General features: G+C 45.3%; 16 protein-coding genes, 1 long non-coding RNA gene and 2 pseudogenes across 42 annotated transcripts in view; 13 read left to right on the top strand and 6 right to left on the bottom strand.

Moving 5' to 3' along the window:
- Positions 1 to 16,354, bottom strand: part of Prosalpha6 (Proteasome alpha6 subunit) — a 17,330-nt gene extending 976 nt beyond the window's left edge. The window contains exons 1-6 of the mRNA XM_065454477.1: positions 16,336 to 16,354; positions 13,096 to 13,230; positions 12,224 to 12,563; positions 10,370 to 10,440; positions 8,689 to 8,818; positions 6,503 to 6,654 (exon numbers count right to left, since the gene is read on the bottom strand). Coding sequence (XP_065310549.1) covers positions 6,503 to 6,654; positions 8,689 to 8,818; positions 10,370 to 10,440; positions 12,224 to 12,563; positions 13,096 to 13,098 — 696 coding nt within the window. The 5' untranslated portion in view covers positions 13,099 to 13,230; positions 16,336 to 16,354. The remainder of the gene's footprint in view (positions 1 to 6,502; positions 6,655 to 8,688; positions 8,819 to 10,369; positions 10,441 to 12,223; positions 12,564 to 13,095; positions 13,231 to 16,335) is intronic.
- Positions 16,355 to 18,330: 1,976 nt separating this feature from the next.
- LOC135920288 (mitogen-activated protein kinase kinase kinase 9-like) lies at positions 18,331 to 30,912 on the top strand. The gene is made up of 5 exons (XM_065454476.2): positions 18,331 to 19,724; positions 22,738 to 22,895; positions 25,236 to 25,500; positions 27,655 to 27,777; positions 29,318 to 30,912. Exons 1-5 carry the CDS (start codon positions 18,779 to 18,781, stop codon positions 30,085 to 30,087), a joined length of 2,262 nt encoding a protein of 753 aa, XP_065310548.1. The 5' UTR covers positions 18,331 to 18,778; the 3' UTR covers positions 30,088 to 30,912.
- A 6,373-nt stretch (positions 30,913 to 37,285) lies between these two features.
- On the bottom strand, positions 37,286 to 41,660 carry LOC135920275 (protein FAM177A1). The gene is made up of 2 exons (XM_065454445.1): positions 41,154 to 41,660; positions 37,286 to 40,701 (listed from the first exon to the last, which is right to left on the bottom strand). The coding sequence occupies exons 1-2, from the start codon at positions 41,289 to 41,291 to the stop codon at positions 40,441 to 40,443; spliced, it is 399 nt and encodes a 132-aa protein (XP_065310517.1). The 5' UTR covers positions 41,292 to 41,660; the 3' UTR covers positions 37,286 to 40,440.
- Positions 41,661 to 41,909: 249 nt separating this feature from the next.
- On the top strand, positions 41,910 to 54,003 carry LOC135920321 (uncharacterized). Its single transcript, XR_010570218.1, has 3 exons — positions 41,910 to 42,497; positions 42,557 to 42,869; positions 51,975 to 54,003. It is a non-coding gene; the product is annotated as an uncharacterized lncRNA (long non-coding RNA).
- Positions 54,004 to 54,134: 131 nt separating this feature from the next.
- On the bottom strand, positions 54,135 to 72,880 carry LOC135920320 (serine/threonine-protein phosphatase 5-like). Its single transcript, XM_065454530.1, has 13 exons — positions 72,705 to 72,880; positions 72,419 to 72,588; positions 71,610 to 71,681; positions 71,391 to 71,538; positions 68,441 to 68,562; positions 60,523 to 60,588; positions 60,360 to 60,458; positions 60,076 to 60,181; positions 59,934 to 59,994; positions 57,468 to 57,549; positions 55,960 to 56,267; positions 55,290 to 55,371; positions 54,135 to 54,460 (listed from the first exon to the last, which is right to left on the bottom strand). Exons 1-13 carry the CDS (start codon positions 72,841 to 72,843, stop codon positions 54,407 to 54,409), a joined length of 1,509 nt encoding a protein of 502 aa, XP_065310602.1. The 5' UTR covers positions 72,844 to 72,880; the 3' UTR covers positions 54,135 to 54,406.
- Positions 72,881 to 99,541: 26,661 nt separating this feature from the next.
- LOC135920266 (forkhead box protein G1-like) lies at positions 99,542 to 102,954 on the bottom strand. The gene has a single exon (XM_065454433.2). It carries the CDS (start codon positions 102,727 to 102,729, stop codon positions 101,803 to 101,805), a length of 927 nt encoding a protein of 308 aa, XP_065310505.2. The 5' UTR covers positions 102,730 to 102,954; the 3' UTR covers positions 99,542 to 101,802.
- Positions 102,955 to 164,205: 61,251 nt separating this feature from the next.
- On the top strand, positions 164,206 to 192,168 carry BBS1 (Bardet-Biedl syndrome 1). Its single transcript, XM_070527582.1, has 13 exons — positions 164,206 to 164,410; positions 167,074 to 167,312; positions 167,876 to 168,024; positions 170,205 to 170,251; positions 171,563 to 171,604; positions 171,688 to 171,766; positions 177,594 to 177,725; positions 179,739 to 179,963; positions 182,388 to 182,619; positions 184,233 to 184,403; positions 186,733 to 187,007; positions 187,893 to 187,973; positions 191,686 to 192,168. Exons 1-13 carry the CDS (start codon positions 164,256 to 164,258, stop codon positions 191,755 to 191,757), a joined length of 1,899 nt encoding a protein of 632 aa, XP_070383683.1. The 5' UTR covers positions 164,206 to 164,255; the 3' UTR covers positions 191,758 to 192,168.
- A 1,756-nt stretch (positions 192,169 to 193,924) lies between these two features.
- On the bottom strand, positions 193,925 to 240,965 carry LOC135920276 (putative N-acetylated-alpha-linked acidic dipeptidase). The gene is made up of 13 exons (XM_065454446.2): positions 240,187 to 240,965; positions 235,254 to 235,500; positions 231,827 to 232,151; positions 228,642 to 228,732; positions 220,643 to 220,929; positions 219,553 to 219,635; positions 218,545 to 218,676; positions 217,060 to 217,283; positions 213,386 to 213,485; positions 209,199 to 209,430; positions 207,240 to 207,321; positions 205,700 to 205,792; positions 193,925 to 204,373 (listed from the first exon to the last, which is right to left on the bottom strand). The coding sequence occupies exons 1-13, from the start codon at positions 240,525 to 240,527 to the stop codon at positions 204,166 to 204,168; spliced, it is 2,445 nt and encodes an 814-aa protein (XP_065310518.1). The 5' UTR covers positions 240,528 to 240,965; the 3' UTR covers positions 193,925 to 204,165.
- A 138-nt stretch (positions 240,966 to 241,103) lies between these two features.
- bai (Transmembrane emp24 domain-containing protein bai) lies at positions 241,104 to 245,181 on the top strand. The gene is made up of 3 exons (XM_065454447.1): positions 241,104 to 241,398; positions 242,285 to 242,509; positions 243,255 to 245,181. Exons 1-3 carry the CDS (start codon positions 241,219 to 241,221, stop codon positions 243,468 to 243,470), a joined length of 621 nt encoding a protein of 206 aa, XP_065310519.1. The 5' UTR covers positions 241,104 to 241,218; the 3' UTR covers positions 243,471 to 245,181.
- Positions 245,182 to 252,999: 7,818 nt separating this feature from the next.
- Positions 253,000 to 450,491, bottom strand: LOC135920296 (uncharacterized). The gene is made up of 9 exons (XM_065454499.1): positions 450,445 to 450,491; positions 378,440 to 378,496; positions 329,000 to 329,069; positions 255,702 to 255,935; positions 254,909 to 255,202; positions 254,405 to 254,527; positions 254,153 to 254,301; positions 253,777 to 253,933; positions 253,000 to 253,574 (listed from the first exon to the last, which is right to left on the bottom strand). The coding sequence occupies exons 4-9, from the start codon at positions 255,919 to 255,921 to the stop codon at positions 253,090 to 253,092; spliced, it is 1,428 nt and encodes a 475-aa protein (XP_065310571.1). The 5' UTR covers positions 255,922 to 255,935; positions 329,000 to 329,069; positions 378,440 to 378,496; positions 450,445 to 450,491; the 3' UTR covers positions 253,000 to 253,089.
- On the top strand, positions 273,291 to 277,217 carry LOC135920301 (uncharacterized). Its single transcript, XM_065454512.2, has 9 exons — positions 273,291 to 273,310; positions 273,394 to 273,448; positions 274,250 to 274,570; positions 274,999 to 275,295; positions 275,595 to 275,717; positions 275,815 to 275,963; positions 276,128 to 276,305; positions 276,503 to 276,789; positions 276,957 to 277,217. The coding sequence occupies exons 2-9, from the start codon at positions 273,397 to 273,399 to the stop codon at positions 277,122 to 277,124; spliced, it is 1,575 nt and encodes a 524-aa protein (XP_065310584.1). The 5' UTR covers positions 273,291 to 273,310; positions 273,394 to 273,396; the 3' UTR covers positions 277,125 to 277,217.
- Positions 285,631 to 324,131, top strand: LOC135920295 (protein arginine N-methyltransferase 3-like). The gene is made up of 9 exons (XM_065454498.2): positions 285,631 to 285,930; positions 290,093 to 290,198; positions 291,861 to 291,960; positions 292,605 to 292,907; positions 296,490 to 296,713; positions 304,651 to 304,793; positions 314,900 to 315,034; positions 319,093 to 319,180; positions 322,277 to 324,131. Exons 1-9 carry the CDS (start codon positions 285,697 to 285,699, stop codon positions 322,381 to 322,383), a joined length of 1,440 nt encoding a protein of 479 aa, XP_065310570.1. The 5' UTR covers positions 285,631 to 285,696; the 3' UTR covers positions 322,384 to 324,131.
- LOC135920294 (tyrosine 3-monooxygenase-like) lies at positions 333,161 to 374,273 on the top strand. 6 transcript variants are annotated; one of them, XM_065454495.2, is made up of 13 exons: positions 333,161 to 333,253; positions 344,427 to 344,540; positions 354,008 to 354,109; positions 355,225 to 355,411; positions 356,239 to 356,327; positions 357,082 to 357,149; positions 358,234 to 358,284; positions 360,860 to 361,005; positions 362,945 to 363,080; positions 365,195 to 365,321; positions 366,468 to 366,657; positions 369,012 to 369,145; positions 372,312 to 373,847. In XM_065454495.2, exons 1-13 carry the CDS (start codon positions 333,188 to 333,190, stop codon positions 372,543 to 372,545), a joined length of 1,644 nt encoding a protein of 547 aa, XP_065310567.1. In that variant the 5' UTR covers positions 333,161 to 333,187; the 3' UTR covers positions 372,546 to 373,847. The 6 variants fall into 6 exon arrangements, 5 of the variants coding, with proteins under 5 accessions (XP_065310567.1, XP_070383043.1, XP_065310566.1 ...); XR_011508906.1 differs by lacking the exons at positions 333,161 to 333,253; positions 344,427 to 344,540 and adding exons at positions 346,675 to 347,321; positions 374,218 to 374,273 and having other exon boundaries at positions 366,562 to 366,657; positions 372,312 to 372,552; XM_070526942.1 differs by lacking the exons at positions 333,161 to 333,253; positions 344,427 to 344,540 and adding exons at positions 346,675 to 347,321; positions 374,218 to 374,273 and having other exon boundaries at positions 372,312 to 372,552.
- On the top strand, positions 383,646 to 388,798 carry LOC135920303 (glutamate receptor 2-like). The gene is made up of 4 exons (XM_065454514.2): positions 383,646 to 384,099; positions 384,222 to 384,439; positions 386,244 to 386,530; positions 387,906 to 388,798. Exons 1-4 carry the CDS (start codon positions 383,739 to 383,741, stop codon positions 388,174 to 388,176), a joined length of 1,137 nt encoding a protein of 378 aa, XP_065310586.2. The 5' UTR covers positions 383,646 to 383,738; the 3' UTR covers positions 388,177 to 388,798.
- Positions 391,023 to 429,507, top strand: LOC135920286 (uncharacterized). 9 transcript variants are annotated; one of them, XM_065454469.1, is made up of 14 exons: positions 391,023 to 391,163; positions 398,744 to 398,767; positions 400,540 to 400,560; positions 404,753 to 404,773; positions 405,773 to 405,838; positions 406,491 to 406,751; positions 408,880 to 408,942; positions 410,631 to 410,654; positions 412,781 to 412,810; positions 413,849 to 413,884; positions 418,078 to 418,226; positions 420,182 to 420,457; positions 424,727 to 425,952; positions 428,581 to 429,507. In XM_065454469.1, exons 1-14 carry the CDS (start codon positions 391,085 to 391,087, stop codon positions 428,948 to 428,950), a joined length of 2,646 nt encoding a protein of 881 aa, XP_065310541.1. In that variant the 5' UTR covers positions 391,023 to 391,084; the 3' UTR covers positions 428,951 to 429,507. The 9 variants fall into 9 exon arrangements, with proteins under 9 accessions (XP_065310541.1, XP_065310543.1, XP_065310538.1 ...); XM_065454471.1 differs by having other exon boundaries at positions 420,128 to 420,457; positions 428,615 to 429,507; XM_065454466.1 differs by having other exon boundaries at positions 420,128 to 420,457.
- LOC135920292 (neprilysin-1-like) lies at positions 431,842 to 471,139 on the top strand. Of its 12 annotated transcripts, XM_065454481.2 has the most exons (15): positions 431,842 to 432,037; positions 435,489 to 435,559; positions 439,201 to 439,236; positions 440,447 to 440,491; positions 443,216 to 443,266; positions 445,766 to 445,801; positions 448,167 to 448,202; positions 449,997 to 450,023; positions 453,131 to 453,166; positions 453,641 to 453,670; positions 456,296 to 456,334; positions 458,195 to 458,275; positions 462,615 to 462,766; positions 468,278 to 468,562; positions 469,427 to 471,139. In XM_065454481.2, exons 2-15 carry the CDS (start codon positions 435,544 to 435,546, stop codon positions 470,993 to 470,995), a joined length of 2,439 nt encoding a protein of 812 aa, XP_065310553.1. In that variant the 5' UTR covers positions 431,842 to 432,037; positions 435,489 to 435,543; the 3' UTR covers positions 470,996 to 471,139. The 12 variants fall into 12 exon arrangements, with proteins under 12 accessions (XP_065310553.1, XP_065310561.1, XP_065310562.1 ...); XM_065454489.2 differs by lacking the exon at positions 440,447 to 440,491; XM_065454490.2 differs by lacking the exons at positions 439,201 to 439,236; positions 440,447 to 440,491.
- Positions 471,140 to 483,484: 12,345 nt separating this feature from the next.
- LOC135920311 (uncharacterized) lies at positions 483,485 to 489,795 on the top strand (annotated as a pseudogene).
- An 87-nt stretch (positions 489,796 to 489,882) lies between these two features.
- Positions 489,883 to 490,984, top strand: LOC135920312 (uncharacterized; annotated as a pseudogene).
- Positions 490,985 to 511,776: 20,792 nt separating this feature from the next.
- On the top strand, positions 511,777 to 564,641 carry LOC135920270 (uncharacterized). 2 transcript variants are annotated; one of them, XR_010570206.2, is made up of 4 exons: positions 511,777 to 512,028; positions 516,588 to 516,678; positions 532,115 to 532,218; positions 560,505 to 560,643. XR_010570206.2 is itself a non-coding variant. In XM_065454436.2 (3 exons), exons 2-3 carry the CDS (start codon positions 516,617 to 516,619, stop codon positions 564,343 to 564,345), a joined length of 3,903 nt encoding a protein of 1,300 aa, XP_065310508.1. In that variant the 5' UTR covers positions 511,822 to 512,028; positions 516,588 to 516,616; the 3' UTR covers positions 564,346 to 564,641. The 2 variants fall into 2 exon arrangements, 1 of the variants encoding a protein (XP_065310508.1); XM_065454436.2 differs by lacking the exon at positions 532,115 to 532,218 and having other exon boundaries at positions 511,822 to 512,028; positions 560,505 to 564,641.
- The last annotated feature ends 12,075 nt before the right edge of the window (positions 564,642 to 576,716 follow it).

Below are 576,716 nucleotides of genomic sequence, written 5' to 3'. Positions count from 1 at the left end.
CATACAATAGAACCTTTTTCCATCCTCCTCCGCATTGCCAGCCTCGCACACCTCTCTCCCACTGTTGGTCCACTTCTTTGAACACGAATAAATTGCACCAACTGCACTGCTCCCAGATTTCTTGCTAGTGCTTCATTCTGCGCTGTTCTGCCAACAGATTAAATCGCTTGTGCTTGTCTTTATTGGCTGCGTCGAAGTTGTTCCTGGCCACGTGGTTTCTCCGCCTCGTTTGACTAGCCACCGAAACAGAAGATGGCTGATCCTCCCACTGATGATTGACAATGCACAACTTCGCCGGTGAACAGAAAGCGCACTGCTATAGATTTGGAAGCGAAGTGTAGTATTGTGAAGGACTACAAAGACGGTAAAAAAGTGTGTGACTTGGTGAAGTACAAACTATCGCAACCACCAATGTCGAAAATCATCTGCTTGGCAAAGAAGTTTTAAGGTCATGTATCATCGCCACGTCCTTAACAAGTTAGTCTTGTTGATGGACGTGGCCACACAGACACGCAGGGAGCAACCAGATCTGAAGATCAATCTACTGATGGCCATGAAGTTTACCTTTGGTGCGTGGTCTGTAGTAAGTGCTTCTATGATGCGCAACTGCTTTAGGAAAGCGCGCTTTATCCGAGGCAGCAGTGACTTGTACGAAGCCTGCAAAGCTACCACCGACAAAGTGATGCCTGAACTTTGGTGCACATTGGATGAGGATGCTTCAGGACTCGAGGAGTTTCGATATGCAGACGACACAATAGAAACATCAGTACTTCTAACCGATGAGGCAAACGTTGCCAACATGTTTGCATCGGATAGCGACAACGACAGTGATGACGGCAGCAATGACGTGGTAGGGCAGGCTGCCTCAATGTTGTCCTTGCAGGAGGCCCTGCAGATGATTCAGTACTTCCGGGGCTTCGTTTTCACGAAGGACCTTTCACTGCATTACACGGAGCACCTGGATGCCTTGGAGAAGAATGTCGGCAAGCTTCGCATAAAGCAGGTAAGGCTGACGAACATGGAATTTTCTTGTGCAAGCCAGTGAGAAGTAGAGTCGCCAACTGATTTTTCGAACTCCAAAAATTCCGACATGCTTGATTATTCGGTCTGCTTCGTGGCACCGCCATTCTCCCCATAGACCATAGACATAGACATAGACCATAGACCCATAGACATATAAGAACTACCTAAAGTTCAGACACCTTGCAACCTTCCGTCGGATTTTTCGGACACTCCTTGAGCCAACTCGATCGAGAGCACCATGCACCGACTCCGACCGGTGCATGGTTCGACTTGCTGAACGACATTTTGTTTTGAACGGAGCCTCCTTGCTGCCCCACGAAGTGGCACTACTGCAAATCCCCGCTCATCATCATCGTTTCCGCCTGGATCGGTAGGGTGGCTACAGCAGTTCCGGTCTCAGCGTATTAAGCAATGTCAAGACAATCCAGCAGCTGATTTGTTTCTTTCTTCGTGCACAATGCTGCGAGTAAGCCACGTTTTCATTCATGCGACTGGTGTCGGCTTAACGGCGTGGTGGTGTTTGCTTTGTGTGCTGTGTCGAGGTTGGAAGTTGCAGTGATCCAACGCTTCATACGGAAACATCGCGTCAAGTGCCTAATGGCGGCGGCAGTGCCCACGCAGACTGCGCTAGGGAATGCCGGCAAGCGGGTGCCTTGAGTCCTAGGATTTGTGGCCTTCCGATGTGCTTCCTACTGACGCTGAAAATGTTCTGCCGAGACCTGCACAGTGGTTGCATTGCGATCCTGGACACTGTCTCATTTGACAGTTTCACAGGTGCTGACACTGCTGTACTGACATGTGCAGAACTCGACGACGGCGAGATCATCTGTCACGTTTCTGCTGCACCACCAGATGATGACTCCGAGTTGGAAGATGACGCACCATGTGGTACGCTGCCGCCGCAAGCAGAGCATGTACAAGCAGTGACTGTGCTTTCAGGCGCCTATAGTGACCGTACGACCCTCTCCGAGATTCAGGCTTATCTGATTGCACGTAAACGGAACAGCGTGCAACGGCGCATTCACAATTTCTTGAAGCCTACCGCTGAGCCCGAATAAGTGCGTGGAAATAAAGAATTTCATTTTTTTTTCTTAATCTGCTTTTTCAGACACCTGTTTATTTGGACATTTCCACAGTCTCCGTGAGGTCCGAATAAACGGTCGGCGACTGTATGTGGTAAGATCCTTGTGGTGATCATGTCCCAACGTATCTGCTAGATTTTTCAAGCTGAGAGGCTGCCGTGGCAACCTCTTCACATCTTTTAAAAGGCCTCTTTTGGGGCCACCAAAGTGATGCCTTGCCGGAGCTCGCATGCCACTTCCCATCCTTTACCCCTCTAGCAGTGCTATTCTTGAAAGCCAACAGCAGCGGCTTGTTACGCGTGATCAGAGCACGCAGAAAGCAGAGTTAAACAGTTAAATGAGTCAACTCAATCAGCAGTCAGATAGAGGAAGGTGGTGGAGAGGGGCACTGGCCTCCCTGCCATTATAGTTTCCTCACAACATCTCATTTTTCTATTTCCTCTTTCCCATCACCTAGAGTGGGGTAGCCAAACCATAAATCTCTGGTTAACATCCTTGCGTCCTCTCTTTATTTCCTCTTCCTCCTTGCTCACAACAGCTCTGGCATTCCCATATTTTGCTCCTTCTTCATCTAACTCAATTATAACAATTATTGGTTATAACAATGGAATTAATGTGGCACTTGCATATTATTATAGGTGGGTTTCACTGTACACTAAAAGGACACTAAAGGCAAATAACAGGTCAATGTGACCTGTTAAAATACCATTCCAGAAACCTCACAGTGCTTCTTTCGTGCCAAGAAAACATTTAGTTAAAGGGACAGACAACCGCTCAGAACATGAATTGAGATAGCCCCACCAATGGAAAGATTTCCTATGGCTAAATACATAGCTAAAACGAGCCATCTTTTTTCTCATTAAACGTAGATTGATATTTTTAATTATTCACTAAAAGTTGCGATAAATGGCATTTGGTGCCCCACACAACAACAACATGAAAATGCATAAGAGGCCTGTCATGTGACCTTCTATTAGTGTACACAGTTCCTGGTCTTTCTATTAATATTGCAATGCAGTACACTTTTTTCTGTTATTAGTTTTTTCTAACTTACAATGTGCAGATAGACTTTTGTGTGTAGTGAGTAGAAAAGTAGCACTGCTTTTGTCTTCTTTGAGTTGGCTTGGCTTGTCTATCGACAGAATAACGACGACGGGGGCCAGCGAGCCATGAGTCAGGCGTGTACTTGGCGGAGAAACATCATACAAATATAAGAAAGGTCTGTACAACAACGAAAACTTATTGTACCAGCTTTTTAATTTCAAAAGTGGTTCAAAAGATCAAAATGTGGGTGGTTAACCACAGTTACACTCACTCCTGTGAAAGAAGAACGATGGGAGGCTTTCAGAATTTGCAAGGCAGGCTATCGACATTGCTCTCACTTCTCAGCTATGCGGGAGGAGGAACTCTTAATTTTTAGGGACTGTTCAGATCGAGAGAGTGCTTAAAAAATATATATGCGCTTTTGGAAGTATTCACTGCACATGTAAACACTATTGAGGGTGAGCTTTATGTTGCGCCATAAAAAACTAGGTCCTTAAAGGGACACTAAAGGGAAACAATAAATCAGTTTAGACTAATAAAGCATTGTTTGAGAACCCTGCAGGCAGTCATTTCAAGAAAATAGTTTGAATATTAGATGAGAAAATGAAGGTCCAAGTATCAGTATTTGAATTTCACACCGAAACGCCAGCGCTGGTACGTCAGCGTGACGTCAGGGATTCCAAAGTTTGTTTTCGCATTTGGGCCACGTTGGCTGAATAAAGGTTCCCGAAACTTGGCATGTTTAATATTTGGTTCCTTTAGAACACAATGTAGTCAATCTGCACCGCTATATATAATTAGTAGGCCCTAGGAGATGCCATCAAAATCCATGACGTCACAGCCCCCAGGTGTGGGAACTTAAGTAGGCGTCGCCACCCGTATTTCGTTGTTGCGCTTTTTCTGGCTTACCAAACGTCTTATCGTTGTAAGAGTGGTGTTTTTGGTGTTGTAGAACGGTGATTTACTGATGCAGAAGAAATCCCTTTTCACTTTAGTGTCCCTTTAAAAATTGGTTGTCAGTCTCTTTAAGGAGGAAATTATATCTGATGGGTCCGCAAACCTTTAGCACAATTAAATGAACTGCCCACAAGCAGGTGAGTGGTGACGTTGCATGCACCATCTGCCCTTTACTGCCATCGGTGAGTAAATCAGCACCCGACAGAAAGTGCACTACTGTTTTTTTTTTTTTTTACAAAACACAAACGCACTGGCATGAAAAAACCGGGCCAGGACAGAGCATTGTATTTTCCTCTGCAGCTGTTTAAGCAGTGTGGACCATTCAGGTATCCTGTGACATCATGTGGATGTGGCATTTTCTGCTACGTGCAGTTTATGCGAGTTCCGCAAGCCGGCAAAGCTAGCGAAGCACTATGTGATACCAAAACTACTAAAACACGAAATCACGAGTGGCACTGGTATCAAGCGAAAACGAAACCTTTTGACCGCCCACATCATTGTGGAGAGTAAGGTCAAGGACTTCTTTGTACAAATCAAATCAAACTGGACATGTAGCATTTTCGTCCACCTTATTATGCAATGCAATTATATTTTTATTATGTGTGGTTGACTACTAGTGATAGAAATATAATGAGGACTGCTCCCATCATCGGGCTAGTAGTGCATGTGCATACATGACATGTGCGTGTGTTCTGTTATGCTCCAAAGTAAATTACTGAGAAAAATTACCAGCTAGCCAAGCTAGAAGTTCTTTTGCTACAAAAGTCTTCTCTCAATATGCCCATAATTCTTATAATTCCATTCAGTCTTGTAATAATTTCCTCCTTCCTAACACTAAAATATTGAGCATAAATTTGCCACAAATAGGAATATTCCCTGCATGGGGCATTGCCGGGTATATGCATATAAAGCTAGCAAAAGCTTCGTGGAACACATTATAGTCGGACCTTGTTATAGTGAAGTTACAGCTGACACAAAGTACCTTCGTCAAATGCAATGTTCATTATAAGAATGTATTTGTCACATTCTGACATTGGCAAGAAATAAATTTGATTTACTATAATATATACAAAACTTTGTTATATATATGCTCAATATATGGAGGCTCAACAGTGCCTGCCCTTCAGCATATGAAATGCTTCTTAAGGCAGTCCAAAATAGCACTACGTAATGTCTGCATTATTTTTTAAAATGTTCTTGCATAGGTCAACATTTATGAAATGCCTGTTTTTATTGACTCGTTTATCAACATGAAAGGCCAGATTTCTATTATACAGTTCTACATAAAAATACATGCTCTTTGGACACAAAAGCCACACTATCTTGGCACTGCTTTGTTCTGGGAAAGAAAGCCTGAATTTACCTATTTCCATATGTTCAATAGGGAAGCTTTAGAGTGCATTGCAGATGCAGCAGGTAAGTCAAGTTTCCAAGCTATGCTTGAACTGACTGCAACTGCCCATGCTTGAATTATTGTGAGCTGACTATGTCTGGCAATTTTTCAGCACATATTTTGTACTGAACATTAAGTAAAAGTACAGACCACGCAAAGGTATGACTTCATGTGAAACAAAGGGGCCTCTAACCTGACCTGACTATAGAGAGATTGATTCATTCACAGGCTTAAACGTGCCAAAGCAACACTGGGGCCATGATGGAAGCTGTAGCAGGGGGTTTCAGATTATTTCTGACCACCTGGGGTTCTTTAACAAGCACCTAAATCTAAACATACGAGCATTGCTGCGTTCCACCTCTAATGAAACCGCGACATTGTGCACAGAACCAGGGCACCATGGACGCTGCGCTACCACAGCGGTTGACTAAAAACACAACGAGGCATGAATTGAATGAAATATGACCCCTGCACGTGCTTCAGAAACCGAGGGCAGTCACAATGGCGCCTTCTCAGGCACTAGCCTACTATTCTGGTGCTTCCTGCACAACAAATGGCCTGTGACAATGCAAAGGCATGGAATCTGTTATATGGCACAACAAGATAACAGCACAAGCACTCCAACAGACTATGTTCTTCAACTGCTGGTATCATTTGGCTGCAGATGTCACTGCTGCTCTGTCATCACATGGTATCATAACAGAACAGCAGAGTCAGACTGCATTCCACGCTACCAGATAGAGCCCAGGCACAATACTATAAAGAACATGGATATAAGAAATTATCGAATAAAACTAAGTAAATGCAAAATGTTTGGCGCTGGTATCAGTGTAACAATACCAGCTACAATAAAGAAGGTATGTTCGTGTAGGAGGTGACTTTGTTATGAGGCTAAATAGTAACACCGATGTGTTGCCTTTGTTTTCCTTTGTTTGGGCATCTGGTTGTTGCTTGCTCATGCGAACATTTCATGTGCTTCTTGTTCTGGACAGCAAAAGGATACGTAAGGGGCAACACGGTCGTCGTCATAGATGGTGAAGTCCTGGTCTTTGCCCACGATGGCAATCGAGACATTCTTGGTGGACAGTTCCACCTCGTTGGGCAGGCAGTCGCGCAGCGCCCGCAGGCCGTGTTTCACGAGCTCCTCCAAATTGCCTGCACATACAACAGGCACTCAAATAACACTTTCTCCTCGAGGCTCTATGCTCAGCCAGTTCAAAGCTGGGCATGCACAACATAGAAGCAAATTATATGCAATGAGAAAGGCACTACAAAGGAGGAGGTTACAACACTAATGGCAATAAAAGCAGAGCTTGGTCGTCTAGTCCAAAACTGAAGGTCTCAAAACACTACATATTTGAACAACAAAATCTGCAAATTAAATCTGATACTAAATATTCTTTTTTTCCAATTTTTAAACAAATTTGAATATAAATGGTTTAAGGAGTCTATTTGGTGAAAAAGACAGGTTTATTTAGACTTTTTTAATACATGTAATGTCGTTATTGAACCATGTATATTTAGCAATTTTAGTGAACAGGAAAACTGTTCTCAATGAACAGCTGTTACAGCTGTACAAAACTAGTATCAGCAAACTAGAAAATCAACCTTGACAGTTTACAGAATTTTGATTGCATGTAAATCATACAAAAACTAACAGTTTTGAAACATGAATTCCTTAACTCTGCAACTCTGTAACCAGAACAGGGACTGCAATTCCACCAGCAGCTGGTCACACATCATGCAAGAGAGACAAAAAGCTGACTGCATATAGTATTTGATCATATGCTCCACCATAGCTTTAAAAACAAGACTTTTTCACAAATCATGTAAACAATAGGACAATGCCATATGCAGTGTAACCAGTCATGTCAATTTTGGGTGTTCTAGACATTGTAACCACAGCAGTTTAAGCAATCTCTAGTACTATCTTTATTAAGAATTGAGACCATCAACGAAAACCCAATTTTTGTCAGACAATGTGCCAGCACAGTGACTGTCTAATGAGTGCATTTTTTTTTTTTCATTTCTTGTGTCAGCAAGGATAGAAAAACTGCTTTAGGCTGCAGCTTGGATTCAAGCAGCAGTTCTTATGAGGAGGATACATGTTATCTGTATTGGTCCAGAAAAAGTGCACCCATCCACATTTGGAGAAGTCACTACAAGCAGCCAGCATAGTTAAACATGTAGTTTAGCTATAAGACAGCCTATACAGCCTGTACCATGAGTCCCTGCTCTTCCAAGTAGATGGCGAACCATAAAGTTTCAGCAGCAAGAAAAAAAAGATGGTGACAATTCATCATGCTTATCGACCACACGGTGGAACTCTTGTGGCAAATGGCATTTCCACAGCTTCAGCAGAACACAGCAACCATAAGAAAGGGCAAATTCAGAGGGGTCCACACTGACGACAATGTGTCTTTATCTGACTTCATTAAAAGAACTCTTGTGTCAGGACCAAAGTTCGTGGTCAGCACTTGTCTTTGTCTATTCTAATCTTTGATTGGGCATCCGCAGCAATTTGTAGTAATGTACGCAGCTGAGCCTCGATGTAATGTACATGGATATAATGAATTATTGGATATAACAAAGTAAGTGCAAAATTTTGTTCACTTATATCAGCATGTAACGAATATATGCTAATAACAAATATATGACATAACAAAGTTTTACAGTAGTAGGTTCTGCAACACACAAAAAATCAAAAGGAGGCTAATGGGTTAATTGGCAGTGCATTATATGGTGTTTAGCAGTGCAAATGGGTCACTCTAGACGACAGGGAACACGAAGACACGGCACCATCTCTTCACCTCCCTTGACATCTTGCAGGCCCCATTTGTGCTGGAGATAGCATAATGAAAAACATTTTCCAGTGCTAGAGGACAAGGCTTTGCTAGATGGAAGCAGACCAGACAATAGAAGAGATGGAATAATCAGGCCAATTGTACTAAGAACTGTAGTTGAGGCTGAAATTCAAGCCAGTTAAGTTTCTTGTTTTTAGGCCTGACAAATACTCTGCAAGTTCGTTCTAGGAATTATGAAAGCAGGACCAGAAAGATGAAGCAAACAGAACCACTGCCTTGTCCACTCTGCTCCCTATTTCTGAAAGTCTTGCCCCAAAGCACTGGTAAATAAGTTCTGTAACATTTCCACACAGCCAGCCTGCTGTGACCAAGAAGTCATACGTACATGACTTGAACTCGTCTAAGTGCTTCTCTAGGTACGTGCGGGCCGATTGAGAGCGGGCACCAATGGCCATGGCCTTGCAGTCAAAGAAGTTGGCCGAGGGGCACGTCTGATAGATGTGTGCACCCATGTCCTGAAAAAACAAAATGAAAAAAGCAACATGACGAACAAAATAGCACAATCACGCACATAGACACAGCGCCGTCGACTAACCATCAGGTTTACTGCGTTGACAGGAATGTAAAGCAGTCAAACGGACAAAATGCACTCACATAACAAGAGCAAAAACAGGGAGCAACTGTCACCTATGAATGTCAATCCCAGAAATATAACATTTCTTTGTCATACAGTTCATGTTCAGCACAATCGCTTACCTTCACATTCTGCTGAAGTACATAGTACCGAGCTTAAGCAATATCAATAATAATAAAAAAGTTGCGATTTGACCAGAAAGGTGAAACACTGGTAGCGATAACAAAATATCAGACAACTACACAGAATAAGGTTTGTACAGGGTTTGTACGGAACATCCAACCTAAAATGCAAGGACAATTCAAGAATTTCAAGAATGCCAAAGGCCAGAATTGAAGAAGAGGGAAAGATACCTTACTCTTACACATACACTGCAAAAATAGTCATATCTCCTTCTTCTTAGCTGAAATTTTTCGTAGCTAAGCAGCTGCTGAGCTGGACACATACTTCAAGCTCTTCAGGTCACTTTTATAAGTTGGCTTTTCCATTGTGAAGATGTCATCGTCATCCGGCATGATGGTTAGTAGTGTCCAACTAAAGCCAAAGATACTCACTCGTTATGCTAATGCTAAATGGCCGAAAATTGCTTTCCACCAGGCATTTCTAGAGACTATGGCACGAAATTAGAGCCATGATGGCTGTGGTGTGAACAAACTAGAAAAACAACAAAATAGTGTTTAAAGAGGAAAAGAACAGCGACTTCACACGGGACGTGAGACGAAGTAGTGGACAGGACGGACATGTCGGACCAACTAGCTCAAAGCTCCCCCTTCTTGAACAAAATGGTGGCACAGTTTGGTCACTTGATCTGGCTTTGTCTTGCTCCACGATGGCAGTGATTTAAACAAGCTTGTGGTTGGTGGCTGTGGACACACCTCACTGCAATCGTGTACCGACACTTCCAAAAGAAAATAATGTGGAATTGTTTCCCAATAAATAGTGTCTATGACATGGCCCTTACACAGATTTTGTTACAGTGAATGTTCAAAAGTTGCCCCCGAACCCAGTTCTCAAGGAATTCAAGAAGCACACTTATTTTTACGAAGGGCCCTTGAATCTCTTTTTTCAGATTCAAGGGTTATTGGGGACTAAACACTCCATGCTGCCTTTCGCCTCGCTGCATTTTGGGGACCTGATATTAGGCGATGTCCAACACAAGGTGTGCGGGAACACAATGCGCATGAAGTCACCAACCATCTTGGCTCGCCTTACGTTTGCTCCCGCCCAAGATTACCTCCAGGATACACGACGTGGACTGTGTCTGTGCTAAGCCGCACAGACAGCCATGTGCAGTTATGGCTGAGCCAAAGGAGATGCACACTACTATCCAGTATACATTTTATAACAGCCTCAAAACAGTTTGTTAGTAATGGCGACAAACAAAAGTTAACCTCGCAATGACAGCAAAGCTTGTGCCAATGTGCTAACTTACATCATATCCAGCTACCAGGAGGCCTACTCCATAAGGACGACGGTCGTAACGCTGAGTGCACACCTGCATTTCTGTTGACAGGAAAGTCAAGGAGCAGAACGAATAAAATGATTGCAGGCCAACTGCAATAAAATTTCACTTCTAAATTGGTTATAAGTGTGCCGTATATACTACCAAAACAATCTTGGTAAGGCCTCAGAGCTAGCGATTGTACAAACAGACTTTAAATCACACCTGTGCAGATGACACCTGCACTTGGTGGTTAGCAGATAGGATGCAAGTCCTAGCATGTTGCCTCCAAAATTTTCAGTGCACTAGGGGCGCCATCCAAGCTCAGAGATCATGCCGAAGAATCATGACTGGCTCTCAACATCAAGGTTGTGCATAATTTCTGGTGAGCAGTAACGGCGACGCTTTTTTTCAGTTTTAATATGAAAAATGTCTTAATTTCACAAGCTTTTTAGGATGCATCCACTCCTATTTGAAATGGAAAATTTTGCGCAGAGACTGCTCTATAAACATACGACACAAAGGTAGGCCTCTTATGCAGTCAAATGTTTTGCTGCAACATAGATGCTGCAGAGATGGTACGGTGGACACACCTTTTGCTCCTTTAATAGTGGCTAGAAGGCCCCACTCTTACATCGAATTCTGAATTCCAATGGCCGATTCAGAGCACTTCTGAAGCAAATTTTTCTGCTCCTTTGGGCACATGTCAGTTCCAACGGCAGATTGAGAGCAGACTGAGAGGCGAGATTTCTCTACAGAGCAGTCAAGGCCACTTCACCAAAATTGGTAGATTCGACCTGATGTCGGCATGACATAGTTCCTCCAGCAACCATTGAGTGGATCGTCCGTGTAGCAAACAACATACAGTAGACAGCAGATGTTATAAATGATGCAAGACAGTATGCAAATGATTTGTTGTATGGCTGCAGCGATAGATAAACCACGTACTACTGTCGTATGTTTTCTTTAAAAAATCACTACTCGTAAAGCAGCTTCTCAAGTTCAAGTGGTGGGGAAATGGGTCCACACAATAATGACGGCCTTTAGCGCTTGTGAATGTGTATTTGACCATCTGTTCCATTCACCGAACTAACGCTGAAGCCATGAGCTTCGCATTGGAGGCCACCGCTTAGATAAAGAAAGGTGAGAGAGACCTTGCGTCTTGGTAAGCTCAAACTTTGTCGGAGTTGGTATATGAGTTTTTATGCAGCGTCGTTTGTAATCATTCGGGCATCGTTAGTTTATGCTATTTTTGTTGCAAGTACCATGTAGCAACAAGCCCAACAGAAAACTTTCTTGGTAGACTACGATGCTGGTTGGCAACATGTGGTTGTGTTTATTTGTTGGTGCTATACATTTTCATAAAAGTGTCAGGAGTCTATGTAGCTTGATACAGATGGATGCAAAACAGCCTGCCCAACCATCAGCTACATCAGTTGGACAATTTCAACGTCAAGCCCCAGTGTGCCTAAGAATGCTGTAGGCCATGATAAGTACAAAAGTTCATTATCTTACATGTGCCTTTGTTGTTTGTTCTTAGCTCACATGGCACGTGCCGCATGTCCATATATAACATGATAAAGCTTGTTGGCTCATAATACTTAGAAAAAGAGACTGCGCAAGACGAGATGGGAGAAACACGGACTGATGACACAGTTTAAATTTTGTGCTGGTCCATGTTCACTCCTTCTCGTTTTCATCTGTTTTGCTCAGTATCTTTTCCTACGAACTATATATATTTTTTCCTTGTGTGCAGCAAAAATCCAGTTGTTAGGTAGCGCTCGCATGCCTGTTTCGTCGTCGCAACACTAGCTTCCCAATGACGCGCTTGTGACAAAAGGATACTGTTTCCGAGCAGTGTGACGAGTCGGCTGATGGGCAAAGGTGTATCATGCGCATAGCGGTTGCTAAGGCACTCGGACCGCATGAACTTGCTCAGCAGGCGCGCGTCAGCCGTCAGACCCGCGATGGAGACACCGACGTGGTTGTCGATAGGGATGATCTTCTTCTGGTGCGCCGACAGCTCGGAAGAGGCTCTCTTCAGGGCCAGCAGCACGGCATGAGTATCGCTCTTGAGGCCGATGGTGGCCGATCCCTGTTTCACGGCCTCCATAGCGTACTCCACTTGGTGCAGCCGGCCCTGGGGGCTCCACACGGTAACATCATTGTCGTACTGGTTCCGGTACTGCGAGGAAGAAGGCGCAGGGGGACGAAACGTGGTGAATCACGCTTGACTACTCTGTCTAGCACGATTATATGGCACTGTACGCCGAAAAACGGGGGCCAAGCTCTAAGGTTGCGTGCCCGGCGACGTCCCATATCAAAAAAAAAAAAAAAACGACGCCAATGAAGCGCCAATGCCAGCACATGCGCTTAGGCAAAAGTGCGCCCAACGCGAGCGCCTCGAGCGTCTGTACAAGGGACGAGCTGCCGACATTTTTTATGGTGCTAGCTCGTTTCACTTAATAAATCGCTGGCAGCGACCAACGGCTGTAAGAACGCAGCACCAAGCACCTAAACTACAATGTTCTGTCTCTTCAAGGCACTTTCCGGCTCTTCGTTACACTCGCTGTCACGAAGCGCACACGTCGAGTTTGTGCTCCACATTCCCGAAGCGCTACGCTAAGCAGCCATGCATGGCCAGACATGACGTGCAGAACGACAAGCAGTGTAGGTGCAAATACAAATGTGCCAGAATACTGCAAACACACACTTACCATGGCGAAGTCAGGCCAGCGATCGTGACTCGCCGGATCGGGTAGCCCAGAAGCAAGCTCGAAAACACGGCTTGATTGTGGACTGGCTTGTGACGACTTGCTACAGGTCACTAACGGCGATGACAATGAGACTATCTGTAAACAGAGCCACCAGCGCGAAGGTATTCTGTTTCAGTATGGTTTCAGTGAGGGCACCGTGATTCGGTGCACTGTCATTCAGTGTTTCTTCACGAATAAGTAGCCAGAAATTATACGAAAATAACTCTCTCGTTTGTTCTTACGATAAAACATGTCATGGCCACAATGTCTCGGACATTGCTTATTGCTAAAAAAATCGCACTTTCACCCAAAAGGCGAAGCACTGACGGCGATGGAGAAGTATCATACTATTACATGGAGTAATTAAGGCTCGTAGTATTACGGGTTGCATAGATGAATATTCGCTCACTAACTAAACAACTGGCGACATTAGGAAGCGACGTGTCGTGCACCGCGAGACCCGCAAATACGTCATGAAGAGGCTGTGGAGACCGAGGAGGTTTGATGACCGCGAGCAGTTCCAGGGCAGGCGTACTGCAGACGCCAAAAGAAACGTAGTGGCCGTCATGTTTTCAACACAACCTCAGTGCGCGCGTTGGTAGCAATATTCGCTGCATTGTTTCACAAGTTAAACAGAGCTTCGATCGCATATCGGCCGCTTGCAGTACGCAAATCAAAGCATGGTATCTGATATTTTTCATGGAGCCAAAGTTTGTCTCTTATTCCCCAATTTTGTAAGCTGGCTGTTCTGTTGCACGAATTAAGGGCCTGTATGTGTTACTCTGGAAACTCACACTGGCAATATTTAACGCCCGAACTCTCTCAACTGAAGATAGCTTAGCTGAACTCATTGAGGATCAGGCATTGTTTGGGATATCATTGGCCTTAGTGAGGTTAGAAGAACTGGTGAGGCTTATACAGTGCTGACAAATGGCCACGTCCTCTGCTATAGAGGACTTACAGATAAGAAGCAGTACAGAGTAGGATTCTAATCTATAAGGACATAGCGCGCAACATTGGCGAATTCTACAGCATTAGAGGGTAGCATTAGTCGTAATAAAACTTAATAGGAGGTACAGATTAAAGGTAGCCTACGCTCCAACCTCCAGTCAGGATGACGATGAAATGGATCAGTTTTATGAAGATGTTGAATTAATGACGAGAAAAGTGCAAAAGTAATGGGAACTTCAATGCAAAAGTGGGGAAGAAACAGGCTGGTGAACAAGCAATTGGCAACTATACGGCGTCTATTCTAGGAACACTCGACGAGAGGTGCTGGTAGAATTCGAGGAAAGAAATAAGCTGCGAATAATGAACACCGTCTTCAGGAAACGTAGGAACAAAAAAGTGGACCTGGAAAAGCCCTAATGGTGAAACAAGCAATGAAATTGATTTCATACTTTCTGCCGATTCCAGCATAGTGCAGGATGTAGAAGTGTTAGATGGTGTAATTAAGTGCAGTGATCATAGGTTAGTGAGGTCTAGGATTCACCTCGATCTAAAGAAATAAAGAGTAAAATTTATCAAGAAGAAACAGGCCAACATAGACGCAGTAAGTGTAAAAGCAGACCAATTCAGGCTGGTACTTGCAAACAAATATGTAGCTTTAGAACAGAGAGATGAAGATGACATGGATGTAATGAAAGAAACAGTAACTAGCGTGGCTTCAGAAGCTGCAGTGGAAGTGGGAGGTAAGGCACTCAGTACAGGTAAGCTCTCCCAAGTAACAAAGGACCTATAAAGAAACGACAAAGAATGAAAGTGTCCAACTTAAGAGAATTATAAAATTCGCGGAACTGTCAAAACTTATCAACAAGGACAAAAAAAGGTATAGCCGATATTATAAGGTGAGAAAGACTGAGAAAGCAGTAAAAAAGTGGACGCAGCACGAAATCAGTGAGAAGGAAACTTGGCATAAGGCAAAGCAATCAAGACGTATGCACTCAGAGGTAGGCATGGTAATAGCATCAGCAGTCTCGAAGATATATTAAAAGCAGTGGAAGAACTCTATACTGATCTCTGCAGTACCCAGAACAGCCATGATACCTCCATTCGAAGTAATAATGAACAAGTTACAGAGGCTCCTTCTATAATTCTAGCGATGAACTTAGAAGGGCCTTGCAAGACATGAAACGTGGGAAACCGGCAGGAGAAGATGGAATAACAGTCGATTTAATCAAAGGTGGCGGAGACATAATGCTTGAAAAACTGGCGACCCTTTATACCATCTGTCTATCGACTTCAAACGGGAAGAATGCCAACATTATACTAATCCACAAGAATGGAGACGTTAAAGAATTGAAATATTATAGGCCCATTAGCTCACTTCCAGTATTATATGAAGTAGTCACCAAGATATTCTCCAATAAAATAAGAACAACACTGGACTTCAATCAATCAAGGGAACAGGCTGGCTTCAGGAAGGGATACTCTACAATAGATTAAAATTAATGCGCCTCTGCTTTTGCACGCCTTGCGTAACTTGCCCGCTTGACATATTTGCATTGCATTTATTTTTCAGAAATTGCAGTGACGTAGTGTACTGTACCTTGAACTTAAAGGGCCCCTCACCAGGCCCCACAGCAAATTTTGGTTATACGCTGGAAGCTGTTACGTGCTCTCCAAGAAACGTTCAGCCGCAAGAATTTTTCAAATTGGTTCATTAATAGCCGAGATAGAAATGTTTCCTTGCCGCGAACCCATGATTTGGGGAGGCGAGCGCCACTGCCAAGAGAGACATTCTCTCCGCTTGCCCTGCCTAGCCTCCGCAAGTGAAATTCCTTCGCTGCGTTTTCCCATACCGGACCTCGAGGATCGCGGGACGCATACGTCACGGGACCTGCCGCCATTTTTTCCTCGCTTTTTTGCTTCGCGGCGCACTTCCACTGACGGCGTCGCGCGCGAGCTTTTGTGTTTGTCTCACTAGCGGTATAAGTCAGTGCTACGCGAATACTGAGGCAGGCACAAGCGGCTCACACAACATGATCGCACGCTGTAACGTGGTAGGAAGTGGCATAGTTTCGGTGTCAGCGCGCGCGACTGCACAACGTGGGAACAAGCAGACGAAACGGAAGTACATCTCTCTTGGTGTGGTGCGAAGGAAAACAAATACACACAGACATTCGGTTTGTGTGTTTTATTATTACTCTGAACCTTAACCCGTCTATAAATGCAACAGATTACAGAAATAACAGACGTTACCTTGAATAATTCTCGAAGTCACGAGTCAAGAGCGACGTCACATCAAGGACACATGTACGTACGTAGACGCACTGGCACGTACACGTCATCCCTACAGCTTGGAGCGCGGCACCCGCGAGACGGGCAAACGGTGTTTCTCAGTTCTTTCCGCGGCGCGTACACTCTAAGAACAGTTTACACCCTTTGCTTGCCCCTTCTGCCACACAAAAATAATCGTCATCTGCCTTGATGCGTTTCCTTTCTTTATCGCTGCAAGCCCGGAACTTTCCAGTGACGAACGGCACGCGTGTTATCAGAAGAGGCACTCTAAGGGGTGTAAACTGTTCTATGCTGATAACGTGCCTGCCGTTCGTTACTGGAAAGTTCCGGGCTCGCAGCGATAAAGAAAGGAAACGCATCAAGGCAGATGACGATTATTTTTGTGTGGCAGAAGGGGCAAGCCAAAGGGTGTAAACTGTTCTTAGAGTGTAGTGATGTAATACTTAGCAGACACAATCGGTAGTGCCCATTGTATGCACGGCGCTTGTCACCTGAAAATGTCCGGACCTGGTGAGGGGCCCTTTAAATAAAGGAAGTGCGGACAAGACAGATGACGATTATCGTTGTGGCACAAGATACACCCTAAACAAAATTACTCTCTTTGGGTTGTATCTTGCGACACAACAATTAACGTCATCTGTCTTGTCCGCATTTCCTTTCTTTAACGCTGTGAGCCCGGTACTTCCCAGTAGCGAACGGCATGCGCGTTATCAGCGTGACATAGTATTCCCGACAGGAAAGTAGCGGGCGCGGTGTTTTCAAGATTATTATTATTCAATTATTGTTGTGTGGCAGGTATACACTCCAAAGGGTGTACCTTTGTCTAAGAGTGTTGTGGAACAAGATAAGAGTTTACACACTTTAGGCCGTATCTTGACTCACAATACACTTAAAAAATGTTACACCCTTTGAAGCTTATAGCCCAGGTGTATCACACTCTAAGAAAAATTTACTCTTTGGGGCTTATCTTGTCCCACAACAATAATCGTCATCTGTCTTGCCCGCGTTTCCTTTCTTTAACACTGCGAGCCCAGTACTTCCCAGACACGAACGACATGCGCGTTATCAGTGTGACGCAGCATTCTCGACAGGAAAGTAGCGAGCGCCGAGTTTTCAAGACAGGAAACGCAAGCAAGGCAGATGACGATTATTGTTCACTCTTAAAAATGTTGCACCCTTTGGGGTGTATATTTGTCCCACAACGATAATCGTCATCTGCATAGCTTGCGTTTCCTTTCTTGAAAACTCGGCGCTCGCTACTTTCCTGTCTAGAATGCTGCGTCACACTGATAACGCGCATGCCGTTCGTGTCTGGGAAGTACCGGGCTCGCAGCGTTAAAGAAAGGAAACGCGGGCAGCACGGATGGCGATTATTGTTGTGGGACAAGATAAGCCCCAAAGGGTGTAAATTTTTCTAAGAGTGTTGTGGGACAAGTATACACCCCAAAGGGTGCAACCATTTTAAGAGTGCACTCTAAAACAGTTGTACTCTTTAGGGTGTATATTTGCCACACAACGATAATTGTCGTCTGTCTTGCCCGCATTTCCTTTCTTTACCGCTGTGAGTCCGGTGCTTCCAAGTCACGAACGGCATGCGCGTTATCAGTGTGTACACGTAGCATTCTCGACAGGAAAGTAGAGAACGCAAGCAAGGCAGATGACGATCATCGTTGTGCGGCAGATATACATCCAAAGGTTGTAAACGCGTTTTAGACTGTATTGTGTGGCAGGATACGACCAAAAGGGTGTAATTTTGTTTTTAAGTGTAGAGCAGCATGTAAAGATTGTGCATTCTGCGCGTCTTATTTTCCCGGTACACGTCCCGGACAACTGTGGCTAGGGCCACAGAGCCATTGTTGTTTCCCGTACCATAGAGTCAATCAGAAACTCCGATAACTGTCTCTATTTCTTTTTTGTGCACTATTTCTCCAGCAACGCCCCCACCCCCACCCCTCCCCGCTCACTAGCCCCAAGGCCCCAAGTGTGACCACACGGTGTAAGCTGCATCAACGTCAGCATCATGAATTTTCGATTTCGTCGCGACGCACTCACGCGTTCGTTCCACTAGGCTTTATTTTTAACCTACGACAGTGACAAGCGCCGCTGGCGCCACGGTGAGGCACAGCTGGGCTGCTCTCGAAGCTTGGGAAGAATGGCGGCGCATCAGGCTGACGCCAGTGCTCGGATCCTGTCAGCGGAGGCTCGGCGTCGTTGACGGCTTCTCGTGCCTGCAGTGCTCCAGTATGCGCAACGGATGCGGCCTGCAAAGGGAACGGCGGCAGCGGGGCAGCGTTGGTGTGCCGTTTGTGCTCGCGTGTTCGTGACAGTAACCCTAATGCTATGTAAATAACTGTGCCCCGGGCTGGGACCCCTGGGCGATGCCATCGGTGTAGTGGCTGCGCCGATGGCCTCGAAGCGCAATGGCCCCGAGCTGTGGACGGCCGCGTACGACTACGATGCGTCAGGCGACGACGAGCTGTCGCTGCGCCGGGGCCAGACGGTCGAGGTGCTGTCCAAGGATGCGCGCATCTCAGGCGACGACGGCTGGTGGACGGGCAAGATCGGCGATCGGGTGGGCATCTTTCCTTGCAACTTCGTGCAGGCCCTCGAGCTGCGTCCGCGCGAGATCGCGTTCAGCGAACTCGAGCTCGAGGAGGTGATCGGCGTGGGCGGCTTCGGCAAGGTGTACCGCGGCCTGTGGCGGGGCCAGGAGGTGGCCGTCAAGGCGGCCCGCCAGGACCCCGACGAGGACGTGGGCGCCGCGGCGCAGAGCGTACGCCAGGAGGCGCAGCTCTTCTGGCGCCTGGCGCACCCGAACGTGGTCAGCCTGCTGGGCGTGTGCCTCGAGCCGCCCAACTTGTGCCTCGTTATGGAGTACGCCCGGGGCGGACCGCTAAACCGCGTGCTGGCGGGCCGCCGAGTGCCGCCCGAGGTGCTCGTCGACTGGGCCGTGCAGATCGCGCGCGGCATGCACTACTTGCACGTCGAGGCGTCGCTCATCCACCGCGACCTAAAGTCCAGCAACGTGCTGCTCAGCGAGCCGTACGCCGAGCGCAGCAGGAAGACCCTCAAGATCACCGATTTCGGCCTCGCTCGCCAGGTGACCGGCACGACGCGCATGTCGACGGCCGGCACTTACGCCTGGATGGCACCCGAGGTCATCAAGTCGTCCACATTCTCGCGCGCCAGCGACGTCTGGAGCTACGGCGTGCTTCTCTGGGAGCTGCTGACGGGCGAGACGCCCTACAAGGGCATCGACGCCCTGGCCGTCGCCTATGGCGTGGCCGTCAACAAGCTCACGCTTCCCATCCCATCCACCTGCCCGGCGCCCTTCTCGCAGCTCATGCAAGGTGCGACGTCTTTCCTGCGCTGTCATTGCGAGCCTAGCTTGCAGGCATTTCGAATAGTCTCCCACCGCATGCAGCGAGAGCTGCGCAGGAGTGCAGGATGGGCATAGAAATACGGACAGATAGCGCACCATCCTTGCCTGTTGTTGCTGTCCTGCAGAAAAGCAGCTGTACCCTACAGATTTCATTGGCTGCAGTGACTTGGCAGTTTCTTTGTTCATGCATTTGGTTTATAGATGGCTCGTATTCATTGCATGAGTGATTGATCTGGTTGGATTGGGTTCTCCGAAATGACTTGTGTATGGCTATGTCCAGTTCTTGGAACAGGAGCTCCAAGGGCTCCTTTCACTGACAAGCTCTAATGAGAGTCATCACATGAACAGATAAGAGGCAAATCCAGGTGCCTACTTTTTTGGGGGGGGGGGGGGAGGGGGGGGGGGAGTTGTGCAACTAACCACACGTCTGTAACCAAATGGTCATGAGTTCTCAATTGCATCCCTCAGTGCCTTTTTCATCAACACCTTGCAGACAAACATGTGACCAGTTTGAAAACAATTTATTGACACTTGTGGGCATGGTCAAACTTTGTAATAGCACTAAAACTATAAGGAGGCAGAAAAAGGAGGTACAAATCGCACCTAACCTCTTCACTACCGAAAAATATGTAGACAAGAAAACAAACATGTTAAACATTTCATTTGAAATGGTTTCAGAAGTGCAGAGAAAGAAATCATGAGAAAATTTTTATTTACATTAATTGGGAGCATGGTAAGAATAAAATACAATTCTAATCTTGCAGGCACAACGAAACATTGAAATTCACGTGCAAAACTCTCAACTTTGCTTTGCGATCTTGGTTCCTGCTTCGCATTGCATTTTCAATTTTACGAAATTATAGGTACCGGTAAAAACCATTTTCTTGTGTAAGCGTCGGGCAGTTTGGCTGGTCTGGTCTCAGGAGCTACTGGTCTACTTTCGTACCTTTATTCTTTCGGTTAGATTTCGGTTAGATCTGGTTAATGTTTTGGCTACATCTTGCTTGAAAGACAGGAGAGTCCACACCTCTTTTTGTTGTAGGTGCAAAGCTGTTGCATCGCGATGGTATTCAACCCACGCATTGCAGACAACACGGTCAAGGAAATGCGTGAGCATCCTAACGGCCCATTTTCTAGAGTTGAGTGTCATAGTATGTGAAATATACCTGTAGATGAGGTCCACTCCCCTCATCAATTGGTTATATTCAATACACTTTACTGGTGCGATACAATTTACTTTTTTTTTTATTCATCCTTCGGCCAACACTTGCATGAACGCATAAGGTCTATTCTGATAGCACTGGAAAAGGAATTTACGTCTTTGTTATCTTTCCATTTGACCAGACACACATTTCTGTTCTCACACATGAGGGAGGTCGATTCTCCATGGCTCACTTTGCTGTTCATGGGGTAGGTTTACAGCAGTGCCCTCAGTGCGGTTTGGATTTACTCTTCCAGGCATGAACATTTTCTCTTGAAGTAAGCAATCAATAATCTTAAATGCAGTAAAATATTGATACGTGAAAATATGTGACTGCTGCTCAGTTGTCTCCACAAGCTGTATCAACACTTTGCCTAGGCCACTGGCTTTCATGTCATCAGCAAGGACTGTGCTTTTCCCGGTGTTTATAGAAAAAAAATCAAGCACTAACCCATCTGGGGAGGTTGAAACAATATCTGTGAGATAATGTGCCACGAAATACGGAAAAGTACACACCAAATCCACACATCCACAACTTATGTCCACAAACGGGGCACCGAGTGCTCTACGTTCACAACTTATGTCTACAAATGTGGATGCGCTTTGAACACGTCTGGTAAATGCAAATTTGGCTATTAATTAATTTGGAACTTTGTGAAGTGATTCACAAAGGGCAGTGCCATAAATATTACCCGCTGTACTCCATATATAAGAAATATTAACTGCGAAAATCGGAAAAGCTTGTGTGTTGGTCGCCGTGCGCTGCGCGAGTTGGTCTCCACCGATTTGTTTTTTCTATATTAGCCATTGAAGGTGGCGTGTGCTGCCTTCTTTTGGAGCATGAATAAAGCACACACTGTGCGATGGAAGGCACGAGTTTGAATTTTGAAGTTTGAACGTGGCATTTTTCATGTGGTACCATCTGTGCATATCCCCTGTTGAGAACATTAAGGTGCAAGAAAATTCAGCTTATGTGCTGCTGAAAAAGTATGAACTCACGAGAAAAATAACACTGCCATGTGTTTCACGTTATCATGTCATTAGTATGGCAGTCTAGTCGCAACTTCAGAAAGAGGATGCCTGCCTCAACTACTGCTTTTCATACCATCTTGACAAAATGGGCAAGGGTCAACCACAATATGTGTGAAATTTGAATGCTAACAAAGCTGGGAAAGTAGTTCTCTTATACACAACAAAGTGGAAGTGCTATGCTAGCTTACTTCGCAGCACTGGTGTACAAAGGTGCTACAACTGAAATGCACAATCGGCTTGATAGCGCAACAAATATTAAAAAAGAACTAGTGTGGCTCCTCTCTCGGCAAACACTGCAAAAGCTTTCGCTCAAAGCTGTCATATACGATTTATAATGATCAAACTGCAATCCTGGCTTTATTTATGCCCACCTCATTACATATCTACTTGCAGAGCTCGTGCTTTAAAATTCAGGAGTACTTCTCTAGGACGTGTCTCTAAAAAAAATTTTCTTGCCGAGTACTCTTACAGAGCAGAACTTATCGGTAGAAATCATGAGCCAAAATTATGCCGACATGTTCTGTGCTGCTTTATGACATTTCCCCACCCTCCCCCTTGCGGAATGTTGCCTGCTGGCACAGCGGGATTTGATTGAATAAAGAACAAAAAGTATCTGCTATAGTTGCTTAGAGGTATTTGGACATACTTGGAAGCTTCCCTCTGCCTCGAAGCGCACAGTCCGAGTCTTAACACACAGACATAGATGCCTGTGTAGTGAGTGCATGCTAATTTCTTTTTCTGCCTGCAGCCTGTTGGAACTCAGACTCTCATCAACGTCCGTCGTTCTCGGCCATCCTGACTGAACTGGACAAGATAACGCGGTCACCTTTCATGAGCACACCACATGAATCGTTCCACACACTGCAGGAGGACTGGCGGCATGAGATTGCGCATCTCTTTGATGAGGTGCGAGCTATTCTGCGTCACCATTCTTGCTACGTGCACATTCAACTGCAAAAATTTACAGAGCGCAGGACCCGAGAAACATTGGATTTCCGAGCAGTTGGCGACTTTAGCCAGTAAAACTGCATAAACTATGCTGTTCGCATACAATAGTACAAGCTGGAAATCTGTATTGCTGTGGAGATGCAGCTTTTTCTCAGATCCCACGGTCCATAAACTATAGCAGTTTACGGTACACTGCTGCTTTAGACCATGCAAATGTTTTTTTGTGATGTGCCTGTGTGGTGAAACATAGCAATTTCTGCCCACAAAGTGCAGAAATCAGCATTGAGCGATCCAAAATGTGCATGATAACCAGCTTTCCTTCATATTTGCGCTCGTATTTAGCACTGTAGTTGGACACATTTCATAATTTCTAGCATTAAATGAGGCATGATGCAAAATAAACCATCATATATTTTAAACATGTAATATTTACATAAATCATCGATTAGATATTAGGTGTAAGCGTTCAGTTCTGAAATAATGACATAGGACATGAACAAGTAGCGTTATAGTGTTCATTTGCAGGCCTCCACAGAGGCTGATATTAAAGAAAGACAGGCCAGGACTTTACATATTCTCTAGTAGTACCGGCAGAAAAATATTTACTGTGGAGATGAAATACAGGTGAACTGTTGTCATTGTAATCTGCAACTAAGTGTAGATTTACTTTGTTTGCTTCTGTTCTTTTTACACGTTCGTGATTTTTTGAAAGTGGAGGAGGATCAGACCATATAAAATGGCATACAGGGTCATTACGTGAAATGTAACTTTCTGATAAACTCAAAACTAGGGGCGTTTGAATTTTGAACAGTGAAATCTTTAAAATGAATCAAAAATGAATATTAGATAAGGATGATCTTCATATACTGAGTCGAATATCAAGTACTTCATTTTTAACAAAATAATTACCAAATAATGGTCCTGTGGAACCCGTTCGTAAAAAATAGTGTGATAATTTGCATTATTTGATACACATGATGCTGTTCACAACTGGATGCCAGGTCCACTCAGAAGCTTGAATTATCAGAAATTATTATTATTATTATTACTAATCGAAATTATCATCTTGTTCCTGAAGCGTGATCGTGCCTTGTGCACCATAATAATGACAGCAATGAAACAAATTGCACAAGATGTACGTGGAGTGTTGTGTTTAACGAAGGTGCTAAATGTGACACCCTGCATCATTTTGAAGTGCTGCGAACAGTTTAAGGATGTCTAAGTGATAAACTGGTTTACCTAAATTGGGACAAATTTGTAGGCTAAGTTTGAGGTGCCCTTTTATATGGCTGGAAATTAATAAACAGAAATTGTTTGCTTCATACTTTCGCTCAAGAACTGGCGCCTTTACACAACAACCGTGGCTCTCCAACAGCGAAATCTCATCTATCTTTGTCCCTGCAGACTTGAATAAACGTTATGTCTCAAATTGAATGCAAATAAAATAGTGAAGAGTGTTCGACTCACTTTCGAAAAATAAAAATTTTTGCGCACTCTTAAAATTGTACTGTTATGAGCCATTTAAAAAGTGGGATACATTGTGGTAGACTAGAGATTGCATTTTGCTATTACCACATTTGTGAATGTTCAGCCATCCGTGATGCTCTTTTCAGACCTCGTAGCAAATGGCCCGTTTTTGGTGCTGCCTTTACTGAAGCATCTTTGCTACAATATCAGCTTGAGCACTGCATGTCTACGTTTATAAACAATGGGGGTTCCAACATTAGTTCTCAGTTTTTTTGTCACGTAGTAGGCATTTATATCTGAAATTTATCGGGTCTGATTTCACCGATTTTTACCATTTGGCACACACTTTGCTATATCTGACACTTTTGTGTCAGGTACAGAAACAGATTGCCAGTCTCACTTCCCGCAATGATTGAACAATAGAGGGCTTCAGCCAAATGTTTGCACTCTGCTCTTTTCATACTCGTGGTGCATCATAACAATCTTCATGCAGTCACCTAGTGGGAACACTGGTGCATTTGTGCACCATTCCCACAACTGCAGTGGAAGCCAGAGCTGACTGAGCAGAGCATGATAGTGCACCCATTTGGTTCCTCTGTCATTTTGCGGCCATGCTGACAACGTATCACTAACATCTCTAGGAGACGCTCTATGACATGTTTATCAAGTATGTGAAATCGGCACAGTTCTCCACAGTGCCTCAATGCATAAAATGTGAGCGGAGTCGACCGCAAACAGCACTTTGTTAATGACAGTGCCAGAATTCATTGTAGTTTGTTGCATAAAACTCATCATTGTGAGTGTACGATTGTGGAAAATTCTTTGGAGCAGGTGCGGTGCCGGGAGAAGGAGCTGCGGTGCCGTGAAGAAGAACTGCATCGTGCCTTCGTGCAGCAGAAGCTGCAGGAAGCCCTGCTGCTCCAACGGGAGCAGGAACTTGCCGAGCGCGAGATCAGCCTGCTTGAACGCGAGCTCAATGTCATGATTCTGGCCCAGCAGGAGCACGCACCCCCAACACCTCGTAAACGGGGCGGCCACTTTCGCAAGTCGCGGCTGCGGCTGCTCAAAGCGGGCGCCCAGATCAGCATGCCTTCTGGTATGACCCACAGCCAGAACTTCATTCAGAGAAACTTGTGGCAACAAAGTAGGACAAAAGAATGCATGCCAGATGGCAAACAGCACAGACGATGGGAAGAGACAGATACAGACTGATATGACAACGGATAACAGTGTTCGAACAAGGAACGCTACTGGCTGCGGTGACATTCCATGTTCAGCCACTGTTGGTCACCTGAAAACTCCATCCCTGTCGGCTCCCGTTTTGTCTAGACTGGTACACACACATACAAACAAGAAACAAAGATACAAAGATACAACCAAATGGTATGGTAGTGCATCTGTCCTGCTTCTGTCGCACTCATCCTGTCACCTGTAATTTTTGCCATGTTGAATGAAAACGGACTAGCCCAGCTTCAAACTCTTTTACACTGACAAGAGTAGAAAGCTTGGTACTGGTGCTGACTAACAATTCAGACAGCTGTGAATTGGATGCTCTTTCATCATCTGTTTGCATTCTAAGTTATTGTTAACATTGCGATAGTGTAATGGTATAAAAATACAACTCGTTCTCGTAAATAATTTAAATAATTGTCACTTGGCAGACAGCATCAGTCTAATCCCAGTATGGCTCACTCCCATATTCTGTAGTAATGAATGAATGCCAAAAAATAATTTGCAGATGGAATTTCATTAGAGCAAGGCATTGTGGCCTCAGTTTTCACACCTTTTGAATTGTGTAGGTGGTAGTTGCTTCAGTTTTGAAGAGGTTCCACCATGACAGACCATACCTGCCAACCTGTGAGCTTTAAAAATTCATAAAAATCCCTCAGACATGACAAATGAAGAAAAGGGGTAGCACACAAGTTCACCCTCAGCCCACGCCTTTTGTGGGATACATTCATACTTTAGACATAGCAGACTTTAAACAGCAGAGATTGAAGAACAATGCATTGATTTTAGGTCACAGTGACCTTTACACTAACTAGGTTGTTGCCAGTTTCGCCTGCTTCAGCAACTTGTCTGAATTAACTTGCTCAAAGCAGGTACCCCTCTAACAGGTATTCGCAGATTTTCAAGGATATGCATGTGAGAGCGATAAGTGGAACATTGTCATGAACATAATTTATTTTCTGCAAGATATGCAAGATTTGTAAAATCCTAGAATGGGCCCAAATTCATAAACTTTATCAAAAATTCAGGATAGTTGGCAGGTATGGGTTAGTCTGCGTTACATTACTTTTGACTAGATATGCGACTGCACAGAATGTCGGTAGTTACCTACGTAAATATAAGCCATCTATTAAATATAGACGAAAGCATACTTTGCTTTTTTACTTTAGATCACAGTCGTGAACACAGTGCACAATTTGCACTGCTAGGAGCCTAGCAGATGACGGCGTGAATACAGGTGAATGTGGTAGGAGGGCTCTTTTGATAATGATGACTACTGTTTTATAATTGAGCCTGGTTATAGTTAACCTAGCTATCTTTAGTTATCTGTATTGATCTCCCATTAGCGATTATGTTTTCAAACTTGGTAATTATATTTGATGGGTCCTGAACAAGGTTTCTTGTGGCTGGAAAGTGCACTTCAATTCACTGCAACCACTTCCTATGCCTGGGTTGTGCCCGATGGCTGGCTTAGCCGCATATTTTGGCTTACAGCTGGGGTGAGTGATATACAGTTGGTGGGCTGGTACAGCCAAGAAACAGGGGACAAACACACAGCACCGAGTTGCAACAAATTGGAAGAAGTAGGCGAAGTGCACATGCAAGCCACTGCGTATGTTGTTGCCCACAGAAAAGTGTTTTGTGCAACAGAACACCATCTAGAAAGACTATTGATATTCATGTTGAAGAAAACACTTCTTTTTCTTCAGCACAAGCACGCATCATTGTGCCATGCACAGGCAGATTGTGTCACAGGTTGACAGCGAGCTGGACGGATAATCAGTAAAACCAGTGCAGCTCTCTCTAAAGAGAGCTCTGCCCTGCATGTGCTGCATACTGGCCCTTTTAAATAAAGCAATGGTTAAATGTCTATACATAAAAGCTTTCTTGTCGCTCTAATTGAAGGAGTCATAGCTCTGTTTTCAACTTGCGCACAGCTGCTATGAATACTTTTCCAGGGCTGCTGTCACAGCCAGGTTCAGGGAAATTTGTGCTAACCTTGAGCTCTTTATGGCTGCAGACTTCCGGCACAACATCACAGTGCAGCACACACCAACGCACGATTTCCGGTCTCTGCGGATGCCGGCCAGCCCCGAGAGCCCCCCTGCTTCACCAAGCTTGCCAAGGTTGAGGGCCTATGCTCGTAAGTATCTGCCTTCATGTCACGTCAATTACCTGTGTGCCATGCACTTCACTAGCCAGGTCTGCACCTACGCCCTCCTGGAGCATAGGGAACTTGTTATTGTCAGGCAAGCCTTTCCTTTGCTGGCTGCATCAGCTTCATTATTGGCAGTATGTTAACCTTGGCATGGTTGCTTAAAGACAACAAAAGCTTGTGTATTACATGAAATAGTCTTGCAGCCGCATGAATGCATGAGTCTATTGCGTTCGAAATTGGTCAGCAATGCTGTGAAACTTTTGTTACTGTGAACTTCATTTGTATAAACAAAAGTTTGAGAAATACCCAGTCAATAGCTAATTGTTTTAATTTAAAATATTTCAGTACTACAAATTTCAATGTCACGAGCGATATTGTATTGTTTATCTGTGTTAAAAGCAACTCGGGGCAGCTAAATTGTATTCTGAAATGTTGTGCACATTTGAAACTTCCCAGGCTGGAAAAAGTTAAGTGGGCCACTAGTACCATCATCAGATCTTCCAGGGTGGCTACGATACCAAATCCATACCAGCCCACTTGCCATCACTGGCACATAATCATGCTGGTAGCAAAGTGACTGTCAGTACATGCACAAAAATTGCAGCATGCGTGCAGCAGGTGGAGATGGTTCTTAACATAAATGTGTGTTCTGACAGCTATCATGTGGAGTTTTTTTTTTTTTTTTCATCAACATAAATGCATATGTGGATGTACTGGCTGCAACTGCAGATTCCTTTTGTTGAACTTCATTTTTAATGGCAATTTGTGAGTTTTCAATACATTTAAGTATAACAAAAGATTTTTGGCAGACCCATGAGATTCATTATACAGTAGTCTTCCATTAATTTGATCTGTACCGAAGGTCCTGGCCATGGCCCAGGCATTTCTATCAGCTCAAACTTTCAGTATTTCGATCCTAAAATTGGCTTTCACTAGATAATTCCAATTTTACCAGTCAGCTTACATGCACTTGACCTTTATAGTCACCTTAATAGCGACGCCTTTAGTGGCAGCGTCTGTCTCGGCGGAGCTTAGGGGACAGTGAATGCACTCAAACGTCATCTCCTAGTTCAAATTGCCTATTTTCAACGTGCCACAAGATTTTCAAGCAATAATGGTAGCTCGCAATGTCTGAATACGCTTTTGACCCGATTCTAACAAGCACCTTCTGCCACAAAAAATCATCCGAAATCCGCATTTGTATGCTTTACTGCATAACAAAGACTGCATTGCAGCAAATTAACGAAAGTTGACGTTATCACTACAGCCAGAAACCGAATCTGTTGTGCTGCATGTGTGGTGTGGGCTGCCAGGCGACCAATAATAGTGTTGCCTTTAGCCACGGAGCCACCTCATTTTTGTGCTGTATCACATAAATTACTAAAAATGAATGTTTCATAGCGGAACTATGTGACACCTTTTTTATGGAGCTATTTCAGATGTGCCATCGTAAAGATTTGTTAAGCTAGGGCATTTTGTGCTGCAAACAGTGTTGTGTCGCATGATCGAGTGGCTGTTTGTGCAGTGCCTCCAGACGGGGGCCTCAAGGGCAAGACATGGGGGCCCAGTTCTGTGCACCAGAGGGAGCGGCAGAGCCCTCGTGCCCGGAAGCACCTGCTGGTTGACGCCAACAAGCGCTGGTCTCGTTCGGCACCAAACTTGCCCCGTGGGGACGAGGACGACCAGACGTCAATGATGACGCCTCTCCTGGCTGGTACGTCGGCCACCAACGTGTCGTCTTCTTCGTCTGCTCCACGACGGCCACCATGCCTGCGGCGTGGCACCGAGCTACTGCTCTTCAATGCGGCTGCTCTGCTTGCGGCACCCGGCGCCGGTTTCGATGTGCGCATGGCGCCTCGCACGCATCCGCGACTGGGCACCGCGGGAGGAGCCCCCGAGGACGTCCCGCTGTACCCCGTCTGCGCCGCCGCCAATGAGCAGGCAGCAGCCAGCGTCTCATCACTCAACACCAGCCTGCATGGCCACAGGCAACAGCTCAGTTTGGACGCAACGCGGTGCCCGCTGTCGCCATTTGGGCGGCGGAAATCCTCGACGGCATCTAACGACAGCTCGAGTGACCAGGCATATGCGAGCTCGGCGAGCAGTTCGGGCGCGCCTCTGTCGCCGCCGGAGGGTGGCCGCCTTGAGGTGTGGTCACCGCGGCAGAGGCCTCGCCCGCTGCCCACCCCAAGCAGCGAGTCACGCGTGCGCTTCACGATTGGCGTCGGGACAGAGCCGGCAACATGCAGTCGCGCAGCCGGCACTAGCGACCCAGCCGAGCCGCTTTCCCTGTGAGCTACGCACAGAAATAGGACAGTGCAGAACGTGATGCAAGCACTCTGGGGGGAGGACAAATGCTGGACTTCCAGCTCAGGCTTAATCTTTCCATAATGAAGGTCCAGTTGGAATTCAGCAGCACTGCAGTTTTTCTTTTTTTTTTCTTTTTGTGCACAAGGCTCCAGCTCGGGCTCATTCAATTCAGACTAACTGTCCTCTGCTTGTGTCTTTGTCTGCTTAACCTTTGTATATACAATTGATGGGAAAGTGGAGGATTGGCATCCTTAACAGTAAGAGCCAGAGCACTTATTTATGAGCTGTGGGTGATGGTAGTGCTGCTGAATCCAGAGCAAGTTCCACAGAAGCTGCATTCATGCATGTCCAACACTTGTCCTGGAGCATATGCCTTGTTCTGTGCTGGCCTATTTTTGTATGTGCGATGTACCGACTCGCCCAGCAAGCAACCTCCCTGTGAGCTAGTCTGCTGCTGCAAACATTCCAGGACACTGCCAGGCATGACGAACAAAAGAACCTCACACATTCCACAACCCTTTCTCGTAACAGAGAGTCCTTTCCTTTGTCGTGCTGCGCCCTCAAGCACTTCCCCGTGATGGAGAAAAGAAACCTGTGACCACCATTCGTCATCTTTTGTGTGCAGCAAGTCCACGGCGTGACAGACTTCTATACCAGTGTCAGCAAGGCTGGGGCTTGAGCTGCAAGTTCGTGAACCTCTGCTTTTGTCAGTTTATTCCAGTGAACAGTCAGTCACGTGTCTCAAAAAATGCAGTTTTGTCTTCTGTGGCTGCTTGTGAAAGAAAAAAAAAGGAATCGTACTGCACTCAATTTTGGCTTTGTTTTGTTCAATGGCAACAGTGAGCACAAATGCCACTGTAGTCGTTCCTTTTGCTAATTATTAAACTAAAGCCAGATGTCACACTTGGTGCACTATTATGCCTTCCTCATCTGACATAGCATAAACTGGAATCTCAGCTTTGTTATACAATGTATGAGAGGCTATACTGCGTATAATACACAGCAGGCAACGTTATAAAAGGCTAGGAAGACTTCTATCGTTGCTCGCATTCGTGACCAAAAAATGGTGCATCCACATATGGAAGAAAGATAAGTACTCTTAGTCATGTAATTTGATGCAACATTGTCTCACACCTTTGTTACAATATATGATGAAACTATTAGATTGAAAGTGTTGCAGATCTGAACCTATTTACCACCCAACAAGTGGAGTGACATTTCTGCAAACCAGCAACCACAGCACAGTGCTGGTGCTCGACTAGAACATGGTAGGTTCTGGTAAGACTAGAACATGCAGGAACTGGGATGCACAAATGTGTGACATGTAGTTACTCCGCAGAAAGCATCACAAATCAAGACTTCTACGAGTACTCTATTTAAGCAGCTTGCGCTGAAATACCTGTCAAGCATGGAGCACCATCATCAGCCTATGTTACGCCCACTGCAGGACGAAGGCCTCTCCCTGTGATCTCCAATTACCCCTGTCCTGTGCCAACTGATTCCAACTTGTGCCTGCGAATTTCCCAATTTCATCACTCCACTTAGTTTTCTGCGCTCCTTGATAGTGCTTCCCTTCTCCTGGCATCTATTCTGTAACTAATGGTCCACCGGTCCACATTTGCTCTCTGATCCACACCGCTCTTTTAGACTCTCTAAAAAGCATGGGGCCATTTGCCGAAATGATTCTAGCTTTGGTTAAATGGGGCAAAAATTGTCTGGAAAACACTGAGGATTTCTTAGTTCCACTGAAGCGAACTGTTGGGCTGGAGGTATGCTTAACCAGCAGACCAAGTTATAGGCAAACAAGTTAGCAGTCGAACACTGTTTTGAAGAAAGCCGAAGTGGACAAGCATAGGCTACTGGCACATGGCCAGAATACTAATAAGTATCGACACACTGCAACAAATGACTACAAAGTACATCATCAATGCCTTGTGCAAGACATTCATGGTGCTTGTGTGGACACTGGCTATGACTATAGCTGGCCTGCTGCAAAAGGCCATTTTATTTCATATGCAAGAAAATAGTCTACACTGAGGAGGCTTAGTAGTTGGACACCGCATGCCTTCTTGCAGAGTGTTAATCTGCAAGTTTCGTAACATACTTCAAGGAGGTAAAAGGCAAAGCTGTGCACTTCATTACACACAGCAGCTAAGGCTCAAATAAAGAAAAAAAGGGGGGAGGGGCGCTCACCTGCAATCATTAGCTGCTTTTAAGGTGTGAAATCTGGAATGATGGCCTGTACTGCAATGAGTTGGCAAATTTTGTGATTAGCTTATTTGTTTGTCCCTTTTACAACATGCAGACATCTACATACAAGTAGCATGTAAGCATGGCAGTCCCTTTCAGGTGAAGCACAGTGAGACTTAAGCACTGACAGCAGGCAAGGTGCATGCACATAAGAATGCTAGAGATATTGCAGGAACAACAAGCTCTTTATGCATGGCAATGATGCTTGTTATAGCCAGAATTGTTCTTAAAGCTATGCTTGTAGATTTCTTTTGGAAAAGCACCAAGACCATGGACAAAAAGAAAGAAAAAGCATACTGGCTATCTAGAGACACTCGGTGCATGTTTCTTGGCAGGTGCCAGTGGAGTCTCTTCCAGTGCTGCAGTGCACTTAGCTTTGTTGAAAATGTTTCCTGGCAATTTTAAATTTAGCTTGCCCATGTTACACTCAGTTGGTTATATCAGGTTTTTGCCCCTTGTTTTATTGAGGTGATGGTCATCAAAAGAAGTTACCTGTGATACAGGCTGCAATTGCCTCGTTGCAAGCAAACATCTGAGGACCACAGGTGCCATGAAATAAGTCTTCTTAAAGTGAAGCTTTCTTTGTAAACCCTCCCAGACATTTCTGACCATGGGTGTCACACAGAAAAGCTTGCACGCACGGCAGAACTGTCATCTTTACTACCCTTAGAAGTGCCCAGGGTGCTGGCCTTGTTTTCTACAGAATTCCTTGGTGATAAACAAAAATTACACCAAGATATCTTCATTGTAGCAAATATAGAATCGGTCATCAAAAGCACGATTTGTTTAATAAAGCAAACTTTTCTAATCTTTCTACACCTACTTTCCTAACCATTATGCCACAATCGCATGTACTATATTTCTACTGTGTCAACGCCAACTAACTCTGAAATGATCGCAGTGTGTTGATAATGGTTATAATTTCCATGCTACGGCACATACCCGCAGCAAAGCGGGCAGTACATTTAAAACAAATAACAAGAAATGAAGTAATACAAAGCAATATAAGAATCGTCACATGTATGGGATACACATCAGAATATTGTGAGGTCGTTCTAATACCTAGCTTTACCCAAGGGACTTCTGATATGCAAAAGGCAAGTTGGCTCATCCATATTTCTTGTATTCCTCGTAGTTCATCTTTAATGTTCATCATAGACCATCTTAAACCAAGCGAATCAAAGTAACAAGGGGTCAGTCCTGGAAAGGGTGTACGTACTTTGTCCCTATGAGTACCCTTGTATGGGTACTCATTGCACGTGTACCCATACAAGCTAGCATGTATGGGTACACATGCTAGCTTAACTTACACTAGAGACGCAGAAGCTAAATGGGCAAATTTATAGCATTTCGTTAACCACTTCACATAGATTCTGAAATGTGCGTTGGATGTGCATTTCTTGTTTGTGGCCTAGGCGTCAAGGCTGAAACCAGTGGTAAAGCCCATAGGTGCTTGTTTGACCAATGTAATGAAGACAACTTCACAGTGTATGGTTGAAGTAAAAAAACTTTAAATTTTTGCTGATACCGTGGTCGCTAGACTTTCGCTCTTGACTACACCATACATGCACAGCCTCTAAAGGAGTGTTTCTCTGTTCTTCACCAACTTGCAGTACGATACGTCAGACATTTTGATGCCAACATCATCTAGACTGCGAACTTTTGTGCTGCCGTCTCACTTGCTTACCGTGCACACCAACAATCTTTACCTTTTCTAATTAGCTTCAGGCTGCCTTACCCTGGTCAGCCCAACCAAAATCAAGCCACAATGAAGAAAAGGTATCAAGGAATAGACTTGGGAAGTTTCAAGGAATCTTGCAGGACCACAACAATCCAAATACGAGAAAATACATCAAAATCTGCAATGTCACACTTATGTTCTAGCACCAAGATTTCAGTGCAAAATTCGAAAAACTGAAGTTTGGTCCTCACCACTTTCTCTCCCAGTAATCAACCTCCTGGGATGAAATTATTAAAAAAATACAGTTTTCAAAGAATACTTCGTCAATCTAGACGATATATGCTTCCTCTTTAGTGTACCTTTAAATTACTAACAAGAAATGAGGGAACGCAAATGATCACAATCTGTGCTGCACCTTACACTAGCTCCAGGCTTTCCAGGAGTGACCCCTTGGTACATTGATTCACTTAGTTTAAGATGGTCTATGATGAACGTTTAAGATGAACTACGAAGAATACAAGAAATATGGATGAGCCAACTTACCTTTTGCATATCAGAAGTCCCTTGGGTAAAGCTAGGTATTAGAGTGACCTCAAAATATTCTGAGCACATCTGCCTTGTCAGCACAATAATGATAGCTGCTTTTTCTATGTACTTCGGTGCAAGCAAGATAACCTTGAGGGTAAGAAGTCAGCCCTTGTACCACGCATTCTTTCCAGCACTGCTGCCATAGGGAATTAAATGAAACTCAAAAGAACGCCAGGAAAATGCCATTAAAGGGCCTCTCACCAGGTCTGGCCGTTTTGAGCTGACAAGCGCTGAGCATAGGATGCGTGCGAACGATTGTGCCTGCTAAGTACTGCATCGCTACGCGCTGCGAAAAGAGACATAATTTCTAACTGAATGCCGTTTGCCCTTCTACTCGCGGGTGCCGCGTTTCCAGCCAGAGAGTCTGCGTCAATCACGCAAGTGCGCCTATGTACATGGTAGTGCTGTGACGTCACTCGTAGTGACACGTGACTAGGTGAATTATTCGACATCTTTTATTTGTGTAATATGTTGCTACAACAGACGAATTAAAGTTAAGAAAAATAATATAACACACAAACCAAATGTCTGCATGTTTCAATTTCTGTTTCGCCTGCTTGTTCCCATGTCATGCAGTCCTAGGTGCAGACACCTAAACTATGCCACTTCCTACCGTGTTCCAGTGCGTGATCAAGCTCTATGATGTGCTTGTGCCTGCCCTAGTGTAGCACCAACTTATACCACTAGTCAGGTGTCCGCGTGCACAGCGTACAAAATTGTGGGCAGCGCGAAATGAGAGAAATAAAACAGCTTGCATGCAACACCCTCAGGGCAAGTGTGCCGCGCAGCAAGAAATTGAGGGGGAAAAAAAAGAAGGCGGGGCCCATGATGTATGCATCATGTGATCTTCGAGCTCCAGTATGGGAGAATGCACAGAAGGAATTTTGCTTGTGGAGGCTAGACGGGGCAAGTGGGGATGGTGTCTCTCTTGGCAGTAGCACTTGCCTCCTGAACTCATGGGTTCGCGGCACTGAAATATTTCTAACCCAGCTATTAATGAACCAATTTTTTAAATTCTTACGGCTGAATGCTCCCTAGAAGGCACGTAGCAACTTCCAGCGTATAACCAAAATTTGCTATTTGGTCCTTTAAGCATTTCGTCAACACCCTTTCTAGCCTGTCTGAAATTTTGTGACATCCCGCATCTGAGCTCCTAAATCCTAGCAGGAGGCTTAAATGAGAGGAAGTCTGATATAGATGTCAAGTGTTGTCATCTGACAAAAACATGTTGGCACGTCACCAACTTGGAAAATTTGACTTGGAAAATAATGTTCCGCAAACGGAGTTTCCCACAAAGGGAGCTTTCCACTCCAAGAAACTTTTGTGGTGCCATTCATTCAGGTGCAAAAAATTTAGTTGTTTCTGTAATAGTTTGTACAGTGCAGAAATGTGCAGATATAAAGGCATCCTTTCATGCGAGACGTCCATTTCAGTTTTTCGTATCCACATACTTTGCCCAGAGGTAGCTAATGATGTGAAAAACCCATAAATGTATTTGTCAGTACAATTCAAATGTTTTTCTTCAAGTAAAAAAATATAGTTTGAGGGAGGTTAGAGATCACGCGCATCCCCTGAACCTTGTTCCTATTAAAAGTTGTTACCCTCACCTTTCAGCATTTTAGTTTTGACGATAAGGCCAGTTTGTCATTGTAAACATTAAAAGAAAAAGCTGTGTTTTAATTATGGGTGCCCTTTGATCCATTAAGAACTATCACCACCAGCATCTGTTGAAGCACCGCCAGTGAAGATCATCACGAGATTGGGCCCTTATAAGCAGTACAGCAAACCACTCGATCTGAAGCTGTCAGCTACTGCAGGTGACAGTCGGAGACGCAAAATGGGAACTGCACATTTGGAATCTCAAGAATGGCAGCTTTTAAGGCCACATACAGACTCCACAAATGTGGGACAGAATACAAGCCATGAAGGAAAGAAACTGGGAGGGAAAATTAGGTCATTCTTCCCAACCTCACTCTGCAGGAAGCCATTTTCTTTGCTTTTTCTCTACAAAAGAATTTAGCCCGACACATGACCCTGCACTCAGCAAACTCACTCAAGACTCAGCCCAGTATGTCTGGTTTCCAGTAGGTTTTAATCAATTTGAATTTGTTAAGAGTGCTTCTGTGTCTAATGCAACTGGTAGTAAAACTATGGGGTCTAACATACCAAGACTGTATAATAGATTAGACATATGCAGTAGTCAAGGGCTCTGGATTAATTTTCACTGTCTAGAGGTAGTTTCATCATCATTTTATGTCCACTGCAGGACGAAGGCCTCTCCCCATGATCTCCAATTACCCGTCCTGCGCCAGCCGATTCCAACTAGCACCCGCAAATTTCCCTATTTCGTCGCACCACCTAGTCTTCTGTTGTCCTCTACTGCACTTCCCTTCTCTTGGAACCAATTCTGTCACCCTAATGGTCCAACGGTTATCTAATCTGCACACTACATGACCTGCCCAGCGCCATTTTTTCCTCTTAATGAATATTGTCTATACCCGCATGCTCTCTGATCCAACTTTAGCACCAAGACAAAGCACAGCATGCGAGCATTTTTTGCATTCTACTTCACCAAAATGCAGTGGCTGGGAATCAAACCCACGACCTTGCGCTCAGCAGCACAACGCCATAGCCACAGAGTGGTGGGTGTACAAATGGCAATAGTAAGCCTCATTTCAGCATCTGTTTATTCAGAACAAGTCAAAACATGTGCACAAACAACTAGCAATTAGCGTATGAAAACAGCTCACCTATTTACCTTCATGCACAATGTATTCAGCTCTGCTGAATTTCTCCAGCAGAATGCTTCGCAGTACAATATGCAGCATTAACAAAGCGCGAGCAGTAATGGCAGCAAAAAGGCTGCAAGAATAAATATGTGCCACAGTCCCTGGCCAAGAGGTGCATGGTTTAGCTTGAATCAGGCAGACAGACAGGCAGAAAGGACACTGTGGTTTATAGGAAGCTCAAGTGATTTAGCAAAGGCTGGCAATGTTTTGGTCACCAACGGCACCACATAAGTTGCTAGTTGACCATGATTACTGGAACTATACTCATTGCTATCAGCTTAATGCGATCAGCTTTTAACAAAATGAGGCAACTATAACCCCACAAATCCCAAACACCATTCCACACAAAGAAAAACTAACTCATTCATCTGTATTTCTGGACATGGAGAAATACATACACTTTCTAAAAATAAAATATTACTTGAGTAAAAAATTTATTAGCATAATGATTAATTAGTACAGTCCACTCCAGTTATTTTGAGCCTTGTAGGACTTATGGTTGTGGGCAAATTATCCAAAAGATCAAATTACAAAATGGGGAAAAACTAAAGTGATTTAATTTTTTGTTAATTGCTTGAAGTAGTCTGCCATCACTGACAGACTTCCAATACAGTATTACAATAACTATGCATGTCATCAGTCAGTGGTCCCGAAACCCAACACTATCGTAATCACTGACAAAACTGTCGAATCCTCACCCAGAGTGCAGCACAAGTTGTTATAATCACTGCAGGACAAGTTATTGCCGTTACTGTCATGACACAGGAATCTAGTGATCTAGTCTGCTGAATTTCTTGTTTTCAAGCTAATAACTGCTGCACACATGATAGGGTGCCAGTGGGAAGTCGATGTAGGCTTGCACAAAGCACACAAGTACTTGTACCTGAAAAATGTGGACACAGTATGGCACAAGAGGTCAAGAAATTTGGCAACAAAGTACAGGGTAATTAAAAGTGTAAACAGAGGACCAGGAGTCATTGGAAAGAAAGTGGGAGAAACAGAGACTGTGAGCTGGACGCAAAGAATGGAAACAAAAAAGACCATGAAGATGTACAAGAATGAGAAGAATGAAATTGGAAGGGAATATTTGTGCGATAACACCAAGGGAAGCGCCTTGCTACTTGAGGCTTGCGCAGGTCGCCTAAGGAAAAGAACATACCGGAGCAATAATCAGGAGATCACCTAACGGAATGCAAAGAGATTCACCCAGCGAGGCCCATTGGTAATGTACACCTTCCAGAAGCACTTGGATTTAAAGTGGGCGGAAGCATCAACCTGTCAGCAGTCAAGATAAGCAAGAGACTTTAGAGTATTGGTGGAAAAAAAGTAGGGAAGAGATTGATACGACCGGACCCATTACAGGCATAGGTAGCGGTACAAGGTAGACAGAGAAGTTTTGAGGAATAGAAAAAAGAAATATACACAAAAATGCTAGAATGAAAAGCATATATAGCATACCTGAGTAACTCAAGCAGGCTAGGTGACTACTGGTCGCTGCCTTGTTTCAAAGGGGGTACCAATAGATCGTCATCATCACTAGGTAGCCTAAGCAACATGCTTTAGCATTCAAACTAAATGAGTTTTCTTTTTATAGCTCCAATATATGGCTTCCCACCAGGACTTTCCAGTGCATTCGAATGAAGTGAAAAACCTAATCGAATTAATGGGAATGGACTGCAACTGCTTACTTAACTAGCCACAACTAAAAATTTGTTCGCTCCAGTGTATCAAAGACTATGATGGGCTTTGCAATAAGCTTCCTACACTTGAATAAGAATTTTGAGGTATCTAATTCAGCATAGCAAGAATGATATGTTGGGCTTCGTGGGGTTAAAAAAGATTCATTTGAGCCTAACTTGCTTTTGCGCCATAAAATCCCACATAACAAAATATTTCCAAAATGCAAGGCCTGCCCAAGAAGTTAGCAATTATTTCTTTTACATGCTGACCTAACAGTTAATCTGGCTGCACCTTGCACAGACCTAAGAGGTGTGTCTCTGTGTGCTATGCAGGCTAAATTATTTTAAACATTTACTGATCCTCTTTTAGGCAACTCTCATGTACACTGCTGTCTAAAAACACCAGTGTGTGTACACAACCTTCATCCCCTCTGCACAGGCATTTACCGACTAGCACTGGTATTGTTACAGGTTCACTAACTTCACAAATGAATTTCCACCATTGTAGGACTAAGATGTCCTGTGCTAGTGAAATAGACGTGGGCATTCACAATAAATATTTGAGTTTTTAATGTTCGAGTCCAGTCATTCTCTTGGCAGTCATTTAATGCCCCCTTGAATTAGTGAGTGGGGAAGAGCAGATGGCTCTAGCAACCTTCACCACACTTAAGACATACAGTTTGGATACATACCATAATTATTGGTGTCAGGTTACTGGACCAAAACCCTTATATGTACTGGAAAAACCTTGAAGTTATCAAAAGCTTGTCTATGTGTTGGCTCGTTGAAAGCAACACCAAACTGTGAAGTCTGAAGGGCTAACTTTCTTGCGGCCCATTACATACTATTTCAAGCAAGAAAACCGTTTCACAATTTTTCCAGGGAGACCAGGCATCTGTATGTACACGCGTTCTAGGCACTATCAAGCACAATAGACTACCAAGTACACTGTCTACATGCATTCTCTACGCAAACAAGCCACAGGTATATGAAGTTCCTGCTCTTTACATTTTGTGCCGCATGAATGTTCATATATATGACAAGTATTCGTGGTCCACCAAAGCGTGCGTAATTGCCTTAAATATAAATAAATATAGCCTACCCTCTCCACTTCACATACCACGTATGCTTTTTGATCCTTTGGCATTTTGGAATGAGTATGGGGTACGCGACCATGCAGCGTGCCGCCTGTGCTCCGCGCAGGCTCGACCAGCCGCTCAAACGAACAATAATAAATCGCGGTGTGCGCCTTCAAGTGTGCGTCGGTGCGCTTTCGCGTGCGGGTGGGACGAGCTTGGCACGCAATAGTTGCGGTTCGCCGTGTGCTCAGTGTAAACGAATGTGTTCACACTCAGTAGCGCGGACCCTGTTGCTGGGCCGGCTGCTGGGCCGTGACCTGCAGCAGCTCCGCTGGTCGCTGCCAGCCGGGCTCCTGCTTCTGCTCGTTGTCATCGTCGTCCGCCTGTCCATGCTCGATCTCGTACCGGTACTTGGGCGCCGTGACGCCGAACCAGTTGGCCAGATGCTCTCCCAGGTAGTCGCACACGGCCAGAGCCTGGCTTCCCAGCTGCAGCGCCCAGTGTAGCAGGAACGGCGCCCACGGCAGCGTCCTCTGCAAGCCGCCGCCGCACGCCACTATGGTCTCGCAGCGCGCCAATTGGAAAAGAACTGAAATTCGGGCTGGCTGATATAGATCCACCTTATGCGCCACGCAGAACACAGGGGAAGAGGACGGAGAAGAGTTGCGAGTAGTGCCGCTGTCCGTTCTATTCTCTTGTGTTCGCGTTGCGCTGTCACTGAAGTTGTGCGGCAGTTACGTGTAACTCACTTCGGGCGCATATTCGGTGCGCGGTGCACGATGCCAGTGCTGGAATTACAACCCAAAGGCATCCTGGCATCCCGTACGATTGCTCGAAACAGACGCCTCACCGTGTATGCTTCCGAAGTGTCTCAAGCGTGCCTGCCGCTTGAAATGGGGACGAAAGTGACCTGGCATTCAAGGAACAGCTTCCCTAGACCATCGCCTCAAATAAACCTCTGCTAGACAATGACGCTGTCTCTTACCGGGTCTACCACGGTCATGGGCACAGGTGGCTCATCCTCTTCCGAGCTGTTTTCCTGGAGCACGCCGTCGCTGAAGTGCAGCACCTTACGTGGCGGGCTGATTTTCTGTAGTTTCGCGGTCTCGGCACGGTCGGCCATGTTCGGTGCATTGAATCGACTCCGGCTTGGATTGCATCGGATTTGACGATGGCGGTGGCAAGCTGCTGCCCTGACTGGAGCCAATGCCTGCCGCGTGAGTGTTCTGTGGTCTGGCTATAGTGAACTAGAATTCTAGTTCACTATAGGTCTGGCCGCGGTTCCGGCCCCTCTCCTTTTTTTTCTCCTCTCCACTGGGGTCGGCTTCAGCGCTAGTTGCGGCGGCTGCAACAAACGTGAATCACGTTTCCCTGCCTCCGAAGCTTTAGCGGCGTCTGTTGCAATCATAGAGTTTCTCACTATAACATGTAGTGAGAAACTCTATGGTTGCAATCCCGGAGGTAGGATCCGCGGTCTCTCGTCAGCTCCATGATCGTCAAGCCATTGGTCTAGCCCGCGCCAGCCTACTAATCGTCACTTCCTCTGCAACAGGAAGTAGGGTAGGCAGCGAGCGCCGTCTCTCCGCGACTACCCTGAACTACAGGAACCTCCACTCTAATGGGAAAACTAGCGACGCCGCAGGCATCTAGTAAAGTAGGCATTGCTGGAGCTTTAGACATCAAGAAGGCTATGGCTTAGACCATAGGACGATACTTGGAGCATAGTTATGCGTAGATAAATTACCTTTCTGAACCTGGTGAACGCTGTTTGTGCACACGTGTCACTTCTAATTTTCCTTTTTTTCCCGCATTCTCTGCTTCGCGTAGCAAACAACGTACACTCCTTGGTTGATCTCCAAGCCTTTCCTTCTCTTTCTCCATGACTTGTGCTCCACACTCTAAAAGAATTCAAGTAGAAAACATCAATAACCATTATCATACACAGCGTTAGCGTCTTCAAAATCCGATGGACCGCTGTTGCAGTTTCACACAACTTTTCCTCACCTCTCACTTTCTTATGTGCTGGTGTAGCCAGGGCGTGGCACTTTGGGCACTAGGGCATACTTGAATTTCTTTCTCTGTGAGTAGGGGCATGTGCCCCTATCCCAAAATTTCTGTTAGCATGTGGCCTGCCCAGACCTACTCACCCTCCCCAGTGAAGTGCGTTCCACTTCCCCAAGAAAAAAAAAAATGCAGCAGATCCAACGAGTTAGAATCTATAAGCTTTATGTGAGTGCATAATGAGTCGAAACACGAGTTTGTGTTTATTGAATGTCTGCACAAAGTGACACGGAAGACTTCATTCATGCATCGTAAAGAGGCGTTATAGGTGGGCTCGGTGGCTGTGCCACAACACAGTTGTCTAATCCACTCGTCTTTGCCATGCAGGTGTACTCGCCCTTGATCATCTGCGTCATGCTCCCTGCTGTCTTTTGCGCTCCCTGGGCGACCATGATAGAGCGTGCGCCCTTGCGCGGCGTGGCTGACGGAGGGACATTCTGCGCAGCAACCCCCAACGCCCCCCTTTTCCGCTCTGCTGACTCAAGTCAACTTGACCCTCAGCGCAGACTGGAGGGCCCTATCGTCAGCAACCACACTCAACGTGCCAACTATAAATGAGCAGCGACCGTCCACCGCACCCTGTGGGCTCGGTGGCTGTGCCACAACACAGTTGTCTAATCCACTCGTCTTCGCCATGCAGGTTGGTAACCATCGGACTTTATTCACACACAAAAAAAAACCAGCAACTACTTTTTGGTACAGCTTCCGAGCCCCCAGTGTTGCCTTGCTACCTGTATCGAGTGCTTTCATGTTGTTCAGTCCCTATTACTGATATGCGTTGACATTGAGAGCAACCCTGGCCCCGACAAGCTAGACGTAATCCCTGACGAACTAAAGAAGATGTCTGCTGGCCAGACTGAATTGGTTAATGAAGTGCAAGAGCTTAAGGGCCAACTGCTGTCAATGGACCAGAAAATGACTAATCTGACTATGCGTCTCAGTGCCTTAGAAACTCATTGCGAAAGTCTACCTGCACTCCACAGTTATCTAGAGACGATTCAAGCCACTTCAGCTGCAACGACACGTTTAGTTAATGTGCTAGAAGCTTGTCTAGATGACGCAGAAATTGAAACGACCTATCTTGACTTTGAATGACTTTGAAACGACCTATCTTTCCAGAAGTGTTAATGAGAACTGGATCCTTTCCAAACATAAAATTATAAAACTAACAAATAAATACATTCCGTCATGCAGTTTACAAAAGAATAATCAGAAACCCTGGTTCACAAAGACACTAAAAAGGCTCGAAAACAAGAAAAAACGTGCATTTCATACAGCTAAACGCCACGCAAACCCCCACGCATGGGAACAGTATTATGAAGCTGAGAACCCATACTTGGCCGCGACTGGAAGTGCTAAGCGCTCATTTTACGAAGTAGTGCAACCAAAAATGATAGTCGATAACCCCAAGAAATTCTGGAAGGTGATAAACACAAAGGAAGCGTGCGCTATCACCCTCACTAACAATGCTGGTGAAATCATGGCTGATACCGACTGTGCAGACACCTTTAACACTGCATTTTCATCTGTTTTTACTGACGAATCCGAAGCATCATGTTTTACATTACCACGTATTATTACTACAGCCATGGACGCCATAACGTTCAACAGTAGTGGAATTTCGTGCATAATAGATAAAATAAAAAATTTGTCTGCCGCCGGCATAGATGACATTAATCCAATAATTTTGAAAAATGCTAACCTTGCCTGTTCTAGTATTTTCTGTTTATTGTTTTCACAATCACTCTCCGAAGAAACTATTCCAGACGACTGGAAAGTGGAGAAGGCTGTTCCCGTGCACAAAACAGGTAATACTGATTCACCTCTTAATTATCGGCTTATTTCATTAACAAGCATACCCTGCAAAATCATGGAACATGTCATTTACTCCCAAATCATGCAATTCTTAGATTCCAATAACTTCTTCCATCCGTCACAGCATAGTTTTCGTAAGGGTCTTTCGTGCGAGACTCAACTAGCCATTTTTCTTCACGACGTTCACGCCAACCTTGATATTAATCTACAAACTGACGCCATCTTCCTAGACTTCGCTAAGGCGTTTGATAGAGTACCTCACCAACGCTTGCTTCTTAAACTTTCCCAGTGGAACTGACATCCAAACATCATCGCATGGATTAATGAATTCCTCACGCATCGCTCTCAATCTGTTTTCATTAATAACCAATCCTCCAATCTGCTCCCAGTCACCTCCGGCGTCCCGCAGGGTTTTCCGTCCTCAGTCCCTTGTTATTCCTCATTTACATTAATGACTTACCCCAGCGCGTATCTTGTCATATCCGCTTGTTCGCTGAAGATTGCGTTATTTATCATTTGGTAACTAACCCTTCTGACCAAGAATCCCTTCAGGCAAACCTAAACCACGTGCTAAACTGGTGTTCGCAGTGGTTGATGACACTCAACCCTAACAAATGTAAGTGCGTCTTTCCACTGCAGTCGCAACCTTTTTATTTTTGAATATACCGTTTCTAACTCCCCTGTTGACCTCGTCCAGGCTTACAAATATTTAGGTATCACCATTTCTGATGACTTATCTTGGTGTCTGCACGTGTCTAACCTAACATCATCAGTTAATAAAACATTAGGTTTCTTAAAACGTCACCTGCGGGAAGCCCCTCAACACGTCAGATTACAAGCATACATCTCCCTTATCAGAACTAAACTGGAATACGCATCGCCCCATCTGGAACACTCATCAAACATATTCAACAAATGCCATCGAAGCTGTACAAAACCAGGCTACCAGATTTATTCACTCTTCATAATCGTACGACGTTAGCATATCATCTCTAAAATTGCAATCAGGTTTGTGTGATCTTTCTGCTCGCCGTCACATTGCAGGTCTTGTTTTGTATCACAAGTTCTTTTATTCGCCCCTAAGACAAGAACCATACATCTGTGCACCCCCACCACGCAGATCCCATCGCATCGGTCACCCTCTTCAAGTTTTTCATCCACGAGCTCGTACTACTACTTTCATGAACTCATTTTTTTCACGAACGAACGGCCTTCCCCACCATATCGCTGCCATAACCTGTTCATCCACGTTTTCAACTTCTGTAAACGCCTGCATCTTGTAATCCCCACCCCTTATGTGACACACCAAAAGGGATCTTTAAGGAAAATAAAGTGATGTGATGTGATGAGGCTAATGCAATGCCGCTGCTGCTGCCACTGTAGGGGTTCCACTCTGCGTGCGGACCACGGATGTGCGAAGGCGAGCTTTCTGATTTTTCCTTTTTCTTTCCCCCACACGGCCGCTGCTGCCCCAGATGTGCTAGGAGGAGGAAAAACTTTATTTGCTCTAATTGATTAGAAATTAGCGGTGGCAGATGTGGTCGGCCATCTTCACGGTCTTCTTCCCCAACTGCGCAGGGTCGACGCCCCTATTACAGGGCACCACTGAGGGTGGCTACTCAGTGATCGTGCCTTACTAGTCCATGCTGAACTTTTGGGTCGTTGCTGGAGAGCACTCTCTCCCACTGCTCTGCACTCGGGTCTTTTATTTGAAGAATTTGTTGATTGTGAATGCATCCCCATGAAATGAGATATAAGGTGGGCTTGGCGCCGCACCAGGGGCAAATGTCTCTATACTGGGTGGGAAACATCTTGCTTAGTGTGTTTAGATTTGGGTATGTTCCTGTTTGCAGCCTCCTCCAAGAGGTTGCTTCATGCTGATTTAGGCTGTTGTGGGGTGGAGGGTATTTGATACAGACCCCCTTATAGTAATTCAGAATGTCAGAGTAGCTTGGGTCGACTGGTATGGGTTCAGGGTCGGTGTTTGTGGCCGCTCTGTTTGTGTGCTCTTGAACTGCCTTGTCCGCCTTTGGGTTCCCTTCTATTCCAGCGTGTCCCAGTACCCAGAAAATCATATGCCTGACTTTGTTGTTAGCCCTGCAGGAGCGGAGCATGTGAAGCGCTCTGCGTCCCATTCTGCCATTCATGTAATTCCGACACACGGCTTGAGTCGGTGAGTATTGTTAATGTGCTAAGATGCATGGAGGTGAGCGCCATCTCGTGGTTGCGCGTGCAAGGAACCCAGCGGCGCGCGTACTCCGCTGTGATTGGTTGGCCTATGGACGCAACATACACGGTCACGAAACCAGCTGGCGAGGTTTGCAATGAAAAGCTTTGCTTTTAAATATTTCTGGCTATGCCACTGGCGTGCATGGTGCGCTTTAAGATCTGTACATTATGAACCCCCCCTACACCTCACCACAACCCTCCGCTCACTCCGTCACAACCACCTGACCACATCCCCTATATAACTAGATCTACAGATCTGCAGGACTGCCAGAGTTTACTATTATTACACTGTCTCTGGGATTGCCATACTTTTTAACCCATCTGATAACGGACGAATAGGTGCACCAAAACCTGGAAAGTAAGGAAAGCTTTCCTTTTGTTAAACAATTATCCTCTTGATGCCACATACAAACTGTTGCAGCGGAATATTTCGGTACCATTTGAATTGTTTTCATCACATAATTCTGTGAAGAACAGAGCAAGCCACTAGTACATCTCTAGGGCTAGCATAAATTACTGTATAAGCCAATTCATTATATACAGGGTGTTTCACGTAACTTGAATCAAATTTTAAAAAATTATCAGTCCAAGCACTCCGTACATATGGTTAACCAGCGAAGCTGAAACGTGTGGCCCCGGTGTTTACCACTAGGTAAATCCGAATGGTTCATTAAAGTATTTCTCAATTATTGGTTATGTCTGTGCTTCTTAATGAATTAATTAATGATGACGAACACAGGAGCAGCGGCACGAGCCCATTCGCGTAGTAGCGCCAAAGGGCACCAGCGGGCTAGCTGTGGAAGAAGACGATGCTGGAGCCAATCCTGATGATGATAGTTTTTTCCTGTACGTGTGCACACGGGAAACTAGCCCTTCAGAGCTTCACTGTTGTGGTCTAACTGCAATTGAATGAAACCAACTGCACATGCAACGACATATGGTTTGCCGTCATGTGGCGCTCCTTAGAATATTTTTTTTATATTGTGCTAAATTTGCATGATTGATCTTAGTTACTAAACTAGTTAAGCACAATTTAAAAAATACCTTAAGGAGTGCCACATGACGGCAAGCCATATGTCGTTGGTTTCATTCAGTTGCGGTTAACCACTTTTTTAACATCCTTGGTTCAAGTTAGACAAAACACCCTGTATATAGGTGCAATTCATTTTATATATGCTCAACTGCCCTCACCACACCACATGGCCCCTCTCACTCCTTCACAGCTTCCTCATTCCATCACCTTAATTCTTTCAGTGTACTCAGCCTATTTCCCCTCACACTCTACGAATTGAAGGATTGCATTGCTGCAAAGAAGCTAATGCTTAATAATTGTAGCCTTTGTGGCATGATAATGGTAATCTATCCTACAAGCATTTCCTTTGCTTGATGCTGTACACTTGGTAATTTCATGTCATCGTTGGCCTATGTGCATGTCAGTGTGATGTACAGTGTGCTTACACAAACCCAACAAAAGTCGGTTGAGTTGGCTTGTTGGCCCGAGATTTGCTCTCACACACATGTAAATGCTATCTGGTGAGGCTCTGTGGACATCGAGTTGGCCCAATTGGATGGCGTTGGTTGACCCAGCCCAACCAAATTGCAATGTGCATGTAAATGCAGATGGATTTAGTATAGGTGGTTCACAGCCAGCAGCCAACACGACAGTTGGCCCCATTTGCTTGTTTTAATGAGAGGGCAGCATTCCATGAACTTGAAGCCAGGGCACTAGTTCATGAATCAGTCATGTGCAACACTGTTACAGTGCAGCAATAAATAACAGTGAACTGCAAAGCACAGAAACAAAAAGGTGCTTGGACATTGCTGGTATATATAGCGTCGGCTGGCAGCCACCACTACAGATGCCACTGAAGCACGTAGAAGGAAACAATATATAAAGAAATTAATGCTTTAAAGGAAGTGTCAGGATAATGTGATGCTCACTCTTGAAACATGTATCCTTTACATTTATTGCGAGTCGAAACCAAAAATTCCATCGAAACCATACATTTCGAACATAGACGTCCCATATGAGAGTGGGCACAGAACACTATTGGCCACATTACATAGGCTGTGAAACTTTTGTACAGGCATTTATTGCTGCTTTTTGGATTCAGATGCAGGACACTAGTGTGAGTCTATATGTTGAAGCCATCTTCCCTGACAGCGCATCAATTCTTTGAGGCGATAGCAATGCAGGCAACAGTCATGGCAGGAAACAAACATTGCTGCTATCAGCTCATTCCTAATCAGTTCACCTTTACTCATGACTTCAGCAAAAAATTGCAAAAGATTAAGTGGCACTTACTCACACTTTCAAACATGTCAGTTCAATTAACCATCCTTGCTTCGATCATAATTGCCATTATCATATTACATTGGTGCACTATCCTGAACATTTTGATCGCAACTAAAATCATAGCCACGACATGCATTAATGAGCCTATATGCCACAATATTCATTGCAAGAATTATTCATACATAACATGCTGCTGCTCCAAGTTAACCTGAGGAGAACAAGTGTCAAGTACAGTTAAACCTCGATATAACAAAGTTGGTAAAATCGGCAATTTGTTTTGTTATATCAAAATTTCGGCAAATTAAATAAGACCTTTTATGCAAATAAGTACAGTTGCCAATGGATTGTTCTGACACGGAATGGACTGCAAATTATTTATATTTAGCAGGCAACTGGGAAAAGGAAATTTCAATTATAAAAAAATTTATTTTGTTGATATTAAGAATTAGTGACAAAAGAGACGGTTTCGTGCCATGCCGACATATTCATATAGGCGGTACGAATCTAAGCCAGCCATGCTTTCACTTCCATTGCACCCCAGAGGCTGAAGCTCGCAATGGGACACCGTTACCATGAAAAGTGCCGGAAGTGCCTCTCGCTTCAACCCCTCATCGAAACTCGAGATTGCGCAACATCCAGTACTAAACGCATGGGAAGACAGCCCATATGATGCCACGCCATCTTGGCATGCCCACTGTTTACACACACGACAGATAAACAGGGCGTGCGGGTTGTGTATGCGCTCAGCGACGCTGGAGAAGGAGACGCCCACCAACCAGGCCCCCTCCCTCGCGAACGCTATGCTGGAACTACGGCGTACAGGCTAATATGGCCACAAGATGAAATCATGCAGCAGCACGAAGTAGTGATTGCGGTCACCACACATGCCATTTATACCCTCAAGACATTGCAGCCCACATCAATTATCTAAGAGCACGTGAGCATACAGTTTTGTACCACCATCATGAGAGGGAACCTTGAGTGGCAATTAAAATATGAAGTGCAATCGGGACTAGAAATCAAAGCGCTGTTGGAAAATTAGTGCTATGAAGTACTACATACAGGGCTGGGTGTACTTTGAAGAGTGGGAGGCACAGAGCAAAATCTGCCTCAAAAAATGATTAGGGGAATATGATCGAGAACAGATGGAGGGCTTAGGTTTTTAGGTACCTATATAAAAAGAATTTCACCTCACAGTGGGGAAAAAGAATGAGGAAACTCACTAGTAAATACTACACTAACAACATGGATGGCGACAAAAAAAGAAAAAAAAGGGTGTTAAACGTAAAGCTACAGTGACAGAAACAGCATACTGCATAGGTGCAATGGAGACAGAACCAGCTATGGAAACATATAGAACAGTAAAAAGTGAAATCAAAAGAGAAAAATTGGATAATAATTCAAAGGGCAGTGCACTACCATTTGAAGACAAGTGATAATGGCTGAGAATGCAGCGCTAAGAAAATTTGCCAATAATGACTCTTTGTGCACAGCTTTATGAAATAGTGAAGAAACCACTGAGCATGTTTAGTCAGCATGCTGCATTACACATCTACATAGAAATGACAACATAGTTGCCCTTCCTGAGCTTTAAGCTTCAAGGATAACAAAGGAAAGGTTAAGGGATCTGTGGAGAATCATAAAAGACGGTCAGAGTATTTGTGGCGTAATGGTAGGGAACGCACAGACTGAAAAGATGCAATGGTTTAGTGCAATAAACTATTTTAAAGGTTCAAAGGTTTAACAGTTCAAACCACAGACCTCAAGTGATGGGAATAAATGCAGCAGACCGGTAAATCCAGAGATTTACTGGCACCAGTCCTTAATTAAAGGGATGCTAATAAAAACCATCCAATCAATCAAGCCTTCAATCATTCAGCCACAATGAGAATCATGGGTAGTACATGAAATTTTCGGATTCAGTGTGGATTCATTGAGAAAAGCATTACGGCTTCTTTTATTAACAACATAGAAAGCTGGGCAAGTTTGTGCATGCTTGATAAGAGAAAAGTGGACATGGTACACAAAGAAAAAGAATTTGATGGGACAAAGTTGGAACTATTCTTTAAAATTTATTATGGTGATATTATGAAAGCATTAGATAATAATTTTTACATCATAATTCCCAAATTCATTATGCCTGATATTTAGATACAACAAATTATGGATAAATTACAGGTATATATGCTTTGTTCAGTTATAAGTTTTTAGCTACTAGTCACAGCTTCGTCCTGTTATGTTTTCTTCCTTCGTGTACCAATTTCAGTGCAGTTTCTTTTCCAATCAAGCTTCTTTTATTGTTCCTTGTGGTTTCTTTGAAGCAGTTAGGTGTTTTATGTGACAATTATTTTATTTAATTGTGCAATGTCCAGAGCATAAATGACTGAAAAGGGTAGAGACTTGGCCATGTTGGTAATTCATCGTAGCACAGGCACAGCTCTAGACAAGGAGACAAAATAGTAGGACACAGATGATACCAACTACCAACAAGATTTGTTGTAATCTTGTCCCCGTTTTTAGTGCCATGCTTGCGTTACAAGTATAAATAGTGTGTCACTAAATCTAGCAACACTTGCCGTGTGCCCTGTTTATATTCGGAACAACTTTTCTTCTAATACTGTTCTGCAAACAGTGGGATGGTAGAAATTAGAGGCTAAATAAGACTAACTAATACTGTACAATGAATGTGAAATTAGAAGTTACCTTCAAGAAAGTTCACCAAAATAACCAAGGTCATCAGAAACCAGAAGAATGAAGTTGAGCAAATGCTGTGCTGCCGAATACAATCTTCTGCCCATCATTCCCATCCCAGCTAAACAGCAATAATGGAAACATATGCTGACAGTGACACAAAAATTTCCTCTAGAGTATGAAACTCTGCGCATGTGAACATGGTCTCCAAGATTGCATCATGCATGCAGGTTAAAACCAGTACATGCAATCTCAGAGGCCATGCATGTGAACATGGCTCAGAGATGGGCAATGTGCTGCCTACGATGTGCAATGGCAGATCTTTCAGGCACTAATAAGAGCATTATCCTCTTGAAGAAAGAAGATGCTGGACTAAATTGTACAGGATACTTGGTACCTTTCAAGGCTGCCAAAGTGATTGCCAACTAGCTGCCATGAAAACAAAGTTCGAAGTTCAACGCTATTGTATTAAACAACATGTCACATTATAATGATTCACAATGGTAGAGAACTCTTGCAGTGCGTTACGGAAATGGAGGCACAGTGAAGTATTCTTACTACTCCTGCCCTGTCCCTGTGCTCTTGACATGTTACGAGGTTCCTTAAGGGATCATCAACTTTCTCAGCCACACAAACTGCTAACGATGTGGCCACATGACGGATGGCCGCTTTGCAGACAATAATTCTGCTGATTGTTGGTTCCCAATGACGCAGGTGAACAGAGCTGGAAAAATATTACTAACTTACATACTTCACGAATGTTAGCAGCAGACTGGCTTGCAAGTATCTCCCAGACAAAAGTTGCGAAGAAAGAACACTTGGCCACCACGGGTGATGTTTTCTGAACTGGACAAGGACAAGCATATCTTTGGACAGTATTTGTTGCCAGACTTGCAAAGCATTCTAGGCTAAATATGTGGTGTTAGAACATAAGAATCCGGATATAAGAAATAGCTCGACATATTCTGTGTGCGTTGCAGATTTGGCACTGCCAACAGCAATCCATGAGTTGCAGTTGCATGATGCACCACTTGGCATGGCAGATGCAGATTTGTTCCACCATGTCGGTGCATTGTGTAAGCAATGTGCCACAATGTTTCTGAAGCCACAGTTGTACTGTTTTTTGAATACCTAGAACAAAAAATTTTTGATGATGTTGCGTTACCACAAGGGGGAAAAAAAAACGATAACTGATTAAGACACAAAAGCCATTCGGGTAAAAAACTTTCATGTCCCAGTGCGCAAGTAATGTGGCTGCAATGTTTAGCGCAGCTGTTTCTGTACATGTTTCACAAGAGTGCATTAGAGTGCACTGCATCAAAAAAATACATTTCTTTCCAAAACATCAACACAAATTTACCAAAATATACTTCGTTATGCCTGCTTCTTATACTTAGCTTCTATGTATCGCTTATCATTTAAATCATTATTCAAGAGGATTACTTTGGCACATTTATTGTTATGCGACTCATAGTTAGGAATGCTTTTGCTTTTACTAATACAAGACAATGTATAAAATAACCTTGGAAGCACTAATTAAATTATCAGCATCAGATCCTATATGATGCATGTGCCCTGCTTATATTGCTCCTTTTATTTCTTTGACATTGTCTGGTACCAGCAGCAGTGTCTAAAGGAATGCCAAAAGCAATTCCATAAGGCAGTCCGACTCAATAAAAATTGGACAGCCACTTTTCAAGAAACCCATACAGGGTTCACATAATAAGTGCCAAGCAACAACACATTATGAACAAAATTTGCCACTGAACACTGAGTGATCACCACTAAACTATGACTGTGTTCCAATACTCGCCGTAGATGACAAAGTACTATTTGGCTAAGCGGACAGCAGCTGTCTTAAGGCTCATTCCAGTCTTGATGAAGACGTCAAAGACAGCTTTGCAAAAACAGCGTTGAAGTCAGAAACGATGTAGGCTACTTTCCTGTCCAAACAAGATGGTGGCTAGTGGCAGCTGAGCAGGAAGCTTGGAAACTCGATGGGAAGGTTGTCTGTGCATAAGGAAATGCCATGCTTTCCTGTGTGCTTAATGGATGTTACATTGTGTTCTTCATAGGTTCACAGGTGCAAAGAGTTAAAATACAGAAATAATGTGTACCTTTCTTAGCTTTTTTTTCTGCTGCTCGATGGTGGGACATCGAAGAGGTGCCTTCCTATTGTCTTCCAGGCAGTTCCAGATGCTTTCCCTTACTTAGGCTTGAAGCCGTTTTAGCTGTCTACGTAGACAGTCTCTGATGCTCACCAGAATTGGAATACACCCTATGGCACTACCTATGCATAGCAGACAAGGCTGTAGTCTTGATCAATCACACTTAGTGCGTGCTGCTGGGCTATGCACAAGTGGACATGAAACTTATGGATGGATGCATGTCCTGTGAGCTGCATATTCATGCCATGTGACGATCAAATGCAATGATTCTGTCGAACCACACTAGTAACAGTTGCAATCAGCACAAAAATACCTGCATTATACTCAATACTCATTATATGTTGCGATCGACAAGAAACATTATAGATCTACTTTGTTACATCTGATCATCTGCTATATCTGTGTTCATTAAGCCCAATAATTTGTTATACCTGTGTTAATTACATATGATAACTCATTAGATGCAATAATTAGTTATATCCACGTTCGTTATTGAGATTCAACTCTATTGCAGACAACAGAGGCCTCATGATATCAGCAAGTGCTAGTCACTACAATGAGGTATCACACTGGGTGCCAAGTCACGCAAAAATAGGTGTACTAGTGAACGGTATCAATCGAGAATGCAGACCCAAGGAAAATAAAGGACTGCAAGCAGCCACAACAGCAGCCCCACATCACTCCTCACAAAATGAGCACAGGCATCTCAACTGTTGCACATACTGTATTCTCAACAGCAGTTCTTTAGTACAAACTCATAGCTGGAGGCCGTCTGCGACATGACTTGGAGCAGGTACGACCATCCCATTTGTGTGGCTGTAAGGCCTGCCAGCGGCCTCCAGGTTTGTGGAGCCACTTGCTGGCAGCTGGCGCCAAGCATCGGCAGGGTGAATTTGTGTGCAGTGGGTCCCAACCCTCGCCACCATCTTGGTCAGCCGTGGCAGCAGCAGCGGAAAGACAGTAAACCGCCTGCAGGCCTCAGAGGGCAAGCAAGCTACTTGCATACGCCATGGGCTTGATGTTTGGATGAGGCTGCAAGTAAGTGCACCAGTGCAATATGCACCAAATTCAATGTTTGTACCAAATAATAATAAAAGAAAGCCAGAAGTGACATGGCTTGCCAACAGTTAAAACGTGTGCCTGCAGTAATGACAAGACAACAGCAAAGAGAAAGCGTGCTATGTATCAACTCTGCCACCTATGCCACATTTTGTTGATTCATTCAACACTGTGACACTGTAAGAACGTAGTAGCATACAGCTCGATTACCTAACTATTCCATGCCTTTCCATTGCTAACATTCAATTGCAAGGAAACAAAAGACAAGCGCCGTTCAGTGCTGCTGTCCAGAATAAGTGAATGGTTGAAATAAACCTATTTCTGGAAATAAGGTAATTCCCTATACTATTACATTTGGTACAACAAATCTTCTAGCATGTCCTAAGCAATTTGTTGTAACAGGATTAAACGGTGTAAGTAAACAAACCTGTAACTCCAGTTTACTTATGTTACAAGTTTCATGCTGGCATTGGCAAAACTAACTAAAAAGATATCTGATTTTGTTATATTGTGCTACTGGTGTAGCCAGTGATGAGTGAAAGCAAATGAGGCTCTGAACATGTGCAAAGGTGAGATGAGATTCACTAAGAAACTTGCCACATGCAGCAATCACAGTTAAACGTACATAAGGCAGAGCCTGTTAAAATTGTTGACTGCCATCAGATATGCACTAAAAACATAATAGCTCTCAGCTAGCAATAACACACTTATAAGGGTCACAATGTGCTTGTAATGGCACCATGACAATAGCTTTCACGTAGATAAAGGCTCTCTAAACTCCAAACTGATACTATGAACTTACCACAGCCTCATATGTGGTGAACTTAGGCTTCAGGTCGCGGCCGTTCATGGTGATGAAAGCTCCCTTGTTCCCCATAGTGTCACTGCACAGAAACACACAAAAAGAAAATACTTCAGTGGAAGTCAGCTGCAATTATGGCAGAAAAATGGACACAATAATCTGAGTAGTGCTTCCACGTGCCATGATTTTGCTAAAATGTACTGATCCTAACACATGACCCCTTTTTAATTTTCTATTTTTCTTTTACATGAAAGGAAAGAGCCACAAAAAACTACAACATATGATAGCTTGATGAGGTGGCTGCACCCATGACATGATGGCAACGGATATAACAAAATGGTGGTCATGTACAAATAGCTTGGATGAAATAACATTTTTTAAATGATATGCCACAGCTAATAACAACGTAACAACAAGGCCCACGACTATCTCGTAAGCAAACAAGGCGTGTGTACAAACAATCATCATCTATAGGATAGGTCATGCTACATAAGCTACAATGCACAAGCTACATAAGAGCAAACAACTGCACATGCTTCTATTCAAGCAGAAAACTAAGAAGGGTTGAACATGAACAGCATCTGACATTAGCTACTTTTCTTGTTAAACGTAAAGTTTAATAGCCAAACAAAATCTGAACAAATTGGAGAACTGAGGATTCAGTGCTAACCAGTAGTTAGGCGCAGAGAAGACAGTGATGCATTTGCCTTGGTGGGCAACCTCGTAGCCGTCGGCCTTGACTTCATGGCTACGCACAATGTAGTCTAGGTTGTTGCGCTGCAGGAAGCGCCGCGTCACATCGGGTCCAAAGTGAATGCCCACACCACGCTTGCTGGGGGAGCGACCGTCTTGGGGCTGGGGGTCCGACCACAGAAGTTCACACATGATGCCTTCCTCTGGTGGTTGCCTGTTACGGGATGTCTTGCGGATATCGTCTAGCGTCACATTGTCATCAGAGAACAGGCCTCCATGCATCACCTGCATAGCCCAAGCACGACAGCGACTACTACTGGAGCAGCTCTCAGCAATTGCAACAAAGGAGTGGTTGAGCGTCACCACTTGTAATCGGATGCCATAGTGAACTGCCGTGTGTGCCAAGGTTGGCTTTTGTTCAGAAATGCAATATAATGAATCCTACATAGAAGAAGCTTTTTAATCTTAGACAACACCAGCCTGTCTGCGCTGGGCCGTCCACAGACCACTTTGGAGAAGCTAGGCCTGTATTGGTTCACTAAGTTCTTACTTGAGACTCAGGATGAAGATCACGTAAAATGTTCAAGGAATAAGCATCTTAGCTAGGCAAAAATGTGTCAATATAAGACATTTTAGGTGACTGTAGCACAACAAGAACAAAATAATAAAACATGAACTTGGCACTTGCAACTGGAAAGCATTGCATCTACAGTGAACAGTGAAACCAGGAATGATATGCATATTGTTCAGGTGCTCTGCCTAGCTCCTTAATATCTTCCCAAGATTATTTTAAGTCAGGTGGCGGAAAATACATATACTATCAGGAAACTTGAACACACACACACACACACACACACACACACACACACACACACACACATATGTGTGTGTGTGTGTGTGTGTGTGTGTGTGTGTGTGTGTGTGTGTGTGTGTGTGTGTGTGTGTGTGTGTGTGTGTGTGTGTGTGTGTGTGTGTACATATATATACTGTTACAAGCATCACAATATACTATATAGTTGGCATCTTATGATATAACCATATAAGTATAGAGAGAAATGTTTCAGGCTACCTTTAAAGGCAAAAATCTGGAGAAATGCTACAAGGTAAACAGAACAAGTATTTAATTTCAACAGTTTGTACCTGTGGAACTGTCTTAATCAGGGTTTACAAAAAGTGGCACTTCATATACAGCACAGCATGTGACAAAATAAAATTAATTTCTTCCTGAAAAGATCAACTGCTTCATATTACTAATGAATTAATAAATTTTGTGCACTTGATGTGTACCGTTCATTGCCTACTATGGATGTAGACTTCTCTAAGAACCACACACAAAAGAAATGTTTTAACGCTACAAAGCAGTTCCCAACAATGCATTGAACATCACATGTGGTTCAATCATGCTAGCAGAGGAAGCAAGCCATGTGGCAAAGTATGCAGTAAATTTGGCGAGACAAAGCTATTACGTCATAAAGCAGCACGCACCAGAACACGTCCATTGATGAGATGAGCCAAGGGAAGCCAGTTGAACACTTCTGTGAATAGCTCAGCCATGTTGGGTGTGTATCTGAGAGGCAAGGCTAAGGACAATAAAGCAATACTTATATAACTGCCCAGAGTCCTCAGAAGAATTTCCACAAGGGATACTCAATACGCTTCCTCATAATTTCTTGGTAGCATGGCCAAGGCTCCGAGACTCTGCATGGCATTTGGGAATACTATGTGCACTAGGATGTACTAGTTGCAACTGAACCTCCATGGTACTATACATTTTCATTGTGTGGCAATTTTCTACTAGATATAGTCTCACGACGTCCATCTTAAACAATCTCATTCTTTATGAAATCTTTCTTTTTGTACCAGCTATTCAGGCTTTTCCTTTTCTAGTGCAAGAATATAGACTCTATTTCCAGTGCCATGTTCAGCAATATGAGTAGCATAAATTGTGCTACAGTATAGACAAATTTCCTCATACTATTAAAAAAAGGTTATTTACTATTAGAAGTCGGCTATACAGCGGTTTAATGAATGCACCCATTTATAGCAACAGAGGAATTCCGCATCATGCTAGTTTTGTCGTCTGCTACCCACTTTGCAGAAATGCAGTTTCGACATTTGATAGCGTTTGCTGGTTCAACTCAAATCTTTACTGGGTACTATAAACAGCTAACACAAAATGGGGAAGCACTTTTGATTGACATTCACAGTGCTTCATGAACACCATCGCTTAACATGAAAATGACCATGATAAGTCCGCTGTGCTCTCCACAAGGCTCCCTACTCACTTGCCTCATGCTACATGACAAGGTGAGAAAACAGCGGTGATACTTCCTAAATTTTTGCTAGCTTAAACAGAAAAACGCACCTACATAGCCAGCTCATGCCCCATACATTTACATAGCACTGACATAACTGATGGCTCAGAATTTTGCTAGAAAGTGTTGTTTGGATGCAAATATATCCGACTTTCGGCTGGGATGAGGGTAAAGTTTACTGTTGGCAGAGCAGTTTCATGCTGTTATACATGTTTTTCTAGAGCAGATGATGCTGCACCATGGTGGGACATAATGCATTTGCACACTTTTCATTGGATGAAGCCAGCTTTCACTGCCAACATATTGTGAAACAAAGTACGAAAATGAGCCCTTGAACAGCATCATCTGTTGCAAGAGTGAGACATTAGGCATGCATATAAAATGACCTGTGTGCCTCATCTGTGCTCCTTCCATCTGTGTCTACCTGCAGGTTAAAGTTTGCAATGCTGAACAAATTTTCCCAATCATCTGCTCTCGTGAACTGCCTGTTTCAAGCCATATTTATCAGATAAATTTAGATAAAAACAAAGTGAAACTAGCACTGGTCAGCCATAGAATTACAACTGCCTTTTACACACATTGGCTTCTGCTACTGACTCTAGCACACTGAAATTCATATGAACATAATTGTTTCATTCTTATTCTACTGTAGTTTCAACTTCAAATAAAGAACACAGTTCCAAATTAATGCTCTGCAGCAGAATGCCTCCAGTGCCACGGCATTCTGGCACTTTGAACAAGATCACAGGTTCAACATCCAGCTGCAACACATTTCAAAGGCAAAACAATGCAAGGATGCTTCCAGATTCCAATTTCAGTAAATGTTGCAAAGCCCAAGTTGTAGAACAGCAGGTGAATTAGTGTGACTCAGAGCGCATTTTGTAGCCCAAGGTGTAGCTATGGGACTATAATCACAAACAGCAAAAACCTGCCACATTAATATTCCAACTGTCAGAAACACAAAACAAGTGACCTTGCCTTCTCAATAAACTATACTGAAAGTTGTAAACAAACACTAATAAGATTCACTACACAGTAAAACCTCATTATAACAAAGTTGCGCCTGACACGAAAACACCTTCGTTATATTCTGGATTTGTTACAAGTGCATTTTTATGTGCTGATATTGGCAAAAAGCATTTCTAATTTACTTCGTCATATCAGATATTTCATTATATCCATGTTCATTATGGCATCAAACTTTGATCATGCACAAGATGTCTGCTTTTCACAAGTTACATCAACGTGGCCAGTGTGTGTGATCACTGCATCATAAATGAGTTGGCACAGCTGAGTTGCCACAATGGCACAGTTGAGTTGCCACAATGGCACAGCTGAGTTGCCACAATGGCACAGCTGTAGAGTCAAAATCAATGGTAACAGAGCTTTCAAGATGGCAGAACCACCAGCAATGTGTGCCAATTTAGACATATATGACATATGCAAAATGGCAGGACAGTGATGCTCACTAGCATTCCCATTTCACATCAACATGAAATTGTATAAAAAAGTTACATTATTCATATGCAGATGAACGTTTATTTGATGGACTTTGACAAATTTTTCTAGAAGACAATGCAATAATTATCTCAATCTATACCAGAGTTTGACTACGGTGTTGATCTGTAAAGGATACTTGGCCTTGACCTCCCCTTCAAAACCATACATTTGGTTCATGGTCTGGCTCTCATGGTTTCCTGCAGGGGAAAACAGTTCAGTCTGGCTTTACAACAATACAAGTGTTGCTAAAGCCACATGAATTTTAACAGTTTCCTTACCTCGTGACATGTACATGTGATTTGGATAGAGCAACTTGAAGCCAAGCAATGTGAATATGCACTCGACTGAGAATGAGCCCCGATCAACAAAGTCTCCATTGAACAGCTGGTCAGGTCAAGAAGAACAGGTCAAGAACAGGTCAAGGATTAAGAACAGGTCAAAGAACAGGTCAAGGATTAAGCAAATCGCACATCCAAAAGAAAAAAGACACATACACACACATATACTGTATGTGTGCCTAAAGCTAGAGAAAACTCTCATTACACTACCAGCCAAAGGATACATATGGGTTAGTCTCAGATGGCAGCCCATTCAGCTCAAAGATGTTCATGAGGTCAAAGAACTGGCCGTGAATGTCCCCACATACTGTAAACTTGCACTTCTGCAGCAGTTAAAGTTGTCACGATAAGCTAGTGCACAGATCCAAATAAATAAAACCACATTACCGGTGGCACGTTGATGTCTACGAGGCTGGGAAGGGGCTGGAACAGTGCCTTGGCATCTACCAGGATCTGCAATGACAAAAGGTCGAGAACAGCACACTCATTATGCACACCCTTAGGGCCTTGAGGTGGTTTTTGAATGTGGTAATTAAGCCTTCCCAGTTGCTAAATCATGCTGCTATGTACAGCTTATCCAAGTACTACATCTCTATGAACTGCAGGGAACTTAGAATTTGCTGCCTTACTTTTTCAGTGGCTTTTTGTTTTTTAATCCTATCCATACTTATGTATGTGTTGGCATAAATCGGTAGAAATACCTAGCCATTAAATGTATTAGTCCAAAGATACAGCCAATCTAATTAAGGAAGTTGTATCTGACACAAAAATACATCTGCTATATCCAATATTAATATCTGATATCCATTACAAAAATACTAAACTCGTTGAGTGCTGATATCAGCAAAAAATAATTTTCGATTTACTCCATTAGACCCGATAATTGATTATATTTGTGTTCCTTACATTCAGTTTTGACTGCATCAGGAGCAAATCGCAAGGATCAAAGCAGGGGAGAAAGCAAAAACAAAACAAGAGCAAGTGCACACCAAGGAAACTGTGCAATGACTTGAAAGCTACAAGGTGTGCCAAGGCCAACGTGATGACATACTATACTGGCAGTGAAATACACACCAGCGAAGTGCACAGCCAGTCACGACTGTCAAAAGGATGCAAAGGAGATGTGCCTCAGAGATCCATCTTCAACTATATTAAAGGCTATTGGATGGAACTTATGCAAAATAAAGAGCTGCTTCTCCTATTTTTGAACATGTTTTTAGTTTCCGAATACATATCTCATCTGGTTATTTTTCAGTGCCTCTGGAAGTTGGGAAAAGCAAGGACTAATAGCAAGGTTTAAGCTTGATACCATGCCTAGGAGTGTGTGTTATAAAATAGCATGTATTGCTCCTAATACACAAATGATTGCAAATAAGCTCAGAAATTATTTTAGTACTAAACGTTTTTTTGATTTTTATATCTTCACTACAGTTGCCAAAAACATTGATGATTGTGGTTTCCTAAAATGCATATGACCAGTATTGCTGCAACATAGAGTAACATGTACATACTTAATGTAAAATTCAGCTGAGATCAAGTCACATTAAGCACAAGATTTTTTGTGAACTAGTAATAAAACCAGCATAAAATGGAAAAAGAGAAAAAAGAAGTTGAAATTTTCGAAACATGATTATTAGTTATTGCAGATAATAAATTTGCATGTATTTTGGCAAGAATTGAGACTAGTTTTTCAAGAACCGTAAAAGTTTGAAATTCTCCTGCTGCATAGGTGGTATCCTCAGAACGCTTGCGAGCTTCCGCTTCCCGCCGGGCTTTCTTAGCTACACCGCAATCGCATGTTTTGGCTTCAGTTGTCTGTGTTTCACAGATTCTCTCATTGCTCAAAGCGACTGCAACTCCCAAGTTAGAAAAACACCCAGTTCCTGCAAGGTCTCCCCAAAGCCTTTGTGGCCTTTGTTGAACCATGTATGGTATGGCTACATAAGTGGCCATTTCCACAACAGTGCAAATCCTGTGTTGGCACGCAGCAGCTAAATCCTGCTGTTGAGAGCCTCGGCTGCATTTTAGGGTTTGCTCTGAATATAGCGAAACAACGCTTTGATTGTCATCCTCTCACGCACAAGGAGCACAGCCTTCGCCCTATCACTGGTGGGAAGTGGAGAACGAGCTGATGCCGACTCAGCCAGCACCAATGCTCTCTTGTTGTTGCACAGGAAAGCTCACCGTCTGGGTAAAACTTGTCATTGTGAGCTTCATCAGTTGAGCATGCACGGGAAAATGACGTCCCTACCATGTGCTGATTAGAACCGTTTTCCAGTCTCCCGGATGAAGAAACGGCCCGATTTTCTTTACATATGAAAATCAAATGTTGAAAGGTAATTTTGCAAGCAACATATGAAAAATTATTTTAGTAAGATATGATTTTTCTACTTGTGCCTCCCTATTTTGCCACTGCCACATGGCGTTTAAAACACAAAAGCAAACAAGAAATGTGAACTTGATGGAACTAAAACCATTTATTGAGTGAGGTTGTGGTAGTAACAGTTTAGTGGCAAATACAGTGACAGGCGTAGTTTGTTAGTTCGTAAGCTGTTGTCAAATCAAATGTGAGGACTTATATGTGAATGAAATGAAAAAAAAAAGAGGCAGGTGCTCTCCAGCAGCTGCTGCTTACCGCGCGGCCACCGTATCTTGGAATGAATGCGATCTGCGATGTGGACAAAATGCGCCCAGAGCCGATTGCTTCGTATGCGCTGTGCTTTCGACGTTTAGTTTGCATTGAAGCCAGACACAGCACAAACGTCAATTCGCTCACTGCTGCTGCTGGGCTTATCTTGCTTAATTTTCTATTGCAATCGATGCTTCTCCTTCCAGGCGAAACTGTGACTTTTTTTGTTATGTTTAGCAAATCACTCTTTGCAATAAAGTTGATAGACATTGCAACGAAAGTTTTGTAAGTTAGGCATTTCGGATATTACGGACTTACGATAAAACGGACATTTTTTGTCGGATTATCAGGGTTCGTTATGACGAGAGTTGACTTTACTACAACTGTTTTATCTATGGCCAAGAATGTATTTTATATATGTGTTGTATATGTGGTTTCGGTTCCGATTTGGGGATCACCTGCCGCCAGAGGCACCAGTGTCGCTATGTGTATATATATGACTGTATGTGGCAATAAACCGGGGATTGTTTGGTTGCTAGCAGTTCGTGTACTTGGGCGGCACCCGCCGCTACAACATTGGCGACGAGGATCGGACCATTTTGGGGGGGCGTGACTTTCGCCGCTTGCTTTCCGACGCCATGAGCATTTCTGGACTCGCGCCGCCGCCCCCGTTCCTGCCTGTGCCTGGTCGACCTGCTGTTGCGTGGCCGCAATGGTTCCGCATCTTCGAGAACTACCTGCTTGCTTCGGGGGCCTCAGACTGCACGCTGGATCGTCGCAAAGCACTACTTCTTCACAGCCTCGGCGTAGAAGGTCAGCGCATATTTTATACATTACCACTTCCATCGTTGGACAACGCCAAGCTCGGTGAGCAAACTGCTACTGAGAAAAAGTCGGAAGATAGCAAGGGCACAGGCGACACAAGGCCTGAAGTATCGTCATACAATATCGCAGCCGCCTATGCCACCAGTGACAGGCTGTGAGCCGGAAGAGACTTCGCCTGCCGCCAGTGGTTTCTCAAAAGCATCGGGACCTCAGCGTAGGGTACAGCCATCAAGGAATAGACGACCTCCAGACCGCTATGGACACTAAGTACAGAAAGACACATTTTGCAGTGAACATGAACCTGTCACAATCTGCACGAGTGTTGAGTTTGCCGACGTTGTGAAATATGGACATAACTGGAGTTGTATCTTGTTTCCCCCTTTTTGTTTTATATTTTTGTATTAAGTGCATAAGACAAGCACATTGTTGTTACTGTAAATATAATTCTGTAAAAGAGCACTAACGTACTACCACTACTAAATCACTAACCCATGTAGCTGTCTTTTTTTATAAGAAAGGGAATATGTTGTATATGTGGTTTCGGTTCCGATTTGGGGATCACCTGCCGCCAGAGGCACCAGTGTCGCTATGTGTATATATATGACTATATGTGGCAATAAACCGGGGATTGTTTGGTTGCTAGCAGTTCGTGTACTTGGGCGGCACCCGCCGCTACAACAATATGGTGAGAAGTGGTTGATGTCACAAGCTTTGTGCACATTACAAGTCAAGAGGAGCGTTGACAAGAACTTGTGAAGGCAGGAAAAAAGGGAGAACAATAAAAAAGAAAGCACAATACTCCTTGTCACGCAGAGGTGAATGACAGCATAAGTTGAGCAACAATGTGGACAGTACCAGTAGAACAAAATGCTGCCAGAACCTATCTTGCAATGAGTGTCGACGTTAACGCAATTAGCACTGAAGTGACACACCATATTTCCACTGCCAAAATGCGTCATGTATAAGGTGTGTAATCAGCTTCACTCTGCACACGCTCTGCCATCTGGCAGTGCCACCGCGAAGTCCACTTGTGGTGCATGTGTGAACATATACTCGATAAGATTGTCCGAACATATTGGAGAAAATTGCAGAAGCATTGGAGAAATTTAGAGAATTTCGTCAGTGAAGAGCAGCACATATTCAGTGGCACTCACCCAGTGACCAAAGTTGGCGTCAAAGAGGATCACCGAAGAGTGGCACATTTGGTACCCCCCCCCCCCCTCGACAACTGGTGTCGAACCAACTTCCCTCAGCACCTGTTGCTCTACACATCCGACCATGGACTACCATGTGACCCAAGTTAGTAGGAAAACGGTTAGATCCACAGTCAAACAGACAGACAGAAAGACTCCAGAAAGTGTTTGATGTATCTTATGAATATTAATTGCGTTAATAAGACAGCCTCATTATGGTATCCTTCTACTCAGTGAGCCTTGCAGAAATAGGAACGCCAGGTGTACTGACTTTTCCAGCTAAGCAACTTGCTGATTTCAACTGAAATTTCATACAGAGGTGCCATTTTGCGGCTGTTGCACTTTAATACCATATCTGCATTCTCCCCAGAAATTTTTGAGGGGTGTACATCCTGCGATAGATGGCGGGTAGGGGTTAGGCATGCAACTGAGCCTCTTCCTCTCTGTATTTTTCCGATACGAATATGCTGGCAACTTGGACACAATACCGTATTTACTCGCGTAATGAACCCACTCGCGTAATGAACCCACCCCCCACTTTTGTCGTCGAAAATTGAATTTTTTTTTTTTTACGTCGCGTAAATAACGCGCACCCGCCCGCAGGGTCGGTGTTCAGCTTGTTCGCGTTATCTCGGCTCAATTGGCCGGCGCTGTCGACTGTCGACGATCATAAAATTGTCTGATCGCGCAGTGATAAAATAAACATCATTTGAAGCCAACGATGCTGAACACCGGCGACGCGAACGCGGGTGACGCGGGCATCGACTGCACGCTTTCGTTGATCGTTCATTGACCTTGCATGATTCGTTGGTGGATGCGCAAAGGGCTTTACTGGGGCGTCCTCTTTGAAATGGGGTGACGGCAGTTTCCACCACGCTCGGCTATTTTCTTTGTATTTCTCGAACCAATTTGTCAAACTTCTCTAGATTCTTTTTTTTTACAATGATGATGATGATGATGCAGGTTGCCGAGTGCCATCTATTAAATGCAAAGCAAACCTCTGCTTATAGCGCCATGCATGCGCGGCGGCGGCAGAACGAAGTAAAGACAACGCACTTGGACAGCGTCGGTCGCCATTTCGCCAGTCCTATTTTGTTGCTGTTTAAGTGCTTCGCTACGACCTTTGCATTATTTCGTGCGTGCTGTGCATTTTCTGCGCGTTGTGCGATGGGGCGTAACGCTAGCTACACGGCCGGTTTTAAGCTCAAAGTCGTGGAGCATGCTTTGGAGCATGGCAATCGCGCGGCTGGACGGCATTTTAGTGTAGACCCCGTGCGTGTGCGCTACTGGAGGAATCAACAAGAGGAACTCAGAGCGACGAAGAAAGATCGCCGGGCCTTTCGCGGGCCGAAGCAGGGCAAGTTTCCTCGCGTCGAGGAAGAAGTTCTGAGCTATGTGAAGAGGCTCCGCAACGAAGGATGTGCCGTATCCCACGAGCTGATACAGAATCACGCGCGGGCCACTGCAAGAAGTCACGGCATTGCCGCGAGTGAATTTAAGGCGAGCAGTGGTTGGACGACTCGTTTCATGCGCCGGAACGTGTTGTGCCTCAGAAGGCGTACTACGTTATGCCAGCGGCTGCCGGCAGACTGTGGGGACAAAGTGCGTGATTTCCACCGCTTTGTCATTCGGATCCGTGAGGACAAAAAGTTCCTGCTGTCGCAAATCGGGAACGCGGACCAGACGCCTATAAACTTTGACATGCCAAGAAACAGCACTGTCGATATGAAAGGTGCGAAAAGTGTGCAGGTTAAGACGACGGGCGCCGAGAAGCAGCGGTGCACCGTGATGTTAGCTGTAACAGCGGACGGCAGGAAGCTGCCGCCGTTCGTCGTCTTCAAAAGAAAGACTCTGCCAAAGGGAACTCTTCCTGCCGGTATCCACATTCGCGCCCAGGAGAAAGGGTGGATGTCGGCTGAGCTGGTGTCCGACTGGCTGAAAACAGTCTGGGGACGGCGGCCCGGGGCTCTTCTCCTGCCATCGCTGCTTGTTATGGACAGCTTCCGCGGCCATCTGGAAAAAAATGTCCGCTGCCGAATGAGCGAGTTACGCACGGACCTCGCTATCATCCCAGGTGGCTTGACATCAGTGCTGCAGCCCCTTGATGTTTCCATTAATAAGCCCTTTAAGGACAACGTGCGCCGGCTCTATACAGAGTGGATGGCCGCGGGAAACCACGACCTGACTCCCGCAGGTAAGATTAGAAGGCCCACCATCGACATGCTCTGTCGATGGATTCTAGAAGCATGGAGTGTGATTCCCAGCGAGATGGTCGTCCGCAGCTTCAAAAAGACTGGCATCTCCAACAGCCTCGACGGCAGTGAAGACGACGCGCTGTGGGAAGACGACGACGCCGACGAAGTCGCAAGCGATATGAGTGGAAGCGTGGATTCAGATAGCGAGCCCGAGTGAGACAGACCATAAGCAGCCAGCAGCATGAAAATAAAAATGAATTTTTAATTCACATTCATCGCGTACGTGTTTTTACTATAAAGGTAAGGTTGGGATTGCGATTTTCCTATCTTCATTGTGACATGAAATTTCGACCTAAAAAATATCTAAATTTTTTTTCCCCGCGTAATGAACCCTCCCCCCAAATTTATGTCAACTTATCTGGAAAAAAGGTGGGTTCATTACGCGAGTAAATACGGTAATGAAACTAACGTGAGCCAGCAACATATCTTACAGCAATTGCCAAACTTCACCAGGACAAAGAAATGTACAGCTCGTCACTGCAAAAATGTGTGCGGAACGCCTGCCGGCGATACAAATCTGCGTGCTTCCTTTGTCTGCAAGGCAGCATAACAAATTTAGATTTATTTTCTTTTTGCTTGTTTTGCTGTTATTTCTGCACAGCAAATAGACTGCTATGGCTATCTGAAGCTCAGGTCTTTCCTCTTTATGATGGTACCAAAATGGCAGCAATACATCAAGGGAAAGTCTTGCTGGTCATGCACTTTTCCAGTGTGATGGCACCTGCCGATGCCCAATATTTTACCTGATTTTCTACCCGATTTTTGTCAACACCCAAGGACTGGGAAAAAGAAAGAACTGAAGATTTTGACTGATCAAACGGAGCGCTTGGCTGTAAACCTGCAGCAGTGGATGATAAACCAGAGAGGTGGAGGGTAAATAAGAGTGTGTGGCATTTCCAATGCCCACCAGATGTGGCAGGGAAAACTCTGCCACACTGTTTGCGCATTTCATTCACAAGAGAGCTCAACTCTGCAGCGACGGCACTCAAAATTTGATTTTGTTGCAACAAAATGTGGTGCACCTGCCACTGCTACAGTGGAATGCATTTTTCGCTGCAGCGGTGGCAAATTTAAAATTTGACGATGAAACACAATTTTTTCAATGTTGTGCCCCATGGCTTTCTGTAAACGAAACAAGCAAGTAATGCTCATAGACATGGTACTGTATTAAGCTTAACCCACAGCAAGATGCAATGGCTAAGCCAAATTTGAGCAAAATTTAGCAAGCAGTTCAGCTGGGAGTGTCAGGTACAACTGGTGCTCCTATTTATGCAACACACAGTACATTTCGTAATGAGACTGTTCTTGTTGTGCTCGTGCTTTTGTGGCATGCTGTCACAGTAGTGCTCCCACCATATGCATCGACTAGCCAGTCTATCCCATTAAAAGTGAGGCACACTTGCCTTGTAGGCATATTTTCGATGCAGCTTGCGTCCCGCCTTGAAGGTTTCCATGAGCTCTTTCATGAACTCCAGTGTCACCCGGCCATCCTGCAGCTGGGGTCCCTTGTAGTCATCCTCAATGCCTGCATGTACGTCAATTATAGTCACTCTGTAGGCAAGTAAGCATCATGCAAAACCATAAAGTCTGGGAGAACGCAGCTACACACTAAGCCTGGGACAAAGAGCCCAGCCAACAGAATACAACCGAGTATATATACATATATATATACCTTTAAAGTTCGAAAAAAAGTTTTTCGAAGGCTGGCCAAGACAAGTAGTGCTGTTCAATGTTTTAAGGTGCACTCTGGAATAGTTTGAAATATCTGTATAAGAAAATGCAACGTTCAGGTAGATAATTAAAATGATTCAATAAATGCTTTTCTCATTATTCCCTTCAGGTCACATCATAAGTTTCAACTGTGAAATTGAGGTCGAGCTGTAGTGAAGTTTGCATAGCAAGAATGGTGTTAAGAGTAACACTACTTTAGAGCTATTCTGCCTTAAAGTGTGCTACAGAGTACATTGGTGTTCTAACAGCATGTGCAAAGCAGTTCAGGATAACATTAACTGGATTACCAATGCTTTATTTCGTAGATGTTGGGGACGGATATCTGGAAAATGGCACTAGCATTCAGAGTACTGCTAAGCAAACATTACTTCACTACTGCTCAGCTTCAATTTCACATTTGAAACATGCTGAATAATGGAAGAAGTTATGCAGATCCTATACACATTCTGGAATTTATGTGAAGTGGTTAATCAAGTGCTATAAGTTTGCCCATTTCATTCCTGCATCACTGAAAAAAAAAAAAAAACTGCAAGAGCACCTGTGCGCGTACAGGTTCTCTCGTGCATCCGATACAAGAATACGAGAGATTGTGGCCTAATGTTTAGAGAACCAGCATGCCGTGCTGAGAGACGAAGGTTCAATCCCAACATCGGGTACGCAATAAATTTTTTTTTTAAAGTATGGCCTATTTGGCAAGACTGCAGCAGCACCCAGCAGCTACGGTCAGGGAAGTCGAAGGTTTGCAAAGGAAGTTTTGCTTTAATGGCTACCAGTGGATCTAATCAGTTAGCCACCTGCACAATGCAATTTGTCAGACCAATAATGTTAGCCTTTTCAAGTAATTTGGCCGAACAGACTAAATTGCATTGTATGAAAAATTGTTTGAAGTAAAAAAATACTGGTACATCCATAGCTTACATGGGCAGCACAACATAAGTAAGACAAAAGAAATAAAAAATAGAAGGGGGCAGGACATTCAGTCATTACACAAAGGTTGTATGTCTGCAACTATATCACAAGTAAAACAGCATTACAAGCAGTACACAAGCATTACAAGCAGTATACAGTATGTTTAGATGCAGTGGAGCAAGAAATACACAGAGTAGGTGTCATACCCCTGCAAATATAAGAAGGAAACCCATACAAGTTTCTCAGAAAGAGGTTTCGTGCTACTCTTCAGGTGGATGACAATTTTTCCCTTATAGGAAACTTCCTCCACCTTACAGATTTATGCAAAACTCATTTGTTACATTCAGCATCCATGAACTTGACCTCACTCTGTGGTCTACAAACCTCCTGGATAGCTAAGATAGCAGAGAGACTGCTCCCACAAAGGCGATGGCCTTGAGTTTGATCGGACCATGACTAATCGCTCTTCAATTGCAAAGCGTTATTTCTGAGAAACCTGTATGAGTTTTGTTTTTAGCTTCCCCAAGATGTATGACAAATTTTTTCTTTCACTGCTGCAAACAATGTCAAGAGTTGTGCAAACTGCCTTTTCTTTGCTGACGAGATGACAGTAAATCTTATTATAAATCATCCACTGCTTTTGACAAGCTGTCACCAGGATTATTTACATCACTAGGAGTTTGTTCCGCATTTTCAAGCATTAACACCTTTCTCTCATGCTCGCAATGCTTTTTCATTTTTGTCCCATTCTTATCTCTGCTCAGAAAGGTATGCGTGCTGCGTGTTTGTCAAGTGGTCACTTCATCTGAGAGACACAAAGAAGCGACTGTCATAACCTACATATATAAGCTGTCCCATAATAATATAAAAAGCACAAAAATCCGTTCATCACCTGTGCTAGCAATGTGGCTTATTGTATCCCTGTTTCGTGTGGTAAACAGTACATAGGTCAAACGGGACGCTACATCAATGACTGGCTAAGGGAACACTCAAACAATGTCAAGCGTACGTGACAGTTGGCTAACATGTCACTGCAGTTCGTGTGGCTGTGAACTGTTGTTTGCTCAACGTACTGTTGTCAGCAGAAGCAGTAATCACCTAACAGGTGAAATAATTGAGGCTGAAATGATTTCGCGACTTGGCTATGGATGTGTCAGCACACAATCTGTGCACTTGTCAGATAAGGCACTAACCTTCCTAATAGTGTGAAATGCACATGTGCAATGGGATAAGTGACAGCTATAAACATGGATCACCGAAAATAAAGCCTTTTGTTGGAAGTTAGCACTCGTCTGTCGCCTCGTCTTTGCTGTTGTTATGTATATCTGCGCTACAATTCACCAAGGCGTTTATGTTTTGTTTCCTAGCTTAAACAAATGCGAACAAGATTATGGGATAATGTTCATGAGCGCTGTTGCCTGTGCACTTCACTTGTCTCATTCCTTGGACTGTTTCCTTTTGTTTGTTTTTTAGAATCATGTGCCAACTAGTTTAACAGAAAACTCTCAAGTAGAGCAGTTGTTGGTGAGAACAAGACTACTGTACCCCAGAACTTGGAAAGCGAGACAAAAAGAAAAGAAGCTTCAGTGAATATCAGTATAAAGCGCCATTATGCAGGTGAGTCTAGTGCACATGACAGTCAAAAAGCCAGTGCAAAGAACTACCGAATCTTGGCAGCTCACACTACCCACCAACTGATCACTCTTGCCTTACACATAGCTTCAATGTCAATGCTGTCTGCGACTGATTTCTTGGAGTCGTCCACGGCGATGGCCCGCTCGAAAGCCATGCGCCGAACCACCTTGAGGCACTCACTGTACTTTGCACTTGCATCGCGGTCGCTCGGCCGTGCTTTTGTTACCTGCAGCAAACAGATTCTATGTGCACTGTTGGACTTATTTGGCCAGCCAGATCGTTCCAGGCACCACTCACCGCCTCGAAGTCCTTGAGCGCTTGCTTGAACTTCCCTAGTGACATGTATGCAGCTGCTCGCCTGTAGTAACCCTGCGGGCCCCAAGATGTGGTCACCGTTGTTAGTACAGCTGATGAGCAATAAATTACCATGTAACCTACACACATTATTTCAGAACTATCTTGATGGTGCAAGTTGCGCTGCTCAGGCGGCACACAGGGGCATACTAGCATGCAGACACGAAACATGCACTGACTTTGCGCTATCATGTTCACGGTAACTGCCATACTGCTGTTTGTACTGTTCGACCAGAAACAGTGGGCCGGAGGATGAACAGCATTCAAAACAGTGCTGAATGACAGAAGGCAAAAAGAAACAAAACTGAGGAGTCTTAAATTTGTCTTTGTGACTAGGGCTTTCAGCAAAGGCAGAATCTACTTGCCGGCAGTACAAGCTAGCCGCGAGGTTGCGAGCTACGCAATAATTTAATTGCTGCACGAATAGGACAAAACTCGCAAAAGTGCGCATACAGCAAGCATGTTGGCCCGACCACTGTCAACGAGCGCTACCGTTTTGTTAACACTGCGTGCACCGGCGACAAAAACCACTGACGCCGCGCACAACCATGCGACAAGCGGTTGGCAAACGCAAAGCTACCATGGAGGCATCATGGCAAGCGCATTGCAAATTCAAATCATGTGAACCAACAGTTTCGCAAGCACTCTGGTTGCACCCCGGTTAGGCTCGGTTGTACTACCGGTGAGCAGATACATAATTTCACTCTCGCACGGTGTTGCTAGCTGCACAAGGTTCGGGAACACAGCCGCACCTTCACGTAAGTCCTGTCGAGCTCGATCGCCTTGGAAGCATCCTTGAGCGCGTATCCGAAGCACTCCGTCTTGAGGTAAGCGAAGCTGCGGTTCCCATAGTAGACCGCCTTGTAGGGGTCCGCCTCGATCGCTTTGGAGTAGAGCTCGATGGCGGCGTTGAACTCCTGCTCTGCGAATGCAAACCACAAGTGTTGGAGGACGAGCAGGATCGCGGGCAGCGCACGCCGCAGGTGCCGGCACGTCCATGTGCTCGTCCGAGATGCCTTCGACGGGAGTAACACTTACTTTTGAAGTGCTCGTTTGCTTGCTCCTTGTACTTAGCGGCGAGCTCTTCCTTCTCGGGTGGAGATTTGTGCGCGTACGATTCATTCCGGAGTAAACAGTCTGTTTCAGAGCCGCCTGAACCCTCCAATATCGCCGCCATGTTCGACGCAATCTGACATCGGCCGCGGCGCACATTCGCATTCTCAGATCAATAATTTATCTCGAGGTGCTCAATAAAGCTGATGCATGCCCGCGACCTTTCACTTTTGTTTGTGCAAACGTTTTATTTATAAGAACAAGCTTGAGACAAAACATCAGAGAAGAAAAGAAAATGTACATGCTTTGTGTTACTGCATGATTCTGCAAAAATGAATCTAGCAGCGTTGGCTGTGGCACACTCGGGAATAATTCCCCGGGATGACCCATTTGCGCTTTGCGGCTATTGCGCCTTTGGAAGAACCAAAAATTATGAAAGGAGTCTACCACCATAAGCTGCCCTCATCGTGGGCATTTACAAACCTTTGAAGGCTTACAACACGTCATGGCCGCTGTGTTCAAACACAGAACCCAGTTTCTGTGTTCTTTATTTTGGGGCAAGCGATTCCAATATTTAAGAGCATAGAAACATAACCACTGTACCATAACCTAGTCGTTTGCATAATTCTACGCCCATAACATGCGTGCACGCGTTGAGAGGAACACTAATTGCATAGATCGTTTTGTTTCAATGTTTTAATACGAAACTACGGCTATGTTATGACCGGCGGGAATTATGGATGGATAGATAAGTGGATGGATGTTATGAGCGTCCCCTTTGGAAGGGGCCGGTGGGTTGCGCCACCAAGCTCTTGCTATTATAATGCCTAATGTCCTACCCAAGTTAAAAAAGAACAAAAAAAGCTATGAACTCTTACAATCACATTTTCTGACCTCCTATTGCGAACTTTGCTTTTTTACGTCTCCGTTTTTTGTTGTTTTCCCACTTTTCATCCAACAATCTTCCAATCGCCTCTTACTAATCTCTATTACGGACGTGTTTACATTTCCACTGCTCTCGCTGAACCCAAGGGCTTCAAGGAGGCCAGTGGTGCCTAAATTGACCAGTGGGCAGATGTTTTCACATTGTAATAATGCTACCTCGTTTCCCTAGCTTTGTCGCAGCAGGCACATGCTTCTTCTTTCTTCTTATATCTGGCTTTATAGGTGCGTGTTCTAGGGCATCCCGATATCTCGCTTCGAAAAGTAATGAGCTTCCCTTTGAGTTATCATAAATCGTTTCTTTCCTGATTTCGTTTTTACCTCTAAAGTAGTTACACATAGCAGGTTTTCTTTTTTCCATTGCCGCCAGTCATGAGATTATTTCAGCCTCTCTGCCTTTCCGCTTGACATTTTTTTGTCGCCATGTTGCTTACCATACAGGTCGTATATTTGATGGTAAGCGTCATAGTTCTTTTCCTCCCCTGTGAATCAATGCTTTTCTGTACAGATACCTCAACACTCTCGCAGCCCATTTATGTGTGAAGAGCAGAACGCAAAGATCAGCAGGGCGCAAAGAGCAGGGCGCCCTGCTCTTGGCACATTCAAGCATGAACCAACTAGCCCAAGCAAGGGTTTCACTTCAGCCCATTTACGTTATTCTATATTCCTCAGTCGTTCTTCATGATCGGTTTTACTCTGCGCTTCCCTGCCTTCAAAACCTGTCCAGTCCATATCACCCTACACAGCTTCATTTGTAGTCTTCCCATGACTGCCCCAATGCGAGGCGTCCCACTGACCTTTGCTTGCCATCGAGTCCTGATTGCACCCCTGATTTCAAGCAAACAACCGCACTTTCAGTCTTGGAACCATTACACCTTTCCACATACTCCGGAGCACCTTGTACCTATCGTATCCTCAAAGCGCTCTGTGTTTCATTATGGCCACATTTCATTATAATAGTGTTAGTGTACCTGCATATGCTGCCGAGCACATACAGGGACACTAGATGGATGTATAAATGTTATGAGCGTCCCCTTCGGAATGGGGTGGTGGGTTGCGCCACAAAGCTCTTGCTATTATACTGCTTAATGTCCTACCTAGGTTAAAAAAGAAAAAAAAAAGCCACTATGAATTCCCACAAACAAATTTTCTGACTCCCTATTGCGAACATTGCTTTTGTACGTCTCCGTTTTTTGTCGTCTCCCTACTTTTCTTCCACCTTCCAATCGCCTCTTACTAATCTCTATTGCGGACATGTTTACTTTTCCCCTGCTCTTGCTGAACCCAAGGGCTTCAAGGAGGCCAGTGGTGCCTAAATTGACCGCTGGATAGACGTCTTCACATTCTAATAAAATATGCTCCGTCGTTTCCCTAGCTTTACCGGAGCCAAGCACATACTTCTTCTTCCTTCTTATATCACGCTCTATAGGTGCGTGTTCTAAGGCATCCCGATCTCGCTTCGAAAAATAATGAGCTTCCCTTTGAGTTATCATAAATTGTTTCCTTCCTGATTTCGTTTTTTCCTCTAAAGTAGTTACTCATTTCAGGTTCCTTTTCCATTGCGGCCACCCATGATATAATTTCAGCCTTTCTGACTTTCCGCTTGACGTTCTTTGTTGCTGTGTTGCCCACCCTACAGGCCCACCCGGTTGGTAAGCTTCCTGGTTCTTTTCCTCCACTGTGAATCAATGTTTTTCCTGTACAGATACCTCATCACTCTCCCAGCCCATTTACTTTCTTCCATATTCCTCAGTCATTCTTCATAATCAATTTTACTGCGAGCATCCCTCCCTTTTAAACTACTCCAGCCCGTATCACCGTGCACAGCTTCATTTGTAGTCTTCCCGTGAGCGCCCAATGCGAGGCGTCCCACTGACCTTTGGTTTCCATCGAGTTCTGATTGTACCCCTGATTTCAAGCAAACAACCGCATTTCCAAAAGTAAGTCCTGGAACCATTACACCTTTCCACATACCCCGTAGCACCTCGTACCTATTGTATCCCCATAGCACTCTGTGCTTTATTATGACTGCATTTCTCTTCCCGTTCACTGTTATTGTTTTTTCCTGTGTTTCCATATATCTATTGCCTTCGTTTATCCATATGCCAAGGTAGTTATATTCTCTTACCCGAGGTATTTCCTGGCCCTGTATTGCTACTGTCTATTCACTGTTTTCTTTGAATACCATAACCCCTGATTTTCTAACGCTAAATTTCAAACCTAAATTCTTGCCTTCTTGTCCACAGATATTAGCCAGACGTTGCAAATCACTTTGCTTGTTAGCTAGCAACACAATGTCGTCCGAATAAAATCTGGAAGCTGCTGCTCTACTACTGTACCCGCCTCTCTGTATGAGAGATTAAATCCGATATTACTTCCTTCGAGCGCCCTTTCCATCCTTACCATGTACATCACAAACAGCAGTGGGGATAACGGGCACCCCTTCCTCAGCCCCTTTTTTATATAAACTTTCTGCTCGCTCCTCATCCCTTCCCATTCAACGCCAACGGTATTTTCTTGGTAAATCTCTCTAAAGCTGTAGACAATCGTCTCCTAAGGCCTCCCCTTCCAGAATATCCCACACAATGTTGCGGTTTACGTTGTAATACGCTCCTGTAATGTCTAAAAAGGCGACATATAACGGTCTGCTTTCTACTCTTAATATTTCAATATACTGAGTAAGAACAAATAAGTTATGATCCAAACGCCTACCTATTCTGAAGCCAATCTGAAGTTCTCCCAATATGCCTTTATTCTCTGCCCATGCTTGCAGCTTTAATTTGATTGCCTGCATTGCTAGCCTGTATATTACCGATGTAATGGTCAACGAGCGAATTCTATCTTTCTCCCACTTACCTTTATAAATTAAATTCATTCTACTTTGTCGCCAACTGTCTGGTATTTGTCTATCTTTTAAAGTTTCTTCCACTGCTTTCACCAGAGCTTCCTTACTTTTTGGTCCTAGTTCATTAATCAGCCTAACGGGAACCTCGTCTAGCGCTGTGGCTGTGCGCATAGGAATTTTCTCTTCGGCTTTCTTCCAGTTGAAATTTGTCAGCACCAGCTCCTTATCCACCTGGGTCTCTTTCATGCTCTCTTTTTTTTCTTCAAATACAACCTCGTCATTGCCTTGGAAAGATTCGGCTGTTATTTTTCGGATGTAATTTATTGCCGCTTCTCTTTCCAGTCTGTTTTCATCTTCGTCTAGGATATGTTGATGTATTGTTGTTGACTTCCTGCCTAATAATTTTATGTGGTTCCAAAATATTCTAGATGCGGCCTTCTCTTTCTCACGTATTTCTGACAACCAACGTTCACTTTCACCTTTTAATTTTGCTTGCACCAGTATTTGAACCATAGACTTTTTCCCCCGGTATGTTTCCCATTTACTGTTTACTTCATCCTGCGGCAACTGCGCCTTCTTTGCCTGCCTGTGCTCTCGAGATGCTTTCTCTCGTTCGGCGATCGCTTCTCGTGTCTCCCTGTTCCACCACCTTTTCGGTTTCTGTTTCCTTTCCAACGAATATGTTGTTTCTCTTTCCGTATTCCCGTCGTTATTACACTCAGAAGCTCACTATATTCCCACTCTTTCTTTGGCCATTTGCCAAGTTCTTCCACGACTCTAGTGAATATGTTTGTTGTTTGTTCAACGTTCGCATTTGGACTCGCCATTTAGCACTCCTTCCTCTCTTTCCCAACTACATGTCCTATATTCAAAATGATGCACTTATGGTCACTCCCTATGTTGCTATACCCTTCCTCATCAATGGCCATTTCTCTCAACTTATCATGAATTCCTTCTGTCATCAGACAGTAATCAATGGTGATTGCCGGTTTCTCCCTTCCCACGTGATCTGCCCTTCACACTTAGGCCCTGTATTCGTGATAACGAGGTTATGTTGCTCACAAAGGTCTAGCATTGACTTCCTGTTGTTGTCGGTATAGCCATCTAAATCCTGTCGGTGGACATTCATGTCACCTAATAGGATAATTTCAGCACCATTCCCGAAACTCTTAATATCAGCGCTAATGCATTCCACTAACTCTTTATTCTTTTCTGTGCAATTATTTCCGGTCCACAGATACGTAACGCCCAGCCAAGTTTCTTTCCCACTCATTGTACCTGATAACCAAAGATGCTCTTGACATTTTGAATTTACTCTTTTCCATTTGGCTCCCAGATGGATGAGCATTCCGACTCCCCCTCCCTTTCTTTCCGACTTAGTTCTGTCGCACCTTTCCCAAACATAATTATGAATCCCTCGCGGCTCTTTCGAGTCTCTAAGGTGCGTTTCTGTAACCGCATACACCCCTATTTGTTTTCTATTTAACTGCTCCTCAATCTCTGCCCACTTTTCCTTTCTTCTGCCGCCCTGCATGTTTATATGTAGCCTATTACATGGTGAGCTCCCTTTCTTGCTTTCCTCCTTTTTCTGTTATCGACGGCGATGCTCTTCTGAGGTTCCTTTAGGGGACCTTCTTCATTACTACCTACTCTGGCCTTCTGAGCGCCCGTGGGCCCCCTAAAAAAGCAACAGCGCGACCACCAAGTCGCCAGCCCACTTCTCGTGCCAGCCTGTAATAGAAGTGGATCCCGTCTCGTTTAAAACCACCACACCTCACTTCTCTGTTTACTTCGACAACCTCGAAGCCTTTCTCGCGGCTAATTTTCCATATCGCCTCATTAGCAGCCACTACGGCTCTTTGTGCGTGACTGTCACGTACAGTCACCTCCGGCACCGTGCACATCACGATCTGCATCTGAGGGGATAGCTCTCGCAAGTCGTCTAGCCCCTTCGCCAAGCGCTGGGCTAGTCCTGTCCCTTTCCTGTTTATGCCGTCATCGCTCCATGACAGAACCCAGTGTCCGCCCTGGAAATATCCCTAACGCCACTCTTCTATCGCCTATCACCCTCTCCACAATTGCTTCTGGGCTCATAGCCAGGTTTGAGTCGCCGGCGATAATCACCCTTTCACTCTCTCCTACCTCTCCCTACTTCCCTTTGTCCTTTTCCGCGTGATTCGGACTCGACAATGGGCATTGTCCCCTGTACTCCTGCTTTTTCCGCGTGTGGCAGCCTCAATGTAGGTACCGCTCTTTCCAGCTAACCCGTCACCACGTTGCACGCATTCTACGTACTTTGCTAGCACTCCCTCTCCTGTCACGTCGGGGGACTGCGTTCCATTGTCACACGCATTCTCGTTCACAATGGCGACCCTGTTCAGCGTTTCCTCGGCTGCTTCAAGTATTTTTTCAACTACCTTCCGTGCATCACGCTCCCTATTTAGCTCATTTTTGAGTTCTTCCACCTGTATGACAAGCTCTTCCTGGAAAGCCTCCGTTTTCGTGAGCCTAGCATCGACATCACAGTGTGTGCCGATTGACTCGGTTCCCTCTCCATTCTCATCCGTCCCCTTCTCTGCCTTGAGGGACCCCCCGCGCACTGCCTGCTTTCCCGGCTTTCTTGCCATGTATTGCATGGCTTTTTTTTCTTATGCAAATACTATAATACTATAATAATTTTCGGCAAGGGCTGCGCCTCTGAAAATGCTGTATCCATGGCGTAGCAAGCAAACTCGAAAGCAGCTAACCTCCGCGCGACGTCCGTTCGGGAGGCTGCCATGTTGGAATAACACACGAAGTCAGTTTCAAGCTAGCCCGGGAGCAGACTTCAAACTTGAGCGGACTTCGACGCAGCCAAGTCGTTCGCAAGTCGTCCGCAAGACCAAGCACGATTTACGACGCGCGGCGAAGCTGTCTTGAGACTGCCAGAAGTCAAGTTAGATCTCTGCATTCGGGGGTTGTAGAGTGCTTCCAACTTATATTTGATTGTGACTGCTCCTGACTTAATTTTATTTTCATGATTTTACTCTGGCTATGACACGTTTCATCTGCTGTATACTTTGGAGTTGTTTTATTTTGTTTGAACTGCTGCATATCTTCAGTCAATTTCTTTTATCTTCTGTATTTATATGTCATTACTGTATACCAAGGACTTGGCATTTGTATGCTAGTATTCCTTTTTTTGTTTTGTTAATTGTGGCTCAAGATGATGGTGGCAATATGTAATTAAAAATAAACATGGGTTACTTGAGTTCGATCACTGTTTTTGCTTGAAAAGCTATGGCAACCTGGAATCATTGGAAAAGTGATTTCGGTGCATGACTGAAAAATATGATTTATTCCAAACACTATATTCGATCCGAAACACATTGTTTCGGATTGAATGTTAATCATTCCTGTTTGAACCGTTAGCCTCTAGAAGAACACCTAGAAGAACATTAAGGTGGTATAACCATTACCTTTATGGTGGGCAACATTTAATCTTGGGGGAACAACTGCTGGTTTAGTGGAAGTACTTGAAAGGAAGAACATTTCTCCAGAGAAGGGCGAACAGATAGTCTCTGGGCTAACTTAACCAGCCCAACCATTGGTCCTCCCTGGCTTAAAAGTTGCTTGTAAAGTTAGTCCCTGTGGACTAACCTAAACAGACTAATCGTTGAACCTCTAGGGACTAATTGGGAGGGACTAAAAGTTGTTCCCGCAGTTACTCTCTGTGGACTAACCTAAGGGGACTAACCGTTTATCCTCTAGGGACTTACTGGGATGGACTAAAAGTTGCTCCTGCAGTTACTCCCTGTGGACTAACCTGAACAGACTAACCGTTGGTCCTCTAGGGACTAACTGGGAAGGACTAAAAGTTGCTCCTGCAGTTACTCCCTGTGGACTAACCTTAACAGACTAACTGTTGGTCCTCTAGGGACTAACTGGGAAGGACTAAAAGTTGCTCCTGCAGTTACTCCTGTAGACTAACTTTAACAGACTAACCGTTGATCCTCTAGGGACTAACTGGGAGGGACTAAAAGTTGCCCTCACTTTTAGTCTGCAGTAGTTGCTCCCCCAGTTAGGCCGCCGCATTTGCTCCCGCAGTTAGCCCAAAATTGGTTCAAAATCTGTGGCAGGTCATTTAGTCCCCCAAGAGACTAACAGCCATACCGGTTTTAGTCCTTTTTGGCTTAGAGTGTACGCTCTCGAACGCGCTCAACCACACGGCCACGCCCTCACTTTCATACCAAAACACTCGCAGTAAAACCACTAATAGCTATTAGTCTTGCCACCTCCAAGCTACTATTTAAAAGCTACAAACACTCAACGTCCCACCCGGCTGCACGTGTTGAAGCACGTGTCGCGAAAGGACGCTCTAACCATCCTGCAAAACCAAATGTACAAGAAACACACCCGCGCATGAGAAATACGAGATACCAAAAAGAAAAAGATAGAATACCACCCAATTACTATTTAAAGGCAAAAAAATCTGCAAATCACAAACAGAAGCAAGCTCAAAGCATGCACAAAAACTTATGATTTCGTCGCCGCCAAGGAGCTCCGAAAAGCACGTCCATTCGCCACAAAATCTCAAGATCTCTCAATATAGTGTCGGTCGCGAACGCCACCTCGTGACGCTTGTTCACAACTGAGGACAGGCCCATTGGTCTGGGAGCTCGATCCATTCTGCAGGCATGTCAAAGTAAAGCCATGCCTGCGCCAGCCCGCCTTCGAGCCATTCCGCAGGCATAGTAAAGGAGGCAATGCTACTGGGAACCAAACGTCTCAGCAAATCTCGATTCTTGCTCCGTGATCTTGACGCAAGAGGTCACGTGTTGGGACACCACTGTGGCTTCACGGAGCGTTCACTTGCCAAGGTTGGCTGCGTGACGTAATGCTCCTTCTTATATTTTCCTTCCTCCATGCTCTTCACCATGCATTCCCATCATTTGCCATCGTTCCCGCGCTGAGTGTTGCAATCACAACAAATAAATGGTGCAGCAGGCTTTGCTTCCGTTCATCTCACTGAGCTACAGAGAGAGAGCATAGTAATCAGTCCAGTTTGTAGACTGCAGCTAGGCTTTGAGAGTAGCGTGGAACGCGTCGTCATGGAAACGTAACGCCCGGGACATTCAAATCGACCCATTAAAGATCTTTGGTAGAGGAGGAGGAGGAAAAACTTTGTTTGCTCTAATTGGTTAGAAATTAGCGGTGGCAGATGTGGTCGGCCGTCTTCGCGGTCGTCTTCCCCATCTGCGCAGGGTCGACGCCCCTATTCCAGGACACCGCTGAGGGTGGCTACTCAGTGAGCGTGCCTTACTAGTCCATGCTGAACTTTCGGGTCACTGCTGGAGAGCACCCCCTCCCACTGCTCCGCACTCGGGTCTTTTATTTGAAGGAATTGTTGATTCTAAACGCACCCCCATGGAATGTGATATAAGGTGGGCTTGGCGCTGCACCAGGGGCAAATGTATCTATATTGGGTGGGAAACATCTTGCTTAGTGTGCTTAGATTTGGGTATGTTCCTGTTTGCAGCCTCCTCCAAGAGGTTGCTTCATGCTGATTTAGGCTGTTGTGGGGTGGAGGGTATTTGATTCGGACCCCCTTATAGTAATTCAGAATGTCTGAGTAGCTAGATTATCCTGGCTCCCTGTTCTTGTAAATGATTACAGGCTTTTCACATATAGAAATACAACACCGGTAAGAATGCATTTGTGATGGCGCTATGGTGTGGAGCGCCGAAATAAGAAATAGCTAAGAGAGAGAGAGGGAGAGAGAGAGGGGGAGAGAGAGCGTGCTTTGCGAGCAGTGAACGAGCACGTTGAGAAGGCATTATTAGCGAATGAGAACGAGCTATCAGCCCAGACATATGGCACACCCGTAATGGCCAGAGTGCACTAGAAATGCTGCAATAGGCTAGGCCACTCTAGCCATTTCTAGAGTGGCATGTCATGGCTCTATTTAGGATAGGATCAATAAACGGTAGCCGACCGTATACACCATCCGACTGCCGTTATCATATGTGCATTAACGCGACAGCGTTAAGGAGCCCGTGTCGCAGAAAATCCGGCGTCGGAGTCTCGCGGCGGCTACCCGCGTCCGGCGTCAGACGTCCCATCGACAATAATATTTTCGTACCACACATACCCAGGCCGTTCATGTGACGCAAGGAATTCACTGAAATTATTGAATTTATCAAGCTAAAATACGCGGTAAAATCGTAAACTACGGCTTACACACACCTGCAGACATGATAGCTCTCGGGCTGTACTTTGAGTATACGACAAAACATAATTATGTTAGGCGAAAACTCAAACGAACCAAACGAACTCAAACGAACCAGCGTTTCTACAATGCACCGACCGAAGACGGCGCCTGTCATTTGCGCACGCCGGCGCGTAACTCAGAGCAGCGGAGCAGCGTGCCCGCTTCATTGAAAGACTTCCAGATGGCGCTCGCCTTCGCCGCATCGCGGCCGACGTAAGAGGCCTCGTTTCTACCACAAAGCCCGCCTTCGTTCGTCGCGAGCTTTTCCCGGTAAACATTAAGGTTACATACGCTGCGGCTGCCAGGAAACATGAGAAGCAGTCAGAGACATTTGAATGCTATCGCGTTACACTCTTAAAGGCGAAGCTAAATTTAATGTGTTTGTTAGCGTTATGACAAAACGCTGTACAGGCAATGAGTAGACCACAAAGCGCTATTAATACACTTCAGCAGACGCATGCATTATTTTTTTTTCGTGATCTCACCCTGAAGCCTATAGTTACGTAGTGGCTTCTAGCGTGGTCGCTTGATCTGGCTCTTTGGAGCGTCCTATCACGTGAGTGCAACAGGAATTTAAACGGTGAAATTCTCGTTACCACAGGTTACCTTTGCCTCGAGAGAACTGCCTCTCGGCCCAAATGGTGTTTGCGGTAAGACATATTTGCCGCAAAGCGGTCAGACACAAAAAATTGAATTAACACACATCCGCCAGCGTCGTCGCAATATGTCTCTTTCGTTATGCGTGTGCTCTCTTTGTGACGAACATGTCTTAGATTTGCCACCGCAGATTTTTTTATGGGACCCGGTTGGCGTTTCCAAGGCCCTTGGACTGACAGCACAGTAAATGCGCAGGACGCTGATCTTTGAGAACAGGACGAGGCGAAATAGCAGTGCGAACCCTGTTTCGCTGTTTTTATCTGTTCACAGTTTTAGTAGTAGCTTTTCCTTGACGAAGCAGGCAAGTAACACTGCCTACTGTTATATTGAAGGATCCGGACCATAAAATGCAGTTCTGCGAAATTTCAGCACGAACAGAGCAGCAGTAAGCTCAAAACCTCCTTTTTTCTTTCTTTTCTCTTTGTTTTACGTTTTTAAGGATAAAGCACAGGAAGAAACATGTTACGTTAGGAAGTGCCAGAGCAAAAGCAGACCAAGGGACGTCTTATAGTTACAAGTATATAGGGTAATTATGGAAGAGAGAGTAAGCGGGTGTGGAAACTTTGTTGAGACTCAGCGCTGTGTATGTCTGCTTCGGTCCCTCCTGACTTTGCGCTGTAATACCCATAATCATGGATAACCAACAAGTGCAACATTCTACACTTGCGGACAAGTAGGTTAGATCTCAGAAAAAAAAATAACTTGGTGCATACAATAATGTTGATATAGAGGAGGGCGAATATTCGAAGTTTAGAATACTAGACACTAACTATACGTATTCGAAAATTATATATTAGATGTTTTCGAAAATCGAAACTACCCAAGTGTTTCGCTGCTCCTGACTGTCAAAGTCGGTTTATTGTTCTCCTTTCTAATAAACGAAGTATCGCAACTTATCGGAAGTAAAACAACGACAGAAACTTTCAGAGCAATGCAGAAAGATAACAGGTAATTCAAGCTTTGTCTTCGGTTCTGAGGCGGCAGCCTACATGACTGATTTTTGCTTCTAGTCTGTATTTTGATGTACTTTGTCATGTAATCATGTAGCAGTTTGTTTTTTAAGCTATAACGAACGTTTCCCCAACAAACCCTTTTACACTTGTTTACGGCACACAATGCTTCAGTAGCTTTTCCTTCTCTTTTTCCATAATTTCAGATTTCTTTCAACAACTATTAATTCTGCATTTTTTGGAAAGCTAGTCATACAGCAGCCGTTCATTCTTGAAAAGCTTGTTTGCCATCAGGCTCTATGATAGGCTATTCGTGCAGTTGTTTTATTGACAATTAGTGATAGAATACACGGAAAATTGCCGCGCGAGTGGCCGCTCGAGGCACTTTGCGTGTATTGCTTATATTCGCGGACTTCTTTCACGCTCGAAAAAACACTCCTGTGTAGCACGTATTGAGCAACAGAAAGCTGTATCGGGAGTTTTTCATGTTGCTCTACAATTTTCTCATTGACACTTTTCATGTGATTATAATATTTGAGAAGTTGATTAATTAATTAAGACTAATCATGTAATTAAGTGAAATGGGAAAAAGTTATCTCAGTATCTCCAAGCGACGGCAAACAACGTTACCTTGGTTCTTTCCAGCTACGTGGCATTTGCATATTTTTAAATCTTGGTGCATGACAGTTAGGACACTCTGTGTGCGTACACCTACTGCTAACACAGCGCAAATTGCGAACGGTAAAAAAAAAAGGAGAGACGATGGACAGTAAATTAGAGCGCTAAACAAGATGCACTGCGTTTTTTTTACCCTCGGTCATCAACTGCTCTCCCTTTTCTTCATGTTGGTTGTTTATTTTTATTACTTTTTATTTCCTCTCAGTAGAATGTATAATGCAGTTGAGGCAACTGCACAACTTGCAACTTTACCAAGATAGTGATTGATCATTTGATAGACAAGAACGCTCCTGTTAGGCAGCTTATATATAATTAGCGCTCTATATGCTTCACGGTGGGCTCGTATGTTGAACCAGGTGGCATCGAGAACGCAATAACACGGTAACATTTAAAAACGTGCACATTTACGCAACTTAAATGTAACCAGTGCTAATAACCTTAAATAATAGTAAAATGTCCGCGGCGCACGTGTTCAAATGGTTCGGATATATTTTTTTCATTCGCCTGGCGTGCATGCTCTTCATATCGCTCAGAGAAGAATTTACGGAAACTTCCCGTCTCTCTCCTGCCCGTATTTTTTTTTTTACGACTTTTCTTTATCAATGGCCAATGGACAGCTCATTGAATTATTGCGTCGGCATTTGCTATCTTCCTCTTCACTTTCCCCCAGTGAAGAATAGCAGGCCGGAGAAGCGCTTTTCCAGTCAGCCTTCTCTCCTTCCAACTCATTAATATCATCCTTCTCTCAAGTAATTAAATATGTTCATGTGAGAATAAAATGTATTATTTGTAGTTGTGAAACGAGTGAAGGGAAAGAAAAAAAATTTCCAACCGTATAGCGGAACAGCATAGACGATGTCTGATGCCTGGACATCGACCAGCCGAGAGTTCGGATGAAGTAGTGAGAGAAAGATCAGTGAGGAAGAGGGAACAGAGGTACCTCTGATTCCCAGCACGTCAAGTGACGTCACCTCATATGACACGAACGAGAGAACGTGCAGGTCTGCAGTTCCCACGTTTCCCTTTTGTCACGAGCGTGCGGACTGTGTTGCCTTCGGCATCGGCCCATGTAATAGAACAGGCTGTAACGTTTCTTCCCCGGAATGAAAACAAAAATGGCGCCATGCCGTCGTCGGCATCGTCTCGTCTCGCTTCTGTCGTAGCACACATAATTTCTTGCTTTAGGCAAATAAGTTCGTGCATCTGGGGCGCTGTAACGTAAAGCTACAGTTCAAACTTTTCCATTCCAATTCTGCAATCAGCACTCCACGATCGGTCAAAAACTTTTTTTGGACCGCCCCCACTCACCTGTCTGTCACGTGACGTCATGAAAACTGCGATAGCACAACATTTGATATGACGTGCACACACTAATTATGCATGATTTGACCAAACGAAAGAAAAATAGTTATTTCTGATTCGACGCCTTTTCGCCATTAGCCCTCGGCTATTGGTCAAGAGTTTTCGGGCTGCACCCACTTCACCTGCCTGTCACGTGATATCACAAAATCACAAAACTGCGATAACTCACCGCATCATAGTGACGTGTACGCGTTAAAGATGCATTAGAATGCCGAACAAAACTGTTTTTTTTTTAAATATAGGTTGCCCCGTACCGAAAGGAATAAAAGATGGCGGCCGCCGATCGCTCAGGCACTGGCTACTCGCACCTGCCGGAGAGCATGGGTTTATTTGCGTGTAATAGAACATTTTGCGTGGCCATGTAACGTTTTCGAGCACTTTCGGCCCGTTTACGACTTGTTTCTGTCAACTCTTTGCCGAGGATCCGTTTTAGCATCATTCTTAAGCTTCCGTTGCATGCCGCCGCGATTGTCGACGAGCCACCGCAAGCTATGTAACGGAAAGCGGACTATTCGCAGACGCCGGCACCACCCTCTTCACCCGGTTATCAATTTTCAGTGCAGTGGCTCGGCCCCTTCGAAACCCTCTCCATTTGAGCGTGCTCCTCGCCTCTTGTGAGCCAATTAGATAAGACAAGCCGCTCAGTGTAGGCAATGTTATTCGTTTTTCAAGCAAACAAAAGTGACCTCCTATAAACAAGGAGAGCGTTTGATTGGTTTGTTGAGACAACACCGCGGGTGACCGCCCGATGCTTGCGTCGGCGCTTACGCAAATTTGACGTCAGAATCAAGGCAGAAAGCTGGGCTAGTTAGTGTGTCATGACGTCAGGAGATTGGAATAAAAACATATTGGAATAGTTTTACGTTATAGGGCCCATTATTACACAAGTTAATCGGGCATATGCATCACAAACACGAAGGCAAGGATGACTAACATAGGATTCGTGAGTATATTTGGTCCAACCTGCAGGGATGCAAAAAAAGAAATTATACTGAGAATATCACCGCATCAGTAATAATTAACAAGCAGCAAGAAAGGCAAGATAGTGTGCAAACTAAAAAACCAAAAAAAATATACCATTCAACGTCGTCTTTGAAACTTGCAAAGTTTGTGCGGAAGACGACGTTGGGGAAAGGCTATCTACAACATAACAGGTATGGAGACGGTAGTTAAAGGGCACATCGTTCTTTGTTTTTCTTTTTCAGCGGGTGCGTAATGATTGGTGAAGGCTGTCGTTCGTGTTTCGACAGCAGCCGCCCTTCCGAAGCTGCGAAATGCACATTTTATGGTTGGCTGTCGCGCTACTATAGCGTGACGTCATGAGCTCTATATACTCGAGAGCGCCCCCCTCCGGAAGCGTCCGTCAGCGCAGAAGCGGAGTGCAGCGCGCGCTCTCCGCTTATTATTTTCGCTCGTCCTGCCACCCGGCCTCCCCCTCCCTTTGCCAGTTCACTTGACGCGGTCAATCACGGCCGCTGCGCGCGCTTCCCGCGATGGGGCGGCGGCGGACGCGGTTCCCGCCGTGGGCCAACGCTCTCCTGCACCCGCGGACCCAGTCACGCCGTGTTCATAGAACCTGTGCGACACCCATTACGGGGTTATCAGCATTGTTACGCGGGCTTGCGGTAGGAGGAAGACGACGTTAGCTACGGGCCTTTCGAACGTCGTCTAGCAATCGCTTCGCTCGAGCGTCTGCTGGTAGGTTGCGGGAACAAGTATGCCACAAAGTTGATCGCACAGGCAGCAGGTCTGCAGGCTACCGAGACAGATCGAGGCGAGTGTAAAAAAGCAGAAGTAGAATATAACAGAAGTATTCCTTCAACTTGATTGTCACTCATTGTTTCATAGAAATGCTGTTACGAAAACAAATTCCATTTCGCTGTCTCAATCGTGCTTTATACCACGATATTTGGTCACCACAGCATTTTGTTATTCTTTGTGCTCTGTCGTCTGCCAGTGGCAGCTTTCTTGCCAAAGAGGCCGCTTCCCTATGAATGTAATTATGCTTGAAAATGAAATTGAAATTGATAAAAGAAAATTCACGCAGGAATTCATCTGGAAATATAAACCAGCATAAACACTTATCAACCCTTATCGATCGTTATCGACCTTATCTGACTCGATTCGAGCCTTATAAACCCTTATCGGTAGGAATCAACATTGTCGCAATCAATCCGATCCTTATCAACCATTATACGTCCTTATCAACCTTATTAGACATGATCCGACCCTTATAAACTCTTATCGGTCCTTATCAATCTTATCGGGCTTGATCCAACCTTTATCAACCCTCATCAGTGCTTATTAACTTTATCAGAATTGATCCCACCATTATAAGCCGTCATCGCTCTTTAGCGCCTTATCCATCCGCGTCCAATCATTTTCAACCGTGATGAGACCCAATAACCTCTCACCACTCCTTATCATCCTTATCAACTCGTTGAGTACCTATCTGTGTTGCGCGACGTGAAGCGCATGAGCCTTTAGAGATCGGTGGCATTTCGGTCGGTGAAGGAATGCCCCAGCGGAAGGGGCATCCCGCGATCACCGAAACGCATCGGGGATGTGGCGCCTTTGGCAAAACGTTTTCGCAAAATAGGAATCTTCCTGATACCCACACTGCTCCAAATCGGCTCTACATGTGGTCCTAGAGATGGCTTTTATTCCACCATCACAAAATCTTTCAACAAAGCCTTGGTAAAAACCGTTCTTCTTTTACATTTGTTTCGAGCTGCCGGTACAACGCCTTCATATGGTTGAGATATATTCACCTTCTGCAAGTGTGGATGTTTATACAATGCTATAACGCTTCGTTATACACAGTGCACTACAAAGTTAATTGTGAACCGTACCCTTTCAGATTTACTGCAGGTACAGGTATATATACAGTCATCCGTCCGTCAGGGTTATCCGCTCTCGCCTTTACTTTTCGCTATGTACTTGGAACCGCTTCGTGCTTTGTAACTCAAGCGTTAAAGTATACAGGTACGCAGACGAGGAAATTAAAGTTCTAGCTTATGCGGATGACAGTGCCTTCTTTTGCGTCGATAAGACCTCTATTACTGAGGCAATAAACACTACCCAACGTTTATGTGAAACTGCAGGAGCTAACGTAAATTTTGATAAAAGTAGCGGGTTTTGGCTAGGCATATGGGCTCTAACCCTCTCTGTGTTCTCGAATATTCACTGGAATCAGTCTCCGCTGCGATATCTTGGCGTGCGTCTCGTTAAATTCCGTAATAGTGGACTTGATTGGACGCCCGCGATAACCACTATATCCGTCGAAAGGTGACAAACTGGCAGGGGCGTGACCTCTTCATTCTTGCGAGAGCTAAGGCATGCAATATATGCCTTGCTTCTAACCTTCTTTATGTTCTGCAGGTCTTGCACTGCTCTCGCATCCATGTTCAATCATTTATTATAATAGTTACATGTTTTGTTTGACGTTCATCATGGGAAGTCATGAGAAGGGACAATCTTTTTCTTCCACTTGAAAAGGGAAGCCTCAGTCTTCTGCATTTGTTTGTGCAACAATTGGTGATGCGATTATTTTACTTTAAAAGCGTCCGTCATCCATTCCTTCTTGCGGTTAATCGAACACGTCTTGTTTCACACCTCCCTTTTCTTTTGATCGCGACAAACTTTGCTCAAGAATTGCTGTTATGGCATTTCCCAAAAGAACTCTTCGACATTATTTCACTTTTAAAAGCCAGATTCGTTCTACAATATTTGTTTAGCGTTGATCGAACGTCGCTAGATACAGAACTTGCACATACCCTTTTCCCTGAACCTACCTACATATACGTATCAATAGGCGTGTCTGTCTCTGTCTGATGTTCTTTGTCGTGTCCGTATAGAATGCGTATAACGCCAGCAGCGAAAACATTTTTTTGACTGCACAATCCCACCCTGCTAGTTGGCTTCATGAAAAAATGATTATGCTTATATGTACCCTGGAATGCAAATTGCAGACTTTTCAATTAAGCCCAGACAATAGAACATTACTTTATTTTATTTTTTTTTCGTGACGCATATCGTTTTTGGGACATTCTACAAAGAACTATCAAAAAAGAACTTCCTTTCATAGGTTACGGTGTCAGGTTCCTTCCTTTCAAAAATACAATCATATAATACACCATAAGATTTGCTTATGCTGTTAGGACTCTATTCATTATGGAGAAGTCGCATGATCGGCAGACGTGTGTGTTTTTCTTCTCGCTTTTTATTCAGTTTCGCAGGCAGAAAGAGACCGTGAGACTAGGCTGCCCAGTGAAGTCGAGTTTTCCTGCAAACGTCCATGTGGTATCCCGTTCGAAAAGTGAACAATCTTTCCACGAGTTCTGGGCATTCTAACGAGCAACGTTTTACACCTTCGTGAGCGTGACAGATCGAACACGTCGGCGAGGACGACAGCCCTATCTTGGTGTCGCCCCGCCGGCGTTCGCACTGACCGCATAACGCTAATTACCTCTGTAGTGACTACAGTAACGCGAGTCGTCACGCATCGCACTCTGAAAAAGGGGAAAAAAAATATGGCGAAGAGACCACAGTATGGTACTTATTTTCGAGAAACGCAGTTATTTCTGTTTTCGACATATCTAGTCAACTGTCGGCGTGTGCATGTTGCCAAATATGCAGTAATATGGCAAATTACGTATAATGCTTTAGATATCGTTACAAGTGCTTAAAGTGGATTTCGTTTGAAATACACGTTTTATGGCGTAAACAAGCGATGCGTTCAAACCCGTGGGGAATTTCTCAGTCGGTGTGATTAAAGGAAATGACTTCGTTCGGTTGAGAAAGCAGGGCGCGCTGACAGCTGCAGCTGCATGCGTGTGCGTGCATAGTAATTTTCGAAGACCGAATCGAATATATGAATCGAATAGTGCGAGAATCGAATCGAATATACTTTTAGAACAATTTTCGCATCGTGAACGTTCTCCCCATCGATTTCCGCATCGTATGAATAAATGTTAGAAAGTTTCTGTCAGTTTATTCGCATACCCGGGACTCATTGCACAGTGACTGCGAATGATGGTGGTTTGGCCGGAATATATCCTGACTCCCTGTGCGTCGTCATGTCGCGTACTCCACCCCTGTGTAGGTATACAAGCATACCTGTGTTCTAAGTATCTACTATGGACACCTGGATGGAATTTAATAAAGCGCAGTTGGCGGTATGAAGTATCCAAAAGGTACTAAAATATATTCCTATTTACGAAAAGCGACTATTGGATTCGTCATTCGAAAGTTTCGGATATTCGCACACCCTTGCCCGAGCGATACCTCCGAAGCAGCTTAGCCGCCGAGCCATCGGTGTCAGCAAAGTTATTGGCACGGGTTATTTTACTCGCTTACTTTGTTTTCATTCGTCTTTGTGAAGCGCGTAACCGCTTAGATGGCTCGACGTGCCGCCTGTTTATTTACCGTTGGAAGCTTGAAGGCCGCGCATTGGAGGCGCGATACGTGACCCACATACGGTCCGCGTGTGCTGAACGAGAATGGTGGTTTGTTTATTCAATTTCGTTTATTCTATTCGCGCCGCTGTAATCTTTTTTCTTTTATTGAAGTGAATTCAAAGGAGAGGTTGGTGCTTCTAGTGGCAGCCGGATACTCCTCGTCACCGAGCAAACGGCATACAAATAAGAGCACCGAAAAAAAATGAATATAGTCTATAAGGGCACGAACGCGTGCGCAGATAATTCGCAGACTGAGAGAACGAGACAAACGCAGTTCCATAAATAAGCGAAGGTGCACGTGAACGAGCCCGAGTTATTACCGCGGACTTTTGCAGACGAGACGCTACAACCGCGTGTTACAAACACAAGAGTGTGCATAACTTGACATATATTTTGTTTCGCATTTGTAATTCTTTTTTGTTTTTGTTTTGTGCAACGACTCTCCTCTCAATGTCTTTTGACATCGAAGGTATGCCAAATAAATAAAAATAAATAGTGCGTGGACAATCAGCTCCCTGTACCACTGTTGAGGTTCCTTCTTGTTTATAGATTTCGTTTTATCTTACGATTTTTATATGGTGTTCTAGATAGCGAAATTCCCGGTCCGTGTACTTTTGCTGCAGGGGAGCACGTCCATCGGTATAGGAACAGTGGCGGTGCAAACGCGTTAGGGTCGACAAACGAATCGTGTACCGAAACCGACCGAACGGAAGTCCACTTTGCCAGCCTATCTGGCGCAACCAATTGGCTGCCCCACCACCGCCACCCGCTTGCTGCTGTGTGCACGGCGCTTCGGCTGGGAGCGGGTCGGCCAATTGACCACCGAGGGGACGCGTCACGGACGGCGTCGCCGCTAATTGAGGCTACATCAGCCAGGCACGCTACACGAGCCCGAGCGGGGCCCCGTAGTATATGCGTCAGCCGCGGACCCGCAAAAGCCGTGAGGCCCCAATGTCGTTGCGTCCGACGGTTGCAGCGGCTCCCGTCCGACAGCTCCGTTCGGCGGAAAGCGTGGCCTCCGAGATTGCTCCGCAGTTCGGAGTCAGGTTTCGCGCACTGAGTTTCCCGCAATGAATTACCACAGGAAACTCTGGCTCTGTAGTGGTGAGTGTAGAACATCAAGGAGTTGTCTGTAATCTTCGTGTTTGTTGCTTCAGACGTTTCGGTGGAGTTAGATAATAAATCACCCTTTTTTCCCCCTAAACGCTGGAAGGTAATGAGTTTCTGCGCACATGCATAAACAATGCGAATTGTTGCATAGGTGGTGTCCAAAACTCGACGTCCATGTATCATGGCGGGTTTCCGGATCTCGCAATCACTTCCGCCGCATAGCCGTTAAGATACGCATTTTTAATCGAGAAGACGCCACCACTTTGCAAACCCATATATTTTTGTTATGACGAATTCGCAAAGTCACACACAAAAAAGTTCCCATAAAGAACAATTCGAACCAGTCACAGCTCGAAAAAAAGTGCTTTAAATATTAATTATTTCCTAAAAGAATAGGAGAATGGAGCTCCGTACCATCCACATTCCTTCAATCAGCCTCATTAGAACAATTTGAAGAGTCGCTTTCATCTCATTTCCGCTGCGGCAGCTAGAGAGAGAGAGAAAGGCAAAGGAAATACAGGGAGGTTAACCAGACACTATCTCCGGTTGGCTGCCATGTAGCGGGGGAGGGTCAGAGGAATGCGATAGGTGAGCGAAAAGGAATACGAAAAGGAAAGAACACACACGCACAAAGTCCAGTGTCTATTAAATAACGAAGCAGTGCCTTCATAGCGGCTCGCGCTGATGTTCGCGTATGCATAGTTTCAAAGGATGTTGTTTTCCATTATTGGGCGCTTGTCCAATTGGTCTAGGGAGGCTGAGAGGACTGTTCTTCGCGGGTTGAAACGAGGGCACTCACAAGGAAGGTGCGCGATTGTTTCGTTGTACTCGTTGCGGCAATTAAAATTTTTCGGGATGCCTCGTACTGATGATTTACGACGAGTTGCGGCACTGTTCCGTTTGTTTTCGATTATTTCCTGAGCAGCACGGGAATGAGCTGCCTATAGATATTTTTCTTTTTCTCGCTTTTGCCTCGTTGGAGCCACTTTGCTCTGTAGCATATTATGCGCCATATTCCTATTTGCACATTTAGATCTCCTTATGGTTGCTAACACATTATGTTCGGCTAAAGCACTGACTCTTATTGATGTATTGTATTATGTATTTGTGTTTATTTTACCCGCCCTGTAACGACCCTCGGGTCAACAGTATAAATAAATAAATAAATAAATAAATAAATAAATAAATAAATAAATAAATAAATAAATAAATAAATAAATAAATAAATAAGCAAGGTCGTTGGAAGCCAAAAGGACGACGCTTAGGCAAATCCATACATACCCTATAAACGTGTTATGAAACATTTGTTAGGGCCGCAAGTCTGCCAGTCATACAAGGTGGCGTCGATACAGTTTTCATAAATATTGAAAGAAATGAGTGTCAAAACTTGCGAATTACACAATTGCATACAAAGTACTGAGGTATAATAAGGCACGCAGCTTACGAGAAAGTAAGTATATATAAGACAGAAACTGAAAAGGAGAGACGTGTTTTAAACCTCGAAGCAGCTGAGAATTCACTTTCGACCACGGAGGAGAAGACGGGGGCCCTTCATTTTAACCGTTTCCTCCCGTATACAACCACATCATCGATGTTGGCGCCAGATCAGCGACTGGTACAGGAATGCGGCCGTCTCAGTGCATGCACGAATGCACCGCTTCGCAGGGCGGGGCCGAGGTCACCGTCGCGCGCAGCTTCGAAGTTCTGGCCAATAAGCGAGCGGCTGCCATGGCAACGAGGGGCAGAGTGTGCTTGCGCGCTCCTCAGGCATGTCCCGCGACAGCGAAAGAACACGAAGCAGAAAGTGATCGGTGTGTGAAATTAAAACCGTGCAGTGGCGTGCGAAGCGTTGGGCATATGCTGACGAGGCTTGCTTGCGGAGCAATAGAAATGCCGTTTGTGTTTTCGGTAGCGCTTATTTATTGCATGAACTTCGGCGGAGCAACTATTCTTTGCTAGGTGGATTTCCATTTTTGGAAACCGGACTAGCAACACACCCTCTTTATGCCGGCGTTATCGCGAGAGAATGAAAAGCCCACCACCCGCCTAGCACTCCACAAAATATCATCCCAATAGTTAAGACCATCGGAGGATAAAGGCACGTCGTATAACGGGTGCCTTATTTCTAGAAGGTTCAAACATTTTAATAATTTCCTGTGACAGATAGCACAATTCTAACCCTTGATCTATGTTACTCGATGAGGCGGCCGTTGCTTGTACGAGAAATCGAAATTCCTAATTAAATAATTAACTTAGGTACCCTAATTAACTTCTGATTTAATTATTTCACGGCACATATTTAAATCTACTGATTATAGCCGGTGAGTTCGCAAGGCGATGTATCCACTTGGAACGAATTCTCTGGACTGCACCAGTTTAGAGATGTTAATATTCAAAGTGCCCGACGCAATGCATTGTTGTACCGGCTACTTTTGTGGTTCAATAATCCAATAATTTTGTATTTCAATAACTGGAACGCCAATGCCTTTTGTCGGACACTTTGAAAATTAATATCGAAACTGGTGCATAGGAATTCATTCCACATGAATACGCTTTGCGAACTCACCAGCTATGATTCATATATTTAAATATGTGCCATAATGTAATTAATTGAACTGTTAATTAGCGTAGTTATGGTAATTCTTTATAGAAGCATTTTGATTTCTCGTACAGTTAATGGCCACCTCATCGAGTAATTTGGATCAAAGATTAAAATTGTGCTATTTGCCACAGGTCATTTTTCAATTTTTTGGACCTTCTAAAAAAGAAAAAAAAAGCACACCCGGTATAAAGACGTATGCAATTACATCCAGGCTTTGTCACCCGATCTCATACATGTCCATCGAATTCCGTATAGTTGCATGCCTGCCTGGACTGTCTCTTTTTCCTTTCTTGGCATCCATTTGGAGAAGCAAACAAAAGAAATAAAGACAAAGCAACGTTTCGGGGCCCATACGGGGGTCCCTCGTTCGCAAGAGCAGGAGCAAAGCACGAGCTTTCTTTTAGGCAGCAGATACAAGGCATCGTCTCTTCATACAGCTCACAAACAAAACCGGTATTCCCGTTCTTCTTTATGGTTCTTTATTCCTTGCGATAGCAATTATATCGACACTCCGAGCGAATTTTTGCTGTCGTCATTGCCGTGAGGTTCCGTACATGTTTGGGCATGATATATGTACCATGCCATGCTATGTGACATGCGCTATATGCGGGTTATATTGCCACACCATTCTATCACTAAAGTTGCTCATACCAGGCCTTACGTTCTTGACAAAATTATTCCTCAGAATCTTGAGAATGACAGCCCACAAACAAAATCATGAAACAAAACATAGACAGCGCACGCCTTTTACCATCTGAGATCTTCTTAGACTTAAATAATAAAAGTGCGGAACAATAACAGAAACCTGAAAAGGATGTAATCTTATTTTCGTGCCTGTGGACTACCTCCACGATCGGTCCAGGAAAGGAGTTGGAAACATATCCGATGCGGTAAAATGGTGGTAAAGTCGCTAAGAAAGACGTTGGTTTTAATAATTAAGCATAAACGAAATTTTCCAATGGAAGGTTTCAATCAGAGGGCCCATATATAGCACAACAGCTCGTTTTAGGTTAGTGAGCTTACGTTTACATCATACTGCCACTAAAGCTACGAGTCTTGCACTTCGCGTAATAACATGTTGCTATCGCATTCATTGCTTCGCCCTTATGGGGAATCAGTAGGTGCTTGTTTTAATTTCATCGCAAAGCACCCATATGCTCGCCATACGAGGTTCTGTCAGACTGTTGACTCATACGATAGCATCAATAAGAGCTTGGGATCTGTACATGTGGATCGCATTCGCTTAGGAAAGGCATACTGTAGCTTTAAGAAGATACTAAAGAGTATATTAAACGGATGTTATACAATAATGAATAATCATAGCGAAGAAGCTCAGTTTTTTCTCAACTCTCTTATCATCAGTTTTAACGAATACATTAAAGAAGAGACGCTATTAAAATTGTTACTCCCTTATGACGAAAAGGAAAACAGAAAACATAGAGAAAATTAGCGCGGCAGTCTTTCTTTTTTTTTTCGATTATAAAATTAAAGATGCCATCGCATATATACGTTCCTGCTGCAGAAACCTGGTATAGTATACCGCGGCAAGCGTAATTTCCACAGTGCTGCACCGCACTTGTGGGGCCGCCGAGGAGGCACACACACAGGGAGCTCGAGCCCCCGCTCCCCTCGCGGTCGCGGTTCGATACGGCGCTTAAACCGCGGCGGCGGCTCCTTGCAAGGGCGGCGAGCCTTTGTGGCGCGAAGCCTCCTTCTCGCGCGCTACGCGGGCAGAGGCGTCCGGGGACACGCCCACCCGCTGTCCCGTCTGTGTGTGCACACGCATACGCAGCGCGCGAAGCGCACACGGGCCAGACGGGAACAGAAGGCTGTGTAAGGACACGCACGACACCAAGCTCGGGCCCCGCCGGCACATCGCCGCGGGTGCCAGCTGAATGAGCCGTCTTCGAACACGTCCCCTTCGAAAGCGTGTCGAACACGGCTGGGAACGTTCTCGAATCGCGCTCCGGTTCGATCCCCCTGCCCCAAACGACGCAGAGCAGGAAGCCCGGCGTTGTGCGTGTCATTTTCGCGAAAGACTAAATCGGTTGCGTCAAAAGAAAAAAAAAGGGGGGGGGGGGAGGTGACAAAGGTGCCAAGCACCGTTAAAGTATGCTGGTGGCTGGCAGTATACAGTGTACACGTATAAAGGGCGATCGTTTTCAAGTTCTGCGGAACTTTTAGAAATCACCCGTGGCAGACATCATAATTCTTGCCGTTGAGTTGGATTATTATTCGAAGAGGCGGACATAGCGCGAGAAACAGAAACAAATATTCATCGAATTAATTAACTTAATTACGTTACGGCGCATATTGTAATTTACGAATTGTAGTCGGTGAGTTTGCAGAACGTATACACTTGAAATGAATTTCCAGGATTAGACCAGCTTCGAGGTTATTCCCAAGGTTTGGAACGAAATACATGGGCGTTCCAGTTACTTTTGTGCTTCAATGTATAAAAGAGTGCTTTGTTAAATAGGTAAGTGGAACAACCATGCATATTTGCAGTGAGTCTTATGGTGCATATCTCCAAACTGATGTCATTCTGGAAATTAATTCCAAGTAGGTACGCCTTGCACACTAACCGGCTACTATTCGTAAATTGCAGTATGTGCCGTAAAGTAATTAGTTAAAAAGTAAATTAGTCAATTTCTAGTCAATTAGTTGAATGTGTGTTTTGATTTCTCGCGCAAGTAATGTCCACCTCTGAATAATCTAGCTCAAGGACTAGAACTATGTTACCTGCGACAGCCGATTTTTAAAAAATTCCAGAAAACTTAGATCTGGTCACCACGTGTAGTACGTATACACAGTAGGACCAACTGGACATATACATACGCTTGGTTAACATCCTTGCCTCTCATCTCTTCTTTTTGGCAAATCACCATCATGCCGTGCTTTCATCTTCTTTCTTGCTGTTTTAGATTTATTCGCGTATTAGATTTAATTTGCATCATGCTTCATTTTTATTTTGGGCGGACGCAGTTAACTCAGACGGCCCCTAGTAGGCATGCCTTGTAGAACCGATCGTGATCCGAAGATTAGTCGGGTGTGACAACCTCCACCATATCACTGCATCTCGTGCGCGGCTTCTCGTCAGTGCTGAGGCCAGAGCGAGTGTACTTACACACGACGGTCAGTGTGTAGCGATGGATGGTTTCGTACAAACGAGCTCGCTCTGATAGACATCTCGAAAACAGAACTGCTGTCCACGGCGTCGCAGCACACACGCAAACTTTTTAACGCGCTCCTACAAAAGCACACGAAGCCCGCTCTACTGCATATACATCTATAACGTTATGTACAAAAGATTCCTGTGAAAATGTATTCTCATGAGAGCCGAAGACGGTACAGTATTATAGCATAATCGCTTTTTGAGTCGCTTCTTATGTTCGACTGGTATATATGGCGAACGTGAAAAAAAAAAAAAAACATTTTTAGTCTAGGTGCCAAAACAAGAATCCCTTCCGTTCAAAGTAACCGTATCAAGCTTGTTACGGCAAAAACTGCTTGTTTTTGCCAAAACACAGAGATGTTATAGAATGTGATACCGTGTACACGTCGACGTACACCATCTCAGGGTATTCGAAGCGCACTTCGTGTGGCAGCAATAATTTATTGTCGCTGCTCTCGAAATCTGACATCAAGATCATGATTACGCAACCTCCATAGAGTTACGCATGGATCTGACTTTAAATAGGGGATAAACATTTTACGTAACCGCTTCCGAGTTAACCTCGGAAAGGAATGAAAGCAGCGCGCGTAAAAAGTGCCTTAGGAGGGTATAGCAACAACATCCGATCTGAGGTTCCTGTTTTACAAGAGGGACCTTTCGTACACGCTATATACAGACTGCAGGGCATAACGCTCGAGTTCGTGTCACTTAACGGTATGTTATATACGAGCAGAGCTCAAACGGGAGCGTCTGCAGAAATCGAGGGCACACGAGAGTCAAGTAGGTCAAAACTGGTCTTTAATGGCCGGTGTAGAGATCTAGTCTGCGTACACGAGAAGATGCACTTTGTGTCTTCTTTTGTGCTTCGTAGAACTTGTGGGTGGAGTGAAGTGCGTGCTTCACAGAGCTTCCTAGAAAAACCATCACAGGGAACTCTGGCGCTGCTATAGCGTTCGGCGAATACGGGAATCGTGTATAGTACATGGATTTGTCTAATATTGGCTTCAGACGTTCCTGCAGTGCCATTCATTACGGCCCGTATACTCAAAAAATGCGGTAGAACTGTTCGGAAGAGCAACTTCACACCAATCACAATGTTGAACAAGTTATCCGCGAAGGCGACTGGATGCAATGGCAAATACCACTTAAGAAAGAAAAGCTCTGTGAATTTGATTCCCCATATTTCTAAACACACGGAAGCAGTAATTTTCTGCGTACATGCATATGTTATTATCAATTGTTGCATTGGTAACGTTATACTTTGTCGAACATGATCTATTCAAAAATTCGCAAAGTCGTCAGAAGCTAGAAGCACAAAGCGTACATAGACAAATTCATGCGGCATCCACCATTCCCGTGCTCGCTGAATGAACCACCATTCTTCTCCATAGCGCAGTTCTCGCGGCCAACTCTGTGGTTAACATAAGCAGGCTGTGCAAGACTAGGTCGTGCCCGACGCATCACAGAAATTTGGATTTGGAGTGGAAGTGAGGTTCTTGCAATTTCCAGGGAGATAAACGGCGACGTACATTCGTATTCCACGTATGTTGACTCGACCTGAAGGAATTACTAAGGTTTTCCAAGGGCAAGAAGATGGGGAGGAGTCCGATTACACCGAAAGTGGATTTTATCTTCCTATCCACGGCCATCATCTTTCAAATGAGCGTATTGCACAAGTATTCCAAGAGAAACTCCACGTGTTGTCTGCGCAAGGCGATCGCCCATAGTTTCGTCGATTTCGATGCAAGCCGTTTTGGCAACAGGCACACGTGTAGGTCCTCGCAGATCGACGTTGCTCACACGCCGCGCATATAGTAACAACTTGGTTCCATGGACTTAATTGCGAAAATTTAGGGCGTGTGAAACGTTGATTGGCATGAAGTGCGCGTGAAATGGGACTAATCTAACGCAGGGCCGTTGTACAAACGAACAGCATGCAGGCTGCTACTAATCGCCCTCGTATAACGAAAAGACGGTGCTCCTCCCGATGGCGGCTTTCCAGCTCTCGAAAAGCACACCCACAGCGACGGCTTTCTTTTCTTTTGCCCGTGCACATGTAACTCGCGGGGCGATCCCTCACTACGAACACGGCGCGCCTTATTGAAAACCATACCGCTGTAGTGAACTATAGCGTCTCCGTCTGGTCCAACCGTACACATGTAACGATTCGCGCATGCGGCGACAGCCATTATATGCACAATGCAGCTTCTTGTTCACCGACTTCGCGTCGGCTGCAGCAACAGACGCGCAAGATTTTCGACGTCACCTCTCCGGAAAGCGTCAGTGGCGTGTAAAACCTTTTGTCGCATGCGAGCGATATCGCGAGGGGGGACGGAGGTGGGTATCTACATTCACAAAGCGCGGAGCTGCGCGACGTACAAACCACAAACGAAACAAAAAGGAAGCCGACACAGAACCACACCGCGGCGGAGTCAAGTCAGCCAAACGTACAAACAGAAATGAAAAGAGGAACACGTGTTTTGACACGCAACAGGAGCAGTCAAGCGCCGCATCGAGCAGCAACAGACGCACGTGCATCGGGGATCCGTGGCAGCAGCGTCGGGTGGGGACCAGGGCCGATCAGCTTCGCTCTCCCCGTGGGGCTGCAGGCTGTTAAAAGGGAGCGCTCATGTCGGCTTGTTGGCTGTGCGTTGTTCCCCCGTTGTGTGTTGTCCCCGCCGTGTACACACACTGTTTGCGGCCGATGCTGCGGTGACAGGGCGGTCTCCGCCTCTTCGCGCCTTCTTTCTTCCCCGCCGGCGCCTCTCGACACGCCGCGCGTTCGCATGCGTCCACGCGCTCGAAGAAAAGGCGTTCGCGATGGAGTCGTCACCTGGGCGACGGCCATTGTCGCCCCGCGAAAGCGGCGCCTTTTTTCTCTAGCCGACGGGGTCGGTCGGTGCCTTTGATCTTGCTGCACAAGCGACGCGGAGGGGGACTCCCTTTCCGTCGGCCCTGAGTGCAGTAGGGATGGCGGCTGGGTCTTCGCGCTTGTTATCACAACCTACAAACACGTCGTTTCTCTCTCACTGTCACTGGGGGTCCCAAACGCACTAGCTATGCCTGCTCAGCACTGCCACGGGCCTGTACAACGGTGTCAGAGCTGTTGCCGACGAGGCCTGCGGGTTCTGCGGCGACGACGACGAAGACACGGGAATGGGCGCCGAGAGCGACGGTGGGTGATGATGGGCAGCAGCAGCCGCGGCGGCTACGGGCAATCCGCAGCATCCGGCCGCCGCTGGAGGCGGTGGCCACAGCAGAAGACCGGCGGCCGCGGCGGCCAGCTGGCAGCGCAGAAGCCACGAGGACGGCCACGAGGCTGCGGCCAGGTGGTGCGGCTGGATGGAGGCGGCGGCGGCCGCCGCGGCGTGCAGGGACGCCCTGTGCTGGTGCTGCTTCAGGGCGGCCGCCGCTGCGGCGTGCAACTGAAGTCGGCTTCCCCGCGCAGCCGACCGCCTGCGGAGCTTGCCCGTGCTGCCGCCGATGAAGACGTCGTCGCTGCTGGGGTCCAGCATCCAGTAGTTGCCCTTGCCCGGATCATCGTAGTGGCGGGGCACCTTGACGAAGCACTTGTTGAGGCTCAGGTTGTGGCGGATGGAGTTCTGCCAGCCCTGCTTGTTGTCCCGGTAGTAAGGGAACCGGTCCATGATGAACTCGTAGATGCCGTTGAGAGTGAGCCGACGCTCGGGGCTCTGGCGGATGGCCATCATGATGAGCGCGTTGTAGCTGAACGGCGGCTTCTCGCGGCTCGAAGCGCTTGCTGCCGTCGTTGGAGGGGCTCCCGCCCCGCTCGTGGGCTTCGAGTCGTCACTAATGAGCCGCCGGATGCTGAACGGGCCGCCGTGATCTTCAGCCATGCTTCGTGACGGCGGCGTACACGCGTCCGCTCGACACGCGACTGCCCTATATAACCGCGGAGGGCGGATCCTACGCAAGCGCCTCCCCTCCCATGTCCACGCCCCCTTCCCTTCCTCCTTCATCGATCGCAGCGCCCTCGGCACGCCTTCCCGCTTGGCGCGATGTTGTTTTCGGCGATCGTGTCGGTTGCTTCCGTTGCGTAGCGGAGGGCGAGAAAGGGGGGGAGGCAAAGCTGTGATTCGGGTGTTTGGTTCTACCCGTTTCTCGGCCGCACGTTTGGCCCCTGTGTTTCAGCGTCGTTGGGCGACGTGGGCCAGTCTTGCTTGCCCCCTTTCCGGTACAAAGGAAGGGGAGGGCGTCGTCTTCTCTCGGCGCACTGCGGCAACCGGTCTCGGGAAACAACGCGACGTACACACATACAGAACCGCCTCCCGACAGCGCGCCCCAAAGCGTGAGATATGTACGCTTACTGGTCGAGAGCGGACACGTCGGAAGATATCATTTCGTCCCCCCCCCCCCTCTCCTTCTACCAGAAAGAAAGGGGTTGGCGGGAGAGGGTGGCCGAGATGGATATGTCTCGAGAGGTGTGCGACGAAACTGCGTGTTCGATGAAGCGCGAGGACCGTAAATAAAATTCAGAACGAAGGGATGAGTTGGTTCCTTCCGTAACAACGTCGTTCTGCGAATACGGGTTCCGAGCTGCAGCCTTTCGTACAAAACGAGCATGTATACGCTGTGAGCTCAGATAGTGAGCGCGATGACGAGCTTCTTTTTTGCTTTCTTTCGTCCGCCGGCGCTTTCAGCAGCGAAGACGGATAGCCGAAATGCACGGAACAAGGCTTTCCTGGAAGAAGACGTCCACAACTGCGCTGTATGGTCCGATGTCACTGGCAGAGATGCTACGGCCCACTGCAGCAGCAAGAGAAACGTGAGCACCCTGCAGTACTCACTATCCTTCGTGTTCTGGGAAATTTTGATCGTTCGTTGCAAACATGAGAGATGTGAAGGTATAAGCGTCTTATTATATATCTCCAGAAGTGATCACTTTGTGTTTGGCTGTTTGTTCCTTTTTTTTTGTTTTTGTCGTGGTGCTGTCGCTACCACATATAACTCGAGCGCACGAAATGCCGGAAGGAACACTGCAAGGTTAACGCTGCTTGCAATGATAAAATGAGCATAATCACAACTATCTATAACATGAAGCACATTTTACAGTATCTTGTTTAACTTTTTAGCAGAGAAATTGCCTTCAGTTGATCGAGCTATAAGTTAAAAACTGCCACAGCTGTGTCGTCAACAATATAAATCTTTAATCTTCGGCTCTGCCTGGACTCCGCACTCATGAAGAACCGAAACATTCATGCCGACTTGGACAAAGTCGAACCGTGTCGTGACAAAAACTGTGGCTCAATGTCTGGGAGAGTGTCAGACAGACAGACAAAGAACTTTATTAATGGTCCTGAGGAACCGGCGTTAAAGCATGTTTTGTAAAACGCCCAGCTTCTATATACCCGTTGTTATGCAAAGAAAACACAAGGTGTAAACAGCGATGCATTTATGCTGAGATGCGCAGTGGCGCAGCCAGAATATTTTTTTTACCGAGGGGGAGCAAGGGGCTGGGCGCGTCCCCGATGTGCCCCCTCCCCGGCTTCGCCACTGCACATGCGAGGCTCTCCACCACAAAGTGGTGCACAGCTCGCGCCCTGAACGACACCGTCCTTTTTTGTTTCGGCTTCGGTAAGCTTGTGTCAATATGTAGATGAAAGAACGTTTAATTTTAAATCAAGGTCAAATTGACACAATTGCTGCGGGACCACTATGTAACGGGACAAATTGACACTGGAAAACACATTACCTGATGGTTTGATACTGTGCTTAAACATTATGCAGATCCAACGCATATATTGGAATATAAGTGAAGCGAAGCGTGTTATTAAATCCTATATACAACTATAACGTCGATGCGTACAATTGTGTTTACTTTCCGAGCGTCGTTGAAGTTCCCGCATGACATGGGACTGCTGATCGGCTCTAGTATAGGGCCACCGTCTAATGTGCACGCATAAGCATTCACTCGTTCCCTTCTCCTCGTCCCTCCCAATACATTCAGGCGCTTTCCCCCTTCCCTATAGTGCAGAGTAGCAGACTATAGGGCGCACCAGCACAGGTCGACTTTTCTTGTAAATAAGATCCCTCTCTATGCAGCGTCATGTAATGTTTGTGTAATCATGCAACGTTGATGTTTATCCAGCACAAAGGTCTCTCAACTTTAACGTCCATAAATTTTCATGTTTATGCACTATACGTGTATGCTGAAATGAAAACACCAAATCAGGCGGATGCACCGTGGGACGCCCACGCGGGCACGTCCACGCGGGGACGTCCCGCGGGCGAGGCGACGTGTACGCTGCTTGTCGGTGGAATAATGACAGGCGTACGTGTTTACGCACAGAGAAGATACGACATTTATGCCTAGGTACACGTTTAAGAATTCTGCACCTCGTGTGTTACAGTGACACGTATATGTGCCCAATCTGGAGGATTGGCCAAGAATGGGCTCACAACCGGTGGCGTACCGGATTCTAAACCAAAGGAAGTAACGTAACTCACACAATCGGTTCAATACAATGCGCTATATATTCCATTTATAGAGATAGAAAGAGAAACAAACTTTAATGATATGCTGGAGATGTTAGCCTGGCTGTTCGTCTGACATGCTATTCCATTTAGAGGTCAAGCTTTAGAGAAACGTATATTTCAGCCGACAGTATACGTTCAGGTTTAACGTGCATTTTTAAAAATTACGCAGAACAGATGGATGCGCTTATACTGGCACCACTCTGTTGGTCAGAGTACAGAGAGAACAGAAGCCAGTTTAGTGGTACTTGCTTTTCGCAGAGGTATAAACTTCTATGGTTGCCGCAAGATTATAATTGAAAAGTTAATGCACTTCTTCAAAAACAACTGTTTATTGTGTCGACGTTTCAGCCGGAGACCGAAATTTCTCAAGACTGAAAACAACATGTACAGAGTCTGTGTCCATACCACTTTCCACAGGTTAAAAAAATGTGTGTGGCGTTCTAATCGCCGTTCACAATGAGCTGTCCTGCTGCCCTGCCAGTATATCATGTGACCTCGAAATTCTACGGCTAATCTGCCGTGCTCATCCCCAACTAATTATCCTTGGTGCATGCTACAGACCCCCTAACCATAATCCTGATTTCCCTAGCACACTTAACAACATCCTGAGTGAATTAACCAAGAGGTATCCTAATGGGTGTATCTTGCTTTTCGGTGACTTTAATTACCCCAGTATTGGGTGGACTAGTACATAGTTAGCTACAGCTAAGTCCGAGACTATCGAATTTCTTGACTTCTTTCTTAACAATAATCTGACACAGCTGATAAATGAACCAACGCGTGTCACGCTAGATAGTGCAAATACCACTGATCTTATACTAACCACGTCTCCCGAATACTTATCATCCATTACTTACCTTCACGAACTGAGTGACCACAAAATAATTAAGGCTACATTTTCCTTCAAACCGTCTTTGCGCCAGCCGCACACGAAAAAAATTCGCCTCTACGAGAAAGGTAACTATACTCTGCTATAAACGACGAACTGCATAAATTTTACCAAACAGACATGTATACGCTTTTGGAAATCGGTCTGTTCAATATAACTGGTTAATATTTCAGAACAAGATGAATTCTTTAGCCGATAAGCATATTCCACTTACCTCTATTCCTACTAACAGCCACAAACCATATGGTTCACCAAAACTTTGAAAACGCTTGAGAAGGAAAAGAAACAGCGCTTTCGTTCTGCAAAGTTAAAACCAAATGCCGACTGCAGTGGTGGGACAGTTACTATCAAGCAGAGCACGTATATCTAACAGCAGCAGTTCGCCAATGTAAGCATTCTTTTTTTCACTCAGACCTTCTCCGCATGATAACCGATAATCCTCGTAAATTCTGCCAAACCGTCAACCTTCAGTCTACTCGCACTAGCCATATTTATAATGATCAGAGTGATACTCTTTAAGACTTTGAGTGCGCTAATACTTTCAATGTCGCCTTTTCATCAGTTTTTACGACTGAACCAGAAGTTCCCCTACCCGTGTTTTCTTCACCTCTCCATGTCCACAATGCCGGCCATAAGTGTTTCGGCCAACGGCGTCGCATCACTAATTGAAAAACTGAAAGTGTCTTTGTCCGCGGGTGCTGATGAAATCACATCTAAACTATTAAAAAAAACGCTAAGCATATTTATGCAGCATTCCTTACTGCATTATTCTCACAGTCTTTGTCTTCGGGCTCTCCACCAAACGAATAGATAGTGGGCAAGGTCGTTCCGGTCTACAAGTCAGGTAACTATAAGTTTCATCGTTAAACTCCAGGCCTATCTCCATAGCAAGTATACCATGTAAATACATGGAGCATATATATTTACACTCATATAATGAACTTCCTTGATTCCAATAGCTCTTTTCATCCATCACAGCATGGTTTTCGCAAGGGAATATCTTGTGAAACTCAGTTAGCTCTTTTTCTTCATGACCTACACTTTAACTTAAACACTATACAAACTGACGCTATTTTCTTTGACTTCGCTAAAGCGTTCGACAAAGTACCTCACCAACGCTTACTATTAAGGCTTTCTAATCTGAGCTTGTATCCAGCTGTCTTACGATGGGCTAAAGAATTAGTTACTAACCGGTCACAGTATGTATGCATCAAAAACACTGCCTCTAACCCTGTTCCCGTATCTTCTGGCGTCCCCCAGGGCTCCGTACTGAGCCCCCTCTTGTTTCTCACATATATTAATAATCTTCCATGGGATGTTTCGTGCAGTTTCTTGCATAATTTGTATGTTTGCAGACGATTGTTATTTACCAATCAATAACTAACACTAACGACCAGGTCACACTGCAGTGCAACGTAAATAATATCCTAAACTGGTGCGATCGTTGACTAATGGTTCTAAATCCCACTAAATGTAAAGCAATGTCTTTCACTCGTTCTTAACCCTCTCCTTTTTCCGTACACAATTTCATTTCTAACACTCGCATTGAGACAGTTAATTCCTTTAAATATCTAGGTGCCACTAATTATCAAGATCTTAACTGGCTTCCGCATGTGTCCAACATCATCTCATCTAGTAACAAAACCCTTTATATAGTTTCCTCAGACGTCATTTACGAAAATTCCCTCCCCATGTTAAACTCATTGCATACAAGTCTCCAATTCGCACTAAACTCGAATCCGCGTCAGCAGTTTAGAACCCTAATCAAATATCTCGTATAAATGCACTAGAGATAGCGAAAAATCGTGTTACTATAGGTTCATCTTTCCACCGTATTCACACAGCGTAAGCATATACCTTCATTAAAGGAAGAAATAGGTCTGATGAAGCAATGATGACTATTAAGCCGGCCCCAGTTGACGCCGCCGCGGTGGGCGATATCCTTGTTTGTTCGTTTCCACGTATGACGGGCTTCGTTCCCGAAGCCAGAAGAAAGGCTTGGGAAGGAGCGGACAAGGAAGCGGTTTTGAAATAAATGAAACCCTTGTTCAAAGCAGGCGCACGAACAGACTGCAAGAACGGGTTGCTCCAACTGGCCCGCACTTAAAAAATGAAGAAGAAAGAAAACAGGAAGAATAAAAGAGGGGGTTGTGCAAAAAACAAACAAAAAAGGGTGCAATAAAAACATTACCAATATTAAGAGAGCTAGGTAAGCAGTAAGTTCCCGTATAATACGATCACCGGAAGCATTTGTCTGCGCATGCTGGCCGCGGGCACGCTGTGCGGACAAGAGGCGGAACCACATGGTGGGACGTGTGTGCGTAAGCCAGTTGTACAGGTGCAAAAGTTGGAAGGCATGCGTGTGTAATTGGTCGTAGCAACAACAAAAAAAGTAAAGCCGTGGGTCTGTGCCTTGTGGATGATGATGGTGTATCTCGTCGACGCGCGATGGACGGGTGCGTATCGACAGGGATTTCGCCGTGGGCTCGCCTGTGTGGTTCGAGGGAAGGCTTAGGCTGTGCGGGGAAGCCGTAGAGACCGCTGGATAGGGCGTCGGGGGGTGCGCGGCCTATTAACCCAGCAGTTTCCCCCCAAATGATTGTTTAATAATAATAATAATAATAATAATAATAATAATAATAATAATAATAATAATAATAATAATAATAATAATAATAATAATAATAATAATAATAATAATAATAATAATAATGCATTTGCATTGTTTGCCGAGTCCGCCAGCACGAAGACCCTCGAGCTTGTTCCTGGGCACTTTAATGAACACCTATGATTGATCGATCGATTGTTGTTGTTGTTGTTGTTGTTGTTGTTGTTGTTGTTGTTGTTGTTGTTGTTGTTGTGGGATTCACTTCCATTGCATCCAGAGGAAAGCTGTTTGAAAGCCACAGGAAGCTTCAAAATGTTTGCGAACCTGGAAAGCGCCAAACGATATTTTTCAACGACAACTTGACAAGATTGAATCGAGACTTCTTCTGGCGTGCAAGGACTAGGGCAAAACAGAATGAGTACAGTTTTGCTTGGATTAAGCGTGACAAGATTCATGTAAAAAAAAAAAAATCCCCGAGAACTCGACCCTTCTTCGAATAACCAGACCGGCAGACTTGGATCAAATTATGTAACTATTATGGCCAACACCTGCCGCCAGATCCCAAACTTGAAGTCTTTTAAGGACACATTTGGTCACAGTTCAGAGAATGAATTTACTGTCGTAAACATCAATAATCAGAAGCCTCGGAAAGCACCGGGAATAATTTAAGCTAGTTGCCACATCGGGAAGTGGATTTGTTGACGTATTCGTCCTGACAGAAATCAATGTTTCACCTGCTTGCATGCATGCATTTTCAGTGCCAGGCTATCAATGCCGTTTTATGTCTCAACGCCTTACCGACGAGAGCTAGGGGCCGGGATCGCTATCGTTATTAGAGATACGTTTGACGTTGCATCCATTGACGTGAACTTTGTTCATGCGGAATGCGTAGCGCTGATGGTACCTTGCGGTACTCGATGTTTAAGTTTGCTAGCTCTGTATCGGCCACCTTGCACAGTGTTACGCGTTTTCTTCTGGAACTCGAAAAATGTTGATCTCATGGAATTGAGTGGAAGAATTATGTTTAGTGGGAGACATAAATGTAAATAAATACCTGCCGCTTAAAAGGCGACCGGGCAGTGACGAAGGTGTCTGTTGTGCGATTTACGCCAGCGATGTGCATCCCTCGCGGCGGTTTACGATAGCGACAAGCTGCATGGCGCTTGGGAGCAGTGAAATCGCGGCGCACAAGCGGTCATGTCACGTGGCGTTTTCTGTAGTTCGCGGGCATCCACAGTAAGCTGAAAAACACGTAATGCTTAATAGATAGAAGGACAAACTCTTTATTCAGACGTTTTGCAAACCGCTCTGCGACTTTCTAATTGGAATTTTTTTCCTAGCTTCGTTGCTTCAGAAGTTGATTAATTAAGGCTAACTATCGAATTAAGCAAAATACAAAAATATAGTGACACACTACATGCAAAAGCAAGCAACATGCTTTTGGTCGCGTCATCTTAGAATGCATCGGCATATCTTAAAACGCTGGCTAAAGTTAGCTGAAACACCCTGTATATACTAAATATACATATGAAATAACAAGCAGGTGCTGAACAAAAGAAATATAACAAGAATGAAAAAGTCAGTCAGCTAAGACGCTTGTATAAGTGAGTTGTGTAGTACATCAATTTAACTGTCTAATATTCGCGCTTGTGGCTCCAGATGCGCTTTGATAGTTGGGCTACTTGCTAAAGGGCTCTCTGTTACTTGCCAAAAAAATCTAAGCAACCTCCCTGCCAAAGTGTGGTATCGAGTCGAACACTCCATCAGTCATTAAAGGCGAATTTTACAGTATACACTACACTTGCTAATGTAGAATTGACGTGCTACATATATTTTAAAGGAACACTAGATAAAGAAAATCTGGCTAGGTTGATGATGAATTAGTACATTAACCTTCGAATCAATCAATCAATCAATCAATCAATCAATCAATCAATCAATCAATCAATCAATCAAATGCGTTTATTGAAGTGCCCAGGAACAACCTCGAGGGTCTTGGTGCTGGCGCACTCACCAAAACAATAACGCACAGGACAAACAATGCATGCCCACACACACATATATGTGTGTGTGGGCGTGTATTGTTATACACACATACACATGAGCACACATATAAAAGGAATGAATAATTTCGCGTATAGAGGTATTTAACAGAGCATAAAATGTGCACACGAAGAGAATACAAAGGAAAAGTGGAGAAACACAAAATGATTACAGAACGACGGAACACACAACAGATACGAGAGTTTTTTGTTCAGTTATTGAAATTCCTCTGCAACTCCTTTCAGGAAAATATTAAAATTAGCCATGGAGATATCCAGGCACCCTGAATGGGCGTTATATATCGCCTGCACTCTAGATAGAGGGTGACAAAAATCGGAAGCATGAATGGCGCGCTCTTTCCTTGTGCCTTTCTGCGTAATGTAAAAGCGCACATTATAGAAAGCAAGTGCGAGCACAAATTTTTTCCATGTATTAATTTGTGGAGAAAAAGAACATCCGATTTGTTGCGTCTACAGGTTAGGGCAGGTAATGTGAATGTCTGTTAGCCCTATAGAGGTGTAGGTGACGGAATCGATGCCTAAATATAGATGTCAAGTTTTTTTTTGCACGCTTTCGAGAAGTTCACAATTCAACCTACAAGTGCCGCCTCAAACGACAGAGGTGTACTCAAGAACTGGAAGACGCGCTCCTATAGTATGAGCTTACAAGTGGCCCAGGTTGTTTAACAGTATAGTCTTACCCTGCATGGTGAGGAGGTTTAATGCTTGCAGCAAAAAAAAAAAAAGGCGCAGAAACTTGGGACAGGCGGCGACGTCGCCTTCGAATTCCACCAGCAGTTCGCCGTGACGTCATGCATGCTGATGGCGTATGCGCGGGCCTATTTAACAGCTTATATAATCGAAGATGGGCTCACACTTTATAAAGGAGCCAGATACTAAACTTAGCACGTCTCGAGAGTTTTTAGTGCGACGCGATGACCCCAAATTCGGGGAGTGAAAAGAAAAAAAAAACGTACTTGGAAATCTGCGTCGTCAAAATGAGATGCTGGCTTGGGGTTTCGGCGCGAAACTTAAAACGTACAAGTTTGGCCATCGCGTCAAATTCTCGTAAATAATCTCTTACCGCATAAAATTAACGAATATATATATAGTTTTGAAAGGGCCCTCTATATGGGCCTAAACTGATTTAGGGTCCCTTCGCGGGGCTATCGCCGTGCCTTCAACAAGGGCTTTCCGGACGAAGCGTGCACGCGTTCTGCGATTTCTGGCTGCGTGCCGGGGGGGCCGAGAGCGTCATCCCGTTCCGGAGCCGTGTTACACTTGCGGTCGCGATGTGAAAGAGCTCGTTGGTCGCTCGCGCGGCCGCTTATTCGGCGCGCTGATCGATGCACAAAAGGCGGCCGCGGGGATCGCCAATTGCGCGCACAAAGCGCGTCCGCCTCGGCGCGCTGTCCCCCCACTTCGCGGTTGACGCGAGGCCGAGGCGCAGCGGCGACGCAGGACAGCGCAACCACCGCGCGCGCGCCACTCCCGCCGCGAGAGGAGCGGGCGGCCGACGCCGAAGCGCCGTCCTCGGCCGCACTGCATGGCCGCGTGCACGTTGGCGGCACCGTACAAAGTTTGCCGCATCAAACTGTGGCGCCAGTGTAAGCGTTGCGGTTCACTAAACGTTAGTGAACTGCAATGGTTTGTGCGTCCTTCCCTTCGTACGTCTCTTCTTGCGCCCTGAAACAACGTTTAGCAAACCTCGCAAACTTGCTCGAGAAGAGCTGCTATTGGGCTTTACTGCCGTTCAGTCATTGCAACGTAGAAACGAAGGCTACATGTGTTTGCCTACACTTCGTCTTACCTGGCTTCGAGCGACTGTCATTTTGCTAAATGATTATTAACGCGACAGCGTTAAGGAGCTCGTGTCGCAGAAAAGCCGGTGTCGTCGGCGTCGGCGGCGTTGGCCGTGAGCGATAAATCCCAGCAGGCCCTTCATGAATAAAAAACAACTTGCAAGATGGGCTAGGTGGGAATCGAACCAGGGTCTCCGGAGTGTGAGACGGAGGCGCTACCACTGAGCCACGAGTTTTTTTTTCTTTATTTTACCACTGAGCCACGAGTTCCATGCTTCAAAGCGGTACAAACGCGCCTCTAGTGAATGCGGTGTTGCCTTAGAAACGAGCTCTTCGAAGGCTCAGGCGTGCGTCGCTTGCTCAGGCGTACATTTCGTTGCCGCGCCGAACGCTGCGTTGCTCGACGCTCACCGCGTCCGATGCGGGGCGCGTAGTCGCTGCGCCGAAGCCCATTGTCTCACATCCCTTGGCGGGTCGACGGGAACGCTGTCGCGTTCCACTCTTGAAGGCGAAGCTTAAGCGTCCTCCAGTTTTTTTTTTCCTCAAGATATTGCTTTTAAATGCAGCAAAGGTTATTATTACTATCATTGCAGTTTTAGTGTTTATTGATACTCGAAGTTTTGCCCTTACTTGTACGACCGGCCTTTGGATGACGTTTTGCATGACGTCATCCCTACGTCACAGTGGTAACTGACGATCACGCTCGCTGTTGGTTTTCCTCTTAAGAAGACCCGTCTGGACGCCTGGGCTCTTCGCATCCACAGCAAGACTACCACAGGCGCTATACCCTTCAGCCCGTAAGTACACTGATACCAACGCTCTGTCACGCTCTCCGCTACCAGATGACACTGGTTGAACCTACACCTTTGAGGCAATGTCCTCGGTAAACATCAACACGCTCGCCACAGAACAGCTCAAGGATAATTATTGGGTCACTTCCCTTTTTGGATCTCATTTCCTGCATCACCAGTTCCCTGCGACGCCAAGCCACCCTTTTCGCCGTTTGGGATAACTTCTTATCGACGCTACTGCAAACCCGATGGTCGCAAGTGGCTCCTTGTTTCACCTATGGGACTTTGCAACAGCCGCTTCAGTGGCCTGCTCGTGCCTTCGACCGTGTGGGAATCACACGAGCTGCTACCACTAACACCCGCTAGCCAACGATGGGACATTACCACAGTTCACCGTCTGACACCGTATGCTGCAATTACCGCTCGCTTTACCTGCAGCCACTGCCAGTGACATCGCATCCTTTATGCTCCACCGTTTCATCCTTCATCATGGCCCACCTTGGGAACTGCGAAACCCTGCTTGCTCAGTGCCGCGTTGTTCACCGAATCATCACAACGTACCATGCCCAAACTATATAATGTAGCGAAAATCTTGGGAGCCTGGCCTCACAGTTCATTGGCCCAGAAAGCCATTCGAGCACTTTTTCGCTACCTGAGGGCAACAGACTTGAGTGCCCGACTATAGACATCCTACACTGAAGTTCTATCTCTTCCTCTTTCACTCCCCATTCCCCTCCCCACGTGTAGGGTAGCAAACTGGACTCAGTCTGGTTAACCTCCCTGCCTTTCCGTCTTCCCTTCTCTCTCTCTCTCTACGGAACGTTTCAAACAAACCCTTGGTGACAACATGCTCGTCATGTACGTTTCATCGGATCATACGAATTGGGACATCATTATCCCGTACGCATATAATACGGCTACGCTAATGTTCCTCCTACTTTCTCCTTTACGGTTGCAATCCTTTTGGTGCCATCGATGCTGTTTTACCTTATCATACCAGACTCGTCACACTGTGATCCCGGTTCGGCCTAGCCAGGTAAGCCGAGGAAACCATAATCTAGCCAGTAATTTCACCTCCGACGATCAACAACGGCAGAAATACATTTCTGATGGTGACAATGTCATCCTGAACTTCGCTCCCGGCACACTTGTCTGGTTGTTCGTGCTTTTTTATTATATGGTACTTAGGATATGCCGCCTTTACCTGGCGCCGGCTACTCCTTTACACATGCAGATTACAAAAAATAATGAACTTAAACACACTAAAATTAAAAGTCATTGCTAAATCATAATAACACAAAGTCCAGTCACATAGGTACACTGATTCCGCACTAAAACTGAAAGTCAACGCAGAAACACAGCAACACGAAGTCCAGTCACATATAGGTGCACTAAAGTAAACACAAAGTCCGGTCAAATAACTATACTAAAATCAGGGCACAGAAGAAAGCAAGGACTAGATTCAAATGAAGGTATATCCAGGCATCGAATTGGCCAAAGTCGGGTTAAAAAAATCCCATAGAATGAGATTATCACATTTAAACACTCTACTCAACAGTTTTCGAGAACATTATAATATAATCCCTTCTAGAAATCTTTGAAGCGCCAGTAACGCTTGTCTTTCAACGAGTATGTTCGCCATGGTCTTCCTGAGGCTGAATCTTCCTAAGGTCTTCCTGAAGCTGAATGGCCTGCGGTCTAATGTCACTTAATCACGTCCTCAGCGTTGTCTTTGTGTGTCGTGTCACGGACATTCTATCAGAAGTTGCTGTACATCCTCATCCGCGTTGCCACAAGTGCATTAAGGACTATTAGCTCAAATAATTGTACCACGCCTGGACGTTCCACAACGGTTCTCTAAAGGTATGACAGACCATATACATACATGCATCGTCGAACGCACCTCTCTGCATGGTCAACTTTGCCATATAGATATATAGAGCCACTCACACAGACATCCGACATGCGCCGCCGTGGACGGTATATATATATGTATGTTGTTCACGCCCGCCACCTGGAATGGTAATATTGACCCGCACGTCTCCACGTCATAAGTCATACTTCTAATGAAGGAGATGAGCACGCAGACAAGGTCAACCAAAGTGTAGATTCGATTCCTGCACTGCAGCCACTGAGCCAGCCAATGCGTGGGGCGATTGAGATCCGCTCGGGCTTCCAACTGTTCTTGCTCTGCTTCGCTTGACAGTTTGCTTACTCTTCACGGTACACCTGCTGAACTGCTGAATGCGCTCCTTGAGAAACGCTATATTTTCGCACAGTAAAAAAACTCGTTTGAAGCCCAAAGGTGTGAAGCTTAGGCACATCCGGGTACTAACCATTATTGCCACTATAGTTGCCGTTACGGTGGCTAGACAACATAGTTGCCATGCTAGCTGAACCGTCATGCATCCTTGCGACGCCCGTAGACACTAGCGCCAGAGTTCCCCTGGTGATCATTGTAGGAAACTCTTTTACACTGCGTTGCACTATAAGCGTTTAGCCCCCTTGCACTCTGCCCCCTGTATGGCTTCCGGCTTATGGCTTACGCCGGAAGTCGCAAAGTGTAAGATGGCTAAATGCTTATATTGCAGCGCAGTGTAAAACAGCGTGTATGCGCACAGCTCAGTAACCGCGCACATGTCAAGACTACAATGGCCAGTCTCCTCCACCGCCCCATGTGCGCCTGTCGATTATCCTCAAGGACAAACCTGCCGAGCGGTGTCGAGTAACAGGGGCTGCCGATCCCACTCGGATACCGCGCCCCCCTCTTCCCCAACTTTTCCCATGCTATATAATTTTACTGTCCCATATAAAAAAAACACCTATACGAGGACATCTAAATAACAACAAAGCTAAGCAAAAAGAACCGGTCAGGCAACGACGACCCCCTCTAACGTTATAACGAAAGATGGCCTCAAAAGTCACCTCGAACACGGGAGAGGGGTGGTGCATGTTTTCTTTCTTCTCGTTGAGACCATTGCGGCATTGCGGGAGCGCTACTTTCCAGGGGAAAGAAAGAAAGAAAGAAAGAAAGAAAGAAAGAAAGAAAGAAAGAAAGGAAGAAAGAAAGAAATCATGTTTCGTTTTTGTTCTGTTGCTTTTTTTTTTAGATGCGTGTTTGGCAGGGCTTTGAGATTTCTTTCTTCGCAGGGTGTCGTCGGGGATTCAGCATTGACCCCGGGAGCTATGCCATGTGCAGATCTGGGAGTCTGTGAGCGGAGGTCCAGAGCCCACTTTTATATTTAGTTATTAATTTTTTTAGTCATTTCCTTGCATTCAATGCTCCCTGCTTGCCGAGGCGTTTAGAAAGACGTGTCAGCACCCTCCGCACAAGAGCTTTTAGCGTGGGGTAATGTGACATTGGAACCACTGGCTGCAAACGAGTGTCTGATGCGTATATATTTTAAAGTCATGGAAGCGCCACACGTTGGCTTGTCCACCAACAGTTCAGCTTTTCAATGCTGCACACTCGTGTCGCGCGGTTTGATGTATCGCGCCGCGAACTTTGTAAGAGCCCTCTACCTCGATCTCTTGTATTTGCTTGCGTTACCACAGATAAATGAAACGTGAACGGTGAAATTCATTCACGCACAAGGAAACTATACAAGTCGATTAGATATCTGAACCAGAGTATATATGAAACATTGATGTTGCACCCGTCGAACTTTGGGGGAGTACCGGGGTAAGTTCGAGTGCACGCCGTGAAAAAAAGAGCAAATATTCCTCATCATCGACCAATTTTATGCATACACTGCAGGATGAAGAACTCTACGAGTGATCTCGAATTAAAAACGCCCTGTGTCCATCCTCTGCCTACAAATTTTCTCGCTTATATCCCACCCCCTAATCCTCTGCCGTCCACGGCTGCGCTTCGCTTCTCTTGGCAGCCATTCTGTAACTCTAATGGACCTCCGTTTACCTGCCCTATGCATTACGCGGCCTGTCCATGGTTCCACTTTTCCCTCTTAATGTTAACTATAGCATATCGACCATCCCCGTTAGCTCGCTAATCCACACGCCGTTTTCTAACTCTTGACGTCACGCCTAATGTTTTCTTATCCATCGCTAGTCGCACGGGACTTTCGAACACATGATTTCTGGCGGCCGCTTTCAGTCCTCTTAAGTTTCTTACGTAAAGGTTATCACAGATGCACCGGGTTTCTCACAGTGAATCTTTCTTTGCCTACGTTCCCAGGTTAGGCGTGGCTGCCTGGTCGCCAGGCAAGTCTCGTCGAATATTGTATTGTACACACACACACACACATATATATATATATATATATATATATATATATATATATATATATATATATATATATATATATATATATATATATACACATACATACATACATACATACATACATACATACATACATACATACATACATACATACATACATACATACATATATATACATACACATGTATATGTGTGTGTGTGTGTTTTCATATCTCTGGATCTCTGGACACGCACAGGCCGCCAATGGAGACTGACCCTGGCAGCGTTTAAAACCCGAACTCTTTCGAATAAAGCTAATATAGCAGGACTCTTTGAGGAACTATCAGGTATTGTTTGGGATATCATTGGCCTTAGTGAGGTTAGAAGAACTGGTGAGGCTTATACAGTGCTGACAAATGTCCACGTCCTCTGCTATAGAGGGCTTCCAGATAAGAAGCTGGACGGAGTAGGATTCTTAATCCATAACGATATAGCGTACAATATTCACAAATTATACAGCATTAATAAGAGGGTAGCAGTAGTCGTAATATATGTTAATAATAGGTATAGATTAAAGGTAGTACAAGCCTACGCTCCAACCTACAGTCATGATGATGAAGAAATAGATCAGTTTTATGAAGATGTTGAATTACCGATGAGAAAAGTGTAAACTCACTATACTGTGGTAATGGGCGAGTTCAGTGCAAACGTGGAGAATAAGCAGGCTGGTGAACAAACAATTGGCAACTATATAGCGATACGGCGTCAATTCCAGGAACACATGAGGAGAGATGTTGGTAGAATTCGCGGAAAGGAATAAGCAGCGAATAATGAACACCTTCTTAATGAAGCGTAGGAACAAAAAGTGGACCTTGAAAAGCCCCAATAGTGAATCGAGAAATGAAATTGATTTAATACTTCTTGCCGATCCCTGCACAGTGCAAGATGTAGAAGTGTTAGGTAGGCTAAAGTGCAGTGATCTTATAGGTTAGTGATGCCTAGAATTCACCTCAATTTGAAGAGAGAAATAGTAAAATTGGTATGAGGTGAGTAAATGTAAATGAAAGTAAAATAGTAAATGAGGTGAGAAAGACTGAGGAAGCAGTAAAGAATGGACGCAGGCTGAAATCAATGAGAAGAAAACTTGGAATCGGACAAACCAAGGTTTACGCACTGGATGATAAGCACGGTAATATCATAAGTAATCTCAAAGATATAGTAAAAGCAGCGGAAGAACTATATACTGACCTGTGCAGTACCCAAAGCAGCAACAATGCCTGCATTCGAAGTAGTAATAAACAGGTTACAGAGGCTCCTTCTATAACTAGCGATGACGTTAGAAGGGCCTTGCAAGACAGGAAACGGAGAAAAGTGGCAGGCGAAGATGTACTACCAGTCGATTTAATGAAAGAGGGAGGAGACATAATGCTTGAAAAACTAGAAGCCTTTCATACGAATTTCATATCGACTTCGATGGTATATATATATATATATATATATATATATATATATATAGGGTGTCCTAGCTAACTTGGACTAAGATATTGAAAAAACCTATGCGTTTTACAGAACAGAAATCGCGTGGCTGTTAGCGTTTATCTAAACTTACAGTACCATTTTCTTGCTCGTCCTTTATTTTTTGTAATTAGCCGAGATGAATTATTTACTTTATAAATATAGCTTGAAACGTTCAGGCATCAATGGGAAAGTTGTGCAGCTCCACAAATATTGCCCAACCCAGGCACTTCCAACGAGACAGACTTAGCATGGCCGCTTTTATTCGGGAAAAACGAAAGCCCGCGGAGTTTAAAGAATACCACGTGATAGGGCGCTCAACAGGGGGACGATAGCATGCACCGATAATAATTTGTAGGTACGAAGAACTTCACAATACGAATAATCAAGTGATGTCAACGATGGATCAATATAGGCTGTGATGGGCGGCTATATATCAGGACACCTCCTCCGCGTTTGCCTGCCACGATCCTACCTAAAGATGTCAAAATCAGGGAAATAATTAAATACTGTGTTATCAACGTTCGAAAGCAGCCATGCTTCTCTTAATGAGTACGAGAAGCTTGCGCCCGGAGGAACCAATGAGGCTACAAAGTGCATCGCGTTTGGGCAGCAAGCTTCTTATGCTGGTGTAAACAAATGATATACACGGATGCTTTTTGGTTTTGCAGCAGCACGTGATGGTATAGCTATGTGAAGTTGATACGGACCTATGTGAGGGTTATCGTACTTGTAAGTTCTGTTCTCCATGATTAGTTTATCGTATGGAAGTTTAAAAGATTTCTGTTGGGCCTTGCCGAACTCGATTTGTTGTTTACTGCATGCCGAGTGTTAGTTGAGTAGTCTTCTGATATGCTGTGGTTGGACCATCTTAGTTGTTTAGCATTTGAAAGAATATGTTGTTTCACTTTGAAATGTCCTAATCTGAAAATTATAGGTCTGCTTCCATTTGTGCACTATTTGCCAATTCTATCAACGCCTTCAATATCTAAGGGGCCTAACTTGATGTTAAGTTTAGAATTATAAAGTTCCACAATTTTGTTTTCTGATTCATGCCATATTTCCCGCTCAGTGTCGGCTATGTCAAAAAAGACAAGGTTATAACGGCGAGCTCTATCTTCTGAATCGTCAAGTCGGGATCATATGTCAGAAATCGCTTTTGTGTTCTCATCAACAACTGTCTTGACGCAACTCACTGCGGTGTTCAGTGCAGTTGTGGAGGAAACGCCGTCTTCAACTTTTGTCAGTCGCCTCTTTATGTCGCCAAAAATTTTATCGTTCTGCGATAGTTTGGTTTGAATTGATTTCATCTCGTTTAGGAGAGACGCCTGACCTGACCTCATTTCTTCCAAGGCTGCAACTACGTCGCAGAATGTCTGTGTTTAATTGGAACGAGTGTTGGGGTCGGGATTTGATTATACATCGCCAGAGAATGCGAAAAGTTGCACGATGATAAACGTGCAGTCGCGAACAATGGTAACGCAGCAGCCGGGACTTGGAAGCGCTCTCAAAGCGTCACAGCGGGAATGACGCGCATAAATAGCGTAATGGGTTGTTACCTGTAAAGCTGAATGGCGTCAAAGAGCGCCGCCAAGCCCACTGATGGGAGCGAGGGGTTGACGAGGTTGTGCGTGAGGGCTTCCTTCCTCCGCGCGTGAGGATCAATTGGTGTGTGTGCTGACGCGTCGGCTGGTGCAGGGAAGCAGCGAAACGATAAACACGGTGGGTTCAAAGGCGGTGCGGCGCAGTAGCCATCGGCGCTTGTTTCGGTTTCGGGGCACTGGGCTGTAGACGAGGTTGGCCCGCCTACTAGCGTGGTGAACGTAGGGCCAGCCTATATCTCTAGCGTCTGTCCAGCTCCATTTTTGTTCTCTTCGTGTCACTTAGAATATTGGCTGTCTCAGTTTGTTCTCTCGTCCGCACCGCTCTCGTCCTGTCTCTTAACGTTACGCCTAATATTTTTCGTTCCATCGCTCTTTGCGTGGTCCTTAACTGGTTCTCGAGCTTATTTGTCCACCTCCATGTAATGCGTACGATGGATAAGCGGTGGACCATTAGAGTTACAGAATGGGTGCCAAGAGAAGGGCAGCGCAGTCGAGAACGGCAGGGATCTAGGCCGGGTGGCGAAATTTGGAAATTTGCAGGCACAAGTTGGAATCAGTTGGCGCAGGACAGGGATAATTGGAGATCGCAGGGAGAAGCCTTTGTCCTGCAGTGGACATAAAAATAGGCTGCTGCTGCTGATGATGATGCTGCTGCTGCTGATGATGATGATGAAACCTCGAGCGACGGCATACAGCAGGCTGCAGAAGGCTGCAGGCATGCGGCGGTGGATAGCGTTGTGTCAGGAATGGTATTTTCTGGCAGAAGATTCAAGAGACTCCGCCAGGCAGATGCATCCCGCAAGCCAACACACCATAACGCGGGCACGCCTGCTGTGTTCACGGTAGGTCCGGTAGAACATCAAGATGGAACGGGATATTATAAATACTTACATACTACACTACACTACACTACACTACACTACACTGTACTATACTATACTATACTATACTATACTATACTATACTATACTATACTATACCATAAGTACTTACACTATAACAATACATATTGTACAATTGTACAACAATTACTTAGGCACGCGCAGCTCAGAACAAATACCTCAATGTATAGTGCCGTTTGTACGAGGTCACTCACACTTCTTTCGCAGAAACACAGGGGCTGCCTTTCAGCCGGCTAACCAAGTGCCGCCATTGCTGTGCACCTATATACTCACCCGCATTCGTTCAAAGCTTGGCTCATGCCCTACAAAACAGTGTGTGGCCAGGTCACAAGCCGAGCCACACTCGCAACAGTTTGTTTCTGTTACGTGGCTGCGTTGTCCCACACCCCGCGTCGTGTCTATATCTGGCAAAGATCATCCGCGCAGGGCGTCTGTGTACACATGCCGCCGCACAAGTGTCAAGGCGCGCAGCGCGGAACGTTGACGAAAGCCAAAAGAAGTCGTCGCCCTCCTGTCTGACTTCTTGGCGCCTTTGCCTGCATGCGGCGGCAAACTTTGCGCCCCGCCACCCACCCCTCTCCGTCTGTGTCGTCTCCGTCTATATATACGTTCGGCTATTAGACGCATGTGGCGCACTCAACAATATAACACGCACACACAACCAGTCATTCGTCAGCGATATGCGGTTACCAAATGAAAACACGCGGGCATTTCTCGAGGGCACCGCCTGCAACCTTCCTGTCGACCATCGAGGAGCGGCGCAAGGACGGCGGCGACTCAAGAATTGTGGCGCCATTGGGAGGAGCCTGTCGGGAGATATGTACAGCGTAGTCTGTTCCTCTATTGTGCCACTGTCCTCGATTTGGCATACAACGACAATCAATGTCCAGTGCACTGAGGCGACTATAGACGATTGTACACTGATCGTGTACAGACGCTGGAGAGAGAGAGAGAGAGAGAGAGAGAGAGAGAGAGAGAGAGAGAGAGAGAGAGAGAGAGAGAGAGAGAGAGAAATACCTCTTTATTTAAAACCAGAGAGGTTTGCCGACGCAGAAGTATTCGCCTACATGCTACTCTGCAAGAGAGGTATATAGTACGGAGAGAAAGGATTGGAAGGAGGGCAGAACAAAGTGAAAAAATAAATAGGATAACACCACTTGAAATCTTCATTTCGCTTTTGAGCTCCGTATACTTGTCCGAATATATGACTCGTTCTGATTTGATTGCTGGTTTTTTGTGCGATGTATGCATAGTGCGAATAACAACTAGTGTTTTGAAAGGAAGCCAATTGATAGAACGTAATCAAACCAGATGTCTAGTGCTTGGTGTTGCATTGATGGAGGGTGCTAGGGGCCTAATATGCGCCTTAGTGTCAGAGGACCTACACGGATTGCTGCCATATTTATCCTGTGTATGGCTCTTTCATTACTATATGCTCTACAGTCTAATCGAATATGTGCGAGCGATTCCACAGAACCACAGTTGTCGCAGAGGGGGTTGTAGTCTGACCACGGTGATATAAGGGACTGTTTTTATGTACATATACGCCACGTTAAATTGTACGTGTACAGCCGGTGGTACAGTGTGCCTAAGTGCCGTCTTGGAAGCCTCAATTGATGTTCAGGGTCAATATAGCACAAAAATTCGTAGTCTCCGGGGGAAGAAGACCAGGCTTTATTCCGCTCCTTAAGAATATACCGCTTTGCAAGTGCCGATTTCTCGGTTACTGCGAAAAATACCTCCCCTGAATTATTGTGGTTATGGCCCTTATACGAATCACCTCATGCAATCTTTCAGTGCCTGATATGCCGAAGTGCGATGGAATCCACTGGAAGGTTATCCGATGACTATTCTAAGTGGTATTAGTATGTATTGTCGTTAACGGCCAGGAGGTTGTTCGAGTTAGCTTGTGTGCAGACTTTGCTCAGGCACCTCCGAGTCCGTAAGACACTGGATCATCTTAAGATGATCAAATGATCCAATGTCGCGGAAGCTAAATGCGGCAATACGTATACCAGATTACTTCTTTGATCGCACAAAACTTGGCTAATGTCTACGTTATTTCACGTCGATTAGGAACTATTTTTGTCTGTGTATGGTATACAAACAAACCGCAAGATGAGTTTTGAGTCACTCATGAGCCATCAGCGAAGGTATGTGTCGTGTTCGAGTATTCCTGCCTTATTACATAACTCAATGCTGCTAGTAGAATAGCTGCTCTGCTGGAAAAACTTTTTTGGGACCTATATAGATAAGCTGTCGTATATATATATATATATGCGTAGAGACGACATCGTCCATGGAATACATCCATCTTATAGGCACATACTTCATGTAAAAAAAAGCACCGCCGCAACAATTAATTCAGGATTTGGTCATGGCGTTGGCAGCATTCAGCTCGCAATCGCCACGCAAACATGAGAAATAATACCCCCACAGGCGCTACTGAAACACTGCCCCGCGGATCTTCGGCCCAGAAGGCAATGAATTAAGGCAATGTTATAGTTCTTTGAAAACGACTGGCTATAGTGCTGGCGCCTTTGACTGCGCGGTGCTCTTTGCGCGCGCGCATGTTTACACCTTTAAGGGTGCTTGCTTGTCCCATGGGTAACACCCCTCCCGTTAGGGCCTTTAAAGTTTATAGAGGACGGCAACGGAGCTCTAACTAGGCGTACGAAGATAAAAGACGCAGTTGAAAACGATGTAATCATTCTGGCAGGCTTGGGCGCACAGAAATATCCGACAGGAGAATTTGACAGCGATAGATTTGAAACCTTATTTAATGCACTTTCTATGTCGCCTGTCACAGCTGTCATCATTTTTACTACCAAGAAAAAGTTGGCAAACGGGATACCATCATTCGTTTCCTCCGACATGTTGGTTTAACCCCTTAAACGTGAGGGTGTTACCATGGCACAACCGAACACCCTTTATACACTCGTAAAGGTGTAAAAATACTTAGAGTGCACACATCCACCACCTTATTCTCTGTTTCACAGTATTTCTATTCGCCCTTCGATCCCCCAGCGTAGCGTAGCCGACCAGACGCTTTTCTGGTCTCTCGCTGCTGCAGCGGCCTCAAAGATGCGACCTCTCACTTTGCTGCAGCGCTCTATAGCTGCAAGTGCAGACTTTGTCAGTGCGCTGCGTATAGGTGTATGGAAAGGCGGCACCGGAAAGTTGTGTGCACGATCACATGCGCGACACAGAGGCACAGCGTCTTATCCGGTATGCTCACATTATATGTCAGAAGTGTTTGAAAGTGCTATTAATACTAGATGACACAATTTTTTCAATAAGTACACTATCCTAAATGGTGCCCAGTTTGGGTTTCAAAAAGGCAAAACCACCCAGCTTGCATTACTCGATATAAAAATGAGATACTAAATAATTTCGAGGGAAAATTATACACGCTCGGGCTGTTTGTAGATTTCTGTAAAGCATTTGACACCGTGTGTCATAGCGTTCTTCTGGAAGAACTTAGTAATTACGGCGTCCGCGTTATAGCCAATAAAGCTCGGTAAAGTGTAGTCTTTCTGTATTTTCATGTTATGTAAGTCTCTTTTTTGTTTGTTATGAATACATTACTAGATTTTTCGTATCTCTTTTGTTCCCTGCACTGTGAATTCCTAGAAGTAATCCTTTATTTTTTACTCTTGCCATGTATTATCGCACCTCCCCTCCGCGATGTACAACTACGCACCTTGAGGGTATCATAAATAAATAAATAAATAAGTTACTACAAAACTACTTGACAGACCGTTACCAACATGTAGTTATTAATCAGGAGACATCCTCGTGTGCTAAGGTTAACGGAGATGTCCATCAAGGATCTATACTTGGTCCATGTTATTAATAATTTACGTAACTGATCCGTGACACATTCCGGATTCTCCTAAATTAATTGTGTATGCCGATGACACAAATATTTTTCTCGTTGGCGCGTTAATTTCTGACCTTGAACGGAGCTGTAAACACATATCTAAGTAAGCTGTCTTGTTGGCTTAAAATAAACAAGTTGCAGCTAAACGTGACTAAAACTAAATACATAATGTTTGCACCCATTGATAAGCCAGGGAATGTAAGCCTAAAGGTTTCCTTCGAGGTCCTAACGTTGCAGCTAGTTAAGGTTCAGAAATTCCGGGGCGTGTGGTTCCAGGAAGACCTGTCCTGGAATGAACATATAGATAAATAGGCTGTCGAATTAAGTAAAAGTGCAGGATGTATGTACAGATTAAGTCCGTTAATTAATTATTACCACTATGGCTCAAGAAAGCGTTATATTATACACTATTCTATTCCCGGCTCAGTTACTGCGCGTTGATCTCGGGCAAAACGAGAGCACATAATTATACCACACTGCTCACTTCACAAAAAAAGGTACTGCGAATATTTGAAGGATATTATGGTCACCCACAAGATCTCAGTACACGACCACTTCTTTCAAAACGTTTCATATTGCAAGCTAAGCAAGTCTAATATCATAAATTGTTGTTGTATATCCGAAACCTTAACCAATACCGCATGTACAGTTCTGCTCAATGTGTTCAATACTGCCTCCGTACACGAAGTATAAGAACACCCAAAATTAGAACTACCTATGGTCGGCAGCACATTCAACACGAAATCCTAGTCTGCTCAATAAACTTGACTACATTTTAGACCTAAATAGAAAAAAAAATATTCTAAAAATAGGTTTAAACAAATTCTTCTAGAAAACTGTATTGAATATGTTTAAAGTGCAGTTTCAGTGTCGATGAAAACCTCCATGTCTTTGAAAGTTTCATCTTGCTCAATATTCACAGTGTGCTTTACTTTATTTGTTTATTTTTGTTGCAGCTTGCGATGATATATGTAGTCAATTTGCTTCTCTTCTTCGCTCTGTGTTAATATCATTGTTAATATTGGTCTTTACATCTATAAAGACAATTTAAATGGTAAAATGATTACCTGATTTCAAATATTGTATATTGCTCCTGTTTTCCTATTTCTTTTGTATATGTGTGCCCCACTGTATCCCGGAGCAAAAGCCTCCGTCATGCTGTATAGCCTTTTGCTTTTGCTTCTATTTCTGACGATGTACAGAAAAAAAAAATAAATCAAATAAAAATCTAATCAAATTTACTAATTGTATTAGCAGCACTTCCAGGTGCATACAGACGGTTCATGTCATAAGCATTCCTCGGCTTCAGCACTCATCATTCCACATTTGGCGCTAGAGAAAACATTCAAATTATTCCGAGAGACATTTTTCACCATGGCAGAACTTTTTGCAATGCTGTGCGCTTCGCGTATATAAAATCAGTAAAAGAAATCGCAAAAAAGTTGTTATTTTTAACGATTCGCAAGCCACTCTCGTGTTACTGAAAAGCAATCAGAAAATTTCAAAGCTTCGAACACTTTACTATTGTATGAGACGCTCGAAGAATACACAAAAGCAAGCGCAATGAATCACGTGATTGCATTTCAGTGGATACCCGGGATACCCGGGCACTGCAATATTCGTGGTAACACTGCAACGGGCGCAGCTGCGAATCGGGCGCGCAATAACATAGAGGCAATCAATCTCCCTCTTTTGCGCATTCAAATCAGTCTGTTCCTGAGACAGATACCCTGTTGTCTCAGCACCACTACCTGGCTTGATCAGCAATCTAAAAACTCGGAGTTATACTTTATAGAGCCATGTACAAGTGGCTCTGTAAAGCGGGCACGTCCTGTGCTACCGGGGCTTAGCGGAGAGACCAGAACTAGGAGTCGGATTCCTGATTAATAAGGATATAGCTGGTAACATACATGAATTCTATAGCATTAACGAGAGGGTGGCAGGTCTTGTTGTGAAACTTAATAAGAGGTAAAAATTAAAGGTCGTACAGGTCTACGCCCCTACATCCAGTCATGATGATCAGGCAGTCGAAAGCTTTTATGAAGACGTGGAATCGGCGATGAGTAAAGTCAGAACAAAATACACTATACTGATGGGCGACTTCAATGCGAGGGTAGGCAAGAAGCAGGCTGGAGACAAGTCAGTGGGGAAATATGGCATAGGCTGTAGAAATAGCAGGGGAGAATTATTGGTAGAGTTTGCAGAACAGAATAATATGCGGATAATGAATACCTTCTTCCGCAAGCGGGATAGCCGAAAGTGGACGTGGAGGAGCCCGAATGGCGAGACTAGAAATGAAATAGACTTTATACTCTGCGCTAACCCTGGCATCATACAACATGTGGACGTGCTCGGCAAGGTGCGCTGCAGTGACCATAGGATGGTAAGAAATCGAATTAGCCTAGACTTGAGGAGGGAACGAAAGAAACTGGTACATAAGAAGCCGATCAGTGAGTTAGCGGTAAGAGGGAAAATAGAGGAATGCCGGATCAAGCTACAGAACAGGTATTCGGCCTTAACTCAGGAAGAGGACCTTAGTGTGGAAGATATGAACGACAATCTTACGGGCATCATTTGGGATTTTCAATAGAAGTCGGTGATAAATTCGTTAGACAGGATGCCAGTAAGCTATTACAGGAGACGAAAGATCTGATTAAGAAACGCCAATGTATGAAAGCCTCTAACCTTACAACTAGAATAGAACTGGCAGAACTTTCCCAGTTAATCAACAAACGTAAGACAGCTGACATAAGGAAGTATAATATGGATAGGATTGAACATGGTCTCAGGAACGGAGGAAGCCTAAAAGCAGTGAAGAAGAAACTAAGAATAGGCAAGAATCAGATGTATGCGTTAAGAGACAAAGCCGGCAACATCATTACTAATATGGATGACATCGTTCAAGTGGCTGAGGAGTTCTATAGAGATTTATACAGTACCAGTAACACCCACGAAGATAATGTGAGAGAGAATAGTCTAGAGGAACTTGAAATCCCACAAGTAATGCCGGAAGAAGTAAAGAAAGCCTTGGCAGCTATGCAAAGGGGGAAGGCAGCTGGGGACGATCAGGTAACAGCAGATTTGTTGAAGGATGGTGGGCAGATTGTTCTAGAAAAACTGGCCACCCTGTATACGCAATACCTCATGACTTCGAGCGCACCGGTATCTTGGAAGAACGCTAACATAATCCTAATCCATAAGAAAGGGGACGCCAAATACTTGAAAAATTATAGAGCGAACAGCTTACTGTCCGTTGCCTACAAAGTATTTACTAAGGTAATTGCAAACAGAATCAGGAACACCTTAGACTTCCGCCAACCAAAGGACCAGGCAGGATTCCGCAGAGACTATTCAACAATAGACCATATTCACACTAGCAATCAGGTGACAGAGAAATGTGCGGAATATAATCAACCCTTATATATAGCTTTCATTGATTACGAGAAAACGTTTGATTCTGTCGGAACCTCAGCAGTCATGGAGGCATTACGGAATCAGGGTGTAGACGAGCCGTATGTAAAAATACTGAAAGATATCTATAGCGGCTACACAGCCACCATAGTCCTCCATAAAGAAAGCAACAAAATCCCAATAAAGAAAAGCGTCAGACAGGGAGATACGATCTCTGCTATGCTGTTCACAACGTGTTTACAGGATGTATTCAGAGACCTGTATTGAGAAGAATTGGGGATAAGAGTTAATGGAGAATACCTTAGTAACTTGCGATTCCCTGATGACGTTGCCTTGTTTAGTAACTCAGGGGACCAATTGCAATGCATGTTCACTGACCTGGAGAGGCAAAACGGAAGGGTTGGTCTAAAAATTAATCTGCACAAAACTAAAGTAATGTTTAACAGTCTCGGAAGAGAACAGCAGTTTACGATAGGTAGCGAGGCACTGGAAGTGGCAAGGGAATGCATCTACTTAGGACAGGTAGTGACTGCGGATCCGGATCATGAGACTGAAATAATCAGAAGAATAAGAATGGGCTGGGGTGCGTTTGGCAGGCATTCTGAACTCATGAATAGCAGGTTGCCACTATCCCTCAAGAGAAAAGCCATGGAAAGAAGAATGATGGGTGTAACGTTAATTAGGGATAAGAAAAGAGCAGATTGGGTGAGGGAACAAACGCGAGTTAATGACATCTTAGTGGAAATCAAGAAAAAGAAATGGGCGTGGGCAGGACATGTAATGAGGAGGGAAGATAACCGATGGTCATTAAGGGTTACGTACTGGATTCCAAGGGAAGGGAAGCGTAGCGGGGGGCGGCAGAAAGTTAGGTATAATGTGGATGAGATTAAGAAGTTTGCAGGGACAACATGGCCACAATTAGTACATAACCGGGGTAGTTGGAGAAGGATGGGAGAGGCCTTTGCCCTGCAGTGGGCGTAACCAGGCTGATGATGATGATGATGTATAGGTCTATCAATTCCGTCAAATATGAGAGAAAACAGAAAATTCAAAACATTAGTGCACCGCGTGCGTCTTAGTACTGCACATTCGCAACATATATAGAAGATAAAACGCGTTCTTTTGGCCATAAAGAGGAAGATGTGCATCATGTCCTCTTCGAGTGCACTACATATGATCCCCCACGAAGGGCTTTGCAAGTAGACTTGTTGCTTTTAAAAGAAGACCATTCACTCAAAATAAATATATATATATATATATATATATATATATATATATATATATATATATATATATATATATATATATTTATATATATATATATATAATTTATTTACAGATACTGCCAGCCCTTACACAGGGCTATAGCAGGAGAGGAATATGAACAATTATAAATCACATATTTTGCACATGGAAAATCGTACATTGAAACACAAAAAAGGGACAATAAATTAAAAATAATAACACCAAGAGGTAACAGCGTAAGCCGCTGAAGATAACAAGGACACAAAGTTAAGTATATTATTTACAAACTAGGATATTTCCAATGTGTTTTGTGAAGAAATTAATGGATGAGGATGAAACGGCTTCTTCCGACAGGGAGTTCCATTCTTTGATAGCTCTTGGGAAAAAACTGTATTTGAAACAATCGGTATGTATAACAGGGGGACGAATAAACATTGAATGACGATGTCTAGAGGTTTCACCAGAAAGAATTTCAAAAAAGTCTGTATGCCTTATATGAACATGATGATGAATGATTAGGTAAATATATTTAAGTCTTTCATATTTAGATCTAGCCTGTAAACTCGGTAGGTTTGCCTGAACACAAAGTTGAGAAGGGGAGTCCATCCGCCGATATTTATTGAATATAAATCTGACTGCCAGACGCTGTATTCGTTCGATTTTTGATATATTTATAGCAGTGTAAGGGTCCCAGACTACCTTAGCATATTCAATTATAGGTCTAATTAATGTTTTATAGGCTAGAAGTTTTGTTTCTAGATTTGAGAATGGCAAATTGCGCCTCAGACACCAGAGTGACTTGTTGGCCTTGGCACACACATAATCTATATGGTGGTTCCAGCGAAGATCACTAGTGAAAATCAGGCCAAGGTACTTATGCTGATCAACTCTAATCAGTTCATGATTATTAATAAAGTAAGATTAGTTTAAGAAATTTAGCTTTCTAGAGACTGTCATAACTACAGTTTTTAACGGATTTAGCACCATTTGCCATTCATCACACCATTTCATTATTTTCTGTAAGTTTGCTTGTAATTTGGCCTGGTCTCCTACCGCATCTATTTTATTGTATATAATGCAGTCGTCTGCAAAGAGCCTGATGGAAACATCTATTTCATTCGGGAGGTCATTTATAAATAGGAGGAATAAAAGGGGGCCCAAAACACTGCCTTGGGGAACTCCAGACTTAACACATGAAATCTGAGACCTTGTACCATTAATTTCAACATATTGCTCACGAGAAAGAAAATAGGATGAAAACCATTGAGTAATAGCAGCATTTTTGAACATAACATCAATTTTTCTTAGTAGTTTATGGTGAGACACTTTATCAAATGCCTTAGCAAAGTCCATGAAGATCAGATCCGTCTGTCCCCGAGAGTTAATATTTTCTGAGAGATCATGGGCTAATTCGATGAGCTGAGATGTTGTGGATAGGCCTTGACGAAAGCCATGTTGGTGGATAGATAACAAATTATGTTCATTAATATAAGTTAACAGATGTTTTGAGACGATATGTTCAAGCATCTTTGAACAGGTACTAGTGATTGATATAGGGCGATAATTTGCTAAATTATCAGCACTGCCGCTTTTGAGGACAGGAATCACTTTAGCTTGCTTCCATACCTTTGGTAAAAAACCACTATGAAGTGAAGACCGAAAAATTAATGCAAGATATTTAGAATTCCATTCGGCATAGCGATAAAGAAACTCGTTAGGGATGCCATCGGGTCCAGGGTTTTTCTTTATGTTCAAACGAAGCAAAAGGTTGAGCACACCTTGTTCAGAAATTTCAACGTTAGCAATAGGCGGCCTGTCAGATGGAGTTTCAATACTCGGCATAATCCCGTTGTCTTTAGTGAACACAGATGCAAAATAATCATTGAAACTCTCGGAAGAAGGATGCTCATTAGATTGTGTCGTTGAGCGAACATTCGATGATGGATTAATATATCTCCAAAATTTACCCGGTGCTTCTTTTAGAAATTTTGGGATTGTGATGCCAAAGAACCTTTTTTTGGATTCTTTCACAAGTATCTTAAGTTTCCTTCCAAGACATTGAATGGTGGAACGAGTCTGAGAGCTAGGATTCTTTTTACAATTCTTTCGTTTACGTTTTATTAGCCTCTTTAAGTGTATTATTTCTCTAGTTATCCAAGGGCTTCTATTGCCAGTTTTCTTTAAACGCTTAGGTATATACAGTTTTATAGACGACATGACCAAATTAGCAAAGTACTCCCAGAGACAATCAGGATCCTGATTACGCATATAAAGTTCAGAGAATCTCACATAAGAGTCCTCTAGTAATTCTAGAACCCCAACATCATCAGCTCTAGCAAAGTTTAACACGACACTTTTGCGGGAATGGTTTACAGTATTGGCGGAAAGGCTCAAAGACAGTACTACAAGTTTATGGTCAGAGATGCCATCACTGGTCTCACAGTCTATTAGTAAAGGCAACAGGTGATTAGACACGAAAACAAGATCAAGGATAGACGAAGAACGAGCACTGATTCTAGTATAGTCGGTCACCACTTGGTTTAAACCAAAACAAAAAACAAGATCAAGAAGCTCAGTGCAATTCAAGATTTCTGTATCTCCAGGAGAGTAAGCAGTCCAGTTTATTCCAGGTAGGTTGAAATCACCCAAGAGTATAATATTGTCTCCTTGTTGCATATTGCGCTCCATAAAGTGCCGGAGAGAAGAAAGAACCTGGACTGGTGAATTTGGTGGCCTATACATACCGCCTATGTGGACTGAACGATTCTTAGAAATTATTTTAATCCAAACTGCCTCAATATCAGCGGGGACAGGAAGTATAATAAAGTCAATATTATCGCGAATCATTAACGCAACTCCACCACCTCTACCATCCCGGTCCTTCCTTACCATTACATAAGACTTTGGAGTTACCTCACTATCTAATATACCTTTATGAAGCCATGTCTCAGTAATCAGTGTAATATCCGGATCATGCTCTAAAATCATAGCTTCGATTTCCTCGACCTTATTTAATATGCTTCTTGCATTCACATTCAGTATCCTGAAGGAATCCCTTTCTAAAATTCAGGCAGGGTCATCCCGAGGGCGTGCTTGGCACTCATAGGGCTCTTTAGCGATTTCATTCCACGCATAAAGGACATTATTGACTTTTATTTTGTCATATAGTAGTTTAACTTTTGCTCCCTTTGACCTTTCCTCCTGTGTAGAAACCCATAGACATTTTCGTACTTCAACAATCCTTTTCGAATAATCCTCACTGATTCTTATATTCGTACCCTTAAGCATTGAGCAATGACGCAAGATTTTAGATTTGTCTCTGAAATCAGCCACCCTCATGATTATGGGACGGTCTCCACCTTCAATCTTTTTACCTAGGCGATGGATTCTTTCTACTGAATCGATTTTCAGCTTCAAAATGCCGCTAAACACATCACCGTTCACCTTTTTCAACAAAACATCATGAGTTTCCCGTGCGTCCTCACCAATTCCTCTTATTATCAAGTTATTTCGTCTGGACCTGTTTTCAAGTTGATCAACCTTTCGGTTGAGAGCATCTAAATTCCGGTCATGTACATGCAGATAGTCTTCAACTTTAGACAGTCTCTTATTAACAACGTCGAATTCCTTCAAACTTTCTTCTATGGAAGAAAGCCTGGTATCCATTTGAGCCAACTTTGCTCAAATGGATACGATATATGCTCAAGAAGAGGCCTGTTTTTCCTGGATTTCAGAAAGTTTACCCAAAATCACTTTCTGCGTATCAAGAAGTTCCTTGATCATTTCAGTGTTAGTAGGCCCAGGATTTTTTTCTACATCCCCTGATAACGACAACAACATCCCTGCCAAAAAGAAACATTCGCCGATACAACTCGCAATAGTATGTGGACACGGCAGCACGACCAAACAAAGGTAATCGCTACGAAATACATATTTCTTATCACTAACCTGCATGTACAAAGGTACGTGAGCCAACATTGTCACGGCCGTGCCGCCGAGTCCACTGAAGGCCGTCACTGCTGCAGCTTCTTTTATACCCAAGAATCCGTCATGCCGATGTCTTCTTAGTGACGTCAGGGTGCTCCAGGTGGGTGCGCGGTAGACAGTGTCCACGTGTAGATGGAACGATGGCTTGCCAAAAACGGCACTTGCATTGCGGAGACAGCCTTGATCGACGATACACGTAGGCGAGATCAGCGGCGCTTTCGCAGAAAGATGCGCTCCATCCACCCGTCCCACGAATCCGCCACCGATGAAGCAGCTCTCGAAGACAATCTGCATGTACAAAGGTACGTGAGCCAACATTGTCACGGCCGTGCCGCCGAGTCCACTGAAGGCCGTCACTGCTGCAGCTTCTTTTATACCCAAGAATCCGTCATGCCGATGTCTTCTTAGTGACGTCAGGGTGCTCCGGGTGGGTGCGCGGTAGACAGTGTCCACGTGTAGATGGAACGATGGCTTGCCAAAAACGGCACTTGCATTGCGGAGACAGCCTTGATCGACGATACACGTAGGCGAGATCAGCGGCGCTTTCGCAGAAGTATATATATATATATATATATATATATATATATATATATATATATATATATATATATATATATATATATATATATATATATATATATATATATATATATATTGGTCCACGGCCAACAGCGGGCTTTCAGAACAGAGCACTTGCTTTGAAGAAGTTTTTCAAAGACAAAGATTTTGGGGAAATATTAAATTTCAGTTTTTCCTTATAAGCTATATGAGTGTTATAAATGTGTTCAAAGTTGATTTATGTGATGTTCGTGTTTCTTACGCTATGTGCAATTACATGTGTTCTGTGTTTTGGGCATTCAAAGCATTTGACTTTATGTATGCGCATGTCTACTGAAATAATGTAAAAAGATGGGCGAGTTGGAAAGGATACACAGTTATTAAACAGCGCGACCACGCGCTCATCCTGTGTCGTTCTAACTGTGTATGTATTCCATTGTGTTCGCGCTGACTAATACGTACGTGTACTGAGCTCACGCACGAAATTTTGTGATTCAAGTACTGTTAGGCTGTATAGCTTTTATATACCTAGTGTTCTACTGAGTGTCCTATTTTGTGGCATTATTCGCTCTTTTTGTGCATGTTTGCTTTCTTTGCTAAGTGACAAGGAGTAGCCGGTGCCGCCATAAAGGCGCCAACCTCTCCTATCAATCATTTCATTAATAATAAACAAAGGAGGACAGCCGTTTACGGCTGCAAGGGAATTCTTGGCAGTAATACCTTTCCACGAGCAGGTATATGCGCATTTTGTTGACACGCAAGCAGGATGGCAAACGCGGGACACACAAAGAAAGAAAAACATACGACACCACAGACAAAGTGCTCGTTGACCTCTGCGTGGGCAATTATTTCAATTACAAACATTTGATGTGCGATTCACATTGAAAATGTGCGGTTAGAGTCGCAGCCAGCTACAGTCAGTATGCGTTTGATATTAGATATGCGCATATTTGCCGCCATGGCCAATGGGCGCAGGACTTGATCGACGTATTCACACTGTCCAATCGAGACCGTTGCCGAGCAAGGAAAGGACTTTGAGAGCCGACACATAGACATATAGCCAAAGGCCGTACCCATTTAGGGTAGTCATTAGCCAAGGAGGCTATTATGGAGGAGTCATAAGAGTGATGAGTTGCAATAATTGGAGAGCGCTGCAGATAATGTGGATAGACCAAAACATCACAATAAGTGATTGTCACGTCTTAATAAACGTCCTCTGCTATAGAGGACTACCAGGTAAGAAGCAGTTCGGAGCGGAATTCCTAATCCATAAGGTACATACCAGACAACATTGACGAATTCCACAGCATTAATGAGAGGGTAGCAGTAGTAGTATGGAGTTGAACAGGAGGTATAGAGTAACGGTAGTACAAACCTACGCTCCAACCTCCACTCACGACGATGAAAAAATAGAACAGTTTTATGAAGACATGAAGAATGTTGAATTAGCGATGCGAAATGGGCACGCTCACTATATTGAAGTCATGGGCGACTTCAATGCAAAAGAGGGGGAAAAGCAGGCTGGTGAACACGCACATGGCAACTACGGCGTCGATTCTAGGAACACCCGAGGAGAGATGTTGGTATAATTCACGGAAATGAATAAGCTGCGAGTAATGAATGCCTTCTTCAGGAACCGTTGGAGCAAAACGTTGACCTGGAAAAGCCCTAATGGTAAAACAATAAATGAAATTGTTTTCATACTTTCTGCCTATACAAGCATAATACAGGATGTAGAAGTGTTAGGTAGAGTAAGTTCAGTGATCATAGGTTGGTGAGGGCTAGGGCTAACCTCAATTTGAAGGGAGAAAGAACAAAATTGATCAGGAAGGAACAGGCCAACCTATACGCAGTAAGGGTAAAAGCAAACCAATTCAGGTTGACACTTGCAAACATGTATGCAGCCTCGGAACAGAGAGATGAGGATGACATAGGGTCAATGAATGACACTGCAACTAGGCTCGCTTGCAGAAGCACCAATTGAAGTGGGAGGCAAGGCACCAGGGCCATCAGTAGGTAAGGAGAAGGATGAGAAATAGACGGAAAGACAAGGAGGTTAGCAGTGGCGTAGCTAGGTCGTCTGGCACCCGGGGCCCTTAGCTCTTCTGTCACCCTCCCCCCCCCCCCCGGGTGTAGTCGAGGAAGGCAAGGGTATCGACAATTTGCGGGTGTCTTCAGACGTATATGACACCCCCCCCCCCCCCTACTGGCCCCGTGCACCCGGGGCCCACGGCCCCCCGGCCCCCCCTGTTGCTACGCCACTGGAGGTTAGCCAGTTCTCAGACCGGCTGCTACCCTGTGCTGGGGAAAGGAAGTAAAATAAAAAATAACAGAAAATAGACATTACAGAAAAAGTAACAAAGGACCCAATAAAGAAACCACAAAGAATGAAAGTGTCCAACTCAAGAGATCAGATGGAATTCGCGGAACTGTCAAAACTAATCAACAAGGAGAAAAGAAGGGTTATTCGAAATTATAACGTGAGAGAGACTGAGGAAGCAGTAAAAAATGGACGCAGCCTGAAATCAGTGGGAAGAAAATTTGCCATCGGACAAACCAAAATCTATGTCCTGAAAGACAAGCAGGGTAATATCATAAGCAACCTCAAAGATATAGTAAAAGCAGTGGAATAACTATATACTGACACTGACCTGTGCAGTACCCAAAGTAGCCACGATGCCTGCATTCGAAGTAGTAATGAACAGGTTATAGAGGCTCCTTCTATAACTAGCGATGAAGTTAGAAGGGCCTTGCAAGACAGGAAACGGAGAAAAGTGGCAGGAGAAGACTTACTACGAGTCGATTTAATTAAAGATGGAGGAGACATAATGCTTGAAATACTAGAAGCCCTTCATACGAATTTTCTATCGCTTTCACTGGTCCCAGAGAACTGGAAGAATGCCAACATTATACTAATCTACAAAAAGGGAGACGTTAAATAAATGAAAAATTATAGGTCCATTAGCTTACTTCCAGTATTACATAAAATATTCATCAAGATAACCTCCAATAGAATGAAGGAAACACTGGACTTTAGTCAACCAAGGGAAAGGGCAGGTTTCAGGAAGGGATACTGTACAATAGATCATAACCATGTCATCAATCAGGTAATCGAGAAATCCGCACAGTACATCCAACCTTTCTATATGGCTTTCATAGATTTCGGAAAAGGCATTTGATTCAGTAGAGATACCAGCAGTCGTAGAGGCATTACGTAATCAAGGAGTGCAGGACGCTTACGTAAATATATTGGAAAGGAAACAGACAAAGAAACACAATGTCTTCAATGCTATTCACTGTGTGCTTGGAAGAAGTATCCATGCTATTAAACTGGGAAGGCTTAGGAGTAAGGATCAACGGCGAATATCTCAGCAACCTTCTATTTGCAGATGACATCGTCTTGTTCAACAACACTGGGGACGAGTTAAAGCAAATGATTACGGACCTCAACAGAGAGAATATAAGAGTGGGGTTGGAGATTATTATGCAGAAGACAAAGATAATGATCAATAGCCGGGCAAGGGAACAAGAGTTCAGCGTTGCCAGTCAGCCTCTAGAGCCTGCGAAAGAGTACGTTTACCTATAAAATAAAAATGGGCTGGAGCACATTCGGCAGACATTGTCAGATCCTGACTGGAAGCTTACCGTTATCATTAAAAATAAAGGTGTACAATCAATGCATTCTAACAGTGCTGACCTATGAGGCAGAAACTTGGCGATTGACAAAAAGCTCGAAAACAAGTTAAGGACCGCGTAAAAAACGATGGAACGAAGAATGTTAGGCATAACGTTAAGAGACAGCAAGAGACCGGTGTGAATCAGAGAGCAAACAGGGATAGCCGATATTCTAATTGACACTAAGAGAAAGAAATGGAGCTGGACAGGTCATGTAATGCGTAGGTTAGATAACCGTCGGACCATTAGGGTTACAGAATGGATACCAAGAGAAAGGAAACGCAGTCGAGGACGGCAGAAGACTATGGGGCGATGAAATTAGGAAATTCGCGGGTGCTAGTTGGAATCGGTTGGCGCAGAACAGGGGTAATTGGAAATTGCAGGGAGAAGCCTTCGTCCTGCAGTGGACATAAAATAGGCTGCTGCTGCTGATGATGATGATGAAGAAGAAACGTTTCACAGCCCCTGTGGAAAAATTTTCAAGTGTAGGGGCTGATCAGGAAAATCCCAATAAATTAACAGAAGTGTTAGCGGCCCGCTAAGATGCCGTCCAAAAAGAATGAAATGAATTTGTAGACCTAGCGTTATAAGGAAAATAAAGTATGAGCTGAAGCTTTGCACATACAGGTTGTTTCAGCGAACACTCGCATTTTTTAACTTGTCTGTGGCAGATACCGTAATTCTATTTCATTAGCTGGTCTACTCGAAGAGGCGGACATTACTTCCACAAAGAAATGAAATGCGTAATTGACTAATGAACAAAAATTACTAAGTTTTAGCTAATCACCTTATAGTATGTATTGCAATTTACAACTTCAAGCGGGTGAGACTGCAAGGCATATCCATTTGAAAATACTTTTTGTGGATAACACCATTTAAGAGATATGCGCCGTCAAAATGGGTTAGTCCCTTCGCATTCCTTTAGGATTTGCTGAGGGGTCTCCGGATTTTTGCTGCAGCATACACATGCCTCATCTTGCTGCGAATATTTGCTCGAATATGTTTTTGTGCCCAGGCAAGCGCGGCTCGAGCCTCAAGTAGCAAGGCACTGCCTTTTGTGTTATCGTATACCGATTTTGCCTTCCAGGTTCTTTCCTCTCATTCTTTTAAATCTCCGTGGTCCTTTTTGTTTCCATTTTTTGCATCCAATTAACTGTCCCTATTTCTCTTACTTTCTCTCTGATGACTCCTGGTTGTCTATTCACACTTTCAATTACCATGTACGTGCTTGCCAACTTTCTTGACCTCTTCCCCAATTCTGTGCCCACGCTTTTCAGGTACAGATACTTGTGCACTTTAGCCACTCATTTATTTTGATTGTTGTTTCTGAGTCTTTCTTCAAAACTAATTTTGCGGTGCGCTTCTCTGACTTAAGACGAGCCCCCCATCTAATGTCACCCTGCACTGGCTCATTTGTGGTGTTTCCGCGGCCTCCCAAAGCCATCCGGCCTACCGATCTTTGGCTAACTTCCAGCCCCGACGATAAATCCGATTTTGAACACAGAATGGGATTTGCGAAGGTCAATGCTGGCACCATTACTCCTCTCCACACTCCATGCCCCACCTTATAAATATTTACTGTGGCCGCAAAGAGCTATATATTTCATTATTGCTGCCTTCCGCTTCCCCTTTGTATTCAGATTATCTTTGTGGGTGCTTGAGTAAGTCTTTCATTTGTCTATGTATACGCTGAGGTAATTATATTGTTTGACTATGGCTATGACTTGCTGTTGAATTGACACCACGTAATTACTCGTCTCTTCATTGAAGATCATAATTAACTCCCGATTTCTCTGGGCTTAAGGCCTAGATTTGTCGCTGCGCAGCCACACTTAGTCACAACTGTCTGTAAATCCCTTTTATTGACCACTAGTAGCGCTACGTCGTCCGCATACATCAGTCCAGGGAGCTTCTGTTGCATCATTTGTCTATCATATGCGTGTAGGATAAATCAAACCCTAATTCGCACTTTTCCAGTCGTCTTTCTATGCCCTTAACATAAAGCGTGAACAACAATAAAGACAGAGAACATGCTTGCTTCCTCTGTGAAGCATCATCTGCATCCATCAGTCCTTTGTGAATTCCCACCACTTTATTACCATTTCCACTTTCTCGTACAACTTGTACTCGCTTGCCTCCACATATCTCCCGCAGCATCGCCACGAAATCGTCCTCTATGCCTTCGTACTTAAGAATATCCCGTAATAATTCCCTGTTTACGTTGTCATGGGCTCCTTTAGTATCTAGAAATGCCATCGATAATGGTCTATTCTACTGGCTGCTGAAATGTCTATGCACCGAGTTAGAACAAACATATCGCCCTCTAATCGCCTGCCTGGCCCGAATCCGTTCTGCAGTTGCACCAGTGTATAATTTTTCTCCACGGCGGGACAGGTGCAGCGCGCACGACAGAGTATACCAGCAAGCCCAACGACAACGTTAGTTGCACGACCGGAGTTCGGTAGCACTTCACCCTTCCGGAGAGTTCAACGCCTGATTGGAGCACGCACGCTGTTATGTCAGTTTTTGCCTGCGCGTAACTGGCGGCAGTGGGTGTCGAACCCACCACCTCCCGCAGCCCACGGGCGCGCGCTCAACCACGAGGCGTCTGACGCGTCGCGCTGTCGCCTAGAGGGCCGGCGGCGCAGACCTTGTAGTGCACCGACGAAGAGGACAAACATCGAGGGGTTCCTCTGCGACCTCGGCGCACACGGCGAGAGGGAGAGCTCCGCCGCACAAGCGGCGGAACAACGGATTCGCTCCAACGTCGGCTTCGAAAGTGCATCTCGCCCCGACCGCCGCCGAAGTCGCTCCGTGTCGAAACACGTCCTCGCCGCCGCAGCAGCAGCCGGGCGGCGGCGCTTTTCCGCCGGCGGCTCAATTGGCGAACAAAGCGGGGCGGCCGGAATTAGCGATGTCGGGGCCGCTCTTTTCACGCGGGGCCGCCTTTGTGGCGCGCGTCGGCCCGCCGACGCCGCCGCCATGTTGGGGGTCCGCTCTCGCTGCCGATGGGCTGACGCGTCGTTTGTCTCTCTCGCTCCGCGCGACACGGTAATTGGGCCGCGAGGGCGTGACTGGAGCCGTTAGATGGGTCCTCCCCCCCCCCCCCCCCCCCCCCCCGCACGGGTACGGCGAGCTACGGCGAACCACCGCTGCAGCGCAGCGAAACCTTCACTGCTCACTCCACAGTGGGCTGCAGTTGTACGTCGCAGTGGTCGTCGTCATCCCTGGGGTCACGCGCGCGTGCCGGTAGGTATAGCGGCGATTGTTACGGTCTCAATCGACTCTGTGGGCGTGAAAGCCAGTAGTACACACGTACCGCCTATTTACGCGCGTTTCTTACTCAATTTAGAAAGATAGAAAAAGAAGAATTGATCGCATGTGACAGGAAGCGCTCCACCACTTTTTCCAGGCACGTTTCCTGAAGAGGTGGCAATCACATGCACAATAAATTTCAGCGTCCAGTGGCATATTTAAAGATATCCACTAATTGATTCGTTAATTATTCACATTAGGACACGTGTGGCAACTGCGAAATTGAGGTCGAGTCGTGTTCGCTTAGCACAAGTTGTAATACTAACACCACTTTCAGACAGACAGACAGACAAAGAACTTTAATAGCAAGGTCCTGAGACGCTTTGCCCTAGGGCAGAGCTGCGGGCCGCTCCCACGTGGGGACTGGTAGGCCGAGCCTAACCGCCGCATCGTGGGCTCTCTGGACAGCCCAAGTTTGATGTGCATATTCTGAGCTCCGTATGGCAGAGCTCCATTCTTGTTCTGTGATGCGATTGGGTCCCTGTAACGAGGGGCATCGCCAGAGCATGTGTTCGAGATTGCTAACAGCCCCACAGTCGGGGCATGTAGAGCTGAAAGCCTCTGGAGTGATCGTGTGGAAAAGGGCGAGGTTCGGATAGCACTGCGTCTGAAGCATGCGTAAAGTGGACGCCAGAGGTCTAGCCAGTTTGCAGTGAGGGGGAGGATAAGTCCTCCTACCCAGGTGATAGTGCATAGTAATTTCACTGAAAGTAGTGAGAGTGTCCCGAAACTCGAGAACCCCAGAGTCTGAGCTCAATCTTGCTCCCGCGCGGTGGGTTAGTGCGCGCGCTTGGGAGTGGGCAATGTCATTAAGATTGGGAAACGAGTCAAGCTGGGGGTCGAGGTGAGCCGGAAACCACGTGATGGTGTGCGGAGAGATTATCTTGTTCTTGAGAATCTTGTGAGCCTCCTCAGCGATGGATCCTGAAGCGAAAGCCCTGACCGCCGATCTCGAATCAGTGAAGATTTGTGATCTGCTGTTGTCTAGGAGTGCTATAGCAACTGCGACCTGCTCCGCTCTGGTTGGTGTTGAGCACTTCAGGGAAGCCGCATTCACTATCTGTCCTTTGTGATCAACGAGGGCAATGGCGAAGTTAGACGACTGTCCATATTGGGCTGCGTCGACAAAACATGCCGAGTAAGGATCGTCTTTGGTACGCTTGAGAAGGGCGAGGGCTCTTGCCCTGCGTCTGCCTACGTTGTGTCGAGGATGAACATTACGGGGAAACGGTGCAACTCGTATGTTGTTCCTTTGATTTTCTGATATTTCATATTTCCGCTCTTCCATGAGGATAGGGTTGATCCCAAGAACTGCCAGGATCTTCTTTCCAGCCGGGGTACTGGATAGACGGGCCAGTTGGGCTGACTCCTGGGCCTCGATTATCTCGTCCAATGTGTTGTGCACTCCTAGTTGCATAAGGAGGTCCGTGCTCGCCCGTAACGGAATGCCTAGTACTTTTTTTATACTTTTTCTGATGAGAGTGTTTAATCGTTTTTTCTCGGAGTTATACCAGTTGTGCATGGCGGCCACATAAACTATATGACTCATGAGGAAGGCGTGGAACAACCGGAGGAGGTTGTCTTCCTTTAAGCCTCCACGCCTATTCGAGACTCTGTTGATGAGTCTCATCATGTTCTCAGTCTTGGCTGTCAGCTTGTTGAGCGTAGTATTATTACTGCCATTCGATTCGATGAACATGCCAAGGACCCGAATGGTGTCTACTCTGGGGATGGTACAGCCGCTTTTAGTGTGGAGTTTGATGTTTATGTCAGACAACGGTCTCCATCCTCTAGGTTTGGGGCCTCTCCTGACTGGCCTGTAGAGGAGGAGCTCAGACTTGCTCGGGGAGCATCTAAGCCCCGTATTTTCCAGGTACATCTCTGTTTGATCTACAGCCTCCTGTAAGCCTAATTCAACAGCTCCTTCGCTTCCTCCGGTGCACCAGATTGTGATGTCATCAGCGTAGAGCGTATGATTGATCCCTTCTATGTTGGAGAGTCTTTGCGATAATTTCGTCATGGCGATGTTAAAAAGCAGTGGTGAGACTACCGCTCCTTGTGGCGTGCCTCTGGGGCCCAAACTGAAATTGTCGGACTTGAGGTCACCGATTTTGAGCGTGGCCTTGCGATCCCGTAGGAACGAGCTGATGTATCTGTGGAAGGCGTCTCCCAAATTGAGCTCTGAGATGGAGTTCAGAATGTGAGCATGGGATACATTATCAAAGGCTTTCTCTAGATCTAAGCCTAGGATGCCTCTTATATCTCTTGTTGTGTTGTCAATGATTTGACATTTGATGAGTTTCATGACGTCTTGCGTTGACAGGGCCGGACGAAAGCCGATCATGTTGTACGGAAACAATCCTTTTTTCTCGATGTGCTTAGAAAGTCGATTGTGTATGACATGTTCCGCTACTTTCCCCACGCAGGACGTGAGGAAAATGGGTCTGAGGTTTGAGAGACTCGGGGGTCTTCCAGGCTTTGGAATTAGGATGACCGAGGCCATTTTCCAGGACTCCGGGACAACCCCTCGTTCCCATATTCCATTAATCTCCTCTGTCAACCATTCTATAGAGCAGTCGTCCAGGTTTCGGAGGGCGCGGTTGGGGATGCCATCAGGACCAGGGGCAGACCTGCCATTTAGATGCTGGAGAGCTTCCCTTACCTCGCATACCTTGAAGGGGTTATCTAGCTCGGGGCAAGATGAGCCTTTGTAGGGGGGATAGTCTTCGTCACTCGAGTTGCCCAGTGGCAGATACTTGCGAGCTAATCTGTCGAGTACGGTCTGCAATGTCTCTGATTGTGATGCCTGGTGTAGAACCTTCGCTATCACTTGTCTTTGGTTTGACTTGGTATTGGTATCATCCAGCAGATGCTTGAGTAGGTTCCATTTAGCTCCAACTCTCATCTGGCCATCCACAGAATTGCAGACCTCATCCCACTGTTGTCTGCTCAAGGTTTGGCAGTGATCTTCTATAGTTCTGTTGAGCTCCGCGATCTTTTTTCGGAGCCTTCGGTTGAGTTTCTGCCCTTTCCATCGTTTCAAAAGTGACGTCTTAGCTTCTAGAAGATGAGCGAGGCGGCTGTCCATCCTGTCGACCTCCAGTTCAGTCTGGATTTTCTTTGTCGCCGCGCTGATGTCCTCCTTTAACTGTTCAGCCCACTGCTCGAGGCTAAGTGCTGAGTCATCCGTTTGTGCTCGCTCTTCCCGAATCTTGCGAAAGTAATCCCAATCTGTAATAATGAACTCTTTGAGGTCCCCGCTTTTCACGTTGACGCAGGTGGCCAGGATGTTGTGATCACTGCCAAGGTCAACTTGGAGGTTGGACCAAGATGCCGATTCCACATCCCGTATGAAAAAGAGATCGGGTGTGGTATCCCTAGAGCAGGAGTTGCCAATCCTGGTCGGAAAAGCCGGATCTGTTATAAGCGTGAGGTGATTATTGACTGTAGTTTGCCATAGGTCAACGCCCTTGCGGTTAGCTTGTTGGTACCCCCATGCTGGATGCGGAGCGTTGAAGTCTCCGGCCACCAGGAGTGGAAATGTCTTGGCCTTGCTTGTAGCCCTGTTAATAATTGCCGCGAATCTTTGCCTGAGGTCTCTGGGTGTACTGTATATGTTAAGTATAAAGATACTTGTCTTGAATGGTCCGCTGGGGATTATTTCAACAAGCGAGTGTTCAACCTTATTTGATTGCAGATTCAGATCGTGGGCTATGAACGCACATTTGTTCGAGACTAATGTGCTTATTCCCCTCTTCCCATCAGCATATTGGGTATGCGATTTATAGCCTGGAAGGGTGACCTTATCCGTGAGCGTTTCTTGTAATAATATTACATGTGGCTTTTCCGAGTGGGTCCGAATGAACTGTTGGAGGACGTTCCTTTTACGATGGAATCCCCTACAGTTCCACTGCCAGATGTTAATTACTTTGTGATGTGCCGCCATGGTGGGACGTAGTAGATAGCTTGTATTATAAAATGCTGCGGAGCGCAGCATTTCACTTTCAAGATATTTTTTTATTTAGGAAATACTGCGGTCATTAAAGACCAGGTAGGAGGGGAAAGGAAACAGATCACCAATCACACACACATCAAAAGCAATAATTAATTATACAAGAATGTGCAATGGGCGATCAATACAAAAAAGATGAAAGGGAATGGACAGTAAAATAACGAGTGTGTAATGAAGTACATTGGCTTTCGAGTTTCCCCCAAATCATGCGTCAAGCCGTCCAGGACGATCATAACTGTAACACCAATGCAGACATGTTTTAGCATATTTTGGCGACAGATATTTTAGGACTGCTGCTAAAGAGACGTTATTTCCTTACCGTTTGGCTTCAACTTCGCAATTGGAACGCAATATGAATACAGCATAGACTACATACAAGAGTGCAAGGTTGGGCTATAGTTGATAGAGGCACATTCTGAGAAAAACAGCGGTCTGTTGTTGTTTTTCGAGAGAGTACAGCTAAGACGAACTTGTTCAAGTTGAATTTTTTATGTGAGGAAGTTCGAAATAAATATTTAAAAAGCAAACGGTGTGTGGACATTTTGTTGGTTCCGAATAAGTCCAACTTAAGACGACCCGGTAATTCAGTTAAGCCGAACTTTCGCGGCTGCCTAAATCTTTGAGAGATCCGGATCGGTAGACTTGGAGGTGGCTACATGACATACTACAGCTACACGAAAAACAAGTGGCGTGGTTGAATCAAGGAAGTGTTTGCCTGTAATGTGGTAACACGTGCTTTCTTTATTTTCATTCATTAAGCTCTTTCGATAAACTTTGTGTTTTCTACTTTTCAGATTTTTTAATTTGATGTGCCAGACCTTGTTTATCTAATGTAAAATTTTAATGCAATAACCTACTTGCCTCATGAATGCAACATTTTCGTACATTGTCCTCCCCTTATGCAATACTCCACAAGGGGCCTTTAAGGGTATAATAAATTATTTTTATTGTTATCCACTAGCCCTTTTGCCTGTACGAAACTGTATTCTATACTGTGTGCCTTCCACAACTACAGTATGCCTCTGAAGTTTAGGGCGGAACATGCAAATCTCATTTTCTCACCTCATTTAACGCGTGCAAAATAAACTGATATCTATTTTCAAGCACCGCTTTTGCCATTCTGGCGACCATTCTTGTTGCTCTATAAGGTGGTCCGTGGCGTTGTACATTGCCCAAAGCTTCTAAATCATGTGCAATTTTCCGCAGCGCGGAGGTATATCAGGCAAGATTCTGTATTTCCTGCTCGGCCTTGTTGCATTAAAGACTGTATTATGGCCCGACTTCAGAAAACATGCAATAAATAATCTGCCTGTTTGACATATTTTAGAGTTTATTTCCTTTGTTTTGTATAAATGTGGATAATCAGGTTGCATGATTAAATCCCTTTTACGGTCGCATCCTCCTTTTCTGTTTCCCTATTTATTTTTCCATGTCGAATTCTTTTGTCTACCATATATGTCTTTGTACATTTTCTCTCTCGCATTACTTTTTAAGTGCATCAGTACGAAGGCTCCGTAGTTGTTCCTGGGCACTATAATGAACTATAAATGAAATTGTACACTAGAATAAACATTTGATTAACTTATTGATCAATACTCAATCAATCAATGAATCAATCGCGTTTCTTTAACGTGTCAGGAACAAACCTTAAACATTAAAATACAAAAGCATTAAATCCGAAACATTAAGATCTAAAAACAAAAGCACCGCAGGGGAATATAATTGAAAATGTAATGAATAAAAAGAATAATTGTGGAAAGAGAGTAGATACAACAAAGCGCAATGTATGTGCAAAAGGAAAAAGAGAAAAAGGGCAGTTTAACAATGCATGAAACTACGACAGAACAAGGCAAAGTTCGGAAAAGAACGATGACAACGAGTTATGAAAAATATCAAGATCAAGAAAATAAGCGCCATAAAGACACTGCATTCTGTGGGCGGTTGCCTGTTGTTGATGATAGGCAGGGACATGAAAAGTTTCATGTTCTTTGGTGATCTTGCGCCGAATACGAAGCATGATACAACTGAGGAGTCCGGGACACATGAGGATGCCCTGAAGGAGTTTGAAGGAAGGGCAACAACAACAACAACAATAATGATAATAATAATAATAATGATGATAATAACATTTATTGCCACTTTGTAGAGGATACAGAGAGGTTCACGCAGGCCCGTCAAAGCCAACAGGAGGCTTGAAGGACTGGGCACTTCAAGCCTTCTGCAATAACCTACTTGCCTCATGAATGCAACATTTTCGTACATTGTCCTCCCTTTATGCAATACTCCACAAGGGGCCTTTAAGGGTATAATAAATTATTTTTATTGTTATCCACTAGCCCTTTTGCCTGTACGAAATTGTATTCTATACTGTGTGCCTCCCACGACTACAACATGCCGCTGAAGTTTGGGGCGGAACGTGCAAATCTCATTTTCTCACCTCATTGAACGTGTGTAAAATAAATTGATATCTATTTTCAAGCACCGTTTTTGCCATTCTGGCGACCATTCTTGTTGCTCTATAAGGTGGTCCGTGGCGTTGTACATTGCCCAAAGCTTCTAAATCATGTTCAATTTTCCGCACCGCAAAGGTATATCAGGCAACATTCTGTATTTCCTGCTTGGTATTTAATATTAAAATTAAAAATTAAAAATTATTAAAGTAAGGAATATTAAAATTAGGCATGAAGATATCCAGGCAATCTGAATGGGTGTTATATGTCAACTGCACTCTAGATAGAGGGTCACAAAAATCGGAAGGCTGAAAGGCGCGCTGTTTCCTTATGTCTTTCTGCGGAATGTAAAAGAGCACATTAGAGAGCAAGTGGGGCAGAAGTTTTTTTCCATGTATTAATTTGTGGAGAAAAAGAACATCCGATTCGTTGCGTCTACAGGTGAGGCTAGGTTACGCAAGGGTCTGTGTTAGCTCTATGGAGATGGAAGGCTTTTGACAGAATCGATGTTTAAATATACACGTCAACTTTTTTGCACATTTTCGAGAAATTCACAATTTGTCCTACAAGTGCCGCCCCAAACGACAGAGACATACTAAAGAACTGGAAGGCATACTTACAAATGGCCGACGTTGTTTGACACCAGTCTTACCCTCCATGGGAGGAGGTTTAAGGTAGGAGCACCGATCGCGTGGTAGCTTATTATCAGCGCTGTGACAGAGTGGTCCAGATCAAGCTGTGTCAACTTTTGAAGGAGTATTTTGTGGCATACAACATGAAACGCCTTACTGGGGTAAAAATAAATGACATCCAGCTGTCGTTTCCTATACACTGCTTCAGAGGCATGCAACATGAAGCTAACGAGGTTGGTAGTAGTGAAGCTTCCCGATAGGAATTCATGCTGCTGAGGAGTGATAGCAGCTTTAATAAAGGATTAAATTATTGAGTGCAGATTTGACTCGAATAATTTAGATGCTGCGCACAGGACAGAAATAGGCCTTCCGTTACTCGGAGCAGCTTTTACCTCTGACTTAAATATAGGAAGTACCTGCGCTGTTTTCCAAGCCTTCGGGAATGTGTTCCTCTTTAAAGCAGAATTAAAAATAATAGTAAGCACTGGAACAAGCAAGGACCCGTACGTCTTAATCAAAGCAGGTGGAATATCATCAGGACCACACGAAAAAGATAGTTTTAAGCGTTTGATGCTCTTAAAGACAACTTACTCTTCTACACCGATAGACGTGTGACTGGCCGCTCGAGGTACTCTGCGTGTATTCGTGGGCTTTTTTCATGCTCGCAAAAACGCTTTTATATAACACGTATTGAGCAACAGAAAGCTGTATCAGGAGTTTTTCATGTCGCACTACCATTTTATCAGCGACTCCTTTAAGCTAATTATAATATTTGAGATGTTGATTGATTAATTAAGACTAATTATGCAATTTGGCGGAATGCAAGAAATAATCTAACTATCTATAAGCGACGGCAAACAACATTACCTTGGTTCTGTCCAGCTACGTGTGATTTGGAAATGCATATCTTCAAATCTTGTGCACAATAGTTGCGGTTCCTGTATATTTCAAGAAGGCTATGCCCATGAGCAACTATATTACAAACAGCATACATGATTATATCAGGGCTGAATACGTGAATATAACATATACCTTCCCTGATGGCTGATCAGTAACTCAAAACTCATGTTGAGGCTTGTCTGTGCCCTCCATTGAAAAATATTATTTGCCCTGAAAGAACATATCTACGTTAGATGAGCTTTATGCGAGCAAAGAAGCGATCATATACCTAATACCTCATCTTGCACAACATTGGAACGTCTTTACAGACTCTAAAGCAGCTTTGCAATGTCTGTACATGAGAAAATCCAATCCGAACTGTAGCCTGGCCATCAGTTACATTACATACTTGCACCACTTGCATGTAACGCTGGTCATCTCGTAACCGCGGTTATCCCATCGCACTGCGGCATATCGGGCAATGAAACATCAGATGACGCCGCTTGTAAGGGCCATATAACGATAAAAACTTACGAAATATATTTTTCACGAAAACTGAGGCACCCGCATTGGCAAAGCGAATGTTCAGAAGAGCAAAAAAAAAAAGAAAAGAAAAGAAACTCCGGTTTTTCTCGCTCGGGCCTTACGCATTTCTATACTGCATTGACCCGGAACTTATACCAAGGCTTCCAAGACAACTACCCTGGGAACTATATAGACACTCTACCTATAACTAAACGTGGCGTACTGAAACAGCCTCCTCTATACCGATTTGGTCAAACTATAAGCCCTGCTGCGACAAGTGTGGCTCTGAGGAAACAATAGGACATATTCTATTAGGCTGTAGGGTGTGCAGTGATGTAAGGACATATACAAGATAAATATGGTAACAACCTATCAAGGCCCTATGACACTCTACTTCTTATTTGATTACCTTCAATGAATCGGCGTTCTCTCAAAAGTGAATAGCTGTTATTCGAACTATTAAATCGTATATAAAGCCAGCAGTGAAGTCAACACGACTCATATTCGGAGAAGCAGGAGCCAAAGTGAAATGAAGATATCAATTTTTTTTTCCTTCCTTCTCATACAGGGCCTTCTTTCCCTTATCCTCTTCCTTTGCAGAGTAGTATCTAAGCGAACATTTCTACGCCAGCAAACCTCTTTGCTCTCAAATAAAGAGCTATCTGTCTCTATCTATGCTCCAACAGACAGCCTGTTTATTTAATTAACACTTTCGGAGGCGTATACCGGAGCCGCACTTCGACATGGGTTTCAGATACATTCTTAAAAGTTGAGAGCCTGTGGTTTTGGACAATTCTGAGTGCGGACTTAACGTTATACTTTCACTCTAGGGTGAGTGGCATTCTGTGCGTATCGGGTGAATAAGAACTTGCGAAGCGGTGGCCACGAAGCGCGCAACGTGTGGTGCTTTAACGACTGCAGAAAGAAACTTGTCGCTCGCGGCAAGGAGATAATGAGCCTCTTTATTTCTGGACTCCACCGGACATTCGTGATTTTAGAAGATTGCGACGTTCTCGGGGATGTCACTTTTTCTCGGCGCGAGCTCGCGCGCAGTTGCAGAGACGGCGGGTGCAGCCACGCGGTAGTGCACGCACCAAGGATTCCTCGCCCAGCGAAGACAGGTGCCGACTCTCGGCAGCTCGTCCCCGACCCGCACGCGTCTTTCGCCAGCGCATTAGCGCCGTCGTCTCTGGCGCACGCACCCCCTCCAGCTCGACAGGCGTCTCCAGTCGTTCGCGCCGTCGCCAAAGCCTCCGGGACCCCGACACGAGAGCAGCAACAACAGCAGCAGGCGGCTGCCGCCGTGGCCGATTGATGGTCGCATTAGCCGCCATTACCGATGTGCCGGAGACCGACGGACCGGCGCGGGAGGCGACGCAATTACGTGGCCTCCCCGAGAAGAATCTCCGTGCGGTGTCATCGCGGGGCGTGATTAAAAGTTTCTCTCCGGAACACCCCGGGATAGAACAAAGAAGCGCAGCACGGTGGCGCCGCTGTTGACGCTAACGAAGCGAGCGCCGCCGCCAGAGAGGAACACGACGCCGTGGTAGGGGGAGGAACGTGTTTCCCCGCTTATTGGCGCAATCCGCCGCCGCGCTATGACATTTGAGGTCCCCGTAACAAGGGCCGCGCCGCGCGTCACGTACTGCCTGGCAGCACCCCCCCACCGCCACTGCGCAGACGCGGGCCGCCGCGTTGTCGACGACACCGTGATGGATGCGGCAGCGATGGCAGGGGAGAGCAAGCGCCGCGTCGAGAACTGTATTCCGAAGCGCGACGGTATACCGTACACTACACATACGATGACGACGGGGCGGCGGGTGGGTCGCGTACATACATGCTCCCGTCCAACGGTACATACGCTCGGCGCGTGCAACGGCGCAGGTATAACGACGCCAAATGGCAACCCTTGCGTCCCGCGCACTCCATCCATCAGGGTGGGCGCGCTATTTGCATGCGCGCGGGGTGGGCCCCGGGTCGGGCTGTCTCGCTGCAGAACAACCGCTGCCTCTCCCTCCGCTTCTTAACCCCGGGGCCCCGGGTTGTGATCGCGAGCGCGCGCTGCACTTTGGCGCGCCCATTAATGGCTTCCTTGTCTGACGCGTGATTAATGGCCGGGGCGGGGCGGGCGCGTCTTGAGGGCCCCGGAAAAGAGAGTGAGGCGCGGCGGTGCCCTGTGATTAGGCGCGCGCTTGGAGGCGGGACTGCAGCCTTGGCTCGGCTGCTGCCGGCTCGGCTTGGCCGCCGCCGCTGCTGCTCCCGGCGCGCACCAGCAGAGCAGGTGACGCGCTCCGTTTCGGAGCTGTCGCGAAGCGCATGGCCGCGACTCGCTTGCCCGGCGCGCTTCCTCATCGGCGGCTTTCCTCTCCCGGGCCAATTGGTCCGCTTCCGCTCGGCTGACGTCAGCCGGGCGCGAGTAGTGTGTGCGGCCCGCGAGGCAGACCGCCGAGTCTCACTCGTGATCATCCGCTCATTCTATCCCCTCCACTTCACCGCCGCCCCCGCAGCCGGCATTTGTGTGTGTGCGTGCGCGGGCCGATCGATGGGGGATGCTTTCGGCGGCTCGCTCAACGCCCCGAAAACAGCGCTTCCTCTTCTTCGGGCCTGGAGAGACTCGCTGACGGACGCGAGGGGGCGAGCAGCCCGGCCTAGGCAGGAGATGCGTGCTGTTTAAGTCCACTCGACGACTCGAAGCAAACATCGTCAAAACATGGAGAACGCCGCGGAGCAACCCCGTCACGGTGCCTCGCGCGCACCTCGTATGTCAAAAGCGAACGACGCATTCCCCTTTTGTTATGATAAATAAACGAACCTGGCGCAGTGGCAAGAGCGTCACCTACTACGCTGCTGTCGACCCAACAAGCGCGCAGAGGCAGCATGTTTCGGTACAACGCAAGAATAGCGCGGCCTCTCGTTCATAAACTATACCGGCGCTACGAGCGCAGAAGGGCCAGACACGTGCTGCTGCTCGTTGCGGGAGGTTTTACGGGGACGACAAGAACGTCCATGCGTTATCCGAGGGGCTGCCGTCTACGGGGGAGCCTTCACTTCTACAAAGCAGCATTTCCGTGTTTATTATGGAGTTTTCCAGTAGGTGGTACACATAACCTAATTAATTTTGAGCACGTACTGCAACCCGAGCTTGCGATGGTTCGGCTTCACATATGAGGAGTTTCAATGAGAAGAAAGCAACGCTGCAGATTTTAAAGTCTCGCAGGTCCACATCAACACTTCTAAACGTGCTATCGTACACGCATTCGATAGGGGATGCCTCAACCATTCGAAAAGCACGAACATACACATTACTGACACCGCACCATATAAATTACAAAATATAGGGGCATAGCATCCCGATCTTGTAAACAGTGTGGAGCCTATCCTTCGAATAAACACACCGTGTGGCAGTGCCCCGCCAACTTTACTGCCAAAATTTTAATACACTTGGCTCCCGTCAGTTCACCTCGGTTAACTCGATATTTCGCTTAATTCGAACGCTATGAAAACTCCCGGCGAAAAATTATACATAACTATGGAATAAAAAGTTAATTTAGTTCGAACTCTAAAAGTGTCCGCTTCGGGTAATCCGATCCCCACAGACCCGTACCATCGCCCCCTCACGCGCGCAGTGGTTACCACAAGATTGAAAACACCAGAAATTCAGCAGGCGATGCTACTGCTTCCGTAGGCGCGAAGCCTGTATTATAGAAACTTGATTTTTTTTATCTCTTAGTTGCCGACGCCCCTTCCTCCCGTGAAGCAATTCGTTGCCGCTTATTTTCGTGTCGCGATTCACGCCGAGCAGGTGTTTAAAAACGTATCAGCGCTCTTCGTCTCACACTGGTTGAGTCGCGCTTCAAAGCAAGAAACAAAAAGTCATTGCAGACTACGTCAAGCAAAAAAGAGAGAGAGAGAGATTTGCATTCGTTCATTCTGCTGCCATTCGTTAATTCGATCTTTCGGATAATTCGACCAAATCTTGCAGTTTCGCAAGGGTCGAATTAATGTGAGTCGATTGTACTTGCCAAACGATCGTCCCGGCGGTGGGGTGTAGCGAACCCGTCTCCCACGAAAGATGGAAAAAATATCGTGGCCGCTTTTGGTGCAGCGCGTCAACAATGTGCTGGGCAAGCGCTACTGAACCTATCAAAGATGCCCCGGCCAGGGCCCTTAGTTTCTACGGGGCCAATAAAAGTCGATTCCTCCTCCTCTGGAACGCTGGAGGAAACTGTTCGCTGGCACACTATCGCTGTATTGTAGTACGCTTTAAGGCCTGATATCTCGAAAGTGGTGCTACATAATAAAGGGAAAATAAGACATCCACCAAATCGTATACCAATTGCTACAAACGAAACCCATACGGGTTAATTTCCATGCAGTAAAACACGTTGTGGGGCTAGTTGGGGCATATATTTCAAAATATGAAGCGCCAACAGTGACAGCACACTAAGAAGGAACAAAGACAGGACAAGGCGGGTTTCTCTCCGGACCATGATGAATTTTTCTTCAACTGCGAGGCTTTTCTTTCGAGGACCCGTGTGGGTTTCCTTTGAAGCAATTGCTACGATTGGGTGGATGCCTCATTGTCCCTTTATTAATTACTTCTTTCCACCTTGCGGATTTTCGCAGAACTATTACGTCAAACCCAGTGGTGCTATATAGTCTTGGGATTTCTAAGCAGAGATGGCTTCACTATACTGTTGGGCTTCAATACCCTAGCTGCAAAATTTGCCCGAAGGGGAATTATTAAATAGTTATTTAATAAATCGTTCTTTAAATCAGCTATGTGGACACTGTGCTTCCTCGTGCTGGCAATTTTCCACTCCTCGACAAATCGACCTGAAAAGGCGGGACGGCGCTATCTGTGACTGGCGATATCCCCTTCAGTCACGGTGTACACGTTTGTGGACGCGACTTATTTTTTCCATTACTGTGCAGTGGTTGCAAGGAATAGAGAGGGAACATTAAGCATTGAGTAAATTGAACATTCTGCTTTCCTAAAGTACACCCACTTCATTTCTGAGAGAAATTTATCGCTTTATATGACTGCTTTGGTGAAGGCACTGCCATCTTTGACGGGACGTTTGACGTGGGGCGTTTCGGTAGTAATTTCGAAGGATGTTTTTCTCTTGTTGCAATGCTTCTGCCAAATAATTAATCTGTGCATGTAATTCGAGCGGGTGATTCAATATTTATTATGAAGAAACGCAGCACAACTGACTGTACAATAAATGAATATATGATTACCATGTAATTATGGTGGCTTTCTGTAAAATGCACAGTCATTCTCGTCCCACCTTGACTTGCTTTCTATGGAGCCTCCAGCACCTTGGCATAAAATTATGTAAATTTTACACATTTATCAACAGTCGAACATAATTCGTGACTGAAGGGGATATACGAGGTTCAAGGCAACCTCTCGTATACTATAGCAAGTTTCTTTGTCCTAATGTCGTGATGAATACATTTTAATGTTTTCGAATAGTTCACAAATATTATCTAAGGTGAGTTTTTCTTGCTTCTATATTTCGTAGTATTAGTTCTTTTCGGTGAAGTATCACTGACTCTGTTGACTTTCCTAATCTAAACCCGTACTGCGATGTTGTTATTACAGCATTGGTCTCGAGGAATTGGGGCATTCGTGTGGAAATGTACTCCTCAAGTGGTTTGGAAAATATAGCTAAAATGTATATGGGTGTTCAATTCCTAAGGTTGTTCCTGTCACTACTCTTGTACAAGCTAATCTTCTTGGCAAGTGTTTACCATAACAAGATTGTAAATGTGAGTTAGCGCCGATAGAATATGTCAATAACAGAGCTGATTGGTTTGATTTTTAATCAGTCAATGTCTTACGACTTGCTATATTTTAGAGCCGCAAACACATTGAGCACCTCGCATTTGTCTGACACACACTCTCCCATCTCCTCTGACTCTTTCTCACTATCACCCACTTTTCCTCACATCAGCCTGTAATCTCTGTCCCGAACCTCGCGCTTCTGCTCTCCACCTCCTCTCTCACTGCCCGGCGGATCCTCCCCCGCGGCGCCTCGAGCGCCTGAAGACCTGGGAGGACTGGGAGACCCTGCTGCGCTCTGGAGACCCGGTCGTGCAGACCATGGCTACTGATCGGGCTGCCAGCGTTACGGAGTGATGCAACATAAACGCTTGAGTGCCGTGGGGTCGTGCGGGGGACCGGGAGCCTGCGTGCCCCAAACTCCTCAGTCTGACAATAAAGATTTTATGATGATGATGATGTTGGATTAAGAAAAATAGTATGCTTTAAGGACTTTTGTAAATATTGCAGAGCTTTGACATACGCGCTCTCAAAAAGTGAAGTATTGAATAGCATATTAAGCGGGCTCCTTTTCTTTATAAATTTGGGTCTCCTATCTTTATTTCTTTAGTACTTGATGTACGTGAATTCGGCGGTAAAAGTGAACGCAATTTTTGCCATATGTGCTTGGCGTCTGTAATTACCTTGAAAAAATATACATAGTATAGTTTCGTTTTGCGTGTTTAAACTGCTTATTCCGGATATTACGATATATTTTTTTAAAGAGCTGAGTAGTTCTGGGTTCCGACTGCTTAAAAAATATCGACAGAGTGAATTCTTTTGGGGTCGACTATTTTGAGTAGCTTTTTGGTTATCCACGACGTTCGCACGCGTTTTAGTTTGTGTGCTTTCTTATGTGGGAAGTGCTTTTGATACACTTCGCAAAATCGTTCAATAAAGCCCATGTTCCAATGGGTGGGCAGCGCAACCCGGACGAAAGACAAGAGGAAGTAAATGATACGAGCGTATCGTATCGCTCGTAGCTCGCATCGTGTACTTCCTCTCGTCTTTCCGGTGTGCACCGGCGTGAAGCGTCTCTTCTGTGTCGGTTATGGCTTGGAGTGGCCTTCACGAATGCCTACTCAGCACTAATTGGAATGGCTGATAGTCCTGCATGTGATGTTTGCGCATGCGAGGAGAACATTGACCACATATTGTGCCATTGTCCTCAATTTCAAGCCCAAAGACAGTATTTGTCCGACACATTGAGGAAACTAGACGATCGTCCTCTGAGTGAACAGACAATATTAGAGCACCGTCCCGACCGATCATCGGCTCAGAAGGCAGTGAAGGCACTTTTGTGTTTTCTCAGAACTTCTGGTTTGCTCGAGCGACTTTAACTGAAGTGCTGTCCGTACGCGTACCTACACCTTCTCTCTCCCTTCTTTCTCTTCCCCTTCTCCCTTCCCCCAGTGTAGGGTAGCCAACCAGACTATTGACTGGTTAACATCCCTGCCTTCCTGTATTCTTCTCTCTCTCTCTCCTCCGGGTTGCGCTGCCCACCCATTGGAACATGTTGAATCACCGACTCGCCCAGCTTGCCGTGTTAATTAAATAAAGCCCTCATATACCTTATTTGATGAAGAGAAAGACAAGATGTAGAACCATTTTATGGTTGCAATTTCACTTCTAAACTGAGCTAGGTTTCGTGGTTTGATGTATTGAATAATAAAGATTTCCAGGCATTTTTTTCACAAGCTCAATATCATCGTCAATAATTAAAAATGTTAGAACGTGGTCACTAACCGCAGCACTTATTACTCCATTCAATAAATACTCATACGGCAAATTTGTTATGAACAGGTCAATAGCAGTTTTGCAATTTAAGTAATGCGCCTAGGAGTTTTAATGGCGTTGTAAATAAAATTAGACTTAACTCATATTAACAGATCGTTTTGCTCGGCAGGGTTAGACAAGGTATCAATATTTATAGTGCCACCGAATACGACGTGCGGTATAAGTGTCCTGATTTGTAAAAAAAATGTAGATGTAAAAAAAGTCACAGATGACCATCAGGGAGTGTGTATAAAATATAAAAAGCAAAGTTCTTACACTGAATACACATAACATGTCAAAATGCGGTGTAGATAATTTCGTAACTTCATAATCAATTTAACACTTCATGTATAAAGAAACGCCTCCTCCTCGTTCACATTCCATGCTTACATAGAAATGTGTATAGCACGCAAATCGCATGCCATTGTCCCTGCTAGTGAACCACGTTTTCGGTGGGGGCGAAATGCAAGAATGCCCGTGTACCACGCATTGGGTGCACGTTAAAGAACCCCAGATGGTCAATATTAATCCTGAGACTACCGGTAAGGCGTGCCTCGTAATGATATCGTGGTTATTAATTTAATTTAATTTACAATTTAATTTTTATTAGTTTACCTTTTAATTAATAAAGTAAAATAGAACAGTAATTGTTCAATGATTGCGCTAAATTCCTCAGCTTCTTTTCCAAGCAGACTGCATGTTGAGATGCAAGGTTGCGAGGGGTGATGCTAATCGGTCTTTAATAAGTGGATACAAATAACCTGGTTTCAAACATTCATGATCTATTAATAAAAAATAATAATATGCTAAAGCATGTAATTCTTCGACTACATTACGCTAGCATAGTGACAGTAGAGGGGGTTCCAGCAAGTACAGATGTGAACACAAGAAACAAAAATGCACAGGACGATCCAGCGTTGTCCCGTGCATTTCTGTTGTGCTCGCGTCTGTAGTTGCTGGAACCCCCTATACTGTCATCATGCACCAAATGGCCCAGCAAACCAAACTACTAAACATTACGCTAGTTTTGCAAGATCCTCCACCATGCTTACAATGAATAATGAGTCATATGCCTTGGGGAGCAGGACTTCGCCATCATTATATACCAGGGATACTTAAACCCACTATACCAAGCCCATCGTTTAGCTGCGAACAACAAGTCCATGTTTGTCTTAGTCAGATTTTTTGCGATAAACACAGAACTTCATTTCTTAGGAGCTTGCTCAGTGAAAGCCATTGGTCCCACTCTTTTTGGTGAGGGAAGCGTACAATTATTCCAGGTTGCTTACCGCGGAGAGCCTATACACAACCGCAGACTGTATGATCGAGTACTCGGTCAACGACTGTACACTCGACAGTCGACTGTAAGATCGAGTAGTTTCCTTCTGCGAGCGACCTCATTTACGGTAGCCAAAACACTTCCATGGTCTCTTCTTGGGAGCCCACGAATTTCATAGTTGAGGCGTCTGCTTCGTCACTAGAGATCGTTTACTGCCAGACTGATCTTTGAGACTTGTTGTCTTCATTCTTTTCAAGCATCCCAAAGCGTTCGTCCTGTCTTTTCACTGCCTCCAAGATTTCATCATGCTTTGACGACGTCCCAACCTATAGCAGACTCAGTCCCATCTACTTTTCTTGATAAGGGGCCCAAGGATTTCAGCTTCGTATTGATGCTGACCAGTGCTTCCAGGGCATCAACATCTATAGACTATAGGCTTCGTGGCTTTCGCTCCTTTGAGCTCCGCAGTTGAGAAAGTGGGACATCTCCGTGTGGTCTTAAGGAACTCTTTATTCACCTTGAACGATGGTGCATTCACTTCTGAGCATTTACCTGCGTGTCATTCATTTTCGCATTCGACACATTTAAGGAAACTGGAGATAGGTGAAGATTCGAGACAAGCTAAGCACTTACTTATATTGAGAATTATCTACATGCGAGACACGAAGAATAATTCGGAGCCCTCAAATCAACAGGAATGGCATGCAGCGAGGCAACGACAGACGCGTGCCCAACAAGGTGAATACTGAAAAAAAAAAAAAGCACCTAACACGCCAGGTTGAAGAAAATTGAGCTATTATCTGCAGGTTGTGGCCGCCGCATTTGCCAAAGCTCTTGAATGTTTCCACACTTGCTACTTTGGCAATAATCATTAGTTTTACAAGCTACTGCAGTGGATAAGCGGAAATAGATGACGTCCGGCTGCCGAGTGCCCGATGACGCGGGTTTGATATCTGGCCCTGGTGGCAACATTCCTGTGGGAGTGGAATGCAAAAACGTTTGCGTTACTTTGTATTTCGCTGCACGTTAAGGAGCCCCATCTTAATAAACGAATCCATGAGTCCTGCTCGGGAACTCTTTTATACATAATGTTCTGCTTTCGGACATCGAGCGCAATCAATCAATCAATCAATCAATCAATCAATCAATCAATCAATCAATCAATCAATCAATCAATCAATCAATCAATCAATCAATCAATCAATCAATCCTCCCATGACAATATGCACCTGTTCGTTTCTGACGACAGCTTCTTCAGAACAGTGTATACCGCTTTAGATACGTACTACAGGAGATCTTTTTCTTTGTAATTTAAAGGCAAAATAAGGCTTATGGGGCTGGCCAGTCTAGCTCTTGCGTTTGGAGAGTGATATCTTAGAGGAGTGTTGGGTTTTGCGACGACGATTCAAATTCGTTGCGATTTTGGTATGTCTTCCATTCATGAGAATTAGACTACCATTCACCATCGCTGTCTTAAAGACAATTATTTTTTATTGCGTATCTTACATCCCCTCAGACAAACCAGAACATCGTCCACGGCGTGAGTGATATTTCAAAAAATTTATAGAAATCAGAGGGACCAATAGCAAGAAAACAGAACACATTCCGCAGAGTGTCCCACCGCGGCCGCCACCACTCCTCACAGTTCCTTTGCGGAGTGCATTGGCCTTGCGCTGAACCGCGCCACAAGCGATGCACTGGACTGAGGGCACGGATGCCTTCTTTGTTTAATTTTCGTAAAATAAAGTGCTTTCCCTCCTTCTCTATTCTCGTGCGTTATACGATTGCTCATATTATAGCATGTTCTAGCACGTCATAGCACGTTATAGCACGTCACTAGGGCGCCTCAACGGAGCAGGTATACGGCGACGCGACGGCGTATGCGGCGTTAGCACCGCAGGCTGCTTGCTGCTTGCTGGCTCGGGCAGCACGTACCGATATGGCTCACTACTCGCAGCGCAAAACTAATATTCGACATTAGTGCTTTTGCATTCACAACTCATAAGAAGTGCTTAGGTGTCCTCGGGTTCCTTTAACTCTATTATTAAATATAAACAGAGTCCTCGCTTCTCGGGCTTTATATTTTTTGGAATGCCGGGGGTAAAATTCGGGCGTGATTTCAAAATAGCGAAAACTGCGGGGAAATCGTTTTCTTTTATATATATCTGTTTATATTATCCCCACCATCGACCCTCAGCCCTGCTTAGGCCACAGCTATCCCATTCATTAAAGCCCATTCTCTTATCTTGTCTGGCAACCTAAAGTTTGGCGTTTTGTGGTACATTTCACAAAGGATTAACCCAGGCAATTATTTTTGTTTTCGACACAAGCGTTTTAGACACAAAGTGCACAGTCGGTAAATGAGGGACACCGCATTGGAGGGCTCGGGAATAATCTAGGTCCCTGACTTTTTTTTAACGTGCATCTAAATCTACAGTACTACGAAGGTGTTTGAAACTGTATACTTGCCTAAGAAAGGCCTTTCGCGTGGCTTCTTGGTCGATCGCTACTGTGGGATGCTCGGGCACACAAAGCACATAATTTTGACCGACAAAGTGTAATACCAGAGAACGCCCCATCTCTCTTTCACTTAATCTAATAAATCACGGTATAAAACCTGCACATATAATGTTGTCTCATAGGTTCATCTATGCGCGAAATCATCGGCTGATATATTATTCATTTCCAGGCAAAAACGGCTCCGGACGAGGACGAAGCGAGAGTGCAGAGAAATACGACGCGCTGCGCTGACAAATGGTTCATTTTTGCGACAGACAAACATCTATGTACACTGTAATATAACACACCCTTAAATGCGCAAAATGATGTAAATCCGTCTATAACTCACACGTTATCGACAGATTTACAAAAAATTTTCACTTTTAAGCGGTGTAAACTATTTTGCAGTGTACGCTAGGAAGATTCGTCAAAGACAGGAAATGAGCATGCGAGTAGAAAGAAAAATCCCGAAAAGTAGTAACTAAATCTAAAGCGATACCGTACTCGCAATATCATGAATTTTTCTCACAGTTTTACGCGGATATGCCAGAGTGTGAATGTTAGAGTTGTTCTCACGGCGCCGAACAAGTTGTCGTGACTACGTAACAAATTTAACAGCCAATCAACACGTGGATTCACATGCAGTAATAAACCAGTCATAAACTATGACTGGTTTGTTGCCGACCCTTGTGTCGGCAACATGGTTTATGCTATTCCTTTATTATGTGAAAATGTATTCGGGGACCAAACGGGTGGATATTTGAATGAGAGGCTTCGCCAACACCACCGTACAATGTGACAGGAGCACTGAATGTCTATCTCGGTTTTCAATGTAAGGAGGGCGGTTACCGGCCAAAACTTGACATGTGCGATGTGCTAATGAAAACAGAATCCATGTGACCCGGGAAATAATCGACGTCTACCTCGTATCAAAACTAAAAGAAGAATGTTTCAATGCGCCATTTGTTTTATTAACTGACAAGAAAGTGCCGTATACCTACATGTCTTTAAACCTGCCAACACGCGCATTTCCCACGCACATCCGTCGTTCGGTGTGACATCCTCACGCCTGTGTTTTTGTGTCCTTAACGAAGCTTCTTAGCGTATATAAACGTTTGTTGCAAAGCTAAATAATTTTTCAGCCAGCGCAGCGTCCTAATTCTTAGTGATGTTCTTTTCTGAAAAGCATCTCTGAAGCATGCGCACCTCTTAATGGAATAGTGCATGATATTCAACGGCACTGAGTTACTTGAATTTCGTATACTTGGGCTATATGTGCATTATTTTGGCCCACTGGGTACGCGCTCCTCCTTGGCAATCCTCTAGAATGTGTATGCGTCACTGTCACACAAGATGTATAACACGGTCACCGTTAAACGTAACTGCAGCATATGTGCCGTATACCTCTCCATGCATACACCTGTTATCGCCATTCTACTCTCGAAAAGAACCATCATTCATCGCTTTCGACCTCGTGACATCGCTGCGCTGACGTCTCACTCGGTACATATGTTACGAACATGAAAAACTATCTTTAAAAAAATATCTATCTATCTATCTATCTATCTATCTATCTATCTATCTATCTATCTATCTATCTATCTATCTATCTATCTATCTATCTATCTATCTATCTATCTATCTATCTATCTATCTATCTATCTATCTATCTATCTATCTATCTATCTATCTATCTATCTATCTATCTATCTATCTATCTATCTATCTATCTATCTATCTATCTATCTATCTATCTATCTATCTATCTATCTATCTATCCATCTATCTCTTCATCCATCCATCCTAAACACACGTTTGAAAGTGTAACATCGCGTGGCAGATCGGCATGTTGATTAATTCATTAAATTAATTAAATTCTGCGGGTTTTACGTGCCACAACCACGATCTGATAATGAGGCCCGCCGTAGTGAGGGACTACGGATTAATTTTGGCCACCTGGGGTTCTTTAACGTGCCCCCAATGCAGGGTACATACGAGTGTTTTTGCATTTCGCCACCATGGAAATGCGAAAACGTTCGCCGTGGCCGGGATTTGATCCCGCGACCTCGTGCTTAGCAGCGCTACACCATAGCCACTAGGCCATTACGGTGGGTATTTGGCATGTTGACGCTGCATCCTAAATTTTCATGTTGACTCGCAGCATTCGCATCGCCCTTCGCGAGTTATTTTCGCTGTCTTTGAGGACAAAACGGTATACATCGAATTGGTGCCAGTTTTCACGAAACCTGACAGCCAGACTCATGCACGCGATTTCATATATGGGATGAATACTTTCGTAGTCGTTTCTTAGTTAATTTCGAAAAGTAGAATTTAGTTAGCTTTTAGCGTTTAAGTTCCCGAAACTGCACAGTGGTTTAAATTTTGAGAAGGACTGAAGGAAATATGCTGTGTACTGTACAAGGGATCGCCCTAGCCTAATTATCTAAATGACCATTGCAGTTCTTCATGTAAGCAATGTTCGCTGCCACGAGTAGGCCATTGTAAGAAGCGGAATGGTGTTGCCGATACAGACGACGAGCTCACATAAAAGGGGCGCCTCGTTATGCAACGTTTCGCTCGTGAATCTCGCTAACAAAAGTGGTTTCAAAAACGATACCTTCGCGCCTTTCTCGGGTCCGCGCTGCGAGTGCTGCAGAGGGGCCTCCTTAAGGCATCGATGCAGCTGCCGCCATCTTCCGGGAAACAAACGCGACGGCTGTTGCCACGACGACGCGCGCATATGTGTTTGCGTGCGGCTCTCCGCCGCTCACTGCTTTCGAGGAAGCGGCGTCAGAAGTGGATGGACATGAGCAGCAGCGCGTCAGCGTCGAGGTGAGAAGTCGACGAGGGTGCATTTCTTGATCGCTGCAGGTGACACGCGAATTACAACGTCGAAGGGAATGCGCAAGTGAAAAATTCGCGCTGCGTTACGAGCGTGTGCCCATCATGCGCATTACAGAGAGGCTCTGCTTATCCAAAAAAACGGTTTCTGAAAAAAAAAGGAAAAAAGATATGTGACCTTCTTGCGGAGGAACCGAAGATTGGCCGAATTGGATTCCACTAGTCGCAGTTTACCTGCGCGACAGACGAAGGGCGCTCGACGTGATTTGCCCGACTGCCTTCGTATGTAATCTGTCGCGCTGTTTAACCACGATGACCTCATTCCAATATTACCTCGAATATTTGAAATGTATTGCCATTGGTCCTCGCGGCGCCGTGCGTCAACCTTTATGCCGTATATAACGGTCGCACTTCACAAAGTGTTACTTAAAGAGAAATAAGAAAGAAAATCAGCGCGTGGCAGAATTGACACATGTTACGTGACATGATAGCTTCGAGGAGATGTATAAGAATACGTAAAGACGACGATATTACAAAGCGCTACGTCTTTGTTTTATACGAAACCAAAGAGCGAGGTTGAATTGAAAAGATGTAACATGTACAAAAACTGAGGAATCAAACAAAAGAAGGAAATAGAAACACCATTTTATCTCAGAATAAAAAAATAATATAAACAGAAATAAAGCGGTAGGAATTGAGTAAAAATGGCTAAGTACCTCGCAAGCACTGTTGTCGGTTAATGTCAAGGAAACTTCGTTGGCCTTCGGCGAGTGTGTCCCTCCGAATATTGCGGGGCGGAAACCTTATCGTATGTCCCTGCTGTTAGGATACGGTAACGCACCAGGGCTCTCTAACGTACTGGTCTTGATGGTAATGTTGACTCCGTTTGTTTGGATCGCATTGTGTGCTTGACGTGAGTGGTGAACTCCATTAGCGGCGACTCGAACAAAGAGTCATTAGGAAGTAGCAGAAGCTTGATGTGGGTGAGTTGGTTATGCATACCTGATGAAATGAGCGCTACGAAGACGCGGACGAAAGAACATTTCAAAACATTTCAAAAAACAGAACATTTCAAAAAACATTTAGTTGGAAGTAGCGCCTTGTCTGTCGTACATGTGTTCTTTCGTCCGCGTCTTCGTAGCGCTCATTTCATCAAGTCATTAGGAAATAAAGTTTATCGTTCTCTCTCTCTGTAACGTTTGGATAGCGCTGCGCACAATTCAGTGTAGCTAATTTCTCGAGCCACCGGTTACCTAATGATAACCAGTGAAAACTGTTCCAGGCATTATACCGGACTTACATCACGGTACCTGCGACTTGCGCTAAAAAGATTTGCCAATGTCCATGGCTGCCCAGTTTGCACCCTTGAAAGCTGGCTTTTTCACAATAAAACGTTTATTGTGGAGAAGCGCAGTTCTGCAAATATGAGTATGTTGCATAAAATTATTCAGTTGAGTGAGTGAAACTAATAGAATTAACAAAGTAGCTGCAAGCTTCGTTATACACAAGCAGCTAAATAAATACAACCACATCAATCAGTAGAACATGGGCCCTGTAAATCCAGAAACAACGCCACCAGGTCAGGGGGCACCCGATTGCATTGGTTGAATTCATACGTATACGTAACACCAGCTAAACGAAATTTTATTAAGCCTTCTGCACCTTCTTATTCCCATGCTACTGACACACAGATAAGGTTTTTTATCTCTGATAAGGCTTTTTAGCTCTGAAACATTACTCACCGCGCTTACCCGGTTGGCCTGTGGTCGTGCACGGACAAGGACACGCTGTCGCAGCCCATTGCGACTTTCTGAATAGAGTGACCTTATGCAGACTCGTTAAAACACAATCGATCGGTCTTAGGGCGCAGTCATGCAAACTTTTACCAATGTTTTCAGCGTTCTTTGGATATATGTGCTGTGAATGTCTTAGATGCAGTATTTGTAGTGATGTAGTTTATTCTTAGCTTGGTGCAATATATATATATATATATATATATATATATATATATATATATATATATATATATATATATATATATATATATATATATATATATATATATATATATATATATATATATATATATATATATATATATATATATATATATATATATATTGTTACGGTGCATATGGACAGGATATTTGCTTATCGTATAGTGAGTCTACAGATAGCGACTGTTACGGTAACGCGTGTTGTGACTGGACGTTGTCGTGCTGCCGACAAATCACGCGCTGGTATACGTAGCCTCCATGTAGTACAGCAGGCTGTGCCGGAGTTATGCGACGCTTTGTTCAACGGCTATTTTTCATTTCCGCCTTCGTTTCTTTTTGAAATTTCTTAGCGGCTAGAGTTTATTGTTGCGGTTAGGAACAGTGTGCTCTTCAGTAGCCTATGCGTCCAGAATTTCATGATATAATAAACAACCACTGAATGACCGCGCGACACATACTAGGGGAAAGCGCGGAAACAACCGACGAAGAGCTTGCATGCAGCGACGTGGGACTGACTTATGACTAACAATTTATCGTGCCTCGTTCACGATTTCGTGCTACCTTCCGCAAAACTGTCGGTTGTCAGCCATTGTGCGCCTGTTGTTTGCGCTGTCCCCATAAGTGTCTGTACACTAGCTCACCCTGGCGGGCTCGCAGTGGCGGCGGAAGCAACGGCGGCGCCTGGCTGCGCGCCCACCACGACCCGTACGCGTCGCTGTACGCCCTTCCGGGAGGCGTGTGCACGGCCGACGTGCTGGCCGACGGCGATCAGCGGCTTCTGGTGGCCGACCTGCGCAACGGAGGACGCCTGCGCCTTTTCCGCGGGGGACGCCAGCAGCAGCAAGGCGAGCAGGCCCTAGCCGCGCTGCCATGCGGACTGGCTGCCTTTCGCACGGGTGCGTCGACGTCTTGGACTGTCACAAACGGCACATATTGAGCCAAGTTGCCCTCCCATCACTGCTATGCTAAAGGGTCGTGCTGGCGCGTTCCGTGAATTCGTGGTCAGGGGCACAGACGACTGACGAACAAAGACAACCCATTTCTGTGTTGTCCAGTCGTCTCGCCAACCAAATCGCCCGGTTCGTCATTTTGTTGATTTTCCTTCCGTCAGAACATCATACTCATAACCGTTAATTATAGCAGTAATTGAGGTCCATGAGCTCAGGTTTAGATATCGAAACTACAAAGGTCACATTGAGTTCGCTCATTTGTTACTACGCCAGAGTCACCGCTGTACTCAACGGTGGTGACAACTTGCATCTTGATTCGATCGGTTTAGTACATTGCTTTAACCATGGAAGACAACACCGACGATGAAAAGGACGAGCAGCCTTATATGAAATGTCATTGAACTTGTGTCTCTATGTATCGTGTCTCATCGTCTCTCACCCATCGTTGCGCCCCTACACATACACCAAGTGGCCCAATCTCACTAGAGACTGGCGTTGACACCGTGCAGAGTCCGCCCCACCAGGGCAGCCTCCGTCCGTTGCCGTGGCAGCGGGCTCCTGCCTGTACGTGTACCGCAACCTGCGGCCCTTCTACAAGTTCAGCCTGCCCCACACGGCCGCGGACGAGGAAGAAAAGGAGGCCTGGTCCAAGCACCAGGTACACAACTAGGCCAACATGTACCTTGACCCCACGGCATTGGACTGGGATAGTCGGTGTTCCCTGGTGCTACAAATCACAGCGCTCAACTGGACAAGAAAAAAGGAAGAGAAACGCTTGCCTTCATGCCTCAATTCTTGTCCGGTTGCGCGCTGTTATTTGTAGCCCCATGTACTCGCCGCTCATACTCGAGTACCAGCACATGCCCAGTGAATCAAGTTGGAATCAAAGATGTTCATTGAATATCAGCACCAATCGAGTTGAATATACCTAGTGTTCCAAGTCGGCGTGAAAGAGTTTCATTCAACAGCGGTACATACCCTATCCCGCCTCTACAGTGGCCCATATCGGTGGGAAAGGAGTTCGTTGAAGAGTGGTGCATATGTACACGTCGCCACATACTCAGCCACCCAAGTTGGTCGGACTGTTGGTTTCCAACCCTGTTCCCTCGTCACATCAACCCGATGCGCTACCCATTCGACCAGGGGGAAAATGGTTAGTTACAAACATAGTTGTATCCCGGAGAGTGCGTATAAAGAGCCCTAAAATTGCTAACGCATTGAAAGAGCTTTGAAGTTTATCCGATGCTGGGTGGAATTGAACCCACATCATAAGGTTTCAACAAGTACAGCAACCCGACGCTTTCGCACTGGGCCTATGTGCCGCTTTTTTATGAACGTCTTTTACGGAAACGCTTTCGCGAACTGTGCCATGAATGCATTGGGCATGTGCAGCCCTCTCGGCATGAAACTCTCGCCACTTTGTGTCGCTGAGTATGTGCCACTGGGTGTGCGGCAAGCGAGGGAACAATTCCTAGCGTCCGCAGGTACAGGTGCGCCGCGCCTCTCGTCTCGGAGGCCACACGGGGATTTCTCGACAGCACCATTAGATGGCGCAGCTAGTCCGGAAAGCTTTAGGAAAGAAGCAGGACAGAAGAGCCCAGTTGCTGCGTGACGAGCTTCTCAGCGTTCGCACGCACCGGCTGGTCATACATTTCGGAGGCTACGTGCAGGCTTCGTGGCGGCGCCGCTAGATGGCGCCACGTGTTCTTAGGGAAGCATGAAAGAGGAATCCCGCTGCAGTACGCACCTCATATATACATAATTCGTTTCGACGGTGGCAATGTGTGTGTCGCTATATGATTCAATGCTAACCGCACATTACAGTCGGCAATAATTGTGAGATGGATTCTGCCGAACATTTTATTGACATCATTCATTATCACCAAAATAATAGCTCAACGCGACGACCTTTTCTGCTCTCTGATCAAGCCTTGCAAAGCGTACCTCGTCCACTTATCATGTTTCCAATTGGTCTTCTTTTAAGAAAATTTTGCACCGCGGGATTTGTCACAAGGTCTACTCATATATTTTAAAATGGCTTACGCTTGCTACTGCACTTCAGTAGGAGCGGGCCTTTCTCTCACGCTCATACAATTTTGTTTCGCATTTAGTACAGGGCACGAGACTTCGGACGGCAGGGGGTAGGAGGCCGCTGAATGGATTTGACATCAAACGAAAGTGTTCGGCAGTGCCATCAGTTATAAGCGATAAATCTAAAGCCTCCAAAATCTCGGGATAATAGGCTAAATGATGTCTCAGAGTATCCTTTCGAATAATAAAAAAAAAAACCACTAAAACAGTGCCTTTTGTTCGCCGTCTGGTCTCCTCCAAAATTACTGTTGAGGCCGTGTATAGCAGGCAGCGCGGGTGGAGGTCCGTTTCGAGTACATGGGTGGTAAGCGCGTTGAAATTCGTCCAATAAGGCTCTCCCATGAGGCTGCCCAAGACCAGGATATGCTGTGGCGATTCTAGAATTGGATACCAATTCAACTTAGACTTTCACCACTGATTCTAAATCTGCTTTGTCATTGTGTTATATAAAGAGGACCATCTACTCACAACGGGGGTATATGACAAGAACAGAACAGAATAAAATACGGAAGAGTGGCGAATAATCGCATTATACCCCAATGCCGCTGCAAGCCAAAGTGCGCTGCGTTGTTCAAGTATAACGTGCAAAAGTGCGTGATAATATGGACTAGTAGGTGGAACATCGACTTCCTGTGCTGTTTGTTCGGAATGCCAAGTAACGTGTTTTCTTCGACATGCCGAATTCGGAAGCGCTCGGTCTGAACCCGCGCACCCTCGTTACTCAGTGACTTCCTCGCTGTCGCGCAGGATCCGGCCGATCCGGACGCCCTCAGGGACGCCCTCGAGGCTCTGCGGTGAGTGTCTGCGTCGTTGGCGACGAGTTCCTTCTCGTTCCCTCTGTGCAGCCGCAGTGAACGCACCGAAGCTCGCCCAGTCTGCCGCTAGAGCAGCCGTCGCATCGCTTACGTGCTAAAACCTGACCAACGCTTCGCTCAGCCATTCGGAGCGATGACACTGACACATAACGCTTTACGCATGTGTCAGCCACGTAGGGAGACTTCGCTAGTACAGCCCACTTGCTTTCCATCGACCATAGCATGCCAGCCTCGCAGGTTCCCTACAGCAAAGCTTTCTTTGCAAACTCTCCCGAATTTTCCTGACTGTGGCTGCTGGGTGCTGCTGTCTTGCAGAATAGCTCACACTTAAAAAAAAAAGAAAATACGTGCCCAATAGTTTCTCTGTCCTCCAGCACAGCAGCCCGATGCTCTGACCATTAGGCCACCATTGCACATCTCTTGTGCCAACACCGACTGGCTTTTTGAGGTTGCCACCGCATGTGTCACACTGCGCATAGCATGGGTGCACGAGAGCACATATGCGCATCCCAGTTTCCTTTACGCCAAGCAAGCAGAAATTAAATGGGCACCTTCATAGCATTTCTTTAACCGGTTCATGCAAATTCAAAGATGTGCGTTGGATCTGAATAATTAGTTATTAACTGTATTTAAGGATATTTCGCTGCCTGTAGGTGGCGCCGGACACTCCTCTTCTCTGACATAAAGATTGTGCTCGAAACGATGATAATAACAGAAGCAAACATTACAAAACAAAAGTAGTGACATCATTTATAAATTTCACCGACAAAACAAGTGTTCCTGGGAGTTGACAAAATATAAGTTCTAGGATGGGTGCACTTGCGATCGATGGGTACACTTGCGATGCGTACACTTGCGATCGCAGATAGAAGAAGCATAGAAACACGAAGACTCCAGGGATCATGGAAACTCAATCAAGAACGAAAGAACCGCTCTGTCGAAAGAATTCTCGCAGTTCAGACTTTGATTTCGCACAGAGTATACCAACAGCTTCTTATATAAAATAAAAATAAATAAATCCGATCTTTCAAAGCTTGCACAGTAAAGATTTAATGAAATTCGATTTTTTTTCTAGGCTCTAGCTCAGGCAGAGACCCAAGAGAACGAACGCAAAAGAAAAATAAAGGAAATGAGAAGCCACAACCCGTCGACATTTCTTTATTTCTTATTCTTATTTTTTATATTTTTTGCGTCTCACTTTTCATTAAATGGATATGCAATTGTTAAAAGGCAAACTCCCGTCGAGAAGAAGGAGGGGCATTTTTTCACCGTCATCTATTAAATGTGCAGATCCCAAGGCGGGATGGGCAGATTGACGGCACGGTCTCAGAGGTAAGTGCGCACGCTGCACCCGTACGCCTAAGTGCCATGCGGCAAACGCATGCTTACGGAGAGACGGCTGTATATGCTTTCAGGTTCCTGCTATTGGAGCCGGATGAGGCAAAGGCGTTCATCGAGGCCAACAGGGAATTCCCGCTCAAGCGGCATACGCAGGTCAGGCCTATTTCCCTGCGCAGGCCCGATGCGTCGCCACATCAGGTGGATGGAAGTGGAATAATTTCGCAAATGTTACGAAGCGCCGATCACGTGTAAGCAACGTAAGGCTTAGCACGGCTTTTCCCACACAATGACAGCTTCGGCAGCTTCAAAATACGTGCCAATTTCCGTAAAGACGAGAAAACAGCAGGTACATTGTACCCATGAAACAAGTTCGTCGGGTTCTTGTGACCCACTTTGACTTCATGAGGCGCAACCTTAGTTATACAGCAAATAGTGTTGTTCTGATATTTCGCCCGTTTTCGTGGTCGGTGGCTGGCGGTCGGAATTTCGCCGCCAACACAAAAGGCGCGTTGGTCGCTATCACTAAAGATATCAAAACACTTTTGATGCGAACGCGGTTCTCGCAAAGTTGTGAGTTCTAAGATTACTCAAATGATATTGCGCAACAAAAAACAACACGGACGTAAGAGAGGACGCACCAAGCGCAAACTTTCAACCAAGTTTATTGTACCACTGAAACCGATTTTATACATGTGAAGCAGTGTAGACCGCGCATCCGCTTACACGAAAATGAGCTCGGTTACTTACACTGAATCTTTTATACCACTTTCGTAGGCCTAATGTGAAGCCCCAACCTTGCACCAGAGAACCTACTTTTCCCACTTCTTGGGGAAGCAGAACAATACCCAGATAAAATATTGAGAAACTATGAACATATTCGAAAATAGGAAATTAGGCTCTATATTCTGCACACGTGTCTCTCAGTTAGCATTATTATTTACGAAATTGGATCTTTGAGGCTCACTAAGGTGACTGTTTGGGCCTTTGGTATGACACGAATGCAGCTTTTTGCGCACAAGACCAGGACGAGAGGCTGAGACATACGAGCGCAGACTTACAACATTGTTTCTGCAGGCGGCAGTATTTTCTGCGGACGGCGCACACGTGATGTGTCAGATTCCGCTATATGTGTGGTCACTTGCTTCAAAATAAAACAATATTGTGAGTCTGCGCTCGTGTGTCTCAGCCTCTTCTTCGTCCTCGTCTTCTTGTGCGCAAAAAGCTGCTTTAATCTCTGAGGTGCATCTCGCCTTAAGGTAACGCGGTGTCTAGGCACATAGAAGCTACAGGCACCTTGCACCGGCCAAATAGCACTGCGAATCTCATTTATCACCGTCGCCGCTACAAAGCGTAGAAAATAAGACGACATTCGAAACGAAGACCCCTGCTTAATCATTCGTCTGTACCATTGCGTTTCCTGCTAAAATTACTGGCAGAAATTCTGTTGCTACAATAATTCTGAGCTACCGTGGGAATGATGGTTCTTCCTTTTCCCCTATTTTCATGTTTGTGCGCTTTTTTTCTTCTATTTAAGGATCTTTCCGTCTCCACTTACCCTTTCCCCAGTGCAGGGTAGCAAACTAGACTTTTATCCACCGGTTAACCTCCCTGCCTTTCTCACCTCTTTTATCTCCCTCTATCTCTACATGAATTTGTCTCATCTTCGTGCTTGTGGCATCAGACGTTCTTGCATACTTATAAACATTTATTGGCTGAAATTTCCAAGCAATTATATTTTTTCTAAACGTATGAAGGCAATAGCACTCTACCGTATACGCATGCAACATGCTTCGGTATCATTTATGGCGCCATATATATATATATATTTATGATCACTTTGGAAAGCGACAAAGTCGTTGGGACGAAATTTAGGCAATCTATGCATCCATGATTCCCACGCTCACTGAATCGCCGGGCAGAACCGCCATACTGGTAGATGCCGTATTAGTTCAGCGGGTTAAGCCGGTTCGAAATGCGCATGCGCCAAATATTCCTTCAGTAAGTTTTGTATGGCCTGCGTGTTACGCGAGGAGCTTGAGCTTTGGGTGCACGTGTTATACTTACGCACTCCAATTAGACAGTGGCGTCACGCAGAACCACGTGCATTTGGACACTTGCAGATATCAAGCATGCAGTCCGCGATGAGCAGTCACAGATGTCAGCACGAACATGCCTCGTGTTTCTTTTATTCTGATTCCACCGCTCTGTATAAGCCTGGCGCATCTGCCACCACGTACACCGTAAGAGCAAAGTACATTCGGTCACGAAGGTTTGCGGGACACGGGATTTGTGAAAAAGCGGAATTGCCGCGAGGCATAGGCAAATCAATAGCGTCGAATTGAAAGTTTCAATCTGCAGTAGTCTTCTTCCGGCATGAAAATTAATCGGACTATAAACTAGAAGCGACATGCCTTAGACAGAATAAATTTACATATGTCTTGGAGCCCGCGTCCCGCAAAATTTTCCGGCTGACTGTAACTGTATAGCCATCCTGGCAAGTTGCGTGTTGTTTGAGAGAAACTACATAAGCTCCGAGACATAATTGCCGCTAAAAGAACGCGCTTAAATATACAAGACCCGTAGGAAAACAATAACGACGACATGGGTCGCCGTCATTGCTTTTCTTGTTGTTTTTGTGTTTTCGTCTGCGTCCTTTTAGCGGCGATTAGGTCTCAGAGCACGTGCCAACTGTGTCAAGAAGTTATTCTGAAGCGGCTACTTCTTGCGTAATCGCGCACTATACATAGCACGTGTGCCGCTCAGGAAAGGTCAGGCTTATATCTAAAATTTGCTAGGTGTTTCTATTAGGAAGCTGTAGAAGAAAACATTTTGTCATGCCCAAACAACGCTAAAGCTTTTTACGCTCTATCGCTGGGCGTCGTTAGAGGGGTCAATTCTTTATGTTATTAGAATATGGTCAACATATCTAAATACTCTAAGTACCCTTGGATCGGAAAAGGGCATATGTTATTAAAAAAAAAAAAGCTCTTGCGTGTAAGTGCGGCGACACATGAATCGAGGCAGAAGACACCAAGTTACACGTAAAATTGATCGTAGTATCATTGAGAAGAAATAAAATTCTAGTATGTCCATGAAATGATGAACTGAACACCCTATACAGACCTCTCGAAAGTTAGAACACCATTTTGCTCAATGGATGAACTAACAGTAGACAAGAGTTCTGCGTGCGACACGCACTATATATATATATATATATATATATATTGACCATTAGCTAAGGAAGCAGAACCAGCTGTGTGATAACTTTGCACTAAATCGGTTGCAACTGCTGAGTTGCAACAAACGGAACGTCCAACACGAGTGCGTTATAGTTGAGTCTTAGTAGACAATGGATAAAGTTCCGCAGACAGGAATCCAGCTTACTTGTAAAGAAAAGCACCGACAGATAGGCATGCTCAGTGGTATTAACGACTTTGCGCAATTTTGCAAGTTCAAGGTATACACACAGTGAGACTGCTTTGGCTTTTACCTTGTTCACGTAGGCCTTGACTGCATGGGAGGAAATTCTTGGCGAGAACTCGCGCTTTCTTTTTCACCGAGCGCATCGGAGGCAACACAACAAAGCCACCTGGCTGCAGCTTGGCTTCTATCTACGCATTTGAAAACTGCAAAAGCTGTTACTGGAAAAGAAAAGCCGTACGAGGCCATATGCTGCTCACGCCGTCGTAACCGGGTTTATGGAATTCCACTCGTGCGCGATCGTGTTTATATGGCCTATACAGGTAGGTGCCTCGTGGCAGCTGGCGATTTAAGACGCTGTGTGACGTTGTACTACCTTCGGTATCGGCCCAGGCCGCAACAGGACCGGTGGTAACGTTTCTTTCTCGGAATACAATAAATCACTCGTCATGCCATCCCCGTCACCGGCTTTATTATCTTGCTGCTGTCGTCACACATGCATGCGTGACACACACAATGGCTCGCTTACACGAAACGTTCCATCATGCTGGGAACGCTTAAGGGCCGTTTATAGTCCGACGTAACGCACGCGCGCGCGCGCGCGCGCGCACGCTACGTCACGTCGGCGAAAACGACACCTCTATAGTCGGGCGCACCGGCGCAGCAAACGTAACCGGCGGCTTCCAACGCGCCCCGACGGGCCCGGCGCCGATTTGGCTCCGGAGCCATTCGCGCGTCGAAGTCGGCGGAACTCTCGCACCACAATGCATTGCGCGCGAAGAAAAAGGCGCCAACACAACTCCGCAGACGGCTTTTGCGGACGGCGCGCGACTTGGCGAACCTTCTGCGCATGCTCCGAAGATAGCAGCCGGCGGCGCGCGCGTTGAAGTATAGAGGGGATGGCATCTCGGCTGGCGCAGCGCAACCGACGTAGCGTGACTGACCATGAACGACGCTCGCCCGCGCGCCGATAACGTCGGACTATAAACGGGCCTTTAGCGGGACCCCGAACGACGCTGGACAGCGTCGTCGCACCTCATAATTAGATCGTGGTTTCGGCACGTAAAACTCCAAAATTTATTTTCCATTAATTAATTGTGTTCAACACACGGAAGTCAAGCCTTTGTAAAATCCAAATACTTGATAAAGATAAAGATACGTAGGCGCGTGAGTTGAGGCAGGTGATGCTCTTTCTTGATTTCGGGCCATTTTACGCAACTAAAAAGTATATTTTTTACCCCTTCTGGAACTTGTCTTGTCCCCCAACAATAATCGCCACCTTTTTGCGTACACTTTCGTAAATTAACGCTCTCCGCTCTCTACTTGCCCGTCAGGAGCGAGCCTGTTGTGTTATATCCGGAAAAGTAATCTCAGACACCTAATTTAACCTTACTTTACGCATCTTGCCTTTTACCTTTCGTCCATACGACTTCGGTCAAAGGTCGATAGCATCCTTAGAGAGGGTAAAGATTTTGCCACCCCCACCGTCCGGAGCACCATGTCGCGCTGATACGCGCATGCCGTTCGTGACATGCATGGAGGAAAGCAAAACGATAGGAGGGAGCATACCGCAACACGATTGAAGCCAAACCTGTCGGCCCAACATGTGATCGCACGTCAAAGTACGCGGTGGTTTTGGTGTTCCCGCTCTGCAGGCAGAGCCACGGCAGGGCAGCCAAACGAGGGCACACCGAATAAAATTGGCAATGGCTTAGCTCGGCTATGCCAGGATATACGCAGCGAAAGCTGAGGCATAGAAAGGTTAGTCTTGGTTAATCTTGATTGCAAGTCCAGGTTACTCTGGTTGTCTAGCCATGTTGCGGCGTTTAGCCAGTTGTTCGGCGCGCTGTTCGTCTGTTTCCTGGGCGATTCGTTTCCTCTTCATCTCGTTCCGATGTCGATTCCAGGCCTCCTCCTGCTTAATCAGAATTGCCACCGGCACAGCTGAGCCGACTGCCGGCTCAGCTGTGGCTGCAGCGCACGCAAGCTCGCCTTTTCAATCCTCCGACATGCTATCAGGCATGCGACGCAGCTGGCGAAGCGGGTGGAGGCGAGCGCAACGACGAGGAACGCGATGTGACGAGGAACGCGGTATGACGTCATGTGCCCAGCCAAGGCGAAATCGCAAGTTCGCGGCCAGTAAAGCTTTCACTTTAAAAACTACTGGAATAGCTACTGGAAACCGAACGTCTCAGCAAATTTCGGTTCTTGCTCCGTGATCTCGACGCAAGAGGTCGCGTGCGGGGCCACCACTGTGGCTTCACGGAGCGTTCGCTTGCCAAAGCTGGCTGCGTGACGTAGTGCTCCCTCCTATATTTTTCCTTCCTCCATGGTGATATGGAATAACTGGTAGCTCAGCGTTAAAGTAAGGAAGTGCATGCAAGGTACACGATTACTGTAGTCGTACAGAACAAGCCCCAGAGGGTGAATTTTTTTCTTAAGAGTGTACACGCACCAATGAGCTTACCAACAAACAATAATAAGCTCTATGTGTCGAAGCGTTTCCGCGACGGAAAATCACGCGCAGTTCGAGGTGCACAGCGAAGGCACTTCATGGCAGGTGACCGCCCTGGGCGTGCTCAAGAAGAGCCTGGCGGACGAGGACGCCGCCAGCTGCCTGCTGCTCGCCACCGAGGACGGGCGCCTGTTCGTGCTCGAGCCGGACGCATTCACGCTGCTCGCCGCCGTGCAGGCAAGCGCCGGCTTCTATGCAATCAATCAATCAATCAATCAATCAATCAATCAATCAATCAATCAATCAATCAATCAATCAATCAATCAATCAATCAATCAATCAATCAGTCAATCAATCAATCGTTTATTTAACGTGCCCAAGAACAGCTCTAATGTCTGAGTGCTGGCGCACGGGAAAAAATACAAATGCAGGAAAAAGACGTGAAACATCAAATAGCAAACGACAATTCTGAAAAGGAACAGTTTACAACCAACAAAAGACAACGTGAATTTACAACCGAAAGACGGATAATAAGAACACGAATAATTATTCATTTAATCATTCCTTTACAATGCCCAGGAACAACCTTGACGTATGAATGCTGGCGTAACCCTAACACGTAACAAAGAGAACAGTGAATAAGAACAATTTAGAAAAGAAGAGCGTACATACAACAAAGCGCAAAATAAATATAAAAGAAAAAAGGAGGAGAAGGGCAGTTTAACAAGGTGCAAAACTACAACATAACCATGTAACCCTCGGAAAAGAGTTATGAAAATATCTAGAGTTATGAAAAAATATCAAGATAGCAAGGTAAATAATGCTGCTGCTGCTACTGCTACTACTACTACTAGTATACTACTACTACTAACAATAATAATGATAATAATAATAATAATGTTTCTTTAGATCAGTAAATGTTGATGGCGGGGTACGAACAAAAACGGTCAGTCCTCTTGAGTAAGTTCCTGCCCCCTCTATACAAAACGCAGTAACAAGAGACGACAGACAAATGACAGCGAAATCAATTCAGAGTTCCACAATGATACCATGTTTCTCACAAGGCACGAAGAAAGCAAATTCAGCATAAGCATTAAAGGAATAATAACAGCGCACACTGCAAATTCGTATTAGATGATGTTAACCTCAAATTATGAAGGAACACTTTGTGACTTGGTTTATTAGCTAACGTTGGGAAGGCGAAGCCACAATCAATAATGTGTAAAGTTAATAAGGTGTTTTCGAACAACTGACAAAGTAATCTGAAGAATGTTGATGTCGGAAGGGATTCGTTAGTTTATTATATCTATGGTAACTGGTAACTAATAGGTAATTCTTGTGCACTTTTGAATAAAGAATGTTAATCGGCCGCACTTCTGTAGGAGCAGTGGGAGTCCATCGCGCTTAGAAATCGCTGGGCAGCGCCACGACGGCGCTCCCGGAGGCCGCGAGACGACGGCGATCATCGCATACGCCGCGATAAACAAATCACGGGCAGTGACGCGACCCAACGGTGTCGGTGTTCCGGGCCGGGTGACAAACCCGCTCGAAGACCTGTTCTCCTGTATGCCCTGTCACTGCACTTTTACGCCCTCCCTCATCCACTGCTGAGCGCGGTTCGGGTGTCAGCAGACTGCACTAGACAGTGACTCCGGTCAGTAGCAAGTTTTCTTCCTTTCCTTTTACTTTATTTATCTAGTTATTTAAAATGAACAACCAGCTACTACTACGGTCAGTGGCGCGCGCCGCGTGTGCCGGAAGCAAATGTTTCTGGAATGAGAGGCTCGCCTCCCATAAATGGTTGCTGCAAGCGCAAGTTCCCGTAGCGTCGACCGCTCCTTCGCGTGAGCCTACGATTAGGCAGTAGTCAAAAGCGTATCGCACGGTCACCGTGGATCTCTCTCTCTCTTTCTCTCTTTTTCTTCTTTTTTCGCGTGCTCTGGAGTATACGCGATGAACGCACGGTGATGGAGTTGGACCTCCGCTCGAGTGTCCCGTTTATTTTCTGGGGCAACTGTACATCTGCATACTTACTACTACAAAACGTCAGCAAGTATTGGTCTGTGTCAGGACGTCACGATGATATTGACGGCACCAGGACCGACATTTAGAGACCCAAATTTTGCATTAAATTAACATAGTTATGTAACTGTTTCCCTGCGAGAATCAAATGGTAGAGCTTTTCGAATTTCGAAAACCGTCGTCAGTTATACTCCCTCGCACACGCGTTCGTGGCTCTGCCCGCTGCAGGTTCCGGGCGCCGTGTGCTGCTTGGACGCGCAGGGCGCCTTCGACGTGGACTTCCACGTGGCGCTGGCCACCCGGGACGACCGGCTGCACCTCGTCAAGCGGGGCCACAAGGCGTCGCGCGTGCTCGCCCAGCCCGGGGCGCCCGCCGTGGGGCTCTGCCACCTGGAGCCCGGACAGCTGGTGGCCGCGTGCGCCGACCGACGCCTGCGCGCTTACTCCGTCAAGGTGTGCGGCCGCCCTTGTTTTGCGGGCGACGTTTATTGCGCTTCGTCTCGCCAAATTCCCACGAAACCGCAGTTTTCTAAACGCACGAAGGCAACGAGTTACCGCGCACATGCGTCCATAATCACTGCGTTGTTGGAATTATAGCGCAATATTTTGTTGAATATACTCTACTGCGCTCTACCCATCATTCCCGTGCCCGTTGAACCGCCATAATTGTAGCTCCCGTAGATAATAGAGTGAAAGCGTTCTCTAATAAGGGAGAGCTTATATTGATAGGAAAGACAGAGATATGACTCAAAATAAAGTTATACGATCATCACCATTTAAAAGAAATTAAATTGTGGGGTTTTACGTGCCAAAATCTCGGTCCGATCATGAGGCACGCCGTAGTGGGGGACTACGAAAATTTGGACCACCTGAGGTTCTTTAACGTGCACCTAAATCTAAGTACACGGGTGTTTTCGCATTTCGCCCCCATCGAAATGAAGCCGCCGTGGCCGGGATTCGATCTCGCGACCTCGTGCTTAGCAGCCCAACACTAAGCCACTAAGCAACCGCGGCGGGTATCATCATTTGCTTCTTCTTGCGTCATACTAGTTTCAAGTATCAGTATGTAGGTCTCATGTTTCAAAACCCGGACAGAGTGATTGGCGAAGAGCGTGTGTGTCCACTGATTATTTTATAGACAACAAAACTATCCACTTTCACGAGCACAACGACAAAATAAGATCTGGGCGCGCTCTGTAATCAAAGCGAAATGGATACTGTTTCTAATCAGCCTTCTTTTTAGGCAACGTCAGCCACGGTTAAAACTTTTTAGTAGGATATATGACTAACGACGAGTTTCATATTGCCGCTCATTAGTGGCGCGCCAATCAATTACCTCCCTCCCTCCCTCCCTCCCTCCCTCCCTCCCTCCCTCCCTCCCTCCCTCCCTCCCTCCCTCCCTCCCTCCCTCCTTCTGGTGCAGTGCTTTTGAGGCACCGTGTAAGGAACTCCTGAGCTGCTACAACGCGCACGGGCTGCCAGCTGACAACGCTCAGGCGCCATTATAAACCGACGGTCCCTCTCTCGCACGCGGGAGGCAGCTCACAAAACACTGCTCGACTTTCACACGGGCCTCGCCGCCCGGCTGCTCTACGTGACCTAATAGCGCCGGTGTGCGGGGCTAAGTGTCACTTAACCTCTCTCGAGGGAGTCACTGGACAAGAGAACTAGGGATACCCTTTACCTAGACGCTCTGCTGTACATATGTAAATAGTTTTCTCTACTAGCTCAGGTCAACCTCATCGTCTTCCTTCCAATAAAGTATCCTTCTCTTTATACTCTCTCCCTGTCCTTTTGCAAATTTAACGGTCCCTTTGCTGCTGATTTCTGTTCGGGCGGGAGCAGACTGCGCTAGACACTTACTGCAGCGAGCAGTAATTTTCTTCCCTCCTCTTTCCTTCATTCATTTATTTATGTAAATAAACAACCAGTTGCTACTACTAGGGATAAAGGATGCATAGAAAGGCAGGGAGGTTAACCAGAGATAGTTCCGGTTGGCTACTACTACCAGGGTTCCTCCAATACACCGCTAACGCTAGCTTCTCCGCAATAAGAGCCTTTGTGCCGAGAAGCCCTACTTCGACCTTCCCGCATTAGCAAGTGCATTGCAGCCTCCACGCGTGCGTGTAAATTGGAACGTTTCAAGTCCAACGGTAAATGCCGTTCGAAGTAAATAAATGAATGTGTGAGCAGAGCGTGAACTGACGTGAAAAAAAATGAATGAGCAGAGCGTGAACTGACGAGGACGACTCAGAGAGAACAAGTACAGGACGAGCGGTGACGCGTGTTCCCCCTATGTCGTCCATTTGAGTGCTGTTTACAATGGATAACTTGCAAGTTGCCTGCTTCGACATCCTTCTAATGGCACATTCGACTGGTTACTACTGCGATACAGCTCGCTTCGCAGTGATGCGTAGGCCTCGCGAGATTGGAAACAGAAGAAGCCTGTCCCAGCCGAACGTGCTAGCTCCTCCCAGAGCAACCGGAGTAGCGACGCGACCGAGTTTCTACACGCGAGTCACACTATAATTTTCCTAACACCGCGCAAACTAGACAACTACAACGAGGAACCACGCTAACAACGATACGAGCGCCGACTAACCACGTGTCGTTCATTCAGGAAACACCCATTATACAAGCACAAGCCTACACTTTACGCTCGCGCCAAGCACAGCATCTCATCGTGCATGACGTGCTTTTTAAGTGCGCTATAAAATAGAAGAGGTATTTGGCGAACGCGCAAGTAAGCATCGCCGTCACCTAAGCTAGCCTATCGGCCGGGAAGCCACCGAGCAAGAGTACTCAAAAGTGCACTGTATCCTGTCCCTGCCAAAGCGTTACTTGTGCAGCGGTGACGCGGGAGCGCGTGCCGCGCAGGGCCAGTGCGTGTGGAGCGTGCCGCTGGGGGCCCAGCCGCTGGCGGTGGCAGCGGTGTGCCGGCCGGGCGTGTGCCAGGCCGCGGCCGTGGCGCTCTCCGACCGCCGCGTGGTGCTGCACGGCGCGGCCGACGGGGCGCCGACGCACGTGCTCCACACGAGGGACGCCGTGTCCGCCGTCCACTTCGGCCGCCTCGGGAGGGAGGACAACGCCCTGGCCATGGTTGGCACCGGTCAGCAGTGCCTACGCCGCTCCCTTTTGCGAATTCTCGGCCCTGAAAAAAAAAAAGAACTGCATAAAATTGAGGGGACAGCCCGCACATCTACGCTGAAATTGCGGAAGTAAAGCCAATTAAAAATCAATAATAACGGCATTTCAATTCAATCTAAAGTGCCAATTTTGATAAAAAGCCAATTGGAAATTGAAAATTTTGGGCACGGTTTGCTTTAGGCCTTGAGGCTCGGTCAGTGAAGGCAGAATGTCGATTAAGGTTTGCGTTGGAGCTAGTTGGAATATGAGACTTGTGTTCAAAAAGCAGCGCTGCAAAGTTGATTTGTTTGTTTTAAAAGTGTTTTGTTTTAATAAACAGCTGATAGATGCGCTACGAATGTGCTGTTCTCGTTTCAGTGGTTCAACCTTGCAGCGCTGCTTTTTAAACACAAGCAGAATGTCCTCGTATAGACGTTTATTGAATTAATACAAAGCGTTGATGTCTCGCTTCATCACGTTGTACATGACGTGCCTCCTATTTTGCCGATTCTTCGTGAGATTACTGATTAACAATACTCCGCCTGCCTGAAGTGCTCTCGCGTGTTCCTTGGTGCAGTAATACTAATCTTCAGGTAAGCTTAGCGTAGACTAGCTGTACTAGCTTAACAAGAGAGAAAAAGCTTATGTAAAAAATCAATGATGAGTTGACTTTGTACAATGTTAGTTGTGTCGGTGGTTGTGTCGCTGAAGCAATCAAGCACACCGGCAGGAAAGACAGCGCTGTGTGGCTCGTACAAGGTTTAACAGCACGTGCAGGAACGGTGCAGCAATGGCTTTTACTGCACTTGTTTAGAGGGAATGCGCTTATTTTTGAACAACCTCGAAGACGTCACAGATATTTTTTTTTAATGCGGAAAGAGCATGACCGTGACTTGTAGAAGACTTCATGCAATGAATGCATAATGTTATATGCAGGAGGCGGCACATCTTCATAAGAAGATCTCTATATGAAACTTTATGATGTGTTGTTCTCGGTTGCGCGCTGAAAGGGAAGGCCGACAGAAAAAGGAGAAGTGGAGGATGATCATGCAAAGGAAGCGATGTTATTTTACACCGCCATTAGAGCGCGCATTCGGGCTCCGGTTACTCAAAAAACATAGTTGGGTGCACAACTGCCCTTTTCGAAGTGGCACTGCAGTTGAGTGTCACCATAGTGGCGCATCTCTAACGTCCTGGTCCTACCTAATCCTTCGACATTACGCGAAAAAGCCAAGTTAGCACCCCAGCACGCAAACGTTAGGGAAAAATCTTATTGCAGCAGTGTGTGTTTTGAACGTGATTCCGCGCAATCATGGATGGAAGCTAATAGCTGTGTTGCTCCGTCAGTAGCTCCATCTCGAATGTGCCGAGCCGGGAGGAGGCTACGCGTGTTGAAGGCCACGCCGCACATTACTAGAGTGTGCTAACCGCTCACTATTGGAGACTACCGAGGGGAAGGAAGGATTACATGAAAAAGTACGAACAAGCTCTCAAAGCTGCCACCAGGCCACTTTGTGCCCGTGCGTGGCAGTCCCCTCTTCCTGCGATATCACTCGCGGGCGCGACGCAAGCGCTACAAGTCCTCGTCGAACGCAGGAGGCAGCCTGACGGTGCTGATCCTGCGGCGCAACGCCCAGCTGCTGCAGTCGCCATCCTCGACCCGCGAGGCGCCCGGAGGTGGCGCGGTGGGCGCTCCCCGCTGGAGCCTTCCCAAGAAGACCAAGCTGTTCGTGGACCAGACGATGCGCGAGAGGGAGCACTCTGTCGGTGCGTGGTCACGTGCGCGAGCCGCTAGACGAGTCGCGTTCTTCCCGCTCCATCATTAAGTCTTCACTGGGATGCTCAGTCCCGACATCTCGCGAGCCAGGTTAGCGCGCTGGTCACTCGTCGCCGTGGACAGCCACACTGGACCATGCAGTATACATATCTGTCCCGCAATGTTCGTGTTCATTGTAGTGTCATAATAATAATAATAATAATAATAATAATAATAATAATAATAATAATAATAATAATAATAATAATAATAATAATAATAATAATAATAATAATAATAATAAATTATTCATTTCCCATCAGTCTCATGGAGGAGGCTGAGGATAAAATCAGCTTGACTGAAGCCCACAACCCCCCACTGACTGCCCTTTACAAGGCAGTCAGCAAAATCAAACAAGCTGCTTTCGGTTGCCCTTTTAACGCTAATGCTCCGGACAAGAACTCTTGTCCATTTATGGTGTCGTGTCTGTGGTCGCGCTTTGTTTATCTTAAGCATGTACATACCTGCTGTATGGTGGTCATCGCTTGAAACACGAAGGAAAACCAGAAGCGGGCTTTTTTGCATCAAGACATATAAAGTGGCAAAGCCGCCTTTCAAGGCACCTGCCATAAATGTTAAACATTTCAACATGTTATACATGGTGAAGGTGCGCTTTGCTAAAGGAACATTTTGTCCTCTCTGTTCCTTTCTTCTCCTTCATTATTAAGCGTATATTTCTCTGTTAGCACTAGTACGTATTCCCTAGCATTCAACTGCAGCACACCTTAACCCGCCGTGGTGGCATACAGCGGATATGGCGCTGCGCTGCTCAGCGCGATGACGCAGGCTCGGCCTCGGCGACCGCATTCCGTTGGGAGAGAAATGCAAGAACGCCCGTGTACCGTGAATTGGGTGCAAGTTAAAGATCACCAGGTGGTCAAAGTTTCCGGAGTCCCCGCCACTACGGCGTGTCTCATAATCAGATCGTGGTTTCGGCAAGTAAAACCCCAGAATTAAATTTTTTTGAGACTAACTCACCCAGCAACACATTTTTCTCAAGCATATTTTAAAGTAAGTTGAGCTGTATCAGTAAACTACTGCTTTGCAATACAATGTCACTCGTGAGAGGAGGCTTCATAAGCCAGGGAAGAGGCAACATTGAAAGACGGGTAACGACGCGGCCTTGAAGTTCCCGCACCAGATAGCCGTGACGTGAATTTTACGGCGTCTGCATGGGCCTAGTTATCATTTTGCCGGTAAATATGGCCCGCATTATATTCTAAACAGTCAAAGACTGGACTTGGCAAGTTTCGAGAATCTTTACTGAGCCACAATGCTGGCAGCAGGGCTGGTCCGCGAGTTTGTTGCGCGTGATGCAACCGTTTCGATGTTTATAAACATTGGCACTGGACGGCTTCCAGTTTTGCCCACTGACGTAGCCTGCTAAATTTAGCGGGCAGAAAAGGTAATCGCAAGTAGCAGGAGTGCGTTACAACAGAAGCTCGCCGACTTTCAACTTTTTCCCTGCACATAACAATTTTACGAGTCAAGCTTTCCGTAAGTTATACGAAAAATTATAAGTGCTAGTTAGAGGCATGATGCGTCTTTATTTTACTTGAAAACGTGAAAAGAGACTTTTAGTACATTGAAACAACTTAAAGACACGCATTTTGTTCCAGTGTAGTAGACTGATAAGGCACGTGACCGAAAGTATACTGGGACCGCACACTCACTGCTGCTACCACACGAGCGAAACAATAAGCAGGAGAGACAGCTGCTGTTGTGCACCAGGAGCAGCGCCCCAGCAGAGTGTCACAGCGCTGGGCGCGATGTGAGGAACAGTGGCGTTACGGGAGTCGCGGCTCGATGAAACACGAGACGGGGTTGACGGAAGAGTTGTCGGCAGCGCCAAACGAAGATAGATTTAGCTTGTCCTTTACTGTCCGGTGTACGCGCCACGGTGTCTCTGAATAATAAATACGCGCTCAGCTGATGCACTGATGAGGAGAATCAGCGCAACAAAAATACAACGCGCAAAGGAAGAAAACACAAGAACAGTCCATATAATAGCACAGCTGGCACAGCGGGAACGCGAATGCGTGTTCGCACAAGGCTAGGTTCGTAAACGCTGGCCTAGTTGCGGCAGAGCCGACTAAGCGGACTATACGACGGTGCGTCCACTTAGCTTCGCCCCTTCTTTGCCGCCAAACGCACACTGCGTGTCTTCGGACGCAACGCGACGCTCGACGTACCGTGCATGCGCCGTCGATACCGCGACATCACGACGGCGCGAATGTCCGCACAAGTGCACGACGGGAGCGCGCGCCGCCTGCCTCGCAGCCATGCACCGGGGCTTCCTGCGCGACCTGCAGCGCCTGCGGCTGACGGCAGCGCGCCACTACCACCGCGCCGTGCTGGGAGGTGCGGCGCCCGCACGAGCCGCCGACGGCACCGGAGAAACGGGCCCCGCGCTCGTCGAGCTGTCGGCGCAGGTGCAGGGCCTGGGACCCCGACTTGCCCTCCACGTGCGCCTGCAGTCGTCGCGACCGCTCAGCCGGCTCACCATGGTCGTGCACGGAGACGACCAGTACCGACTGCACAAGCCCGTCATGCAGGTAGACGTCTTTGCCAACAAGTTTCGAAGCTTGACACACAAGACCTGTTGCAGGGCCCCTACGCTCGCACAACTCGAAATTTCAAACGACGTTTATTACGATAGCAATTGTCCGGAAACACGAGGCGCGTTCGTGCAGCCGCCAAGCTGTCCCGGGTGAGAATGCGCATGCGCGACCAGGCCGCACACCCTGTGCTGGAAGCTACGTGATCTGCTGCAGGTACCGACACAGCCGGGGGCTTGAACTTCCCGCCACGTGATTCCCGTGCGCCCAGTTTTGGAGGTCCCGTGATATGCCGAGTTTCGGCGGCGCGGCACTGTTGGAGCGGCAACAGGGAGCGTTCGCTTTGGGAGAGGCACGCCCGGCCGCACCCCGCTGCCGGTGTTTCTCATCACGGTGGCGCTGAGCCGTGCTCCCGCATGGGTTGCAGAAAATAGCGCTAGCCTTTTCTCCTTCCCCTCAAAAACAACTCTCATCACGGTTGGGTTTTGAGCGCGAATGTCCGCGGTCGTGATCGAGTGCTCTTTGTACTAACCAAAAACCACGCGTCTTTTTTACTGTTATTATATTCGCTTACTATCATAAGCACGCGTGACACCACGCATATTTAGGTTTGTAAGCGAATTTGTGCTGCAATTCGTACAGCTCGGCATAAAACTATCAGCCTTACTTCGAGTAATATATAGTCTCATACATTACTATCGCTATCGATGCTTCACATTTCGGGAGAAACTGTGGCTTCCTTCGTTTCTTTCTTTTTGAGGAGATACGGAGGGGGGCTTTGATAAACAACCTAATTAACCGTTTCACAAGCCTGCAGCTAGGCACTTTTTCCGACAGTCCTTTGGTTTCACAGCACGTGTGCTGTGTTCCACCACGCTGCAGGTGGCATACCTGGTTCCAGGCCTTGCTTACCGCTACACCGCAATGGTCACGGCGGATTCCGGCGTGCCCGGAGTACTCAAGGTAAAGTGTGTAGTCCTTCATTAAGCTAGAGCCGGTGTCTTTGCCATTTAGCCCAGGCAGTCAGTTGATTACCTCGAATGGGCCCGCTTACTCCACAAATTCGGAACGTCATTCCATATCTAGGGAAATTAGAACTGGTGTTAAACAAGTTCTACTTGAGTAACTAAAAGGTTCAACTACATTCCTTAATTGATTATTGGTTTGCTGAAATATATCAACTGAAAACTCGCTGTAGTGTATCAAAAGCGCTACTATGAATTTTTCACTGTATCCCGTGCTTAAATCAGAATTTTGGGTATCACACTCGTCGTAGCAAAAGTAAGTCGGACTTTCCAGTTCTATACATGCCGTTTCTTCTAGCACAACCGCTATATCTAGCGGTTTCGCGTTTCCTCCTGCTTCTGCAAACAAAAGCGCAGCACCGCGTCAGTAATTCCGTTTGCGCCATTAAACCCCTTTTAACTAACTATTCGATTTTTTCGGTAGTGTCAGGAATACGCTGTTGCATTGAAGCAGGCGAACAGAAAGCTCTAGTGTTTCCATCTAAAAAACATTTCGTGCTCACGGTATTCGCGACTATAACTCTAGCTTGACTGTCTATTTGAGCAGGTCCTACGTTATGCGGCGCTCACTCGCGCCGGTCCTAAATGTAACGCCATCATCACATGAATTGTTTGGGGCTCACTTGGTGGTTTCAAACCATTACTTTGTGCTGTATTTCTATGCCAAGCAAGAGCGAAGAACATCACAGAAAGGCTTGCTAGCGCACATGCTTGTAACCTGCATATGCTACGTGGCTCTCTCGTTTGGCGCTAAACGATAAAAATGGTGCTGCAATAATAATAATAATAATAATGCTTAAAAGAGAACGCTTCGATTGCAAGCGCACCCCTGCTTTATTCATTAAGTTGCTCGACAAAAATGCTGTTGTTTATTGTGTTCGTGCACTTTTCAGAACATGTTTTCGAATGGTAGAAAAAATATAATGCTGCATACTTGAAGCGCAAAAAAAAAAAAACCAGGGGCAGAGGAAGGGAAGACCAGATAGGACGAGCGCTCTCGTGTAACATAGCGCTCGTTCTCTCTGGTCTTACTTTCCTGTCCCCTTGTTCTTTGTGCAAACTCGTCCAAATCTCAGCTCTTATGATTGTAATTTTGCTTATCAGTACTTTGCTGGGCTGCTTGGTTCATAGGCGAAAAAGGCGGGAAACCATAAACCACCGTACAGAAGAGAACGTCATTCGCAACTAATTCAGAGAAGACAGGTATACTCTTTTAGGGAAGTGGCAGCGTGCCCAGACACACTTGCGTCGAAATCATACCAGATAACAATGGAAGCAACATTGACGACATACATGCTTATTCTAGAATACGCATGATCGAAGAACTGATATCCACTGCTGACTCGCAGACGTATCAATGACGTTCTTTCCTGTACGGTCGTTCCTTCATATAATTTCGAGTCATTATTTTCCGTCATATTAAATATGAAGCTCAAGGCCTTCACGACAGAGGCGCGTGTGCGAAACAACACGCACATTCAGCACGCAGCTCCATTTTCGTTGTGTCCGCGAACATTATGAGTCATTTATTACAGCAGCTGCGAATAAATTCTATTGAAGATTAAGAACAATAATATCAGACATCGTTGATACGGGAGCGCGTTGGCAATGAAAATAAAGCAAATTGAACTTTCACAATGTACAAACAGGCGCCCGTCTGTCTGTACTGCAAAGCTTTTGTAGCTCACCCTATTCCACAGAATTTGAATCATGTAACATACTCCACAAAAAAGTGGTTTCGGTTTTTTTCAGCAACAATCACACAAAACAAAAATATGCACAAATTTGCCTACCGCAGCACACGCACGCTTCTATTCACTGTAGACAAACTTGAACACGCGCGCGCGTGCGGACGCTCGCGCGCGTGTTCCCGGGGAGACAGCACGAGCGCAACTACGTGACTCCGCTACCTACCCTCCTCCTACGTTTTCCTCCCTCGCTCGCTCACCCTGTCAGCGTATGGCGTCAAGAAGAATTACGTAGTCCCAGTTTTCCGTTTTAAGTGGAAGCGATTTCACTGCTGCATAGAAAAGCGAGCGTGCAGCCAAGGATGTTATACACCTTGCGGGCAACAAGCGAAAATTCAGGAACCAGAAATCCAGAAAGTGGGACAACCGAAAACGAAAACTCCGGAAGCGGAACTGGTGTGCATGAATTGGAGAGCAGCGGCACAACTTAGCAACAGCTGCAGTAGCATAGATATAGAGACTTTAAGAGGTGGGGACCTGCTTGCCAGCTGGGGCAGCAAGATAAATGAAGAAAAGATTTATTCAGGGGACTCACATACACCAGGAAAGCTGGCGCAATGTTAACACTTGTCGGTGTAAAAGCTTGCGCCATCGGTGCCACTGAGTGGGACTAAAGCTTTACTGGCAGTCTTTGGCCAGCGAATGGTCCCAGCCATATTGCATCGCGACGTTCCTCAACATTGCCGTTTTACTTCTTAGCAGTCAAGAGCCACTACCTCCTTGCCAACACGGCTCTTTTTGCTATGTGGCCAGTCTGTCTTTACCTTAGAACCTCTTGCCGAATTCTTTGCGACTTCAACTGTTCTGCACTGGATCTGAATTCTTCTGTCTTCGCATGAGGTAGAAGAAAGGAAACCAAGCGCCCGATTTTTATTAGTCGTATCATAAGAAGCCAACAAACAAAGACGCCACTGACAGCATACGGGAAATTACAGGTACTTATTAATGGAATGAAAGAAATGATACATCAATGGAAATGAAAGTGGATGAAAAAACAACGGGCCACAGGTGTATTTGGTGTATCTTCGTATTACGCACGTGATGCTTTTGCCAATTGAGGTACTGCAGCACAGTTTGCCATCCACTTTCTGGGGTATACATGTTTCATCTACTAGAACTAAAGCTGGGAGTGTTAGCCAACGCCACACCTCACGACCTTGACAGTGGATTCGAGGCCTAGCTATGTAATGAATGAGAAAGGAAACAAAGGGCCCGATTTCTATTAATCGTGTCATAAGAAGCTAAAGAACAAAGACGTGAAGGACAGCATAAGGTAAATTACATCTACTTATTAATGGAATTAAAGAATTTCTAAATTAATGGAAATGAAAGTGGATTAAAAACCACTGGGCGTAGGTGGGGCACAAACCCACGTCTTCGCATTACACATGCGATGCTCTTACCAATCGAGCTACCACGGTGCAGTTTTACCATCCACTTTCTGGGGTATTTATGTTTTAGCTACTAGAACTATACCTGGTAGTGTTAGCCAGCATCAGCATCACAACTCGCGGCCTTGACGGTGGATATGGAACATCTTTCTTTTTTTTTGGGGGGGGGGGGGGTTGCTGTCCTTTCATAGTGAACGAATAACAGCGCAAACTGATAAGGATGAGCTGAGAAGTCGGCACAGACATGCGCTGTCACACGTGAGTGTCGCTCTCTCGTCTCGTCCTTGCCACTTTGTGCCGTTATTCGTTCACGCTAAATCGGAACCAACTAGCCCAACAAGCTTCAACAAATTTGTCATTACATGCATCTAGCAACAGAGGAACTACAGTCTTCAGCCTTGCCTCACTATACCATGCTGCCGCTGTAACATTTGGATTCCCCAACTGCTATATATTAATCAGTGGTGACTGAACGAAAGGGAAACCAACTACTGCCGCATATGCAATGCAGGTGGTCGTGGCTAGGCAGACGAAGGTCCTGGCGACAGCTCTGGTGCAGATGCCTGCTCTGGATATGCCTTAGCCGTGCTCACTGGATCGCAAGAGAAAGAGGACCTGACGCAGCTGTTAATATTTTTTCAAATACATGCAATTCTTCAGACTCTTGTTACTATTATAAAGTATGAGGGAAAGTAAACTAAAGGGACTTTTGAGCAAAGGTACATTTATTCTAATCACAGAAAACTGAACCATACATTATTTTTCTACACAACCTCCCTGCACTACAGCACACTTTGCCCAATGTTTCACAAGTTTTTTGATTCTGTCGCAAGAAAAGTTTTTTGGTTGCACCCGTAACCAATCTTGCACCGCATAAATGACTTCTATATCTGTTGCGAATCTTCTTCCACTGAGCACTTCCTTCAATGGTCCAAACATGAAAATCGCTTGAGCCAGGTCTGGACTGTATGGCAGGTGTTCCAGCAATTCGAATCCCAACTCCTTTATTGTTTCAGGCGTCCTTTGGCAGAATGTGGCCGCGTGTTATCTTGCTGCAGAATGCCACCTTTTCGCAATTTTCCAGAACGTTTGGGTCTGATTGCAGGCTTCAATTTAGTTCACAACACATCACAATAGTTCCCACTGTTCACAGTTTCGCTTCTTAGGGTGAAATGAATGGCTACCACACCTTCCATGTCCCAGAGTAGTGTTAGCATAATCTTACCAGCTGATGGTTGACGTTTATAAATTTCTTAACTGATGGTGACGATAAGTGTGTCCAAACCATGCTTACAGCGTTACTTTCCGGTTCATGATGATGTACCCAAGTTTCATCTACATTAACGCTTTGCTGTAAAAATCCATCTCCCTCCCGACGATGATGGGCCGAATGTTTATGAGAGATGTCCAACCTTTGTGCCTTATGCTGCACTGACAATTTTTTGGGGACACACTTTGCACACACTTTCCAAAAATTTAGCCTGTCGTGTAAGATGAAGTAAGCTGAACCATGATTGATATGTAAAGTATCGGTGATTTCGTCCACTGCGATTCGTCTGTTTTCCATCGCCATACCCTCAACGAATTTCAAATTATCCTCAGTCGTTGAAGTCGATGGCCTGCCTGATCTTTCCTCGTCACATAAAGTTCTTCCCTGCTTGAAACTCTATCCATTTGTAGACCTTGCTTTGCGATAAACAATGATCACCATACTGCGCTTGCACTCGACGAATAATTTCTGCAGGTTTAACATCTTCAGCAAACAAAAAGCGAATCACTTCCCTGATTTCCTCTTGAGTGCAGATCAACAATGGAGCTGCCATGTTTAAGGGTCAGCTACACTCTTAACGACTAATGCGGGAACAAGAATGACACGTTCCCTAGAAGTGTTGTACGCGACACTAAGAAGTGTTGCAGATGACACTAATTCAGCGCTGGATACTACCAGTGTTACTAAACTCTAGCACGAGAAATTGCAAAAGTCCCTTTACTTTTTGACTTCCCCTCACACATACTAATAGCACGAGCACACTTCCTAGCCTGTGAACTTCAACATTTGCAAACTGTTTTAAATTCCAATTCACAATTTTTTAAGTTTGTCGTGAACACACAGGCTTTAAGGTTGCCACCTGGTCCTGAGAGTGATTGTTGCCAGTTCAACTCACACATTGGCACACCATTTGCCGGTTCGCTTTAGATTAGCACATAACTTGAATCACAAACACTCTGTCAGGCGTATCTTGGAAAGTTATAAGGTATGCACATGTAGTCATCCCCATTTCCTGTCTAGAGGAATGAATCTGCACGCTGCAATGAAAAAAAAAAAGCCATCTGCACATTGTTGGCCTCTGAGGGACAATGGTTATGAACAGTGGAAGCCACAAGAATGCACATGTCATACAACATACAGACTGGTACCTAGCATATGCTGTGATTACTCCTTGCTCTGCAGCATTGTTCAAGTGTGGCTGTCTGTACCAGCTCAGACCAAGAATTAGCATGTTCAATACAATGGGACAGTAGCAAATTAGTGACCTTAGAGAAATTGCTGAAATGTCTACTGACAACTTAAAGATGCATTTTACATTTTGCTCAAGCAACAGAAAAGTGAACTAAAAAAGCGCCACAGCAAGAAGATAAAAGAGAAAAGCAGAGTGCCAATGGCTCCACTAAAAATCCCAGCTAGCAACACTTTTATCAAACACAGTCGCTAAAACAGAAGAAAAAAAAACATAAGAAATAGACAGAGATGGTGCTTTGGCTAACAGCCATTTAATGAGTAAAAAAACTACATACTTCACATTTCCAGCACTCATATAAACACATGCCCAGAGGCGGACAGTATTTGCACAGTCACAAACTGCAGGCTGGTTGCGAAAGGCACAGCTGCTCTTCTTCCACTTGGAGCCAGGCTCCTAAAAACACAACCTCAGAAACTCTGATCCCTTTGAGGAATAATCAGCTTTTTGCACCGGCTGTTGGAATCACAAATAAGGACACGCACCCAAGCTGTGCATGGTGCAGTTGCTTCAGCTCCATCCACTTCAGTCCATCAAAAAATTCCTGCTAGTAATTTTATTTGATGCCGAGTTTATCTGAAAAAATTAAAGGAACCCTAAAGAACATACGTCAGTTTAGAAAAGATAGGGCTCAGCCTTCAGAATACATATTCGCATTGTTCTAGTAGTAAAAGACTGACTATTAGCTAAGAAAGACAATACTGCTTTTATTAAATTTTGGAATGACACTGCGATAGTGATGACGACAGTGCGATATCAAATGTTTCATGGTACTTTGAGTGTATTGAATTCTTTTCCAAAAGGCAAACAACAATAGCTGCCAGGTTCAGATTGAGAGTCCTAGCTTTCTTCCAAGTACAATGCAGTCCTTTCTCTACCTTGCCCCACCCAGATACTACCGAAGTCTGCTAGATCACAGGTAATCAGTACAGGAATTTCAGTGTGGCGTTGCAACTTGCCTTTCATTTACACATTATTGCAGCTCTTATAATGTCTCCACTCGCATTGAAACTAATTTGTCTGTATTTCAAGCAATGCAGTCTATGAATCCAGGTGAAATTAACAAGCCACTTATGGGTCCCTTTAACTCAAATTTAAAATGAATCAAGTTTTGCACTACCTCGTTGAACTCATAAAAAAGTTTATTTTATTTCTGAATAGCAAGTCCAAGTTTGATTTATCCATCAGACATTCATGGAAGTGAATCAGCTGAACCACGTACAGCAAAAATGAATAGCCCTACGCTATCAGTAGAGAATATGCTAAAATATGACGTACAATGAGAAAAACGCAAGCTGATATAAAAATGAAGGCGATAACAGACAAAAAATAGGAATAAGAGAATAAATATGACAACACAATATTAGTTGGCCCAGCTGCCTAAGAAATCTGCCAAGACCATGGCATAGGACACAGAAAAAACATATTACACCATCAGTAGGCTTCTGCGATGCTAAGAGGTCTGCAGAAGGCCATTGAGAATTCAGGATGCAGAGCAAAGATGCAGTGCTGGCTGTTGAGATGAGATGCCCTCAAAACCACTGCCCTGTGCCATTGCATCACGTTGTTACAACACAAGCTGTTCCTACTACAAATGCTAAAGCAATAGTTTACATATGCAAATGTGAACATGCAAATAAGAGCACTAAGTGTAAGTGAACCTGTCATACTGCAACCTTGTTGACGCTCAAACTTGATACATAGGTGAAATTTTATGGTGTATGCAGTTTACTGGCATGTTTGGGTACAGTACATACTTGTTTTGTTCAATATGAATAAGCAGCACGCAGTGACTGCAGTGATGCCAGACAAAAGATGTAGGTTTGAGAACAATAATAGCAATGCCATGCCTCACTGTGGCAGTGAAAAAAATAGCGTGTACACCACATTTAGTCCCAATGATGACAGCTGGTGCAACTGTTCCGCTAAAATAAAATTTTTACATTTCCTGTCTGGCATCACTTCATGCGCATACTTCTGATTTGTACTGAATGAAACAGGCCAGCACTGTGTCCAAAATTAGTACTGACCACTTTTGTGTCACACAGTTATCTTGAATTCTGACCAAAGATGGTCAAGTCCTTCACGAAAAACAATGAAGACAATATTTTATGCATTATGTAAATCACCCTACCATTTATTGCAAAAGTTAAGTTTAACAGCACTATACATCAGAATGAAAAAAAAAAAAAGCGATGAGCTGAACTCATCCTTGGCTGTTTTTAACAGAAACGTGTGGATGGATTCAGCTTGTCAATGGCACGGAAGGAGTTAAACTGCATGCATCAAGAAATGTCACCTTTGTACCAAATTTGCATGCAAACAAACCAATGGCTTAGCCAGAAAAGCCTTATATACCTGGCACTCTGGTTTATGCAACGTTTGGTACATAAAGCAGACGGCACAATTCTGAAGGATGCATGTGCAAACAGTAATCACATCATAACCGTGCAGTGCATCATGTCAGGAGACCCTAAGGTTTGCAAGGCTGCACTGTTCCCACCCACTGGTCACTTCTGGTCATTTGTTCACGCCTAATGTGGGCTTATCACAGCAATGAATCTGGCTAATGCTAACACGCATTAGAGCTCTGGCAAATACTGCCAATATGTGAACTGTGGTCGCAGCAGTTGTGGTTATGGTTCATCAACACACCACTATATACTGCGAAGTAACAGTAGCTGTCAGTTCATTTTTATTATGAAGAAAAATGTTGGCTGCACTGTAGTTCTGAGACACCATATGGAAGAGGAAGCTTTGTTTTGTTATCAAGCCACAGAAAAATATACATGGCTCTCGTGACCAAAAAGGCTAAAAAATGGAATGTTCCGCCCTCGGATTGTGCCTACGACAAAGCTTCTCATTGAAGGAATACATGATAGACCAGCTTACACAATACTCTCCCATCAATAAAGCCCCCACCATGATAAGAGACCTATCGCACCAGGCACATTGAATACAATGCAAACATACAAAATAAAAAGTTATAAAATCATCCAAACATCGCCACACATGCCACAGAGGTGTCAACAAGCAAGCTCATGTTGAATATATATACTAGTACAGCTCTTCCTCCCTCATTTATGCTTTGCAATTCTTTCTGTTCATGAACTTCGGCATATAAAAAGTCATATTGAATTATGCCATATATTGAATGATCTCATAAAATTGTGATGCTGAAATGTGTCAAAGGCGGGAAAAAAAATGTTACTTGAGCCCAAAGGTTAGGCATTTGTGAAGTGTGAAATTAGCTTTACGCATCCTGAACTTATGCCAAGGCCACATGGTTGCCAAAGTAGCAAGCTCCATACTAATTTTGTTCACTAGGCAACCTGACATGCAGCAAACTTTTTCTTTATGCAGGCATTCCTGCCTTGTGGCCCCATCGATGTATGGCCACAGAAGCCAGGAATTTAACCCACAACCTTCATTTCAGCAGCTAAGTGCTGTGGCTGCTGAGTTGCTGCAGAAGCTCTGATAGCTGTGCTTACCTTTTCATGCTTGACAGCAAGAAAAAGGTTAGCAAGAGCCATGCGAGTATGAAAACAAAAGGAAAACTTGTGAGGAACACAAGAAAGACACAAAATGCAAAGCTGCTGACACAGCTGCACCAGCACACTGACACTTAAGGCTGAACCACACGCACTGAATATTAAAGCAACAACAACGTGTTTAGATGTCGCGGAGGGCAATATGTTGCCATCGCATGTCGCATCGCTGGTGTTTGTTTACCTAGATAAACTTGCTTGTCAATTAGAATTTCATGAGGCAGCTTCTGCTGGTTATTGTGGTTGCATAACATGGCAGTGCCCAGGCCTCCAGTTCTGATTCGAATTTGCTCTTGCCACTTACAATTTGTTGTGACAGCAGTAAACAAATGACAAAATCAGACCTTGCTTAGTCCTATCTCATGCTGAAGACTAAGAACTAACAATTTTCTGTTTTTACTGAGACCAGCTCTTTGTTTTGATGCTTATAGACTGAAGATGCCATTGAGCCACAATAGTACTAATTCCTGCCTGCAAGGTGAGGCCATAGCATTTACTAATGCTGGCTATTTAGAAGGCTTTTTCACTGTGCTCAAGCGCAGTTCACTAGATCTAGTATATTATAATTAAAATGTTGATCTCACAAAATGTTTGCAATTTTTTTTATGGATGTTTGATTGTATTTAATTGGACAACAATGTAACTTTGTGTCTACTTCATTTTTTAATGTAGAGTCTACGCAGTCGCCCCACACCATGGCTCAGCAGCCTGTTACATTGCTTGACCCTGTCGCTTGAATATTGTAAGCATCTGGTTGCCTCTTTAAGCCTACACCGTTAAAAACAGGTGCGACAGGAAAGAAGCACACAACAGAGCTGAGTATCCTTCTGCTCCTTGACCTGTGACCAATAGGGCACACTGTATCTAACAGCCACGCACGTCTTGCTGTATGGCGGGTGAACATGCTAAGGTGGCACGAAGTGCTTGACTAACAGGATCCCTGTCGCATGTGAGTATACATGAATGTCACTTGAGCCACAGAAGCTAAACTGGTGTCAAATGGGCAAGAAAAGCTAAAATATTGTGGGGTTTAACATCCAGGAATACTACAGTGGGCTATGAAAAACACTGTTCTGTGTTGTGTGTGAAAGCTGTCCACGTGACAGGGATGCTAGACTACAGTTATGATTTGGAGCAATGAAAGAATGCTCCGGGCAAATAGCAGCAACTTCAGGAGCTCTCCTCAAACTGCCTGTGTGTTCTAGTGCCAGCTTCAGTAACCAATGTTTAAATCCTTCTCATTTACACAAAACAATATTACCTAGGCTTGTACGATATGGGGAAAACTTTGGATATAAGCAACATGAAGTCATTGCCATGCCCTTCAAATATGTACCTTGGTGGGGTTTAAAATTCAAATTATTTTGTTAAAATTATTTTGTCAGCAGTTATGGGCTGCATTTCCCGGCAGCAAATAATAATACGCTATATGCAATTCCTAGATTACAAGTCTACTAAAGGGGCCATGACAGGGTCTTAAAGCTATTCTCAGTTCATTACTATAAGTGGGAGTAGAGGGGCCAATATGGTTATACGTACCCACAAAAAACTTGACTCTCAGCGCACATTACTTGGGAATTTCAATTTGAAATCATTTCCTTTAAGCCTCTGCCAGCGACAGTGACAGCCATTTTGAGATGTGTTGCGTGATGCCGGGATTTGTGGGGCTACCACTGTGTCGACTGCTTCGAAACAGCCAGAAACCACATCGGACATCTTGCTCTGCATGCTCTGGCACCCTATGGTGCAGCAAGGGTATCGCTGTCAAATTGTGCCTGCAATTTTTTACTGAAGTGTAAAAATAGTACAAACAAGGGAACGCCTCCAGAGATTATCTTAGGCTGACCACTGTAACGCACATGCAAAAAGTCAGTGGTGATTTCATGGTAAATGCGAGAGAAATGCATCAGCATTACATCGCACCTCTTTAGCTTCGCAGATCATTTTATCTCACTCAACACACGTCTTGCCACTTCACGGAGACAACTGCACATGGCAGTGCTCCGAAGCAGACTAAGGTGACGGTGTTTCAGTGCTGCCACTCTTTCCCTTTCTTTCTCTTCAGTGCCAATTTGCAGCTGTTCCTCTCTCTCTCTCCTTTCCAACTCCGACTGGCTTCTAGAAAGCCCACGCTCTTCTAAGCTCTCCCATTCGTAAGGTCTTGTAAGCCCTCCCATCTCCTCTCTACCTCTACCCCGTGACCAACTTTACACACATCAGATCAGCTTCATGCCCTCCACGTACATACATTTTTTTCCACTTTGACAACCCTAATGCTAACACATTAAAGACTAAGTAGCACATGGTGACCATGACATATTTTTGGCTCCTACAATTACATCCAGTGCTTGCGGTATACGAAAGCTTGGCCTCTAAGATTCATTTCCATTACTCTGAGGGAGCCTTAGCTGGGGGTGCGAGTCATTTTGTCATCAGTTAGTGTTGCCAGACTTCTATATGGTTCAAATGCGATATTAGAAAATTGAAATACAAATTTTCTACACCATCAAATGTGCTAAAATTTAGCCAGCCTGTAGTGGGATACGTACCATTTACCATGCAATGCATAATTGCGTCTTGCAAATTGGGTGTCATGGCCCTTAAATGCAATTTTGCAGATGGCACCAATGACAGGCAGAACTTTTCATTAGGAGCCATTCCCATGGCAACCAGGTTTAACAGCATTGTGAAATTTGCCATAAGGTGCGCAAGTCTTAAAGACCATCACGCTACGATATTAATTTAGGAAAGGTGAGTGTAAATGGGATCACAAACTCGCACTGGCTCGCACAGGTTGGCAGCAACCACCGTGGCAAGGAAGTGACCTCTGCCTCTCCAGCAAACTGAAAGGACATTGACAGCAGTTTGCACAAGGTAGTTCCACAATTGTTTATGTGTGGCGGCGTGGCCAATATTGAATGTAAGCCAGAAAACAACCTGCAACGCTGGATGCATCAGGTCTTGAAGTAGCTGTATCAGCAGGCTGTCGCAATGCGCAGCTGGACGCCAGTGTTGGTAAAAGCGGCGAAGCATACAGCAATGAGCATCAGATATTACGAAGCAACTGCAGCAGATATTAGTAAAGAGCTTAATTAAAGATAAATTTTATGGGTTTACACGCCAAAACCACAACACGATTACGAGGCATGCAGTAGGGAGGGCCTCCAGGTTAATTTTGGCCACCCTTGCTTCTTCAATATGCTCCTAAATCTATGTTCACGGGTGTTTTTTCATTCTGCCCCTTTCGAAATGCAGCCGCTGCAGCGGAGATCTACCTATGACCTTGAACACCGCAGCACAATGGCATGTGTACTAAGCTACTGTGACAGGTGTGAAGCACTTGCCAAACCTTGGGTAGATTTTAGGCAGTGGCAAAACAGAGCATGGGATTTCTGTAGGGTATGAGATGGGATTTCTCTAAGGTTTGAGAATTAGCTTACAAAGCTTTGCCTTATTTGATGTACGAGTTGCTCATATTCGCACACGTCTATAATATACCTCATTTGTAAGATTCCAACGCGCCCCTGAATCTAATGGGCACTCAATTTTCACGGGTTCAAAATAAGAAAATGAAAGTGCACCTGAATGTAACATGCACTTGAATGTGACATGCACCTGAATGCAATGTGTGTCCGATTTATATTAAAAAAATACAGTATATCCCCACATTCGTGATCAGAAAAAATGACATGCAGAATTTTCACAGAAGGGCAACTTTTTTAATTAAATGAGTTTTCATAATGAAAACGGCATGTCGCCATCGCCATTTGCGCTTCAATGGACACAGATACCAACAAACAAGGCGGTATTCTCAAGCCATCATTTTTGGAAATACTACCATCACTTTCACGAGATGTTATGTGACTCAGCATTGGGCTGGTCAAAATATGTGGCCCACGGTGTCCCTGGCATTCTGCACAGGCACTTGGCCCAGCACCAGGAACGCTGGTAGCAGTATGGGCTGACACACCTAGTGTCGAGTCGCATGAAATCTCACGAAAAAGAAATCTTGGAAAGTGATCATAGTCAAGCACAAAATGAACCCACAGCAACCTTAAAGAAGAATTAGCTTTGCCACCATCTCATGATGGTGATGATGCTGTGTCTGACAGCTCTGATGGTAAGCTGTATTGCCAATGCCACGAACACGGGATTGGGTTCGTATCAGATTGTAATGCAACAGCAATTTTCAAACCATCTTTTTTTTAAAGGGGCATGCCAGATTTGTGTAAATGTAGCATATCTTGTTTTAACAGCAATAGCAACAGGTTGACTGAGTGTCTACCAAGATTCAACTTCTACATACAAAGCAACCTTTGCATACTAAACTGACCTAAGCGCAAGTGTACAAAAATAGCCTAACATACCCACAGTCTTTTAATAAGTCTAGCAGCACAGGATGGAAAAAGAATGAAGCCTAGTGCAATAATGCCAAAACAAGGACAGGACAGATGCACATTCTTGTCCAAATAATGGTTCCATTGAAAATGCTAAAATACACTGGCCCATGCTCACCACCTAATGGCGGTGGCTCAGCGGCTATGGTGTTGCGCTGCTTAAGCATGAGGTCGTGGGATCAAATCCTGGCCGCAGCGGCCGCATATTGACGGGGGTGAAATGCGAAAACACCCGTGTTCCATGTATAGGGGGAACATTAAAGATCCCCTGGCGGTCAAAATTAATGTGAAGTCTCCCACTACGGCATGCCTCATAATCAAATCGTGGTTTTGGCATGTAAAACCCCAGAATTCAATTTTCACAGCCTAAACACACTTTCGCACTAAGTGACACTAACACACTTACATATTAAAGCAATGGGGCGGAGTTGGCTGTTTCAGCAAATTTAAATTTGGCTATATTTTTTTGTCTGAACAAAGCGACTATACGAGCTACCGAAATTTGGAAAGAAAAAGAAGGAAACAAAAAAAAATTGTAGTATGGTGTGACAAACAACTAAAAGGGTCACTCACACACTTTTGTTATTGAATCTGTAGTTGGTGGCATCTGAAGGCACACTTGCAGCATTCACACGTCCAGTAGAGACCTAAAGTAACAGTGAAAGCAACATCTGGACGAAACAAACAACTGGATGGACAGCATGTGGCACAACTGTAAGCATGAATGTGGCATCATGAAGGCACCATTGTAGTCTAACGCACATGCGGTCAGAGGCAAATGCCGAAATGAGGTGGAAGGTGCATGTTGGTGGCATCGTAAGCCCGAGCCACATTGTCAATGAATGGCAGTGCAGGCAAAAGCCTCTAGGAGCCACAAGCCGCATGTCTGCTACTGTAGCATTCTCTCTGCTCTGTTTCATACTTAGCAGGCAATGCTACGGAAGCTATGCATGCTCAAAGATGTCCCCTCCAACTATTTTGCAGAGCAGCAATTTCTTGTCTGGAATGCTTTCTATAGAACAACTACTTCATATATCGTGGATATAACTTGTGGATGCAAGGCTACGTCAAATTACGTACTATTTGCACACCTTTGTGTGCAATGCATTAGATTTTGATAACTACTGCAGGTGGTGCACTGTGTCTGCTTGTCACAGAAATGTGCCACACTGCTTGTTCTGTAAGAAAAAGGATCAGGTATGCAACACCCTCTATATAGCAAGTCATATTTTGTGACATGATATTATGAGACTAGGTTATATCAAATTACATGGAGCAAGCCTACATCTTTCATTCACATGTGACACACTACTTTACTGTCAGAGCATTAACAGAAGTCTAAGAGAGCCTTCATAGCATTGCCTGTGGTGTATGAAAAAGAGAATAGAAATGCTCTTCTGGTCAGCTCAGTGTGTAGTGTTTCACATTCTGTTCCAGGATAGCAACAAGTGCAATGTGCTGTATCATTGTGTGCAATGAGAGAACTTTTCAGTTCAGAGGTCACATCTGTTTCTGCATTTCCCACCCTACCGTATACAATGGGTGATTTTCTTACAGCTTGAGAGCCATGGCTTCTGAGCCTTTTGCAACAAGAGAGATGCTGACAGCTTCTACAAGTAACCTAACTCACACCTTGAAGCTGCGGTTTAAGCTATTTCCTCTACTGAAACTTAACATAAAACAATATGTGAGGGCACCAGCATATGCTGATCACCTAAAATATAGCGTGAATGGACATGACAAAAGATACTGGCATTCAAGTTGATGGAATAAATCAGCAGAAATGTCATGACATCAGTAAGTGCCTGTTGCTACAGTACGGCATTTTGCTGGTAGTTGCACATGTGAAACAGAAGGCATCGCCATGAATGATTTAACCGCGTGGATTCTTCACAGATGGATTGCGACTACCTCAATCACAGCAATGTGCTGGGCTTGCTTCAACAGAGTGCAGAAGCATGTGCATGCCAGCTTAACTTGAAGTCCCTAGACGAGCTTTTTTTAAAGCCTGAAGTTGAAAAGGAAAGCCTTTGCAGCAACACCCATGCTGTCATTGTTCAGCTCCACATTCCTGGCTATGAACTGCCTTATAAAACAATGATATTCCTAGCATGGTTTCACAGGAGGCCTGAAAGAAAAAAAGGTATCCAGGGATTTCAGCCTCGCTCAAAGGTTTTCGGAAACATCTACAGCATCAGGTGAGAGTGTTGCCAGATGTAGAAACATGCATGCTCCTTGCTTTGGCTGCCATCTAAAACACCATGAAATGGACATGCTTCTTGTGATGGCTTAGTTGGTACATACTTGAAGTTATGAATATCTAGAACCAGACAGAGCACATCAATCACAAGGTCAGGGGTACTACCTTCCAATTACAATAACATTTTGTCTAAGCAACTCTGGTAAAATAAGATGGATGAAAGTGCAAGCCTCTGCCCCTTGTCTTTGGCATGTGCTCAGTTAGTTCTTGCATTATTCATAACTTCACTTGGGAAACGGAATGAGTTCACACGTAGCGTTGCTAGGCTTAGGGTGGCACCACAGCAGCCAGTGTGTCGGCAGCCTGCTGGATGACCTGCACCAGCAAGGCGTAGTGCTGCCTCAGCACATCCAAGTGGGGGCCTGGATCGGTGGGAGAGCCCAGCTCATCTACGAGGCGTGTGAACTCGTCCATGATGCCTGGGAACATCTCGTCCATGTATGAGGGCAGCTCAGGTGGGGACAGCACCAAGTGCCTGCAAGGGAAGGCAGGCACTTATGTACACATTGACTGGGAGCACACAGGTTACTTCGGCATGCTGAAATATTTTTAGCAGAATTATTCGATCATACTAGTCCCAAAACTCTGCTGCGAATTTCAGGAAGAAGTTAAAAAAGTAAATCTACTAAAGAAAAAAAAAGAAGGTATAATTAAAAACGCTGTTTATTTGGTTTTGCTAACTGTGAATTTCTGAAACTGTTTCATTTGTGTTGTTGCACAGTGCATATTTTTTTGAAACGCACACAACTCTTTTGGGTACACATGCACTTCATTACCAACAATTTACGTTTAGACCGAGCACACAAGCAGCAGCAACAGACTTGGAACAGCAGAGACTGACAAGCACCACATTGTATTTAGATCACACCGACTTTTTTAGTGAATTTGCTAGCTATTACCAATTTTACCTGTCTCAGGAACTTAACTGTATCAGCAATTGCCAGAACTACTCTCTCTGGCGGCTTTCTATAATAAGAGTGCCCAATGATAGGTTCAAAAACTGACGAGAAGAAAATTTTTTTGTGAACAGAATATATTTTTTGTAAACCTTGCCACAACATTTACAAGATTGATAAACAGGTCCAAATTCACAAGGTTCACAAAAAACTTGGGAGAGCTGACAGGTATGGTAAACTGAATAGCTGCACTAAATTTACAATACTGCATTGTCTCAAATGCAACATAACAGTATGTGAGAAAGTTACAGAATGGTGACATGTCAAGTAGAAATACAACACAGTCAGCCATGAAAGCTTACACGAGACACAGGTTTCTTTCACAGCAAATCTAAATTTCTGCTCTGTCAAGGCATCATGCTTCTGAATGAATAGCAGTGTATGTCACAAAAGCTACTACGGATCAAAACTGAATTCGAAGCTATGCGCCCAGGCTTTGCAGGAGTTATGCTTTATTTCAATTACCGTGTTCTGAATACTATATAGAAAGATGTGGTTCCTCAGGCAGCAAGTTACACAAGGTAGATGGGTGTTAATTCATGCAAATATATACTGTTCAGGTTGTTGCTGTCGCTGGCTTACATTTCACAAGAGACTGTGGAATTTTTCTTATTTCAATCACCATGAGAAAACAGCTGTCAAGGCCACGAACTGAAGCCACAACCTCTTTGAAGCACTTGTTTCTGCAATAGTGTGTTCAGGTAAAAATAAACAGCATGTTATCCTGTCCTAACAATTCTATACCATGAGCATGGGTGACAACAGTGCTAATGCAGCAGGAAATTGCAAAAATTCGTTCACTGCCTTGACTCAACGCTGATAACAAGTGTTAGCAAGCAACTTACTTTTTGTAGGGGTTTCTTGGCAAACCCCTAGGGTCGAGAAACACGCGTTCCAGCAACAGCAACTGGTCATTCACCATCCGGATGGCCATTGGGCTGCACATCACACACGGCCCATCACCACCCATTGCATAAGCAACAAGTGAGTCCAAATTCATAATGAGTTGATGCTTGAATTCTTTTACGTGTAGAAAAACATATCAGTTGCACTCCTTTGTGCTTGCATGGAAGCTTAGAATATTCCAAATTAGTTTCACATCATTTGATTGAATCGACCACTGTTATAAAGTTGGTCAAAAATCATGCCACAGTGACACTTTTTTGGAGTCCTGTTTCCTTCGGTCATCCACAGGATGGAACCATCTCCCTGGTGAAGTCATATCCATTTACGATTACCCAAGGTTTCAAGCAGCTTTAGCTAACACTGCGTAATCTAAGCATTTTTTTGCTTACTGTATGGTTGTAATCTAAGTACATTTGTACTCACCACTTTGTTATCTTAGTTTGCTACCAATTTCATGACGTTGTAAACCCTAGCTAAACCTGTATAACCAGAAGCCTTTGTACTTAAACATTCTAATTGCTTATATTTGTTTCTCTCATTTGCTGTAACCAACTCCCCTCTTTAATGCCTTTGGCCCTCAGGGTAATAAATAAATAAATACATAAATTTATTTTGTATATAGTTAAAGCGGCAATTGGCCCCTTCTAACTTTTGGTATGCTTCACCGCGTACCACTTCTGTATTGGGGCGAAGCTGACTTTCAAGAACCGGCATTATTCAACGCGCCATACTTTCCGCACTCCGAAACCATTAGCGAGGATTACAAAGGCGGAGTCAACGCCATTGGTAACAGCGGCAAATTGTTTCAATGAAAAACACGGCACCGAACAGCAAAAAGCTTGGTAACGAACGTCGAAGTAGCTAGGCCTAGCGTTGCCGCGGTGTGGCTGCGGTTGCGAGCGGATCTGCTGGTCGGAGGCGCCGCAGCATGATTTGGCGCGCTCATGAGAGTAATGTCCGAGCTCAGTGTGTTCGAATTAACCGTCGCAAATGCTTGCGCGTTCGAATTACCGGACGTTTTCGCCCATTGGGATACACATAACTTTGACGGGACTACAGCGTCAGTTCGAATAAACCGAAAGTTCGAAATAAGCATGTGTGAATTAACGAGATTCGATTGCAGTAAAATCAAGAAAAAAACTTGTCATCTACTAGAGAGAACATGAAGCTATAGAGGAAACCTTCTAATGAAACTTCCTCCATGTTCCAGATTTCCACAGAACTCGTATTTGCCTCAGGCTATCATTCAACTATTGACGTCATTTGTAACAGCAATGACACCACAAAGCTTGTCACAGGGTCTGTAGATTGTTGTGTGTTGACAGTCATAGACCCAAAAACGGTCTGATCGAGAATACAGACATGATGTGTCTCTACACATTTGCACCTGACGCACTTGCCACCACAAGAGCTCTAGCTTTTGCCTAAATAACACAAGAAACGTTGCATGTGCCTGTTACAGTGAACAGGTCAACTTACTCAGAGGTGTCGAGGCCATTCTGGCGGGAGTGGAAGTCAAAGGCTGCTACTGAGAAGTTGTGAACAGCTGCGTCTAGGGGACCTGGAAAGCAAATGTCTGCATGTATTACGTTCCCAGTGGAGCAAGCTAAACAAAGCATGTAAATTTTGTATGTGCACTGTTGTTTCCTGATGTTGTTTTAAGGCATAATTTATAGCCTGTAACATTACAAGTGAAACGGTAACAAAATACATGAAAGCTGCAATGTTCTACTCAGTTGCATTCACAAAATGCATTAACCAAGGCTACAGAAAACAACACACCTGTAAAAGTACCATTCTGTTTACTGTGCTACACTGTTCTCACAAAGGATAAAATAAATAAAACAAACGCACATGTGCGCAATGTTGAACTGTAAAAGAAACAAGCATGAAAAAGGTAACGACAGAGGCAACAATAATCTGTCAGTATGCCATCTTATATGGTCACCCGTAAGTATTGCAAGAATGCGGAGCAACACATGAACTCTGATTAGGTTGCTACAGTTACAGTAATCTGCTGGATGGGTTAGAAAAAAGTGCCCTCCTGCCTTTTCAACTTCTATGCTTTTCTTTATTTTCATTAGATTTTTCATAATATACATTTACAGTTATATATACATATATAGTTACATTATATTTTAAATAATATGGCGTACCAACACTCAACACTTCTTCGAACTGCTTAATCATTTCAGTGTTTCAAACATACGAACAATGCTACTGATGGTTGTTTTGAATGAAAACATGTTCATTATAACTATGCATGCTTTTTTTAGCTTACTGTTTCAGACATAGAGTGCTTGCCCCGTCAGTTTCATATCATCATAAATGGACAGCATCATACTCTGGTAAAACAATCCCCAGAAAAATTTGAGCATAATGTGATCACTTCGCTTTGTAACCTGCCAGATGCCATCATGGTAGGTAAAACAAGTGGATTCCAACCAAATGGCGTCATGGTAGGTACAACGCTTGGATTCCAAATGCCAAAGAAGACCTTGGCTGTGTAACTATTGAGGTTCCAGCAACCATGTAAAACAATTTTGCTGTGAAAATGCTGCAAAATTGTAGCAAGCAACAGGGTACAAGTCCATGCTATCCCACTAATAATGCAAACCTACTACCTTACTTACTTGGTTCCAACTTTGATAGTAACAAGCACTACGTTTTCATGGTCAAAACTGGAAAAACACAGTGCCATAGTTTGCTAACAGACAAGTTTTTCATGGTAAGAGAGAGAGAGCAATGCCGATTTATTGGAAAAAGAAAATACATCGCATCCAAGCTACAGTGGACAAGGTGTCGCCTATCGTCTGCATCAGAGGTATCCCTATCAACAACCCAGAGCATATCAGCTTTGCAAGTCTACGACATTTTAGACACTGCATTTCTTATATGCCTTGCAGATAAGGGCAGCCTAACTATATTACGTAGCGGGCACAAAGCTACTGCAGCTCCCATTGCTGCAGTGGTATGTGGATTGGATTACAGAAATTTTTAATGCCACTGACAACAGCTTGTTACTATCGTAGTTTTGGTTTCTTACTCAAATATAATTTTTTTCGGAGGAAACTGCATGTTAGAACAGCTCTAGAAAGAGTGCTCTTTCCTGTCACTTCTACTTCTCACGTAGATCGTCATGCTGCTAACCAAAGATGCAATGTTACCAATGTGCCCATTCAGCTGCCCTTGCGAATTACATTTCTCTGGTAAATTGCATTTCTGCTTTAGAATGTTTTAATACAGCCAATGACCAATATAGTCAATACAGCCAATACAGTCAATGACCGTATAAAATAGATTGACATGTTTAGACGAAACTCCCCCCCCCCTCCCCCCGCTATCCAAAAATAAATAAATAATTGTTTATAGAAAATTAGATACATATAAGGGGTTAACCAACATCTGAAAAAGCCTGAAATTGTGGCATTGTCTCACCCAAATCTAGGCCATGTGCATGCAGATGGAGGCTGAAGCAGAGGTCCTTCAACAACTGTGCATAATCGAACAGGTTGAAGGGAAGGAACAGGGAGTCTGCCAGGGTGCGCACCAACTCTCCTGCAACAGCTGCCACCGTCGCATGTGCCCGCAACTCCGGGTCCACGTGTTCCCGGAATAGCGAGAAGCGGTCGTACTGGGTGTGCTTGCGTGGGAATGCCACTCGGGACAACTGCATCCATGGCAAAAGTGGCAGGTTCACAAATTAGCTCATTCGTTTAACTCAGAGAAGAATAAATTCAGTGGTTGCTGATGCTGGTACTTCAGAAAATTATCGAATGTGATATAGCTAATCAAATCATGAGGCTTATAGCACGTGAAAATACAAGAACGAAAGGAAGACATGACGGCCTATCGCACCGTTTAAAGAAAATAGCTCAACATGCGAATGTTAGGGTTGCGTTTTCAGCTTCTACAAAATTGCAATGTCTGTGCAGATTAGCCAGACCAGGCCTGTCTGACAAGTGCATGTGCAAAAAGAAACACCTGGAACCATTTGTTGAATGTGCGGGATCAGTTGTTTACAACTTTCTTTTAAAGTGTGGGAAAAACTAAGTGGGGCAAAGCGGAAGGTGCCTCAACGAATGTTTAAAGGAACATCGGTATAATGTAACAGGAAAGCTGTGTGGGTTCCCTGACGCTCACTACAGGCATTGCAAGCGCAATGTTGCCGGGGCGGATGATGGTGACCACTCGACGTGTGCTCCAGCATCTAGAGGGACTGCTCCATTGCGAGAAGAGCCCTAGGAAGATTAACTCGCGAAATTATCAAAGCAGAAATGATTGATAGGCTAGAGGATAACTATGTTTAAAAACCATCAATTGCCCTTTCCCGCAAAGAGTTAGCTTATCTGCATAATGGTGTGTAAGGTATTTTTCGCAAACAGTGCATGTATGATAATGCACGCAAAAAAGTTGTATATATGTGTGGGTCCTTTGCTCGAAATAAAGATTGTTGCAAGTCCGCGCCTGTGTGTGTGACATTTTCCTTTCGTCCTTGTCTTTTCACGCACTATAAGCCTCACGATGTCATACTAGCAAGCCCAAATCACTGCATTACAGCCAATTTAATGTTGTTGGGTCACCCTTTACACAGACAGATATTCCACTACTCTAACAAAACTGAAAGCAAAGTCTGACACAGTACAGGCTGCTGGTGAATGAAGCAGAATCCAATAATTATCACCTTGAATGTTACTGAACTCACTTGCATTTCCCAATTTCCCTCACTTGTGCCACCATGAAATATCAAGAACAAACACAATATAATGTCAACAGTAGATAGCCTGCCACTTCATATTTATATTTCTCTTCTGTGTACAGTTCATATTTTGCCTTGACCATGTATCAACCAGCCAGCACAGACTAAATTTTGAGCTCTAGCGATAAACCAGTGGAGATGACAACACTGTTGTAAAGTGTGGTCAGCCTTGTGAACATGATCTCCAAGTTACTCGTGACACCTTTGGCTCCCAGAATGCTGCTCTGGTTGAATGTATGGGGGCTTACAATACATTTTCAAAAATTATTTATTCGTACCATAGGCCATGAATGGCCCAAGCAGGAGTAGGTTACCATAGTTTGACAGATAATAACAGTGCAATATTGTTACACATTGCTAGCTGTATATTAGCCCTTTCAGTTTCATCGATGTACCGGCATTTTCCAAATTTTTGTACCGCCGTGTGACTGACCTACCCGCATGTTCTCCACCCTCTCCAGTCAGATGTGCACAGTTACACAAAGTTGGTGAGCTCCAAGGTAGTCACACCACCTGTTGTATATTTCTATAAGCATATTTTCTAGGCTTGTGCGAGTATTCAATATTTTCGAATATTCACTTGAATATTATGTTACCGTACTTACTTGCATAATGATCACACTTTTTTGTCAAAAGAAATGATGCAGATTCAGGGGCGAGATCATTACGCGGGTTAAATTTCCCATGAAAAGAAACATTTTATTTTTTCATCCCACATTTGCTACGGGATGACAAGCGGGTGGCTGCCGCTGTCAGTGCAGGACACCAAAACAAAAATGGCGGCCGGCAGAGCAAGCCGAATGCGCCGAATGCGATTATTTTTCTACTTGTGAGTACATTAAGGGCATTGAAACAGTTTCTTCCGTATCAGTAATGAATAATATTGTTAATATTGGCAAGCTTGCGACAAAAACGTAGCCATGCCTACTTTGAGGGGACAAAAACAGAGATGGGCGCGCTTAGCTGCCAGTAACATAGATACATATGGCGGGCATGTTGCGGAAACTGCCGCATTTATCTTCGCTGCTATCCTAATATGACACATTTCCGATAAGGCTAGGCAAATATCTTAGCTGCGTTACAAGCGTCAGCATATGAATAGGGTACGCTTCTAATGTATCAGTGTAAATGTGGCCCCTATCGCTGTCGTTCGCAATTTGTTGCGAGTCCACGAGTACAGACGAGAAGAATCAAAAGGCGCCCTTTACGTTGTTGTTGACCAAAACCATTATGAAGCCTACAAATAATAAAGCCAAGGTAAGTTTGGTTGTAGCTTTTTTTCATGGAAGTGCAGAAAGTGACGAAAGGAATGAAATAGGGCATCTGCTTAAAAATGTTGGGTGCGTGCAGACCGCTTGGTATGTCTTCAAGAGTCGTTCGTGCAGCATTTGACAGATGGTAAGCGGGATCATTAGCTAGACTTGGCATACAACATATCGCTGCGACAAGTTCAGGGTGTGATCATTACGTGAGTGCGATCATTATGCGAGTAAATACAGTATTTGATATTAGCCTTGTCCAGAATTTCAGTATTTGAAGTTTCCAAAGTATTCAACATGAATGAATATATGTATCCTTCTTCGTATGACCCACTTCAGCATATAAACGTCACCCACACTTACAGCACCCCAGAAAGAGCAAAACAATTAAAGTTTGCGTGTTATCCGTGGAAATCACTACATGCAATGGTCAAATCTTTATTAAAAAAAAGCCTCCATTTAGGGATATACAGATCGTTCATATCTTCGGCAGGCAGCTCTGTTCTCAACCTCTTCAGAGACGGTGATGGCAGAGAACTTTGGCTTAAACATGTGGTTCTGCTGTGAAGTCACACTTTAGGGCAACATTTGCAAATAACCTGCACCCCGATTTTACTGCTAAATTCTTAAAAATCTTTAACGCAAGTTATACAGTCAAACCTTGTTAATACATACTTGCTTAATGTGTAATTGCAGTTTATACATAGTCTCGAAGATTCCCCCACCTAGCCCCCATTTAACCCCATGTAATGGCTGACCGCTTAAGCCATAGTTACTCAGTGCCCACCAAACACTGAGTGTGTACTATTTTCTTTGTTCTTCTACACGCACAGGCACTAAATCGTCAAAATCTCATGCGCACAGACGTTCCGATTCGCGAGTTGCGACACCCAAACAACAGCCACCAGCGATAGTGACATTAAAACATGGCAACCGACGTCCTGCTCATACAGCTGTTGGCGATTGCAGCGCACAAACACATGGTCTTCGAGATTGCTTTCCTGTAATGCACAGAAGCTGCTGGTAAGGGTGCGAATTCGCTGTCGCAGTCAAACCCAATCCAATCCAAGTAGTAACCGCACAAAAGCACATTTCTTTTTTAGATGCGCAGGCATTTCTATGCTTATCTAATGAGAAAAATGTCCCTCCGACCATCCATCCTGTAAAGACAACTGCTTTCAAGATAAAGCCTGCAGCAGCGAGCGACTGTACCTTCACGTTGCCTGTCGCTTCAACGCTAACGAGGCGGCGAGAACACAGCGCTCATGAAGCTTTTGGCACAAGCCACACTCTGCCCTTTTCGCAGATCACTTTCAAGATGTGGGCCCACGCTACTCTCTTCAGTGCGTAGCAGTGGAAACGCAGCGCGCAGAGCTATTAGCAGTCGGCACTCTCGATCCACATCACAGATCGTTTTCAAGATACGGTCTGCGCCGCCATGCCATATACGCAGGCACCGCCGCTGTATGCTTGATCATGGGTCATAATGGTTAGACATGGATGGATAAGGCCTAATGAGTGATAACGGCTTATAATGAGCAATGAGTGCCATAAAGCTTGCCAAGATCAGGCAATGCGGTGGTGCTTCCTCACCATCGGCCACTCACCTTCTGAAGGATGTCGTCTACGTAGCTCATCTGCACCACTGGAATGCCTGCCTGGGAGAAGAAGGCCGCATAGCTGCCTTCGACATCCATAGCCCGCACTCTGCAAAAGAGCATGTCAGTGGGTTACTGTGGTGTACTGATGCGCTGTTTGGCAGCATTCCACACCGAATACAGCAGGGATCAGCTTATTTGTAAATGGCATAAAAAAAAACTCGGGACAATAAGGTGGATGGGACACACAAATGTGTACTCCCAACTGAAAGTCATACACCCTCTTTGATACTTGCGGGCTGTGTGTGAACACCACCCGCATAGGAATTAAACTTTGGCCATCCTGCTTATCGGTGTCATAGTCGCCTGGTCTTGCTAATTTCGACTAGTACTTTTGAACAATCAACTAGCCTTGAACTACGCGAAACTTGAGGTTAGACCTCAAGCCCACTTGCCAGTACGCACTCCCTCCTGGCCACTCCTGGTTAGACGGCTTGGCAGACTTCACTTTGTATTTATCTATTGATAGCGGTGTGTAGCTACTGACCTGTTGGTCAAGCTGGTTTGTGCACTCGAGCCCTGTTGCACACGAAACAAATGCTGCACATACGCACTACAGTTGCACGTAGCTCCGGCCTGCTGCCTAGCATAGATACCAGGGCTGCCGCAGGGTGCTGCAACGAGTCGCCTGACTAAAAGCACACATTGCTTTCAAGATATGGTCCATGCAGCCGTGCCATATACGCAGGCGCCGGCCAGTGTACATTTGATCACAGTTCATAATACAGTAAAAGCTCGTTAATTCGAACCGCAAGGGGAAGCCGCTTCAGTTCGAATTAACGAAAGTTCGAACTAACGAAAGTGAAGGAGAGCAACAGTACACTGCGATTTGGAAGCAGAAGGGCATGTCAGAAATTTGGCGTGTCAGAAAGTGATGGCGTGTGCCGCGGGCACACGCCATCTTCAAGTCGAAGCTCTGGGTCCGACTGTGCCACACCACCGATGTCCACCGAAACGAACGTTAGCCAAGGCTTAACACTATTTTTTTTTGTCTTTATTACCGACATGGCAACAAGGCTACAAAACAAGACATTTTAACAATAGACAACGGTCATGACAACATCTCTGCCATTGGTTGGCAGTCACAGGGCTAAAATCGCTTAAAATTCGCTAGCTCAGTCATCACACTGAGCCATCACTGAGCCACTGAGCTGTCACTATCACAATGATTCGCGACGGCCGATACCTCCTAAGCTGAAAAACAGAGGTGCACAACCGATGAAGACTGCCGAGACAAAGACGCTGAACATGCGAAGGTGGCGAAGGCCCTGATTCGTTGGTTCTTGATTGCAAGCGCAGCTGCGACGTACTTGATTCGCTGTGTTTTGGCGCTTGCCATGCCATCTCCGCACATTAGCAGCTGTACAAGATTTGCAAAGCCTCCAAGATTCGCGACGGGCAAGAAGTCTTGGAGGTTACGTAGAACGGAGAGGCGGCAGCCGCCACTGCATTCTGGCTGACCCCGCGTCGGTTAGATTTTTTTCCGATTTTGCCTTCTCTCGCCGTTCTCTCCGTTTCGGAGGCAATACAGCCTTGTGTGTAGGCAGTAGGCGCTTTTCTCTGGCCGTGTGCCAGGTGAGCGTAGTTCGAATTATTCGTGAGGGAACCTTCTCGCGTTCGAATTAACGGACTTTTTTATACATAGACTTCTGTGGAGCTTGGCCGGACCAAATCGTACAGTTCGAATTATCCATAAATTCGAATTATTGAAGTTCGAATTAACGAGCTTTCACTGTAGTTAGATTTAGCTGGATAAGGCGCTAATGAGCGATAACAGCTTATAACGATCGGAACATTATCAACACACCAGGTGCCGCCACCTGCGGTACTTTGCTTGCATTATCAATGCATGTTGCGCCGCTGCCGGCACCAGTTCGTGTCGCCGCAGCACTGTCGTTTGTTTGTGCTGGCTGGATCAAGCTCCATAACATTGATAATGACACCGGCTGCGTGGAGATATTTAGAACTTGGAACGAGGTAGACACTGTGTGTGCGTGTGAGTGTGCGTGTGTGCATAAGTTTTCAGTGGCTTCCGTAGTATCGTGTTGCACTCGTGGTGTTTCTAATATGTTGGTTTCTTCTAGTGCAACTGCAGATAGAAACGTGACAAGTGTCTCAATGCGCTGGCCTGCCCTTGAGTAAGGGTGTTCTGTGCAGCTTGTCAATGCATGGTTCTGTGGTGTAATCGTTTCAATATCAAGCTTGTGTGCTCCCCGTGTTCGAATTGTTCCGTTAGACAATTTTATTTATGTTTATTTAATTATTTATAACACTGTACATTGTTGAAGATTACAAGTTTGCCAAGTCACAAGGCTGTTCAAAGCCAAAAGGATGAAGTTTAGGCAAATCGATGTACTAACCATCATCCCCATGCTGGCCGGATTACCCTGCTTGCAACTTCCATAGACACTAGCACCACAGTTCCCTCTAGTAATTATTGTATGAAAGCACATGGAGGAAGGAAACAAAATAGGAGAGGCCATGAAGTCACGTCTTTGAAGCCGGAAGTGCAGCCATCTTGGTGTGCTATGTTCCTTTGCATCTCCAATCAGCTCGCCAGAGCAGATAGGCGCGAGCTTTGAACTTGCATTGCTATGAGCCACCTGAAGTGCGTGCTGCTGATGCAGGTCAGAACAAAGCCTACAAAACTTCGGTAACAGATTTAGTGAAGCAGATGTGCTCCTGTGTTTTTCCGTGGCACGTTGAAGACAACAAAGACCAGTGTCGTAATTACGTAAGCGTGTCTGTTGCTGGCTGACACTCACATACTCAAAACACAACTTTCAAGCTTACACAGCACATTGCAAAGTCAGTTTGTCTCTCAATCAGAATGTGCTGCGAGAAAGAAATGGGCCGAAAAATCTTATCTCACAGAAGGGTTTGGGTGCGAGCTAGTTGGTACGGATCATTCATATTTAAAACAGCGCCAAAAAACACGGACAAGGGAGGACAGCGCTAGTCCTGTGTCCTCCCTTGTCCATGTTTTTTGGCGCTGTTTTAAATATGAATGATCTTATCTCACTTTTTCAGAGGCCGAAAGCAGCAGCGAGAGCTTCGGGAGTGCGGCTGCTATGGCAATGTTGATGTTTAGCACAACAGCCCCAGTGTTCCTTTGCGAAAAACACCATGTTACTTCTACTACACACTCAACAGATCTGGGCTAGCCAGGGCCTCTCCTATGCCTTTTTTCCTCCGTGCTTGAAACAGTAAACTCAAAATACTTCTTCGCTGCATAGCTCCTAGATGGCGCCATCCTGCTTAACGCGTTTGGCATTAGAGGCCAACGAAAAAGTGCCTGGAACTCGGCAAGAAAGCTTCGCTTTAAAGCTGCAAAGGAGATGTGCTGGGACTAACGTCGTAGCCATTAACCACCGGGTGCATGCATCGTCTGCTTAGGTGCCGTTTAGAGGCTACTAATAGAAAAATTATGCAATTTGCAGTGCTGTGGCTCTGCCAAGATAGCTTCAGTGGTATATGCTACTCATTTATAATGAATTTAGCCAAAGTAAAATTTCGGTGCAGTCAGCCTTTGATGATCATACATGAGGGTTTCCTTCGTTACCCCCAGAGGCCTTGATGCTGCACAAGTTTTGCGAGTCCCCATGTAAGTGAGGTGCACTCACGCTGGTCGCACAGGAAGCATGGCGGCCTGCCTGTAGTTGGTCAGCAGGTCCAGGGGCTCCACACTGAAGGAGTCCCACTCCTCTCCTTCCTCAAGGTGCACAGGGGGTGCCGCAGAAGAGCCACTCGGAGGAGGGAACAGGAGTCGCGAAGCATTGCGGTGCTTGGGGAAGGTGGCCACCCACTGCTCGTATACGCTGCGTGAGCCGTCACCGCCAGCTGGCACCTGCACGCACCGTGCACGAGGAGAGTCACTGAGAATAACTCTTCTAGGTGCCAAGTACGAAGTCTCCAAACGCTCATTCTATGGTATACAGAACAATAAGGTTGGTCTTATTGGATATCTTAAAATCATGCAGAAGCCATTGATACACCTTGGCAAAATCAGAGGAACTAAATCTTTGCAAAGCTTTCCAGAAAGTGAGGTAAATAAAATTTGTATAATGTTTTAAAAATTGTGGGCTTTAATGCACAGACGCTGCACAGTGTGTTATAATGGACACTGTAGTGGAGGACCTCAGGTTAATTCTTACCACCCGAGTGTTCAATGTTCACTCAAAGCATGGTACACAAGCGCTTTTGCGTTCTGCCACAACTGGCAAATCAAACCTCCAACCTCGTGGTCCTCAGCACAATGCCATAGTTACTGAGCATCTGCAGTAGGTGTATAAAATAAGAACCAAATGAAATTTTAAGAAAATGACCTAACTTTCGAAATAAGCATGTAAAGCTGCATGTATTTACGAGTTTACAGCATTACTCAATTCAAGGCTACACAACCTTGAATTTCCTGCACTTTGCTGTGAGGTTATGGATTTTGACGGCATCTGCTTGGGCCTGGTTCATTTTTGGTCAGTAAAGATTGACTACTTTGTATTCTGAAGGAGCAAAGGACCAAACTTTGCACATTTTAATATCTGTTACTGTGGCTCAATGCACAAAATTTGAGAAACTACTTTAAAATCTGATGTCACACTGAAATACTGGCACTGGTGTTTTGATGCGAAATTCCCAAACTATAGGTTTTAAAATTTTTTCTTGTTGTAAACAATCGCCTAGTGCAAATTTAATCAAAATAAAGTTTTTAAAGAATACTTCACCCCTCCTGTGCCTTGGAGGAGCTGGTTTCGTCCATGGATATTGGGTAAAATGAACAGCCAAAGATGAGTCAGGTAAGCAGTACTTTGCATTGTCTAGCAATGCCATGGATGAGCCTAGCCTTGTATTGGGGCTTAGTCTAGATTTTGGTAGATCGCATCACATAATTTATCGAAAGAAAATTTATGCTTTCTGAGGAGGCAACACGTGTTGGCAACTAGGGTTGCCAACATATAGTTTGCCAATTTTTGGTCAGAATCCAGGAAAATAGCACAAAGTGCAAAGAGCTGAACTGCTTTAGGGTTTCTCTTTTAGCATCTTTCTACCACACTGCTCTTACAGCAACCTCAGTCCCTCTTTGCAGGAGAGTCAACCATGTGCCTCCTCACCTGCCGGGTGGCATTGAAGACTGCATGGTAGAGGAGAGGGGAGGCCGCCACACTTAGCGAAGTGGACCCAAGTACAGGTTGGCCAAGGTCAATGTAGGCCACTACACGGCCATGGAGCAGCTTGAGGTTCTCCTGGAGACACGAGGCACGCCATCACACCACACACTACACAGGTACTAACGACATTTCCTCAATAAACAAAGCTGACATCTCTTTCTTCACACAAGAATACTACCTGCTGGCTGTGCTTCCTACCAGTGAACATACCACTGCTTCATTGGGCAATATTTATGAGATTCTAATGAACCCCTTCTTTGCACATATCTTCTATGGGCTCGAAGCAGAAAACAATGTCCACCCATATCTAACACACACCGAATTTTATAAAAGGGACAATTTAGTGTGCCTCCAATTCTGGCAATTGGAAAAGAATGAAATCTGCAGATTTACAGAGGGTAAATTTATTTACATTTAGTTTGCACTTTCCTCATTCTCAGTCGGATCATTCGAGTTTGAATTATCCGGTGAGGGACAATTTCAGGATCAAGATAATGAATGCCTTGCTCCCCCAATATTTGGGCGGAAATTCATCTACAATTAATATCTAAGTATACAAATAGCATTCTTTTTATGAAAAATGGCTTTTAAGAAATTTTAAAGCATTCTTTATTTACTTATTATTCTTTTTTTAATAGACGAGCACAGCAAACGAAGTTAGGCCAGCATTTTTAGACTGCAACACCTTCAGAACAGGCCTACTGGGTATCTTTTGCTGCACCTCATTCAGGATCGACCAACAAAAATGGTTAGATAGATAGCCGGAAAGAAAACTTGTCTGACAATGTCGAGAATGCTATTCACATTAAAATGAACGGTCGCTGGCCAGGACCTGTTGGTACGAGCGAATTAGCCTAAGATTTGAATTAACAGGACTCAAATTAATTGAATTCTACTGTGCTCGTGGCAATAATATTATCACAGAATGAATGAATCACCACAATGTCTTACCTCAAGCCACTCGACGACACCCACGGACTGGAATTCTTCTGCAGCCCAGCTGCAGAAGATGACAGTACGGCGTGGTCGCCAGCCTGCATTTTTCCACCGAAGGCATCAGTGAAGTATTCAATTTTAGTGCATATTCATAAGTGCATAAGTCCTTGTAAAGCTGCTTAACTGTTTAAGTGAAATTTGCAGCATTTAATAGAGAAAGCTAAATTGTACTGGCTATTGAAAGCAGAATTAATATTTTTTTACAGAAATTACGGAATATTTGCAAACTAAAAAAAAAAAAAGAAGAAAGGAACTAATACCCAAAATATACAGTTTTGTTACATTGAACCAAGAATAAAGGTTACAATTCTGTAAGCTTTATCCACTGGGTCATCTAATGTGGACAAATGTCATGTCATAGTTAGCGACCTACATGCAATCGTCACACTGCTTATGCAAGCTTTACAAAAGTATTAATCCCAAATAAGTCACGCCTTTGAGAGCAGTGCATAACAGACCAGTTTTGCTTGCACTGATGTAGAAATTAATGCAATTTACAGAATTACGATATTCTTTACCATTGCAAAGTTATAGAGATGTAAACTAGATGCTTCCTTTCTTTTTCCACATATTTTTGGCAATTATTGTATATAAAATTGTTATTAATTTTATTAATTTGCTTTTTACGTGCCAAAACCACTTTCTGATTATGAGGCATGCCATAGTGGGGGACTCCGAAAATTTATACCACCTGGGGTTCTTTAACATGCACCTAAATCAAAGTACACGGGTGTTTTTTGCATTTCGCCTCCATCGAAATGCGGCCGCCATGGCCGGGATTCAATCCCGTGACCTCGTGCTTAGCAGCCCAACACCATAGCCACTGAGCAACCACGGCGGGTGTATATCAAATTGGTTGACTAAATTGCAAAGTTTCATCCAATAGTCAGCAGATCCTCACTTCTTGGTAATACAACAAACCTCCCCAAAATCAGCTCAGTGGATGTCAAAGGATACAACTATGTACTCCTTTCTCATGTATCAATATAAGAGCTCCCAACGTGAAGCTTCCTTCCACAAACCATAAGAATTAGAGGGAATTTACCTTCCTGGAGGAGCTTTCCAAAGGCTGCGCTCAGTTCGAGCAGCAGGGCTGTGCTGCCAATGTCCGAGTCACCCCACGCATCGCGGCCAGCGCCCACCAGCACGTAGCGGTCGGGCTCGACGAGTCCGCGCACGTACCCAACCAGGTCAAACACAGAATGGTTTCGCAGCATGTTGTGCAACTGCAGCTCAACCTCAACAGGGCCTGGTCCAGCACCAAGGGCGGCACCACCCTCACCAGCCAAAGACCCTTGCATCTGCGCAGTGACTGGTGGTCCCCCCATGTGCCTGCAAAAAGTTTGGTGACATTGGGTTTAAAGAATATATATATATATATATATATATTGAATTTTGGCAGGGCCCACATCACATCATGCGATTAGCACTGAAGCAACACACTAATGCCGCTGCAGAGGCCCTTTATGTATAACAGCTGGGTTCCTCTTGCACTCCCCACCGAAAACATGGCACCATCTAGTGACACTGCCACGAAGCCCATGTGTGGGGTGGGTGTGAATGTATATTCAGACAAGATTGTCTGAATATGACGAGAGTTCGATACCACCCAGCACCAGAGACATTTCTTTATTGTTGTCATTAAAGTGGCACATACCCATTAGGCCAAGTTAGCGTGAAAGAGGTTAACTGAAGAGCGTCACAGACCCAGTGATCCAAGTTGGTCCGGCAGGTGGTTTCAAACCATGTTCGCTCAGCACAGCAGCCTGATTCTGTACTCAATAGATAATGGACTACCCAGTGGTCCAAGCTAGTAGGTGCAATTACATAGAAAGTCCTGTGAAGTTCCAAAAGAATGCTAACTGCATTAAAAAGAAAAATTCACAGGACAGTTGTGAGTGTGTAATGCGAATCTTTAAAGGCACACTAAAGGCAAATACTAAGTTGGCGTGTACTGTTAAAATACCATTCCAGAAACCTCGCAGTGCTTGTTTCATGTCAAGGAAAGACTTTACAAGAAAATTGCATCAGAAGGGCACGCATTCCTTAAAACGGCACCTCACAGACGGTGCTGCGGTTTCCTGCACGAAACGCAAACGCGTGAAGCCATGGAGAAACCAAGTCAAGACAGAGTGCTTTATTCGCTGCTGCAGCTGCCCTTGGTCAAGTGGTCAGTACTGCTCAGGAATTCCACATCACACAAATGCGGCATTCTCTGCTACTTGCAGTTTGTGCGAGTTTCGCGAGCCAGCAATACCAGCACAGCACTATGCTACGACGAAACTACTGAAATGCAAAACAGCGTGCGGCACAGCAAGAAGAAAATGGAACCTTTTGATGCCCGCGTTAACGGTAACAACAACGAATTCCCTTTCCTAAATATCGAACAGAACTGGAGGAGTAGCACTTTCTTCTATCTTATAATACAATACAATGACCTTTTTAGTATGAGTCGTGGGTACTAATAACAGAATTATATTGAGGAGTGCCTTTGTCATTGGGCGAGTATTTTAATGTCCCGGAGGAATCTCTAATCGTGTCCCTGCATTGACCTCAATTCCTCGATTACTGAAGCTCTGATTGCAATAATATAGGTGCCTTAGACGTTCTTGAACACTAACTTATAGTTCTTTAGCTTGACTTAGCATTTGCCTTTAGTGTCCCTTTAAGAGTTACCACTGGAGTGAGCTATACGTGATGTGCCTGGCATCACTGCCTGCATCAACGAATCCCGTGCCTTCCTCTCTCCTCTGCATTTCCAGTTCCCCTCTTTGCACTCCTACTTATTCTTGTTACCCTCTACCATGTTAAGATTGCAGTATGCTGACCCCGAAAATGCTGGGAAGTAGCCAATTTATTTATGGGGTTTTACATGCCAAAACCACGATATGACTATAAGGCACACCGTAGAGAGAGATTTCGGATTAACCCTTTACTGCCAGTTGACAAGTATAGTGGTCATGAAATTTTGTACCAATCTAACTAATGATGACTATAGTCGTCATAAACAAAAATTTGTCACACAGTGAACCTATTACGACGATACTTGTCCTATTGCATCTAGTTGCAATTTCTGACACTAGATGGCCACACTTGTCTTTGTTGTGCCATTTGTGTCTCTCCTTTCATTATACTGCCGTTTCTGACACCCTCGCATAAAGCATGGCTGCCTCCTTGAAACGAGGTAATGAAAGCGCGAATAAAATAAAGTATTTTGACGTCTCCTGATTAGTCGACAGCTCTATAGAGTTTTGCATCGAACAGGAAGTGCTGTGTTCTCATCTGAGGAGTCTGATGACAACAATTATGTGGATGGACCGGAGGACCTTGCGGCTGCCCATGATTCTACCATACGAAGACGGCCTACTAACGGCCTGTGGAAAAGTAGCCACTATTCATGTGCACGTTTTTGCACGGTTTAGTTTTTTTTTTCATATTCTCTTTTTTTTCATGAAGTATTGAGCCCTACAAAATGCTTTTTGCAAGACACTAGGGTCACACAGTGAAGCCTTCTTCAAACTATCTTTTTAGGCAATTTGTGAAATGAAGGAACCTGATCGAATTGACATAATGGTGCTGTTTTATTCAAAAAGAAAAACTCTACAAACTGAGTGGGAAAAAAATTCCAGTAAATTCGGCAAAATTTTCTTTTTTCGAGGCAGGGAAAGGGTTGATTTTGACCACCTAGGGCTCTTTAACATGTATCTTAATCTAACACAGAAGTAGCTAAAGAAAGTTATAGCTTTAAAATAAAAGTTCAATGACAGAATAAAGGAGTAAACTGCCATGAGCTTCTTATTCCTTTCTTTTCACTTTCTCTCTCTTTTTTTATTTTTCAGGAGCGAAGTAATTTAAGTAGATGAGGGCAAATATCAACTTTATCAAATACAAATTCAATATGAATAGTAGGTATCAAATATTAAATCGAGTATCGCATAGTAAAATGCAGACGCACACATTTAGAGCAGCAATATCTATATCTGTACAGAGGTAGCATGCTTGCACTGGATAGTGGAAAAAAAAAAAGAAGGGAAAGAAAGACAGCTACCACAGAAAGTTAGGTTCAATTTATGGGGATGCGCTACTCTCACGCAACCCCTGATACAGTAAACCCTCGTTAACACGAACTCGCTTATCTCGAAATATCGGTTAAGTCGAAAGTTTTCCACGCCGCGCCTTCCCCACCCATAGGTGTTATGTATTCGCACCCGTTTATCTCGAAGCATTTTTCAGGCGTAATACGGATATCTCGAAATTTTGACCGGGACGGCTGAAGGCAAAGGCCGTTACCTAAAGGTGATACAGGGTCCGAGCGAGCGCTTGGTTCCTACTAAAGTGCCGAACGCGGTCACGATCTAAGGGCGAATACAAAATTCCCGCGGATGCAGCCGTTTTCGGTCAACCACGTCAAGTAACCTTGGAAGCAGTCACGTGGTGTGTGCCGCTTGCGCGCGGGGGCTCATGGGTTTTATCGGGTAGTCGTGCCACCGCATTTCGCACGTGCGAACGTTATTGTGCGTGTGCGATTCTGCTGTTAGTTCTTTGTTTCGTCACGCTGTGCGCACGACGCGTTGACTGCGATTTTTTTTTGTTGTGTGCGTGGTGTGTGGTCAACGGACGACGACGATGTCCCGCCCCAAGCAGTGCAAGTTTCTGACGCTGGAGAAAAAAGTCGCGTTGATCAAGGAAGTGGAGAAAGGGGGAAGATCTAAAACAAGCATCGCCAAAGAATTCGGCATCCCCTTGTCGACGCTTTCGACAGTTGTAAAAAATCGACAGAAGGTCTTCGATGGCTTCGAGCAAAGTTTTTCCAGTGAGCGGAAGCGGATTCGGGCCTCGAAATTCCCGGACGTCGAAGCAGCACTCATGCTGTGGCTCCGGAATGTCAGGGCAGCCAACCTTCCCGTGACAACCCAAATGACGATGGAGAAGGCAGACGCGCTGGCGTTGCAGATGGGCCACACAGACTTCAATTGCAGCAATGGCTGGTTTGAACGATTTAAAAAAAGAAATAACGTGGCCTCGAAGCCTATCCACGGCGAAAGCGGCACTGTTGATGAAGGGGCTGCAGACACCTGGCGCAACCACCGCCTCGCTGAGCTGCAAAAGGCTTACGCGGACAAGGACATTTTCAACCTCGACGAAGCAGCACTGTTCTATAAGATGTTGCCTAGCCGCACATACACGCCGAAGGGAGAAGCGTGCTCAGGCGCTAAGCAGCGCAAAGACCGAGTGACGATACTTTTCGGAGCCAACTCCACCGGCGATGAAAAACTGCCGCTGCTTGTTATCAGTAAGTCGCTCAATCCAAGGTGCTTCCGAAATGCACGGCTCCCGAGAGATGCGACTTACCGCGCCAATAAAACGGCCTGGATGACTGCAGCGCTCTTTGAAGAGTACGTACGTGCTCTTGACCGCAAAATGGCAAGGGACGGCCGGAAAGTGTTGTTCGTCGTGGACAACTGCCCCGGCCACGGAAAAATCAACAACTTGGAGGCTGTCACGCTGGAGTTCCTGCCTGCTAATATGACGTCCGTGCTCCAGCCGATGGACCAAGGAGTCATTGAGGTTGCTCGCAAGTACTACAGGAAGAGTCTGCTGCGCCGCATTTTGTGTTCTTACGACAGTGGTAAGAAGTACGAAATAGATTTGCTGGGTGCAGTCCACCTGATCGCCGAAGCCTGGCGACAAGTGCGTCCATTGACGATTGCCAATTGTTTCGCGCACGCAGGATTTTCGCGCACCGAGAAATCGCTCGAGCCAGACACTGACGAGTTTAGTGATTGCGATGAACTTTGCGACGAAGTCCGCAAAGCTGCCGGCTGCGCCAGCGATGCCGAAGACGGCGAACTCACTTTTGAAGAGTACGCGCTCTACGAGTCGGACGTGCCCGTTACCGGAATGTTGTCCGACGCCGACATTGTTGAAATGGCAGTGAACGACGACGGTGATCACGCTGACCAAGAACCACCTCGAGAAGTGCCGACAACTGCAGAAACAAGAAACCTGCTACGTTTGCTCCGCAACAAAGTTGAATGCAGCGGCGGCGAACAACGGCTCATGCGGTGCGTTCAGCAGCTCGAGGACGCTTTTCTCGCGCCGAATGCCAACGCCAAGCAGGCAAGCATCACCCAGTTCTTTTCAAAACAATAAAATTCAGTTTTTTCCTGGGAATTCTGCATTTTTTGCAAAAGCTCCCCTCGTGCTGTGGGGCGTTTGTTAGCAGTGCTGGTTGTTACTGGCTCTTTCAGTGACCCGGTCACTGAAATTTTCGGCATTTTGCTTAACTCGAAACTCTGCTTATCTCGAAATTTTTCCCGGATTTTACAACTTCGAGTTAACGAGGGTTTACTGTATGTTGTTTTCCTCGCATGTCTCTTGTCTCTTGTTATCTGGCTTCTCTGCATAGCTTAGTGCCAGTGGTGGTTGCTCCGTTTGTAGTGCATTACGAGAGATGGCGCAAGTGTGGTGCTGCTAGTCCCACCTAATGGCAGGGTTGGTCGGGAGTGACAGCTTTTCCTCTTTGGCTCCGGGTCAGCAAGTGGCGCAGACGCTCCGCGCGTGCACCAATCCATGCTTCTGAGAGACCATCTCGTGTGGCATACACCGGAATAGATGAACACAATCGCTTGAACGAGCCACTGTTTGCGTGACCATACACGCGAATGACCAGGTGTTGGTGTCCAGCATGGGGCGAACCCATTTGCTCGCTATCCGGTTGCGGTGAGTTGGACTTCCTCGATTTGTTGTGTGCCCATCGGCATGTTTTGTGGATAGCAACTCAGCTAGCAGAGATTAGTCTATGAAAGGTGCAATAAATGCCCTTGTGATTGTTTGCACTAGTGCATTGTCATTCCTTTGTCCCAAGAGCACGGGTGAGAACCCCACAAGTTTTAAACCCAAGATCACTTATCATTATAAGTGAAGAAATAAGCTCTTAACTTCACACTAGCCTGGTTGCAAACAAGCTTTCTAAGAATGATTGGCTGCTGTAAAACTAGTTTTCCAAAACCACAAAGTAAACGGTTGACAAAAAAAAAAAAACAGATCAGAAGTAGAGGAAAAAGAAAAGAAAGCTTCTGAAGAACTTGTGTATCGTAGACATATGTTGAAAGGCTCGTTGCAAGGATAGCACCATTGGTTGTAGTGTAAAAGACAAAACTGCTACACTACAGATATACTGCCAAAAACATTAAATTATAGGCTAAAAGCAAAAATGGCAGGTTGTCATGCAGGATTCCACTGCGAAACCGAAAATAAACCTTGCACCCCCCCCCCCCCCCCGTTTTCTTTCTACAGTGCTTCCAATACGTTTGTTGTCGTTTAAGTTATCATTGTTTACAGCACCTTGTCTACCATCCGGCGAACAGTAGAAAGGCTTTAACAGTCAGTCAGTTGCTAAATATTTGGTTACTTTCAATATTTGAAAATACCGAATGAATCTTTTTCTAATACAAATTCAAATAGGTAGTGTCTAATATTTAATTCATATGCAAAACTGAATATTCACCAGCCTCTAAATTTAAGACATTGGGAAACGAAATGTTATACAACATGGTATATACTCAACATAGTAGAGTTGGACAATATTCATAAAGACAGCACAGCATGGAAAAAAAATACAATAGAACCTCGTTTATGTTTTGGAAAAAGATGCGGGAAAATACGTACTAACTGTGAAAATGTATGATCCAAAGTAACTATAAAAATGATACAGACTTGACTATTGTCTGCATCTACGTAATGCAAAGCGTCACGCGGATCATTGTGACACAAGATGTCGATGCTCATCGAGCTAGTGGTGCTCCACAGCCCGAGACACGTTTTGTTGTTTTACTGTTGCTTGGTGTTTTAAGAGGGCCATCATAAACCGAAAAGAAATCGAGCTGGTGGGCAATGCTGGATGTCACCGAAGCAAAACATGATGCCAGCATCGCACCACCTGCAGCAGGGAACGGAGGCGCGTTTGGATTATCACCTTCTAAATACGTGCAGTACGCTGCCAATGGCACTACGCACCATGCACTGTAAAGCAGATAGGTGAAAGTGCTTGTTGCAACAGGTTCTGCGTGATAGATTGGTGATAGATTTGCTAATACCGGAATAAGAAACTGCATGTCGTCTTTTTCACGTGAGACGGGCGGCTATATATTGTTTTTGTTCGGGCGCCTCGCACATTACCTTGTTTACATGACATCCAGCAGTCAGAAAATGTATCATATAATTGCAGTTTGGCTATGTACTGAACGTTCAGGCCGAAAAATTGTGTTTTCTGGGAATGTATGATACAGTAAACAATGAGTGTAACTTTATTGGTCATTTCTTATCTTGGGGACTGCGAGCATTGGCGCTGGGAAGACGTACATAATGGGAACGTATCAACAAAGTTCTACTGTACTTTTTTCAGCAACGCATTCGTGGCTGCAGCTTCCAGAAAAATTGTGGCATGCACTTGTTAGGTAAATAACCAAAATTTGGCGATTATACTCGTGGGGATTTTGAAACCATATGTGTCAGATATTGTTTTATGAAACTTTGTTTAGTGAAATTCAGTAATAGCAAAAAAGCAAGCTTAATCAGAACAACAACAAAAAGAAAGAGGATGTGGTGATGACTGTTGTGTCTTCTATCATATGAGGACGATGACATTGATGGCAATGGACACAGTAAGGAGGATCATGCAGAAGAACAAGCTAAGAAATGTGAAGGGCATTATTCCTACCAGCTAATGGAAATCAAATCCATATAGGATATATGACGTAGTAGGAGTAATTTCACTCTCACCTCCACTCAGGGTGTGTACTATGGCGTCCTTTCTATCAACACCATTATATCATGATATTAAAAATTACGAATGGTGCAAGGGACATTGAACTTTCCTATAGCGCTATCTTTTTTAAACAACGCTATCTTTTACAGAGTCAGCATTTAGAGCAGATGGCATTTTATACACTTAGATGTATTCACTGGAAATGACAGATACCTTTCCCTAGTAAAATGGTCCTCAAAAGAGTCAAACAGTTGAGTCAAATCATTCCACTTACCGCAGCAAAATTTCAGCTGCGTTGGCACTGATGGTCTGTGCCGGTACTGTAGGCAGGTACAACTGCTCCCGAGGCAGCCGGTGTGCAGACACTGCAAGGAAGTCAAACTGTAGCCCCCATCGAAATGCGGCCGCTGTGGCCAGGATTCGATCCCGCGACCTCGTGCTCAGCAGCCTAACACTATAGCCACTGAGCAACCATGGCGGGTGCCAAAGAATGCTTACGCATTAAAAATGGCACTTAGCTGATGACTTGTAGCCGCTTTTACAACCCAGAGCAAATCACGTTGGCATATTACACGCTTGATGCAAGCAAAGCTTCGCACCTCCGCAGACCCAGTGCGAGTTCCATATACTCAAGCCTCTGAACAAACTTCTGCATGATGCAACAAAAGCGCAGCAACAAAACACCACTTGGGACACAGCTGCAGCGGAAAAGGCACACAAGCGGAAGTGCTGCCGGTAGCGTGACTTTATTGCAGTGCCACGAGTTCTCGTGACCGCCATGGAGCCCATGTTTTGAGTGCAGCTGTGAAACTGAGGTGGTTCTAGTAACATTGGCATGGATACCTTGAAGCGCAACAAGAAACATTTTAACGCGACAGCGTTAAGGAGCTTGTGTCGCAGAAAAGCCGGTGTCGTCGGCGTCGGCAGCGTTGGCCGTGAGCGAAAAATCCCAGAAGGCAATTCATAAATAAAAACGATTGCAAGATGGGCTGGGTGGGAATCGAACCAGTGTCTCCGGAGTGCGAGATGGAGGCGCTACCACTCAGCCATGAGTTCGATGGTTCAAAGCAGGACAAAAGCACCTCCAGTGAATGCGGTGTTGAAAGTTATGCTGCGGTGCATATCGGTAATTATGAGCATGTAAATTACAAAAGTCCCAGTTAAACGAGTAGCGAAGTACGTTTCCGCTACATTTCTTCTGCGCTTGGCGCACATGCAGAGCCATCTTGCGGCAAACACAGAAGATCCCCTCGTCGCAATGCACGGCGCTGCACCGACAGATGGTGCAACACTCGCCCCCTTCTCCCCTTCGCCTCGTTTGAGAACATTGGGGCCGTGCGGGGACCAGTGCGAGGATGCCCCAATACCCTTGCGTGCATGCCGAGCAAATGAGTGGGCGGTGCGAACGGGGTGCAATAACGCTAGCACGTTCCACTCTGAAGGTGAAGCTTAAGCGTCCTCCAATTTTTTCCTTGTGTTCTTTCTTACTGCAGGCAGCACAAAGGAAGCTCTGCTGCCACTTCCGACACTGACAAGAGCCCTTTCTTTAAATCTTTAAGCATCCTTCCGCAATATACTCATCTGCTTTTTCTTGTTGGCACCTTATTTGCACTGCAGGAAACTGAATAAATAAAATATGCGCACCCCTGGCCCCGCCTGAGCGGGTGAGAGGTTTTTTAGGGTGAGAAACCTGTGCGCTAGCTGTGCCATCTATGTCAAAGCTTGTTACACCAAAATTTTATTATAGGTTTTGTCTTTACATGACAGATGGTGTGCGACAAACCTCACAGCCTGTTGCTGTTGCTTGCATCTTTCATTTGCCAACTCTGGCAGACTAGCCCGTACAGACAACGCCTTGCCTACTGAATGTAACCATGGCACGCAGTTCAAATTTGATTTTGAATGTTCACGTAGATGCCAGTACTTCCAATTTTGGCGCCTATGATGCGGCAAATGTGGCTGTCCTCAGCGAGCTGCAGTGTGCTCGGTCAGTCAGTGACCGCAGTATTTACGCTAGACTGCAGCTACATGGAACTGTAATGCGTATGTGCAGTGTTTGCTTTGTGCACAACAGGGCTTGAGGGTGTGCTCACGCTGAAATACTCCAGTCTGGCCATGCTACGTGGTGCAGACAGGCTTTGTCCTGCATCAGCTTGACCTACGAATAGTAGCCACATACAACTTGCGCATTTTGAAGCACTTTCAATAGCTCATTACGAAGCGAAGTCTGCCGAGGAGTCTAACCAGGGGCAGCCAGGAGTCGGCACGTGCTGGCAAGCATGCGTGTGGTCCGACTATAGGCTCTGTGAGTGTTCAAAGCTAGTCGAAATTAGCGAGACCCAACAGCTATGACACCGATAAGCAGGGTGGCCAAAGTTTAATTCCTACGTGGGCGGCCACAGCAGAGCGTGAGCATACACGCTTCTTACAGAAGCACGTAATTATTATCAAAACGTGAAAGCAGATTTTCCTTTATTTCTGCACTTGGCACCACATGCAGCGGCACATATGGCTGTTGGCGTTCTTGGAAGTGTGCCAAGCTCGCTATCTGCGCACAGTGCCAGGAGCGCTGTCGGCCACATACTTCTGTGGCCAACAAGTCCGATGCAGAGTCTCGTGAAAGTGGTAATAGCATCTCTAAATGTGATTGCTTGAGAATACCGGCCCTGTCCGCTTGGCATCTGTGGCCAATGAAGTGCAAATGGCGAAGACGATGTGCCGCTTTCATAACATGAAAGCTCATTAAAAAAAAAAAAAAACTGCTTCTGTAAAGGTAAACTCTGCATCTCTTGTTATTTCTAATAGTGAATGTGAGGGGAGAGCGTTCGTGCTATATTTTTCTTGTCTAAAGCTAGGGTGTGCCCTCGATGGGCATGCCCATAATACATTGAAGTTCACTTTTATTTTATTTTTTTAAACCCACAAAATATGGGTGTGCATTAGATGCAGGGGTTTATTAGAATCAGATAAATATGGCAGTAAATTACTTTCATACAATACCAAAAAAGAAGCTCCTGTTACCGAGACAGGGTTCTTGGTAAGCAAGAAAAATTGCAAAAACAAGAAACAGGCTGCAAGGATGTCTTGAATTTCTTATACCAGGTTGCCGTGAAATTATAGATTTCGATGAGACCTGCTCGGGCCTAGTTATCTTTTTTTGTCGGTAAATATGGACTATTTTGTATTCTAAAAGAGCTGCAGATTTAGCAAGTTTCAAAACCTTTACTTAGCCATACTTTGAAATCTGTGATGTCACACTGAAATGCCAGTACTGGGGTTTCGGATTGGTATCTAAGAATTGGAACTTTAAGTCATTTTTTTCTATAAACCTATTCTCACTAAATTAGGAACAACGATGCTTTGAAATAATACCTGTCAGTCTTAACTAATTTACTGTTTCTCTTTAGTGTCCCTTCAAATAAATGATGATGATGATGATGACTGACACTTCCAACTGACCTACGGCAGGGTATCCGGGGGTCTGCGGGTCCCCCAGGAGTGGACCCAGGGGACTGGCGCTGTGGCTTCCGTCAGGCGGCAGCCACCACCAGGCAGCACTGCCATCCTGCTCCGTGGGGTAGCTTGGAGGCAGTGGTCGAAACTCACGAGGGTCTGGGTACAACAGGACAGCACGTGCATCCACCCGCTGCGCCATGGCAAGCTGCCGGCCCAAGGGCTCTGTGCCAAGCCGCACGAGCAAGACACTGCCCTCAAGCGTCACGTTCGAGCCATGCAGCCAGTCTATGTCGGTTGCCTGCAGACGGCCTGCGTACACCAGGGGGCCCTGCACAAGAGGTTGACAGAGAGGCTGAGATAATCTCATGGGTGGCGGTAATGGAAAAGAAACCTGCCATGAGTAACTACTTAAGAGGAAAAGCGAAATAAGGAAAGAAACCATTTATGATAACTCAAAGGCAAGCTCATTACTTTTCGAAGCGAGATCAGTATGCCTTAGAAGACGCACTTATAAAGTGAGATATAAGAAGGAAGAAGAAGCATGTGCATGCTTGCTGCAGCAAAGCTATAGGAAAATTATGCAGCATATTTTAATAGGATGTGAAGATGCCTGCCCAGCAGTCAATTTAGGCGTCTCTGGCCTCGCTGAAGCCTTTGGGTTCAGCAAGAGCAGAGGGAAAGTAAACATGTCCGCAGTAGAGATTAGTAAGTGGGGATTGGAAGTAGGGAAACAACAAACAACGGAGGTGTGCAAAAACAAAGTACACAAAAGGGGTTCAGAAAGTTTGGTTATGGAAATTCATCATGCTTTTTTTTTTCCTTTTTTAACATAGGTAGAACATTAGGCAAGATAATAACAAGAGCTTGGTGGGGCAACTCACTGCCCCATTCCAAAGATGATGCTCATAGCATCCATCCGACCAGCATTAGTGCACTTCAATAACTATGGTCCCTAGCACTAAACTCTATTATGTTCCAATAAAATAGTGCTATGTTTCCCTTCAACAAACATTTTTCCTTGCAGATTACACATGCATGTAAAATGTACCCACTGTAACATTTACTATGATGTTTGACATTGTGGAAGATTCTTTTTCTAAAGCTAAGCTTTTTTTGCGCCTCTCTTGCTGACTATGGCTGCCACCTTCTGCTGCTGCTGCTCATGTGTTCTCACCTAAGAGCTCACACTCTGCTGTGAGAGAACAGCGCCATCTACGAGTGATGGCTCACACTTCTTTGCCTAAAGCAGAGGAAAGTAGAGAGGGAAGCCGACCTGTGCATGCGGGTCGTTGGCCGCTGGTAGAGGGCATGAAGGGAACGGAATGCGGAAACTGCAATGAGATGTGAGAGAGAGCACCGGAGGAGATGGCTTCATGTTGTGCGTATACTACACTGCCTGGCAACCACGTGGACGGTCGCATCTGAGCCTCCCAGGGGAGGTCGGGTACCTCAAACAAATGGCGCAGATGGCCAGCTTGCCTCTTTAAAACCCTATAATACTGGTTGCATTCAAAGGTGCATTTTATTCTTCACCAACATGAATAAAGAATTCGCTTTCACTTTGCACTCACACTAAATAAACACAAACATGTGTTTCAGCACTCCTTACGGATCTACGGAAAGCTTTGCTCTACATAGATTTCAACAGTGCATATTGAATATGCTGCATTTTTTTACGACCACTGCTGTTGCAAAACAATGCCTTGTGCAACGAGGCGAAAGCCCTGGTCAAGCCTTAATGGCTTTGGTTTCACCCCGCAGCACAACTATAGTGACTGATTGATTGAGTGTACAGAATAGTGAGATGCCTAGCAATGCCACCATGGCCAGCAATGCCACCATGTTTGGTCAAAGCATCTGACCCCACTCAACCCTTTACCCCACATGCCTACATCACGTCCCTCCCCCTTTCCCTCCCGAATGTACCTTTATCTTTATTCAAAACTATTCAAAGCTTTCTGCCTGTTTCATACATAAATCTGCTCTCGTGCTACCATCAAATCAGCTGTAAATGTTACTGGTACCTTCCACACAGAATTTGCAAGGAAGAGTTTCTTGCAAAGCATGTTTCAGAAAACACACTTTATTAGCTCTAAACTGATATGCACTACATACGTCCGCCTGCTGTCTCTATCATTCATCTGTGTAACACTAAGTGCAATATAATCATAAATATCCAACATGTTCATACTGCCCCCTTATACCTAATCCTACATAGGCATCAGGTATTGGATGCTTGGCTTCCTTTTAATGTTGTTTGACTTAAAGCTCGGCCAAGGCTGTACTAATCAGCTCTCTTGGAATTAGATTTTCCCAAAAGTGTTAGTTTTCCTTTAATATGTATTGCATTTATGTTTCCTCACACATTGATATAAAAATAAACAGAGAGAGAAAAATTGTGACAAACTGACACACTGACACTGACAATTGTGACAAACTGGGGCAGAATTGAGGTCAGGCCTCCTCGTCTTTCTACCAAAATTAGACAGCAAGCCAGTGGTGTACCGTTCATGCAACCATATTAGCCATGGCAAGAATTCGTTTTAATAATCTCGTCACATACACAAAAAACAGCATTTTACAGGGTGTTATAATACTGAATAAAACTAAATGTGGCAGGCTATTTGACAGATGCATCTTTAAATGGACAAGAAATAATTTGAGCCATTTTGCAAATTACCATTCGATAATACAAAGAAAAAAAGAAAAAGAAAACTCCGTGAAAAGAGGCTCGGTAAGCCAAAAGATATGCAAATACAAAAGATGGATGGCAATTTCCCCTTAAGGTTGAAGTAGGTAAAGGCAAGGCGCAGAAGACTAGAAGTGCTGGTCTTCTGCGCCTTGCCTTTACCTACTTCAAGCATGAACCAACTAGCCCAAGCAAGAGTTTTACTTGAGCATATTTCCCCTTAAGGTTCCTACACCAGCTCGCCATCCTAATGATTTTTCATGACAACTGCTCATGCCTAGCCAATTTATCGGTAAAGATGCAAGCACCACACTGTATTCTAAAAGAGCCAAACAATGAACTTGGCCAGTATTGATAACTTTTAACAAGTCACCGTATTCTGTATGCAACAGAATACCTTGAAATCCGTAAAGTCACACTGACGTAGTTGGTACTAGGGTTTCAGAACAAAATTTAAAGAAATGAAATTTGACCTTCACTTTCTCTATAGTAGTAGACTTCTTACCACAACAGTCTTACCAGAAGAGTACTTTGGCAGTGCAAACTGATTTGGTGTTTTTCTTTTGTGTCCCATTAAGCTGTCCTGGATCTCCGAGAAAGACACCGTTCAAAAGCCACTACCACCAAGAATTTCTATCCATACAGCACAACAGCAACGCAGCAAACTATCTAAAAAACCCTATGCTGAACCATACAGGAAACTTTATGGCCCAGACTCCTGAGCAAGAGTGATTCACTCACTCTGATGGGACCATTGGGTGTGCAGTAGGCAACATAGGGACGGTGCTCCTCTGAGAACAGGTCCACAGTGGCGCCTGCTGCATCAGACGCATTCTCAAAGTGACGCAGCCGGTTCGGGCGTGATGAATCTGGGAATGACAGCAGCACCTCGTACGTGTGCTGCTGCACAGCCTCGAGGCCCTGCTCTTTCCAACGCTGCTGCAGGAGGTCCACAATCTCGGAGTCTGTACGCACCTCAAGCAGCTGCCTGCAGTGACATAACGAGTCATTTGACCAGTGTCCCTGACACAACCATAAATGCTGTCCATTGTAATGGTGTACGAAGGAGATTATTAATTTAGGCCATAAATCTATTTAGAAAAAAAATATACATAAATTCATATTCTGGGGTTTTACGCTGCAAAATCGCGATTTGATCATCAACACACTGTAGTGGGGAACTCGGGATTAATTTTCACCACCAGGGTTTTTTTAATGTGGACCTACATCTAAGTACATAAGCATGTTTACATTTCAAAGGCATTTAATGTTGTCGCTGGGGCCTGAATTTATAAAAATTGTTGAACATCCCAATATATATATAAAAGTAAAGAGACATTCTTCAGGCTATCTTTCAAATGTAATGAACTTGAGCAATGCTACAAGGTAAACAGAACAAATGTTTAAAGGGGCCCTGAATCACTTTTTTATCGAAGTGGAGAAAGGCACTTGAAGTGAAAGCCGGCTATTTCAGAAATACTTAGGCGCAAAAAGTACTTAAATGCGTCCAGCAGAAGCAGAGCTATTGGCAATCAAACACGGCCTCTGCTATGCTCCTGTTCTTTCTTCAATGCCTTGCAATGTGAAGGCTTCGGTGCAATGGGACGTGCCCACAATGCCTTCTAAATGTCACTGTGGTGCACAGTTCAAATTTCGTTTTGGATGTTAACGTAGACGCCATGACTTCCGCCTTTGGTGCCTACAATGTGTTAAACATGAGCCAAATGCAGTTTTCCTCAGCGAACGGCAGTGCGCTTAGCCAGTGGACTCGTGGCGACACCCCGCAGCGCCCGCGGTATCTATGCCATGTAGCCGACTGCAGCTTGATGTCAGCTATTGGCCAACAGCAGCCATCTAAGGGAATGACGAAATGGTGCGTCCAATGGCGAAATAGTATGTCTAAAGAGAGTGAGGACAGGCCTTCTGTTGAAAAGAGAGAGTTGAAGGAAAGGTGACTTCACGATCTGCTTGCAAGCTCCACGCACCGCGTATAACAGTAAAACTTGGCTGAGATGTTCCGAGCAGCGCATGCTATCTGTGGACTGTTATTTCACCAAGCCCAAGGGGTGGTTTAGGGCCTTTTTAATGTACCGGATGCTTCAGTGAACACTTAAAAAAAAAATTTCGAACTTGCCTGCACCAGATAGCACAGTTCTAGTCTATGGGCAGGTCTACACAAAGAGGCGGACATTACTTGCACAAAAAATTGAAATGCATAATCTAATAATTACTGGAAATGCATTAACTAAGTTTTAACTAATTACCTTATGACACATATTGATGTTTACAAATTCTAGTCTGAAAGTTCAGAAGGCAGATCTGCTTGGAACGAATTCTGAGGATGACGCCAGCTTCAAGATATTAATTCCCAAACTTTGCAGAGAAATGCATTGGTGTTCCATTTACTTTCGTGCCTCAATGCATAAAATTGTGTTTTGTTAAGAAATTAGGTGAAATGACAGCGAATTTTTATCGCAAGTTTGGCAGCGCGTATCTCGTAAATGGCATCACTGACACAATTCTTTTCAAGTAGTGATAGGCTTTGCAGATTTACGCAGGGCTATGAAGTTTTCCAACTTCACAAGACAACTGCTGCCATGAATGAAACTTGGACTGGTGCTATAGGAACCTTGGAGAAAGCAAAATTTCCTTACAGTTTGTGTGTGCCTCCTTGAATTGGGTTGTGCAATGCACTGCTAAAATTGAGCTATTCAATCGTAAGGTTTACAAACAAAATAAAAATAAAAAAAGATCCTATACCAGTGGTACTTAGAGTATTTTTGATGGTACATTTTTACCATGCAGAAGTTGTGTTGAGCGTCTCCTGTGAACAAAAGTGGTGTAACATCAACATTAGAATGTTGTTTCTGTAAAGTTTTTGAAAAGATAGTTTTTCAGCTTAAGGAGCTGAAAAATAATGCAGTGCATTCAGAGTACACTTTTCTATATAGAATATGTAAACAAAATACAAGACTTTTAGGTTCTGCTTTGAACAGGCTGTCTCCACAAAGGGAAAGTATGGAAACCACATTCTGTACCTAGTTGTGAGGTGGTCTCAATGTTAGTAAAGATGGTTCAGAGGGAATGTCTGCATAGTGAAATTTCCTAATCAAATATGAAAGTTTGAGAAAAACTACTTCCAAATATGAAATTGAAAATAGAATATTTTATCATTTCTAAAAAAATTAAAATGTTTGCACACAGCCAGTTTAGTGAAAAATAAGGCTTTTACAAATTTATTTGACGTGAATATATTCAATAGTTTGCAATTACATGCCTGGACAATTGAGCTGCTTGTTAGTAACAACTCCTCCAGTTATCTCGGGCGTCACAAGAATGGCAGTAATGAAAGAAGGGAACAGCTTAGCACCAGAAGCACGTACAGTGTTGTGTTTGCTGAATGTTACAAATGTGATATTACAGCACAGCACCACACATCAATAAATCCAAAGATGGTGAGATTGGCCAAAGAGTGAATTGGAACATCAAATATGCACGTGGGCATGCTAAACATGAGAGTTTTATTGAATGACTGGACATTATGAAGGAGGGTTGCTACACAGAAACTGACATCTCTCTGCAGCAACCAAGGCTTTCCTATACAGCGGAAACACTCGAAACTGCCTTCGCCTCCATCGTTCTCTATATCTTGCAGCTCCAATATTTGAAAGGAATTAATATTCGACAATTTCAAATAGTGAATTCTCAAATAAAATATGAATTGAATAGCAGAGACTGGTATTCCACATTTTGACCATTTCCACACCCCTTTTATATAGTGAACAATGAAAGAAGACTTTAAAATGTGAACACTGCATGCTGCAGGAGTTAATAGATGAGCACATACTGCCTGCTTGGAATAAGCACAGCACGTTTAAGTTGCAGCTAGCCCTTAGTCTAGTTTGACCATTATGTGAATGAAGCTGCTACTAAATATGTACACACATTCGACACTGCAGAAAGTTTATCATACACTTCTCGCACGTAAAAGTATGACACTTATCAAGTATGAAGGTTGGGGAACAGATCTACAACATTTTACTTTGACACTAAAGCTGGTCTCGGTATGCTGCACATGGCACTGTGAACATAATCATGATAAGACACTGAGCGAAATTTGCCGTCACTGTAACAATAAAGCTAGAATGACAGATACTTGAGCTAATTGGTAGGGATTCATGTTAAAGAAAGTTAGGAGGGCAGACAAAGACACAAAAGAAAAACGGACCACAAAAATGCCATTTGTGTAGATCTATTTTCATTTTGTGTCTGTGTCTGCACGCCTTACTTTTTTGTTTGCATGAAAACTGTTAGGTTTAATCATGTTCATAAAAAATATACAGTGCTGCCTCGCTTTCTTCTGGTTGCGTTTGCCAGTGGCAGCATCAGCAGCAATTGCAGGAAGGGAGCAATAGCATGTTGCATGACAGATCCACATTCTGGGTACACAATCAAATATTACAGCAAATTATTTAGCTCACTCCAATAGTTGCAAATTTTTTTCAAGGGTTTTAATGGCCTGGTCCTTTGCTTAACACAAAAAATTTACAATTTGAATATGTTACGACAGTACCCCTTTAACTTAGTGCACTACTGCTGGAGCAGCCACACATGATTCCATGCAGAAGTTGCAGCATCAGGTAGAAGCCCCTAATGGACTGAGCTCAATAAGAATTATACAGTTGCCATGGGCCAAACAACCCATGCCACATGTTGCCAAGGGTTTGAGCAGGTGCAGTTGCATAGGTATACCATATCAACTTCAGAATAAACGACCCAGCCAAGCTTAATCTAGGGCAGGTGATTACTTATTTTTTATTTTCGTTTGCTTTTAAAATTTTCTAAGAGTGCACTGCAAGAAGTGTAACAGATATGACCTAATCAGTCATCACTGTGACTTGCTCAAACGTGTCTGTTTATCCAGAAGAACAAGGAGGCTGGACATTCTAGAATTCAAAATCATTTAGTGGCATCTCGTATTTACAACTTTATTGACTAGAACTGGCAACGTTGCAGCAACTAAGTTAGCTGTCTTTCTGGGGCTTAGTATTGTTTTGCATTTACTTCAGAAAAGCACTGAATTGCAGCAGATATAGAAAAAAATTTATCAAAGGAGCAAGAAGCGTCGTGGTGGCGGGGCCAGAATTTAGAAAACGGATATCACAACCGCTATGATTCACGTGGGGTGCTGGCAGCGCACAGTAAAGGTTTCTCGGATTGCAGAGGTTTCTCGGCACGTGCAGCTAGTAGGTTGATCGGTATGCATCGCTTTTTGGGTTTTCGCCAAGGCCAAGAACGTCGTGCTCTGCAAGAAGCTTTAATAGTTGCGACACGATTCTTCTACCGTTTTGCCACAGGTTCTCTGCCAAATCCGGCGATATCAGGCGGCCAATTTTAAAACTAGCAGGAGCAACAACGCATTTGACAGCTCATTATGATTAGCCCTCGGCAGGTAACGCGGCAATTCACTGACTGGCCGCACTATCCTACTCCCTTCAAACTCGACCGCACGTCCATACATTATTGTGCTGGAAGTATTAATGAGATTAAAGCGGCGAAGCCGGGGGAGGTGCCGCTGGAGGCGCCCAAGAATGACGCACGCCCGTCTCGCTTGAGTAGGGCGCGTGCGAAGGTGGTGTGAAGAAAAAAAAAAAGGAAAATAAAGGGCGCTGACCCTGCGGTTCGGTTGATGCCGTCAGCGCTGACGAGGGCCAAGAGCCGCGCCCTGATGCTGGGGTCGGCGTCGTAGACGGCGTGGATGGCGACCGACTTGCCCCGCACGCAGCCACTGTGCTCCGTGTGCGCGAAGTAGCCGACCAGCAGCCCCGCGAGCACCCCCAGCAGCGCGATGCCCAGTCCGCCGATGACCAGGTTGCGGTGCGACACGACTCGAATGTCTTCGGTCGTCTTCTCGTAGATTTGAACCGCGCCCGTGGGCTCATGGTCGGGCCATGTCATCGGCTCGCTATCGCCGCCGTTGTCCTCGTCACGGTACGGCCGGTACTGGGCACTCATGATGCTGGTTGCGGCGGCGGACACCTGTTGCTCCTCGTTGGCCGCTGCTGCTCGGGACGACGCACTACAGGGCGCATGACACGTGCGACAGCACGCGCGCGCGGTTTTCGGTCAAGTTCCGACCGCGGCGGATTTTGCGATGTGAAGCGGACGCAAGCGTCATCCACCCGTTTCCGCCAGGTACAGTAGTGTCGCTAGTTGCCTCTCGCAGGTAGAGTGGACTACGGGACTACGACAACATACCAGACTCGCGCCCCACGCCTACGGCAACCTGTGAGAGCTCTCAGTGATAACAGTCACGTTAGTTCAAAATGTATGGCATCGATGGCGTAGATTCACACAACGAGCGCTGCGGTTTTCACCCACTTTTAGATCATGATGATAATGAAGCTAAACCGGCGTTGTCTCATTGTGCTTTACACAAGGTGCAACATTACCAGCATGCCCATTCAACCACCCTTTCGAATTACTTATTACTATACTTACACATCACACAAGCCTATTTTTTTGCGGTTTCGGGATTTAGCTCACCCTATTGCCGACCAACCTTCCTCAGCAAACGACTCATAAAAGTCGGGACAATCCAGGGACATCCAATCCGCAACAGAATCGTCGACTTATCCGCTTTCGGCCTTCTTCCACGTCAGTGTTCAACCGCCTCGATAAACATACTTTGCGACTGTTGAGTACGATGGTGTCTTGTGCCACCTTAATATCGGTTTTGACGTTATATCTAGGCGTAGTGCACGCGATACGCTTTCATATAAAGCCAAACACCAAGCGCTGCCTCAAGGATGAGGTGCTCAAAGACGTCCTCGTTTCTGGCGAGTACCACGTCTCCGAGACGCCGGGTCACAAGACAGACCTGACAGTGAGTACTGCAAGCATTATGAGCTCAGCTGTTCTAACGGCGTTGATGTGCACCCTCATTGGCGTGAAGCTCCTACCAGGCCAGACACAGGCCATTGATCTCGTGCGCAAGTCGGGAGCTATCTGCAAAACAAAGCCTCGTGCGTCGCAACTCGCTACCCGAGCCTGCGCGTGCACGGATGGCGGAGGCGTGTGTCGGTCTAACGCCTGGCAAAGATGTGCAGGTACCTGCGCCTAAAGAAACGACAGTGACACGCCGATATGTCTTGGTACTGGTTCGCTACCAGCATTCTGCTGCGCCGCTGTTTTGACAACGTAGACAACTTGCGTGAAGGCGCGCGGCGATTTTGTTTGTCCAGCGTTCGCTTACAGTCATGATGTTTACGGGAGGACAGCTCTACTGATACGTTAGCATGCTGGTTCTGGCTGCTTGCGTGGTACCTGACAGCATAAATTCTATGACTGGCCACTAATAAACAGCATAATGGTACAGGAATTCATGGTGCAGAACGCGCTCTAGGTAGTACAAAATCACAGCATGTTGAAGAGGTGTTGTTAGGCGTAGTACCGGGAGAACAGGAAAAAGAAAGAGAAGGAAAAGAAAACGGACAAGGTAGCACCTATTAAACCATTCGTGAAGTCTAGTGGCTAATCGCAACAAATATACTTTAAAAACTCCTGCAGTGCTTTAGTAGTTATCTACGCATCATCCCTAATTTTTGCGATAGAATGGCGGCACATGTTAGCTCAGTCTATGACACTCAAGTTCCACTGATACGTGTTCACAGGTCTTCTCATTGCTCATGCATCATGTTTCACCATCTGTTCTGACATCTGGTCGCTTGCAAAAGCATTCCTGCTACAGGATGTCTGCCTAAAACTTGCAGGTCAAGGACAGCAATGGACACATACTTTACAACAAGGATGACATCAAAGAAGGCAAGTTCGCCTTCACCACAGATGCGTATGATGTGTACGAGGTGTGCTTCACCACCAAGATGCCCAGTGAGGTGAAAGGTGGGGACCGGGAAGTCCAGCTCCAGCTCAAGCATGGTGCAGAGGCCAAGAACTACCAAGGCCTGGCCGAAGTAGGCAAGCTGAAGCCTCTAGAGGTGAGGGAAGCCAATAGTTTCAGGCTTACGTGCTCATTAGGGCGCCCCTGTTTCCATTATTCTGAAATGGAAAGAAAAAAAGCTTTGCCACGGTTTGTAAAGCCACTGCACCATACAACCATAGATCAGGGTCAAGTTGCACCTTAGTACTGTTGTAGGGAGTGTCACAAAAGTAGGAATGCCATGTATACATAACTCTTCTACCTAGAATGCTCGGTAAATCTCAACCAGATTTGCTTAGAGGTAGCATGTTGTGATGGGTTCAGTTTACCATGCCTGCGAGCATTGCTTGCCCGTTTTGTTCACAACGAAGAGTCATCTGTGGTGACGCCTGCATGGCCTCCTGCATGGCCATGGTATCTGGGCTCTTGCTTTTCCTGAGGCTCAAATATTCGTGGTATGTGCATTTGTACTCAGGCCAATGTCTCAATTTGCAGTGACATTCTGCTACTAAACATGAAGTCGCAGGTTCAATTTCCATGTCTGCATTTTGATGGGTAGAAAAATGCAAAAAAATAAATGCTCTTGTAGTGCTTAGATTTAGGTGCATGTTGCAGAACCCTGGGTGTTCGAAATTAATATGCAGCGTTTCACTACAGTGTTCCTCATAGTCATTGCATTGCTTTAGGACATTTAATTTGATGTGCACCTCATAAGCACACTCTGCAATAAGCAGGAGCTTTGCACTATGGAACACTTGGCTTTGTTTGTGATCATCACTTATTTCTGTGCAATGTTTCACCAGATGAAGCTCCAACAGCTGGAGGACCTGTCGGAGGCTGTGGTGAAGGACTTTGCGTACATGCGCCAACGGGAGGAAGAGATGCGCGACACCAATGAGTCAACCAACTCGCGCGTGCTGTACTTCTCCATCTTCTCCATGTGCTGCCTGCTTGGACTGGCCACCTGGCAAGTTCTCTACCTGAGGCGGTTCTTCAAGGCAAAGAAACTGATTGAGTGAACAAACAGTTGGGTCTGTGAGTGTTTGTGGAGGGGGTGCACGTACAGGAGGGGCAATAAAAACACACTTCGTACACCTAGTATGTGGAGGTCCACAGAAAACGTTCTTGTTTAAATCTACAAGGAGAAATTGCCTCTATTTATACGAATTTTGAAATTGTAATAAGAGCCCCTGGGGGTAACTTGTCCAGCTCAGACTATTCTTGAGAACTGTTGCCAGCTTACAGAGTGGTGCCAGAGAAGCATTGCCACACAGCACTCTATATCTCCAGTAGCGTGCAGCATTGTGCAACTAGAGAGTTTGCAGATGTCCATTTGTTCCCATGTGTGGTACTTACATTTGCACTTGCAAGTTCTGTGGCGGTAGCCTCTCTTTGTCAGAGTGAGTGTCATTTAGTTTGCGTGATCTCACGAGGAGTGGGTCAAGCCGCCTCTACAACTAAAGCTGGCCTAAATGCGAAGCGAACTTTTTGGGCATCGGGGCACATTAAAGCAACCTGTGTGCAAGTCAATGGGCCCACTTGTCTATACTTGTGGTCAACTTGCCATGTTTGTTGCATGGAAGGACTGCTGTGGAGACAGAGCATCGGCACATGTATGATATCGTGAAGTTCTAGTGAAAATTACTTTCACACCATTTTTGAGTTTTCACATCCTGGTGCACTATCATGACTGAAAAGCAAACCTATTTGCAACTCTATATTTACTTTTTGGGTATTGTAATGAGGAAAATAAAGGAACAAACGCTGAGAAACAATTTATTACAGAGTTTTCTTGTCCTGCTGGATACATTGAGATAAAAATTGTGCATGTCAGGACATGTTGCTTTTTCCCTACGCATTTTTAATATTGCAGCGTTTGTCCCTTCCCTGCTTGAACGTGGTGAACATTTCAACACAGGCTTAAGAATAGACACTTCATCGCTCAGATTTTGTAACCGATGGAAACTGCATCAATAGTCTGTTCAGAGCACTACTCGCAGCATAGAAACAAGGGCAAGGTAATTTTTTTAGTGATTGTGCCAGGTGGCCCTATGTTTGCTGCTGCTATTAGTTCTGCATGTGCATAGATGTGTTGTATCTGCAAACGCAGTGATTAAACCATGTGAAATGAAATTTTGTGCACATTAACAATCAAATTTGCAACAATAGGCAGGTGTGTCCTCACGCATGTGTGCATTGGTTCTGTAGCTTTGGCTTGCATGGCCACAGAAGGTTGTCCATGAGTATTTGCAGTGGCTAGTTCTGTGCAGTCGAGTACCACCTTAATGAGCAGGCCTGGCCTGTGGCCTGATCTTGTTTAGTTAGTGCACAAAGCCACTGCTGGATGCATGGTGCCTTTCTCAGTCTAGTGAGCCATGGCTTCAGTTTACACAGTGCATTATAATCATTTAGGGTCAGACGTAATCAGTGCTAACCAGCCAGTTGCAATTCTTTGCATACTTATGGTTGTGTCTTTTGGATATTATGCTGCTCTCCTCATGTCATCTATTTGTTTAGCAGCACTTATTTATTTAATGTACTGTGAATCACATGAATAAATTTTTACACAAGCCCTGCAAATTGAAGATTGCAAACTTCACAGAAGTACACATGGCAGCGGTCTGAAGCATATTGACTCTCAGATTTGAGACAAGATAAACAGGTTTCAATCAACGTTGTGTTGCTGTTAACATTCATCTTGCAAACTCAATAAAATTTTCATTATATGGATGTGTTATTGTGGAAGTATGAGTAATGCTCTTTCTTTTATAGAACAAAGCATGCAGGACTTGTACGTGATGCAAGCAAATTGAGCCCAGAGGCACTCTTGCATCATTTTTTTTTTTTGTGGTTGAAGTAGATACTAAATGTTTATAGTATCGCGAAAATAGTAATACAGTAATATAGGAAGAAGAAATGTTTGAGGTGCAACTTTAATAGCTAAAGCTGGCAGTTGCTTGTTAAAGGGACCCTGGAACAATTTTGTGCAAGCATACTGAGTTGGAGTAGCTCGTTCTGGTCATTAAGTGACACATTTAAGCGCGCCCATGCAAAGCGTGTAATTTATAAGAATTTAAAGATGTCCATCACCACCGATCGCAGCGGCGCCACTCCTTGAGTTTTCAGTCGCTAGCCGGTTCCACCCAGCTGACGTCAGTTGGGTGAGCTATTCGACTGGCTACCCAGGTTGTGTCATCGATAATTTTTCAAACCTTATGGTGAACAAATGTTCACAATAGTTGGAACTCGGAATGTTGGTTAACTTAGTTCTATAAGAAAAAGTAACAGAAGGAGAAAACACAACGACAGTTAATCACTACACTAGAGCCCTTCTGGCACACAGCATGTCATCTGCTTGTGTTACAACGTGCTCCACGTTGGGGTGAGTTGTGCAGCCAGTGTTGATTTCGCGCTTCTTGCGAGCCCCATAGTTCACGCTTGTTGCGTTGTGGGCTGTAAACGTGGCGATCGGCGACATTGTGCCTCTGCAATGCAGCAGACGAGCATAGCGGCTGCAGCGCATTGGACTGTCTGTAGCCAATTGGCACCAGGACCTACGCGTTTGCGGCCGTCATTTCATGCCGGGGAAATACTACCATAATAGATAGTTTTTTTTTGTGTCCAGTATTCAGGTAAACGCAAGCGCAAGGGGACTGCATGTTTTACCGGATGAGCGGAGATGCAAACGTCAACGGCCGGCACTCTGCCTGGTGGCACAGAACACAACCATACAAGCACAGAGGTAATATAGCAGTGACCAAGTGTATTCTGCTGTGCTGCTGGTGTATATTTTCGGCAGTAGCGCAATCGTGAACACGCCTTTTTAAATGCTTTGAAATGTTTTACACTTGGTTAGAACAATAGTAGATGTGTGTTTGGCTTGTTACAAATTCTGTGCCACCGGGTGGCTACACCGTGCAGGCCGCTCACGTTTAAGCTAAAGCCCCTTGATAACAGTGGTAGTAGTATGGAGAGGCTTTAGTTTACGACTTGGTCTATATGCCGAAACGTCCAGCTTGCCTGCGGTTACGGGAATACTAGACACGCTCGGCGCTGCGACTGAACGCTCGCAACGCATGCTGCTTGGGTTGATCTCGTTGTGGATCAATGACCATGCGGCTAGCAGAGAGGTTTGAGAGTCTGCGCGCTGGCTCCAAGGCAACCGAAAGTAGACGACACGACGTCACATCATGACTCAGACCCAATGAAGGACTTTAAAGGTGAATACTAAGTCCACAAACACTGTTTCAATGCCATTCCAGAAACCTCACAATGCTTGCTTCGTGCAAAGACTTAGTTTACGAGAAAATTGCATCCGAAGGGTCCGAATGCTTTTATCGCAATTCAAATCTCCCGCCACCCAACCGGGGAGCGGTGACGTTGACCACGCCAACACCGCCATTTGGTACCGTCGGTGAGTAAAATGGCACCCGACAGACGGTGGTACGGTTGCTTACACAAAACGCAAATGCACAGCCATGGAGAAATCGAGCCAAAGCAGAGCGGTGGAGCGGCGTGGACCGTTCAGGCGTCGCGCGATACCACACAGAAGTGTAATTATCTGATAGTTGCAGTTTGTGCGAGTTTCGCGAGCCAGCAAAACCAGCACAGCACTACGCAATAACGAAACTACTGAAACGCGAAAGCGCGGGCGGCGCAGAGTCGAGCGAAAACGAAACCTTTCGACCTCCTGCCTCGTTGTCAAGGGCAACGTTTTTTTTTTAGATGTAATAGAACTGGACAAATAGCGTTTTCTTTCGCCTTTGCAGTACAATGGTGTGTATATAACAAGTGGCTGAGTACTAGCGACAGAATTTAAATGAGGAGTGCCTTCGTCATCGGGCAAGTACTTGAATCCACTGGCGTAGCAACAGGGGGGGCCGGGGGGCCGTGGGCCCCGGGTGCACGGGGCCAGCAAGGGGGGGGGCTGTCATATACGTCTGAAGACACCCGAAAATTGTCGATATCCCCGCCTCCCTCGACTACACCCGGGGGGGGGGGGGGGTGACAGAAGAGCTAAGGGCCCCGGGTGCCAGACGACCTAGCTACGCCACTGCTTGAATCTCCCGGGGAAGTCTGTAATCGGGTCCTGCATTTACCTCACTTTTTCTATTATTATATATAGCGTTTTATGGCGCAATTACTAAGGCTCTGTTCGCAATAATATTAACGCGTTGGCGATTTTCGCGCACTAAACTGTTACTTTAGCGTGATTTAATATTTGCCTTTAGTGTCCCTTTGACACCAATCACTCGGTGAGCGAGTTGAGGAGCAGTAGCGTGGTTTAAAAGGAGGGTAACCTGTAATCGTTTGCAGCTCGCTTAATATGAGAAGCTTCGAATAAATCGTGTTTTACTGTAGCTGTACCCTTATAGACGTCTACAAAATTTGTCCAAACCGTGTCAGGAACACTTTAATGAAAAGTAAGTAAAATGTGTTCATAGGTCTGCATCACATGTTCAATATTGGCACGCTCCTTTGTTTGGGGGCAAGTCTGTTCCGTCCGATTACTGCACCACAAATGGGTTTTGTAATACGTGGATTATAAGCCTATTTTCTCCCTAAAGTTGATCTGAAGAGCTTTAACAGCACTTTGCACGAAGTGCAGCAAAACCTCGTTATAACGGAGTAATAACAAAAAACCTTAAAAGAGATATAAAAAAGTAATCAAAAACAGTTAACACACACAACCACGCACACTATTAGTCGCGTCGGCAGCGGTAGTGTGTGGGCGTGGTCGTTGATTCGGCAGTGGGCCGGTTTGGCGCATTGCCAGGCTGCATACAGCTCGCGGGAGTTTTCAAATTCTGCGACACACTATAGTTACTAGCAGAGTCGCACGCCACCAAATGTCAGGTTAATCGACTGAAGCTCATCGGTAAGTCTTCATTATGAACTATAAAGCGAGAAAGTTTAGCACCTCTAACAACAAATCATGCCGAGAAAATTCCATTGCTGTTACCGATAGTTATGATTTTGTTGGAAAGAAGAAGAAAAGGACAGCGGGAACCGACAGCAAGCATTTACCCTCGCATTAAAAAAATTAGAAAAAAAAACCCCAGTTGAACCGACTTACAAGCGCTGCAGCACCGTAAACTTTTGTGTGTGTTCTGTTGTACAATAAACAGATTACTGGAATGTCGCCGTTTGGGCTTCGCCCCTCCATCCCTCGACACGTGTTTCGGAGGTGTGGAAGGGAGACGCGCGCGAGAGTGCACGCGATGCCGCGGCTCGTGCTTTTTTTTTTCCCAAGTACATAGCCAGACTTAATTGTTATAGCTAACTGCGTGGCACGGAAATTATTTTACCACAGAACGCGCACTAAACTTCCCGGTGCCACAGCTGCTCATTGTTATACCAGATATATTGTTAAATCGGGTTTAAAAAATTAAATTATGGGGTTTCACGTGCCAAAATCACTTTCTGATTATTAGGCACGCCATAGTGGAGGACTCCGGAAATTTCGATCACCTGGGGTTCTTTAACGTGCACCTAAAGCTAGGTACACTGGTGTTTTCGCCCCCATCGAAATGCGGCCGCCGTGGCCGGCATTTGATCCCGCGACCTCGTGCTCAGCAGCCCAACACCATAGCCATTGAGCAACCACGGCGGGTTTAAATGCGGTATTGTTATTGGTGACAGTGCTCTTAAAGCATGCGCCACGGATGAGGACAAAAGCTACGCAAACGACAGGACGGGCGCCTGTTCTGTCGTCTATAGCGTTGTTTTAAGGACATTGCCAATCGGAATGAACCAACTCGGCCGAATAAAGCTGTTGGTGCTGCAGATTTCTTCCACACAGTGGGTTCTATCCTCTCGTCAGCGGCTACGATCAGCCCTGCCATCACTTGTATCGACTTGAAAAATCAGCGTCCATCCTGTCGTTTTTTGCACTTTCCGTCCTCCTCCGTATAGCGCTGTTTTAAGAGCACTGTCAAGACGGACCAACGATCACTTGGTTATTTTCATTTGTTCGTTATAACGAGGTCTAACTGTATGACTTCTTGGGAAAGTGTTGGAAATTACCAGCATTTCTGCATCAATTTAGCAAGCTAGGACTCCAAATCCAGTATAGACCGATAACCCCCTGTTAAGAGTGCATGGACGGACGGACGGATGCATGGATGGACGGACGGACGGATGGATGTTATGAGCGTCCTTTTTGGAACGGGGATCGAGCACCAAGCTCTTGCTATTATACTGCCTAATGTCTTACCTAGGTAAAGAACAAAAGAAAAAGAAAACGCACAATGAATTTCCATAACTAAATTTTCTGACCCTCTATTGTGAACTTTCTTTTTGTACGTATCCGATTTTTATCGTTTCCGCTTAGAAGCTCGCTATATTCCCACTCCTTACTTGGCAGTTTGCAAAGTTGTTCCTCGACTCGTGTGTTTTTTTTGTTCAGCGTTCAAATTTGGACTGGCATTTTGCACTCCATCCTTGCTCTCTTTCCCAACTACATATTCCATTTAAAAATGATGCGCTTATGGTCAACCAATCCTCGACAATGACCATTTCCCTCAACTTATCACGAATTTCTTCTGTCACCAGACAGTAATCAATGGTCGATTGCCGGTATCCCACTTCCCACGTGTTCTGCCCTTCACACTTAGGCCCTGCAATCACGATAACGAGGTTATGTTGCTCGCAGCACTGACTTCCCGTTGTTGTTGGTACAGCCATCTAGATCCTGTATGAGGGCATTCATGTCACCTAATAGGATAATTTCGCCATCATTCTCGAAACCCTTAATATGGGTACCTATGCATTCCGTTAACTCTTGATTCTTCTATGTCCAATTATTTCCTGTCCACAAATACATTACGCTCAGACAAGTTTCTTTTTTTCATTCATTGTACCTGACAGCTAAAGATGCCCTTTACATTTTGAATTTACTCTTTTCTATTTGGCTCCCTGATGGATGAGCATTCCGACTCCCCCTCCATTTCTTTCCGACTTAGTTCTGTCACACCCTTCCCAAACATAATTCTCAATCGCTGGCGGCTCTTCCGAGTCTCTAAGGTGCGTTTCTGTAGCCGCATACACCCCTATTTGTTCTCTATTTAACTACTCCTCAATCTCTGTCCACTTTTCCTTTCTTGTGCCGCCCTGCATGTTGATGTAGCCTATTGCACCGGATGGATGGATTAATGGATGTTATGAGCGTCCCCTTTGGAACGGGGTGGTGGGCCGCCCCATCAAGCTCTTGCTACCAAGTGTCCTACCTATGGGGTTAAAAAAACACGATAAACTCCCACAACCAAATTTTCTGAACCCCTATTGTGAACTTTTGTACGTCTCCGTTATCTTTTTGTCATTCCCCTACTTTTCTTCCACCAATCTTGCAATCGCCTATTACTAATCTCTATTGCGGACATGTTTACTTTTCCCCTGTTCTCGCTGAACGCAAGGGCTTCAAGGCCAGTGGTGCCTAAATCGACCGCTGGGCAAATGTCTTCACATTCTAATAAATAATGCTCCATCATGTCCCTATAGCTTTACCGCAGCGAGCACATGCTTCTTCCTTCTTATATCTCACTTTATAAGTGCGTGTTCTAAGGCATCTTGATCTCGCTTCGAAAAGTAACGGGCTTCCCTCTCAGTTATCATAAACTGTTTCTTTCCTGATTTCGTTTTTTTTTTCTCTTAAGTAGTTACTCATGGCAGGTTACTTTTCCATTGCCGCGACCCATGAGATTATTTCAGCCTCTCCGACTTTCCGCTTGACGTTCTTTGTTGCCCACCCTATATGTACAGGCCGCATACTTGCTGGTAAGCTTCCTAGTTCTTTTCCTCCACTGTGAATCAATGTTTTTCCTGTACATGTACATCGGTCTTGCCTGCGCCACGATGGTAAAATCCCTATACCAGCAACGCAATCATAGCTGTCACGAGGACTACCTGCCGCCAATAAATCTTTGTTCATTACATGACAAAGCAGCGCAAAGCACGGAAGCGCGTTTACTGTTGGGCTAGTTGGCACATGGTCATTTAGAACGAAAGCAGTGCACACTAATGGAACAAAAAACAAAAAGAAGAAAGAGGAAGCAGACACCACGTGGTTCATTGAAGACTATTCATTGAAGTTTTGTTCCCAGAACACAAATTACAAGACAAACTGTCTTGATGTCCCGGATTAGAAAATATCCGTGCACTTCAAGTGGCCCTTTCTTTTTCTTTTGTCAGCGCACCATTTCAAAACAAACGACGATAAGCTATGTAGCTGTACATCCCCACGTATAGCGTTGTTTGGTGGCCATACTATGGCTTCCACTTGCGGCTCTTCCTGGACACGATTGATGCTCATGACCGTCTGCTGATTCAGCCAGTCTTGATTCTCTCAAATAACAGTGCCCCGGCCAACACAGCGCCACAAATTCTTGTGCAGCTTAGCTCCAATCGCAGGCATGATTTATTGTGCTGGCTAAGATTGCCCAATATAATAAAGCATGCGCTTTACTACACCGCAGCCTGTACATGAATACTGATTGCTTTCTTTTGCAAAAAAAAAAAAATAATGCAACACGTTTTTCATATAACAGATTACTGATGACGCTAGATAATCCTGCCGAATTCTTTTTTCTTTTTTCGATTTCTTTTTCTAATTCTCGCATGAAAACTAGTTTTTAACGTTCTGTGATTTTCCAATATTTGCAGCCTAAATACAGGATAACGGTATGTAAGAGAGGCTATACCTTGCTGAACACTCCGCGTGTATGCACAGGAATAAATCTTGAAATTGAGAAGCTCGCGATAACAAGGCCCACAAAAAAATTGCCAAGGCCCGTCTTTATAGCGTCTTGTTCAGTTGCCAAATTTGCCATCTATTGTTTGTGTAGTGGGCCTGTACAAACGAATGCCCGAACTAAATTAACTAAACTAAATTAAGTTGTGTCAATTAGGTATAAAAGGTACGAAAACACAAAATTATAGAACTTTTTAGAATCGAAAATTAGGAACATCGTGCAGTTGCGTAAGCCGCCTTTTCGACCTAAGTATCATTTGAGATTTTTTCAGGCTCAGACGAAAGCGTGCGCTAAAGATTAAGCTTGGCGCCGATGTGATAAAAATGTAGCCAGGATCCCCTCCTACCTATCCTCGAGAAGGTTAGCACTGTCATTGTTTCACCGCATCGTGGCAGTCAACTTCATTGGATTATGGGGCTGCGCGTGCCAAAACGCGAATTGGATTATGAGGCACGCCGTAGTGACGGATTCTTTCAACGTTTTCTTTAATGTGTTCAGCACTGCCGTAGCCTATAGGGTCGCCTAGACCCCACGTTTTATACATGCATGCGTTTATTTTTCAGAAACGCAGTTTCTCGCGTTTTCCTGTCACGCTCTGACCCACTCCCGACACGGTAGCAGTGGGAAATGCAAAGGCTTTAAAATAGGCCTTATATGCATAAGCTTGTGTCGACGGCGGCTGCTATTGCCATAAAACCGACAACGTATACGACGGCATAGCGAGAACACTTTAGCGACTGCGTATGGTCGCTGCATTCACGCGTACATCCGTTCGCTGCATTGATCCATGCTAAAGGAGCGCCGTGAATATACAATACTTTATTGCAGTATTTACAGTATTTACAGAACTGTACAGTTGACTAGAACGGGGAGGTAGACACGTGGACACTCAGCAACCGTGAGGTAGCTGAGCGTAGCGCAGACTGAAGCCGCCAGCGCGGCACACCAGGGCGTCGGCGAACTGCCTTCCCACCACCAGAGTCTGGTTTGTCGGAGGGAAGCGCAGTCCTCCGGGTTGCTGGGATCCGATAGGAGGGAAGCCCAGTCCTCCGGGTTGCTGGGATCCGATAGGAGTCTCAGGAACAGTCGCGGTAGGTGGGTTGGGACGAGGGGGTCCAACCGGAAGTGGCGGCAGTGTCGCGGTAGGTGGGTTGGGACGAGGGGGTCCAACCGGAAGTGGCGGCAGTGTGGGCTGGCGTGGTGGCAGAGTGGGCTGGCGTGGGGGCAGAGTGGGCTGGCGTGGGGGAAAATCGGGGCGCTCTGGAGTGTTGGGGCGCGATGTAGGTGCACTCGGGCGGCGTCCCGGGCAAGGGCAGTCCGTGTAGCCAATACGAGGCCCAGTCACGAACGATACACGGAAGGGTGCGAGGTTGGCTGCGGAAAGCGCATGCAACGTTAGTACGACCAGGGAAACCACAGAAAGTAAGAAATAGTGCGCGAAAGAGCAACTTGCACCAGCTAGGAGGCGCACAAAGCTTGCGATGCATGGACGTGCTCTCCAGAGAGCGTGTCCATGTGCACACTTCTTGCTCCTAGCAAGCTTGCATGAAATAACGCAACATGTAGGTGAACTTACAAGCAACAGGTGTAAAAGTGGTGCCGCAGATGCGGTCACCCAGGTTGCCCTCGGTGACAGTGCCAGTCGAGCCGGTAGGAATGAGTACGTAAGCGTCGCGGCAACGCTGGTTTATCAGGGGGCTGAGGCGGAAGCCGTTGGCACCATTCTCCTGGAACTGCAAAAGGAATTGCACGAAACATATGACCCGCACCTTCCATACAACACTCGCGGAATGAGAAACGTCTTGTATGTAGATAGCTTATTTTGGCGCTACTTCCCATCGCAATGCACTCGCACGATGACGTAAGTGTGGTTGTTATTGCGTACAATACATATCGGCGCACTGCACCTTAAGAATGCAACCGAACTGATGCGTAGACAAATTATAACTTACCAGGATGGAGCAAAAGCCGAGCTGACGTCGGATGCAAATGGAGTAATGCATATTGGCAAAATAATGGAAACCGGTTGGGTTGCGGGCGAAGTTGAAGCTGGTGATGATATCTGCAGCTTTGGTGTGGTACTGCAGACAGCCCTCAGGAGCTGCAATAACGCAGGCGCAGTATTACCATACCGCTAGCATTCATTGTGTGCTCTAACCACGACAAATAGTCTGAATGGAAGCACACATTACAGGAGGACTCACCCATATTGGGACTCCAGCAGGCCACCTGCGTGATGCGAATGCTCCACCGGCGCTCCATTTCTGTGCGGGCACTCAGGCGAACAGAAAGGACGGCCTGCTTGGTCTGGCTCACGTCAACGTACACTGGTGAGAAAGGAAGAAAAAAAATGCGCGCATTATTTGGGAGGCCGTATAAAAGCTTGACAGAACATTGTCGCATACTATAATTAAGCACAATATTCAACGTTCGTCTTGCATCTCAATTACGAAAAGTTTAATGCGTGCACTCCGGACGAGCCGAGTTGAGCGGTACGTTGCCCAGGGGCGGCTTGCACGAACTGTTAACGTTAACCCTGTGTGCACTTGTAGTTAAAATGCTTACATGCAGACATACCTATGATGATACATACGTAAGCTGTGCTGAACAGTGTCACCACAGTGATCGGGGTGGCATAACCCTTAGCCCTCGCTCTGACCCCAACATAGCATGCTGGCTATGAAGCGGAGAAATGCAGATGTTCGTACTGTGCTGGCCGCTGTTGTAACCGCAGAGGACGGGGTAGTTGGCGGACTCGAGGCCTGCAGACACGCTGAACGCGTCGTCCAGGCAGTGGCCCGCCCGGGGTCCGCAAGTCTCCGGCGGCGAGAGCGAAAACTCGGAGAAGTCCAGCCGCAGCTGGCAGACCTCCTCTCGGGCGTGCACCGTGACCTGGCACTGGCCGAACACGGCTGGCTGGTGCGGGTACTCGGGGCTGCGGAACACCACCTCGTCGTCGGTCACCACGCTGCCGCACCTGACCGACGTCTCCTGTTCGGGACCTGCATTTTCAACGAGGGGTAAGTGTGCGTGAAAAAGTGGGTGCACTGCTTTAGAAAACTGCAAAGCTAATAATAGCAATGTTAAGGTTTGAGCCCGGACAACGACAGGAAACGAAACCCGAATAGCGCTGTAGCTATTTGCAGCCACAGTAGCCCCCCCCCCCCCCCCCCCCAAAAAAAAAAAGCAGCTTGCAAATATGGCGTGGTGGCGGTCTAGCTGGTCTGGAGTTTCCTCCGCATTTCTTTTGGAATGCCGTTGTGTACACAAATACATGTGAATGCGATACGTACAGGAGAACATTCATTTGGGCTACATGGTGCATACTTGAATTAGGAAGGAGCAGCGCCAACTAAGACGAACACAAGAGGGGAGAACCACACAGGACAAGCGCGATACGTACAATATTATTTTCTCATTTTCATTCTACGCAAAATGTTGTCTCACTCAGTACTAAACCATTCACAAGATATGAACCGCAACTGAAACGTTCCCACTTACGGTGGCAGCAGATCAGTTTCCCGTCGGAGCACCGTCCCAGCGAGACGCCTCCCTCCCTGAGACACTGCTTGGCGAGCACGCAGACGCCTTCCTGGCCAGAGTCGGCGACACACTGCGACGGCGTGGCGGTCACGCGGTCCGTCTGAACCAGGAAGCCGGGCAGGCCCATGCTCTGGCCCAGCGATGCCGCGTTGCTGGGAAGGCCCAGACTCTGGGCCATTGACGACACGCCAACTGAAAGAGGCAGGAGCACACGTTGAGATGAATTTGTCACACGACAAAAAAATACCGATCGATTGTTTGCTGTCCACAGTTCTACCTGAGCGAGCGATGACAATCAGACCCAGAGGGCAAACGCTGGCGAGGTCGTAAGGCTAGATTTACGTTCAGCTATACGAATTTGAAAACGTTTTGCTATATCAGGCGATGCCCTGCCTCAAACAAAGAATGGTCACTCAGGGCCGGAACTAAGACGGTCCGATTAGAAGAGTTGTACAGAGCGAAACCCACTCAGGTGAATCGCATAAACCTCACGAGCGATCCGATGGCAGTCGGATATGCACAAAATTTACCTTAAGCTAGACCGTTGCTACATGAAAGGCTGCCCTATACTTAATACCTCGGATTCACTAAAGTACAAGTGGCACCACGTTGGCCCTGGTACAAAGACATCAAATTCGCGCGTTGCCACGCACATCAAGAAAGCAAGCAATTGCACTCACATCCGCTCTTATCGTTGGTGCGCTCAAGATCGTAGTCGGCCAATGTCGCCGTGAAGCACAGGAAGACGACCAAAATCCGCATCGTCATTCTTGCGAGTGATGGTCCTTCTCCCGAAGTCGTCTCCACTGCTTCTCCATCCATGGCTGAGTGAGGAGCGAGTGCTGGCTACTCCAGGACCATCGCTTTAAATAAATATGCAGCTCCGGTGATGTCACTAGTTGCGTACACCGGGCCAGCCAATGGGAGGCGTAGAAACCCTCTCTGCTCCTCAGGCTCCGCCTCCCGTGGTGAAGGCGTGCCATGCACCCCCTTTCCCCTCAGGCTTTTTTTTTTCTTGCCTCTACGTCCTCTTTCGCCTTTCCACTCCTGCCAACGTGACTGTGCTGCCATCTGCCAGATTCTCTTCTCGTACTCCTCCTCACTCGATTCTCTTTCCCCTATGCGACCCTCTCTCTGGCTTTCTCCTTCGGCCTCTCACAGGGGAAAGATAGGCGCCATGATTAGGCCTAGGGCGTGAGAAGGGCGCACACGTGGTCGCCACGTGTATAAGAAAAAAGAGAAAATAGAGAAAAGTCCACATATGTGAAACTTTCGAATTAATGAATCAAAATTAGATTCCCTTCTCTAATCTAACAGACGCTATTCACATATCCGAACATTTTCCAATAAATTTCACATCGCCGACTGTGCGTGCTCAAACAAAACTGAAGTGAGAATGCAACAACTTTCATCCCCATCATCGTGAAAGCATGAGAAGTTATATAGAACATGGCGTGATTTTTGAGCGCGAAGCAATGAAATGCGGAAATTCAGCGCTAAAAAGAACACAATGAACAGCGGTTGAACAAGGGATGTCTCTCAACAATGGTTGAAGAAGGGATGTTTGATGTGATAAACAGTCGTTCATCACATCAACTCCTGTGAACCTCTTGGATACCAGACGTTTTTCGGCTAAATCGCAATTATTCTCACTCAAATTTATTGCAGACATGGTGTTCCGGCAGTGGGGATTATTTGGTCATGTTTATGGATGGACTGCATAGATAAAATATACATGCGTTCCGTTGCAACGTAATTTGGTAATGCTGCTACGGCTATCGTTCCGACTAAAGGAAAATCTTGCCTTTATTGCTCTGAGACTCGCAGACAAGGCACATATTTTATTTCGTCTTGACCCCGCACGCATGTGCTAGCTGGTCCACAACGCCTGCTTTTGTAAACTTTATTCTAATAATTCTTAAGTTATACAGTCAACATTGCAGTAATAAACGCTTCCTTCGTTCATTGTGATAAGCCACGACCACGTATACGTTACGAAGTGCCTTCAGAAAACGAATAAAGTGCTTAATTGTTCGCATCCATAGACATACAAACGCTCCCAAGGAAATAACGAAGACAAGTCCTCTGGTCGAAACGTTGGCTAAACGGAAGCCTCAGGCTTCCGCTGCTCGCGTCGCTGTTTAATTTCAGACACTTACTAATGCTTCGAATACTGGTTGTGAAGATTGTTTATATTTACTTGCTTCCAGCACTATAGACATAAGGTGTATGCAGGGCAAGTACTCTTTGAAAGACGCCACGTTACAATGTTAGTACCCGCGATGCATGGGAAAGATTGCTAGTATTATTAATGCTACACGTGCATGTTGAGTGCCATTAAGCTTTAGAAATAGGCATACGTTCGATCTATGCAACGAATTTTTGAATGACAACATTAGTAAACGCGCAAACCTGTGTCGCTTGAAAGCATAAAAAGTACATTTTAGATCGTCTGCTTTCTCGAAAGCATCTTTATTTTGTCTAGAGGAATACTTGTAACCTACTGTCGTTGAAGCAGAGTGGTCCTTGTACATTAGTAACATCCGATGAGAAATTAAGACAAGCTTGATTATTTCTAGCTGATGAGAAAGTGCTGATTTCAATCAATCATCATGAAGGGCGAGGCCTTAGTCCACTGCAGGACGATGACCTCGCCCAGCGATCTCTAACTACCGCTTTCCTGTGCCAGCTGATTCCAACTCGCACCTGCAAATTTCCTAATTTCACCATGCCACCCTTCCTTCCCTTGGCACCCATTCTGTAAATCTAATGGTCCACCGGTTATCTACCCTGCGCATTAAATGGCCTGCCCAGCTCCATTTTTTTTTCTCTTAATGCTATCCTCGTTGGTTCTCCGATCCACACCACCAAATTCCTGTATCTTAACGTTACGCCTAACATTTTTCGTTCCATCGCTTTTGGCGTGGTCCTGAACTTGTTCTCGAGCTTCTTTGTTAACCTCCAAGTTTCATCCCCATATGTCAGCATCGGTAGAATGAAATGAGTGTACACTTTTCTCTTTTCAGCCATAGCTTCCAGTCCTAATTTGCTAATACTTGCTTATGCACTCCAATCCATTTTTATTCTGCTGTAAGTTTGATTCTCATCGTCAGGGTACCCTGTGAGTAATTGACATAGATAAACGTGCTCCTGTACAGACTATAGAGACCGATTGGCGATCCCGAATTTTAGTTCCCTTACCAGGCTCTTGAAAATCTTTGTCTTCTGCATATTAATTAATCGTCGATGCCCCTCTTATACTTTCTCGGTTAAGGCCCTCAATTATTTGTTGTAATTCGGCCCCAGTGTTGCTGAATAAGACAATGTAAATTGCAAACCGACGTTTGCTGAGACATTCGTCGTCGATCCTCACTCCTAAGCCTTTCCAGTTTAATTCCTTGAATACTTCTTCCAAGCATGCAGTGAATATCATTGCAGAAATTGTGACTCGTTGTCTGACCCTTTTCTTGATAAGCAATTTTCTACTTTTCTTGCGGCGAAACAAAGTAGCTTTGTAATCCTTGTAGATATTTCCTAAGTTATTCACGTATGCTTCCTGCACACTTTGATTACGGGATGTTTTCATGACTGCTAGTATCTCTACTGAACCAAACATCTTTTCATGATCTATGAAAGCCAGATATAGAAGGATTTCGACCAATAGAAGTACACGAATCTTTGAGACCTCTAAACCTGTTGTAAATCACCAACATCGGCAATAAGTGTGTTTCCGACGATCTTTAATGCAATTAAATTATCACTGTGATCATTTTCGGGACTTATGAAAGCCCTATATAGAATGATTTCAACCAATAGAAGTACGCAAATGTTTGAAGCATCTAAACATGCTGTAAAAGACCAACATCTGCAATGTGTATGTGTCCGCCGCTTTTTAGTGCAATTAAATTATCACTGTGATCACAGTAGCTCGGGATAAACGAGTTTTCGTTAAGTCTGAAAAAGAAACGCTAATAAAACAAATAACATGCTTATTCTTTCCGCTCGTTTAATGGCAGAGTACAGGGCAGAGTATCTATATTATAAGTCCGACATGATGAATCTTTAGCAGAAATTGAGAGGTGCCATTTCTAGTAGCCAACAGATAACGAAATTGGGCAAACAAGAAAAAAAGTATTTATAACTTTGTGAACAATTGCTGGTGTATATTAAACTCACGATGAATTTTATATTACCTATACAGAAATTTGAAAATTTAGATGTAAGGAAGTAAACATTTCGCCGAAACCATAGCTCTGCATGCTACTTGCCACAAAAAAGAAAAAATAATAGAAAAATGATCGATTTTTTTTTCGGGGAACGGTGGCTTGCACTAGTAGGCCACCAATGCTATGACGAGTACAAATATACATACATATATATATATATATATATATATATATTGCAGTCGAAAAAAATTTCTATTTGTTGTGCTGTTGCTGCTGTGTGTCTGGCGATGTGTTTGGGACCTGACGTCAGTCAAACGCTTGCACTTCCGCCATGCAACGTAACCGCTCTCCTTGACCTTTGCCGGTGTCAAGCTTGACACGTGGCATCAGCGTGGCTTTTGGCACTGCGTTCAGATATTTTAGCGGAAATTATGAAAATTGTTTGTGGAGGTATTTCGAGGAGTCCGTGGACTACCTCGATCGACGGCAGTCGGCCGAGCACAGATACATGGACATGGCAATTAGCTGCGGCGACCGCATTCCAATTGATAACAATCACAATATCTCGATTACAGAGCCTTCGTGCACTTAAAGAACGCAAGATGTTCCTAATTAATTTGAAGCCCCGGACACCTTAGTCCGCCACTCACCGTGGTAGGCTTAACGGCTATATGACGTAGTGCTGCTAAGCAAAGGGCGAAGGATCAAATACAGGCACAAGTCCCACTAAAAGCCTTGCAATTTAATTTTAAATTTAACTACAGCGCTTGTTGCATATTACAGCCTGCATCGCCGCGTGTTTATCATTCAGCAACGTGACTTGGTCGGCATATGTCTTCGTGAGACCGATGTTGTGGATGTGCGGCCGCCGTCACTAGGTCGTGCGATGTCAGAATGTTTTTTTTTTTACTTCGCCTAGTCGATGACTCACATATGTCACGGTGCACAGGCTTACAAGCAAGATAGGCAATGTAAGCCAGCGCTGCGTTGGCTGGCCGTTTTCCCATCAACTTGGTGATATAAAAAAACACAACTGCGAGTAGCGTGCTCAAGCAACAGGTGATTGGTGGCAAAACTATACAGATCCAACGCAGTGTGGGAATCTATGTAAACTAAGCTTTTTGTTTTGTTTGCTTTGATGGACGATAATTAGCGGCGATATTGACGGCGATTGTTTAATTTCTTCAACGTTCAGTCCAACACGAGAATGGTGACTTGATGTTAAACGTTACCTTGTGTGCACCACTGCTGTTTTTCTGCTAGCGCACAGAACACACGGCGAGAGGTGTTTGCTTGAGGCATTGTTGTGCGCCATATTTAATATCCTCTGAGAGGGTTAAAAATTAAATTATGGGGTTTTACCTGCCAAAACCACTTTCTGATTATGAGGCACGCTCTTGTGGAGGACTCCGGAAATTTGGACCACCTGGGGTTCTTTAAACGTGCACCTAAATCTAAGTACACGGGTGTTCTCGCATTTCGCCCCCATGGAAATGCGGCCGCCGTGGCCGGGATTCGATCCCGCGACCTCGTCCTCAGCAGCCCAACACCATAGCCACTGAGCAACCACGGCGGGTTCTGACAGGGTCGAGCATTGTCACTGCCTCACATGGCACATTGCATCGTGGCAGAAGTATTAAAGATTAATTGAATTATGGGGCAGCGCTTGCCAAAACCACAATCGAATTATGAGGCACGCCGTAGTGGTGGACTCCGGGTTAATTATGATACCATGGTGTTCTCTCCTAAATCTAAATGTGCATGAGCGTTTTTTATTTCTCCTCCGTCGAAATGCGGCTCCCGCGGTCGGGCTCACATCCATGACCTCGAGGAATGGCATAGCCGCAAAGCTACCACGAGGCTACAGAAGTGTCGATTTGACATACGACCGCTTCCTTAGTGTTGCCCAGACCCTGCGATTCGCTTTAATTAACGCGATTCTGCTTCTGCACGCCCTGCATCAGTTGTCCGCTTGACACATTAGCATGGGGCTTATTTTTCAGAAATAGCAGGAACGTGTTGCACCGAACCTTGGACATCAGCTTATCGAGTTTCTTCTTATTGTTCGTGGTTTGGGAGCGGGCAAGTACGCTTAATTCTGCAGCCCATGTGGGAGCACGGCGCAGCTGTGGTGTCTAGTAGTAGGGTTTCCTTGGCTTCTCATCTCGCCTTTTCTTTATCCCCCCCTTCTCCCTTGTATGGGAACTACGAGCGAAGAGTGGCAAGGCTGTTATTCCCTCTCCGCCATCTGCACCCCTCTGCACCTGCTCGTTCGTAGAAAGTCAAGCGTTGCAATGCTTTTGAGTGGGTCACGGATAATTACAGCTGTCAAGAGACCAATGTGGGGACGCCCAGGGAGCTCCAGAGGGTATTGTGCACACTGGACGCGGTGCAATGGTCAAACGAGATTCTCGTGTCTCCTTTCCTCCGCCACGCTACTTCCACGTGTCCGCCGCGCACGTCTGTCGCGCTGACAACCCGCCACGGTCGATTAGTGGCCATGGCTGCAAAAAGCACGAGATCGCGGAATCGTATCACCGGCCACGGCGGCCGCATTCCGATGGGGCGAAATGCGAAAACATCCGTGCTAAAGCACCCCAGGTGGTTCAAATTTCCGGAGTACCCCACTGCGGCATGCCTCATAAGATCGTGGTCTCGGTGCGTAAAACCCCATAATTTTTTTTTTCGCCGCGCTGAGCGACATTTTGCCGCATAATTTTCGACAGGGACAGTAACTACCACCCACAGGCACTTAAAAAAATTATTGCTAAGTCTTTAGATACAACATTAATGAAGAAAAGTATTCATCATCTCGAGTAGTAGACAGAGCGTGAGGCACAAGAAGAATAAAAGAAGTTCACAAGCGTAGCTTGGGCTTGTTGATACATCACCTCGGAATACTAGCGCAAACTTGAGACAGTGACAGGACATACTTGGCGCCTTGCGCTAAATGTAACCTGCCACTTCTTTTATGTCGGCAACGCACTAGGCTTGTGATGCGTCACCAACCAGCCTAAATTGTCATCTTATTGACCGTCATCATCTCTTTATCCTTTGAAAACGAAATGGAAATGTCACGATCTGCGCACACTAATCACTCTAGCTGTTTTGAAGAACACGTGCTCGGTTAGGGCGCTGAGATATTGTACTTGACAGGAGGTCGTCAATTTCCGGACTAGAACGCCCAAGATTGCGTGCATCTGCGCGCTATAATCGCTGAAGCTGTTTTCAAGAACACGTGCCGGGTTCGGGCGCCGGGATGTCGTGCTGGACAGGATGTCTTCAATTTCCGGAGTAGAACGCTCAATATCGTGTGCAAGAAAGAGATTTCTTTCTTGCAAAATAATAGAAAAATGATCGATTTTTGTGGGGGGGGAATGGTGGCTTGCACTAGTAGGTCACCAATGCTGTGACGAGTACAAGGAAGGACACGTAATTCAGTTTATTATATTCCATATTGATGTAAAACTCACAAAACGGTGACTTTGCTGCTAACTGGCTCAAAACAATAGTATATTTCAACTTGTGTACGTGGCCTCTATCACATTGCAGTTGATCTAAATAGTCACCCGATGGTAGTGTGGTGCTTTAGCGTATAAGATGGTCCCGCAATAAATTCTTTCTTCCTTTTGTTTTTTGTCCGTCTTGCGATAATTTAATCTTTAAGGGCGTCCGCTCCTGGACTAATTATACCACTTGTTCCACGACCACACTTTTCTTGCAATTTTTTTTTCTCGTCCCTATACTTTGACTTGAAAGCTTAAAATGGACTCTGGCAGTGGCCGCATTCGTTAGCCCCGAATATCGCCGCAGCGTCGAGATCGTCATTCAGAATGGCAGAAGCTCACGTGCATAAACGCACACGTACTGCCTTCAACGCGTGGATACACGTATACAACGAAATCAAGGCATTCAATCTCGCATTAAACTTGAAGCGGAACTCTTACTGCGGCTTAGCTGAGAGTTGGGTGAGTGCGGCAGATGAAGAGTACAGAAATTGCACCAGCCTGTTCTGCTTTAGTGTTAAGGTCTATCAAGGTGTAGTGACTGCTCTAGTAACCCGCCGTGTGACTGACAGCCCCCTGTTTCTGATACATAGAACGCTGCTTATAAGTGAGTCATGTCAGTAATAGTAATACATCTTTATTTTTGCTTCCTTCCCTTCTTTACGTCCCATAGTAAGGAGTCCGTACAGCTTTCTAGTAAATGACGACTATGCGTCACTCGTTCTTGTGCGCGAGAGAAGGAACTAAATTTCTCACTGCCAAATGTGCGAAGACAAAAATCGAGGAAATTATGTTTGTGGTACGAGAAACTACAAAAAGTTATATGTGAACATAAAAAGAACTCTTGGCCACTAGTCTCGTCTCCTGACCGATATTACCTAATACCACTTACATTCACGCCATGCGCTGCGCGTTTAATGAAGTGTTAATAGTTTGTAACGAATGTGCATTTAACAAGCTTCTGCGGAGGAACACGTGATCACGAAAAATATGTTTTTTAACGTTTTGTATATGCAGCAGATTGAAAATTATGACGCGAAAAATGCGGTAAACACTTTGGAAAGATTATATGCTAAAATACCTATTCTTCGTGAGCACGTGCATCGAACACGTGTTTTTGAGCACGCGCGCAATGTGCCCACGCATGACGACGATCAGGTTCAGGTGACGGGAAGACGCGCTTCTTGGAAGGAGAGAAAGGCGCGCCCCGTCCAAGCAAGCGCTTGGATGGGGCACGCCTAGACACGCACCAACACTTTCGCAAGGAGCAGCAACATCTCCTCAGGAAACATTAACTTTGAAGGAATGTCAGCAATACAACAATATCCTTTCATTTATCCTTCAAAGATGACATCAGAATTGATGATGCAGATAACTGCGCCTATTGTTCGGCTCGACATGAAACTGAAAAAAAAAATTATGCAGATCCCACGCACTGCGGGAGTCGATGTAAGCGAACCTTTTCGTGCTGGATCCTTTGATGGACGATAGTTGGCGGCGAATGTTTAATTTGTTCAACGCTTAGTTTAACACTAGAGCGGTGAGTAGATGTTAAACATTTCCTTGTATGCAACACTGCTATTTGTCTGCTTAGTACACGGAACACACAGGGAGAGGTTCTTGCTTGAGGCGTTGTAATCCGCCATATTTTATAACCTCTGAGAGGGTTGAGCGTTGTCATTATCCTCACATGGCACATGACATTGTGGCATAATTATTAAACTTGAATTGGATTGTGGGGCTGTACGTGCCAAAACCACTCGGATTATGAGGCACGCCGTAGTGGCGGACTTTGGATTAATTTTGACACCGTGGTGTTTTTTAACGTGTCTCAAATCTAAGTGCACGTGCGTTTTCTATTTTGACACCGTGGTGTTCTTTAACGTGTCTCAAATCTAGGTGCACGTGCGTTATCTATTTCGCCCCCGTCGAAATGCAGCTGCCCTGATTGGGATCAAATCCACGAACTCGAGGAATGCCGTTCCTCGAATGCCGAGAAATGCCACGAACTCGAGGACTGCACGCCCTGCGTAGTTTGTCGGCTTGACATATTTGCATGGGGTTTATTTTTCAGAAATAGCGGCAACGTACTATGCGGTTCCTTGAATTCAAGCGTATCCATTAGGGTTCCCTTCCCTTCTCAAGTCACCCCTCCCCACCTTTGTATGCGAACTGCCTTTTCACCTCCCTCTACAATTCTATCTACGTCTGCTCTGGACTGGCAGGTTAGTAGAAAGGGAAGCACTGCAGTTTCTGCAGTGCTTCTGAGAGGCGTCACGGATAATTACAGCTGTCAAGAGGCTAATTGGAGACGCTCTGGGAGCTCCAGTGGGCATTCTGCACGTTCGACGAGGTGGGGTGACAAAAGTTTCGCGTGGCCTTCCCTCTTTGACTCACTCCTTTCACGTATACACACGCTCTGAACGACCCCCCGCGCAAATATTTCTGTAAAAGTAAAGTTTCACCCCCACCGACGCGGTGTGCCGGACAGCAGCTGCAGAGGGAAAGTCGAAGGAAGAGGCAAAGATAGCTTCGTTTAAGGAGGAAAGAAAAGGCAGGAAAGTTTTCCTTTCCTCCTTTCCTTCGAAAGGGGGAAAGGAAAGGAGGAAATGAGATTGAATGCAAATCTCCGTTGGTAAAGAACCCAGCAGACAGTGTATGGTCGCTTCTAAATGCACCCAGAGGATCGACTCCCCTCATTCTCTTATCCATCCATTAATCTTGTATAGCTCAATCTCCGGAGGCATGCTTGGGCCACTATCTCCATTTCCAAGAACAAGTCAAAGCTGGGTGCTGCTGTGTTCAGGAATTTGCTTCGTCTTCCACGAACTTTATCCTTTATCACTCTGAACCCCCCTCCCCTCGGCCCCACGGCGCCACTGTGCGAGGTTTCCGAGCAGCTGAATTCTATTGAATGGAAAGACATTCCATCTGGGTAGCAGATGGGAGGGGGGGGGGGGGGGTCATGAACTTCTTCGAATGCCTTTGCGTTCACCTATCCTTATTTGGGGGACCGCGAAAGTAGTGAGCGCACAGCCGTGCAAGGCAGCCGACAAGTTTCCGACAAGTTCCAAAATCTTGTCGACGGACTTCTTGCAGCCCGTGCGTGAAATCCGCGTCCGGGATTTGTCCGGGTACGGACCGCTGTTCCAAATCGAGCTGACGAAAAATGAAGGGATGATATGCTTTAGCTGGGCGTAGATGACGCCTAACCTGACATGAAACGCGTGCGGGAATATTATCGTACATGGAAAATTAATAAGTACAATGGGCCTTTCCAGATTCCTGTAAGTTAGCTACTCCGCACAACTCACATCCACATACTACATTCGTCGTTGAAGCGCCGAGCTTAGTCACAGTCGCTTTATTTCAATATCCAGCATAAAAAGTAAGGATGCCAAAAGCCATAGATGGATTGACGGAGGCCTACATTGAACGCAGAGGTAGAAGTATGCAGAAAGCAATAGCTTGTGTTATAATCTATTCAATAAATAAAGATACAGTAGCGAATATTACGAGCTGAAATTTAAGGTACCATAAAGATATGTTACTAAAAAGGACAACAAAGCACTCATCAACAATATGCTGAAGCTAACCAACCACGTGATGAAATGTTCTTTTAAGGAATCACAAAGTGCTTGGTATCCGTAGTAACATATGTTTCATCGTTGGTCATGATTATAGTTTGTCCTTGAAACTGAAATTAGCCAGCTACCTTTGGAGCGCTCGGTATAAAACCGCATCGTTGAAGTATATACCTCGTGTACGGATTCTACAGATATGTACCGCCGAATTAAATAAAGAACGAAAAGCTTGCCTCTCATGCCGTCTAGTGATAACGTAAATCTAAACAGAAGAATTTAAATTCTGGGGTTTTACTTGCCAATGTGATATAAGCGCCAGCACTTAGTACACCCATTAAATTATCTTATGTCCCTACGGATCTGCTGCGGATGATGTTGTTCAATGTGTAAATGGATTCAATGGCGTTGACTAATATTATGAGTCAACGCACTATTTGACGAGCTTGCAAAGGGATTCAAAAATGATCGTGACGAAGAAAATTACCGATTGCACCACGGGGTAGCGCCAGAAAGAACGGGACCTACCCACGTGACTTGCCACGTGGCATCCGTGATTTGCCACGTGGCATGCGTGGCTGGCTATGTGGCTGCCACATGCAACGAAAGCCGCATGATAATAGGCTCACACAAATCAACTTTGACGCAGTTGCTCTGTCACAGGGATCGCATCCTGATTAGTCACCACCATTAGGCCTGCAGAGTCACACACGTGCATAACAAAACATGCACTGTTTGAAAAACACACACCAAATATAACGTCTGAGTTTTACGTGCCAAAACCATGATTATGAGGCATGCCGTAGTGGGGGGCTCCGAATTAATTTTGACCACCTGATATTTTTTAACGTGCACCCAATGCAAGTATTTGCACCCTATGCTCCCAATGCATGGGCGTTTTTTGCATTTAGCCCCTATCGAAATGTGGCCGCCGGGGCTGGGATTTCATCCCGCAACTTCAGGCTGACGTGCAGCTTCACCGGGCCGTTTGCGAGCGCCAGCCTACATGAAAATAAAAATGTGCTTGTGTAGGTCGGAGTTCAATGCTGCCCTGTAATTGTGTGCGTAAAGTATTAGCTCATAAACGAGGGGGATCAAATTGCTTGGAAATGGAATGGCTGCGTTTGTTATTTATGGCACCGTCCCTTTTCTAGACTGTAACATGTGACAAGGTTGACAGCCGGGTACAGCTTTTAGGCGCTCACGTGAAGAAAATCACGTGATATAATGAACACATTTCTTGCAGCGGCTCTTTTTCAAATCCCTGTGAGTTCGCTGTAAGCTGCAGCCACATCCTGGAGATTTGCTGCCCAATGCTCATGTTGGAATCCATGTGAAGCGGAGCTTTACTAAGCGGCTTGCACTTACTTTCATCCCATGCAACGCATAATCTCAGGCAATGTTCCCGCTTATCGACCACAAAGGTCAGAACTTGACCCTTATGCAATTTTTATTTCTGTGCACCGCACCATCACAAACTATGCTAAAACGCAAACACCAAATCGGTCAGACGCACGTCCCGTATGACGTAGTGATGTCACGACAATGAAGACAACCCATGATATCCGTCAAGAGAAGAATTATAGGGAAGTACAACACGTATCCAGCAACATTTATGAATTGTGTAACAGTAGCACATGCCCGTTCTGGAGGTCTGGCCACGAATGGCGATCAGCCGACACTATATATGTTTAGGTTTTATGTAAGAATTTTGTGTATTACGGAAAGCACAAGTACGTTTATTGGCACTACTCTGTCGGTAAGTCATCCAAGGGTTATATAAGCCCGTTTTATGGTATTTGTGTTTGGCCCAGATATAACCTTTATCTTACGATATATCTTAATCCCGTGAATGAAGTCGTAGTAATGACTATTTCCATAGAGCTCAATATAGTCCCCCGTGTGATATCGATGGACTACAGTTACGGCCCATAAGATCAATTTTGGACATTATTTTGCTCTACATCACTCACATCATTAATCTATGCATTGCAAATGCTGTCTTTCTTTATGCAAATCAAATCGCCCGCCGTTCTGTTCTTTTCAAGAAGGGTGATAGGAACCAGTTAGGCAATTACCGCTCAATATCAATACTTCCAATATTGTCAAAGGTATCAGAAAAAGCTTTTGACAAACAGAGTGCAGAATTTGAATCTAAAGATCAAATGCTCAGCAAATCAAAATATGGGTTTTGAAAGCACATTTCAACAGAATTCGCACCCTTAGAACAGAAGGAATATATACTGAAGCAGTTTGAACAGAACAGGACAGTGTAAGGTATTCTTATTGATATTACGAAGGCGTTTGAGCTTATAAATCATCAATTAATTATTCGGAAGGTTGTACTCTGCGGTTTCCGCGGGCACGCAGCATCGATAATCAAATCGTATATAAAATATCGCCGACAGGCTTTTAGTGTCAGAAACTCATCCTGTTCCTTGCGATGTTCCGCAAGGAAGTATACTCGGTCCTTTTCTTTTCAAACTTTATATTAACGACATCATCAATGTACTTCCCCTCGCAATATTTATTATATACGAAGATGATACGAGCATATTCTAAGCTGGTGAAAATGCCAAGGGCTTAATAGATACAGCAAACTGCATGCTCAAACACCTATACAAATGGACACAAAAAATGCATCGCAAAGTAATGTGGAGAAAACAAAAGCACCTATTTTTCTGACCAGGAATAAACAAGTTACTTTGACAAGACAAGTATACTTTACATGGAAATAGCACCACAGTTCAAATTATCCTAGGCATTGTGTTTAACCAGTGGATGTCCTGGGACGATCATGTAGCCAACGTGACTGCTAAATTGTCGCAAATGATTGGTCTACTCTGTCGTAACAGTGAAATCTTACCTTCGTGCGCTTTGCTGTTAGTTTATTACTCTTTATTTCATTCTCGCTCTAACTATTGTAGCCTTATCTGGTAAAGTACAACACAGGAAAATCTGAAATAATTACCTGCATTTCATAAAGAAAACAATGCGGATTGTCAAGAAATTACCATGGTTACATCGCACAAGAGAAATATTTTTAGAATACAAAATTATTCCAGTAACAAAACATCTATGACTATCACCTCAGTCAAACACTTAAACAGGAATATCTAAATAAAACATGTTTTATTCAACATCTTTCAGACCTGAAAAGGCGAAACAAGAAAACAAGAGTGGGAAATTAAGACATTCCGGACAACATATGGTCTACAAACGTTAGAACACTGGCTTCCAAGACTTCATTATGACTTATTGAGACAGGATATAACACCCCAATGTGTCACATTGCAGAAACTCTTAGCTTTCTTTCTGAGACTTTTCTTGGTTATTTCTTTATGGGACGAAAGCCCAATCACTTTGCAGACTTATGGTGTTACTCGACATTATTGCTGTTTTCTGTCAAAGTGTCTTTGCCATGTCATTGCATTGCGTAAATTATTAGAATACTTTATTTCCTTTGCCATGTGTGTATGGTTTTATTCTTTTTAAAACATGTGCAAAGTGCAGTGCAGTGCAGGGCCGCGAGTAGTGCTTCTTTTCTGGGTATTTTCTTTTTAGCTCACTTTTTTACCTCAAAATAGTGTAAACTTTTCCCTTCAAGAACCACTTCTGTCTCACTTTGTACGCTGCTGCCAAAGGGGAGGGGAGGGCGTTGCTCTGTAAAGCTGCTGAAAGCCAACTTTTACTTCGGTCCCCCTGCATCATCACGTATGACGTGGTGGTCAAATAAACATTATTATTATTATTATTATTATTATTATTATTATTATTATTATTATTATTATTATTATTATTATTATTATTATTGCATTTATCAACACATGTGTTTACCCAGATAGCAACCAATCCCGGAGCTGACAGCAACTCCGAGAAATCCTGGGGCCAAAGAATGCTTAAGAAATGTAAAACTCCTGATGCGCCACGAGATTGCCAACCGCCTCGTTGAAAAAAAAAAAAGAAAATAGACGTGCTTGAAAGCATGTTTATTTAATAAACACGTGTTACGACACCACTTTACTCTTCCACGTGGTTTTATCTTCCACCAGTCTCAAGGAAACCATAAACCGACTTTCGTCGGGTTCATTCTTAACGGAGTGATCATCATTTATTTCCTCCACAAGGGCCCTACATAAGGGCATCGTTGTATTTGAAGAGTTGCTGCTTTTTAGTAAAAAAGCGTCGAGGCCCGCATTTTGATCTACTCAAATTCTGGATGATGGACGCATAAGGTTGGGACAAAGCGTCCTGTCGTATCATTGACAAAAGTTTAATGTTGGGAAAACCCAAGAAAAACGTCGTAGCCGTGTTTCTTTAAATGCGGCGACAAAAGTGAGCGTCGTCATGTTTATTCTATTAAACATTAACTTCGGAGCTTTTACCTACGAAACAAGGACATCATTATGAAATTCGCCGTAGTAGGGGATTACGAATTGATTTTGACCACCTGGGGTTGTTTAACGTGCACCAAAACGCACGGTTCTTGAGCGTTCTTGTATTTCGCCCCCATCGAAATGCGGCTGCCACGGCCGGGATTTGAGCCCGCGCCGTCGGTGTTTATTTTATTTAAAGCTGCGATATTTGTCAGCTTACCACCACTGCGCTCTCAAGCGTCTAGCTGCCGGGTGCTAAACCCTTAGGCCTTGGCTTGCGGGCATGCAGCGATTTGTGCATTAGTGTCGGAAGTGACGTGAGCGCCAACAGAGACGGCTCAGCAAAGAAGGTACGACAGGAGCAGTATGGAAATTTGATTGCGTACTTGCAAGCAGGAAGCAAGCAAAACCAAATAATGCAGCAAGAACTGCAATTTACTTGTACGGAACGCATATTTTTTTCATGCGTTTACATTTGTTACAGGTGCATTTTACTTGTGAGTAAAAAATGAAATTTCACTCGTGAGACAGCGCTGAAGCCGTCTTTTGTTTCTTCTGAAATTATTTCCCCGCTTCATATATATGAAATATTTTATTGTAAAATCACAGAAATGATATAAAGAGGCATCGGAACTGGTAGTTTATAATCCAGTAAAGAATACACCTAAAGAAATAATACGTGAGAAAAAGAGTGCGCGAAAGCACATCCTTTGAGAAACGCTCAAAGATACGGAAGTGGAAAAAAAAAATGCGGATCCGACGCACTATGGGAATCGATGTAAGCGAAGCTTTCTTTTCTGTTGCCTTGATTGACTGTAATTAGCGAATTATGAGGCACGCCGTAGTGGGACACTCCACATTAATTTTGACGCCCGGTGTTTTTCTGCATGTACTAGTATTTTTTGTATTTCCCTTCTGTCGAAACATGGATGCCGCGGTAAGGATTGTGACCCGCGACCTACAGCAATGCCACAGACGCAAAGTTACCACGGCGAGAACAGAAATGATGATTTTTTTTACGACCTTCACTTCGCTTTATTTCGAACATGCAGTTGACGTAGTGACGAAGGTAGGCATTTTAATGCGGCCCTGCTTCCGCACAACCTGCCTAAGTTGTTCGCTTGACAAATTTGCCTGGTAATTATTTTACAGAAATACCACGCACGTACAAGCACGTGCGGCACCGAACTTTGAAATTAAGAGTGTCCCGTTTGCACACGAGCGTTGCCATGTCTATGGAAGCAGGGTTTCCTGGCCTTAGCACTCGGGTTTATTGGTATGGGCTGCAATTTCTCCAGTGCTTTGGAATGTGTCATGGATAATTACAGGATGTCGACGGGCAGGGAGCTCCGGAGGGCATTGTGCACATTCGACGCGGATACAAAGGTCCAAACGAGCTCATCGCGTTGCGTCCTCCTCTCTCTCTCTCTCGCCCCAGTCATGTAGCATTCCGGTCACGCTCTGTCTGACCCCCGACGGGGTGTGCCAGACAGCATCAGGAGCGGCAGGGAAAGTCGAAGGAAAAGGCGAAGAAAACTTTGCTTTAAAAGTGCTATGGAAAGCAAACCAGTGACGAATCCATTCGTTCCCGATAGCAGGAGCTGATAGAAAAAAAAGGCGAGGAGGGGTATAGGTTGAGATGAGGAGGTACTTGCCTCGTCTCCCCCAGAAAATAGAGAGAGGAGAGGTTAGCGGGAGGCGGGGACATGAAGGGAGGGCTGGCGCTCCTTTTGTCCCCTCTCCAAACACGTGCCTCGGGTCCTAGCCAATGAAAATGCACGTTTCAGTGCGCCAGGCCTCCTTTCTCACTAGAGAAAGAAAAAACTCGCGCGGAGGATCACGGGAATGATCACCACGTGACAGCGGGAAGGTCTTCAAACATCGGAGCGCATCCGACTCAGTCTGCAGGCAGCTTGCATCGAGGTCGCGCACTCTCTAGTAAGCACGAGCTTTATACGTGTTAGTTGCTGCTGGGTTCCGGGTTGAAATTTGTTGTAAATCCATATGCCTTTTTTTTGCAGGTCATGCAGCCTGTCCTAGTCACATTCCATGCCATCTTGGTGGCCTTCGCTCTGGGTAAGTTAAGCTATGGTGCTTTCGCTACAAGTTATTCTCACCTACGTGGAGAAATGTGTGCAAGGAGAGGCTCGGTCTGGCGTTCTTTGTGCTTCCACGTAACCAATGAATGTTCATAGCCACTGTCTATCCTGCCAACTGTGCTGTACGAGCCGAGCAAATTACGCACGCCTCGTACACAGCATTCCGCATGCCGCCGACACATTGTCTACGCGATCGAAAATCGGCAATAGCCAGTATATTTTTTTGGAAGAAATAAGAGCCCACGAACCGTTCATGCAACAGGAATCGCAAAGAGTTCGATTTGTTCTTTTTTTGTTACCAAATGTCGGACAAACTCGTCGGCTATATCGTAAAGAGCGCCAACATTTGCAGACCTAGGTGTTCCGGCAATCTGCACCACTCTGGTGTTCGTCTGCATAACGAAATTACTTCAGCGTAGACCCCACGCTAAAGATGACGTGAACCGTTTGCAAATGCTGCGCATGCGCTAGATGTTTTATCTTTCAACTAGAAACTGCAGGCAGTTCATCATCGGTATGAACCAATTACTCTGGGAGGGCTCGCAAATGTTCGTCGCTGTCCTTGTGTCCGTTTTCCTTAGTCCATTGTTTTCAAGTTGAGCAGTTCAAGACGCGTCCTTACTCCGCTATAGCCTCGCGAAAGCATTCCACCTTGGGTAGAAATGTAGTCGTGTGGGTAAAGAATAGAAGTAGCCTTTCTATTGAAAATCGCCATTGTTTGCTTCAAGGGAAATGCAGATCCTCCGCGTAGCTTAGTCTTTCACTTCTGTTTCCGCAGGCGCGATGGCCAGCAACGTGCCGCCCAAGGCGCAGCAGGTGCTGGCTTCCATGATGCCGATGGCGCCGCACAAGCATCATGCGGGACCCAAGCCGCAGGAGGTGGCCACGAGCGCCCTTGGCGGTGGCTTGATGCCCGACTGGGCGCGCCCGTCGTCGCTCTTGCAGACCATCGTGGACCGCGTCCGGGGCAACAGCAAGCCCTGCGTGGGCGCTGGAGGAATGGAGACGGGCACGTGCATGCTGCACTTCAACTGCATCAACGGCGGCGGCGTCGTCGTCACGTCCGGCGACTGCTTCCAGGCCACCGTCTGTTGCAAGGGTGAGCGCTAAGCCTACCTCATCGATAATCAAACATGGCGGACCTCATGATTGGGGCGAACTCCTGATATATTCTTTCTCAGAGATGTGAGAGCACGATCCGCCATTTTGCACTTAGTGATGCTTTTAAAGGAGTGCGGTGTGGGGGATGTTGAGCGGATTTTCGCTTGAGATGCCGTTAGCACACCACGTTTTCACATATTGTGATAATGTGGTATGGCGTTGCTAAGTTCTGGGTACAATTTGGTGATGATCGATTGATTCAGTTAATTGTATATTTGGTCTGCTGGTGCACGAATCACAATTCCATAGGTGCGTGTCTTAGCATACGCGGATCCATAAGACCATCCCGAATCATTACCGCAACTAAACGAACATTGCAGTATAGCTACTGTCTCAGCCAACACTAAACCCGTGTTTCTCTTGCAGTTCCCGAGCAGGTGAACAGCGCTGTGTCGTGTGGCGGCTCTATCACGAACAACATGACGTCGTTCCGAAACCCGGACTTTCCCGCTGACTACCGCCGTGGAGGCATGTGCAGCGCCGAGGTCACCTTCGGCCGCGAGGTGTGCCAGCTGCGGCTAGACTTCGTGCAGTTCTCTCTGGCGCCGCCCCGCGCCACCGGACCTCGGGCTGGCCTCTGCGACGACGATGTGTTCACCGTCGCCACGGGCCTGGGAAGCACCACGTACCCAGCCCTCTGCGGACAGAACGCCGGACAGCACAGTAAGCAAGCCCGTCAATATTTCCCAATAAGGGCAATACGCCAAAATAGCGGGATTGCACATGCGCAGTATGCATGCGGGCAGGGGTGTGCACGCTTAATGCACAATAGGTATGCGCGATAAGTTCCCGGGAATAAGGCGTTTAGATATTTCTTTCCGAAAGTTATGGCGCCTGATGTATAGTGCAGACAAAGCAGTAGTAAGTTGTGACATATAAGCAAAAGCGGGGAGCATTGCTACCAATAGTGACGCTGTGTATTACTTGAATGTGTTCAACAACATGCCCTGTTCTCTGCGTAGTGTACGTCGACGTCTCCGAGGCAACGCGCGCTGTCCTTAGCTTCAGCCTCGGCAGTGAGGTGCCGATGGGACGCAAGTGGCACATCCGAGTCTCCTTTGTTCACTGCCTCTCACCAGTCAAAGGTAGGTTGGAAGTGCACGCTTAGATTGGCGCCGGAGCACGATCTGCATTTATCCGTACGGTTCTGATGACGTTAACCTGCTTACTTGGAATTCCCAGCACCCGACTCGTGCCTGCAATACTTCACGGCCCCCTCGGGAGAGTTCAGCAGCTTCAACTACCAGCCGAGTGCCCTGAAGCAGCAGCTGATCGCTGACCACAAGTACACCGTCTGCTTCAGAAAACAGCTAGGCTTCTGCCAAATCACCGTAAGACGTGCTTACATTTTAATACATGCAGTATGTGTTGGATCATCACATATCGTTGTACAGTTGTGCTGTTCCACGTCTGCGCTCTCCGTACTAATCACTTAGCGCTACTCAGTCTTTATAACGAGTAAATGATTCATCGTCTGTCGTCTTGTGTGGTGCAGTACAGCCCGAGCGAGCCGACTTCCTTCCAAATGGGCGCCGGCACTGAGCCTCTGACCGGAGCTAGAAGTTGTGAGGACGCATACATATTTGTGCCCAGCGGCGCAAACAGGGCTTTCACAGAAGACGTGACCTCTGACCGATTCTGCGGACAGGGATTCCCGGGAGGAACCATCAGCTGTGAGTACACATGTCCGCACTAAATGTACGCAAGACTTGCAGCTGAATGGTGTCCTTCTTCGGAGGTCACCGTTCTGTACCGGTTCTTGTTCATTGCCTCTGGTATATACTAGGCACATGAGTTTCAATATGCACATATATGTTTTCTTTTGTCCAGCGGCATGTACAATGTTAATGACGCCATTCTCCTTTTACAGCCGAGGTTCTGCCGTTTACGGTTTCCGTGGTGACGTCGCGTCCCCGTGGCACCACCAGCGGCGTCGGCGCCGGCTTCGCCACTCGCGCTTTCGACGGTGGCGTGAGCGTCAGCCACGACGGCCGCCATGGAGTGCCCCCCCACCACCAGATGATGGTGTCCCACCCTGCGCTGACCATGCACCAGCAGATGCAACACCATTTGGCAGCCCTCAAGCCCGCCGGAGCTCAAGTCGGCTTCGTCAAGGACTCCTTCTCGGTCATCAAACACGTGCCGCACAACCTACAGGTACGCTGAAGCGTCTTCTATTTTAGCGCGTTTTTGGTATTGAGTGCGAAGTTATCAGAACGTAGCGCAGCCGTCGGTACGCTTGAACTATCTCAAGCTTTCTGCTAATATCTGCATTACGTTCGGTGCACTTGCTCGACCGTAACCATGACTTTGTTCGCTTCCAGAACAAGCCTCTCCATCCACACATGTCTCTCATCACGGTCGTCGAACGGCCCGACCTGGCCTCCGGTTCCGGAGTGAAGGAACCGCCGCAGCCAGTAGAAGCACTCGAAGACTCGAACCTTCACGTTGGTGGCTTCCGTGTTCGTTACCTCATGAACCACTGCAGCTGAACTGTCTCGTCGTATCGGCCTCACTAGTGATGGCTCAGCCAGGACCTTGTGCAATATCAACTTTTGGACAAGCGTGTGTAAATACGTTCTGTAAATAAATTTGTACATACTGTATCCTCTTGAATGGACTTTGTCGTGATCTGCAACTGAATAGCTCAACTATTCGTTGAACCTGAATATGCTCAACGCCAGGCGACCGCTGGGGTTGAGTACCTCAGGATCGCCGAGACCTTGACACTGCGCGATAATTTAACGGATGGAGACGTTTAGCGAGAAAAGGGACGCCTTATATAGATAACACGCCAAGAGTAAACTGTAACAATCTCCGAGTCAATGAATCTGATTCGAAGCGAATCAATACCATACTATGCACACAGTGAAGTTGTAAGGCAGGGTGGCTTATGGTGGTTAGCGGCACTTGAACACATCGAACCCATCGCGCTTACAGTATATATAGATAGGAGACCGTTCGAACATATAACGGCACCTGTAATAACATAGCCACGTAGTAACGGCGGAACGTAGTGGAACGGCGGGCCAGGCTCCCGACCCACACCAGCAATCTGCGCAATTCCTTTTTCTTGACCATGCAGATACACTTTTGACGGACTACCGATTTCATGCTCAAAATTCAAGTGCGCTATAGCCTAGTTTCAATGGCTCTCTCGATAAACCTTGGCCGACATTTGGAACGGACATTGAACACTTCCATCTAATCGCTACAACGGCGTAAAGTGAAGAAGCTTGGCCGTTTTGAAAAGTAGGGTTGTGCAAACATACACAAAGCTCTGGCAGGCCCAATTCCCGGGGGAAGTATCAAGACCTAGAGAAGGGCAAAACATTTCGAGCGGAGTGAGAGAGAGATAGAGAGAACCAGACGAGCGTCCGGTTTGCTACCCTACACTGGGGGTGAGGGGAGGGCGAATAGAAAAAAGAGGAAGTGATGACTGTGTGCAGTGAAGCACCATGACATTAAAGTGGAGTTCCATAGGTGGGGATCTGCGTTCACATCTGGGACGTGGTTGCGCGAATAGGAGGCTGCGGGTGGGAGAGTTTGCAAGCACTGGATTAAGAGCATCCAGTACTTGCACTTCGCGCTGACGCAGATACGCAACTTGCTGAAAAGCACACGAAACCAAAGCATCACAACCACTTGCTGGTCTTCTCCGGACAATTTATCGGGAATCGGCGCTGTGGACTCCACCGCGGTGCGCAGTTTTCTTTGTGACTGTGGCTCCGGCTTCTTATTCCAGGTATAGCCACCCGAGGTAGAAAGCTGGACAATGGGTATACCTCACTGCTGAAGGTGGCCTCGGAGTATATAAAAAGCGATAAAAAGACGCAAAGGTGGTGGCGGTAAACATGTATTACTTGAGCCTTTTTACAACACTACTTGTGAGGGGGGGGGGAGGCTCAGGAGCGCTTGGGGTGGCCGGGAGTTTGTGGCCCTCGGCAACCTTCAGAGCGCAGTCCACCAGCCGTGTTTGGTCGGCTGGGTTGGAGCTAGACATCGTGGTCTCCCATCCATCGACGTCGGTAAGCTGCCACTCGGAGGATGGCTGGAGCTCGGTGCACATGAACATTGTGTGATGCAAGTTGGCTCTAGGCGCGCCGCAGAGCATGCATTCCTGTCTATATAGGCCTGGATGAACCAGGGCGAGAAAAGCTGGAGAGATGAAGGTTTGTGCCTGTAGCTGGCGTCAGGTCGTTTGCTAGAATTTCTTAAAGGATTTACATGGGGGAGGATATCTCAACCGCTTTTCACGGTAGTGGAGGGTGATCTGGAAGGTTCCGATAACCCATTTTTCTGCTAGTGCGTATGCACCTTTGCTTCACTTTTAAAACAAGGAACACCAAAGAGTTCCGCAGAATCGACGGGGACTCAAAAGGTAACCGTATATCGTTGATTAATAATTATGGCGGGTCTTTGTATTGTGCTCTATTTAATGAAATGTTCGTCAGGCCATTTTCTGCAAGTGTGTCACGGATTTTCCAGAATTTAGTTTGCCTATTTATCCGCCTATAGTCCAAGTGTAAATTGACTCGCTTGCTGTGTTGCACTTAATCAAGAACTTAGGGACTTCATCGTCACGTGGACCTGGATAATATCAATTTGACGTTATTAAAAAAACACTGAAATGTCCTGTTTCATTATATTCACTTTTTTCGCAATCTCTAGCCTGTGGCCACTTAGTCAGCGATAGGAAGGTGGGCAAGGTTGCGTCATTGTTTAATTCCAATCTTCGCTCAATTACATACCTTTCACTAACTAGTGTTCGGTAAGCTATTAGAATACATAATCTATAACATCTAATTATTTTTTCTAAGCCAACTCATTCTTCACGCCAGGTCTGCACGGTTTCCAAACATAATTTTATTGTGAAGTGCATTTAACTTGCTTTCTAATGATCGCTCTTGACAATGTATATCTCATAGAGTGCATATTTCTTGATTTTTCCAGTGTTTGACCTTGTCTGTCACACTCTGCTTTGTTTTAAACGTCAACACTAGCATATTAGATTGGACTGAAAATTTATTGCTAACAGAGCACAAAACGTGACGCCTAACCGTGATTATTCTCCTAGTTCAGTTAACTCCGACGTTCCACAGGGTCCGTTCTCCGGCTCCTTCCCTTTTTTAAAGTATATGAGCGATGTGCGTAATGTTCAGTCATCCATTAGGTTATATGCCGGTGATTGCGTAATTTAACGCGTAGTAACGCAGAAATGTTTTTTTCTGAGATAACCCCTGGACCAATTTTCATGAAATTTGTTCTACTTGAGAGAGAAAGTTAAGTTCTAGTGAATGTTGGAAGCAGGATTTTAATTTAAGGCCTGGAGTGCGTTACAAAAACTGGTAAGTTAAATAAAAATACAGAAGTGCGATGTTTAGAAATCTGTAACTGTGCACAAAAAACACAGATTTCACACTTATGCAAAGTGCATCCGTTAGAGAGCATCGAAAGCGGAAAAGTTTGGTGTATTCATTTACAGCTTACGTGAATTTGTTACAGCTTTTACAAGGGCTTTTCAAAAGTTTTACTCACATATTACTTTTAAATTTGAGGCCTGTGTATAATACATGGAGTTTGTACGCTATAGATGTATTATTAAGTTTAGTTAACAAAATTGTGATACCATTTTTATCTCTGTAGCCGAGCTGCAGAGTTCTAAACTTGAAATTCTGGTTTCTTGAAAGCTTGCGATCTTCAACAATTGTTGTAAAAAAATTTGCAGTTGAAACGAAAATCTGCTTCCTACAGTCACTAGATTTTAATTTCTACCTTTAGATGCTACAAACCTCTTCAAATTCGGTGTAGTGATTTCCGAGAACTATTTTTCCGTTCCCATGTATTTAGATGGGAACCACCAAGCTAAATATACCTTTCAATACCAAAAAAAAAAAAAACGTAAGTCAATGAGAATTTCTCCGAAAGACCCTCCTTTTTATAACATTTGTGGTTCTGTGCTAGATGAAGTAACTTCATATATACATGTACAAGTACACATAACCGTTAAAATGTTTTGCAAGCAAAATAACAATTATGTAATAAATAATGCTAACAGAATTTTATGTGACTGACATCGCAACTTTTCAAGAGCACCATCATCACTAAAACTAACACTGTATAAAACATTTGTAGGCTCTAAGTAGGAATATGCATGTGCGGTGTGGAATACAAGTCACGAGTACCTTATTAATCAAATTGAATATGTGCACGACATATGCACTTTATTTTATGTCATTATTTTAGTCTTTGAAGTTGTCATCTATGAAAGCATTCTTACAACTTCCTAACCGTGTCTTGCGCAGGAAGATGTCCCGTTTATCGTTATTTTATTAAATCTTTCATAATGAGGACTGAGTGATGAACTACTACTAAGTGAACCATCGTTTCGTCACGTGCAGACCACAGCCAGAAAGTAGCGTTCCTTTTCGTAAAACTAACTTGTTTGTTCTTTCCTTTTCACTCGTTCATCCCGAAGACAGCGACTGATTGGAACCACCTGCAACTTCAACGTCATTAATATTTCTGTTTGCAAGCTACCATTGATGATTACTGTACGCTGTAACTTCATCATGTAACTATGTACCTTCAATGGGAGTACGGTAGCGCGATTAAAAGACGGGACAAAAGAAGACACATAGGGACACACACAGCGCTAGACAGCGCTGTGTGTGTCCCTATGTGTCTTCTTTTGTCCTGTCTTTTAATCGCGCTACCGTACTCCCCTTGAAGATGCATTACCAACAAAGCCACATTGCAACCCTCGGTTACTATGTACTTCAGATATTTCTTCACCACTCCCTTGTGGAATGCCTTCGGGCATTGAAGGTATTGAAATATATAAATAAATTGGATATAAAAAATTTAGCACGAAGTTTATACAAGAAGACACGGTGCTGCAGAAGTCTGCAAGCACTGCATAACAATAATGTTGCGAGGTACCGATAAGATCTTGACAGGGTGAGGTAGGTCTTCACCCCAAAGGTTCAGGAGACGAAGGCGGGAATCGTGATGATGAAAAGTAGACAGAATGTATTCGCTTAAGTAGTACATGGTTGTGACAATCGGTAGAGAGGTCCCCAAAAGAAAGGTTCATTCACTTCTCGTGGTCTTGTGGTATATAGTCGAAGTCTCCTTGGGGCTGCGCCCATGGAGGTGTCAGTGCCGCGCGTTGAGCGCAGTCTTGGGTCACCTTGTGAAGTTGGGATGTCGATGGCCTCCTCCTATTCGTGTCCTACCTGCTGATCGCCCTGAGCTACCCGTGTCAGCTCAGGGCGTGGCAGGATCCATAGCGGTGACGCTTTCTCGGGGATGAGAGCGATTATCTCGATTCGGGAAATCGAGCTGAAACGTTTCCCACACTTTTCCAATTCCAGGCCGATCATAACAATATATAGAAAATTAAGGAGCTATTCCATTCTGTGAAGATGGATGGCCGGCAGCCAGCGTCCGAGCGCAAATAAACTCGACCCCACTCCGCAATGCCGGCACGCCTAGGGACAAACGCCTACAACACGCGCTAGGTGATGGTGGTAACAACTTTATTTCGTCAACAGAAAGGATTTGGTTGACTTTGATGGGCTTCCAGGGTGCGTGAGGTGGCCGTCCGATCAGTTCCTCTAGTGCCACCTGTTATGGTCGTGAGGCCCTGTCTGTCGGCGACTTCCAAAGCCCAGATGACGGCCTGCAGTTGAACCGCCGGGTCCGAGCTGGACACCGCATCCTCCCGCTCTTGCTCGTTCGAGGGTTGCCATTCTCTTTTCGGTTTTAGATTGTCGCAGACGAATAAAATGTGTTTTAAATCTGCCTTTGTGACCCCGCAGAGCCTACATTCGGGGGTGTAGACTCCTGGGCAGGCCTTGGAGTATATATAGGGGTTGGGGACGGTGTTAGTTGGTAGCTTCCGCCAGGCCACTTGTTGGTGTTTATTAAAGCTTTTGTCCGGCGGCGGGAGCGTCCTTGTGTTGTTTCTGTAATACACAACACGCAATAAGAAACCTCCTCCGTAGTGCCTAGGCAGAGTCATATATTGGAGGAGCAAAAGACCCCACATTTTCTCTCTCGCGCCTGCTCGTACTCGAGCCTGCGCACAAACGTCTGGCGACTCCTCAAATGAACGTCTCGTGCTTGGTGCCGCACGCAACGTGTTCTGCGACGATCGCTAGGAGATGGCGCCAGAGTACCGCGCGTCGTCTGTTCACTTCTTTATCTTTCTTCGGTCACGGCTTTTCATCGGCTAACCAATGTTAAACGTTATCCCTCGACGCACGACGCGCCTGCTTGTGTCAGAAGTTTCTCGAATGTTATCGGCAGTTTTATCGGTTGGCTGTTTTCAAAAATCGAAGCCTTTTTGTAATCTGTATGCGCGACGCGAATTTGGCTGTGCTTTTTCAAATCCTAGCGGGCACCTTCGATTACTCTGGAGCCTTTGACGAGTCATGTATAGAAGTCGACGCGCTTGACCCGCAGATCAGGTTTTCAACAATCGCCGTCTCTGCTCGCCGCTATCGCTGGGCTTCAGTACTTGTTTTGCAACGCTTCGCTCCGTTTGCAATTAACGTACTGCACGAGACAGATTGTCCGCGCAAGCCAATAAATCGCGAAATGAAAACACGTATAGAGCTGCACTGAAATTGCGCATTGAGGAGTATCGTAATCGTCGGTGATTTTTTTCCACGACCTTCTCTATTTAGCTTGACCCGCAAATGCTAAGGCTGCTAAGCACGAGGTCACGGGATCGAATTCCGGCCACGGCGGCCGTGTTTCAATGGGGGCTAAATGCGAGAACACCCGTGTACTTAGATTTAGGTGCACGTTAAAGACCCTCAGGTGATCAACATTTTCGAAGCCCCCCCACTACGGCGTGCCTCATAATCAGATCGTGGCTTTGGCACGTAAAACCATGCACATAGCTTGATTTTTTTTTTTACAGCGAAGCTGTTAAGGGCTATTTTCCCCACTATTGTGACTGCGTGTAGAAAAACACCCTGAAGGCAGTGCGATGCCGGGCCGACCCGCGGCGGAGGTGCAGTTCGCTTTTAAGGGGCCCACATACACAGGTTCGGTGGTCATCCTTCTTCACACGGTGGAAACTTTGGCACCGATTTTTTTATTTAGCTTGCGTATATAGCGTAATGCCTGTGTTTGTAATGGGAAAAACAGTGAGACGCGTGCACAAGAAGTACGGGAGCTCGAGTTATGAAAAAAAAATATATATATAGGGAGAGAGAGGGTAATTACAAGTGCTGCGCTCATCCAGCCAGAACTATCAGGTAAATAAGCTGAATTGAAATCCAGTTCACTTTTTCCCTTCGTCCACGTGTGCATGTCTCACTGGCTTCCTGCTCGTTCACAACTACGTACCAACTCGCCCAGAAAACAGAAAATATTGTGTTGTGTTACGGCTTGAACACAAGAACGCTTGACCGCTTGTGCTCAATATAAGTTATGAGAGAACATCCACAGTGAAGTTCGATGACGTAACCTAGATCTGGATTCACTATATAAATATCAAGCGTTTCCGGATGCTGAATGTATGATTTGCAGGTTTCTCGAGAAAACCAGCTTGGTAATTTTGTATCAAAATGGAAGAGCTCTTAATAAAGTATTGCGAATAAAATAAGGTCTCCAATGGCGTGAGGGCCTTTTTGAATCTACTTGGAGCAGATGTAAAATGCGAACTGCAGTTCCTAACCATGTTCACAGCCATGCGCTACCCCCCCTCCCCCCCCCCCACCCCTCACGAGTGATAGACCAGTAAATGAAGGCGGTGGTCGCGCCTTAGTCACAAGTTGCTGGTAGAAGGTGATAAGGTCTTCGCAAAAGGTGGATGAAAAGTCTTGCTCAGCAACCAGTCGATAACTAGTGGTGAATATAACGCAGTCACATCACATGAGAGAACATTAATTTACACAGCAAAGAAGCCCGATTGGCATAGCGTCCCGCCAGTTGATTTTCTCGAAGTCTGTGTGAAGAAATGGATTGCAGAAATTTTTCTTCGCCAATAACACACATTTGTGAACTAACATACATCTTAAAGAGGTTTCTGTTTTTGTATAAGTAATTAATATTATTGATAATAAAACGAGTATGGTCTCTCATCTCGGTTTGATTATTCTTGTTGATATTCGTTGTTATTCTGCTTCTTCACACGCTTTCGATTATTTTTCATGTTATTCAATAATTCGCATTACCAATAACTTGTGTATCCAATTTCCTGTTATGGATAACCAACTTGCCTAATTAATATTCTTATTGTTCACATGACCGCACTTCTTTGCTGTTTTTGTACAATAACCAATGCGTGCACTTTCACGTTTCCTGGGTGACACGGGGCTGGACTCACGCCTGTGATACCAGTTGTGTAATGTGTCCTTCACATCGTTCCTCCCATTATCATCCCCCATTGTGACCCTTTTTCTTCCCCTCTTCCCCTTCCCTTACGTAGAGTAGCAGGCCAGATTCTCCATTATCCGGCCGACCTCTCTACATTTTCCAATAATTAAAATACCTCTCTCTCTTGTACAATAACCCTATTTATGTAATCATAGGAGGTCCCCCAAGCAGTTTTTTCAAAACTCTGGGTCCTTCTGCTTTAATACTACTGCCATGTAACTCCAACATGACTGTTGCAATAAACGACTTGACTTGATCAAATTTCTACCGTGAAACTACAAATAAGAATAATGTCACGCGTATTCCGCGGCCGCCTATGCTGGGAACGCAGCTCTTTTGCCTCTAGCAATATGGCCGCTGCAGCTTTGCTTGCTTATGGATAACTTGCTCTTGTAGGCGGCAGCAGGCATAGAGCTGCACGCAAACTCTATTAATTCTTGTTTTCGCATATTATATTGAAGATTTGTTCATATGATCTACCACATAGAAAAAGCCGCCGCTAGAATGCAGGTTTGGACACCACTTATTCGAACATATTGTCATTTAGTGACGTCAATAGCATACGGCTTCAGGCTGTCTTTGGCTTGGCTATGAGAGTCTGTTTACAGTTATCGCGAACGAGCGGTGAGCGGTCTGCTGGCGCACGTGGGTTTACTTGTACACTCGATCATGTGTAGTACGATGTCCGATGACGAAAACGATGCGGCGTGGGACAGCGCGGAGGAATTGGAGACCGAGCGCGAAGACAGCGCGTGTCTATTCTGCGGCGAAGTGCGTGCTTCACCAGAGCTCGTGTACGAGCACTGCGCGCATGACCACACGTTCTCCATCAACCATGTGGTTGAACGCTTGCAGCTGGACTGCTTCGGGTACATCAAGATGGTCAACTACGTCCGTAAACACGTGCGTAAACTTGGGCCCTCAACGCGATGCACGGATCACGGGCCTGCACCAATCGCGGCTGTTGAAGCTTGCAATTCTGAAAAATCGCTCAGCGCGAAATTCTTTTCATGTCAGTTTATCGCAACATCACAGTGCTGTGTTCTGTTAATCTGGAAACACGCGAAGCAGCGATGAGCGATGAAGGACGGCAAAGAAAAAGACGTGCGGACACACTCAATCTTCAGCATAAAACTATTTTTTTATGCGCATGGCATAACGCACGCACGGACAGAATGCAGCAGATAAGTGAACAGGCTATAATGCAAAAAAAAAAAAAAAAACCCGACGCATTAGTTATCAGAGTGCACGATTGCAAATGCTACTACTGTGGCTCCGGTGTTTTGCTGTGGAACACGAGGTCTGGGTTCGATTCCCAGACCTCCACAACGGGGTTTCTCACAGCCCCTTGAATGAATGGGTAACTTTAAACCTAGTCAATCAAACGTCTGCGCTGTAGTGTCTGTTTTTATGGTAACTCGTGTTCATCTCACTACCTACGTGAGTGTACATTAGCTTCTGCCATATGAGAGCATCATGTTCTGTACCATTGAAGCACTGAAGGATGACTTCATCAAATGAGCACTGCAGCTCCTGTGCTGTTTAATGCAGATCTATAACTACAGCCATACATATATGACGATCTCCAAGTAAGAAACAAGGAGCTCTCAAACCAAAACAACCTCTTTCAATACTTAGCACATAAAGCCAACAGACAATGAAGCCAAAGAAAGCATCAGGGAAATTAGCTCCTTGTACCCCACTTTCAGTGCTGAATTCCATAACCGCACACTTCAAGCAAATTGGTCGATCTTCCAACAAAAAATCACCGGCCTTGCTACTAACCACATTCCAGTTATCTCAGTACCGACTAACAGCAATAAACCTTGCTTCACAAAAAAATTATGAACTTTAGGAAACAGGAAAAAACGATTTTTTCGGTTGGCAAATCAAACCAATTGTGCTGTGGCCTGGGACAAATATTACGAGGCAGAGAAAGTTTATCTCTCAGCTATACACCACGAAAAACACTCCTTTTTCCATGACACGTTGCCTCGTGTACTAAGTACTAAACCCCAGAAATTCTGGCAATTTCTAAACCCAAACCACCGGATGCTATCACTATCGCCGACCGTAACGATAGTAATCCTTGAAGAGTGTGCCGATGCATTTAACCACGCGTTTTCATCAGTATTCGCCACTGAACCTGATGCTCTGTTGCCTATACCACCTTCACCTGTGCAATCTGTTATGTCACCCATCGTATTCACTGACCATGGCATAACGACAATAATTCAAAAGCTAAAACTCTCATTGTCATCAGGGGCGGATGGCATCAACTCTAAACTGCTAGAAAATACTAAACTCATCTGCGCATCATACTATAGATTAATCTTCTCACAGTCTTTATCCTTCTGTAGCATCCCTGTCACATGAAAGAAAGGGCAGGTTGTTCCAATCTACAAATCAGGTATAAAAACTCACCTCTTAACTGCAGACCGATTTCCCTAACCAGCGTACCCTACAAGATAATGGAGTACGTCATTTTCACCCAAATTGTGCACTTTGTTGACACTAACAACTTCTTTCACCCATCCCAACATGGTTCCCGTAAGGGTCTTGTGCGAAACGCAACTTGCTATGTTCGTCCGCGGCTTGCACATTAATCTCGATGCTGACACCCATAGCAATGCCATTTTTCTGAATTATGCCAAAGCATTTGATAAATTACCTCACCAACACCTAATACTCAAGTTCTCCCAGCTGAACCTGCACCCTGACATCTTAAATTGGGTTATTGAATTTCTCATTAACCGATCACAGGCAGTGCATGCCAATAATCACACCTCCGCGCTCCTCCCTGTAACATCTGGCATCCCACAAGGTAGCGTTCTAGATCCCCTAATTTTTCTTATTTATATTAACGACCTTCCTCTTAACGTTTCCTCTCAAATCTGTATGTTTGCTGACGATTGTGTCATCTACTGCATAATTACTAATGACTCTGACCACAGTATTTTACAAAATGACCTTAACAAAGTGCAAGACTGGTGCAACGACTTGTTAATGACCATTAACCCCAATAAATGCAAAGTAATGTGCTTCACTCACTGCCATCAGCCCTTATACTCTCCGTGTAATATTACTAATAATACCTTAGAAAAAGTGGACACATTTAAATACCTTGGCGTCACCCTTTCATACGACTTAGACTGGTCTGCTCATGTAACGCGCATTACTGTCTCTGCTAACCAAACACTGGGATTCCTAAAATGCCATCTGCGTCAACACGTCAAACTACTAATATTCAAGAGGCTCGCACGTCCGAAAATTGAATATGCATCCCCCATCTGGTCACCACATGAAACTTACCTTATCAATGCACTTGAAAGAATTCAGAATTGTGCGGCAAGATTAATTCATTCTTCGTATTCTTACAACGCTAGCGTGTCACTACCAAAAGCACAGTCCGCCTTAAACACGCAAAATCCTCATTCATAAGTTTTATTACAGTTCGCTCCATCGTGCACCATATGTGTTGGCCCCACCCCCTTGCCATTCCCTGTGTACAGGGCATTCCTTGCAAGCAACCCGTCCACGCAGCCATACTACAACCTTCTCTGCATTCTTCTTTTGCCGATCATCAACTGACTGGAACAGCCTGCCCCGTCACATACCTGAAATTACCTGTTCGACGTTTGCTGATAAGCTTAATACTAATATTCTTCATTGAACTAATGTGGCCACTAATTAGAATAAACATTTGTAAACCCCACCCCTTATGTAATACCCTCATTGAGAGGTCCTTAGGGAAATAAAAGTGAAAAAGAATAGCTGTAGTTGAAATTGAAATGTAGAAAATAATGAAAAAAAGGGAAGTGTAATTGGATGAAAAAATAACTTGTCATTCATGACGCCATCGTGCAAAAAAGGATGTTCTACATCAGCCCAGCATGGTTCTCAGTAGTGCTGGCTAACACTCAAGGCTAGTTATAGTAAACATAAATGCCCAAGTTAGTGGATGGATTAATAGCCATAGCCGCAGCACAGTCGGTATTGCAACGCCATGGAGGAAGGAAAAAACAGGAGGGAGCACACTGTAATGCAATTGAAACCAAAATCTGCTGGGCCAGTAGTGGCCTAACATGTGGTTGCCCGTCAAAGTGCGCAGTTGCTTGTAGTGTTCTCTGCAGGCAGAGTTAGGGCAGGGCGTAGCTGAACAAGCATGCACCGAAGAAAAACTACTGGCGGCCAAACGTCTTAGCAAATTTCGATTCTTGCTACGTGATCTCAGTGCAAGAGGTCACGTGTTGGGCCATCACTGTGGCTTCTCAGAGCTCTTGCTTGCCAAGGCTGGCTGTGTAACGTAGTGCTCCCTCCTATATTTTTCCTTCCTGCATGTGCAACGCACACGTAATGTGGAAGTTGTGGGTTTGGCTCCCACCAGCAACAAGTTATCTTTTCGTCCACTTTCAGTTCCCTTTTCTTCATTACCTTTTACATTTGCATTTCAACTACAGCCAATTTCCCCAATGCTTTCCTTGGATTCATTGACTGTTGACTTTATGTGGTCATGATCAACAAAATCGAGCCCCTCGGTTCCCTTTCTTCTCCCTTTTAATACTGTGATATAGCTGCGTCAAAAAGTGACGTAAACCAGGACCCAGGAACAACTACAGCACTTTATGGTCATGTTTTTTTTTGCGCTGCTGTATCACAAACACATTCCAACTCACCCAGTTTTCAATCCTTCTAAAACTCGTACATTGGTTCTATTTGCTTTCACAACAATGTACTTTGTTTGCATATTGTTGCTTTTGTAGTACACAACATTTTTTGTCATCAACTTAGAGTCGCTTTGTGTAATGCAAGCTGTATAAATTATATATATTTTACGATATTGAAAACTATGGCAGTGTTTCACTCATGTTTCTGAAAGTGTGCATTTTTAAGAGAAACAACACAAACTGTGGATGCACATGTCAATGCACATAACAGGATTACTGCACCTGTCAATGAAGGACTCGTACACTTTTTACTGTGACTAGAAATAGAGCAGTTTTAGCTAAGTGCAGCAGACTGCAGCTTATGTTTTTTCTTATGTGGTGCTGCTGACCTGTTTCAGAAAACAAGCCCAGAGGCCCTACAGACTGCTGATCCACAGTGCCTTCCCTGGGAGGATGACCAATACCTTGTGCCAGTTGTGCAAGATGACTTGCTCTTAACCTACGGTTGGCAAATTTCCACTAAGTGATAGTTTTGAGTGAAACTCAAAGTGAAAATTCACTGAAGAAAGCACCTTTTCTTTTGACAACAGTCATTGGATTAATAATGTTTGCAGTGCAGCAAACACATAAAAGAAACATTGACTGGCGATGAAGTATTGTTATTATTATACAAGAAAACTATGCATCATGCCAAGAAAACAGAACAATATAGACTAAATACAACATATTGAAAGCATGAAAATGCAACTTACAGAAGTGTCTTACCGTAAATGTTGCTTTTTGTGCGATATGAGTTCACACTGTTTACTTAACAAGGACAGCAAGGCCACGCTGATGCGCCTGTCACCCCCATTTGACCGGACACTCACCGTCATTTATTCCTGATGCCTGTGTTCGAAGCACTGCAAAGCTTTAGTAATGCAACACCAACTAGCCCAGTGATTTACTTTGGTGAATCCCGAGATGCTTAGTTCAGGTATTCAGCAAGTGCTTGCATGGTTCCCCTGAAAATTTGTTCTTCTAATTAAGCATCTATTTTCATTGAGGCGGTACTGGAGACAGGAAGGTTAGCAACATTACTCGTAGCTGTAATCTTTTTAGGAGAGGAGCTCAAAATAACACATATAGACAGGAAGGATGCAGGATGAGGGCTCGTCCTGTGTCCTTCCTCTGCGTATGTGTCAATTTCACTCCTCTTCCAATAGCTATGCATGACCAACTAGCCTAAGAAGTGCTGCTGTCATCTTGCCACGCAGAGCTCAGTTAGAGCACAAAGAAGTGGGATTGCAACTACCATGTTCTACTTAGTAGCCTGGTGTAAAGGAGTCTGCAGAAGGCAATAATATGTGCTGGCTTTTTCTGTCATTTCTTGTTTGGTGAGAACACATTTATGCAACACAAAAATCTTTGTCATTTGTTGTGGTTGAACAAAGTTTCACAATGTGGCTACACCAGTGCTGCTAGCAGTCTGCAACCTGTGTCACATATGTTCTGGTATTTTAAGAATGATAGCACTGTACGTGCATACTGAAGCCCTTGAATGTCACATGTGTACTGTTGTCGCTGTGCATATGTGATGTGTAGTGTTAATGCACTTCATATGCGACAAAATTATAAGATTTTGTAAAAGGCCTGGTTTCCTGTAGCATAGATATAGAACAGCCTTTGTACAAAATTTTACATGGAAAATTGATTGGATGCATCACGAAGAGCTCGAAAAAAATTTTTGATTTTAATACTGAGAAAAAAAATGCCACCATTACCACTTTCCAAAAGACACAGATCTCAGAATGTTGAGAATCGCTGCAGCCCTTTGATATGACCTCAGAGATTGGGCGTGATACTGTGAAAAATCTCGGAGGTGACGTGCCGATGTTTGCATCTTACCACTAATCACCAGGTGCACATGTTGACTGCTTAGGTGCTATTTAAAGACTGTTAGTGAGTAAATTAGAGTTACCGGTCATGCATCTCTGCCAAGATCATTGCAGTAGCTTGTACATAACTAATTTAGCCACAGTAAAATTATGTTGCTGTAGGCCTTTATGTGCACATTGTAAGCCACTCAGATACCATGTTGTGTTATATCGATCAGTAAAGTGCACCCCTTCTGATTTGCAAGCACTAAACTAGTTATGCGCTTATGTTGCAAATTCGCTGGTGCAGATGTGGAAGAGCTCTTGAATGCCAGTGCAAAACCTGAGGATGAGTGTCGCCAACTGCGGGACCGGCTTTCTCAGGCTGAGCAAGCCATCGAGCGCATGAGGTATGTGGACTTGCAGTTAGCCACAGAGCAGAAGAATGAAAAAGAGTTGACGTAGCTGGCAAGGAAGCCAACCTTCAACTGTGAAGCCTCTCCGGGGGGCCTCCAGGGGTCTCCTTTGTGGCATTGTTTAATTCAGGTTGATGCCAACTTTGTCTTTTATAAATCTACCTCGATGTCATGAATTTATACAGAACTCATAGTTAATGCTGACTAGCATGAGAAAGGTTGCCAGGATTGTTTACATTTTCTTCACAAGCTGATAATGGAGCTACGGAAGTGTATTTTGAATAGGGGGGTTTTGGCAGGAGGCGAGGCTCATTTTGCCTACACAAATATGTTATTGTGGAACAGAGGCCTAGTTTACTGTATATTAGAATACTAAAGGGAATGTGTGTATCCCCCTTGTATAAAATGAGGGAAAGGAGATAAACTTAGCCTAAGTCCCATAAGAAATTTTGCCCAAGTCAATTTACTGTTTTTTATGTTCCTGAAAAAGTTACTAAAATGTTCCTAAGACAACAAAAAGGCAAAGTTATTGCTAAGGCAACTAAAGTCTTGTTAAATTTAGCAACTTTCTCATCTCACTGTTTTACCGACAGTGGGTCACAGCCACACGTGGAAATTGTGTTTGTCTTTTCTCTCAGGGAAGTGGCAGAAAGCTGGCTGCAGTCGAACGAGCAAGCACAACCCATTGAACATGACGAGCCTTACTTTGAGTCATATGGCCACCATGGCATCCACCTTGAGATGCTGTCTGATAGGCCACGGATGGATTCATACCGCAAGGCCATCGAGCTAAATGCTGACACCTGCATTCGAAATTGCACTGTGCTTGACGTTGGGTGTGGCACCGGCATCCTCTCCATGTTGTGTGCACGGGCTGGTGCACGTAGGGTAGTGGGAATCGACCAATCGGGTGTTGTCTACAATGCAATGGACATTGTCAGGTGAGGCTTACAGCTGTACTGACTAGGGTCGCCAATGGTCCTGAATTTAGTGGGACAGTCCTGACTTTGGAGTAAAAGCCCAGAGTCCTGACTTCACCCAGTCAGGCTGGCCAAATGTCATAAGTTTTGCTTTTTTCTACCGAATAACATTTAACAAACCATATTTACATTTTATAATTATGGACAGCTAAGTTGTGCATTCCTCTCTTTTGTCTTCTGTTGCATTGTCATAACCATAAAGGCAGATTTGTTTTTGTCATAGGTAGCAGGCCTTAACTGTTCACAGTACCTCTTTCTGTATTGGTAGCTGTTTTAGCCATGCAACTATACTGCAGCTTTCTTGTACTAAATTGCAACATGGTCGGACTAAAAATATTTGTGCAACTTTGTTGCATGTACACCATACATACTGGTGGTTTCCGGTACTGACAGGGTGGCTGCCTGAAGCCCCCCTGTCTGGTACCAATGCAACAGGACTTGTGGTTTTATTGCACTGTATAATACTCATTTCTATGAACCAGTTTCAGTTTTGATTTCGACATGTCATGACATCATGACTGGCTTGCTCTGTTCCTGCGATCACTGTGGCTGCCAGCACAACCAGAAGAAATGTGCACAGCACTCTTGTCAACTTTTCTTTAATGGCAATGTCATTATATAGCTTTTCTTATCGCTACATGTAGTTTTCACTGTGCCATGATGTTGCAACAATGTTGATGATGCCACGTGCGGCATTATGAGATCGCTGTAGTATCAAATTATAATGGCTTATGTCTTCCAACCTCCGTATTGCTAAATGTGACTCTCTTACATGTGATATGGGTGCGATAGCGCTTCACCAACTTTGAAAATATTTGTGAAAACTCCTTTACTGCAGCTTATGTTCCTTGGCTAGTTTGGCGAAGGGCAGTAAATATGTTTTACCAGAAAAAATGACCTTTCTAGATTAAGGTGGGCTTTGGATTACCTGGCTACCAAATATTTTCATTTGCACCTTGGTCTTAACTAGACAAAGGGGCTGCAGGAAGGTGGAGACAGATTGATTAACATTGGGCAAACAAGAGAAACGGCAATCAAGAGCAGGGTGTCTACCAACTGGGAAAACCGGGAATTCTCAGGGATTTTGAATAGTCTGGAAATACTCAGGGAAAACTCAGCGAATTGGTGCTTCTATCAGGGAAATTAGGTGTCATTTTATTGAAAGGGAACGAAAGTCGCGCTAATGCTGACTCAAGTAACAGAGAAGAATCGTAACGAATCATCTTTGACGCCGTGTCGTCGGCTGGAGGAGTTGCCAGCGTACAGTCAACGACGGATTTTCCAGACGCCCGATTTCTGGGACATGGTCGATAATTCGGGCGGCTTCGCGGCACCACCATGTACCCCATAGAGTTAGTGTATAAGAACGTCTGAAATTTCGGACGCAAGAACCCTCTGCCGTCCGATTTTCCGGACTTTTTGCCGTGACCGCAGGTCCGAAACGGCACCAGTCAAAACCACCACCACCACCGCCATTTTGGTTATCTCGCCGACTCAAACCGGCGCTCTATCACGCAGATCCGCTGGCAGCCGTAGCCACCATGGCGGCACTAAGCCAAGCTGCTTAGACGCTTCTTGTCATTCGGTGCTGGGTTTTTTCATTGAAAAAATTTGACGCTATCACTAACGGCGCTAACTTCGCCTTTGTAATCTTAGCGATCGGCTTCGAAGCTCGGAAAACAGCGCGTTGCAAAATTCCGGTTTCCGAAAGTCAGCTTCGCCTCGGTACAGCAATGTTACGCGATGAATCATATGCAAAGTATTGCAGTGAAGCTTAACAAGCGTGGGAAGGCGGAATTGTCACGGGACAGTGTGTATTCCTTAATTATACACGCATGCACCCGCCGTCTCCTGTTACAGTACGAGCACCGATATGCCTAATAAGTGTACTGGCAGGTCTTCAGAGCTTTTTAAGACGTGCTTGTGGCGATTTGAGCCGTTAAGGGCAGTAAAAGATGCATTCATTTTTTTCGGACTGCCCGATTTTTCGGGCGTTTTCGTGGCCCTTAGGGAGCACGAGAAATCGGACGTTGACTGTACAACTGACCAAGAGGATGCTTCAAATGGTCCATGGGGCGAACGCGTGGCAGAAGGAGGACAAGAGCAAAAATCTGACGCAGTGAGGAGTGAACGGAAAAGGAAGCGCGCTGCCGCTTCTTTGAAGGAGCTTGAACTCAAGAAGCAAAGTGTTTGCTGATGCAGAGATGCAGTTGTCCCTCATCCAAACCAAAATAAACTCTTTGAAGCAGGGAAACGCAACACTGCAGCGTTGTGTGTGGGCTGATAGTATGTTAGGACAGTTGAGGTTGACCTTCCAGCTGCTGAGAGAGAATTTCACTTGTGCCAAAGTTCGGGCCTCACACCAATGAGCTTGCCATCACTTGATATAAATAGCTCATATTCGAAAATATTTGCCTCTGTATGCATCTCTTTTTATTCATATTTGAAAATGTTCCGACTCGATTTGCAATGGGCTTTGCCATTTTTTTCGAAGATAATTTATTCACTGTGCGTTTTACTAACCTCCCTTCTGTTTTCTTTTTAAATAAGATAAACACTACTCCTTACTATTCAAACTGGATTAAGTCGTTTTTTTAATTTTTTAACATGCTTACTAGAGAGCGACATCATCAGGTGACATGGTGTCAGCCCTCCTTGACATAAAGCAATGTTCTGCGTCACTCAGGGAATTTTGCAAAGGCACTCGGGGAAAACCTGGAAAACTAAGAGAATTTGGAAATGTCAACTCGGTAAACACCCTGAAAAGTCACTGTTGAAACTGCACTAAACAGATATATATGTATATATATATATATACATATATATACATGCTAAATCAGTTTATATGGATAAAGTTTTCTTTGAGCACTCAATTTTTCCTGATTTTGCAGCAATAGGTTGGTTATTGGAAGTGAAAATGAGGGTCAAAGTCTCATTTTTTAAAATTTTGCGCTAGTACTAGTGCTTGTAACTCAGTGTGCCATCATGGATTTTAAAGTATATTCTTGAATTTAGGCTGCTGTGTCTCAGTAACAGTTTATGAAACTTGATAAGTTGCATCTTTTACAATATTAGAATACAATGTAGTCCATTTTTGCTGATAAATAATTAACAGGCCCAAGCAGTCACTGTCAAAATTGATGTCACTGTGAGCTTTTGCGGGAACTTCGAGGTGGCATCACCATCTTAATTTCGTTTTTGAGCCTTTTTTTCGTTTGAGCCTTTTTTTTTTAAGCAGCTTCTCATGGTGATAGTTACCTTTCTTTTTTCTTTTGGTATTGTAGAAGGGTAATCTATTAATACAGTTCTAAATAGTTTTCGCTATAGTGTCCCTTTAATGTGAATCTTTCTTTATGCTCTATGTATGTTCATTTACTATTAGGCCCTTTTAAAAAAGTTTCTTTGGGGATATACTATTCACTGAGAGGCACTGCACTCCAGTGCGTTGTCACTTTTGAAGAAAAGTTGTTGCAAGGCCTTTTTAAGCCTATACATTAGGTTGAGTTGGGTCAGTCAGTGAATACGTCATCTATGGTAATGCAGGGAGAATGGTCTGTCAGAGCAAGTGACCCTGGTGCATGGCCGCGTGGAGGAATTGGAGCTCCCTGAGCGTGTGGACGTGCTGGTGTCTGAGTGGATGGGCTACTTCCTCCTCTTCGAAGGCATGCTTGGCAGTGTGCTTCAGGCCAGGGACCGGCTACTGCGGCCGGGAGGGTTGATGCTACCCAGCCGGTGCCAGCTCTTCCTGGTGGCTCTCAGTGACACTAGTGAGCACAGCATTATGCATGTCTCGTAGCAAAGTACACAAGCAGCACTTCTTTCTTATCTCATTGCAGCTCTCTCTCTCGGTGCAGTACGTAGCTGGCAAAGCTAGGCGCACCTTCCGAGATCGCCATAGCAAAGGCCACACCTAGCTGCATCGCACCTCATATTGATGATGCTTGCATGAGGCGTACTAAAAACCTGTGCCTCCACTTCTCTCTCACTGCTCTCTCCCATTTAGTTTTCTTATCCTCTTATCACAAACTTCGGGAACCATGAAAATCGCCGGATAATGTAGACTGTAAGAGCCTTTTCATGCTAGGAAAACTAGGTTATTTGTGTTCTTTTCAATCATGCTGTATTTGAATCTGAAAGTAAATGCAGAATTTATGGTATCGTCACCTGTCATTGAAAGATATTAGTGAGATACCAACATGGGTTTAGAAAAGGTTATTGTACATACATCTATTCAGTTATTTGAAAGAGTTCATGGTTCCGGAGTAGAAATTACTAATAGTAACCAAACTGGCACAGTTCTTTATAGATTTCAGCAAACCATTGGACATTGTTTCTCACAAAATGTTACCTTATAAATAAATGAAGTCCTCAAAAATACGCAATTGACAACTTAGTTGTCAGTCTAGCCAAGAAATCGGCAGCATTATGTTGTTTACAAGGACCACTCATCAGAAAGGCTTTCAGTAGACTCTGGCATACCATAGGGATGTCCATGCTTGGGTCTCTCCTATTTCTAATAGTCAGTAATTACAAATTAATATATATTTCAATTAAAATTAAATTGTTGGCTAATGATTGTGTTACATACTCGGACATAAAAAGTGCTTCTGACCAACACAAGCTGAATAAGGACTTCCAGAAAGTTATTCAGTGATGTCAATTTCAGCAAATGAAAATCAATTTCGGAAATACTTTTATGACTATTATACTCTGAAACGCGAACCTTTGAAATTTAGCTATTGGGAAAGTAATCTGCTTCTTGCTGAAAAAACTCACTTCAAATACCTATGGCTCTGGATCAATAACATGCTTTAATTATCAAAGCACATTGACCACGTTACAACTAATCCAAGCCAGAAACTTCTTTCCCGCAAGAGCTTAAAAAGTATCAACCCCAGGCTCTTTGGTTGCCAGCCTATGAAACTGTTGTCTTACCACAAGTAGACTATGTATCTATAATGTGGGACTCTTTTACTGAAACTGATATTGACAAAAATAGAGAAAATACAAAAAAGGCTGTCTCCTTTGCATATAACATTTGCATTTGCATTGTCTCCTTTGCATTTCGGATGCTCTTCAATAACAGCTATTTTGGCCAAGGCTAATTTACCTGCCTTTTCCCAGAGTAATTGCTGCTCGTCTTAATTTTTTTTACCAGTTAATTAATGGGCACTAAAACACTGATACATCAATCAGAATCAGAATTTATTGTTAGAATTTGGGTCAAATTACATGTATTTAGTATGCAGGAGGAGGTCCCATAGTCAAAGACTGTATCGGGACCTCCTGTACAAAAATAGTTATGATAATTGACATCGCAAAGCAACAGTAGCATATAATAAGGTATTAAACAAGCAACAGGAAATGAACATTAACAGAGCAAAATACAGAATTCATTACAAATAATAACAAGGTTTAGCTTATCTCACAGTAACATAAAAAATTGCATGTGAAAAATATACCAGTAGTTTATTTACAAGAACAAAAACAAACAAAAAGGCAAAAAAGCAAGAAAGAACGAAAAAAAAACGGATACAGTAAATTTTTTCATTAGTTTGTCAATAATAAATGCATTTTCAGTTCCCTTTTGAATTGGTGTAAAGATCTTGTAGTTTTCATGATGAGAGGAAGAGTGTTCCATACTGATATGGAAGTGAATTCCACGGTTTGTTTACCGTAGTTAGTGCGGATTTGTGGTAAAAGAAAATTGTTATTTAACGCGAATCTGGTGGTACTATTAGTTGTCAAGTTAGATGGTGAAAATGTGTTCGACGGTAGCTCATTATGTAGAAATCTGTAGAAAAATATACCTAGGTTGTATGTAGTGAGCCCGGAAATAGTAAGGATGTTATTCTCATGTAGTAGGGAAGTGGCATTAGAAAACCATGAACTATATGTAATTATTCTGATGGCTCGGTTCTGAATTGTTTGTAAAGACTTAATATGAGTATTATAGGTGTTTCCCCAACATATGATCCCATAAGTAATGTGAGAGTGGACGAAAGAGTGGTAAAGTGAGAGCAATGTGGTACGTGTGAAGTAAGGGCGTGCTTTAATTAATATGCGTATACCATAAGCTATTTTCTTTTTTATGTGAGCAATATGACTGTGATATTTCAGATTATAGTCAAGTAGAACGCCAAGGAAAGATGAACATGAATTTGGATGAAGGCAGTGGGGACCAAGACTGATAGATGGAATGGATGCTATGTTTCGCTGATGTGAAGAGAATACAACAAATTTAGTCTTAGATGCATTAATAGATAACATGTTAACGTTGCACCACCTCCGAATATTTTCGGAGGTGGTGCACGTGCATAGTAATCTCTTTGTCATCAGATATGCCACCAGGCAAAGGCAGAATTTAGCAGCAACTTCACTTCGCACATGCGGTTATTTGCTTCAAGTACTCCTTCTTTCCCAGAGTTGTTAACGATTGGAACAGTCTAATGATGAAGTTCCTTAACCATGTGACTCTTTCGTTTCGACACTAGTGTCATGAAATCATGAATTCTTTTGTGTGCTGTCATTTGTTTCTCTGTTTCATATCTTCCAATTTTTAAAATATTATTGTAAAATGCCCCATTCCTAGAGCTTGTTTATGATTGTCGTATTGACGGAAATAATATTAAGACTTTTAGTTTGAGTCCTGTTTAGGGCTGAATTGATGTCAACAGAATGTAAATGCATACTTGTTGAGTTATGTTTTTCAGAGCTTTAATTTTTGGACCAGCGTCCAGCAGCACCCCCACTAATACAACAGGTGAAATTTCGGTCGCTATTAAATGAATATTTTGGCCTAAACATCATGAGCATCTTCATTTCCCTGTGATTCAAATAATTTGATGCAAATGTAGAGAAGCATCCCTACAAAACAAAATCAGGTAATTTAATTTAATAAACTGTCCGTGTCTTGGCTGATCAAACAATTTGTAATAATTTTAATGAAAGTTTAGTATTTCTTTGCTTCGGCAGCAGCATTCTTTACCTTGGTTGGTAGGTCAGGTATTTAAGTTATTGAAAATCTTTTTATCAGTTCTGTTTTATAATGCACACTGCAAAAATCGCCAGAGGGAATTACAGTATCAATAAATAAATAAATAAATAAATAAATAAATAAATAAATAAATAAATAAAATCCCTCTACACACAATTGGTAAATTCACAAATGCGAAATGTCTGGGTAAATTATTGGCTTCACATTAACTTGTATTGTAGTCTTCCAAAACACCTATGTTATGGAAAATCTACTTGACAGTGTTAATTGTCAGTGGGAATTTTGCTGACTTTTTGTCTAATTTCAGCGACACGTTTCAAATGCTTTTGGCAACAGTTGATTGTAATGGTTCATTATGTGTGATTGATAGTCGGGTCTGTTGAAGACAAAGGTCACTCTCACTGAATAATAATCTGCAAACTGGCCTTTGTCCGAAATGTCATCAATATATATATTTATATACATATAATGATAGAAAGAGAGGGAAAGGGGGAGGCTTGCCCTCCATCACTCGAAAAATAGTTGGCACGCCACTAACTGCCCCAGCTGCCTAATTGTCGATGGACCGTGCTGTGTGCCACATGCTGCCCGAACACAACGGACTTCGTTCACGTCACAGCATGCTAGCCATTCCCTTCGACCACGTAGCTGTCTTGCCAGTTTCACGACAATAATCAGCGAGCCAAGTGGAACATGGAATCGAAAGTTCATCGCATTGGAACAGAAGGACGCTATCCTAATGGCTGTTGCGTTTTACTGTTTTACTTTTGTTTTATTGAATTTTCATTGAATACGCACCGCGTAGCTGTTCGGCAGGCTGCGGAGCCATAGTCTTCTTTGCATGTTCAAAGTTGTGCATACTACTGGGCGTATACTGCAGTAAAGGGCAATAGTCGGTATAATGAAGTAATGGAAATAACAAAATAATTTTGGTTTTCCTTTCAACTTCGTCATAATGAGGTTCAAAAGGTTGAATATTGTTATAACGAAGTCACGTATGACATGAAAATACTTTCACTATATCCAATACGCACTATGAGTGCATATTCATTTTGATTGATACTGACGAGGAACATTGAAAATTTACTTCATTATATCTGATAATTAGTTTAATTTGGGTTTGTTATATCGAGGTTTGACTGTATGTTATTTATGTGAAATGTTTACTTTTGATATGCAGGGTGTTTTTTTCGCCTATACAGAATTTTTAAAAATTGACTGTGGCATATTGCACAATTGTAATCCTTGAGCTTGGTTACTCGAAATGGTGGACATTAATTACATGAGAAATTGACATCTGTAATCGACTAACAAAAAGAGAACACTAATTAAGCTTGTAACTAATTACAGCACATATTACAATTTATGAATTTTAGTCTGAGTTTGCAAGTCATATACATTTGGAAGGAATTCTGAAAATGGCATAGGTTTCAAGAAGTGCGCCATAGTTGTAAGAATGGGCTGTTGTTCCGCTTCCTTTTTGGACAAAATGCTATTTTATGCATTGAAGCACAAAAGTTACTGGGACGCCCATGTTTTTTGTCACATGGGCATTCATATTTCACCCCTGTATTTCGTGAAAATTTGTGTCAAGTGGATATGCCTTGTGAGCTCACCAGTTACAATTAGTAAACTGCAATATATGCTATAATGTAACTAATTAGAAAGTTAATTAGCAATTTTTTTTAACTGGTGAGATTATGTATTTCGATTTATTGAGTGAGTAGGTAGTGTCTGCCTCTATGAGAAATCCAGCTCATGTACTCAGTTAGACTATTTGCCACTATAGGATTTAAACAAATTTTATGTAGTCTAAAAAAAAAATCTCGTTTTGCATTGATATGCTCTAACCATGTTGTGTATAGCTAGTACCAATATTTGCCTAATTCTTATTATTCCATTGAATCTGCAACAATATTCTTTGTCTGCTGGTCCAAAGAGTTTTGGAAACTCGTTGTTTTGTCAGTAAAATAAATTTAAACTGGGCTGTTGCCATGAGTGGTACACGTGCATAAGGTCGAAACAATTTGGCAATGAATGTGACATGCTTGTCCACTGCCAGCGGTACTCTCCGATTCCTTACCCAATGATAGGAGTCTCATGCACTGACTGCAAATTATTCTTTTACAAACTAGATAGGTGCAAATATAATTGCAAACCGGCCGCTGCAAAAATTTGTTGTAGCACACTCCTGTCTATAGTATGTTCCTGTGTTATGATAGTTAACGATAAATATGTACTGCAAACAAAACACTAACACCCACACAAAGCAGAGCCCTGCTTCATCTCGCTTTTTTTTCTAGTAATTTTACTTTTACATCACCCCTTGCATCCTTTTTATTTAAGTAAAACTATGGTTGAATGCCACCTACATGTTCTGTGTCTAGTGCTGTAGTAGTGAAGAAGCTGTAACTGCCAAAGTGCGAGTTAATCCTCTGAGGGTCGCCAAACGCGACCTCCTAAAGTAATTTTTGTTATTGTAGATTTAAAATCTTCAGAGTGACATATTCAGAAAAATATTTACCTCAGTTTTTTTTTGTGTCACCATAAAGTGACAAAAAATATTTTCTGCAGGTAAGCTTGCATTGTTTGTTCGTGAATACAGGTGGGCTTGCACAAATATATATAATGAGAGTAAGAAAGTAGATACACCGGAATGGGTATACTATTCTGATACGACACTTTAGCAGTAAGCCACATCAAAGAAATCGGCGCTTGACTCTGTTGCCGAAGAGCAACCGATGCATATGTTTTAGAGCGTAGTCGAACCACATATGTGAGTACACAAAAAAGAAACTCGGTGGTTGTGCGCCCGCCAAAAAAACCACACGAGTCAGAAATTTGTGGTAATTGGTCTCATTGCTATCGAGCTTTCGTGAGTCTCAAGAAAAAAAACCCAGGCATGGAAGCATTGTTCATATATGACGGCATCATTTTTAATACCGGCAGCTGCATGTGAACAGATGTAATCATACTTCTGTGACAATAAACGAGTGGACATCTAGCAGCGACCTTCTGAGAGTTTAGAAACCAGATAGACATTAGCTCTTGCGAGCACGACAAACGAAAACAGCCTGTGAGACGAAGCCTAAACTAACCACTGCATGCCTGTGCACGTGCAGATGTGCAAGTGGTTCTCGATGTGCCAGCATTAACAGGCTGTGGAATCAAGACTAAGAGACTACAGAGTGGAACAAAAAATTTCCTTTATCCACACAGGCTTGCAGCACTTGCTGGGCAACAGAGAATTGAAAAACTGGCGTGCTTTCCAAACATATAGACAGTGTTGAAATATATGCCGACCATTTAGGACTTGTTCGCAGTGCTGTATATTTAAGATTTTGACCCTCAGAGGGTTATGAATGTCGCTCTTTATGGGCAAACTTGTGCCCAGAAAAGCAAGCAACACTTGAATCAATGATACCAGTGAACACGGTCATCAAATCTAAACTCACAAGTTGAGTTTCTTCTTACTTATACGTGTCCCATTTTACATTGCAGAGAAATTGCTAGTGCTCATGTACGTTCCCAATCTGTCACATGCGCAGTGTGATTAGGCAAGCTTGTTTTGCTACAGAATTCTGAACAGTGTTCAAGAAATTTCAAATACAGTAGGTGCATCTTGTGCCAAACAATCACTTGATAACAGTAATAATCTGGTGAAAAAAGGCAGAAAGTAATGCTGTGTGTAACTGATGGTATTGTACACTTGTTATCACCGGTTGCTTTTAGCATGCCTTGTGTTATTTCCTACCTTCTCCACATATGTGTGTCTTATATAATGTCTTCAAGCATTTCATGCTGAAAGAAATGTTCATGTAAGAAAACGAGCATGAAACTACCGCAGAGACTACTCATCCAGTCGTTTCACTTACCATTGTTTTCATTTTGTGCTCATTTTCTCAGATGTGATCATACGTGCCAACTACGATGCCCATACAATGATCATACGATGCCCGATTTTTAGAGCTTGTGTACAATTGTTGTGTTGACATGGACAACTCACAATTTTTTATTTGCACCCAGTTTAAGTCAAAATCAATTTTGAAAGAATACAAAAGTGATAGATTTCTCAGTCTTTTTTTACCTGCTTGATTATTTGTTGAAAGACGTGTTTTTTGCCGCAATTGAACACTCTCAAAAGGAAGACACATAAAGACGTGTTCAATTGCGGCAAAAAACATGTCTTTTAGCAAGCACCAACTAGGCCAACAAGCAGTTCTGTTGATTATTTGTGCTTACTTGCAGCAGCGCAACCCCCTCATAGAGCTTATCTATAGTAACAGTAAGTGAAATTCTGACTGCTGTTTCGTGAATAGTTCTTAAATAAACTTTGTAATTAGTATTTCCACTTATGGCTACTAAAGAGCAGGGTGCCTGTTCACGACGTCTTTATGGAATAGTCTGCAATATATTTAGAATGAGCAGCCAACATCTTGATTAATAAAACAATTTTTAGTATTTTTCACTAAATTTCAGTATGTTTTGGCTTTGACCTTAGTACTTTTCAAATTTTAAGGTTGGCACTTTAATGTTATTATGCATGTGTTATCTGTGTTCCACATGTTAGTAATCATGCTGGCAAGCTAGAGGATGTACAAAATAGAGACCCTTACCTATGCTGACAAGCTGCAGCTAGTCTGGCGGTCTGCAATTGCTAGCAAGTGCCCCTTTTCTTTCTCTCTCTCTTTCTTTTTCTTTCTTCAGACATTCATCGACGAATGGTGAGCTTCTGGGATGATGTAGAAGGCTTCAAGATGACCTGCATGCGGAAAGAAGTGCTCGGCGAGGCCCATGTGATGGACGCCCCAGCTTCAAGTGTCTGCTCCGAGCGACCAGCCCTTCTGTTGGTACGTGTGGTTGGGTGGTTCGTAGCTTCTAAATGTGTGCTAACTGCACATCTACACATATCTAACTGCTGTACAATTTAAGAAATTAAGCTTTCGCCGTCAACATCACTGCTATCGTCAATAACAGCAACCAGCTCAGGAAGCTTCGTTTACATCGATTCCCACAGTGCGTGGGATCTGCATAATTTCTTTTATGCCTTGGTTTGCGGTCGCCATTTTCCAGTTTGCTGTAAGTGTGGCCTTTCTAATTCATGAGATGGAACTGAAAATGACTTTCTCTGGTTGGTAAACAACGAAAAGGAGGTGTCATCGGACTACGATGGCAACTAGCGGCTAAGATTCAGCTGTGTGTGCATCTGTGTGCTTTTGTGTGTTCTATAACCTTGTTTCAACACACGGTACACATTGACTCACGTTTCGTTACTTGATGTGCACAGTAGAATTGGCACCAAGTTATTTTTCTTTATATTTGAGCGGTAATATAACTGTGAGTTACAATCGGGGGCACAGTAGAATCGTGCAAATACGGTACTATAGTGAAAAGTGCATTCGAGCATAGAGGCAACAGATGGCGCCACCATTCCACCGCAGCAAAATCAATATTTTTTTAGCGATGTCACCACAGATTATGCGTGCTTTGGCTTTACTGCTGAACAAAATGCACAAATAACATTAGCAAATGTGGTATTATACTGAACCCATTGCAATTTTCTACCTCTGTGCAAAGTTTGTGTGCAAATCAGCCAGTGCTTTAGCTGAAAGAGTCATGCAAACCTGGTGCTCCTACTTATGCAACACTCAATGTATAATTTAGTTGCATGTCAAGACATTGTTAAAGGGACACTAAAGGCAAATATGTCAATGTGGACTGTCAAAATACGATTCTAAAAAGCACACAGCGCATGTTTCATGCCAAGAAAACAGTTAAAGCAAGAACAGCATCTGAAGGGTCTGCATTCCTCTAGTACAATTCAATTTGCCCTTCAGAAGCAAGTTGTGGCGTTGCATACACCATTGCTGCCCTTTACTGCCGGCGGTGAGTAAAATGATGCCAGACGGCCGACGCTATGTTTTTTTTCTTGCTTAAAAGCAAAAGCACAGCCAGAAACTGAGCGAAGACACAGCTGACAGCGTCCCAAAGCATCTAGTGGACATGGAGTTTTCTGCTGTTTGAGGAAATTTTGTTCGTCACCCGGAAGTCCGCATGGTAGCCCGTTCATTGTCGTATGATTGTGTACCAACAGCAACCAGTGCGCCCGCCTCAATCCAAGTTTGCGCTTTCTACTTGCTCTCCACTGTGAGAGCAAGAAATAAATGGTAAAATGAGCCTTCGCTTTGTCTCGTCTCATGCTGAGTACAAGGCATCTGAGTTCATGTGCGCCATAATCTCAGAAGCCATGGAGTCCCAAAAGTGTTTTTATTTCGAGCTGTCAGATCATTTACTGCTGTCAACATGAAATGCATTTTTACTGGCAATGACGGCATGTATAAACTAGATCTAGTATCATTGGTTAAAACATTGGCCTTGCGGCCAGTTTGTGATTTCTTTTACGGGTGTATGATTGTAGTTTGTCACTGCATTTGCTTTCTCGATGCCGCGCCCATGTATATACCTAGTCCCACAGCGAGACATGACAGTAAAACAGGGTCCATCTGTTGTGTCGCTTAAATATCACATGCATGTGGTTGCCTCTTTAAAATGAGCTTTGCAAGCCAGGGAAACAAGTTGCAACTGTACACAATACAGAAACTACCAAAACTTGAGAGCATGGGAGGCGCAGATTCAAGTGAAAACAACCTTTTGACCACCTGCCGCATCATTGTCAAGGGTAACATCAATGAGTTCTTTCTAAGAAGCAAATAGAAGTAGACAAGTAGCATTTTATTCCATGTTATAATACAACATAATTACATTTTTACTATCACTGCTTAAGTACAAGTGACAGAATCATAATGAATAGTTGCTATGTCATTGGGTTAATACTATGATGTCTCGGTGGAGTCTCAATTCATATTCCTTATTTACCTCAAGTTCTCAATTACTAAAGCTCTGTTCTGGATAACATTGGCACCTTAGACATTCTTGAGCATTAGTGTATCACTTTAGCTTGTCGTAACATTTACCTTTAGTGTCCATTTAAGAGAAAGCTTTAGCTTGGGAGCTCCTATCTAAATACATGGGAAAAGAAATAGCTTTCTCAGCAACCGCAGCACTGATTGTGATGAGGTTTGTTGCATTTAAAAGAAAAATTTTAAATCTAGTGACTGTAGGAAGTAGAGTTTCTATTCAGGCCGTCAATCTTTTAATAAGGATTGTTGAAAATTGCAAAAACGAACCTATCAAGTTTACAACTCTGTAACTCAGCAATGAAAAATGATATCACAATTCTATAAACTGCACATACATAACACATCTAAAATTGATATATTATATACCACTGAAATATACTAGAAGAAAGGGGGTTAACCGAGGGGCCCAATTTTTATTAGTCATATTGTTACACCGCATTTGGCCAAAAGGCAACAGCCCACACTAGCCTCTAATGGTTGTTGTCGTCTTCACACTGCTTGCCTCTTTGTGATCGCAAATACTGTTCCGTAGCAATATCATAAGAAGTGTTTGTTGGCTTCTTATGATCTGAAATATACCAGTGATAAGTAAGTAGAACTTTTGCAAAACCATTGTAAACATTGTAACAGATTCACATAAGCCGTAAATTGATATATCAAATGTGTCCGCTTTAGATGCTCTAAAGAATGTTGTTTGTAGAATTGAAATCCCTGTTTATTGTGCAGAGTTACCAATTTGTAGGCTTCATGCTTCTATATTTTATAACTTACTGATTTTTGGCAATCTTTTAAAAAAATTGCTGGCTGGAAATCAGAATTCTGCTTCCACAGTCAACAGAATTTAACTTTCTTTCTGAAGTGCAACAAATTTCATTTGGCCCCGGAGTTGTCTCACTGAAAGCATTCCTGTATTTTACATATACAGTCAAACCTCGATATATTGAACACGGATATATCGAATTATTGCGTATATCGAACACTTTATACATCACGTGGAAAATCGCATGCATTTTTAATTTTTTATTTCGAACGGGGCCGGATGTAAAATGGATATATCGAACTCCGCCGCCCCAGACCAAGTGCGCTCTGTTGACAGGAGGCGAGCTTTCCCGCAACACTCTCGAAGATGGCGGCGGCGCGATGGGCGTTCCAGACTGCTGCGTACGACAGCTCCCACATCGGTTGCGCCGAGGGCGCCATTTGAACGTAGCGGCGTACACACGCGGCGGCTTGGAGCCAGCCACGGCCGGTCTGGGCCGGTCTCGAGGGGAGCGTGCGCTTCTCTAAAGCGCGCGCTCCCCGGCCGTGAGCCAGCCCGGCCGCCTCAATCACGCGTGATCGAGGTGGCCGTGGAGCCAATTGGAGCGCTTTGTCGGTGCTGAGCCACACAGCATGTGCATTGAGGACTTCATTGGCGGTGACGACAGCACCGGAACAGTGGCGGAGTTAACAGACGTGGAGATCGCGGCAGAAGTGACTGCTGAGCGGCCAAACGAAGACGCTGCCGAGGCTGATCCAGCAAGCGCTGATGTTGCCCCGCTCCCGACTGCAACTGAGGCTGTAGCTGCTTTGGCCATTGTACGCCGCTACTGCGGCGCAATAGAAGGCACTGGACCGTCTCTTGTGGACCGTTTGGACTATGTTGAGGACGCCGTGGTCATGCACGCGGTTGCCAATATGAAGCAGGCTACGCTGCTTCAGTACTTTCAGCGAACGAAATAAATACTTTGTTTGAAGCTTCATGTGAGTATCTATTGCGCCACGATTGGTTCATTGATTGATTTGTGCTAGTTTTTGACGCGTTTTCTATGTGATTTTATATATCGAATTCTGGCTATATCGAACTATTTTGCGATCACCGCGCTGTTAGATATATCGAGGTTCGACTGTATGCGTGTGAATAGGCGACATCGGATTCGCCCCTAGTTATAGCTTCCCCTTAACTTTTCCGTTACCACGCTTGTTCAGATCGATCATCGGTGAACGATGCTTTAGATCGCCAATTTCGACTTATTGGAGTCGTTTCTTATCCATATAAGGCCATCCAGTAGCAAATACAGGCACTGCACTTTCAGAATCAGCTGAAATTTTTGCACTCGCGCAATGTCGTGATTTTGGACGGATCTTTTTGTGAACTAATGTGCGCATGTTGTAGCGAAAAGAGGCGTGGCTGTCACCTTCTGCCACGCTCGAGAAGAAAGCATGCCTCTCACGATTAAGCTGCAGAAGCATAGAAATTTTCTAATCAAATGACTCCCAGCACCTAAAGAATTAAATCATATTGTCACGAAGATGTTAGGAGTATATAAAGACTGTATTTACAATATATATACAGGATAAGTCAGAGCAGATAAGATGGCTGACCACCAACAACACGCAGCAGCCAGCATCTTGCGATCTTTTCTTCCTCTCTCTCTTCTTTCATCCTTCTGTAACAGGACCCCTGGGTGGTGACGCGCCATCTCGGCGCATGGTAGGCGAGGAACTGTGAGCGAAGTATGGCTTCAGCTACGAAACGTGCACGACGTCAACAGGCGGCGGACTCTAGGGTGGATGGAACTGTAACGGCGCGATCTTGTAATTGACATTGTTAACTTGACATAGGACTTCATAAGGCCCTGTGTAGTGAAAGAGAAGCTTCTGGGAGAGGCCGACCCGATGACATGGTGACCAAAGCAGCACCCAAGCACCTGGGGCAAACTGAACATCGTGATGGCACCGGTTGTAACGCTCTTTTTGCAGATGCTAAGAGGCTAACAAGTGAGATTGGGTGACTTGATGCGCCATGTGAGCACGATGGATGACTTCACGAGCGTTCTCAGTGGCAACGCGGGGCACAGAAGGTAGGATGGTGTCAAAGGGCAAAGTGGGGGTCGCGACCACACAAAAGATAAAAGGGTGACTATACTGCGGTGTCAGGTCGGGACGAGTTATCACGCAGGCCAGCGTGGCGTCGCAGTCGCAGTGCTTGTTGGAAACGTACATCGACAGCATCTCTGTGAGTGTTCGGTTGAGGCGTTCCGTAAGACTGCTCGTTTGTGGCTGGTAGGCGGTGGACAGCTTGTGCTCAGTGGTACAAGAGCGGAGGAGGTCGTCCACAACTCCAGACAAGAACGAGCGGCCACGGTCTGTAAGTAACTGTCGAGGTGCACCGTGCTGGAGAATGACGTCGTGGAGAAGAAAATCAGCAACGTCAGTTGCACAACTAGTCGGCAACGCCTTTGCTATCGCGCAGTGTGTCGCGTAATCAGTAGCGACAGCGATCCACTTATTCCCTCTAGTCGTCATCGGAAAAGGGCCAAGCAGGTCAAGACCTACGTGAAAGAATGGTTCAGAGGGAACTTCAATTGGATGGAGTCGGCCGACAGGTGGCAGGGGAGGTTTCTGCCGGTGCTGACACAATTCACAAGTTGCGACATAACGACGCACAGAGCGGTAGAGACCCGGCCATAAGAATCGGTGTTAAATTTAAAAATTAAATTGTGGGGTTTTACATGCCGCAACCCCTTTCTGATTATGAGGAACGCCGTAGCGAGGGACACCAGAAATTTCGACCACCTGGGGTTCTTTAACGTGCACCTAAATCTAAGCACACGGGTGTTTTCGCATTTCGCCCCCATCGAAATGTCAAGTAGCTTTATCAAGGAGTTCTGTCGGAGAATCATTGTGGTTGTACCTATTATAAATAAATCTGATGGCTTTTCTCTGTATTGCTTCTAGGCGTTTTATGCAGTGTTTGGTATGGGGGAACCAGCAGGTAATACCATATTCTAGTATAGGATGAACGAATGAGCTGTAGGCTAGCATCTTAGTGTCTGGTGAGGCAGATTTTAAAGAGCGTCTAAGTGAACAAAGTGTTGTAAATGCCTTAGAAGATATGTGTGACACATGTTTGTCTCATTTCATATCGGATGATAGGACAATGCCCAAATATTTATAATCATCGACTATGTTTAATTTTTGCTGTTCGATCGTGTAGGTGAATTCTAGTGGGTTTTTTTCTGGCTTACTCTCATAAAAACAGTCTTGTCTAAATTAATCTTCATTTGCCATGCGTGACACCAATTAGGTACTTGCGCAAGCTCGTGATTTAGCGTTACTTGATGATTATGGTTCCTAATCTCATATATATATATATATATATATATATATATATATATATATATATATATATATATATATATATGCGACGATATTGGGCAACATGACCAATGCGGCAACAGGTGAAACATAATGGCTGGTCGTCCGCCATTCTCCACTCAGTCGGTTTGCGATAACGCGGAGAAAAGTGTCGGGGTGGAGCGAAAAACGTAGAAGGGCGTTCATTAGCTCTGGGATTGGCGACAGCACAGACAGATTGTAATCCAATGTTTTCAAGTTGCTGGCGAACGATGGCTTGTACAAGGGGAACTGAAAATGTAGTAGCATTAGGGCTACGCAAACAGAAAGCTGTGGGCACCATCGCATCCAGTTCACATCGAACGACTCGTTCCACGTCCTCTGATGGCGACATATGCTGCTGTGCAGGTTGATCTTCACACGTCGACATTGCGGCAGTATTGGGCAGTCTGGCGAATGGTTGCAAGATGCGTCGGCTTTTTGCTTACTCGAATTGTTGGCACTCTTTAACGATGGCATCAACTGTAGAACAGCTTTTACATATGAGCAGATTAAAGGCGTTGTCAGCAATGCCCTTAAAACACTTGCCTGACCTCTTCAGCTTCTGTCATGTCACGATAGGCTTTATGACAAAGTGCCAGCATGTCCTGGATGCATGAGACATAGGACTCCGTGGGGGGTATGGGCACGGGAGGCCAGTTCCTGCTTTGTGGCAATCTTATGGCCGGCTGGTTTGCCAAACAACTCCGCCAACTTCTCTTTGCATTGGTCCCAGCTGGTTAGCTCCTCTTCATGGTTTTCGTGCCACACCTTTGCCGTGTTTCGTAGGTAGAACAACAGGTTACCTAGCATAAACGTAGGGTCCCATCTGTTGATTCCACTCACGCGTTCGTACATAGCCAACCACTTTTCAATGTCAGCGCCATCGGTCCCACAGAAATTTCCAGAATCCTTGGGTTGCACAACCACAACCGAAGGCGACAGTGACGTAGGTAGCGACGGTGTTGTGGGAGGCGGCAACAACGTTGATCCCACATGTTCACCGTCATTCATGGTGCGGACTGTGATGTGACGTCCACTGCGGAGCTCCGTTTCCAGCCATGGTACCCCGCACCTCCCACCACTATGTTACGGGGATGTTAGGAGTATATAAAGACTGGATTTACAATATGTATACAGGAGGAGTCAGAGTAGATAAGATGGCTGACCACCAACAACACGCAGCAGCCAGCGTCTCACGATCTTCTTCTTCCTCTCTCTCTTCTTTCATCTTTCCTTAACAATATCACCGGCTTTGCCGTCCGACAGTGTTGAGCGGTGATAATTAACAGAAAATGATGCCACCTGTTCACTAGTGAGATTTGGTTTGGCGTCCGAGTCGTTTTATTCCACTAAAGTGTATTTCTGAAGGTCTGCCGCATGTCCAACATGTGGATGTGGCTTTTGCAACCAATTTCTAAGAGTTTCAGTTACGTTTCTCTCGTAAAATCTTAGCAAGGGACGCTGCCGGCATCATCCCGCACTGCGGCATGGCGAGAAAAGTGTCCTGCTCGAAACTATGCTGCACCCACACTTGAATTTAGTGATTAGGACTTGAGTTATGATTCCGAAGATGATAGTAAAGCAGATTAAAGCTCTCACAGTGACAACGTTTTGAGTCAACATGGGGACATCGGCAACTGTTCACCAGCGAGTTTCCTTTATGGCCTTGAGTGGTCTCCTTCCTTGTGCGCGCTTATCTGCTGATCTTTGTTCACGACCTGAGAGCTCTACTGATTATCTTCAGGGTGCATACTTCGCTTGGTTATCGTGTGCTGCCATCGGCAGCAAAGAAACTTCCGCTCATACCAAGAAGGCCGCCCGTAGTACATCTTGGCCCAGCACTATGGATCAGCACAAGACAGTTTACAATGGCATGGGGTTTCTTTCTACTCATCTCTGCAGAGGTGATAAAGTCAATGTGCAAAAATGCAAACAGATATGCTTGGATGCATAATCTTGTAGTTGCCCAGCTACGCTGAAAGTGATTGGTCCTGGAAGAGGTGCATCACTCTAGACGAACTGGTGAAGTATGTTCGTTGGACTTCTCATCGGACCACCAACAGAAGGTGCCGAAAAGGGGCAACTGCAAAATGTGTTACGACGACCACAAAGTTGAACAAAAATCGTATGTTTTGTGGGAAAAATGTGGAGTGCACATATGCTTCACAAGATCCAGGAACTGCTTTGCCGCATGGCATAAGCAATGAACTGGTCTTAGTTTCTTTTTTGTATACGAAGAACGGCGGTGTTCTGTGCATTTTTTTCATACATTCCTAGGTTATTCATCTTTGAAATGTATATTCTGAATTTTCTTTGATATTGGTATCATGTTTTCTTATTGTTGTTTTTATGAACTGGCAGCGAAAATGGTGCTTTCTAGAATTTTTATGTTTTACCTAATACATTTTTTTTGTTTGGCAACTTATGTTTCTGGAAAGAGCATTTCATTATGCATGATATGCTATGCTGTACTGTGTGCTGGAACATTATTTGTAGTTGTAAATAATTTTTTCCGAGACCTATAAAAAACAACCATTGTCTCGCGGTAACGAAAGACTTATGTTTCTTAACTGGTTGAACAAAAATTTGTCTCCAAAGGTAGACTAACTCTTATCATCTCTATTTTAATATATGCGGAAGACGAATTCTCTGTTTATGGAACCACCAAACCTTTTTAACTGAATAATGTTGTATTTAATAAGAGAATACCAATTCTAAAGACTGCTGGAAGAAGATGGTTTATTTAGGCCCTTCAATCTTTTATAGAAATTGAAAAAAAAAATTTGCTGCGTGATGTTTACACAAACCTAGCACTGTGCAAGAAAGAGAGATACCACAATTCCATAAAGGGATCCCAATGTTTACCATATTGACTTACAGTTCATGTACAATGCAACAATTTTCTGAGTTTCACAATAGTCTTCATTCACAAAGTTGTGGCACTGTCTAGAGTTACTGCAACATAGAAATTTATTCTGCTTTAGATGCTCTGTTGCCGAGTTCTGATATAGATACTTTGACGTTTCTGACATTTTCTTATTTTTTCCAATTTTTCTGGCAAGTTTTAGAGCCAATGGAAAGCTCAGTTTGTTATAGACTTTGTCTGTTTCTCTTAAATGCAACCACTCTCATTGAGATTGGTTCATGTAATGTCTAAGAGTATTTCTCTATTTCACATGTGCAGCATTCAAATAGGGAGAATAAGAGCTAAAACTTCACAGCTTAAAGGTCAAACTGCGATGACATTTTGGACCACCTGACAAACCTAGCATCACATGGTGCAGACGTTGAGCAGCCACCATGCAAAATTTTCTGCCCCTACTAGTACAAGTGGATGTGTCTTAAGAAACTAGCAAAAATAAATGATTTTTTGCTGAAACTCTAAAGAACACTGCCATCACTATTGCTGGTAATAATGCAGCCCTTGGAACATTGAGAATCAGCCCTGTGCATAGCCACGACGCCCGAGATTGGGAAGCGCCTGCAGTACACTGTAAAAATCTTGGGGCCATGTTCCAAGATCAGTACCATATCTGCAATGCACTAGAGGCACTCATTGTTTGCTAAGATGCTATTTAAAAGCCTTTAAAACAATTGGAGAATTACCAGCCCAACCACATTGCCAAAGCTGCGTTAATAGCATATACTACTAATTTATAACCTAATTAGCCTAAGGTAAATTTGATTGCAGTTGGCCTTGCTACAGTCATTGTATTAGAGCTCGCCATTCTTGCCTACTAGTCTTTCAAGTGCTTTGCCTTTGTCTCATTAAAGTTCTCCATCTCTCTTCTATGCTGCGCATTTATTCTGACAATCTCTTGCCTGGTTTTCCATGCTGATCATGTGTATCTGGTTTGCGTGGGTCATTCACGCAGAACCTTGACTTGAACACGTGCCGCATGGAGGACAGTGACTTTGCGAGCGACTTTGAACTGGATCTCCAGCCAGGCACACAACAGGTCACTGCATTGGCCGGTTACTTTGACTGCACCTTTGAGCTACCAGTGCCTGTAAGCAGCAAAAACATTTCTTGTTTCAAGTTGAAAAATATCCGGTTCTGTGTCTCTGTACTTTGTGCCCCCCTGCCCTTTCTTTTTTGCTGTTTTTCTTTTCTCAGTGCTACAGATTCAATTTTTCTGAGCTGTTGTTGCAGTTTTGCATGTCTACCTTCTTTGCAGCACTGTGTTTCCTGCAGATCATCCTTGGCTTCTATGGAGCATTAGTACATACAATGACTTTCCAGCACTCCCTGTAGGCTTGTTGTCTCGCTTTGGTGTTATATTTTGCAATTTCTCAGTCTGGCTTTCCTGTGCTTTTCTTATTCTTTCCCCTTTGTGGTGGGCAGTCATTGCACTCTTTTCAGAAACGGTAGCAAGCCTGTCCCCAGCTCCTTATGTTTTACTGTGCAAAGCAGTAATGTCTTAAGGAACCAAGTTTGAGCACGTGCAATGTCACAGCATAGTGTAACACTTGGAGTGCACACTTTACATTTCTCTTGTAGGCAGGTCAAGAGTGACATGAGCATAATATCGGGTGTAGAAAGAGTCAAAGAACTGATAGATGCCTGCAACATGTTTATGGCGTAATTGGCATGGTCATGACTATTACTAAAGAGGGGTTAATTCAAAGCTTAGTGAATCATGGTCGTATACAGCAAGACTTCCAGCACAGAACTCATTGTCAATGTTCCTCATCTGAGGACGGTTACTTGTAGTCTTTGATGTCAGTTGATAAAGTCGTCTCATTCTGTTTTTGTCATTCAGCCAACTTTTTTGTCATACCACAGTTGCCATTGTTGCTGTGCTATCATTGTCATTGTGCTGCTTTGTGCAATAAATTACTTAAAGGGACCCTGAAACAATATTGTACAAACTTACCGAGTCGATAAAGTAGGTCCTTGTGATCATTAACCCTTTGAGGGTCAATTTTTTTCGCCATATGCGACCACCCAGGGTCGATTTTTTTATTGCAGATTCCAATTCTTCTGAGGGACCTACTTCAAAAAAAAAAAAAGAAAATTAATGTAATTTTTTTAGGGTGACCGTAAAGTGAGAAAAAAAATATTTTGCATTGCTATATATTTACTATTTATTCATGAATAACAATAAAAAGAAAATAAACTTACAAGAATTAAAAATTTGATGCATTGTTTGCACCTAAGGTTTAGAAAATGTACACACGAGAATATTTCGCAAGTGTCAAATGTTCCTGTTCTTACACTAATAGACAGTCTTAGTATAGTGTACGCTATACCATTGCGTATGCTAAAAAATAGTGGGTCGTCACTGTGCATGCGCTGAACGCTAAACGAAACAGCGGGTATAGCGGGCGTACGCAATGCAAACGAGTTAGCGTTAGCGTTTTTGCGTGGTTTGCGGAGTTTGCGTGAAACAGGGCGGCAGTCCTGGCTGCCCGCTTTGCATTGAATTTGGCGTTGCTTTTGTAAAATGCACGTTCGCTTAGTCTCAGGCCGCTTCGACGACGGAGTATTATAGATAACCTTGTGGTGTTTTTGAGATCGCTTCTCGTTTCGAACGAGTCGAAGCCTAACGAACGAAACATTCGAGATGTCAATACCACCTATCGCTACAGGCGGGAAATAGCCGCAACGATGGCATATGGCCTCTGAGATCCGAAGATTATTGCCGGCCAACCCAAATTGTAGAAAACATGCGCTGCTTAGTGTACGCTACACTATAGCGTATAGCGTACGCTAAACTAAACCTGTCTAATATTTACGTCCATAGCGTAATCGAACTGCGTAGGTGAGCACACTCAAGAAAACTGTGGTTGCGTGCCTGTCAAAAAAGCAAGATGTGTGACAAACTACCGCTCATCTTCATCTTCTCACCAACCAGAGGCAATTAGTTTTCGCGAGTCTCCAAAAAAAGGAAAACAAAAGGAAATGCATGCACGGCAGCATCCTTCCTCTGCACACCCCTGTGAGCACTAAACAAGCGAGAAACAGGCGGTCGCTCTTTGAGCAATTAGTAACTAGATAGCCATCAGTTTTGTGAGCCCAAGAAGCCGAAACCACCCGCGGAACAAAACCCAAACCGCTGCCCGCCCGCCCGCACGCCAATGCCTGAGAGGTAGTATATAGACGCGCCGGAGCATACTAGCCCTAAAAGGAACCATGCAACGAAAACCAAGAAATGGAGGCGCGAGAAAAAAACGTCCTGTATTCCCACATAGTGGCAGCACATGCCGGAAAAGAAAAAGTTAGAAAATTGGTGCGCATTTTAGACGTACAGACGGTGCTGTAAGTATACTGCATCGACCATTTTGGACTTTTCGCGGCGCCATATATTTACGTCATTGACCCTCAAAGGGTTAATTGATGCATCTAAGTGTTCCGCGTAAAGCGTGTAATTTATTATAAGGTTTTAAGAAATGTACATCGCTGCTGATTGCAGCATATCACTCACCTGAATTTTAAGACGCCCCTACCCATTTGACATCATTTGCCTCAATGACGTTAGTAAGGTGAACTATCTGATTGGCTGCCCAGGGCGTGTCATCAATAATTTTTTAAACTTTATGGGGAATAAATGTTGTTCGGAATAGTTGGAATGGTAGGTAATTTGTGTCTATAAAAAGAAAGTAACAGGAAGTGAATGCACAAGAACAGTTTCTCACTACACTTAAGCACTTCCGGCACACAGCAAGGGTCGTTTGCTTGTGTTAAAACGTGCTCCGTTTTGACGAGAGCTCCGTAGTCAGAGTTGGTCTCGGTCTTTTCGCGAGCACTATGATTCGACTTTGTTGCGTTGTGGGGTGCAAACGTAGCGACTGGCAATATGTCAAGCTGCGACACCGTGTCCCTCTGCAAGGCAGCAGACGAGCGGACTGGCTGCAGCGCATCGGACTACTGCTCTCTGATCGGCGCTAGAATTTGTGCGTTTTCGGCCGTCACTTTACGCCGGAGGATTACTACTGTAAAAGCGTTTCGTGAGTCCGGTATTCGGGTAAACGCAAGTGCCTGGGAACAGGGCCTGGCCATTTGACCACGCTATTTTACGGGATGAGCAGAAGCGCAAACTTGATTGGTCTGCCTGGTGCAGCAACCTGGTGGCACAGAGCTCACCAACACACAGTAGTAGTAATGAGTTGTATTCTTCTTTGCTGCTGGTGTAAATTTTTCGCAGGAGTGTAATCATCAGCACATTGTTTTTGTAAATGTTTAAAATGTTTTGGTTAGCGCAATATTAGCGCTTTATTTGGCTGGTTAAGCTCTGCGCCAACATGTGGCTGGACCATGCAGACTGATCAGGCTGCTCACGTTTGTATACACTAAAGTTCCTTCATCAGCTTAAGTTTATGCCTCCAGCCATCCGTCGAAATGCCCAGCTCGCGTGTGGTTACCGAAATACCAGACACGATCGGTGCTGTGACAGAATGCTCGCAACACACACTGCTTCGATAGCTCTCGCTTGGGGTCGGCTGCCAAGCAGCTGGTGGAGAGTTTGGAGAGGCTTCACGCGCTCGCTCCTAGAGAACCGGAAGTCGATGACACGACATGCCAGTGAAAGCGGAGCTTAGCCCCGATCACTCGGGGAACAAATTGAGGAGAAAATGCATGACTATGGAGGAGGGTAACTTGAAATCATCCGTAGCTCTCTCAATATGAGATGCTTCACACAGATTATGGTGCAAATTATTAACCTTAGCTGTACTCTGCGCATCTACAAGATTTGTCTGAACCGTTCCAGGGGCCCTTTAAAGGTGCTCACTTTGTCTTCTCAATTCAGGTAATAGTAATAAAATTCTGGTTGAAATTAAAAAAAATAGGATTGTCACATTCAGCTATAGCTTTCCAGTTACCCCGCTGTGTTTCTCATGCGGAGAGGGTACAGCCTGGTGCTTGCCCTCATCACCTCTCTCCTCTGCATGCATTTTTCTCTCCAGTCTTTACTCTCCTCACTCTTGTTACCCTCTATTTTGTTAGGTAGCTGTCTGCCTACCACAAAATTAGGGGAAGTAGCTAAAGCAAGCTATCACTTTTGTAATAATAAGTTGGTAGCCCAGACATAAGAATGATGTGCAAACACATGCTTTTGTATGGCAGGTTGTCCTTAGCACAGCAATGGAGGCAGAGTCCACACACTGGAAACAGACAGTATTCTTGCTGGAAGAGCCACTCTTATTAGCTGAAGGTAAGTGCTTTTGTGTTTTTTGAGGTGGTTACATTCTCTCAATGTGAGGATGAAGGTGGTAGTCTATCCTTGCTATAACTAATTGGCATCTGGCATGAGAATACCTTTCTTATAATTTTATATTTGCTACAAGGATATATTCGCCAAATGTTGGTGAGAAAAATTTAATATTTACTTAGTTTGTTATGTTAAAGTTCGACTTAGTAACAGGACAATTAATGGTTTGCCAATGAGCAATGTGCAACATGGCTTGTTACAGCATCAGCTTGAATGAATACAAGACCCACTGAAGTGGCTTAGCAGCTACAGCCAGTGAGTCGCATGTTTTGATGCAAAAGTATCAAATGGCCCATTGAGCAAAAAAGCTGGCAGTGTCCGTAGCAGTGAAATGCCACCTAAATTCTCATTGACTGAGATTCCATGTCACGAGCACACCTCGATGGAGCAGGGCGGGCAAAACGGAACACCTGCTGCTGCATTAGCGTGCCACGTGTTGCCGAGGTGACAGGGCATCACCGTGATGCTACGTCACCAGCATGCCTCAACGGCACGGATACAGCAACGTGGTGCCTGCTGGCTTTGAGGGGCCATTGCTGCTTCCTTAGATTCTCGTCGCCCAGGATGTCGATGGCATGCGGTGCAGGCAGCGCAGGCTGCTGCTGCAGCACCTACTGCGTTGGCACATTACTCGCAGCGCAAAACTCAAAGGACCGCTCAGCGGTGTTCAATCAGACATTTATGCTTTCACATTCATTACTCATAAGTGCTTAGGTGTCCTTGGATTTTTTGTTAGATCACATTTTTGCAGATGATCGGTGCTCTATTAGGGTAACACAGTTGTTATGAATGATAAAGAAATTGCCACAAGAAGAACAGACACCACAAACAATGACGGTGTCTGCATCTTCTTTGTGTGTCCAATTTAATTTTGCACTGGTAACATGAATCAAGAATCCAGCTGCCGATATCCTGTCTAAGAGCATCACTTACAGGTAGGTTATGCAATAATATCAAGAGATTTACAGGCATAGGATGTAGTTGGCTGATGCAAGATGGGTATTGGAGAACATATGGAGTGGCTCTTGTTCTGCAGTATACATGAAATGTGCTGCCACTATTTATTGCAAGTATAGTTAGGAGCAAGTGCACAGTTGTCCAATTTCACTGTGGTACACAAAATTGGCTTCAAAGAGGCCACTTTTCTAAGAGTAATGTTTGCACTTTTCATCTTGTGTACTGCTCACTCCTCTCATGACCTTTCACATCATGTGTGAAGCTGCATACATACCTCATTCCTTTCACATGGTTGCCAATCATCCATTATTCACAACTGCTGCAGCACATGGGTCCTCTTGGCACCCTCAACAGTCTGACTGCTGGTATCGGCAGCAAAATTTCTATGGGAATGTAATGCAAAGGCATCTGTTCGCTGAGATTTGGAATACGTTAAAAAACCTCCATGCAGCCAAGATTAAACCAGAGGTCATTGCTGCTATGCTTCTCGTAGGCTAGGTGTAGCCACTGGATTAAAAAATCCAATCAATTACTGCTGCAGCTGTTATGGCATGTTGCATGGAGGCGTAATTTTCTGTTGCTAACAGAATTATAGTTCTATGCAGTTGTAATGGTGTACAGTTGAACTTTGATATTACAAAGCAGTATCTGACATAAAATTATGTTTGTTATTCCAACATAAATCCCAACTGTATATACATTTGTTGCACGCTAACATTGGTGAGACACTGCTTATATTTACTTCATTATATGTCATAATTCATTATATTTGTGTTTCTTATACAAAGGGTCTGATGTGTTGCTTAGCTGTGTTCAATAGTGTTGAATGTTTCCTTTTCTCGGTGAGCATGATTATCCCTGTAAGGCGGCAATGTGCTGTATTCTGCATTGCTTTAAACGAGTACTGCCACATATTTCCAAAGTTTTGAAAACTCTGCCACTTCACTTCTTGTGCATAAAAAAATAAGTATTAATGTTTGGAAATGTAAGATATTTTTGTTTGATGCTAAAGTTGAAATGCCAGATCTGTCAAACATTATCATAAAATCATGACAGCAAAATTTGCTGTTATGCAGCAAGAGGTTAGGTATGATGGTAACGCTTATAAAGGAGTAAACAATTGTGCTTTCCTGGTTATGTCCGCATGTGGCACACACCACGATCACAGGAATGGAGAAATTCAGTGTTTCATAACATCATGCTTCATCCACCTATGTACCGAAGCTGTTTCATAGGAGCAAGTACTATATTACATTAAATTATTTAGGGTGTTCTGACACTTTCCAGTATATATTATAGGGTCTAGAAAGTTCAGACCTTCAATTAATGCAAAAAATATGACAAGTAGAAACTGTCACGTCAGTACTCCTTAAATATATGGCCACAGATAATGGACAAAACAGTTCATGCTCAATATTGTGAGTGCTTGAAACTTTTGTTGAGGGCATATGTTTATAGGCCAAATTCAACGAAATCTTGGACTTCACAAAAAGCCTAGTTTCAGGTACTATAGATACTATAGGGCAGCCTTTGTGCAAAACTTAACATTTGAAATATATGTTGATCTGTCACGAAAAGCTCGCAAGAATAGGTGTTTTTGATGCTGAAATTGAGTTTAAAAAATGTCGCCATTATTGCTCACCAAAAGTGATGCATCACTGAGGACGCACAGCTCCTCAGCATAACCTCCGAGATCAGGTGGTGCCCACGGCTGCCTGTAGCATGTTGAGAAATCTCTGAGGCGATATGGTGGGACTGATGTCATATCCGCTAACCACCAGGTGTACACATTGTCTTCTTAGGTGCTGTTTAAAGGCTGCTATTTAGAAAAATAGATAATTACCAGACCTTTGGCTTTCCCAAGAGTGCTTCGGTAGTATGTGCTACACATTTAAAACAAATTTAGCAGAAGTGAAATTTCACTGCAGTTGGCACCTTAACTGTGCTGAAGCAGTTAGCGGCTGTAGGACACTATTGGTGGAGATATGCGTAAGTTCACATGCTGTTTCGTGCCGTCTCATAAATAGTAGGCCAAATGTGTGGAGTTCATAAGTGTTAGCTAACGCAAGCTTATGCACGCAGGTGAGAAAACGGTACGAGGGCGATTGGCGTGTCGACGGCAAGACCGCAGAGAGCTCCTGGTCACGATAACACTAGGGTCAACACAACGGCAGTACATGCTGCACTGAAGAGTTGCTGCAACTACAGTTGATGCTTTCTTGAAAAGGTGCCATGTTCATGGCAGTATGATGGTTTGTGCTGTGTTGGAACATGGCAAACATAGCCATAGCTGCCAGATGAACACAAGTGTTCCTCTTTGTTGCGAACATTTGAGCACGTGTTGTTGTTCACATTGAACATGCGATTTGTACAGATCCGTAAACAGAGTGTTTGGGCATTCTGTTGCAAAGAAAAAGAGATCCATAACATGTCAGTTGCTATACTTTATCGGTAGTTCCTTGCAGCACTGTGGAAGCTGCAGGATTTCCTAGCCGTTAAAAAGGGCAAATGCCCCTCAAGATGTGTTGTTCTGTGCTGCGTCATCTTCTGTTTGTCCTGTTGATACATGCTTCCAGGCATGGCTGTTGATGCAACAAATGTTTTGGTGCTATGACCATTAGCCATGTTTACATGAATGTGACTGTGGGGCTTTGCTTCATATATGCATACTCTTTCTCAGCTGTTTCTTGCAGCCTTCTTAGCCAACACTAAGGCTGAACACCCCTCTTAATGTGTTCACTCGTGCTGTATCGTCTGCCCTGCCTCTAGTTGGTGTTTGCTCACTGCTGTCACAATGTACCGTACTGGAGTGTAGCAGTAAATTAATGCAGTGGACACTTCGGCTTTCAGATCATTTCGCATTGTCAGTGCAACACCAGTGCTAATGCTGTTAAGTGAAAACCACCTGCAAAGTGGAGATCGCACCTCTTTTACAGCTTGGTGTCTCCTCTGTAGGCATAGCAGCGTCAGACAAACAGCTGATCAAAGTAATATAACAACACAACATACCTCATGCTTCGCGCTCAGTGTGAAGTGAGACTAAGCGATGGCTAATTATACCATTTATTTCTTGCTGTCAGTGGAGAGCAAGTAACAAACTGGAATTTGGGTTGAAGCGAGCGAAGTGGATTGTGGGGGCATTGCCATGTTACTATGTGGTCCTGGTTACTGGTGGTAACAGTCAGAATAATTCACGGTATACGACGTGCATGTACAGAGGGTCTGACATATCACGTATTGCTGTAACACTTCCCCCAAAAGCTCTAACCTCACCAATAGTTAAGACAGTTACACCCAGAACTATATTCTGTTAAACAAGGATATTGTCTCATACCTTTGGCAGTGCTGCAAGTTACTTGTGAGATAGAGTACAGGTTCAAAGCCCTGGGTTGAATACTACCGTATGGCTCAAGTGTCCTGGTGTCTTCCTCTGTTTGTAAGCGTTGTCCCTGGAACTGGCCAGTAATGCACACGTATTGATTTCTTTGGCATTGCTGTGTGTTGGGCCTGCTGGTATGCAAACTTGGATAACATTTTAGCCCCAGCAGACAAGGACAAAAGGAACACATGGACACCACAATAGCTCATTGTGGTGTGTATGTCTCCCTTTTATTCCGGCATTAAAATGGTATCCATGATTTCCTTTCATTGCAACACACTGATTCAGTGCTTCAGACAGAAGCATGGGTGAATATACATGAACAAGTGCTTATGTACAGATTTTTGTGTCCAGTGACTGGTAAAAAGTTAAAGAAAAGACAATGTCTTTAAGTGGGACCACAAATACTGCAGTTGAGGTGTTGTGAATATTTGCTGACACTGAGAAAATCCTGAATGCACATCAAGAAACAAGTGCGAAAAAGCGACTGTGTTTTCATATTTGTTTCAGCATCTCATCTTTCAGAAATAAAGAATGATATAGTAGTACCATACCTAATCTCTGTAAGCTGCATCAAATGATATGTCTAAACCAGACGAAATTGATATTGATACTCTTGATTCAGAAATACCTACATTATATCCCATGTTTGTTGCAAGCACAGATTTGTTACATGCTAGCATTGGGAAGAAACCTTTTAGACTTCCTTCACTAATATCTGGTAATCAGTTATATCTGTCTTTGTTATATCAAACTTTGGCTGTTTCATACATCAATCTGAATTATATTACCTAGTTGTGAATGGGACTTTTCCAAGGCTTGATAGGCAATGCGACAATGTTAAGTAAGCTATACCACATTTATATCTGCATTATATAAACTACAGTATGCTGGTTGCATAACTATAAAATATGTTTCTGAGATAGAATTACAGAGCTGTAAACTTTGTGCTTCAAGTTCATTAAATTTACAAATTTTTGCACATTGTAATAAACCTAAAGGAACTGTATAAAATTTCTTATACAATGACTCAAATATACTTTCTTAAATGCAGCAATTTTAATTTATATCAGTTAAGTGATTGTGCAAGAGCAATTCTGCATTTGGCATCTATATTTGTATAGGGAAATCAGAGCTGGCCCCAAGTTAGTGCTTCCTCCTGATATTCTTTATGTTCACTGCCATTTAATCTAGCCATTATTACTAATTTAATTTTTTAAATCTGAAATTGAAAATGTTCTGCACACAGCAGCTGTGTGTATCACAATTCAAATGTAAAAGGTTCGCTGTGTTGCTGCAAGTAAATCTTATATTTTAATAAAAGTGGCCATTACTGAAGAGCACTTGTATTTCCTTTCTAGTGTTTTACTTATACACCATCTCTTTTAAACTGAAAATTTTTGAAACCATCTGTCACCATATGGACTGGTGCCATAAGAACTAATCAGAACATGCGCTTTCATTCGTCAAAGAGCTTGCATAGTTTTGAAATCATGAGATTAGGCACAAGGCTGACAGTGATGCAAGATGAGAGCTACATATTAAATTAAACAAGGATAAATGGCAAAAGTAAGGCCGTATGCTTAGACTTTTTTCATCAAAATGCAGGACCACTTTGTGCACCAATCTTTCTAAATTTCCCTCAGTTGTGCAAGAGCTGCACATGACGTGAAGTGCTATTTCGCACACTTGTCATATTCCGCCATAGGGTTGATTAATTTTGATGGTATTCACAGCACATGCAGATTTAAGAAACTGAGTAAGGGACAGGTATGAAGTGAAAGAGCACTGAGCAGCATCGAAATGAACCACTGCCAAACTGCCCAAGCTTCCACACTTGCATACTGTCGAACTCGCTATTCTGTCAGATCTTATTGGCTCACAGGGCTGTTACAGTCTCTCAGATTGGCTCACAATGCCAACATTGTGGAATTCCAGAACAGTACCCCTGTTTTCATTGCGTTTGACAATAGAGTGGCATTTCCAGTACTCTCTGCTCTCCCTCATGGCTAGATTAAAGGCAAGCTAGATTCATGTATCAGAATATGGAGTGAGGTTGTGTGTGACATGGTTTCTAAAATAGCATGCAATTAAGAAACAATGTACTTCTCCCAAAGCATATACAGAATCAGTGTAGCTGGCTACGTGCAACTGTTCTGCATTTGCCAAAATGTGTAAAAGTAAAGCAAAAAAATCAAATGTAAGATTAAGTAGTTGTAGTTTATATCTTACTTTATTTCATGTAAGCGCTGTAGCGAGTAAGATGGTAATGTTTTCTGTTCCCCACCTTAGTGAGTGTGAATTGAGTTGTGCAACTATCTTCAGGAGTGCTGTGAGATGTGCACTTCAGCTCTGTAGCTTTCCTTTCATTATCTTAGAAAGTTGTTTGCGAGTGTATTATTTTTGTGTTTCTTTTTGTTTATGAAATGCTGCAGGCCTTGGAATGCCTGAGCAGGAGGGAAAGTACATGTACAATAAAGCAGAACATGTTGAATCAAAGTAAAACACAAATATATTGCGACAAGCACATTAGAAGAGGAAAGTAAAATGTTACATTATACAAACAATACAACAAAATCATTTTATGCAACACAGCTTCAGTAGTGCAAAAGTACAAATCAATAATCAACTAGAAAAACAACAGAAACAATAACAGGTTCATTAGGCAGCAGGATCAACAGATTAATTAATCATGAAAAATTCAGCCAATTTGATTAGATATATGTTCAGTTGAGTCAATGCTGGCCATTCGTTCAATGGGCAGATTGTTCCACTCCGTTATTGTGCGAGGAAAGAGAGAATATCTGAAAACGTTAGTTCTGGCACTGTAAGGTGTTAGTGACACAGAGTGACAATGTCTTGTTCTGCAAGTCTCAAGTGGATGGATGTAAGTCTGAGGAGAGAGACAATTTGCCTTTATTAAGTAAAAAAAGAAATTTAAGTGTGGAATCACTTCTTAATTTCAACGTCTGAATATTTCATTCAATCATTAGTTAGCTTGGGCAGTCAGTTAAGCGATATTTCAAAAAGATAAACCTTACTGCTTTCCACCGAATCATTTCTAGGGCATAAATGTTAGCTTTCGTATAAGGATCCCATATTGTAGCTGCATATTCCAGTTTAGGACGGACAAGGGATGTGTAAGCAATTAGACGAGTTTCAGTGGGAGCATGTTTTAATTTGTGTTTGAGCAGGCAAAGTTTCCGAAAAGCAGAGTCGCATAATTAAGAAATGTGGGAGTTCCAGCTAAGGTTATTGGTTAATGTAACGCCTAGGTATTTGTACTGGCTAACCTTGATAAATGGCTGAGGTGCAAGTTGTAGGCAAATTATAGCTTATTAATTTTTGTTGTAGTTTTCATGAAGACTGTTTTGCTTGTATTAAGTTCCATATTCCAACGAGCGCACCAAGACTGAATACCTTGAAGGCACGAATTTAATGTGATTTGGTCTTGAGGCGGATAATTTTGGTAAACAGCTAACAGTCATTGGCAAATAATTTAATTTTTATACGCAGAGTAACGGTGTCAACGATGTGATTAGTATATATGACAAGTAACAATGGCCCTAAAACACTACCCTGAGGAACACCAGAAGTAGTGGGAAGTCCACTAGAAAAGTAAGTATCAGCAACGACGAATTGCCTTGATAAGTAAGGTAAGCAGCAATCCAATTTATTATATACGTGGGTAAACTGAGCAGCTTGCAAGTTTTTTATTAGCTTTGAGTGTGTAACAAGGTCAAATGCTTTTTTGAAATCCAAAAATATGATGTCAATTTGTCCAGTATGCTAGCAAAATCATGAATAACAGTAGTTCGTTGGGTTACAGTAGAAAAGCCCTTTCAGAAACTGTGCTGCAGGGGTGACAAAATGTTTCTGTCTCCAAAAAAAAGTTTACAACAAGAGAGGGTAAGTGATATGGGATGATAGTTTGATATTAGTATCCAATCCTTTTTTAATACTGGGATAACACGGGCAGTGAGCTAATCTCTAGGAAGCACAGCTGAATACAAAGATGCTCGAAATATTATAACTAAGAACTGGGATAACACTTCTCAATACAAGTGTCGTAATGCCAGCTAGTATGTGATGTCAAACACAAACGACAAAAAATAGGGTTTGAGAATGTGGCGTATTGCTATAATGGTCATTTTCTGCAATACTAACACATATTTATAATGTTGAGTGGCATCAGGCTCCCTCTGCTTCATCCGTGCCTCTCAAGCTCATGATCGTGTGGTGTGATGAATGCAAAAAAAGGGAAATTGCATTAGGCAGGGAAATAATTTATGCAGATCATAATGTGTAAGCACAAGCGCTGTAGGAGCAGCACAGGAATATGTGACAAAGTCAAAGTAAGGCACATACAGTGCTGTGTATGTCTTTCTTGTGCCTTAAGCAGTGACGTGGGCACAAACTGTGAGTAATGACACAAACAATAATAAAGTGCATATGATCCCCCCTTTCATTTAGGCTTAACAAAAACAAATCTTGCATCAATGTTGCATAGCATAAAGTCTCCTACTAGGTAACTCTATAATCTGTTGAGCTGATCGAGCTGCATACACTTTCGTCAAGTGCCAGCTTGGCCGCAAGACTGCGAAGTATCATGAGCAGCACACCAATGACCTTATTCGCTTGGTTGATCGAAGCTCGTTGCACTCATGTCGCCAATTAGCGACTGACCAACCTTACTTAGCGACATTGCGGCCTCCTGGATCCTTCCGTCGTTTTGCATGCGCCGACAAAGTACAAATGGAGCTTTCCTGAAGCTGTAACTCTTGTGCAGTCACCACGAAGTGACCGCAATCTACTTGAGCCATGTGCCACAACTCTTCTCACACTTCTTTGTCAACATCTTAATGCAAATTATTTGCCTCATTCCTGGCACTTATTGTACGTAGGTAAATATATGGCCTCTTTGATTTGGCTGCACATTCTGCACTAGTTTATTGTCTTCGATTTTACAGTGCAGCACCATCTTCAATTTTACTTCGTGCAAGGCAAGTTCTGCACAAGTCACAGTTCGCTTGCGCACACCACTTTGGAAGTGTGGGCATTGTGCAAGCCCTTGGTAGCAGACGATACGGTGTAGCGCTAGTTTAATAATGGTGCGCCGGCGTAAACATCTCCCACTTTGGTTACAACAGTTCCTATGGCTGACATAAGAATGTGAGGGACAAATTCGATGAGTGAATGTGTTGTGAGGCCAGCTTAGTAAAGTTATGCGAGGTGTTAATGCTTTCGATCATTGAATTGCTTGCAACGCGTTCTGTGACAAAAAAAGAAAAAGAAAAGAAACAGCATCCACGTCCACCACTTCGTTATCACGACGTAGCAGTACTACCTCGATAACGGCTTTAGTGATAACGAAAATGCTTTCCCTTTTGCTACATTGAAATTTGTCCAAATGGTTCACGACAGACCTGCACTAAGTTGATGGGAAGTGCCGCCAGATTGCAGAAGCGTGTCCGCACAGGAGCCAAACTTTGAGCACTGCGTAGTTGAAAGCAAAGCATCTCGAACCACGAGGAGCCGCACCAACTCAAAAAAGCACCCGTAGAACAATGTTGTGGCGACAACAGCAGATGCTACGACACGCCCCGCAGCACGCCGTTTCGCGCCACAAGAGCATGAATGTAGGACACTAGAAAGACAAAATGAGCCACACGCACAAAATTCACCGAGCAGACAACGTTTGCGTGTTTAATTTTTTAAAAATAAACGTGCAGCGTTAGTGCAAGCAATATAATGGAACTTTCTGAACTGGCACTACACCCAACTGCACCCGCACTGTGCTGCAACAGAATTAGTGCCGGAAGTGCAGCCAAATCGAAGATACCCGTTGATTCGCTTTCCCGCATGGTGATGGACCTCTTCTATAAAATAAAGTAGTTACACAATTCCAAAAGCATGGCCTCACTGGAAAAAAAAAAAGAAGAAACTGCCCGGTGCTTGGATCGAGTACCGGACTCCCAGCGCAACAGCCCGATGACCTAACAATTGTACCACACTCGCGAGCATATGTTTAGTGTTGAGAGGATCGGCACGTGCGCAAAGTTGCATAGCTCGAGCGAGAGCACGTACGTACACAGGAGAGCGCGTGCGCCAGCTTTCTTTAGGCCACAAACGCAGGATTGGAAATTGTATTCCAATGACGTCACGTGCACCATTTTGTAGTCACATTTCCACACTTTTACGTAGGCAAAGTTACACCCTTTGGGGTGTATATCTGCCACAACGATAATCGTCATCTGCCTTGCTTGCGTTTTGTTTCTTGGAAACGCCGCGCCTACTACTTTCCTGTCAGGAATGCTACGTCATGCTCATAACGCGCATGCCTTTCGTTACTGGAAAGTACCGGGCGGGCAGCGATAAAGAGGAAATGCGGACAAGCAGATGTCGTTTATTGTTGTATGGCAAGATACGATTCAAAGGGTGTAAACTTTTCTTAGAGTGTACACTCTTAAGCAAAATTACACCCTTTTGCCACAACAATACACTCTAAAAACAGTTGCATCCTTTGGGGTGTATAATTGCCACACAACGATAATCGTCATCTGTCTTGTCCGCATTTCCTTTCTGTGGCGAGCCCGTTACTGCCCAGTAACGAATGGCATGCGCGTTATCAGCATGACATAGCATTCCCAACAAGAAAGTAGCGGGCGCGGCGTTTTCAAGAAAGGAAACGCGAGCAAGGCAGATGACGATTATCGTTGTGACGTATGACGATTATCGATTATCGCGCGCTTGATCACGTAACCTCCAACATTTGGGCGAGCGTCAAGCCACCATCTTCTCGGCTCACTTCGCACCCACAGCATACGGCGTGCGATATGATGTTATCGCACTTTCACTTTACAGAAAATCATGACAATGCCGAAAGCGAAAAGTCGCCTGGAAGGTCCCTATAGAAATAAAATTTGTTGCCATGTCATCGCCTTTACCGCCATACTAACGCCGTAGTCACACACACAGACACGTTTGTCCATTTGGTAACGTTTCGCAGAAGCAATACACACTGGATGGCCAATTATACCGTAAGATGTGTTCCCACAGCGAATAGATTTCATTGGCTCTTTTCCCCGTTTTCGCGGTGGTCGGTGGTTATCGGACTTTCACCAAAGATACAACAGCGCCGACGCAAAGGGCAAGTGCTCTCGGTCGTGCAAAATAGTTGTAGGGCGCGTAATGTCACGCGAAAGCTTCGGGCCGTCTGAAGGTCCACACGCTGTGTAGCGAGCGGAGCGCTCGGGAATGACACCCCTCCTCCTTTCTGCCTTTTCGCCACCCTCCACCTCGCGGCGGCTGAGGGAGAGGGCACTGGCTTCGGGAGGGGAGGCCAGCAGTCGCTTTCCACGCCAGCGCCGCTGGAAACAACACACATATGACAAATTGTATTGTATATACGTCTAAGGAAAGTAGCGAGCGCGGAGTTTTAAAGAAAGGAAACGCAAGCAAGGCAGATAACGATTATTGTTGTGGGACAATTAGGGTACGCCCCAAAGAGTGCAAACATTTTTAAGAGTGTAGGCTCATAGGTGCCTTCACCTATGTGGCTGTGGCGTTGCGCTGCCAAGCACGAGGTCGCGGGATCGAATACCGGCCGCTGCGGCCGCATTTCGATGGGGGCGAAATGCGAAAAAAGCCTTATGCTTTGATTTAGGTGCACGTTAAAGAAACCCTGGTTTCCGGAGTAAAGAACCAAAATTTTTCGGAGTTCCCATCTACGGCGTGCCTCATGATCAGATCGTGGTTTTGGCACGTATAGAACCCCACAATTTAATTAACCAATCAAACACCGCCGAGATAACGCTCGCACTTCGCTGCCGAGGCAAGATAAAGCGTACAGCGAAAGTCTGCACACCATTAATTTCCCGTGAAGATTGACCCGCCGTATAGCGGCTATGGCGCTGGTGTTGCCAAGCGCAAGGTCGCGAGATCGAATCCCGGCCGTGGCGGCCGCCGTTCGATGGGGGCGAAATGCAAAGACGCCCGTGAGTCGTGCATTGCGGTCACCCATTGCGTCGTGCTTCACAAGCAGATCGTGGTTCTGGGATGTAAAAACTCAGAATTTAAATTAAACGGGTTAGAAACGGCTACTCGATTGGACTGGATCGAGCAGGCCAGCTTACGCCAGATCATGCGACGAAGTAGTTTTCTTTGTATCCTTGCTACGGAGAAGTCTGCGGGAAACCTATAGAGAAAGAAAAATCGTTTCTGCGTTAAAACAATTTCACCGTTTTCGGATTGATAGCCTCCCACTCAGTACCGTTCCCTTTCATCCCATCTCTGTCTTCCCTTTCTTCCCATCTCCGATTCCTTCTATCCACGCCGAAAGCACAGTGGTTTTCTCAGCATAGGCTTACGTAATGCATTTCCACGCGAGTTAAATATACTACTTCAACCACTGCCTGGGCACGTACTTTGCGGGCGCACCTTCAGCGTGACGTCGTCAGGTCTACATCACAGCGTGTATCACATCCCATATATACATCACATCATATATATATATATATATATATATATATATATATATATATATATATATATATATATATATATATATATATTCCAGTCACCACAGTATACCACAGGGGGAGAGTCCCACACAACTCTTACGAAACAGAAGTGAACGACATCACCCGCCGTGGTGGCATAGCGGCTGTGGTGTTGCTTTGTTAAGTACGAGGTCGCGTGATCGAATCCCGGCCACGGCGGCTGCATTTCGATGGGGGCGAAATGCAAAACCGTCCGTGTACTTTGTATTGGCGGCACGTTTAAGATCACCAGGTGGTCAAATTTAACCCTGAGTCCCCCTCTACGGCGTGCTTCATAATCACACCGTGGTTTGGGCACGTAATACCACAGAATTCGAAGTCAGCGACATCAAAACTTGCGCATAAACTTAATAAATGGAAAGCATAACTTTTCCTTTGGAGTACTTTATTAAGTTATGGGATTTTACGTGCCAAAACCACTTTCTGATTATGAGGCACGCCGTAGTGGGGGACTCCGGAAATTTCGACTACCTGGGGTTCTTTAACGTGCACCTAAATCTAAGTACACGGGTGTTTTCGCATTTCGCCCCCATCGAAATGCGGCCGCCGTGGCCGGGATTCGATCCCGCGACCTCGTGCTCAGCAGCCTAACACCATAGCCACTGAGCAACCACGGCGGGTTTTGGAGCACTAGACAAGAAAAAAAAAAAAGGGTCGTTTAGGTCGCATTGTCTTAGCGAACACTTTATGTACGTATAGGAAACTTGAATCCTTCAGTTCTCTCTAGTTTTGGCGACTTGACAACACTGCTCTGACATACTACAAAACCGTGACACGTGCGTATTGGAAATTTTTGCACGGCCAACGTTGCACAGCGTGCACAGAAGAGCGTACCGCACCGACACGTGATGAGGTCGCTTCGGGCGTGTCGCCTCGGCAGAGAAACTGTCCCCTGCGTCGGACAGTCGGGAAACGCGGTGATGCGCGGGCCCCCGCGATTGGCTGCGCGGCGCGCGCGACGTAACGATCGTCGTCCGGCGTGACCCGCCCTCGGCCCCATAAGAGAGGCCCCCCCCCCCCGACGACGCTGACCACCACCACCTGTTGCGCGCGATGGCTGTGGCGACGTTCGCCTCCGCTGGCCGGGCCCGGTTCGCCATCAAGAGCTACAGCGTAGAGGTACCGTTCCACCCGACATCGTACCAAGCGCGGTGTTCTTTAGCATCCGTAAACTTCAACAAACAAACAAGACAACACGTGCGACGAGGTTGGGCTTGTTGGTTAGCCGTACTGGTTTGGGATATAGTCTAGCTTAACACCGGGACGCCACGGACGCATGAAGGAATAGACCACTTGCGTTTACCCAAATTCAACATGACTGAGTAACAAGACCATATAGCCACCCGCGAAAAGCTCCGTCTTTTTTTTTTTGCTTGCGTAAATGTTGTCCCGGTGTTGTGCGACACTTGATCCTAATTCAGTAAGACGTTTCGTTCTTAATCAGATCCCCTTCGGTCGCGATGTAGATATATGTGTACGCGAATTGTTTTTGCCATTTCTATCCGATGGTGGCAAGCGAAATATCATGCACGTTATACGCTGCTGGTAAATTGAGCATTCTCTTTAGACAGTGTTGCTTCATTCCATTTAAGTGTTTCGCAAAGTACTGCTACTACTACCATGTTTGATACAATGCTTGAAGTGCCTGCTTCCGTCAGCAATTATGAAAAAAAAAATGTTTTTCCTTCCTCGTAACGCCTGCGCCTAATAATTAACTTGTGCTTGTGCTTTCAGCCGGTGATTCAATTCTGTTTGCGAGAGATAAAAGTGGGTCTGACTGTAGATTAAATAGAGACTTATGACTTCGTAAATGTGAAGGCTGAATAGAAACTGCACGAAGGACCATCCTGCCACCTCGAATTTTTTTCAGGGAAGTGTCAGAGTCTGCAGCGCCTTCGAACAAAATTACGCAACTTTGGTGCTTTCATTCACAGTCCATCATAATACGTGACTCAAAAGATATAAATACGTACATAAATTCAATATAACTTTATATTGGTAGATAAAACAACGTTTCGTAACCAGGGTGGTAGAAAGACATTATTTGGCTTCTAAACCGCAATAACTGACCTTTTGTAGTTGTCAACGTAAGTGCATGGTGGTCAAAGATAAATTTAAGCTACTTCACTGATCTATTTACGCACTTGGACATTGCTCCAGTTTTCGCTCCACTGGAGGAGAAGGCAAAGGAATTTTAGTTTGACAGCCGAAATGTAGCTTATTGCTTCTTGTAGATACATTTCTTGCATGCAAAATCAATCAGCCTGTCCGCACAAGCATTAATCAATCTATTATTGTTTTCGGCAAACCAGTTACATGGACGGTGCAGTATCAGCGCTGGCGACAACACGTGCTGCTGTATTTTACGTGCTGCTATGTTCTCGTTGAAAGGAAAAAGGAAAGACGCAGGTAATATGAACGTTCACATCGTACTGCTGCCGAGGCCTTTACGGCACCGGCTAAGTAGAACGTATTCGTAATAAGTACGTACACTGGTTGACATGAGCTTCAGAAGGTGTCGCCTCTATCTGACATTCTGTAAACTGTAATGCATACATCGGCAGGCAAAAACTTAAACGAGCAATGTTCCGCAGCCTCCTGTTCGTATTAGCGCACAAACTGGTAGCCAGGATAGCCAAAGACTTCCGATATCGCAGGTTCTAGTCCATGCGAAAATAATCGTTCACGTTTCAACGACTTCAATATTTAATAATGAACTAGAGGATATAATATTTTGGACTCGCAGATAGCTATTTTGTCCCCATTATTATGTGCATGTGAAATTCATATTAGCAGGAAAAAGGTAGCAGAACATCGCCAGATGCCCGCAGAAGAATGGTGTGTGTCTTAAAAAAAAAACACGTGATTTGTTAGACGTAATATTCTTAGACGAAGAAGCACATATGTAACGTGCACTATTGTTCACAATTATTAACTAAGCTGTTCAAAAATAAATTCGGCGTATGGTCAATTACGAATGAGGCCGTACCGTTTTTTTTTTTTTTTGCAGGGTTATACAGACTCGTTGCGCCTCGGGAGTACAATCTACGTGGTCATTCTTAAACGTTTTCAGTAGGCTTTCCTTAGGTGCGCTGTTTGAAGTAGCCTTTGCCCCAATGCCCCAGTATTTCATTTAATGAAGGTGGGCTGCGAGAGCACGTAAGGGAATATTGTATTAAAGAATGCGCGTAACATTCAGTGGCACTCAGAACTGTAAACACGTAGGCAAGAAAGCGGTCACAGCTTAAAATCTGCATCTAAGGTTACTTCTGCTAGCGCGGGGGTATCTAAACGTTGAATGGAGGATGGGGGGATATAAGCTGCCGGCGCACTAGCGAATGGAAGATGGCGGCCTGTTAGATCAGGTGATTAAAATGTGGATCAAAATGTGGTTTCGTATTCCCTTCTATCACGCGTAATGATCGACTGTCGATAAATGTAAAACATTTACATAATTTTGTGCCAAGCTGCTACACACTTCACTGAAAGTAAGTCAAGGTGGTAGAATGACTCTTTGTGCATTTTATAATGACTAATTATAATTGCAGAGTAATTGAATATCTCTTTATTGAACAATCAGTCATGCTATGTTTTTCCATAAAATACATTTATTAAACCGCTCGAATTACATGCACACTTTGATTATTGGCTGCAAGCATTACTAGAAAGGGAAACAAAGTATTTCACAATTTCTACCGAGCTGCACCACTCTTAAATAAAATGGAGGTACTTTAGGTAAGCAGAATGTTCAGGTGACGATAAGCTTAATGCTCGTGGTGCGTCCCTTGCCGCCGGTATTGCACAGAAATTGCTGAAGTCACGTACACAAATGTGTATGCCGTGACTGAAGGGGGTGTAACAAGATTTAGAGTGGGATACTTGCGAAAAATATGAATTCTTAGAAGGTGAAGGGGCAGCAGATGCAAAATATGGTGTCGTTTTTTCTCGTAATACTATCTAAAAAAAAAAAGGTGTAATGTTGGCATTCTTTCAGTTCTCTGGGGCCTTTCGAGTCGATAGACAGTTCGTAGGAAGGGCCACCAGTTTTTCAAGCATTATGTCTCCTCCTTTTCCAAAACGGGCTCGTCGAACTGAGAACTTTGTAAACCCGGGCTTAAGATGTAGTTATAGTAGTGCAAAATAATCGTGCATGTAGTGAAAGTGAAACAAACTCGGGAAAAAATAGAGCTAGTAGGACCATTATATCACTTTGTTTCATTTGTCGACATGGCTCTTGTCTGTTGCGAGCTTTGTGATGTGGTATGGAAAGGCAGCTTTTGCGCTGGGGTGTTTGCGTCTTCAATTCTCTCTATATATTTTCAGCTTCTATGGGCTTGGTATATTTTCTTTTTATTTAGTACGCATGCATGTTGAGAGATTGAACTGGTTTAAAATAACAAAATTCACTGACGATTACGATACTCCATAATGCGAAATTTGAGCGCAGCTATATAAGTGTTTTCATTTCACGATATATTGTCTGGCGCGGACAATCTGTCTCGTGCGGAAGGTTGCAAACGGAGTAAAGTGTGGCGCGACTGCCTCTCTAATCGGAAGATCGCGAGAGGCAGCGTGTGGGTGACACGTGGGCGCGATTCACAGCAGCCGCCGCAGACAGACCTCCGCTCATGCAGCGCTTTGTTTCCGTATATGGTATCGGTGGCGAGATCGGTGAACAGACGACGCGCTACTCTGGCGCCATCTCGTAGACATCGTCCCCGCAGCGCCCGTCTTACGCGGAACTACGCTCTTCTCACGCTTTCGTCATACCCTCCTCCTCCGATTTCCTCCTTGCGCTCTCTTCGCTATCGTCGTCTTTCACCCCCCACTGCGCTCCGCGTTTGCTCTTTCATCCTTCGCTGTGCTCGTTCGCTCGGCTACGAGAGGGACGCCGAAACTCGCCGCAGGAACGGGCGCCTAAGAGCTGCGCTCTAATATTTGAATGGTTGCTTGACCACGCTATGAAACCTTGAAACAGTAGAAGCCTTTTGCAAAACAAACGCTGAGAAATGGGTGTCTGCGAGAGTGATAGCAACGATAATAAAATGATAAACAGCTGCCGCTTCTGCGATATCCTACGTCTTACTTCTCACTATGCAAATAATTTTGGGAATCTCAGCGATATTACCTTATAGGTATTCGGATGATGTGTAGTTACTGCGACATTAGCACAAAAATCAATACCTTGTCAATACTACTCAAAATATATCTGAACTTGATTGTAACGAGGACGTTGTATCATCATCGAGGTCGCCCGATAAGCTACTGCTCGAAACGTTTTTAAGTAGCTGGGCTGCTAATTTGCTGAAACGCGTCAAGCAAAATGCCCCTTTTAGTTCGGTATATCTGCTCGGAAGCGTTGCATTATTTAATTGCTATGGCTTGCGACGCAACAGAACTATTTTCACCGTATGACTTTTCTCGTAGTTATAGTCATTGGTGAGGTAGGTGATGCGGTGAGAAATTAACATAGGTTTGTTCAAGCTAAATGCGTTAAATCTAAGTCTTTCTATGAAGAGCTCATTCACACTGGCGATTCGCAAAGGTCGTGCGCCCGAGTCGCTCGCAAATGCTCTACCGCTTTGGGTCAATCGCTTGCTGCTTGGTTCAGTAGGGTTACCGCAACCTTTACCGCAAACCTATACTAAATCAGTGGTGCAGGAGTAGGGATACACTGACGGTGATGCTGCAGGATTGTTGTGCGAGAAGGCGTGACCAGCTCCAGTCGCGAGACATTCCGGTGTAGTGACGGCAGTTCGCGCTCGGCAGTACGAACATTAATCACCCTGAGTCGCTCCTTTGTCGTCAGAAGCGTTCGGTCGTGCGGCCCCCGTGCACTCTAAGGATTGAGGGATGATCGAAAACGTGCGCGGAGTCAAGCACCTTTTTTTTTAATAAAATGTGGTCGCGCACAACAGTGAGAAAACGTCAGTGGACTCTAAAAACTAACATTATGTGAGTTTGTACTCGTGACTTCAAAAACTCAGTTTGAATTAATTTGACAGAACTTTTTTTTACTACCGTAGAAAAAGGAAGGCAGGACATATGCCTGATTGAATGGCGCGCGTGCAGGAAGCCTATAGAGCGCAATCGTTGTTGTTGCATGGCACAATTACCGCAGCAATTGCAAGCACTACAAGTAGTCGTCGTCCTATGTTGTGCCTGCTGTAGGAGACAAAGGCCTCTTCCAGCGACCTCCAAGCTGTGTATTTTGAAGTAGCCAGCTCGTTTGCCCAGGTCTGCAAATTTACTGAAATCAGAATGCCTCATATTATGCCGTCCTTCATTGAGTTTTCTTTACGCGGCGCACATTCTGTTACACTCTCATAGAAAAGCTTGGCTGATAATATAGTTGAGGGCCAGAGGAAGAAATCGAGTTGGGAAGGTAGAATCCAATGCATGCATAACCGAAGGATACAGTTCAGTTCGATTCTATTCAACACTGACGCGCATAATGTTAGAGGTAAAGGCAAACACTAAAAAAGAGAGAGAGAGAGAGAAAAAAAGAAACGTGTTCATCAGCTCGGTCATGTCAGCTCCCATCATTATAGCGGCTATTTTGTCAATTACGCTTCCGATGTTTCGACCAATGCGTGTATTTTTCATTTGAAATCGTGCTACATCGAAGAGCACAACCACAACACGAACAGTGGTGGCATGAACACGGGTACACAAGGGCAAAACAAATTTTTCGGTGTGTTCTTCGTGTTTCCACTGAAGCTTTTGGCAACGAATCGAAGGTTGTCACGAAGTGCCAACATTTCAAAATGCTGCAGGCAGTATTTGGTTCTTCTGACTCATTAATCCGCAAACATAATGGTGTAAAATATGGTTACATCTTATTTAAAGACCATTTTTGAGCTCCATAGACAGGTTATAAGCATTAGGCGGCTGGTTCCAAAATACAGCACAGATGCTTAACCTCAGCGTGATGCGACGCACGGACATCTGTAAGATATCAGAGTGAGAACCGAATTTACCTTCGGTACAAAGTCGACAAGTCGTGTGATTGGCATTGCTGCCAGTAACATTTCCGAGAAGAATTTTTTGCTTTTTTTGTTATCGATGTTGGATGTTTTCTCCAGAAAATTAAGATTCCCTTAGGAATTATGTGATCAGAGAGTGTTAAGAAATAACACGAACCAACCAGCGCCATTTATTACATTGTTGACATTAAAAATAAATTACGGGGTTTTACGTGCCAGAACCACGATTCGATTGAGGCACGCCGCAGCGGGGTACTCCGGAACAATTTCGACCACCTGGGTTCCTTTAACGTGCACCTAAATCCGAGTACACGGGCGTTTTGGTATTTTCGCCCCCATTTAAGAACGGCCTCCGTGGCCGGGATTTGATACCGCGACCTCGTGCTTACGGTCCAACACGATAGCCACTAAGCAACCACAGCAGGTCCTTTTTGACATAATGCATGTACTCTGGTTGCATTCGCATACATGTATTCTTTCCTCGCGGTTACTGTTTTGACATAGCCGCTGGTGAAGTAGGTGTTGCAGCGAGAAATTCGCAAGTGCTTGTTTAGGATAAGCGATCGTAGCCGGTCGTTCTTTACGCCGGCAACGCGACACTCCTTGCTTTCTTATTTCTTGAATGTTAAATATGGGAAGTTAGGGTGAAGCAACAGCGATTTGTTCGCACGATTGTTTCTATCCCTGGCTCCACGTTCCGGCTCAGAGGGCCAGTAGTACCAGGACAATGCAGCGAGGAGATAATCAAGCTTGGAAAGAAGCAGCGGGTACAAGGAAGACCAAATAAAGGCCAAATAAAGTTTCGCTTAAAAGCAAATGAAAGATATGTAGTTATCGATGCTATGGAATGACGGATTTCTCTAGTCCATTATCTCTTCGCATCTTTTCCAGGCTTCGCGCTTTATTTTTTCGGGCTCTCAAAACTTCACGAACCGCTTTCATCGCTGTCCTTGCGCGCAGAGCCACATTGGCAATCCTGCCCGCCACCACGCAGGCGCCGGCTTCGAGGGGAAGGATTAGGCAAGCAGGCCACGGTCGCGCCACCGTTCCGCAGCCGCCTGTTGCGCGGGTCATTCCCGAGCGCTGCTGGCGATGATGGAGCAGCAGCAGAAAATGACACTTTCCTGCCGTATTCGCCGCGGCGATGACGTCCGGCCCTAAAAGCTACGCGCACATAGATACAAACATACGCACTAGTTGGAGTTGCCGTGGGCGAGGTAGGAAGCAAAAGAAGCTTCAGACAAGAAAGAAAGAAACAGCGGGGACCAGGATCGGAGGGTGTGCAACCGAGCGTAGCCGGAAGGAGCGGCTCGCTTCCGAGTAAGATGGACGGCACCGGAGGTCAGCTGCTGTCGCAAGCAGCGGCCATTTCCACCCCCCTGACTCCGCCGACGCACTCGGTCGATCTTGGCCGAGGCCAGGCTGGCCGTGGTCGCCGGCCAGTTCGTGGAACGTGGCCGCGACTGCGTCCTTCCCGTCGACGTGTTGGCAACTCCTTCGCGCGGAAGTATTTTGCTTGCGCCATATTTCACTGTGGAGACGCTTCAGTGCTCCCCGATCGAGAGTAAGTTTCTCCTGTCTGCGCTCAATTAAAGTGGACCTATTTCGCAGGAGGGAAGGCAGAGGGAGAGACAAAGCAGTGGAGACGCTAGTGGTACTACAACCCTGGAAAATTGGGTCAGACATGGAGCGACCAGACATCTCCGCATGAAGGAGCTGTTATTGTTATTTAGGGAACGTGTAGGTTCAAATATAGTAAGCCCCGGAAGATGGGAGGCTCACTGCATTGCATGCCGAGCCAGACAACCGTGCCTTGGTGCGCAGACAACCCTTAAATGTTGCATGCTACTTTCTATCCGCTTACAACCGCGCTCGCCGCTTTGCTTGGTGTTAGGCAGCTAAGACAAGCCGCAGAACAGCATTGTATCTGTTGGACTATCACTCTTTCGCTGGACGGTTGAAGCGCGACGGAGTATTTAATACTTGCGTAAGGAGTGCTTCAAAATGTACCTGTGTTCCACTGTCCAGTTTCACAAACGCTTCCTCTAATATTATTGCGTGATTAATCGTTCACCCTTTCCCCAATGTAATGACTGAATCGGCTGTCGGAATAAATAAATAAATAAATAAATAAATAAATAAATAAATAAATAAATAAATAAATAAATAAATAAATAAATAACAATGTTGCTGACAAAAATGTGCAATTATGTTGATGCAACGTCTATATAAATTTCGTTAGCAGTAACACTGGCGTGGTGCCATATTCGACGCCAAGAGGCAGCTGATATCCTGGCAGGGCGGGGAACTAAGGTCGCCTCGCGTAGCAGCTGAAACAATGTCATTTACGAGGGCTTGTACGCGTTTCAAAAGCTAATGCAATGCCTATAAAAAAAAGCCGGAGAATAAGAATAGGTTGACCGTCAGGTAAACTTGATTACATTCTCTAGAGTGAAAGCTTTAATGCAAACCTCACGGAATAGAAATTTTGCAAATTCGAAACGCCGTGTCTAGCCGGATACTTGAGTGCGGCTGCGAATATTGTTGCTAATGTGCCATTTTAAACACTTCGAGCGTGTTCAAGTCCCTGTAAAGCGTGCTTTGCCTCAACTGAACGTCACGCGCGGAGAAGAAAACTTAATGAATATGCTGTGGGAAAACATTTTCCCGGTATAATTATTCCGCCACCCGAGCTAAGAAGCTAAGAAGCACAATAGCAACTTAATCCGGTGTGTTTACTATCAGATATTTGTTATTACCGCATATATTAAACAAAACATTTCATAATTATAACGGCTGCATGATCAAATGCTAAAGAAATTGATGTATGGCAGGACCAAACTTGCATAGTCTACAGTTCTTTTTAATGACCACAGTGGGTCCTCACTTCGCTGAAAACTGACTACATAGCATTCTGAATAAACCAATGAATGACGTTGGAGCTCTAATAGATACATAAACAGAGTGGAATAAGGACAAGGACGGAGTGAAGGCTCATATGAAACACGCACATGCACACGTGTGCCAGGGCAGGGTACCAACGAGCCCAGAGTAAATATTTCCTCAATCTTTAAGAGTTTTTAGGAGTGTCATTGGGCCACAACGGCCCGAATACGAGAATATACTTGGAAATCCATGACGTCACAATGGCGTAACGGCGCTAGGGCTTCGTCGCGACATTCAATGAATTGAAGTTTTGGCCTTCGGTTTCTGTTCCAGTAATCAATCTCTTACAACAAAATGAACACAAGTAGTATTTTTAACCAGTGCCAGCATAAAGTGATTTAGTGTTTCTCTTGAGTGACCTTCTGACTGAAGAAACGACAAGTCGAAAATATTGCGTCCGCACTCTTTTAGTGCACATTTCTAATGTAAAATTTGTGTTTTCGCTTATACCCACGTGCAATTTCTTTTTTTATTTGTTGTACCCGACGGTGATACGCGTTAGAGGCTTATCCTAACATGGACGGCGGGTGCCTCCGGCTTCTTTCCTATCCACGCCGAGGGTCAATTTTTGCAAGTAGGCTGCGACGAGCGCAGTGTGCTGACCCACGGCGGCAGGAAGGCGTGAAATCTGGTCCAGGAGGACGATGAAGGAAATGGAAAAGCGCGCTTTTCTCAGCAGCGCGGGCCTCACAATTGAGCCCCCCTTCCGAGACTGGGAACAAAGGCGTCCCGCCCACCCGCAGTGACGAGCCCCCTTTGTGCTCGCTTCCGGAGACTCGAATTAGGCGCTGCTCCGATGAACCCGCTGCCTTTCCCGAAAAGAGCGGCAGCAGCTCAACGGCTTTGCCTCTGCCCAAGGTCGCCACTTGTTGGCACTGGCTTCGGGGTATTGCCACTTCCACCGACATTTCTGAACATATTTTTGCTTCTTTTGTACTGTGTATACCTCCTTCACCTGCGTACAGAGGCGCTTCGCTATACACATGTTCCTATCGGTGGGCAGCGCAACCCGGACGAAAGACGAGAGGAAGAACACAACACGAGCGCAAACTAGCAACTGGTTTATTTTTTCAAACGAAGGACTATAATATGCAGAAAATGTAAAAACGTTGTAAAGTGACGTTTACAAGGGTATTAGCCTGTCTTGCCACACAAAAAATCAGTTTCTTTATCCTGAAGAGTGATAGAAGTCTGGCTGACGCATGAGCTAAAGCTTACATTCATGAAGTAGGCTTCCACAATCTCGCGGTTGATTTGATCATATTTTTATACAATATTTCCGTTTATTCAAACATAGGTTTGTATGATCAAACTCTACAATGCGCGGCCAGATTAGAACCTGTTTCATTCGTGATCGCACATTGGTTCTCCCTAAGGCGGATGTTAAGGCAGCGTCCCGTCTGCACAAAGTACTTTTTGCCACACGAAAGTGGAATGACGTAGACCACTCCCACCGAGCATGCCACAAGCTGCCCCGAGTGTTTGACGCGGCACATAGCCTTTGGACGCCTGTTCAGGTCTCTTGACAAGATTGCAAATCTTGTTTAACGAGTTCTTTGCTGAAAAGACTACTCGAACACCATATTTCATGGCTGTCTTTTAACCCATGCCCCATCTGATGTACATAAGAGATGACTGCGTACTTTTTAACTTTTTCGATCTGTATCTGGGGTGCTTCCTTTTTTTTATTTTCTTCACTAGCCCTTCACATTTTGACACGATAATAGATGTTGGAAAACCGGCCTTTTCTAGACGATTGAGTTGTTGCGAAAAGCTCAGATTGGCGAGGTGGTGGCATGACTTTCTAAGCGTATGAGCGCGCTGGACCAATCAGAGCTGACAAGATGGCTGATTCGGCAACATGGCGGAATTTGACAATGTCCACAATAGCACCTCCGGGAAAAACAGGCAGCTTAGCGAAAACCATGCGGGCAACTTTTCTGCTCAAATAAGATGGCAACTGAGGAGAATGCTTGGAAACTCGACGGAAAGACTGTCTGCGCACAGGGAAACGTAGTATCGCTTTATTATGTGCTTAATGTAAGCTTCGTTGTTTTTTTCATAGTATTGCACACGCGAAGTGTTGAAGTAAAGCAATAATAGGTGCTTGTTGTAGTTGTTTTTCTTGTATATGAGAGGTGGCGTCAACTGACAGAGACGTCTTCCAAATTACTTGGGTTCGAAGGTGGCAGTCTACTGACTGCTCAGATGACTTCAATGTCAACGCACCCACGCTGTCTATACGATCGCAGGGACAGAATTTCCCCTAGGAATTTTCGTAGCAAACTCCTTGGTGGTGAGATTGTGATGCCGCTGTGCGTGTGCTTCGTGTGCGTTGAGTCCTTGCGGTGTGGTCGCAGCATGGCTACCCATCGCGGCGTCGTTCGCTGCTGGACGACGCCAAGTTCGAGACGCAGAAGCGCCGAGAGGCCCAGAAGCTGCGGTCCCAGGACGAAGATGCCCTGCTGGAGGACGTGAGTACGCACTCCGCGAGCATGCTCGCCCATTGCCTTCCCTATGCTGCATGCGCTGCCCAGCAGGACAGGAAGATGGCGAGCCGGAAGAAGGGGCGGATCAGACGGAGCAGGCTACACAAACAAAAAGCCTTGCTGGTGGCTTAGTCATGCCGTGTGGCTCATTCTTAAACAGAACGTTGCAGTAGTATTCAGATCAACATAATTTAAACGTACTATCAACATCATTGAAGAAAAAAGTACTTGATGTGATCCGGTAAGTAGACCTTACTAAGAAGTCCCGACGGCGCTGCCACTTTCCTTAGAAAGAGGTCGCTCGCTAACGAGTGACAACAGTTTCCACAACTTTTATTGATAAAATGTTATTTCCGCGATGCCTTCGTGTCAAAACTGAACTGTAGTTATTCATTACACACCATGTTTAGCACTCCGCTTAGCAATAAAGTCTACTGTTCTAACTGCACATGAAATAGCATTTCAGAACGCCTGTACCGCCGGAAATATGACGTGAGAACTCTCTGTCGCCGGTTCCTAAGCGTGGAACAGTTCCAAGCGTACGTTTAGTAATCTGAATTGGGTAACGCTTACAGATGAAATCGAATGTAGAAACGCCAAACGCATTCGAGTTGTTTCCGATTTGTTCGGTTTTGAACTTATTCCGCTACCATATAATTTGCGTTTTTTTCTACTTCTTTTGCAAAACGGAAATACATACACACGAGACAAACATTTCATCATCTACTCGTCACGGGCCGTGGACAGCAGCCAACATCGCGAAACCCGTGTCGTCTCGTTGCTGGTTTACGAACGTTTCGATGGGGTTCGAGATGGGGACGGCAAGTGCAGGTACTTTGAGCCAAGTTCAATCAAGACGGATGTTAAAGAAAATAAACTGGCGACTTATTTACACCGTCCAGGGCACCATGGACTTATTTACAATGTGGTATGGCCTCTGAGACAGCAGAGATCTCTGCACAGCACCCATCTCGAAGATCGTACAAATAAAGGAAGACAAAGAAAATACCGAAGAAAGGAAATATTATAGCAACTACTCTCAATAATCATCTTATAAGGTATACAATAAATAAATCGTGAACTCGAACTTTAGAAGATCAGTGAACAGAAGCCGTCAGAGAAAATTTATTATGTCAATATGATACCGTAAAATAACGGATAAAATTTCCTTCGAAATTATGAACTTTTAAAGTTGTTGGAATACCGGCAAATATATGAAAGTTTGATGACCACCCAAATTTAAATTTATTTCAATGTGCGGGCAACGTAGCACTTTATGAGAAAGCGGCGCTTAGTACCTAAGGCGATGCTTTAGTCAGGTAAATACAAGCTTTATATGGTGGCAGACCTCTCGAAAACGAGCCTTTTTAAAGAGGGCGTCCTGTTTTACCTTGGTGCGGGAGACTACACGAAGGAAACACTTTGCAAAATAGTAATTTTCATTAGTGCTGCTTAGTACTGTCATAAGTAGTGCAGAAACAACCACTGCAGCTACAAGTGCAACAATTACAATTATCACTACGACTGGCTATAATAATTTTTCTGATAATATAATCTAGTCTATTATACATTGTTTAATAATTTGCTGGGCCAATATACGAATTTATCCTGCGTGAATCCACGTTTCATTGCCACGTCTGCCAAATATCGTGTTACGTTGTTTGCGGTCGTTCTTTTAGACGACGGACAGATTGTGAGTGCAGGGCTAATGACGATTCGCTAGAGTGCTTTCACGTTGCTGTGCGAATATGTGACTGCGATGTCGTGCTACTGTGTGGTGACGTGCGTGGTAGAATCGTAAATAATAATTTGGTTGCTGCATTGTTTCATACCCGCGCTTTTGTAACAAGTGTCGCGCTGTGACGTACTGCTTTGCCGCGGACCGCTTCGTTTGTTGTTGCGGACACAAAGCTGTCACCAAGAGATTGTGGTGACTTGCAGCTTGCACGTAGACCCTTTGCAATATGCCGATCTACGAGAGATGTGGACGGCAACAGCGACGTTGGTGGCGTCATCTTGTGGCCCAGGGGTTTAACAAGCGGACCATAGAGAAAAGAAATTTCTTTCTCTATGAGCGGACACAGAGCTGTAATTGCATTCACAAGCCGGGGGGCGCTGCGATCGCCAGAGTGTGAAGACGTGTCCCACTTTGGCTCTTCGATGTTTTCCTTTTAGCTTGTGTGGAACTACCATTCTACGTGGTAAAACATTGAGCAACGACACTGTGAGCGCTTTCTGTGAGTGTGGTGTGCTTTTTCACGGCTCCAGTTGACGTTTTTTTCTGGCTAAGAGGACATTTTCGACGGCGACCCGCTGACCTAAGCCTAACCACGTCTGGGCCTAGCCCGAGTGCGGCCTCGGCGAGGCCGGCCAGGTGAGCACGGCATCATGTCGCCACCACAGCAACATTCGCACTCGAGTGGACCCAGCGCGGGAACTCCATGCTCACCTCAGCTTAGAGACGCCGAAAAGTTGAAGAATAGCCCCTCCAAAATGCAGACAACGCGACGAGCGAAGCGCACCGAGAGCGTCGAAACGCCGGGTGAACGCCGAGCTGCAGCCGAAGACGCCGTGGCGCGTCCCTCGATGGAAGAGGCCAGAAGGAAGGAGTCGCAAGTGAACGACCACATGGATATTCAGGATGACAGCGTGGACGACAACGATGATAGCAATGACGAAGACAACGAGGAGGACAATGGATGGTCCTTTTTCAGCAAGCGGAAACCAAACAGAAAAGTCAAGCCCGAACAGCTTCGCCTCGAGCGGGTAAGTCGACCTCATTTTGCACTCTCGATCAGGCCACTTAACAAGGTACACGTCCATGACATACCTAAGCAGGCTATAACAGCAGCACTAGAGATGACGGCAAGAAGTTGGGAACTTGCAGAATTATCAATTTTCCGCTACGACCCTGCAGCGAACTGCATTAAGGTTACTGTCAGGGATGAAGAACACGCGAAGAGGCTTGCGGCGCTGACACGATTAGCTGAGAAAATGAGCGGTCGCGTTCGTACGTATGAAGTGATAATTGAAAGAACGCCAACACAGAAGGTGGGGAACAGTCGGGGGGTCATCAAGGTGCGTCCCGGCCAGACCATTGAATATATCAAGGATCACTTGAGATGCGAGACGGCAACTATCCTAGAGGCACGTCTGCTCGGGAAGACAAACATGCTGCTGCTAACATTTAATACGGAATCTCCCCCAAACAGGCTCGTGTTCGATTATGAGATCACAAGGGTGCATGAGTACAGACCGAAGGTTATAGCTTGCTACAATTGTCACGGCTTGGGACACATTGCCAAGTATTGCCCTTCAGACGAAGTGTGTAAACAGTGTGGTAGAAAACACCCTGAAGACAACGAATGCGACGAAGAGCTATTCTGTGTCGCATGCCAGAAACAGGGCCACATATCGCTAAACTCAGCATGTCCTAGCCGTGCACCGAAAGACATTAAGAAAGTCGTGCAGAACATAGAAGAAGGTCAGAGGACAGTGACCTGGTCTGAAAAAGTACTGGCGGGAGCATCCACACAACCCACGCTATCCGCTCACTATGAGCAACAAATAAAAGAACTAAGAAAAGAAAATCAGCAGTTGAGAGCAATGCTGCAGCAAATACTCGCACGACTACCACCAGAGCAACGAGATACGCAACCACCGCCAACGCCACGGCAACGTGAATCAGAGACGCCGGCAGACCGAGAAAAACGCACGCGTTCTAACAGTCGCGTCGGGCGATCAATTAGTCGGAAAACCACGGCAAACTCTAGAAAGCTGCAACTCGCAGGACCTGCACAGACCCAGCAGAACCAGGCACCGTCAGTGCCAAAACCACTAACAGCCCAAGACTCGGCGTATGCACAGATGCTGAGCATCCTAAGGCAGGAAAGACACACTGAGACCCAGCGCCTCGAAAAGAACCTACGGGAGGAATTTCAGACAGTAACGAATGCAATACAAACTCAGATGCAGGCAATATTCACGGAAATTCAGAGAAATATTCAGAAGCAAAATGACGAACCTAAACGGCGCAAGCCAGCAGATGAAAGATGACGGCACGGCCTATATGCATCCAATGGAACTGTCGAAGTTTTACGCAGAATGGATCCACACTAAGACAGCAAATAAAAAAATTCAAACCCCTTGTCGTGCTTCTACAGGAGACAAGGGGACAATGCACTATTCGAGGTTACCGAACCTTCCAGCAGGCTACGATACGACACCAGGGCAAAGGAAACCAACAAGCGCAAGGCCAAGCTGCTCTTTTAGTAAGACATGACTGCACCGCAACCCAACTGCAGATACCAGATTTGTGTAATGATTTTAGAGAAATTGTGGCAGTAAAACTATGTCCACGCGGCCACCGGCCAATGGTTGCAGTCTCCACGTACTACAGACCCCTAACGGGCAAGCACCGGAATGACTCCTACCAATGGCTCAGTAAGGTGCAGGCACAAGCCGGAGGCCTTCCCATTCTAGTGGGGGGAGATTTTAACGCCAAGCACCAAACATGGGGCTACACCAAAGCTGACCCGAGAGGACGCATACTGCACGATGCAATAGAAATGTCAACTCTGGACATATGCAACACACCAGAAACACCAACCCGCATAGGGCTACACGCGCGACAACAGGACACAACGCCCGATCTGACACTAGCCACTCCAGGGCTCATAAGGCAATGGAACGTAGAATCGACGACATGGGGAAGCGACCATTTACCAATAATTATCACGCTCAATCGCAAAAAGATCCGAGAGAGGAGAGAAACGGTGCTTTTTGACTGGAAAAAATTTAGAATGGCTACCGGGGACTCTTTTGTGGACTTTGAACAATTCAGCGCTATGATAGCGGAGGCACGGCCGGAGGCCAGGGAAACTATCCCATGCGATGACACTGCAACTCACATGGATATGCACCTTGCAAATCTATGGCGGAAGGTCAACCGCCTCACACAGCAATACCGGTATAAAGGAAAGCGTCACAAAGATCTAATGCGCCTTAAACATCAATACCGACTCATCAAGGAATACCAACAACAACTCGAAGCAGACACGTGGCACAATACGTGCGCGAAGCTTGGCCGGGAACCCGGCCTAAAAAAGCTATGGCAGATTTTAAGGAGCCTGCTTGGGAGCAAGAAAGGCGCGCCTCCTCTCGAGGAGCTCTTTTTGCGAGAAGAGCCTGCCGTGCTGGAGGACCGCGTCATCCACACTTTCTTTCCACATGCTGCCGAGGCGCCTCCTGCACCGCTGCCTTCTGCAACGATAGACAACGCGAAAGAGGAGCTAGACACGCCCTTTACGCTGGGTGAACTCGTAGCAGCCCTTGCACGAGGCAAAACGAAATCAGCTCCCGGGCACGATGGAGTGACTTGGCAAGAACTTCGAAACCTCAGCAATGAAGCTCAAGAACAGCTCTTAACAATTATCAATGAATCCTGGGAATCCGGACTAGTGCCAGATTCACTAAAGCTTTCTCTCATCTACCCCATACCGAAGCCGGGCAAAGACCACACGAACCCAGCTAACCTACGCCCCATAGCTCTAACGTCAACTGTCTGCAAATTGATAGAAAGAATGCTACACACAAGAATGCAGCACTACATCGAATATGTACAACCGGGTTTGCATCCTGCCCAGGCAGGTTTTCGGCCGAACATGGGCACGCATGACTGCCTCTGGTTGCTCCGCAGAGTGATCAACCGTAAGTCTCGCAAACAGATGCCCGACTATATTCTTGCCGTCGATATGCGTAAAGCATTCGATAACGTGAAACAAGAGGCTATCTTACAGGAACTGGCAACCAGGTACCCTAGCCAAAGAACATACAATTGGATACGTAGCTTCCTCCAAAGCAGACCAATTCAGCTCCATGGCAAGGCACCGGGATGGAGTCCGAAGACCTATTACTTGGATAGGGGAGTGCCCCAGGGCTCCATCCTCGGACCTATGCTATTCAATCTGGCCATGGCACGTGTGGCTGAAAGTCTTGAGCGAGACACTTCAGCCCGTTTTACTATTTACGCCGACGATATAACAATATGGACGGAAGCGGCGGATTATTCCGACAAACAAAGCATGCAAACTGAGCTGCAAGCTGCGATCCTGAGCCTTAGCAACACTTTAGATAACCTCGGACTGCAACTCTCGCCAGAGAAGACAGAATTGATCAGCGTAGACGGAAAGAAAGCAACCAATGTAAACAAGCAGATCACTTTACACATCGGCCAAAGCGATATTACGTCGGCCAATGGACAAATTAGGATTCTTGGAGCACAGATTGCTAGCTGCAACAGCCCCCAGCTATGGATTCGCACACTAAAGCAAAAATGGAGACCGCTGTTGCACATGGTTAGACGAATATCGAGCAAGTATGGCGGAGCGCGTCAGAAAGCGTGCCAAACGCTTGCAAAAGCGGTCGCGGTTGGAAGGATTCTTTACGGGGCACCCTTGTACGAATTCTCTGAACGAGACCTCGGCGACATCGAAAAGTTACACAGGGCCACCCTCCGTACGATTACTGGGCTACCAAAGCACACGAGGAACGAGGACCTGCTCAAGCTCGTAGCGATTCCACCCATACGGGACATAATCAGTGAAGCACGAATTCGAATGCGATCCCGGTTGGAAAACACGACCCAAGGAAAACAGATCATGGCATGGGATAAACAAGTCCATGCGAAGCCAGAGCCCGCGGAAGCGACCATAACGCCACCATGGGAAACACCACTGGGCATACGGAGGCAACAACGCCCTATCGCCAGACGAAACGTGGAAGCTAGAAAAATATTTGAAAAGAGATTGGGATTAAGCACGCCGCAGCACACCACTGACATCTACACGGACGCTGCAATCACAAACGACATAGCAAGCATGGCCTGGGTTAGCACATCTGCACCCCAACACAATGGCTATCACACATGTCAGCTTCCTGGGGGTGCAACCTTGCACGCTGAGCTCTTAGCTATATGGGGAGCGGTCAACACCATTCCCATTGACATGGGAGACATTGCAGAGCAGAGTGTGCGAAAAAATTATCGGATCCTTACTGATTCGTACGAAGCAGTGGCCGAATTAACGGGGCCTACGACAGATGATGCGGTGGCCAACGACACCAGAAAAAAGCTAAAGAGAATACAGGACATTGGGACGAATGTTGAAATCCTATGGACACCGGGGCACACCGGCGCGGATGGGGGAAACGCAGCCGCTCACGCAGCTGCCGCGCAAGCGGGTGGGCTTGATTACTCGTACAGCTCCCCACACTCCATTTCCTCGCCAAACCCCGCGGACCAAAATCCATACCTAAAGATATTGGCTGCAGGCTATCCTAGCAGAGCACTCATGCATTACATTCGTACTAAAATAAAAGCAGACAGTAAACGGAGACTATTAGAAGCTACACCAGTACATGTGTTTGACGACAAGGGCGGGCTTACCCGCACGGAAGAGGTTTTCTTGAATAAGGTTATGGCCAACGCTGCATACACACCACACATACTTGAGAAATGGCACCAACCCAGACAAGCCACGATTGCGAAGACTTACACCCGATGTACACATTGCCAGGAGTCATGCAGAGCAGACTTGCAACACCTCATTTGGAGCTGTGCAGCTTTTTCACATGGAGATCCAACATTCAGCATCTACTACACGGAGACATTAGAACACTAGGAATTGCAATACAAACTAACCGTGAAACACAGAAAGCCATTGCGACATATGGCAGACAAAGTGGCCTGTTTCGAGTAGTGTAGAAGGGGTCGATCAGCCCATGTGAGAGCGGCGGAACTGAACATGCACCTGAGCCTGCATAAAGCGGAAGATCCCAGACTGAGATGAAGAAGTGTTTCAGCCAACAGTCTGGGTACCCATATTCCCTTCCCTCCTACTCCCCATCAGCGGCCTAGAGCCGTCCCCTTCCTTAAAATAAAGGCTTTATTCATTCATTCATTCATTCACAAGCCATATTCTACGAGCTGCTGGTTTAACCTTTTATAGCCTGAATTATCTTGCCTGAAGGAAAATATTCCAAGTGAAACGGGCATCTAACACAAAACAACGCCTTTATAGTGTTCGCATGTTTTCGCACTGAACAAACATGCACATGACAGGTGAACCGTCTGGCATCGTATGTCAGTCTATAACATAGTTGGTATTGCAGAGATAGCGACTTCACTTTGTGCACCTGAATGGATGCAGCTGCACGAATTTCGTGGCATGTTCGCCCACATTGGAAGCACCATGGGGAAAGCGTTGTTCTCTTAGAGATGGGTACACACTGATGTGTGTTTGCTGGATAACCCCACATAACATCAAAAGTACAATTTCTCTCGCTTAATCTCCCTGTTTGAATTTATGAGCTCAGATTCGGTACTCGGCGAAATCGAGACAAGAGGCTAGATGAGGTAAAGTGTCGGCAGTGATGTGATCATTAACATTTACTTGCGCGTTTTTTTTGTCTGTGACGAGAACAATCATGCAGCACAAGAACATTTCTGACGCGTAGTGGTTGGGCAAAACATCACAACATGTCGCTGACAGCATTGCTACTGCTGTCCATGCCTAGGGTCGCCCGGCATTCTGTAAACGCTATACTTAACACATTTACGGGCAAGATAAAACTCTCTATTGACCTTATTGTAACGGCGCGCGGCCTCATCAGGCTGTTAAAAAAGAGTAATCCCGTTCCACAGTGGAGGAGCCAATGAACTTAAGTGCCTTAAAAGGCTTTAAGTTTTGACCACATTCGCTCGGTGCCAGGCATGAAATTTCTCTGGCATGAATCAATTTAACACTCGCCCAAAGAGTTCCAGAAGCTCATTCGCCTCAGTGCTGGTCTTGAACGCGTAGCCTACGGACGTCGTAGCCATCAGTGGAAGTCAAACACAACTTTAAGGCAAAACTGGAGCTGTGTTTCGCTTTTTGTTCACTCTTGTATCGCGAGAACTATTTCACGACCAGAAACACAGTTTCTGTGCTCACGTAAATGCAAAGAAATATAGCGATGACATTACACATTATATCCCTGAACTATTTTACGTAGTCATTTATAACGCAATATACTAGTTTTACATACCGGCCGGCCCAAATTATGTTAGACTTTCAGCAACCCCTGCCGTATTCATGTCATCTGTTGACCCAAGTCTGTACCCATGGCACCAGTGACGCAATTTATCGCTCCAGGGAACCTAAGTTACGGTGTCAGAAGTTCTATCCGCACGGCGTACAGGCGTTAAGTCAAACGTGGGCGTGCAGACATTTCATTCGACATACGGTGCCTCAGTCTGTAAATGACAGGAAGCGCGCTCATTGTGAACCTTGTTTCTTGGAGAGGCCCTAATTAAGCCTTTCGCGCAAGTACCGCGACTCGAAGTGTACCGCGACGATGTGCGCCGCAGTGGCTCACGAGCCCCGTCCCACGCTGGGCGGAGTGCGCATGCGCAGATCCTTTCCGTGGGAGGAGTGGCCGAGGATGCGACCATAAGCGTGGTGTTCGGCCTCAAGAAGGGCGTCCAGGACTTGGCAACCATCCTCAAGGAGGTCGAGGTACGTCATGACCCGCCACCACGTGCTCCTCTTCAGGGACAATTCAGTTCACTGCCATTGTTACGTAACATAGTTTCACCAAGGCATCAGTCAGATGTCGCAAAATGTCTACAGTTGGTTTTGAGGAGATACTTTATTGTACCGCATCTAGCAATATTTTTCCTAACTTCCTATTTTTCGCACATAAGGCGAAATGTCCTGTTAGAGTGTTATCACCATGGAAACTCTTTCTCTATGCTTACGTGATGTGCTAGTTCAACCCTAGGTGAACCACAAACTTCAAAGTGAGTTTAACCTGTAAAGATTGGCATTAAATAGTATCTTGCAACTGCTGTCATTGATAAAATTTTGAACATTTATCATTTATTTACACATTTATTCCCCACTCATTCGAAAATCTCCCTTTCAAAATCGTGCCTCTCAAAATACCCCTGGATAACGTCCAGCTGTCTTTTGTTCGTTAGCGCCTTATACCAGAGAAGGATTGAAAGATCGTGGCTCCGATACGAGATGAAGATAAACATCGTTTCTCATCGCATAGCCATCCTTACTCATGAATTGACTGGAGTCATGCAAGCCACACGGCCTCTAACAAAAAAGTGTTCTCGGTAATATGTGTTGCTAGGGAGCGCTGTTGTGGTCGCCTTCTTTTTTTTTAACACTTACCCATTACAACGTGCATACTCAGCAAGTCGTAATGCCAAGATGTTCAGGTAGCTATGACTGTAAGGAACGTCCTCCTTGCTGAAGCGCTGGGGTTCAAAAGTGATGAGGGCGTTAAGTGGTCAGCGGTCCAGGTAAGCTAGGAGACGTTTAGAGTACTGGTAAAAAAAAAAGCAGGGAAGAGATCAATAGAGCCGGGGTCATTACAGACATATGTAACTGTCGAATACAGAGAGCTTTTAATGAGGAGAGAGAAGATCAAGCAGATACAGGCAATATGCTAGACTGCATAAGATATGTAACAAAACCCGATTAGCTCGAATAGCCTAGGTGACTGTTGCCCCCCTGTTTAAAAGGGGATATAAATCCCTACCACCGTTTTGTCTTTTGCTCTCTCGTCACACACGTGGGAACGCGGAGTGCCGCCGATCACTGAGCTGGCGCTCGCACAGGCCTGCGGCGGACGCGTGTCGCACCTCGAGACCCGCACGGGCCGCACGGCCGACGCACCGCTCGAGGCGTTCGCGTCGCTCCGCGGCATGGTGCGGGACGGCCTGCTGCGGCTGGGGAAGAACCTGGCCCTGGGTGGCCTCGGAGACATGCGCGTCGTCAAGGACGTGGGGTCCGCGCTCGCTGGAGGTAGGTCGCTCGGTTCACGCCATTGTGCGGTACCAGTTGTTTCGAAGTGAAAATCAAGCCTATAGTTGGTTCGGTAGCATAACAGCGCGAAACAAATGGGACGTCTCTTGATTCTTCCTGCCTACCGTTTATTTTATGCGTTGGCGATTTTTGTTCCTACTGTGTTTCTTGCAGCTGCTACACCTAGTGGCAAGACGGTGTATTCACGATTTAAATGCGCAGTATTTACATAAATTATTGCCACAATACACTCGCATCAGGTGCCAGAAAGACACCGGCGAGGCTCGCCATATTCATTGGCGAACAACCGTATGCTTACAGTTGCTTCCAGGTGCGGGAGAGGCTGTCATAATTTCTTTAGGCTAGTCTTCATGTAGGAATACTTATTAGTGTCGCTTCAATTAACTCATCTCGGTGCGCGAAAATTTTGCGTATAAGTATGTGCGATAGTAAGAGGTAATTGCTCATCGTTTTGCGGCCTGACACACTAACCAACGACAAATTCAGAGTAGTTGCAGGTTAGTCCAGCATTTGTATTCTCCCGAAGAAGAGGATGTTTGGCTCACTCTCTTGCTACGTAGCGTGTGCTGCTGTCGACAACTTGTTTACCCTAAAAGCCACGCAATTTGCGCGCGAGGCCGCGCAATGCTCTATGTTCTAGTTCAATCACTCACTAATCAGTTCAGTCTCTGGTTTAGTTATCCGCCAGTTCACTCACTTGTCCACCTGCCCAAAGTTCGCTGTCTGGCTCACTCAGTCGCTCGCCCTATTCCACTGAACCCTCAGTCAAAGGCGCCTGACTAATAGTGACTTCGTATGTGACGCAGACATCTGGTTCCCGTTGCATATCACCGACCTGGACTTCTGCACACACGTGCTAACCAAGTTTGAGCCGGACCTGGACAGTGATCACCCGGTGAGCTCCGGTCACCTAGTCGTTGCTCGCTATAACAGCATTAAAGTCAACAAACAGATGCTTATGGTATCACAGCTTGTTGTGCGAGATGATTTCCCACGCACACAGTTAAAAAAAGTACCCTTAAACTCCTCAGCACAGTCGTATTACTGACCCTTGCAACAACGTATGTTCATGCCCATTAAAAAGGGCAAAAACAAACAAACAGAAGGCACCGTTTTTGAGCGTCACTGACGCGTTGGTAGAGTGTTACACCTGTGCTACCATAACTATACTATTAACACCTGATTAACTTGTCAGCTGACGTTCCTGTAAGTAATTTATCATCGGGTTTTGCGAGGAGTGTACTGTGCTCAACGTCTAAAATTCGAGCCTGTGCATTTTGCGCGTCCTAACGAAAAGCTAAGGACGCGAATATGTACGACTAGGTGTGATATGTTCCACGAGCGACGCGCTCCGCCGCTCGCATTTCAATCGTTCAGCATAGCGCAGCAGCGTACACCCAATAACTCAGATGCCGCGTGACACGACGTTCACGTTTCTGTTCATGTGAACTTAGGGCCTCATGATGTATGCAAAACTAAGCATACCGTAGCATTCACTTATGCGCTCGAATCATGTTGGGCAGGTTTGTGTTACATCCTCTCGGAAAAATTGGCAACGGACTAACTCGCCTGCAAACGAACCGTCACCGTTCGCGGAGCATTTCTCAGACCCAGAAGTGGTCGAACCTGCAAGGCGCGCTCTTTCGCAGGGTTTCTCGGACCCGGCGTACCGGAAGCGCCGCAAGGAGATCGCCCAGATCGCCTTCGACTACAAGCAGTAAGTGCTGCACAATGTACATCGTGAAAACCCAAAGATTGAGTTGTTAAGGCTGAGAAATGGAAAACACATTGTGGAGAAAAGACTGCACATCGGTAAAGTGATCGACATAAGATATTGATAATTTTAATGTGAGGGCCTATTCTTGGTAATCCTATAGCTTGTCATATTCTTGGCGCGTTAGTATTATGCTAGTGTCATAACAAGGTGGAATGACGTGGCGGTAATGTGGCAACGCGCTGCTGCTCGTGACCACCGCCACATCGCTTTACATTAATATTTCAAGCATGACAAAGCCATGACAAGGACGCCTTAAAAGAGATTGCTCCCCTTGTCGAGAGGTTGGCCAGGCTGTATGAGGCACTCTAGCGTGGCTTAGCCTATTGGCCAGAATTAGCAGCTTGACTATATGAAGTTGGCAAGGCTTCATAGGCCAAATTAGAATTGTAACTGCAGTGAAGTGTATATACTAGTGCTACTGAAAACTAGGTTAACGCCGGTGAAAGCTCCCCCATCCAAGTGCGCGCCAATTCTTTATAGAGCATGTTTAGCTGAAGGTTATTTTAACAAAATTAGTCGGTTAGAAAATTTCATCAGCCTATCCTGTGTTGATTGAAGGACAAACGATTCCCCCAGCGCGGTTTCCCATTACTCCTCGTCAGATTCATGAAGACGGAAGCAAGCAATTACGATTCCACTGTGGCTGCAGTTCCTGTTCTGCAAGGGAGTGCCTTTTTGTTGCTCAGTAAATCTTTCTAACGTGGATGCACATGGATCAGTACTATGGGCACACTGGCCCTGGGTTTCCTACCAGATTCTGGCGCCGCGCGCTAACTTGGACGTGCATTCAAACCGAAAATTTTGAGCAGAGGAACCCGATGATAAACATCACAAGATCAATAGACGGTAATAACGCATTATTGTTTAACAGCAAGCTTTACCGATCAATCATCCATGCTTAGTCGCAAGAAGTGGCAGGATTTCAGGGCGCAGTATCACGACTGTGATGTGCATGGCCCACTGTCGTGTACCGGGGACTGTTTCACCGTGTACAGTGCGCACCGGCTTCCGTTGCCCACTGCAGGGGACAGCCCATACCGAGGGTCGAGTACACGCCGGAGGAAGTGCGCACCTGGTGAGTGAACGAGCACACATCGACGAAGAGACCGCGCCGCACTGGCTGAGCATGTCAGCGTTTTACAGCGACGCTCTTAGTGCAACTGTAAGCGTTCGAAGAAGTTGTATTCGGGTTATCATGGTGTCCAGGGAGAACTAGGTCACTGACCGAGTTATTTAGAGAACGTGAAGCGAATAATACGGGTGATGATGTGCAGCCACCTTTAGAAGCGCGTGGATTAATTTGGCACGAAAATAATTTAGCCTGCTGCTTTGGAAGAACTATAGCCGCCACCGGCATCAAAGTTTGTGAAAATGAGGGGAACATTATGGCCAATGTGCGCGCAAAGTTAATTCTGTTTGGACGAAATAAAGCCTTTACGGAAAGTGTTTAAGGAAGTGCTTTAAATGCATTTTGAGCGGGCAACTCTTTAAACGGGCGGGTCAACGGGTGAGTCACAAGCAGGAAACATTTTAAGCGCGCGGTTTAAGTACAGGAAACTGAAATTCTCAGTGCAACTGGTCGAAAAAAAAAACAGCTTCATTGAAAATTGAATTGTGATTCTGCAAGGTTGCGCAAGTCTGCTGTCCTCTCCCCCCCCTCTCTTTTTACTGAATTAACAGTGCGAATTTTGACACAAAATTATATTTGAATGATCGCTGCGATTTTTATTTTTTATACGCCTTTTCTCGCGCATTGCGAGCGCCACAATGTTTTTACAACTCTTGTGGAATTGGGGCCTGCGTGTATGTATATAAGCATTTACCGCCGTGTGCCAGGCTACTGAGGCGTGGGTCTAACCGAAATTTTTCAAGCTCCTTGCGCGCACTTAAAGAAATTTGCTGGCTGTTGAACAATGTTAAACATTGAAGTTAAAAGCAATATATATATATATATATATATATATATATATATATATATATATATATATATATATATATATATATATATATATATATATATATATATATATATATATTTTGCCGAGGAAAAGGTTGTGAATTTCTGCGCTGACAACGGCGGCCGCATTGCTGAGGGGCGGGATGAGACACGGTGACTATTGAGGTTTTGGTCAATGTTAAAAACACTATTAAGGCTGCAAGCAATAATTCAGAGTGCTCCTCTACGGCGCCCTTCATTGTAAGAAAGGTGCGTTGTCAATTCATCAATCAATCAATTAATCAATCAATCAACACAAGTTTCGATGCAGAGGCGAAAAGAGAGCTGGGGATTTCAACGAGACGGTAATCTAGAGAGCGCTTCTCTGCATTGCACAATGGGCCAACTCATGGCAGCGGTGGTGATGGTTCAAATGAAGACCAAGTGTTGGCCGCACACGCTGCGGCTCGTTTCTTGCGCGTAGCTTCACCTCGAGAGCTGCTGCTACGTCTTCTATGCTATCAGACAAGCTGACTGTGCTCGCATCCGCTATGACAGCAAAAATGACGGCGCCACCAATAGCTTGGCAAACCGCGTCGCGGGGAAGCTAGCTTAATAGCTATGAAAAAAGTCCATCGGTGAAACTGATTACGGATGATTACTTCTGAAGAGGCCACACGACAGTGCGTGGCAGCGTTTCTGCCAGTGTGTCGCCTTGACAACGCTATGTGTTCAGCCAACCCACGCACGCACGCGTATGAGGGCGTCGACCGCGCCAAACGTACGACTTCCTGATCTCATTTAATTTTGGGAATTTCCACCTGGTTTTCCGCCATCACCGTCTGCGTTTCTCTTGCCTGTAGTCACTCATGCACTGCTAACTTAGCGGACCACCGTTTGCTTGCCTCGCACATTCCAAGGGTAAGAAACGGTGAGCTCTCCGCGCTAAAAATTATTAAAAATGAAGAACAAGGTCATTGTAAAGATTGCAAAAACTAAAGAGGCAAGCACACGAAAATACGAGCTGAGCTGGAAAACGTAGAACACACTGCAGCACGTTGAACGTGAGCACGCGTCAGTACTTCTTCGAAACCGCGTGAGACGCGACTTAAAGTGTAGTTGCGTATAATTCGGAATTGAACTCGCCACGTCTTGCCTAAAACTCCGTAACCGCCGCAAACTTTCCCAGAAAAATTACTGGAGTAAACTCTAGCGCTGAGGTCATTAAGCTACCATAATACACAGACTTCTCCAAACTTCGTGCATTTGGCTTCAGATATTCTCGCGAATGTTTTTTTTAGTACGCTCTCTTCGTAATTTCGAACCAATTATATTTCACGAAACCCTTGAAAACGGTGTCTGCTTATGTACGTGCATGATTTTTGCGAATTCTCGCTTTCTTATAACGCAATGTTTTGTTGAGCAAATGATTAGATTGCACAGTAACAAAGTCGTTTGAAGTCATAAGGAGCAAGTTTAGGCAAATCCAGCATGCCCATCGTTCCCACGCTACAACCACTCTGGTCTATCCGCCACGCCCGCAGCTTCCGTAGACACTGGCACCAATTTTCCCCCTGGTGATTTCTGTAGGAAGCAATGATGACCGCCCAGCAACCAGAGTGCGCGTCATAAGACGTCCACCGAAGTGCACCGTGCGCGCTTTCGAGAAAGTCCGGCTGGAGGCGCGCATTGCTCGGTGTCGTGCGCGTCGCAGGGGCGTCGTGTACCGGGCCATGCGCGAGCTGGTGCCGACGCACGCCTGCCAGGAGTTCGCCGACGCCCTGGCGAGGCTGGAGAGGGAGCTCCAGTACGGCCCGGACGCCATCCCGCAGCTGGACGACGTGTCGAACTTCCTCAAACGCAAGTAGAACGCCAACGTTCGCGCTATGTACGCATGCGACGGTGATAATTCGTTTAAGACTGTGGCAAGGCGATGGCGCGTACAGGTGAAGCACTGGTCTCAGGAGGTGAATTAAGCTACCGCAGGATCCACGGGATGCGCGGATAAGGATGTTGCATATACGCACTTATAAATGAAATGACGTTTGTGGACACCCCCTTCGCCTTTCTGTGTAATGGGTCACGGTCCCAGGAAGTGGACCATGCATCCGGTACTGGTGCCCCTAGACACGGCATTTGTGCGCTTGCATAGTGCCCGTTGATAGTTGCTTCTTGCTTCCGTTTCCTTTTTTATTCTCGTTCGAGAAATTAATTCATGGGAGATATTGAGATAGCTGGCTCTAAACAAGCTTACATTCTCCCTTTTCTACATAGTAAACAAACACGTGAGCAAATAAATTATACTGTACTTAGTTTGATTTTAGAAACACCACCATGTTACGTACTTGTTCAGATTCAGGATGTCGTGGCAGAAAATGACAAAAAACCTACCGCCGCTGTGGACATATCGAGCCCACAACCATCGAGTCTCGTGCGCTGTGCTGCACAGACTAGGTTTAGGTTAACCAAGCGGTTCAGCGGAACACCGATAGGTGGAGCAAGTTTCAGACGAAAGTGAGCAGGTGTCGTCATGGCTGCAGCGGAATGTTACCAGCGGGAGTCAACTGGTCTCCAAGAAAACCAAAGTTCGGCGTGGGAAAATGACTTTGACTCGAGCTCGCTGGGACGAAGCCCTCGAACAACATCTTCAGAGGCTTATTTCGTCACCCGACATTTTTTTCTTAGCGGAGAAGAGTTTCCTCTCATAATCGCAAAGCCTTTAGCGCAATTAAAAAAAGACAGGGACACGACAGAGACACAGGACATCTAAAGGCTCTGCCATTATGAGTAAACCGTACCTACTAGCCCAAGAATCAGCCTTGTTGAAGCGTTTCTTGACGGGAAATAAATTCGATTTTTTTAAAATGGCGTTGATATATTGCAGGTTATCAGCCCAAACAATCCGTAGAACCGTCTGAACAGAGACTGCTGCTGCGACAGTAGTGTATAGTACAGCACGTGCCTCCAGGTACGTACTTGCGTTCAAGGCCAGTGGCGAGGCAGTAGTGCTCCTTGAGCGCTGTAGTAAATGCAACATTCTTAATTTGTCATTACTTCGTAGCACATACAGTAAGCCCTCATTATAGCAATATCGCTTTATTCGAAGTTCCGTGAGGTTTTAGTGTATATGTATGTGTTAACTGGAATATTCGAAGTGCAGTAGGCGGAACGTTGCTGCACAGCATCGCTCGGTGAAGCATTCCCGATGACAAACCTGTCGTCGTATCAACCTGCCTAGGCAATAAGCGCTGCGAAAGTCACTCCGCCATGTAGTGGTACTACCAGAGTCCTTGAAGGACTCTGGTAAACCGACAGACGAGGCAGCTGTTCACAGGTGCCAGGAACATTTCGACTCTGTCATATGTCACCAGTGTCGAGCGCAGCGTTGTTTCAATATACGTTTTACGATCTCCTGCGCTGCTAGAGCGTTACCAGGACTCATCTTGCGCTAGCAAGCATTTGTAGTTGCTCCGCTTCTAACAAAATATCGATTAAAACGAAGTTAGCTTCCTGTCCGGATAACCTCGTTATAACGAGGGTTTATGGTATTTTACGTTCCCAACTCCATATTACTACAGTCAATTTCATAGTTTTATTACATATGCAAGTTACGCACTTATTCAGGGGTAGTTTTCAGACCTCTTGAGAGCCGTGCCATACATAATACATCATTCCATCGACAGCTCATTACTGTGTGCTTAGCCCTGTTAAAGTTGCTCATATCTGGCCCTTTCGCCATACCGCACCGCATCATCATCAACTTCGCGTGTGATCGCCTTCGCTCTCTCTGAACGCGCAGGCCGCAGTGGCTTCACCTTGCGACCGGCCTCGGGTCTGCTGACGGCGCGCGACTTCCTGGCATCGCTGGCATTCCGCGTGTTCCAGTGCACGCAATACATGCGCCACGGGTCCGCACCCCACCACTCGCCCGAGCCGTAAGTGACAGCCGCAAACGCGGCAAGTGGTTCATCGCCCTTAAATAAATGCATGCAACGTTTTTCTTCCATAAAAGAAGGAGGAGGGGGGTTGGTGCTATATCTGCAGGTAAATATAGGCTTATTTCGTGTCGCGTCCAACGGCTCTCCGTGGCTGTGTTACCCCTCAGTATACTACTAGATGCTATTCGAATGACTGGAGGATGAGCACGTTTGTTCTTCTCTTTCTCATGTGTAGCATTCTTTGCCGCACTATTGGCACATTGCGGTAGGTAGGCAGGTAGGTTCCTGTCTCGCCTCACTTTAAGAAAGTTAAAACAATGCATAATCGATGCGGGAATCGAACCTCTGCCGTTGAGCACAGCAGCCGGGTATTTAACCGTTGCGCCGCGATCGCTTCTTTTCGCATGCATGCTTTTCGCGTTCCAAAGCTCGTTGAAATACTTGGTGGTGCGCGCATCCCGTGCCACTTTCTCGTCTGCTTTTTTTTTGCGACAGCTCGCGCTTTGAGGAGCCGTCTGAGACCAGTCCCTTTGCCCAGTACTTTCCTCGTAGTAGCTTACGTTAGGTAGAAACTGTGCGACGTTGTGCAGCCTTCATGATAGCAAAGTTAACCAAGTTTTTAACATTTCTTCGCCCAAGTACAAATGCCATCAACGTTTTGACATGCACCACACGAAACGCACGATTGTATAATACGTAGTCGCTGATGACGTCATGATCCGTGTTTGTCTCGCTTAAGCTCGCCCACTACCTGTGTAGAAACCAGCAATAGCCATTTGGTGGGCTGGTGTCGAACGGCGCAGAAGTTATGCCATCGCCATCATACGATCGTCTACAACATGGTCGCTACACTGCTGTCGTCACACGCAAGCACGCTCGCGACACGTTGGTCCACCTGGAATCGTTTTGCGGAACCCCTAACAATGCTCCCTGCCTTTCCTGTTTTCTATTTCTCTCTCTCCCTAAGAATGCTTGCCGAGGTACCTGCCAAATGCTTCACGTAACTTGGATGCCCACAGCGCGTGGGATATGCGCATTTTTTCTCTGGTGCCGCTCTTATGAGAACTGGTGCTGTTCTTATGAGAATCTTATGAGGAAAGTGCCAGCCAACCTTTATTTCTTTTTGTGGTGTTTGTTTAGGTTTACAAGATTAATAGGAATAATGAGAGGGTTGCGTGGTACGAAAGACAGGCGTTCCAGCGCGGTCACAAGTACTAGAACCAAAAGGACAACACAAGCGCCGACTGAGAGGTCTCACCGCGGCGGAAAAGAAGGACGACGCGAAACTCATCTGCGCATGCTCGAGGGAAGGCGACGCCAACTCGCCAACTCTTGCGGGAGCTCGTGAAAGATATCTGTTTAGGAATGACAACTCCATTGCAAGATTAAGCGCATTGCTACCGACATTGATGATATACCACACCCCGACCATATAAGGCGCACTTCTTCGTTTTAATGCGATTAGCGAGTGAACGCGCGCTTCCCCATAGCTGACAGTGAATATATAATTTTTACTCCTAGAAAAGTCGTTAATGCAATGGAGCTGTAGTTCACTGGAAGCCAGATATGCCGAACTTCAATTCTACGGTGTCAGCGGGACAAAACTGACCGATGCTGGGAGGATGCGTTGAGTGCAACTTCCTTTGTGGCGTCCGAAGGCGCACACGCTGTTGTCTAGCTTTGGTGGCGCTGTGGTAGTCCGTGGGTGCAATAATACCATTAGCATTCTTAGCATACTTTCCCCCCTACAGATTGTAAATGAAGGTGTTTTCAGCAATACAATGTGTCGCTGCATTGCTTGGACGCTAATCACTAATCACTGTCGACGTTAACGTCGACAGTGGTCGTGAGATGGGTACTGCCGTTTCTTTTTTTTTAATGTCAGCACAGAACTATACAGTCTGCTAATTTTAAAGCATTGTTGAGTATTGAGGGCATTTTTGCTAGGCTTAATTCTGCCCGTGTTTTCACGCCTACCTTTCATACCATATGTTCTTTCCGTTCTTTCCTCTCCTCCCCGTATTATATATGCGACACAATGAGGGACGATTCCAAACCTTTCCTATTCGAGTTCTTCTTCCTCCTTGACCCGTCTTATCGCGCATGCGCAGGGACTGCGTCCACGAGCTGATTGGTCACGTGCCCATGTTCGCCGACCCAGGGTTCGCCCAGTTCTCGCAGGACATCGGCCTCGCCTCGCTCGGCATCGCCGACGAGGACATCGAGAAACTGGCCACGGTATGCGCACTTATCCTTTGGCTACACTCGAAATCCTCCTCGCGTCCGGCTACAAGTGGAACATTTTGGCAAATATTTTTCATTTACATAAATGTAACTGCCTTCCATACCTTTGAACTTCTTACTTTTCATCTGCACATAAAATAAGTACGTGGAGGTATGTCATAGTGAAATATCCGCTGTTATCTGGAGCAGTGTTCCAAACGCCTGGTACCTATTACCTGGAACAGTTGTCTACGCATCTGTAACAGGAACAATGCCTAAGTATGTGAAACCTCGTTTCACATGCTTCTTCTTTAGTGTCCTATGTTAAATGAGCACTAAATAAAAACAATCATTCAGTTTGGACTGATAATATGTTCTTTAAGAACTCGTTATTCCTTATATTCGTTATTTTTTATTAAAGGACTGATTAATAGGATAGAAAATGAAAGCAAAAGTTTATTTTGGAAATTTTGCATTTACATCCCAGCGCTGGTAGGTTGAACATGACGCCGTGGATTTCAAACTATTTTTTTAAATGCATTTAGGCCGCTTTGACGCAGTAAATGTTGCGTTTTGTTGTGGAGCTTTAGGTGCCCAAACCGCGAACTGATACAGCTGCACGCCGTAGTGGAGGACATCGGATGAATTCTTACCACCTGGGCTTCCCTAACGCGCACCTAAATCTAAGCGTACGAGCGTTTTCGCTGTTCCCGCCCATTGCGATGCGGCCGTCGCAACCGGCATCGAACCCATGACCTGGAACTCGGCAGCACAACGCGATTATTCTTCCACGGGGGGTCGCTGTAAGTGTTCTCGAAACTCGCTAAGTTCAGTGGCTGGCTTCTTTTTTTTTGAATACAGGGTATATTCAAACATTACATCTAAAGAAATATATAGACCAGAACATACGCCGCTAGAATTCATGACGTCATGGCAAGCTGGTGCGGGACAGCTCGAAGCGGCCCCGTCTTTCGTTGTTTGCGTCTTTTCTGGCTCACCGAGCCTTCTCCCGCGATAATAGGGTGACGTTTTTGGGACTGCACACAAGCAGTTTAATAATACAGCTAAGCACCTTTCGCTGTAGTCTTCCTTAAATAAAATATAAGCAGTAATGTTATCCAAAGCCCTCCACTATGGTGTGTCTCATAATCGACTCTGCAGCTGCGAGGGGTGGAACTCCATTACCTATCAGACTGGTTTCCAAGGGAGGCCGCCATCGATGCATCACTGAGCCCTGTTCTGTTGTGGCGCGCAGCTCTACTGGTTCACGGTGGAGTTCGGGCTCTGCAAGCAGGCGGGCGAGATACGGGCCTACGGCGCCGGCTTGCTCTCCTCTGTCGGGGAACTGCAGGTGGGTGGAAGACGTCGCCCGGCGCTAACCGCACGCCTGTGGATCTCAAACAACTGGTGGCCGTCACTTACCCCATGAATTCTTTGCGCGTCATTCAGAGGCCACTGTGAATGCGATTATTTTAAAAAAGCTGACTTCAGATGAAGACCGCGAGAGCTAAAGGAGACTGAAAAGAACGTGTTGCTGGGCTAGTTGGTTTATATCTGCAGGTTCTGGAAGGAAGGGGAAACGGGCGCGAAAACACATTTTAACGGGAAAAAGCAAAGTTGCAATGACGGTGCGCAAACCGCACCGCCCATAAGCTAAAAGTACGCTTGGGCGAAAATTAATGGAAATAGTTCATATAAGAAATTCACCAACGATTACCATACCAACTAATGCGAACTTTGAGCGCGGCGGTATAGGTGTTTTGAATTCGCGATATATTATGGCAAAGAATATGATTCTGAACGACAGGGTCCTCTCGGCGGCGGAGGAAGCACTTCCACCGGTTGCGTCGCTCATTGTTCAGAAAGAACTGGCCCGACACTATTTTGTATTATGATTATATATTCACGTGGTAGTGACAGCGAAGAACGGCTCAGTGTCGAAAATGTGAGTTACAAATTAAAATTTTTATTGGGCGAAAATTGCACCCAGCAAAGCTCAAGGACAGCGACAACGCCATGTATAGGAGAGTCGGCGATCATAGGAAGTCTGATGTGCGGGTGAAGGGCGTCGGCTTTAATGCATGACTCGTCGAAGGTTGCCGTGTGATCACTGGTGCCCGTGTGGCTACCGGAAAGTACTACACAATTTGCGTCCCGCATACTATAAGAATACAAAAATCACAAACCATCACACTCGAAACAAGCGCGAACGATACCAAACCAAGCAAACCAAACAAGCACGAGCGAGAACTGACGCGAGCAAACGACAGTACGAAACGAGCGGTTTCGTTTATTCATTGTTTGTTCTCTTGCGTCTACGCTTACTGGCATTCTTCGCGTGAATACGCAAGTGTCCCTTTCTTCCAACAAACCTTAGTTAGAGAACATTGTTTCGTCTGTGTCTTACATTAGCCTTGCGACCTGTCTTTCGTGCATCGCATTAAATCACAACACGCCGACAGTGAAGGAGCGAACCCCTCCGAATACTTATTATTGGTGGTTATATCACGGAAAGAAACAACACTTTCAGTGACTCGCGATGACTTTGGACGAGTGAGCTGTCTTTGCTGGCCGATTGCGCAATCTTGCGACTGTGCTTATTACGGTAGCTTCTCTATCGTTCAGACATTCTAAGCTCGAGGCCGGAAGAAAGCGTTGCTGCGCGCTGTGATCGCACTGCTTGGCCACGAAGACGTGCGCCTGCGAAATGCATTCTCCCGTCGGACCGATCGAAAGGCCTCCGGACAATCTGGTGATGCGCGTCTCGAGAATTGAAAGGGCAAACAGTCAGCGTGCACTCCTATTGAGTAGGCACGCGCTGAAGGCGCCTTCGTGCCGTTACTTTTGCTTCGTTTTGTTTATCTTGAAAGGCGATGCGGATGTTACGGACTGGTGATTGAGGTGGATGTGCTGATCAAATAAAGAATAGTAAACTGCAAGCGCAGTACGTGCATCGGGCGAAGAACCAAACTGCATACCGTACGTGTGGTGCATTCGGTCCCAAACGTCCAGGTGTGTCGAGTAAGGCAAATCTGAATATCTGCTCTGTTAAGGCGTGACGCTTCTAATCGCCGTTCGCGTGGGAAAAACTGCTTAAAACTTGTACACTGAATTTAGAATAGCATAAAAAATGCACCCTAATCTAATCTTTTCAGATGAAAACAGAGCCGGTAACATTGAATGGAATAGAGTGAGCAAGAGCGAACAAACAGTAAAACTTACACCCAAAGTTCTGTCCTTTGGTTGTACTATTTTCATTTGGTGCTTTCACGACGCTCATATTAAACATTCTGGAGTTTTTGTGTCACCAGAACAGGGTTGGATGGGCAATGCACGTATCTTCTAGCACCCCGGCGATTTTAGGTCACACCAGCGTGACTGAAACAGCTGACAAACTAAAACGCAGATACGCGCTGAATGCATTCAAACATCGTGAGCATTATACGCAGCACTGTTAATTTTTGATCTTTTCTGACAATGTTCCTGTAAAAATCTTCAGTAATTAAACTAAATTCACAGGTTTTACATGGCAAAACCACGACGTTACTGTGAGGCACGTCTGGTACATAGATGTTTTTCCATTCCGCCCCAATCGAAATGCGGCTACTGCGGCTTTAAGTCTCAAAGGTGAAAATTGTTCTTCCGGCACAAATAGCGACCACCAGAGTGAACGCGTCCAGTGACCAATCTCGCATCGTCTCGCAGCACGCGTTGTCGGGCAAGCCGGCTGTCCTTCCTTTCGTACCGGAAACGACGGCGGTGCAGAAGTACCAGGACCTCGAGTACCAGGACACTTACTTCCTGGCAGAGAGCTTCCTCGACGCCAGAGAGAAACTGCGGTTTGTACTGGTCGCCATACTTCGAAGGGCGACCGTCTCTCTGGCCATGCTCGTTCTCTTTCTTTCTTTTTTGCTTTAACCAGTTCCTGTTGGAGATGCACGCGAACCCAGCCACTTGTTTAATTTTTCGGGTTTCCTTACTTAAGCATTTCTTTCTCTTTGCACCAAAAAATCTACTCCATAACTTAACGCGGCTAACACCATAGAGTTTCTCACTATATTGCCTAGAGGGAAATCTGGCGCTGCTGCGCTACAGATAATACAGATAATACAGATAATACAGATAATACAGATAATACAGATAATACAGATAATACAGATGTAGTGAACATAATTTAGGGACAAGCAAATCTGAAAGTGCACTTGTACTCAAAAACAGACGTGCATACGCAATACCTTATGAAAAGATTTCTTGAAAATAGAACGAAATCAAGCATATACAGCAGGACGTTATACGTATCAAAACATTAACTTGACAAATGGTACTGTACAACAACTTCACATAACGCTTCACCTGATCAGTGTACGTACTAAATTAATGTTTAGGACGTGGTAGCTTTATACTCTTTTCGTACTGTCCGGCTTTGTAGCATATTTAAATGCACATGTGCACAAGTCTGTGAATGAAGACGGAAGCCATCATTTGCAAGTTTTACTCAGTGAGTCAGCACAGAAAATTAGGATGCTGGCGAGAAATAAAACAAAATTGGAACAGTCTTGCTGCACTTGAAGATATGTCTGCGCCCAGCGCCCGCCAAACATCGCATCCACGCATACACAGCAGAGTTCCTCGCAGAGCTATGGATGGATGGAAACAACTTTATTTTGAATCCGGCAAATTTGACGACCCGGGCTCAGGTCTCCCATGAGGGGACTTCGAGGCCTTGCCTCGTCGCCGCCTTTCGGGCTTGCTGGACAGCCCACTCTTGTGTCTTGAGGTTGGAGCTGCGCAGAGCGGCGGCCCACTTCGACGCAAGAGCCTCCGGAGCTACTGCCATTGTAGCTTATGTAACACGACACTCCCACAACATGTGTGACAGCGTCACTCTAGTTTCCTGACATAATTTGCAAAGAGCAGTCGGGTATAGCGCGGGGAAAATGTGCTGCAATCGCACCGGACTGGGGAAGATTTGTGTTTGCAATTGTCGCCAGACGACTGCCTGGCGACGTTTCAGTATGGGGTGAGGTGGGGGCAGCAACCGCCTGCCTAGCTGGTAGTGATTGGTGATGTCATTGTACCTGACCAAGCGTTCTCGCGTGTTTTGAACCAGGAGTTGAAAACTCGAAGAGGCGGTCTCCGATTCTGCGCGGTGGTCCGCATGGTCGCAGAATAGCTCTCAGAGCTATCGCTAGTTGTACAATGTCGTTGCATACGTGTGCCTGCACTTCAAAAAAAAAAAGAAAAAAAAGAAAGGGCGTTTTGAAAGATGGCTTCCCCTCAGTAAGAGTGTTTGAAAGAAAAAGCCCGCTTTACTGGGTGAGTGGGTTTGTGACTGCTAATGCGTGTCGGTGCGTAACGGAGAGCCATGGTAATGGTAAGCGTAAGCAAACAAATATTCAACAAACTACGGCGCATAAATATGGATAGAACGTGAAACGCGCCGTGGTTACGTGATGGCAAGACAGGCAAGCACGTCGAGTACTACACAATACTAGGGCCACCGCGACGCCGCATGTTGATTATCGCAGCGTCCAGAAGAGGGCGCATCATAGACATCCGGCCTGAGGCATCCAAGGGCGTGGCCAGGGAGAGGGGAAGGGGGCACAACTCGGCTTTCCTGGTCAAGTGCAAGCAAACCCCGCCTTAACCCCCCCCCCCCCCCCAAAAAAAAAAGAGAAAAAGAATCTTGGCTTCGCCACTTCCGCAGCAATTGTGAAAGAGAAAAGGCGAGAAAATCGAAGACTATCGTCTGTAACGCTTTAGTAACATAATACGGCCACTGATTCCAGAATTCTTTGAATCGGATGCACTGTTATGTGGGAAACAAAAGCGGTAAGAGCGTGCTCCGGCAGCCAGCCAGAGCCAAAGGGCAGATGGCGTAAGTGAGAGACCTGACCGTGCGGATATTCCCATTCGCGCGCCCCAGTTTCACAGTTAATCTGCTCCTGGAGTGTAAACTAAGAAACATGGTTAGGCTTTCGAGATTCCGGTGACTACGGTCGACAAGGCGTACGACGCTGTGACGAGGAAGGAAGTTCGACGTAGGCACATGTGTAGTCGCACGATCGTGCTCCCGATTGGCTGAGTACGCCAGCTGTAGCATCCGCTCCAGCGCTACGTAATTGTGAAATTGCGTAGAGGGGCTGTGCTTTTTGCAAAATAAAACTAGTGCTTTTTCTTTTATGACCTCACACTACATGACATAACTATTGCCACGTGTCGTTGTTTTACCTTTTGTCGGTGTTCGTTCTCACCGAATTATCACTGTTATGAAGTTCTCGAGGGTAGCAATGTGGGCTTGTTGGTAACGCATCCTGAATGGTTTTACGGTAGCGTGATTAGAGGCCGTGTATGTCCCTGTGTGTCTTTTTTGTCCTGTCTCTTAATCGCGCTACCGTAAACCTATCCACTATGTAGTTGTCTCCCCGAGCAAGATGCGAACACCAGTGCAGACAATTTCTTGAAAGTCTTCGCTGATTCATCATCGAAACAGGCGCGCCTTATCAGATTTCCACGCGTCGCGCATAATTTTGTAAATTCTAGAATATGCGTGAGCACCAACGATGAATCTACAATGTATACAGTCAACCACAGAAGTTTACGGACTGCGTTATCTGAAAAAGAAAAGCAGCATACTTCTGCAGCCACAAAGCCTGGTATTCGGAGATCCACCCTGTACTATAGTACGTGTGAACAGCATAGCGTTGCGCAGTCTTACTGGCTACGCGGGCACGAACCGGTCGGCAATTCAACGTTTTCTCATCCCGTGGTCCCTACACTTTTTGCTGTTGACTGTACGGTGAGCCGTGTATAAGTAGCGGACACACTTATTGACCCATTGGATCAGGTTCGATGAGAGACCACTGTGCTCGCCACTATTGTTGTCATTTCAGTGTTGCTTGTCTTTTCTAGGCACAAGTTCCTGCCCCGCACTTTCGGCAGTGTTTTTCGTTCTTCACCCCGTCACTGCAACGGTGACACTATTGTACCGCGTGTGCCCTGCAGGCAGTACGTGGCCAACGCCAACTTCCGGCCCTTCGAGGTGAGCTACGATCCGCACCGGCAGTGCGTGCTGGTGCTCGACACGCCCAAGAAGCTGCTCAGCGTGGTCGACACGCTGCGCGCCGAGATACAGGCCCTCACCAGCGCCCTCGGAAAGATGAAGTAGTCAGCGACGCGCAGCAAGCCGGCCCTGCAATAGATTCCTGTGTCAGCTCCGCCTGCGGTGTCTCACTCTAGATCCTGGGTACGCACCACTTCTAGGGCCGATCGCAGTGGTGGTGTCAACCCTGCTTCGGGGATGTATTCTGCCTTCTGGAGCACTGCTTCTCCTCTGCCCTTCGTTTTACTTTTGGTTACGCAATTCTTTTCGCCAACTGCCGAAGTATTCAACTTCTCCGGATTTTAGTCTACTTCGACACCCGGGATGCCGTTTGCTCTTTCGCTTTAGTACGAGAGAAAGTTGAGCAACTTGATAGGGATTCGTGGTTTCGAAAAGCAGGTGTAAACAAGAATTCAACAGCATATAATCCGACACTACGTGTTGACTGACGCTCTAAGGACCTCACGTTCTACCGAAAAGGAAGCATTCAAGCCCATTTATTTGCACGCGGCGCTAAGACCGCTCAGCCACAGCTGGCGTCAGACACTCGCGAGTCCAATCGCCAAGACTGTTCGCATGTATACGAAAGCTTTTAGAGCGACAGTTCAAGAGTGCGAGACATGTGCGCTCTGTTGCGGTTGCCGAAGGGTGTTGCTCAAAAGTAAGACAGGACGGAAACATTGCGCGGGCGTCTGGCAAATACGCTCGTGTGGTTGTTCAATCACCGTGAGAATGATTAATAATACGTGGATCTCAATAGATATGGCTTCGAACGTTGTGGAGTGGTAACTCACTTCAGGGTTATATGCCATCCAAAAATGTGCATACAGTTACAGCTCAATTCAACATATCGGTTTGCTTGTTTCTATCAGCAAAGGAAAAGAGCTAATAGCAAAAAATGTCTGGCAAAAATATCGTAGTGTTTGTTATATGAAAACAGTAACCAACCTAGCTGCACAATTGCACTATGCATTGTTTACTGATTACATTGAAAGTACTGACAAATTTCGCTATTACTGCAGGTTACGTACTTATTTCGTACAAAAGAACGACATTTTCTTTTCGAAAAGATAACATAATTTGCCTTAAACAGTACACAATTCACAATAATTCACAATAATTCACAAGTACGCTGTCAGCAAAATTAACGGCCGAGTAAAGTAGGATCGATGTAGTACACGTCATTGCCAGGGTGAACCAACAGTGGCATTTTCATAACGGGCTGCACAGTAATGTTTACGTGAAAGTGCGTGCTGTTTTTTTTTTTGCTCACCGTGCTCCAACAGCACGACATATCCATGTGACGTGCCTACTTGGCGGCGTGTTGTCTTACACCCTCTGAGCCAAACTGTGCGCTGTGGGAAGTGGCGATATTACTGTACTCCTCGTGGACTGTTTATGTGTCGTAATAAACAAACTTGTTCCATCTATAATAAACGTTAAACGTTAAATATATGCAGTCTGTCTTTATGAAACTCGGTTTCAAGAATGCTGACGGTTTTGCGTGAATCTCAAGCATCCAGACAAACGCCACTCAAAGCGAACTTACGGAGAAATGATTACTTAGGTAGCATCACTGACTACTGTCGTTACTAACCGTTTTAATTTAGCACGTAAACAGCCTCACTGGAAGTTATTCACTGTAGAGTAAGCTCAGCGTAAAACGAGAGACGTAACACAAAAGCTTTGTGTATGTCTCGTCTATGTTACGTACATCGCTTTATGTGCTATTGGATGATCATGAAAGCTCTTTACAATGGGCTGTGGAAAAGTTACTTTTCTGTTAAAGTGGCACTCTTGTGCACGCAGGAAGGAAGGAACTAGGCGGGGAGCACAGCACAACAAAATTGAAGCCATGCGAGTCGGCCCAACACGTGATAATGTCTCGGTAAGGCTTAGTGTTTTCCACCGCCGCGCGAACTGCGCCCAGCTCTTCCGGAAGGACAACGGGTGCGCGAAAGCAACGCACCGCGGCTGCCGCACTCGCGCGCTGCGACGAAGGCGACTACGACAGATGCACGCGTGGCAGTGTGAACGACTGAACCAAGTTGCGCGAACACGACGGAAGAAGGTGCGCGCGGAGCGGTTGGCCCGGGCACCACCGAACAATTGCGCGTCGATTGAAGCCTACCGCGAACCAGGCACACTGGACCGAGTCTGACGAGCAGGGTCATGTGTTGGGCCGACCTTTTTATGAGAGAGTCGGATAACAGGATTGCTTCCCGGAGAGTTGGCTTGTGAAGGCTGGCCCTGTGACGTGATGCTGTCTCCTAGTTCATTTGCTTCCTCCTTATGACACTCATGATGCACTTGAAGGCGTGGAATTGTTGCAGTGAGACCATTTAGGTACTGTTTGTTGTTTTCACTGCGCAGTTCTCTATGTAACGGAGCCCTTAACCAATACATCAGAAGTGGTAAAGGGGGGGGGGGGGGGAGGAGTCGGTGACCGCAGTACTCCTCTACCAGCGTGGTCCCCTCTCCCGCAGATGTCACAAGAGAGAGGGTGGCGGTAGGAAAGGCGGCGGTAGGAAAGGAAAACTGTCCTTCCCGAGAACTTCGCAAAGTCACGTAAACCTTCAGGCGTTCCAAAGCTCTCGCACGAACGCACGAGATGGATTTAATTGAAATGTAGAAATAATAAGATAAAGGGACACGAATATGGACGGAAAGATGCCTCCGGTGGGAGCTGCACCCTCATCTCTTGGACTAAGCACGCTATGATTTACTAATTAAGCTGCTTTGCTGGGCCAACTGTGGACGTGTTTACCTAAGGTAAGTCTTGTGAAAACTGGGTCCTGACCTCCCGACTACTGTGTACATTTTTTCCGTGGGTGTGCACTTTCATAGCGGGCTTCCTTCGTTGATATCGCTCTACACGTGGTTGTTTGGGTGTATAAGTACGACCGATCACGGAAGTAAATTTTTTTGTTGATAAATAGAGCTCGTTTTCGTCTTCGTTTCTTCTTGTGTCCTTCTTTTGTTGCGCTATCTAAATACTTTCCATGATGACCGACAAACAAGCCCATATTGCCACCCTCGTTTCTTCAAACGTCAGGAGAAAATGTGAAATCGTTGCTGAACGAGCTGCTGGCCTACATTATCATCATCGTCGTCATCGCAATCATGCCCTCTACAGGACAAAGGCCTCTCCTAACAATCTGAAGTCTTACAACAGCTGGCTCCACAAACCTTAATCTCATCACGCCTTTCTCGACTTTATGAAGTTTTTGTTTGAAGCGAGATTTTCAGGTGGATTACCTTTGATCTCAGAGCGGTGACTCGAGTACAGTCAGGAAGGCAATCCCATTGTATTATAACGCTTTCTTTGCTTTGTTTTTCTTTCCAACGTTCAACTTCCCGAGGTAGCAGGCGCAGCCATCGGTCGACGCCCGTAATCTTCCAACGCAGTGGCCACTTCAGATTGGACGAGCGGGCATGGGATTGCCTCCTTACTCTCTTTTGGTTTGTCACGTGATCCGGATAGGTGGCGCGTCGATGTCGGCCCCGACGTGAACGTGACGGACCAAGAAGAAAAAATTACAGAAAGACGCGCAGGCTTTCGGCCTTATTTTTCTGTGCTCGTATTCAAATTTAAATCGCCAGGAGATATTTTGCCGAGTATATTTTCATCATAAAACATTCATGCAACAAACAGGTCATTATCGTTGCCGACGCAGTCATCAAAATCGACGATGAGCGAATGCACTCATAGAGGATATTGATTAGAAGAACGCAATATCTTTTTTTTAACGACTGCGACTGCCATTGTTCTTTTTTTTATATATAACGACTGAAAATAAAAGCTCTCGAGAATAGAAAATTCTTAGCTACAGGCTTCATTTGAATTTCCGTTCTGGTTCGCTCTGCGTGAAGACTAATGCGTTGATAAAACGTGGCATCGTCAAAGACGATGTCAAATGTCATTAGGCGCCATTAGGATATTTCGTTGCATTGTCTTCGCATTATTTTTTAAAAACTAATTCGTGCTTTACCAAGAACGATAGATTTTGTTTACAGGAAAGGCAGAGAGGTAGGCCTGAGCTGTTGCGCTCTACTCTGCTACTGGAGAAGAGGGAAAGGAAGCGAAATTATAGTGACGAATAATGGTGAGGAGACGGGAAAGAATGGATTCGATGCTTTTGTATACAGCACACAGCGGCTCAGTACTAAAGCCGCTTGTCTAGTTTCGTGGCACTCCTATAAGTATATTGTTGTCGGCCTCGCTATCCTACCGTCAGGCCATGGGCCAAGAATAGCACCCTCTGGAAATGGTTGCCTCCCAACGCTGGCTAGGAAACTACACTACTCTGGCACACATACTAAGCAATCACATGAAGTGTTCAAGCGCTTCGGGCGTATGGCAGTGTTCGCAGGCAGGGCTATTCGACCGGCCGGTAATATGTGAGTAGCGGCGGGTGAAAGCAACGCCTGGACGCACCTTGTGTAGAGCAAGGGCGCCTGGCTGCACATAATCATTGCCGCGGGTGTACGGAAGTTGGGATCGAGCATGTGCACGCGTGTGGGGGCATTGTCGGCATGAGCATGATGTCTGGGTGTCTTACACGGTCATACACTTTCTTAGACAATAGAAGTCGCTGCGCTCAAGACTAAGCTTACAAACTCCATACGTGTTCTCCGTGTCATATCATGAATGAGCTGGGGTTCCTGTGGACGGAGCTTGTCCCATGTGGGAAAAGTGGGTAAAGTTGCAACCTCTTGTCCGACTTCAGGATCCCAAGGATTGTTCTTGTTCGAAACACAATAAGATCCGCTTATAGTGTTGTAACCACAGAGGCAAACAACGTTATAGAATACTTATAAATCGGTTGTTCTCATTTTTGATACTCCCCGAGTAGTGGGCTTACAAAAGTACTTTTCGATGGCATTACGGTTCATAGCGTGGTAATAGTGACTACCATCTTAATTACCACATTTGCACATCACCTGAAATGCACTTGCTGGTATTTTGTTTAAATTTAGATTGCAGAAAATGTAGGAAAAATAAAATAAACATACAGATGGTTTTGGTGGAAAATAGTCACAGTTGTATTGAAAATAAGTCATTAGTGGCATAGCACAAAACAATACAATGCTAACTAGAGGACGGATTGATGTGAGTGAAAAAGACGCCAACAATGCAAGCCACTCTTTCAGACAAAAAGCTTTCTGAATTCGACTGCAGTATGACAGCGGCGTTTCTGTGTGCTTCTCTGTCTTCTGTTGCCGTTATTTTTGCGCTACTTTTACTATGAAGATAAACCAACTAGCCCAGTTTTACAATTTATTTCATACAAGTTTTGTCATGCCTTATATATTTATGGTGCAGTGGAATACCTAATGAGTCCACCCCTCACTTTAATTCGTCACAAATGAGAGATAAAATCAGCTTTGCAAGGAGTTTTCGTCGTGGCTCCAATGGAATCACATCCTCTCGACGAAGTCTTCGACATCGATTTAGTGTCACGAATGCCCCTTTCGTCGGCCGATATCTACGTTGAATATCTTATGGCTCCCAGGAGAATTACCGCGAGCGCGGTGGTTGCAATCGGCGCTTACAATTCGTCGTATTGGACATTGAGCTCTGCTTATTTAACGATGCAGACTTACATCATAAACCTGCAGTCTGTTGAAAAATGGGCGGCAGCTCTTTCAGAAAGATATACTTTTCTTGAGTGCTTTATTCCTCGCGCGAACAAGTGGGCCTAACTTCCGCGCGGCACAGCACGCTTTTCGGCGATCACCGACTTCGGCACAACAAATGACCAATAGAAGTATTGGCAAATGACATAAAATATTAAAAAGACTTTCAGCAGAGGCCCGAACAAAAATTTGGCAGAGGCAGTGTTTTCCGTTTTTATATTCTGGTTGTTTAGGTACTCCAATGACTGGCATGCGCGTTGGGCCTTGAGTTAAAAATGATCGCATTATGGTCTATGCTTAACACAACCATGGCTCCTACGAGTCCGACTGACGACACGTTATTATTTTTTTTTTTGAAAGTAGAAATGTCATTTGTCATCTACGAACTTACGTTCAAAGATTGTTGATCAGAAAGACGGTGGTACCACGCAGAAGCTGCATCCAATTTCTAAGGGAGGAGAAAGAAAAAAAGGAAAGAAACGCAATGATTATGAACGGCAGGCTTCCAAACGTCTCTTAATGCTTCATACGCTGCTCTGTTCGAAACGAAGTGCCCGATAATGACTTTGTTTATGACATGAACTCGCGCGCATAAAATGGCGAAGCTCAACGAAACGGTGAAAAGCGTCGATTCTCGTAATGAGCCACGGCCCGCTCCGCATAGCGGTAGCCACAAGATGCTAGGCGGAGATATCTGTGAGCAGAAATGGCTTTTACGATTTCTTAGAGATTCCAGGTAAGCTTATAACACGCAAATTCATTAACCTGCTGCGGGCAACCGCGTCGAGCTGAAGACGCCGTTTCATTTCGGCGTCGTGGTGGGATTTAGCACGGCCACATTTTTCACTGAGCTGAAAGTGCGCTGGAGGACAACGTTTAGCTCTTCAGAAGATGAGCAGGTTTTTCTGTTAAAAGTGCTTGGTATCTCGGTGGGCGCTTCGTAGAAATTCAGGCGGAGCTTTAGCGACTGGCTTAAGGAAGTTCGAATAAAAGAGTGCCAACCAAGGCGTTTGTTTGCCAACATCAACGGCGTTGGCGCATCGAGCGGGTCTTGCGGAACCTCAACTGCTCACCGAAATATGTTTTTCCCAAAGGTGGACGCACCAGCCAACGCAAGCATCGAGCAGGGATATCTTCGTGTCGTCTACCAGAGCGTGAGGAACTTGACTGATTGCGAGAACTGTGGACAGCACGTATGAAAACACGAAATGCGCACACATATGAAAAAGTAAAAAAAAAAAGAAGTGCAGTGTTTGAGTAGAAAATATAACGTTTCTCATCCCCACGCTTTGTCTGAAGGTACGCACAGCCTTCAGAAATATACCACCAACAATAAGTTTCCTTAATATCTCTGCTATACATTCGCCTGTGCGTGTGAATGTTAGGCCAATATTTTCACTTGCAGCGGTATTTGACGTTGGTGGTGATTGGTGCAACATTGTTCCTTTGTACTTTCACGCGTACGTAGTTTTTCTTTTTGCCGGTGACGTCTTCAATTTGATTAATTACTGCTGTCAAGTTATTGTTTGGCTTAAGGTGCACCTGCTACTGTATCTGACATTTCTTGAATGTGTCGCCGATTCTGTCGCGAAGGAGTCTTGTCTAATCAGATTGCGCAAGCCACGCCAATAATGTTGTGCAGTCAACCACCAAAGTTTACGGACCACGAGATCCCAGAAAACGTCCAATTTCTGTGCAGCCTGTAACAGTAGTCAGTAAAACCGAACGTCACAATGTTGTTCACACGTACTGGTAGATGCCGTAAATGCGAATACTAGGTTACGGTGTTAGGCTGCGCAGATATTCAGTTTTTTTCTAAGATCCCGCGTTCCGTAAAATTTTGTGCTTCACTACATTCTCCGATATACGCAAGTGATTAGCCTGGAACGTAGATGTATAAATAGCGGGCAGACTTGATTTTATAAATAGCCGAACGTATCTAGTAATAACATGTTGAATCCGACAGTTGGTTCACCTTCATTATAAGGTTAAACAGCATTACTGGAACCAGGACACAACGAGGCCGTTTTTAACGAGGACACGTACTGTGCTGCGGGATTTTTTTTTGTCGTCATTGCACTCGCCCTGTTCAAGCTGTTGTTGCACCTCAGTCACTACTTTATTATATAAAAATGTTTCTCAGCATAATATGCTTCGCGCGTTTTCGTGTTCTTCCTGCGCCAGATGTTTCCATTCATCGTAGTTACGCAAGATGCAAACGGTCATCACATGTCCGGACCTGTCGCCGAAATGCTGGCGCTCATCATACGAGGCCTCAACGTCAGGTAAGCACATCAAAGGTCAGTGTCGGCGTGGGACAGGAACAGAAGAAAAAAAAAAGACTAGCTATATTTTGCTTCATTTTAACTGTCCGCAACACGAATGAGATGTAGAACTCATTTCTTGCTCGCTAACAAATAAATCACCCGAGAAACCCACTTGTTCTTACTGTAAGTGACTAACCCAATGCTTGCAACTGCGTCCGTCTGCGTCACTGCGTTGGCACGCCTCTGTTTGGTTGCCGTGCTAGCGAGAATCTCAGCGACGCTCAGCTAGCTGCAGTTAAGAGTCTCAATATCTCAGCCTTTCAGCCCACCCCCCCGCCACCCCACTCCTCCAACTCCTGTCTATCTGCTGTTTAGAAAATTGTGATATCATATCGTCATTCTTGAGTTACAGAGATGTAAACTTGATATTTGAGTTTCTTTTTTGCGATTTTGCAATTTTGAAGAAATAAAAATATATTGAAGATCCACTTCTGCACTTGATATGAATTTTTGTCTTCGTTGACAAAAAACAAGTTATCGCAATCGGTCGGTGCAGTAGTTGCCGAGAACAATGTCTGAGTACGGATATATATATATATATATATATATATATATATATATATATATATATATATATATATATATATATATATATATATATATATATATATATATATATATATATATATATTGTTTCTCTTTGATTTTCGTATATTTAGCTAGGATCCCCTGAGAGAAAGTTTCCTTTCAAGCGTGTCATAGCACAAGACGGGACCTATTCGGAACTCTCCGTGCTTAAGTTTGCGTATGCATTTTCTACTCCAAACAGGCCGGTACTGTCACTACCTCCGGATGGCCAGTGGGGGTACAAAGTGAACGGTAGCTTCACCGGAGCCATCGGCATGTTACAGAGAAAGGTAAGCGCGTACACGGGGTTAATTGATTGATAACCTGACAGGAATCAACAATGCATTACCAAAGTGCACATACACCCGCGTAACCACTGCTAGTGATATCTTCTTTTTCGTCGTTTATTCTTGCTGTTCTGGTTAATTTACATCTCCTATATTTCCGTGTTGTCTTTGTGTCTTGTTAATTTAAGATTACCTTAAAGAATTTCTCGTATTTCACTATACATATATTTACACAAGATATGTAGCGCGAACAATAGAGACAACAACGAGACAACACGGGAAGCATACTGAATACGCAGTTATGAACAAGGTACTTTTTCCATTAGAAAACAGTGTGTCTTCACACTGGATGACGCGATGAAAATGTAGCTTATTCAAGCATCCAAATTCATCGTATATATAGCTGAACATGTATGAAAGGTCACACGAAATGTGGCTTAGCATAAAACTTTGTTGGACTAGGGAGGTAGGTTCTTTAATGAAAACTGGAGAATTCTGCCTGGCGGCTCGCTTAAGCCATGCTAGTTTAGATCCATGCGATGATAAATTCCATGATACGTAGAGGATATAACAAAGACACCTAATGCACAGGACACGCACAATATACAATTAAATGATGTTATCGAGACCAGCAGTGTCTCGCGTAAAAGTTAAAAGCGCCTTCATGGTGGTAGACAGAACCGGTCCATAGTGCAAGTAGATGTGTGCGATCAGAAAGCTGTGTACAGAAATTAGGATTGTCCTTTGGAATATAAAGAAGCTGCAATAGCAGATAAAATCCGCTATTCTCTCTCGTACATTGCACGCGGGGCACCGTGGCGATCATATCCACCTAATTTTATGCAGTAAGTATTTTGCGTAGGCGACGTTCAGACGAATACGTTGCAGACAAGCACGGTTACCTGCCAAGTCTACATGGCATAGCGAAACCACACGTTGCGTGGTAAGTGCAAATAGTTGTGTGCTGCTGTTCCAGTTTGCTACGGATAGCACACTATCAGATTAGCGCAAGAAAAGGCATTTTAACTGGATTATCTCTCGCAGAAATATCTCGTAGATCATCTCTCGGTATCGAGATTTGCTTCGAGCAGTTGCTGTGTGCTGAACCAACAGTGCAGTAAGCATGCTCGGTAACAAGTCAAACGTCGGTTTTGGTGACGTCCACGCTATTACTACTTATCTTTGAGAAACTTGCTACATGAAACAATTGGGTGCGCTAGTGGCCTGCAAGGGCTCTCTGTACAGAGAGAGAGATGCAAGTAAGAGAAAGGAAAGGAGGGTAATCAGAGTTAAAGCCTCCGGTTTGCTACCCTGTACTAGGAGAAGAGTCTCACCATATGTATACGTACATCGCGCAGGAAGTGGACCTGTTCATCGGCCCGGCAGGACTGATCGCCGAGCGACTGGAGGCAGCCAACTTTTACCCTTATGTGTTCGGCTACTCCACCATACTGGCACCGCCCCCACGGAAGATCGTGGACCCATTTAGTTTCGTCAATGCCTTCCAGTCCCAGGTAGTTACCCAGCCTTTCGGCTTCTGCGTTGCAGCAAAAGCACTTATGCGTCCAGTGGGCGCATGGTCATGGTGACATCCACTACAGTGGGTGATCTAGATGGTGCATGTTAGAGAATTCCAGGTGGTCAAAATTATTCCAGAGTCCCCCACTACGGCGTGCATCATAATCGCAGCGTGGTTTTGGTGCGTATATAAAAGCGCAAAATTTATTTATATCACCCGCTCTCCTTCTTCACCTGACAGCCCACCTAGTTTCCTTCCCCTGTGATTACCGCTACAACTTCGCAGGCCGAAAATGCCTCCTCCGGCGGGAAACACGCGCTCTAATAGCCCCGAGTGTCTGCTCCATTCCTGATAATATAATTCAGGTGGAGGAAGTCTCTCTTTGGTGACTTCGGGCTGGGTTGGCGCTTACCCCTCGCGTAATCTGTTCCTGGGGCACAGTGCGCGAAGACCCCGTGAAGGGCCCAAAAGGGCTCTGCCCCCGCGTCTGCGGCGGGTGCTCGCCGTCTCATGCGGCTGTGCCCAGGGACTAAGGTCACTATTAGAGGTGTCGAGACACGGGAAAGACCACCCACAGACCACGAACAGTAAATTACGGATGCTAAGTTCCACAGGCCGCTTATGCAATGGCGGTGTTTGCGTAGCGCACGAAAGTAGGAAAGGAAGGACAGAGACGGGTAAAGAGAGCGTTCTTTACTCGTCTCGGTCCTTCCTATTCGCGCGCTACGCAAACACCGCCGTTATGTACCACGACCTGCTCGCTCAAGCCTCTACCCTAATACGCTTATGCAATTTCGACACAAAGGACTACACGAATTTATTTAACCATAAGATGTCGTATGACAGTTAGTATATATTTCACGTACTAATGCAATAAAATTTGTTGGAAGTCAGTGCTACGTCTTGTCTCGTCTCGCCCACAAAAACCGAGCGGTCAAAAAAAAAAAAACTGTAGCCGTCTATTCCGTGAATATCGAAAGATGTTAATAAATGTGTGCGAGTACGAGAATGACGAATCAATCAGAGGGCTCCGAATTTTCGCCTTATCTGAATCTCCCGGTTAGTACCTGCAATACATGTTTATTTAGCATCATAAGGATGTTAAATAAAGTAGCAGTAGGAGTAGTTTCGAGCATTTGCTCTCCAGTGCTTGCAAGATTATACCAAAGCCCCACTCTTGTTGTCCCTGAGGTCTGGCTGGCCATTTTCCTGAGCTGGTTCCTGGTGGCTCTCGTGTCAACACTCGGAGAGTCACTGCTTTCCCCGCTGGCGCCAGGTCGCGGCATAAGCGTGCGTCGCGGTGGCTACTGGAACAGCCTCTGGGGTTACCTGCAGTTCATGCTTCCGCAAGGTACGCTGCTTCGACACTGAGCCTCCTCCTTCCTGTGCACGCCCGTCTCGTTCGGATTCCGGTGGCAACTTTTGGTCGAAAACTTTCACCCTTGGAACGCTGGCATGACGTCGCGATTGCAGGCTGCAACAAGTGCACCTCGAGCGAGTTTGGGCGCGTGCTGCTGGGCTTCTGGTTCCTGGCCATGCTGGTGCTGATGTCCAGCCTCGGAGGCGAGCTCAAGGGAAGCCTGCTCGTCAAGGACATCGAGGATCACGTGGACTCGGTGGACGACCTGCTGCGTTTTCCCTCAATACGCATCGCTGCAGAGAAGGGCAGCGTGCACGAGCGGTTCTTCAACGTGAGCTATGCACGATGCATTAAAGAAAATATTGGAGAAAAACAAAATTCGTTGGGCTGGCTAAAACGATAACACACAACACACACACACACAACACACACACAACACACACACACATACAACACACACAACACACACACAACACACACACCACACACACACAACACACACACAACACACACACCACACACACACACCACACACCACACACACACACACACACACCACACACAACACACACACACACAACACACACACACACACACACACACACACACACACACACACACACACACACACACACACACACGTGCGCGCACATTTTCAGATTATAGCAACTTTTTCGTTTGTAGAGTTAGCCGAAAGACACAAGAATGAATAAAAAGGCCATCTGTTCCTGTCTGTATTTTACCAGGAGTAAGAAGTGATCCAGTGACAAATCGCGACCCAGAAATTAGTAAATGTTACAATGCTAAAGATTGCAAAGTTGGTTAAGTCTGAAAAACTGTTGAGAACGTTAGTGATGTAAGGGTGTAAAATGCTTCGTTATTCTAAATTGACCAAAAATATACGGCCAGATATGTCTGATAAGGTTCTAATGCCTTTCTGACTAAGAGTTCTTGAATAGTGCTGACACTGAATTTACATTCTCGTAAAAATACTTTAAGGTCCATTCGGAAGAAATAAGGACGCCGACCAAAAAGGTGTTTATAAGTTTTAGACGTTTCAAGTTTGGGTTCGTGGACCAGGCTTGCGTACGGAAGTCGAAACGTCTAATACTTATTAACGCCACTTTTCTGGTGGGCGTATCCTTTCTTTTTCTTCTGACATAAACTACCTACTTTACCAGAGGAGATGGCGTCAAACCATCGACTTCGTCAGACTACAAAGTGCCATTCACTCAGGGCATGTCGTTTTCCACTTGCTCTTTTTCGCCGCGTCAAATTCTAGCGTGTTTCATAGGCCATTCGTCTGCGAACCCACGGCAGCGCACGTGCAAAGGCTACGTTTCTAGTGCGTTAGATTCATAACTAAATATGGCCGTCCCGTCTGAACAACTCGTCTCGCGGGCTACTAATATTGCGAAGCCGTTTTGTAGTCCGCGAGACGACATCAACAATTCCGACGTCAGGCTAAAGCGTGAATATTTTCTTCATGTGGCGAATGCGTTTTTGCGATGTAGCACTTTCGCACAGCATTGACACAGTTGCCGAATTGATGACTCCGTTTTTTTACAAACTCTGGAACAACCCTACTGCATAAGAAGGTGTGCGAAAAAGAAAAAAAATTGAATGAGCACTAGAAAGCTTGAGCTTTTTCAGAAAAGTAATGATTAAGCCTTGTGCAAAGACTTCCGTCTTCTCCAGCCAATGAAGAAGAAAACTACTCTTGTCAATTCATCTAAAATAGCCTACGGGAGTAAACTAATAGAAAAATCAACTTGCCAAAGGCTGGCCGAGGGTTGTTCATTGATCGATAATGCCAACGATGGTGTCATGACGCAAAGAGGGGCTATAGGGTGCGTCTGTAAGCTGAATGAACGAAACTCCCAACACACAGACGACAGCCAAAGTGGAGTCATCAAATACGACTTGGCTTGCTGTGCTTTTCGATTAAATTGCTTCCGCGGTTTTGCTTTGAACAGCAAGTAAAACATCGCAAAACAGGCCACGAATGCGTAACTTTGGGCGCATTTGACACGCGGACGAGCGCCTAAATATATATGTATGCACCCTATGACCAACAACTTACGATTTGCAGAACTCTGGTTTGCAGTGCACACAACCACGCTGGATTCTTTCAGAGACCGGCGCACCCGACGTTTCGTAGTCTGCTTCCGCGGCTGCAGCCAGTTCGGGGTTCGCTGACATCAATGGAAGTGGCGGCCGCCATCTTGGACAAGGTGGAGGCCCGCAGCCACGTGTTCGTGCTGCCGCTGACGTACCTCAAGGGATTGCTCAACGCGCGCTACACCGACAGCGAGGGGCGCTGTCGCTTCCACGTGGTTCGTCATCCGCTCTCGCTGACCACGGTCGGCATGTTTCACCGCAAGGACCTTGCGCCGGAGACGAGAGAAGCCATCGAGAAAAGGTGCGCCGGCCAGTCATCTCCTCAACAATCGAGTGCGGGTATGCTGGAGTGCGCGTGGTGCGTAGGTCGCCCCCCTAAACTTAGAAGCTATAGCTACAGCTGCACGCACGTTAACTGTTCGCAATAGCAGCGCAAAGCACTAGTACGCTGAAAAAGAAGACACAGAAGTTTCATCATCCTCATTATCGTCATTATCATCAAATTGAAAGCGTGTTTCGAACAACAATCTTCAATCGCGCCTCTGGAGCTCGATCTTCGGACAGTCTTCTAGCATTACGTGGGGACGACACGTTGGCGTCACGCAGCGCGCGATGCGCCGTCTGCTTCGCAGCAGGAACATAACCCTGGAAGCTACCAGGCGTCTCAGAATGCTGGCGATATGAGAAGCGTTGCAGGTGTCGCATTTCGACGGGGCACTAGATGACACCACAGGGAAACCGTCGGCGTTTGTACCTTGAAGCTCACCGTACGTTCCGCTCAGAGCACTGTGTGCTCACAGCTGCGTAGCAGGGACGCGAGTGTGTGTGCGCACAACGCCAGCTGCGGAAGGCAGAGCGCTCACCGGGCTGCAGAGCCGATTCAAATTTGGGCCTAAATCTAGAACCCGATGACCCCAATGACACACCTATAAAGACACACTCGACACATTCCATGAAATTTGCACACATTACAGACACCAACGCCTAATGTACCCACCTCTCTCTGTGCCTAGAACGCGCCATAGAAAAATATTGTGGCGCCAACTAAAAACAACCACTTTTCTTACCCCGCGCACTTCGCACTTTTTCTTTCCAGTCACATACCCGACACCCAAGTGTCGCTATTGCCCTGGCCCGATAGCAGATATCTCCCATATAATGTGGCAGTGCCCCAAATAAGAATTATTAACTCTAATGCTTAACATATAATAATTATTAATATTTTATTATACCATAATATATACAAATTATTATGTTGTACACTATAATAATAATAATAATAATAATAATAATAATAATAATAATAATAATAATAATAATAATAATAATAATAATAATAATAATAATAATAATAATAATATACAGAAATAAGTAAATAAATAAATAAGATGCAAGAAGGCTTGTTTTCGAATTGTGTATATTTGTTTAATAAACGTCTATTTCCCTGTGTGTCTCGCTTTATTTCGCGCTAACCACTTGAGCCACGACTCTAGCCGCCAACTAGCCTGCCTAGCAGTTTCAACTACAGTTCTTGCAGTGATGGCGAACACGTACGTCTGTTCCCATAAGCACGACTAAAGCGTGCGCGCCATTAGGGTATGACTCGTTGCCGTTGTCATGTTACAAACGACATGGCCATTTCAAATTCACATTGCTTTCTTTGCTTTCGTGACCAGAGCCCGGTACATGATCGACAGCCACCTCTTCGAACGCATGATCGACACCCGAGTCATCAACTACACTCGATGCTTGCAAGAGGAAGAAGACCGCGTCGACGCACTCAGCATCGGAGATGTGCACGGAGTCTTCTACCTCTACTTGGCCGGTGTCTGCGCCTCCCTCGTCGGCTTCGGCCTCGAGTTGGCTGCGTACGCTCTGTCACCTCGCGAGAGCAAGGGGCGCAAAGAAACGAATTTGTTGGTGGCGCGAGTGCGCCGCATTAAATAGAACTTTCAACAGGAGAACCACAGCAGCGTAGTGGGCAAGCATTCAAAACCGCTTTAGCCTCTTGTAGCCGATTTTTTGGCGGAGGAAATATACACGAGTTACAACGCGAACTACTTGTATGCGCTGTTAGAACGCACAAAATTAGCTTCACGCCCAATGTATGGCGAGAACGCTGTTGGTACGAGGACTGACGAAGGTATGAACAGCACATGCACTGAACACATAACTTATCGTTACTGGGAAAAAATGTGAACAAATATACAAAGAAGTGGTTGAATGAAAGGAATGAGTCATGATCCTGATTGCGCAACAAACATAAACGTTGGACTCGTCGAACACCGCACGTGCTAGCGAAATAGTGAAATTATTTGTCGCTGAGATTGTTAGACGCTTGATTAAGACACATGTCGCCTTTCCTTCCCATATGGAAGCGTTCCATCACCTCACGGGTCAGTTGCTGGCCAAGACGGAATAAAATAGTGTCACAAGGAACAGGGAGTGTTCACCCTCATTGGAAGCACAGATCATTGTTTTATAAGTCAGAAATTACAGCAGGTAACCACGTTATCGCATGTTTTATTGCGATAGCAATTATATGGACATTTCGGGTGCATTTCTGCCGTCGGCGTTGCCATTATCTTCCGTAAAAAGTATAAGGGCGATAAAATCGTCACCGCGCGCCATATGCTTTATACGTCGGTGAAAGCGTGTGAGGGTGAGCCCGGCATATCGCGGCTTAATCTCGCGCACGCAACGAAGGAAAGCGGCTAGGAAGCGCACCGTTTCTCGTCGCGCTCAAGGGTTCGGGGGTAGGGTAGGGAGGGGGAGAGGAGCTCGTTCTACTCCGGGCCGCTGTATTTTGAAGGCCATCTGCGACGGGTACAGAGTCCGCATGTGCGCTGTGTTTTCGCCGCGTAGTTCGCGTTGATGCGAGAAGCAGCACGAAGGTCAATTCGCTCGCTGCTGCTGCCGCGTTTCCTCGCTGCAGCACATGACGGCGAATTTCCGCGGTCATCGAGTGAGATGCGTTTATGTCTGCGTGGTCGCGCGTGGCACCATGCTTGGTAATTTAGTTAGTATGCCTATGTTTACAAGTTTATGCCGAGGCTAAAAGTACTCTCCTTACTTCGTATAGCTGTCCACTCATTTGCTATCGCAATCGATGCTTCACCTTTCGGGCGAAACTGCGACTTTTTTTGTGAAATTACTAATCATGGCGTGAAAATCAGGTTTTATATTGCCTGTGCGTTCAGCACACATTTAGGATCATAGATTTGTTACGTCGCAAAATCGCGACAACAGTCTAGAGGTGGTTAATCGCCTTGGTCGGCACTTTGCCTTTTCTTTCTTCATTATGGGGAAAGCATAGCGGTTGAATCAACGTTCCACACACACCAAAATGGTCGTGTGAATTTGGCTAATATTATGGGGGCAAAGTTATATATACATGTGCATAATTACTAAAAGGAATGGACTAAAGGGCAGCCGTAATCGTAGCTCAAAAAAAAAAAAATGCCAGAGCACCGCAAGCTCAATGCGAAGGTTGTGAAAATTTGGCTCTATCTAATCAGGGGAAAGTACCTTTTCCTTCCACTTTCTTTTTCTTTCTGTTGGCTTTATATTGTTGCTACGAATGATAGATGCACAATTATTTCTCCGATCGCGCTCTTCCTTCAGAGGTGCACTAATTCTTGTTCGACTCACAAGTTGCTCTATGCCAGAAGGGAGGCAAAGCGGGGATCACACAACACAATTTTCTGAGGCCGTATTTTGCAACGATTTCAAGCTGAGAATATTTTTGTAAGGACAGATGCATAAGCTATCCGCGAGTATTCACTTCAATAAAATTCATTATTACAGAGTCGCATATGCATAGACAAATAAGCAAATAAGTTCTGACTGCAAGTTTGAAGTCCAGCTACAGGATCCGCCATAGATACGATACTTACAACAAACAAACAAACAAACAAACAAACAAACAAACAAACAAACAAACAAACAAACAAACAAACAAACAAACAAACAAACAAACAAACAAACAAACAAACAAACAAACAAACAAATGCCTGTCATTTCTTCCCATGTGAGTTATGATTTATTTTGCGCTAATTCTCCTCGTCAGCAAAACAAGCAAACAAACAAACAACGTGTGTCTAGGTACGCCATTTTATTGACAGTTAAGTAAACAAGCAGTTTCAGGTAGGCTAGTTGATTCCGGTTTACGGATACGAAGTTGCGCTGATTCTTGTTTATGTGGTCCTGTTTTTTCTTCTGTGGTCCTATAGAACTATGCAGATCAAATTTGTATGCGTGAACAATATGGGCTAGGATACATTAACAACGGTTCCATTTGAGTATGTTGGTTAAGAAATTTTGCAGCGTACAGCCGTAATTTATGGAGAGGACGCGAATGCAACACTACTCATGGCAGCCATGACTCGTGTTGTCTCCTTATGTCCTCTCTGTAATTCAGGCTGTAGACACTAGAGTAACCAGCATCAGCTTATTCTTGTCGAAGAGTTGGTTGTTGGGCTAGTTGGTCGTCCATAATTGAAACAGAAACTAAGCGCGATAAAAACACGGGAACAAGAAAGGTATACAAGGACAAACGCGTGTCCTTGTCCACCTTTGTTGTTTCCGTCTTTTTATTGCGCTAAGTTACTATTTCAATCATTCTTGTCGAGACTGTACATCGTATTAGCGGACGCTCTATGGGGACAAGACTGTGTCTTCCCCTCTTCCGCATAGTTTCCGTGTGTACAAAATATCTATCAATTGGCAAGGAGAAAGAAGAGAAAACCCAGGGTTTCACGTTCCGCTCAGCATAGTGGGAAGAAGAAGAAGAAGCTGCCTTGAGCGAACGTCGCAGTCTTGACGCCAGCTGCCAGCCAGAGAACTCCTGAGCGCGATGGGCTCGCCCAAGGCGGAGAAGAACGCCAAGGAGAAGAAGGCGCGTAAGAAAAGGAAGAGTCCAGAGACGGCACATGGTAAGCTTTTCCATAGGCAGTGCTGTTCGGCGGCCGATGTGAACGAGAATTGCTTAGCGGCAAGTGCAGGCGTATAGAGACTCATCCACTCTCAGGGGGGACACGTAGTTAGTATTGAAGCTCACGTATTTTCGACGTCAGAGAGCAGACACTGATGGGAACGCTTAACGAGAAGTATTAGTACAAGAAAATTTTTTCTGGAGGCCTTTGTTGAATATTTAGGCGTTTGGACACAAGTGATGGTTTTCCTGTAAAAGTGAGTGGCCTTCTGTGTGGTGTCGGCTGGTCGACCGGTGTAAACCCAACTGCCTGGCGCGAGGACCCGAAAGGAAGAATGCGGGTAGGTGAGAACGTATCCCGTTAGAATCAACTGTCTTTATAGGCCCAACGTGACGCGTGGTGCCACGCTGACACGTTTCACGGTTGACAGACACCTAAACGGAAGTCGGCCATAGATAGCACAACACAACACTGCGTGAATTCAAATTTATTGGGAACGAAACAAATGTGATCAGGCAGACGTGCCACCAGAAGTGATGAGACTTTGCATTGACATGAGCAGTTATCTGTTTTCGTACTCGTAGACTCGTCATTTATATATTTGAAAAGTTAGAAGTGTGATCTCCGGTAACATGCGGAACATGTGCACTTGTAACTTCATGCGCAAAGCGTTTCATCGAACAATCGAAACCACTTTTGACGCGTTGACAATTCCAGCATAAGAAATAGGCATTCATGTTATTCTTAGCACTTCAAAGAGATAACCGAAATATTAACGTCAGTATCAATTTACTGCCTTAATGTGTGCCTTGACATTAGTGACCTCACTAACGATCGAGAAGCCCGTAAGTATACTTTAATCTTAAATGACAAATTGCGGTTATAAAATTAGGCGTTATTAGATTCGTCGGACGATCCTACGGCTGTCAAGCAGATGTAGGAGTCGTCGGACTACCTCGCCGCTGCCACCATTTGAAGGAGTCGAAGGTCGTAGAGATGAATTCAGTGAACAGGATTTATTTACATATTAACATATTTTAAGACAAGACATACATCGGCAGTCTAGCGCGACTCCCATATGGAGCCTGCAAGATTAACATTCAGCAAACGGCATTCGAGCACACAGCTCACTATTACATTTTGAGAATAACAACGAGCACTCAGCTCCCAACGACGAGCACGACACGAGCACGCTCTAGCAGCCGGCAAACGCTGCTTATAAGCTCTCCACTTGACGTCATAGTTCGACGTCATCATTCGGCGTGGACGGAGCACGAGTGGTCGGGAATGTTCGTCCAATCATTGTAAACTTGCCGCCGCCCCGCAGTACGGCCCACACACACTAATGCACACAAGTTCGAGTGCCCACACACAAAGGCTCCGGAGTCGACGACCGAGGGCTTCGTAGAACTGTGCTCCGTCTCGGGTGGCGCGGCGGAGTACCACATTCCTGAGCTGACCACGCGCCACGTGGCTGCCGGTCATCCGCAGTTCTCGGAAGGGCGCCTCGTCTGGTGGGCTTGGAACACGTGCAGCGGGCTGAGAGCTGGCACGTTGCCGCCCCGTACGGCCATTCCTAACAGCGTTAGGAGCAATTAAATTTCCTACTTTCTCACCGTTTGACCCGATGCGTCATTCCGCAGCTGTTAACAAACAGGAACCAGGTAAGACTATGTGCTTTTTTGACTATAAGGTTCGCAGCCAGAGCAGTGCAATTAGCGAGCATGTTGCGTTAAGTGCTTGAGAAATTATGACAGATCCAGCGCACTTATCAGGGTCCGTGTATGTAAATTAGAGCTCTTATTTAACGTTTCAATTAAATGCTACGCAAATAGACGCATGATACGTGCCGCTGTACTTCATTTCTAACTAGACTCAGGGAACAGGGTGCCGTTCTTCTCTTGCTGCAGACTTTCGTTTCGCAGCACTTCGCGGTAACGCGCCAGTAACGCGCAAAACGTGTTATCCCCACGTGAACAATTCAGAATAAACGACATATCCGTCAGTAAGGGCTTTTCACCCGGAACCCGCGTAACTCGAACGAAACTAATGGAATTCGCTCGTAGCCAACCACAATGGTCTTCCTTCCAGCTGCGTTACAACAAAATGGTTATTAACAAAAATGCGTAACAATATATATTCCTGTCTCCGATAAGGTACAAGAAATCGAGCTACGCGGAGCGCCTGCCACTACTGCACCTAACACTTCAAGCTAGCAAAGCTCGAGGGGTGGCGGGCACTCAAGCTGTTCTCTTTGCCAATGCCAAGAAGCGTATTAAACAAAACTCCTCATCATCCGCAATAGATGAATTTTCTGTTCATATCATCGCACTGACCGAGACGTGGCTTCGTGATAACGTTCATGACATAGAAATATTCCAAGGCGCCCACAGTTTATCAATTTATCGTTGTGACAGGTGGCGGCGTCCTCCTCGCTATCTCTGGAGTTTTTCTATCTTCGCGCATTGTCGTTAACACTAAGCTAGAAATCATTTGGGCGTCTTTAATAGTTGGCCACCAAAAAATAGTCATTGGCCTTTGTTACCGTTCGCCCATTTACACAAATACCTTTGTCCCGGAACTTCTTAGCAGTATTAATGATTTTGTCTAACGTTTTATTTTATCTCCCATATTCTTATTCGGTGATATTAACTTTCCTAACATAATGTGGAACACAGAACCAGCTGTTTCTCCTCTCAAGCTCCTCTCAAGCGTCTCAATTTTCCTCTCAAGCTCACGATTTTTTCGATCTATGCTCTACGCTTTCTTTATCGCAATTAATCACTCAAGCTACTTGAATCACGCCAGTCTCGCCCAACACCCTTTATCTAATCCTTACAACTAGACCTGACCTTGTTTCTAGCATTTCTTATTTGCCAGGTGTAAGTGATCATTCGCTACTTTCCTTATTTATTAATGCGCAAGTTCCCAAAACCAACAAAATACGCAAAACAATTCGCGACTAAACTAGAGCTAACTTCAAGGCACTCGAAAATGAATTAGCTGATTTGACTAACACATTTCTGACTTTGATGAGCATCCTATCCAACATAACTGGGACATTTTTCCAACTAAAGTAAACCAATTCACTGAAAAATACATCCATGTTCGTATTATTACGTAGAATCCTCGAACACCATGGTATAACAGCCATATTAAACAGCTTTCGAATAAAAAGAAACGTCTGTATCGCTGGACCAAACTGACACCTTCAAACTCGCACTGGACAGTCTACAAATCTGCATCTGATACTTTACTCGCAGCATTAAAGGAAGCTAAATACAATTTCATGTCGAATACCTCACCCTCACTTCTTACATCTAACGTTCGAAAAATATTGGCGCATGATTAACCCCAGTCTTCATAACTGCATTGCTTTAGTAGACACAGCTGGCAACTCCGTTCCACCTCGCCAATGTGGTGCTATTCTAAATGACACCATTTCGATATATTTCTTCGTGGTTACAAATACTCATCTTGCAGACATTTTTTATTAGAGTTACTCATACATGCCTCCTATTATTGTTAACACGGCTTGAATTACGAAACTCATCAATAAATTAGAGCCCCATTTGTCCCCTTGTTATGATTCTAATGATTGCAAATTTTTGAAAAATATTTGTGTTTACAGTTCAATCATATTTTAAAAAATATTTCAGCCATCTCTTGACACATCAACTCTTCCAGATCAATGGAAAATTGGAAGGTGATTCTAATATTCAAATCGGGCAATAAAAGTTCACCATTTCATTATCGGCCCATTTCCATTACTAGTACATGCTGCAAACTCTTAAAACACATGTTCTCGAAACTTGTCACCTTTCTTGAATCTAACTTCTTTTTCTCACCAGCTCAACATGGCTTTCGAAAATAATTTTCGTGCGAAACACAGCTCATATCGCTTACTCATAAACTACACCGCATTCTTGATCGTTCTTTTTTAGCTGATTGTATTTACCTAGATTTTTTCAAAGCGTTCGACAAGGTCTCCCACATACTATTTCATGAACTTTGCTTAATATTGATCATAGTTTCTCTTTGTGGATAAAATAGTTCCTTTCAAATCGTTCCCAATTTGTTGTAGCCAATGAACGTTGCTTAAATCAATGTCCTATTCAATCTGAAGTGCCATAAGGCTCCGTAGTAGGCGCCCTTCTTTTTCTCATTTACATCAACGACCTTCCTTCTCTAGTTTCTACTAATATTCATATTTTCGTTGACGACTGCGTAATTTTTTGTGAAATAGTTACTGATAACCATGCTAACGTGATAACTATGATAACGTAGGCGCATGTGGTTGCGCTAACGTGGTTGTCCCGTGTCGCCTTCCTTCGTCCGTTGTTTTATTTGGCGCCTTCGTTGTAGTCACGTGTAACCAACTCGCCCGCCAGCACGTGATATTACGTGAACTCTCCTTCAGCCACGGTTTCCTCCTATAAATATTAAGGTGTTCACGCCACATCTAATCTAAGTTCGTCTTTGCTTGTTGAGAAGATAATTAGCAACGCTAATCGCATGTTAGCTTACTTACGCCGTAACTTTTCAGCAGCTCCTTCATCGTTAAAGCTCTCGTTATATAAAACACTCATTCGATCTCAATTAGAATACGTCCCCCCAGTCTGGGATCGAAGCGCTAACAATTTGGTTACTTCACTAGAAATGGTACAGAATCGTTCTACTCGCTTCATCTGTTTGTTATAACCGCGCTGCCAGTTAACTTCCATGAAATCGGTCATCTGTCTTCCGTCTTTAGAATCCAGCCGAAAAAAATTTCGTCTGAAGTTTTTTCATGGGCTTTACTATCACCCGACCCTCCGTGACGAATTCATTCTTCAGTCACATTATATATCGGACCGAGTTGACCGTCGCTCTAAGGTTGAGGTTGGTATCGGGCCATGCCATGCCAAAACCTGTCTTTACTCTATTTTACCTCTCACTTGGCAAGATTGGAATCGCCTTCCTTCCGACATTGCTTTCATTTGTGATAACACCCGATTTAAATGTGCTCTAACTAACATTGTATAATTAGGAGTTACCATGTCTTATTGCGCTTTATTGTACAATATGCTTATTGTCTACACACTCCCCTCTGTAATGCTTTGGTCCTGAGGTTAACTAACTAACTAACTAACTAACTAACTAACTAACTAACTAACTAACTAACTAACTAACTAACTAACTAACTAACTAACTAACTAACTAACTAACTAACTAACTAACAAATAAATTGTTAGTGCTATGCATCGCGCTTAGCATGCACAGCAAATGCGTTTCTGCCCGTCAAGGCACTCCGAGAATGCTCTTCGGTCCCACGGCACAGGTGCAAATTCTACGCACACCCACAACGTGGATTTTTATGTTGGTACAATCCCTTAGATACAAATATATATATATATATATATATATATATATATATATATATATATATATATATATATATATATATATATATATATATAATAAACGAGAAGAAAGGGGGTTAACCGAGGGACCCGATAATTATTAGTCATATAATGAGAAACCAACAAACACTGACACCAAGTACAACATAGGGAAAATTGCATGTGCTTAATAAATGAAATGAAGTAATGATAAATTAATGGAAATTAAAGTGGATGAAAAAACAACTTGCCGCAGGTGGGAACCGAACCCACAACCTTCGCATGTCGCGTGCGATGCTCTACCAATTCAGCTACCGCGGCGGCGTTTCCCCATCCACTTTCTTGGGTATTTATGTGTACTAGTAGAGTCCTGGGAGTGTTAGCCAGCGCCCCCACTCACAGACCTTGGCGGCGGACGTGGAACGTCTTTTTTGCCGCAGGCGTCACGAGAACGTGATCTTGTCGGGTGAAGGCAACTGGTCAATAAACCCACATATGCTACCTGAAGGCATCAATGTTGCCGGATTCGAGATCCTCGTTATGTAATAAACGAGAAGAAAGGGGGTTAACCGAGGGACCCGATAATTATTAGTAATATAATGAGAAACCAACAAACACTGACACCAAGTACAACATAGGGAAAATTGCATGTGCTTAATAAATGAAATAAAGTAATGATAAATTAATGGAAATTAAAGTGGATGAAAAAACAACTTGCCGCAGGTGGGAACCGAACCCACAACCTTCGCATGTCGCGTGCGATGCTCTACCAATTCAGCTACCGCGGCGCCGTTTCCCCATCCACTTTCTTGGGTATTTATGTGTACTAGTAGAGTCCTGGGAGTGTTAGCCAGCGCCCCCACTCACAGACCTTGGCGGCGGACGTGGAACGTCTTTTTTGCCGCAGGCGTCACGAGAACGTGATCTTGTCGGGTGAAGGCAACTGGTCAATAAACCCACATATGCTACCTGAAGGCATCAATGTTGCCGGATTCGAGATCCTCGTTATGTAATAAACGAGAAGAAAGGGGGTTAACCGAGGGACCCGATAATTATTAGTAATATAATGAGAAACCAACAAACACTGACACCAAGTACAACATAGGGAAAATTGCATGTGCTTAATAAATGAAATAAAGTAATGATAAATTAATGGAAATTAAAGTGGATGAAAAAACAACTTGCCGCAGGTGGGAACCGAACCCACAACCTTCGCATGTCGCGTGCGATGCTCTACAAATTGATCACGTTCTCGTGATCACGTTCTCGTGACGCCTGCGGCAAAAAAGACGTTCCACGTCCGCCGGCAAGGTCTGTGAGTGGGGGCGCTGGCTAGCACTCCCAGGACTCTACTAGTACACATAAATACCCAAGAAAGTGGATGGGGAAACGCCGCCGCGGTAGCTCAATTGGTAGAGCATCGCACGCGACATGCGAAGGTTGTGGGTTCGGTTCCCACCTGCGGCAAGTTGTTTTTTCATCCACTTTAATTTCCATTAATGTATCATTACTTCATTTCATTTATTAAGCACATGCAATTTTCCCTATGTTGTACTTGGTGTCAGTGTTTGTTGGTTTCTCATTATATGACTATAGATATATGTATATATATATACACGGGTCCCAAAGCCAGGCATTTCATCGGGACCTTTGATTATCAGTTACTAAAGAAATGGGGCAGAAATGCGAAAGCAGTAAGTAAATAAGATCAATACAGATAAACACAAGCAAAATTATGTGTCGTAATGCGAATACATAATTTACAGAAAACAAAACGCTGTAAACGTAATACAACAATCTAAATTACATACAGCGAAGTAGTGAAGCACATTACGCAAAGTTAATTTGACAAGGAAATACATGTTTGAGCCCATGTTTAAGTAAATACGAAGATCAGAAGGATTTAATCGCAAATTGCAGACTATTGCAAAGTTTTAGAGCAGGAAAAGAAAATAACGCACGCTCTCTCCCCCATACGACACACCTGACCGTCGCGACCGCACATTTCGGTTTGCGCGGTCAGAGGCGAGAAACCTACCGAGCAGCCATGAAAAACCCGGGACCCAAGAAGCTTTAAAACAGCACAAGCTGATATTGTTATAAGCCCTCAGAAGCGGAAATATGAATACATATTAACAGGCATGCCGGCCCTCTGCACCTACGAGACAAATTTCAGTTGATATCTCTTTTCTGTTGCAGCACCTGCGCACCAAGAGAAAACGCGTGAGTATGTTCTATAGTTACGGACTGGATATTATTACCGTTGCAGGATTCATATAGCTTAAAAAAATGTTTGACATTACAAAAAATTCGTGCTTCATACTTTACATGATTTTCTTTCATATAACCTGTGCTGGCAGAGCACATCCGACTGTGCAGGAGACGAATATGAACAGGGTAACCCATTTTCCTCGACAACTGAGTTGCCATAAGTAATATAATTGACATTACAATTTTCCAAGAGAACCCCAAAATTGGAATATCTCAATCTGAAGCATAAATTCAGCTCATAGCCAGTCGCGTTTCAAGCTAATAAAAACTTGTTTAAATCTTTCCCACAAGTGCGCGTGTGGAAAGGTGTGTCTTGTTAAACTTGAAATTCGAGGAACCTGTTTAAAATCTTTCCATAAGGGGCTAGCTGTTACTTTATTTTTTTTAAGAAACATCAGAGATGCATGCATTATTCAGTGCTATGGTTAAAGGCAAGAGAATGCCCCCCTGACAAAGGAAGCGGCACCTAAAACAATAGATACACTCTCACGTGAGCGACAGCAGAAACAAGGCAATCAGGTGACGTATAAATTCGAAAGAAACAATACAGGCAAATAGATATAAATTAGACATGGGCATAGCACTTCAAATTAAAACGCAGTAATGTTAAAATACAGCGCGAGCCAAGTAACTACAGCAAGGTTACCTACATATGGCAGATTTCACCTTATATAGAAAATACCAACGAAACGCCGTGCATTACTGTCACCCACGCCGAGGGCTACCCACACCATGGAAAAAACTGCAGGTTCGGATTCAGCCAGCCGCCATATTTTCCTCCATCCTACGTCCATTTCACGGATAACCCAGGCTTGAGCATCCACGTCATTTCTGCGATACACCATGATTAAACCTGGTGCGTCGGGGTCCGGTTTAAAAAAGCTTGCACCTTGGCAAGTTGGGCCTCGCCTCCGCAAAGGCGGTTGATGCATGTGTTAGCGAAATGAGGCAGCCGGCGCGTAGTTCTAGGCGACTAGAAACTTTAAGCACATTCGAGGCAATAATATTGCAATATTTAACACCCTTTCATACGAGAGGCCGCACACATAGAATCTAAACTTGCGCTCAAATCTCAGTAAAGTAGCTGTAAAATGTTTACTTATGAATTATTATTGAACAAGCCAACCAGGCAAACAGTTAACCAGTCGCTGCACTTAGCGTCGCATGTTTGCGTATATTCGCGTAATACATGAGATCTCTCAGATCTCTAATTCTCTCAGATCTCTGAGAGAATTATTTCCAGAATTCTGATCAGCACATAGCGAAACGATTGTCGTTGTTTTATGCGGACTTCAATTGACCTGTATCCTGCTAGGGGTAAGAAAAGCAAGGGTTGTGTGTATGTGAAGCAGGGAAGACGCTCGATATAGAAGACAGTAATGCTTAAAGTGTGTGAGCCAGGATTCTGGAAGCGAAATGGCTTACCATTTGTTTCGATCGATGTGGATGATGTGATTCAGTATGGCGTCTGAATGCGTCGGATTTAGTTCAGATGCGAAGTATACTTCGCATCGCAATTTAGTTTAAAATAAAGCCACATGGTACATGAATACAACACAGTCGGAGTGTCTAAATTATTAATGTAGATAGAGAGAGAGAGAGAGAGAGATTGGCACACATCTTTCACTGGTCGAAATGTCCGTTTATATAAACTTTACATCTAATGATGTTCAAAAGCTTGCATTGCAAAAGTTCTCATGACGCTTCTAATATTTCTCCTACAGCGTCACCCGAAACTGAAACAAGTAAGCATGCCATGCCTTCTGTATATTTTTTCGGTGCAGAGGTCGATGCCTGGCTGACCACGAATACTAGTGGGCGATTAGGAAGAAGGAGCTTATTTGGGCAGATCACGTGATGTTTAAAGCAGATAACCGGTGATCGGTCAGAGTGAGCGCCACGAGGAGGGAAGCACAGTCAATGATGGCAGACGATTAGATGATGGGATGAGATTAGAAATTCGCAGACGTACCGTGTATTTGGTTAACGTTGGACAGATACTTCGAGGCGTGGAGGGTGCCTACGCCCTGCAGCTGCACAAAACTGCAGGACATTCGAAATTCGCTGAAGCGTCATAGAGCATAACACAAAACTATTACTGCTTCGTGAACTTTAAGTTGTACATTTCTCGCATTGTAAATTATACAAACAAATGTATCGTAATTCTAAAGCTTCTTTTTGCGACCTTGACCGATATCCTTCCAGAACTACTGATCGCTGGCTGCTCTGAATTATTGTCGCGCAGTTGTATAGGCGTCCAAATCATTTCAGATGCTGGTGAGAGCAAAGAATGGGAAGCCTGCCTTCTCAAATCTTTTGACGTTGGGGAAAGAGCTGTAGCTGTGACGACGAAAACGCGATTCCGATAAAGCCAGCCGCAGAAATGACAGCAATGTTAGGTAGCTTGGAATGCTCCCACTGGTAGAGGAGCAGCAACTTTTCGAGGCTACAGCAGCAGCACATGCGCTCTCTCGCAGTGTGCAGTTCATAGATGCTTGTGCTCCGTCTTTTATTGCGTTGCGCTTAAATGTGGTCAACCATTACTCTTTTGTCCAATTTACTTTTTCGCTGATAACCTTACGCGGTAAAATGTGCACTAAATATAAAGTTCTTTGCGGACTTATTCACTGTGTCACGTCCGTAGTGAAGGAAGACCGATTTCGGCCCTCTTTTAAAACACTCGTACATGTCGGGGCAATTTATGTCATGCAGAATTTAGCAAGGCAATGTTGTAGGCCAGTTGGTGAGACATCGTGAATAAAACCACTAGAGACACAGGACAGAGCGAGGCAACACAGACCACCCTGTGTTATCGTCTCCCTCCGTCCTGTGTCTGTGACGGTTTTGTTCCCGAAGTTGTGCAGGTTACGTGAAGTGCCGAGCGTAAACGCTATGGTATGGTACGGTTGGTTTCGACAAACCAAAATACAGTATTGCGAGAGGAATCTGACGAAAAAGCTGCTCGTGGTAGTTTGAACAGCCCCAAGACCCATGGAATTGCCAATGAATTCACATCTTGCCAGTGTCACGTAAAATTGAACAATATATTTAGGGCGCATGTCCGGCTTGTTGATTCTGCATGCTCAAAATACAAACAAACCAACGTAAATGTGAACGAAGACACACTTTTGTGAAAGAACCAGCATGTGCAGGTGCAGTCAAAAGTATATGGAAGGCGAGAGAGCGTGGCAAACCGTGTCGCAGCGCTTCCTAACGCCGGCTCTGATAACTGATTAGCCCGGTCGCCAGCAAGCAGCGCGCGCTATCAGCCGACCCTTATTTGTAGCGCATGGCCATCACTTTTGGAGGCTCGAACGAATGCTTGTTGCTTTTCAAATCCGCCACCAAGCATTTCTCTGGCGCTACCTGCGATGTGTTTGATGAGCAATTCGCGCAGTTTGATAATACTCAGCAGCGAGCACTGCCACGACTGTTTAGTCATGCTTTTGCCGTGAGCGGCGTGTCGCGGGGCGTTTTTTTCTTCTTGTTCTTAGGTTTACATGGTGTATCGTGGCTTCTCCAGTGTCCGCTCAAGAAATGAGGACCAGCAATGAACAGCCCTCGCTTTTTGTTGCTGACTTCATTTTGTCTATTGTAAGTTGCGCATATACCCTCGCATGTGTAAGAACGAATACGCACAAAATAATCAAAAGGACACGATGCTGGTTTAGTCTGTGTTCTATGTAACAAATGACGAGGTAAAGTACGCGAAATGCACGCATCGCGAATTGGCCAGGTAGTAACGCATGCTCAGCACGTCGAACGTAACAACGGGATTCTTTATTTTTCTAAGTAGGAAGAATTTCATCGAGTTAGTCTCACAAGAACAAAAAATACAACGTGCAAAAGCAAACGCGGTTCAGAAGTGCGTGAAACTGCCGTTAACGCGAATGGCTGCTTCCATGCGCCGGGGCAGAGAATCGTACAGAGATTGCACAAACTCGCGGTCTTGCTTAATGCGGTCTCATTCCGCTGCAAGCCACAATTCTTCTTTGCTTGTTGCAGCCAAGTTCATGTGTGCCAAGTTGGATTTAAGAACTCCCCACACATATTCTGTAATGTTCAAGTCCGCGCCCTTTGGCACCCATTGCAGCTGTCGAACTCCTCGCTCTTCTAATAGGTCTTCGACGACTTTAGCTTTGTGGACGGGGCTGTCATCCTCCTGAAGCCAGTAAAAGCCATCCTTAAAGGGCCCTTCCAGGGCGTACGGGACGAGGTAACTGTCACGGATATCGCAGTAGGACGCCGCCTTAAACTTTGCTGGAAGCTGCACAAGTGGGCCCAGTCCATCCCTGCAGAAGGCTCCCCAAACATTCACAGCCGTGCGACCACTGCTGAGCACATTGTGCAAGTACCCGGGCTGATACCTACGTGAAAAAAAAAACCGTTATCGTTAGACATGTGTGCAAGCGCCATTCTAAAACTCCTTTTGGTGACGTGCAGACGTGATCCTTAGCTTCCAGACCAGAGCTAAAGGCCTCTGGAACAAATTCCAACACGCACACTCGAGCATTGCACACAGAAAAACAGCATCCGGATTATCACCCTTATCGCTCCGCCGTCGCATTGCCAGCCTGTCTTTATTTCACAAATTCTTCCAGAGCCCCTTAGACGTCGCCCCTTATATTCTTCCCCCAGCACGCATATCTCATCGCACCAGCCATCACCTAGAAGTTGCCTGTCCACGGTCCCGCACCGTCACTTTTTCTAATTCCTTCCTTCTTCGTGCAGCCGCAGGCTGGAACGGCCTTCCAAACAACGTTGCCATCATCACTTCTACGAGCCTTTTCGCTGAAAATGTAAAACCTTTCCTGCTATTGTGAATTTCTGCTTTTACTTCTTGCCACCCCTTACGTCACACTCGTTTTTTGGGGCCTTTAAGATAATAAAATGAAATGAAATTATTCACCCACGCCGAAAATATAGCACTGGCAATTACAAAGCGTGACATCAATAAGAGAATATAGTTAAACCTTACCCGCAGTTGTACGGGCGCCGTACTCGGCGCTGTTGATCCCATCTTGAGGTTACAGTCGACTCATCAGTAAAGATGACCTCACCCCAATCGCCTACCGACCATTCTTCACGGGCTCGCGCAAAGTCCAGTCGAGCGCGCTTCTGCTAATCTGTTCAGTGGGGTTTCTGAGCGGCCACGCATCCGCTCAGTTTAGCCTCACTGATGTTCAGAGATGAGGCCGCTCGAATTTCTCGCGCACTCTGGAATGGATCAGCCACCGCCGCTGCCACGACGAGTTTGTCGACTTGTGTCGATGTGGATCGTGGTCTGCCTGAACAAGGGACATCTTCAATGCGGCCATCCTCATCTCGACATGCCTGGCAAATCCTATGCATAGCGCCGATCGATCGGCGAGCTCGGCTTCTTATATAGTGTGCTGAAGAACACCTTCAATGTAGAGGCGAATTATGTTGCGCCGTTCATCGTCAGGTATTCTGCACGGCATCGCGCTTCGAAGAAACCGTGCAATCAATCCCTCCAATCTGAGCACAAGAAATCAAACAAGTGCTCCACAGCACGCCGTTCACGGCAAAAACATAACCATAGAGACATAACTGAACAGTCATGGCAGTGCTCGCTGCAGAGTATTATCGAACGGCGTGAATCGCTCATCAAACACATCGCAGGTAGCGCCAGAGAAATGCTTGATGGCGCATTTGAAAAGCAACAAGCATCCGTTCGAGCCTCCAAAAGTGATGGCCATACGCAGCAGATAAGGGTTGGCTGATAGCGCGCGCTGCTTGCTGGCGACCGGGCTAATCAGTTAGCAGAGCCGGCGTTAGGAAGCGCTACGACACGGTTTGCGACGCTCTCGCGCCCTCCGTTTACTTTTGAGTGCACCTGTGCTCCTGTTTGCATTGTATTTCAATATAACTTTCAGTAGTGGGAAGCATCTGCAATCCGTGTCACTGATATTGCAGCGAGTTCAGGATTTACACCACGTAAGCAGAATAATGACGTTTTCGTTTGCTATTTGCATGCTTATTTTTATTTAAGATGTTGACAGGAGCTCTGAGCAATAAAGAAAGCATTGCACAAGTCAAATACAAAAAATACAAAATACATTCTTCTTGTGCGCAGAATATTTCGTTCAAATCGAAAGTCGATGAAACATCTCAATGAGTCATGTGTACAAACTCTGTACATACCTTTACAAACGGCGCGCCATTGATTGTGGCGGTAAAACAAGTAATGGCAAAACCAGCATATGTCAGTTCATTACCATAATACGTACATTGAATTACCTTGATAGGCGAGCATTATCGCTAGTTAAGAAAGGCCTTGAAACGTGTAATAAGAAATATAAAATAGACTAGGAAGGATTTTACTTTTTGCCTGCGCGACCGTATAGGCATGCATGCGCATTAAAAAAACAAAAAAAAATTAAACACACACGCGCATGCACGCACGTACCTCCCCCCCCCCTCCCCTCCCCTCACACACACACTTCTCGCTCGTTTCAGCCATTCTCACTTGTGCAAATTCGTTCCTAGAAAAAAAAAAAAGAACGGTCGGCTAAACATTCACTGAAAGTGAACATATTGTTCCGATACGGCAAGAATATTCCTGCCGATTGACATTTGCCGTTGCATATATTGAATAAAAATTTGCTTGTTTTATTGAAGACGGAAGATGGGACTTCGAGAAGTATCGTTTCTCGTTAAAAAAAAAACGATTCTGATGTTGAGCGCGTGGCCTACGTGCGTTTTTAACAGCTGCAACATTTTTTTTTACATGTAAGTACAACGTGCGCATTATCATGTAACACTAGCAAGCTTTACTAGTAGACGTATCATTCAGAAAATGGTCAGGGAGTTTAAGGCTACAATACCGTCAGAGGAAAATTATTCCTTTTCTTTCAGATAGCTCGAATATTATTTAATCAGATAAGAGAAAAAATATTTATGTGTTATTTGTGACCTGCCATTTCTGCCTTTCAGCAATGCAGAACCACGAGAAGTCCAATAAAGAGCAAAGCCATTTGCAGGAGGGACCTGAATATAATGGTGAGAAGTGCCCTCTCTGATGACAATCGCTGGAAATTCATTTTGCCTAAAGGGGTACTACAGAACAACACACAATCAGATTAGCTTTCTAAGCTTGTCATTTAAAACTATATTTTCACTCGTTTGGCGAGAAAAGGCAGCTCTTTAGCTGAGAAAATTTGAACATTTTTTTGTTGAGTTCCTTGCCAAGACTTCACCAAGTATATATCTCGGTGTGACGCCACGCATTTCAAGGTACTCTCTCATAGCTGAGCCATTTCGGTGTGGGGTATGGTCTCAAAACTTGCTATGCTCTTTCGCTCTCTTATAACGTAATCCTAACCTATAACGTAATCATTAACCAGACCCGTGTGGACACTTCCAGAATCCAAGACGTGATGGCCTGCCCTCCGAGATAGCGCGCGCCGCTTTATTTCGGTTTTACGCATTTTGTGGCATATTATGCCTTCTATATATGCTGGTAAAAATGGTGGTTTTACTACTGCGGAAGCATCACTGCGACTTTATTTGTAATAAATTACCACAGCTTAACTTATCTTTAGGGTTCCTTTAACCCACGTTTATTTTACGTGTCATCGAATGAAACGAGGTCTGAAAATCGAAAGAGATGCCCGCGAAAGTGCTAACTTGTAAGCGATATCAAACTCGACAGGTCTCAGCATGACGGCCCCTACTTACGAAGGCGTCAAAGGCATCACTCGGAACAGCGCCAAGAGGGTTTCCAGGGAAATCGACGACAGCATCGCTAAAGACGCAGTCAAGCACGCAGCCAAGGACGCAGCCAAGGATGTAGCCGAGGATACAGACAAGCTTGCAGTCGAGGTCGCAGTTCACGATGCATTCAGGCGCGACAACATCCCCGCGACAGGCAAGAATGCCCCCGTTCGACTGGAACCAGAAACCAAGCCGCAAGGTATGGCTGTTTCCTCTTCGCAACATCTTCCCTCGGATGTTAGACGTTTTTCCGGAATATTGTTAGTTTAGCGAACGACTGTGTGGAAACTCTTTCATTATGGGCGAACGAGTACCAAAGAAGCATATAGGAATTGAGCAGTAATCATTCCATCGTTCTCGTCATCGAACATTAAACCTCGAGCGATGCTTGCGAGCGCCGGCGTTACGTGGAAGTGCTCCGCATCTTGGAGTGTTCGCGTGGGCAGCGCTTTCTGCAGCAAAATACCTTCAAGACTTGTCTTTTATAACTGAGCTAGTCTCTGGCGCTGCAGTACGTTGTGGCCAATTTCTATACTACTGTAATGTCTAGTGTACTTCAACGAGGAAGCTTTCACCGGAGTTTTAACTAGGAAAAATTGTTGGAAGAGTCATGAAAGTCTCGTTTGATATGGCTGGGATGGACAATCTACAGTAATAACTTGCCAAGGCTAGTTTCCCTCACTGGAGGGTCCTCATTTATGTTCTCCAAATCAAATAACAGGTTAGCTTGGGTATCCACTGCAATGTTTGCAGCCGTTTTAGGTTAAAAATTGTCATCAGGGGAGCCTGCGTATTCGCGCGCTATTTCGATCGGCCAGCACCCCTTGTTCCAAATCCCTCTTGCGCACAAACGAATTCACTTGACCACACCAACGTAAACGTTCAGGTGGAGTGACTGTTGGGCTAGTACTCGAATAACGAATAACACCTAAACGTTAATCGAGTTTTGGTCACCGCATGCAAGTCGAACACCAAAACGAGCAAACATTCAGAAGCACGTACTGACGTGAGGGCAAAACTTGTCTTTAATGCAGGGACGCTTTTCACAGCCGACTAAATTTTGTGGTCCTACTCACCAGCATACACACTGTGTACTTGTCTGCAATAATTGAATTATAAACGTTGATTGAAAGAATTATTGGCTACTATATTGATTAGTCAATATATTAATAATTTATAAGGTGGTCAAATCAATCTTGCAATGGGTTCACCCGTCCCTCCGGTCATCTACCCACACACCTGTCCAGGGAGACACTGACTATCTATCGATTCATGGACTACATCACTACACTTGGCACACGGCGATATTTCTTTTTATATTTGGACGACAGAAACAGCACAAAAATAACAGGGGCGAGGAAGGACACATGACAAATTAACACAGGACACGGACGCGTGAAAGAAGAAGACATCCGCTGTTCGCCATCGACGCCTCAATTTTGCTTAGACAAAGTGAATTTGACACGATCGGTAGGCTTCATTATTTGCATTAGGTGAGTGTTCTTCTTCACTGTGTGCATGTCTGACGGTCTGGAGAAGTGCACACTCTGACCTGATTATTTTCAATAAAGGTCAACTGGAATCGAGCACTCAGTCCTTCCATCTCTTTATGTATTCTGTGCTCCTTCTATCGTCCAAATATGTATCAACTCGTCGAGCAACGGGCCACTGCCTGTTTCCACATGCCCTCTCCGTGGGGAGAGCTGATGTGGAAGAGATGCGTAAATGAGACAAAAACTGTGATCGACACAGTTTAGGTAAAGCAAGGCATGCTCACTCTGGTGGTGACGTAATAAGGAGATGCCGACGATAAATGCTAGCGCCGGCAGCAAGTGCTCACGAAGTTGCATTTCAGCTATCCTTCTTCGCCCATACAGCACATGACTGAAATTGATCTCCCGTCCCTATCACCGCTACAACTCCCTGCATCCATACCGAAGGATGGGGACGAGACGAGGGAGTGCGGCACACACATGCGCTGACTTCTTTTGTGCGAATCAGAGCCAACTAGCCGACCAATAACCCTTAACAAACGGACTGCAGTGGTTTCAAGTATGAAATAAAATAAAATTACTTCTTACCATTCATTTGTCCTGAACTAAGTAATGTTTCCAAACGTTGTTGATATACGCCCACTCCTGACGTATTGTTTTCTATTGGACCTCCTTTGATGTGTCAAGAAAGAAAGAACGAAGTGAGAAAGGAAAGGTGACACCTACTGTAATGTATGTATCGTGAGCTTTTCTGTGCAATTTACGGCTCAGTGCACGCTTACATTGTGTACGTGACTCACATACGCTCACTGCCACGCTTTTTTCATTATGCAGAAGAACGCAGCCTGTCCAGCATTGCAAATCTGTGCCCACCAAGTTCTTACGAGCAAATTACACGTGAGCAGCTCTAGGATGTTGCTTCACAACGGAGGGGTTAATTGTGCAGCATTGAAGAGCGCAACTTAACGGGAAGCTTTAGCTCGGGAGCTCCTATATACCTAATCACACGGGAAAGGAGAAATGGTCTTTCTTTAGGCATTTACTGCACCGAATTCGACACAATTTGTTGCACTTAAAAGACAAAGCTAAAACCTAGTCACTGCAACAGGCAGATTATTGGTCAGGCACTGCATGTTTATACAAAAATGGAACACTGAAAGTAAAAAAAAAGAAATCAAGTACCAAGCTCAGCTCTGTATCTCGGCAACAATTAACCATGAAACAATTTTGCAAACTACGCTTCGTAACTCATATGAAAAAGGAGAAATTGAAGTACAATGATCTGAAATATACCGCTAATTTCTGAGTAGGACTTGCAAAACCCTTGTAGACAATGTAAACATTCCATGTAGGCTGTAAACTCACCTCAAACATGTTCGCTTTACATGCTTCAACAGATGCAGTTTATATTTGTTTCTGGTGAAAAGTTATGGGTCTGTAAACTTAGTGCTTCAATTTCTTTGAAAATTACCAATTTTCGGCAATTTGGGAAAAAACATCCATGCACTAAATGAAAATTCGGCTTTCTAGAGTTACTAGAAATAATCGTTCTCTCGCAAATAAAACACACTTCATTCAAATAGGTCTAGTGGTTGTCTCATGATGGCATTTCAGCGTTCTGCATGTGTTTGAATTGGGAAACCGGAGGCAAAACGTCCTCTGATAAGATGAAGGCAGAGACAGGCCGCACAAAGCACTACACTTCCAAAGAAGGTCGATTCTGAAAAGAAAAAGCACGCCAATATGCGAGAAGCTACAATGACAGCAAATTGAAAGTTAAAGAGAAAAATATGACAGCAGAACTAAGAATCAGACAAAAGAAATGCTTGTCAGCGTTGCTACGAATGAACACGAGCACAAACTAACCCCCCCCCCCCCCACCACCAAAAAAGAAAGGAAAGAAAAGAATACATAGCTCTTTATCCAAGAGAGACACTATCGTAAATATTTGTTCAAAGTTAGCGCTATGTGCCTCTCGTCCTCGCCTTAAGTTACGTGGTTCAATGTTTAACATGCTGTGCCAACAAGCACAAATCATCACGCTTTCTAGTTTAATAGGTTTTCTTATTTAGCCTTGGCAAGCTCGAAACAAAACCTATGTAGTTCAGACTTTCGGGTGCCGTATTCTTCCGACGCATTACATTGCGTCGAAAAGTGACATCATGAGATGCTCAGGAAAAGTAATGTTAGACATAGGCAAGGAAGAAATGGAAATAACTCAACCCTATATCAATATTTCTTCAAGTCCTGCGCATTCATCACTCATTAACGCTAAGTCGAAAACAGAAGGTTGCCAATATTTACCTACACACATTTAGAGATTTCTTCGCGGCCGATAGTTAGTCGTTCTTCACCGGGAACTTGCACAGACATTACGCTCACGGTGTCCATATTGGGCAATATGTGCTTATGTGTGCGACAGCTAAACTCTACGAAGGACAATATGCAATAAGTGTCGTGTACAAGTTAGGAAGCGAAAACGGAAGCCCTGACCAGGCACCCTCGCTTTCTGCTAGAAAAGGTGCAAAAATACATTTTCGAGTGACAGCTTGACTTATACTATGTTCCTCCCATTTCTTTTTCAGCTTTTGCCTTGCTTTCTATAGGAGGTAAGTCAGTGTTCGCTTTCCCTTTATTCGGGGAGAATACAGTGCGCTAAGCAAAAAAACATCAGTCACCCCCCTCCCCCCATGGATTAGAGGGAACACGGGGGTAGTCGATATTCCAATCGCTTTTTATACAGATAGGAATGGATTTGGGCAAGCCATCTAAGGTATATAGCGGTCACGTGGCCTATCACAGTGACAGGAAGGGTGCCAAGGGAAGCATGTGCTGTACCACTATCAATTGGCATATGACCGTCAATGTGGCCGCAGGTCAGTAACAGCGATAAGTTATGTGGATGACTTGCGTGCACCTTAAACAAAAATGACAAGTGAAACCAGCAGTTCCGTAGCGTCATGAAAATCTGTCTAAAAGATTTCAACGAAGCAGGTTAAAAATCTTTATGAGAAGTTATACGTCCGCGATACAAACGCAAGATCAAAAGAAAGATGCACGTAACAAACAGCATCAACTAACAAACAAACTAAACTAAACAAGCAGTAACAAACTAAATACATGTAAATACTGTGTACAACACAAAAGCGCTGACAGCAATGGTGTGTAGATATATTTAGGAAGAAATTTCCGAAGAGAGCTCCAATCCCTACATTCGCGTGGTAGAATGCAAAAAACCAGGAAAATATTTTTTTTTAGATTCGCAGTTTCGCCCTAAAGGCGAAGGATTGATTGCGATACTAAATTAGTAGGCAGCTATACGAAGTAAGCATAGTGGTTTTATCAGCCGTATAAAATCGTGAGCATTCGCTTACTAACTTAATTAGCAAGCACGGTTTCACGCATGCACAGGCAAATGGAAACACATCTCACTCAATCAGCGCGGACACTCGCTGTCAAAACACTGGTGTGGGGAAAAGCGGCAGCAGGAGCGAGCGAATTAACCTTCTTGCTGCCTCTCGCTTCAACGCGAACTTCAAGGGAAAATAAAAACGCGTTATATTCATGCAAATACGGTAGGTGGTGTGATACAATTAGTAAATTTCCAGACTTTTTGTTCTCACCAGGCGCAAGAGATGAGTAATCAGAAATCGTCGGGAGAGGCTCGCATTGCAGTGAACATAAAAAGTCGCAGTTTCCCCCGAAAGGCGAAGCATCAATTGCGATAGCATATTAGTAGGTAGCTACGCGAAGTAAGTATAGTAGTTTTGTCGGCCGTATAAACTTGGAAACATTCGCTTAATAACTAAATTAACAAGCATGGTGCCACCGCACACACATCACACTCGGTGACCGCGGGCACTCGCTGTCAAAACGCTGGTGTGAGGAAGCGCGGAAACAGCAGCGAGCGACGTGACCTTCGTGCTGTCTATCGCCTCAACGTACGCTGAGAGGCGAGAACACAGCACGCCCAAAGGTGTGAGCTGCCGGCACACCTACACTCTGCAGATCGCTTTCAACACAGGGTGCGCACGACCGCGCGCGGCCGCGGAATACGCAGTTGCTGCCAGAGTACAATGCCGCCACTCACCCTACCCTCCCCCGAGAGCATGAGCTCGACGGAAGACGAGCGCGCTGCCTCCCCGGTTTCCTCCCTTTCGCGCGCGAGATTGAGTCGCGATGGTCGGCTCCTCTCGGACGAAGTGAAGCGTCGTGCCCCTCCCTCCTCTTCCCCCGGGCCTTTCGGGCGACGGAAGACGGCGCGTTTCCTCCCCGCTTTGACCCCTTCCGCGCGCCAGATAAAGGAGCGATCGTCGGCTCCCCTCGCGCGCTCTTTTACTCGCACATACAGCATACTGCGCGCCGCGACGATGTTATCGCCCTAGGACTTTAGGAATATCACGGCGACGCCGACGGCAGAAATGCGCCTGGAATGTCCATATAATTGCTATCGCAATATGATGATGATGATCATGACGACGACGACGACGACGGCGACGCAAGGAGCAAATGTTGCCATAGCTCGATACAGTTCAAATTAATCATCCCGACAGAGTTTCCGGCTGACTTTACCGTTGATCAATTTTATGCTGTCACTCTGGTACAAGAGGGCGTTACTGGCACAAATGTAGTTTAATTGCGAAACTAAGCGCCTAGGTGATTATTTGATTAATAGACTGTCTTTATTGCGAACTGGGTGGAACATCATTAATTCTAGATCCATATTATTTTGCAGGAAAAACTGTAGAGTTAATTGCACCAGAACGTAAGTATGATAGCGAAAAGGCTGGCGCACGTTCAAGCAAAAGAAGTGAACGCGTGCTCCAGGCTTCGAGCAGACGTCGGTGTTTGGCAAGGAAAAAACAAAGATCAGGATACACGCAGCAAGCCTTTCATATTGCGAGATCAGTATGCGCGCGTGATTACTGACCAATTAGCTCGACAAGCCAAAGAAATCGAGATGATGTCAACATGCACCTTTATGATGATTATGCTTTCACGTGAACCAAGCGTGGTGCAGGAATGCACGAAACGAATTGTTCAATTTCATGCTCTTTCTTTTTTTCTTCAAGGTGAATGAGTTGGTACGTGATGGTAGCCGTGTACCGTTTTCTTATCTGTTGCCATTTTTTCGGTAGTCTGTTCTCAAGTGCGATCAATCAGAATGATCTAACGACATAGAAAAGCCACTTTCAGAACGGAACCAGCGTTTCGATAAGTCTCCACCAAGGCGACAAAAGCCTAAGTAGCATACTAGAGCGCGTTAGCTCAGGCCGACCTATCTGCCTTCATTCGAATAAATTATCTCTCTCTCTGTCCTTGGCAGAGTTCATACATCTATCTCTTCGTCACCCCCAAATGACGGAGGATAATAAGCCGGTGCGGAAATTAGAATGATATAACTCGGAATGCTCAAAAGCAGAGTAACATACACCAATCTCGAAGGCGGCGTTTTTGCGGACTGTGTGCGCCGGAACCAATAGCAGAGCCGGAAACACGTCATTGCCACCATCTTTTGGACACCAGACTGGCTTCTGCTAGACACACGTACATTGCTAGGCTACTGTTGATGCTTTCAAGTCTCGTGCTTCTGCGAAACTGTCTCGTTTAGACTCTATTCCTAAACTAATTTTAACTGGAATGCTTTCCACAGGAAATTCGACTGCGTAAAATTTGATGGGTGCGCGCAGAAAGCTGTATGACGTTTCACTTACATTGTTTGAACGTGTTAGAAAGCCAAGCTTAGGATGAAAGTCAGTGAGAGTCGAACGTACGTTAGCAGTCCTCACTGTCTCTATTTCAGGCCGGAGAAGCTCTGCTGGACACTACAGATCGGCAGGTGTGTATGCCTACGTGATTTTTGTTCCTAGTCATAACATTCTCACCTCGTTCGCGTCTTCAAGTGAAGAGACTGAAACGGTGCTCTTCTATTAAGTCATGAACAGCATGGTTGTTTTGAACAGAAAAGTGACAAAATCATTTTGCAGGAATGTATGCCATTGTGAGGGCAAATAGGAGGGGTGTCAGGTACACGATAAAAAAAATGTGCAAGATACTGCTGTGCATTCTTCGTGGCTAAGCAACAGTTCTCGATTACCTTGTTGCCTTAACTTATTTCTCGAGTGTACGTCCGCGTACTTCAACAAGGCGTATTGGAAGCAGGGCAGTGACCTCATGCGTACTGGTAAGACCCGTGTCGGCTGTGAGTGAAACATGAACCAGATTTTCCTGTTTGATTGAAATGCGCTACTGTTGCGTACTCCAGGGTAGCGTATCGTACTGCTGGCGAGTTGTAGCTGCGCCTGCCTATCGAAGCTCGACCGACGTTGCTTATTGGGTAGCGTGGCGTTGTCGGCGGGCTGCAGGCATTCGGTAGACCATGGCGACCAAGCAAGGGCGAGACTATTTCTACTGCGAAACTTTCACGGTTTATTCAAACGTAGATGAAAGAAAACGAGAAGAGCATGAAGTGTTCAAAAGTACATTTCGGAGCCCCTTAAATAGGCTCTCTACAATCGTGGGCGGGATCTTGCTTCCGTCGACGTCCCGTGACCGGCACAGAAAGAGGGCCCCGCCTCCTCTGGTTATACCGAGCTTGCTGAAAGGAAGAGGTCGTCACGCCTCCTGGAATTGTAGACGCCTGTCCGTCTCTTCTGGGCATTGCGGGTTCGTGGAAGTTCTCTAGGTCCAATTCGAGAAAAGAGTCTCTCTAAACTCGCGCTCGCTCGCGCGCGCACGCACACGCACGCACGCAAAAGAGGCCTGTACGCTGCGGGGCTTCCGACAGACAGGCAGACACTCGAAACGGTCATGGCGAATTAGAAAGTCACGCTTCATTTCGACGAGGCCTGGTGTAAGGAGGTCGGGTGAGAGAAAGCTCTTTCTGCACGAGGAGCGGGACGCCAACAATAGCAGGCGAAGTCACGCCCAATTTCGACGAGGCGGGGTGAGATGGTCGGTTGAAATTCCTTTCAACAAGTGGTGCCAGACGCCAACCCTAACACTACTCGAACAAGGACGACTCAAGAAAACAGGCACAAGGCGCATATTTCCTAATTTTTTTACAACTCCGAGAATTTACAGTATTCCGAGTATTTTCTAAAGCCGGCTGGCTTACTTGCCTAAGCCATAAAAAAGGAATAAAGAAGAAAGACAGTTTTGTTCGGCATATTAACGAATCTTTAGTGCATACACATCCCTTTGACGTGGCGACTTTTCGAGGTTTTGTGACGTCGCGTGACACTGACGCCGCGTGAAGTGGGCGCTGCCCAAAAATGTCTTTGCCAATATCGGAGTGCTAATGGTGAAAAAGGCGTGGAACACGTAATGAGTTTTAATTTCTTTTTGTTCGGCCTAATCGTGCATAATCAGGGTGCGCACGTTATATGAGATGGGGAGTTCTCGCAGTTTTTGGACAATCGTGACGGGCTAATGGCAGAAACGGAATAGAAGTCTTTTAGTTATTTTATTTTTTTTCTCTTCTGCAAGAGCAACTGTGTGAAGTTCAGTGTGTTACTCAATAAATGAAAACGTCCATGTTTTTCTATGCTAACTCCTTGTTTGCTCAGTGTTTGCTCACATTGTACTTTTTTGATGACCATATGCCCACTCCTGTAATAATCCCAATCGGGATTGACAGTATTGTGAACTAAAATAAAATAAAAAAATAACGGATCAGAGTAGCCTTACGTTACAGTGCTACTGGTTCACCACCACAAAGTTGTCCATCCGCCGTGGTGGCACAGTCACTAGGTCATTCTGCTACTGAGCAGAAGGCTGCTGGTTCGAAAATTTTTGCTTGTTTGTTTTACGTGCCAAAGCCACTATCTGATTATGAGGCACGCCATGGTGAGGGACTCCGGAATAATTTCGACCAGCTGGGTTTCTTCGACGTGCACCCAATGCATGGTACACGGGCATTTTTGCATTTTGCCCCATCCAAAAGCGGACGCCGTGGCCGGGATTCGATCCCGAGACCTCGCGCTTAGCAGCGCTGGGTCGAAGCCCTCCCCTGCAGCAGTCTCTGATAGCTTTATTTTGGGACGTTAAACGTAATTATTCAATGAATATAAAGGCCTAATTCCTCGGACTTAAAGCAAGGACTCAACTCGTAATCCAGGCACGCTGCTTAGAACCAGAAGAGTATGCATTTAGGCTGGTTGGTTCATGATTACGAGCAGTAAAACAGCGCTAAACAACAGGAAGAGGAGAGAGACACAGACAAAAGCGCTGACTAACAACCACGTGTCTTTATTCTTGCAGTCAGCATATATATACTACGCCGCTATCTCAAAGCAGAGAATCAACAAATTCAGCATGCGCAGGGGAGAAAAATGCAATTAATGCGATAGGAAGGCAATCTCCTCCTTCGGAAGGAGAGAAATTGAGGGAAGACTTACACGTGCTACGCCGCTAACATGAATCTGGAAAGCTTCGGAAATAAGACGTGTGCGGTCATCGCGGTATTTTGACAGGTAGGTTACATGTTTAAAAAGACGGCTTGCAGCCGCATTCATTGCAATGCAGTGGTAACTGACTATCTCTAGCTCGTTCTTGAACTTTGTTTGAGTGTTCGCGCATGCGGTCATTGATGCACCGCCCGGTCTGGCCGATATGAAAAACGCTTGCATGAAAGGGGGATCTTGTACACCACACAGTCACAACAGTCACCAACAAACCTCTGTCTGTGCTGCTTCTTACAACTTTTTTGTTGTCCTCGGCCTCCCGATTGACTTGATGGCACAGGCTACCTAACTTATTTCTGGAAGTGAACAGCAACCTAACGCCTGCCCTGCTGACAACCTTTTTGAGATTATGCGCAGCCTGGTGCTCATATGGGATAACCGCAACCATTTGCTGTGAGCGATTCTCAGAATGAGTAGCTGCCAATTGCTTTCTTTTAAGGCTTGTTGCGAGGCTTTTAGCGATGCTGGTTAAAAGCGGTACCGGGAAACCTGCAAGCTTCAGCCTGGTTTGTTTGTTTGATTGATTGATTGATTAATCGATTGATGAGTTGAATGATTGATTAATGCATTAATTCAATAATGCATTGAATCATTAATTCATTAACTAAGTAATAAATGAATTAATGCATTCATTAAGGATGGCGTTAATTAATTACCAAATTACTAAGCTAATTAATTAATAAATAAAATGATTCGTGGTGTTCAACGTCTTAGAGCCCAGCACTTGGGCTTGCCTGCCACTCCCTTATAAGCGCGCCCGCCAGGGCTGGCAATCAAACACACTACCTCGCTCTGAGCATCAAAATGCCACAGTAACTCAGGCACCGCGATGGTTTGCGATATATTTCAGAGTGGTGTATAACAGTATAACGTATCAATTCCGACCGCTCTAGATGGCCCATTAGATGCAGTGTGCATGACTGCGCGTGATGACCTTTATTGCTGAGTTAAGAGTTGTGAACTTGGTGCTTCAATTTTCACATTTTTTTCTAAATTAGGTAATTTTTTCTAAACAGAAATAAAAAAAATGAAGTGTGCAATCAACAGTCAGAAAATTTTAACATTTTCTTTTAAATGCAAGAAAGTAGTTGATTCAAATGATGCTGCGATTAACTATTTCTCCATTTCCGAGGTATAGCTCCGTCTTAAAAAAATTGTGTGTTTTGGCTGTTTGGTCGTTTACTTCACCTGTCATTGCCTCACGAGTGTATGTACATGCGTCGTAGTAGCCTTGCCTTGCTAGTGTTAGCCCCCTATAGCGCAAAACTCAATTGAGAGAGCACAAATAACTTCAACAGTACGAGAACGCACTTGAAATTCATGACGTCGCACTGACTTATGTCAATACTAAGGGTCTCGGCGCGAAATTCCAAAAATAAAACAAGAAGGAAGTTTGATTTTCTTTCTAGTAATCAACATCTTACCAAAAAATCAACAAAAATGAAGTTTTAAGACGATACTTTGAGAACCGGCAGTTGTTCTTGCGACTTTGCCTCGAAATCAGATTGCGATTTCGGCACTCCGAACGTCAGAACTCATTTTTACCTTCCCTTCGTGTCTGGCGCAGAAGCCGCTTTGATGTTTCGGCGCCAGTCAGTGCTGCTAATCGTGGCCGCCTCAGCTGTCGGCTGCATCATGCTGGCGCTCGTGGTGAGCAAGCTCCTGCAGAACGCGCACGAGATAGACCTCGCCTGCATCAGCAACGAGTGCCGAAAGGTGACGCCTGCTGCACCGATCGCCGCGATCATATACGTAGACTTCCAGATTTGCACACTTCTCTTGAAAGTCCGACCTCTTAGCTTTCCTCCCATAATAAATTTTTCTCCCTCTCTCTTGGAGGCACTTATAAGCAGCCTTTATAGGCAGCAAGAGCGGTTGCTGAATTCTTCGCTTAGCGCAGTCTATGACTTCTCTGGCATAGACAGATCTTGGCCGTTAAACGCACATGTATTTTATCTGTTTGATACTACGTGGCTTATACACAGATTTTTACGACTGTAACACGCGAACAATATTTTTTGGGCTGAATGATGTCCAGCTATAGATTAAACTGCATTGCAGATTTGGTCACTGTTTCATGGAACGTGAGTGTATGCGGCGTCTGTTACAATTAGCCGTGATAGTACGTGTAAATGGCTAATTTAATTTAATTGTAAATGGCTAACGACTGTGGGCACCGCGAGGAGGTCCACCAGATGTTGGCCACCAAACTGAAACGGCGCTTCTATGGCTCGATAGCGATGTCCACTCCGGTATTGATGCCAGGGAAGCACCTACATAGGAACTTATGTAACAGCGCGAACATAAGGAAGGGACGACGATAGAGACCGATTGGAAAGAGCGCTGACTTCCAACTGTTGGAAATCAGGGCTCTTTTTGTCGGTCTGTATTTGTCGTCGCTTCCTTACTTTTTTCTCACTGTTACATAAGTTGCAATGAACCAACTAGCCTAGTAAGCAAACATTACACCGATATGGGATATTTATATTTTTCTCTGGCCATATCGGAAGCGCTCCCCCTAGCTCCAGCATCAATGAAGGGTTGCGCTTCACAACGAATCCAGACCCAAGCGGCAGAAGCTTGATGTGGGCGAGTTGGTTTTGCATACTTGAAGAATGGAGCGCTAAGAAGACGCGGACTAAAAGAAGAACATGTACGACGGACAAGGCGCTACTTCTGTTTTTTCGAAGAAACAGGACTTTAAATAGATACAACTTAGAATGGCCCATCGTGAAATCACGACCTCCCTATCTCATTAGAAAAGCTATCTCTTTTTCAGTAAGCGTCACTGAAGGGCAGCTAATGCACTTGCCCTCGGCCTTTGAAATGTAGAAAGCTTCTAATATCTCCCGTTCTAGTCTATCTCTAGACCATTCTGCAAAAAAACATTTAGTTGGAAGTAGCGCCTTGTCCGTCGTACATGTTCTTCTTTTAGTCCGCGTCTTCTTAGCGCTCTTTTCTTCAAGTATGCCAGACCCAAGCATCGCAGCATTGAGTATACAATCTTGTGGCTAAGTAACTTCACAGCCCTCCTCTCCTGAGCACGCATCGAGCGAATTATCAGTATGGCTACCAGATCGCTTCACAAGAAAACGAGGGAATATTACGAAGTGATATTTTGAAAAGCAATTATTAGTGAAGATAAATCATTTATGAAGGGCTGCCGAGCGGGCACCAAAACAGCCAATTGAACTCGTTTTATTTACTGTATTGTTGCAATGTTATCAAAATTGCGCCGAAAGTATAACGTTAAAGTAATCGATTACTTTTACTAATTGCTCAGTTACATTCATGGGGCACCACTTGCTAACGGTAATCAATTACATTATGGAAATAAGTAATTGTGATTTTAATCAGTTGCATATTTTTTTGTAACGCGTGCAACTCCGCACGTAAACAAAAGAGGGAAGCGTCACTTTTGGTAGTTGTGAGCGAAATGGATATTAACCGATTCGCCCCGGTTGTCCTCCTCCCGAAAGTTCATAGCAATGCGCCAACGAGCGCACCAAGGAGTCATAGAAAAGTGAACCAGGTGGCGTTCTAGCAAACCCCGTCGCGCGTGCGTGCGTTTTCAACTGGTTCTCTTCGACTACGCCCCTTCCGTCTCGATCCCCAAGTGGCGGCCAGCGACAGGCGGGATGTCGTTGGCGACGAATCCATCCACCATTCAGGTGGCGGAGTACATAAACAGCGTGGTGGACGCGAGCGTGAGGCCCTGCGACGACTTCTACCGACACGTGTGCGGGCGCTGGCTTCGCGCCGACGTGGCGCCGTCCTCCTTCGCGGCGGACGCGGCGCGCAACTTCAGCGACGTCCGTCACGCTCAGCTGTCGCTGGAACGCGACGACGGCGTCGCCGAGCGGAGCGCCTCGCTCCTGTACCGCTCCTGCCTGGATTTCTACGGCCACGCGCTCAACCTCGCAGCTGTCGCCGACTCGCTCTTCAAGGTAGGGCGTTTTGTAGCGATAGCTATATTACGCCAGGATTTCGATCCTTCGCCGTCGCCGCACTTTGAGCCGTGGCCGCACTGTGACGTCACACCACGGGCCTCGATTCTCCAGCAACACGGCTCGTCGCGGTCGCCGTGCGGCCACCGCTCCTACCGTTGAGCGTTCGCCGCGCCCTCTATGTGACGTCACACCACGGGCCTCGATTCTCCGGCGATTCGGCTCGTCGCGGAGGTGACCGCGACTCCTTAATAACAGTTTAATAATGACAGTTTAATAATAACAGTTTAATAACAACATGTTTAACTACAAGCGACGCCTTAATAACAGTTTAATAAGATGTCTAACTACAAGCGAAGCCTAAGCGCAGCCGGGGGTCGGTAGCTATCGCTACTCGACTAGGTTTAACCAGAGTTAAACCACAACGAATTTTTTTTGTCTTATTCGAGTATACCCGTCACGGAAAGCCGCGTCGTCACAGAGCCGTAGACGGGCATCTTTTGACGCTTTGTACAACTACAACGCGTCTGAACCGTTCTTGTCTTACTCGAGTGTCCACGTCAAACGAAATTTAAAAAGAAGACTGAATGTTAACGAATATCGTGCTACCGACACTTTACAATCGCAGTTAAGCAGCATATGGAAGGTCAGTGCAATACTAGTACTGTTCTCGTTAACTCTTTCCGTACCACGCCAATTGTGCATCGTTCGCCCGCTATCGATGGCTTGAAATGTCGCTTTCGAGACCTTCCGAGCCGCTCACGGACACACTGCACTATCGGACGTGAGCGGAAAGAACAACATTTTTGTTTTCTAAGCAGTTCGATATTTTTCGGAGAGGCGGTAATTTTTTAATGCGGCTTGAAGTTTCGCGATCGTCAAACAGAAAGCGCAAATGGTGGCACGCTATCGAATGTTTGAAATGCCAATTTTGAGAACATCCGCATCCCTCATGGGCACACTTCGCCACCGGACGTGAAGAGAAGAACAAAATTTTGTTTTCTAAGCAGTTTGATGTTTCTCCAAAGGCGGTAATTTTTGAACATGCACGCTTCGAACTTTCGCGATCATGGAGGACGTTTCCGTCCTCCATGTTCGCGATCATCAACGTAGGAAGCAAAAATGGCTGCCTCCGGAAGTGGTGCTCGCGCTTCCAAAATCTCGTGATTCCGCTGCGTCTCATCTCATCGATGGATCGAGCAGCAGCTAGTCTGAGGATGCTGCCTTTTTGGCGAACATAGAGTCAGAGTGACGACGATGGAAAGCAGCTCGGCACGCCCGACTGTAGCGCTTGTAATTAAATTTTAACGCGACAGCGTTAAGGAGCTCTTGTCGCAGAAAAGCCGGTGTCGTCGGTGTCGGCGGCGTTGGTCGTGACCGAAAAATCCGGGAAGGCAATTTATAACTAAAAACAACTTGCAAGATGGGCTGGGTGGGAATCGAACCAGGGTCTGTTGTTTTTATATCCACTTTAATTTCCATTAATTTATCGTTTCTTTATTTCATTTATTAAGCACAAGTAATTTCCCCTATGTTGTCCTTGGTGTCCGTGTTTGTTGGCTGCTTATGATATGACTAATAAAAATCGGGCCCCTTGGTTAACCCCCTTTTTCTCGTTTATTACATAACGAGGGTCTCGAATCCGGCAACATTGAGGCCTTCAGGTAGCATATGTGGGTTTATTGACCAGTTGCCTTCACCCCAAAAAGATCACGGTCTCGTGACGCCTGCGGCAAATAAGGACGTTCCACGTCCGCCGCCGAGGTCTTTGAGTGGTGGCGCTGGCTAACACACCCAGGGTTCTACTAGGACACATAAATACCCAAGAAAGTGGATGGGAAAACGGCGCCGCGGTAGCTCAATTGTTAGAGCATCGCACGCGAAATGCGAAGGTTGTGGGTTCGGTTCCCACCTGCGGCAAGTTGTTTTTTCATCCACTTTAATTTCCATTTATCGTTTCATTATTTCATTTATTAAGCACAAGGAATTTCCCCTATGTCGTCCTTGGTGTCAGTGTTGGTTGGCTGCTTATGATATGACTAATAAAAATCGGGCCCCTCGGTTAACCCCCTTCTCGGTAATTCTTAATTCTGGCAATTCATGTTTTTTATGGCATATATCCCGTTGATAAATATTTTATGCGCGAAAAGTGCATTCATTCTACATTTTTTTTATGTATTAGATAAAATATTCAGTGCAGCAGTTCCATTTTTCCCATGGTAGGGAAATAGTTAAACTACGCTTCAGTTAGGCAAAGCTCCTTCGCGTAACACTCTTCCGAGCTATGAAGCATCCGTTCTCGTATTAGCAGGACGGAAGTTGGCACTGACTGAACGTGATGCACTTGCGCGATGTAGCAGATTGTTACCTTTGGCTTTACTAATACCATCGGCTTGTGTCAGACCTATCGCACTAGTGCAGTAAGTACATAATGTTAGGTCATTCTCGCTTACCATATCGCTTCATGTTCACGTACCCTATAGCGGCTAGTGCCGGCGACGCTGGAGAGAGAGAGAGAAAAAAAACTTCATTGCTCAGTTAATCGGAGTTATGGCAGGTCTGATTGGGGCCCTCAGTCCAGCGCTCCACTGGCTCTTGCGGCTCGCTGAGCTTGGTCCAGGAGGGCCAACGGGCTCCCCTGATCCTCGCTTGCGAGTAGTGCCTCCCACTGCCGTACGAAGTCTGTGACACTTAGAAAAGGTGAATTGACGTTGCTTGGCCTAGCCGTACATTCCCACGTTATGTGGGCCAGCGTGGGTTTCGCGCCGCACCACGGGCAGATGTCTGTGTAATATGTCGGGTGCTGCTTGTGTAAGAGGTTTAGGTGCGGGTATGAATTGGTTTGTATGCGACGCCATTGAGTAATAAATGAATGCGGTGTAACGCACTCTGGCCGATGATAGGGAGCGAATGGCGGCCGATGTGGCATTACAATAGCCACCGTTTAATATTTCGCCAGTACTGGGCGAAATTGACCCCGCGGTACGCGGATCCTCCTAGCAAAGCAGTTTGACTCTAGCACGCAGGGCTGCACCACCAATGCCTGAGGGCAGCGAGGGAAGAACACTCAACGTTTGAGCGCACTAGTGCGCCACGCACCTCGTAGGCCACGAACGGTCTTCGTGGCGCCCACGCACCGCAACATGGCACAGCGTGTCCAGAGAAAAGCGAGAGGAGCCCGACGGCAGCGCACGGTTCTCACGTGACGCGTTTCGACGATGGCACTACGATGCGTCGCTATGCGTTGCTTTAATGCCAGTCGCATTAACGCCACCGTGAGATGGCTTCTGCTAGAAGTTGACTAAATCTAACTGGTTGTATCCCTGAAGGCTTGAGATATGTATGTTATAATTATGTAGAGTCGTCTTAGTTTGAGCTATAGTAGGCGGCGTGGCAGTTTCATTGGTGTTCATGTGCGCCAGTGCACTTATGGGTGCTTCACGAAAATACATTTTAGTTTAAATTCAGCGTTTGTCTCCGCGTCTTTCTTGTCGGTATATAGTCCGTACATACTGTACTACTATATGTATACGTAACAAGGGCACCGAAAAAACGAATACTCGCAGCAGGACCTCATACATAAGTTTGCGGTTTTTGCTCATTACAGAACATTTAAATTATGAGGTCTCCTTAGCGTTATTCAAGCACTAGCCTATAACTCTTCAGGTGCTTTGCGCGCAACGAAGGTGCTAATAGTCTGTTTTTGGGACCTGAAACTTTAGCCGCCTGTTACCGAGTGTGCTGCGTGATAGGAAAAAAAAGAAAAAAAATTTACGTCCTTACGAATAGAAATAAGTACGAGTAGATCTTATATTATTGTTGTATTTTCTATACTGTCTACCGTATTTATTTCGTATTTTTGCTGCTGTAGCGGAACATTGTAATGTGGAATAATTGCATCTTAGGCATGTCGATGCTACGGTGCATTTTTCTCCATAATTTCGCCGTAGTTTGATGTGTTATAAAATGTTTTTTTTTTTTCATTGTATACCTATGGTAGATGTCATGGTAGGTGCCACTGCTGCCGTAAGGGGGCTTCCAGGCACATGCAAGCTCCCAAGTAAACTTGTTAGAAAATAAAGTACTCTCAGTTCTGTATTCCGTGCTTGTAATTACTCGCGCACGTTGCGTGTGCGTGTTTTCTATGCATGAGCGTGTCATTCCACGCATCACCTATATCTGCCGTAGTAGCACGCTAGGCCGGGCAAATGTCTCTTCAACTGCGCGCACATCGAACAGCGTCTCCGAATAATGCGCAACGTTTTCCAGGAGCTGAACTTGTCCGCGGCAGCGTGGCTGAAAGAGACCGCACCCGAGGCGTTATTCGCAGACTCGGTTCGCATCTCCTTCGTGCACGGCTTCCACTCCCTGTTCGAGGTCGCCTCCTGGAATGCAGGCGGCGAGATGCACTACGCCGTCGACGTGCAGCCCTCGTTCACGCAGCGGGTGGGCGGGGACCGCGCGAGGGCCGAAGGGCTGAGGCGCTACCTGGCCAGCGTGCTGGAAGCCATAGTCGGGAAAGGCAATGTGTCCGGTGCCATCTTCGACGAAGTCGTTGCGCTGGATAGAGACAGAGCGCGGAAACAGTACAACGACGCGCCGAAGCGAGCGAAGATGGACGAACTGGTTTGCGGACGCTTCTCTGGGCCGATGTGGGCCGACGCGCTGAGTCGACACGTAGCAGCGAAAGTGAACGGCGCCTCTGTGGAAACGCGTCGGTTTGACGCCGTCTGCCACGATCTCGACGTCGTCCTCGTCCAGACGACTTCCGCGGCGAGGCCGCTGTACCTACTGGTTCTTATCATGGCTCACGTGGTGCGGTACGACTACCGGCTTTCGGGGCCGAAGCGTACGGCCGACTTGCTCAGGGAATCGTGCTACGAGGAGACGTCGGGAGTCTTCGGTAGCGCCTGGCCTCCTCTCCTAACTCGGCTGCTGTCGGTGTCCCAGAGCTCGCAGAAGGCGATAGACGCCTACTTCAGGACCATGCTCAAGGGTTCCATAAAACAGGTCTTTTCTCGCGAGTGGATGACGCGCGTTGACGCACTGGCCGCCACCAAGATGCTAGAGAATGTCAGCATGCTTCGTTTCCCCGCTGGAACGCCTTCGGAGCTGTGCGGTTGGGACCGCGAAAACAACGCCAGTTCGATTCTCACACCCACGGACTTCATCAGGAAAAAAGTCGCCCTCCAGAACCGAGACAATGGCGGCGGCACTAACTGTGACCGCGCACCCGGTTCAGACAGACGCGCTCGCCTGCTCCACTTGCTCGATGGCACGGCGATGACCATTGAGAGAGCCACCAGGACGCTGGTTGTTCCGCACGCATTCGGCCTGCCCCCTCTGTACTACCCGCAGCTGCAGGAAGAGTACGCCAGCCTGGCCGTCGTGGGAGTCCAGATGGCGCTGCGAATTCTCGGCATTACGTTTGCGAGCCACACCGACGACAGCGGTGAAAATGAAACCCACCCGTGGAGCCAGGAGACACTGGCCAGGTATGCACGTACGCTCAATTGTGTTCCAAACTAGCAAGCAATTTTACAAGCTGATGGGAGCTGTGATTTTCTGATCTATGTATTCATGTCAATACCAGTAAGTTTTCTGTCAGTAAGAGCCCCGTTTCGTCCTTTCCTTGCGCTGTTTCTTTATCGGTATTGGAACTTACCTTTTTGTGTTAAGTTTGCTAAGTGCGTTCGATTCAATTCAATTTTATGGATCAGTAAATTATTACAGAAGCACTTTTATACAGGAAGGGGTCCCAAAGTAAAAACTGCAAGCGGGACATCTTATGAGAAATGAAAAAAAAAAAGCATGACAAAGTGAACCTAGCCTGGAAATATATAGGGTGTATCCGGCCAACACTCAGAAATTCCTAAAGGTTGCCTGTAGCTGATAGCACAATTATTGTTCATGAGCTGGTCTCCTCGAAGTGGCGGAGACTACTTGCACAAAAAGTTTAAATGCATAATCGACGAATTAACAAAACTTAACGAAAGTAACAAAACAAAGCTTTGCTGCATAAAACGACATTTTGTTGAGAAAGTAACTGGAACGCCAATGCATTTCTCCGCAAAGTTAGGGAATTATTATCTCGAAACTGGTGTGATCCTGAGAATTCCTTGCGAGTGGATCCGACTCGCGAACTCCACGGCTAAAATTTGTAAACTGTAATATGGGCCATAATGTCATCAGTTAAAAACTTAATTAGTTAATTCTTGTTAATTAGTCGATTATTCATTTCAATTTTTTTGTGCAACCAGTGTCCGCCATTTCGTGTGGAACCCATCATGAACAACAACTGTGTTCTCTGCTACAGGCAATCTTTAAAAAATACTGAAAATGTTCGGTGAAACACCCGGTGTGCATACAATATAGGAGAAATGTTTGAAAATTATTGAGCAGATAAAACATAAAATAAGTTCACGGTTTAGATAAAAATGATTAAAATCATGAAAGTAAATAACAACAGTAGTTACGTATATTCTTTGGCTTAATACTGATCAAGTGATTGTTCTTTGGTCTCCGGCCAACTACGGTGCAATAACGTTGTACTGAACGAGGGCAAAATTTCAGATTATGACCGATGTAGAAACAAATAAGCAGGGCAAACCCTCGTCAATGTTTGTCCGGTTTACTACAGAGTAATGGCGCAAAAACGAGACATGGACAAAGGAGGTGAGACATAGAAGCGTTAACTTTCAAGAAACGTTTAAACAAGATACAAAATACATACATATGGCTTTGAAAACTAAAATAGGTACGAAGGAGCGAAAGCTGCTTCATTGTGATAGCAGTTAGAGGCACACTCCAGTCGAACATGCGGCGCCGCCGTGATGTGCCGTGCGAAGCCTACGTGCTATAACATCCCGTCGTGCCCCGCGCGTCCTATGCTCTAGGTGCGAGGGAAAGCGTGCGAGGGAGAGCGTGCTGCCGTCGCGCCCACCCTGTGCGCCCAGTGTTGGACGTTACGCGATCAAGCGTGCGAAAACGGGGGGGGGGGAGGGGGTCAGGTGAGCTCGCCTCCACCTTTAGCCAGGCCGTAGCTGCGCATGGCTGTCGGCGCGGTGAGCGCACACGCAGCCCGCGCACCACATCACGGAGCCAATATGCGGTGGGTGCACAGTTTGGGCGAGCCGTGATGTCTGGTGGCTTAATATGGCCTATCTTCCTGCGCGCCTGTTGTTGGAGGTCACGTAACCTCACGTTTCAGAGAGGCTTTCGGAGCACGAAGCGGTCGCTCCTCTCTGCCTGTGCTCTTCACACCAGCATTGTAACTGCGAGTGTTCACGGTCATCGAGTGAAATGTGTTTTTGTTTGCCTGTGCGCGCGTGATTCCGCGCTCGTTACTTAATTAGTAAGCAAACGTTTACCGCAGTTAAATGGCCGATAAGGCTACGAACTTTATTTCGAGTAGTTGTCTAATACTTTGCTATCAGTATCAATGTTTCACCTTTTTGGGCAAAACGGTGCATTTCTTTTTTTCAATCAGCCGACAGATGGCGAGCTGACGCATATCCTGTTTGCATCATCATCACCATCTGTTTATCCCCACAAGGGAACCCTTATAAAGGCCTCTCGTGGAGTATCACATAAGGGAGGAGCAAGCGTGAATATGAATAACTACAGTGTTCATGAAAAAAAAGAAAGAAAAAACGTGAACCCGCCGTGGTGGTGCAGTGGCGCTTTGGCGTGGCGCTGCAAAGCAAGGGCGCAGGGTCGAATCGCGGCCACGGCGGCCGCATTTCGATGGGGGCGAAATGCAACAACACCCGTGTACACCCGTGTACCATGTGCACAGTACACGGGTGTACACGGTGCACGTTAAAGAAGCCCAGTTAGTCGAAATTATACCCGTGTGCCCTACTACGGCAGTAGTAGGGCACACGGGTATAATACCCAAGATTACCCCAAGATTGAATCTTCGAGATAACATAAAATGTACAGGGCGCAAATGGTAGAGGGTGTATGCGCATCGAAGACATTGCGAACTTGTTCCGCCGTCTACTTGTTTCTACATCGGTCCTCGTTTTCGTTTCGCGCTCGTCGATATTTGTCAGTACGATGTGAAGGGACTATAGCGCAGCGACGAGTCATGATGCGACGACGTTTCCCACACACACCAGATACAAGAAGATGCAAAACTGCTACGCCCTGCAGTTTCCCGCGTCCCACGGCCCGCTGGCCGACCACCAGTTCGAGCTGGCCTCCGTCGCGCCGGACGCCGTCCAGCTGGCCCACTCCGAGAAGGCCCGGCTCGACCCGGCGGCCGGCTCGTGGCAGCGTAGGCGCGCCACCAGCGCCCTCTTCTTCAGGCGCGTCTGCCTGGCGCTCTGCAAGTCCGCCGAGGCCCCCGGCGACGCCCACGGAGGCGACGAGGCGACCCTGCACGCCGCCTGCCTCCTGGGAGTCGCCAGCGTGCCCCGGTTCTACGAGGTCTTCGCGTGCGCCGAGGACGACCGCATGACGCACATGCGGGAGTGCTTCGACGATTGAGGAGACGTTCGCTTGGACGCGTTCTCGTTGCGTTCCCATGCACTTCTGCTGGTTGGCAAGGGAACCCATTTTTTGCGGTTACAAAACGCGTTACATATGCGCCTTGCCGGGACAGCCTTATAAAAATACCGCGATGGTAAGAAAAGCCGAGGTTAGGCTTAATCTTTTTTTTTTTTTTTGCTATGCCGGCGTGTTGCTGACAGAAGGGCAGCCTTCAACAGTAAGTCTTTTTTGGTGGAAACGTTAATTTTCGAATTGTTCATGTTTCGGGTTTGTTGGTTTGGTACCTTTTTCTTTCCATCTTTGCGTTTCCTCGTTACGACTCGTTATATTTTTTATAAGATACTGTGTTCTTCCAGATATTCACTTGTATACGTTGTACTTCTATGACTGCGTCTGTGATTTCGGCAGCAAACCTCATCTGTCGTTTGAAGACGTTCAAGAAGGAAGACCGAGCCACTCTGAATTCTCGTTGTGGTGTTAATCGATGTTGGTGCGCACGTGTTTCGGTTGCTTGACAAAGCGCGTAGGTACTTCAGTAAATTATATGGCTTACACAGCTGAGCTGCCTTTCAGAGCAGCGAATGAAGTGAATTGTTTCTAGGGCGCAGCTCACATTTGATAATCTGAATAACCGTCACAAAAAGCCGGTATTAAATTTATCATCATGCGTAAATGTAGCAGATGCTCTACTTTGGATTTCGCTGAGACTGTATTTATCATCGAGCCGATTCCTTAAGTAAAAATGAACGGGCATGATCGATATGGCTTATGAGTGACCTCCAAATGCTAAAGCAGATGGTGGTTATTTGCACCAAGCATGTCTTCAAATATATTTAAAAATATTTGCGAGGTGACAGCGCCGTTTTATTTTCGTAGCATCTTTTCATTCGGTGGCGTACCATTACTGCCAAGGCAGCATGTTTTTATTTGTACTACGTGTACGGTTTTATTTGTCTATGCGCGTATTATGCATCGCATTTAACTTACGTCACAACTAACCGAAAGTTGCAGGAGGTCTTCGCTTTTCTGGAATCTTGATCTGGACGGCTCTACCAATAAGTACAGACTCTGGACCTTCAGTAAAATAAATGTTGAATTATTTCTTTCTTTCTCTCGCCTTTCTGATAATCGACTACCCTAACACCATGCCGTTCTTGACCAATCTTCCATTGTGGTTGTGCAGTGTTCCTGTAAGGAGTGGAACAATGCATATATTATAAGAGGCGGGTTTATGAAGGAAGGTCCTATGAGTAGTAGTAGTTGCCCTGACGGCCCATGGAGCTCACCTCCCAGTAAGAAGTTGGCCAAGAATTGCTTGGTTACCAGAAATAGAATAAAAAGAAGTGCATCCATGATTATACGTTGTCCCGAGCACGTGAAAATTCAGGCCGCGAGAAAATCGTTCATCTAGAACTGAACAAAACAGGCAAACGAGAAAAGAATTTCGCAACGTAATAGGCCGATTTGGCGATACCTGTCCCGGCCTCCGAAGTAGTTATTTCCGTGACCCAGCTTGAGAATACAGAATACAGACTTTACAAACAAAAAAAAAATCTGGAACAAGTCTGTGAAGGGAAGTTCGCAGTACGACAGAACAAAGATTATTGATGACTTCACCTTCGCCACAGAACGAGCATATTGAGGCAGCCAGTGAAAAGTCTCTCTCTCTCCCTAGAGAGTCGGCGTTCAGCCTTCAAATTTTTGTGTCTCCGAACCGTCAGGCCATGGCTACAGAAATTGAAGTCTTGCAACGCTTGCATGACTACACGTTTTGGAAAGTTGGCGACACTAGCGTCCGATAACAAGGCAAAAAAAAAAAAAAAACAACGGTGGGCATGTGTTGTGTTCAATCATCGTGATCGTCATTATCGTCATCGTGATCGCATTCCCTGCTTACAGGGGTCAACTGATCTTAACCTCTGCGAAACAAACAAATTACTTTGTCAGTGCTTCCTTATTTTATGAATTCACTGCCTTATTTACACAATTTATTTGATCCTAAATCGAATTATGTGCATTTCAAATACGAAAGCACAGCTAAAAAAATGTTCCAAATCTGTGAGGTACCCTTTCCACACTCCTTTGCTTTCCCTTATTTATTGGTATCTACTTTCAATTTCTTCGCTTTGCAAGGCTGACTACTATATCACGCAGAGAGAGAGAGAGAGAAAGAGAGAGAAAGAGAGATAAGCCTACATTGAAACTCAAGGAATTCTGCGGGCATGTGCAAAGTTGCCTACATGCTACGTACTATACATGGAAGAGTGGATGAGGGATTGAAAGGCCCTGAGAGAGAGAGAGCGTGGGAGAAAAGAAGGCGTAAAAAAAGGTGGACTTGAAATGTACGTTAACAATTTTGTTGCTGGGCTAGTTGGTTCATGCTCAAGAACTGAATACTGGTACGCGCAATTCCGAGACGGGACAGAAGATAGACACACAAGAACAGGACAAGTGCTAACTCTCAACTAAATTTTACTCTGAAGACTTCGCCTACTTAAGCACACAGCAGACCAGGATCGCGCAAGCGCACTGCCCATCAAGCCAACCAATGCATCATATCAAGAAGCGGATAGGTTACAGCATCATTTCTAAAATTTTGAAATGATGCCGTAATATATGTAAAATAAGTTTTTAGAAATGATGCTACGGTGGGCTTGGTATCTACAAGTGGAAGAATGTTCGGCGTGTTACATTCAAAATGAAGGCGAAAGTTTATTTGATGTTTAATAGGTTTCCTTTTTATCTTCATCTATATTTTTCATAGAGTAGTGCCGCCAGATTTGTGGCCCATGACCCCTCAGTGGTTGGTGCCCTTTGCTGAATAACATCAGCATCATCATTATTACCATAATCATCATCATTTTGTAATCGTCTTCGTCGTCATCACAAACCGGCATCCTGCCGCCCGACGTGTGGCCTGTCCCCCTCTTGGGTACGAGCCTTGTTTGGAGGCAACGACAACAACGACGCTTAACAACGACGCAAGGCCTACTAGGTCCCATCATTAGCCGACGTTCTTGCTCCATTGCTGTCACAGGGCTTGATCTCATCGGCCTGTTCAAGGCGGAATTCATCGGCCAAGCGGTGAGACGCTGCCCTTCTTTCTCTCACTCCGACTTTTTCCTCGTCTGTTTGACCTCACTGAGTTCAGCGTTTCCTTAAGCCTTGAGCCTCCGGTAGTGATTGATAAAATAATTTTGCAGAAACCATCGACCATAACTGTCAATGTAATAGAATAGGCGAGCGCTTCTAAAATCTGCTTGATTTATGAAAGCAATGCGGTTGAAGGCATATTTGTCGCAGTGAGTGTAAGTAGCTTTTGCGACTATAATAGTGACTATACCTTTTGTAACTATAACTATAGGTAACTATAGCGTACAGGTGGATTCGTCTGACGTGCGTTGTCTCCAGCGGCGCTCGCGCCGACATGCAAGGCGACTGCCATGCCGCTCTCTCACCACCAGAGCCCTGAGGACTATATGGCAGACTGCTCCCAGTACAGCCGGCGAATCCCACACCACCGCACGGAAGGGACGCGAAACAAAAATAATTATGGTGTTTTACGTGTCAAAACTACTTTCTAATTATGAGGCACGCCATAGTGGGGGCTCCGGGAATTGGACCACCTGGCGTTCTTTAACGTGCACCCAAATCTAAGTGCACGGGTGTTTTCGCATTTCGCCCCCATCGAAATGTGGCCGCCGTGGCCGGGATTAGATTCCGCTACCTTGTGCTTAGCAGCCCAACACCGTAGCCGCTAAGCAACCACGGTGGGTGAGAAGGGACGCGAAGCACACCAAAGGAGCGTATCAGCGTCTTGGGGATTAGGCGTCCGTGCATATAGTCGTAGGACCTGCACCTACAACGCGAATAGAATGATAGCCCCTTCACAATACTTTCTTGGAAGCGTGTAGCATGCGAAAATAAAAATAAAAAGCGTCGAAGGAAGAGGCAAGAAAGGAATCGATGTAGGAATCGATGTAAGTGAAGTTTTCTGTGCTAGAAATAATTGTGATTTCTGTGACTGACAATAATGGTGATGATGCTTACGGGGAATGTTAAGTTCATCAGCGTTTAGTGCAATATGCGAGTGGTGAGCTGATGTTAAACGTTACTTACGTGCCTCCCTTGTGTTTGTCGGCGCGTAGTACACAGAAGACATAGCGAGACGTATTTGCTTGAGGCGTTGTTGTGCGCCATTGTTCATAGTCTGTGAGAAGGTTAGCACATTCATTGCCACACACTGCACAGCACACGTTGGTAGCACTGTTAAACTACATATATTACGGGGCATTAAGTGCGAAGCCCATTATGTGATTATGAGGCACGCGGCAGTAGGGGATTCCGTTTTATTTCGATCACCTGGGATTCTGTAAGGTAGACCAAAATCTGAGTACACGAGCGTTTTTGCATTTCGCCCCCGTAGAAACGCGGCTGCCGCGGTCGGGATCAAGCTCGCGAGCTCGAGCAACGCTATTGCCACAAAGCGAGTGAATACCAAGCTGCTGTTCACTCGTTTTATGACTTTGTCAGTTCTACCCATTCTCTACCTCCTTTCGCTACCTCCCTTATGCCATTTTCCCTACCTCACTTCCGTACTGTTGCACGTTAGTGGAAAAGCAAGCGCTGCAGTTTCTGCAGTGCTTTTGAGGGGAGGTCACGGATTATTACAGTAGTCAAGAGGCTATTATGGCTACGCCCAGGGAACGCTATAGCCGGGTCCAACATGAGAAGGCAGGAGATGCCCCGCGTAGATGACCGAAGTGCGGCAGCCGACTGCCTCCACGACTGAAGAAATAGTATCGCGGGCTGCCATGCCGTCGGCGGGGTCACGGACAATCCGGCTCATGACGTCAGTCTAGAGTGCGCGCCCATTGGGGGAGGCTCGGGTGCATCCGCCTTTGAGGCTCACGCTTTGGAAGAGCAGAGGGAAGACGTGTTCCGTCGTAAGCTGTAACAACTGCGATAGAGACTCGAATGTGTGGGATATGTGTGCGAGCTTCATCCGGCCTCGGCTGCACAAAGAATAATGCCCGTGTTACCGACTGTTCGTCATGCACACGTTTCCGAAAGGCGAGTACGGCAAGCTCCACCGACAGCGCTGGACAGCCGATTGCCGGCAATGACTTTGTATATGGGCTAACACGGCATGCAGCAACAAGACAGCGTTACGGTCACCGTTGGCACAAATTATCACGGAATGTTGAACTTGGATTAAAGTCAACGCTATGTCCTACGTACGCAGGCGTCACTGTCATACTACTTTCTGTGCGAAAGAAATCAACGGAAGGACCAGACTGGAGCAAGTACACGAACATAGGACGCCTAGCGCAAGTGTTTGTGCATTTGCTCCAGTCTTGTCCTTTCGTTACTTTTTTCGCACATGTGGTATGTTTAACCAACCGGCCCACTGCCAAATTTTACTTAATTATGCGCCTGGCATACTTCAGCAACTTCACTTTCCATAGCAGCCAAGTGTGGAATAATAGCGGGTACCGCAAGATTTCTCTCTACCCAGGGCATCAAACAGCAGGGGAGCTAGCGCTTATCCACTTTTGACATTTGTGTCGACGCGTACGCGATAAACTTTAACCTGCGTTGTAAGTAATCGGAAAGCCATTCTCAAGTAATCTGATCAGCGCTGGTGACAAGAATTGCGGGGTCAGAACAGGTCACAAAGAGGAATTTCTTGCGTGCGCACGCATGCCTATCCCGGACGAATTTGTTGCACATGCAGTTAGCGACGACAGCAGACGCATGTACGGCCTTACAAATCTGCAGCTGTATAGATTCGAATATACAGGATAAAAGCAAACATCAGGACATGCTTCGTGGCCTTCACCCGGTCAGCTTGCACACGATAAGGTTGCAGTGCAGACAACGTGTAAATGAAAGGTATGCTTACACACCTTCGGCGCCTTTGGCCAAAGTCTTCAGTCGTCTACTCACCCACTGCCCATGCACCGTGTTGGCAGAAAGAGTTTTGGTCTGAGACATGTCTGCAGCCGCCATGGCCATTGTAAATAACCGAGCAAGCGCCGATCAGAAGGTGCTCAATGGCGGGCACTGTCACGTGGCCAGATATGGGGGACGCCATAAGTACGCTTTTGTAAAAGGTTCACACAAGCAGCACAGATGCAAAACAAACCGAGGTGAAGGACACGGACATCGTATTGGCAAGTTGGTCTGCGCCGTTTACGCTTTATTCTGTTTTCTATGGGCTGTTTGTATGAAGGCTTTTTCAGCTAATCTGTGCCAAGCGTTAGCGCCTTGTAGATCATTTAGCTTGTCTTTTACCTCTACCGATATAGACGCTCAGCAGCTGTATTGTCTATATCGTCCTGTACTATTTTTTGCGCCGCCTGCATAACGCTGAATACGATCACGTCGCGCGCACGCACGCACACACACGCACACACACACGCGCGCGCGCGCACCACGAAAAGAACAGCAGAGTCAGGTCTTCGCTCTCTATAGTGAGTGCATGCACAGAGTGCCATCGATATGATGCTTCTGAATTTTTCATTGTCTTTAGATTTAATCACCTTACTGATAGAAGTCATCTCTGCGGTAAGCACACGTGACAAGTCATGCCCAGCCCTGAAGGTGAGTCGAATTTATCCTAAAGGCAGCAGCCGAGTTCTGCGCTGCGAATTTATAGGCACATTAGGCGCAGTCGCGCTATTCGCAACCACGTCCTCCTCGTTTTTTTTTCGTCTTTGCTGGTATTGCCGCTAGCTTCCGTGTTATCTCGGATTTTCGTGGGATAACCATTTATAGCTCGCCCTGTTGGGTCTTTTCGATGTTGGAGAGCGGTATAATTCCGCCATTTCTGCGTTTTTAGCCAATCAGAGGGCCGTAGAAGTCAGTCAGAGCTGACAAGATGGCGGAACTTTACAGTGTGCAGTATAACTCCCAATCACACAAATATTCGTAAATAACTGAGACAATTTGGCCTCAACTGAGGCGACTGTGCCCAAGTCAACACTTATGTAGTGGTAGAAGCCAGATTGCATACGTCTGACTAGTGAATAAAGGAGTACAAAGGCGACATAATTTAGTTATCTTTTTGTTTTCTTTTGTGGTAATGAAGGTCCGAACTCTAAACATTAGAAAAAGATATGTAGCACACTCATTCTACGGGGATGGTTGGCGGCGGTAATGTGAAGAGCATTCTTTCTTGTGACAGGTGTGTAACTAGCAATCATACGAGATCGATTCTCCTGGTGGTAGAATTAACGAGACAGAGATAGGGTTGTAGGATATATTCGATTACAGAGTGTTTATTTATTTTTATGTGATTTAGTTGCTTTGTATATGCATTTATAGATACAATGTTGTACATTTGAATATACACAGACGATATGTATACTCTACACACAGGGTGTTCCAGCTATCGTGCATATCGTTTAAAAAAACAATTCTACGCGAAGATAACCAAGTGTATATTGTTCACACACGAGTAGAGTAGTCACCAGTAATCCTTTTGTTCTCGTTCAATTTATTATATGCAATTAGGTAATATTTAATTACTGCTCTGAATACCGTGCTGTCAATGAAGAATTCGTAGGAAATTGAAAGAAACTTAACGCTGGAATGTTTTAAGCCGGGCACTTCCTGCCCATTTAATTTTTCCGGCTGATAAAAGAGGTCCGCAGAAATGAAAAATATCACGTGACTAACCGCCCACCCACATCGAAAAGCAGCGCCCTCAAACACGCTGCACAGTGTTTACTGGCGCTTTATCACGGCCGGACTCGACTCACTAAGGGGTTTTAGACTCGACTCTCTCCTCCGCGCTCTCTTGAGAGCGTCGAGTCCGGCCGTGGCTGTATCTGGCGCGCCCCGCCCCTCTATATGCCGCGCCCGCGACAGCGCGGCACCTTGGTGTGGATAAGGAAAGTGTGTCGATAACTGGTGGCTGATACGTCGTCGAAAGAGTGCGCTCACTCACTCTTGTGACGGATGGAAGGACGGACAGTTAGCCTCTGTAAAGCCCGTGAAGTATCTTTACAAATGCAAATCGCGTTTAAAAAATGCTAGGCTGCTTCAGGACTCAGTAAATATTTTACTGAAGTGCTTGTTTCACAAAAAAAAAACTCGCACACTAGAACTGTTGCTAGAGCGAATTCCAGCCAATCTTGAAGGCGGGCAGTGAATGCGGTCGGCCAATGGAATGACGTATTTACGAACGAAGATGTTCGTGAGTTGGGCGCGACGGTTTTGGTACACAGGAGGCGAACCCGTCATGACGTCGTGATACGCTGGCTCCTGCGATCCCTGCAGCTGCCGCACACGAACGCAGCGAGAACAAACATTCGCGGCGCATCTTGCTGATATATGATCAATGTCTTGATACCTTGCCTTATTGCTACACGATGCCGGCAAATTTTGCTCGGTGCCATGACGTCACGATAATATTGATCACGCCACGCCTTTCGTTTCGCAACCAGTGTAAGGTCAAATCAAAATAACACGTGTTTTCAAAATTCACATGTGCAGAAGATATTCTGAAGGAAAAAACTAAGGCGAGCTAGATCGATAGAGTATTCGTCTAGAAGTATATCATCGCTTTCTGTGTATATATATCTTCGTTGCGTATAAAATTACTGCCAGAGACACCGTTCACGACAGCGCTCACGACACAACAGATATGCCATAGTCCGCAACAGGCGGCGCCACTCGTATTTTCCATTTTCGTCATTTTCTCGCATACGGAAGCCCTGTTCTCGCTACGAATGACGAATCAGTCATTAGCGAAGCCTAATGTTGCAGTCTAGCTCTACTTAATATCTTCCTTTAATGTCCTTTAAGGGTCATCCTTTTGTATGCGAGAGGCGGGTGTGGAGCTTCCACACCTTTTTTGAATAGGCGTCAGCACTGCTTTAACACCTACGGCAAGGTGAAACTGCTTGTCTGACGGGAAGCAGCCTGTAAAACGTATTAATGCAGATGTAATTGACGCATCTGCGTCCGTCGCCATCAGTGCTATGTGGATTACCACGGGGTTACGATATTTTGCAATTGCCAAGAAAGGCTCATTTACAAAACGACCACATTAGCATGGTGAAGTGAACAGCTGACTTTTCGATTCACTACTCCGGTTGCTCTTTAGCCACGGCACTTTGGTGTCCCGGCGCTCGTGTCCGCATAACGTGAGAAGGTGCATTCTCGGAGTAGAATTTTTACATCGGACGGAATACGAATATCCGAAAGTACAGGCTTCTGAATATAATCTGAATGCCGAATATTTTCGCACTTTTGAAAGTGGAATAAAAAATGTCTGCAAGTGACGTGGTACAAAATAATTTACTATTACCTTCAATACATGTCATAAGAAGCCAACACAGACACCAAGGACAACATAGGGGAAATTACTTGTGCTTAATAAACGAAATAATAAAAACGATAAATTAATGGAAATGACAGTGGATGAAAAAAACAACTTGCTGCAGGTGGGGAACGATCCCACAATCTTCGCATTTCGCGTGCGATGCTCTACCAATTGAGCTACCGCGGCGCCGTTTCCCCGTCCACTTTCTTGGGTATTTCAGGTAGCATTCAGGTAGCATGTGTGGGTTTATTGACCGATTGCCTTCACCCGAAAAGATCACGTTCTCGTGACGCCTGCGGCAGAAAGGACGTTGCACGTCCGCCGCCAAGGTCTGTGAGTGGTGACGCTGGCTAACACTCCCAGGGTTCTACAAGGAAACATTAATACCCAAGAAAGTGGACGGGGAAACGGCGCCGCGGTAGCTCAATTGGTAAAGCATCGCACGCGAAATGCGAAGGTTGTGAGATCCTTCCCCACCTGCGGCAAGTTGTTGTTTTCATCCACTTTCATTTCCATTAATTTATCGTCTCTTTATTTCATCTATTAAGCACAAGTAATTCCCCCTATATTGTCCTTGGTGTCAGTGTTTATTGGCTTCATATGACAGGAAGATTAAGGTGTAGCTGCGCATGACTGAATGGCGTCATAACGGATTGCAGTGCCTCGTGTAAGTGTATAGTTAAGGAAGCATCCGCGTCAGGGGGTCGATAGCATCAACCGATAAGAATTTGCAGGTACAGCAGCTGTTTGGCGTACGGGGTTCTTTGCAAATGCAGTACGCGGGCTATCATTATGCCAATGAAGCTTAGCGAAAGTGTAAACACTTTGTTCACACTTAATTGACATTTACGTCGGCAGCGAATCTGCAGAATTCTAGCCAATCGAAGCATAACACACGTGTCTGATATTGCAGAAACAAAAACTTCCAAGAAGTCCAGGGAAGGTGCCGGTAAGTTTTCTGGACTCGGCAGAGTAATATCGGTTTTCCTATTACTCTAAATGAGGAAAATTTGTCAGCTTTAAAAGAGCGCCAGCTGACTGATCCGAGCGAGCGGCTGGGAACGTCGACGGCAACTGAATGCCCTCGTTTTAACCAGAAAAGAGGAAAGCTCTCTTAATGAAAACCAGATGGACGATACAGTGACGTGGTAGAAAATAATTTACTATTACCTTCAATACATGTCATAGGAAGCCTACACTGACACCAAGGACAACATGGGGGAAATTACTTGTGCTTAATAAACGAAATAATAAAAACGATAAATTAATGGGAATGAAAGTGGATAAAAAAAAAACAGCTTGCCGCAGGAGTGCGAACGATCCCACAACCTTCGCATTTCGCTTGCGATGCTCTACCAATTAAGCTACCGCGGCGCCGTTTCCCCATCCACTCTCTTGGGTATTTATGTTTCCTAGTAGAAACCAGGGAGTGTTAGCCAGCGTCACCTCTCACAGACCTTGGCGGCGGACGTGCAATGTCCTTTCTGCAGCAGGCGTCACGAGAACGTGATCTTTACGGGTGAAGGCAATCGGTCAATAAACCCACACATGCTACGTGAAACATCAATGTTGCCGGATTGGGGACCCTCGTTATGTAGTAAACGAGAAGAAAGGGGGTCCGGGTTCAAGAATTGGGCCCCTCAGTTAAGCCCCTTTCTTCCTCTTCAATACATGTGGAACGCTATTTCAATATCGATTAAACTCGGCATGTTTTAAGTTGACTGACTAGCTCTCGGTTCTATTAATATGGGCAGTTGAAAAGCCCGATGGACCACATGCACAGACAACCTTCAATCGCGGGCAAATCGCCAACATCTGTAGCGAACTCCTGCAACTCCCCTGCTATAATGCTTCGGCGCTGCAGGGTGTACTGTCAAAAAAAAAAAAAAAGGTGTCAGTAAGTTATTCGATGAGACGAAATATTAGAGTATCGAATTCAGTGCTTCGATTAAAAACAAAAGTTTTTTTATTTGTATTCAAAATTCCACATATTCCATATATTCGCGCATCCTTTGGCGTAAAAGACCGGTCGCTTCGCTGTGGAACTTCGTGTACAACGCAATGAGAAAGCATGTCACCGACGACGTGTTACTGGCGCTTGACGCGTGCCACGCACCTGGCTTTTGAATGCAAATTTCCGTTTCTTTATTTGCATTCAGAGACAAAAGAATCACCTACCCTACAGCCATCATCAGAAGTTCAGGGTAAGCAAACATAAAAAAAAGAATGAAAACGTTCGCAGATGTATGCTAATACGAGCAGCTCATACATCGTATAGATAGCGAAGCTGTAAAGCGAGTTCTGACACCTTTCGGAAGTACGAAGGGTCTGTTTTGCCACTGCAAAAAATTTGTACAAGACTTTGCCACTGATTTAATACATATCCAGTGCAGTGCGGTCGCTGTACACGAGCATTTTCGTGTGCTTCACTGTTTTATACAACATGTTACATCCGGAGCATGTTTCTCCTCTATGCTGCGAACGCCGACGTCTGGCCGAGCGTTCCGACGGCCAGGGCTGCCTTGCCGGTGGCTCGTCGCCGAGGCAGGCGTCCGGCTGCACAGTCTCACCGACCCCACAGTCACGTGGTCGCTTCGGGGCTCCCACGTATTGGTTACGTTGCAGGATGTTCTATGATTGAAATTTGACACCGAGCACGACGCCGCACGCCATCGCTGCGGAACGCCCCTGAAGAGCATTGCTGTAAAATGTTTGTCACGGTAACAATGATGTACGAACGCGACATAAGCATCATCTAAACGTCATGACATCATAAACAGAAACATATTACGCTTATTACTGAAAACGTTTTCGCTACTCTGAAGAAGGCTGAAACAAACTCTTGACTGCTTGCGAAATAAACTATACCGCCTACCACACACCATACTAGACGGTGCCGACAAATAATGCTGGGCAACGAGCGGCGAAAAATTTAGAACGTACCAAAAGTTGCTTCTATACTGCGGCTTTCATACCGCATTTTTTTTTTCTATTTGAAGTGATAGAAACATTATTGCGAAGTACGGAACACAATGCCAATATATTTAAAGTCTCGTGGATATACTTCTATTTTCTAGCTTAGTCTGTTGAATGGCTTTGGTTACGGTTACGAGGAAACTTTACCAAAAGTTCAATTCCTAAATACAATATAACGAAGAAATCATTTCACTCGACACACACTGCCCCAAATATCATGATAATTTTTGCATTTAAAAGAAATAATTCACTCAAATGCAGCAGTAGACCCGTTTATCTAGAATATCAATATTTTTCCAAAAATGTTGAATGTCGCAAAAAAAGAAGAACTAACCTAAGCTATACAACTCTAATTCAGCCCTAAAAAGAAATCTCACAATTCTGTATACTACACCTATTGGGGCATTCAAAGCGAAAAATACAAAGCCGGCAGATCCCACGCCCTGTGGGAATCTATGTTATAAGAAGCAGTTTTCGGGGAGCCTATACCAAGTTAACGAAACGACCATGAGAGCACCAACACGTAGGCGGCTGTTTCATGACCTACATGACACACATGTCATGACATTTATGTCATGACCTATCGTTTATGTTCTTCATACACTCTTGCATGTTTTGATAAATACCAAGTTAACGAAACGAACATGAGAGCGCTAAGATGTAGGCGACTGTTTCATGACCTACATGACATGCATGTCACGACATTCATGTCATAATCTATCGATGTTCGTCATACACTCTTCTCATATACTATGTCAATTTTGGTACATACCAAGTTATCGAAACGGCCATACGAGGACCAAGACGTAGGCGGCTGTTCAATGACCCACATGACATGCATGTCATGACAGTCCTGTCATGACCTATCATTTATGTTCTTCATGCACTCTTGTCATACTATGCCAATATTGATACATACCAAGCTAACGAAACGACCATTAGAGCACCAAGACGTAGGCGGCTAGATAGCTAGATAGATACTGTCAAAGTGGCAAATGCTCACCATGAAATGTGTCGCATTTAAGAACAAAGTCACGTAGTAATTTAGAGCGCTCTTTAACATACCTCTAGTTTGTGATTAGGCTTATGCAAAAACCCTCATAAATATTGTGACAACTGAACTTAAGCTATAGACTCCTATATCAAGTTTGTTCGCTTCAAATGCTATCATAATGCAGTTCGCAGAGCTGCGATACCTGCTTTTCGGCTAAGACTCGTGGATTTGTTAACTTTAACTCATTCTTTGCAATTCTAGAACAGCTATGGCACACTAGATCAAAATTCTGCTTTAAGAGAGAAACATGCTTTATATGCATGTTTCTCTCTTAAATCTAACTAATTTCATTTCAGTCGATCCGGCCATTGTTTAACGAGGGCATTTATGTGCTGTCAATTATTCGAATAAAGAAATTGTGATTAGCTCCCAGCTATAGCGTTCTCTTAGCGTGGCAGCATAGCCAGCAAGAAAAAAGTGGTGTTAAACATTGTTTTATCTGGTCAGTTATCGGCTACGTAGCCTTCTAAAAATCCGTAATGTGAGTACTCAGAGATGCACGGCACCTGCGCTGAAATCCCTAGGAGCCGTGACTACCATACGTGTTTTAAGATTGACTAGTTGCAATTTCGCTTTCTCACTCCCTCCTCCCTGAAAAAGAAGAACAGAAGAGGGATGGGGCGTTCATCCCAAATGGTACTGAAAAAAAGCGCCCAGATTCAAATCCCGTTTGATATTTGTAGGCGAACATTCACATCTTGGGATGCACAGAAAAAAAAAAAGGTTTGTGAGCAGCATAGTTTGTATCATTCGTCGTCTAATAAGAAACAATTCATCTGCAAACGTTATAAAGAAACGCACGAATAGGCTGCTGTACTGGTGTGTTTGTTACTGTAGAAGTGTTACTTTGCAGCTTAAAATAAAGAAGACATTAAACAGGTAAACAATTTTTTTCCAGCGTCGAAGAAGCCAGAAGTGTCTCAAAAGCAATTGGAGCAAACTACATCAGGTGAGCATTCCTCTTCTACGCTTACCAGCCCTCAGTTTACGCATCTTCGAAATGAAACATGGAGAAGAACAGTAAGCTGCGTACTAGTTGCGACGCAAAGTGCAATGCTGAGGGTATTGGCTGCATCACAGCAGCGAAACTGACTCCAATGTCTCTCTAGAATTCACCAGTAATCCGAAACAAGAGGAGGAGGTTAAGCGGGAGGTGTAGGTTTGCCGCGATTAAAACTGGTAGAACGAGGAGTGTGTGTCGCCGGAACCATCGCTCCAAAAAGAAACTGGTCTCTGCGTAACAAGGACCAGTCCTGTTGTCGCAACTTTGTCTTCAGCGAGACTCATTATTCTACTCTGTTGATCACTAGATTGTACGACTATTTTATATATTATATACAATGTATATAACCAATCGTATAACCACTATATTATATAGTATTATATACAATGTAATATACAAAATATTCGGTTTGCAATTGCACCCATAATCGCTTTATCTTTTCTTCAGCACTCAAGCAGATTGGACAATTTTTTTTCTAGTATAGCAAAAGAAATCAAACTTTTTTTATTGACGAATAAAAACTAGCAAGGAGTCTGGAGAACCTGACGCCCTCTGCGCTATTGAAACGCGATGATCGTCCCCCTGCGTGGCAGCCGGCGCGTTTTGTGCCACCGATAAGTCTCGGAACCAAATGCTGTTGGGATCCGTGAAAAAGGCCATCGCTTTTGCCGTGTACTGCAATTTATCAGCTCGATGTCCGCGGCGCCCAGCGGTGGCGCAGAAAAGTGCCGGCCGTCGTGCGGGCGAATTATCTCGTTTGAATCACTGGGCACCCAGTAATACCGCCCCCCCCCCCCCCCGAAAAATTCCTCTATTACTGTTCAGTTCTCTGAAAGCCATGCACCATTTCAGAAGACAACGGGCCGAATTTACAAAGATAGTGGGACTCTATGTAAACCTAGGCAGAATGTAGACTGTATACGGTATCTAAACAAAAACAAAAGTCACAGGGCTATTACCACTTGACCATTAAATTACTAATTCCTTGTTACGATGTTACGTTGTCACAACGGGGCTGCCATAGTACACGGGCTACGAGGCACGCGGGGTTCTCGCGCACAGGACCGAACCATCTGAACTGGGGCTGGTGCTGCTGTAGGAAAGGAACTCGCGACCTTCCCATCAACAGGGCGTCACGCGAGCCTATTCACCAAAGCCACGCGTACCTCCGCCTATTTCTCGAGGCCATGCCGATTACTTCAGACGTGCCACCGCCATATATTTCAAAAAATATGCTGGCCGCTAGTGTTTGGAAAACCGTGAAACTAACAAAAACAATGAAAGCTTTCAAAGATAAGCATACCGGCATGTGCTGGAGTCCAAATTTCACTCGGACGTCAGGAAGCGGCACTTGTAGTTTCTGTCGTCATAGCTGAACGTGCCATTGCTTTCTGGTTTTTTCAGAGTTGGAAAGGTCAGGGTGCCCGCAAGTCTTGAGAACTAGATCTGCCGAATGAACGCTTCTCGAATTTCGGTCTTTGTAAATTTGGCGATTTCTTTATCTCTTTTTATACCCTCAAACTGACAGTGCTTAGTCATCACGGTCACGTCGACAGTGTCGACGGCACAAAAGAAAGCCTGCGCTACGATGATGATAATTAATTTCACGCGTTCCACATGCCCAGGAGATGAGCCATTATAGTGTGAATCAAGGAAATTAAAAAAATAATAATAAACCGCCTCTATAAAAACAAAAATATGAGGCTTTCGCCATACATCTGCGAGCATATGGTTCCATAAAGCTACACATTCGAACTCAATAAAAACGAGTCTTTCTGAACCTGTGGAGTCCGACAGCACCGGCTGAAGTCACCTCTTATCAAAGAGAAGCGAAGTTGTACGTAATTGAATGCTATGGTTTTATGTGCCAAACCCACGATTTGATTATGAGGCACGCCGTACTGGGGGTCTCCTGATTAATTTTGACTACCAACAAAGTTATACGTATTAAAAAGAGCAAGTCACAGGTTCATTATTCTAAACTACACTTTTCTTTCTGTAATACGACGAAATTTGTAAGCTGTATAAAAAATAATTAAAAATATTTGCTTCAGATTACTGCTGGGCGCTTGGTCGCTTTTTCGTATGCTGGAGGAGGGTACATTTCAGGGATATATAATCAAGCATGCAAACGAGATGATGGCGTCCACTGGGAAAGTGTACTTCTGTGGCAGTAATTGAGTTCAGTGCTGAGGGCTGCTGTGCAGTTCTTTTGGAATTCCTCTTTAATTTTTCCCCGTCATTGCTTGTAGAGAATATTAGTAAAAAGAAAAAGTTCTGCGTGTGTTTCTTCAAAAGGATGGATAAACTGGCGTTCAAATATTAAAAAAAAATTACGAAGTGTTTCAATCTAGTTTGGCCATTTCAAGCGTCAGTAGAACAACAGAGAGCTCAGATATTCATGATCACTACCCACTCGACGCCTGATCGCATTTCATTTTGCAGAAACCAAGGGCTCGAAAAAGAAAAGGCGCAGTTTTGGTAAGTTCGATGGTGCCTCCATCGTTGCTCTTCGACGAACTTAGTTTACAACTTTCAGTGTTTGAGCTCTGTCAAGAGCGTTAGTATTTTCATTCCAGCTACCGGGCAATCTGACCAGTCGGTAAACCAGAAAAATTGCTTACAGGTTTAAGTCATCTAAGATATAGTTAGCTTTAATTACTTCATATATAAGCACCTTCTCTTTTTGGGAAGATAAGGCATAGTGTGCGAATATTGTTATTTCATTGTGTTTTATTTACTTGTTTCAAGTTATCATATAAACAAATGCTAAATAAGGGAAATGTAGAATGTCAATATCTTTACTGATCTAGTAGTTTAAGAAGAAGCAAGTTCGCAATATATTCATGTATGGGGCGCGTTCAACAACTGACAGAGATTAAATAACGCAAGAATAAAAAAATTCCAAGTGTTTTCCGTCATGCCATAAGTTCGTACTACTTGAAAGTAAGTCGGCTTTATGTGAGAAACTGAAGATGGCAGGTGCAACTCTTGATGTTGATATTCTCGTTTGGAGGTCATATTTACAAGGCATCCAATAGTGTGCAGGAGTCACTCGAAGGGTTCAAGACAAAGGCAGTCCTACGCAGCAATGGCGTAGCCAGGAATTTTTTTCCAGCGGGGAGCAGGGCCCACTGTACTCTGTTCCATAATACATCAGCTGCAGCGCTGTGGAGGCTAGAGATACTTTTGCGGTGGCTGCGTTGGCGCTTACGAATAGTTCGGGATTTCTTGACCAATTTTTGTGAAAATGTTGCTTATATAGACTCAGCTCTTAAATGAAAAAAGAATTAATTCTGAGAGACAAACAAACCATGTACCTATACGGCTGCTAACACGTTGTTTTGGATCAATTTGATTTCCGCTGTTTTTCTTCTAGTGTTATTTCCCGCCCATCGCGGCAGCCTCACGTGCAGGGAAGCATAGAACGAACGCGCGGAGTGATAAATTTTAGTGAACGAATGTCTTGCGTAGCTTCACAGCATTGCAGCTGATGCACGAAAAGGAGTATAGGTTGCCCTCCTTGGACGCGTGGACTGAGGCAACCTAATGGGAAACTGATCGGTGAGCTCTCCAACACCACCACTGTGTGTCCCCTACCTCCAACCCTGGGTATACGCAGAACCAGTGGAAAGCCGCTCTCTTGGCCGCCACACCACACGAGAATCGCGAAGGCCGTTATGAAATAGTTTTACAGCGCTAAGAAATACGGATATATATAAACACTAGCTGCACAGGACGTCCTCGACTGGGTTTACTGCGCTAAAATGACTACATGCAAAGTGCTTCGTCATGGGAAGTTTATATTGCTCTCTCTCTCCCCTTTATATCTATGAAAATAATTTCTAACTATATCACCACTGCTCTGACAGAAGAATTCATGCTTTTCCGTGCCATCAGGCAATAAATGGCTGGTGAGAAAACCATCACCAGAACCTGACCATCTCGAAAGTGCAGTATGTTCCGATGCTGCAATAGCGGTCAGTAAAGGAGATTGTATTTTGACCCGTCGTAAGCTCTCGTCTTCCGATATTAGTTCCGGCCTGTAAGCGCTTATTCGTGACTGCCTGTCCTCGCGTTTAAATTACGTTCGTCTTGGTCTTGAGTGCTATTTTCCTTATCAATTATTTTCTGATGTTCTGCTGCTGAATGGTGGGCTTCAAACTTCTTGTCAAATAATTCAGCTAAGGCGCCCGTTGTATTCTTTAGAAGAAAAATCTCCGTTTTACGGTATACTCACAAATTTGAAAATCTGGAATAAAAAAAAAGCACGCTACATGCTTGATTTTGAAGTGCTGACTGGCTCTAGTTGAACATTCGGGGAACATGTTGCAACATTGTTAGTACAGGTATACGTCCTACAGAACGGTAGGCTTTACATCAAGAATGAAAAAAAAAAGGGTATCCAATACGAACTGTGTTTTTCTTTTATATCTTTATTTTGTCCGCTCAAAGATGGAATTCTGTTCTTGTGTTTAGAACTTTTTTTAAACGCTATTAAGGAGTCTTGTTGGTACATTCAACCATCCAGCGAATTCAGAAAGCTATATTCGCTTACTTTGGCAATAATCTTCAACGATTCCTGCCAACTATGGCTTTAGCTGTTCATCTGCACTTTCAGCAACGAACGAACTAATATGAATGAATGAATGAATGAATGAATGAATGAATGAATGAATGAATGAATGAATGAATGAATGAATGAATGAATGAATGAATGAATGAATGAATGAATGAATGAATGAATGAATGAATGGCCTGGCATTCAGCTCGTGAATCGTGAAGATTAAGCTCCCACATTTGGAACACAGGTGTCGCGAAAATTCAGCCTGCCTCTTCTTTCCAGACACGAGAACGTCAAGAAAGAGTGCTCGCAGCTCAAGTGAGTGTGCTTGTGGTAGCGAAGGAGATCTCGCAAATGTGCTTCTGTTTGTGCTGTTGTACAGAACTGTTTACTCTGAGAGTCTAGAATATTTAAAAGGTATTTAAGTGGATCATTCAGAGCTACATTAGCAGTCCGAGATTTCAAGCATGTCGCAGTTTGCTACGTCTAAAACAAGCGATGTATTGTTTTTTTTTGTCCTCAGCTAACGACCAACAAAACCTGACCCCGTTTGGCTAGGCTGACACAGTATGATGTCATAGATGGGTTGGTGCCCCGTGTGCGCTTGTAGACTTCCCACAGGGAAACAAAATGCCGCACAACGACTAAGAGGACTACTGTTCGAAAAGAATATAAAAATACCAGAGAGAAGATCAACGCGACGAGCGATACATGGAGTTACTTCGATTAAGGCAAATAAATAAATAAATAAATAAATAAATAAATAAATAAATAAATAAATAAATAAATAAATAAATAAATAAATAAATAAAATACTGGTTTTTATCAGAGCTAGCATACTGCCTTTGGTGGGCAAGAAAAGCGTATAATAAATACGCCTTAATAAAATGTCTGGATCTATCAAACGTGTATATTTTTTACTACAGTTAACGTTTTGCTAACTCCCAATGCTTCTGGCCACGTATTCAAGTACACGAATTAAGCTTCATTGCTCCTACATAACTTTATATGAGTGATGACGGCCCGATCTTAAATACACTATATGCGCATCGCTTATAAGTCTAGTATATATAAACTAATAAACCCAAGAAACGAGTGGTCGTCACGCCTCCCACCAACTAGATATCGAAGAAGAAAAAAAGGAACAGCCCAAAAGAGATGATGACGAGAAGACGGGTACAACGGACGGGCACTATCTCGTTTTCTTTTTCTCTAACGAAAGAGAAAGACGAGAAAAGAAGATAGAAAGCGCGCCTTTCATTGGGCGAACTTGTGCCCAGAAAGCAAAAAACATAAGACGCTTTATTTAAGAAGCCCCTATCAAGGCACATGCAAACGAAGATTCGTTTCCGCGATGCATTTCCGACCCGAAGTTTGGAAACACTGCTGTAACAGGCACAGTTTCAAAAGTGTGAAAACTGTTTATGGCGCGTGTGACGATTTTGTAAACTTCATGCTTCTTTCTTTTTTATATTTACTAATTCTTGGCAATTTTTAGAAAAAGATCATGCCCTGAGCTAGCATTCTGCTTCTACAGTTGGTAGAATTCAGCTTTCTCTCTGAAATGCAATGTCATTCCAGCCGGTTCCATGCTCTTCTAATGTCTGCATTCTTGCGTGCCCGTGACAAATACTGTTAAGTGACACTTGTCATTTTAAGTGACGACAATGGCGCCTAGCGCAGACGGTGATCGTTGAATCAGAGCTGAAGACAATTTCGGCCGGCCGCTATTTATGCATCACGAAGGAAGTTCCAATATCGCGCTTATCGCAGGGCGAATGTTCGCGAAGGAGCTTGATGCACTAACACTGAAGATACTCGGATAACATAACAGCACAGTTCTTGAAGTGCGCATAAGCGCATCAACCTTGCGTGACCACTAATGCCACAACTCGCGCTTACAGAAACATTAGTCAATGAGAACGTGCGTACGTCGGCGGCGAGAACACGGCAAGGAAAGCAGGTCATGCTGCAGTATGAATAAAATTTAGTCGCAAAAAAGCGCTTAGATATTGTGGATAAAAATGCATAAAATCACACTGAAATTGAAGAAACGAAATCCGGAATACAATGAACTGTTGCCACTCTAAACGAATGCTTCGTGCATTACAGCTACCATTCCGGATAAAAGTGAAACAGGTAAGGCTGCTTCTTCAGTTGTCATGGCGTCAAAAACTAGCTGTCAGTGTAGCTCGAATTTGCTGGATGTCTAACATTGTTTCAGCATTTTGGCTATGCACTCGGTCCGGGTGGTGGTGCCGCTGCCCGAATACGTTTGGTCACGGTTCGTAACGGTTCGACGCGGATGGATAAGGCGCTGAAGAGCGATAACGGCTTATAATGACCGGAACGTCGTCAGCCCAACTGTTCACGTACGACGACACATTCAAAAGGTGCTGTTCGCATACATTTAGGTCAAAGAAGGACAACGCCATGGAATGTATGACGGAGCCGAGAAAAAGCTAATATGCGGCGCTTGAGAGAGCGAAAAACTAACGAAGCCGCATACAGCAAGTGGCAACATATGAGATTAGTGATGAGCGAAGAATCGCTCGCTTACCTCACAGAGCCGGGACCATTGCGTTAGGTTGAAATCGGTCCGGCCGATTCTTTGAAGTCAGACCTTGCCGCGTCTCGCTCGGCAGATGGAATACGGAATAGTCGCTTGCCGTATTTTTGACTTGTGCTTCACCCGAACGCACAGCAACGCGGCACTGCGAACACGTAACTACGCCAAGGTATATGTAAACTCATAGCGAAGCTTCCATTGTAGCCCACATGTCTAGAAAATGGTGCTCGTTGTAATTCCGTCACCATCTACGCATCGTGGGGACAACTAACAGGAACAAAAAATGAAAAAAAAAGAATTTACGTCACAACCGGAACTGGCAGTGACGTCAAGATCTTACGCTGCTTGACGCGAATGTTTGAATTTCTTTAGCGTCCGGCATTACGGCCGCTACGACAGCAGTTATTTTTTCTTTTGAGGCTGAGGAGAGCTCGCCACTCGCCTCAGCTGAAACGCCAGGGTGTCCTTTAACCATTAGGAGTGGCGTGTGTCTTAATGTGAACGTAATTAGGCTGTTATTGACGGCAATTGCTCCAGTAGCTTCCTTAGGAAGGTGAGCGAATAGGATGGAAATAAATGACACTGCCAAAGAGCCTTCGAAATCAACTTCACTTTTATTCGTCTTGAATAATGCAACCAATATAACAGACCTAATAAAACACGTTTCAATGATGAAAAGTACTATGGCCAGCACACAGGCGTAATGCATAGCAACCGATGTGAATCCTTTTCACAGAATCATTTGCGATTCCGTGCCACACTATGTATCAATATAACACAGTTATCAGACAAGACAACATTGCCCCACATTATAATTTAGAAAACATTCCACTTACTAACTTCACTGCTCGTCGGACGCTCAGAGCCTGTGTTACGGAGAGAAAACGAACATAGCGCGAACATACAAACGAACATACGAACGCGAAATCTTAGAAGCTTTTCACATTGGAAATGATAAAGGAAATTGTGTCAGTGATACGTCTTTGTGTTTAACAAACAAGGAACGTGCTTACCTGTCGGGTAGGTAAACGATTATTAATAAAAAACTGACATTGATGCACGGCTCTTGGGAGGAGTAGAAGTTACGCATGCGTCGGCTGTTTTCGCGCGGTAATGTACTTTCGAGGTGTTATCTATGCACATGTCTTGGGAGGATTTGAAGATGCGCATGCGTCGGAGGTTATGTGCATCAATGTGAATTCCAATAAAGTACAGTTGAAAGTTCTGTGTTCGTCCGTGTCTAACGCCTTTTCCTTGTGTGCGCGTCCTTTTTCGTGTTTCGCTGGTATGTCCCCTTTTTCAAGTTCATCATGCACCAACTGGCCCAAGAGCTTACGCTAATGTTGATTAAGATTGAAAAAAATAGCGGATGTTAGATACCTTACAATATGACAATAGATTGTGCTTCTTTAGTTTGGAATAAACACTGATGAGGGAAATTGGATGGTAATTGTGGCACGGTAACGATGATTCTTTTTTGGCATCGGAATTATCTTACGTATTTACCAGTCTTGCGGTACCACTCCAAATGATAATGATAACTGAAAGATGTGACACAAAAATACACTAGAGATGTACGCAGTGTTTAAATCTTAAGCACCTTGGAATTGATTCCATCTATACAGGCCGAATATGTTATATTGTGGGATTTTATTAACTTGGTGATACCGTATGCCTCAAATGTTATGTCTGGCATGGTTGGGTGGTTGAGGTAAGGACAGTCTGGGAGGTCAGTGTTAGGTTCAGAAGTGAACACGGAAGAGAAGACAGAGTTTAATACTTCAGATGCGTTAGGGCCAGGAACAGTTATTGTCGTCATTATATAGTAATAATGGTCTATAGTTATTTGGGTGAATGTATCTGCAGAATAGTTTGGGATTGTTTTGGAGCATGCTAGGGAGCGTTGTTAAGTAAAAGGTTAGCTTAGCTGCTGCGGCCAAAGAATCAAATGCCTTTTCACTAACGTGATATTTTTCCCAGGCAGGAGTCGTATCGGAATGTCTGGCTTTTCGAAATAATCTTCTTCTTACTGTTGAGTCGTTTTAATGTCTTGTTGAACCATGGGGACGAATGTCACTCGGTTACCGTGATAGTTGGTATCTAAGTTTCAGCGATTTCAATTATCTTATTTTTAGAACGCGTCCAGTTGGTGTCTACTGTGCGGCGCAGCGGTAGCTCAATTGGTAGAGCATCGCACGCGAAATGCGAAGGTTGTGAGATCGTTCCCCACCTGCGGCAAGTTGTTTTTTCATCCACTTTCACTTCCATTAATTTATCGTTTCTTTATTTCGTTTATTAAGCACAAGTAATTCCCCCTATGTTGTCCTTGGTGTCAGTGTTTGTTGGCTTCTTACGACAGGAAGATTAAAGTCACCTAAAAGGACTAGCTGCGCATGACTGGATGACGTCGTAACGGATTGCAGTGCCTCGTGTAAGTGAATAGTTAAGGAAGCATCCCCGGCGGGGGGTGGATAGCATCAACCGATAAGAATTTGTAGGTACAGCAGCTGTTTGGCGTACGGGGTTCTTTGCAAATGCAGTACGCGGGCTATCGTTATGCCAATGAAGCTTAGCGAAAGTGTGAACACTTTATTCAGACTTAATTGGCATTTACGTCGGCAGCGAATCTGCAGAATTCTAGCCAATAGAAGCATAACACACGTGTCTGATATTGCAGAAACAAAAACTCCCAAGAAGTCCAGGGAAGGTGCCGGTAAGTTTCCTGGACTCGGCAGAGTAATATCGGTTTTCCTGTTACTCTAAATGAGGAAAATTTGTCAGTTTTAATAGAGCGCCAGCTGACTGATCCGAGCGAGCGGCTGGGAACGTCGACGGCAACTGAATGCCCTCGTTTTAACCAGAAAAGAGGAACGCTCACTTACTCACTGAAAACCAACTGGTCTATCGCCCACTCACAGAAACCACAATTTTCGGGCACTGACCTACAGGGAAATCAGCGCGAGTACCCAAAAAGGCGCCGCAGCGTTATATAAATAAATGATGCTGGGTTGTGCGATAAATTGTGGCTGGCTGACACAGCGCAGTGTGTGTGTCTGCGCACGTGGCCTTGACACTGTGTGCGACTATGTGCGACTCGAGAGACTTTGTCACAGTATCCCCGCAGATAGCTTTCTATTGTTAATTGTTTCCTTTCTTCTCTCTCATCTTGCATATCTCCCTTTCCTAGAACGCCGTAACGAACCGGATATATCCTCTGGTAAGCTTTCATGTCTTTACTTTTATCTCTCTGTGCAAGTAGAGTCAGTCAAATTTCTGTAGGTGACTCGACTGCCTCGACTGGGTAATATATGTACCACTGATTCTTAGTTAAAATCTCGAGGAAGAAAGTGGCCCGCCATCCAGTCCTTGCGAAAGTGGATCTCCAGCGAAGCTGTCGCAGAACCACGGCTACACCTGCTGAGCGGGGGTGCGCAATGCTTGATTGATCTCTGATGCTTGTTTTGAGCTCGTTAATTACTGAAACGTACGCTGTTCTGTGTGTCGTATTAGCGATTTTAATGAATCTATGCACTGTTCGCTTCACTTTGCGGAGCGCTTGTAGCATCTGCCCTACGGGGGTATGAGCCACCGCTGCTGATGATATGCCTGTTTTGAGCTGGTTTTTTTATTGAAATGTACGCTGTTCTGTACGTTGTATGCGTGATTCAAATGAATGTACGCACTGTTCGCTTCACTTTGCGGAGCACTTGCAGCCTCTGCATTACGAGGGAGATAAGCAATTGCATTTTTGCTTGCTTAGGGGGGTATGAACCATTGCTGAAGAGGATCATTTTTGTTCACGGACGGACACAAGAAATGCCGACCACCGAGTGGCTAACAGCTTCGCTGTAGAAAAAAAAAAAAGAAAGCCTGCAGTCGTACGAGATACAACGATCGTGAGCTAAGCGCTAGGTTTATTTCAGAGCGCGAAGACAGGATCCTAGAGCATAATGCATTCACAATGCAGAAAACCTTTATTATTTGTGAAGCGCGGCTGTAAGACCAAACAAGCAGACAGGATGATAAAATTTATTTAATAATAATTCAAGGCGATAGGCAGCTATAATCAGTTTACATTCTGCTATCGATGACGTGTAGTGTTTATCGGTGAAAGGATATTCTGCTATCATGATGCCTTGTCCAGCTGTTATGTAATTTTTACGATACCCAAGTCCTCAGTCTGGACGACGCTGCTCTGCGTGTATTTTGGTCTGTCCATTTGTTCCATTGCCTTCGTGCGGTGGAAATAATCGAGACGTCATGCCCGCAAGAGGAGATTTTTTTTCAGAGTGAGCCAAGTTCATCACAAGTGAAATAGAGAGAAAAAAAAAAGAACAGTGAAGTCCTTAATTATCAATGGCAAACACGTTTCTGTAGCACGTTTTCGCAGCCTAAATTGGCTCATTTTTATATGCCTGAGTCTCCAAACGATACTTGTGAATGTAAAGTTTCGAATACAAGCAGCTTGCTTGGTTGCTTAGTTGAATTCAGTTTCGTGATTTGGCTCACTTTGCAAAAAAAGAAAAAAATACACCTTAATTGCTTGAGCTCGATGGGCTGCACTATTATGATTGTTTGTGCAACTGCTATATCATTAGGCTCTCTTTGACAACCACATTCCTCTCATAGAGTTTATAACAAAAATCACCAAAATGAAATCTGGATCTAGAGTTTGCAGGAGCTGAAATTACAATGAGTTGTTCAGTCAACACGGCAGTGATGGTTTACACGCGGATTTGCCAGAACTTCACCCTTCTGGCTTTTAACGACGATGCGACTGTACAATTGCATCATATTCAATAAAATATAGGCTTACTAATGTAGCCATTCGCTATTATTATTCGTGCCCATAGAGACTTACCGTCTCTATGCGCTTCAAGTAGGATTCTTTGGAAATTTTGAAAGATAAGACGTAATAACACTACAATAATGAATGAAACCATAGACGCGAAGATGACCCATGAAAATTGGAGTAGCTCAGTGCAAAATTTATTCCCTTTAGTGATTTTAATAAGAAACTCTAAGTGTCCGCCATCGGCGTTTGGAGGCTTTTCGGATATAATAAATTATTTGATAGTTTCCTAACACCTCTACCCAAATAGGCTTCATTTTTTTTTTCTTGCCATATCACTACCACCCACTGCAGCGGCTACGGTGTCGCGCTAAGCACCAGGTTGCCGGACCGGATCCCGGCCGCAGCGGCCGCATTTCGATGGGAGCGAATTATGCGAAATCGCCCGTGTCCGGTGCATCGAGGGCGTGTTAAAGATCCCCTGGTGTTCCAAATTATTCCAGAGTCCCCCACTACGGTATGCCGCATAATCAAATCGTGGTTCTGGCTCGTAAACTCCCGGAATTCAATTGCGTTACTATCAGCCCGATTGGCCTTCGTGTAGTTTTTCGCGTTATTAGTCAAGTGCACGGCAACGTAGAATACGTGTCTTACTTCATCCGACATTGGAGTAATATTTCTACCGAATACTTGTGCCTAATTCGGCTGATGATTTTCGGTGTTCCAAGACGCCATAATGACGCGCTCGCGCGTAGCTTCTCGTGCCGTATACCCCAGGGCGGCGCACCAAAAATGCACCAACAAGCCTTTTTTTTATCAACTCAAAGAAGTAGCAACGCCGATGAATTCTGGGTCCGAATGCGCACAGCCTTTCGTCCGTCAGTGCTGTTTACCATCGGTCGGCCGCCTTCGCTAATGTGCCCAGCACCAGGATTGGCTGAATTTTCTCTTACGAAGAGCTGTATCGTAAGAGCTTACGGGACCTGTTTCGTCTAAACTATTGCGCGCAGCATGCGTGGGTCTCTCTCACGAGCGTGTTATAAACTGCAGATGCCAAGAAAGGAGAACAAGCTGAAGCGTCGCCTCACGGTAAGCCCCGGCTTTAACCGTGAAACACTGTTGTGTATACCTCATGGGTGTTTCGTAAATTTATTTATGCAGTTTTTATAACTTAGTTAAAGGAGGAGTCGAATTTAGATCGTTATATCCACTACTTCGTTATATTGGCTGCCCTCGCGGCCAACACTGCACGCGGGGCTCGGGGTTAAGGGAAGCTGGCAAGCCGACGTTGATGGAAAAGCTCGTAACGCGCCGCCGGCGATGGACAGCCAGAGGTGTCCACAGCTGTCGCGTATGAGTCAGTGCGTGGTTTTCTCTAGCGCAGCCGACGACACTCCTCGCCGATGCCGCCAACAGGCCTCGTTCGCTGAGCGTGCCCGCTGCAAGCTCCCATATACGACGTGTGTCGCTGTTAACGCGAGCTTCGGAACAGCCGAAACATTTCTTGGCGTCCAGAAACGAGCACTGCGCACAACCAGCGGCTCGCGACTCTCCGAAACGCTGATGGGCCGAACGATGTCCGAAAAAAATGAGTGAAGGTCGTGTGTGTTGACGGTGAACAAACCGACGTATTTCTGTGGCAACGAAAAGAAAGTTACGGAGGCAAATCACGCACAAGTAAGAGCGCTTCTGAAGAAACGCCCACCCGTTCTATATATACTGCTTTACTTTGGGCTGGACAAGAGGCAAACGTAAATACCTTAATTATAACAGTAAAATAAGGCGGAAACACAATCGCCATGTTACATTTGAATTGCTTTCCTGCTGTTCACTCCTGCGTCTGGGCACATGCGAAACTACGAGTATCACACGGTGGGTTGCTAACCAACCCTAATTTAGCGGGACAGTCCCGATTTGACCTAGTCGGGAGTGTTAAATGGCCTGACTCTTACTTGTTTTGTTACAAAATAACAATTAATAAAGGAGATTTCATTTTCAGAATGCCCAATTTTCCGGTTGGACATTCTTACTTTTTGTTGCATTGTCATAAACATAAAGATGGTTTCGTTTTTGTCGTGGTTCTACCTCCATTGTAGGTCGTACCTCTATATTGATTGGTGCCCATGTCAGCCAGGCAATCACTGCAGCTCTCTTGTTGCAAATCGGACGAAAATAAAAACGTAGTTGTATGGACACCCTCGCCACTGCTGGCACTGACAAGGACAAGCGTCACCAACCCGACTTGGTCCGCTCGAGAGTTGTAAACCTATAGCACGTGGAAACCACACGCGCCCACCCAGTTTCCGTTCTGAGAAACCGAAAGCGCTCTGAAACGCTGCTGGACTACTTAGCTGAGTAACACCTGTGCAGAATCGCCAGCCCTTCCCCTTCAGTGCCGACGAGAATTGTCCTCAAGTGTACGTAATTCCCGGGCATGTCTAATGCCTGGTAACTGGCGACCCCTGTAAAACTCGCTACAAAAATTATTAGACGCAACTGTGGTGCTGCGCTCATTCAGCGCCCACGGGTATGACAGCTGGTGCGTGGGTTTGTCTAATCGCAGGGATTGCGGCTTCGGATGTTCTTGCGCTTTTTTATTACGCGTTCACCAAGCAATTATATATATTTTTTCTAAACGCATGAACGCAATAAATTTCTGCGCGCATGCAAAATATCATCGCGAATAGTTGCATTTACAGCGCAATATTCGGTTGAAAACAATAAACTGGCCCGGTCACAAAGCCGTCTGAAGCGAAAACGACCAAGTTTAGGCCAAATCCGTGTGCTACCCATCATTCTCATGCGGGCTGAACCGCCACACTTGCAACTACTATAAACTCTAGCGTCGGGATCACAGCGATGAAAACGCCAAAGCTTCCTCTAGTAATTTTTGCGGGAACCTGCATGGCTGACACTTGCCTGCGTCCCTCTTTCACTCTCTTTTAACAGATGCCAGGAAAGACCCACCGGTGGCTGAAATGCCGCCTCCTGGAGGCCACACGACTGGTAGTCCTGTGGCCAGTAAAACTGGTAAGTGCGAACGCTTCGACCGCTTCGATATTAGGGCTACAAGGAAACAGAGGGAATAGAAAGGAACAGAAGCCGCGTTTACATGAATGCGACGGCTACTGTAGGGAGACAACGTATACCCGAAAGGGTACGTATCATTATTGTGACAGCGATTATACGGACACCCGAGGCACGTCCATGTGGTCACCGCCGTCGCCGTGCTGTCGCAATATCGACTGCGCATGCGCAGTCTACATGTGGAGAATGAGAATGCCTCCAGAGAGGCACGTAACAATTTGGTTGATCTCTATTTCACAGGAATCGGTCGTAACACGAAAGTGAAACGTGTCTTCATAGAAGTAGCAGCAGTTGCACAGTTTCTGCCAGTATTGCGATTGGGCCGGCATGCCAGCCTTTGATGTAGATGCGCCGACGTTGACGCCTAGTGCCACATCTACCCCTTCCCGAAGACTAGCGTTGACGACTATCAGCAACCCCTCGTGCTAGCTGAAGGAATTGATGCAGCACCTGGACACAGAGGATGGTAAATGCCACGCAAAGATGGCCGCAATACATGTTCTTTGAACGTGCCGCGTAGACCTTGGGGTTGGTCCGAGATGCAGGTTGAGTATATTGTCCATGTATTCGATGAGCCAACGGCGACTTGGCTTCGATATGTCAACATTAAAGTCACCTGCCAGTATCATTGGAGCGACCAGAAAACATCCCCCAGAGACATTGCATTACACGCACCAGAACACAGCGCAATTCCGCCAGAAACCCCAGGCGTTCGCAAACTATACAGGCGAATCCGAACGGGTTGTCCACAAATAACTTCGCGAACTCGCGGTCCGATACCGCAGAAGGCACACTACATGCTTGTCGGCGGCTTTCTTGCGGCTTAGCTGAGCGCGTGGCGTGCTGTTTCCGAGCCATTTCGCCGAAGGTAGGAGCATTTTGGTCCGGCTAGGAACTGTCTTGGGCAGCCTGGTAACTGGCGACGCGCTTGCAATGTTCTCACTGGTGTTGCCGAAGTCGCGATGCCCTTTTTTTTTCGCGGGGTGCTTTTTTCGTCGCAATGATAGGTTGGATTTCCTTCAAGTACTGCTCAAGGAGGACACATGTAATCGGCAAACGCAGGCCTCGAGAGAGCAGCTGAGATAATAAAGCGGGTGGCGCAGAAACTCCAATGCACCCAGGGGGCGTGCGGTGGGGGGGGGGGGGGGGGATCAAAGCTGGAAGCAGGGCGAACCGTAGGTTGGGGCCTCGGCGAGTCTCAACCTATGAACCAGTGCGCGGTTCTAGCTTTGGTGTCCTTGTTGACGCTTTGATGTCCTGAAGGCGCCGTCAATAATACGAAATAGTGACGCGTTATTACAAATGGTAAAATAAAAATTCACCGACGTCTACGATACTCGCTTATGCGAAATTTGAGCGCAGCTCTATACGTGTTTTCATTTCGCGATATATTAGCTGGCGTGGACGATCTGTCTAATGCGGCACGTTGCAAACGAAGAAAAGTGTCGCGCGACTGCTTTGCTAATCGTGAGATCCCTATAGAGGCAGCGCGTGGGTGACGCGCGGGCGCGATTTACAGCAGCCGCCGCAGAAAGACCTCCGATCACGCAGCGCTTTATTTCCATATACGGAGCCGCATGCTATCGTTGAACAGACGACGGCGCGCTACTCTGGTGCGATGTCGTAGTGGTCGTCACCACAGAGCCTGTCTTGCGCGACACTGTACGCTCTTCTTGCAAAGCTTTCGCCATCCGCTCCTCTGTTGTCCGCCTCAAGGTTCTGCTGCTCCCTCCTCCTCCACTTTCCTCCTTGAGCTATATCTTCGCTATCGCCATCTTTCATTTCACACTGCGCTCCGCATTCGCTCTTTCATCATTCTCTGGGCTCGTTCACTCGGTTATGCCGAGGACGCCGACGCTAAACGATGGAACGGGCGCCTAGGAGCTGCGCTCTGAAAACTCTATAAAGAAATATAATCACGCCCAGCCACCAACTAGTGACGCTAAGCTCAGCGCTACGGCGCCCCGCGACTTCTGCAACGCCAGCCTTAACCTTGCACACGCGCTCAGCTTCACGAATACGAGAGGCACAGTTGATAGTGCACGCCTGGTATACGCCCGAATACGTTCGTGCTTCCCGCAAGCCTGTCTCTCGCTGATTCACTGAGGTCCATTCCATGACATTCGCCCGTCGACGTCGCTGTCTTTCTGCTGCGCTTAGCGCCATTGTAAGCGAAGCTGTAGCCGCAAACTAGGCGTCTTAGGCTAATTCGAAGCGGAGAAGAATCTATGTGGCGAAACTGCGTCATTACCGTAGATAGTTAGAGCACAAAGCTCAAATAATTACTGATAATTGCAATGTGGTGCCATCTCGCGGTGTGCTAAAAAACTAGCTTGCTCCTTTAGTGACGTCATGCCGGTGATGTTCGTACGCACCATGGTACGCACCGTCACGTTCTGCTTAATCAGCTCTGCCGGAGGAGCTGGTGGAGCAGCGTATGGCTTCAACTGCTGGCAAGAAGCGTGCGCGGACTCACCCTAACGTTCCTGCTGAGGAACTGTGTGCATGCCACACCATGGTGCCTGTCTGAGTGGAACGCTCACAAACAGCGACGTTTTTCCGCCGCTCTCTTATTGCGCACCATCGAGGTGATGTGACGCCTGCAACGCCGCTGTTCCTCATATCGCCCGTGCCCGGTGCACCTGTCAGGGCCCGGTTTGTACTGCGCAGCAGCAGTTGTCCCGCCTGCTGCGTCGCACTATGTCCCCTCTGCGTAGTGTTTGAATACCGTGCGAGAAGCTCGAGTGCAAAGCTAAACCTTCCTATCGCCTTCGGTGCTTCGCCTTCGGGTGAAACTCCCAGTTTTCTTAGCCTGGAATGTATATAAACAAAAAATTCCGAAAGTGTCTGATGAGGTGCCTGCGGAGGCGCTGACAAACACTATTATATACAACAGCGACAGGATGATGGCCGTTACGGACCCCTCCTTTCACGGGAAATTAATCCCTCAATTATCTCCCGAACCAACTGGTCATTGTGTTTTTTCAGCACTTCACAGCGTCTGAATTCTGCGGCACAAGCTTTAGAGGGGCAATCACTGACGGGGATATCTAGATTCCTGTTCACCTGCTCGACGCTAAGTTGATGTACCTTTAGTATTTATGTTCCTTTAGTCTCATTAGCGTGCAGCCGCGGATGCACGAAGGTGTTTTCTGGTTCTTTTTTGTTTCCATTCGATCCCCCGCACCGCAGTCGCGGTGACTCGTCGGCATATTCGTAAACGGAACAGCCAGGAAATAGGACAGCCAGTCAAAAAACCCGGCGAGGTTCGCAAGGAAAACCTTCACTTTTAATAAAAAGAAAAAAGCACGACATGTTACACAATATTAGCGGCAAATCATAGAATCGGCCTCTGCAACAACGTGGGTGGTGCATCTGTCGGTGCACAGAACCGGGCCGTGCATGTTACTGTTTTGTGAAGCGACTGGTGAATTAATAGGAAAACCAGTGAGACAGACGCGCACACAGTAAACAAGCGGCAAAAGAACGAAGCACTGGACTTACCCGTTCCCTTCTTGTGGTTTTCCTAATCTCGCCCTGGAAGAAGCCCCATTGTGATTTCACACGGACAACTGGCACAACGCGGCAAAAAAGAAGAAAGAACGTGAAATAAACAGAGAAAAGAAAGACATGCACCATACAATCTGCTACAAGGGTGCAATAAATATAAATGCTTTTCACGAACACGCATGACATGTGAAATGCTGTATTGATAGAAGCATAGAAGTAACATAGAAACAATAGTGTTCATACATTTAAAGTCCACATGCAAATATATTTCAAGTAATAAAATATATGTAGCTTCTTAACCATAACGACTGAACCACATCTGAACAACTCGGAAGGTATAAGGAAACGATGCCCCATCACCACTGTTTAATAGAATCTCCTTTATGATGATAATGTGAGCCAAGATTCATTGTCGTCGTTTTAGAAAAACTTAAAGTATGTTCTTATTTTTTATCTGCAGTGTTATTTATGGTTTTCTCGTGCCTAGAACGAACACAATTGCTGAATGGAACAGCCATTCCGATGATGTTGTGGCCCAAGGCTGACGTAGTTTGATAATTTTTTTTATCTGCTGTGCTATGTCTGATTTTATGGTGCCTCAATGGCTTTGAAAAATTCGGTTGTTGATTCATTTTTAGTGTTTGTTTCTTTTATATTATGCTTCATTCTGTGTGACAATTTGTTATGTACCACCCTGCTATGATATCTGAGATCGCACTATAAATAAATAAATAAACCAAGTAAACCCGACATGAAAGTGCCTTTCTTCCAGATGGGATGAATGTCTTCAAGAAACGCCTCGTTGCGGTCGGCATCCTCATATGCATCGGCTGCATCATAGCCATGTCTGTGTTCGTCCATGCCGTGGGCGGTACAAGGCAGGCCACTAGGAACCTGCCCTGCGTGGGACAGGAGTGCCACGAGGTGACCCTTCAAAGGATTATCTGATGTGACATTTTCCATTCCGTTACCTCAAATGAAGCTCAAAGACACTTTAAACCCTAAACAAAAAAAGAAATTCTCGGCAAGCGCCAAAGTATCCTAAATAATTTACCTATTGCCACGCGTCAGTTTCGGTTTTGCTACCCAAGAGGCCTATGGTTCATGACGCCTTGGTACACTGGTTCGCTGCGAGATCGCTGTGGCTTAGCGACACGCGAGAACAATAAAAAATAATTAAATACATACACTCAGAAAGTCAGGCTAGCAAATGCAAGCGTCCTATGAAAATCACCGCCCAAGCATTCTGTACAGATGGTTAACCAGCGAAGCTGGAACGCATGCGGCACTGGTGTCTATCACCGGGTTAACATCAACGGTTCAATAAACGACGGTTTGATAGGCTGCCCGATCGTCGGTACGCAGTAGCTGCTTGCGCTCGGCTGCACGAGCCTATTCTTGTGCCCGGGTTGCAGCATCGGCACGTCGTAGACGAGCTCGTTCCCGCGTTTCAGTTCGCGGCGTTGCTGATCGAAAGCCGCCTGCTCCTCAGGAGTACGTATGACGCTTGGCCTGCCCATTTCGGAGCCAAATAGAAACTGCTGCGCGGGCGCTCGGTCGGCTCGGTTTCGACGGAGAGCAGCGATGTCACTACTGGCGCAGCCAATCGCGCTCCTCTCTTTCTCTTTGTTTTTTTCGCGCATGCGGATGAGGTTGCTCCGGATGAGTTTTCGGCGTACAGGTTAAGGGCGGACGGACGGATGGACGGACGAATTGGCTAGTCATATACAGCTTCGCTGTAAAAACAAGCTTGGCGATTTTGCATATTTCTATATTAGTAACCCAATCATCATAGCCCAATGTTAAAAAAAAAAAAACTGGTCAGGCGAGGGTGATACACGGTAAAAATAAAAGCAGCAGTCGATAAAGTTAAAAGGAAACAAACAAACGATTAAGGGAAAGAAACTGATGGTTCGGGGCCGCTACAGGTTTCTTCACAATGAAGAGGAGTGTGAGATGGTCCGATTATTTACGTGCTACGTGGCGCATGGTGCACGTGGATATTTCCCGAAGATTGACCTGCGTCCGGTCTGATGCGTGCGTTATCGATCGAATAATTGAAGACTCTAAGAGCAGACGTGAAGATAGACGCTTCTCCGTAGTGATTACGTCAGTAGAATCCCAGTCAATGGTGTTAGAAAACACGTGATAGTCCGTCAAAGCGTCCAAGCTTACATTGCCCTTCCGTATGTCGTTCTGGTGCTTCTGAATTCCTTTTTTTTTAAGTTTCTAGTTCAGCCTAACTTGGACGCGCCAAGATATCTTAGTGCTTTCCAAACTTCATACTTGCTTAGTGTGCTCCTTTTATTGCGAAAAGCCTGTGGTGCAGCTTCTACGACTAATATATATATATATATATATATATATATATATATATATATATATATATATATATATATATATATATATATATATATATATATATATACATACATATATAAAGTACTCGACTGTGACCACGCTGTTGGCCTACCGCTAGCGTGGTCAACTACAACTGCGCCTTTAACCCTTTTTTTTGTTTATCTAGCTGTGGAAGGGACTCCGATATGTCTAAACATGGCGATCATGAAGTGTTTGCTTCTGGCTCCGTCTTGCAGTACAAGAAGGCACCGCCTACCACATTGGCGCAAATGCGAATAGCATTCTTGGCATCGTAAGACCAGTTTCTTTCCGGCTATCTAACCTAACCAAACATATGGGTCAATTCCGAAGATAGTGCAGACTCAAAATGAGGGCCGATCGCGAAATTGGCGCAGTCAAAACGAGCGGTTCCCGTGGCTATGCGCCACTGGGTACCTGCCACTGGGTACTTGCCGCTGTGTAGGCGTTCGAGGGGCCACTTTGTGTGTGCCGCTCTTCAGTGCTCTTTCGCACCAACTGGGTATGTGCCTATGGCGAGCCATCGGCGTTTAATCGACGATAACGAAGTGCCGCCGAAGCACGCAGCTCCGCGCCCTCTATAGCCAGCGCTCGAACAAGAAACAATCGGACCAGCGGCGTTCAGTGATTTCGTCTGCGTTAGACTGACGAGTAATAAAGAACGCGGCACATGATAAACCACAAGTCTTCCCACATGCCACTAGGCATGCCCGGACTTCGCGGCGGCGCTGCCAGATGACGCAGCGTGAGAGTATACGGAAAGAAGGAAAGCGTATGAAAGATCCCGGCCAGCACTGACGCGTTGGAGAAAGCGTGGCGCAAGTCACGTGCTGTTTTTCGCTAAGGACCACTGGGGCTGGTACCCCAAACATCAACGTTGCCACAGCAACCACGCTCCTGAAGCTCTCGCTGCTGGTCTCAGCCTTTGAAAAGTGAGATTGTATTTCTCGGCCCGTCTCTTTCTCGCAGTACATTCTGTTCGCGAGACAAGATGACTTTGGAGCGTGGTGCGCAAGCTTAAAAGTTTAGGGTCTATGAGCGTGACTGTCTGCCAGCAACAGAAACACTCAAGTAATCACTCAATGAGCCTAGGAGCGTAAGCACAGGAGCGCGTCTGCTTCACCAAAGCTGTTACAGAAGTTTTGTAGGCTTTGTTCTGATGCGTGTCGGCAGCACACACTTCCGACGGCTTGTAGCAATGTGAATTCAAAGGTAGCGCCTATCTTCTCCGGCGAGCTGATTGGAGGGGCAAAGGGAGATGGCACACCAACATGGCTGCATTTCCGGTTTCAAAAATGTGACGACAGGGCCTCTCCTATTTCGTTTCTTTCTTCCATGCGTGAAAGAGTACGCGCCGACATTCATGACCCGTTTCGGCTATTCGCATACTTCAGGGTTGATGACTTCTGCACGAATATTTGTTAATCCGAAATAGAATGCGCCGTAGGCCTGATTTGAACACCACCTATACGCAGACGCTGATGAAGTGGCATTAAATTTAAGAGCGGAATGTTATCCAATGTGGGATATATTTGACAGTCGTAGCAATTTATTTCTTGAAATTGCTACGCTGTCAAATATAAACGCTGCCATACTTGAATAATTTCTTCGTTCAGAGCTTCAAGCCAACAAGCCAGATCACATAGCATGTTGCCAAACAAAGCGTTATTCATTCATTCGTTTGTACAGCGCGTCAAGTTGATCACCTGGACCCCGTGCTGCCACCCCCTAACCTCCTGGTTTTCCTCAGACGATATGCAGCAACCATCACGATAAGGCGTTGGTCCCTAGTTTGATTCTTTGACCATGACAAATGTTTCATCTGCAAGATTTGTTTTTAAGAGGACAACGAAATAGTTCCCTCTTTAGCATTTGCGCCGAACTTATTTGAATAATAATAACTTGCACAAAATAGTTCATCTTACTTTTACTGTTGAGTCTCGCAAATTGTGCAGTACATCGGGCTGTTTTCTTGACTACATCTTGCGTTTTGGGGGATTTCATTGTCGGCGTTTACTTGTGTGCGTTGGAAATGGGCAAGTGTCCTGAAAGTGCCTTTATATAAGGAAGCATGTTGCACCTGTTCTGTTTTAAGTCTAACGACACAATTGTTCTCGTGTTTGTGATGCCTAATGTGTGCCTTAATAAACAATTGAGAAGTTCATCTTTAAAGCAGTGGTTACTTGCGGGTCATGCGAGGTTAACTTTTTCCTGTGCTTGTTAATGCTATCATAATGATTGTGCCAATAACTAGCGTTGGCTTGCAAAAAGATGATTGCAACTACAAGTTCCTAATTAGCATGGATGTAAGTGTGTTAAGTTCATATTGGAAAAGAAAGGAGCGAAAGCTGTGAAAGGTGCACATGGCAGAAATGATTATTCATTTTCAAAGGTTTTCTTCTTTTTTTTCATCTCAGCTTTGTTAGGAGTTCTATAGAGATTTATACAGTACCAGTGGCACCCACGACGACAGTGGAAGAGAGAATAGCCTAGAGGAATTCGAAATCCCACAGGTAACGCCAGAAGAAGTAAAGAAAGCCTTAGGAGCTATGCAACGGTGGAAGGCAGCTGGGGAGGATCAGGTAACAGCAGATTTGTTGAAGGAGGGTGGTCAGATTGTTCTTCAGAAACTGGCCACCCTGTATACGCAATGCGTCATAACCTCGAGCGTACCGGAATCTTGGAAGAACGCTAACATAATCCTAATCCATAAGAAAGGGGACGCCAAAGACTTGAAAAATTATAGGCCGATCAGCTTACTGTCCGTTGCCTACAAAGTATTTACTAAGGTCATCGCAAAGAGAATCAGGAACACCTTAGACTTCTGTCAACCAAAGGACCAGGCAGGATTCCGTAAAGGCTACTCAACAATAGGCCATATTCACACTATAAATCAAGCGATAGAGAAATGTGCAGAATATAACCAACCCTTATATATAGCTTTCATTGATTACGAGAAAGCGTTTGATTCAGTCAAACCTCAGCAGTCATGGAGGCATTACGGAATCAGGGTGTAGATGAGCCATATGTAAAAATACTGGAAGATATCATAGCGGCTCCACAGCCACCGTTGTCCTCCACAAAGAAAGAAACAAAATCCCAAAAAAGAAAGACGTCAGGCAGGGAGATACGATCTCTCCGATGCTATTCATAGCGTGTTTACAGGAGGTATTCAGAGACCTGGATTGGGAAGAATTGGGGATAAAAGTTAATGGAGAATACCTTAGTAACTTGCGATTCGCTGATGATATTGCCTTGCTTAGTAACTCAGGAGACCAATTGCAATGCATGCTCACTGACCTGGAGAGACAAAGCAGAAGGGTGGGTCTGAAAATTAATCTGCAGAAAACTAAAGTAATGTTTAACAGTCTCGGAAGGGAACAGCAGTTTACGATGGGTAGCGAAGCACTGGAAGTGGTAAGGGAATACATCCACTTAGGGCAGGTAGTGACCACGGATCCGGATCATGAGACTGAAGTAACCAGAAGAATAAAAATGGGTTGGGGTGCGTTTGGCAGGCATTCTCAAATCATGAACAGCAGGTTGCCACTATCCCTCAAAAGGAAAGTGTATAACAGCTGTGTGTTACCAGTACTCACATATGGGGCACAAACCTGGTGGCTAACGAAAAGGGTTCTGCTGAAATTGAGGACGACGCAACGAGCTATGGAAAGAAGAATGATGGGTGTAACGTTAACGGATAAGAAAAGAGCAGATTGGGTGAGGCAACAAACGCGGGTAAACGACATCTTAGTTGAAATCAAGAAAAAGAAATGGGCATGGACCGTACATGTAATGAGGAGGGAAGATAACCGATGGTCACTAAGGGTTACGGACTGGATTCCAAGGGAAGGAAAGCGTAGCAGGGGGCGGCAGAAAGTTACGTGGGCGGATGACATTAAGACGTTTGCAGGGACAACATGGCCACAATTAGTACATGATCGGGATAGTTGGGGAAGTATGGGAAAGGCCTTTGCCCTGCAGTGGGTGTAACTAGGCTGATGATGATGATGATGACATAAGAAACGTATTAACCGTGGTCACGCCACTTTGCAGGTCGTCGAATTTACCGAGAGCCTGATGGATCACAACGTGAACCCGTGCTCGGACTTCTACCGACACGTGTGCGGTCGATGGATCAACAACACGAAGCGCCCATCCTCCTTCATGATCGACGTGGCGAAAAACTTCTCGGAAACACTCCACGAGGTGCTCGTCCGGGCCCACGTCCACGGCGAGAACCACGAGCTGATGCAGAACGCGGCTATCTTCTACAATTCCTGCATCACGTATCTCAAGGCAGACGCCGACATACAGGCCTCCACGGACGAACTATTCAAGGTGAAGAACTAACCTTCGTTCGCGGTTCGCGCTTGAGGTTTGGCGGGACCTCGTCATTGGCTGTCTTGACGATTAAACTGGCCGGACCCCATTGGGAAGGGCAAGGCTGGGACGAAGTGCAAAAACGTTCGTGCACCGTGAGTAGGTTAAGGAACTCTACGTTGTCAAAATTAATCCGGAGCACTTTGATAAAGTGTCCTTTTTTTCTTAGCCCCGGTGTTACTTTAAATTTTATATTTCCATCAATCAGCCATGTTCAAGAATTGACTGAGTCACCTGCCGGTTATACTCAAATAAAGTGCAAGGAGTAGGTTGAGGTAAAGGCCATGGATGCACTGCTCTTTCTTATAGCATTCATCCAGACCCAACTTTATGGTGCTAAGGCTGCGCTGGCGAGGTGTGGCACGCACAGGGATACTGATACAAAAATGCTAAAAGAAAATGAAGCTTGCATACTAACAAATGTTTATTTATTTGCTTACGTTTGCCATACACATACAGGGTGCTTTTTTTTAAACAATGCACAATTTTTGAACATCACCTGTAGTAGACAGAGCAATTGTAGACCTTGAGCTGGAGTAGTCGAAGTGAGTGACATTACGCGCGCGAGCAATCAATGTGCATGCCAGAAAAATTAACACAGATTAACTAATCAACTGTTTAATTACCTGATTTGCGCCATACATTGCAATTTCTTAATTGCAATGGTGACCTTGCAAGGCATATCCACTTGGAAGGATTTCTAAAGATCGCACAGGTTTCGAGATATGTGCCATGAAACTTGCGGTAACAATGCACTATCGTACCGACTTACCTTTTTTTAACAAACCACCGTTTTTATAATGTCGATGCTTATTCCTACAGGCTTTGAACATCTCCATATCGAAGTGGCTCACCGAGACCAACCCGATGCAGTTCTTCCGCGAAGTCCTTCGCCTTTCCTTAGTGAACCGCTTCCACACGCTCTTGGCATTCAGCGTCATCGACGACAAAGGGAACATGAGTTTAAAGGTTCGGAGGTATTACCCGTTACATATTTACGCAACACCGGATCGTAAAGAAAATTTCCACGAGTATATGAACCGCTTCATCAAAGTGATAGGCAAAGACTACGCTAGCGACACCGTCGTCGAAGAGGTTCTCAGCCTGGACAAGAATCGAAAAAACGTCACAGAGGACGGCGAGCCCGAAATGAGGCTGTCAGAAATCGAGTGTCAGAGTTTTCCAGGAAAGACGTGGATCGAGGTGCTGCAAAAAGAGCTGTCTCTTCCGGAAAATGTTTCAATCATCACGGTGGGGATCAACACCATATGTGGAGAGCTCAGCGACGTTCTGGTAAATACAAAGTCAGCGGCAAGAGCTCTTTACATCATGGCCCTTGTCTCGAGGAGCGTCTTACAACAGGATTACATGCTGTCCGATAACCGCGATGCCTACGCCGTGAGAAATGCATGTTACCAAATGATGCGGCTGGCATTCGAAGACACCTGGCTTCACCTCCTCAGCAGCCTGTTATCGATCAACAAGGGGATCGAAGAAATCGTCGACGTTTATGTGACTACCATAGCGGAAGAAATTAAAAGCCGAGTGGCTAACTGGACCTGGATGGCCGATGAAGACAGGCGGGCGGCGCTCGAAAAATTGGCCAGGATTCGCCTTGTGCGCTTCTACGGCGCCAGCATGACGAAGCAGGCGGTGCAGTGCAGCAGCGGCAGGAAGGTGACCTCTGCGGGGTTTGTGTCGAACGTGGTCAATCTGTACGTCCGCGACCTCAAGAATTGTCTCTTCCTGTCGGTGGATAGAAGCGACGACCTCGGCCTCGAGGAGCTGCTGCTCGGCACCAACCTGATGGTGCACAGTGCGAAATTCGCGGTCGTGGTGCCTCCTATGTTCGCCGTGCCTCCCATGTTCTATCGACACGTTGAAGATGACAAGTTCATCAACGTCGCCGTGCTCGGAATTCAACTGGTCCGCAAAGTCCTCTCACTCATTGTCGACCGAGGTGCACGGACGAAGGGAGGAGCAACGGCTGGCTGGAGCAACAGCACGTTGACCGTCTACTCGGCGTTCCAGGACTGCTACGCCCGCGAGTCAGCCAAGTTGCATGCAAAACTGAACGACGACCAATTCGACCATGCGTTCAGCGTCATGGAATCGCTGCGCATAGCGTACGCGGTCAAGCGCCGGTACGACCGCGACATAGTCAGCCGGAAGAAGCCCCGCTTGGTCTCTTCGAACTCCATGCTCTACAAACGGGCCTGCCTGACGCTGTGCACGGCACAAGGCGCGCCGCGCGACGGAAACACGCTGGACTTTGAGACAGCCTACGCGTCTGGCCTATTAGCGGCAGCCAATGCGCCCATGTTCATCGACATCTTCGGCTGCCAGGCGGGAGACACCATGGCGGCCATCAACAGCTGCCACGTGCATTAGCCCAGTGCATGTCGAAAAGCCTCTTCAGAGTACTCGTCGATTTTTGTTATCAGCAATGTTTCTGTTGTTTGCATCACTTCTGATCAAACTTGGGTTTTTAGCGCGGTCTCAGTTGTATATAAATTTCAGCCCTATACCCTTTAATAGAGTTGCACTTTATTCTGTGCCGACAAATTATATTCTATCTGTTGATTCACAGATTTGCCACTGCTCTGTCATTTACGAACGTGGGCCAAGCATAAATTCTGCAACCCCGTACTTTTGCAACGTTTGCAAACTAAAAAAAAAATTGAATTTTGCACGTTAAGACGCATACATACCAAAAACCAAGCATACAGACTAAATCCAAAACAGAACAAATAAATCTAGGGCCAATTTTTTCTTGATATTATCACGCAGCACTGCCGAGAAATAACAAAATACGTATACTACAATAAAGGCAAAATAAATAGAAACACGCTTTACTGATAATTTCATGGAAGTATACGTCCTTTCCTGAACTTTTTTCTTTTTTTCTAGGTTTCTGCTGCTCAAGTCATCACTGTGCTTATAAAAAAATGTCCTTGAGTATTTGTCCAACGCTTTGCAGCCGTCGCAAGTGCGAGAGTTGATGTCTGCGTGGGGAGAGTTGTAGAGGGATAGAAATGTACTTTGCAGTCACTTTTTTATTTTACTGTTAGTTTCTAGGGACGTGCGAACAGTAATTTTTGAGACCTAATGGAATTTTGATCGAATAGTGCCAGAATAGAATCGAATATCGAATAGCTTTCAAATTATGTACAACCTTCTCGCCATTACTATGAAACAATTTCCTTAACTTGTTCCTCACATCAGGAAGTTAACCATTACGCTGCACTTATAAAACCTGCTTTATTAAAGGCACAAAGGGAGTGTTAGGAACAACTTTGCAATTTGCTCGCCAGCTAGGGTGCTCCTTAGATCATACGTGGTCATACATTATCATATAAAGCTTATAGAGAGGCAGCCTTGTTGTGCTAGTCAGTATACGCACAGACCTTCATCACTAAATCGGTAATGCGTGCCGTCTGCTACATATATAAATAGTAGCAAACAGTTCCCATGGCGGAATGCCCGATTGAAACTATATTTTATTGAGTGATCGCGTTTAGTAGGTAGAAATCTGGTTAAGCAAAGCAGTGTGCTCTAGTACGTAATGTCCACTGTTGATGTGATGAAAGTTATGACATTTTTGTTTAATGTGTGATCGTATACAGTCGACGGCGTCAAATATTCGAAATCTATTTCGAAAATATTCGGATTTTTTGAACAGTTACTATTCAATTTGTGAACCACATAGAAAAGGGACTGTTCTATTCGAGGACCGAATCTAATAAGACAATATTTTATTTGTTATTCGAGCGTTTTCAATATTCTGACACCCCGTTAGTCTCCCCACTGTATAAAAACAAAGGTACTACACGTGCGTGCTCTGATAATTGAAATGCTGAAGTCAACCGCATTTTCGACTCTGCAATACAGACTAGCAAGTTACGTACCTGCCCACGTATTCTGAAACGTGCATCCAGTCGCTCCTGCTCCTAGTTCGCTGACAGCGACCACCACCTTGCTGTATGTCAAAGCCGCTATGAGGTACGCTGAAATAGGAAGGCTATAGACTGAGGCTACCCGCTCACCAGCCTTTACTGATAAACAAGTGGGATCTAGCTCTTTCAGGAACAATGACGATGATGAACGCGGTGATAAGTGGAGGAGGAGGAGGAGAAACATTTATTTTAAAAAATAAAAGAAAGGACAAGCAGATGTCTTTCTGCTTGTGCGGGAGGCGCCCTTAGTCCAGGGCTCCTGCGGCTCTTGCTGTCTCCCGGGCCCGCCGCACCAGTTGTTGCTGGTTACGAGGGTCCGAACTAGTCAGCACGGCCTTCCACTGCTCGGGTGTGGGGTTGGGTATTTGCGGGGCCGCCTTCACGTTGGGGCACGCCCATGTGGTGTGATATAGGGAGGCGTAATCATTACAAAAAGGACATTTGTATGAGTATAGTGTAGGGTGGATTGCGTTAGTCTGCTTAAATGTGGGTATGTATTGGTTTGTAGTTGTCTCCATGTTACGGCGTCTTCACGTGAGAGGGTCTTGTGTGGAGGTGGGTATTGTCGTCTGTTCAATCTGTGGTGTTGTAGTATGGCGTTGGATTGTAAAGGTACGGGCTCCATGGATGCGTCCGTATCCCTCTCTTGTGGCGCCCGGGTGGCATGAGCTCGGGCTACAGCGTGCGCACGCTGATTTCCACGGAGGGACTCGTGTCCTGGAGTCCACACTATTTCAACGTCCGGGAATGCGGAGGCCTGTTTGAGGAGTCGGTGGGCGATTGAAGATATTCGACCTCTCGCGTAGCTACGGCAAGCTGCCTGGGAGTCGGTAATAATTGTGATGTACTCGTTGGTCAGACTAGAGGTGATGGCCAAGGCGATGGCTGTCTCCTCCGCTACGAGGGCGCTGGCAGTGCGGACAGTCATCGACACCACCTCTTGTAGGTTATAGTCGACAACGCTGGCCGTCATGGCTGCTTTTTGGGGGTACTGCGCGGCATCTGTGTATAGTGTGGTGGGGAGACTGCCATATCTTGTCTGTAGAGCTTTTGCGCGAGCTTGGCGACGATCGGCATGATGTTCCGGGTGCATGCTTCTGGGGATAGGGGCTACCCTGATGTGCTCTCGCAAGTTGGGGGCCAGATGGATTGCTTGTTCGTGGCCTTTGCTGTGTGTGGGGTAGCCTAGGCGCGCTAGGACTGTTCTTCCTGTTGGTGTGAGGGCTAGTCGTTCTCGTTGGCTTGTGAGGTGGGCGTCTATAATTTCTCTTATAGTATTATGCACTCCTAGGGCTTCAAGCTTGAGTGTCGCTGTTCCCGGGGGTAGGCCGAGCGCTTGCTTGTAGGCTTTCCGAAGAAGTACGTCTAATTGATCTATCTCTTTGGGAGTGAGGGGCAAGTACGGGGCAGCGTAGGCAATGCGGCTGATTATCAGGGCCTGGACGAGCTGTATTATGTCGTCTTCTTTCAGTCCGTATTGTTTGGTGGTGATACGGCTGACCATTCGCATGATCTGGAAGGTGGTCTGCTTGAGACGTTGGATGGTGTATGCGCCTCTGCCGTCCTGTTGTATGTGGAGTCCGAGAATGCGGACGCGGTTTACTGTGGGTATTTCTTTGTCGTCGAGGATGAGTGTGATGTTTGGTAGTTCATTGAGTTTTCTTCGGGATTTCTGTCGAACGACTAATAGTTCTGACTTCTCGGGGGAGCACCGGAGACCACTTGATTTTGCATATTGCTGGACGACGTCGGTCGCTTGTTGAAGGGCGTCTTGTTTCTCTCCTTCGGAACCAGCGGTGGTCCAGATAGTGATGTCATCGGCGTATATTGCATGCCTGATTCCTGGTATTGCGTTGAGTTTGTCAGGTAATTTCATCATAGCAATATTGAAAAGGGTGGGTGATAGAACAGCACCTTGTGGGGTTCCTGTGTTGCGGGTAGGTAACGTCGGGGTTCTGAGTGAGCCAATGCCTATTGTGGCTATGCGGTTGCTTAGAAAGGCGCGTATATAATTGTAAGTATTACGACCACAGTTCGTGAGGCTTAGGTTTGTAAGGATGGTATGGTGAGCCACATTGTCAAAAGCGCCTTTGAGATCGAGTGCTAAAATCGCTCCGGTGTTGTGCGGTGAGACGTGTTCAAGGACTTGTTCCTTCAGCTGAAGAAGTATGTCGTGGGTAGAAAGGTGGTGCCGGAATCCGAACATTGTTTCGGGAAAGAGGTCGCTGGATTCTAGGTAAGGTTGAAGCCGATTGAGAATGACGTGTTCCAGAAGCTTGCCTAGGCATGAAGTCAGTGAAATTGGTCTCATATTTTCTAAGCTGGAGAGTTTGCCTGGCTTCGGGATGAGTATGATGTCCGCGTGCTTCCAGTCTGCTGGTAGTGTACCCGCTTCCCAGTGATGATTAAAGAGGTCTGTAAGAGATTGAATGGTGCCATCATCCAGATTGCGCAGGAGCTTGTTATTTATTTTATCCTTGCCTGGGGTGGTGTTTCGTGTGAGTGCATGGAGTGCTTGTTGCACCTCAGTGATAGTAATCGGCTTGTCGAGGTCGTAATTGTCGCTCCCGCTGTAAGTTGGAGGTAGTCCTTGTGTGGGTTCGAAATCGCCTATGTACCGCGCCCGCAACTCCTCCAGGATTTCGTCATCAGAACCCGGATGGTTGTGGAGGATACGTTGGATTGTTTGCTGGCTAATTGCCTTGCTTTGTGTGGGGTCAAGAAGATGGCGTAGCAGCGACCATGTTTTGGCCGTGCTAAGATTACCCTGCAACTTGTTGCATAGTTGTCGCCAGTTGTGACGGGTGAGCTCCCCAGCATAAAATTCCGCGGTTGCCGTGAGTTTCGCTATACGTAGTTTCAATTTACGATTATGTTTTTGGCGCTTCCATCTCCTAACAAGGCCTCGACGTGCTTCCCAGAGGTGAAGAAGGTGTGGGTCTACGGCCGGTATGTCTGTGGTCAGTGTGATCTGTTTTGAATGTCTGGCTACGTCTTGATGGAGCTCTCGTACCCACTGCTCGAGATCCGTAATACCCGTTGAGGAGTCATCCGCTCGCTCTTTGCGAAAAGCTGTCCAATCTGTGAGTGTTGTCTTTTTTATCGGGTGGCGTGCATGCGTAACGTTCAATGTGGTGGCAAGTATGCAGTGGTCACTGCCCAGAGTTTCCTCCGTGTTGTGCCAGGCTGCTTGCTGTATCCCTTTAGTGAGGGTGAGGTCAGGGCATGTATCTCGGGAGACGCTGTTTCCTAAACGTGTGGGGTATGCGGGGTCTGTGAGGATGGTGAGACGATGCTGCTGTATCGTGCACTGGAGTGCAGTGCCTTTTGATGTGGCTGTCGTGTAGCCCCATGCCTGGTGAGCAGCGTTGAAGTCGCCTACAATCAGCAGATTATTATTTTTGGCTATGCCAATCGCTTTAGTGATCAAGTAGTCGAACTTGGCCTGCTTCTGCTTGGGTGGGCTGTATATATTCAGTATGAAAAGGCTCTTTCGGCCTCGTTGGAGCGGCAGGATCTCAATTAGGTTATGGTCGACGTCACTGCCGTCTATTGTGTGTTGTGTGGTTGTGAGCGTTTTAGCTGTAAGTGTGGCCACGCGGCTTTCAGGCGTGGTGGTATGTGTGTTGTAGCCAGATTGAGTTGGGTGTGTGCCTGTTTCCTGTAGTGCGATTACGCTTGGTGTCGTTTTGGCGTTACAGATGTACTGTCTTAGTGACCCTTGCTTGCGTTTGTAGCTGCGACAATTCCATTGCCAGATTATGAGTGGGTTTTCGTTCCTGTGGTTGGTTTTGCTATTCGTCCTGGCTGACGGGTGGATCGGCAGGGTGTCCCTGCTCTGCTTCCTGTTGTACTAGTGTTCTGACTTTCTTGCGTCGCTGATCTTTTGCGAGCCGCGTTTCTTCAACAACACTTGCCAGTTGCTGGATGCTTTGTTGCATTGCTAGAAGCTGCCGTTGCAGTACATCAACTTTCTCCTCGACTTGTGCGATTTCTGTCGGTTTTGCTGATTCCGCGAGAATCATGGGTTCAGAATGCTCCGAAGATGATGGCATTGAGGGTGCGGTTACTGGTGTGGAATGCTGATTGTCAGTACGAGTCGCGTATAGTTCTGCAATCTGCGTGCGAAGTTTGTTATTTTCTTCATGAAGGCGTTTGTTTTCTTCTCTGATTGCCTTTAGTTCAGCTAGAATTTGCAGTTGAACATCAGTATTGTGTATGGATGAAGAATTATGTGGTGCTGTGTGTAGACGTGATGAGAGGGTGTTGTCTTGGTGGACTGTGTGAGAGGGGAAAAGCCGTGCTGACCAGCTCACCGCTTGTGATCCCGGTACAGCAGGTCCGCTGAGGTTCCGGGTTGCTCCTTGTTGGTTCCGCGAGCAGGAGCGAGACCTGGAGCGGGAACGCTTCCGTTGCTGGTCTGTGCGTGACCGAGACTTCGACCGAGAGTAGTCCCGGCGGCTGGTCCTTTGCGATGCCGAAGATGCCTTCTTCAGTCGATCAGGGCACTCCTTGGAAGCCGTAGGATGAGACCCCTGGCATAAGGCGCACCGGGGGTGACAGGGATGGTCCTGAGTGGGGTTCCGTGTACCACACTGGGGGCATAGGTTTGCTTCTGGAGTTGGGCATACATCGGTCCGGTGGCCGATTTGGTGGCAGATGCGGCAGAAATGCGTGGTTGTTCGGTATGGTTTGCATCGTACTTCACCGCTGTAGTATCGCACGTAGAAGGGTACAGCCTTGCCAGTGAATGTGATCACTGCCGCAGAGGTTTGTCCGAGCATGCGGGCATGTAAGATTTCTCGGCCAGGTGCATAGAGCCCGTTAAGGAGGACTTCTGTGGGAGTTCCTGCGGGAATGCCGTGAATGACCCCTTTGACGGAGCTGTCGGGTGCCGCCACGTATGCCGTGACTGCAAATTCTCGACCGCCCAGGTGAATTGTAGTGATGTGACGGATGCTCATAGCTAGCTCTTCGTTTGGTGTGCTAGCAATAGCGATGTTTTGTACTGGGTCAATTCTTACAGTAAGGGTCCGTACGTGCTCAGTAGTGGGGTGCTGACATGCCAGCTTGATGCCTTCAGCGACCTGTGGCGTGGTCCAGGTGGCAAGGTTGAGTCCCTCTCGGGGACGGATGATTACCTTGAGGTCGTTTCGAGGCAGCGGTGGGAGTCGGGGTTGTCGGTGAAACGATGGGTGTCGGGGTTGGAGGGGTGGATTGGTGGGAGTCGATGTTTTCTTCCGACCGTACTTAACAGTGAGCCAGTCTCCGCCGGCAGGTTCATCAGGAAGTGGGATTTGCGCGTGCTCGAGATGCATCTCGGTGCCATCACTGGTGGCCATTGGTGCACCGAACTGGGTCAAGGTCTTCGGCTAGACCGTACCCGTCGTTAGGCTTAGCTGGGCGGGCGCCTCTTGCAATGTTCAGAGTCCGGTAATTCGTGGAGCAAGCGACTCACAGTATAGCCTTGGGTGTCCACGTGTTCCGCTCGACGTAAGGAGTCGATTAAGGCTGGTTGTGGCGGCGCTGACGTCAATTATCCAGGGTTTAGCGATGTAAAGGCGGAACCCATGTGCGGTGCAACCGTGCGCAACCTCTTCTTCTTCCGCTGAATTCACCTTTGAAACGTGGCGGCGGTAATTGCTACGAACAGACGGAAAAAACTTTAACGGGAAAATGACCTGCGAGGTTGCCAGCCCGGGCTGAGGCCACCCGGGCATTATGTGCGGTGAGGCATAGCCTTTCCACCACTGCCCGGGCCCGCTCGATAGCCCATAATTGGTCGTGTAGTTCCGAGCAAGTCAGAGCGCTTAGCCATCGCTCCTCAAGAAGGTCCGGATCTATCTTGTCCTCTACATACACTGATCTGATCTGTGTGCACTTCCATAAGATGTGTGCAATGACTGCGTGTTCGTGCTTGCAGAGCTTGCAGAGCTTGCAGCTCGCGTCTGGATATTGTGTTGAATTTATTCTGTTTAAGTGTACTGGGTTTCGGAACGTTCTGGTTTGCAACCTTCTCCAATCGGTTTCTTGAGACCTGTCGAGTTGTTTGTGGGGTTGTGGGTATGCTTCTCTGTGTCGTGTAGTGTGTCAGTATGTCATGGTACGTGACCAGTCTGTCCCTGTCGTGTTTTATCGCTTCTTCGTCATCGTCGCCTTCTCCGTCTTCTCCATCGCCTCCGCCGCAGTCCTTCCCCGCTTCCCCAGGGGTTGCGGGGTGTTGGGCCGTCATTGTCCGTGCCGCGGTGGGTTAGTTTTCGCGCGGCTCGGTGGCCCTTCTCGTTGAGGTTCGGAGGGGCATTCATGGTTACTTCTCCCATATGTGCCGGGTTCCATTTGAGGTATTTGGGTGTATTTTTGCCGTTCTTAAAGTCTTCTGCTCTGCGGTTCAGGATTTTGGCCACCTCGGTGGAGACCCAGCCCTTTGTGAAGTTTCTAATAGCCGTCTTGGAGTCGCTGATTTTTGTTGTGTATTGTTGCCGATCGTTGATTACAGCCAATGCGACTGCCATTTCTTCCGCTGCCTCCGACGATCTGGTCCTTACGGAGCCCACAGTCACGGTCTTTCCTTTCGTGCATACGACCGCCATTGCGAAGAGGGACTTACCTTTGTCAGCGCCGACACCACCATTGTCGTCCCGGTTTCGGGAATACCACGCCGCGTCTACGAAGAACACCCCCTCCCGCGCGCCGTGGTTTTTGACAATCGTTTTCGTGCGGCATTTTCTTCTATTGACATTGTGCACGGGGTGCATGTTCTTCGGGGTATTTTCCGTGTTTACTGCGGCTCGGAGGTCTGGGTGAATCTGCGTCTTGGGGCCGTTCATTCCGTGGTAGTTTATGTCGATCTTTTCTACGATTTCTCTGCCCGCCTTGGTTCCGGAGAGTCTTTCGAGTTGCGCTATCCTCTGTACTTCCGCGATTTCCTCCAGCGTGTTATGTACCCCGAGTTGTAGTAACTTTTCGTTTCTTGTGTATTGGGGGAGACCCAGTGCTGTTCTGTACGCTTTTCTAATGAGCGCGTCGATCTTGTCTTTTTCAGCCTTGTTCCAGTGAACGAACGCCGCCACGTAGGCGACGTGGCTGATCGCGAAGGCCTGAACGATCGAGCCGTACGACGTTTCTTCCTTTAATGCCCCTCCTGTTGTTGGAGACTCTCTATGTTAGCCGAATGGTCGCCGTGACTTTCTTTTCCAGGCGTGTTATAGTTTCCGTGTTTGTTCCCCTGGCTTCGATCCAGAGACCCAGAACTCTAATCTCTTGGACCATGGGTATCTCCATGCATTTTCTTGTGGTTAATCTGATTCCCCTTTTGTGTAGTTCCGCTACGTCTCTGGACGGTTTGCCGAGCCTCCTGGGGCCGTGGAGCAGCAGTTCCGATTTCTCCGGCAAGCATTCTAGTTCGGTGCCCTCCAGATAATTTTCTATTGCCTCCACCGCCCCTTGAAGTCCGTTCTACATATCGCCCTCATTTGTGTCCTTCGTGGTCCAAATCGTAATGTCGTCTCCATAAACGGTGTGATTAATGCCTTCTATTCGCTCCAGTTTTTCCGATAGTCCTATCATGACGAGGTTGAAGAGCATCGGTGACACGACGGACCCTTGCGGTGTGCCAGCGCTGCCCATGTCCACCTGGATACTCTCCTCCTCGCCCAGTCTTATTCTGGCTGTTCTTCCCGTAAGGAAATTTCGGATATAATTATATGTTCGTTCGCCCAGGCCGAGTTGCGCGATTCTGTCGAAGATGGCCGTGTGCTTGACCTTGTCGAAGGCCTTCTTTAGATCAAGTCCAAGTATTGCCCTCAAGCCCCGCCCCGTGGTGTCTATGACTTGCTCCTTGAGTTGTATCATGGCGTTTTGGGTAGAGAGCCCTCTTCTGAAGTCAATCGTTTTGCTGTGGTACAGATCGTTTGACTCCAGGTAGCCGTTACCTCTACTCAGGCAAGTGTGCTCCATCACTTTACCAACGCAGGAAGTGAGAGAGATCGGCCGCATGTTCTGTATTTCTAAGGATTTACCCGGCTTGGGGATGAGGATCACGTCAGACCTCTTCCATTCGTCGGGTATACCGCCGTTCCGCCAGCACTCGTTGGTGTAGTCTGTCAAGCGGCTCGTTGCCTGGTCGGCCAGGTACCGGAGCATCTTGTTGGTCACTTTGCCGGGGCCCGGAGCCAACTTGGTCTTGATGGTCTGCACGACCGCCTTGAATTCTTGCTGGGAGAAATCTCTGTCGAGGTCCTCGTTGGTAGAGCCCGAGTAGTTCCGATGTTCAACGGCTCATCATTTCATTTCATCATTTCATCACCTATTTCACGGATGTTTCCTCTCTACTTGTGTCTGAGCTTGGTCATTTCCGCTTTCGCCGCTGTCTTCGTTCCTGACGGGTCGAGCAGGTGCTTGAGGATCTTCCACGTCTTGCCCGTGTTGATGTTGCCGTCCATGGCGTCGCATACCTCGTCCCTATCCTGATTGCATAACTGGGCGCAGTGTGCTTCGATGTTCTTGTTTAGTTCCGCGATTTTGTGCCTTAGATTTCTATTGTGTTTTTGCCCTTGCAGACGTTTTTGGGTGGATTTTTCGGCCTGTACGAGGTGCGCGAGCCTGCTATCCATCTGTGATGTGTGGTGCGCGACTTGGTGCGGTGATCGGGACGGTCAGGAGCAGACGACAAGGAGTGCGCGCGCCGAGGCGGATTCCGTGCTGGAAGAAGGAAAACAACGACGCCGAAGAGCGTTCGGTACGAGAACACGCGGCGCATGAAAAACAACAAAAAGAAAAACAAACCAATTAGAAAAGACCACGGGGCGACAGGCAGCCAATCCGAGAATGCCAAATCGGTCAGATCAGAAGAAAAAGCGTGGTGCGCTGGCAGAACGGGCGGAGACGCAGAGGAGACGCCGGGGAGACGTCAGGAGAGTCCCAGGAAGCGACGGCAGGAGGAGGTCAACCACCGGAGCGGGCGTTGAAGACGGGCCGTCGGGTTCCGGACCCGAGCCACCAGGACTTCACCCGACCGGGGCCTCCTGCCAACCTGTTCCTGTGCGTCGCCCGTCTACCCGAGCGTGCCGCCAGCTCCTCAAGGCCGGTGAGCTTCTGCGCCCGTGGGCAGCACGACAACAGTCAGGCTACGGGCCCGAGTTCTACGCCAGCTGCCCGGCCAGAACGCCGCCCCGTCTGTCGTGCCGCCTGCTGCCCGAGGCCGGCGTTCGAGCTTCTGTGCCCGTGGGCAGGACAAGAGCAGTCGGGCTACGGGCCCGAGCTCTACACCCAGCTGCCCGGCCAGAACGCCGCCGCCGTCTGCTCGTGCCACCAAGCCGCCTGGTTTACATCTCCCGACCAGAGCTGGCCAGCTCCCGTCGCCCGATCAACCAAGTTACACCACGACCTTTGGTGAGACCGGCGCAACTCCTTTCACCAGCTTGTCGCAGCGTCGCAGCTTCGAGACTCTTATGTATCCCTGCCGTCGTGGCAAGCCCGGACTCGCGCACTACTTAGCTCCGTACTAGCCCCAAATGTGTGCCTTGATGTGTATTTGAGTGTTTCTTTTATGTTTGCTATTTTCTTCTATTTATTTTTTAGCCTTTAGTTCCATTAAACGTTTGTGTGTGTGTTCGAAACGAACGGCTTTGTCCTCAATTGGGTTCTCGGAGGCTCCGCCTAAGAGAACCGTAAGAACCTTTTGAGCACACGAACCTTTGTCCCCATATTAGGGTCATCACACCATCCACGGAGAGTGAACACCACCGTCGTCTTCGTGTTCGTGTCGAGCCCCCCAGTCGTCCCCCTCCATCTTGGTCGTAGCCTTTTCTACGTCTCGTAACAGCTCCCCGTTCCATTCTTCTATGTTTCTTATATGGGTCCCTGTTCTTTTTCGTCTCTGATTTTGCGGAATTTGTCCCAGTCTACTATAGCCTGAACTTATGTTTTATTCCCTTCGTGGCGCGGGCCTCTCATAGGGCTATACTGAGTATCCTGTGATCGCTCCCCAGGTCCTCGAAGGTGTTCTCCCAGGTGATTCTCCCGGCTCTCTTGCATAACGTTAGGTCTGGTGTGGTGTCCCTATGGGGGCCCGCACCCACTCTGGTGTGTGAGGCCGGCTCGTTGAAAAGCGTTAGCCCGGTCTTTTCTATGAGATCGGCCAGATATTTTCCCTTCTTGGACGAGTGTCTATATCTCCACTGCTTGTGTGGAGCGTTGCAGTCACCTCCGATGACGAGCCTGTTGTCGCCCGCGATGGTCATCGTTTCGTTAATTAAATCTTCGAAATTGTGTGTTAGGCCCTCTTTGGACGGGCTGCTGTAGACATTCAGACGAAAGTGCTGCTCTCCTTTTTGCTGCTTGGCACGGATGTGGTTAATGGGTAATTGCTACAACACTCCTTCATAATATTAGGTTCATGGACAACCCTAATTTCATTAAATAGTATGAGCTTTATTTACCATCCTGCCGGTGGCCACATACCAATTTTTATTCGGCATCACTGTGGTTATTCTTACTTATGCGTTATCAATCTTCCCAAGAAATATGGCTTAGAAGAACTTTCTGTGGGCCTGATTGGTGCATAATTGACAAACATTTTTAAATGCGCAAACGAGGAACACGGCACAAAAGGAAGGTCATTGACAGACATGCGTTTGTCCTGTGAATGATCTTCCTTTTGTGCCGTGTTCCTTGTTTGCGCTTTGAAAAACATTTGTCAATCTTCCCAAGTCTCTCTCGCTAAAAAATGGATGTAGGTGATGATGATGGTGATCGTCATTGGCCCTTAAAACGGGTGGGCTCGTGTCAGTGCACAAGCCGTGCTAGTCATTCACATTCCCAACTCTGTGCAACCGGCCACTAAGACGCACCCCGGAATTAGCAGCGTCGCCCGTATGGTGGCGCCGCCCTTGGATTAAAGTAGCCACTATGGTTATTACGGGGAATGCGGGAGATGGAAATTCAAGACGATGAGCAAAACGTGAACAAGGTGAATGCAGAAGCCAACGTTTCGACAAGTGGACTTGTCTCTGGCCTTGAAGACAAGTCCACTTGTCGAAACGTTGGCTCCTGCATTCACCTCGTTCACGTTTTGCTCACTATGGTTATTGCGTTTTAATGACCATGGCCTCTGAGGTCGGGCGCCGCGTGGTGTCATTCAAGGAAAGTGATATTTACAGTACGTGCCGTAAAATGTCGTAAAATGTTGCTTGTTTATTCCAGGTATAAAGAGAGTGTCTATATGTTGACAGTGCCTCATGGCAATATGGTGAAGAAATATTTCGTTTATTGGGACCATAACGCTTGGTGACGCGGACAAGGGAGAGCGACAGCGACGGGCGCTATACTTCAATTGATCGTATTTCTGCTGTTATTGAATCAATTTGAAAATTTACGCGGGAAAACGCTGCCTAGACGGCGCTTCATGACTTTCAGTGAACCACCGAAATTTGCCATTGACCTTGGTGAAAGACCCTTTAACATATTGAAGGGAAGGGGCGACTGTGTTTCGAAACAACTACTTTTCTTAGTTTCATTTTCTTCTTCTCATTTTTGTTTTCTTGCCATGACGAAAACGCTTAATTCGTGTAACGAAACGCCAGGGACGTGAGGGCAAAAATAATATACAGCAGCAGCATGTATGAGACGCGTCCCTCCTCTCCCCTAATGATGCGTTGGCAAAATCGACCATGCAACTGGCAGGGGCACACTGCTCAAGATTGCTTTGAACCCAGCTACAGTGGGAAAGCGGCGATGACTACCAGTATCATGACACTTGAAGGGACAGATTCGCGTTCGTTCTCACATGGTGACGTCGTCCGAATGGTAGTTTGCCAATTTACTCGCAAAATGTTCGCACTTTTTATGGCGGAGTTTCATGCGAAGTTGGAGGTTGCGATAATTACTCGGAGAATATTTTCCGCGAGCTATCTAGGTTCGAAATAGAAATATTGAAAAGGAAGTGTCTGTTAATAGGCGCTCTCGGTCTTGCCATTGCAAGCTCACATAAAATACTGTTACTTTGAGACAGCATTCATCATTGTGATAAACTTACAGCTTCTACACAAGCAGGAACTATAAAGGCTCTTTATTTGCAGTCAATAACTGAACCTGGAGTCGCTAAACGTAAAGGAAAGTCGCACTTTCGCCCGAGAGGCAAATCATCGATTGCAATAGCAAATTAGTGGACAGCTACACGAAGTAATGAAAGTAGTCTTATTCGCCGTTTAAACTGGTAAGCATAGGCATACTAAATAAATTAACAAGCATGGTTTCACGCGCGAACAAGCAAACATGAACACATCTCACTCGATGACCGCGCAAACTCGCTGTGAAAACGCTGGAGTGAGAAAGCGCGGCAGCAGCAGCGAGAGAATCGACCCTCATGCTACCTCTCGCATCAACGCCAAGCCGCGAAAACAGCTCACGGTGGACTCTGTCCCTGTCGCTGACGGCTTTCAAGATACAATGGCCCGGATTAGGACGCGCCCCCCTCCTTACCCTCGCCCCGAAGTCTTGCGGAGCCTTGCCCGCGCGGCCACCCGGGCACCCCCGGAGTTGAACACCTCCCCCCCTCCCTAACCTGCACCCGGAGCTCCGCGCGCGGCTTAAGACGGCGCGCTTCCTTCCCGCTTTCCTCGCTTGTGCGCGCAAGATTGAGCCGCGATCGCCGGCTCAGCCTCGCACGCTTTCACTTGCATATACAGCATATGGCACGCAGCGGTAATTTTATCGCCCTTGGAATTTATACGGAACCTCACGGCTATGCCAACGGATGTGCCTGGAGTGTCCATATAATTGCTACCGCCATAAAAATAAAGTGGCTCACCCGACCTGCTCAGAGTAGGCGTCAACACTGCCGTCGCTGACCGCTACGCATTGATAGTCACCTCACCAAGTTTGCATCATCACGGTCTTTGGCTTCCAGCTTGAAACCAGCCGTGCAGCTCCATATCATCCCACGGCGAAGCGACGCGAAGACACATGCCGACGTCAGCTATACCCACGTGCGACTAAAAAAAGTAAGCCGGATAACACGTCATTTGTGGCTTGGATTGAATGGTGGTTGAGTGCGCCGATAGTGTGCATCAGCATGACGCGTGACAGAAGGCGCTCGGCTATGCACTATACCACCATCACAGGCTGGAACAAGAAGACGACAGTCGCTGGAGCAGTTTTCAAGGGTGAGATGTCACTCGAGGAAAAAAAAAAACAATAAGCAGATCCAACGCACACGTTGGTATCTAGGTGACGCCATGCGTCACCTATATTCCTGCATTCCTGACCTAAAGGAAACTGGCGCGCGCATGTGCTCTCGCGTAACCATGCCACGCAATGCGCCAAATATTATATAAGCTTGTAGTTGTCCATTATTTCTTATTTATTCTAAATGTACCTGCCACTTCTTAGCCAGTTCCCCCTTGTGGGTATGTTCCCTAGTTTGGAAATCATAAACATTATGAACAAGCGGCAGTCATATAAAAGAGCTGGTTGACGTTAGCACTACACCGTCTCCTTTCTTTTTTCAAAAAGAAAGTTTCCTAGCACGATAAGTACTTTCCACTTCTTGGCCAACTTCTTGGCCACTCTGGGTGTTAGCAATGATCACAAAGAGCTAGTTGGCGTTGGCACGAGAGAACAGTACCTGCGGTAGTGGTTAGAACATCGGGCTGCTTTACTCAGGGGGCCCGCCGTTCCAATTCCGCCGCCGGATTAGCTTTATTGTTTTGTTTAAGTGAATGCAAATCTCCTAGGCAAAAACCCGACAAGGGACCGACCGACCTGACGAAACCATAGAACGGTAGCGAAAAAAGCATCGCTTTAGAAAATTCACCGACGATTACGATATCTCCCTAATGCGAAATTTGAGCACAGCTCTGTGCGTGTTTCCGTTTCGCGATATATTGGCTGTCGCGGACAATCTGCCTCGTGGGGCACAATGCAAACGGAACGAAGTGTGTGTGGAAGATCGCGAAAGCAGCGCATGCGTGATACGCGGGCGCGAGTCACAGCAGCCGCCGCAGACGGATCTGCGCTCATGCAGTGCTTTGTCGGCATGCTCGCCGAATGGCATCGGGGAACAGACGACGGCGCACTAGTCTGGCGTCATCTCATAGTGGTAGTCACCACAGAGTCCGTAATTCGCGGCACTACGCTTTTCTTAAGCTTTCGCCGTACCCTGCCCCTCCGCTTTCCGCCTCATGGTTTTGCTGCAACCTCCTGCTACACTTTCATCCTCGCGCTCTCTTCGCTGCCACCGTATTTCATCCCCCGCTGCGCTCCGAGTTCCTTCTTTCATCCTTCGCTGTGCTCGTTCGCTCGGTTACGCCGAGGGACGCCGAGGTATGCCGACGCGAAACGCAGGAACGGGGCCTGAGAGCTGCGCTCTAAAAATTCGGGCAGACCGCATCTACGACGAAGTATGCAGACAGCCGAAACGGGTCATGTGTGAGGCGTGTACTTCAGCCGTAATCCTTTCATACTTCCCCCTGGACACGATGCGTATTCTGACGGCGCGACCGTGAAGTCCGCGCGTACCAGCGGCACATACACTGTGACCCAAGTTGGCGTCGAATGTTCATTGAAGAGCGGCACATACCCAGTGGCAAATGCCCAGTGGCACATGGCCATTGGCTCCAGGCTAAAAACTCAGGTCGTCGAATAGCTTGAGAGGGAGGGTACTAAGTAAAGCCAACTAGCTACAGCGAGTAGCTAGCGAGGTTAAAGGAAAACCGGAAAAGCAGGCCGAGCTGGAAGAGCGGGTGAAGGCGCTAATGGCGCAGGTGGCGCGTAATCCCGGTTCGGAGCAGCGTCAGGCGGAGAGCGAGGACAGCGCGCAGTCCCAGGCAGAGGCACGTAATGAGAACAGAGGGACAGGGCAGGAAGGTATACCTAGGGGCAGTGGAACCGCACACGGGAGCTGGCGGCAGCCCGAGGGCTCCACAATTAACGCTACAGTGATGTAGTGCAGGGGTGGGATTCTGCAAGAGTCCACCTAGTGGACTGTCCATTTAGGCCGCTGCTGATTGGATGCAGCTGTAGGAGCGAGGTGGAGACGAGTGGCCCTAGCCAATCAGGAACGGCCGAAATGGACAGTCCACTAGGTGGACTCTTACAGGATACCTCCCCAGCAGGCTTTATGTGGGGCGGGACGAGCAGCAGCGAGCCCGTTGCCGCGTGACGGTGGCGGACAGCGGGTGGAGGGCCAGCTAGCGCAAACTGGACGGCAGAAGTCCCAGGCTGGCGGCGAATGAGTTGAGCGAAGAAGGGTACTGATGGTAGGGAACTCCAACCTAGCGAGGGTTGAGGAGGGGGTCTTCACAAGAGTGAAGGAAGAAAGGCGGGTGAAGGTTGAGGCCCAGTCTGGGAAGTGCATGGCTGACGCAATGGCCAAAGCTCAGGAGGTGGTTTGGGACAACATAGAGGATGAATACCTTGTCGTTATCCATGCTGGTCTCAACGTTATGCTTAAGGAAAGGAACCGGAATCTCAAGAGACAGTAGGAAGTTGGGTTGCGTAAAGTCAGAGGTTCAAAGAGGTATCTGTGAAGGTGCACGTGACCATATGCACAATCTCAGAGGTCCAGCTAGGGCAGTCTAGCGGGATGGAAAGAAGTGTTGTTGAGGCTAACCGTGTCATTAGGGGTCTGAGCAGACGACTTGGGTACGGCGTAATGGAGGTAAACTGGGATGTGTACTAGCCTGGCTCCGACCCTTTTGTACAGAATGGCGTTCACTACACTGATGCCACAGGCAGAAGGGTAGGAGTAGGACAGGCCGCCAAGCAACAGCTTTCTTGGGGGGACCCAGAGCATTGAGACCACCAGTGTATACAAAGGTAGACCCGGAGAGGCCGAAAGATTCAGGAAACGTACAATATGTAGGAGAAGAAATAGACGCAAGCACAATTTCCAAAGTAATTCATACATAGAGTATATTAACATGCAAAGTGGCAGGAATAGGATGAAGTAGGAGAATATAGACGAACAGTTAAGGCAGGAGGAGCTGACGGTATACGTGTTTGTGGAGACACATCTTAGGGACATGGAGCAACCACCTTGTAATCCTGAACATGCTTGGAAATATTGCAACAGAACAGAGGGCAGCAGGAAGGGGGGTGGAACTGGGACATTCATTCGTAAAGGTACGAATTGGCAAAGGTTCAAACAAAATGCAAGGGACGTTTATGGATAAAAGGGAAAGTGGCAGGGGAGCAGACAGTCCTTGGATTTGTATACCTGTGAGCAGGGAGAAATGTCAAAGAGGAAAACAAAGAAATGGCAGGATGCATAGCAAGAGACATTAATTAATGAGCTAGGAGGAGCGTGCGGGGTAATTACACATAGGAAACATGAACGCACACATAGAATATGTAAACGGGTACACAGACTCAACAGGCAACATGTTGCTGGATATGCGTGAAAGCCACATAACATTGGAGGTAGAGAGCCTGCAGTCGACGAGATATTATGCACTAATGTGCCATAGTATCCATGAATACTTTGTTTAGCGCAAAACAACAGACACAAGGAAGACGACCAGGACAAGGCGCTACTTTCAACTGACATCATTTTATTGCGTCACTCCTTTATAGACAGCTGAAACTAGAGGAACATGCGAAGTGAGCACCATGCATTAGTGTCACAGTGCATTAGTGTGCCTTCCTTAACGTCGTACAGCTCTGAATTTGGTTTTTTGGATTCTGTCGCATAAGTGCGCTCTTGTGCTCGGATGTTGGTGGCTCCACCGCATGGTGCTCACTGCGCATATTTCTCACTACCTCTCTTAATGCTTGCTTAGATTTTAGGTAATGGACAGTAAAGCCCCCGATGGGTGGAAACTAAGCAGGATGAACATGATATATATGGGAAAGGGGGACAAAGCCGACATAAACAACTACCGTCCAATAACAGTGACGTCAATAGTTTACAGGGTAGTGATGCAAATTGTAAAAGACAGACTGCAGGCATAGGTGGAAAACGAGGAGGTGCTGGGGGAACTACAAAATGGGTTCAGAAAACAAAGTAGGTTAGAGGACAATCTGTTCTCATTGACGCAGTGTATCGAAATAGCAGAAAAGGAACAAAGGACCTATGGCTAGCACTTCTGGCTAATCTTTTATAAAATATCTATAAAAGTAACAAGATTCTTATAAAACGGGAAAAAAGGGTATTTCAGTCTGTAGAAACGCAGTGGGGGCTTAGGCAAGGGTGCCCTCTGTCACCTTTGTTGTTTATGTTGTATCAACAAGGATTAGAGACCAAATTAGAATGGAGTGGACTCGTCTTCACCCATTGTTCTTTTCAAGCAAGGATAATGGATTGAACAGTTATTAACAGGACCGATGTACGCGGACGACGTTGTACTTATGGCGGACAACAAGGAAGACTTACAGGGATTGATGGACATCTGTGGTAAAGAGGGAGTTATGTTAGGTTTAATGTTTAGTAACGAAAAATCGGCAGTCCTGATTTTTAATGATAATCAGGACAGCGAGCATAGGGTACAGGAGGTTACGCTGGATGTAGTGGATAAGTACAAATATATTGGCGTGTGGATAAACAATGAGGCTTAATACATATTGAACATGGAAGATATGTAAAGAGGTAGCAGAAATGCAGCTGTGATGAAAAATATATATGGCACTGTGGAATTACAATAGGTACGAGGTGGTGAGTGGGACTTGGAAAGGAGTGATGGTCCTTAGTCTGACTTTCGGCAATGCGGTCCTGTGCATGAGATCAGAGGTTCGAATAACGTTGGAAATTAAGCAAGGGGGGGGGGGGGGTAGGTAGGCTCGCTTTGGCAGCACACAAAAATACACCAAATCAGGGGGTGTAGGCTGACATGGGTGGACATCAGCCAGCAGCAAGATAGGATTTGAGGAGCGACTGAGAGAAATGGCGGAAAAGCAGCAGGCAAGGAAAGTTTTCAGTTACCTGTACATGACGAATGTTGACACAAAATGGAGGAAGCGAACCAGAAAATTTTAACGCAAATATATGGATAACAGCAGGGAAGCAAGCCAAGAAACATCGGTTAAGAAAAAGGTTAAAGTAACAGAGAGGGGTCTGTGGAAAACATGTATGCAAACGAAATCCGCACTGGGAACATACAGAACTTTCAAACAGGAAATTGCCAAAGTAGATATCTACGATAATTCTAGGGGAAGCTCTTTGTTGTTTGAGGTCAGGATGGGAGTATTGGCGACTAAGAAACGAGTAAAGTGCCAAGGGAAAGACACGTTATGCAGTGCACGTGGAGAGGAAGAGGAAACGGCTGAACACCTGATACTTTTTTGCAAAGGGCTTAACTCTACAGTTCAAAGCAACGGGGCGGACTTCTTCAAAGCATTGGAGTTTAGAGACAGTGCAGGAAAAATAGACCTCAAGCGGGTAGAAATAACCAAATGGAGGTTATCTCATTGGTGGCTAAAATCAAGGTAAGAATGAAATTTCACTTTCCACTAAGTACAATATATATTACTAGTCACGGCTAAGTGGTGTGTGCCGCCGTCCGAATTAAAGGGTTCAGCCTTATCCATCCATCCAGCCAGCCATCCAGTGGACAGGTGTAAAAAAGACAGGGAAGGACAAGAGGTTTTTGGCTCGCGTCACAAACATCTAGTTAGAGGAGGCGCTGGTCCAGCAAAAATATTGCTGTCTGAAGCTTCGTTCTACCAGCTTTGGCGGCGTGCCGAACACGATGAGGAAAACTTCACTCGATTTAAGCTTTCCATCCGAATAAATGGATGTCTGTCTGTGTTTCTGTATGTTGTAAACTCAGTGCCCGACAGCATTAAGTACACCTGGCTTGTACGAAATTTGTGGGCACATCCTGCCTCATTCACCGTTGACAATAAATAAACAATGTGAGCTTACTTGTTTGAAGTGTTTTTTTTTTTGCCAGTTGAGGCCTCTCGATCACCTGGCGACATAATAAAGATATCTGTAGTCATGTTAGAGAACCGTACACACGAATGCCGCTCCAGCAGCGGTAATGAAACGCCCAAAACCAGCGAGCAAGCAACGGAACCAGCCCCACCAGCCGCTATCACAGCGGCCATAATGCTCACTACGTAATGATGATGATGGTAGTTTTGATTTTGCCAGCGCCATCTCTTGGTCGCATAGTTTGTTTCATGACGCCACCACTACTTTTCTTTTCGTTGCATTGCGAAAGTTACAGTTTCCCTTCTGTGCATATTATAGGTGTTCTGTGGCCTTGCCCACTACATGGCCTCCGAGATTGCGCCCATGGTATACATATAACCATGGTATACGTACAACTGAAATAAAACCTTTAATTCATCGTTTTATTTTTAGTAGCCCCTCCATGTGCCTAGTGTGGTTAGGTTTGCACATAACTATACGTGTTTTATACAGAGCAAGTAAGAATCTTTAGAAGTCATTTCACTCATAGCGTCCTCGATCACCCGCACCGGTGCGCACTGACAATAAAACACGTTGTGGGGCTAGTTGGTGCATATCTTTCAATAGAATAAGCGCCAAACAGACAGGACAAGGCGCTACTTGCAACTGTTTATTGAAAATGGCAAGTGGCTGATTATATGGATATGGTTGAATATGGTTCTAACTTGCCGCTGCATTGCAAGGCCTGCGGAAATGAGGATGAACGGGTATGTGAAGCGAGGCTTCATGATACGACAATCATGTATAAAAGTAAAGATTCTGTTGCGCGTGAATTGTTGGAGGCCAACGAGATTAAGAAAAGAGAGGACAACTGTGTCAGTACCCCGTCTTTGAATATATACGCGAATGAAAGCATGTCTTTAGATAAGTTTTATATTTAGATTAAGCGTGATTCCCTATATCTTCAATGTTCTCGCACGTGCACATTCACATATTTAGTGTCCCTCTCTTTTTTCATTCTCCTCTCCTCATGGCTATATAATCAGCCACTTGTCATTTTCAATAAACAGTTGCAAGTAGCGCCTTGTCCTCTGTTTTTCTTCTTGTGTGCTGTCATTTTTGGCGCTTATTCTATTGAAAAGGCACTGACAATCCTCGATCACCGGAAGCGCACCCTGTTGGAGCGGTTTTCGGTTGCCCCGTCTCGCACCGAGAAAATCGGCGGTGCGCCGGGGTGCAATCCCAGCAAGCACTGCGGGACGCGAGACGTGCGCGCGCACTGTCGACTGCAGAACCGCGGACGCTCTGGTCCGATAGCTGCGGTACGTTGCGGAGTTGACGAAGTTAGCTAGTGGATTTGTCGGCAATGAGAAAGGAAGCGCTGCTTGTTGCCGCAATCGATGAGCTTTTTTTTCAAGTTCGTCTGACAGCGAAGACGACATGCTGCTCGACCTCGTTCAAAAACAATATGGTAAAGAGCGGCCGAAAGTGGACAGGTTCGTCGAACGGGTGGTCAAGAACGGGTCGTCACGATTATTTATAAAATCCATTGGTGTTTGCTTTCCACCAGGTATGTCGGAGCACGCAGTTTGACAAGGTTCGAGCGCTTGCGGCAGATGCTCAGCGCCTGCAAACAATAAAATGTGCGCGCGCGCGTGTTCGCGCACGTTTTGCGCGCCAGGGGCAAAGTAGCGCTGCATGCAAGCACCCTGCACGGGGTGCAGTTTTGTCCTCGATGTTGACCCTCCGCAGTGCGCCACCACGGCGGCGCAAAGCGCACCATTCTGGCTTCGGGGCAACCCCGGGGCATGGTGATCGAGGTCGCTACATTAGTTTCCGAAAACCCCTGCTGGGGTAGTGTGACGGGCGGGAGCGGAGGGGTGCACAAATTTGTGATGAAAGATGGCGGCCCCAGTAGGTGGCGCTGGCTACGCGACAGGTGCCAGCGGCGCTGGCCGGTTTCGCGTTGGGCCACGTGTTTTTACTTTTACCTTGTTTCCAATAATTACACGCCGCGTCCATGTTAACAGGACATGAACTAGTCATTTTGTTAGTTCGTTGAAAAGCGTGCGTTTGAAATTTAGGTGGTGCTGCTTAACATAAACGAAAACCACAATATTTCTGATAGACGCAACTGGCAAGCGGCGTGTAGTTTCTAATTAAATGTTTCTCAGCATTGACCAGGTTTGACATGTTTCGCCAACTTCATGTGAACTAATCCATTTACGTGAGCGCACAGTCAAACTGTGTCTTGAGTGTTTGTTTCTTTATGGGCTTTGTTTGGAGTGTAAACTGGTTAATATTTTCTTTTAAAAGAAGCAATGGTTCCCGTCTTTATTTTTCGCTCTCGAAGGTTTTGTTCACTGTTGAAATCATTTAAATTTAATTTTCTTTTTTCCTTTTCCTTGGATAGCTTATATTTTTAGAGTAGAAATGGCAATGCTGTAGTCAGGGCTCTGTTACACCGAACATTTTCATTCATTATGCTTTTAACTGTCTCTCTCCCGTTCCGTCGCTTTCCTGAAAATTGATTCTGCAGCAGTTTTCTTAAGTTTTTGCAATGAATGCAGGGGCCGTTACTTTCACATAAGTGCACTTGACGGAAAAGTAACACCCAGCAAGCGATATATATCTTCTTTGCTTCTCTGGTTTCACGCCGAAGCCTCCACACAATACAAGTGCATGTGTGCTGTCGAGCACTGGCTGCGCTTCCTCCGGCGGAGAACCAGTGCACTGTGAGCGCAATTGGCCCTTGAGGAATACAGAGCAACACAACGATTCCGGTTGGTTGCTTTCTGACTTGAATTTCACTAACTTCGGCACCAAGATGTGGTCAACCTGCTCGCCCTCGAGCTCACTGGCTCCGAAAAACACACTGTAACGTTTACTTGAAAACGTTACCTTATTCCATGTTGCATCAGGTAGGCAGACATGACACGCACGCTCAAGTTGCACGGCGTGCTGTTTATCTGAGGCAATGATATCTGGTATATCTGGCCCCTGGCGTAGCAGCGTGTGCGCTACGGTGTCTTCTTGCTGGGCGTCTTGCCTGTTGATTGCGTTCAGTTTTTCCCGTTTTGCAGCAGGTCCAAGCTGCTCGCATATATTTCTCTCTTTCCTTTTCATCGGAGCTTTCTTCGTGAAATACTTAGGTGCCTCAGGGAACACAGTGGGCACGGCGTCTTCTTTCAGACGCGGAAGATCGCGCGGCAATTCCACAACCTCACCGTTGACTATGTGCCGGTAGGTCCTTTCGACGAATCTTTCGTCGAAGTGCCGTTCACCAACCACGCTGTCGTTGTTAAGCTCTTTTTCAGCCCGTTTAATATTTGAGGCCCACTGCTCCCTTCTCAAGACATCAGTTGGGGCTTTAAACACAGAAAGCTTTTGCGAGCAAGATCGATACCCGCCTTTGCATACAGGTATAAAGCACGTATTTGAGCGGCTTGACGGCAGGGTTCATCACATCCAACAGTCTGAATCTGAAGAGTCCATTCCTCGTGTGGCCACGCGACGACCCAACACTGCAAACAAATTTCACAGACGACGACAGAGGCGACAGCGAAGCGTCAACGCAGCCGGCGAAGCCTTGTCAGTGCCCCGCCGTCGCAAGCGTGGCACCTTTGAACACAGCAGTGCCCCTAGCGGTGGCTAAATTTTCACCGCGTTCCGCGCGCTCCTCTTCCATGGCGCGGATAAGGCGCCCGTCACACTACCCCCATCTAGCCACACCATACCTCTGCCTCGCCTTGTTGCAGCAGGCAGCCCGCCGCCGCTTCCGCCGCCGCAGCGCTGCGGTCTGCCTTTTCGCGAAGCATGCGAGCGTCGTCTGCTGGATGCCGGCGCTGTTAGGTGGTTTGCCGCGGCGCTCGGCATTTGCGTAGGGCTCGCTGATTAAAGGAGCCGCCTTGCTCCAGAGCCTGTCATTCTCTTATATACCAAGAACCTAAATTGGAAGAAGGGTACACAAGCTGTGTCTCGCTGTAGTCTGAATAAAAGGTGTTAGTCCTGTAGCCCTCCTGTTAATTGAAATAAAAGCAAATTTCTGGAGGGATTTTCGACGCTCCGCGCGTGAACTGCGTGATGCATATAAACACACTTCGCCCTATAAGGCAGTTGAAATTGACTCTTTGTAGCTGCGTGGTCACCACAATTATCAACTTTCGCATAATCGGCGGCGCATCAGAAGCGTTACACCATCACTATCCACGGGCAGAACGGCTTGAGTGCAGTTAAAGATCCAAGCTCGCACATTTTTCATGTAATATCATTTACAAATTTCGTCGATCAATGCAGCATTTCACCGAATTGCATGCACGCTCGTAGGCAGCTTTTTTTTTCTTCAAGAAACGAGATATTCAGTTAAAGCAATGCCCGTTCGCGCCGAATTGTTGCCCTGTTCATACGTCAGCTACCTACACTCTTAGGCAAAGTTACACCCTTTAGAGTGCCCCTTCTGCCACACAACAATGATCGTTATCTGCGTTGATGCGTTTCCTTTCTTGAAAACGCCGCGCCCGCTCCTTTCCTATCGGGAATGCTATCATGCATGTCGTTCGTTACTGGAAATTAAGCACCGGGCTCGCAGCGTTAAAGAAAGGAAACGCATCAAGGCAGATGACGATTATCGTTGTGTGGCAGAAGGGGCACTTTTGGGGTGCAAACTTTTCTTAGAGTGCACACTCTTAAAACGGTTGCACCCTTTGGGGTGTATATTTGTCCCGCAACAACAATCGTCATCTGCCTTGCCTGCGTTTCCTTTCTAGAAACTCGGCACTCGCTACTTTCCTGTCGAGAATGCTTTGCCATGCTGGTAACGCGTAAGCTGTTCGTGACTGGGAAGTACCATGCTCGCAGCGGTAAAGAAAGGAAACGCAGGTAAGACAGATGACGATTATCGTTGTGTGGCAAGTATAAACACAAAAGGGTACAGCTGTTTTTAGGTTGCATAGCTAGCTCATTGAACAGTATCCCAAACAATCTTTAAAAATTTACACCCTTTGGGGCTTGTCTTTTCCCGCAACAATAATCGTCATCTGTATTGCCTCCATTTCCTTTCTTTAACGCTGCGAGCTCGGTACTTCCAAGTACTTCTGGTACTTTCAAGAAAGTAGCGAACGTAGCGTTTTCAATAAAGGAAACGCAAGAAGGAAGATGACAATTATTAGAGCATTTTAGATTAGGGGACGCACGACGTTGGGCCCCCCTAGCGCCTGGGGCCCCATGGCCTTGAGTCCCCCTAATCTAAAACTCTCTATTGTCATGGGACGAATATGCACCTCAAAGGGTGCAACTGTTTTAAGAGCGAAGTTCCCCTTGAAAAAAAAAATACATCCCAAGTTTACCATTCGCGGGAGTACTCAGAATGGAAACTATGCCACTTTTACTAAAACAAAGCGCTCGTCACGAGCACACAACAGTCAGTGGTCCTCCCCAAGAATACCATTAATGCTTCACATTTTCACGCTCCCGCTGCGCTTTAAATGAACGGTCATTTTAGTGGTATTTCATTCATATGAAAATTGTATGCCTGTAACAAAACGGAAAGGATACGCCGAATTGGAATTTCAGGCAGCGCATACTCGGCCTGATATCTCCTGCTCAAGCGCATGTTACCTTTATCTTGACGACCTTCGATTTCTTCGGTGGGAACAAAAGCAGACAGGAACGACTGGAAGCAATTAACTGTGCACTTCTTTATGCATGCCCATGCACCATGCTCACTTTCGACGACCTCACCGCTTATGGTACGTGATCTCATTATGTCACCTTCCTGGGACTGTACATCTTAAACTTCGCATCATTTCCCCCAGACATTTCTCCGCGTAGGAAATCGCTCTTTGCCATTCTTAAAGTGACTACGCGGGTATGATGGCAGGAGGAATTATGTGTGTCATTTGTAGGACATTTCCTGTACCTGCTGGTGAAAAACAGACGTGAGGCATGTCGGCATGTTGTTGTCGTGAAATAGTACAATATGACGTATAATATGGCACCAGGAGTAAGGTTTATCTCAGGAGTCGAATGAAAGTGGGCCCACGGACCACAGAGTACGCGCGATATCAACACTCGGCGACCCGCGCGTCGCACGTACTCGTGTCTCCGCGTGCGCATAACTTGTACCGGACGTAGAAGACCACGACAGACGGCCACGTGCCCGCGGATAGTGAGAAGGCACACAAAGAAAATAAGAAGTTCGGCTGCATCTTCCATTCTTGTAACACGCGAAGGAGAAAGCCTGCTTTACACTTGGTAATGCATTAAGTTATACTATCGGAGGAATCAGACTTCTTGCAAGACATAACGAGCCATTAGTATGACGCAAACTTGTGGTATGCCGTCGTCGGCCAGCTTCGGCCTCCTGTCTACGTTGCCGTCTCGTATCGTCGCGTTGCTGCTTTCGCAGTTCGGCTTCTTCGGCTTGTTTTCGACGCTCAGTATCAATTTGTATAAGAAAGAGAAAATGTTCTTGGCATGTGCGCTTAGGCAATGATTAGGCAATAAGAATCTAGGTATATATATTTGTGTTCTTTCTGAATAAAATCAGTCGCGAGTTTGCGCCCGTCCATGTCCTTACTCGTCCGTGTCTTTTTTAGCGCAATTCCCTTCTTTAAGCTTAGCTGCGGCTTCGCGCCACCGTATAGCGAGGTCAGACTTGCGCGAAGTCTCTCTTCGACTTTACGTTGCATCCCCTCAGCACCGGGAAGCAGTATACTCGCGGTCGAAAGCCTTGCTCCCACCGCTTCCTACGCCGGACCTCGTTTCTCACTTGGCGAGCACACTCGGTCGTAGCATACTTCCGAGTGTACTATGCACTGCCTTGTTTATGGTTCGGAAGCTTGTTTAAAGCTTGTTCTTTATTGAAACGTTTGCTGTTCTGTGTGTTGTATGGATGATTTCAAATAATGTATGCACTATTCACTTCACCTTGCTGGGCGCTTGTAGCCTCTGCCCGAAGGGAGTATGAGGCATTGCTCACGGGGGTATGAGCCATTGCTGATGATTATATTTTTGTACCACTCGACTAGATGCCGCGTTTAAGGCTATCGCCTTACAAATAGGTTACCAGCACAAGACGCAGCGCAAACAACCGCAACCAGCGAGCACATCTCAGCAAGCAGCGCCGCTCACTTAGCACAAAGCGAGACTGCAGCGCCCTCAGAGCCCCTAGGAAAAGGTAGCGCCCAGCTCGAGAGGAGGAATTGCGAAACTATAAGTGTATCCCTAAACTATGCTGTCGACAGCGGGCGCCGGCCGTCCTCGGAGGTCATAATACTGGAAAACGAAACCGGAACTAGCTGCAGAGAAGCGATTAAAATATTTTTTACGATGCTCTGAGGTCTGCGAGTATTGCGAGTATAGAGTTAAAACCTATTGCTGCGGTAGGAATGTAGCACTAACAATATGTTAGTGCTACATCTTCCCGAAGCACTCCCCCAAAAGTTTCACGTAGGTACTTCCTTTTCGGTTTCTTCTGGCGGCGTGCCACTCAGCAATTTGAAAGTATTTATTTTACTCGTTACTGCTCGTAAAGGATGTTAGGAATGTTTGGAGCACCTTTTTCTGATATTTTCAGAGCTGAAATTGGTGAGGCAAGTCTTCACTGCAAGAGTTTTCTTTTTTTTCTGTCACTGCAGTTTATTTTACCTGCAAGTTCTGTTGGAATAATTGGAATTAATGCCAGTGCATAACTACTGCACATGACCGGCAAATGACGGTGCAAAGCCCTCGAAGACAAGCAGGAGAAGTTTCAAGGACTACCAATGAGGATAATCGCTAGAATATGGCGTTTTTCGATCTCGTTTGCGCATGTTAAATAAGGCCATAGAGTTTTATACTAAATAAATTTTGGTATGAAGCTTTTAATATAGCAAGTTGAAATACGTTAAAGCTCATTGCTTTCTCTAGGTGGCGTTGTGAACATAAATAACTGAGAAAATGCACACCGCTTTTAATGTTGTATTAGTGTGGCGGCACACGCCACCACCCCGTTTCCGAGGATAATTCACTCACAGTCATCATCAAGTATAGATATAGTAGGCGCCCTACTACAAATTGTTCTGAGCATAAGATGTGTGACATTTCTTCTTTCTTCGAAATACTTGCGTTTCGCTCTTTTAGCTCTCCAGAATCTGCAAAATATTAACGACCCCTTATTCATCAAAACAATCAAGAGAGAGGGAGAGACATCTTTCTTCCTCAAAAACAATCAAGGGAGTTAATAGTTGTCTAAAAACTTAGAGTGACTGTGGAAGAAACACAACTTCAAAGGTTTACATTTGGACGAGTGCGTCCTGTATGTGCATAAGTACTCAGTCAGGTTTTATTAAAACTCAAGTACATGTAACCTAGTTACGTTAGCGATACATGAATATTATGTGGGTGCCCGGTGATACGACTTCAGCGCTAATGTTTTGCGATGGCGACCCGCTGAAAGGGGACATCTATTGCAAGTAATGTCAGCGCAGTATTTTACACCTACTATGTGGCAGGATTATCAAGTGCGCGGGTTCAATAAAACTTATTCGGACAAGTCGGGCCAGTAACCGATGAGCGACGCGATAAAGACGTACAGAAAGGAAGGCATTGACGGCACCTGCGCATGTGTCGTCCGTGTGTCTTCCTTGAGGTACGTGTTTATCATGCGACGTACACTATGAATCACTACCAACTTTCGCAGCTTTCGGTTCAATAACTGACGATTCCATGCATGTCAGTAACCAATGAAATTGAATCACCTTGTTGCCGTAAGGACTTCACGCCACTTCAGTGCCGTTCAAACACCCCGAGTAATTTCATATGCGTGGAGATTTCGGTACTCGTTGTCGCATTGGAGCTGTAATTAATTTAAAGTACTAAAATAACAGTTCTAATTTTCTTTGCTTTCATTGAAAGTTCTCGATCTCGAAGACCTTGAAAAATATACTAGGAGTCCTCCGAGAGCCCTAAACAATTTGCCATAATGGTTTATCTGCAACCAGTTTCGGTTTTTGTTTCTCAGGTCTGCAACGAAGGAATGAATGGTCAGGAGAGCATTGCGCAACACGACCGAAGCACTGCGATCCGACTGCCCCACGTCAATTGCTGACTGACCTAGGCTGTACCTTCCTATCCAAAGTCATCGACGATATCCTGTACTGCTGATCCACGCAGCACAATATCACCAAGCCATATCAGCCTCAGACGAACGGGCTCACCGAGCGCTTGAATCAGACCTTAACACACATGCTTTCAAAGTACGTGTCGGCTGACCACCGTGGTTGGCACCTTGCACTGCCATACGTGACATTCGCATATAATCCCTTTCACCCCGACACTGCTGGATAGTCTCCCTCTGACCTTTTGTTCGGAAGGGAACCAATTTTACCGTTGGACACGTTTCTTCCTTCCCCTGCAACTTCGACTAGTGAATATGCACGCGACGCCATTGTCTGGGCTTATTACGCGTGGCAGATAGTAGTAGACTTGTTGCTTCCCAAAACAATCAGAAGCGCGTTTACAACCAGTGACACCGCGACGAACGTTTTGCTCCAGGTCCCTCGTGCAACTTTGGTTCCCCTCCCGACATGTGGGCCTTTCTAAAAAGCTTCGTCCTCGCTACACGGGCCCATACCGCTTCCTCTGACAGGTGACTGACGTCACGTACGAGGTTGTGTCCGCCAGGGCCACTACATCTTCCTTTCTGTTGTCCAGCGACGTCGTCCACGTTTCGAGAATCAAGCGTTACCACCCTTCCTCTGCTGAGGGTCCTTAGTGACGCCGGGCCGGCGCTTCTGCCGCCAGGAGTCATGCTACGTGCTACTAGAAGACGATGATGTTGACCCTTGGATTTAGTGGGACGTAGGCGCCCTCTCCTAATCTGATGACGACGACGTGCCTTGCTTGATGTTGGCTGTTCCATGTTCGCCAGTGCTTGCTGCCCTCGTAAATACACCCCTGCAAATATAGTTTCGCTATATTGCTTACATCGATAGCTGACCGGTTGATGCTTCCGTCTGATGATGATTTATTGGCATCCCCTTCGGAACAGGGCTGTGGCAGTAACCTAGCCTGGTTAATTTAATCAGGTGTGCTGTACATGTTTACAGCGAATCTGTTAGCCTCTGCTGGTCGGTATATTTCGTGTCTGCGTCCATAGGAAGGAATGTGGGCCGATCCCGAAGGTAGTGCATTACCAGGCCGACCCGCGGTGGAGGTGAAGCAAGCTTAAAGCACTCAGCAAAGTGAAGTGAAAAGTGCATACATTGTTTGGAATCACGCATACAACATACACAACACCATTCGTTTCATTAAAGAACAAGCACAAAACAAGCATTCGAACTACACATTTGATGACTACCCCGCGAGAAATTCATAAAGGCGTTCTATGCCGCTTGTCGATCCGTGCGTCCGTGGCGTAAACAACAAAGAAAAATGAAAGCGTTCATGGCGTAATGGTTTCTATATCGGTACTTCTGTACTAGAAATCGCGTGTTCGAATCCTGCCGTCGGACAGTTTTGATAAAATTTATTTATTTATTACACAGTACTTCATTCAAAGTGACGAGTTGACACGAAGCCTTTTGAACTAGAAGAACAAAGTTTAGGCAAATCCATGTAGTTCCAACAATTTACACGCCGTCTGAACCGTTCCGATTCCACTCCCGTTGCAACACTGCTATGGGTAAGCCACGGAGACCTAGGGCGGCCGAGGAACAGCGTGAATACGAAGAAAGCCAAAGGCAGCAGAAACGTTAATGTCAAAAATCGGCGTTCCGGTTGTTTGTCCGGGAAAACTTTGGAATCGCATGCTACAACACGATATGTACCACGCAGTTGGTTGATTGGGGTCCAGTCAGCCCAATCAACCAACTACGTTGTACAGATCGTGTTTAGATTTGATTTTCGTCAAGAATGCAGCGCAACTTGACGCGGAAACCATTACGGTATACCACACCGACGACGAAGCGATTATCACTACCATTACTCTAAAATAATAAAACATTTCATATCCCCATCAGCAGGCGTAGTGTTCTTGCAACAGCTTCGCTGGACATCTATTTTCGCAGGGCCGGGATGGCGAGTAAATTTTTGTTTCATTCTATAGAATTATGATTTTGATTATTATAGATTATGGATATGTATACAAAAATGCTATAGCATTTTTGTATACATATCCATAATCTTTTTTTTTTCTCTCAACACTTCTCATCTACCTTTTATCGCTACCTATGCCTGTAAAGGAACCGGCCATATCAATTTCTTCCCATTTTTTTTACCAATACTCTAAATGTCTCTTGCTTATCTCGACTACTGACCGGTTGACGCTTCCGTCCACTTAAAATCCAAGCGCTTCTGGAAGGTGTACGTTACCTCCGAGCCTCACTGGGGCAGGCGCATTCCATTAGGATGCGCTGAGTGGCTTCAAATTGTTTATTGGCATCCCCGTTGAAGTGGGGCGGTGTCAAACATTCATCTAGCCTGATTAATTTTATCAGGTATACTAGTACACGTTTTTCATTCTAGGATTTTTGCATACATCTCCATAATATTTTTCTTTCTCCCTAATTTATCTACGTTGTACCGCTACCTATGCCTATAACGGATCCGGTCGTATCAATTGCTTCCCTGCTTTTTTTTCTAACAGTTCGCGATGGATGGATGGATGGATGGATGGATGGATGGATGGATGGATGGATGGATGGATGGATGGATGGATGGATGGATGGATGGATGGATGGATGGATGGATGGATGGATGGATGGATGGATGGATGCTATGAGCGTAGCTCTTCTTATTATATTGCCTAATGTCCTACCTATCTTAAAGAAAGAAAAAAAGTAAAATGCAAAATAAACCAGCGAAAAATTCATATAACTAAACTTTCTGAACCCCTACTAGGAACTTTGTTTTTGTATGCCTCCGTTGTTTGTCGTACTTCCACCAATCTTCCAATCGCCTCTGACTAATGTCTAGTGCGGGCACGTTTACTTTCCCCTGCTTTCGCTGAACCTAACGGCTTCAAGGAGGCCAGAGGTGTGTAAATCGAACGCTGGGCAGATATCTTCGCATCTTAATAAAACCTACTCCGCCGTTTCCCTGTAGATTTACCGCAGCAAGCACGCACACGCTTCTTCATTCTTATATCTCGCTTTGTAAGTGCGTGTTCTTAGGCATCCTTATCTCGCTTCGGAAAGTAGTGAGCTTTCCTTGGAGTTAGTTATCATAAATTGCTTTTTTACTGATTTCGTTGATTTCGTCTTTTCCTCTTGAGTAGTTTGCTCATCGCAGGTTTCTTTCCCACTGCCGCCACCCATGAGATTATCTCAGCCTCTCTGACTTTCCACAAGACGTTTTCTATTGGCATGTTTCTGGCCATACCGGTCGTATACTTGCTGGTGAGCTTCCTATAGTTCTTTTCCTCCACTGTGAATCAATGCTTTTTCCTATACAAATATGTGAAAACCCACCCAGCCCATTTCCTTTCTCCAAGCAAATGCTCGCGGCCGAGCCGAGAAACAGCCGATCCAGGCTCAAGTAGGAAGCGAAAAATTGTGTCCTACCCCGGCATGCGCTGAATGCCTCACGTAGGTCTAAAATCGTCGTGATGCCGCCGCGCACAAGCCCGAAAATGAGAAAAAGATGGATGCTGAAATACTTTTGCTGTACATTATTATGCGTGTAATGGTGGAGGAAAGACAGCAATGTACGAATTCATCGTTTCATTAAAGAAGCAGACGACGCGCATCGGACAACGACTTGGATAAGAAACTTGCGCATCAGGAAAAGGTGACTGATACTATGCCGGTATCGAAACAGTTTACTCAAGTCGAATTCTTCATTCGCGGCAAGTAGACCACTGCTTTGTTTTTATTTTAATTATCTTGCTGGCGTTTCAAATCGCGCAGTATACTTTGTTCAGTCAGGCGCTTAGATAAATTATGGTAATACAAACTTAAGCTTCATTTAATGTTTGTTCGTTTATATAGTTTTCTGCCCCAGCATTAATGTTACTAATGCTTTAACAGCAAGAATATCCTCGCTAATGTACTTTCGTCTGCAAGCGCGGTAGCAGGAGTAATAACTGCCTCGGAAGGCCTGAAGTGGATAGTGACACATGTTATGCTGCGAAGTGATATATCGTTTATATAGCATGCTTCGGTTTAGCGGTACAAGCAGAAAGTGTTGTTTCCTCATTCAACGGGGTGAGTTGCCAGTTTATTTGCACGCAAGAAATTTAGAAGCAACTGCAAGCAGCGCTCGTTCCAGCAATGGAGCGTTTGGCCTGCGTACAGCGCCGCCAGTTTACTTTCCTACACGGCGCACACAGTTAAATTCCACTACAACTGGTTCAATTCGTGATACAAGTAACATAGCGCATTAAGGACGATGATGATGAAGCAACATTTGCTGGGCCCGAAATAAATCGGTGGTGCACGCAGGCACCAGACGGGGTGGTTCCCTAGTTACGGGACCCATATGTTTCCAGCAGCTCCTGGCCCCTGTCGTCCGTCAGTGCGAGCTGAATCGGTAGGGCGGTGCTGGATAACAAGGTCTCCCATCGCTCAAGGGGTTGGGGATCGGGGGTGTTGGTGGGAAGGGGAGGAGGGGGGGTCTTGAGTTCTGTGCACTCTGCCAAGACGTGCGGCAGGGTGCCCTTTTATCTTCTGCAAAAAGGACAGAACATATTGTATTCCGCAGGGTACATGCGGTTCATGAGTACGGGATGCGCAAGCGATCCCACCTGCGCTCGACGCAGGATCGTCTGTTGTTGCCTGGTGAGTTTGGGGTGCGGTTCTGGCAGTCTGCACCTTTCCTCTCGATACATTCGGGTAATGTCCCGAAAGCTGGTAACCGGGTGCGGTAGCTCTTCCGGCTCGTGCTCGGCCCGGGTCGACATTTCTCGGGCATGGTAGTCGGCGATGGTGTTGCCTGCTACCTGCGAGTGAGCCCCGACCCACACGAGCTCTATGGCTCTTCCCGGAGGCTTGTGCTTGGCTAGAATGGCTCGGGCCACGGAGGAGATTACCCCCCTGCGGAAGCTTCTGTAGGCTGTCTTTGAGTCGGTGACTACGGTGTCCACGCTCGGCTGTGCGAGTGTGAGGGCCACGGCCGCTTCTTCGGTAACTGCGGGGTCTGTTGTCTTCAGGGACGCGCTGACGATCAGCCTGTCTTTTGATGTAACCACCACCGCTGCACGGTCACTGTGTTTTCGGAGCGAGGCGTCCACGTAGAGGAACCTGGGGTTCTCTTCCAGCTTCCGGGCTAGGGCTTTAGCTCGCGCGGTGCACCTCTCGTCGTCCTTGCCCGGCGTCATGTTCCGGGGAAGGGGTTTTGTCTGAATGATCGTTTTCCAGTCTTCCGTAAGGCCCGTCTTTATGGGTACTGGCTCGATCTGCCATCCTATTTTGCGTAGGACGGCTCGTCCGTGTTTCGTGTGACTGAGCCGGATTCTCTGATTAGAGAGGTGGGCTTCGATGACCTCCTCCACCGTGTTGTGGGCGCCCATGTCCAGCAGTTTTTGAGCGGACGAGTAAATGGACATGCCCAGTGCGTGTTTCGTTGCCTTACGAAGAATCGTGTTTAGGGTGTCCCTATTCGCCTTCGTCAGCTGGAGATACGGTGCGAAGTAAGGTAACCCGCGACACGACGAACGCGCGTACCAGGCAGGCGCATGGCATCGTACTCTTTAAGGCCTCGGTTTCTGTTAGACACCCTCCGAATCATACCAAGTATTTGTTAGGTTGAGGAACAAGTCGAGGCAGTACAAGCGCTATCCTGTTGTAGTTGTCTTGTCTCGACTAGTCCCTCGTCCTTACTGCGCTATGGTACTTGTATCGCGATGAATAACCAACACGCCCAATATTTATTCACTTCTGGTTCAATTCGTTTACAAGCCATGCATTTACACTAATACAAGTGACTTTGCCAAAAGAAAATCCTAGCTAAATTTTGGTAACCTGCTGGAAGAAACTCAACTTGTTCTGATTGGTTGTTATTCACTTTTCACGTTTCATTGGGTTTGAGAATTTATACGGACGGAAGGTGTCTGCTGTGTTCCGAAGCGCGGGCCCTACTTAGAACACTGCGTACTGTGAGCACGAACAAACGCCAGTCATCGGACGCAGACGACCTTATATAAAAAAAGGACTATAAAACAAAGGTGCACCCCGACTCACAATAAACGGAACTCACATTTGTTTTTATACCATGACACACTGATCAGGTAACTCTACAGTTTTTAGCCTCGTTCTATCAGTGCTGAACATCCGTATAAAGCTTCTGAAATAAACGACAGACGTTACTGCCTATATATTGTGAGATGTTATGTGCGATATACTGCAACACGGGTAGCAGTGTTGAGTTGAATATGAAGGTCGAAAACAGTCAATTATCGTGCCTGTAGCAGTGGAGCAACCCCGGGAACAAGTGCTTGCACCTTTCGGAGGCCCGCTACGCACAGACACTTCCTTTTCTTTAACCTCCGGCTAGCTTGAACGGCGGTGTTCAAAAACATATATCTGATGAGGCTCGCGGGGCAGGCCGGACGTTTGCCCGCACAGCGCAAATATTTCCACGATTTCGGCGCTCAAATCCCCGAGACAGATCAAAATGAGGTGATCGGTAGCAAGGACTCTTTCGGCTTCCTCGAAGCACCTGGATGCGACGTAACAAAAGCGAAACATGACCATACCACCAAGCGATAAAGGCGCCGTGTACCTGGATGTCGTAGCCATCTTTGTTTTTTTTTTTACAGTGTTGCCAGCTCAAATAGCAGATACTGAAGCTGCCAATGCTCTAAAGTTTTTTAGCTTATCTCTATTCCGGACCGGTTGGTGCATGCTTCCATCCACTCTAAATCCAAGCGCTTCTGGAAGGTATACGTTACGTCCTGCTGGGGTCGTAGTCTGCGACGATCACTCTTGGGGACAGTGTCGCCTCGGCGATAGTATCGCTGTCAGGCGCGTCCTGAATTGCTGGTTGAGCAGAATCGGATGACTTAGTGCTCAACCAGCCAATCAGCGCATGCCTGATGGCCAAGGCATGGCCAAGGCGATCGTAACGCCGAAGTGGATCGCCGTAGAATACGTGCCCATGTCTCCCTGGGTGAATCCCTTCGCATTCCATCAGCATGTACTAAGTAGTCTCCGGGTTTTTGCAGTAGAATACTCATGCCTCGTCTTGTTGCGAATATTTACCCCGGTATGTTTTTGTTCTTACTCGAGCTTCAAATAGCAAGGCACTGCCCCTTGTGTTATCGCACAGATTTTCGCTTGTAATTTATTTCCGGCTCATCTGCGTGACTACGAACACTGAAACGCCTGCCATTGGTTAAAAAGGACGAGGAACCTCCGTGCTAGGAACTCCTTAATTACTTCCGGCGAAACCAAAAATGCGTTGTCATATCCGTTAAAAACACAAGTGACGACATTTTTTGTTGTGAAAGCCGCGAATTTATTTTTGTGACCTGCTCTACAACTGTATTTTCAAACGCCAGTGTTTACCTTTTAGCTCAAAAAGGAGTGCAGCATAACGTCAGCGGTGCGGGTGCCGAAAGCGTATTCACTGCAGGCGGAATAAAGGTTTGGCTGTCGAGTGGTGGTGGCATCATCAGACGCCAACCTCCTCGGCCAGCGTACCCGCACGAAGGCAGCTAAAATAAATTATGCCGTAGTCGTAACTTACTACTTTTTTATTCAGCATGTTGACCAACGATGACACACACCTTGCCAACACCGCACCACCATAATTCATATAAATGTTGACAAATCAAAGAATGCAACGTGCGAAAGGGGGGAAGGGGGTGTAAGCAGCAGGTGAACTTTACGAGCGCCTTTTTCAGCATACATCCCATAATATTAACTGTAGAGTTACTGTATATGGCTCCCTGAATAACTCTAATAGATGGATGGATGGATGGATGGATGGAAGGATGAATGTTATGAGCGTCCCCTTTGGAACGGGACGGTGGGTTGCTATACCAAGCTCTTGCTATTATACTGCTTAATGTCCTACCTAGGTTAAACAATAAAAAAAACACTATGAACTACCACGCCCAAATTTTCTTATCCCCTATTGCGAACTGTGCTTTTGTACGTATCCGTCTTTTGTCGTTTCCCTACTTTACTTCCACCAATTTTAATCCTCCAGTCGCCTCTTACTAATGCCTACTGCGGACATGTTTGCTTTACCACTGCTCCCGCTGAAGCAGAGGGCTTCAAGGGCTAAATCGACCGCTGGGCAGACGTCTTCACATTCTAATAAAACATGGTCCGTCGTATCCCTAGCTTTACCGCAGCAAGCGCATGCTTCTTCTTCCTTCTTATATCTCGCTTTATAGTTGCGTGTTCTAAGGCATCCCGATCTCGCTCCGAAAAGTAATGAGCTTCCTTTGAGTTATCATAAATGGTTTCTTTCCCGATTTCGTTTTTTCCTCTTAAGTATATTTACTTATGACAGGTGTCTTTTCCATTGCCGCCACCCATGAGATTATTTCAGCCTCTCTGATTTTCCGCTTGACCTTCTTTGTTGCTGTGTTGCCCACCCTACAGCTCGCATACTTGCTGGTAAGCTTCCTAGTTCTTTTCCTCCACTGTGAATCAATGTTTTTCCTCTACAGATACCTGAACACTCTACCAGCCCATTTACGTTCTTCCATATTCCTCAGCCGTTCTTCATACTCAATTTTACTGCGAGCTTCCATCACTTCAAAACTGGTACAGCCCATATCACCCTGCACAGCTTCATGTGTAGTCTTCCCGTGAGCGCCCAATGCGAGGCGACCCACTGACCTTTGGTTCCCGTCGAGTCCTGATTGTACCCCTGATTTAAAGCAAACAACCGCATTCCCAAAAGTAAGTCCTGGAACCATCACACCTTTCCACATACCTCGGAGGACCTCGTACCTATTGTATCCCTATAGCGCTCTGTGCTTCATTGTGGCTGCATTTCTCTTCCTCTTTACTGTTATGGTTTTTTGCTTTGTTTCCATATATCTATTGCCTTCGTTTATCCATATACCAAGGTATTTATATTCTGTTACCCGAGGTATTTCTTGGCCCCGTATTTCCACTGTCTGTTCACCGTTTTCATTGAATACCAGAACACCTGATTTTCTAACCCTAAATTTCAAACATAAATTGCTTCTTTCCTGTCCACAGATATTAGCCAGACGTTGCAAATCACTTTGCTTGTTAGCTAGCAACACAATGTCGTCCGCATAAAATAAACCTGGGAATTGGCTGCATCGTGAACGCCCCCTTTTGTAGCGTGTGCTGAAAAGGGTATTTGTTCCCAATGATAACATAAAAAATAATTGCCTTTTCTTTCCTTTCGACGCGTGTATAATATTCATTAGAAATTTTAGTTTAGTTGAAAGAAATCAAACAGTCTCGTTTTAAATAAAAGACAGATTTTCCTTTCTGAATGCTTGTTCCCTCCTACCCTAGTCGCGCTTCAATAGCTTCTCCCACAAACGTCCTTGTCGATGTCGGTGACACTTGGTTCTGGACCACTTTTCGCCCGAAGGCTTCGCGATCAATTTAGATTAACCTTGCGATTTCGCCGCACTGTGCGATAATATCCTCGGCGTCCTGCCTCTGTTTTCTTATACTTTTTTCGATTTCAATTAGAGAACCCGAACAAACAGAAATCGCTGTCCAACCCGATGTCCAACCGCATGCGCACGCCTGTTAGTGATGATGACTGGACAGCGCGCACTACCATCATATATGCTTCGCGCACGCGCTCTGCTATTCAGGGTTTCATTTGACGCCGATAGTATATGCTGCATATATGTTAAAGTTTTCAAGCCCTTCATTTCGCTTCTTGTTTTCCTTTGTTGGCCACATAAACATCTGCTATAGTTAACACTACATGCATAGACCGGCATCAATGGAACATGGTTATCACGACGCGTTTTGAGGACAGGACATAGAAATAATGCACAAAGGATAGTCGCCTGCGTACTGTCCTCAAAACGCGCCGTTATAACCACGTTCCATCAAGCCAGCAACCAACTAGCCCACCCAAGTCTCTTAATCGGCATCTATGCGCATCAAACGAACTTTGAATCCGTATAGTGCGACGCTGCTGAACTCCTCAGCTTCATAAGCTACAGAATTTAACTTCAAGAACTTCTTCGTAAGTGATATTATCTGATGAACGATATTATCGGTAAATATGTGCGAATATATCTGGCTCATTTAGCACCAAGCGCGCAAAAACAAAGTTTGAATCGTTGCGCGGCCACATCGTGACACAACCTCCAACGGCACTCAGCCATATATCCCCCAAACTGGGTGCTTGAATAACTTTCAGTTTATCTGTACACGGCAAACAAGATACAAAAACGGAACCCGGCCCATGCCTACCTCAGCGCAACAAGGCACACACAAGGTGACAGCAAAAAGCTGCTCCCCTCAGCGGCTGTAGCTCATCTTTCTGTAACCATCAACGAACATGCTCACGGCAAGTCCGGCCGCATAATTCGCGATCACCGTCTCCGATGTGCGCACCATAAGAGGTGAGCCCGTTTGAACGGCTTGGGCCGTTGGGCGTCACATTGGAGTCTTAAAAAACGAGCAACAATGATCGCGGAACATTGTTGCCGAACTTCTGCTGGCTTCCGCCAAACTTATCGATCACAGTGGAGTTGCGTTATAGGTGGTGTCCAAATCCACGCATCATACAGTAGTGCCCCTGAATTTACAATGTGGATATTAAAGGTTATGCTTTTGCTGGTTGAATGCGACGGAATGGGTTTTAGGAGCTAGGAATACATCATATATGTCGAGTTTTGGACATAATCTATTATAAAAATTATCCGCTTAAGAAAACTTGCAAAACATTTCTTTTGCATGAATTCGCAGTTTAATAATGTAATTTAATGCACACATATAAAAGCGCAAAGGAAATATTTCCGAAAAGCTTACAAATTTTAATAACCCTTATTGACAGAATCTAAATGACTGCATGGTCTTAAAGCAAATAGTGCGTGTGAAATCAGCTTTATGACCTAAAATGAAACGTATCTGTTTGTAAACTACATTGCATAATTTATTACTTCGTGGGAGTGTTTTGATCAGTCCTATGGGCACACTTCCGATATTACAATAAATTTATGTGAAGGTGGCACTTAACTATGAACAAATGGTTTTACTTTTTTGGCTGCATGGTTGTAATATTTGCAGCTCCACAAGATGGCTTGATTTGATATTGATATCTACCGCTGCGGGATCAACACAAGTTCCGGTACCGTTTGTTGTTTCCGCTTTCGGTTTCTTTGTTGATGGGATAAAAAACAAGAAATTAGCGAGCGAGCCTTGTTAATATTAACCTAATTATGTAAGGCCAAATAAAGTTTGCATGTATTACAGTACATTTCAGCAAATCGGCTGACGCCAATGGCCCGCAAATTTTAAAACCACTGCTAACCCTAACAGGCGACAAATCGCGAAAACACAAGCGCCGCATCGGGTGCGACACCTAGCGTATACTCTGTTGCCAACAAGGCTTAGCTCGGTTTTTTTACCGTTCCCTGACGCTGTAGATGTATCCGTCGTTAATTTGCGTCCCTTCTTGCTGTCCGCTACTTCACCTTTGGTTTATATTCTTGTCGGGAACATCATCGTGAAATCGTGAGTCGATTATACGCACTCCCAAATGCTGCTAACATTTACCGTTTAACACAGCGTTTTGGTGCTTTTGAAGCTGGCTCGACCAAAACGAAACACAAGAATTGTGTTTATTTCTGCGCGGGATTGCATGTAATTCGGTTCTACTGATATTTGAATGTCAGGCGCCGTTTAGTATGGCGAAAGGGCGGGATTAGGCAGATCGATCTTGTTTTGTACAGTGGTCAGCCGTTACGAGTGTACTGTGTAGATCAGCCACTAGGGATTATCCGTACTTCTGCAACTTGTTGGCCGCGCATGTCTGTGTTGGTGGTATAGTATAGAGACGCAGTAGCAATTTGTGGTTCAGATTAGTCATAGCGTCTGCCTTGCGCACATTAGTTTCATTTGGTAATATGAAATATTTAAATTCTGTACTCTTTTGTTTGACCGCGCAGTGCATGGAGCTGCCCCTCCTTTTGTTGTTTATATTGCGATTGATACTTTCTTTCGCGTGATGCATGGCGTGCAAGAAGTAGTCGCTGTGATGTCGAATGTCGACCATGCGTTTGTGTTGCTACCTTCTCAACCGGAAGTCGGCACGTGGATTGCCGGCCAATGGCAACTCGTCTGGCTCGCAGTGGCGCCATCTTGCACGCTTACAGCTGACAGCGTCTCAGGCTCTATACTGTAGCGACCTTAATTTTCATTATGCAGCAACATGCACGTAACTTCCGCGTAACATGTACTTAAAATTTACGCAACGTCTGTCAGGAATGAATGTGTGCAAATGACAAAGCTTCTGTCACATTGGCAATGTGTAGTGACAGGTAACTTTTAATAGAATCCAAACACAGAAGCTTGAAGTTACAGGCAGAGGTAGAACAAGTAATGTCGCTGGTGCCATCTTTTCAGCTAGGGGACTTGCCACAGTCAGGGCAGCCCTGACGATGACAGGTCCTCTTGTTTAAACTTGGCTCCAGCGACATTACTTGTTCTACTACTGCTTTTCATTGAATGTGTAGTAATCATTATCCATCCCAGCTGCTAACAGTATCGGCCATAAACCTCCGCATTTAGTATTGCGATAGTAATTGCACCATAGCTGCCCAAATTTAAGTTGGGGATTACAAGCAGTATCTCTTGCTCTAAATCTAGCCTGAATTTAGTTTTGACATCTACGTACAGGGATGTGCATATGCTGCTTAAAGTCTTAAAAAAAAAAAGATATTGTGCTACCTACTATACTGGCCTATTTCATCCACTGTGACACTTGGCACAATCACTCGCCTGGTCGTTAAGCAAACAAATCACAATGTTTCCTTCCTTTATGGGGATGCAAGCTGCTGCTGAGACGGTCCTAGCATAAACTTGTGTCGATGCCTGCTGATAGCTGCAGAAAGCACCCATTCAGAGGAGGTTGCGGCATGTTTCTGGGTAGTTGGCAGCACGTGGCAACCCTCCCTCAATTGCTGCTTACTGTAGCTGCCGAAAGACAGTGACACAAGTTAGTGCGGCCTTCGCAGCAGCTTGCATCCCCATAAACCAAGGCAACTTGCATTTTTTCCCTGTTAACTTGGTAATTGCCAAGTGTTACACTGAATGGCATAGACCTCAAAATGTGGTCTTTATGTGAAACTTAAGCAAGAACAGTACACTGCAATTGTAAGCAAAAAACTTTTTTCAGGAGATTTTAAGCAAAATATGCACGCCCCTGGACAGAAGTCACCATGATAATCTTAGCTTAATTTCATTGACTACAGGACAGAGAGATTAAAGACTTGCTCTATCCAGAAATTTTTGGTATCTTCTCACTACTTGAATTCAGTGTTGTCTTTGTCCATGTTCCCCATTCCATGGAACAAATTTGCTCTAGTGTGCCACTGGCTACCTGTTTCCTATATTGTTAGGCCTGTGTCGAACTCTACCACATACTTACCTCAATACAGTATCATAATCAGATGTGATTCTTCATTCGTACGGCTGTTTTTCTCTGTATGTCTGCTGTGATGCCCTAATGCAGACCAAGTCACACTAGAATGGTGCTACTTGGTTGCTGCATGCACAACTGTGTCTTCGGTTATACCTAAATGTGTAGGTTTTCTAAATGATGTCGGTGGTGTCAAATGAGCTGTTGCATTTCTGAGCTGTTCGTTATAGCATTCTGCTTAAAGAGACACCAAAGGAAAATAATAAGCAGCTTGATTCATAGATTATTTGTCTATCATTATTTTTTCTGTGTGAATATATGATTTTGTTGCATAGCAAATGACCATGTAAAGCCTCGTTGCTGCTCCTTTATTTCAATTGTTTGTATCAAAATGGACAAGTTGTCACCATTCCATGTGACGTCCCTCTCTGCAGCTCATTCTGAATCAAACAGTGCTGATATCACAAAATAGGTGGCACTACTGTGATTTTTGTTTTGTCATTTGTTGCTGATTTTTTGCCATATTTGTCATCATCTTGCTTACAAAAGCTCTATTCTCGCTATAAATGACGAATTCATTACAGATGCCTAATCCCTCTATCCAGCTCCAATTAATATCTTCCTTTAGTGTCCATTTAGGCATGCAATGTTCGCTTCATTTTAATTGTAAGGTTGCACGCAAACACACTGTGCAAACACAAGTGTGCGAGATCTTGACCTCCTGTTGAAGTTGAACTGAAAGCCAAATATTTTTTTTATGTGGCTTCATCTCCACAGACATAGAGGTAGTGTTATAGGGCTTCTGATTGTGCTTGTAACTTTATCTCGAGTAAATCAGGCATTGTTAATGGCATGCTAGTCACATGACCACCTAAGACAACCAATCGGTTGTTCAACACATAAAGAAATCATATTCTACAATGCCCACAGGATTTCAACTTCGGCCCTCTAGCTGGGAATATACCTTGACCTATCAGTCACGACACCAACATGATTTACGCTTCAAATAGCTTGTACTTGTACCATGCACAACGCATTTCAGCAAAAGTTTATTGTTATTCCAAACACTGGTTGCCTTTGAAGAACTCTGCGAAGCAATAATAACCGAATGCTTCCTCACAAACTTAATAGGAATGTTTTGAAACATCCACAACAACAGGATGAAAGAGTGAAGTTGCAAAAGACCCGAGGAAGATTAAACATTTCATGTGGACACATGCACATGCTCTGTTTTGAGTAGCAATGAAAAGTGGTGCAACCTGTGGTGTGACATTTCTGATGCATATGGCCAAACTATCGTTAATATTTAAAAATGAAAGCTTTTGGTGAGAGCTGTGTGCTAAAAAATATGGATGATGATATCAGAGCATAGATTACGACTAGCATTGTTTGAATCAAGTGGAAAGATGCACCCTATTACCTGTAACAGTAAATTTGTAAGTTACAGCAATGAACCCCAGGCTTCTGTGAAAGTGCCTCTTCACAGCCTCATAAACAATAAAATTTAGCTGTATTTAATGGTTGTCTGGTGTACAATAGAAGGCCCAGCCAGGATGCAGGAACGTGAGTAGTTGTTTTGTCATATTTATTATGTGTTTATCTATAAATCTTTGTCACATGGTTCTGACGTAAATTGTTTTCTGTGATGTCCATGTTTTAATTCAACACTGTTACCGTCTGCACTGATGCAGAGGACTACATCTCTCTCTTTCTCTCTCTGCATGGATGTATCAATTGATATTGTTTTTAATATTTTGGGTAGTTCTTGTTTATAACCAAGGACTCGTCTTTTATCTGAATTCACTAAAATGCCTCAATAACAATGTTATTAAACTTTTCAGTAAAGGTTGGCGCTTGCGAGTGTTCGTGAAACTCCGTGCTGGATTTATGGTGCACAATTTTGCTTGTTAAACACAAATAAAACAAGGTCTGCTGTTGTAGCAGAATCCACATTTTAGCAGTGCCGCCCTGTTCACATTGAGCTCCCAACTCCAGATTGCCACATGGGCATGAATTTGATTTGTAGTGTTGAGTTCAGGCAGTTTTTTTTTTCTTCGCCAAATGGCAAGAGTGCAGCTGACGATAAGCAGTTGGCCTGACGACAACTTAATGGTGACAGTGATGACAAAGGCATAATGGAAAAGATGGACAGGCAGACACAGTATTTAACTGCTGTTGCAGTAAAATGAAGAATGGTTAGCGGCATTGGCCTGAAGTTTCCCATTCAGTTCATCATGATGTCTGGTTTTGACAATGTATGTTTGGGTCTGGTTAATTGTTTATCAGTAAAGAAGAACTACATAGCATTTTAAAGGAGACACAGGCTTAACCATCATGTTTTGGTAACTTTTACTGTATTTGCATTGGAAGTTGTGCTGCTCTTGGTGCGCATTTTGAAATGGTCCCATTAAAAGGTATCATAATTTGTTGCGCTTTCGGAGAATTCAGGTTCCATAGTAATTACTGTCTTGACGGCTATCCGATAAAGCAATAAAAACAAGACAAAAATATGTGTCAGTACTCCTTTAAAAGAGAAAACTTCCAGTGGTATCTGTTTCTTAATTTGGCCAGTTACTTGCAGTGAACTAAATTATGCTTTGGGTGGCCAGACAGCATCACAAAACGCACATTTACTTTACTGCTTTTTTCACAGTGACTTGTGCCGATCTGTTCACGGTATCCATGGATGAACCTTCAAGCAATAATGAGAACTTGGTGATGGCCTGGGACATTCCACTTGTATCGTAAGTACCTTATATATTTTGTTGTTTCTTGGAAGTATAGTGCAACAAACATCTGTTCTAATTCTTTGCGGCCAGGCATCACAGCATGATGAGCACATGCTTGCGTGCACTAGTTCTTTTTTTGTGTGAGCATTGTGGTAGATTTTGGAAACTTTTCCAGCGATTGGTAATTGCGTTTTGCAGCATCTGAATGTGAGGACAGCACTTTTTGTGCAGCAGAACATTGAGGATAGCAACACTTTTTTTAACCATGCTTTTAATGGAAAGTACTTGCATAATCTTAGTGAATCGGAAGACAATTTTAGTTCTGACAAAGAATATATTTCGCCTTTGGCCAGCCAGCAAATTTTTTCAGATGAGAGCCCTGAAGAAATGATGGCGAGGAACTTAAGGAAAATATTTCATGTGGTGATGACTCACTACAGTATGCTAGCTGGAGACTGTATGTATATTGTAGAAGGCCTTAGGAAAAACAAATATTTTCCTAAATAATTGTCCTCCTCCTCATCATCGGTATCAGCCTATTTTATCTCCACTGTAGGACGAAGGCCTTTCCCTGCGATTTCGAAATACCCCTGTCCTGCGTCTACCTATTCCAACTAGCGCCCACAAATTTCCTAATTTCATTGCATCACCTAGTCTTCTGCCATCCTCGACTGCACTTCCCTTCTCTTGGTACCCATTCTGTAACCCTAATGGTCCAACAGTTGTCTAACCTGCGCATTACACGACCTGCCCAGCTCCATTTTTTTCTCTTAATGTCAATTAGAATATCGGCTATACCCGTTTGCTCTCTGATCCAAACCGCTCTCTTTCTTTCTCTTAATGTTATGCCTAGCATTCTTCGTTTCATCACTCTTAACGCGGTCCTTAACTTGTTCTCAAGCTTCTTTGTCAGTCCCCAAGTCTCTGCCCCCATATGCCAGCACCGGTAAAATACATTGATTGTACACCTTTCTTTTCAATAATAATGGTAAGCTTCCAGTTAGGAGGTGACGATGTCTGCTGTATGCGATCCAACCCATTTTTATTCTTCTATGAATTTCCTTTTCATTATCGGCGTTCCTTGTGATTAATGGACCTAGGTAAACGTACTCCTTCACAGACTCTAGAGGCTGACTGGCGATCCTGAACTCTTGTTCCCTTGCCCGGACATTGATCATTATCTTCTACTATGTGTTTATTCACTTGAGAGCTCTGTGCAATGCATTCAAAGCATGTGAAATAGTTCCTGGCCATAATGACTGGAAGGGGGTAAATCCTTATGGCCGCGAAGGGTTTAAAATATGTGGATGTACACTTTTCTTCAGGTGTGAATTTTTTAAAAATGTATAGGGTAATCACAAGTTTCGGCAGATGTTTTTATATGACCACAGTGACTCAAATATTCGCTTATGTGCTGTGTATGTGATGAGTGCTCATAAAGTCTTTTACCTAATATTCTCTGCAGGTGAGTGCAAAAGAGCAGGCATATTTTGTTTGTATGGGTGCATCTTGTTAGCGCTGTACTATCTTATACGAGAGCTTGTTTTCATATTTGCCAAAGCCAGAAAGTCTCCAGAGAGAGATCTGGGGACTTTTTGCTGCTTTCTTCGAATGTGCATTTGCCTAGGTACTATGGAGGACGACACGCTTTGCTCCATTTAACCACCATTTAAACTTCATCCAAACAGTATCATGGCAGGCGATACAGAGTCTGTAATGGTAAAATGGCAGTTGTTTGTCATCAGTGGTGGCCCGTGTCACTGAGGTGCTTGTAACATAAGGTTTGTCATTTTGCAGAGTGCCTTAGGTGGCTCTGCCAGTGCTAGAGTCGCCAGTGATGGGAGGTGATCTGGACAATACAGGCCGCATGCTGCTCTGCGTATGCTTTGCACAGCCATGAACATGAACTTCACTATAACCATCAAATGAATACTTTGCAATAAAACAAAATCATGGTAACAACGTACCATTATTCATTGGTCTGTAGCCACTGAAACAGCATCTACCTAAGACCCACCTTTCCCACCATGCTGAGTTGCTTCACTCTCCTTTGCAGGGACTCTCTGTGTCAGGCCTTGTGGTTAAGCATAGGAAAAAAAATATCTGCAGCAGAAGCCAAAGGGGGAAATGATATAATGATGCAGAAATAGCTATTTAAAAAAATGAGGAAAAACAAAACTATTCAACACACAATTTGAGCCGAGAGCCTTGCAGTCATAAACGCAGAGCTTTGGTGCGACGCCATGAAACATGAATGGAGAGAGAGCTCATTCCTGAGTATTTATCCGCTGTTGCATAATGCATCTCAGCTAGGGACAAACAGAGCAAAGTGTGTGTTTCATCTCCATAGTACTTAAGGAAACGTGAATTTCCTGAAGCGAAAGTGCCTAGATGTCTCTCTTGCAACTCACACAAGCACACAGACTGGGTAAACACAAGAAAAAAGGTCTCGTTCACCTCATTATAAGCATAAACTGAGAAATGCCTGAAAAGGTGCTACGTCCTCACCTTGTTACAGCATGATGTGAACATTTTATGCATTCTAACATCAAATTACTAAAATATACATCATATAAGATATGCAAATACATATATGTGCATTTCTGATCTTTTGCTGCAAGTATTAGAACTTTCAGTTATGCAAAGGTGCAGATATATTATTGTTCATTTGTTTTCCTTGTTTGAATAAAAAATTTTATATAAAATATTAAGGGTTTTCAAAATGAGCAATTTCATACAGTTGCCTTGCGTAGCATAAGAATTCTCGCATTGCATGCAGATTTCTTGTAATGCTTTGTACTCCGCACATGATTGTCCTGCTTCTTCTGTGCTCACGCACTTCTCTCCTTGCCTGACTTATTATTGCACTATTTGTTTTATGCATGCATTAGATAACCCTTACCCTCTTCGAGGCAGTTGTCGCAATTTTGTGACATGCCAGTTTCGCGCTTCTAAATTGGAATGAAAATGATACAGATGGTTCAGAAGCAGATAGAGGCTTGAAATAATAAGCAATGGTCGAAAAAGGGAAGCCTCCAGCTAGAGCGAATGTTTCGGCAAAGTGATTTGCTGAAACAGTGGTTCCAGTAAGAGGCTTCAGTTCTTTAAGCACTTCTTATAAATTGGAACGGGACATTCACAAATCCCCTCACCAGGCTTGAGAATTGCAAATAGTCAAGTGCGTTGCACAGACCATACACTTACAATTTTAATGCGATAGTGTTAAGGAGCCCGAGTCGCGGAAAATCCGGTGTCGCCGACGTCTAGCGTCCCATGTCTGCGTCCAGTGTTCGACGTCGTATGTTGCTTTGGCAGAAAGATTTTCGAACCTCACATACCCAGGTCATTCATGTGACGCAAGAAATTAACTGAACTAATTTAATTTCTCAAGCTACAATACGTGGAAAAATCATGAACTACGACTTACACAGCCTACAGAAATGATAGCTCTTGGAGTGTAATTTGAATATACGAGAAAATATAGTTCACGAAAACTCAAACAAACCCCCTTTTTCCAGCTTTTCTATAATGCACAGACCGGAGACGGTGTCTGCCATTTACGCACGCTGACGCATAAATATCTCAGTCCACGGAGCGGCACAACCGCTTCCTTGAAACACTTCCAGATGGCGCTCACCTCTGCCACAGCCTGGCCCATGCAAGAGGCCCCATTTCAACCAGAAAGCTCGCCTTTGGGCATAGCGTTCACCACAAGCGTTTCCAAGTAAACATTACGGTTACATATGCTACTGTTGCCGGGAAGCGCGAGAAGTGGTCAGGGATTTTTGAACACTATCGTGTTCCACTCTTAAAAGCGAAGTTTAAGCCTCCTCCAAATTCTTGTTGCATCATGCAGCAGTTTGATATATTGCATACAACAGCGGAAACTTTAAACAAAAGCCCTTGTGCTCCTCCTCTCAAGGTAGTTCTGCTTTCTGCCCAGTAATCAAGCTAACACAAATAAATGCCTCCATGTCAGATGCACTGCCTGCAATATCGCCAATTGTGGCATGTGACATTAGTGAATAATGTAATGCAGAACATGCAAAACTGCCTGGAAGGGTGGCGCGCAGCAAGAAAAAGGAGGTGGAATCCATAATATATACAGGTCTTTTGTCTCTGGTATGGGAGAAGGCACAGAAGGAATTCCATTTGCAAACACTATTTGAGCCAAAGGAAGAGAATTTCAATGCGGACAAAGAAGTTTACTTCCTGCCAGCATGGCTATGAGGCATTGCAACTTCTATATTTTTCAGTAATGGACCAAGTTGAATAGTGTTCGTCGTAAAATTCTCTAGATGGAGCTTTACAACTTTCACACACAACAACAGAAATTTTCGACGAGGCCTTGTGAGCAAACTTTTAAGCATAAGAATGCAAGGTCCTGATGTTGGGTGTAGTTTCCCAACAAAAGGATGTTGGCTTGTCACCACCTCACACTTGGAAAACTACTTTCTGCACATGGGTGTTTATAATGATGCGAAGCGCGCTAAGAAACTCAGCCAGCTACTTCTGTTCGAAGCACATGTTACAGTATTCGTTTTTATAATATATCTGTTTAATTCGCCGACACTACTGTGGACCAGCTCACGATGGGCATAAGAAGCTCTGAAATTGTGCAGCTTTACTTCAACGGCGCAGGCAAAATGCAACACTTGAAAAGTATGAATAGGTGTAGGCATGCCACAAGCCAGGCACATACCCAGGAGGGGTGCCCCCCCCCCTTGAAATTAAGCGGCATAACCGCTTCCCCCCCCCTCCCCACCCACGCCACCACTCCTCACACACATTCCTAAAGTGCCGCCAAATCAATCTTGAGACTTCATGGCTATTCAGTGGTCAACATTTTGCTGCCTTTTTCACTCCTTTTGGATGGCGGCAGGGTGGTTGGTGTTTTGAGTAGGAGGGCATATTGTGAGAAAACGAGTATAGACCTTTTGATATGACAAGGAGAAAAGGGTGTGCGGCAAGCCTTTCCTCCTCTCTGGCTTATGTTAGCCGGTGGGGTGTGGCATGAATGTGTTGCCGTGATGTGCTGCGGAATGATATTGAGATGTTTTAGCTTGTTCTCCGAGAATTTGCATGATGTCAGTTCATACAAGGTCATTGAAGAACCACTGTGTAGCCTTTCGGAGCAACAGTAACTACAGTGCGCAGAAATTTCTCTTGGCTGCGCAAACATGCGACATGCATCATCCGCCACTGTGTGTTGTGTTGTGAATTATTTGGCTGTATCGGTTTTCACTCAACAAAAAGAATTGCCAGCATGAATTGGAGAATGTTCTCACTGTGTGATCGCTTTGCGTGGCAACTAAAGCATAAAAGTGCTAGTGTACAGCCAACTTAATACGATCCTGAAATATCTAAGCACCAATCATTATAAAACATGTGCATCAGCCACCAACATTGTTCTCACACCTTTTGAGTCTACTAGACTTGAAATGTCTATGCGGTGTCTACATTAGCCTCCTGTATGAGGTCAGTGGCATTGCTCAGCTCAGCTATCACTGGTTGGTAAACCAGCATGATGCATATACTGCACTAGTAGCGAGAACTAGGTGAGTTGGAATATATTCCTGATCTCTTAGCATAACTGGACGAAGATGAAAAGGAAGAGACGATCACACGCCTGTGATTGTCTTCTCTTTTTCGTCTTTGTCTATTTTTTGCACTGACAGAGAGAGTGATTGTGAAGAGGAAGAGGCACTATTTTCTTGAATAATAAATATAAGATTTGTGCTTTGGCATTGCCTTTTTACCCTGCAGAGCACTAATATTCAAAGGGAATCACATAAAAAGAAATGGAGAGATATCTGTGACGACACAATTTCTGTCCAATGGTCAGACACAATTTCTGTCAAACGGTCAGTTGCATCGTAGGTGGCAGAAATAATGAGGCCCCCCAAATTTTTTAAAATCCTCTTCTTTAACAAGAAATAAATAAATAAAAAGAAATTTAAAAAAAACTGGCTATTGCCGCAATAAGACATAGCATGGTCATGCCGTATGCTTGTACCATGTGCTATATAAAACAACCAGATCTATAATGCAGCATCTACCACTGCTTCGCACGCAGTCTGCAGCCAGTTGCTTGACCACTCGGAAAGTGGGATTCACACTTTAGGGTATGCTGCTAGTACTAACTAGAACTTTCTTATTCGTGGGCAGAAAGCTTGTCCAACAAATGAGGTAGTTATGTAATGTATCGATAGATAAGGGTCATTTCACCCAAAATGTCCTAGACTGCAAAAGGGACTATTGCCGATTCTTTTGAAAAAAATTGGGCTTGTTGGTGATAATGTGAATAAGGTTTCACCAAAGTTCTTTTCTTTCCGAAAAAATTTCGTGGTGACATAACTACGCTTTGAAGTTTACATGAAGCAAAAGTTGGCTGGAAGTAAATATTTCGTAATCAAGTGTCAAACTAGGTAAAATGAAAAATCTTATTTTAGAATATTCTTCTGCCATGGTTCTTTCATGTGGCATCGTAGGTGAACACATTTATTAATTTTCCACCTTTATTTTGGCTCAGTCAAAATGCAAGGGATTGTGCATTTTCAGAAACTTTTCGCATAGACAGCATTAAGTTTTCAGGCACAACTTTTTACTATGCTATCGCGTTGCTATAGGTTATGCTAAAAATAATGTTTGGCTATAAAATCAAGTACTTTTCTAGAAAATTACTTCTGAATGTGGCAAAAAGTCACATTTTCATGATGTTCAGACCTAAATTAAATGTTGTAACCTTCCCAATAAAGGTACGCAAAATAGCTCATTATATGCACCACTCTTCTCACTTGAGATTCAGAAATTTTAGTTCGAGTAAATTTTATTTCAGGCGAGAGAAGGATTTTTCAAATTTGCAACCAATCTCACCAGTAGTCATTCTTGAACTGTACCTTCACTGCAACACGAGTGGGCGAAAATTGAATTCTTGCCATGCTTGTGAACTTTTTATGCATAAGATATGTGTGCAAGCTTCTATATGCACAGAAAGTGGCAGTGAATTACCTGGTTACACTTTTTGAATGTTATTGCCCTTGTAACTTCGTTTTACGATAATACATTTGTGTGATAAAAGTGAACCCTGACAGCTTCAAGGTCGCCGTGAGGACTGGATAGTTATCAGACATAAGCTATTGTGAACGGTGCTGATCTGTTTTGTAAGTACTACAGATCAACAGATTACTTATGCAAGGCCCTGAATCATCGACACTCCGTGCCTACTGTAGCATAAAAGACAAAGAAATTTCCAGTTTGCAGGCTGTAGTCTGCTGTGAGTGTCCATGGGTGTGATCAAGTGCCATTTTTGTTTTAGTATAGAGCAGGAGATTATCGTTTGATTATTCTTCCTCAGCATAGGACAGAATGAGGCTAAGTTAGCTACACTAAAGATCTCACATCAATGCCGTGTTCGGCCTACCTGACTTCCTCGAGGCCTTCAAATTAGAAGGGATGAACTGACGAACATACATCCTTTACAATGTATTTAAACTGATGTCAAGTGGCTCAACATGCGTTCGCTTGGCAAATAGCCACAGTGCATATCCATGCCAAAAAAAATAGCTAGTGGCGCATGCTAGTTCTGCAGTGAAGACACAGTTAGGGAGTGCCTGCCAGTGAAATCAGTAGTGGATTTCGTAAATGTTTTCTTGCCTCAAACAAAATTTACTTGAATACGAATTTCTTGATCACAAGCTGCAAGGCTGGCACATATAATGAGCTATCTCATGTATATTTATCTAGAGGGCCTTAATGCTTAATTTAGGTTTGAACATTGCCAAAAATGTCTTTGTGCCAAATTTGGAAGAGAGAGAGAATAAACATTTTTATTGGGTGAATGCAGCTTTGGAGAGGCGTCCTCATTCCAGAATGCCTTGAGCTCGGGCCGTGTCCTGGGCCCTCGCAATCAGCCATTGCTGATCCTCGAGGTTGGAGCTGGCCAAGGCTCTCAGTGCTTTCCCTGAAAGGTACTTCCAAATAGCCCAAATTTGAAAGTAACTTTCAGGGAAAGCACTCACTTTCATGGTCAAGAATTATTTTTAGCATAAACTGTCGCAATGGGAAAAAATAGTAATAAAATGTTATTGCTGAAACCCTAACGATGTTTATGCGAAAAGATTTTGAATATGCACAATTTCTTGCTTTTTAACTGAGCCAAGTAAATGTGAACATTAATAAATGTGTTCACCCATGACATCACGTGAAAAAACATGCCAGTAGAATATTCTAAAATAGATTTGTCATTTTACATCGTTTCACACTTGATTACAAAAAATTTACCTCCAACCAACTTTGCTTCTTTGCAGAAACTTCAGAGTGCTTAATCACCAAATATTTTTAACTAAAAAATACGTTGGTGAAACCTCATTCACACAATCACCAGCAAGACCAATTTTTTTCCAAGAGAATCGGTGACGGTCGCTCATAGGGTGTGGCACGTCTCGCACGGAATAGCCCATAACTCTTTTAATGCTTGTAAGAGTAAAGAGCACAACTTATTCATCAAGAGGATGGTACCCATGATGTTAGGATCATCATATGTTTTGTAAAAACTTATTACTGTTAAACCACAGCTTAGAATGAGCAAGAATGCTGCAGTAAGGCCACATTCATGAAATAAATTTTCATTAATACGCAACTGATCTCCGAGGCTTATTGCAGGCTCATATTAACATGCACGTGCACATTGTGCTGGGTGTTCCGTCCCCTTCAATGCCAGCAGAAACTCTGACCATGCTGGCTTAAAACACTTCAGTACATCTCACAGAAGTGTTTCCCACGTAGAAGAATAGACTGGGCAAGCACAAGAACAACCACTATAAACTGGCGCCGAGCCTATACCTGGCGTACAACACGGAGTGCTTGCCCAACCCAGTAAGCTGACCACTCATAGATAGCACTACTGCCTACATAATATGGCGGCACCCATGAAAAAAGGTCTATATGACGGCACTCCTCCTGCACTGGGCGCCTGCTCCAGCCCACAAATTTTACCTTCGGATGGCAAATCATCTGAGACCAATTTTATATGTTCTAACCTCACCCCCAATTACATTGAAGTGGGATTCAAATGCTTTTTTTTTATCTCGGCAAGAAAATACTGTCATTTAGAGGTTTGGCAACCTGCCCTATGGGTACTATGTTAATGTGGTGTTCATCATTTTCAATACCATTATATAACAGAGTGGGAACATGCACCACTGGTACCTTCACACTAATTATTCCCTACTCCAGCGTGTGGTGTACTCTGTATTCTTATTTTCTTCTCATTGGCATGACAAGTTGTGTTACTTTGGTTAAAATTAATTGAACAACAATATTAAGCAGGTGCATTCTTAGAAGATGGCAAGATAGGCTTCAAACAAAAATAGCTGATGTTATGGTTTAGGTTGTGACATCAAGAGGGGGTTCGGGCAGGTCACGTGATGCATAGAACAGATAACTGGTTTCCTTATCAGTAATATAAAGACCACCAAAAGAAGGAAATGCAGTCAAAGGTAGCAGAGGATTAGATAGATGAGAATATGAAATTTTCAGTGTGCTGGGTTAATGCAAGGAAGCACTAACTGCAGATGTCTGGGAAAAGTGTTTGTCCTGCAATGGATTTAAGATAGAGCGATTATGATGATGATAGTTAAGTGTGTATGTGTAGCAATTAGCAGCTCAATTGCTTCATACCAAGCTTATGAAAGATTGGTTATGATCATCATTAACAATACTGAATTCATTATGTTCATTGTTTCCTTTTTTGTCATTTAAATTCTCATTGCTGCTGAGCAGCCTGAATATAATATCAATGGCATAGCATTATACGGCTGTGGTTGTGTTTTCATATCAGTGTGACTAAAAGTTAATTTATTGCTTAATCAATCACTTGAAGTAACTTTAAAATTTCACCACTAGAAAATTAGTGAGACAGGTAAAATGCACTGCACATTGCAGATGTTTGGACCTCTGGCCCTCGCTACATTTTGTATACATACAGTCCATTGACATTACCAGACAAATAGTTTAGCACTCACATTAAAACCTTGTACACATAAACCAAACTGTGACAGCAGGACTACATTAATGCGATCTTGCAGAAGTGAATGGGGGGTCACACATGAAGGAGAAAAGAAATATAAACCAGAAACTAAAGAGAGAAATACAGTTATAGAGAGACAAAGTACCAAGACAGTAATCTCCAGGCAGCAGGGTGTATTGAGACACCAATCATTTGTACACTGCAGAATGTAATCAAATCATATTTGACCTGTGGATCAGTTATAAACAAACCAGACAAACTACAAAATTGCACTGTGCAAGAAGAAGGGAAACTGATGGCCCTAGTTTTTATTGGCCATAATGATACGTGAAGCCAGCAGACAGTAAGCCAAGGAGAGCAATGAGAGAAAAACTTGTTTTCCTTTTTTTGAATTGAAATGTAGAAAAGTAAAGGGAGATTATGAAATTGAATGAAAAAGCAACTTGCCACAGGTGGGAATTCAGAACCCAGAAGGTGCGAATTCGATTCCCACCTACACCGAAGTTCACATACTCTGCGATACCTGTAGTGTTCTACATCTGCCGCCATGGCCACGAGTGGTGGTGCTGGCTAATGCTCCCAGGGTATATGTGTATCTGGTACACATATGATGCCCAAGAGAGTGGAACAGAAAATGGCACCATGGTAGCTCGATTGGCAACAACATTGCAAGCATAATGTAAATATAGTTCAGTTCCCACCTGCAGCAACTTGTTTTTTTGTCCTATTTCATTTCCCTTTACGTTATCATTTCTGCACTTCAACTAGTACAAGTAATGTATCCTTCGCCGCTTCATACAAAATTACTCTGTGAGAAATTTTGCTACTGCTACTGGTGTTCTTGCTTAAAGAAGACAAAGGTTTGGGCTCATTAGACTTGCATAATTTTCAGTTAGATTAGTGATGTTGAAGGATCAAAACATGAAAGCATGATTGTCCATTTGTTGCGCCAATTCATCTGTACATCTGGGGCGGTATTCTCTAAGTGACCACCTAATGGGCATATCAATTTCGTCTGCTACTCAAGTTCTGATTGGCTGTGCTGAAGTTTGTGTCAGAAGGAGACTGGCATCTCCAGCCAATCAGCACTTCTGCAGCAAACTAAATGGACATGTCCATTAGGTGGACACTTGCAGAATACACCCCTGTCGCCTGTAAGCTCCTCCTATTTGGGTGTGCTTCTGTTGTATGTGAACGCATTGATAAAACAAGTAAAGAAATCACTGAGTAATTTTTATTAGAAAAAACATGTATATAAGAAAGTTAGTATGCCATTGTGGTGTAGTCTTCTTAACGAATGCCTCAGTGGAAATAGTTATTGACATCATGTGACCACTGCTGCTAATTTTTGTGGTGTAACTGGATTCTTGCTTCACAATTATATTTGTGCTGTATTCAGCAAGCCTTTTGAACACATTATGTTGAAGGATTATGTAATAATTATTTGTCGAGTCCTTGGGAATTGAGGCATTATATCGCTATCATACAGTTGGCAGCGGTCTCTTAAAGAAAGGAACGAGAAACAAATTTGTGTCAGTAATCTTTCAAGGGCATACTAAGCAGAAAAATAAATTACACTTGCACAGCACCAGCAAAGATGCAGAAACAAGACACAGGTGGCAACACTGTACTTTTTGTACCAGCTCTCTGTGACATCATTTATTAGGACATTGCCTGCTCTGGCTTAGTAACTGTTTATTGGTAAAGGTGGTCTACACTGTATTCTAAAAGAGATAAAGACTAAACTTTGAAAGTTCTGAGAAGCTCTACTGAGCCACAATGGCTCAAATAAGAATACATTGAAATTCGTGACAGCCCACTCGTGTAATGGTGCTAGGGTTTAGGCACAAGATTAAAAAAGAAAATGGGAGATTGGCCCTTATGTTCTCTTCAACTAATGGAAATAAAGTTTTGAAGAATAGTTTAGCAGCCTAAACTCTTATCAGTCTTTTGTGTCCCGTTAAAAGAAGAAATGAGGATTAAAAAGTTTATAGTGACAATGTTGACTTGCACGATTGTGTCTGATTGTGGTCAAGTGCGCGAGCTTATATAAGCATGGTCTTATAGTAATAAATGCCAGCTGGAAATCAGCACTTGTCCTTGTCGCCTTACTAGTCTCCCATGTCTACTGTTGTGTTGGTTACATCAGCATGGAATACCAACTAGCCCGGTCTCACCTTGCTTAAAAATTTGTCAGTATTCGTTCATGTCTACCATTCTGCAACATATTGACTCATCAACATTGTGGCCTAATGAATAATGAATTGTGGCCTAATGAGTAGTCTGACAGAGCTCACCCCTGTGCACGTACATACCTGCCGTCGTCTCCAGGGGGCTCCACCCGCAGCATGGTCTGCTTTCTGATCCTATCAGGACAATGCACCAACCATCTGCTGCTGCGATCACAGCACTGATGCAGATCCTTTTGCATCAGCCCCAGACACCCATTGTGTTCCACTGAGGTGCTATTGAAGACGTCAAAGACTGGCTTGAGCACTTTGAAAGGGCCACCTAATTCAACAGTTGGTCCCAAGAGTGCAAGCTGCATAGTGTGTACTTCGCTCTTGGGGATTCTGTAAAGACGTGATTCGAGAACCACAAGCCAACATTGACATTGTGGGATGAATTTTGCCAGCAGTTAATCACCGCACACAGTAGCGCAGACAAAAAAGAGATAACAAAGTTGGCCATCCAGTCAAGAGTTCAAAACGTGAGCATCACCATGTATACTGAAGACATGGCTCTGCTCGTCAGGCATGCAGACGCTTCAATGACCGTAGACAAAAAAGTCCGATACCTAATGCGAGGTGTAAAGCAGGAAATCTTTGCCGGCTTTATTCGCAGCCTGCCGACTACGTTTGTGGACTTTCTTCTGAAGCCACTGCAGTGGAAAAGGCACGATAACAATGTACCAGGCAGTACAACTGAAGTGTGACTGCACTTTCGAGTGACATCCATAACGTGATACTGGGAAGCAACATCAGTTACCTAGAGAACTGATAAGAGCTATCATAAGAGCTCCAAAAAATACAGTTGGTTGAGCCCCTGGTCATGCGACTTTCTCTGGTAAAGATGGTGCGAGACGAGATCAGGCAAGCCATCCAAGTTCCTGAATGCTATGGGGCATCACAGCACCAGGAGCAAGTTCGGATTACTCATGCGTAAGCCGTATGATGTCAATCGCTGTATAACACCTCAAACGTCGTGCATACTGCGAAACAGGCGGAAGTGGGTTCAGGCACCGGAATCCACCGGTCATCAACGAGTCCAGGCTACGAAAGAGTGATGTCTGGCATGCTCCTGACCACAGCTTCCTCTGTTTTCATTGCGGCAAAGCCAGCCATATCTACAGGACATGTTTCTACCATCACGTGGGTCTCCGTGGTTTCTCCCCAAATGTGCCTTGTCCATGACCTGGTGAACGCCCACTGGTGATCGAGAGCCTCTTCACAAATGGCCACAATTTGTTCGAACAGCAAAAGCACAAGCCTCGCACGTCATCACCTGCTCGATCACGATACTGGTTGCGAAGTCCTGTTTTTCCTCGAGACGCCCTTAGGTGCCGTTTGTCCAGCCCTGCAAACTAGGAAAACTGAGTTCAGTGACCCGCGAAAATCAGGTCGCTGACACCGAATGTACGAAATCTCCTCCATTGCAACAAAGCGACAACAGCGATGACAATAGACTGATGAACTTAAAGAAGGGGGTACCAGCGAAACACAGTATACGCGCACACAAGGAAAAGGCGTTAGACACGGGCGGACACTGGACAATAGTGTCCATCCATGTCTAACGCCTTTCCCTTGTATGCGCATCCTTTGTGTTTCGCTGGTACCCCCTTTTTCAAGTTCATGTACCAACTGGCCCAAGAGCTTGCGCTAGTAGGCTGATGTTCAAACACACTCATATGATCAAAGGCACATAGTCACATCGGATATACCAATAAGCGTAGACAACGAAGAAGTCACAGATTTAGTCAACACTGGCATGGACACCTCAGTTATGAGCAAAGAACTTGCTGCTAAACTGAAAAAAGTTTACAAGCTGTGGACTGGGTCGCAGGTGCCAGCCTATCTCGTGTCAGTATTGATAGATTGTACTTCTGTAATTGTGAGCAGGGTAGTCTTGCTGTAAGTAAAGGTTTGATGAACTTTCATGATAATTGATGAAAAGGTTGAGGTCCCAGAGTGACACTTGGCTTACGAGAGATGCAACATTAAGGGCTTGGGATTAACTTTGATCAGCTAGTATGTCTAACGTGCATCTACATGTGAGTACACAAGCATTCATGCATTTTGCCTCCTTGCAATGTGGCTGCTGTGATCTGGAATCGAACTAAATACCCTCCAGCAGAACTGCACAGGTACTGTGATGGATGGCTGTGCCACCTTGAAATTGCCATACCAGCTCCCATAACGTCAGAAGTCTCAAAGATTGCTCATGGCTTACCAATAAACGTTGATTGTATTTCATTCAGAAGTGAGGACAGGCTCAAACTAAACACTTTATTTTTCTGCACAAAAGGCACATAAAAATTCCATGAAATTTGTTATGTTAGTCTAACACATCAGTATCACAGCTGAGGTCCACAATTTAATAAACGAGGAGGTTTAACATTCTGTATGTTGGCTAACACCAATATTTTTTTACAGTTTTGATAGCTTAATCCATCAGTATAAACTGTTTTAACATCTCCATTTGGTGTCCCTTTAAGCTAACATACGCAGGCTTTCCTCAGTTACTTATTTCTTCTGACTGCTGGATACTTTCCTACAAGGAGTTGCTTTATGTCCACTGATGCATGTTCCATGTCAAAGCACGCTCCCTGCACACGATTGCATGCCTCCAGCATGGCAAATAATTCTTGTGAGGATAAGTTAGGGCTAAGGTTTTCGGTGCCCGGAAAGTAAAAACATTTGTTGTAAACTCATGGAAGGCATGATTAATTCCATCCAAGAGTAGGATGAAGCCACAAAGGAACCGTACACAGTTTCTTCAGAATGAAAGCTTTGTAGTTTTAAAAACATTCATTCTGGTGCTTGGATCGAATGCTGCACCCTCGCCTTTCCATGGCAGCTACTTTGTGAACTGTGCTAACCGGTCATGGATTTGCTTTCACCCTCCTGGTTAGTTCAGCTGGTTGAGTGATCACTATGGAAAAATGGCAGTGGCAGGTTGAATCTATGGTCTGGGATAAACATTTATTAATTGCAAAGCCTTTTTTCTGTGAAAATGCTTTTATTTGTAGCTTTATGCCACTTTTGGGTTGGGGAAAATTTCTTCCTTTCACGAAAATTTCCTTCAACCTTTAGATTGCTGCAGAACTTTCTTTTTTTCATGCTTTTTGAAACTCGTGCTCTTCTGTTGTTGCTCTCTTGGAAAAAAATAAGTTGCGTGGCACCGTGAAACTTGCCTGGACAGGATTCTGGCGAGTTGGAAGTTGGCTGATCCCTCACTTGGCCTGGAGCTGTGAAGACGCAGCAGCCATACATATGTTACCTGTGTGACTGACGGCAGAGTTGATGGTGAGCTCCTAGTTTCCCTTTCTGATGTGGGTACTGCACCCAGAACTGAACTGAGCTATTGTCTGCATGGTGTCACTTAAGAGTGGCAAACTTGATATTCTTTTATTTCGTTTACTTTTAGTACATTTTTTGGGCTGTTACAGAGTGGGAGACATGAGTGCACAATAGAATACTGCACAATGAAGAAAAATAGAAAAGAAGGAAATTAATCTTGGCGGCTTTCACAACAAATCCCACAGGGTGTCTACCATTAGGAAAAACCTGCAATTTTCAGAGAATTCGTCGATTCTGGAAACTTTATGAAGAAAACAGGCCATTTTCACCCCAGTTGCCTTGAATCATAGAAATTGGTACGTACAGTGGTTATATCAATGCTAGTGGTATGCCAGAAGGAAGCAAAACTTTCACCTGAACCTTCACTATCTGCAAACAGTGGTGTCTCCTGCTAGTTTTGCAAGTGTGAGCCTGGCTGGATGGTTGGAACACCTGTCATGGAACACCTGATGCAGTCAAATTTATTAGTACATCCCATCTGGTTTAGAGCTTGCTGATAGTACTTTTTGAAAGTTGTGGGCTGCCATAGTAACTTGGTAAGCTACAAACATCATTTCTCCTTTGCACCTAGCCCTTCAATGCTGTAGATTCCAAGGAATTCTCACAAAATCAGTCATTAATAACTGGAAAGATTGGGGAATTTGCAAGTGCCAACAGAGTAGACAAAGGAGCAGCAATTCTGACTTGTTTCGAATTGTGTTGCATAATTTGCCCCATAAATATCTCGGCATAAATATGTAGTATACAATAATTATCACAAGAAAAAACAAGGCATCATGTATAGACAAGTTGGGCATAAGAACGTGAAGGGGACGTAACCAATTTAGCCAACCCAGCCAATTTTAGCCAATGTTTTAAAGTTTGCCAAAGTATAACAGAAGGGGTTAAAACACACTGTTGAAACAAGAAACATGAGGTACACTTAACAGTGGAATATTATCATGAATGTGGTTTTGCATTTTGCTGATGCTAGCTTTAGTAGTGATGTGTGATGGCAACTGGTTCCAGTCCTTTATCGTGTGCGGTATGAAATATTTTGTGTAATGTGTTGAGCAGCATATTATTCGTTTTACATTGTTAGCATGGTACTGGTGCGGAAAGATAGCTGCTGCTGGTTGCAAGAAGAAGTTATCATGCAGAGATGTGTTATAGTAAAATTTATAATGGAAAAGTGGTAAGCAAATAAGTTTGCAAAAATGCAAAATACCTGACAATCAGGTGCGACATTATAAATCTGTGACACTTGTGAAACCTGGGTAGTCTGAGAAGGTGAAGCCAACAGTAAGGCTTTGAAAGGTTCTGATGTCATTAGTAATGTAGTCTTTATACTGATCCTAGGTGACAGAAGCATATTAAATTTTTGGTCAGATCACAGTGATGTAAACGAGTTTACCTAGATGACTCAGTGCCTGTCTAATGTCATGCTTTATATGGCTGAGTAAATGATTAGCTGAAGCAAAGGTGGTTTTAATGGGTAGTCCCATGATCAGTCAAACTGTAAATGAAGTCCTAGATACTTCTAAGTATGAGTTCAATGGAGTTGACATTTAATTTGTAAATGTCGCATAATCACTAGCGATGGCGATTCACTTGTTCCCTCTAGTCATCGTCGGAAAAGGGCTAAGCAGGTCAAGGCCTACGTGAAAGAACGGTTCAGAGGGAACTTCAATAGGATGGAGTCGTCTGACAGGTGCTAGGGAAGGTTTCTTCCAGCTTGACACAATTCGCAAGTTGCGACATTACGGCGCACACAGCGGTAGAGACCCGGCCAGAAGAACCGCCGTCGTACGTGGTCATATGTACGCAAAACTCCAAGGTGTCCCGCCGTTGGTGCATCGTGAAGTTCGAGAACAACGGATCGCAGATGACGAACAAGGAAAGACAAGGAGCAACTCAGGGCCATCAGGGTTGATATTGCGGCGGTAGAGGATCCCATCGTGAAGCACGGACATGCGGCACACGCCATCGGTGCTGCCAGATTGCACTCGGGCGATGCTAGACTGTAAGGATGCTTCGCATTGTCCTTCAGCACACATGTCGGTCAAGGCCATCACGCAGGTCACCAGATTATGCGCAACAGGATCTGGAGGATCCACGGGGTGACGTGAGAGGCAGTCAGCATCGTTGTGGAGGCGTCCAGTCTTGTAATAGACACTAAATGAAAGTTCCTGGAGCTGCAAAGCCCTATGACCAAGCTGTTCAGTTGGGTCCCGAAGGGAAGACAACCAGCAGAGTGCGTGATGGTCTGTGATGACCGAAAACGCACGACCGTACAAATATGGCCAGAACTTGGCCACAGCCCAAATTAAAGCCAAGCACTCCCGCTTGGTGACGGAGTAATTTCTCTCGGCAGATGACAGCAGGCGGCTGGCACTCTGTACCATTCTGCTGTTGGGTGAAACAGCGCCGATGCCATAGCCGCTTGTGTCAGTGTGGACTTCGATCGGTGCAGATGGATCAAAGTGGGCAAGTACGGGAGGGTTGGTCAGAAACCCGATGAGAGCGGCGAACGCTTGAGCCTGCTCCGGGCTCAATGAGAATGGTGTGTACTTCTTTATAAGATCTGTCAAACGCCGAGCAACGTTGGCAAAGTTTTTGATGAAACGGTGAAAGTAAGAACACAGGCCGACGAGGCAGTGCACATCAGAAGCAGTAAGTAGCACAGTGAAACTGCGTACGGTGCAAACTTTTTCTGCATCTGGTTGGACACCGGAGGCATCAACGAGGTGTCCCAACATGGTAATCTGACGGCACCTAAATTGACACTTCGTGCAGTTCATTTGAAGGCTGGCTCTTTGGAAGACCGCAAGAATGGCAGCGAGTTGGGTAAGGTAAGATTGGAGACGCTGGCTGCTGAATGTGGGAGAAAAAACAATAACATTGTCAAGGTAACAAAGACAGGTGGTCCATTTGTAGCCTTCCATAAGAGAGTCCATCATGTGTAGAGGTCGCCACAGTTCATTCTCGTTTGTTAGGTTGCCACCAGAGTGTGGCACCCCTTGTGACTTGTGTGAGCCTATATATGTTCGGGCACAATAAAGAGGGGTTACCCTTTTCGTCTGAGCAAGCGGCGTGTACGTGTTGGTCCGTCTCTGCGTGCCCGTGCCCCCGCGCCACTAACCACGCGACATGGTGTCAGTAATGGGGTGGATAACACCCTCTCTGCCTTAGCCCTCGCCACGATAGGAAGACACGAAGATGTCCCTCAAGATCGGCGAGCCGCCAAAACTGTACAGCGTCAGCTTCCAGCCACCGGCACCGTTCTACTTCGTGAGCCCACCAACGTGGGCAACACGGTTCAGCCACTACGAAGACTACACAGCGGTTGCAGTACTGACACAAGCATCGGAAGACATGCAGGTACGCTTGCTACTGTACTGCATGGGCCCGGAGGCCTACCCGCATCTTGAGACATTCTCGCTCAATGTCCAATCACTCGCTCCATACCAAGCCGTTTCCACCTGCTTCACTGAGCACTTTGTGCATCCGCAAACGAGCTTTACGAGTCGTCGCAGTTCCACAGATGTGTTCAGCTACCGGGGGAAAGCATCGACACATACTATGCAGAACTGCGCAGGATGTTTAAGTGCTGTAATTATCCGTCAGCTGCTGTTGAGGAAAGCATCATATGCGACCGGTTCGATATCGGCCTCCGCGACTCCTGTCTCGGACCAGCTGTGCCGAAACGCGAAGTTGACACTCAAGGATGCTTGACACAGGCCCATCAATCCGAAGACGCCAACAGGGAAAAGGTGTTGCCCCAGGGCCGCACCGAGCACTCCCCCGAGCTTAACCCCGACTCCACGAAAGCTGACAAGTTCCCCTCTTGTCATTGCTTCGGAGCTAAGCCTCGTTCGACACAAGCAGAGCGCTCACGCGAGCCGTCCACATGTGAATTCTGTGACCGCACGCCTCATCGACGTTCAGATTGCCCGGCCCGACGTTCTGCCTGCAACTTCTGCAAAAAGAAAGGCCACTTTGCTGAAGTATGCCACTCGCGGAAGTTCAAGCAGAACAAGCTCACCCCCATTCACCTGCACGCCGTCGGGATGCCCGCCGTGACAAAGTTCGTCGATGTCATCGTTGACGACTACACAGCGCAGTTCAAGGTCGACTCCAGAGCCGAAGTATCTGCCGTTCCCAGCGACTTTCCTGCGTTGCCTGCCAAACTCGACAGAGTCGACACTCTGCTCACTGGCCCGGGAGGACAGCCACTGCGCATGCTGGGCTCGTATACGGCACGACTTCGGTGGCAAGGGAAAACAAGCTGTCAGCGCCTCTACGTGATGCAGTCTCTCCCTGTGCCTCTTCTGGCACTGCCAGTGCTCCAAGCCCTTCAAGTAGTTTGATTTCTCAATCTACTCAAGACTTCAAAAGCAGCGCTGCGCACCGAGCTCTTCAATGGATTAGGCACTCTCAACGACGAGTACAACATCCAGTTGAAACCCGATGCCGTACCTTTCTCGCTAAGCGTCCCTCGTGGGATCCCCATCCCGCTGCTCGAGATCTTCTGCCGTGAGCTGGACAAATTGGAGAGCGCAGGCGTGATCCGCAGGGTCGACGAGCCAACACCATGGTGCTCTGGTCTCGTCGTCGTCCGGAAAGGCGATGGTTCCTACCGGCTCTGCATCAACTTGACTCAGCTGTACAAGGTCATCCTCTGAGAATGACATATTCTACCAAATGTCAAGCAAGTCCTTGGCCTCCTCGGCGATGAAACAGTTTTTTCGAAGCTGGACTCGACCGCAAGCTTCCACCAGGTGAAGCTCTCTAAAGATTCCCAAGAGCTTATGACGTTCATCACCTCATATAGCCGATACTGCTTTTGCCGGCACCCCTTTAGCATCACTTCCGCACCAGAGTACTTCCAAAAACAGACGGAAAGGATCCTGGAGGGCCAAGAAGGAGTTGCCAATGTGATAGATGATATTCTGGTTTTTGGATGCACCCAGGAACATGACACCAGACGGAGCTAGGTGCTATCTTGCCTTGCAAAAGCAGGTATCACATTGAACCAGGACAAGTGTCGTTTTGGGGTACCCGAGGTCTCCTTCCTTGGAGTTGTCATCACAGCACAGAGCATCAGGCCAGATTTGGGCAAGGTCGAAGCAGTCAAAGCCATGGAAGCTCCAGCGCATGTCGCTGGCATTAGAAGACTGCTCGGAATGGTGAATCATCTTGCGATATTCTTGCCACACATCTCGGACGTCACAGCGCCCATCAGAGCCTTACTGAACAAGTCTGCAAGTTGGGTGTGGCAGCACGAGCAAAAGGCAGTATTCGAGAAAATCAAGAAACCCTTGACGTCAGACAGGTGCATGGCCAAGTACCACCTGTCGTATGCCACTACGGTGTCTGCAGACGCAAGCTCATTCGGACTTGGCGCAGTTTTGCTTAAGACGCAACCCTCGGGAGAGCGCGGCCCAGTCGCGTTCGCTTCGAGGTCAATGACCGAGACCGAGCAGCGTTACAGCCAGACCGAAAAAGAAACTTTGCAATTACAAGGGCTATCCTAAGTTTCGATGAGTTCGTCCGTGGCATCACCTTCGATGTCGAGAGTGACCACCTGCCACTCTTTTCACTTCTGGGCAAAATAGAACTGGACATGTTGCCGCCTCATATTCAGAGACTATGACTGAAGACCATGCAATACCAGTTCCGTATTCTGCACGTGCCGGGAAAGCTGCTACCCACAACCGATACTTTGTCACACGTCACCCACAACCCACCCACTCTCCTATACACTATCGAACATTTTGCAGCACAGGTAGTCAGCTGCACGTCGGAAGTCTTGCCACTCAGCCCTAAAGACATGCGACAGACAAGAGGCTGATGGGGAGTGCAAAGCCCTCGCCTCCTACTGCCAGCATGGTTGGCCACAAAAGTCCAAGATACCACTGCACCTCTCAAAGTATGCCTCTGGCAGACGAGCTCTCAGTCTGCGGCAGTGTTCTGCTGAAAGGCGCCCGGATAGTCATCCCATCGTCCCTTCGGCTGCCGGTCTTGACGCTGTTGCATGAAGGTCATCAGGGTATCAATAGGACCAAAACCCTAGCTCAGGAGTCAGTTTGGTTGCCCGGTATCTCTGTAGACATCATCTCTCTTGTCACCAACTGCGAACAGTGCGCTTCCACCCGCGTGAACTTTGCAGAGCCCCTGCTCTCCGCGGCCCTACCTGGATGTCCCTGGGAATCCCTCGGAATGGGCTTGTTCCACCTCAATGGCCAGACGCTTATCCTGGTGGTGGACTATTACTCAAGGTTTCCTGAGGTGGTGACCCTGAGGAGCACGACAGCTCAGGCAGTCATCGACGCTCTCAAAACCATCTTTGCCCGCCATAGAATTCCGCAAGAAGTCGGGTCAGACAACGGCCCACTGTTCTCATCGCAAGAGTTCGCGGTGTTTCCAGCATCGTATGGCTTTAACCATGTGACCAGCAGTCCACACTACGCTCAGTAGAACGGAGAGGCAGAGAGGATGGTGCATACAATCAAGTTCCTGTTTCACAAATCAAAGTATCCTCATCTGGCTCTGCTCAGCTATCGGGATACTCCAGGAGTCGACGGCTTTAGTCCAGCCCAGCTGTTGATGGGACATCAACTCAGAACCAGAGTGCCAAAGCAAGACTCCCAGCTATATCCCAACTGGCCGCCAATCGAAAGATGTTGTTGCCAAGGATGTGACTTACAAGCAGAAGCAGGCTGACAACTACAATAGGCATCATGGAGCTAGAGACCTACCGCCACTCCGAAGAGGTCAGTGTGTCTGGGTGCGACCTGATCAAGTGCAGGCTAGGGTCCTCAGTCTGGGGCAAAGGCCAAGGAGCTACGTGGTTGAAACAGAGCGAGCTGGCACCCTTGATGTCTCTTGGCACCTGATGCTGGCACAACCAGCATCACCTAGTGCCTTTTGGGCTTATTGCCTCCAGAGAGGAACCACCACTACTGCAGCATGTTCCCTGTCAGGAACCTCAGCCTGCCAACGTTGCAGAGTCAACGGTCCCCCTCGGACAGTCTGTTCAGCAGTCCCCTGCAGTCAGGGACCGCAGTGACGGTGTGATGCGAACATGTTACGGCCTGCCTGTTGTCCCGCCACACCATTTACATGCCGGGCGGAATCACTTGAGGGCACAGGCTGAAATTCAGAAGCGGTAGAACGATGTCATTATTAGTAACGATGACCAACGTATGCGGAACAGCAACAGTCCGGTTCAAAAACACGTTGATGATGGGGCGAAGCACATATTCACCTTCAGGAACCTGTGGCTGGGCTGTCAAAGTGATGTAAATCACTGCCTCGGGTGACAGACGCACATCGTGAAGCGAGCACAAGTGCAGTTGGATGGTGCTCGGAGCATCAGTGAGTTGAAGCAGTCCAACTGAAGAATGTCAGTCGCGCAGTCGATAAGAGCAGAATGAGTGGATAAAGACTCCAATCCAAGGATAACATCGTGAGGGCAGTTGTCGATCACAGCAAAGAGAACAAAAGTAGGGCGGCTGGCCATAATTAAATGCGCAGTACACATTCCAAGAGCAACCAGCATGCCACTATCGGCCACACAAAGCACTCGGGCAGCTGCTGGGGTGAGGACCTTCTTTAAATGTCTACGTAGGCTAGCACTCATTGCAGATACGTGGGCTCTAGTGTCGACGAGTGCTTGGACAGGTACGCTGTCTATTGCGCTTCTCCTTGTGGGTACAGACAGAGGATTTGCTGCGGTAGTAGGCAATGCAGCACCACCTATGAGGGCTGCATTTCTTAGTTTTCTGAAAGAGTGTGGCCAAACGCAGCAGGGGACGAAAGGCAATGTAGCTGTGGTGAACAGAAAGATGGACGACGTGTTTGTGGTGAACGAGACTGGTGTCCACGTGGCGATGGTGAAGGACTGTAGCATGTGTTCCTAGCAGAGTTGTCGGCATTGTTAGACTCAGCAGCGGGTGAAACATTGCAGGCATTTGCGTCAAAACGGCTCAGGTTGGTCGGTGTGCGAGGTGTTGAGGGCCATGAGTTGCGACGGTATCGGGCGACATGACCAATGCGGCGACAGGTGAAACAGATCGGTTGGTCGTCCACAGTTCTCCACTCAGTCGGGTTGCGATAATGCGGAGAGAAGCGTCGGGGTGGAGCGAAAATAGTAGAAGGGCGTTCGTTAGGTCTGGGATTGGCAACAGCACATACAGAATGTAAACTAATGTTTTCAAGTTCCTGGCAAACGATGGCTTGTACGTGAGGGAGGGAAAAAGTGGTGGTAGCATCAGGGCTACGCGAACAGAGAGCTGCGGGTGCCATTGCATCCAGTTCACGTCGAATGATTCACACCACGTCCTCTGATGGCGATGCATGCTGCTGTGCTGGTTGATCTTCACACGTCGAGGTTGCGGCAATATTGGGAAGTCTGGCGAATTAGTGCAAGATGCGTCGGCTTTTGGCCTGCTCAAATTGTCGGCATTCTTTAATGATAGCATCAACTGTAGAGCAGCTTTTGCACATGAGCAAATTAAAGGTGTCGGCAATGCCCTTAAGCATATGCCCGACCTTCTCAGCTTCTGTCATGTCGTGATCGGCTTTACGACAAAGTGCCAGCCTGGATGTACGAGACATAGGACTCTGCGGGGGATTGGGCACAGGAGGCCAGTTCCTGCTTTGCGGTAATTTTACAGCCAGCTGGTTTGCCAAACAACTCTGTCAACTTCTCTTTGCATTGGTCCCAGCTGGTTAGCACCTCTTCGTGGTTTTTGTACTACACCTTTGCCATATGCCTCTTAGGTGGAACAACAGGTTAGCTAGCATTAGCGTTGGGTCCCATCTGTTGATTCTACTCACGCGTTTGTACATAGCCGCCCACTCTTCGACGTTGGCGCCATCAGTCCCACAGAAAGTTCCAGAATCCTTGGGTTGCACTACCACAACCGAAGGTGACAGCGAGGTACGGTGACATTGGAGGCGAGAACGACGTTGATCCCGCGTGCTCACCGTCATTCATAGTGTGGACGGTAATGCAACGTCAACTGCGGACCTACGTTTCCAGCCCTGGTACCCCGCACCTCCACCAATATGTTACGTGGATGTTGCAAGTATAGAAAGACTATATTTACAATATATATGCAGGATGAGTCAAAGAGTGGTTAGGATGGCTGACCGCCAACAACACGCAGCAGCCAGTGTCTTTGATCTTCTTCCATCCTTCCGTAACAATATCAACTGCAGAATCACAAGGTTTATAAATTGAATGCTGCTACACTGAAGCAGGAGTCCCTGCCATGTGCCTCGATGCTTTGAACATACCACAAGTTGGACCATGAGTTCGAAGTCCTGGAGCTATGACATAGAACTGGCCACATTGATTTTGACTAGTAGCTAGCACATTCACTGGTGAGCCTCCACTTGCCTCTTGTAGGTGACATGCACACTGGCAAGTCGCAGAGGTCACATGACCATGTTGATCACTAAGCGATAGTAACTTTGGTCTAAAGGTGACTGTTTCAGCTCAGTCACTTGCTGCTCAATTTCTCAGCTCCACTGCTGAACTAATTGATGATACTTGAGCAGGATGTCGGCATGCACTGACACTTATTTTACAGTGGTTATGGCAATGCAAGCCGATGTGAATGGCACTCTCATGAAACATATTGGTGTGCCATTGGGCAAGTCACTGTTGCCACTGTGGACATAGGTTGCTGTAAGCCACTCCTTTGTTGCCAGTAACAGTTGGTTGCACGACCCCTGTCATTCACTAGTGTGAATGTCACTGAAGAGAGACTGGACATAAGTCCACATACAGCAATCACTTGCTTCAGAAGTGTGGAAAAGTTCACCACAGAGCCCCTAGGATCTCACAGATCTTATCATAGTAGGCACGACACTGCTAGGACTCACTCCCACATTCATTTCTGATGTGAAATATTGGGTGGCAGTGTCCCGTGAAATGACTACCAGCTGCCCGTGTCACCATACGATTAATTCTCTCTCTCTTTTTTTTTGGCAACATTGAGGCGAATCGTTGACAGTTTATTTTAAGCTCACTAAACAACTAAGAATGTTCTCCAATGGTCCCTGTCCTGCACCAGCTGTACTTACCCCCATACCTGTCCTGTGTGCTTCTCGCTGTCGAACAATGTAATTTTTTTGTTAGTTATTGATGTCTCTAGTCTGCCACAACTTTAATATTGTCACATTGTAGTGATGGTAAAAAATTGGCACTGCCAAGGTCACGACGTGGTTAAAAATTAAGCTTTTTATTAGGCGAACTGCAGCTCAAAAAAAGAAAACACTCAACACAACGATAGTGGCGAGCACAGTTGTCACTCGCTGTGCACGGGATCTGTTAGTTGGGCATTGCATACACACTCTGATTAGACACGAGTGAGCTACGGAATCTACGACAACATTCAAGAATTGTCGGACACAGTAGGTTTGTCCTGCGCTGTGTAGCAAAGTGATAACAGTGTCAACCCGGTGAAAAACAATTCCAGCCAAAAGCAAAACAACATACGTTTGATATCACCATCACTCACTCTAATGCCTTACTGCCCTTCACTGCATTTCATTCCTTTAGTGCCTATTGTGTTCAATTTAATAGACCTATAATTCGTTGTTGAATCGATCGCAATGTCTCTTCCATTTCTCATTTACAACTACAATAATATATTTATTCGATTGTAAGGCAAACAATTTTTGAAGAATCCTTAGCCTTGAAGTTACTCTCCGCCTTATATGCAAGGCTGGTGATTCAGTCAGTTTCCATATGGAGACAGCAGTGTAACATTTTTGGCATCTAGATTTTAAATGGCAGCGTAGATTGCATCAACTAATAAACCTTGGCAGGGGAGGCAGTACTGTATTTTTGTGCGTATAACCCATACCAAAAATCCAAAAACAACAGTAAAGGTTGGGTGCATTAATATTTGCGAATTTCATCTTGAGGTGCCACTTTATTCCAGCTCAAATTTCGCCTTATGGGTGCTTTCGATTATTCTATATTTCAAGTAGTTCACGCCAAGTCTGAATAATCTGTCGGCTACTCTGTATTGCCTTATATTAGTGTGCATACTTAAGTTTTTTTTCTCGTGTCCCCCAACTGTACCCTCACCTTATAATCGTGGCCACCTTATAATCAAATAACAGGGTGTCTACCAACCAGGAAAACTGGGAAAACCGGGAATTCTCAGGGATTTTGAGTAGTATGGAAATACTCGGGGAGTTTGTGCTTCTACCAGGGAAAATTAGCGGTAATTTTTTGAAAGGGTCGAAAGTCGCGGTAATGCTGGCTCGAGTAATAGACAGGACTCGTAATGGATCGTCTTTGACTCCCTGTCGTCGGCTGGAGGAGTTGCCAGTGTACAGTCAACGACCGACTTTCGGGATGCCCGATAATTCGGACGGTTTTGCGAACACCACCACGTACCCCATAGAATCACTGTATCAGAACGTCTGAAACTTCGCACGCAAGAACCCTTCGCCGTCCGATTTTCCGGACCTTTTGCCGTGACCGCAGGTCCGAAACGGCATTAATCAAAGCCACCACCGCTGCCGTTTTCATTACCTCGCCACCTGGAACCGGCGCTCTCGCACACAGATCCGCTGGAAGCCGTAGCCACCACTGCGGCAACGCTAGGCCTAACTGCTTAGACGTTCGCTTGAAGCTTCTTACCGTTGGGCGCTGTGTTTTTCATTGAAAGAATTCACAGCTGTCAGCATTGGTATTGACTCCGCCTTTGTGGTCCTCTCAATTGGCTTCGACGCTCGGAAAGCACTGTGCGTTGCATAACGCCGGTTCCAGAAAGTCAGCTTCGCCTTTGTACAGAAATCTTACTTGGTGAGGCATAAGCAAAAGTATTGCGGTGAAGCATAACAAGCGTGGGAAGGGGCGATTGCCAGGGGACACAGTCTGTATTCCTGAATTATATACACGTGCACCCGGTATCTCCTGTCACAGCATGAGCACCAATATGCCTAATAAGTGTACCAAGAGGCCTTCAGAGCTTTTTCGAATGTCCCTGTGGTGGTTTGAGCCCTTAAAGGGACACTAAAGGTTACAATAAAGTCAACGTGGACTGCTGAAATACCATCACAGAAACCTCGAAACGCTTGTTTCGTGCCAAGGAGAGACTTATTTTAAGAGAAAATGCGTTCTGAAGCGTCCGCGTACCTCTAGCGCAGTTCAAATCGCCCGCCCTCCGATCGAGGAGTACTGACATCATGGTCTCATAGTGACGTTGTGCCATCGGTGAGTAGAACGGCGTCCGCAGACGGCGCTACGGCTTTTCTGCGCAAAACGCAAACGCGCGGCCAGAAACAGAGCCGAGACAGAGCCGACAGCAGAGCGAAAGCGGGAGTATGGTGGCTAGCGGAAGGAGAAACGAATTACGTCCCACATTACGTCCCACGGCACACGGAGAGTCCGTTTTCGTTAAACTATAGGCTGCGGCGAGCTCGCAGCGTTGTCGGCGTGGTCTGTGAGCCTTTTCGCACTCGCAACAGGGCATAAAAAAGTGCGAATTGACGCACAACTCCGCCTAGAAACGTGCTTCGCCACAGCCAGGGCTCAATACGACCAACGCCTCCTATAGCTATATGCCTGGAACGTCGCTCTCTTTTCCATAGGGAGCTCTCTGCCGAGTTTTGCGACCATGCGCCGCAGGACGGCGCGCGCCACCGTACCGGTCCCCATGGCAACCACTGCCGCCGCCGCCGAAAGCTCACGACGCGCCAGCCACTTGGCTGCCGACGTCGCTCCCGGCTGGCTCCCGGTAGCCGTGCCACCGGCGTGTTTACAAGGGCTGGCCGCAAGAGGCGCTCGCCACCGTACCAAAAGGAGGAGAGTACAGTCGAGGGCAGGGCAGCGCGTTTGCGGCTCACGTTCCAGGCATTGTATATTATAGGAGGCGTTGATACGACCCAAGCTGGCATGACCCAGATGTCGTTTCCCGCACCGCCACCAGGTGCCGCTACTATACCTGAAACTCCAGCGCAAGACGCCCATTAGCTGGTACTTCATTCTATGACGCAAACTTCGACGCTCGTCGCAATGGACCCTGACACCGACAGATTGGCTCGCGATGGTGGGCTCAACTTCAGCGATTTGAGCACCGACGAGCGCGACCTGCTGCTGAGGGCTCGCACTGCCGGCGTCGTTGCGTACTACGACGGCGGCCTCGACACCGGCTCTCCGGAGCGGGAAAGCAACGAGGGCTTCCCACGACATCACGAGGACGTGGCATTCTCGCTGCGTGTTCCAAATGAAAGCAAGGTGTCTACCAACCGGGAAAACCGGGAATTCTCAGGGATTTCGCGTAGTCTGGAAAAAGTCAGGGAAAACTCAGGGAATTTGGGCCTCTATCAGGGAAAATTAGTGGCAATTTTATTGAAAGGGTCGAAAGTCGCGGTAATGCTGGCTCGAGTAGCAGACAGGAATCGTAATGAATCGTCTTTGACGCCCTGTTGTTGGCAGGAGGAGTTGCCAGTGTACAGTCAACGAGCGACTTTCCAGATTCCCGATAATTTGGACGGCTTCGCGGCGCCACCTCGTACCCCATAGTGTCAACGTATCAGAACGTGTGAAATTTCCGACGCTAAAACTCTTTGCCGTCCGATTTTCCGGACGTTTTGCCGTGACCGCAGGTCCGAAACGGCATTAATCAAAGGCACCACCGCTGCCGTCTTGATTACTTCGCCGCCTCGAACCGGCACTCTCGCACGCAGATCCGCTGGCACCCGTTGCCACCACTGCGGCAACGCTAGGCCTAGCTGCTTCGACGTTCGCTATGAAGCTTCTTGCCAGTGGGTGCCGAACTTTTTATTGAAAGAATTCGCTGCTGTCAGCAATGGCACGGACTCCACCTTTGTGGTCCTCGCGATTGGCTTAGAAACCTGGAAAACACGGTGCGTTGCATAATGCCGGTTCGTGAAAGTCAGCTTCGCCTCTGTACAGAAATGTTACTCGGTAAAGCTTACGGAAAAGTATTGCAGTGAAGCATAACAAGCGTTGGAAGGGGCTATTGCCACGGAATACAGTATGTATATCTTAATTATGCACGCGGGCACCCGGCATTTCCTGTCATAGTACGAGCACAGGTATGCCTAATACGTGTACCGACAGGCCTTCAGAGCGTTTTCGAACGTGCCTGTGGCGGTTTGAGCCCCTAAGGGCAGTAAATGACACGCATTTATTTTTTTTCCAACTGGCCGATTTTTCGGACGTTTTTGCGGCCCCTAGGGAGCTCGAAAAATCGGTCGTGGACTGTGCAACTGATCAAGATGCTTCAAATGGTCCTTGGGGCGAACGAGTGGCGGAAGGCGGACAAGAACAGAAGTGACCTACGCATTGAGGAATAAACGAGAAAGGAAGCTTGGTGCCGCCGTTTTGAAAGAGCTTGAGGTCAAAAAATAAAGTTTTGGCTGATGCCGAGATGCAGGTTTCCCTCATCCAAACCAAAATACACTCTTTGAAGCAGTGCAACACAACACTCGGGTGTCGTGCGCGGGCTGAGAGTATGTCAGGACTGTTGAGGTTGACTTACGAGCTGTTGAGAGAGAATCTCAATTGTGACAGAGTTCAGGCCTCATCCCACTGAGGTTGCGATCAGTTGATAGAAATAGCTCATATTAGAAAATATTTGCCTTTGTATGCATCTCCTTTTTATTCGTATTTGATAATGTCCGACCCTATTTGCAATTGTTTTCGAAGACACTTTATTTGCTGTGCATTTTACTAACCCCTGCCTTCTATTCTCTTTTTGAATAACATCAACACTGCTCCTTAGTGTTCAAATTGGATTAAGTTGCTTTTTTTTCATGTGCTTACTAGAGAGTGACAGCATCAGGTGATATGGTTTCAGCCCGTGTTGATATAAAACATAGTTCTGCATCACTCAGGGAAATTTGCAATGGCACTCAGGGAAAACCTGGAAAACTCAGGGAATTTGGAAATGTCAACTTGGTAGACACCCTGGAAAGTTTCGCGAGCCAGCAGAACCCTTACAGCACGACGCGATAACGAAAGTACTGAAACTCCAAAGCGTGCGCGGCGCAGAGTCGAGCGAAAACGAAACCTTTCCAACACCCATATTACTGAAGGGTAACGTCAAAATGTTATTTTTTCTTAGAATCGAATAGACGTAGACAAGTAGCATTTTTTTCCGTCTTATAATCGAATGAAATGATATTTTTAATACGAGTAGTTGAGTATCAGTAACACAAATTATGAGGAGTCCTTTCGTCATCGGGCAAGTACCGGAATGTCGCTGGGGGGTCTCAAATCGTGTCATGCATTTACCTCAATTTCTCGGTTACTAAAGCTCTGTTCGCGATTAAATTGACGCCTTAGACGTTCTGGAACATAGCTTTACCACTTTAACTTGAGTTTCTGGTAACCTTTAGTGTCCCTTTAAAGGGGTTGGGACACCAAATTTTGAGGCTATAAAAAGCATGTTGTAGGCTGCTTCCGTATGCAAGGACACCCAGAACGAGGTATTGGACGCTGCAAACATTTCAAAATAATTTTAATTCAGTTCCAAAAAATCATTAAAAACTCCTTCTCGTAGTCGAGACCCATCGCTAGCGCGGCAGTTACTACGTCACAGAGGAGGAAGGAAAATATTTACGTCATAGCAGACTAGCACAAAAACGTGACGTATGATGAGTAGCAATGAAATGCCGATTACGGAGCCTGCTGAGCCGAGCGACCGAGCATAGCCTCCACTATGACCGAGCTACAGGCATATAGAAATCCTTTCTTAATTAATGCAAAGAAGGGGTAAGGCGTGCAGACACGGACACAGAGGAGAGAAGTGGTCAACAAGAATGCCGCGCGGCGGCCCGCGAACGGCAAACTGCGTGCGGCGAGTTGCCGTGCGGACGGGCCTTTACACGTTTGAGTGTAACACTAGCCGGCCGACACCGAAAGGGACCAGGATATGCGGCGTTCGTGTTGTCCGCTTCTCTCCTCGCATAGTCGCATAGTTCGCCAGCTCGGAGCGGACTCTCCTTCGCTTGGCCTTTCCACGTTACCGGCCCGTCCACGTTACCGGCACGGAAACTCGCCGCACACCGTTTGCCGTTCGCGGGCCCCGTGCGACTGCGGTTTTGCTCGCGAACGGCGAGATTTCCTTGCCGTAGGGAGGACGGGCCCGGGACCCATTTGTGCGGCAGCCGTACGGCGAAGCGGCCAATCAGCGACCGAGGAGTGGTCACTCTGGCACCGATGGCAGCTTCACCGCCTCTGATCGTTCGGCGCCGCCGATATCGTCGCTAGGCCTTTTCCGGTTCACTTCAAAGCTAAAGCTTAAGCGCTTCGGAATGAATCACCGACTTTCACAGGCCGCAATATTTTCTTACCGTTGTTGTCGCTCTTCGCAATAATTATAATAATCGCGACATGCACTTCGAATCGCCAGTTGTTGACCTCTGCTGGCAGCGCACGCGTATGCGCGAGCAGACGACGCAGCATAGTTTTACGTCACTATTTTTTGTGACCCACGTGACCAAGCCATGTTGCGTTTCCCCCTCTGTGACGTCATAGCATCCCCCGGAGCCCAGAAACCGAAACCACCCGCCGCGGTTGCTCAGTGGCTATGGTGTTAGGCTGCTGAGCACGAGGTCGCGGGATCGAATCCCAGCCACGGCGGCCGCATTTCGATGGGGGCGAAATGCGAAAACACCCGTGTACTTAGATTTAGGTGCACGTTAAAGAACTCCAGGTGGTCGAAATTTCCGGAGTCCTCCACTACGGCGTGCCTCATAATCAGAAAGTGGTTTTGGCACGTAAAACCCCATAATTTATTTTTAGAAACCGAAACCGAAATCGCTCGGTATAATAATGCTATTATTAAATTATTTGTTGGATATATATGAATCCCGCTATGTGTATCGTGCTCCCGGAAGCATGACGCAACGTTTGAATCAACAAACGCATGAACGAAAATTTTGATGTCTCCACCCCTTTAAGGGCAGTAAAAGACATGCATTCATTTTTTTCCATCTGGCCGATTTTTCGGACGTTTTCGCGGCCCCTAAGGACCAAGAAGATGCTTCAAAATGGTCCGTGGGGCGGACAAGTGGCGGAAGGAGTACATGAACAGAAAGGACCTACGTATTGAGAAATGAACGGGAAAGGAAGCGTGCTGCGGCCACTTTGAAGGAGCTTGAGCTCAAAAAACAAAGTTTTGGCTGACGCCGAGATGCAGGTGTCCCTCATCCAAACCAAAATAAACTCTTTATAGCAGTGAAGCACAACACTGAGGCGTCGTACGCGGGCTGAGAGTATGTCAGGACAGTTGAGGTTGACTTATGAGCTGTTGCGAGAGAATCTAAATTATGACAAAGTTTGGTCTTCATACCACTGAGCTTGCTACCAGTTGATAGAAATAGCTCATATTCGAAAATACTTGTTTCTGTATGCGTCTCCTTTTTATTCGTATTTGAGAATGTCCAACTTGATTTGCAATTCTTTTTTGAATACATTTGATTTGCTGTGCATTTTACTAACCCCTCCCTTCTATTCTTTTTTTGAATAAAGTAAACACTACTCCTTAGTATTCAAACTGGATTAAGTAGATTATTTTTAATTTTTTCACATGCTTGCTAGAGAGTGACAGCATCGGGTGACATGGTTACCCGTCTTGACATAAAACATAGTTCTGCGTCGCTCAGGGAAACTTGCAAAGGCACTCAGGGAAAACCGGGAAAGCTCAGGGAATTTGGAAATGTCAGTTTGGTAGACACCCTGAAACAAATTTGGTAACTCCACCGCCTTACCTAAACTAGAATATCATCTACCTACATTTAATCTTTAATCCATCCTGTGTTTCTATTCATTACGCTACACCAATAATTTTCTTTTTCATCAGTTTTTGTAAAGTAGTAATTAGCTTCCTTTCAGGCTTTCTTTTTTTAGACCTCGTGTTATGGCCCCGTAAGTTAGTACTCATTTATTCTATTTTTGGGAAGACTTATTTATTGATGGTTGTTGTGGCATTACAAATGCACGAATGATTTGGTGCTGTAACAAATATTTTAGTATGAACAGCTGGTTTTCATGGATAGCATCACTATGTTTATATATGTTTGAAAATTATAACATATCAGCACATAGCAAGACTTGGTACCTGGGTCTTTAGGAATGGTTATAAGTTCAGTCGCTGTCAAAGGCGCAGTGAAGGCAAACATATCATTTTTCACTGACCTGCATTTTATTTTATGTTATCTTTAACCTTAAAAAGATATGCAGATGTAACACACAAATTAGAATCTATGTAAAGTGAACCTTTAATCAAGCAGTGGTAACTAAATTCTATATGACTTTGGGTGATGCATACAGTTGTGTTTACTTTATTCTGTGCAACATTGAACTTCACTCAATGTTTACGGTTATCCACCAGAAAGGTCGCAACTTTCATCTCGTACACTTTTTATGTTCATGGACTGCACCGCTCACAAGCTATTCCCAAAGTGTGAAGTGGAACACACTGACAGCTCAACCTTATAGAGCTCTATAAGGCTGTTTTCAGGTTATTGCCATTCGGTACACACATAACCTCCATATATACAAACATATCCACCGAGATTCTGCCCAACCCAGCTGCAACAGCAGCCTCGCTGAGCTCGGGAGTGTAGGCAAAGAGAGCTTCACATTGAAAGATTTTGTACGTACCGCTCCTTTATGTTTGCTAAAGTTGCACATCAAGTTCTCATGTTGTGGTTTGGATCATTCGTTATAACACTTGACGCTGCATACATATTTGTTACTTGCTTGGTTTGGTGAGAAAAAGTGAGAAGTTGCTTTCGTCAGTGCCCCTCACAGTGAGTGATGTCCAAAACCTGTCAGCCCCAATGTTACCTGGTCACTTGCAATGTTTACAGTGCGGCAAAGCATGGTCTTCAATACTGGGCTTCTGTTATCACTGGAGGGTGCATTTGGGTCATCAAAAATAGTGCACACAAAGGTAAATTATCCTATTTTTTTCAATCAACCAGGAAACAGAGTGAAGTGTTATATTGAATGATCAGTATCATGAAATGCAATCTCGCTGTGAATTTTGAACAAGAAAAAAGACCAACAATGGGCAGTCCAGCAGGCCCGCAGTGACCGCCAGGTACTCCCTGTCAGTCCTTGCATGGGAAACACCCACTGCACGCTGATGTGTTTCCTGCAGGGCCTTTAATAAAGTTTATCCAATTCAACAAAGCAGCAGTGAGCAGGAAATTGTTCAAAATGTAGGCCATTGTCAAATGTTAGATTGCCTTTGTAGAAACATTGTGACATTTGTCTTAGGCGAAGAGGTGGTGTAATTTCACATGGGCTGCAGAGTTCAGCAATCAAAACTGCACGTGACAAGTTCAGTCTCTTATGTGGCTGCACTGACAATCTCAGAGGTCAGGCTGGGTTTATCAGAGGCTGCTAGTTGGTGGCTTGCTCACAGAGGGTGCCACATGTTTACACATACTATCGCCAAGACGGGGGTGGGCCAGATAGCAGACTTCAGAGCACTGGGCTGTAGGAAAATCTAGTAAAACTGAATACAACATAATTAAGTTGTTTTTTTATTAGTGGTTTACTAGAATCTATGAGTTGTGATACATATATATAACTCGAAGAAGATGTTACTGCATTGTTACAGTGGCAGCATGAATCCTGGCCTACATTTTCACATTTCTTCACACACAAAACCTATATGTCTTTGATCAGAGTGATGCTTTGGGCACTTGTAGCACTACTCTGTCACCTTAGCGTTATGTTATGTTTTCCTTTAGTTACATTTTGAAAGTGCTACACAGGCAAACACACACAGATGCGAAAAATGTCTATTGTCCTTCTATACCCCATCTCAGTGACTGCATACTATGCAGTTAAAGCTGTGGGCCATGTCAGCCAACCAGAAGAGAGAACTAGAAGAGGTCCAACATTGTTGTCTGTTGCCCTCTGCGTAAAGCCTGTTGAAGGGAAGCTTCGTGGAAAGAGTAGTGTCACACAGGGGGTGAGCCCCACTCTTGTTTCTAAGCATGCAGGCAGTTCTTGTTACTGATTGACTGACATGGGCCCAAATCCAATTGAACGGAAGCTTCAAGGAAGGGTCAGTGGCACCCATCTCGGAACACGCTGGCTCTCGCTGCTGATTGGCTGAGTTCGTAAAATAGATTATTGAAAAGTCATTGCATCTGTGTGATGCTAAGAAACGACTTAGTTGCACAGAAACCTGCAACCAAAGGGGCTTCACAATCCTGTAGCAAAACCCGCACCCAAGAAATTGGGTCTTTCACATAGCTACACCTTTCATTTGAAATGTCATGCTGTACCTTGTGTTACTAGGCGGAAAGCCCTCACAAAGAGGCCATGCAAGCTATGCACACTTTAAAGGTGGTTTGGCACTATATGTATTGTTCAGTTTATGGTGCCAATTAGGCTAGGCGAATAAATTTTTTTACAAAAATTACTAAATGGAACTTTTGTGCTAGGGTATATGGCTAATGCAAGTTTGCTGGTTTAGTCCGCACAAGAAAGTACTTATGAAATTGGCATACAGTATGTTTATTTGCACAAGATCAGAATACACCTCGGCAATGTGGTACCTGCATCAAGAATACCTAATAAGCTTGATCGAGGCCATTCAAAGTCATGCCGTGCACTTTATCACCGCACGATACGATCTTTACTAAAGTGTCAGTGCCATTAAACCGTCACTGGAACTACCCCTTCTTGCTCACCGTCAAAGGACCACTCGAATATGTCTGTATCACAACTTATTTTACAACTCCCCCGGCCTGCACAATAAAATTTTTTTCTATCCATCACATACCTCACGACTGTTAGCATAGTTAAATCTATAGTTGAAATTGTGAATTATAGCTGTTATGCTGTACTGCTTCTTCCGCGTGTTATTGTGCAATAATAATACATTTACACATTATGTTGTTCATAATTATTTTCTTTTGCTTTGCAACTTCATTGTCATACTCCTAACTTTTTGCCTATATTGTCTTGTGCTTCTAATTTTGCAAGAAAGCTTTGTATTTGCTCCCCTCTTATGTAATGACCCACTGGGGCATTTGAGGGTGAATGAATGAATGAATGAACGAACACAACAGTTGGAGCGTGTGGTCACGGATACATGCACGGCTGCCCTTGGACAGCCATAATGGCAAGAGGTTGCATTGTGGTATACTGCAAGGGTGAGAGAGTTTTTTGAGCAGAATTACTGCTTCCCACAGACCCAATTGTGACAACTGTCTAACTGTCGCGTTTAATTCCATGAGTACTGCGCATGGATTTGCCTGAAGTTTGTCCTCTGGGCTTCAAATGGCTTTTGACTTATATGACTTACTAAATTGATCCTTTCCAATTACATATTGCATCTTGAATGCAACAATTCACAATGAGTTTGCATGTACAGACTTGTGGCCTTGCCATGTTTGTAAAAGTATGATTGCTTGGGAATTTAGGGGCATAAAACAAAAACAATGCCCCAAACACTCCTTAAGCCACAAGTACAAATATTCGACAACACCATGTACTACCCATTGTTCCCATGGTAGCTGAATGAGTCCAACACCACTGTTCCCTCTTGTAACATTTGTAGGAAATTTGATGGTCTGGGCCACCCATCAAAGGGCCTTAAAGGGACAGTAAAGTGAAAAATGATTTCTTCTGCATCAGTAAATTACCCTTCTACAACACCAAAAACACCACTCTTACAATGATAAGACGTTCAGTAAGCCAGAAAAAGTGCAAGAACGAAATACGGGTGGCAACGCCTACTTAAGTTCCCGCACCTGGGGGCTGTGACGTCTTGGATTTTCATGGCATCTTCTAAGGCCTACTAATTATATATAGCGGTACAGATTGACTACATTGTGTTCTTAGGAACCAAATATTAAACATGTCAAGTTTCGGGAACGTTTATTCAGCCAATGCTGCCCAAATGCGAAAACATACTTTGGAATCCCTGACATCACGCTGACGTACCGGAGCTGGGGTTTCGGCGCGAAATTCAAATACTGATACTTGGACCTTCATTTTCTCATCTAATAATCAAACTTTTTTTTAAATGACTGCCTGCAGGGTTCTCAAACAATGCTTTATTAGTCTAAACTGATTTATTGTTTTGCTTTAGTGTCCCTTTAAATCAGAATAGTTAAACAGACACATCCATTTTCTTTATGTACAGAATGAGAAGTTAGTTTAGCTGGCACTTCTGATTTCACTTTGTTGAAGCGAGACCACTAATCAGGGCTGAAGTTAGCTGTCAACTGTGCTGCTGAGAGCATGCTTTGGAAAAGAACCTCAGTAATAGTGTAGCTAGGACTGAACTGTTAATATGTCTTTTTTCAGGGGAGACTAAAGATAAACACTAAACCAGTTTAGACTGATACTGGCATTCTCTTAAAACTCCATTTTTGCAAATCTTGTGCCATGGGGTTGATTACTAGAAGAGGAAATAAAATTCAGAATTAATATCTAAGATTTTTCAGTGAAGCACCAGAGCAGGCTCTTCTGCAGTGGCGTAGTAACAGGGGGGGCCGGGGGGCCCCAGGTGCCAGGCGCCAGTTGGGGGTGTCATATATGCCTGAAGACCCCCTCTCATCCCGCTGGCTTGACGGGGTGTAAATGGTTAAGAATACTCCGGTAACTAGTAGCCTGAGCTCATGTATTCGATGTACCAGAAGTGTAGGGTCGCAGAATTGTCAGCTGAAGCTTTATCAACATCCTCCATAATACTTGCATGAATGTGCAGGTTCAAAAAATTGATTCGCTAAGTGGTCGCTAAACCACTCGCCATGCGCTCGTGTGCTGCACTTGTGATCGGAGCGGTCATCGCTAAACATACAGTCTGGCAATGTGGCTCTTGGGTCCCTCTTCCGTTTAGTCCACACTAGCTTAAAATAGGATATCTTAAATAACTGCTTAAATAGCAATCATAGAGGAAACATTGCAATTCTGGAATTGAGGACCCAAAGTCATATTAATAACTCAACAAAAAATGTTTCTCTATATGAAATCGTCTTGGGTGCTACAGCCTGCAGTACTTTGGCACTGTGGGTGGCTCAGTATGGCAGTACCAAAATAAGTATGAAATGCTGCACCAGTGACGTCAATATTTCTATCCTCTCTGTTGCTATCCTATCCATTCTATCATATCCTCTCCAAGTACTATACGCCGTAGTACCTACGACAAATTACGTGATGGGGGCAACACATTACTGTCAGGCTTCAATTTTGTGAATGCAATATTGTCTCTAAAATTGCTAATTAAGACTTTATTAGAATACTTACGTTACTTGTGAGCCATATTTTCCACAATGCCGCAACTGTATTAGCTGCCAAGTGTTACGGTTTGACAGCAGACGTGCAAATGTGCTTATCACAAGTTATCAGTACAGCACCCTGTGGTATTTGGTGCAGAAAATAAAACTGTGTATACCTGCTACATTCGCAATCTCTGGGAACAAAAGCGAAGGATGGGAGAGGGGGACATGTGCGATATCCAAGGCGGCTGTGCTAGTGCTGAAACAATACTCCCCCTCCCCGAAAATTTTTTATATCCTCGCTTTCCTCACTATACCCAGGGGGGGCGGGAGGGTACAGAATACGTTTGGGCCTTGAATGCCAGACGACCTAGCTACATCACTGCTCTTCAGTGTGATGTCATGTACTTCAGAGTATTACATATTCTTTCTTTTTCATACTTGGGCCATTGTGGCTCGGTAAAAGTTCTTGAAATTGCTAACTTTATGTAGTCCATCTTTACTAGCATAGTCCATATTTACTGATCAAAATTAACTAGTGTTGAATTCCAATGGTAGATCCAGATGAAGTTTTTCTGCTCTGTATGGAGCAATCCTATTCCATTGGCAGAATGAGAGCATGAGTTGTGTGTTCAAGTGACGGATAGGGACCAGCCACCGATTCCGGATCGCTCTGCAGAGCAAAAATATTTGCTCCACTGAAATTGGCAAATTTGACTGGAAGTGCGTGTGACGTATTTCCTTTACCCACCTCTGCTTCTTGTCAAGGTCACCTGTTTCTGGTCCCGGGCAGCTATGAACGACATGAAAAACATGGACGCTATATCGCACTGTGCGTTTTTGCTTCTGCTCCTGGATAGTGACAGCTTTGACTCGGACACCAAAAGTTCCAAGTCCAGTGATCATTGTTCTGACACTGAAGAAAAATAAACACATGGAATGCTTGTACGGCGGCTAGAGCCACTGTAATGCTGGTATTAGCTGGGGTGATCCAGATGATAATGGTGGTGATGAGGCCTACCCGATTCACCTCTGGCCTAATGCCCTCACACTTAATTTCCCTGTACTAAGTGCCCCCGCGGGAGCGCATGTATTCCATTCACAGATTTGACGAGCGATCTCAGACGGAGTGACGCACTCTGTTCATTATCCGGCCAAGCGCTCGCGATCTGCCATTGGAATTCAAAATAGGCCTGAGTAAACTGAGTCGAAATTTATGATGTTTCTCATTTTTTTGCATCTCTTCTGGCTTAACAAATTTCCTCTCACAGCAGGAGTGGTTTTTTTCGATATTGTAGAAAAGCAGTGTAATAACACAGCTCACTTTATATTTCCCATTGCTGTTCTTTGAGTTTGCTGTTCAATTAGTGGAAGTAGAAAGTCTAGCTTGAGCGATAGGTTATGATCACAAAGCATTTGTCCTGCTTCAAGAAGTGGCACTGAGCAGTTATAGACAGCAGCTGGACTGAGAAAATGAGCGATGATAAGGTAGCTGCAACAGAAATATAGACCATGCTCTGCCATCCTGGTCGAGCCCCTCGGTTCCCCATCTTCTCTTGTTTATTCATTGCAAGGGTTTCGAATCTAGCCATCGGGCAATAAAAGATTTTCCACACCCGCCCAACGCGGCTCTTAGTGGTGCTGGCTGAAACTCCTAGGGCTAGATCTAGTAAACATAGATACCCAAGTTACTGGACGAACTGATAGCCGTTGCCGTAGCACAATTGGTAGTGCAACGCACACATAATGTGGAGGTTGTGGGTTTTTCTTCATTATTTTCTACAGTCCAATTTCAACCACAGTTAAAGGGACTCTGAAACGATTTTGACGATTTTCTACAAACGTACTGAGTCGTTAGAGTAGGTCCTTCTGATCATTTATTGACGCATCTAGTTGTTCGGCATAAAGCGTGTAATTTATTAGATGGTTTTAAAAATGTACATCGCTGCCGATCGTAGCACACTGCTCGGCAGAATTTTCAGCCGCCCCTACTCAATGACATAAATCACCCATATGACGTCAGTGGGCGAGCTATCCGATTGGCTGCCCAGGGCGCGTCGATAATTTTTCCACCTTTATGGTGAACAACTGATGTTCGTAATAGTTGGAATGTTAGTTAATTTGTTTCTATAAGAAAAAAGTTACAGAAAGAGAATAAACAAGAACAATTTCTCACTACACTTTAAGCATTTCCAACACTCAGCAACTGTCGTCTGCTTGTGTTACAATGTGCTCCGTGTTGACGAGAGCTCCGCGGTCAGAGTCGGTCTCACTCTTTTCGCGAGCACTATGATTCGACTTTGTTCCGTTGTGGACTGCAAACGCAGCGGCTGGCAATATGTCAAGCTGCGACATCGTGTCCCTCTGCACGGTGGCAGACGAGCGGACTGGCTGCAGCGCATCGGACTGCCGCTATCCGATCGCCGCCAGGATTTGCACATTTGCGGCTGTCACTTTACACCGAAGATTACTAATGCAATAGCATTTCGCGAGTCCGGTATTAGGGTAAACACAAGTGCAAGGGGACAGGGCCTGGCCGTGTCCTCTTGCGTGTTTTTCACGGGATGAGCAGAAATGCAAATGTGAATGGTCTTCACAGTGCAGCCACCTGGTGTCACAGAACTCAACCACACACAGTAGCAGTAACAAATGTATTCTTCTTTGCTGCTAGGGTAAATTTTTTGCAGGAGTGTAATCGTTAACACATTGTTTTTGTAAATGTTTAAATGTTTTACACTTGGTTAGAGCAATATTAGCTCTTTGTTGGGCTGATTAAGCTCTGAACCGTAAAGACCGATCAGGCAGCTCACGGACATCTACGCTAAAGTTCCTTCATCAGCTTGAGTTTATATGCCTCCACCGTTCCATCAAAACGCCCGGCTAGCCTGTGGTTACCGGAATACCGGACACGTTTGGTGCTGCGACAGAATGGTCACAACGCACGCTACTTCGATAGCTCTCGCTTGGGGTCGACTGCCAAGCAGCGGGCGGAGAGTGGAGAGGCTTCTTGTGCTCCTAGAGAACCGGAAGTCGACAACACGACGTGCCATCATGACGCAGAGCCAGTGAAGGTGGAGCTTAGCCCTGATCACTCGGTGAACGAGTTGAGGGGAAAATGCATGTCTATGGAGGAGGGTAATTTGTAATCCTCCATAGCTCTCTTAATATGAGACATTTCACACAAATTGTGGTGAGAATGATTAACTTAAGCTGCACCCTAAGTGTCTACAAAATTTGTGCGAACCGTTTCAGGGGCCCTTTAATTTCCCCGATGCTTTCCTTGGCTTCATTGTCTATTGGTCTTATGTGTTCATGATTAACAAAATCGAGCCCCTCGGTTCCCCCATCTTTTCTCATTTATGTGTATGTGCATCATGTCACTGTGTATGTGCCACTGAGTATGTGTGAGCTTTACAGCACTGCCGCCAGGAAGTGTAGCATGTCCAGAGAAAAGCATGAGAAAGGAGCCCGGCTGCAATACACACCTCACGCATGACATGTTTCAGCTAGTTGCATACTTCGATAGTCATCAGAGAAGAGTTTTGCAGGAATTTTTTTACAGGAGCACTTAAACAAGTGAAAGCCACAGAAGCATGCATTTTGCATTGGGTGGCCATAGATTTGTCATCTTGTTGGGCGAATGCATTAGTGGCCGTGTGACTATGCTCTCGAGAACGGTCGCTCAAGGGACGCCACTGGAGGCCATTTTGACGAGGGGACTTCATCACAATGAGGCTACTTATTGAAACATTGACCCTAGCAACATTCACTTGTTCGATCATTGTTCTTTTCATCTCCACCTTTCCGTTATCCTGTGTCACGTTACACTCTCACAAAGAAGCTTGTTCTGTTATTCTTACTTTTCACGCCATTCTGTGGATCTGCTATTTTTACTTCTGACACAAAGGTATCATCCACTCGTTTTTCACTTGAGTATGGGCTACAAAAATGCAGACTGGACAATGACCCAGGCAGCTGAAACACTGGAACAATGCAGCTCTTCCAAAACCTAGCTGTACCACCTCCTAATTTATTACTTAACATTAACAGTACTATATGGTATATCGAATTTTATTTACTCAAGGAGTGTTACATGTAGTGCTTTAAAGGGAAATTTTCTCCTTCCTAGAGTGTGGAATGTGTATGAAATGAGAATAACTTTTGAATACTGGTGTAAGCTGTGGCACCGCTTACCTATAGAATTCTATTCTTGTCATTTTTTTGTCATTTCTTATCATTGCCAAAAAATATTACTTAATGCGTTAAGCTAAGATGTTTGAATGCATATTTTTTTTGCATGCTTCAAAAATAGTTTGAATATCTACATAATCTCTTTGTATCATTATTGGGAAGTTGTGTGTTTTCTTTTTTTCTGTGACATTTGTTGAAGCACTTCTATGTGTGATCACTTTGAAATTTTTCATTTTCTCTGTTTCTATGTTGCGTGGATCCCAACAAGACCTCCGCTGCATGTAGGTCATTAAAGATTCAGTGCTTTAGCACACATTCCTGTATTATAGTATGTTGTTCCTAGGAAAGAAAATCTCTAAATAATTGAATTTTGCATTTCCTTTTTCGGTGGTTGGCTTGCTGTATGTTTGAGGTGATGAGAAAGTGACTATACTAATAGTCCATAGCTGATGAAAAATCAACAGTGCAAAACAGACAAGTGGGGTCTTCATTAATTAAATTTTATGAGTACATTGATAAGAAGCATGACTAGTTAAGATTTCTTGTGTGAAAGAGCTTAATAGACCATATTATGTATGCCCTGGCTTACAAGAGCCACAAAATTTGTTATGACCAAGGCCATCTATTTAGGTAAAGATAATGGTTCACAGATGTCTTTTTGTTGAAGTTATGTTGCAGTCTACCTAAAAGTAAGCTGTTCATTTTTTTGTATGCACTAGTCACCTTTTGTGTTGTATACTGCTTCGCATATATGCTTGCATCTTTTTGCTTTTGACACTGAAAAGTGCAAATTTGTTTTGCAGGCATGAGCTGACCGTTGTAACAGAACCGGATGACCCTTCTGACAGCCCACTAACTCAAGAGATTCAGTTGACAATGCCGAAGCCAGCAGAAACATCTAAAGCGAAGAAAACGCCACCAGCGTCAAGTGGGGTGTCTCTCTTGGCCAGACCTTCACCCACAGAGAAACTCGGTGAAAAGATTGCTTCACCAACATCAAAAGTGAACTCAAACTTTCCAAAAGGAACGATTGTGACCCCTGTTGCACCTGCACCAGACATAAGTGTCAGTGAGATTGGCAGTGGAGGTAGTGTCTCTGGGGCATTATCAAACAGCTTTGCGCCAGTGGTGCCTGTAAAACTATGGCGTAACCCATATGCATCAGTCAGTGATGTACCCCCAGCACCAATGATTCGTGTGAACAAGCCTTGTACATTGCAAGGCCCGCCAGGTCAGTTGGAGGCAAATTTGGGCAAGCCATCCACACTGCCAGTAAATAACGAAAGTAGTATGCACTCCAGTGCGGGCAGGAATGCTGACACTATTCTCGTTGTCAAGAAGATGCAGAATGGCAGGACTGTGATAACAGCACAACCGGCAAAATCTGGCGCCAAGGGGCTAAGCTGTGGTGACATGTCCCAGCAACGTTCACCCTGTCACGTAAGTGGGGCCTTGACTAAAATGACGGGAAGCACCGTCAAGCCAACAACACCTGTAAATAATTTTGTGAAGGTCACTGCAAATGCTCCAAAAATGGCAGCTGCAGAGCCCATGCAAGCAAACATTTCTCACCCACACCTGTCCGCTGTAGCCATCCCAACGGTAAAGTCACAAGGGAGCCCTAGAGACAGCAGCAGTCAGACAACTGGGAAAGTGACTAAACGCTTGACTTCCGTACAAAGCAGGCATTCTCCTGCAGTCGTCCGCATAACACCGATACAAGGCTCCACTTCGGGCAAGACAATTGTTGTGGTTCCATCCCAAGGAGCAACAATGCCCATGAATCCTGCTATGAGCAGAAACCATGTTTCGCCCTCTGCCTTTAACAAGCCAGTGGATGTGGGGAGGCTCGCAGGGAAGCAGGAAAGAGTTGCTGGAGGAGTGCAGGATGTAAGCGAAACAACACATACCATTGGATTCGCACCTGGACAACAGCAAGACGAGGATGGCTGTGGCATTAAGATTTCAGGCGTCATCAGCTTGGCTGGAAAGGAGGGCCTGACTTTTCCTGAACTAGCAGTCCCACAAAAGACTGCAGAAAATGAATCACCTGATGCCATTGATACGAAGAGTGGTTGTGAGACCAACCAGAAGCTTTATACAAATGAAGATGGGGAAACTTACTCAAAATTTGAGATGCCTCCACTCTCATCATGCAAGCTTAATGTGGGGGCAAATGGGTCAGGTGGTGATGTTATCGAGCTGTGTTCATTCGAAGCAAAAACAGGAAATTCTGTTATTGGATCACAAATTGTGTTTAAACCAGCACCTGTTGCAGGCAACACAAGCGGAAGCACTTGTCCAAGTTCTAAGCTTGACATGTTAAACAAGCTGAAAGAGGCCATCAGGTTGCTTGAAGAGCCTACACTTCAGAGTTGCAACTTGTTTAACGAGAAAGAAAAGAGCTTGCTGAAATCTTTCTTACATCGTGTCGAAAGTGATGCCCAGGTTTCAGAAGCAAGCGAGAACGACTCAAAACAATGTTCAAGTGATCCTGATTTAGCGGATGCAGGGAAGTCTCAGAAAATTTACGGTAATGTTAGAATAAAAACAGAGCCCAAAGTTTCAACTGCCACCCATGTTCAAGAGCCAGGCCAAAGGGACCCTGAACAAGGTTCAAGTGGTCTGAATGCGCTGAATGTTGGGAAGTCTCAAAGCAAGTCACTGAAAGTTGACAATAATGTTACTATAAAAGCGGAGCCTGGAGTTTTATCTGGTACCGTGGCTTTAAAACTGTACCAAAAGGACCCTAAACAAGGTTCAAGCAGTTTCAACACAATAGATGCCGATAAGATTCACCACAAATCATCACAAGGTCAGAGCAGAGATAACACAAAAACAAAATCTGGACCTGAATCTCCGCAACACTCACTGCCCAGTTTCAAGAATGAAGGTGCAGCAGTGCAGCAAGACAGTATCCCTCATAAACCTCTCCGTCGTATTGTCATAACTTCAGATGAGGTTCCGCTGATCAGCTCCGATGAAGTGAAAAATGGACTTGAGGCATTCCTTGTTAAGAACAACATATCGAACAATTTTTCCAAAGATGAAATTATTAAGCTGCATTGGGATGGAAAAGATGTGAGCACATTTCACTTTAGAGATATAGACAGTGAGGAGCTGCAGGAGCCACCCATAGCGATTCCAAAAGCGAACAGGCCTGCTATTCTCAGGCCTGTGAAGGTGGCTCAACCTGCAGAGGATAGTGGCACTGCACCTTTTACGACTGCCACGGAGACGAGCAGCAAGCAAACAGTTTCTGAACCAGTGCTTTCTAAGGCTGAAAAAGTTGTGGAAGAGTTGACGATTCCCATCGATGGGTATGCAGTGCCAGCCGGCTTTAAGGCAGTCAAGCTAAGTTGCCGCGCAGATACCGGAGAGATGGTGCAGCGTGTTGTCTTGAAGTCAATGAAACCTATTCGTGTCGTTAACAGTACCACACATCCTGAAAAGCAGATTGGCTTCTTGCCTCGTGTAATTCGATACATAAATGAAACCGGGCAAATTATCGAGAAGCTTGTGAACCCACATCAACAGATTGTGCCATTTCTGGCATCCACACCAGCTGTGAATAAGTCTACGCCTGTATGCGCTGCAAATGTACCCACCCATGGCACACCAACAACCTCTGTTTCAAGGCTGACCAGCCTCATTAAACCACCTGCTGCTGCTGCTGCTCCTACTCCTGCTATAGTTCCTGTAGAATCAGTCAAGAACTTCCTGTCTGAAGTGGTAACCAGCAATAACACCTCCAATTCACTAATCAAGCGACCAAAGCTCATACCTCTCCCATTAGCACCAACAGTGGGTTGCCTTGGCAGCACCATGCCTGTTACAGCTTCGAAAGTAATTAGAGTCAAGCGCCCACCTTCAGTGCTGCTTGGGCCTCAGAGTTCAAAGGCTGTTCTACCAGAAAGTGCAGTGTGTTTCCAGGATGACCTTGCACCAGTAGCATCAAAGCCCGAGACATCTGCTGAAGCTGATGATGCAGAAAGGATATTTGAGCCAGAATGCCTGCTTGAGGTGTCCAACAATACATTGGAAGTTGAATCATTGAAGAGAGAAGAACTGAATGGTGACACTTCGTCTGACACTTCCAGCACAAGCAGCTCAGATGCTAGTGATAACTATGTTCCGTCAGTTGTAAATCGAAAAAAAGAAGTGCAGCCAGCACCGAAGCGTTCAGCCCCCAAAAAATCAACTGTTTTACGGGAATACAGAACACGCAGGCGAAGGCAGTGCAGGAAACAAAACCCTCGTGTGGTAGCTCCATCTTCAAGTGTCAAGTGCATAGCAAGCAAGAATGATGATGTAAATGTGGCCATGATGTCGCCAAACTGCATAGACAGGCCATGTGTTGTGAGCATGTATCACCTAAATGACCATGTTCTTGCGAATGGCTTTGTGAACCTGACTTCTGTGAAGCATGAGGACCTCTTTCTGTTGGCATCAAGCCCAGTGGTGAAGTTGTCGTCAGACAAGGTGGTCTCAGTAGTTGAAGTGAAGCCCCGAGCATCGGACAATCTGCAGCGGAGTGCAGAGGTGTCCACCATTACAGATACAGACAATTTGGAGCGTTTGCTGAGAGAGCAGCAGAATGAACTGGTACAATTGCGCAGGAAATACAAGAAGCTAAGCACTTAGCTTTCTTATTCACGTCTACCTTAAACAGACCGAAAGTGGTTAATGTACAGGATAATGAAACCACATCGGATTTTTTTTTGTTCCCCCATACGGCAGTGTCGTAGACGAGCGCCAGCCAAGCTCAGTGTTTTACGCCAATGACTCGGTGATTTTTATTTATATTTGAAAGTATTCCTACATTTGTGCTACTTGCACTAGTTTGCAGTGTACATAACTGCTGTGTGCAGTGGCACTGTCAGGGTCACTCGCTAACCACACTTACCCATCATTGTTTAATAAAGCATTCTGTCATCTTGTGTGAGTTGTTACTGCTTTCATCATATTGTGAATGTGCTTTTGTGGTACATCCTGTACAGTTTCTTATAATAGCACCCCGAGAAAAATCTGGTACCCTAATCTCTGCAAGAGAGAGAGCTAGAGAAAACATTTATTTCTTATGAGGCGGGGAAATTTACTCCTAGGGTGGAGCCTTTAGTTCAGGGCCCCATTGGCTGGCACCACTCTGCATGCCCACTGGATCGGCCATTGCTGCTCTTGCAGGTCTAAGCTGGTCAGCAGTCTCCCAGGAGGAAGGTGAAGGAGCAGGAATAGGGGAGCAACCCGGAGGATGTGGGGACTCCCAGGTGCAATGATATACTGGGGGTTTTTGCTCCACAGTAGGGACAGTAAGAGGGATATTGTGTGGGTGGAAGAGGTGAAGATAAAAGAGACAAGTAAATAAATTTGAATCTGTTGCCACACTCACTGTGAAGTTGCGTAGTTGTGTAGTGTTTGTGAAGAATGTTTAGTTTGAAGCTGTGACACTCGACGCCCCTGCAACCGCTACGAGAATATGTCGTGCTACCCTAACGCGTCTTACATTAACCTAACCTAACGTGGGCGAGACTCGAAGCCAATAATGCTCACGGCATGACATCAGGCAGTGGCGTTCAACCGTGGATGCTAAGGTGCTGTGCGTTTGTTGTACTCAAAGGGGACCACTCGGAAATGCTCCTGAAAAATCGCGGACAGCAGCATACGAAAAGCCTACTGAGAGTGAAGATACTGCACCAGGAGAGCAGGCCGGGCTTCTACTACGGCCCCTACTAAAATCAGTGATGTTTTTTGAAGGTAGAGCATAAGGGGCAAGAACGGTTTAATCCGGCATGACTGACTCAGCGCCCTAGCCACGAGAAAGTCTGTCTGACGTAGCTTCAGACCACGGTGTAAGAATATTAACGATATTCTTACACCGTGCTTCTGATGCAGCGATCACCAAATGGGGTGTCCATGCCCACTGCCTCAACGCGCGGGCAAGCAGTGTCGGAGCATAAACAAACTCCACCCCACTCCGCAGTGCCGGCACGACTAAGGACAAACGCCTACAACAAGCGCTAAAAAACCTTCGTAGTGGCTTGGCAGAGTCATATTCAAGGAGCAAAAACCCCCACATTTTCTCTCTCGCGCCTGTTCTTGTATACTCGCACCTGCTCACAAATGGTTGGCGATCCCTCAAATGAACATCTCGTGGCATAAAGTGATGTGTATGTGGATCTTTCGTCACAGACGCTAGCTGCAGATCCGGCGTGTGGCCACCTATCACGTCATGGATATTGGCCCGTATTTTTTTTCGTAGAATGACATGGAAGTGAGTAACTCAAACCTATGCATTTTGTGACCGTAAGAGGTTGTTCTTGGAGCATTGTCCCCTAAGGCTCCAAAGCGAAAGCAGAATGCTTTAGCTGGAGGCCGCTGGCACAGAAACATCGCATACAACTTTTTATTTATGCATAAATAGTGACCGGTCAAGTAAAGTGTCGTCTGAATTGGGCCTTTCGCGAAGTGTTATTCAAGCATTTCACATGAATAGGAGCTACGACAACTCTGAACAAGCGTACCGCTGCTGGTGTACTGCAAACGCAGCTTTACTGCTGATTCGCAGCGGATATCGGGCTGTATTCCATTTTTATGTGAAGCACTGATGAGGATAATGTTAAGCAATGTCCAAAGTAAGCATATTGTGATCGGGAGTGCTCGTTAATGCGCCGTCCGGCACGACTTGAGGAAACAAGCATAGCGGTGCCGTTGGCATCGGAGGGCCAGGGAGTCCAGCGAGGCGATGTCAGTGCTATCCCAAGAAACAAAAGTTGGTTACTAGCTAGTTTGATACAGCTTGAGCAGGCTAGAAGCAGCCAGAGCTATCTCAAGCTATAGTTTAGACATCTTCAAGATGACTAGCCCTTGTCTCCAAGCCATACGTTCTACCCATTGCGAAGACAAGTAGAAGTGCTGAAATTTCGAAGGCATTGCCACAGAAGATCCACGGAAGCCTAAACGCATTGGGGTGTGGGGGTGGAAGGGGAGGCCACGTGATCAATTTTGCAAGCGCCGAAGTTGCTGGCATGTCTTGGAAAAGGTGAGGGGACAGTGGCGTTGATAGGGCACATGAAACCCTCTTGTGTAATCAGTGTCACAAATGTAGCGCGTGCAAACCGATTCTTCGTAGATTATAGCCCGCTCTATGGGAGCTTGCGCCCCGTAGCTCGCAGGACCTTTCATTAAAGTTATTCCATCCTTCGTTGGTTCAAATCTGGCGCCACATTGATGGCATGCTGCGATTTGCAGCCTGCAAAGGGGGTGCGCAATTTAATATGTACATAAAAAGCAAGTAAAGAATAAAAATATGTGCTGTTCAAAAACATAGCAGTGCATTAAAGTTGTTTTAAAGTGAAAATATGTTAGCATGAGAAAATATTAGTTTTATTCAAGTGCAGTGCCAGCAGCAAAGGTGGCGCCACATGCAATGGTGCCACATTGCGCTTTTTTTTTCTTTCAATTTTGAAACTTTCGGCAGCAGTGGCAGCGGTTCCATAGCGGTTCGTTCGTGAAGTTCGCCTAAAGTGATACGAGTATTCAAGTGGAGAACTTCGGATCGTCTTTGACATGAAAATAACCGGCGCCGGCATTGATAAATTACACCCTTCCTATATAAAATTAATTGCACCCTTAATAACTGATGTCCTTGCAGACATAATCAACATCATGTTTAAATGGGGCAGTTTCCCACAGGAACTAAAACAAGGTAAGATCACCCCAATTTTTAAGAAAGGTGACCGCTCTTTAATTTCCAATATCGCCCCATCTGTGTATTACCTTTTTTTAGCAAGGTAATTGAAAAGCTTATAGAAAGAAGTTCTAATTACCTTACAAAATATAACATTCTCTCACCATTCCAATACGGCTTTCGTTCGGGTTACTCGACTGAACTTGCTCTTGTTGCTCTAATCGATCAACTAAAACTCGCTATCGATGAAGGCAATTATGCAGCTTCAGTATTTGTAGGTTTAAGCCAAACGTTTGAGAAAATAAATCATCACATCTTATTTCGTAAGGTTAAATTTTTAGCAATTACCGGCCCAGCACTTTTGTTACTACAAAATTAGCAGACGGAATGCAGGTAGTAACTATTCCAGGCATTTATTCTAAAGCCATGTTCACTAATACTGGCGTGCCCCAGGGTTCCATATTGGGTTCGCTTTTATTTTTATTATACATCAATGATCTGGCTAACTGCCTCTCTTCTTCTAAATGTATACTTTATGCCAATGATACTATTATCATTATCTCCAATAAACGTCTTACAACCTTAGTGTCTAACCTTAATGGCAATTTACACAGCATGTTGGAGTGGTGCCATACTAACCAGCTACAGATAAACCCGTCAAACACAAAATTTGTTGTATTCACTTCCCACCAGCGAATACTTCCCTCCATTCGTCCTATTTTTCTGGGCGCGAGTCCTATCCCTGCAAGTTTTTCATGTAATTATCTTGGTATAGAAGTAGACAGAAATCTAAAATTTATTGAACACTTAACCAAAGTGATACAGAAGATTATCTACAGGATTAGGGTACTTCTAAAAGCATGAAACGTAATTAACCATCAAATATTACTATCATACTTTTCATTTATTCATTCCCACATTAACTACTGTGTTACTTGTTGGGGAAACACTTACGTAACCCATTCAAACTCATTGCACATCCTACAGAATCAGGCTATTAGGATAATTACATTTAGCGCATATAACAACAACGCCTCATCTTTTGTGAACTAATCACATTCTTACAGTCACACTACTCGTGTAATATAACTCGTGTAATACTCGTGTAATAATAAAACCTAGGTACCGTTTTGTTCCATCAAAGCAATTACACACGATGCGATAGCTTGATACCACAATCTTCTCTAATAAATACCAAAATTACCAGGTTTGCAATAAATAGAAACTTCATTTTACCCAAAATACATACTAATTATCGCACACAGAGCGTCCATTCTTCATCTATCGCATTCTGGAACACACTACCATTAGATATAAAACCCAAATTCAAGAAACAACTAAATGATTACATTCTGTCGAATACTGATGCCTAGTTCATACTCAGCCATTCTTTCAGGGTGCCTTCATTTCATTTTCATTGCCATACCATTAGGTTTCTGTTTGTGCCTGATATATACATTCGAGTCAGCAAATTATACTGTGTTTGTCATGTCACCCATACTGTTACTTTATTAGTTGTCAACGAGATTCTGTTACAGTGCTTTCTTTCATGACATTTACACACATGTAATTCTTCAATCATGCTATCTATACTAAAACCTGTCATTCTTCCATGTTAACGATTTGTTGAAACTGCTGTAATTGTTGTTTGATTACGTTTACTTTGTAAAGGAGGTCCCATTGCAGTCTTTGACTTCGGGACCTCCTTCTGTATATTAACATCTTGTAATCTTTCTAATCATACCAATAAAAACCGATTATGATTCTGAAGTACAGCAGCAAAACCACCACTTTATTTCGGTTCGGTAAGTGATTTTATTGTATGATTGAAGGGTTCCTACTTTGCTGGGAATCATGTTGAATGATTTGAATGGCATGAATGTAGAGTAAAGCAGTGAAGGGGGCTAGTTGGTGAACGTTCATGGTTATATTGCGCTCAGTTTTACACAGACGATATGAAGGAAGGACAGGACGTGGACGGACGTAGCGCAAACTACCAACTGTTTAATACCGTTAAATAGCGCGCTTATATACAAGGAGATATGGCGCGGGGGGGGGGGGGGGGTTAAAAGATATGACAAGTTCACGAAATGTGATCATAGTTCGGGTCAGGCATACGTCGTTCACTTGCACCCGTTCGCCCTGGCAAACTCGACCTCAGCTTTGATAAGCGCGATGGACGGAGTGCTTACGCACATTTCTTTATATTTAGCTATCGCAAGCGCCTCCCATATTTCTCGCTCCGTTTTTGTTTTTGATGTGCCAATGACTGTGGTGCTTTATAGCGGAGAGCATTTGCATTGTTTGCAATGTGCAGCCAGGTTGCTGGGTGCTGTCAGAAGCTGGCACGTGTATTTGTGCTCCCGTAACCTATCATTTAGGCAACGTCCAGTTTGCCCGATGTATACTTTCCCGCAATCTAGTGAGATTTGGTAAACAACTGAAGTTGCACATTCCACGTACTTTTTCACGTGCTTAGTCTGACAGATCGTAGCACTAGGGTTTGCCTCTTTGGATCCTGCGTTCACCCTCTTGCACATGCCCTTTAGTTTTTGTGGGGCGGAGAACAGAACTTGAACGTCATGCCGTTGGGCTGTCTTTTTTATCCAATGTGACAAGCCATGAATGTAAGGCAACACCACGCGTTTTTTTCAATTTTTCTTTTTCCTGTGTTTTCTGCCTTTTCCTGTTGGTTCTGATTTCGGGCAACAAGTTTTCACAGATTTGCACCACCATGCTATTTGGGTACCCGCTGTTTCTTAAAAGCGGCTTACTTGCAAATCGATGCTCTCCCTCACGGCATATGGCGGCATGATTTTTCAATTTCTTGACTGATGCAAGCCTTGGCGATGCCTCTTTTTATGATTTTAGAATGGCATGAGTCATACCTTAGGATTTCTTTTTCTCCTCTAGTTTTGTAGCACCAGCAGATGTGGGAGCCTCTGAGCCTAATATTTATGTCAAGGTACTGCAAACGACCTTCGGTAGGAGTCTCGTACGTGAACTCTAAACCTTCATACGCTTTTTTGAATATGCTGATAACAGTTTCTACACTAAATGGATCTGTTCGGTCTTCTTTCATGCACACCAAATAATCGTCAACATATCTGAAGCAGGTAGTTATGTTAGTTTCTTCAAACAAGGTGGCAAGTTTCCTGTCTCTCACACTCAAAAATAAGTCGGAAAGCACGGGAGCTATACAAGAACCAATAGCGATGCCATCCTTCTGCTCATACACACTGTCACCATATTCGATAAACGCACCATGTAGATACAGTTTTAACAAGTTCACAAAAGTAGAAATACTGCACTTGCACACGTCCTGAAATTTGGTGTAGCCCAACGTGTCGATGGCTTCTTCTACTGCTTGTACCAGCGCTGACCTCGGGACACTGTAGAACGAGTCCTTCACGTCTATTGAAAAACAAGACGTCGGCGGGCTACTCTTTAGTGTTGCAATAACTTCGTCAGAGTTGCGGATCAAGAACGGGTCGTCGAAAGGTAAGGAGTTCAAGCAGGCCTGAAGGTAGACCGTGATGCATCTTTGCCAGGTTCCGCGGTCTTCAACAATCGTCCTCAAAAGGATTCGCTGTTTGTGGGTTTTTACCGTGAAAAATGGCTTCAGAGTGAGTTCCTTGCTTTCTTTCACGCGCCTTGCCAATCTTATCAAGCCCATGCTTTCACATGTTTTGCCTGCTTCATTTTTCAGTTTTGCAATTGCTTTGTACGTAATGCCGCATTTGGCGAAATTCTTACGGATCGCTTCTTGGGCAGATTTTTCGTCTTCAGGAGCGTTCATCACGACAAACACGCCTGTTTTATTCGAAAGGAGCAGTTTTAGATTTTTTTTAGGTACCTAGTCACTCTGCTTGTTCCTGCAGGCTTGGGTTTTCCTACTAGGCTCTTTTTCGACACTCCCGTCGAAACTTCTTGGATGCAAGTCACTTTTTCTGGCTCAAGGGTTCTTTCCGCGACTGAGCGTACCATGGCCAGGAACTGTACTGCCGTTACTGGAGGTTCAATTGCTTATTTTGGTCTCTTATTTAGGGTCTGTTGCACATAATCGGGGATCTTTCTACCGGATAGGTTGACAGCACCGCTTCCTTCAGGCTTACGCTTCTCTCTTCTAGGGAGGCTCTTGAATTAGCCTTTCCACAAGCTTTCGGCGTGCAACTCTGCCAAGTTGTAGAAATACCTGATCATTGCTGTTGAAGCCGCTGAGTCCATAGTTTCCTCGCATATGGCCGCAGTGTGGTCTCGGAAGAGACGAATCTGTCGCCGCGTTTCCGCTTGAAGTATCTTGCAGAGGTGTCTTGCCGTTCTTTCGGTAGGGACGACGTTTCCGAGTAGACCAGCCAACACAGGTGAAGACAGACCGTTGTTCAGTGCGTACGTGAGGGTGCGAGTTCTGTGCCTGGCCTTCGCAATGTTGTCGACGAAATATAAAGTACGAGGAAGCGGAGGAAGGTTAGGGATGAACCATGAACACCGCATGAATTCCATCTGGTTTTGATGAGGAGAATCATCTCTTGCTTCACATATCAAATGGTGCTGCAATTGGAGTACATTTTAAGCTAGCTGCATAAAATGTGATATAATAATTATTTGTGCTTTTCAAGGAATTGAGGTGCTATGTCATAATTGTGGGGTCAGTAACTACCTAAAAAGGTCCAAAATGGGGCACAATGTAGTTATGTCAGCGCTGCCTTGATGAATTTCCCCTACACTCATCAATTGATTTTAAGAGAGAGTGATAATTTTGATGCACAACTTGTTTTACACTGTTGTCTTGTTTTAGCCCCTGCAGAAACCATTGACCCTGCCAACCCCTGTGTACGCAACCGCATCCCTCCCTGAGGTAGCACGAAGAAGGAAGCTTCGTAGCTGTGATATCATCGACCAGCTTTCTGCATGGGAGCCCCAGTTGTCTACAGAAGATTGCTACAAAGTATTCCAGGGTGAAAATCAAGCCTCTCCGGTTAGCAGAAATGGTGTGCCTCCTAATCAAAACATGGGTACAGCCACAGTTCATTTGCAAATTTGAATGGCAACTTTTGAAAGCACCACAAATCAGTCATGTGTGTGTGTGTTGTGACAATGGTATATTTTTTACAGCCATTATTTAGGCAAACAAGTCCTTTAGAACATTGGTTACTATAAATATATATACAAGTGTGCATTGTGAATGCACTTTTCCTGCCTTTTAAGTCTACAATTCTGTCAAAGTCACAGCCTCTTATTTCCTCTTATTTTTCTGTGCTGTTTGCTTTATTTGAAAATCCAGTGTACTGCAGTTAGTGATGCTCTCAAAAAATAAAAAAAAGCTACTTGATCCATGTACGCATTTCATAAGTATTTTAATTACAATCTTTTTGTTGCACTGATAATTAATATTTCTAAGTTCTCTGTAAAGAAGTTGCATTTGTTAAGTACCCACTGTATTATACATATTCATGGCGACCATACTGAATAACATTTGTATTTAAGAAATAAATGCATTTTTTACTACTCCCTTAAGCATCTGTGAGCCATTATGGACGTTTGCCAAGGTTGAAGACTGGGCTTGTTGGTATAGCATATTAGAGGTTGGATTGCGCAACATTTTGTCGAGACACACAGAAGAGAAACACACCTTAGAGTGCTACTTGCAACAATAGTTTTATTCCCTTGTCAGTGGAATAAGCACAGGAGGATACTCAAAGGGGGAGAGCGACAAAAAAGCTTTACAAACAGGGCCATCCATCAATGCCAAGCCGGCTTTGTCACGTGATCATTTTTGCTGCACTCGACAGCGCAAAAAAAGGAACGAGGATACAAAATTTCAGATTAACACGTGAGGAAACCTATTTCGTTTGCTCTAAGGGAGACAGATGGCATGCTTACACACATACTTCCCACACGCGCAATCTCAGCGGCTTCGATTATCTCTCGAATCATTTGGCTGCCATCTTTGCTCACAATCTTGCAATTCTTAAAGAATGGCTGACTTCCGCAATCTCTACAATGTATCCCAAGATGTCTCGTCAAAATGTTGCGCAATCCAGCCTCTAATATACGAATATGGTTCTGTCTGCGTAGAGACAGAAAGCGGCCTTTCTGCATGCTGTTTCATCTTGCCTAAAATTCACTCTGCACACTCAGTTCTGCTGCCATTAGTACGATATACAATCTTTTAGAGAGCAGTTTACCCGAGGTGATGGTGATATTTATTGGCTGTATTCCGTCATGCAAATGGTATATGTGACTTTTGCATATGGATCCATGCATTTTCAGACCAGTGCTAGTCTACTGGCACATAAGACGTGCATGTAGTGAAACAAGGGAAATAGAATTGTATGTTTGTTGCACCATTTCAAGCAGACATGTTTATTAAGTGCACTGCTATAGCCGGCATGGATGGTATAGTATGCTAATACTGATCCACTAGTATCACAAAACGATGGTCCCTTATGACTATGAACATGTAGAACTATTACAGGAATGGTGCTTGAACGTTGAGAATGGCTAAACAAAATGAGCTGACTGCGATGCATTATGTGCATCGCAGTCGATGTGTGCTTAGGCTGAACTACTACACTTACTTAAGCAGTATCTTAAATTCTTAAAAATAAGGGAGCATAATGTAAAGTCACTTTTTACGGTGCACATGCATAGTGGCAGACGTAATACTTTGTAGAAAGACCTTCAATAATGTTTCATTAGCAACTTTGGTAACATCAAAGTTGGTTATACATCAATGCATATACTTGCGTGAGCTTAGGCGAAAACTGTTTCTTGCAGTTTACAAGGAGGGGGAGAACAATACATAGAGCACAGATACATTTCTTTGTGAACATTGGAATAACCATTTCGGCACTGGTGCTATGTATTGACAAAAAGTATTTGTTGCACAGTATTTATTACTTCTTTAAATGATTATCAATTTGATATTTGTGCGATATTACAGTTGCATGAAATCAAGGGCTGGACAACAGCTCCTCTAGTTGGGAATTGGCACATGACCACAGTCAAAGTGAAAATTTTACTGTAGTCGCTTCCTTTCTTGCGCTTTTTCACTGTCATGTGAAATAAGAATTCAGCCTTTCAGGATTGTAAACATGGTAAGTAGAGCTAACTATAGCATCTGCGAAGCTGAAGCAAGCCTGGATATTGAATGTCTACACCGCAGCTACAGCAGTGCTTACCAAGGTAGCTACTAGCTGTAAGTGGAGGGAGCATTAGGCGAGCTACCAGCTGGCTTGTAGAGGTCTACGTCTAGTGTACAGCTTACAAAAGACGGTTGCTAGCATGTGGCCTGGGCTAGGTCAAGTTGGAAAGAAAACGTCTACTATATTTAGCTGCGTGCTTCCTGGGGTAGTGGCTTGCCAGCATAGCAGTACGCTCAGTATAGTATATGCGTCTGCGAGGCTTGTGTTGGCTGCATGGTGTTGTAAAAGGCTTCGTCTAAAACGTCGATATGGCTACACAAATAACGCGTTCTTAAAGTAAAATCTTCATAGAATGTTTCAACTCGCGCATATTACATCTTCCAGTGAAGTTTACTAACCTATAATGCATAACCAAGCGAAGAAAAGCAAGAACAGATGACAAACTGTTCCAAAGCGAGCGCAAATCTTGTCGTCTGTCCTCCAAATTTAGCGGCCCGCTGGTACTTTTTGCGTTTCATATAATTGTACATGCAATAACAACTTTTCATAGTTAAACAAAACACGTTTTTGTGTAACAATAAACCTAAAAGAGCTTTTTACATGTTGTTTTAGTAGAATATGAATCATTGTGACAGACGGAACGGTGCTTGCCAGACGCGTCTTCAAGGTGTACTGGCTCTCCGAGAACGATGTCAATCCAGTCACAATATACCCAACGTCCTAGTAATGTTGGGCTCTATTCTGGACACGCATGGCGGCTGCACGGCCGCCATTAGCCGCCATGTTTACTCTCTGATTGGCTGTCGAAAGGTCACGTGTTTTGAAATTTGTGCCGGGAAGCGGAAGTATTGCAAAATGCAATTTTGCGTTTTCATCAAGATGACGAAACGTGACGTGGAGCTGCAAATGTTATGGACTAATACATTTTTTTGGTCCTTGGCAGATATATTGTGATGTTAGCGCTTCAAAAAGAATGTGAGCGGTAGCGTGCAGAAGCCAGTGCAATGCATCTGCAATTGCGCGAATATGTGGTGGCGATTCAAGATATGCGCCATGCCAGCTTGCTGATTGGCTGAAGGAATATCTCATGAGGAGCGTCACAGGAAGGGCTGTTTCGTAAACGTCATTTTGACGATGCGTGACGTTGCGCAGGGCCGCCATTGCTGAGATTTTCCGCCATAATTTTTGCTGCGACGAGCCGCGCGAATTATGCTAATGGGCAGCCATATGCAATGGCAGCCGAGAGGAATGCGTATCGCCACGTTTTCCCCGTCGTTTGGCGCCACGAAAATCTTTTGTTCATAACGCGTGCTCATAGTATTTGCATCGCTCTCGGGTGGTGTTGGCATTTGTGTTTTGGGCCATCGTTTTTTAAAAGAACGCGTAAATACGAAATAATATTGGTTGAATATAGCAAACTTTCAGCAATGTTGTCCACTTTTCACTGCTGCATTTGTATTGTAATCGAGATTAATGCCTTTTCGCACAATCAAAAGTTATGACAACGGCCTTTTTCTAACTTACAAAAAGAAATGTACGCAAGGCGGCGCCTTGAAGTTTCCTCCCGCGGTGCGAGTAACCAGCGAAATGAACAAGAGATGGCAGCGCCGGCGCTTGCGTCGCTCTAGTGGATATCTCTGGCGCGCGCAACGCTATCGGTGATATTCGGCCGTTTCTAAGCCAGCCGAGTCGGGCTGAGTCACTTGCGTTTCACGAAATAGCGATAACGTGGCCTAGAACGTGCGCGCATCACCACTGGTAGTTCGCGTATGTTGTCTCAAGAAAGAAAACAAGCGCGTTGGCACGAACATGCGATGACTCATTCCATTTTCCAGGGACACGCATCCGAGCTACTGAAGCAGACGACGGCTTGTACGCAGCAGACGACGGAAGCGAGAAGCGTTTTCGACAGAATAATCATACGCTTTGAGATAGCTGCTTTATTTTTACTGCGGAGGAAAACTGTTTTGCTTTACCGATAACGCTACATTCAGTGCCTTCATTTCAGTTTCTTAGGCGAAACGTCAAGTTGGCGTCACGTTACGTAAGCAAAACCGGGCCACCAGCGCCATTTTGTTTGCGTCGCGCCTACGTCACGCTCCGAAGAAAATGGCGGAATGTCCAGAATAGCGCCCGTTCTTAGAGTTACTAGAGTCCTAGTAACGTTCTTAGACGTACTT

Source organism: Dermacentor albipictus, chromosome 10, assembly GCF_038994185.2.
Source record: "Dermacentor albipictus isolate Rhodes 1998 colony chromosome 10, USDA_Dalb.pri_finalv2, whole genome shotgun sequence".
NCBI classification, from domain to species: Eukaryota; Metazoa; Arthropoda; class Arachnida; order Ixodida; family Ixodidae; genus Dermacentor; species Dermacentor albipictus.
Note: the sequence above shows the minus strand (reverse complement) of the source record. Positions and strands in the feature narration are given on the sequence as shown.

Excerpts from the sequence above, each read along its gene's own strand:
- LOC135920288 (XM_065454476.2), top strand. The coding sequence starts at position 18,779 with ATGGCCTCGAAGCGCAATGGCCCCGAGCTGTGGACGGCCGCGTACGAC. Across the intron at positions 25,501-27,654 it reads CCAGATCAGCATGCCTTCTG|ACTTCCGGCACAACATCACA; the intron begins GTATGACCCACA and ends TTATGGCTGCAG. Across the intron at positions 27,778-29,317 it reads AAGGTTGAGGGCCTATGCTC|TGCCTCCAGACGGGGGCCTC; the intron begins GTAAGTATCTGC and ends CTGTTTGTGCAG.
- LOC135920275 (XM_065454445.1), bottom strand. The coding sequence starts at position 41,291 with ATGGCCGACCGTGCCGAGACCGCGAAACTACAGAAAATCAGCCCGCCA. Across the intron at positions 40,702-41,153 it reads CCATGACCGTGGTAGACCCG|AGGACGCTGCCGTGGGCGCC; the intron begins GTAAGAGACAGC and ends GGCGGCTTGCAG.
- LOC135920320 (XM_065454530.1), bottom strand. The coding sequence starts at position 72,843 with ATGGCGGCGATATTGGAGGGTTCAGGCGGCTCTGAAACAGACTGTTTA. Across the intron at positions 68,563-71,390 it reads CATTGACATTGAAGCTATGT|GCATTGAGGATGACTACAAG; the intron begins GTAAGGCAAGAG and ends ACGTACATGCAG. Across the intron at positions 60,589-68,440 it reads ATCGAAAATATGCCTACAAG|ATCCTGGTAGATGCCAAGGC; the intron begins GCAAGTGTGCCT and ends TTGTCATTGCAG.
- LOC135920266 (XM_065454433.2), bottom strand. The coding sequence starts at position 102,729 with ATGAAGGAGGAAGGGAAGGGGGCGTGGACATGGGAGGGGAGGCGCTTG.
- BBS1 (XM_070527582.1), top strand. The coding sequence starts at position 164,256 with ATGCAGCTGCCGCCATCTTCCGGGAAACAAACGCGACGGCTGTTGCCA. Across the intron at positions 182,620-184,232 it reads CCTGGCCATGGTTGGCACCG|GAGGCAGCCTGACGGTGCTG; the intron begins GTCAGCAGTGCC and ends CGTCGAACGCAG. Across the intron at positions 184,404-186,732 it reads CGAGAGGGAGCACTCTGTCG|CCATGCACCGGGGCTTCCTG; the intron begins GTGCGTGGTCAC and ends CCTGCCTCGCAG.
- LOC135920276 (XM_065454446.2), bottom strand. The coding sequence starts at position 240,527 with ATGAGTGCCCAGTACCGGCCGTACCGTGACGAGGACAACGGCGGCGAT. Across the intron at positions 232,152-235,253 it reads CACCCAATGGTCCCATCAGA|GGCCCCCTGGTGTACGCAGG; the intron begins GTGAGTGAATCA and ends CCTCTTGTGCAG. Across the intron at positions 209,431-213,385 it reads TAGACGACATCCTTCAGAAG|TTGTCCCGAGTGGCATTCCC; the intron begins GTGAGTGGCCGA and ends CCATGGATGCAG.
- bai (XM_065454447.1), top strand. The coding sequence starts at position 241,219 with ATGGTGTCTTGTGCCACCTTAATATCGGTTTTGACGTTATATCTAGGC. Across the intron at positions 241,399-242,284 it reads GTCACAAGACAGACCTGACA|GTCAAGGACAGCAATGGACA; the intron begins GTGAGTACTGCA and ends TAAAACTTGCAG. Across the intron at positions 242,510-243,254 it reads GCAAGCTGAAGCCTCTAGAG|ATGAAGCTCCAACAGCTGGA; the intron begins GTGAGGGAAGCC and ends ATGTTTCACCAG.
- LOC135920296 (XM_065454499.1), bottom strand. The coding sequence starts at position 255,921 with ATGGCCCAGAGTCTGGGCCTTCCCAGCAACGCGGCATCGCTGGGCCAG. Across the intron at positions 254,528-254,908 it reads TTACAACAGCGGCCAGCACA|TGTACGTTGACGTGAGCCAG; the intron begins GTACGAACATCT and ends CTTTCTCACCAG. Across the intron at positions 253,934-254,152 it reads TCGGCTTTTGCTCCATCCTG|TTCCAGGAGAATGGTGCCAA; the intron begins GTAAGTTATAAT and ends TTCCTTTTGCAG.
- LOC135920301 (XM_065454512.2), top strand. The coding sequence starts at position 273,397 with ATGCAGCCTGTCCTAGTCACATTCCATGCCATCTTGGTGGCCTTCGCT. Across the intron at positions 274,571-274,998 it reads GGCCACCGTCTGTTGCAAGG|TTCCCGAGCAGGTGAACAGC; the intron begins GTGAGCGCTAAG and ends TTTCTCTTGCAG. Across the intron at positions 275,296-275,594 it reads ACAGAACGCCGGACAGCACA|TGTACGTCGACGTCTCCGAG; the intron begins GTAAGCAAGCCC and ends TTCTCTGCGTAG.
- LOC135920295 (XM_065454498.2), top strand. The coding sequence starts at position 285,697 with ATGTGTAGTACGATGTCCGATGACGAAAACGATGCGGCGTGGGACAGC. Across the intron at positions 290,199-291,860 it reads TGACTTGCTCTTAACCTACG|ATGTGGAAGAGCTCTTGAAT; the intron begins GTTGGCAAATTT and ends TCGCTGGTGCAG. Across the intron at positions 296,714-304,650 it reads GGTGGCTCTCAGTGACACTA|ACATTCATCGACGAATGGTG; the intron begins GTGAGCACAGCA and ends TTCTTTCTTCAG.
- LOC135920294 (XM_070526942.1), top strand. The coding sequence starts at position 346,944 with ATGTCGCCACCACAGCAACATTCGCACTCGAGTGGACCCAGCGCGGGA. Across the intron at positions 354,110-355,224 it reads CCATCCTCAAGGAGGTCGAG|GCCTGCGGCGGACGCGTGTC; the intron begins GTACGTCATGAC and ends GCGCTCGCACAG. Across the intron at positions 363,081-365,194 it reads CCCCACCACTCGCCCGAGCC|GGACTGCGTCCACGAGCTGA; the intron begins GTAAGTGACAGC and ends GCGCATGCGCAG.
- LOC135920303 (XM_065454514.2), top strand. The coding sequence starts at position 383,739 with ATGTGTGCGAGTACGAGAATGACGAATCAATCAGAGGGCTCCGAATTT. Across the intron at positions 384,100-384,221 it reads GCAGTTCATGCTTCCGCAAG|GCTGCAACAAGTGCACCTCG; the intron begins GTACGCTGCTTC and ends TCGCGATTGCAG. Across the intron at positions 386,531-387,905 it reads AGAGAAGCCATCGAGAAAAG|AGCCCGGTACATGATCGACA; the intron begins GTGCGCCGGCCA and ends TTTCGTGACCAG.
- LOC135920286 (XM_065454466.1), top strand. The coding sequence starts at position 391,085 with ATGGGCTCGCCCAAGGCGGAGAAGAACGCCAAGGAGAAGAAGGCGCGT. Across the intron at positions 404,774-405,772 it reads GAGTTCAGGATTTACACCAC|CAATGCAGAACCACGAGAAG; the intron begins GTAAGCAGAATA and ends TCTGCCTTTCAG. Across the intron at positions 420,458-424,726 it reads TCGCCGACTCGCTCTTCAAG|GAGCTGAACTTGTCCGCGGC; the intron begins GTAGGGCGTTTT and ends AACGTTTTCCAG.
- LOC135920292 (XM_065454480.1), top strand. The coding sequence starts at position 440,359 with ATGTCACCGACGACGTGTTACTGGCGCTTGACGCGTGCCACGCACCTG. Across the intron at positions 440,492-443,215 it reads GCCATCATCAGAAGTTCAGG|CGTCGAAGAAGCCAGAAGTG; the intron begins GTAAGCAAACAT and ends ATTTTTTTCCAG. Across the intron at positions 443,267-445,765 it reads ATTGGAGCAAACTACATCAG|AAACCAAGGGCTCGAAAAAG; the intron begins GTGAGCATTCCT and ends TTCATTTTGCAG.
- LOC135920270 (XM_065454436.2), top strand. The coding sequence starts at position 516,617 with ATGGATGAACCTTCAAGCAATAATGAGAACTTGGTGATGGCCTGGGAC. Across the intron at positions 516,679-560,504 it reads TGGGACATTCCACTTGTATC|GCATGAGCTGACCGTTGTAA; the intron begins GTAAGTACCTTA and ends TTTGTTTTGCAG.